The sequence below is a fragment of the Carassius auratus genome, chromosome 19 (genome assembly GCF_003368295.1).
Source record: "Carassius auratus strain Wakin chromosome 19, ASM336829v1, whole genome shotgun sequence".
NCBI lineage: Eukaryota > Metazoa > Chordata > Actinopteri > Cypriniformes > Cyprinidae > Carassius > Carassius auratus.
This window is the reverse complement of record NC_039261.1, coordinates 9,686,125-10,262,840: the sequence shown is the minus strand read 5'-3', so window position 1 is coordinate 10,262,840 and position 576,716 is coordinate 9,686,125. Positions and strand designations below refer to the sequence as shown.

Below are 576,716 nucleotides of genomic sequence, written 5' to 3'. Positions count from 1 at the left end.
CTATAGTTGTCTTAGGTAAGGTTATCCCAGTATTATCACTGAAACAGATATGATTCAGTCTGAATCTTATAAATCTTTGAATTGAACAATGTGGTAAAATCATTGCCTTTGAGGAATAATGGGCATATACATATTTATAACCAAACATAAATACAAATACAAAGACACATACATCAAAACAAACAAACAAAGAGGACTAATCTGAATTTCAACATTTGTGCTATGGCTGTTCATGGCTCATTTTAGTGCATTTTGCACTATGCATAATGTAGAGCATTGAAATCGTAAATAAAATAACTATGGTAATTTCATGCAATTTCACGATATATCACTGAATAGTGGTTCCAGCTCTACTTGGCTCTGGTAGCACATATAGCGTTTGAACCTGAAAATAAAAAATGAAATTTCTTGACACAATCTCACCATGCAAGAGATGGATTTCCCTCTCCAGGAAACGAATGAACAAAAAGAGCATTCAATATGTAATTACCTGTCATAGACACAGTCACACCGGTGAAGGGAATTCAATATGCACCCGTGACACTTCCGGCGTAATGTGATGGAAATAAGTGTTTGTTTTGGTGGGTGGAAGGGGAGCTAGGCTAGTGTATGTGTATGTGTAGTTTGGTGGTGCCAGAGAAACTGCATATAGTTGTTCATTATGGCCAACCATAGAAGAAAATGAAGGCATGGGGAGATGTTTCGTTTCATGGACCAAAACATTGTTTGTGACACTTAAGTTTATCTCAGACATTTCAAAACATCTCTCTCTCTCTCTTTCTCTCTCTCTCTCTCTCTCTCTCTCTCTCCCTCTCTCACTCTTTGTAATGGTCGTGTGAGTCTCACTCAATATTTCTCATTCTTATTAACTGCATGGGTGCAATTTATTTTCCTCTCAGGCAACAGAGGTGGCTGGAAAGCTAGAGACTCTGGTAGACGCTGATAAGGCCACACTCACATACAGGCCTGCAGGAGGGACCAGATTTATCATGAAGACAATGTCCACTAGGTCACATACGTGCGCTTACACATGGACACGAGTGGAGTAATTTACTGCGACAACATAGATAAACTAAAACAGATAAACATACTAATACATGCTTATAGGAGCCAAACATGCATAATATCATAAAAAAAAAAAAAACGTAGACATGTGTATAACGTCATATAACACATTCATTCAGATTATTCAGACCTTTTTTATGAACTCAATCAATTGAAAAGTTCTGATTCTAACGAATAAATAGTTCACAAAGCAGAAATACTTGAATTGCTATATGAGTTCTCAGGAAAAATATTTTGGGCATCAGCATTTTTAGTGAATGATTAAATTCAACATTGTTTATCACATAAAGCAAATAAAACGAGTCATTTGGGCCACTTTTAGGGGCTTTTCACACAAACACGTTTTTACATTTGAAAACAGGAGATGTAGAGCATAACAAAAATGGATTAGAAAAAATAAAACCGCATTCAACTTACTTTAACTTGAGTTCTAAACAATGTTCAAAGTCATACGTCTAGCATAGAAATATAAAAATAATGGAAAAAGCAGTGCAGTGGAATGCAAGCATTCTGTGTAATTCGTAAAGAATTAAAAGAATTTGAGTAAATATTATCATAATTTTCATACATGAACAACGTATTCTGTCTGTCAGCAGCCCTGTACGCAGATATGCTGTTTACACTTTGATCTGAACATAAACAACATATTTGTGTACATACGTTGTTGATGTATGTGATACCCTCCAACATAGCGCTATAGGGTGAAGCGGCAGAGCCAATTTGTTGATTAAAGTCATTATTTTTGTTTTCTTTGTGCACAAAAAAGTATTCTTGTAGCTTCGTAAAATTACGACTGAACCACTGATGTCACATGGATTTTTTAACTATCTCCTTGCTACGTTTCTGAGCCTTGATTGTGTAAGGACCCTTGCTGTCTATGGGAGGGTCAGAGAGCTCTCGGGATGCATCACAAATATCTTAATTTGGGTTCCTAAGGTGAACGAAGGTCTTATTGGTTTGGAACGACATGTGGGAGAGCAATTAATGAAATAATTTTCATTTTTGGGTGAACTGTCCCTTTAAGTTTCTTCCCAACTCTCTAAAGGTGAATTAAACGAGATATAATCACTGAATAGCAATTCCTTTTGTGCTGCTTAGTTAGTAACTAGCATGAAAGAGAAAGTTTCAGAGCTGTAAAAATATGTAATGATATTCCTCCCTAGTTGCTTGTTTGTGTTTATGTCTAGGAACCGAGCAGAGCAGCAGGACGATAAGGGAGAAAAACGACAGCGCGCACTGTGGCGTCAGGAGCACAGAGACGTCTATAAACTGAAAGAAGCACTGCACTGTCGGAATATGACAGCCAATCCATCAGGGGAATGGAAGCTCTGTCTACTGCACCAAGGAGAGAGTGGCCAGAACTTTTATAAATAGTCACGCATTTTTAAGGGAAATTGAAAGTTGTCAGACATACGCTTTTCAGTCTTTCTGTTGATCATCCAAGTGGGAGCACTGGCTGAATATGATTGAACCATCAAAGCATACAAAGTAGGAAGGGTGAAGGCTAAGGGCATGATGGGTTGATTTCATTTGTGGCCTTGTGTCTAAGCAGATCTCAGCTTCGGTCTTCTGCAGGATTTTTAATTTTTGATTTTAAGCTAATAATTAAAATCAAATGTAACATTAAAACAAACAAATTGTACTGAACAATTATTAGATTAATTTTGAGCATCATTACTCCACTCAAATGATCCTTCAGAAAACATTCTAATATTCTGATTTGCTGCTTCAAAAAACAACAACAACAACTAATAAAAACCTGATAATAATAATAATAAAAATGTTTCTTGAACATCAAATCAGCATATCAGAATGATTTCTGAAGAATCATGTGACACTGAAGACTTTAGTAATGATGCTGAAAATGTACATTTGATCACAGGAATAAATTATAATAAACATTTTAAAATATATTCAAATAGAAAGCAGTTATTTTAAATAGTAAAAATATTTTACAGTATCAAATAAATGCAGACTTGGTGAGCATAAGATAATTCTTTAAAACACATTAAAAATCTTACTGTTCAAAAACTTTTGACTGGTAGGGTATATATAAATCTGTTTACTTGCATGCCATGTGACCATTAATTGACACAATCTGCATTGTAAAAAGTGCTATATAAATAATGGTGACTTGACTTGACATCAGAGAACCATTAAAATGCAAATGTTCAAGTTATTTATTGAAATATTAACATTAAAATATCACAGTACTTCAAGTGAATGTTTTAGCTAAAATTGGTTATAATGAAGAGATAATGAAGGGATGATACTAATAGAATATAATGGAATAATGTAGAAAGTGAAGCCTTTTTGGTTAATAACACTGGATTTGTTCCTTTGATCCAGCCAGGGCAGAGTGAGGTCAACCAGGGACAATGTGATTCCAGGATACATCTGTTAAAGATAAAATGGGAACGGGTTGATTATGGTCTTTATATAGTCAATAAGAAGTAAGAATGTCAGGATGTTTTCTTTATTTTGTCAAGAGACACCCAAAATGGTTGCTACCTCAGATATGAATCGTCATATACAACCGAAACTTCCATACGAAACTGGAAGGGTTTCGACTTTTTACATTTGGGAAGAAAAAATGGAAATAATCATTGAGGATACAAAAATGAAATACAAATTTAACTTCAAAGAGGAAACACAGTGTATCTAATTCAAAGAATAGCAGAGTGAAATAGGCAGGAGAGGCAGCTGATTAAAGCTGAATATCTCCTCATGTGGAAATGTTAGGCAGACTTTTGAGAATGCCACACTGAAGAGACATCCCCCGAGGCTCGGGATAAAATACGTTACACGGACGTGTGGTCATCCTTTCATCTGTGCATGGCCTACGCTATTAACCTCATCTAAACTAGCATGGCCTGCAAGTCAAATATATGCCATGTCCTGAGGAATGTTTGCCACTGTTGTTCTTGGACAATAACTGAACCCACATGAAAAAGGAGTTTAACTTTGAAGTAACTGCTAGCGGTTGCAAAAGCAGTTGGAAAGAAGAGTCACATTAAGCTGACTGCCAATTAGCAGAAGGTGTAAGATAAAAGGAGGCCTGAAAATTAGCACCATCGCATGGAAGTCATTAGGTCCAGTGACTGAAGGAATATGCAATACAGTTTTGCTCATTTAGGTACAGACAAATAAGTACAAAAACAAGTTTTTGCTTTCAATGTCAAATTCAAATAGCTTCCTCAATCACCAGACCTACACATCATTAGGGCTACAAGCAGGAAACTGTTATTGTTCAGAAAGTATTTAATTCTTAATTTCTTAATTCATAACCAATTCGATTTTTTTCTTTTAAAAACTGAAATTCATGACTTTCGGTTCCTTTGGTTATAGCATGAAAAGCATTCTCAGACTGTTCCCTGCAATGTTCAGCGCTAAGCACCCAGCATGACTAGTGAATGATTCCTATGAGCCCATTTTTATTGAATCAAAAGTGCGACATACAGTGTGTCCAGTGAAGTCCAATTTCCAAATGGATAACTCCTCTAAGGTGGTTCTTTGTAGTGAATCAAAAATAAACAGTCCAAACCAGGACAGTTTCTAACCTTTCATAAGTACTTGGGCACAGGCCCCCCATCAAAAGTGCACAGATATTTCTGATACTCTTTCATGATATTGTTTTAGATATATGGATATAAATGGTGTATAACTGGAGAACTGAGTGTGTTGCTTATAGACAAACCGAATGGTGCAATAAAGAGCAGTTTTGTCACTAATACATATTAGACATCTGTGTATTGTTTCATACTGTAGGCAAAAACTACTACTTCCAGGGATTTTTTTTTTCCGTCTCACAAAGTAGCTCTTTAAGGTGTGAGAAACCATTGCAACTGAGTTAGTGTGTGTGTCAAATGATTCAGTGTTCTGTCCACATTAATCAAACTTAATTGCAAAGCAGACCTTTTTGTAAACACTTTCCCAATCACTAGTTCTGATTATAAACAGCTAATAGAAAACAGGCATGACATGACTGCTGCAATATGGAAAATTATCAGTTTGGTATACAGTAATCTCCATCATCAGACAATAATTTATTAGGAATATTTCACTATTTCAGTAAAGGGTGGTGAAGCCCCGGACGCATATTTTATATGTATTTTATTTTTTGTCATTGGTATATATATATATATATATATATATATATATATATATATATATATATATATATATATATATATATATATATATATATATATAAAATACATTATGCTAACACATTTTGTTCTTAATGTCACTTTATGTGTCTTATTTTGGAACGATCCCAGAATTTGGAAACACTGTACTTTTGTTATCCAATTATTCATTCCTCACATTTCCACCCCCTTGATTCAACAGTTATTTTTCTTAAATGAAGAACAGAAGCTTTTCTGAACTCCTTGCATACTTGTACTCCTTAATAAGCTCTTTATATATTGCCAGGCATATCAATTATTATGTCTACCTTTTGTAGTTATGTGCAGGTGATTTTAAAACATTATGAATGTAATCATGATTCTGCAACATAAAGATATCCTGCAATTCTTCTGTCAAATGCCAGATCAGATGTTTACCAGAATGTATGAGCTGCTCTCATCCATACAATTCAATTCAATGAGAACCAGAGGCTTTCAAGCTCCAAAAAGCACCATGAAAGCATGATAAAAGTACCTTATGACTCACACACCATTTTCTACTTCTTCTGAAGCCACATGGTAGCTCAGTGTGAGGAACAAAGGTTGAGTAAATGATGACAGAATTTTCATTTTCGGGTGATCTATTCCTTATAATGGCTTTGTTTTGCTCGGATGAGCTCCACGCTAATCATTTCAACAGCTTTCATAAGAATATTTCTTAACTTCTCTTTGCCAATTAATTTCAAGCATTTCAGTTTCCAATTGAATAAAGGATTGTGCATTGGTAAAGACTGTCTCTTTCCTAAGGAGTAAATAATCATATCTAAAATGACGATTAAATTAGAGCAGCCCTGCACACTGAGGGTGACATTAAGATAACACAGAGATAACATCTCCACACAGGAGCGATGTGTTTGTAATCAAATTCACTCAATTTCAGCCACACGCTCCAGTGAAAGAGCTCACGAGGAAAAGCAATGGGCACCTCAGCAAAGATAAACGGCGGCCAACGTAGTATGATTTACAACATATGAATGGATAAATATTTCAATTTAAATGCAAAACATTAAACTGGCACAGGCAGTCGATCAATGCAAGCATTCCGTAACATACTTCTTTAGGGTTCATAAATAATAGCCCATGCAATTACTCCTCTTCAAATGAAGTTTTAAAGCTGCAATTGCACGGCTTATGTCTTTATAGTAATGTTTGGATTTCCTAAACCTTGTTTTATTCTTGTTCTTAATGTAATTGCTTCTGTCTTTTGCATCATCAAGCTGACAGATATCTGCAGCACGATAGTTTCTCAAGATCTTCATTCCGACTCCTCTGTGGGTTTCTCCATTTACAACCTCTTGGTCCATCACAGATATCGTCACTAGATACTGAATAATGCTGTATGCAAACATAGCCGTGAAGGTGTATTTTCAATGTAAGATTATAAGCACAAAGGTTACATGACTAGAACATACATTCAAGTTATCTAGTGTAACATTATCAAAACTATAAATTGTTTATGGAACATTTTTCTGAAACATTTTATTTTTAAATGTACACACTTACTAGAGAACACACAGTAGTAACATTTCAGTAATCTTTGCAAATTAATAAAATGGAATGTTTCCTTTAATATTGTCTTTAACATTGACAGTGTTTTTTTTAAACATTTAGAGAACATATTGAAATACTCATTACTTAATAGGAATATATAATTGGGAATAATACGTTCTTAGAAAATTATTTTGTTAATTGGGCAAGTCTGGGATTTATTATGTTGAGTAAAATATACTGTAAATTATTTTTATAATTACACATTTTTGTTTTCTGTTTTAAGATATTTAAAAATGTTATTTAAAAATGTCTTCAGTGTCATATTATCCTTTAAAAATAATTTTTAGTATGCCGAGTTTGTGCTTGAGAAACATTTCTGATTATAATCAATGTTGGAAATAATGCTTAAAATTTTTGTGGAAACCATTTTCAGAATGTTTTTTTTTTTTTTTTTTTAATGAATAGAAAGTTCAAAAGAACAGTATTTATTTATGTTTGTGACAATGCACATGTCTTATGGTCAGTTTTGATTAATACTGTATATTATAATATATTAAGCATTAATAATGCAGTACACAGCAATTCATAAACTGCACCATAGATGCAGAATAATGCATTATTAATAAAAAATACAAATAAATAAATAGCACTTACTGACAGATATGTGCTCCTGCACAATCATATTCTCCTTGTATGAAACATTAATTTAATTCTTTGGCAATATCACACATGTTGTCAACAACGGAAAATGCTGGCAATAGAATGGTGACAGTGATGATGACGATGATGCTTATGATGATATCCGAAAAGTGTTTTGATGCAAATGGATAAAAAACTGTGGCTTTCCAGCACAATACAGTGCCATTTGTCATCGGGCAAGGACAGTCGTAATCATCCCTTGCGCGTGCCTTTCCCCATCAGTCTTCCCCTCGTCGTGTATCAGGATCAATCTAGGCTCATTTATTTTAATCGTCTCCTGTTTGCTAAACTGGCAAAGTCAACAGAGGACGACAGAAATGAGCCTCGCTCTCAAAACAAGCCAAAAACAACATTTCCAGTCTTATAATATGGTTCTTGTTATTTAACGTACAATATGATAGATTCAAGACTTGTTTCAACCTTAAATGTGTCTTTAAATGTAAATTAAATTTTGGTCATTTTCTTTTCTAACAACGTTTAGAAAAAAAGGTAATGAAATGAATTATTAAACATCGTGTTTGAACTACAAGACAGGCCCAACCATAGTTATAAAAGTAAAGACTCATTATATTGAGAACTAGAGTGACCCTATTAAATATAGCCTAACAGTGTAACATTTATCAAACAAAACAGAGTCAAGTAAGTTAAATTAAATTTAAATTAATTTTCTAATTTCAAGTAAGTTAAATTCACAGCAAGCCCATGACAGTCTAACAGAGAGAGATGAGAATCTATTTACATCATTTTAACAGTGTGTAAAAAAAAAAACGGTTAATATTCAGTGTAGCATCAAGATTTAGGGAGAAATATAAGTGATAACCCTTACTGCCTCTTGATGCATTTTTCAATCTATAACTCTACTGTATATCAATCAACAACACAGTGATTAAAATGATAGTTCAACCCAAAATTAAAATTTGATGAAAATTCACTCACCCATCTAAGATTCTCATTTGTAAGTCGCTTTGGATAAATGTAGAGGAGCTTGGTTCTCAAATAGAACAGAATACATCACTTGTTCACCAATGGATCCTCTGCAGTGAATGGGTGCCGTCAGAATGAAAGTCCAAACAGCTGATAAAACATCACAATAATATATAAGCGAGCACCATTTACAAGCAAAAACAGTTCTAAACAACATATCAGTGGATTTTGGTGTGAGAGGGCAGCAAGTGATGGACTTCCGAAGGCCTCGTTAGCTATTATGGACTATTATTTTTTTTCGATTTTTTTAATAACAAATAATGAAATGAATGAGTGAGTGAAATAGCCTATAGTTTTAAAACCACGACGCAAAACGTAAACAACACGATAACGTCGCTGATCCAACTGAAGCGGCGGTTGCTATGGTTTCCAACTCCCACTTTGTGAGTTGAACGTCAGCAAAATGTGTACACGTGATACACAATATCGTAAACGTAACACGCAGAACATGAGCTGAAGAGGCGTTCGTTGTACCTTTGTGCAAACTATCCGAACGCGAAAATCCCATAAAGTGAGTAATCGTCGCTATTATGTTATACATTTTGAAAGAGAAGAAATAGCGTCACTGAATCACCATTAGAATTTACAACATTTGATGTGAAATGAGAGAAATAAGCGTTAATAGATAGCATGAGGCTACTGGGGCTTTAGCTAGTTGGCTAACAGATGTGAAGTTCCTTTCTCCATCTTTCTACAAAACCTACAAAACACATAATATCACATATTTCAAAGAAATACGAGCAGTTTTCCACCTCATGTTTATATGGTTATAACACAGTGCATTCTCGTATCTCCAGAAATCTTCTGTTGACAGCTTAATAAAACAAACAGACTTCTCTGTGAGCTGACAGCATCTCGGGGCATCACAGACCTGTGTGTGCTGATTTTTTTAGCCAACATAATGTGTGTGTGTGTTTGTGTGTGTGAGTGAGGGATTTGAAGCACAACTACAGTCTGTCGTTATTTATTATTCGTTTCAAATAACGCATTTACACACTGAATACATTTACAGTCAGAGAACATAAGTGTGAAGATAATGTTTACATGGTGGTATGAAGGTATCACACTCATAAATTGTGTTACCTATGTCAGTTACTGTATTTATATTTTTATGTATGCAGTGCAGCTTTATGACAGTTAAATAGAGTTGGTGCAAAAAGACTAATTTCCAACTAATTCCAAGTATTTGCAATCATTTAGTTAATTTTTAATTGTTTTACATCATTGTATTGTGCTTTCATATATGATATTTTAGTATTGTATTTCTTTCTAAAAAGTCTGAAAGTCTCATTGGGAATTGTTATTTCTTTATCTAGTGGATCGGGGGTCGAAGCGGCGGCAGGTGAAGCCTTTGGCTGACTCTTTGCTGGATGCTCTGGATTATGACAGCTCAGATGACAGTGATTTTGAAGTTGGAGATGCATCAGGTAAAAAAAAAAAAAAATCTCAAAACTTATTGTCAAATTGTGTTTTGTACACTGGGAATGTCAAAAAATGGTATTGTTGATCCGTTAAATAATGACAAGTCGTGATGACAAGTCTCATACAGTTGAGATATTCAAAACATAACATGGTTACATTTATATTTATACTGCAGCTGGCCATTTTAGACTTGGCCCCTGCATGGGTTTTCTCACCTGTCATGAAAACAGCTGCTGAGGTGGAGATGAGACCTTCATCATTACGTGCGTGCTGTTTTCCCCTGCCTGTAGATTAGACCTCCTGCAATGCTTTGCTAACACTGGAGTCACACAGGCGATGGCTTCATATCACCATGACAGACTGGAGGTTAACGCAAAGCCATCCCATCAAGCTGCTGTCAACAAAAGTGCTGAAATATCTGCAACCTGATAATGAAATTCTAACACTTTGACCCCTTTGAGTATTGAAGTTTTGCTGCATGAAGAAATTTCTGGTCAGAAATAAAATGCAGTGTCAAATTATTCTGATCTGGCAATATATCATTGTCATAGGCTGTATGAAATTATATAAATGTATCAATTACCAGCCACACTTTCAAAGTTCATGGTGGTGTTAAATGCATGGTGTGTCACATTTCATGAAGCCTTCTGTTGATGTTACATGGAAGGATGAGTTTTCATGTTTATACACTTTTTACACTAGGTTTAATTAGATTAATCACTCTTAATTAGATATTTACTCAGATTTAATCAATGTTTTCAAGATTTATTTGCAATTCAACATGTAGCATCTATGTTTACTAGGGGTGTAACGATACGCGTATTCGTATTGAACCGTTCGGTACGAGGCTTTCGGTTCGGTACGCGGTACGCATTATGTATACCGAGCGGTTCGTTGGACTAATTAATTATATTTGAAAAAAAAAGAGAAATATAATGATATGCGTTCAACAAGGTTACGTGTTACGTCGTTTGGGTTATTGGGCTACCTTGTTGAACGCATATCATTATATTTCTCTTTTTTTTTTTTCAAATATAATTAATTAGTCCAACGAACCGTTCGGTATACATAATGCGTACCGCGTACCGAACCGAAAGCCTCGTACCGAACGGTTCGTTGGACTAATTAATTATATATATTAGGGATGTCAAATTTCGATTATTTCCATGATCGATCGTCGTTTAAATTAACGATCAATTAATCGATTAATCGTTAACCATAATACTGCAAAATGCGTCTATTGCAGGCACGCAGTCAGCGGTATGACAGGATGTGCAAAAGCCACACACACACACAAAACGCTTTCTCACTTGAATTAAAGAGGTTTTAGTCTGAATAAAATGCTAGTAGCAGGATTATAAAATGAATAGATGCGATTATGATCATTTGATAAAATCAAGAGATTGCGCCATACTTTTGAGGTCATTTTACTTTGTTGACAGTTTCCAATCCCGCACGGAGAATGCTGAACGCGCATCTTTAAATGGTTTTGTGTTGCTCGTTGTTGTATTTTAAAGCACAATTGCAATGTTTTCAACTGACATTATTGTATAAAATTATCCGAAATGTGGAGCGCGTGTGACTGCGCTGCACATTAAGTGAACTACATCGGCGCTGCTGCACCAAAACACAGTTGCTCACATTAATTTGATCCTGCTGGATTCTGTCCTAGAAAATGTCAGATTTTTAAAAATCCGGCATACAGCGCATTAGATCGTGACAGTGCATGCGTGCAGACGAGGATGAGCGAGCGCGGCTTTGGCTAGATTTATTTGGAGGTTATTGCTCATGTCTCATTCGGCACAAATCGAAATGTTTCCATATTCGCAATGTATTTGAATGTTAAACTATTATTTATAATGTAAACTAGGCTTGTACTTAACACGCATTCGCATATAGACGGAAAAGATGATCCTCTTCATATGAGCAAAAACGTCCTTGGAACAGCAGAGAGGACCGGTATACTACGGTCTATTTAAACTGACCAGTGTAACCTTTTAATGTTTAGTTGACATTTTATTTTGATAATGAACAGACTGCGATGTAACTTTGAATCGCTAGAATATACGTGTGCAGCAGGCTCCGGGGCGATCGAAACAGCTGAGACATAAAAAAATATATATATTTTCCGCAAAAGTGTTTACTTTCATTTGTGCACACTCACAATAAAAACAGAAGATTTGTGCTCTTGTAAAATAAAGCAAACAAACAGAATGCGTTGTCATCCTTTTTTTTTTTTTTTTTTTTTTTTGTGAACTTATGGAGCGCCCACACTTCTGTTTTAAATCCGTTAATCTTAATTAGCCTATTTAAGTCGGATATATTTCGCATAGCCTATTTAAAAAAAAACAAAAAAAACATGAAAACAAATTGTTATTTTTATGTTGGGCCTATTACTTAGTAGGCTATAAATTTTCCTTAAAGCATCCCATTTTGTCCCAGGGCTTAGAACCTGTGCCCTAGTCAGGTCCATGCAGAAACTTGTGAACGATGCTCGGCGTCACCGTTTAGTGACAGCAGTGAATGCTCCAGGAATGTGTCGGTCACAGCGCCTATTAATCGCTGTTTTGAATCCAGCAATTATTTATTTAGAAATGATAAGATCTGATTATGACAAGTGTGGTATAAAAGGTTTGTTTATTAGAGGAATAATAGGTTAACTGGAAAATGTTAGATCGCGACCATGCTTTTGGACCCCATAGTCTTCATTTACGCGGCTTTGTTCTGGTTTGCCGGTTGGTCACGAATTTCCTCAAATTCAGTATATTTAGGCATTGTTTCTTTTCCTAAATCTTCATAGTCTAACCCTCTAATTTCCCAGGTTTATTTTATTATCTTTCGCTTTTAATAACTGTTTTCGCATCTCTTACTGTGGTAAACATGGGAAGGGAAATTAAAGATTTCATGAATTAAGAATTCGTTCGATTTATTAATTTGTTCCCTTATTTCACTTAAATCATGGGTTATTTAGGGAACAAAATTAATGAAACATGGACAATTGCCACATTAATAATTCGTAGGAATGAATTAACAAGTTGTAGGAATGAATAGACTACCTGTCCTGTCACTGTGTCCCGCAGCCCTGCAAAGCGCACGATATAAAACAGTTATCTGATGAAATGATTAGTAACTACATTTCTATTGCATTTAATGTTGAAGAACTTTTATGTTGTTTCTATTTTAATGTACTTTAAAGTTTAAATCACATTAAAAGCTTAATTTGTACATTGTGAATGAATGATGATGCTTTTATATATCGTCACCGTCACTCACAGCCGCTCGCACGTGTTGAGTGCGCATGAGCCGCACGCAGCCCAACATTGAATCGGTTAACCGACCATCGATAGCCTTAATCGATTGCATCTCTTATCGACAATTAATCGATCATCGATTAATCGTTGACATCCCTAATATATATATATATATAAAAAAAAAGAGAAATATAATGATATGCGTTCAACAAGGTAGCCCAATAACCCAAACGACGTAACAGGCAACGCCACTGACACCCCCGAAGAAGAAAAAAACAACAACTTATATGTTTATGTTAGGCTAATCAGTCAGGCGCTCACTCACTCAGTACACGCTGAAGGCTCGTTGCAAAATGGCCAATGCGTTTAACAGACCAGAAATAGAAGATCCTCCAATAACCAACAGGTCTGGTGTTTGGGTGCACTTTGGATTCCCTTTAAGCTATAATGGTGATGGCAAGAGAGTGGTGGATAAAAAAACAACGGTATGTCGCATCTGCTACATGACAGGGTAGGCTACACCAGAAAAAAAAAAAAAAAAAAAAAACACCAGCGGGAATACTTGAAACATGTCAACTAATTTATGCCGACATCACCTTATTGTGTCAGTATCTGGGAAAAGACGAAAAAAAGGAGAAACATACAGGCAACAAACTATCCCCGCAGCATTTAGACACCGGTACACCATTATAGCTTACAGGGAATCCAAAGTGCTCCCAAACACCAGACCTGTTGGTTATTGGAGGATCTTCTATTTCTGGTCTGTTAAATGCATTAGACATTTTGCAACGAGCCTTCAGCGCATGCTGAGTGAGCGAGCACCTTAGGGGCCATTCACATATCGTGCTTAAAAACGCGTGGAAAACGCTAGTCGCGCCGCTTTCTCCTCCTTTCCAAAGCGCTTGGGCAGAAGCGCTCATGAGGCGTCTGTCTTTGCTAAGCAACAATGACGTGCTCTCTCCATGAGACGCGGAAATTTCAGCAAAGGATAAATGGATTTGCAGCTCTAAAAATCGCTTGCAGTAGCTCTGCTACTAAATTTATTTCAAAATTGTAATCCATATACAACTATGATCAGCTGTTCCTTCATCTTGGCTGAGCTTTCAACGTTGTTACGGGAAAGGATGAAGCTGATTGGTTAGTTCTTGTCACATGACCCGCGCTGCGCTTGCGGCATTCTGAAAAGTTGAGATGTTTTTAAATTTTGCTGTATCTAAAACGTACCGAACCGAACTGAACCGTGATATCAGTGTATCGTATCGAACCGAACCGTGAATTTTGTGAACCGTTACACCCCTAATGTTTACATAACCAAATATAGGATGTGTTGGACAATATTTTTTATGCTGAAACAGTCACCCCAGAAGTACAAATATTTACTATAAATATTGCACATATTTAAAAAAAATAATCATATTTTTACACATGCATTTATATAATAAATTCAAATGGTTATATATATGGTGAAAGTATCAGCATCTCCATAAAGGCCCCGATATACTTTAAACAAAATCGAAGAACGAACTGATATGACGTCATTTTGAACAAACTCAGGCCAAAACAGCTGACCAAAGAAGCAAACTCTCTGGGGGAGTTCGTTTGGCACCTAAACACCTTTGAGCTTCTATTGGTTTGCGGAGGTTATGCAGTTGTTGGGAGTGTTTTGAAACTCCACCTTATTTATATATATGACCTATATATATATATATATACATATATATATATATATATATATATATATATATATATATATATATATATATACATATATAAACATATATATAGGTATTTTCGTTTTTGTATTTGGATAAAAAAAAAAAAAATCATCTATTTAATATCCATTTATTTCAGTTACCGCCCAATGTTGTCCAACACAACAATACATATTAAAGGCTATGAAAACAAATAAAGTTAATTTAACCATGTAAGCCTATATATTATGTGCAAAAAGGGTTCAAATTAGGGGTGTAACGATTCACCTATTTTCACGATGCGTCGATTACAAAACCTGACGATTCATATGTATCGATCTTGAAACATGATTTTTGCATCGTGAATTACGGATCTTGGACAGTAACTGATTTAAATCGCTAAAAATCGAATGAATCGCAATTTCTATAATAAATAGATTTCTATAATAAATAAAATTTCTGAATGATGCAGTGCTAATTGACATATCATTTATTACAGTACAGAAACTATAAAGTATATTTTCTACCTTATTCTGTGCAGAACATTTTTATAATTGCTAAATAAATGTAGCCTAGACAACTAAAACAATCATAAAATTGCCATTAGGAAAATATAGATTTCAAATGATTATTGTCCAGCAGTGTGTTTGATTTCTTACAGGTAATTAAAAAGTAATAAAACAAAGATAATTAAAGGGGTTAACCTATGGTTCTCTAACCATAAAGGCTGCTGTTATTTGACCCTGACTAAGCATCTAAAGAATTTAGGGAAACATTTAAATAATCCTGTGAATGCACTTAAAGAATGTGGAATCGAATCGTTATAATCAAATCAAATCGAATTGAATTGTGAATCTAATTGAATTGAATTGTTCTAAATTTGCAAAAATCGTTCTTGAATTGAATCGAAAACCTATGAATTGTGAATCTAATCAAAACGCTGCCTTCCTTAAAGGGGGGGTGAAATGCTCGTTTTCACTCAATATCATGTTAATCTTGAGTACCTATAGAGTAGTACTGCATCCTTCATAACTCCAAAAAGTATTTAGTTTTATTATATTCATAAGAGAAAGATAGTCTGTACCGATTTTTCCCGGAAAAACACGAGCGCCTGGAGGCGTGACGTGTGGGCGGAGCTAAAGAATCACGAGCGCCAGTTGCATTGAGAGCGTTTGGAAGCTGTGACAGCTATGAAGGCTGAAACTGAACGAGATCAGCAGCAGCAAGGACTCGCTCCGAGCGGGGCTCGAACCCGGGTCTCCGATGGGAGGCGGACGCACTAACAAGGAGGCAGAGATATTTTAAGCAGTTTTACTCACCGCCTGTGGTTCCAACACACAATCGTGACCCTTTTTCGTTGGGATTGCATCATCCTTAAGAAATAAACGATATGCAAATCCGTCGTCAAACTGGGCTTTGTTTGTAAAACAAGCATTTTAGAAATGCAGGGAACAAACACAAACACTTGCACAACTCCGTTGATGCTCTGTAAAAATAAACTCCATCCACTGGTCCCTTAATGCTGTTTTTTCTTTGGTAATCTGTGCAGGGTTGTCTTGCCCTGGCTACCAAAACACACTCCTTTTCTGACATTTCGCGACGCTCTCGCTCTGATCAGTGATTGTCTGTGCACAGCCTCTCTCTGCTCTGCTATACGGGAGCGCGCGCTCTTCTGGCAAAAGTGCCCTCAGGACCCATATAAGGAAATTCCGCTCCATCTAACGTCACACAGAGCCATACTGGAAAAAAAAACTTTCGGAAACTTGTGACAAACCGGAAGTAGTATTTTTGGCACAGAAATACTCCTTCAAACGTACAACTTAATTTTTGAAACTTTGTCCATGTTTAGCATGGGAATCCAACTCTTTAACAGTGTAAAAAACTCAGTATGCATGAAATAGCATTTCACCCCCCCTTTAAAGATTCACAGCCCTAGTTAAAATCATTGTATTTTTTATTTAATTGATTTAAACGGGATTTAGTCATATCAAATTTCTTGTAAAGAAAATATCAATATATCATACAAACTCGATATACCACCCAGCCCTACTACTGCTGCTCCTGTTTTTTCTTTCACTAAACTAATTTAATATTAAATGAAATGCCAAATGAACATACAATGATAAAACACCACGTGAAATTTAAAAAGGTATAACAATTTATCCAGTTTAATAAAATAAATCAACGGTAATAAAATAAAGTAACAAACTAGCCCCAATATTTATTTCCACTTCATGCTAAAGTTTTTAGACTTTGAGACATTCACACTTCCCATAAAGGGCTGATTATGGTTCTTTTGTATTGCAAACATGATTCTTTTCTCTGAACTGCTTCTTATCATTATTCTTTTGTCTTTAATATTCTGATCATTGGGGCCCGTCTCTCACCTAGATTGCCTACACTTCATCATTTCATAGTTGTTTAGGGGATAGGCATGTGTGTTGCAATGCATATTTGCAATAATCTACACCCTGCCTCCAGCAGCGCAGGGATGTTGGAATGTTCAAAAACAGTAAATCGTCGCCTTTTCAAACTTTTTTTTGCCCCCAAACAAAGAATGAAATCTATTAAGGTAATTTAATGCCTATTTGCATACACAGGTAACTGTACATAAAACTGTAAGCGTAATTTAAGTTTGCATGCACGAGAAGCTTTGTAAATGTGTAAATCTCGTTTCAAGCGTAATTAAAAATTATTTATAGCATTTTCCTGTTACTTGTGAGTGTAATTAATGTATTGTGAAACTGCATTTTCATGCTAATGCAAAATAAACATGATATGCATTCTTTTGACTTCCATTTTTACACCTTTACAAAGCTTCCCTTGCGCATACAAACTTAATTTACGCTTACTGTCTTATGTACATTTCCACACCCCCTACCCTGCATATGCAAATCTTTTAGACATTCAATTACCTCCATAGAAAACGAACTTCGTTTGAAGCCTTAAAGCTTATCAGCAGATGGAAGCATAAAGTGCTCCAAAATCTCCTGGTAGACGGCTGCATTGACTCTGGACTTGGTAAAACACAATGGACCAACACCAGTAGACTCATTTGGCAGCTAGAAAAATAAACTGTAGTGAGGAGCATTTTGCTAAATATATGCACCATATAATATATTTATTATAACTTTTACTGTTCTTCAGTGCTTAATTCTTTCTTATTTTAGTTTTCTGACAGCCATTATTTAAAATAATAATAATAATAATAAAAATCTGTATCAAGTTGTGAAGGGGTAAATGAACTAGTTATAGCTATAACCTGTGTGAGAGAGAGAGAGAGCGAACAAAAGAAGGGTTATGTTGGAGCCCCATAACTCAAATTTGCTAAGTCTGACCCTGATCTGAAGTATGTTGTATTCCGCTCAAAAAAACACACTGCTAATGTAATCTCACGTACTTGTGTGTCAGGTTCAGAAGGCACTGGCAACGGGAGTGACGAGGAGGGTGCAAAGGACAGCGCTGCGGGCTCTGAGAGCGACTCTGACGCTGTTGGCTCAGCCGATGAAGAGGGCATAGATGACGAAGAGGCCAAAGAACTGAATGAAGACACCGAAGAAGAGGAGAAAGCCAAGGAGGAGTCTTTTTCCGAGGAGACCAACAGCAAAGAAGCAGGAGGGACCTCCAAGAATCGCAAAAAAGGAGAAAAATCCTCAGATACAGAACCAAATGGTACTGGCACGGCGGAGGAAAGCTCGGCAGAGCCGAAAAAATGGAACCTGCGGCGGAACCGGCCCATGCTGGACTTCACTACAATGGAAGAGCTAAACGAAATGGATGATTATGACAGTGAGGATGACAATGACTGGAGGCCCACACAAGGAAAAAAGAAAGGAAAGGCATCATCTGGAAAGGAGAAAGAAGGGAGTGAGGAAGAGGAGGATGGGGGTAGTGATGAAGAGGACAATGAGGATGATGAGAACGAGACCTCTAGTAGTGACAGTGAGGAAGAAGAGAAGAAATCGAAGAGTAAAGGAGGCAAGAGCACAGGGGCGTTTGATGAGGAGGAGACCAATGACAGCCACAGCACATCACATGGGAAGGGCAATGAGGTAAAATCTCCTGATATTGCACCACCGTTGAAATGTTTAGCATCAATAAGAAATGTTTTTGAAAGGAGTTAATTCAGCAAAGATGCCTTAAATTGGTTAAAGGTGACTGTAAAGACTTTATAATGTTCCAAAGGATTTCTTTCGAACAAAGAATCCAGAAAAAAATCCATCACTGTTCTCACAAAATATTAATCAGCACAACTGTTTTTAACATTGATGATAATAAGAAATGTTTCTTGAGCAGTAAATCTAAATTTCTGAAGGATCGCGTGACACTGAAGACTGGAGTAATGGCTTTTATATTCCAGGAAGACATTACATTTTAAAATAAATAAAAAACAGAAATCAGTTTTATTATAAATTGCAACAATTTTCCAAAGTATTATTGCAGTTTTTAATGTAGTTTTGATCAAATAAATGTCTGTGAACATAAGAATCTTACAACCCTAAACTTCAATTATTCAAGTTGAATTTCAATTCAACTTTTCAATAGTAGTGTATGTAAAGATCAACAACTTATTACTTAACTAATTCGTACTCGAAACTAAAATTCTGTATTCTTCAAAATGCTCAATTTAATTTCTGCACACTTTATGGGCTTTATATTATCTAGTTATCAAAGATATATTGTGGCAGTCTTCCAAAGGTTTTCTCATTCTTGTTTGTTCAAATAATCTTACTCTAACTGTCATAACTCATACATCATGTTTATTGTTAAGATTTGAATACAATTCCACCTACAATTAATGCAAACAACTTCACAAAGTGCAATTCAGATTTGATTTATTAATAAACTAGGCGTCTGTCTCCCATAATTTACTGAAAACTGCTTTGCGTGTGCCCTATTTTTCACATTGAATGCAGATCAAATCAAATAGCTGATCTGTCCACATGTTTCAATTTGTCCAAAAGTTCAGTTGTTTGGAATCGACTTGAATTCTCCAGTGCAAATGTATCATTGTGCGTTTAGGAATGCACAAGCAATCAGATGATCCAGTAACTGGCTCACATGCCATCAGATTGTTGATACAAAAGAGCAATCCTTGTGAATGGGCTTATCGGAGAACTTCAGTTTATAGGATTGGCTAATCTTCCAAATCTCAGAGGTGGAATTAGAGCAGAAGTTTTGGAGTGGCTTTAATTTTTTGTTCACACTGGTCCTTTGCAGAGGAAGATATTTGGATGGTGTTGTAACATCACTTACGAGAGCTGGATTGCTAAATTATCCATTGCTTCCTCAGGACTCTCTGTTGGAACGGCCCCAGACCTGGAGCTCCCAGCGGATGGAGCATATCCTTATCTGCTGCGTGTGTCTGGGAGACAACAGCGAAGATTCGGATGAGATCATCCAGTGTGACAACTGTGGTGTGACCGTGCATGAAGGTAAAATCCCAAACTCTGCAGTCTCACACCGAAAACCCAGCTCAAATATTGATCTCAAATGTTTGCACAAAGTTTTGAAAAATGAGTTTTAGAATAGATTTAAATGTTCAGTTCCTCCTTTCCCATCGCAAATCTCGGTGAACTCATATTTTACTGATGTGTAAGTGTCTAGCAGTTTTCAGACTTCATACACACATCAGTCTTCTAGACAAAGCTCACATTTATTTCAAATAATTAGCATTGTTATGCAATTCATGCACTTCATGTAAACGAGTTACTACTAATAATAAGGATGCACCTTATTTACATAGGAATTGGTACTCTTAAGATTAATAAGTAACCCTACATTTCAGGTAATTATTTGTCACTTAAATCTCAAGTAATAAATCTGTTTCTTGTTTGATGTGAAAATCGTCTCATGGTATGCCATACAGTCGCTGTGCGCCTGTACACTAGATTGCCTTGTGTGAGGAGAATAAACACAGAACGGAGAGTGATCTTCATCATCCCACATTATTAGCTCATTGTGACTCTGACTGGTTGGTAACAAAAATCAATTACGCTTTAAACCGTCTTTTAGCGGCGGCCGTCTCATTCAGACAGGCCCGCTTAACACCAGCCAGGCTGGCTGGATCAATGTGTCACCACTAATTTTCAATTACTCACTGATTTATTTCTTTAATTATTTATTTACTGCTTGTTTTTGTGCTGATGTTCTGTTGATTTGCAGAAGCCACACAGGTAGTACTACACGGGGGGAAAAAAAGAGTCGTAGAAGCCTGTTCTGCTTGAATTTTTTTGAGATTCAGTTTTGTGCACATGTTTTAGGTATGAATGGAAATAACATTCAAAATAAATTAGCTAATTACAAATATTTTACTGGTTATGTGATCTCAAGATATGCAAAAAAAAAAAAAGCTTTAAATAATCTTATGAATATCCGTAGATAAATAGTTCACATTAAATCAATAATACACATTTGAAATTGATGTGATTTAGTTTCATGTGGTGTGGCATAGTGCCAAAGGATGAGGATTGTTCAGAGTAAATCAAAAGGTTGCTTGTTCAAACCCCCCGAGGAACCACAGTCACTGTTGTGCCCTTGGGCAACAAGCTTAATCTCCAGAGGGATTGTCTTTGTAACAAGTAAGTCACTTTGGATTAAAGCATCTGTTAAATGACTGCTTATTTACCTGCTCGCTTATCAGATTTCATCTGGTGAGGACGCTGCGCATTAGTTAATTACTGTACATCTACAGAACACAGGCCTGTTTGTCCTTTCAGCTCAGCACATAGTAATGATGAGTGGTTTAAGAAGTGGAAAACAAAGAATATATGCACTCAGTTTACTAAACCATGCATTGAGTTCCCCTGTACGTATTGTAATAATACTGTACTTTAAGCTACAGCATATGTTCCACCCCCAGTTGATTTTTTAATGCATGTCTCATGTGGATACTGGAAGGTTGAATCTAATGCAGAAGATATTCCTGGGAAAAATGTCACCTCAAATTCAGAGGGAAATTTAAGAGTTTGTTTTGTACAAAGAGAATTGCTATTGTGGAAAAAAAGAATCTATCAATGTCTCGTTTTATTCAATCAATGCTTTTTATGCTAAATATAAAGTAGAATTTAAAACTTTGGGGTTGGTAATTTATTTTTTTTTGGACCAAAATACAGTAAATTATTAATATTGTGGGACATTATTGACATGTGTAATATATTTGTTTTAATTTTATATTAAAATAGTATATATACTTTAGTCTTCAGTGTCACATCCTTCAGAAATCAGTCTAATAACAATAAACATTTATTATCTTTGTAAATGTTGAAAACAGCTGCTAAAGATTTTTTTTTTTTTTTAAGAATGGAAAGTTAAAACTAATAGCATTTATTTGAAAAAGAAGGGGTGGGGGTCATATACATTTAATCCACAAATGTTAGGGAGCATGAGCAATGGCATTTGCAAACTGATAGCAAGTTTGAGTTAAAAATGGTTAAGTCTGTCACTGACTCTGCCATCCTGGTTAGATAACCCATATACAACAGTAGTGAGTGATCCATTCCAAGCACACATTCTTTCTCACGCCACACACACACACACACTCCTCCACCTTTAGTGTCAGCTCACTGAAACAAGCTACTTCATAACCTAGCACCACTGAATCAGAGGGCAACCTTGAAGCATCCAGGAGTCCTTTACCGTGCCAAGAGCAGTGTTGCAGTGTCAACTTTCAGAGTCGCACACTTCTCAGATTCATAGACATGCAGAGACTCTCACTCTCCTCTTCAGGAGTGAAAAGTATAAAATGCAGTGATGCTAGAGGAGTGCAGAATCTCTTCTGCAGTTCTGTTGCTTCATAAGCTGTTTGAGTCCTCCTCCTCTCACTCTCTTCTTCTCGCTTCATCAGTCCTGCTGTGGGAAAATATGAGGACTTTTAAAAGTGGCATTATTAATACTTCACTTCATGGTACCAGTGATTTAATAGTACCAACATATATCACGGTGTAGCTGCTTTGAGTAATATTGTAGTAAAAATAATAATTTAAATAATGTTCTAATAGTATTTTATAAGAAAAATATTAATTTGGATTCAGAATAATTTGATATCATGTTACAAAACTTGTATTTTCTATTATTATTATTATGCAAATTAATAAAAGTACAAAAACAACTGCTTCAAATTGTATAACAGTGATCCACATTCAAAGTTGACAAATTCTTGCACAGAATTGTGAGAAGAAAAAAAATAACAATAATACAATTGCACTTAGTTAACAAAGCTGACTATGTTGGAAACGAAAGTTTAAAAAACGCAGTTTTGCTCTTAAAATGGGTAAAGCAAAATCTCTACCAATTTATTAAATTATTATTATTACTTCTTTAAACCACTGTTTACATTACCATACTGCTCAGCCTTTGACAAGTCATTCTTTTAGCTCAAATATTGTCAAAGATTGTGAATGTAAATTGATTGTAATACTTTGAAGATGTCAAACCAAGTTAAATAATAAAATGATAAAGTGCCTTGCCATTTTCTAGTTGTAATCTATCTTCCTGCGTTTGGTAATTTGTTGAGTATTTGATTCAGTATCATTAAAATGTTCTATATATAGGTTAGGTTATAAAGACAGGTCAGCCAAAAAAAAAAAAAATAAATAATATATATATATATATATATATATATTTTTTTTTTTTTTTTATATATATATATAATTCACTCACCCTCATGTCGTTCCAAACTTGTATGGCTTTTTTTTTTTTTTTTTTTTGGGACACAAAATAATATATTTTTGCACAATGATGGTTAAAAAATTAATGTTTTGTTACCCACAATCTCAATTATAAGTAATGTTTTTCTCAAAATACCATCCCTTGTGTTCTACAGAAGAAAGAAAGGCAGATCCCTAGTCACAAGTCAAGTCTAACTCTTTACCAAGAGTTTTATTTGTTTGAACTGATCCAGTATTCACTTGAATGATATTTTCCTATAGATTACATCAGGACAGAGAATGGCAGCTGCTCCAAGTGGTTGGACAGCTGTTTCAGAGCAAAATTCTTGACCTGGGCCAGTCGCTTGCCACCTGCTAATACCAGCTGCTCCATGGTACCACTATTCCCAGTGGAAGAAGGCATGATTGGTCCAGGAGGTGGGGTGGCCCTCATGGCTAACTGTTTCACAAATGCTCGCTTTATGTTTGTGCACTAGTTTGAAAAGGTGACCTTTAGACAAGTGCCACTGAAAAAGGTGCAAATTCTGTAGTGCTCTTCGCACACAGACAAAAGTAAGGCATGCAGGTAGTTTGCTGTCCCAGCCTAGGAAACGGCTGCTGTTTCTTCACGTCAGCTATTTTGGGTCAGGCTGCTTCCACGAAAGCTGTAGAAAAAAGTCTGTTTTCGGCAGGGTGTCGCAGTAAAAAATGGGTTGTCACGTCTCAAGCTGCGGGGTGCATGGGTGGCTGTTGAAACAAAGGATTTAGATTCTAATCTGTCTATTTACCGAGAGAAAGTTCAAGTGGCAGTTTTGCTTAACATTGCACTATTTGGATAACTCCACTAGGCATCAAGATTTGGAAATGTTACTGGGAAGAAGCCAAGAAAAGTGGAATGAAAAAGTAATGGAGCAAAGGGGCCACAAGAGCAGCACCAAAGATAAGAGACAAGCTGTCATCCTTAGATGCGTGCAAGTGTCTCGCAGCTTGACTCTGAAACTCGGCAGTCTGTGGAGGCTGTGACCTCACATATGGCCCCACTCAAACTCTAAAGGGAAAGACTCTATCAGAGAAAAGCGCTGGAGACTTATCTTCAGTCAGAACAGAGGGGAAGACTGGAGCCTTTTGGTTCCAGTAGTTGACACGCATTTCCCTTCTGAGCTCAAACTAGTGCTCGCACAATGCTTTTGATTAGCATCTAACTCTAACGCGACCAATTTGCACGCTCGTCATTACCAGAGAAGTGTTAAAAGAGGATCTCGCCACCATACTTGATCTGGTCTGCAATGGCTATTCAGGCTAATTATGAATCCTTGTTTTCTGCCACCGACTTGTTTGTTGTTTTTATGTCCTTTAGTAGTTCATTAAAACAAAAAGTGGAATTTTACTGGCTGTGTTGTAATGGTCGCCACTGTCATTCAGTGGAATGAGTTTATTAAAACCGTTCCCCAGTAAAAAGCATCACATCGTTCAGTAATGGCTTTGCACTCATTGAAACACCAATTACCATGCTGCTGGTATTGATTTCAGTAAGACCCTAATGAGTTCTGGACCGTAAAGTTAATTATTTCCCCAAACATGTGCAATTCATTTAAGTTGGTTACTTGCTTAAATGTTTTTTTTTTTTTTGGTCAAATGAAGTCCTCAGAGAATATTGTTTTGTTTTTATTTTTTTCATGTTGTCTTCTGCTTTGTCTCACTTTGTTATCTTGAAAGTTAGTCCAACTTGCATATCCAAATTTATGCTTGTTTAATATTCATTAAAATAAGCATGAACAATTCATTTTTCAAAAACAGATAACTGTTTTTAAAAATTAAAAAATAAAATCATGTTTTTTTTTTCTTTGTTTTTTTTTTGCATTCCAAATAAAGGGGCCAATATGATGCGATTTACATTTTTCCTTTCTCTTTGGAGTGTTACAAGCTCTTGGTACATAAAGAAGATCTGTAAAGTTCCAAAGTCTCAAATCCAAAGAGGTATTCTTTATAAAATTTTAGAGTCAACCACACCTACCTAAAAAGGCTCATTCTGACATGCCCCCACATGTCTACGTCAGAATGTGGGAAGATTTGCATAACACCGCCCAAATGTTCACACAAAGAAAGAAGTTGTAAATTAGATTTTTGCTGATGTATTGTTGTTGCCGCTGCCGCCGTTGTGGAGATGTTGTGTTTTCATTGTGAAAGCGAAACTACTTTGTTTGGCCTTCCAATAGAGGACGATATCCGCTTAGTCATGCCTAGAGCTGATCCATGCTGGTCACTGAGGAAATGCATCAGCTTCTAGCTGTGAATCGTCGGATTGGCTTTCACCGTGGATGAAGCAGATTTCAGCCTGGGGTGATGACATCCGCCGGCCCCGCTGTTCTCAAGCCCACTGGCCGCTGCTCACTCAGCCTGCCGTGTGTGAACCTGTGTTTCATTGTGAAAGTGAAACTACTTTGTTTGGCATTCCAGTAGAGGACACAGCTAGAAATCAGTGGTAAAGTTGTATTTACAACACTGTTCCAGAACAGTGCAACCCAAATATTCATATGTGTGCAGCACATTTTTACGAGAGGTCTCAGTTCAAACTTTGCAAAGACAGTCTGGCGCTTCTGACTCTCAGCCTGTAAGTATGTTTTTTTTTTATATTTAAAGAATTTTCTATTGAGCATAACCGTATGTTAAGGGGTGTAACATTTCCATTACATGCTTGAGGTATTTTAGCCAATCACAATGCATTGGATAGCTGGCCAATCGGTTTTCAGAACGATGAGCTTTGTAAAAATCAACGCGTTTCAGAAAGGCGGGCTATAGAGGAGGGACAATAATGTACATTATGTGGAAAATAATGTGTTTTTTCAACCTTAAACCAAATACCGTATTTTCCGGACTATAAGTCACACTCTTTTTCATAGTTTGGCTGGTCCTGTGACTTATAGTCAGGTGCGACTTATTTATCAAAATTAAATTTACATGAACCAAGAGAAATTAACTAAGACCATGTCAACCAATATACAGACAACTACATCAGTATATCATCATAAACAGATGAGAAAGAAACACATATACAGTATTTTTGCTTAAAGATACGACAGCCTAATAACCGCGCTGCCTGTCATTAATGTTAATCAAAGAATTAACAAAAGAAAATCATTCACTGATCTCGACTGAATATTTTTAATAACTTTGATTAATCTATTTTATTTATAAAAAGAAAACTATGCAGTGTTTTAAAACTTTTAATTACAGTTTCTGTACCTGAAATTTTATTTATTAGTATTTATGATATTTACTTATCTTTAACATTTTAATATTTGAAATTTATATTATCTAGTTGTTTTTGAAATGGTATTTTTTTAAAGCACAGGCAAAAATTCCTCTTGCAGTGTTTTGTAGGCTGCTGATTTTTGCTCGTTATTGAGCTACAACAGAATGCTTTGTAAAAAGACAATACATGTTTGACATCTATATGTTCAACAATTTTTTTAAAGAAATTTATATTGGATTTTTTATCTTATTGGAATCGCAACTAGGAATCGATAAGAATCGGAATCGATAATATTCAAACGATACCCAACCCTAGTAAGAAATGTTACGAACATAGATAAAATAACTGCTGATAGTGAGCTATGATGTCAGATCACTGATATCTCACCTTTAATAGTCAAACATATTTACAGTACAAACCTTTTCAGTGAACTATGAGGGCAAAAAAAATAAATAAACAGAAACAAAATAATCGTTCATTAATCGTAATCGATGTAAAATGTTCAGTTAATCAAGGTTTTTGATTTTAGGGCATAATCGTCCAACCCTAGTTATACTTCTAATTCTTTTCATGCTGTCATATAAACGACCAGTCTCACAAAGCCTCACAAGTCTCAAATACAACAAAACACAGTTATTCTCTCTAAAAATAAAAAATAAAAAAATAAAAATTACTGATTCATTCATTAACGGAATAGAATGTCATATATATATATATATATATATATATATATATATATATATATATATATATATATATATATATATATATATATATATATATATATATATATATATATATATATATATATATATATAGAATTGGAATGGCTCCTAGTATAATATAATGTAATTTGTAACTTTGTACAGTAGATCTAGTGTATTTTGGAAAACATTGTTTACTTCTTTACTCTTAAAACTTGGTCTAGTCCAAACCAGTCTAAAACAAATGATTGGAGACTAGTCTGTTTTGCTTTTAGCTGTGTATTTGGTTACAGGAAAAAAGGCCTTGATTTAATTTTGTGTTATGACAGTTTTTGTGATAGGTCTATGTTTTGGGAGCACAGTGAGAGGCTTTGTGTGCTGAACTGCCTTAGTTTTATGAATATGTTTCTCATCAGAATTTAAAAAAAAGTTTTGCTTCCAGGTATTTGCTATGTGGAGTGTAGCAGGATGTATTGAAACCACTTTGCACATGTATTTTCACATTGGTACACCTGGTAGAAGAACTCACATTAATTGCTAAATTCAGGTTAAGTATTTTGCTCAAGGTTAAAAAAAACATCTGATCTTTCAGTCCTTAGACCATAAGCACTGTTCCCTTGCTCCTGTTAAAGTTTCAGCTTGCCTTCAAGGTGGATTGTATTATCACAATGAATGAACAATGGCTGCTGGGTTGCGGCTCTCTGCCTCAGACGGTGTGTCTGTGGGTTTACAAGGTACCAAACTGCCAAAAAGACACTTTAGGCCTAGTGCTTATTGGCTAGAATAAGTTACAGTGTGGTGAAAAAAAGTATTTGAGTTTCTTCTGTTGTCTGTTCTTGTTTCTAAATAGTTTCCATTGTTCATGGAATGAGTCTCATTGTCGCATAATATAATCCAAACTGAGAATATTTAGCCATCTATGCGTCACCTCAAGTTAAAGTATAATTGGGTGATGCAGGAGATCAATCATCCCAAATACAGAATCAAGTTCATATCTGAATGTCTAAAATAATCAGATTTAAAGTCTGAGTTGCCAAAGGACTTTGGAAAGGATGTGAAAGGACCCAAAAACATTTTACCGTTGTGCTTTTAGAAATGCTCTTAATCCCGGGGTGCTTCAGAAGTTTATTGAACTATATAGTTTGAGTTGGTTTAAATAAAAAGCCTCTGATTGTTTAATGTTGTAAAGGAATGAAAGCCTGAAAAATTTTGTTTTTAAGTATGTAATGTGTTAGCTACAATAGCTACATGCCAGAATAGTGAAATACTTTTGACTTTCATTGACTATTGAAACAAAGCATTTCAAACACTGCTGAATAAACCCGCAAATGCAAGCCTTTGTTCTTAAAAAGATGCCTTGCTGAAGAACAGCTGAATCACATTGGTTTCGTCCCAATACAAAACCAGCTTCACAATTAAACAAGTATTAAATTAAAATGTTATCTGGTTTGATAGAACCTTGAATTTTTTTCATTTAATTTCTTTTCACTCACCTCTTAATGAGGAAATGATTTATTCCACGCATTGCTGGTTATGAAAATGATTGTATTGTTTTGTTAAAGAGAGAGTGCTGGTTTTCAAAAGGCATTTTTTTTTTTTTAGTAACTGTGAATCAGTTTTGCTGATTTACATCAAAGCAGCTGCCATTCATAGCTTTTACCTCCTTTCTCTCTTTCTCATCTTCCAGGTCTTTGAGCTTTAATTGGCCCTATTCATTCATTCATTCATGTGCCATCCCCCCAACTCGATTCTGTTGTTCCTCTCTGTGATCCTGCTTTGCATGCTGACTTGGCTAATATTTGAACTATTGAATAAATCGACTTCATCCTGGATGAAAAATATAGCATTTAGGGAAGAAACGGAGTGAATATAACTGAAATGCATCACTGCGCTAAACGTTTACTCATTAATCATTTGACAAAGACAGAAAGAGTCAAAGAACTTCATATTAAGTCAATGTTCTGGCTTCAATATGAAGTAAAAGTTGCAGTTGTTGATTACTATAATTTTGCCTTTTTTTTTTTTTTTTTTTTTTTTAAGAAGTGGTCAGAGTCTTACATTAAACTTTAAAATATACTAGTTATAGCCACAAGTATAGCATAGCCAAATCATTATTTACTTAACATTTTTGACAACTTATTTTTAATTAAATAATTGAATTTTTTTCATGAAAAGAAATGCTACCATTTAAAAGTTTGGGGTCAGTAAGATTTACTTATTTTAAAAAAAAAAAATATTTATTGAGCAATGATGAAGAGTGACAGTAAGGAGTTTAATATTGTTACAATTACTTTTGCATTGTTATGTTTTAAAGATTAAAATAATTGCTATTATTTAGAGCAACAATCATATGGACAAGACTGCACACAATCAGCAAATTAGAATGATTTCTGAAGGATCATGTGACAATGAAGACTGAAAGCTGAAAATTTAGTTTGCCATAACAGGAATAAATTACATTTTAAAATATATTCAAATGCAAAAAATTAATAAATAATAATAGTAATATAATATTTTACAGTATTACTGCTTTTATTTGTATTATTGATCAATGCAGCGTAATGGCACTTTTCCATTACCAGTACCAGCTCAACTCGACATGACTCGCCTCGGCTCGGCTCGCTTTTCACTTGTGTTTTGCATTGTAGATAGTACCTAAACAATAGTACTTGGTCATCATAGTTATGCCGCAGGAAACTGCAGTGAGTAAACTTCTACGCGACAAACACCCACTACCCACACAGGATACTCCGTCTGGCACGTGCACTGATGACAAAGTGAATAGTGACGATTCTCTCTGACCAATCAGCAATCTACCGTGTTTTCACGTCACATTTTAGTATTGCCTCAGCTCGCTCGGATCCGTCAAGCCGAGTCGAGGCGAACTGGTACTTTGTTGTGGAAAAGCGCCATAAGTGAACATATATGTGACTCTGGACCACAAAACCAGTCTTAAGTCACTGGGGTATATGAAGTAAAGAAAGATCATGTTCCATAAAGATATTTAGTACATTTCCTATTTTAAATATATTAAAGCAGATTTTTTTTTTCATTTGGACAACTTTAAAAGCAATTTTCTCATTATTTCGATTTTTTTTGCACCCCTCAGATTCCAGATTTTCAAATAGTTGTATCTCAACCAAATATTGTATACATATCCTAACAAACCATACATCAATGGACATCTTATGTATTCACCTTGCAGATGATGAGAAAATTGACCCTTATGACTGGTTTTGGGGTCCAGGTTCACACTTGCTTATATTAGATTATTTCAAAAACATAAAATCGTACCTCAAAAATATGTGATAACCACTGCAGCCTTTAAACGCTTTGGATACTGGTTCCATTCAATTCTGTTGTAGGTCCCTGTAGATGACCTTTGTGCAAGTATATCACAATCTCTTCAAGGATTAATTTGCTTGAAGTCAGAACTGTATTAAGTTATTTTGTTCCCTTTGGCTATTAGAGATGCAAATAAACCAACTCGCTGTCATTTTTATAGTATGCTGATAAATGATTGCATACCGTCATTGTTTGCACATCATAAGAGTGAAGTTGAACACCTAATGAATAGATTGATGAAGAACACACACACACACACACGTGTACACAATACCAGCAGTCTTTGCCTCTTTGTCTGATTTCAGTTATACTCTGACACATACACACACCAGCCTAGCCTGTTAACTCATTCTGAAGCCAATCTCGAACCTTCCTCCATTAAATCTTAAAAGCGTTCCTCTTGATTTTGTCACCACCCTTCCCCAGGTCGCTCTTTAACTGCCAAGCTCGTCATTTCTGACAAGGATAATCTTCTCCTCAGGGATTATGAAGCTCTCCTATAGTCATCACTTTTTTTCCAGCTTAGCTCATATTAGCCAGCACCCTGTGGCTTAGCAGGTCCAGCTTTGTATCTGAGTTCAAAAGGAACATCAGAGATTTGTTTGACGGTTCAGCAGTAAGTCCGTTAAACCAGCAAACTGATCATTGCGAGCTCCAGCCCCATGGTTCAAAGCCCAGTCAGTAATACGCACCCAACTGTTGCCAGCAGTGTTCCCATAATACCTTTCTTTAAGAAAATAAACGTCAGGCTGGGCATCGTAATGGCACCCATTACGACTTGGTTCAAAATGACTGCAAGATGAGGATACGAAAGCCTCTTATTTGCTCCCACTGGTGGTGTGCTCTTCACATGCTCTAGGGTTACCTGTGTTTCCTCTTGGAAAAAGTGACCTGGATGATTCTAGCAACCATAAGCATATTTCACTTCACGAAATTGCACACCCTAATTTCCCACCTCAGCTTTAATATCTACCACTCCCAAGTTCTGCTGTGTTTATCACCACAAACCTAGAAGTTTTAGCCTGCCGTTTGGGACTCAAGAGAAAAGCCATGTTTAAGCATTCTCTGCACATTTTGCTGTTTGGGTCTTTTGTGGCGAGTATGCAAAGTACCTGAACTTTTATTTGCTTGTCTCTCTCTCCATTTCTCCAATGCCCGGGGGCTGGTTTGCTGTATTAGGAAGAGGAACGTTATCTCTGCAGTGTTGAGAAGCAGCTGATTGCGGCACTTATTGGTGGCATGGAGCACGTTTGCTGAGTGTAATAGGCGTCATGGTACTGTAACCTGATCAGCACAGTAATTGTCTTGGCAACCTCAGGAAATTAAGGGGACAGCATTAAAATGCTTTCGTTGGCCCAATGCTTCCATCTTTGACTTGTGATGCTACAATTTGATCAAATGGCCTTCTTATTAGCTTTGTCTGGGAAAAAGTTTTAGCAACAAAAACATTCTGTGCTTTAGACTTAGTTTTTTTGACATTCTGTTATGCACGCTTGCTACATCAGGCAGCTTAGCACTAAGGTTATTTTCTGCTGTAGTTTAGATTTTAAATTGTCCCTTGCAACATTTTCATATTTCTACCAAAAAAAAAATCTGCCAGATATACACAAAACAATACTTGAAAAAAATTATTATTATCATGAAGTATTGATGCTTCTTTCTTTGCCAAAGTTGGCAAGACCATTCTTTGCGTTCTTGGAATTGTGAAACAACCTTTCTTTCTTTTCTTTTTTTTCTCAGGTTGTTATGGTGTCGATGGTGAAAGTGACTCTATCATGAGCTCAGCCTCAGAGAACTCGACAGAACCGTGGTTCTGTGACGCGTGCAAGAATGGCGTCAAACCCAGCTGTGAGCTCTGTCCCAGTCAGGACGGCATCTTCAAAGAAACTGATGCGGGGAGGTGAGTTTTAACCGATGCTTGGTCTGATATTATCCTTTATCATCATTAGCACACTCATTAAAGGCACAGCCATCCCTGTCACACCTTTCATGCTTCAGTTACTCCTTTAATTATTCTATATTTGTTAAAAAGTTTTTATTCCACCCTCTGTGATAAGATGCTGGAAAAATGCTCAAAAAAAAGAGTAATACTTGAAGAGGCACAGGTATGACTGCAGGAAGAGCGAAGGAGAGAAAAAGTGGTAGATTTGGTTAGGAGGGAGAGGAAGAGAGAGGCGTCTGAAGCGTGAAGACTCAAGCCACGTTATCACTGATAGTGCTCCTCAGCCCGCCTGCACCCAAATTTGCTACTTCACTAGAGCATGAAAAACACAGCAAATTAAAGTGTGGAGCGTGCGCTCACCAAAGATGGATATCTTTATATTGGACTTCGGATTCTCCTTCCTAAAGTCTGCATTTGAAATGTTGTCACACAGACTGGTCAAGTTAGAGTACATTTGAACCTGTAACTGAATGGCTTAAGGGTCATAGCATTTCTTCAGGGAATAGTTAATAGTCTTCCATTAACTAGATGCTGCTTTGTTCTGCCAATGGTGGACCTCTGAATTAATGTCATTACAATCATACGATTTGTTATTCAGCACATGAAGTGAATAAAGAACTGTCCTTATACTATGATGAGTGTAAAAATAGATATAATGGCTGAATGCTCAACTTTGTTTTGTTCTGCTGAAGGTGGGTGCACGTGGTGTGTGCCCTTTACGTTCCAGGGGTTGCATTTGGAGACATCGACAAGCTGCGACCTGTAACTCTCACAGAGATGAACTACTCAAAGTATGGAGCAAAGGCAAGTACCAAAAGTTACTTATGACATACAGCTAAAAAAATAAACTAATATTACCTCAAGAACATGTTATTATAAGAAGCAAGGCAATATGCTAATCAGTTTTTGATCACGATCATCAACCACTACTGATCAACTTGCTCAACTGCAAAATCGCACCAGACTGTTAAATTCTAAAATGTTATGAAACACAATATGACTAAAGTGTTTGGGGTTGGTATCATTTTTCTTTAACCACAGGTCTCTTATACTTACCAAGACTGCATTTATTTGATCAGAAATACTGTAAAAAATAAATAAATAATAATTTAAGTTGAAAATGTAATCAGTGGTTATTTGATATGAAGGTAAGCTGACTTCAGTGTCACATGATCTTTTAGAAATCGTTCTAATATGCTGATTTGGTGCTCAAGAAACATTCTGAAAACCATTGAACACACTTGTGCTGCTTAATATATTTGTGGAAAATAAATAGTAATAATTGTTTTTTTTTCCCTTAAATTTTAAAAATGAATGTTTTTTTGAACAGCATTTATTTGAAATGGAAATGTTTTTTAACATTATAAATTGGTTTTGATAAATGTAATCCAAAGTATTAATTTCTTAAAAATAAAAAAAATCCTACTCCAGACTTTTTACCGGTAGTGTATATGAATATATGGATACCTTTATTTCATATTATAGCTGTTAGATTATCGGTTTTCTTTCTTTCTGTTTTTGTCTTGACACTTTATTTAAAAAATATAAAATAAAAGATGTGAAATGCTGACTTCCTTTTCTGAGCAAAGGGCGTCTTTCACTTCCCTCCCAAGAATTTCTGTCGACTGTAGACATTTTGACATTTACTCTATCTGACATTATTTTATGTGTCAGTAAGTCAGAAGAGGTTCCTTTTACTGGGAAGCAAATTACTTTAGAAGCACTTGAAAGGCTTTCTTTAATGGTTTGTGCTGTACATGTGAAAAGAAATTACTCCTAGAGAAAGGCTATTATTATTTTAATTTTGAACTCCAGTAATTGGAGAAAGTCAAATGGGCTTTTAGAGACTCGTTGTCCACTTTATCTTACATATAGAACTATACAGTAAATTAATGTGGGATTGTTATAATGGTGTTTTTTTTCATATTAAAGCTGTTACACATTCAGCTTTCGGTTTACCTTTCTTGACTTTGCAAAAATAGAAATAATCCCAAGACTTTAGATGGGAATTAACCAGATGTAAAGTTAGCAAATGTTCTAAAGTTTTCCGTCATGTTTTTCTGTCATTTGCTGTTGTCACAATGTCCTGATTGGGTTAATGGTTTACAGGAGTGCAGTTTGTGCGAAGACGCACGCTTTGCTCGAACAGGTGTTTGCATCAGCTGTGATGCCGGAATGTGCCGCTCGTTCTTCCATGTTACGTGTGCTCAACGAGAAGGACTGCTGTCTGAAGCTGCTGCAGAAGAGGTTAGTGTATGGTCATCCTCTTGGAACGACATTATTTAATGTTTTTCTCCAACTTGATGCCAGCTTGGTAATGTTTAGAGTCCAGCTCTTATCTAACTCTTTCAAGGATTCCTCTATAAAACAAAAAACCTCATATCCATGTTGTTCACTTGTTCCAAAATCTGTTGGACTGACTTCTTTCTGTAGAACACTAAAGGTGCATTTTTAAAGAATATTCTGGCCAGTCTTCTTACTGTAATGAAAATGGATGAGGACTGGGGTAACCGAGCTATAAAATGACAAAATCATCATGGAAAATATCATAATAATGGTCCCTTTGACTTATATATGGTATAAAAGTTAGCTTTTAGCTTTTAGAAGAAACTAACTGATCTCCATCTTGGATGGCCTGAGGGTGAATGGACCATCATTTTTGCGTGAACTGTTCCTTTAAGAAGATTCTGATTCTCTGTCAACACGTGTTTTTCAAATGCACGTTTGAAGTGCATGTGCGAGAGTTCATCAAACAGATATCTTTAAGCGTAAAGAGAGGGCTCAGAGCACGAGGTCATCAAGTTGAACAAATTCCTAGCCCAGGCCTTGGTCACAGACCATCAGCCTCATGGCTCAAATATGCAGTCCATGTTGGAGAATCATATGATGGTGGCGTTCAGTGCAGATAAACCCTGGCGAAAGTGCCTGCTCACTGCAATCCACTTAATCCAGTCAGCTGTGCAAGGGGCCTCATATCAACAGGTGAGTGGGCTGATAGCATCCAGCGAGACACCTTAAGCCTAAATGATTCTGTGGATGACGGAAAATGGCTGTGCTTCCATCTGCCCTCGAGGGAGGGGGCGAAATGCTATGCTTGTGACGAAGAGATGTGAGCTCAGCGCGAGAAACTTGCTGCGAACGTCTCACCTGCAGAAATTTAAAACTGCTGAAATGGGCTGACATTGTTCTAAGAATCTCTCCCGTTCCATAGAAAGCTGTTTCTGAGAAAGGCAGGTCTGCAGTCCCCTTCCATTCCTGGAAACATCCCGCCAGCCTTACATCAGTCATTGTCTTGCCCCCCCAGCTTCAGCTCCCATATTCTCTGCTAAATGTATTTGTCCTTTAAAAAGGGAGGGGAATTTTTACAGGCCTTTTGTGACTGGCTATTTATCATGGCTATCAGAGAATGCAGACACCGATGGTCTATAAAAATCTGGAGTACTGGGCATCAACAGCCAGAAAGCGTGAGCCTGTATTTCAGAAGATACTCCCGTTTCCCCCGCAATCACATTGTAGATTAGAAAGATCTAGAGCCCACAAGCACTTAAAATGAAACCTGCGGCAACTGTGCCATGTTAACAATAGTGAGGTATTGGAGATGATGGGAAATATCTTGAAATAACCCTAATCAAATCACTTAGAGATGTTGTTCTTAAGGACTTCAGCCTTTCCCTCACATTTGTCCAAGTTGTGCACATTTTAAGAAGTAGGTTTTACAACACAGCTTTTTTTTTTTTCATGCTTTTAGACAAATAGACATCACTCTGGTTTTGCAAGACGTTGAACAGTTTTATTGTGTTCTTTGTTGTTGTTTTTGTTTCTTCCAATTTATTGGTTGCCTGAGGAATTGCCAAAATAAGAATCTATCTAGAACACCCAGGTTGACCAGTATTTGTTTCAAGCAGGTTTTTCAGCAGAAGGGAGTTGGTCCATGGCCAAACATAAGAGGATCTGTTAATCATGTTGCATTTCATAATAATAATAAAAAAAAATACTATACTAATAATGCCATATTATTAAATAAAAAAACAAGTTCAATTAACTTCAACCAAGCTAAAGAAGCCGTAGTTTAGTCACTTGTTCCATTGTTCTGATGTCCCTCCCAGAATAAATTATATTAAGTACTGTAAGTAGCAAAAAAAAAAAAAAAAAAGTGATGTAAATGTATGAATGAGTACATTAGCTATTATTGTAATGGCTTTGGAGAATACACAACATTCTAAATTTTGGTTATTTATTCCGCCCCCCTCCCCTCTTCGCCCTACACTTATGCTTCTCAAGGCTGTATTCGTTTGATCAAAAATAAAGTAAAAATTAAAAACCGTAATTAGGTGAAATATTACAATTTAAAATAACTGATTTCTAATTTAAAATGTAATTTATTTCTGTGATGTCAAAGCTGAATTTTTGGCTGCCATTACCTTCATTAGTCTTCAGTGTCACATGATCGTTTGGAAATCATTATAGTATGCTGCTTTGCTGGTCAAGAAAACACTTCTTATCAACGTTTAAAATGGTAGAGCTGCTAAATTAAAAAAAAAATTAAAAAAAAATTCTGGATTCTTTGATTAATATTAAGTAAAAAAAAAACAAAAAAAAAAAAAAAAACATTTATTTGAAATATAAATATTTTGTTATAATTTTACTGCATTTGCTATCACTTTTGATTAATTTTTAAAATTTATGTAGGGTATCATAAATTATGAAAATGCATTAAGTGGATGCTATACACATTATGTTATAGCCAAGGCTAATCATCAGTTTTGCACAATAAACAGCTCTAACAGCTCTTTGTTTACCAAAAGGGTACCTGGTAAGAAAAAGTTGGAAGACCCCTATTTTAGAGAATAAAAAATAAAGTAATTAGTTTTGAGAGGCTGTGTTACACTGTATACTGTGTACAGTTGCCAAGCAATCTAGTTGCTTGCTGCATTAATACATAAATACAGATTTGTGTTTATCGCCATTTCACAGTGGCTGTGTATGCATTTCATCCAGCCTGAATTTTAATTGGACCCTTATTATAACCATAATATAAAACAGATTATTAACAACGTCATTCATTACTGATTTTTCTTTTTCTCTGTTTTACCAAGCTATATTTCAAGATTTAAGGTCACGTGGGAGTCTGTCTCTAAAGTCTTGATCCATTTTTACCCACAGGACATTGCGGATCCATTCTTTGCCTACTGCAAGCAGCACGCAGACCGCTTTGACAGGAAATGGAAAAGGAAGAACTATCTGGCCCTGCAGTCTTACTGCAAAGTATCTTTGCAGGAAAGGGAGAAACAGCTCACACCTGAAGCTCAGGTCCGCTTTACTCTGAGGCAGACATTGAATCCATACATCAGACAGGCTGTTGAATGATCAGTCGTTATTTATTTTTGGTTGCTTGTGATTTCCCGACCTCTAGGCTCGAATAACCACGCGGCTCCAGCAGTACAGAGCGAAAGCAGAGCTGTCTCGAAACACTCGGCAGCAGGCGTGGGTGCCCCGAGAGAAGCTTCCCCGGCCCCTCACCTCTAGTGCTTCAGCCATCCGTAAGCTGATGCGTAAAGCAGAGCTTATGGGTATCAGCACAGACATCTTCCCCGTGGACACATCCGATACCAGCGCAAGCGTGGACGGACGGCGTAAACATAAGCAGCCTGCCCTCACGGCAGACTTTGTTAACTACTACCTAGGTAGGTGGTTTGAAACCATTTTCAATACCGCAGCTAAATCTAGTTGAACTTTGAGACATAATAGGTGACCAAAATAATAATAATCTACAAATTATCCACAGGACTCCAGTCCATCAATGAATGTCTTGTCAAGTGAAAAGCTGGATGTATATAATAAAGAAATCCATCAAGACGTTTTTAACTTGACATTTTAGATGTCCTGGGGTTTTGTAAATTTTTCATTTTTCATTTCACAAGTAAATAATCAAATATAAAAAAAGAACAAGTAGTGGCACGAATAAATATGATAGAACAAAGATACAGATGAAATAATGAGTATGTAAACAGTCAAATGTGAAACAACACTGCAGTCTTAACTATATAGATTAATGCTCATTAGAGTTACATGCATTATTCAGTCAAAAGCACCGAGCGATTTCCTCTTTTTGTCTTTTGTTGTTTGATTAGCATTTATGATACAGACAGCAGCAGGTACATATCCAGTATTCTGATGCAGTTTTTTTCTCAACTGTTTATTTTCACTTCAAAAAACAACTGTGTTTGAGGATACCCGCCAAGACTTTTGGACTTTTTAGATGTGTTTGGTTCAAGCACATGGTGATGTGAAAGAGAACTTGAGTATTCTCTTATGCGTGGTCTTGCGCTTGAATTGTTTGAAATTGCTTGAATATTTAAATTGGCAAGACTTAAAAACATGTCACAATTCTGTCAGATGTCCCAAGTGTCAACTGTTTATGTTAATATGTTCCACTTTTTCTTTTTAATGGCCAAAACTAGCAATGATGCATTTGCAGCATGTGAATTGCTGTCCTTAACATACTTGAATGTGTCTGCGGAACAGCAGGCGGTATCAGACAGTGAGCGTGAGACATGCATCCCGCTCTGAAGCCTTGCAGCTAGGCACTTGCCCTTCAAATGAGTGATGTTAAGAGCAGATGTGTAGAGTAACCTTGGGCACACACTCCATTAGGTTCTAGCAGGAGGCCTATCCTCTATCAGCGCACTTTGTCTCCCTCTTTTTCCTCTTAGCATTCTTTTTTTTTTTTGTACACTTTCTCCCTCAGTCTTCCTTTGATATACTTTTTGCTGTACTCTGATAGCAATCTCAGTATCGATTTGTTCGTGTCTGTTGGTATTCAGAGCGGAACATGAGGATGATTCAGATCCAGGACAATATTGTGGAGCAGAAGAACCTTAAAGACAAGCTAGAGACTGAGCAGGAGAAGCTGCACATGGAGTACAACAAGGTTTGTCTAATATTGACACTCAAGGCTATAGCTAGCATCTGTTTTTTATGTTTTTTTCATTAGCGCTTGTCCATAGCACATTTGTTTTGGCCATTGGTGCTTAAACAGAGGCACGCACACCAGGAAATAACGATGCGCTGTTGGAAAATGATCACAGGAGCAGGCGGAAAAGCTCCTAAAGAGCTACTATATAATGCCAATTATGCTTCAGTCTTTCCATTTACTATACAACTGTGAAGTCTCCTTTTAAGCTACTTTATGCCGGACCAACTGCAGAGAGGAATAAAAAAGCAAGGATCTTGTATAACACAAGGTTATTTTTGTCAGTGTAAATTCAATAGACGAAAACTGTTAGTGAATACTATTTCTATTAAGGGGGGGGGGGGGTGAAATGCTCGTTTTCACTCAATATCCTGTTAATCTTGAGTACCTATAGAGTAGTACTGCATCCTTCATAACTCCAAAAAGTCTTTAGTTTTATTATATTCATAAGAGAAAGATAGTCTGTACCGATTTTTCCCGGAAAAACACGACCGGCTGGAGGCGTGACATGTGGGCGGAGCTAAATAATCACGAGCGCCAGTAGGCTTTTGCGTTGAGAGGGTTTGGAAGCTTAAGGACAAAACCAACCAAAACAAACCATTGCTAAAAGGCTGTACATGTGGAAAGTGCAGTTTGATGACAACATCGCATGTTGTTTACTTGATGTGCTTACGCGCCGATAGCTAAGTTAATAACACAGAGATATTTGAAGCAGTTTTACTCACTGCATGCGGTTCCAACACACGATCGTGACCCTTTTTCGTTGGGACTGCATTATCCTTAAGAAATAAACGATGTGCAAATCCAGCGTCACACTGGACCCTGGAAATTCCACTCCACGTCACACAGAGCCATACTCGAAAAAAAACTTTCCGAAACTTGTGACAAACCGGAAGGAGTATTTTTGGAACAGAAATACTCCTTCAAACGTACAACTTAATTTTTGAAACTTTGTCCATGTTTAGCATGGGAATCCAACTCTTTAACAGTGTAAAAAACTCAGTATGCATGAAATAGCATTTCACCCCCCCTTTAACGAAAATGGAAAAAGACGGAAAAATTTAACTTTTGCTACTATTTATGTATTTATAAATAATTTTTATTAATAATTTTAGTAAAATTAAACATTTGTATTTTGTTTTAACTTTTAGTTTACGTTTTTGTAATTGTATTTCTTTTATTTTTATTACTTGTTTTTTAAATATATTTCTGTCTATTTTTTATTTCATGTTTTAGTGATTGTATTACTTCAACTTAAACTTCAGTTAGTTGGCAAGTTTGTTTTTCAACAAATATTTATATTTTATTTATGCTTTGTTTCAAGTAACAAAAGCAAAGAAAAATTAACAATACAAACGGATCAAAAAAATTGGAGGAAACCAACCAACTAAAGTTCAGAAATACAAACAAAATACAATTATATTTATAAACAATTAAATTAAAATTAAGCAAAAAATTATATGCTGAATCCAAAAAAAAAAAAAAAAACGAAATAAATTTTCAAAACCCCGTATATAACGGCAACTAATGTTCTGTACTGCCTTATTTATTTGCCTCCTACCCTCAGTCTTCCTAAACATGATCTCTTGAAGCAGATTTGGGTAGATGGTGTTTTCTCATATGGCCCAATGAGAAATAGAAAGCGAGGAGTTAATGTGGCATCCAATCTTTCTGCACCACATGTATTAAGCGGTATTAATGGAGTGTGTGTTGTTAATTACGGCACTCAACATGCATTAGCACGACGCCGACCTTAGAGAGCGATCCCGATGGAAATCAACATCTGTGGAAAGCGGACTGCTTATTCACAAAAGTTGTGTCTAAGGCAGGGACTGAGTCATCTGGAAATTATGTCTAATAATCCTGAATTATATAGTATGTTACATGGTTAATTGGATTGTTTGGTTCAATGTTTTTAACATTGTATAATTGGAAACTTCAGTGCATTTGCGTCACCAATGAGAACATTCAAATTTCTTTGATGACTTCATGTATGAGTAATTTTATAAAACAGTAAGTGTATCTCAATAGATATTGTTTGTGCTTCTATGGAACACAACAGAAGATATTTTGATAAAAAATGTATGTGTATACAATTAAAGTAAATATTGTTTGAAACCCAATGTTCTTTAAAATATTTTCTTTTGTGTACAGCAGAAAAAAGAAACAAGGACAAAAATTTGTGGTATTTATTCAACTGTCCCTTTAAATGCCCGAATACTTGTAGGGGCCACTGTATAAATAGGATTTAAATGTATTAATAAAATTTTAGTAGAAACAATTAAAATTAATGATATGTAACTATATGAGTAATTGCATTAATATGTGTTAGCCACCGCTTTATCCATCAATATTAATCTGTAGTGAGTGGTGGAGAGAAGCTGGTTTTAAATGTTAGCTCAAGCTCCCCTCGAAGAGCCTCATCTTCACAGACAGCGGAGATAAGGAACGGCTCTCTGTAGTTTCGTTTCACATACCCATAATAACTTCACCTCTCCAATGTTTCCTCTCATCATCGTCTTTATCAAACGCCTGCCTGATGCTTATCTACTGTCTGGAGCTGAGAGTGGCCCCTACATGCTGAAATGCCACCACAGTGCGTGTGTGTGTGTGTGAAAGAGACAGATGTTAACGCAGGAAGTGTAATGCCTTATTTCATGGTGTCCTGGGCTCTGAATCTGTTAATGGTTAGAAATGTTATTTTTTGCGCAGTAGTGTTTTGATTTGTAACATTTGCTGTTTGCCTAAAGTCAACCTGGATTTTGTAGTGTGTATGTATGCATGTATTGGGCATTCAGATGTTCACAGATTTGTGTACACCTTTGCATTTGTACACACGGTAGTAAATCCATCCGTGTGTGTGTAACAGACTAAGCTGGCCAACTTGTCCTTGTCTTATCTTATCTCCCGCCTTGCTGCGGTTTTATCTGCCACAGCTGTGCGAGTCTCTGGAGGACCTGCAGAATGTCAATGGCCAGCTGAGGACCGAGGGCCAAGCCATATGGAGCATGATGGGGGGGGTCCTTGGACAGGTATGGCTTACCTTCAACCACCTCATCCTTTCTCTCCCCTGTCCATCTTCATTCTGTCTCTCTCCGCCCCATCCCATCCTTGATCCGACTGTACGCCTCATCTATCACAGCTCCAGTGAGCTTACAGCCAACCCTGATACAAACCGCTTGCTTCAAGCACTCTGATCAGGTTGGAATGAGCTCATATTTTATACTATCATAGCATATTTCTGAATTCCACTTCAATCCTATGTAACTCAAGGCTTCTTAAAAAACTAAGTTTTTAACCTTGAGTTTTTTTTAATTTTATTGTATTTTTTATTTTTCTGCAACTATTTTCCAGCCTCTCAAAGACCCTAAGATTAAAGAGGCTGTTTTTGTTACTGTACCTTTAAGACTTATGTATGTAAATGCACTGTGTGTCTTTTTAAAATTGAAAAAAAAAAAAAATATATAATAAAATAAATGAAGCCATCAGTTTTAATAAGATTATTCTGTGCGCTGGCGTCCTCCCACAAGTTAAGAGATTTTAAACAAACACTGTTAATACACATGCAGTTAACCAAATGAAACAATACACATTTTAATGCTATAAAAGTGTGCACATCGAGAGAAATAAACAGCAGATGTTCATGTTAACAAGTTCTTTGACTTGAGCAAACACTGCTAATACACATATAGATTTGTTAATAAAGCAAATAGAACTGAAACATGCATGTTTTAATGCTATTGAATAAAAAGAAAGGATCCACTCGCAACCCTTTGCTCCTGACAGTACCTGGATCAGTGAGCTATGTCTCGGCCCGATGAAGTCAGTTCCAGGGAGGCATCTTGTACACGCCTCCGTCTCTTGACTCCACCCCCACGTCAAAACAGAAAGCGAGACGCACAGAAAAATGAAGCGCAAGGGGAGAACGGCATCGCAAGCTCAAACTAGACTGACACGCAAAATAAAAACAGCGTTGCAAATAAATCCATAGAAAATATGTATTGCAAAATCCTTGCTTTCATTTGTTTCGCAATTCTTTATTTTTGTTTGCAAAACTTCATTTATTTTTCTCCCAATACTTTATTTTATTTTGCAATTATTTATTTTTGTTTGCAAAAAGCTAGATTATTTTGGTCAATACTTTACATTTTTGCGTATATATGCGCCATTATATTGACTACAATATTTAAAGGGATCCCTGGGTATTAAGACATGTATAGCTTAATATAACATAAATTATGTCTCATATTGAAATATGTAATAGAAGACCCATGAAAGATGGAAGTAATAATAAAATAAAAAAAATCAACATTGTTTTTACACTATGGGGGGCGCCATTATTTTATGTGCACAGTACATTCTGGGTTGATGACGTCAAAGGTTACACTGTGAGCTTCTTGCGCTTTTTACTGCGACACAACTCAGTACCTGATACCACATTGAACCACTGATCTAATAGACTATTTTAATAATGTCCTTACTACCTTTCTTGGTCTTTAACTGGTAGTTTCATTGCTGTTTATGCAGGGTTAAAAAGTTCTTGTATTTCATAAAAAATGTCTTAATTTGTGTTCCGAAGATAAATGAAGGTCTTAATGGGTTTGGAATGAATAATTTACATAATGTTCATTTTTGGGTGAACTTATTTCATACTCTATATTTGAATCTGTCAGTTTAAACCAATGGTACATTTATGTGTTTTAGTTATGCTTTTTAAACATTACTTTGTTCCGTGCATATTGTAACCATTCAGAAATTTGAGGTCAGTTATTTATTTTTATTTATTTATTTTTTTAAGAAACGTTTATTTCAGCAAGGATGTATTAAATTGATCAAAAGTGACAGTAAGCGGTTACATTTTTTTTTTTTATGCTGTTGTTTGTTATAATGCCATGTTATATATTTAAAATCAGACAATCTTACAGTTTTCAGCATTTATAATAATAAGAAATGCTTCTTTAGCAGCAAATCAGCATGATTTATGAAGAATCGTGTGATTGACTGTTAAATGCAGTTCAGAAAATTAATTTCCTGAACATTACTGCAGCTACTCTGAAACATCCTTTGTAATAATTAGCTAATGTTTTTTTTTTATTGAACTATTAGCATAGTACATACTATTATGTTTGGTTATGACAAAAATTTATATATTTATAACTATAGCTATCCATATTTTTTGCAGCTTAGCTTCTATTAATTGGCATTAATGACTGAATTTGAACATTTATTACTACATGGTACATCAGACTCTTATTTTGAAAGCTATATTGAACATTATAGCCTATTAACCTTTAGTCAATAAAGTGTGAAGTAATTTGAGTCAACATCTCTTCGTCTAATAGACACTTTTCACAGTTATGGGTACTGAGACATGTCATGTCGATCTGGCGACGGGAGCATATTGTTCGCAGGATTCGTTTTGACTTCATAGTGAAAAGAGTATAAAGAGAGCAGAAGTCTTCTCCCTGGATTTTTCGCACCTGGGTAATGAGCTGTGATTGAAAGAAATCTAGATTGTAGGCAGCACCCCACAGGGTAGACAGCGTTGAGGTAATTCTCTTCGCTGTAATGGGCCTCCTGTTTGCGAAATTCTTTCATTTGCGCTAACTGATTGACCTGTCATTGGCCATGCACTCAGCCCCGACTCTGTAGCTAAAAGCCACCAACCTCTCCCCTGCTCACTATGGCAACCACTTCACCAAGGTGCGTCGCCATGGGTGACGGTCACTTAATGAGTGCGAAAATGTGAAAGTCTGAAATGTTCTGTAGATCTCTCTTTTTGTCTAAATAACAGTCTGTGCTTAGAATGCCATTAAGCAGGATATGCCCCGAAACAAAAGTGTCATTGGCAACAGCAACCGTGAAAGGAATTGTTAGGATTCAAGGTTTTAAAATATTCCAGAAGTTTGTCAAAAAAGTTTATCCTCTTTGTTGGAGCTAAACGTTGCTCAATTTCATGCAGATTATGCATGTGTATGTGGAGAGTTAGTGAAGTGGTAAAAAGCCCAGGTCTTACAGTGTGGCTTCAGAGTGAGAGGTTTTGTCAACTTTTTAATCACTATTATACACACGGGAAGAGTGAATTTGATGAGATGCCTGTCTGGAATGAAGATGAGAGTCCAAACTTCCTTGTGATAACCTAAAACTGCAACAGTCTGGACTGCCGCTCGCATCGTTATCTCATTTTTGATGCAGTGACAAAACATTTAAAAGGCACCCATTTGTATGCACCCATGCACACTTGTTTAAAACTTAATTTGCGTTGAATAACCAGTTGCCCGGCTTAGAGAGTGTGTAAGATGGTTAATTAAAAGGATCTCTTAAAATGTCCTCTCGGCAGATAAATGCCGCAATAATGAAGCGAGGAGGTAGAAGGAGGCGAGGAGAGCCGAGTGGTCTGGAAAAGAGCGAGCCAGTGAATCTGCAATGATGGTCATAAATCACATAATTAGAAAACGTGCAGCGCTTAAATAGCAACATCAGTCATGGCCCCCTCTCCTTTGTGTCATCTATCTACTACATTTTCGTTCCCTATCAGTCATTGGCGTCTGCACATAACCCTCAAATTATTGATGATCTCAGGAGAGGGTCTCGTCTCTCGTGCAACCCTGGGTGAGGGAGAACTCTCACCGGTGCACTTTGAAAGGGATACGAAAAGATCTTTGGTAGCGAAATGATCTTTTGACCTTGTATGCAGCATATAATTTGTTGTCAATATGATCTTCTAAATTTTAATTACAATGTACAGTACTTTTTTATTGTTAACTATAATGTTAGCATTAAATTACAGTGCGTTTCTAACGCAGTGGCTGGAGCGTGATGGCAAATTTGACATTTTCCTCTTGACACTTTTCTTACTGTTGGAGCAAATGGCAATGCAAAAAATTATATTTGTTGTAGTGTCTGTTTCCACTTTGACCTCTACTTCTGAGAACCTTGGAAATTTGAAAAAAGTCCATTGGTGTGCAAAATATTTCCAAAGATTTTATACTTCGTGTCCCTCACTTACATTTTAACTCGTGTTTCAACAATGATGTCAAATTGCACAGTGATCTGATTCACAAATTGTACTGATCTGGTTCCTGACGATGTGAACAAGCTATTATTTGTGAAAAAATAATCCACAGTTTTGGATGTTCTTATTAAAAGACAATTCAACTTTCATCTTGGAGTTTAAGTTTATTGGTAAAAAAAAAGTAATTTAAACGTATTCAAATTTATTCAAAAGTTGTTAGTTTAAAAAAATCGAATCAAACTGCGAATGGCAAATCAAACTGATCTGGTTCAAATCAAACTGATCTGGACACATTTTGCAGTTCTCTCACAATTCTGAAGAAAACATTAGACAACTAAAAATGAATGGAATGTTTCAGTGACTCACTCAAGATTTGTTTGTTTCATTACTGGATTTATTAGTGTTTTTTTGAATGAATTGAATGAATGAATGAATGATTCAAAGACATACATTTTTAACAGCCCCTTTATCCCCACTTAATAATAGTGTATATATATATATATATATATATATATATATATATATATATATATAATAAATGCACACAGGCATTGATAGGTGTAATTGAAATTTTCATTTTACAGCAAGTATCCAATTCCTGATCTTAACTATCCGATTCTGGAAGTGGAATTGATTTACGATTCCGATCCCTAGTCCTAAGTTGGCACAAGAACAATCACAACAACAAAGTACTGATTTACGTACAGTACACAAACTCACAAACAATTTTTTTTTTGTTAGTCTAATAATTCTATTTATTTTCAATCAAGTTCTTTTAGAGAATGTTAGAAAAATGCTGTGGACTTAAATTTGCTGACAATTTATCGGTCATTTTATTATTTCCCTACATTAGATATTGTTTCTTTTATTCCTGTTTATCTTTAGTCATGTTAGGAATTGTATGTTTTTGTGAATGTAAAAAAAAAAAAAAGTCTTGTTGTATTAAATGAAATATTTTATGTGGACACCAATGTGGGTTCCCCATACAAGTCCAGCCCATTTGGAAATTTCGTGAGTTATATGACCCCTCTCAGTGTACCAATGGGATTCTCCACAATCTCAGCAAGACAGCAAAGTCTGTCTGGCTCCCTCAGCAGATGGCCAACCGCCTGTTCAGCTGTTTTGTGAAGCTTTTTTTGTTGATGTTGTTGTTTTTGTTTTGTTCTTCGGCAAACACCTTTCTTCAAATAATATTCCCCCTGAAATAGTGTGGATAGGAGGGACAGTCCACAGTAACCCAGAGCTTGCAGGATGTGAAAGCTGGCATCTCCTCCTCACTTATAATCCCTGTGGTGCGGTGGAGAGGGACCGTCACCATGGGCACACTCAGATTAGAAAGCCTCTAGAGAGAAGCCGCTCTGTGTTGCTGCGCGACCGGTTCCTACTAGATAATTTTTCTAATTAACCCAGACAGAAAAGATGCAGCACAGATGTATAGACAGAAAATAGAGAGAAAAAATTTCCTGGCCTCTACCCTCTCCAAACTCATCCAAACATCTCTAGAAGAAACTTTCTTAGTAAAAACTTATTTACTTTATATTATTGCAGTAGTTGTACTGATTGTCTATACGTAAAATGTCTAATGTTGCCTATTTGCCACTGTAGAAAGAAAGTCACATAGTCACCACCTCAAGGTGTCTAAGATCTAGCTCACCCTTTCTTTAATTTCCCTTTAAATATAAATACAAAGTGTATGTCAATGTCAAGTGACCTTTCAAGTTCTTTGTGTGATGCATCATAACCATGATGAAAGATATTAGGAAAGTTACATGAAGAGGAAACCAGATAAAAACATAAATATATAAATTGAGTTATTTCTGTGCAGAAAACCGCAGTGAACTGAAAAGCATTAAAAAGGGGCGGTTTACTGTTTTTTTTTTTCTAGGCTTGATTTTGTTCATGGGGTGCAGTCTAACATTTGTTCATGCTTCGTAGGGCTGCCCGATCAATTGCACGCAATATTTAATGCGTATCTTGTCAGTAAAGCTGGTTCTGTAATCAGCGGTAATTCTCTGTCACCTGTGCGCGTTCACATGGAGCAGCATTTACCACAGAGAGCCGTTGTTCATTGACAAGCTGCACAAAATATGATTGTGGTTTTGCGCAGCTTATCAGTGAACAGCGGCTCTTAGTAGTAGACCTGTAATCGGACCTTAAAGTTAGGCCCGACAGGACCCGAGCCCGACAGGTTTCAGCTCGAGCCTGACAAGTACATTTTGATTGACAGCTTTTTTAAAGCCCGAACCCATTTACAGCCCGAGACTATTCAAATGAGCACACGCACACAGCTCTTTTGCCTTTGTCAAAAATGAGTAATTTATTCATGTTTTAACATAATTTATTAATAACTAACGTAGACTACACCACTTGGAAGTTGGAATAAAGAAATAAAATAAGTCCTCTGTGACATCTTAACATCTCAGCACTCTAAATAGACATAGGCTCATTTAGCCTATAAATAGACCAACGCACCAATAAAAACAAGACTTTTTTAACAAATTAAATTAAGATTAATTTTAAATTAAGATGGGTATGTGGCAATAACGAAATTAAGATAAAGGCTCCGGATTTGCTTCGCCACGAGCATCTGACATTTAATAAAAGAATAATGACAACATTAGCGTATTTATACTCTGTTCACATTATGCATTTAAGATTTAATGAATATTTAGTTTTCATAAAAAAAAACTTTATTACTCACAGCGATTAGGCTAAGCCTACATGTTTTTGGAAAATGATTGAATCCACTGTAGATGTCTTCAGCGCGTTCCTGCGCTCACTGATGGTGCGTCATTATTCACTCATTATTCTCATTATAAACACGGTCAAAACTTTTCCTCACCTCAGACTTTGCTTTAGTTGCTGGTGCAACCAAAACGTAATCGCCAGAGGCAAGCCTCCGTTATACCTACTCAGCATCCATTTTCCCATGTTTCTCGCGCTAATCGAAACACATCACATCACCGCTCGTTTACCTCGCAAACCGGAGCGCAAGCCCGAGCCCGACCCTGACCCGAACCTGCGTAAGATGATAATAGACCGAACAAATGTCTGGGCAAAGATCTTAAGCTCTACTGAGTAGTCCCAAAAACCAGCTGCTTTTGAAGCCATTAAACTGTAAGAATTTTTAAAGATCATATCTCCATTTGCATTGAACTTTAAGCACTGCAACTTTGCAGATATTGTTTATGCTCAAACAGCAACATAACACACTAACTAATGTTAAAAAAGTGAAATCGCAATCAACCACCCCTTTTAATTAAAACAACATTCCCAAATGCTCCGGCCAGCTTCCATTGTCTCAAACCCACCATTTATTTGTTAAGGCAGTGTTTCAAAGTCAGGCCGCTCAAGCAGACATATTAAAAGCTCCGTAGAACCACAGTGTTTGTGCTTGTTGTGGTCTCTTCACCTAAGGATCGGATAAAAGTATTTTAACATTGAAGAGAAACATAAATAGTGGGGAAGACAACGAAAATCCTGCACACAATATTGAAAGAAGAAATCTCTGAGAATATTAATAAACAAGGGGAACAAAATGCCCAAGTGCTCAGGGACAAAACATTCTCGACTGAACACTGAAGATTAATTAAATATAAAGGATTTTGTTCTTGCTTTGAGCTCTTTTTTTCTCTCAGTAAATTTACTTTATTTTTTAAAGGAGTATCATTTCTGTTTGCATTCCTATTCATTTTTTTAAGCCTATGTATGTGTCACCTATGTCATCTGTTGATCTATCTATCCATCCATTCATCTTTCTGTCAAAAAAATCATCAAAAACAGTTGTGTGAAAATTTAAATTTACTCTAAAATGTTTAGTTGCATTTCACCAAATAGTGCTTGATAAGGACATGAGCCTCAAATTGTGCAGTTATTTGAGGAGAGAGATGTGCTGATGTTTTTCTAAAGTGACTGACTGACAGTTTTTGCCTGGCAGACAGTAAAACAGGCTGAAATGTCCAATAGAGATGCATTGAAGGACTCAAGCCATGTCTAGTTACCCGGATGTCATACTGGAGATGCTTCACTCAGATCACCTTTTCATCCGCACAGCACTGCCCTGGCAATCACTCAATGTTTTCTTTAGAATATGACCTTAAAAGTAACATTCTCTAGTTATGAAGGTGTGGTTTAATATAATGCTGTTTATGTCTTTCAAATGTATCTAAGTTTCAGTGCTATGCTTTGTTTGCAGAAATTGAACCCTCCTGCAGTTCTGAAAGCTCCCAAAGAGAGAAAGCCAAGCAAGAAGGAGGGAGGGTCACCAGGGAAGTCGTCGAACCTCCCAGCTATGCTCTACAGGTTAGCTAGCTGCTCCTAATACAGGGCTCCACATCTGGCCACTGTTATTCTAATATCTTTTTTTGACCTAGAGTTCATGAATTATTAAGTGCTAAAAGAGAGAAAAATGTGTGAAAAAAATGTGTGCTGTAAATAAGAAACAGTTTCATGCTCTGTGCAGCTGTGGGATCTGTAAGAAAAACCAAGACCAGCATCTTTTACTGCTGTGTGACACGTGTAAGCTGCATTACCACCTGGGCTGCTTGGACCCGCCTCTCACACGCATGCCGAAGAAGACCAAAAACAGCTACTGGTGAGAACAGGAGTGGGAGATGGAATTCAAATGTGATAGAAGTAACTTCTAGAAGTGCTGACATCTCTGGAGCAGGGCTTCTGATAATCAATACTGGCTAGTGATTATAAAAATCATTATATACTCACTAAAAAAGATGTTCAGAAAATATTGAATTACAGTATGTACTTGCATGATATGTGTACACAGTATCAGAAATCTAATTATTTAAAAATAAATTATTGAAATCCCCAATTTTGTGAATCCCGGCTCTTGAGGAAACAAATAAAAGTTTTATAAACAATTCCCTTTTTTGGCCATGTAACAAAAAGCTGTCAAAGTAGCAAAAATGTTAATCATATTGTATTCATATTACATTACAATCTTAATGTAATATATTACAATCAGAGGGCATGATTAATTGCAGGATCCCTCCATGTTTACTTTCATAAGGTTATACTAACTGTCACTTGGAAAATTTATGTGGTGCTCCACAGTAGCGTGCGTGAGCGTTTTTGTGTTTTGTTTATTTGTCAAGCTGAGCCCAATGCTTTCGCTGCTGATTCGAGTAATTCATTTAATCCATGAATAAGAAAGTGTGATGTTGTTCCGCACTGCTGGATGGAAATTAGAAAGCATTTGAAAGAGAAAATTGTGTGGGGGGCCAAGTCGTACCTAATTACTGGCAACTGCCTGCCCCTGAGACAGTAATACTGTATAATCAAAAAGCTTTTGCTCGCACTGAAGAACTCAGCTATTCCTTCAATTTCATTTATTGTTTGTGCGGGATATTTTAACAACCCTTTTGTTGGAGTGAATATGACACGTCTGCTTCTGATGGAAAAACATTGACATGGACCTTGAAAGCCACTCTCTCTCATCTCAAAGAGTTCTCCATATTGGGGAATCAATAAGGTCAACTGAAAGCAAAAGAAAACCTGACTCCTTTGTCTTTCTCACTCTTTTTCTCTCTGTCGCTCGTCCTTTTCCAGGCAGTGCTCTGAGTGCGACCAGGCCAGCAGTGATGAGGCTGACATTGCCATGGAGACGCTACCTGATGGAACCAAAAGGTCCAGGAGGCAGATCAAGGGACCAATCAAATTCATCCCTCAAGAAATGAGCCCAGAACCCAAGAAGCCTCAAGTGAGAGGGACTGTGAGTATGAGCATATCATGAGCTCACTGATGACGAACGTGTGTTAAAAAGCCAATACTTGAAATTGGGCTTCTAAAACCCACCAGTTGCGTTTCACAGATTTCCACTAAAGATAAAGATGGATTTCTTGAGAGAGACCCACACATCTCTTGAAAAATGGGAATTACTTGTCCACTAGTCTGTTTTAAGCTTCGTCTAGCTCGCTCTGATTGGTGCTTTAACTCTAGCTGTTGTCTTAGGTCAAGCATTCATTCGCTGACTTGAAATTGATTCTTTGCTCCTCACGTAAAATAGATAATTGACCTGTTCTTTAGTCTCTTGAGCTTCCACAGAGGTTATCGGTGAAGGTCACAACAACTAGCTTTGTTGATTACTTTGAAATCGACAACCTAAACAGTATATCATCTTTAATTGTTTTATAAAACCACCTTGAAACTGATGCAGCCATAATTAAGCCATCAGTAAAAACCCCACTGGATTTCAGTTTTATTAGAACATTAGCATTTAGAATTGTTTCCGAAACTTAATGAGCTGCCTTTCTGCCTACTCCGTACAAAAGCAGCTGCTATAGAAGATAGCTCAACCTCCCAAATAACTGATTTGGAACGCTCTATGACACAAATAGCGCTACATCTTGCTTTTGACATTAGCATGTTGCAAAACTTAACAGCATAATATTCAAGACTATGTATGAGTACCAAGATGGTTCACTCATTGGGAGAAAGCATAACTCACATTTTGGCAGAATTATTCCTTCATAAATAAAAGAGCCAGCTTCCAATAGACCTTTTTCACGTTTCTGGATTTTTAGCAGTGGAAGTCGTCATAGTTCATAATTCGAGAGCAGTGAATGGGGGAGTACCACACATATAGTTTTTTGCATTCCCAATTGCTCAAATAGCAAAAGTAAAAACTCCATTATAGTGTTTTCACGACTTTCAATCAGAATAACAAATTGAAAGAGACTGATATTGTCTGATATAAATGTAAAAAAGAGGATTTAAGATGCTGATGACCATTGAAAAGCATCATCACAATCCTGTGAAAAGGGTCCATTGGTAAAATCATTGCAGATGCTATTGGAAGTTCCTGGTTTCCATAGAAATGTTGTGTTTTTTAGATGCACTCTGGGCTGCCCATGTGCTTTGGCTATACCAACGTGAAATATACACCTTTTAAATGATATTTGAGGTTAAAAATAACAACATTTATTGGACAGTTTGTAATATTTGTAAAAATGTAAGTTTGGCAAGCAGTGTTTTCAGTATTTCTCCATTCATTTTAGAGAGAAGTTGGTCTTGCATGCCTTGCATCACATTAGTAAGCATAAAAAACGTTATATTAATATTGGACAAAATCCATTTTTATTTGCAGCTAGTGGTTTTATTGATACTTTTCATTATTTAATATAATTTGTAATATTTAGGAACACTTCATAGTGTCACTGATTTAAGGCAGTGAAGTTTTGTACAGCCTTAAAGTCTGTGTGAACTGGAAGACGCTTCCGACTTTATTTCAGTATGGTGACGCGTTTCGAACTGAAATTGAGTAGAGGGTGGGGTTTTATTTTTGCACTCCTTTCATCTTTCACTTGCAGCAAAATAACGGCTGGAGGGGCCCAAGCCATCAAACTGACATCATCAAAGGAGGAATGCCATTCCAGAGAGGAAGCAAATGATCAGATTATGATTAAAGATTACCAACACAAATTTTTTTTTTCAGAGGATTAATTTGCATGATTAATTGCTCACTTTAAGACTAACAATGTGCACCAACAAAATACATTTTTGATTTCATGCTAACTTTAAGATGTGGTTACATTTACTTTTGTTTGGCAAATGTTCTCAGGCAAATCCAGTCATTTTGATAGGAAATCATTTATACAGGAATTCTGCAAGATGTAAAAAGATTTACCCACATTGCCCCATTTCGCAACAGGTTCAAGTTGGTTTCACATATTCATAGCATTGTCCAAAAGAAAACTGCTGTTGAGCTGTGCTTCATACCACGCTACACAATAATAGACAATTGACTTTTTTGCCAAGTGTGTGTGTACTATTGTTCACTTACCTTAAAATGCTGCCTTAATAGGCAGTTTACTGTAACAGAGTGTATATTCAGTCGTCTGTTGAATGATCAAATGTGTGCACCAATACCTCTAGCTGTAGAGGCAAAGCGCCACATTGAAGTGTGAGGGTAGGTGTGTGTGTGCGTGCGTGTGTTTTTTCAGACTTGAGATATGGCTTGTCTTTCAGGCTCTCCATGGCTTTCACTTATCACTGTCCAGCATTCTCTGATCCTGCGATAGCGCTCCTGCAGCCTGGCTCCCTTAAGAAAGACTAGAGATATCCATCGGAGAAACGACATGCTCTCCAGCCCTTCTTCATTTTGTCTTTTTCAACCTTTTGTTTTAAAGCTTAGTCAATAAACCTTTCCTGCCAGTTTTTTTAATCGAATTCGAAAGTAAAGCACAATTCCAGATGGCTCCTGCTGCACTGCAGCCACTTGGCTTGGCTGACGGCTGTCAAAATAGCTCACACACAGGTTAAAGGAATGACTTCTGGACGATATTTTTTGTTTGCTGTATTTATGTGTGAGTGTGGGCTTGCATATGCCAGGCAGAGTTAATGTGTTTTCCCTTTAGTCTCTGAGATGCGTGCGCAGAAGTGAGGCGAAAGCTTCAGTGGAGAGCAGCTGGATTAAAAGACTTTTATTTTTCCAAACTCCACCAGAGAAAGATGCTTTATTGCAGAATTTATCTTAACTTCCATTCCAGAGTGTGGCAGCAGCTGAAGGAACCCTGCTTTGCATTTTTAATGCCCTTAACCAGCCGGTGTGGCAGTGGCAAGCCCTTGTAAAGCTGTGTTCTGATTTATCACGGCCAGCTAATCGACCCCCCGCCATCCCTCCATTCAGGAGTCAGTGGTTTTGGCTTCACTAATGTGCCGCGCTGAATACCGGCTCTTCTGCACACCTGAAATGGCTCTCATGACTGGCACACACTGAGATTTTGTCCGGACTCTGGTGGACTTTATGCATAATTTTCGCGAATAAAGGCATTGGAAGTCTTGCTATAATTAGTGGAGTTTGCAAAAGCAAGGGTCATTTTGGTCATACTTTGATTTTTCAATTATAAAACTTTGGCTCCTATTGGCAATACATACATGAATGATACATCAAGTTTTGCAGTCTGTAGAAGAGATTACTGGTGTAAATTTTTTGTTTGTGGCCTTGGTAGACAATAAAATATTGTAGGTGGTAAAATCCCATATACTTACTGTAATGGAGAGCTATTAGGGATCTTCAGATAAGGCCCATTATGTAGCCACCTAGCAACCATCCATAACACCCTAACAACCACAAAGCAATACCCTGACACACACCAGCAAAACAAAGTATTTTATTTTTAATGGGCCGGGCACATCTGAAATAATTCAATAGTTTTGCAAACTTTCTCACAAACAGTTTTTCTGATAAAACACCTTTTAATAATAAATAACATATTAAAAAATATTTAATACAAAAATTTTGAATCTTTATTCATACATTTTGTAATTTATATATTTTTTTCTTTCTCCTCTGTGCCCTTTAGACCAAATATTCCTATAGTTGTTCTATAGTTGTTATTGATTTAGTTTTTTACTTTTTAGCATACTTTTTTCTGATTGAACACCTTTTTGATTATTTTACATATTTGTTCTGGATTTTAAGCCATTAGTCTTCTTTGAATTACCACAGTAGGCTACTCTTTGTTACGGTCCGTTCGTATGCACCAATAGTTTTTCCAATCTTGTGGAAATTGATTCAGTGTTTTTAAAGATGCAGCATTGCAAGGTCTTTAATTAAAAAGTAGAGTTTTTTCGCAGAGTCGTCTTGTCTGTCCTCCAAGTGTAGAGTGTTGTTTACGTCAGCCCTTCACCACATTTACAGTACTTTACAATTACATAGAGGATCTCGGCACAGAGGACCACTGATCTAAGCCTTTAATAGATTACCTTAATCGAGTCTGCCGTAATGAAGGAATAATGAAATAAATGTGTGCCTTTGTTTGGTGCCACCATCGAGGGAGAAGTGGCAGAGGCATTTAAGTGCCAATTGGCATTGTGGAAGCAGTTAGCATTTATAATGATAAGTGTTCCATCTGCTGTGTGGTGGCAAGCCAAAGGCGACAGATGGAATTGTTTTCACAATCTGTTTAAATATGTTGTCGTTTTTTCTTCCCTTTTTAAAAAGCCCCAGCTTGGCACACTCATGCGCCTGTTCTCATTAAGGTGGAGACGTTTGATTTGACTCGTGCGATGCTGCTGTTGTTTTTCTTGTGTTTATCAGCTACTGATGGAGATGAAGCGTTGATCCGCCGATGGTAGACAAGAAAAACAGCACAAAAAGTGTCTCTAAGTGAACAGGAGAATGCTCTGTGGAAGACGTTTGGATACTCAATCTTGGTTCATGGCACACACAAAAATCAAATTTAACAGCCAGAGTTGACCCAATTGCGAAATGGCCTTATATCTGGATAGAGAGGGGCAGCGATTGAGGCTGTGGTCTGGGCTCTAAACAAAGGGATTGAATCCCTATATGGCACACAAGGGGGAGCAGGACTGAATGAGAGATTTGGATTAGAGAAGAGCACCACTGTTTGACATCTGTAGCAGCTACTTTGAGCCACAAGTCAACAGCTGCTCTGCGTGAGCTGTTTACTCGTGGAGAGTGTTAAACTTTGTTCTGTTCAGCTTACTGCCACATTGCTTGAACAGTATCACATTACACTCTTAACTGAGCAGCTTTTCAAATCTCATTTTATATATATATATATATATATATATATATATATATATATATATATATATATATATATATATATATATATATATATATATATAGGGTTTCCCCTACCATTATATAAAGGGGGGCGCCCTTGACAAGTTTTTTTTTTTTTTTTTTTTTTTTTGTGTGTGTGTGTGTTCAGCATGGTAGGCTGCATTAGTATTTGTGACGGACTGTGGGTTGAGAACCACTGGTCTAGGGCATAAGCTGCTGGCTTGCTTCTGGCAAAGCTTAATTTTCTCATCTAAAATAGATATGATGCCGACTTTAAAGGGTTAATTCACCCGAAAATGAAAGTTATGTCGTTTGAAACGTTTTGCGTCTCCAGTATGCATTAATCCACAAATGATTTCAGCTGTTAACTTTTTTTTAACGTGGCTGACGCTCCCTCCGAGTTAAAACAAACCAATAATGTTCAACCTTGTTACTTAAAATGCTTTTTCAACATTGTAATTCTTTTTTTACAGAGTACAGTAATACAATCTTTCATCAATTATTCAGTGCTTTTTACTTTTGCATTTAATTTTAGATTTATATATTAAGTTGCTTAAGCAAAACATTTCATCTACTTTTCTTACGTTATCCCAAACATTCTAAATTAAAACTTACCATTGACAGAAACAGTCAGCTCTACTGCCTTTTCTTTTGCATTTACATCTTTATTACAAGCTATCTTGCGGTTCATAAAGACCTTTAATTAAGAACTTATTTAATTAAGAAATTATTGCCTTGTTTATCTAAAAGTGCTCTTTAACAGTGTGAACACTTTAATCCGTAAACATGAGTGCGGAAAAAAACACACACCACATAAGCACTGCAAACGGAGTAACATGAACCTGGCATTATTATGTGTGTGCGCCTCGAGTGTGCATGAGCGCACAGTCTTCAGGAAAGCGTTGAAAGGTTTAAATACTGGCAAGAATTAAAACGAAAAAATGCAATTTATAAACTTTAGTTGACGATGCGACACTGCCTCGATAGTGCAAGTGACAATTCCTTTGTCGACTGTGCAGCGTGCAGCTTGCTTATAGTGCAGACGCAATGGGATTTGAAGCCATTTGCATTTTGAGAGAGAAACAGAACGCATGGTAATACATTCATGCTGTTTACGAAATTATGTCTCACAGAAACAAATAACTTTATCAATTACTTTATTTAATTATTTATTGAGGAAATATGAATTGCACCTCACCTAAAGCATTCTAATTATTTCATCCGCGCCGGACAGAGAATGAGATGGTGCCACTGCATGTCATGCCAAACCTCTCACGGCAGGCGTGTCATCAGCTTGAGATAGGTTTTATGAGATCTGCCTTTTTAGAAACCACCGATCAATTATCCCAAAGGGATTATCAGCCGATTGTGATCGGTAGCAGATCAATCGGAGCACCCCCACATATAAGGCTACCTTTTTTTTCACATCACAAAAGATGCATTCACTTGTCCATTTAATAAATTGTGTAAACTTTTTCACTCTTTTTACAAACATGACATTATTCCATGCAACTTGTTCCATATCCGAGGTTTCCTAAGGCATACAGTAGGGTTTGCAGAGAAACAAATTGATTTATTATTAAGCGAAAATCTCCAGTCACTGCATTCGTGATTTTTACACTAGCGGTTCGCATCGGCGCGCCTAGGAAGAGCACACGAGAATCATTTTGAAACAAAGATTAGGTAAAATTATGACTTGAATCACAATACTTTATTTACTGAGGTGAATATCTCTGTTCTGAGACAGTCAGCCAGTATTATACAGCCTAGAATGCATATATATATATATATATATATATATATACACTCATTTCAACTTCAACACAAAATACTTCAGAGAGAACTTAATATTTGCACGTGTTCTGCGCGCAGAACTGTTCCACCCCTGCCTGAGACCAGTGTTACATATTGTAAAAATGGGCGTAATAAGCATCGTTTAAGGTCAGTTAATCCATTCTGAACATGAACATTCTGAGGTGATGTTACGTTAACAATGACTAGGTATTTTTTTCTTCACCTTTTGCACTTCAGGACTTATTACAGGAAGTAATTTTTCATTAGTTCTCCTTTTTTGTGGATTGTTTCTAAATGGGATTTTAGGTGAGAATCCATTTAAAATTAAAATGTAAATACTGGATTCAACAAGAATTATTGACGTCGCTATAATTTAATTCCCATGTCGGTTTTAATAATCTTAAATACAGTAATTTGACATTAGAACACTTGCATTGGTCTTTTGAAGTCCGGCGTTCTGTATTATGACCAAATCTCATTTTCCCTTTAACCAGAGAACCAGAGGCCAGAAGAGGAAAAGAACGTCCATCTGCGAGGAGGAGAAGATCGAGGTGAGCGTTCCCTTCCTCACCCCGCACTCCTTTAAGACTCTTTCTCCCTCATCTACCTCTAATATTTAGAGAGTGTGATGAAGGAAGACAGCTTGTGTATGTTTACACAGCAATCTCAGCCCTCTCCACTCACTAGCTTCATTCAAACACACACGGCGGTCGCCTTTAATAGCTTGCGTTTCCATAGGAACCTTCACCGCGGGAGCGCAGACAGAGGCAGTCGACTCTACAGAAAAAGCCCAAAGCCGATGACACGCGGACCGAGTGCACCACCTGCAAGGGCCCCGGCGACAATGAAAACCTAGTGAGGTGGGTAAAGCCTGTGCGACGCACGTCTCTGAAGCATCTGTGCATGTGAGAGTGTGTTTAATCTGGGTGGGGTGGGGGGAGGGGTGTTATATTCGCCTCATGATTAAAGTTCAGGCTTCGTTATAAGGACTGCCATGCATGTGTGAGTGGGAGGCAGCGCTGGCTCCACAGGGCCTTCTCTATTTGGCTGCCACATGTATTTGCTCACTTGGTTTGGCAGTAATGAGCTGTCTGATTTACTGTCGCCATTTGGCCTCCGGTAAGAGGTTGCAGTTCCTTCGAACAGGATGATTTTAATGTAAGCGTCAGATCCAGATCTATTATCCTGTCTTTTTCCTTCCTTTAACACCTCCCCGTCATGCTTTTAACCGTGTTATGTTTCTGCTAAAATAAAAAAAGCATGACTTTTAATTGAGACTGACATAAAAGAAGTGCCAAACAGTCACCACTCCCGCCGCATCACGATCTGACATAAAGCTGTTTTTGGGTAATCGGAAAATGGCTTGTCAGGTTACAAGTACTTCGAATGCTTTTAGGAGATATGCAGTGTTTTGCGGCTAGTTCGGGGTTTGCCGCCGTTCGGCCTCGGCTGTGGTGTGAGGTGTGTTGCCCTGACTCTTTCTGTCTTTGCATTGAACAGGTTGTGAGAGCCGGGCACCACCTCCTCCCCTAGAAAAGGACAGATGAGAGAGAGACAGGGAGAGAGAGAGAGAGGGAAATTAACTCGTTTGAAGAGCGGCGTTGGGGTCGGGGAGGAGCCACCTTCGACCGTCCCTTCTGCCCAAATCCATGGACCTAATCATGGTTAAACGACGGTCCTGCAAAATATTCTGAAAGACTATCGTATATGGACTAAAGTAAAATTGGTTCAGTTTGCACTGGGAGGGGGCGATCGACCCTCATTGGACATTTTAAATGGACTTTATATGGACAGAATACTCAGTTAGCCAGTTTGGAGGCACATAGCGTCGTTCTTTTTGGAATACATGAACAGTAACGCTGTTTCTGGGCCTTTTGCTCTATGGATTAAGCCAGATTCTGGGCCGCTTCACCATCTTTGCAAGCGATTTGCTGTCATCTGGCCTTCTTTGGGCCTCCTGGACTTTCCTTTTCTCTCTCACTTTTACATTGGCTTTAAAACAGCGCACACTTCACTCGATCAGCTGTGTTAATTGAGTCCAAGGTGCTTCTGAAAGCTAATTGTGTCCTCTGTCTTGCTTTTATTATGAATGCTTTTAATGCTTTTGTTTCGTGACTCTGCTCTTTTTTTGCCTGTGATGTTTGGATTGTATGGTTAAAAGTGGTTAGACGATAGAATCAGTCGAATCTGTGTTTGAATCTTTTTACTAGTTGTGGTAGCATAATATAGCTCAAAATGATAATATTCATACTTAAACTTATAGTTCTTTCCTTAGTATCATATCAGTGATAGCCTGAATCTCACAAGAACATATCTAGGTATATTTCACCATTGAAATTCACCACATGATACTCATACATTTCCTATCCCGAAGTAAAGCCGGTTCTATAATTAGAAGTAAATCTCTATCACCTGCTTTCAAATGGAGTGGCATTTACTACACAGAGCCATAGTTCACTGACAAAGCTACGCAATATCGCATTCATTATTGCCGATTATCGCCTGCCTGTAGCTTGTAAGTGACAAGATTCACAGGATAATCAAATTTGACTGACAGGTGACACGGGGGTCTAACTTCCCACTTTGACAGTATCCTGTGACTTCTGCCTTTATGCCACTGGGGACAGCTACATGCTTTCTCAAACTGCTTACTCGCAACAATTCCCTTCCCTGGGATTTACACAGCTTTCCCTCTCTGGATGACTTTAGCTGCCCTTTAACCTCTCACCCCACTGTATCTCCAGCCACAGCTTTATCTCTCTCTTCTACAGCTGTCTTGCCTAGCTCACAGCATACTGTGTGTGTAAGTGTTTGTTGGGGCACATACTGCATCTGCTTTGTCGAGATAATGCTGCAAGATGGAGCCTTTTAGATTACAGGTCGCCTGTTAAGTCATGTGATGTCAGTTTAGCGAAGTATTGAGTTCTTTCTGGCATGAGCTGTGCTGGGTTTATTTTTTTTTTGTACCTCAAATGTTTTGGATTTGAAAAGTTTATTTGTACTTGAATTTTTTTTCTTCATATATTTATTTCATGTAAATATCTGACATGGTAATGGATTTCTTAGATATTCCCCATAATTAATGTGTTAATGTGACTTAAACTGAGATTATGGCATTGCATCCGTGAGTATTTGTGTCCTGTGTATATGCAGTGATTTTGTTACCGTGCGTCATTTCGCGCAAGTGTGGTCTTGGGACAGAGGCATTGCGTCATGCAAGCCTTAATAAACTTTTGACTTTTTCGCCTCATTGCCATCATGATGAATGAGTCTCAGCCGGTCCGGCTAATAGATTGTGCAGGTTGGCTTTTGTTTATCACTAGAGATGTGTCTGGTTTTGCTGGTCCACTCTGCAGCTTATTCTGACCAGAACTGCCTAGACAGAAAACTAATGTTTAAAGTCAGCATTAAAAATAAAAAAAATAGATTTTTTGGCTTCATGTAGCCTTGTAATTTTAATCAAAAATATTAATTTCCCCTTCCCTTTGCATTAATATCTCTTCTCTGATGACATATGAGGGCTGGGCAATAATCCTTCCCATCCAGCAGTGATCCATGTATTCCCCGTTGAACAAAATCAACCGTACATTTTTTTTTTTTCTCATTTCACTTGGATATCATCATAATAGTAATAGGAGAAAAAAATGACCTCGATTTCCATTTTTCATTGCATGCCAGCTTTGACAATGACAAGTAAACTGATCAGTCAGAACTTGTTTTATTTTCTTTGTCATTTAGGGATGGGTTTAAGCTGGTAAATGTGACTTTTTTTTTATTTAATTTAATTTAATTTTTTCCATTCAGTAAATTTTCCTGTTTGGCTAATTAGTATTGGAAGCACAGATTTCACAGTTCACTGTTATAATTTGTGTTTTCAGCTACTTCAGTTCCTTGATTACATTGAATTATTATTATTATTTGGTTTACTATTTACTAGTGGTCATATTTGGCATTTTTCCAATATTAAGTTTTTCTGTTTGGCCGATGTCCTCGAGGCGGGATTTTTATTTTGACGTTCTCCCTCTTGTTTACTATCGTTGTTAACAGTTCTGTCTAATACAGACAGAAGTCTGTCTAATAATCCGATAGAACGCTTAAACAAAGGAATTCATGTATATAAAAAATATTATAACGATTGATTTTATATTATTAGTAATATAAAGACAAACATTATAATACTTTCTTGTTTGCCGTCAGCATTAAACAAATACACATTTATATAATTTAAACAAATTGTTGAATGACTAATGAACATTCATTTTCACAAACCTTGCAAACTTAGTTGAATCCAGCTGTTTCAAATTATGCTGCGCTTTATGCATTTACCCACTGTTTCTCTGTGTGCTTTATGTAAAATGAGTGTTACCCTGGTTTTATTTGAAAAATATGATTCCCAGTGCACACAAACTTCCCATAATACTGAGTCCCCTGTTGGTTACAAGTGTTTACTTCATTTTTTAATTCTATTTGTATTAAATATATATCTATGTGTGAAAAATAATTTCTCATCTAAAGTTTAAGTATTTTTATTTGACACCTTCATTTTTTAATCCATTGTCAAATTCTTACAAATTTCTTAAATATTAATTACAATCAGTAAAAAATGATATCGGCTTTATATCGGCCCCCTGCTTTCCAAGATATCGGCATCGGCTGTCAAAACAACAATATCAGTCGATCACTTCTTTTTACACATTTATGTATTTAGCAGACGGTTTTGTCCGACTCGAATTACAATTTTGATACACTTTTTTTACATTAGAAAAGCTAAATTAGGAAAAAAAAATGAGCAGAAAAGAAATGCAGAGAAGCACATCTTAAAATGTTCTGTTTACTTTAAATTGTGATGCACCAGCTTTATATTGGCCATTCTGCCCTTTAAGATATTGTATCAGCCTTCAAAAACCCTTTTTGGTCAGCCACCAATTAAAACTGTCAATTTCAGTCAGCTTCTGCCATTTTTGTGTGCAATACGCATACAAGGACAGTCAGTGAACAGACTTTGAGTGGTCCATAGCCTTGATCGTAAATGAAAAAGAGCCCCGGCAGACATAAGGTGGCTGTAACACATCTCAGTTAGTGTAATACTCTCTCTCTTGCGGTTTTCTCCTGATGTTTTTCCTTCTCTGTATTGCCGTTTTCCCATTTAGCACATCTCATCTGCTCACACTTGCGCACTCTTCCTGTCTCTCTCCCTCTATTCCACCCGCCATCTCTCTCTTCCCCGTGCCAAGCCAGCTCTACAAAGAGTGAGAGGAAGGGAGAGAGTGGAGAGGCTTTCATGGGGAAATCTAGTTAGCGGCATAACAAAAAGCTTAGTGTGTCTGCTAGTAAGCGAATAGCATTTGTGCTTATACAACAGTGGCGGCGGTGGCGGGAACAAGCTGCTTCTCTGTGGCCCCGGCCCACCTAAGCTCTGAGCCTCTTTTTGTGGACCGGAAAGATAGAATCAGTTTGGCATGACCAAAACCTGAGCACCCCAATTTCTCATACTCAGTCCAGTGGTCTGGTACGACGGGTCCAGCGGGATGAACGGTTCTGGTCTGAACCCGGGAAGCAGAAAAACAGGGGAGGAAGATGTTCTGGAAGAGCAGTAACCTTTCCGATGATGAGCGCCTTTCCTATTACAGACCTGACACGGGATTCAGGGAGATGATTTAATGGCGGCATTTTGTTTTTGCTGACTTCACCTCTTTTTTTTTTTTTTTTGCACTCCCAACCACTATTAAAACAGAAAACCCATGCGGCAGGGCTGCAGAGTGTGGGAAGAGTGGCCAAGCAGCTAAAATCTATTACGCTACAGCTTCTACAGTATCTTTTATCCTAGCCAGTTCACTGCAGCGTATATGTGCACCGTTGGTCTTCAGGATCGCGTGCCTCCTCCCTTTGTGCATTTGCTAGATGACTTGCGCTGCCCAGAGGTGCCTAACTAATTAGCAAAAGCATGGTAGAAGCCGGTGAACTGCTTGCTGCCAAAGCAGACTGCCTGGAATTGATCCAGAGTTGAGCTGCCTTAGGACGCTGGGGTAAAAACAGCCAAACTTCCCTTCCAAATCCACAATCAATGCCATTTAAATGCTTTATAGGAATATTGTGAGTTTAATATACTGCCAAATACTATAATATAGAACAGACTCTGCTATTATTCAGATTTATTTGTTTATTCATTATTTTCATTGAAATTCTGACTATTTTTTCCAAATCTATTAATTTTCTAAATCAATAGTTTCATACAAAATACTATAATGTAGAACAGAATCTGCTATTATTCTAATCAATTCATTAATGTATTTGTTTTCAGTTTTGTTCATGAAATTAATAGTTTTTTTTTACATTAATATGTCTACATATTTTAGTAAAATGTGTCGTTTTATTCGTATGTATATATTTATTTTAAATGGTTTAAATTAATATTCTGTATTTATTACAAGTTAAGGTTAATCAAGATTTGTTACCAAAAGAAAAAAGAAAGTTGATTTGACCCCTTAGCCCTTAAAAAGGTTAAAGGTAAGGCCTATTTGAAGTACTTAAAATGGATGTAAATAGGGCCAATCTTTTTTTTTTTTTTTTTGGATGATTTAAAATCAGAAAAGTGAATATCGCAATTCCATAAAAGCACTTACATGAATTCTTGTGTTAAAATGTTTATATTTTTTAAGCTATAAAACAGTTTTGTCTTTTTTGCACTCTAAAATCATGTGTATTGTTTACATCTTTATGAATATACTCATGAAACTGGACGTATTTTAATGTTTACAAGTTGTCTCTTTACACATCCATTGCAAGTGCCTCACTGTATCCTGGATTTTGAAGAAGAAGAGACAAATGGAAATTATTTTTTATGGTAATCAACATCATACCACATATCCTGTTGAGCTTAACTTGCATCGAACCTGTAATGTTTCTTTTAACCTTAACCAACATTATTCAAACAACCAAACTGACCCTTTATCATCTGTTAGAGGCAATATGTGCAAAAGTTGACACATCATGGCCCCCTGCTGTCTACTCAGAGAAACACACTGCGTCCCTCAGGTGGCTGGTGCTGCTTGGAGTTAGCATCCTCGATGGCCATCCTGTCTTTGAGTACCAGACTAAATGAATGAGTGAGCCGTGTGGTAATGAGATAATAAAGAGGAGTTACTTTGTCAGTGCATCGGCCGGCCACTGCGGCTTCAGGCATAAGCCCATTCATTGCCTCTCTTCCTTGTAAAACAAAGGCCTCTTAATACTACCATTCCCACCTCAACAGTAAATCAAAAAGGAGGAGGCTCACAAAGGCTGATAATCTGCTCCCTCAATAGAAGGGATTCACAAAAAGCCACGGGGGCACTTTGTCACGGCCGGCAGTCAATGGCCGGGCGTCTTGTGCCATATTGATCCCTGTCACGTGGTGGCTCCCCAAGTAATTGTGCTGGACCCAAGTGATAAATTTGCTGCGAGTGTACCATCCATATGGGTGAGAGCAGCGGGCCCAAGAACTAAAGAGTTGCAGTGCAAGTCTTGTGTATAACACTTTGGATCCGAGTAAATCCAAGAAATAGCCAATTTATCGCTCTATCAAAATTATAATACGCAATCTTCTGGTCCGTACACAGACAAGACAAAGTAACCGTTCAGACATCGCTATTGTTCAAGAGATTTGCGTTTCTGCCACCCAAGCGTTTTTGCGGGGTCACTGTGGAAATTGCTCTCGCTCGCAGGAAGATAATCCACAAAAGGGCCAGTCAAAATTACCATGCAGATTAATCCCTTAACATAAAACCTTTAATTACAATGTTCAAACATTTAGGAAGTAATCCTGTCTTTATTTTGGTATTAAAGGGGTGTTTTAGCTGTAGCTTATCAGGAGTAGTGCAACGATTCTTGTTTGTTGCCTTTTGTTGTTGTTTTTTTCTTTCAACTAGTTGTAGATGTCCTCAAATGACATTCAGTGTCCCATACATTGAGTTATTTGTGGCGGCCCGAACTGACCGCCACAAATAGATTTTCCAAAAGGCTTTGACTTCATTGAATACACACAAGCACTGCACATTTCAAAATCAAAACCGGATGCAGTTGTTTTTATATCACTGTATTTCGGAAGGAAACCCACTGTCTTCAGAAATTTTGGGATGTCATTTTCATTTTATCTTGCATGTAAGGTCTGATAAAGTGTTTGCAAGCTGACTCAGCTGAGCGAAGCTTTGTGTACAGTGTTACCAGGGTAACATCTGTTTCCCGCATCTTAGCACCTCCTGCTGGCAGAGAATGAACCTGCATATATATATAAGGTCTGATAAAGCATATATATATATATATATATATATATATATATATATATATATATATATATATATACACGCCGCCACAAATACAGGTCTTATTTATATCAAGAATTCTTTTTTTTATTATTGTTATTTTTTTTTTATTCTGATGGTTACGACATACAACTTAGGAAAATTAAAAATTCTGTATCTCAAAAAAAAATTTATATTCTATTTTAAGCTTGATTAGTGTTTGCCTCCTGGGCTAGTTTAGAACATCCAACCACAATTATGGGAAAGACTACTGACTTGGCAATGGTCTAGAAGACAATCATCCACACCCTCCACAAGGAGTTTAAGCCACAGAAGGTCACTGCTGAAAGGGCTGGCTGTTCACAGAGTGCTGTATCAAAATATATTCATAGAAAGTTGACTGAAGGAAAAATTGTGGTAGTAAAAGGTGCACAAGCAATAGGGATGACCACAGCCTTGGAAAGATTGTCAGGAAAGCTGATTGAAGAACTTGGGAGAGCTTCACAAGGAGTCGACTGAAGTTGAGTCAGCGCATCAAGAGTCACCATGGACAGACGTCTTCAGGAAAAGTACTACAGCTGTCACATTCCTAGAACTAAGCCACTCCTGGACCAGAGAAAAAAAAAACACATGAAGCATTTCACCTGGGGTAAAGAGAAAAAGAACTGGACTGTTGCTCAGTGGTCCAAAGTCCTCTTTTCAGATGAAAGTAAATTTAGCACTTCATTTGGGAATCAAAGTAAATAAGGATAATTTGGGGTGCCGTGACAGCTGGTGTTGCTCCATTGTGTTTTATCAAGTCCAAAGTCAGTGCAGCCATTTTTGATTTTCCTAAACTGTAAGTCATAACCATCAGAATAAAAAAAATAAAAAATAAAACTCTTGAAATGTTTCAGTTTGTTTGCAATGAATCTAGAATATAACAAAGTTTGCTTTTTTGAATTAAATTACAACAAATAAAGACCTTTTCCCTGATATTCTAGTTTTTTGAGATGCACCTGTACGCTTCATACTTGTGAACAAACCCCTAAGATGTGCATCCAGCATCATCTGGACATGATATCTGAAATCATGCCGCTTGTTACAGAGGCTGTGCTATTACTTTTTCTATGCAATCAGACTTCAAACTTTTCCCTAGAGAATGTTGAAATTAGCAAAAAAAAAAAAAAAAGAAGCCCCGATGGAATGACCTGAGCAATATCTAGGGACCAGAAAATCAGACTCAAGGGGTGGGCTCTTTTAGGTTGTTGCTTTGTTGTTTTTAATTCTAATAAAAAAAAAAAAATACAATATACACTTCAGTTCAATTATTTAAAAAATGTTTTAAACATATCTTATGCTCGCGTAAGAGCTGCATTTATTTGATAATAAAAACAGTAAAACTAATATTGTGAAATATTGCTAAAATAACACTTTAGTTTGATTACATTTATATATACCGTATATAATTTAATCCTGATCCCTCACATGAGGGATCTCTCAGAAATCATACTTTACAATCACTTTTGATCAGTTTAATGCATTCTTGCTAGGGCTGAATGATTTAATTGCATTTGTGAAATGATAAAAACATGATTGTTCAACCGCAGAGGCTGCAATTACACTTGGTCACGTGAGAATAAAGAGGTGTGTTCGACTTGAAGAGTACGGCGAGAGAAAGCACAAGACGATGTCTGCTCTCATAACTCTCGCGATACTTTGATGACATGCACCGATCATTCTAAGCAGCACTGCTTCAAGTCAAAAACATCGAAACAGTCTTCAGAGGAATATATAAGAATAAATAATAAATAAGAATATATATATATATATATATATATATATAAACTAATTTCATCGTAACATATAGGCCTGGCCTACAGAAAAGAACATTTGTTTATTTTGTGTTGTGTTGGTCATGCTAAACAATGATTTATAGCTTGTCTTTGTTGAATAATACATATTAATAACATAAAGAGCTTTAAAAATAATTGTATATTAAATTGCAATCTCGATATTGGTAAAAAAAAAGTAAATAAAAAAAATTGCAATAGCTTATTTTCCAAAATCATTCAGCCCTTATTCTTGCTGAATGAATGTGTTAATTTACTTAAATGAATACATAACAATGTAGTTTAGGCACTATTTCTTGCTATTTACTAGATGCTTATTATTAGCATGTGTATTATTATTATATTGGCTGTTTATTAGTACTCATAAAGCACATATTCTGCATTACCATATTCAACATTCCTTATTCCCACCCAATACTTGCATTTAACAACTAACTATTAATAAGCAGCAAATTAGGAGTTCAGTGAGGCAAAAGTTCTAGTTAATGCTTATTGCCAGAATTGGACATTAAAAAAAAGACCAATAAAGAAATTAAAAATATTCTTACTGACGCCAATTTTTTTAATGGTTATATATTTTATATATTGCCTAATATATATATATATATATATATATATATATATATATATATATATATATATATATATATATATATATATATATATATATATATATATATATTGTTTTTAAAAAGCCACAATGGCTTCCAGTGAAACCTGTTTCATTTACTTAAGTCCCTTTAACTTCTACACATTTGTGTCAGTTTGTTAGTTTATTTTCTCAAATAATAAATAGCAACAGCTTTTCTGTTTTAGACTTGGTATATGTTTAACAATGTCTATTTTATCCTGCTTTTATTCCATCTTTTGCTGAATGTCTGTAGTCCAGGACTGACCGATTTATTCTGATCCTCTCAAACAAGGCCACATTATCATTTAATGAAAACTGATATAAATCTCCAGAGTGATTTTTCTGTTGTGCCCCTTTGCAGCCTCTTCTCGAAATTTCCAATCTGGCCTAAATGTTCCAAGAATTTTTCTAATGTTGGCGATTGCCCGTGTCTCTTCTAAATGCAAGATGATTGCAGTAATAACGATCCGTAAAAGTGCAGCCAGGAGCCAATTTAACTTAAATACATCCTCTTTGCTTTATCCAGGGAGATTTAGGATCGTACATTACGCTATTAAAACATGCTTTGATTAAACGGAGTTGTCATGCGTTATCTCTCCAATCAGCGGCCTGTTCAGATGAAGGCCCCTGCCCTGAACCCAGCTGACCGGATCAGCCTTTAAAAGGAGCGTCGGGCCGAAATAGAGTTGTAAGTGGTTGGATGAGAAGAGATCAAGCAACAGAGCCATCGGGCTTTCACCCTGCACCCAGAAACCAGTGAGACGACGGGGGGAGGAAGGGATTCTGAGCGTGCCAGGGGGTCTCTAAGAACTCCTTTTAGAGATTAAACAGTAGATGAAAGAGGATAGGCATCGCTAGCCGAGAGCAACATGTGTCACAGACAAAAGCAATCAATCGTGTTTTCCCCTCACCTCACATCCCAATAAGATTACATCAATCAATAGACTCTCTTATGAGTGATTGGATTCTGTCCCAGATCGGGGGAGAGAGTTGGAAGGGTGGAGAGATACAAGCAGCTCAATTTTACCAATGATTAAAGCGGACCCAAATTGCTTTGATAACATCAAGGACTTTGTGACGGGGTCCAGAAGGGCAGTTGTGGGAACGAGGATGATGCGTCACCTCACAGCACAGAAACTTCTCACATAGCTAATGGAGTGGTGCTTTGTTATTAGTAGAGAACAAGTCGTCTTTTTTTCTTTTTCTCAGAAGTACAATGTAGAGTTTGATCACTTCCCTACTGGAGAAGAATGATGCTGGATTTCTATTATGAGAGAATGTCAACTCAGTTCTTAGAAATCAGTGATTCTCAACGGGCTTTGCTGCAGGTTTTGTATATTGGACATCAAGTGGTAAACCAACACAGTACTGCTTTTGTTTGTTATATAAAGTAAGCAATAGCTTCTTTATAATCAGAAATTGAAATGTATTAATGTTACTATGTACTGCATAGACCCGACAAATTGATTTACTGTCAAACAATCTTCAGAAATCATACTAATATGCCGATTTCCTGCCTTAAGAACAATTTATTTATTTATTTATTTATTTTGGTTGTGCTGCTTAATATTTTGTGGAAATCAGGATACCTTTTTAAAGGATTCTTTGATGTATAGGAAGTTCAAAAGAGCAGTATTTATTTGAAATATGTTTTTTGAATGTAAAAGTCTTTACATTCTGTCTTTATTATGTAAGTTTAATCAGTTTAATAAAACCTTTCAGAATATAAGTATTAATAGTAGTGTGCATGTAATTGCACACTATTTTATAATAATATCTTTATTTTAAAACATTTTTTATGGGAATTAATTTCCCTCTCTTTAAGCCTATAAACTTTGCTATCTTAACTGTAAATGATTATATAATTAGTTGCATTTGATTATTTTCATATTTGTATTGTTTTGAGTGTTCTTGATACACCAGAAGAAAACTACAATTGAATTTCAGGTTACAAGCCTCCAGTTGAGACCCACTATCACACAGTTTCCCACTGGAACAAGACGTCATCACAAAATGTAGCAATTCAGCATGCACTGAAACCAAAACACATAGTGATATATAGTATTGTAATAAAGTAGATTTGTTCTCAGTAGTCAGTAAAAATACTAACTATTTTATGTATTCTGCTGCACTGAAAGAGAAATTAAAAGTATATGTATTAATTTTGAAAGGTTACTTCCTGTTGAACCACCTATGATGATTGGCCGTCGTCAATTTGAATTCCAATTAAGAATAATCATCGGCCCGTCTGTCTGCTTGGGTCTGCATCACTGAGTAGTGTTTTAATTCAAAGATGTTAAACCGTGATACACAACAAATGCTACAAAAGGTTCATTAAGGCAAAGTAATTAAAGAAGTAAATGGCGAATCGGGGTGCGCTCCTCTAATAAAACGCAAGCCTCCCGTGGCTCCCGTAGGTCCTAAACTTTCCCCCCGCAGAAAGCCAGAGGAGTCTCTCACTCTTTCTTTATTTGCCTGAGCGAGGGATTCATATGAAATCAATCGGCAACTGTGTGCAACAATAGCCGCGTGCTCATTAGCGCAGTACACACGCACTCCTGGTCATTTGTCTTCTTTTTACAAGGAAGCATGGAGGTGATTTAAATTCCCCTTCCCTGTGCAGATATGCCTGCTCAGCCCCTTTATGTGTGTGTGTGTGTGTGTGTGTTTGAACATGCCGCTGTATGTGTTTGTACTCGTAACCTGTCCTCACATCTGCTCAGACAAAAGAATGTGCACTTGTGGTTACGTTTGTAGTTGTAATTGTCATCTTGCTTTGTGATTTCATTGTCTCACATTTGTTTTTGTTTTTTTTTTACCTTGATAAAATTGCAGTAAATTCAACTTTCGGCATAATTGTTACTTGTGTTGCTTTATTCGCTTTTTAATGAAAAATGAAAAAGATTCTGGGGTTCAATACAAGTTAAGCATAGTGGGCAGCATTTGTGGCATAGAGTTTATTAGCGCCAAAATTAATATCCACTTGACCCTCCTTTGCTTTAAAAAATTCTGGGTTACAAGACACTTAAAATGGAAGTGAATGGGACCAATCCAAAAGAAATACTCAATAGTGCAGCAACAATATGAAAACTGTACACTTATTACCTGTTCTGTATTATATAAAAATACTATTCTTAAAACCCAAATGCTTCATATAGTTTCATGCGAGACCAGTTCATGTTAGCTGTCTGGCTCATTTAACAGCTCTTTTATGGACAAAATAATAAAACAGAAGGGCATTTGTTCTCGTTAACTATTCCACTAACGAGTGAAAGGCAACCGTTATTGCAAGGTATAATGGGATATGAGCAAAATTCTGGGAATCTTTCCGTGGAAGGATGATTTTTTCTTCTACCTTTACCCGCTCTCTCTCTTCAGAGGAGGATCATGTAACGGAGGCAGCTTAGAGTTGACAGTTTGTCGCCGAGGGCAAGCCATTTTCTCGTTGCTCTGTCACAATAAATATATGGATTAGAAACAGGGAGAAACGGTGCGTGCTGAGGCACAAGCAGTATGCACCGTTTAAATGAGCTTGTGAATCGACTGCTGCTACAGTCTCGTGTGTTTGTTGAGGGAAATTAACACTTTTTATATTTGTGTCATGTAACAGAATAAGATGTTTATTGTATTGTATGGTTTGCTTTAATCATACACGACCATACATGCAATTGGCATTTAAAAGAGCAGTATTTTGTGTTTTTAGCATTATATTTTTGGTAACACTTTAGTATAGGGGCTAATACTCGCTATTAACTAGCTGCTTATTCGCATGCGTATTATTAATACATTGGCTGTTTATTAGCACATTTTCTGCATGACCATATTCTACGCCCCTAAACCTACCCAATACACGAATTTAACAACTACCTTACTAACTATTAATAAGCAGCCAATAAGGAGTTTATTGAGGAAAATGTGGGAGTTAATGTTTTTTTTAATAGCGAGAATTGGACCTTAAAATAAAGTGTGCCAACACTTTTTTTCCCCACAGTGTCCACTAATGATGTTAGTCATGTAATGTAAAGTAGCTGAATAACGATTAGGTATTGATATGTAAATCTGGTCAGCTATATATTCATTTTGCTAATGGTTGTCAGGAAAAACCTGGATTAAACCCTATAAATTAGGTAAAACTGGAAATGGGCTGTATTTATTTGAACATAAACCTAGTGAAAACAGTAATATTGTGAAATAATATTGCAATTAAAAACAACTGTTTTCTTTTTTATAATATTTTAAAATGTTGTTTATTCCTGTTATGGAATTAATGGTATTAACGTGCTCATAAAAAAAAGAAAAAAAAAAAAAAAGTAATAAAAATAAAATACAGACCCCAAATTTTGAACAGTGGTTATATAAATGTCCAAAAATCATGGCTATAGTAACAGATTTTTTCTGCTGAACCTATAAAAATACTTTTTGCACTTCTAAGTAGTTAGACTTCTCTGTATCCCTCATTGTGACACAATAAAACAGCTTGAATTGTAGTAAGTGAGTCAAACCAATAGGTTACGCTTGCGTCTTAGGAGGTTCCAGGCTACAGTAGTTTTGATCCAGTGGGAATTTGGGAATGCATTTGTCTTTGGCTGCCCTAAAGCAGCTCTGTCTGGGTTGGCATGGCAACCACAGGTGAGAATCGGCTCGTTCCCTTTTGCAAAGGCACCTTGAAGTGCTCCCTCGGGACTTGAGAAGTTTATTTGGTTGCTTGATCAGAAACGGTGTGAAATGTGCTGTGTGGATAAGAGCAGCAGGAGTCATTGTTGGCTTTTTGATCTTCAATCAGACTCTTAATGGCAAGTAAACCTGTTGAACGTCAATATGCACAAATTTTTGGTGTTTCTTCCATCGTATTTCCTTAATAAATGAAGCTAATAAAGCAGAAATCAAGACCTTTTTGCACTCTCTCGATGATATGCGGGACTAATGACCAGAAAACTATATAAATGTGTTCGGCTTAGCCATTATATGCTGTATTCTAGCCATTCGGTGTTGACAGAAGGTGTACGTGTGTCTTCGGCATGAGACCCTCTGCTCATTAGCACTGAGCCACATCCCCTTCCAGTCCTTTAATTAGCATTTGAAGTCTGTGATGGGCCTGAGTTTGAAAAGGGCTTCCGCGTCACCCAGCGTGGGGTTCGGTGACACCCAGAACAACCCTGCCTCCGCAAAGTCTCATCCTGGCAGCAAAAAATACGGCATCTGTTCCTGTCTTTTTCTATCGCCTCATCCTGTGGGCTCGCTGATAAGACCGCTGCGCCCCCGTCCCGCAATGGAGACGAGGACGGGGAATGGGCCTATTGACCTCTCCAGCGCTTATCTGCTTTATCTGATTTACATTGGCAAATCAGAATCTACTATATTGATTACAACATAATTAGTTAATTATGGACAGGAAGGAGAGGAGAGCATGGACTGCAGGGTGAAGGGCATGTGGGTCTTCAGGAGATACACCTCATGAATGTGAAATGAGAGCGGAACAACAGTCTTATGAATGAACATATAGTTCATGCGTTTTGACAGCTGTCATTTTATCTTGTTAATTTATTTCAGTTAATTATTCAGAAAGTAATAAAGATGTGTTTATTTGTGCCCACGGACCTTTAATATAAATTTTGTTGGGAAAGTAAAACAATTATAGTTATATAGTTTATATATTGTTAACGTTATATACATACTGATATGTATATTTAACATTAAGTTGCATTAATTTACATTGTGAATAATGTATTTGTATTATGAACAGAATTTAATTAGTAATGAAAATAATTTATTTCGAACTTATAATTTGATCAAAAGTAATATTGTGGGGAAAAAAACAGTAATATTGTGAAATATTATTACTATTTAATATAACTATTTGGAATTTCAAATGACCTAATCTAATCTTTCAGAAATTATTTTAATACGCTGAACTGCTGCTCAAGAGTCAGTTGTGCTGTTTAATTTTTTTTTTTTTTTCTGAATTATTTGATGCATATAAAGTTCAAAAATCTGTATTTATTTGAAATAGAAATCTTTTATTACATTATAAAAGTTATTTATATATTTACGGACATGTTGTTGCAGACTAAATGTCGTATATAAAAAAAAAATTGATGTTAATTTTAAAATGTTATGTATATATATAATGTGTATATATATATATATATATATATATATATATATATATATATTATTTATTTTTTTACACTTTGTTAACAAATGTCTCTAACACTGGAGCAATTCAAACCTCTTAAGACACTGATCCTCATGTGTATGTATACGTGATTATTTGTCAATAATTTGATTATCCACTGTATCATGTAATGAAATGTTTTCTGAAACCTGGTCCTGTATTCTTCTGAGGATGTTGCGTTTTGTTTTGACTGACAATATTTAGTACAGCACTTTGAACGGCTGCAGAATATGCAAGATAGAGGTCTTTTACAGTTTATGTAAAATTGGAAAGCAGGAGATGGTGGTTGAGCAGACATATAACTAAGGACAGGATCTCAAGTGTCTTTCTTGACACCTTGACTCCGGAATAAAAATCCTATAGAGATTTATCGACAAGATGAGCTGAAACTCATTTCAGCAGGACCAATCGAGCAGTGTGTTTTATGACGGCTGTACAAGGCCGTGTGAGAGGTTGTGTGCCAATGTGTTTTGAATCTATTAAGCATCTGTTACCTGACAGCAAATGGCTCTGTCACCATCTATCATACCTGCCTGGTTAGGGCCATACTGGCCTCTTGGCAGGGTACAAGCAGATTGCACGCGTTTGTGTGTGTGCGACGGCACCGCAGCTGCATTTTAATGTATTCTCGCTGCTAATATGCTTCCTGTTTTCCTCATAGGTGTGATGAGTGTCAGCTCTGTTACCACTTCGGCTGTCTGGACCCTCCCCTGAAGAAGTCGCCCAAACAAACGGGCTACGGATGGATCTGTCAGGAGTGTGACACCTCTTCATCAAAGGTAAGAGTCAACAAGAATCCCTCTCTACCCGCTTCAGTCGTATCCTTACATTCTCCAGGGATTCCAGCTGCATTATGGCACATGGATGGTGCTAAAAATGTTTGAGTTTCACATCAATCGGTATCTAAAATCTAGCCAGTCGACTACCTAGACATCGTTTTGAGGAAATTCATTACATGGGCACTTCCAATGAGTTCCAAAACGTAGACTGCAAAATTATGGTCCTTTCTATACTCGATTTTCACCTGTTTTAGGGAGCATCGCAAATCTTTTTGTAATAAAATCCCAAAATGACCAGCTGCAAGAAAGAAAATCTATCCATTATTACACTCAAATTGAAGAGAAATAATAACTATATTAAACACTGGACAATATTGACGCATTTGTATTCTAATTGACATGGACACTTTCTTTGCTGGAAAGAACATCTTAAATCAGCCCATGGTTTGCTAATTAAATAATAATTAGTGCTGTCAAACGATTATTTGTGATTACATACAAAATAAAAGTTTTTTTTCCGCATAATAAATGTAAGTGTTGTGTGTATATTTATTATGTATATATAAATACATACACACACATACAGTATTTATTTAGATTTTTTCCCCATGAATTTACATCTCTTTATTTGTATTCACATAATTTATATTATAATTAAATATGCTTATTATGTAAACATAACATATTTACCTGAAATATATACATGCATGTGTGTGAATTTATATATATTAATAAATATACAGCACACCTGCATATGTTATGCAAACAAAACTTTTATTTCGGATGCACTTAGTCATTTGACAGCCCTAACACACACACACACACACACATATATATATTATAAAATATTTATAATTTGTAAAAGTTTTTTTGATTGCACTTAATTTCAAGATGTCCTTGTTACACTGTAGTTATAAAAATAAATACTGATTAAATAATTGACTGAATAAATATTAATTAACAATGTTTTCATATTTTAGGGCTACTTTATTGTAATTATGCATAATTCACTGTTTAGAAAGAAAAAAAAGAAACAAAAGAAACCAAGCAAGAAAGAAAGAAAGAAACATATTTCCTGCATATCCTAAAAGTACTCTAACCAGGCTTATCTGTTCCCTGCTTGGTTAATTACAGATAAAAGCTAAGCGGATGTTGTTTGAAGATGCAAAAAAAGGGTGATAGCAGCAGTGGTGAAAGTCAGCTACTGGTATAAATCCTTAAAACCTTCCTCCTCAAGCCCTAAAAACCGTGCACACACATCAGCGACTCCTCCCGGTCCTTTCCTAAAAGCCACGTTTAGCTGCACTGTTGAGTTAGACCTTACCCAGCATTCATTTGTTAATATTATTTTGGGAAATTGGCGAGTGCATTCATGTTTCCCCAAACATTTAATTTCTATTTCTCGTTGAATTACGGTGCAATCAAAGGCAGTGTGTGTCTTCTGGGAAACCTAATTAAGTTAATAAATGTATCTGCTTTTCAATTCATCTTTAAATGGACAGTCCTGCAAGCCTGACTCTAGCGGCATGGAAAATGAGGGTTAATTGATGTTTGCAGAAGAGAAAGTACAAGATGAAAAATGATGGTGGTCGGACTGCATGGCGGAATGAGTAACATGAAATTATTGCTCAGGATTAAAATTAAAAGGTTAAAGCAAAGAGCATGATGATAGAATGAGAAATGTAGACACTGCCAAATACTCTAGTCTATACTGTATATGCACATGAATCTTAGCCTGGAGATGCTAAGATGAATGGTAGGACTAGTTATATTTTCTAACCATCTTAGCTGTGATTTAATGACTGAACCCCTCAGAGATATTAATATATACTCAAATTCTTCCAACACTATCAGTTATAAAGTTCAATTGAATACTATATGAAAACAATTGTCATATTTGTTTCTCTATTTTTACTTATTGAATGTTTTTTTCCCTCTACATTTTTGTTATTTTTAAAATATGATCTAAAATATTTATAAAGATTATTGTTCACTATATTATAGCTGTCACTGCGCATGGTATTATCATAACTGTGAAATCATGGCAAAAACATGGTATTGCCATAAATGTACAAAAAACATTACTATAATACCATATCAGTTAGCATTACAACTGCAGTTATCATACAGCATTACAATTATAAATGTTCACAATGCATAGTATTACTATAGTGAATATGCCAAAAATGTAATGTTACTATTATACCATGTAGAAAAAAAGAAAGAAAACGTATTACCATGATAAATGTACAAACATGTTATTACTCTGATAATATAAAAAACGTATCTTAGTAAATGTACCAAGAATATGGTATTATGATATCATAGCCAAGGACATGGTGTTAAAATTATTATATTATATGATACCATGTGCAAAAATACTGTATTGCCAATATAGTAAATGTTCAAAAGGATGGTGGTACTGCGATAACATGCACAAACATGGTGTTACCATAGTAAATAATACTTGACAATTTCAGTATGTGTTTTTTAAAACTTTGTTAAAATTTGTTCACATGTATTTCTTTCATCTGTTCAAAATTTGAGGATAAAATGAGATAAAAGAGCTCCCAGTCTGCTCACAGGAGCCCTTTGTTTCAAATACATGTAAAAATGCCTAATGTCTCTCATAAAATCGACTGATAAAGAATTATGTTCTGGCAGCAGACCCCCTTTGTGTGTGCTGTGTATCTGTTGTAAATAGGCCTATTATAAGTCTAAGGCGTTGAAGAAAAGCTGCAGATCGGTAACCTGCTGCTACAGAATGAGAGCTGTGCAGTTCAGAACAAAAGCGATGGAAGGAAGGCGAGTGGCGACGGAGAAAAGAGCTTTAGACAGTGGGAGGTGCAGCAGGGCCACGGGGATTAAACAAGTCTTTGCCTTTAGAATGTGTTCAGTGACAGCCTGCCATGAGACCAGCCGCTCCCCGGGGACTCGAAGAGACCAGACACAATCCTGTTTAATCACACACACTCAGGAACACCAGGCCACACACCTCTCTCTCTCTCTCTCTCTCTCTCTCTCTCTCTCTCTGACACACACATATACTGTATGTGGTATTAGTACGACCTGCTGTCTTATCTCACCCTCACTACCTGGTTTCTGCTGTCCTCTTTGGATTTTTCTTGCTCCTTCTAATGCAATCGTTTTATATCCTTTCTTCAACTAATTTCTAAAAGAACGATGACAGAACAAGAAACAGGAAAAACTGTCCATCCTTTTTTCTTAGCTCTAGCAGCAGTTCGCTGCAAAGCTATGTTTACACTGAGAATGCCTAATTCAGATCTTTTAAATGTGATCAGGCACACTTTTCATATATTATATTGTTATATAATTATAATAGGATATATAAGTATATTTTATATATTGTGATATGATTTAGAATGCAGTGCTATTTTATTGTCAATGTTACTGATACATACATATACATACATTAGTGCTGTCAAACAATTAATTGTGATTAATCACATACAAAGTAAAAGTTTGTCTGTATAATACAGTATATGTGTGTGTACAGTGCTTATTTATTATGTATATATAAATGTACTCACGTACATGTATATATTTCAGAATTTTTTTTTGTTAAATATATTAATATATAATATAAATTATAAGGATATAAATATAAAATATTGTCAAAATATATACTATGTGTGTGTGTGTTTATATATACATAATAAATATATTATGCAAACAAAAACGTGTATTTTGTATGCGATTAATTGCGATTAATCGTTTGCTACACTAGTACATATATATTGTAAATCAATGTTATTTGTCACTTTATTTTAAGGGTCAATTCTTGCTATTAACAAACCATCAACTACGAATTTTGCCTCAATACACTCCTAATATGCTGCTCATTAAGTCAGTAAGGTAAATGTTAAGTTTAGGTATTGGGTAGGATTAAGGATGTAGAATATGGTCATGCAGAATATGTGCTTTATAAGAACTAATAAACAGTCAATATGTTAATAATAGGCAGGCTAATAGGCAACCAGTTAATAGTGAGAACTGGTTCCTATACTAAAGTGTTAGTGTTAATTTGATACTATTTGAGTTTTTATTAATATTTAGATTTTCATTTTAATTTGATGCATTTTTTATCAATGGAGTGTTTTTAATTAGTTTCAGTTTTGCATTATATCTATATTTTATTTACTTTAAGTTAATTAACTTATTTCTTATGCTTTATTAATATTTAGCAGACACTTTTATCCACAGCGACTTACATTGCATTCAGGTTATACAATTGATTATATATTTTTTTTTTTACCAGTATGTGTACTTAATTACAGTTTGAGATATCGTAGTACTTAAACTTTAACCAAAATGATTTTAAGTGAAAATATATTTCAGTAAATTAACGCACATTTTATTAATTTTATTGGTTTATTTACAGTTTTATTTAAATTTATTTATGACTTGGATAATTTGCCCAATGTTAACACAAATTCTGATTTGAATAAAAGCTTTTGCTTTAAGATTTTTGTTTTAGCATCTGGTGCTTTTATTCACATTTTTATCTTTAATATTTCAGTATGCATGTTCCCAAGTATAACTCATGACCTTGGTGTTGTTTGTGCAATACTCTTCCTGACAGAGCTAAAGTGAAAACAACTGATTTGTATTAGATTCGTGCCATATTTAGCTGTTGTGTGGAAAGTACAGTTTTTTGTTTTTGTTTGTTTTTTTGTGAATTTATCAATTTATTGTGAATAGTTTTAGAGTTGAAGTAGACATTCAAATAAAGATCTGCAGGGTTTCCAGCTCTAGACATGAAAAAATCATTAACGTATTTGGTAGAACAATCATCGTCCTGTAAATGTAGACACATCTGACCCTTGCAACAGAAAGTCAGGGTAAAGGGTAGAAGTCTTTTGGCTGTGGCTGCCATTTGAAACATAATTGATTCCATTATGAGAATCAAAGAGCACTCCAGAGATGAGCACTGCATTCAAGTACTTTAAGTTCAGTAATCTGCCACGCTGTGAACCTCTTTACCTGCGGTTGGTCCGAATGTTTTTTAAAATGCCATCTTAAAATGCAGCCAGCTTCATCTGTAATTCTCCTCCTCGGCAAGATTGTGGGGGTCGACATTAAAGGGGGAACGGTGCTTTGGTTTTGCCGCAGCGAAATGAAGAAGTAGCAGTTCAGGAGTGTGGAACTGAGTAGGCGATTTGTTATCCCTTCCAGCCTTGACTTCTAGATTTGAGCGGGGAGCATTAGCAAGAGAGAGAGAGAGAGAGACAGAGTCGAGAGGTTCATGGAGCCGCCATCTTTTTCAGCCTCTCGATCAAAACACAGGACAGGCCCACTCCCACTGTGGACCCTAAACCCTTATGCATAGGGCCCAATCCATGGGTGTCGAGACTGTGTGGTTATCTGTCTCTCAGTGCGTTTCTCTCACTCACTGCCTTTTTAAAGGTCACCATAAATGGGTTTTTGCCTCTAAGGTCTTGATTAATAAAAAATGTTGTTTAAGTTGTTTCTCGGCGGATGATTTGTCGCATCGAGACGTTTGTGTTATTAAATCACTTAATTGCGTTTGCCTTTTCCTCCCTCGCACAAACCGATTGTGTGAAAAAGCTCTTTTTCATTAGTTTACGAGCACGCAGATGAACGGGGCCGACGCTGGTATCAGTTCATACGTGGCCCGGCAATAAAGACTTTATTAGTAAGAGTTGAGTTCATTACGAAGGCTGTGTATTTCCCCGCCTGCGCACGTCAGATAACCCCCCGGCCAACGAAGGCCACATCCCTCTGCTGTCACTTCGGAGCCCTGCCGAATTGATTCGGGTAATAAAATGACAGTCCTGCCACAATATACGGATGGCCTTTAGTTGGAGAGCCCGTTAGGTGGTGGAGAGGGGCTTGTTTGAGCTTTATTTACACCCGCGTGTCACCGCGGCTCACCCTTGTGATAAAACGTTTCAACAGATCTGTTGTGTGTTTGAAATTCCACGAGGCGCACCCGACTCAGGCGGGAAATGGAAATGCCTAAAGGACAGCTTTTGTGGATTGTTAATTTAGTTGCTATCTAGACTCGGGGTCAAAAGCCTTGTTACTGCAGCAATTACAACACTTATGGAAATGCATTTGTCGTCTAGCAGGCTGATATGACAACAAGTAGAGTTTGTTTTTGAAGTACGCTATTCTTGACCCTGAGGTTTAAACGGAACTATTTTAATATACTAAGACTTTTCTCTTGTTTATCTATGAGACATTTTAAGCAAATATATGCAGTAATTTTTGCGTCTTTCATTTATTTTTGCTTTTTTATTGGAAATCTTTTCACAGCTTTATATTTTGCCATCCCACTTATTATAAGTTCATCCATTTTGGTTTGGACTTTGTGAAGAAACTTGAGGAAAGTAAATGTTGGAATTAAGTGTATTTTATGTGGAAGATGAGAACGGGGAGACCTGATGGCTCGGATTTCCAGGTTTCTAAGATTTAGGACAATTTCCATATCATTGGGTTACCTTTGTTGTAAAAAATTAAGTATTTGCTTATGAGGATGGGTACATATATAGAGTGTCAAATTTTACTTAGTGAGCACAAAAAAATATTTAAGAAACAAATGTTTTCATATGTAAATCATGGCTGTTTAATTGAGCCACTTTAAATGGTTTTATTTCATCAAATTTACACAAATAAATGATGTTTTCTCACAAAGAATGATTGAATTTAACGCAAATAAAAAGCTTGCTCGAGAATTTAAAGCGGTGGAGAAGCTTGTGCTTAAAACAGACTGGTGTGGACGCTAATATGGTTGTCTTTGTAGTTATCGTTCTTAGTGTACAGGCCTTTCATACATATAACATTTCAAATTAACCCTTTTTAGAAACAAAAAAATGGAAAATAATTATTCCAGATCATATCAGCTTGTACCTTATTTTACCACTGAAATATTAATTGTAGTTACTTGTACGTATTTACTACTCTGAGGTGTTAATATGCACATACAATTTTTGCAAGTTTATACAGTGTATAGGTTGAGTCCTTTTGAGAAAAACTGTCATTAGTTTTGAGCATTTTGACCAGCCTGATGCTACACCACTGACTCTAACTGAGTGTAGGTTAGGAAGCGGGAGTATCTGTTTACTAGGCTGTGGATGACAAGCGAAGTATTTGAGAAAACCGTTTGAAAACAGTCTTTATTTATAGTCTTTAATGCCATTTAGTAACACTAGAAGTGCAAAAATGACGAGCTTTAATATTCAAGATTATGGGAAAGATATGTCTCATCCAAAGCCTCCAAATAATGGAATGCACTTCCTTTTAATACCAGAAATGTACCAACTATGGATCACTTAAAAAAGTTGATTAAGACGTATTTATTTAATTCGTGTTTTTAATTAATTCTTGTATCTTTATATTACTCTTTTTGTGTTGTAGATTTATTTTAGCGCTTTGTGTTTAAGAAAAATGCATTACAAATAAAATGCATTTTTATTATTATTTGATGTGATGTCATGTTCATGTTGTTGGGTGATTATCTTCCAAGAAATCTGTAAGGGAAATTAAAAACCATTACTTATCAAACTTTTGATTGCCACCTGAAAACATCAAGGGCAAAATCACTAGCTTAATAAAAGTTGATTCCATTTATACTGGTTGAAAAGTTTGTAGCCTTCAGTCCTTCAGTTTACCTTTTTACACTGTTCTTAAGGCCAGTTGAAGAAGTGTTCAGTGGGGCTCTGAGAGGTCAGACATAAATAGGGTGAGTTATTGTAGCTGTGCATTCATAGATGCAGTCTGGACCAAAGGTTAGCATTTCAAGAAAAGGTAGCATGATTTTTGAGAGAGGTTACCTTGCGCCCCTGCTTGCCAGTGAGTTGGATGGAGAGTGTTAAGACATAGGGAAAATCAATGCATTGGAGTCACGTCCATCACCTTAACAAGGCAAGCTGGATGCTTCATGTCCTCTCAGGGGCCAATTTAAAGAGTAAACAGGACCCTGGAGGTGGCATGGCAAATTTCAGCTGTCCTGTTGGTCACTTTCTTAGTACTTAGAGGGTTTTATTAACCCACTTACAATGTCTTTACAACACAACCTGGGTGGACCTGTAAAACCCTTCAGTGATGTAGAGGCTTTATGATTTGGTAAAATGGCCCAATTTACCACCGAAACCATGAACCTTTAAAATCCATCCCAGTGCTCATTTTTTGAAGTGATTGCAGCCTGGTTCATTGGTCATTTCTGCTGAACTTTAGACAGCTTGCATTTATGCTCTGATATCTTAGTGACTTACTGATTATTTTGAAAGGGTGTCACAACGTAACTAAATATATATTGGGTTTAAAGGTATAGTTTAGTAAAAAATATATATATATTCTGTTATCATTTACTCACCCTAAAGTTCCAAAAGTGTAAAAAAAAAAAAAAAAAAAAAAAAAAAACCTTGTTCCAAACCTTTTCTTCTGTTAAACACAAAAGAAGATATTTTGAAGCATGTTGGTAAGCAAACAGTTTTGTTCTAAAACAGATCCATTAATTATTTAAGGGAAGTCAATAAATAAATTAGTTTGAAAACACTACTACTTTCCATTTTGACTGGTTTGTTCAAACATTGCAAGGTGGTGAGCATCAGAGGTGGGTAGAGTATCCAAAAACTTTACTCAAGTAAAAGTAAAAGTAATTCTAGAAATATTTACTCAAGTAAAAGTACTTGTCTTGAATAGTTACTTGAGTAAGAGTAAAAGAGTATCGGATAAAAAATCTACTCAAGTAGTTAGTTACTAGTTACTTTGGGTCATATATACGGAGCCTATTTTTATTTAGATATATAGATAAAATGTATGTAATGTATGTGTGCGTGTATAAATGTATATATTTCATCAGCATTTACTCCAATTTATTATAAAACCCTGTCTGTTTACTTAAGTAACAGATATAGGTTTCATGCCATAACATGTTTTTAATACGACTTACTTTATATTAAATGTGAATTTAACATCGAAAGTTAATGTGATATAAATATTGCTGCTAATCTTTCATTGTTCAGAAAGAGAGCAAATAAAATTTACATTATTAAAGATCATTTTCACTGACAGTCTAGATTTCAATCACTCTCAGAAACTCCCATTAAAATCACTGAAACTGTTAACACTGTGAAATCAATATCTTAATTATAGATTCGTACACACATCTGCACTTTGTTGTTTCTGATGAGAGAATTCGCCAGAAAGAGGTATTTAGTTAGTGAGCGAGTGAAGGAAGCACCGGCATTTTAGCGATGACTCATCTGAGCGCCTCTGATTGGCCATTGCATTCAAAAGAATCATGTGTGATTGGTTATAATGGGCAGCGCTGTAAAAACGCGTCTGTCTCTGGCTCAGCGCTAGCAAGCGATCACAGATCTGAATTTAACAGCTGATGATATGACTTTCTGAACGTACTCGCAACGGTGTGATTGTATTAAAATTAATAAAATCTTATTCGGCTATTTTTTTGTCTTTTGGAAGCTGCATTCAACTCGACTCCCCTCTGTTATAAGCCACACACGTACAACAAACTACTGTCACAGTGGTATCGTGTACTGTAATCGAATGTAGCCAGAGTTATTACCTGTTAAACAGTATACAGCACACACGGTGTTCATCTAATAAGGATCTCCATCGCAAGCAAATAATGGCCTTTGCAGATTTGCTTTAAATTCAGTGCAGTTTCATATCCACGTTTTCAACGCTGCTGATGATCTTAAACGTTACAACACTGAGTGAACCGCTTCAGACGCTCAGCGCGTGCGGCAGGGAACTGAACGACTCCTTCAAACTGATTCATGAACCAATTCACTCGTTTGCCAATTGGTTTGATCAAGCCTTTGAACAGAATTGACTCAAAAGAATGAATCATTAGCGAATGGGCATCGCTCATTGCCCAGAGAAAAGTAGACGGCGCGTTTGGAATAAACTGAAGCATTTATAACATTTATTGCATTAAGATAAAGTAACGAGCGGAGCGTCGCCAACAGTAACGAAGTAAAAGTACAATTTTTTCCCAACAAAAATAAGTAAGAGTAAAGTACCCATCTTTAAATATACTCCGAAAAGTATTAGTTACCCCGAAAAATTACTCAAGTAAATGTAACGAAGTAAATGTAACTCGTTACTACCCACCTCTGGTGAGCATTTGGCAGACCTGTTTGGTAGCAGTCATTATTTTTGCTATTCAGTTTCGTGCCACTAATTAGCTCAGAGTGAGAGACCAGGTTTAATATCCAAAACTCCCAGTTTATCATTTATCGTAGGTGGACCCTTTCCTGTCTTTATTTCAGTTAATCATAATTAGCTACAAGACATAAAATAACCCCAGAAGGTGTGACTGCTTTCTTGGTTCATTGAAATAAGTAGTTGATACGTGAAGTAGCACTTCTCAACCCACCAAACAACAACATGAGGGTAGCAGAGGAGGCGGCTTTCCCCTTCAAATGCATTATTAATAAAGGACCAGGAATTGCCTTATCACACGCCTTAAAGGTGACATTGAACATGACAAGACCATACAACCCTCGAAGCTTCTCAGAGTTGTGACGCATGCATGGAGTCCGGGACCATGAGTGCTTATGCACTGCCTTATTTAATTTGGCTGTATTTGATGGGACATCCCACCAGTATCTGCTGACACAGGAAGACTCGTAACAACTGTAGGGATGTCTCCACACCTGCACACACACTAACAGATCTGTTCAAAAATTGATTCTCTCACACTCCCATATGCACACGTACCGACCGGCACACTGTTTAACAAATGCAGCCTTAGAGGAGTGTTACTGTGTGATGCAATAAATCACATTAATGGGGATCAGCAGACTGCATACTGTTCAAAACAGAAAGGCCACACACACATAGTCAGTCCTGAGGTCTCCATTCTTTTCTTAAAGGGATAGATCCTAAAAAATCAAATTATCTTATCATTTACTACTGCGTTTCATGTTATTTCAAACCTTTGTAATCACTGCAAAATAAATTGATAAGTTTTTAAGATTTATTATACAAATCTATGCATATTTTTTTTTGTTTTGTTTGGTTTTATAAACGCTGTAAGTAAATGATTGCATTTCTGAAGGGCTTTATTTTACCAGCAGTCGTTTGGCACAAGTTGGTGTAGGTGTCCGCTACTCTGCAGATGCAGCTCATCTGTTTTCACCTGTGAGCGCTTGTTTTAGTTGCTACTTTATTAGCGTGCTCTTTATTGCTTCTGCTTTTATGGTTGCTGTTGTTTAGCTTTTAGTTCGCTATCCGTTCATTTGCTGAGAGCCTCCATCCATGCATGTAGCCATGTAACCAATTTTCTCAGCAAGTTTGAGCACTTACATTTATTTGTGATTTAATATTTCACCTGAAATTGGAAATGGAGTGAAAGTAGCTCCTCTTTTCTGTATACCACACCTCCTCCCCACAGCATTGGCTCTTATCAGATGCAAGTAAAAAAAAAAAAAAAAAATCTTCTGGCTTGTGCATTTTACTGCTGATTTAATTAGCCATCTCTTGGTAAGTTCACCTCAGTATCTGTCACACCTCACTAAAATGAAAATCCATTCTCTAGGAAAAAAGGTAGATTAATGAATGCCCTTTGTAATAAATGAAAATGGGAAGCGCAAATATGCATAGTCATGAAATTTAATTGTGCTTTCTGGTGATTGGGTTTTGCTGGGACTGGGAGTGTAGAGAAAACTGCGATAGGGCCAGAGGTGGCTCAATGTAGCGCATAACGCACAGCTTCAGCTGCCTAATGAAGCGAGTGTTTATGACCGAATGCAATTGTGTCATATCCACTACGCTGAAACACACACGTCCTTGAGTATGTGCTTACAGACCACCATCACTCTGAATTTGTTTGCTCATGTAGATTGCGTTTAGCTTGTTGTACAAATCCAGACATTTAAGTTTGAGTTTTATGAAAACAGACACAGAAACTGAAACTTACAAAACTCTTGTTAAAACTCTTGGCTTGGTAAGATTATTTATGTTTTTGAAAGAAAAAACATTTATTTGATCCAAACTAGAAGTAAAACCGTAAACCTGTAAAATAATGATATGCATAAAGTAATACGCTGATTTGGTGCTTTCTTATTATTATCAATGTTCAAAAAAGTTGAACTGCTCTTGAATCTTTGTGGAAGCAGTGATTTTTTTTTTTTTTTTCAGGATACATTAATAATTTGGGTTCATTTTAACCCAAGGGCTGGGTAAATATAGGACATAACACGTTTTATAGATATGTTTTATAAATTGTATAGATAAAATGGTGTGCACAAACTTATCTTTTACCGAAGAAATGCATCGATTTGAAGTTGCTTATAACAGTTCTGTGAAATAGCCTAGTTATGTCTGAAAAAATGATTAAAAAAATGACCCAAAATGTTCAACCCAGGATTTTTTTATCGTATGAAAAACGTAAGTTCAAAAGAAATATAAATTTCATCAATTACATTCACTTTTTCAATATAATGTGTCCTTGGTGATTAAAAATTAATTTATTTAAAAAATAAATAAATCTTACCGGTTTCTCCATATTGGATATAAACCTGAAAAGCTGTAATCTGATTTGGCTGATTTAGGGATTTTTTTGTTCAGTTTTCCTAGAAACAAACTCATGTTTATATGGTACCTGGTGAATACAGCCGCTTTTGAGAATTAAATAATGATTACATTAATTATTTTTTGGGATTTTGCCATGTCAGTGCCATTAAACCTTTAAAAATATTCTGTTGTTTTATTTGATTCACTTAACTTGATTTCACTTAACGGTTTAATAAGATAATAATTAGCTAATCTGTATAAACCACTGACGTATTGACACAAATTTACAATATTTTTAACGGTTGCTTTGTCGCGGCTCAACAACAGTCGCGTCTGGTGTAGACACAGTGCCTGTCTTTATTATTCCTGGACAGTCTTTACACTTTTTCTTCATTTTGTATTTGTAATGTCAGACTATTGTTGTGGTTTAATATAATCCAGATAAACATGCCAATAAATAGCTCCGAAACCAAAATAATGCAGTTGGTCACTTGAAGTGCCAGTCAGTCAAGGTGGTGAGCATTTGGCAAACCTGTTTGGTAGCAGTCATTATTTTTGCTATTCAATTTCGTGCCACTAATTTGCTCAGAGTGAGAGACCAGGTTTATTATCTGTTCCCCTTGTTTAAGAAGGCGGTTCTTGGTTTGAAGCGGCTGCGGTGTGAATCAAAACTTCTGCTGTTCGGTTAAAGTTCTGGTTACGCAAGACTAGCCTTCTCTGGGTGAGTATAGCTTTATCAAATTACACTGACTGGTAAATATTTTTGCACCATCTCTATGAAGAGAGATGGTTAGGAGGGGTCATGAATAATCCCGGGGCCTGATAGTGCTCTCGCTCTCTCTCTCTCACATCTGCCTGGAGACACCCATTGGTTTGAGCCACTGCGTTTCATTTTCTCTGGATGTCTCTCCTGCTTCCTTACATGCTGCGTGTTTTCATCATCGTTGTGGGACATCAATCTGTCTTCCGCGGAGCGTGCGGGATTGCAGATGCACGCCGACACCTATCAAACGGGAGGGAGGCCGGAAAGCCGCTTCTTTCCTTTACACCACATAAAAGCCGTATATAACACACATGCACAAATAAATACAAAGAAAGCAGAAAACGCGATAAAGAAATAAGTCATACTAATTAGCCCGCTAATTCTTTGAGGACTGTGCCAGCTTGATAAAGGATGCTAAAGCTTATTAAAGCAAAAGCAGCGTTGTAAATTTATAATTCTTTATGTAATTTTTTTTTCAGCACAGCTTTATTTTAATCCCACTTTATGAAGTTTGCTGCATGTAGTGTGGGTGGGTGGGAAGAAAAAAAGGAAGGGGGTTTGATTGTGTCGCTGTAAGGCAGCAGGGGTCTCTGACTCAAATGCATTAACACGCCACAGGCCTTGGTTGCCACCTAGGGTCCAGACCAAGCTCTCGATTTTCTTCTATCTTTCCTCGCTTAAACTCTCCCGCACATTTCTCTTGCTCTTTTACTTGAGCTAAGGGTTTTTTTTTGCCCTTTTAAAATCTAAAATGCAATTAGAATGAAGAATGTGGCATTTCATTATCATACATGTATAAGCAGTAACCAGAGGGCTGGCTGCTGCATGGAGAGTGAATGGCAGAATGAAGGATCCAGCTTTCCCTGGAGGAGAGTGATGGAGATATCCCACAAAGCCGCTGCCTGTCAGCGTGATCAGGCCCGCAGTGGGCCAGCGTCTCCAACATGTCTCTGTCTCACAAAGCAAATGTCACACTGTCAGCAAAATGAGCACCCTGTTCAAAAAAAAAAAAAGAAGAAAAAAAGAGGATTTGAAATTGAAGCTTTATAGAGCGTAGAAGAACTTCACATTTTGGAATTATTTTGATTTTGACATATATATCTAAAGCATTTCATCTGGTTGGGGATGGACGATGGGTGTTAGTCCTGTTCTTTTATACCCTATAGCTGTTCTTCTCAAACTTTTCATATACTTTGATTAAAGCTGGACAGGAAGTACCACCTAGTACTGACAATGTTCCCTCCTTTTTTCAGTATTAAGCATACTTTCTCTGTTTCAGCCGATGGAGCTAGTTCACCCAAACATGGAAACTCATCATTTACTCAACCTCGTGTTGTTCCAAACCTTTATGACTGACTGACTTCTGTGGAGCAGAAAAGTAGATATTATTGATTTCCTTTGTATGGACAAAAATGGGAATAAAACTGTTGTCTACATTCTTCAAAACATCTTCCACAGAAGTCAGTCAGTCGTAGAGTAAATTGTAATTGTAGAGTACAATTGAAAGTAAATTTTCCCTGTAAATTGTGAACATATATATAAGTTCACAATTTACATCAGTTGTGCAAAACCATGGTGTTTTAAGACCCCTCATCAGCCCATTTTGCATACCTGTAGGTTTCAGATAAGAATCCAAAACTACAAGAAAATGTAATTTTCATTATGCAAATTTTGCTGTTATGTTCAAACGTATTAATACTAAATACATTTTTGCATTTGATCTTAAAATTTGGTTACACTTTATTTCAAGGTGTCCTTCTTACAGTGTAATTATACATTTAAATGCTGAATAATATGAATCAGCTATGTACTTACTATATGATTAGGATTAGGGTTTGGTTTAGGGTTACTTGCATGTAATTATGCATGATTTATTGTTATTATAATAGTAAGTATACGTAACAAGGACGTTGTTAATAAAGTGTTACCTACAATTCTTACAGACCTGGCTACATTATGACATGAATACAGTGTAAATGTTCTCAAGTTAAATGTGCTGTATGGTCACAATAACCTTGAAATCAATAAATGCAACTGGAAAACATTGCTCAAGGTCTCAACTCTTGCCCTACTGTCATTGCAGTAGTAAAATTTTATATTATATACACTAATGTGAGATAGACTTTAGTATTTCAAAGTTTAGGGTAAAGTAAGATGTTATTTTTAAAAGAAATTAACACATTCATTGAGCAAGGATGCAAATCAACATATTAGAATGATTTCTGAAGGATCGAGTGACACTGAAGACTGGAGAGTAATGATGCTGAAAATTCAGCTTTGCCATCATAGGAATAAATTGCATTTTAAAACGTATTCAAAACAGTTTTTGTTTTTCTTTACTGGTGAGCTCCCTGTGTAGCTGGTGTCCCATGTCTAGTCAACCAAGAAGTATACAAGAGCCCTGATTTCACCCCGGCCCAGGATAAACACTAAATCACAAACGGGCCATGAAATGTGGGTCAACGAGTAAGCGTTTGTGTCCATGTGTGTCCACGGGAGTGTGAAAAAGCTCAATCGAGGCACTCCATGAGGCTTTAAGCATGCACCAGACCACCCACCACTCTTGTATCCCTTTTAAGTGCTGACTTGCCTGATGATAATGTATGGCGCCAGAAGTAATTGGAAAATTGGCAGGCTTGTCAGAGAGATTTGGTGTCGGTGTCGTCCCACCATCAGATTTATATCGCCACACGGGGCCGGCAATGGCAAAGTACCTAGAGTTCAGGAAAAAGTAACTCATTTTTCATAAAGGCCTGGCTGCATATCAAAAGTCATCCACAGACAGAGACAAGACCCATATGGGAGCGACATTGCTGAATAAAGCAAAGCTGTCTGCCCAGATTAACTGCTGAGGTAGCTCTTGAAGCCGTATAATGGATGTGTATCACAATTCTGATGATTGTATGTCTGGAAAATAAGCTGGCCTAAAGTTTTTCCTTATATTTTGAACATAGTTCATTACAAAGCTACTACTATGTAATGATTTGGTTATAACTGTGTAATTACTATGTTGTTACTATGTCTTGAATGCAAACAAATTGGGAGCTTTAGGGGATAATGGATACTTTTAAAGTTGTCTGAAAAATAAAACTAATTTTAGTAACACTTTATTTTGAGGTTTACTTGTTACGCATGTAACATGTACTGACTATTTGAATAATCCCAAGCCAAAAGCTAACCATATAGTAAGTAAATGTAGTTATTTAAAGAGCCACACAGATGGGAAATCAAAAATTACCTGTATTACAGTGTATGATGTAGCTGTCCATCAGTGTAAACAATGTGCAAAGTAATTAAACCAAAAAGTACACGATTTATAAAGTAAGGAGTCGACTCTGAATCGCTGAAACAAGTCGTTATAGATTTCAAATCTTTTGCCCATCTCTATGTACGTCACTAGGAACACTTTGCATAATAATCTCCGCCTACCGTCTTGGGAGAAACGGAACTCTGACCTGCCCCACCCCCCACACACACAGGCGATCTGGTTGGTGTGATAGCATCATGTCGAGGAGACAGTGTGTTTTTAATTGTAAAGGCAAGTTTGTTTTATTTTCACTGCCAAAGAATGAAGATCAGAAGAACCACTGGCCAAAATTCATTTTTAACACAATAACAGCATAGTACAACAAATCCCTTTTGTTGTGTTCACAACGTTTCACTGATGACTGCTTTTCTAATCTCGGTGAGTACAAGGCGGGATTTTCAAAGCGTTTGGCCATAAAAGAGGGTTCATTACCAACTTTATTTAGACCAACAAGCATCTCCGAATCACAACGCGAAGTATGATTATGAAGTTATGTGTCTGTTTTCTCCCGAGCGTCTTATCAGTATGTGTGCTGTCTGCAGCCTCTCTGCGCTGATCTTCATTTACAAACGCGTCATTAAAATGAAGTGTAACAAGTTCTGCTAACAGATATTCTGTGATAAAGTAATCCATATGAAAACAATGCGATGTCCGTTTTTCACGTCTCCCTTCATTATATCTAATGTGACCACACCCCCGCGCTGAACGCGGTATTCAGATTCAAACTGAAGCGCGCGGCTTGAATAAACACACACAGAAGAAAAAGCAGCGAGACTGTTCAAGTTTTTTATTTTACTGTTTGCTTCGCGATGAGAGGAATAAGACATAATTCACCCCAAAAAGATGCTAACGCATTGTTTACCATGAAGTTTTGTGCGGAACAACCAATCAAAACTGACTATGTTAGTTGACCAATCAGAACACAGTATGTTACCGAAAGGTGGGGTTTAAGGAAACTGAATCTTTTGAACAGCTTCGCGCAAACCGTTTGGGGATCTCTGAGAATTGAGGTAATTTTAAAATGATATTTTGACAAAATGACAATGTTTTTTAACCTTGGATGGATTTAAACCTATTGTACAGGACTTATAAACAGTGATAGGTAGCTTAGAATTTTCATCTTACTGGCTCTTTAATACTACTCAGTACTTAAATGTATAATAACACTGTATTAAGGACACTGTAAAAAAGTAGAACCACAGTTTTCTAGAGAGAGAGAGAGAACACTTTCATTACAAAGTTATTACTATGTAATTACAATATCATTATTATGTAATTACTGTTATAATCAGATTTGTTTCTATAAATGTATTAAGAGCTTTAAGCAACATAAGGTATTTTAATGAGATGTTGTTGATGTTTTGTACTCTTGATTCTTTCTGTAAGTAAAGCCATGAATCATCATGCACTTCTCAGCTGCTTTGAGTGTAGCGTGTGGTCAGGGCTCTGCCATCACACATGGTTGTGCGTAGATGTGTTTATTAACCTTTGGAGGAGGGGATAATTGCATCTGTCAGACTCACTTAAAAGCTGAGATGGCCGTCATTTCCTGTTTGTCATCTCCTCTAAATTTGCAGGTTGTGTAAGTGACTCTGGCATGACGTTTGCTCTTTGTTCTTTTCCGTAGAAGCACTAAAATTACCATTATTCAGACTTAAGCGTGGCATGTCAAAATGCAGTTTAAATTTTATAGTGATTTTTAACAACTTGCATCTAAATTAGATAATGTATGCAGTTAAAATAATATAATTACAGCCTACATTTTTTTGAGCATAAAATCAACTAAGATGTATTTTCAGGTGTCAAGCCATTTTGGCATTTAGTTGTTTGAGCAGTTCGAACTAAAAGAACATTATTATTAGAGATATTATTTAATACCAATAAGATGTTTGATGCCAGTAATATTGTGCCAAATAAATTTTTTCTAGATTTTATCTTGATTTTCTATCTGATATTCTATCAGTTTAGAATATCTACCTCATTAACTTCGGATTTGGATATCACATCGGATCCCACAAAAATGTGCATATCAGTCATATACCAATATTAGGGCCTTTCACACCGCAGGAACCTTTTCATGGTACCAGAACTAATTGTGGAACTACCCAATTTTGGCCGTTTTCGCACCACTGGAACTAGGTGTGATTGTAGTAGCGGACTGCCTTTTTCGAGAACAAAATTAGCTCTTACCAGGGTCTAAACAACACAACTGGTACTAACTCTGATGTAAGTAGACATTGATTGGCCAGACGCATTTGAAAACTTAAATTTAAATTTACATTTATGCATTTAGCAGATGCTTTTATCCAAACGCGACTTACAATGCATTTAGGCTGTCCTTTTTTTTTTTTATCAGAGTAAAAAAAACATACAGTGTAAACATTGTGTCAACTTATTTTGCAAGTATGATGAAAAGCATATTTAAATATACGGAAGCTGAAGTGCAGGCACTTGTATCACTGCCAGTTGTCGTTATAGAGATTCTTAGTCCTCCTTTCTGTTCTTCCAGTCACTTTACGTATACATCGCCATTCTATGTCCATTATTGTGAAACCCGCGAGACACAACAAAAACACAGCTCCGATCACAGCATCCTCGTGTTGTGAACGTTATTCTTCTTTGTTAACATTGTTGAACGCCGCGCACAAATGACATCGCTGGCGACCGGCTTATGTCACATCTTAGTACCCATGGTCAGTGCGAATGCAACCCTTTAAATGGTATTGGGAAATAGTTTGCGCAAAATCGTACCAGTTTTTTTTTTTTGTTCTGGAACTAAAGCTGTGTGAAACGCCCTATTGATCAGTACATCCCTGATTATTGTGTGTTATGATGTTAAATGTCTGGTAATGACCCTAAACTGAACTGATTATTCAAGCTGAACCATTTATGAAGCTATTTTTAAAATAAAATGTTTTTGTAGTTGTTTTTTTTTTTCAATGAAAAGGCTATTTTATTTTTATTTTTTCAGGAGGAAGAACCACAAGAGGCCGAGGATGAGTCTGTGAAAGAGGAAAGGACTGAGCAGGAGATCCCAGACTGAAAATCTCTCAACATTACCTCACATGAAGTAATCGTCTTGTCCACACAGTCAGCGTCATCACCTCATTTCCTGCTGAATAGTGGGATGCGAAATAACTCACAAATTAAATCAACAGACGTGAACTGCCACTGCTTCAACAGACTGAAATGTTCCTTCTTTGTTAACCAGAAAAATGATTAAATGACCACAATTGTTAGCTTAAAAAAAAAGTCAATGCTGTGATCTCTCTATATTTTTTCAAAGACTCGATGTATGTTCAAGTCCACCGTCAAGAATGCTGCAGCTTATCATGATCTGCATATGAGCTTGTTTCTACGAGTTATTTTTCATACACTAACTGACGTTTCCCATGACTCATGGATGAGAACATGGTATCCAGAGATTACTCAAGCAGTGTTTCTAATCATATTTTTTTATATACAGAGACTGCACACAATTCCTTCCTGTTCCGCCAGCACCCTCTCTGATTATCAGCTTTATAATATTTGCTTTTGTTTCTATCTCATATTTCTAAACACCGATGCATTATACGCATATGAACTTGCAAACTGACAGTGGCTTGTGTTATATAAATAATGCATTACTTCCTGATGTAAGAGCAAAGTCTATTTTATTATTTTTTAAAAATCATTTTTATAACTACAGTATATTCCAGAACATCCTTTATCATCGACAGTGTTGTTGTCTGCGCACAAGTTTGGGGCTATTCTCAGTTTGAAACATTATTTCAGTGTAAAAATAGTGGGACAATTCATCTGCCTCAACGCTCGAGTTCAAGGCGAGTCTGTATTTAGGTACGTCAAAAAAATGTGACCTTGGTAATAAACAATACTTGTGAATTTATTATTTCTGTTATTGATGCTAAACAACAGTACTGCAACTTTCAGATGTCAATCAAGATAAAGTGCACTTAAGAGCTCAAGAAAGAGCCATTATGGGGGACTAAAGTGCACTTTCCACAAATAGGGTAGAAAATAGCACTTGCTTCTCTGTTTTTTTATTTTATTTATTTTTTATTTTTTTATAAATGGTCAGTGAAAGGTGGCAATTAAATGTTGGTCATCAACCCTAGGATATCAAACTGATTTGATTTGTTGTGACATTTCTACTCTTTTCCTGTTTTATCAATAATTTGGAATTTTAATAGCGATTATCAGTAAACAAGCGTTTTTTCTTGTAGAATTATTATTTTATTTACATTTTTTAAAGAGATTATTATTTAGTGAGATTATATGTCTATTTGCCATAAAATTATAATGGACATCATTGTTGAGGACAAGTTGTGGGACATAGCTAAATATTACTTAGCAATGAACTGAATTATCAATATAACATCTTACGTCAGAATTATGTCCTTTGGACAGGCCAATTTTTTTTTATTTTAAGGGACATACAAATGTTAAATATGGATGCTTTAAATGCTAAATTAACTTTGTTACATATTATCTTCATCTGTTGGTTTGTGCACACACACACACACACACACACACACACACACAAATGGAATTGGTGCCTAAAAAGCTTTAAATAGGCAATAAGACATCAAAGTGCACCACATTCTTAGAAAGTGCTGCTCAGATCTTCTAAAATATCACTGAGCGTAATGATTTGATAATGAAAGCATTACTTTCATCAGACCTATGATAGATGAGTTCAAAGCTGTTTCTCAAGGGTTCGGTGATGCTTGCCAGTGGGCAAACCAACAGTAAAATTGTCTTTATCCAGCTCTGTTGTGTCTGTTACTCACAGTGCACAAGTCATTTAACTGTTCCCTCACACCACAGGAGCGAGAGAAGTTTTCTCTTAGTATCTCATTGCCTGGCAAAGCTTCTCCTCCCCTCACCCTGTCAGGGAATCTGGCTTGCATTCTGACATTAATGCATCGAGGGGTGTAATTCCAATTTGTTCCAAAGCAACTATTAATTTGCCCATTTCAGGGCCGTGCAGGAGGAACCCCTGTAAGGCCACTGAACCATGAAAGACATTATCTGAAGGGCTCTGTTTCTTTCGTTCTGTTTTTTTGAAGGCAAAGGATTTCTATTGATGCGCATTGATGACACGTCGCCGGTTTCTGCAGCGGTTCGCCCCGGACCCCCTGAAGCTGAGCGCTCAGCATGCAGCGTGCTGAGTGTGTCATTAGGGTTGTAATAATTGCAGCGGGTGTGCTTATGTCAGAGTGGCCTTCTCGTTCAAGACCCCCATGCCCCCTTCTACAATCTGATTACAGCCTCTGCATAATAAAGAGGCCCCTGATGTTGAAGCCATGTTTGCTCTGCATGCATATGTTTAAGCCATGAGAACAAAAAAACTACCATGTGTAAAAGTATTCGATTACTTTGCTAGATTATGCAATAGTAATATAAATACCAGCTGAAGAAACTTCTCAAAATGACAGTCTGAAGCAAGACATTTTCAATCATTTCTATGGCAGTTCCTTGGTGAGTGCAAGACAACTGTGATATCACAGGTTTAAAAAAAAAAAGAAAAAGAAAATAATAATAAATAAATTAAATAGTGAAGTACTGCTTGCTAATTAATAGAGGGGCTAATTTATAAAGGCTAACCTGCCAAACATATCTAAATATATGCAGATATAGACACATTTCTATTGTTATTATTATATGAACATTAAAGCTGCAGTAGGTAACTTTTGTAAAAATATATTTTTTACAGATTTGTTAAACCTGTCATTATGTCCTGACAGTAGAATATGAGACAGATAATCTGTGAAAAAAAATCAAGCTCCTCTGGCTCCTCCCAGTGGTCCTATTGCCATTTGCAGAAAGTCATCCGCTCCCGGTAAAAAACAACCAATCAGAGCCGCGGTCCGTAACTTTGTGTTCAAAATGTAGAAAAATGTATATAATAAGCGAGTACACCATGAATCCATTTTCCAAACCGTGTTTTTGGCTTGTCCTGAATCACTAGGGTGCACCTATAATAAGTGTTTATATTCGGACTATTTTAGATTGCTTCGGGGATACCGCGGCGGAGTAACCAAGTACCAGTACCTACAGTCAAGCACGGAGGTGGAAACATTATGCTTTGGGGCTGTTGTTCTGCTAAGGGTACAGGAAGACTTCACCGCATTGAGGGGCAAATGAACGGGGCCATGTACTGTAAAATCTCGGAGGAGCACCTCCTTCCCTCAGCCAGCCACACTAAAGATGGGTCTGGATGGGTCTCCAAGGTTTACAGTGACCTAAAACATACCGCCAAGGCAACAAAGGAGTGGTACATTCTCAAGAAGAAGCAGATTAGGGTCATGCAGTGTTCTATTCAATCTCCAGACCTCAATCCTGAAGAAAATCTGTGGAGGGAGCTGAAACTTCAAGTTGCCAAATGACAACCAAGAACTCTTAAGGATTTAGAGAGGATCTGTAAAGAGGATTGGATCAAAATCCCTCCTGAGATGTGTGCAAACCTGGTGACCTAGTACAAAAACTTACCTCTTACACCTGTGAATGCCAACAAGGGTTTCTGCACCAAGTACTATGTCATGTGTTGCTCGGGGATCAAATACTTATTTCATTCACTGAAATGCAAATCAATTTCTAACCTTTATAGGATGTTTTTTTTTTTTTTTTTTTTTTTGATGTATGGTTGGTATTCTGTCTCTGTCTGTTTAAATAAACCTACCTGAAATAAAAAAAAAATAAAAAAAAATTACAGACATTACATTGGGCAAACTTAAAAAAATCAGCAGGGGATCAAATTATTATTTTCCCCACTATATATATAAAGTATATTCATAAAATGTATTAAAGTATTAATATTATACTATTTATTTAAATGATAGTTTTTTTTATAGGCCTTAACACTTATTTTTGTACATAAGTTTTAATTAAAAACTACACAGTCTATCTCTGTTTGTTTTTTTGTTTGTTCTCTTCCTTTCAGTGTGTATCATAAGGAAAAGTGCTTAAAAAGATTTCTAAAAATCACCCCACACACAAACACAAAGTTTTCCCATTAAAATGAGCCGCCATCTGCTAATAACACTGATCTTTGCTCTGAAAGCCTCCACATCATTCTCGGTCTATCAGTCTGCTTCGAATATTTCTGCTGTTTGCTGAGGGAATTAGGACAGTAAAGATTCACTTATGAGGCAGCACGACATTTCGATTGGAGCTCTGGATATCCACAGTTGCTCTCTCTCCTTGTCCCTGGGTTTTAATTGCTCCGGATAACGCTTAAAATAACATCACCTTGGTATCCAAGCACCATGTGGATGACCTTTTCCAGACGATGTAGTGCTGTGACATAGTCATTTTCCAGCCCTTAATGTACTCAGAGAGTACTCTATTTGGAGGGAACGTTCACAGGGTGCTAATCTCTACCTCTCAACACCTCGTTCCACACGCAGTCATTAGGAGAGGGGGGGTCTTAAAAGGGTTCCTGACACACTGGAGTTAGACATGTTAATAACTCTCATTTCAAACTGACTGTGGGAAACACTGTATTGAAGATGACAGTGTAAAATGTAATGTGATTTTCTGTTCTTTAAGGTTTGTAGAGGTTCGGCCTTACATTAAGAAGGTTCTCTCTGTTAAAGCAGACATGACAGCAATAGGAGTGTTTTTAAGCTATTATGTAATTGTGGCTTTGTAAGATGCAAGAAATATAGATTACATCAGTGTTGAATTATTCTGCCACAAGTGAAGTGTACCTCCAAGTCAGACATTCGTTATTAGGACATGGTGCGCATTCACAGATGTCTATGTGTAGATTGAAAAATACATACCATTTCAAGACTATACATTAGAGATCAGTAGTGCTGTCAAACGATTAAATGCATCCAGAATAAAAGTTTTTGTTTACATATGCATTTACTGTATATTTATTAAGCATATACAAAGACACACACATTCAGTATATATTTTGAAGATATTTACATGTATATATTTATGTCATTTGTATTATTTGATTTTATTTATGTTTACAATTATTAATTAAAAATAATTAAAATAAATAATTAATATTTTTGTAAATATATTTTATATATAAACATTACACATCCATATATTATGCAAACAAAAACTTTGATTTTGGATGTGATTAATCGCGATAAAACAGCATTATATATCAGAGTTTTCTTAGCGTTTCCATAATGTTTATGTGTATAATAGTCACACAACAGTAAACGTGTCCTTCTTTCATCTTTGGGGATGATCCTGTTTGCAGTGTAAATGAGTTTGCTTGCGGGTGTTGAATGCTGACCTGAAGGGAAGAACATCCTGTGGAAATCTGAGTGAATGAAAATGTTTGAAAACTCTATGACACTTTATGCACCATCCATTGGCAATTATACTTCATTATAATGACGTACTGTATCCTTAAATAACCTAAGAAATCTAGATATCATTCAAAAGCAGTGACTAAATATTTTTCATGGCTGCGTTTATTTGGTCAAGATTGCATTTATTAGTGAAATGATTCTTCATAAATCATTCTGATCATTCAATATGCTGATTATCAATATTTGATATTTGTTGTACTTGAAATCTTTTTTTTTTTTTTCAGAATTCTTTGACGAAAGGTTTAAAAGAACAGATTTATTTGATACTGAAATCTTTTATAACATTGTCTTTAGTAGTGTATATAAAATGTGGAACATTATTTCTACGTCTCTATACAAGTACATGATAAATCTATGTTTGCATGTTTACTTTTTCTTGATGTTGCTTGTTTGGGTTACAGCTCGGTTGCATTCTAAACACTTCAAATGTACATGTGCACATTTGCCAAATGAATGGATGTAAAATATACCGATGCTTTTAAAGGGTCATAAATGAATTCAAAGTGAATTACTGAGGTCACTTACAAATCCCTTTCTGAGGTCACACACTGAGATGGCAATAATTGTGGTCATTAATAATGTAACCGATGATGTCGTCTCTGACACAAATCTTTCATTATTGATAATGCAAACGTGATTTTTAATGCCTTGACTTAACCACTATTCTCTGTAAAATATTGCTAACACAAGGAAAGTAAGTGTAAGTAAGAAGACTAGCAATGGCATTGCTCTCACAGGTCATCATAAAGACGCAGGTAAGGTCATCCATGAGGTTCTCATATACGACGGATTCTGATTAATCAACAATGACATTTAGTATTGAAATATTCTGCATAATTATGATGGATTGTGTATTTGACCATTATCCGTGGCAACAAGTGCTCTAAACTGTAAGTTTAGTTTCTGTCTTGTATCACCAGTGTCTCTTATAATGAAATATGGGATTACATACAGTGATTTCAACATATATGCACAAAGGACATCTGAGGTGGACATCAGTCAGACAGGGTTATTAAATACTAACACTGTAGCAGTAAAGCATCTCCTCAAATCCCCTCATTGTTGTTCTATCTCATGACCCTGGCTTGTAGTCAAGACGGCAAGGTTTCTGCTGTCCTTGGTCCCTGTAAAATTTACGCCCATATAAAAAGGTAAATACCCTGCGAAGTCTTACTGATATAAGCTACTGATCGTCTCCCTATTACAGTTTTATGGACTGTGTAATTTAGATGGACCCAGCATGGCTTCCTAGAACTCCTTTTGCTCCTCCCAGTCCTCTGCGGAGTCTTTACAGATTGCTGATCTCAAATGCATTATCTCTTACAACACTACACACAGTTTATAGGAGGACATGCATGAAGTCTATTACTGTTTAATCTTAAATGAATGAATAACATTTCCTAGAATTTCCAACTGGGGTACAGATAGGGACTTTTAACTGTAGTGGATATATATTTATTAATCATGAGGTGTCTATTCCCTACAGGTGCATCTGAATTGTGATAAGAGGTCTTTATACAGCGGCATCCCGTGACTGTTTCAAAGCAATAGAGGGAAATGTTATGATTGCTGTTGTGAGAGCTATTAGATATGCAAGATACACCATTATCTAAAATAAAATTATAACTAGCATGAAAAGTTGATTGTTTAAAAGACCCACAGGTCACAGGTTTTGATATCCTTGACCTTAAGTTGGAAAAATAGCCAACTGAGTGTTCCTTTAACACATGACTTTTCCATAAATAATAATAATAATTATTATTATTAATTTATAAATTATATATATATATATATATATATATATATATATATATATATATATATATATATATATATATATATATAGATAGAATCCTTTTTGTTGCTAACTTTTGTTAACAATGCAAGAAAAAAATTGTGACTCAAATGAAATGAATAGAAGATAATATATTTAGTTTCATCTCTTCAGATCAACATTTCTTTAAAATCCTCTTGTCTCTGAACATTTTAGAAATGCAAGAAAATTTGTGGAAAGCACTATGCCGATGTTACACGTCCTGTAGAGGACAGATTGAAAAATGAGTTTTTAACTGAGTGATTAGTCAATAATGGTGGTCAGTCATTGACTGTTAGGCTGTCCATAATTGTCTCAAGCAGGAAACATTGTCTTCATTGTGTCTCATAAGACAACCGTCTCTCAAGACTCTCATGAGTAAAGGAGTCGATTTTCTCCCAAAAGCAAGGACAGAGTTTTCTCACATTTGAGACAGCACTACATAAAACTACACCTTAGCCTCCTTCAGGCCACAGCTGACCGTGCAGCAGTGACACTAGTGAACAGCTCAAGGAGACAACTTCCTTCATGGAAACAAGTTTTTTTACAAAAGGCACACACAATTCATAAATACACTGGATATTCTTTGAGGTTCAAACTACCAAAAACAATCTTAAGCAAAAGTAGTTTATTGTTTTACAATGATTGATCTGATTTGTATTGTACTGTAAATAAAAAAAAGTGTCAACGGTGAAAATAAATTATGTTTTAAGGACAGATATTCTTATGCAAGTAGTTGCAGATTTAGTTGAAGTCGGATTGTTTTTTAATTTTTCTGTTGTTGTTGTCTTTTTTTTTCAGTTGGGTTTTAAAACCTTATTTGAATTGCTAATATAGTTTTTGGCAAAAATACAATCTTAGTCAGACGAAACAAGCAAATCATTGAGTAACAAACTGAGGCTGTACGCTGCTGCTTATCTTTAAGCTGAGAGGCACTCACTTTATGCAGAGATGGTATCCTGCTGAGCTCACAATGTGCTGCAAATGCCAGATCTAATGCATTCTGCATCTGTGCCGCATACGACGTAACATTATGCTACTTGCCTCTCATGCTCTCCCTCCTTGTCATCCATTAAAGCTGTGAGGGGAACATCACTACTCGGGGAAGCATGTAGTGAAGATACCATATGTCAATAATAGAGCCTTTTTTTTTTTTTTTTTTTTGCATGTGACATGGCTATTTAAATATAAATATATAAACCCTGTACTTTTTAAACTCAATTTTAACTCAGTAACTCTGGGGTCCAGGTATACAGCACGATGGTTCTAGAGTGTTTATGGAAAATTCAAAAGAAAATGTTAATAGTACAAATGCTTAAAAAAAAAAAAAAAGTCTGAAAAGTGCTCCACATTATAATTTAATTGAAAGTGTTTATTTTCAGGTTTATATATAGGGCTGGGATAAATGATTATTTTTTAAACGATTAATCTAGTGATTCTTTTTTTGATGCATCGTTTAATCTAACGATTAATTTTTTCAGACCGATTCGATTTCGATTATCTACCCATCAATTGACTACTAACAATTTATACATGTTGATTTACATATTTGAATGAAAAAAAAAAAAAACATGAATTCCTTAACATTGCAATATATGTTTATTGCTCTTAAAATTAAAAAAATAAAAGACTGACTAAGAATGCATTACTTCGCACTTGTATAGAGATAGCATTCAATAAAACCTTGAAGCCTTGAAAACACATAGCTTACTGAAACAAGCTTACTGAACACAGGGCCTAGCTTACATTTAAAAAAGTTCTTCTTTCAGATGAAAATAACAACAACTTGATGTCTAGCATTCAATAAAAAAGGTCACCCAAAATACTTGTTTAGAGCAATTGAAAGAATACAGTAACCAATGTAAACTTGAGGGCTTAAAGCTAATACAGAGTGCTTTTCCACAAAAAAAAAACACTAACTAAAAAACAGTGGGAGCCAGCAGCCTATCATGGAGAAAAAAAAAAACCAGAATGCTCCACGTGAAACTTTGGTGTTTCGCCCTTTTTCTATCATGTTTAATGATTTTGATTAATACGCACAAGGGAGAGAGAGAGCAAGAAGCGCTCGTGTTGTTGGAAGACTGTGAGTGCGCACTCAGCCGGGGCTCTCTTGTACGCGCCCTGTCAGGCACAGCAGTCATTCTATTCTACATCACTCACCAATCAAATAAGGCTTTGACAGCCGCCAAAAAAAAAGATCAATGCAGAAATCCCCTGGATTGGTTATATAACGTTGGACAGAATGTTGATCCGGCCATCGCGTATATTCAGCGCACATAAGGTAAACGTTTTGCAAACGTTTTTTAGAGAAATAAAAACAGGTCGACGAATCGATGTGCATATTTTGCGTCTACGTATTTTTTGCGTCGACGTCATCGATGACCTCAACGCATTGTCCCAGCCCTACTCTAAATGTTATATAAACATAGGTAGAAAAAAAATACATTTACAGATATTTTAACAATCTGCTTTGGCTTCAGTATAATAACAAAACATTTCATTTAGCATTATTTAATCTTAAACAATTAGATAAAAATATTTATTTAAATAAATACTTTTATAACTTTGGCAACAAAAAGTTGAAAACCTGAATCAGTAGTTCTATTTTTTTCATTTTTTGTTTTCAGTTCAAACATTTGTTTGTTGTAAATATTCAACACAAACAAATAATAAATATTTATTGAACACCAAATCAGCATTTTCTAAGACTGGAGTAGCAGCTAAAATAAATTAAATTACATTACAAAACATTTGTAATAATATTTTGCAATATTACTGCTTTTATTGTATATTTGATCAAATAAATGCAGCCTTGAGCAAAGGACACTTACAAAAACATTTTAAGAATCTTATCGACCCCAAACATTTTAATTTTTAGTTTAATAGTGTGGTACAGTATAAGTCTTTAACTTATGCACTTACAAGTAACTCTGCTTTAAAGTTGCTTTCAAAATCCACCTTCAAAATGTCTCAGAATTTAAGGGGGAACGACTGTCTGGCAGTGTACATGGTTCATACAGTATGTGTACATGTTCCACCGAGAGAAAACGCATTATGCTTTCAATTGCGGATAGTATGAGCATTGAGATGTTGAAATGTTTCCCAAGACTCCTCAGGCCTATATTTGCAGGAATGCTCCATTATAAATGGCCGTGGTGTTCTAACGCTCCCCATGACCTGCCAAGGATAAAGAATCTGTTTACTGTAAATTGCACCCAACTCCCCCCCAAATACCATCTGCCACTTAGAAGGCCGCTGTGTTAGCGCTGGCTAAAAATAGACCTTCTGATTGGCTCCTAAAGGCAAAGAGGCCCACATCACCCAAAACGCTTCTGGATTTGATGGATAACCCGAAAGAACATTGGCATGGGGTCGCCCTCACTGAAGCCGCCTCCATCCAAATCACTTAGCTAATTTTGTTATCCGGGATGAACGGGAAAACAGAAGATAAGCGAATGACAGAAAGATAACTTTTTTTAATCTCTACAGCGCTCTCTAGGGTGGGTTTGCCGGTCCAGCCACCTGTAATTGGCTTATCCTGCCTTCTCTCCAACTCTTGTCACTGTGATTTGCCAGTTTGGTGATATGAGGAGACAGAAGTGCTGCTTCTGTGTCTCTTTGTGTTTGACTTTATGGGCTCTGGTAAAGTGTAACAGAGAGCAGAAATGCAGAGGGTGATTCAAACACCATGGCTCCCTGCAGTAATGGCACAAAACACACTGGCGTTTATGGGCGAAGTGAGAGCGCTGCAGTCTTCTTCTTATTTCCTACGAGACTCACTCCCCTACAACATCCATTTACACTCGTCATAATGACTATTTCAATAAATACCCAGATAAAGTCTGTAGGTGTAGCCGTGCTAGCAACTGAGTACTAAAGAAACTCATTATTTGCCAATCCATGCCATCTATGCTGCTACACCTCATCAAATTCCCTAGACATTATGGATAAAACCAAATGCACCATTCACGATGTCCAGAACAACGTATTTTCCCTTAATCGTGAAATAAAGCACATTAACCTCTGTCCAAAACAACACAACTTTAAACTAAGACGAACAAAATACTTTCAAGATAAATCAGACTCCTGCCGCATCTGTAATGGACTGCAGATGGCGGCCGTATCTTCGGCATGGAGATGTGTTTAAAGGTCACCAGTGGTTTTACAAGAGCCGTTAATGTTGCCGCTGCGTTTTAGTGAATTGGCCGATCTGTCAGAGAAGGGCTTGTTTATGAGTGCTTGGTTGCCCCCTCCTGTCCTGCAAGTGCACAGAGCTCATTCCAGCGGCCGTAAAAGTCCACAATTGCTCCGATTCATCAAAGAATTAGCAGGAATGTGACGGCTCTGCCGAGGTGCTCTTAACTGATCCAGGTGCAGATAGCAAGAGGGGGCACGTAAGGTGTTCAAATTAGCAGGAATCTTGACATGACAATAGCAGAAAATAGTACAGCAACACTGGATGATGAAACTAAGCACACTGGAAGATATACTGTAGCATAGATACTGTTCGGAAAAGTTTGGGATCAGTAATACTTGTTTTCCATTTGATGAATAAATACAGTAAACCTAACATTATGAAATATTATTGGAATTTTGTGTTCTGCTTGAATACATTTTAAAATGCAATTTCTGCGATGGAAAAGCTGAATTTTTAGCATTATTACTCCAGTCTTCAGTCACATGATCATTCAGAAATCATTATAATATGCTGCTTTGGCACTCAAGAAAAAAAAAACTGAGCAAACATTGAATTTTTTTGTGGAAAGTTTGCTAAATTGTTGCATGATTAAAAAAAAAAAAAAAACATCAAAAGAACTGAGGCGATTTGAAAAACAATCATTTTGTACTGTCACTTTAGATCAATTCAATGCATCCTTGATGAGTAAATGTATGACTGATATTATAATCAAACATATTACTGGCCTAGACACAAATTGAAAAGCTTGAGATAGAGAGAAATGTTTTTGGAGTACAGGAACACTCTGGCACTCTTCTAAAGTCAGTTTAACATCATTACTTTAAATAAAATCACAGCACGTAGTTCTTGTTCTAGTTACCTCCTTAGAAAGTCATGGTAAGCATTTTACTAAAAAGTACATTCACTTGTACCTTAAATAGGTTATTAATGTTTCCTAAATGTGTATTCTCAAAGGATTTGCATTAATGCACTAGCACAGTTCACTTCATTTAACAAAGTTATCCATAACCTGCAAACCAATTAAAGTTTGTTGTGTTTTTTTTTTTTTTAAATCTTAATCAACCTGTTGCACTGATATTTATCCATGGAAACAGCATTGGGCTTTCTGGTTGAAAATACTTTATTTGGAACAATAGCGCCCTCTCTTACAATCAGCTTGTTCACTAAAGGGCTCATTCACCTGAAAATGAAAATTCTGCCGTAATTTACTCTAAGTTGGTAGCCAAACAGTTTTGGTGACTGTATAACATATAATATTCTCAGATTTCTAAAAAAATATCTTGTGTTCGGCAGAAGAAAGTAAGTCATACTGTTTTGGAGCAGTGAGTAAATGATAAAAGAATTGTAATTGTTTTTTTTTTTTTCCGGATGAACTATCACTTAAATAATTTCACACAAGCAAATGTGCTGTTCCTACAGATTAACAGAAAATGTGTTAAACTGTGGGATACTGCATTGATAAAACTGTTCGATCTAAGCAACTGAGTACTCACATTTTAAATGAAAGTTACCAGATACAGTATTTTGTTTATTTTTCTAACAAAACCACAGCAGTACCAATGCGTTTCTCTCTAGTGGTGTTTGGTTCTTAAAGGAATCAGGGTTTTTGAATGAATCGTTTAAGTGAATGATTCAATGACTCACTCATAAAGATAGGGCATGTCCAAATACCCACAATTTGCAGTCTTGTCAACTTGAAAGCACATGCATGCAACAGAAAGTGTGTGCACAAAACACAATGCCAAACCACAGCAGTTAACCCCTTAACACACGCGAGACCTTTAGCTGAGATCTTGCCAGATGTCACAGAAACCTTTGCAACGTGAGTTACGAATAATATTTAGATATTGCATATGCTCCTATTGTTCTCTTAATTTGTAATTCGCTTTTATCCAAAGCGTCTGCTAAATGATTAATGTAAATATAATATATAATTTGGTAGTAAAACATAAAAGTGTGAATATGTGTATTTTGTACAGTGTTTGCAACTGCCTTTTATTGCTTAATTCAAAGCACCACAATCACAAAAGTGTGTAATCTGACTACTGAATAGACATTTCGAAGTTCATTTTAAAACTCAAATGTATTAAAATCGAATTTCTTTGCAAGACTATAAGTGTGTCTTACGCCCACCTGAACACTTGGGCCAAATGCGGGAAATATATCATGCAAGTAGACATAGTGTGGGTATTGGTTAAATAAATGAATCAACAACTCACTCATTAAGACCGTCCCTTGTCAACCTTACCAGCGTACCGATGTAACCTGCAGAAAGAATAACTAAAAAAATGTCTCCACTAATGAACAGACTGGCAGCCTGTCTAAAACAAACCCAGGAAAGCGAACTGTTTTATGGAGACGCGTTGAACTGAGTTAACATTACATGATGTATTATATTGCTAATAATAAGCTGGAGGTCATATGAGTGAGCAATATTTTTTAAATGAAAGCGGTGCTGTTCAGAGAAAGGGAGGCATATTTTGGCGGACTTGAAGCATTAGGATCCTCTGGAGCTCAGACGACTGTCTATCAGCATCTCATTGCAGTGGTGGGGCTTGTGTTGGATGATTCTGCTTGACTGGCACGCAAAGCCCATCAGTCTCACATCTGAATTGCCCACGATAAGGCTTCATTACCATAAGTTTATTTTCTCCTATTGAGGTGGGCTGTCTGAAACAAAGGCCAGTTGATTATTTCGCTTGATCATTGTACCATTCAAGGCGACCGATTGCAAACGGAAGGGAAACAATGGGTCTTTCCCAGAGGATCCCGGAGGCTGACATGCATACAGTAACAGGACTGGTGACACTGACGCGAGATCAGTACGGCCAGGCCTGACAGTACACCCATGGGACGCACAAGAGCTCAGAGACACTGGATCTGAGCCTGTCAAGGCTGTCTATGTGTTTGAATGGCTGCAGTCCACCGAGGGTTTTGCATTTCAGCAGTCCATCACTGTCAGACAATAGCAACGTATTTGGCTGCTGGACAACAATATGATTTGTATTATTTGTAATATTATTTGTTACTAATACACTTATGTGTATTGACAAGAAATGGGCGTTTTATGATCATTATACATCACATTAAATTGCCTCAAATTGTTATAAATGCTTTCCGAACTTGTCTTGAATGATGGTGCTTCCAATAGGTGTCTTAACCCTTAACTTAACTTACTGTAAGTGGTTAATACATGCATTTCTAAGACATCTAAATTATCAATGTGATCAAAACTTTGCCGAAAAACCTATTGCATACAATCTACTACATGCCTTCTGCCCCCTGACTGACAGTTTATACTTCATTAGCGAGTAAAAGACCTATTAGCATTATTCTAAATCTGTCCCACTTCAACTTTTGGTACATGTGACTTTTTGCTGAGTTATTTCTTTTTTATTAACTTTTACTTGTATATTGTTAGTAATATTCCAAGATACATTGGACTGCATATACTGTAAATAACCTTCCTTGATTATCTGCTTTTACAAAAAAAAAATAAAAAAAAATAATAATAATTATTATTATTATTATTATTATTATTATTATTATTATTATTATTATATTAATTATATATATATATATATATATATATATATATATATATATATATATATATATTATGCAAGTACTCTGCTATGCTGTTCAGAGTTTAAACTTATTTTTTATTTTATCTTTTTTTTTTTTTTTGCTTCATATTCTCACTGTATCATATAGGTCACAAAAGCACGATCAATCAAATATGATACAAAGTTTAATACAAATGCAAACTTTTTTTTTTTTGAGGTTCGAATGGTTTCAAACCGTTTAATTCACAAGGCTAACTATCTTAAACAGCAATATTTGCTTGGTAAAGCAGCTTTAACCTAGTGTTGCTAGTCAAGAGAACACTCGCTAGTCTAGCAGCTTGGTCTAAACTGGCCTTTTTAAAGGTCTGCTTGAAAAGGGTTCAGTCCAAATGATTAATATAACCAATTCTAAGCAATGCTTTCATGGTAGAATGTTGGACCAGAGCTGTATATGCATAGAGGATTATGGTACATGAAAATGGGCTTTGAATGGTACAATAGCAACACAACTAAGAAGGAGAGAAAACGTGGGATTACATGTTGTTTTCTGCCCCTTAATGTGATTTTCTTAATGACAGTTTTACCTTTTTATGCACTTCAGTGAGGACAGTGGCGAGGTTGAGATTAGAGAGAATGCATTTTGCCCCAAAAGCCGATTAGCCTGATTTGAAACAGAGCCAAATTGAGTCTATTCTATTCTCATTCACAAAGACTGGGCAACAAAACGTTAAATATTCAGAGCAAGGCTTTGTGTTACCTAACGTTCTGTGTCTGTTTCCATATTACAGTTGAGCAGATTGTCATAAACCCTCAATACATTCAATGCCTTTAAAGGGAAATCATTAAAAGATGTAGGCTACACTATGGATGGTGGAATTCCATTTGCATTTACAAAACTTAAATTATAAAAGGGAATTTGGTGCCAATTAAACATTTAGCCTCAGTTAGGTGCTTAGAGGTTACCCTTTTTTTAATTCTCTCAAACAATGTAGAATTTGAATTCTGTTGATCTTGACTGCCATCTGGTGGTTTTGCAGGAACACTTTACTCAAATTCTAGGCACTGTTAAACTTCCAGGTAGTTCTACACAGTAAGGTCTGACATCTCTGCGTACTTTGAAATGAAAATATAGTTCTAGGTAGGTCGGAAATAGCCTGGAGATATATTTTGGGTCAAAATGCCGTAGTAGTCTTGTCTTATTTGGTTCAGAGTGTCACCAAATGAGCCTCAGACCCTCACATTTCCTTCTTGTTTCACAACTGATGCCACATTCTGTGTGCAACACCACTATTATTGTTTGGATATAGCCCTGACCACTGACCACCAAACGTAAATACAGTGCATAGGTAGTTAGGCTACCTAAATTTGCCTGGAAATGATAGAGGAACACCCTCTTTCTCCATTTTTCCAGAAGAATGGCAACACTTGAAAAGCTAATGTTTTGATTTCACAGTAGCCTAGGCCCACAGCTAAATGAGTAGTTCATTGTGTTGTGAAGCACAAGACGTCGTTATAGCAAAGAGGAGAAATGGAGAAGAGATGGACAGAGATAACCGACAGCTGAAGCTAAATGGCAGTATTTTAAAAGACTTCTACTCCAAAGTACTCCATGATTCTTATCAGGAAAAAGTGATTAAAAAGCCTACATTTGAAAGCCAAATGGACGACAAACTCTTACCTTCTTCTACTAATTTCCAACCGACAGAATGTGTCCTGCCCCCTGGTGGTTCTTCTTGCAATAGCAACTATTGAATTTAACTCTGCAGAGCAAAAGTGGGTGTCTATGACATTGTGGGTGTTTTAAAACTGCTGGGTGTTTCTAAATCATGCAATCAAAATGATCCCCTTTACTCAACCCAACCCCTAAACCTACCGTCACAATGACGTCAATAATCAGGTATCATGGTTTTATGAAACCCTGATCATGTAACTCCCATTACTTTCCGGCAGAGACCTATCCTTGAATTTTCAATTCTAAAGCTAAAACTAAAGCTACCTACACTATGTGGACAAAAGTATTGGGACACTCCCTTCTTTAGAACTGAAAAGGGCTCTTCCAAAACAGTGGCAACAAAGATGGAAAGATAATTTATGTATTTAAAAAATTGCATTTCCATCTCTGTTGCATGTTTTGAAAATGTCTAAAATGACTGTTACCCATAAATACAAGTCACTGTTGTTGTTTTTTTCTTTAGTTTTTGGCTCAAGGTCTGCATTTAAAGTCACAACAGAGGCATTAGGACTCTGCTTTCTGCAGACCAGTCAAATTCTTCCTCAGTCATTTCTTTTTTAACCTTATCTTATAGTTACTGTCATGTTAGAATTAAAAAAATAAAAATAAATGTCCTGTCTAAACTGTTGCCATAAAATTAGAAACAGTTCACTAGAATGTCATTATATGCTTTAATATTAGATTTTTTAATCTTGGAACTTCCTAAAGTAGTCAACCCTGTTCATTAGAAGGGGGTGCCCTAGTACTTTTGTCCATAAACAAATGATGGACAAATTCTCCACACAGGCAATCACTGCTCTTACTAAAACACTTCATTCACTAATTAACATTCTAACATAAAAAGTTGAATGAGTATATTCCACACCTCCCAAAGAGTTTTTTTTTTTTTTTTAGTGTGTGGATGATGATTGTTATTTTATTAATTAATTGCATTTGTGCCACTAAAGAAAATGCACCATATAAAATCACATTGCAATGCTTAATTGCTGTCGAGATGTTTATTTATCATCTTATTTCACATTCAAGCCTTTGTAATATATTTCTAAAAAGGAACTTCGCAAGTAACCGACATACTGTATCTACACATCCACCGTGAGCCACAATGATGGGATCACTTCAGCATAACAGAAACTTACATGAAGTTACATCTTCTCATGTGAGAGTTCATAGAGGAAGAATCTTCAAGACCTCCACAACGTAATGTGGCCAAGATGATGTTTTAGCACCGTTTCACCTAAATTATTGATGAAAACCATTACACAGCTGTTGGAGTCTCTTCCTTGAGTCTGCAAGCGTGTGTGAAAACAAGCCCTCCATATTCCAAAAAGGAAACATTTGATGCATATTAAGAAAACAGCGGTTTTAACATTTATCTCTAGCTTAAAACAAAAGCATTTATTTTATGTATTGAATGAAATGAAATGTATACGTAGCAGTTGCATTTTATAGAAGACCTCTAGAATGATTGCTTCTCTACAGATTACCGGTGTGCCAAAATTGTAAATCTAATTTTAAACAGGACCCCAGATTGCTTTACAAAGAGCACTACATCATTCTTTAAATGACCCGATACTAATCACTCAAACCGGACAGATACATTCAAGTGGAAGGTTGAAAACTGAAAGCAGATGCACTGACGAGATGAATTTAATCAACAGCAATACTTTTCAGCCCATACAGTCTGACTTCAGTGTGAACGTCTAATGATTGCGGTTTTGGAATGTCTAGCATGCACACAGAGTGATTGTTGTCTAATAATCAAACTTTCTCCATGAACGATTCATGCATACAAGCTGCTATGGCAAAGTGCCATTATCGCAATAGTTTTAAATTAAAGATAAAACCTTAAGACCATATACAGAGGGTAATGTCTCGTTATATCACAAACATGGTTCACATGTGCCTAATTATGAAATAGGAATGGTACCATTTAATCAGTTAATAAACAAACCAAACATTCAAAACCTAAAAAATGCAGTGCAGTTTAAAATTTAACAAACAAGCAACAAATGTTGTGATACAAACAACCACTGTACATAACTGATGATCACTTATTGGCCAGTAGAGGACAGTGATGTGCAAGACCACAATGACTGAGTGGTTTCAACCCACATATTCACCAAGGTATAAAAAGCATCAGTAATAATAATAGCAAACACATTTTTTTTCACATTCAGGTCTACAGTAAAACCAGCAACCAAATATTGTAGAATGTTGAGAAGCCTGGAGCAGTGAACTTCTTTACAAATCACTGTCATTAAGAAAAAAGAACGCTTCCTGGGTAGAACATTTCGAGTCTCTGTGGCTATGACCTGAAAATAAACACAAAAGCCCAGACATGTTTAATGCATGTACATACAACTGTTTAACCCTGAACAAATACACAAACCAGTCTAAGATTGATTTCTGGTCTTGTTGGTATCCAAGCCAGGCTAGCTGCTGTAAGTGCCCTTAAATAGACTAAACCTGTCTGAAACCAGTAAAACAGACCAGCAAACCATCCAAGGCTGTTTATCAGCCGTTTCAAAGGGATCCTAGCTTCTTCTTTTCACATGCTCTAGTTTAAAATAAGATGGTTGCATTTGGTTACTTCAGAAGCAGGTGTTAGGTTCAAACACATGGACTTTGAATGAACTTCACACAGTGGCCATGGTAAACTGCTCTCCGGGCAGCAGTCAGAATGAAACATTCATTTGGTCTCGGTCCAAACTGCAGCCTCAGTGTCCCAAAATGTTGTTCTCTCCGCCAGAGGCGACCCTGCACTCAGTAACGAGGAGAAAAGCAGTGCACAATACAATCAATGGTGCCATTATACTCTTGAGGTCAAACCGCAATGCTGTGAAACGACAAACAGCAGCACGGATCCATCTAGAACGGACTGTTCTAAAGATCTGTGCCGACTGCTGAGCGTTAATAAATCTTTGGCTGAATGTGAATGTCCTGCTATGAGATGGATGCGGAACCCTCATCCCCCAAGTCTTTATTTCTCCTGAGTTGAGAGCGAATGTGACAGAAAGCAAATTCAAAGTGGCTTAGTTGTACCCTGTGCGTTAGAAAGTCGACCATACAAGAGTATCATTGCCGAACCTGATAGCACAGACACAAAATGGACATTTTCCTCAGCAGTATCAAAGTTTAAGATACTTACGGTCTTAAATGGCTTCTAGCTGTACATTTATGACTGCAAACATGCTTATGATGAGACATAGACTGTTATACACACACACACATATATAGATATATATATGATAAAAGTGTTGAAGACATGAAACAAGCTTTGTTAACTGAAACTAAAGATGCTGCCGCATTAGCGTGATTTTGGCGAAAAGCTGTGGGCAAAAAGAGCAATTGTATATCATCAACAGTGAAGTGTGAAGCACAGCTCACACAGAAGTCACACCAAGCAGGTTCCTGTTGGTCAGCGTGGCAAATTCACAAGCAAAATCTGCAAAGGGAACTCAATCGCCCACAAACTCCAGATTCCTAACCAGATTTTGCATGTGAAAATTTGCCTAGAAACGCTAAATGTGCTCGCATCTTAAAGCGGATCAGAGAGAGAACAGAAAACCAAATCTTCAAGCGGATGCAGCAAAAACACATCAATCTAAAACCTCAAAGCTGACATTCGGCTGAGAGGCGAATACACAGTCTACATGGCGAATGACACTTCTGTTCTCTCTCTGAGTATGGGACTGTTTGAAGGAAAGCATGAGAATCTGGCTCTGAGAATGAGGGAGGTAGAGACTTCATCTAATCGACTCCCCAAAGTGTTAGCTCCTACAATCTGTTCCCCTTCTGCTGTCAGTCAGTCGTGGTGCCAACCGAGCCCAACCAATACAGACACGCTGTCCCACTCTCTTTCTCTCTATGACATCACTTCCACACGTGCGACCCGAGCATTGGATTTGAACCGGGAGCAGCCGCCCCTCCCATGGGCTGCCCGTATCCCATCATGTTACTGGCACCGTAGAAATTGATTCCCGCCATGTGTTGAGTCATCTGTGAGAGAGACAACAGAAACGGTTATTACAGGCAATTAACAGAAAACAACAATAACACTGCCATTTGGTAGATTTCATTTCGTTCTCCTTCATGTTGTTCCAGTGGAACACCAAAAGAGAAACCCTATACCAGTTGTTTTTGTCAATACAGAACAATTAACGGGGACTGAAGCTTTCAAGGAAGCCCTCATGTTCCACAGGGAACTAGGAGACATAAAGAAAAGAGTGAAAAAAAGTCTCAGAAATGCATTGTAAAAGAGCATCTGCATCTCCATGAGCCACACAACAGCTTCATTTGAGGAACAGATGACATTTAAATGACTATTAACTCAAAAAGTATGTTAACATTTATATGAGTAAGAACAATAATGCTCAAAAATTGGGTGTTTGACTTTTTTTCTTCATATTTGACAGAAGTCTCATGCTCACTAAGGCTGCAATTATCATCATTTATAAATACAGTAAAACTAAGTATTATTTTGTGGAATATTATTACAATTGCTGTGTATTTTAACCTTTTAAATCATTCCTGTGATGGGAAAGCTGTGCTCAAAAAACATTTCATATTATTCTCAATTGAAAACTACGGTCTACATTCATGATAAATACATGGGAAAAAACTAAATCAAACAAAAAAATAAACAGCACATTCAGTACAGTCCACAGAAGAAAGTAAGTCATACATGACTGGAACAACATGAGGGTGAGTAAATGATGATTGAAACCTAATTAGAAATTTGAAAACGGGTGTTCGTGCAGTAACCAACCCAAAAATGGATTTGAGTTAAACATACATAAAAATGTGTTGGGCTACCACTGTGAACAAAGCGTAGAATATTTGCTGTTTCAAGTCAGCGTGGTAATTGTGATTTCAGAGCTTGTCACCTGGCTGATGTTCCACTGCAGCTGTTGGGCCTGCTGTGCTCCATATGCCTGCGGAGGAACTGCTGCCACGCTTCCCATCATCCCGTTCTGCATTCCCATTACGCCCCCCTGCACCCCTGCCATGTACGGAGGTGCAGCTGCCACTCCGGTGTGCGGCATGACACCTGCCTGTCCCAGTATGTTCATCTGTGGAGCCATCATAGGCCCCATCACGCCCTGCTGGGCACCCAGGGCCTGGTATTGGCCGTATCCTGCAGCAGGGACATAGCCCATCTGGGGTGCTCCCATGTACATGCCAGCTAAAACAGAAACAGATAAACATGCATAAACAGCACAAAGGGACAGAAACCATTTCAAATATGCCTTCAGCCTGAATCTAATCTCACCATGAGCAGCCATGTTTGTTTGTGGTGCTGTACTGCTATACAGGGACAAGATTGAGTCCTTAGACATCTTTTTTCCGCTGTCCTCACTTTTGGAGGGAGGATCCAGAAACAGGCTGAGGTTTTCGGGCGCTGATGCTGCTACACGTCCGGTAGGCATGGATCCTGAGCTAGGCTACAGTGGAGAACAAAAAAAAAAAAAAAAACTTAAACTACTTGGTTGCATTATATGCATGAAACACTCAAATGATAGTTAAAGGACAGTGAGAATGACATGAAAACTCTGGGCTGTTTGAGAACCTTTACCGTGCTCCTGGAGGAGTTTGAGGTGCTGACGGCAGCAGGCAGAGAGCTGAAGAGGTCGAGGGCGGGACTGAGTTCAGTACTCGGTTTGCCATTGGACACGGTAGCTTGAGGAGCAGGGGCATCTGAGAAAGAATGTTTTTTAACACCAGGCATCTAGATTGTGATTGTACTGATGTGTATGGTGTGTTTGTTAGCTTCTTACCTAGTCCTAGTAAGTCATTAACGGACTGTGACTGCTTTGGACTGTTTTTGAATGGTTGTGACTCGTCTTTTTTCTAAAAGACAAACAAACATCATCATGTGTTAACGATGGAAACACCATTTTGTTATTTAAATGAGAGTCGTTCAGTCAAGATGTCAATTTGAAAGTCAATTTGGAAGGCTCCTTTAGAAATTTCTACTGGGATTTTAAAATGAACATGTTTTGTGGTTGTGTTCAGTTTATGTATATGGGTATGCAGTGTATGGTTAGAACAAAGCATGAACGTCTCTTCCAATATTATTAACCACAATTGTACTCGGAAATCAAATACTGCTATTCTAAAAACCCAAATAGGAATTCCTAAAGGAATGCATTTTCAATTATTATTTGTATAGTTTATTATAATAAAAATAATACAATTAAAATAAGTTCACAAATGCAGAAACCCACCAGCTTCATCTTTTCAAAAACAACAGGAGCCTCTTTCGTCACTGTCTCACTCTTTTCTTTCTGACAATGTAAAGAAAACTAATTTGATTATTTTACAAAATCAATTTCTAATTACAATTTTTAATTACAACATTTCAGGACTTACCCTGAAGGACTGGATGTCAATGCATTTATCCATATATTTCTTCTTATCATATTTGTCACGGATAAAAATCTCAGCCGCTCTGTAAGGTGTAGCTTAAGGAAACCTTTAACAGGAGGGGAGAAGAAGCTTTAACGTTGCACACACACACACACACACACACACACACACACACACACACACACACTGTATATACAGTCAGTGTTAAAGGATACTGGTCTGTCTCAGGGCGCTGGAAGCACTTTGGTAAAAAGGCCTCGTATAGTCGCCGAGCTTTGGCATTCCCCATCTCCTGAACAGACTGAGCACAACAGAAACTCATCCATATCAATCAGCCATACACACAGATCACACATAAAAGCAGAAACCTTGATCCACAAAGCTTACCTGTATCTGCTCATGAGTCCACTGGTCCAGGTTTACAGATTTAACTCGTGATATGTGAACGCCAAGATTCCGATGGATTCCCGCACAGCGGATACAAATGAAGATTCCAAGATTCCAGGAAGCCCATCTGGGACCTGATGGGCAAAGAAAACTACAGTTTAATCTATTTTTAATGATAAAAATAGTCTAATTAATACTGAAATTCAGGAATTTAATTCAAAAGATCATTACATCTTAAAGAACTTAAACTTTTATCAGTCATTGTAGAAGAGCGATTAATTTCCCGGAATGCTCTAATTTATTCAAAAAGTTCTTTGTCACAAAAATTTGACACCAACATTAATTTTTGCAGATGGTGTCACATATCCTTTAAAATTCAACAGGTTCCCCTTCCGGTCATTCCAATACAACTTCCTATGGGGTGTGGCCAATTCAATTGAAATGCCATTCTGTCGATTGAAAGTGAGCCAGTTCTCAAAATCTGAATTCAGCCCAACCCTGACTGAAGCCATTTAATGAGTCAGTGAAGGAGAGAATGGACAGAAAAACACAGACAGAAGGGAGCGGGAGATAGAGGGAGCCTGCTGAGGAGTGATATTTACATTCTCCTGCTTGGCATTAGAAGAGAAAATAAGCAGCTTCACACACAGCAATGACTAATCCAGTTTGGGCAGTCATGTGGACACACTGGCACAACGCTGATAACACACACCCACCAGCCCCTGCAGCATCTGTAGTCCTTCCCGCTGCTCTTAAATCACAGGTGTATGAAGACACACAGTCATGATAAAGCCCACACTACCTTCAACAAACTCATCTGAATCAGAACCATGCCTCAAGGTGCATATATACGTGCTGTTATCACCATTTTTTTCTACTTCAAACACGTTATGTAACTGTACTCTCTCGAGACATGAGCAAGCTTCAAAGACGATGGCTAAGACAAACATTGAGCTTTTCTTCTGACGCGATATCAGTTTTGGCCAGTAGGTGGCAGGACTACATTAAGTTACAGTTCTGGCTGGTCTCCTGATGTGATGTCACAGAGGATTGTTGTGGCAACAGTTCTGCTTAATTGCTTAGAGTTCTCTGGAACAAGCCCACAGCCTTCTGGGACGGTCATACCTGCTGTTCACACAGCGCACCTGCTGTGCTTATATTCATCTGAGTGGATCTAATCTGACGCATAATAGACAGTTTGCCTCTAACCTTGAGTAAGCATCAATACGACACGCCCATGGGCCGTCCGCTGACAGTCTCGTGCGTACTGCATACAGAACTCAAAAGCACTTTTAAAAATAACAAACTCCTATCAGATTCTGAGGGTTGTGTGGAAGTAACTGGATTTGACAAAGTTTGCTTTGCATTAAATCTTTGGGAAAAAATAATAATATTTTGAGTAGGAAAAGAAACAGAATCATTTTAACGATTCTGTTTGTTCAGCAATTCTATGGAATGATTCTTTTAGTAGTTTTATTAGAAAAAATAAACAACATAGTTTTATTTAGTAAGAATGAATTAAATTCATCGAAAGAAAGAGTAAAAACTTTCATATTTCTAAAAATTTTATATTTTAGTAATTAGCATTATAATATTTATTTTTTTAAATTCTGTTCTTTTGAACTTCCTATTCATCAAAAATAATGTTTTAAAAATGTACAATAGTTTCCACCCAAAATGTTAACCAGCACAACTGTTTCCAATAATAATAATAATAATAATAATAATAATAATAATAATAATAATAATAATAATGTGTCTTTGCACCAAATCAGCATATTAATGTTTTCTGAAAGATTGTGTTATACTGAAGATGTAGTAGCTTCTGAAAATTACATTTTGCCATCACAGGAATATATTAAATATATTAAAGTAGAAAACTGTTATTATTAATTATATATATATAATGTTATAATATTAACAATAATGTGTTACACTATTTTCAGGTGTCCTTGTTACAGTGTAATTATATATTTAAGTACTGGGCAATATTATTTAACTACTTGCATTTAGTATATGGTTAGGGTTATGCTTGCATGTATATGCATAATTAAGTGTTTTTTAAATAGTAAGTACATGTAAAGTGTAACAAGGACACCTTAAATTAAGTGGTATTTAAATATTTTTGAACAGCAAACAATATGATAGCATATTTTATTCATGAATATCTGTAAAATATTACTGAAAAAAACAGTGTATATTTTTGTCTACATATTATGAATATAGTAAGTGATTCAATGAAAAAGATTCAACTCATGAGAGTCATTTGTTTAGGAAATTGACTATATTGGTTGAATCAATTGAAAAGAACCTTAAAAATAAAAAATAAATTAAATATTCACAAACAGGACTGCAAGATGAATTTTCTAAGTTATATATGTGAAATAAGTTCTTCAAATAAATGAACTAACAAAAGCACCACTGGACTTCTGATTGGGCCATATAACTAACAAACATACATCCATTTATTTATTGCACTATTCTATTATTGTGCTGTTATCTGATGCTATTTCAGATGCACTCACTCCTAAACAGCACATAAAACAAATAAACTGTGGATGGGAGCTTTAAATGTCATTCAGATGGTCTCTTCCTGTTTAAGTGGGCGGAAGTGGACCAGTCTGTATTCTGGAAATCAATGGAGAGGCTAAAAGCGAGACCATCTAACCTTGTTTGTTTTCAGTTTCTTTGTACCAGAAAAAGCTGGGAAAGCCAAAATCCAATCATGAAATCGGAGCTCTGATATTTATTCCGCTATAAATGTGTTGATTTGGCCCTTAGAGGAGCACCAGGGCTTGGGTTTACGTCTGCAGTATGCTCACGGTCATCTGAGATTTGGCACAGGCTCTAATGTGAGATGGCCCTGTGCCAGAGGAAAGGGATATTCCCAACGGGACGCATGCTGGTTCACTGCAGCTGTATAAAACACAATTTTGATGAGCTCTTGTGTGCTGTGGGCCTCTTTAGATTACCTATTCATCCTCCACCTACAAATATTCCTCCTCTCTCTCTGTCTCCCGCTGAACCCTGCATGGCTAAGGGGTAATCAGCTTGAGCGGTATTACTGGAGGACGTCAGCTCAAGCACAGAGAGAGAGAGAGAGAGTGTTTTCATGTGCGTTTCATGACTGAAGAACATGTGCGGCTGTGATAAACAGACATGTGGAGTCAGGCAGGTTTCAGGGTGAAGCACAAAAGAGATGCAGAACTGAACAGATAGATTCGCACAAGCAGATCACACTTATTAGTGTGTTAGAGCGAGAGTCTGAGAAAGGACACACGCCAAGCCACCTGTTTACTAGTGGTACTTGCTAAGCCAAACTTCACCATGCTTGTACTCACAGTTTGGGATTTGAACCCAGTGGGAAAATAGACAAGATTCCTTGAATAGGCAGCTTATAGATGAGATGTGTGTTGTTTTCTTTATAATTATTTATTTTTTTTATTTTTTTTTGGTAGGCACAATAGTACAGAGGCAATGCAAGGCAAGTTTATTTGTATAGCACATTTCATACACAATGGTAATTCAAGTGCTTTACATAAAAGCAAGTAAAATAATCATTAAAAATAAGTGAATTTAAAACAGTTAAGAATAGAAAATGATTATATATAAAATCGAGTGCAAGGTAGCACAGTGCTTATTCAATAAATGCACAGCTAAACAGATGAGTTTTAAGTCTGGAATTAAACGTGACTAATGTTTTAACACATCTGATATCTTCTGGAAGCTGGTTCTAACTGTGAAGGGCATAATAGCTAAAAGCGGACTCCCCTTGTTTTGTGTATTTCTAACTGACTCGATCCTAATGATCTGAGTGGATCCTGTGTGGAATGAGCATCACAGCTCAATATTCCCTAAATTACCACAACAAGAATCTTCTGTTTTATTAAACAGTGTCCAGTAGCTGGCTAACACAGACAAGATTTTATCCCCATATATTTGTTGATAAATACAGGACAAGTATATAAATAAATATATATACATGAAATAGAAAACATTATGTACTTTAAATAAATTTTTAACCGGCAGCCATATCACCCTGGAGCGCAAACCGGTTGGCCACTGAAGTTAAGCAGAGCTGAGCCTGGTCAGTACTTGGATGGGAGACCTCCTGGGAAAACTAGGTTGCTGCTGGAAGAGGTGCTAGTGAGGCCAGCAGGGGGTGTGTGGGTCCTAGCATCCCAGTGTAGTGATGGGGACACTATACTGTCAACAAGCACCATCCTTCGGATGAGACGTTAAACCGAGGTCCTGACTCTCTGTGGTCAGTAAAAATACCAGGATGTCTTTCGAAAACAGTAGAGGTGTGACCTCGGCATCCTGGCTAAATTCGCCCATTGGCCTCTGACCATCATGTCCTCCCAACAATTCCCACATCCACTCTGTCTCCTCTCCACCAGTAAGCTGGAGTGTGGTGGGCGTTCTGGCGCACTATGGCTGCCGTCACATCATCCAGGTGGATGCTGCACACTGGTGGTGGATGAGGAGATACCCCGACAATGTAAAGTGCTTTGAGTGCCTAGAAAAGCGCTATATAAATGTAAGGAATTATTAATTATTATTATTATTATTATTTTTATTATTATTATTATTATTATATTTAACATATGAATATTATGGGACCAAATTAAATTATATATTCTGCATTCTTACTAATTTTATACATTTATTACAAATAATCATATTTACACACTACTTTTTTATTTTTAATGTAACAAAAAAGTATCTTATGCTAACCGAGCCTGTGTTTATTTATTTAAAATAACAGCAATCGCGTAAAATATTATCATAAAATTACAAATAATCGTTTTTGGTTTTATTATATTTACATTTATATGTAATTTATTCCTGTGATGAATTTTCACCAGCCTTTACTCCAGTCTTCTATTATTGTCACACGATCCTTCAGAAATTATTCTAATAGGCTGATTTGCTGCTCAAGAAATTTTATTATTGTTATTTTCATCAATGGAGATTTTTTAAATGTATTAGAAAATTACATGAAGTATTCTTTGACAAATAAAAAGTTCAAAAGAAAAACTTTTTTTTATATTTCTTTTTGTCCCTAAACCTTTGAACGGTACTGTATAGTGTAAAATGTTGCTAAAATGGTATGTACTGTAGGCAGATCAAATCAGAGCTACTGACAGACACCGTTTTTAATATGGAGCCCTGCATTTCCTTGACACAGACAACTGTTGATCTACAAGAAAGAGTGAACATCTTCCCTCCAGCTCGACAGGAGTCTTTTGTACAGTGTCTGTGTGGAAATGTACAGGGCCGCAAAGCTGTCGTAATGTTGCTGTTAAAGTTACATTAAGATGCTGTGATCTACAATGTGTTCTTCTGACAGACAGCACTCTAGTCTGCCAAAAGAGGGATGCAACAACACACACACGCGGGAGCGCTCCTGAACCAAACAACAAGAAAGAAGAAACAGAAAACATGGACTTTGGTTGGCCCTGCTGTCAGAGGATGTGTACCAAACAAACATGGGGCCTAACACACAGATAGTGGACATTCTCTTGAATACATAGAAACTAGACAGACCTGTTCAGGATGCATTAGATGCATTAGTCTCACATCTCAAAACAAGAATCTGAGAAGCTCTAAATGGATCGGCACTAAGAAAAGCATTATGGGGGAATCACAGACCGGGCTGTGAACTAAAGACCCAGTTTCTCCAAATGGCTTGAGGGATTGCTGGTCTGTAACGCTGCCAGTTTTTCTGGGAACCTCAGGGCTTCTCCTATCGCAAAATAACCAGAGGACATGAACTGACTCTGGCACTCTCAGAGCAGATGGGCTTCTTGTTTTATTCAGGATAAAAATTCATTGAAGACAGGCCTTGTTCTTAATTATGTAGACATGAAGTCTGCAGTCTGACTCTCATGCTAATCTCCAAAACCGACGGGACACTTGGAGAACGGGGCCGGTTGTAGCCCTGTTATGATGTCTCTCATTAATTGTAGGACGTCTGCAACACCTAAATATACAACATTACTAACACCAGTCTTTGAACCAAGTGTTAACTCCATATACCAAATACCATTTTATAAGTGTGCCAAAGCAGTGACCACACAGGTCAGACCCTGGGAATGTGCAGACTACAGGAACTAAAGTTCACATTTCCAGACGCTCTATTTAAATGAGGGCTGCCAAAGGCAATGTGTTATCTTGTCAAAATCATGAATGTGACTGCAAACATTATTGTGGTCCGAAATAACTGATGCAGATTCTAAAGAAGCCTGCATATACTTCTCCTATAATTTATATATTCATCCTAATTTTCTGAAGATAGATCATATTAAAGGAATAGTTTAATAATTTTTTAGTGCCAAAGGGAAAACCAAAAAAGAAAATCACCCTCATAATTTAACATGTTGTTCCAAACCTGTATGAGTTTCTGTCTTCTGTTGAACACACGCAAAAAAAAAAAAAAGACATTTCGAAGAACCAAAATGATGACAGCATCTTCTTTGGATATTCTTTTAACATTAAAAGTTCGTTGCGTATTTACTTTAATTTCTTGATTGTTTATTTAGCCTCTTAACCAATGTTCCTGGGGTTGCACTTTATTTTACAGCACGTGTACTAACATGTAATTATAGTGTACTTACAGTGTATTTATCTAAGAAAGTTCTGGTAACACAAGGTAACTACAATGGGGTAGGGTTAGATTTAGGGGTAGGTTCAGGGTTAGTACCTAGTTATTACATAGTTATTGTAATTACTATAATAAGTACATAGTATGTACATGAGGAACAGGACTGTAAAATAAAGTGCTACCGTTCCTGGACTGTAGAGAGTACTAAATACTTACAGTGAAGTGAAGAGCATCATGTGGCAACCATGTGAATAAAAGCCTTTCATTCATTCCTGAGTTGTGCATCAGCTTCTAGAAATAACAACTGTATAACTCAAAACTAAATGTTACAAAGAGATAGTGATGCTTCTAGCACATGATGCACGGAATCAACATCTGATATAGCCTATTAAAAATGATCAGAAACATCAAAGAAATGTCTTTGCAAATACATTCAAATGGTATCCTTGTATGTTCTTGTTTATTAGATGCCATTACAACCATTTTCTCACTGGTCTCATTTTCTCACAACAACTAGTTTGTTTAGTTCATGAATTTAGAGCTAAGAGTTGCTGAATGCATCACAGTAGAGAATATACATTTTTACAGAACTCAGAAAACGTACCAATTAATTCAATTCACTGCAGTTTCCAGCTAAAATGGCCACTAGTGACAGTAAAACACTTAACATTTTTTACTATTACAACAATTTGTAATTATAGTTCTGATTATTTTGTGTGGTTTCTTTCCCAATAAAACACATAACCAACTCCATTTGATTGGCTTTTCTGAAGTAAAATTGCTCGGGAGCTCACCTAGTACAGCACAAGCCACGATAAAAGAGGTCAAACACTTATGAAAGCAAGCTGAAACAACATGGCGAATATGTTTTTATCTCAAGTTTGCTTTTGTTAACACTTGGTTATGTTGGGTTTGAGGTGCTATGCATTTTGTGTTATTTTCAAATGCGAAATATCATTCTAGTGACAATTTACATCTAGTGAGGTTGAACATTTTATTTTGAAAGCGTAGCAAAATGCAAAAGCAAAAAAATTTGAAGACAAAGACACATTTTTCCAATGAGCCCGTGTTGGAACAGAAGTACACTGGCTCCTCGGTGAGAGACTGAAAGGGTCTATAAGGGACAGCCATCGTGTCCTCCAGCATCACATCCTCATTCCACTCCAGCCTCCACAGCGATATCTCCATGACAACGGCAGAACAAGAGAATGCAAATGAGCCTCATACCAAGGTGTTCTGGGAGAAAAAGTCACATGTGAAACCACTTCCGCTCTTTGATTTCCGTTTCATTCAGCTGTTTAAACAAAGACTGTCTCCCACATACAAGCAAACTGCCACTAAACAACGAAATAAAGGAACTGAAAGGACCACACACACCATGAGAAAGGATGTAAGTGTAAACGATGACAGACATGAAGATAAGAAACAGTCCTTTAATGAGAGATGCACACAGTTCCAGCTGTTCCAGCAGCTCAACGAATCCATCGTTAAATGCCGGCATCAGTTGAACTCTAGAGATTATTATATCCAGGGGTGCACATAATCTCATAAGAGAACCTGGAGATTTGGTTTGGTCCTCACACTGCATATAGAGACCCATTAAATGCTACAATAAAAAATGAATTAATAATAGTTATAATATTATTACACTTTATTTAGTTTTTTAAAAATTAAATAATAGTAAATAAACTAAATAATAGTGTGATAATATCATTAAAAATAAAAAAGGAGTCCTAGTATTAAATATAAATGCATTTATTTTATTGTAAATAAACTTAAAAATAAAATGTTTACTACTTTGTTTTGTATCTTTAAGAAGAATCGCTTTATGTATTCCCCAATTTTAAGTCGCTTTGGAAAAAAGCGTCTAAAAATAAATAAACAAAAGCGTTTCCATCATATTCAAACTTAAAATCAGCAGGCTTTTATTTTGGCGGGTTGCCGGCAAGTAAGTATACGCGCTTCTGGATTTAGCGCTACTGCTGATTAAAGCGCGTCAGTGGATGAATGTCACAGTTTTGTATTGTGCTTTGAAACGGTAGGCCTAGATTTATGCTTTCAGGTTGAGAATAAAACTTATATAGTACAGTTTGTGATCCAAAATGGTAATTGTGCATTAACAGCTGTCAACCATGTCTGTACGCAAATGCGCTGTCAGAACATGTTTATATTACGAATTTTTTATTTTGATCATGCATAAGGACCTGCGGACCACTTATGTGCACCCCTGATTATAGCTACTTGTATAACCTCCATGATTGCAGCTCAACTTTAAATTACACACTGCTGAAAGTGAGCTTCAGCCATAACAGGAAAAAACAAGTACCTAGTTACCACCACACAATGTTGCTAACATAACACGCTTAAAGGAGGCCATCAAAGGAAATCTATACTGTACTTAAACTCCGTTTCTGCAGCTTCCTACAACAACAACAACACAATAGCTGCGTCTATTTCTGAATGTGCTTACAATCATTTACCATGGACAAAAATGTGAATTTTGTGCCCTGCAGACAAAACACATGGCAGGGCGGTACCAACACAATACTCTGTCTATCACATGCCACTCTTCAACAATAACAACGATCTTCCCTATGATGCACAACTCTTGTGTGCTGTGGAAACTGTGTAGCCTGTAAAAAGAAACAGGATGATTTCCACACCTAAAACTCTTCAGCACAAGTTGCTCATTAGATCTTTGAACCACCTGCCCTATTCAGAAGTGTGAAGGCATAGTATCACTACGGCAAATTGCTATACAGAGAAGCAGTAATGAGTTCAAAAAGCACAAAATGTCAGTTAACCATTAAACACAACTTCCGCCACAGTTGAAACACAAAATACAGCTTGTTTGTTTCTGTGTGATTACATGTGAAAATGACTCTTGCATTGATAATCTAACCTGTTAGCCTTGCTTGACCTCTGCAAGCTGCTGTTTACAAGAATGGATTTTACTGCTTGTAGGATCATTTCCTTTTTTTCAAAGCGAGGAAATGGTGTGGCTGTACTTCCCATGCTTCTCCACCTACCCCAGGGTAACAATGTTTAGACATATTTGTGTTTCGGAGTATGAAAAAGGGAACAGACATGTTAACCAACCAAGTGGCACTTTCAAAGCAAGAAGTGGAGCATTCAAACAAGCTCAGTACAAGGCAGTACAAGACAGGGAGGGCTGGGAACACAGATTACATCTGACCAATAGCAGCCGGCCACTCAGAACAAGAAGAAGGGCAGAACTGTGTCCCATTAGGGCTGGAGGTCAAACAGGGAAGTCTGCCAACATAAAGTGTTTGAAAGCAGAATCACAGAAGCAGCATAGTGTGGCTAGAACAACTGTTTATGTGTGTACTGTGATTTGTGCAATGTTGTGCAACACAAGATAATGTGAAATTTAACCACAACAGCAATATCCTCTTAGTGCAATCTCAAGCTGAAAACAAAATGTTATTTCAACTCTTTATCCCATGGTCCAATCAATACAGTGGTTATTTAGAAAAAATAAACAAGCAAATAAATAAATAAATCCTGTATCCATTAAGAAAAAGAAAAAAAAAAAGGTTGTGCTGATGCACGAATTAGTTGCAAAAACAGCTGTATTGCACAAGGCCTATTACTTTGACTAGTGTTTTCTTTTGCTTAAAATTGTACCTTGTAGCTGACAAAGTGAGAAGATAAATGCAGAAATCTGCTTTGTTGATTTGTATGCATGCGCAAAACAACAGGATTTTTTCTGTTGTCTCTTAGTAGACACAAGACAAAAAAAATGTCGAGTAACATTTGTTTATGCACCACACCTGAACAGATATTATGTGCATGCGGAAAAATCACACCAGAAAAATGGCGATTCATTAACTTGAATCGGTTATTTCAAACAGTTCTTTTCAAACAATTAGTATGAAAACAGGAATTTTCATATTTGGACTTTGTCATCACATGGTACTTTTTTATGCTATAAAACATTTTAATAAGGCCATAGAGGCATATTCCTGGTTATAATTTTTTTTTTTAATTATGTTTTGTTAAATAAATGTGTATATAATTTCATGTGTCCCAATTCAGTCCAGCCAACCAGCTCATTAAAAAAATATTTTATAGAACGTAAATAATTGCCATTTACTAATGAAGAAATATAAGAAAAGTTTTATAAAATACTATTTTTTTAAAAACAACTTGTTTCATATCCTTGTAGATCTACAAGGATATGAAACAAGTTGTTTTAAAAAATAACATTTTACAAAACAGTTCAGCTCTCGTTTAACTTAATGTCAATTTAGTAGCATATCTCTCTCATTACCCTACTGTTGGATATGTCAAGAGACAGTTATTAAAGTGAGCGAGCTGTTTCTGGCTTAAAACTGTACAAGCCTTTCAGGAAACATGCAAACCCAGACCGGTTCAACCGATTCATCAAAAAGATCCGATTCATCATCATCACACCCAACCAAACTGATGTAAAACACACAAGGCCTAACCCAAACCTCTCTCACACACACAAACACTGACCATAAACTCAGTTTCTAACTATTTATTTTGTATTTGTTTAATGCAAAGATTAAGTGAAATATGAATCTTACCTTTGGCGTTACAATCAGCGCAAAACTTGTTTTCCTCCAGCGCGAGAAGAGATGTGAGAACAGTCTGATAGCGGTCAATGTCTTTGACTGATTTACCCGTCATCTTCAGAAATCAGTCTCTCACTGATATACCTACTCCGTATTCAATAGTCCAACGCCGCTGAGAAGATGTTCAGATGTCTGTCCGTTAATGAAACACACCGGGAAGTGGATCGCTGTCTGTCACAACCGGCTGCTGCTGCTGCAGATGAAGAGACAAACACACACTAACGTTACTGTACTGCTGGCTTCCGCTAATCATACCAGGAAGAGGAAAAGGCATTGAACCACTGCTCATATAAAAAACAACACCATATTCCTCGTTGTACATTCGCTGGTCCTTAACAGCCAACTTTCCACCCGCAGTATCAGAGACACATATCGAGTAACCTAACGTTATTACTCTCGCTTAGTCACAGCACTGCATCTGTTGTGCCTACTTCCGGTCGCCAGACATGTGCTGTTTAAAAACATTCAGAGTGTAAAAGACGGCACAACTAAATCCGGCTTTTCATAGACAACTGTGCGGTCGTGATGTTCGCTGCTCAATGACGTGAATTACAACCTCTTTGTGTAATTTCAAGAATATGGGAAATTGCGCCACCCTGCGGGGAAAAACGACACTGCGAACACAGTTTAACATTCATTCATGGTCGTGTTGTCACGCAGGCATGATGTATTAAGGATAATTAGTAGCTTACTAACAAGTCAAAAGTTAAATTAATCGAATAGCCCCCCCCCCCCCCCTCAATGGTTTTGTATTACTTTCAGTAGGGCAGGCTATACAGATTTTAGCAAAAAGGTTGAAAATGTGTTCCCAGTGTATTATTATTATTATTATTATGATCACTGTTTTTTTTATTGATTCATGTGTTAAAATTTATGAATTAAAAAGATTGTGACAATGATTGTGTTCAGTGATATTTAGTGTTTACATTTAGTTTAACAGCCCATTATAGATTATTAAAGGATAGATCCCACTGTTAAAGTTCATTCTATATCAGTGTTGTTATCGCTAACAAAAACTGCAGCTAAACACTAGTACAAACATTTTTTTTTTGTTAATTGAAATAAAATACAGTACACTTATAAAATTAGATAAGATTTTAAATGCTGCTTAATGAAATAAGAAATCTAATGTCAAGTTACTAAAAAAACAAAAACAAAAAACAAAAAACAAAAACTGAAAAGAAAAATTCACAAATAGTAGCATACATAGAAATGTTTAAAACAAATTTAAAAAAAGATTCAATGACAAAAACATGCAACAAAAATACTAATATTTAAACTAACAACAAAATAGTTGTAATTAGACTTTGTGGACCACTGCTAGTATGCCAGTTGGGTACTGACTTTATTTAGTTTTGTGATTTTTAATGAATGCGTAAAGTATAAAAACACACACGCACACACGCACACCCACCCACGCACACCCACCCCCACACACACACACACACACACACACACCCTGAGTTCAGCTGGTTAACTGTCATATGCAAAAAAAAAAAAAAAAAAAAAGCTGAATGTGTTGTACATTTTATGGCTGCATGTCTAAACTTCCTAATGCAGAACTTAGTATCTGTTTATATAGCCTCAAAAAAAAAAAAAAAAAAAAAAAAAAAAACTGACTGTACACAAACTCAATGACTGGATGTCCAACGTACATATTTAACAATCAACTGAGGTTTTCAGTAATGGGAGGGTGAGAAACATGCAAATGCTGTGTCCAGTTAGCTTTCTAGATCTCTGCTGGATGCATGGACAATCATCAGAAGTCTCCGCCTCCTGCGCTTGTGATGGCTACTCAGGTCTGTCCGGTCCTCAGTGTGCTGGGTTCCCTGAGCTCCCTGAGTTCTCAGGGGCTGGCTGTAGGGCTGGGTTACACCTCTTTCATTCCTCCCCTCAGGACCCTGCCACTGTGTTTTTCTTCCCTGTCCTGGGCAGCGCGCACACTTACATACACACACCTTTCTTTTGCCTGGATCCACCATCCTGGGCTGAGAAGCCAGGAGAGAGGGTGGCAAGGTTCGGAGGAAGCGCTGGGACGATTGGTTTTTGAATAGCGATTCTTCACCATGGATAGATTCTTCATCATCTTCAGGAGCCTGGTCCTGTTGCAGGTGCTCTGCCTGGCCTTTTCACAAGTGGTGAGTTTGGCTGCGGTTATCTACTTTTTCTTGCTGCTGGATGATCTTGAGAATGGGATCATGCATCTTGGAGAACATCCGATGGAATGAAATGGGATTCACTGTGAATTGGACTGGATTGCCATTCAAAAGTCAAAATGCCAACAGATAAAGTTCATTTTGATGTAATTTTGGTGCAATTGGTTCATTAGTTTGCTAGATTACCTGCATATTAGAGACTTTTGATCCTCAAAGTTGCAAGACTTTTTTGATCTTCTGAAAGTTTACCCAAGTGGATAATATTGAATTTTATAACATGCAGAAACATGAGGCCTGGTATTTATCAATAGACTATCTTCAGTCAGCATTATCATTTGATTCTGAAAGCTTAAACAATTCAGTTCAGTAAATGAAATGAATAAATGGAAAGCTGCTGAATAAAATATGAAGCTGAAAGTGAACATGAGACAGATAAACAGAGAGAGGAGAAGGCAGAAAAGGAGAGACTACAAAGAGGCCATTGAAAATACCAGAAGCTGCTATTCAAACAGACAGGACCTGAAACTGTTCTCAGCAGAATAACACATACTTGTCAGATTTAGAAGGACCACCTCAGCCCAAAGCTTGCATGCAGCTCATATGAATAAAATCCAATAGATGAAAAGAATGTGCATTGGAAAAACAAATGTATCTTTGATGCTGAATGGGGGAGAGAGGAGGGGGGTTTCTGTGTAAACATTCCCAGCCTCTCTTTTCCCAGCCCAAATACCCGATTGCACAGCCTCTACTTTTAATTTATTTTTCATCATAAGCCTTGTTCTATCTATCAAATTTGAGCATGTAAACATGTCTGAGGCAGTGTTGTTATCGATAACTAATACCAACAAAAGACTTTTTGAGTAACTTATATAAAGTACTGTATTCAAAAATACAGAAATGTGGCCCAAGCATCTAAGACTAACGAAAAATGAAAAACTGAGATTAACAACAACAACAACAACAACAAAAATCACATTAACAAAAGCATGTAGAAATGACTAAAATTTAAATTAAAAAGCTAATATATCAAAATATGAATAAATACTATTAAAGTATATTAAATAATAGTAAAATAATACTAGTCTGAGGTCACAAGAAGCATTCTCAAACAATATAGGCTGTATTTGTTTGTTTATTATCCACACTTAGACTTGCATGCTAGAGGAATTCACCTAATTTTGTAAATTGCCAGAAATGCAGCTAATTACCTTATGAATATTAATAAATAATATGACAACATGAATTAATTCTTAACATAACGTATTAGAATAAATTGCATACATTTGGCTAGTTATGAGAAAGTTATATACAGAATTCTGTTTGGAAGCATCTGTCTGTGCGTTTCAGTAAACAGTCTTTAGTGAGGATTGAACTGAAACTGTATTAATGTGTTTTATTTTAGACCGGTCCACCCGGACCGCAGGGCCCCCCTGGTCCCCCTGGCCCCGCTGGAACTCCTGGTGCCGACGGCATTGATGTGAGTATTGGAGCCGCCAGGCTGCAGCACAGGTCGAGCTGGTACAAAGACAGGCATTGTGCACCTTGTCATGAGCCCTATATTCATCTGCACTACCAAAATCTTGCCAACAGAGGGCGCAAGAAATAAAAACAATCACACAAGAAGGTTCTGTTAGAGGCTGCCTCTGTCCCATACTGAGAGATTGCTATTAGATGTTGGTTATTTGATACAGTTGTGGCCGAGGCTGGATTCAGTATAAAGAAACTCAGGATAAAAAGGTCTGACTGATCCATTGCATGTCAAAAACAGAAACAGGATCCCCATGTTTCTCCATAAGCTCGATTATTTCAGGATATTTAGATTTTGTAGTTATAAATAGTGATAAATGCATAAATACAATTAATCAACACATTATTATAGTGGTTAATGTGTATATATATATATATATATATATATATATATATATATATATATATATATATATATATATATATATATATATATATATATATATTATACACACACACACACAATATATATACTCAGTATATATAAATACACATATGGATGTAATGATTAACCCTGAGCTGGTAGAAAAATGATTAAAATATGTGATGATTATATATATATATATATATATATATATATATATATATATATATATATATATATATATATATATATATACAGTACACGTACATATATTACGTAAAACAAATGTTTTTTACTTTGGATGCGATTAATTGCAATAAATCGTTTGACAGCACTACTGAAAATACTTTAAATCTAACCATATAAAGAGTTTAGGATGGAGAAGAAGCTTGTTTGTTGGTGGAGTTATATGTGTCCTTTTTTACATTTTATTTTTACATATTTCTTTGACATATTAATAGCATATACTATAGACCAATAGATATTTTATTTTATTTTATTTTATTTTATTTTATTTTCTCCCAGTTCTCATTGCTCATGTTTTTCCCCTTGATTTACAGGGTGAAAAGGGTCCTCCTGGACCTCCTGGACCAGTGGTAACCACAGATGATATTTATATATTTACACAACCATTCAAAAGTCACACTCAAAAAACTGAGGTGTTTGTCATGTGTGAACCACTTTACAGGGTCAAAAGGGAGAGCCAGGCGAGCCTGGTCCTGATGGATCTCCAGGGGAGGATGGCATTGATGTAAGTGACACTCGTAATGAATGAATTACAGTTATGGACTTTCATGAGGTTATAGATCAGTCATAATTTAGTTGGGGGTGAAAAAAAAAAAGATTGTCATTTGGAGGTGAATAATTATGTACATTTCAGCAACCTCTCATTTAGTTCTCATTTAATAAAAAAACAAAGCAACAGTGGAGCTAAATCTCATTTTGAATAATTACATTTGTTTTATAATGAACAATGGCATTTGAAATCATGTTCTGGTGAAGGTTATTCACACCTTCTCTCTGCAGTGCTGGCATGAGACTGAGAAAGGAGATGTTAGTCCTAGACTTTCTCAGTCACATGCTAGGAAGCAAACATTCCTAATTGGATTTTCTGGTTAATCCGCTCTGGAATGCCAATCCCTGTTTTTGTCTCCCACTAGATTGTGAATCTGAGGAACTATGTATTTTGAAAATGTTTTGGTACTGAATGAGAATATGCACATGGATCTTCACATATTACTGCAAATGTTCTGCTTATAAATGACCTGCTTAACTCTTCGCATCACCTTAGAGATGACCCAGTCAATGATTCCATATAAATAATTACTGCCTGAGTATTATTCAGAAGGCTTGTTTTTCTCTTTCTCTTTCTCCAGGGTTTGATTGGGGCTAAGGGTGAGAGGGGCCCTCGTGGTAATCCTGGACCAAAGGTCAGGAAATAATATTTTCTTTTCTTTAAGGATGCAGAGTGCACACACATTCACGCGGATCATCATTTGGCCAACAAACATACATAACATATCAGTTAATGTTTAACCAATGATGATAGAGGGCAAAGACTCAAAACAATTTTATGAATAACATGAATATCATGTCTGCATATTGAGAATATTCTGAATAACATAAAGGGCCCTACGCAAGGCACAGCGTGTTTGCTATTTCCAGTCTGGTGCCGCTCGCATTTTCCCGGCCAGTGTCACATCGTTTAATTAGCAAATGCATTTGCGCCCATTTGTGCGTCCATGGTCCAAAAAAGAGGTGTGTTCAGGCACATTGCTGGCGCATTGCTATAAGGAGCTGAAAATAGACTGCGCCATAGACCAACTCAAACCTGGTCTAAAGTCTGAAGTCAATGGCGCAATATTTTTTGTTATTTAAAGAGCGTGTTGGTAGAAAATGCGCCTCTGAGCGGGTCCACAGTGCGCACTGACTTTGCTTTTTACACAAAGGTATGCGCATCACACAAACATGCCAAATATTAAAAACAAAAAAATTACAGTGTAAAAGAATATTATTGTGTAGGCTAAATAAATATAATGGATAGTCATTGCATGTGTTAGAATTAGGCTACTTATTTGCACCTGCGCAGTGCGCTTTTCACTTTGCGTTTTGATTGTTAAAATAGGGCCCATAATCTTTTCAGACACTGTTATTCTAAAAGTGTATGAAGAATGGAATGCATCTAATTTCACATTATGTTTTATTGATGTTCACAGGGTCGGCCAGGGCCAGGTGGACCACCAGGGCGACCTGTAAGTGTAAAAAATATGTTATGAATTTGTTGAACAAAAAAATAATGGTGTAAGACCTCCACTTGCCGTTACTCCTGCTATTCAACAGGTGATGTTGTAGTACAAAAATAAATTTGAGTATTTCTATAGATGCTGTATACTATATTCTAGTATTAATGCACTACATTCAAGATCTGTTGCTAATAATTTCCTTCTTTTTACGTCTAGGGACCTGGACTGCCTGGACTTCCTGTAAGTAACCCAGTTCATAATCTAGCTTACTTCCTTAATTTGCTTCCTTTGCCTTTCCTATTTTACTTATTTTATTTAGGGCCCAAGCACTCAAGGTTGGCTATATAAGGCCAAATTAATTTGTTTTTCTCCCATGCCGTTTCAGTGAGAATGATTGGTGTACTTTATTTGTTTGCTTAAAAAACATTTTGCATGTACTAAAGGCTTTTGAAGAGCAAGTCTTACGAAATCTTTTGAATCCTTATGGGATCTTAGCCCACTGAGGTTTTGTCTGTTCTTAGATACAACAGCATGCACTTATTAGTGCATTAGAGTAATAAACAAGTATCTAATTTCTAATTTCACTGTTCATTATCTCATTACAGGGAGCAGCTGGCCCCATTGGGCTTCCTGGACAAATTGGGCCTACTGGGCAAAAGGTGGGTCTCACTCCAATATATTTGTTCATAATAACATGACATTATATAAATCTTTCATGGTTAAGAATGCTGCTCATACTTACTAACTAAGACTGTAGTTTTGAATATTTTAATTGTAAAAAATTGGCAAAATGCCAATGTAATTAAAAGGATCACTGAACTGCTGCCTCCTTGCACTCAAATCTCTCATCCCATAGGGTGACATGGGAAGTCCTGGAGCTCCAGGATTACCCGGACCTTCAGGAAAGCCAGTAAGTCACAGAATGTTTCATTTACTTCACTTTAAAATGTAGTCTTCTCAAGTCATACCACAGAATCCAATTCTCTGTATAAAACTGTAGGGCTGATAATAAATCAGCGTCAGGACAGTGTAAAATGACATCTCATCTCATAACTACTGCAATTCTGGCTGTACGTTTTATTTCATTTTCTGCTTTATTTCATTTCATTTGAAGGCATCCATTTGGGATCTGCTTCAGAACTGTATTACTTCATAATAAACTCTCCAAAACATAGCCTTTTCTTCCCAGGCACCTGTATTTATATAATCTTTTTCAGTTTTCCTTATCTCATTTGGTGTCATTTTCAGGGTCCACCAGGAAAGTTTTTGGGTTTAGAGGAAGGCAGTGCTGACTTCCAGGTGAGGTGATAGTTTCTCTCCAAAACCATGATGTGCCGCAGCTAAATTCCAAAGTATATCTCTGGAAATAAAATAAAACAAAACCATTAGTCAGCTTGAAAAAGAACGATAACATTGATTGCATGCAATAAATAAATAAATTGTATTTTGAGGTACAGTTTTATAAGGGAATAAATCATCTGCATGTGATCAAACAGCAGCATTGTACAAATTTGCAAACTGTAGGACTGCCAAATAAAACTACTGAAAACAACTTCTTAATGCATTTAATTGGTCTTTTTTCAATTGTTATTTTTTTTTTCCACAGTAAAATATATATTTAAAAAATCCTTGAAATCCCTCAAATCTTTTTACTTTTTCCCAGTAAAACCATATAAACATCCTTAAAATAAGAAACATTTTCTTATGAACGTGTTAGGATGATAATAACAATCCTTAAAATAATACGATACATTTACTTCTTTCTTTTTATATTTGTCCACTATATTTTTAAACAGCCCTTCTCTGTATTTGGTTTCTCTCAGAGTTTGCCCCGTTAGACCTTACACACCCCTTATTGATCTCAGTGTTCATAGATTTTCCTAATGAGCTTCATTAAATGGATGCCATCAAAGGCTTCTGCCCATTAGCACCTCTCTGGATCAAGAAGCAGAGCGGGTCCCATGGCTGTGATCTGCAGCCAGCCTGCCAGGAGTCTGCTCTGCACTGGGGGATCACGTGGCAGACTGGCTGACTGCTTCTCCTCCGGCCTGTGGTGCCCAGCTGGAGCCCTGTTCTGTCTGGATCAATCCTTATCATCCATTTACTGTAATTAGAGGGCTGGTGGTCTGAGATTTTGTAAAAAAATAAAATAAAAATAATAATAAAAAAAAAAATTTCAGGGGCTTTTTCGCTTAGCTGAACAGATATGACAGCACTTTTTTTTTTACCTGTGTGATGTGGAATGTTGCACATTTTTTAATCTGATGTTACTGATGTGTGTTGTAGTGTCCAACCAACTGTCCACCTGGGCCGAAAGGTCCTCAGGGCCTACAGGGAGTGAAGGTCAGTAATTTAACATTTTGTATTTTTCTCAGATTTCTTTGTTGTGAATTAATGTGACTCAAGCCTTTGGTTAAAAGGCATTTCAAAGGCCTGCAACCACTTTCCGCATGACTGCATTCGCAAAACAAGATTAAAGTGTTACTTAAGCAAATCCTTCCATTATGACTGCACAAGTGTTTTGCATCATAGTTGTGTACATGAAATGATGGATTGACCAATCAACATTTCCAAAACATTTTACAAAATGTAATGATTCATCATGACATTATTTTTCTCACAGGGACATAAAGGTCGCGCTGGGGTATTAGGAGATCCAGGAAGCATCGGAAAAGTGGTATGTTTTTCTTTATGATGATGTTTGTAATAATAATAATAATAATAATAATAATAATAATAATAATAATAATAACAAAAACAATAAAAATGACACTTTACAATAATTTCACAATATTGCTTAACTACACTAGCTAACATGAACTAACAATTTGCCTCTGATGCATTAATCCTAATGTAATTTTAATGTAATTTTAACATTAACTAATACATTATTAAAAAACAAAAGTTGTATTGGTTTTTGCGCAATGAATCTAAGCTAGGATAAACAAACAATTAAAATGTATAGTTTTATTAAAAAAACATGAACAAAGATTAAGAAATGTAACAAATGAAATGCTCATTGTTGGTTATTATTAGTCACTACATTACACTACACTACATATTTCACTAATCAACAAATGGAACCTTGTTGTAAATTGTTACAACAACATTATTATTATTGTTATTATTACTACTGCTACTACTAATGATAATAATGATAATGATTATATGTAAATTAAAAATGTTGATTGGAACATTCTGTTGTTATTTTGTTGCCTGACTTAATACTAAACCTTGTCAATGCTCTATTCATGTAAAAGTCATGTACTGAGAATGTCTCGGTTACATGTGTAACTCTCACTCCCTGAAAGAGGGAATGGAGTTGTCACGTTGGGACCGCTGAAAGGGAATCTCGCCTGAGAGACCAATCCACTTTGAGTGTAACTAAACGAGCCAATTGATATGCGGAATTAGCATCTTTCTGCCACACAGCACGGGTATAAGAGGCAGCAGGTGCACTGCATTCATTCATGTTTTTGCTGAGGAGCCGAGCCGAGTTGAGTCTGCGACCCTGCCGCTCAGCAGTGTTACATGACATGACAAAAATAGGAATCCCTACCAAGGTGCCACTGGTGCTGCCCTCCCAGTGCCCTTTGTAGTCCTCCTAAACCTTTTTATAAGGCAGATGATAGGATCAGGCTCTACACTGAAAAGGTCGACTACTGCTGTTCCTTGAACAACCCAAATGACTTGGATAACACTGGAAAGTGCGCCCTTCCTAGAGAGGGTTGAGTGACATTTACTCATGTGGAGTAACCCAGAAGGGTTCTATTGCATATGGAAGTCTCTAAGATGACACTCTGCTGCATCATCAAGAGACAGCAGAGCGTCTCATAGGCCAAGGTGATGGCATCCACTATCCAGTGGGCCATCCTCTGCTTGGAGACAGCTTTCCCCTTCTGCTGTCCTCCATAACAGACAAAGAGCTTCTCTGAAGTCCTAAAGCTCTGAATTCTATCCACGTACTGTCACAGTGCATGTACAGGGCAGAGCAAAGCCAGGGCTGGGTCTGGCTCCTCCAAGGGGCAGCACTTGCAGGTTAACCACCTGGGCCCTGAATAGAGTGGTAGGAACCTTGAGCACATAGCACATAACAACGTCTCAGCGTTGCACTGGAGTCAGCTGGCCCAAACTCAAGGCACGATTCGTTGAATGAAAATGCCTACAGGTGCTCCACCCTCTTGAAATGGAGCCACTAACAGGACCTGCTCCTCGTCCACCCTGATCTTGCGTCTGTGCAAGTAGGCTCACTGTGTGCCAGTGCATCCGTGCTGAGCATTGCCCTCGGTTAGTGAGTAGAACCACTGGCAGTGGGTGGTTTCTGGAGATACAAACAGGTCTACCTGAGTAACTCCAATCTGTCTCCAGATCAGCTGAACAGCCTGGAGGTGGAGTCTCCAGCTCGCTAGAAGTGTAACTCAAGACTGCCTGATTGAACACTCCTGGGATTTGGATGGCATGAAGGGAGAGGAGGAGGAGGCAGGCAAGTTACAACATGCAATGTGAGCAAAAACCACCATGCCAGTTGATATACACAACAGTCGCAGTATTGTCTGTGTGGATCAGTACATCCCTGCCCCGAAAGGCACCCTCTGAGGTGGTTCATGGCAAGTTGAACTGCCAGTATCTTGAGGCAATTGATATCCCAATGCAGTTGGGGACCCCTCGACACACCTGACATTGTATGTGGCTCCTCAGCCAGTGGCAGAGGCATCTGCTAAAACCACTGCATGCCTAGATACCTGTTCCAGTGGCACTACTGCGGGAAGGAATGAAGGATCAGCCCACGGGCTGAAGGTTCTGTGACAGGCCGGTGTATTCTGAACCCGGTGAGTGCTGCGTAGCCATGCCCACCTCAGCACTTGGCCATGGAGCCAGTGCTGAAGCAGTCTCATATGGAGCAGACCGGGTGTAACAACTGCAGCGGTTGCAGCCAAATGCCCCAGGAGCATCTGAAACAATTCCAGTGAGACTGCCGTCCTGCCTGATAAAGTCTTGAGGCAGTTCAGCACGACAGCACGTTTCAGGGTAAAGCGTGATGTCTGGTTGACCGAATCCAGCTCCATTCCAAGAAAAGAGAACATCTGCATTGGCAAGAGTTTGCTCTTTTCCCAGGTGTCTAAGCACCACGTCCCTGTGTGTGCACAACTGATCTCAAGATTGTGCGAGTATGAGCCAGTATTCAAGAGAGTTGAGGATGCAAAAACCATGTTCTCTCAAGGGATCAAGGGCCAACTCTGTGACTTTGGTGAAGACACGGTGTGACAGAGACAGATCTTGTACTGATATCCCTGACCCTCGAAGGTCAAACGCAGATGGATGCACTCAAAAATGCATTTCTGTGTCAGCATTTTGAACCCACCACTCTTCTTGGGCACAATGAAGTAAAGACTGTAAAACCCAGTCCTCATATCAGCTGGAGGGACTGGCTTTATTGCATCTTTCGCCAGCAGGACTGCAATTTCCGCATGCAAGACAGATTTTGCTGATGTAAACCAGATGCCCCTGAACTCGGGGGCATGCCGGGTGAATTGAATCACATATCCGAGTCTGATGGTCTGGCATTTGACGGCTTGATGCAGGGTCTTGAGGTTCACAGCACCTACCTGATTCCACGAATGGGCAGAGGGAGTGCTCTTGGGCAACCCACTGCTGCCGGCTGGCAAAAAGGGAGGAGGGAAGTGATCTTGTGATGCACAGTCAACCACTCTCCTCCTCTTGGGACCCAGAAACTGAGGAAACTCTCTCTTTCTGAAGTTCTGGGTACCACTGGCTGCTGGGCCAGCGGCGTAACAAAAACGAAAAGAAACATTCCAAAAGATGCAGTCACCCGTGTTGCTCTTGTAGGGATTGCTCTTTTAGTGCTGAAGCACACATGAGAGCTGATCACTGCATACTCCTGGTGTGGCTGTCTGAACACCGGATGATTCCCACAAGACTGTGACCACTGGTACTGTCTGCTGTAATGCCAGCACTCTTTTTCTGCAATCACTCGAAGAGAAGAGCAGTAATGCACCACCACTCAGCTCTGAAGCAGAAAGATGAATGAATGCAGTGCAACTGCTGCCTCTTATACCCGCGCTGTGGTGTGTGGCAGCCAGATGCGAATTCCGCATGCCAGTGTCCAATGGCTTGTTTAGTTACACTCAAAGTGGATTGGTCTCTCTGACAATATTCCCATTTGTTGGTACTGATGTGACGTCGAAAGTGACTGACTGAAAGAGAACTAAATGGTGTGTACACTGTGTAACCACAGAGGGACGCTTGTGAGCACCTTTCTGAATGATAAAATGACATGAAATGCGTCCCCTTACAGCTTTACACTTCATTAATCGCATATCATAGTTTGTGACACGCAGAGAACAACAAACATAGTGATTGATTGGTAAGGATTAATAAACAATGCTTATTATTAAGCATCCAGATCATGCTTTGAGTTGCCCCAGCATCTCTCCCCTAACACTGCGTCCATCAGCAGAGCAGGATTATGTGTTAATGATGCCCCTCAAGGCATATAACTGCCTCTAATCTGAGGGTGAGTCACAGACAGAACACATTGACCCAGATGAAAGGAAAAAGTGTGCCGGCAGGTACTGAGAAGCTACTGCGCTGTGAATTAATCACATTTAATGAGCCCCACAAGGACATTAGAATGGACTACAGGGTCAGAGTGGATTTACCCATAATGCACAGCACGACTGTCCAAGCTCAAGTCTTTGGGAAGTGTTGACTTTAATATTGATTATCAAATTCATAACTTGCATATCTGAAGTGCATAACCAAAATTGCTGTATATATTAAAAATAATATTAGCAAAAACAACAACAACAACAACAACAACAGACTTCAGAATGACAAACCACATAACATCCCAAAATAAAAGTACACACATTTTTCTTTAGAATGAAAGTATCTGTTTCATCCTTGTATTCTTGTCCTTAGGGTGGAAAGGGTGAAGTGGGCATCTCCGGTGAACAAGGAATACCAGGCCCTCCAGTAATGTATTTATTTCTGTTTTGGTTTGACTTTATATATATTTTAGAATTTAAGCCTCTGTTGCTGTTACATCATGGCAAGTAATTGTACCAGTACCTTTTTTGAAGGTCCTTTAGGAAATCACCTGTGGAATAAAACATCTGCTTCTCTCTACCACAATAACTTTAGGGTCCACAGGGTCTGAGAGGGTATCCAGGAATGGTGGGGCCCAAAGGCGAGACGGTGAGTCATAGTTCTCAAAATATTACTCTTTATCTTTTTATGGATACCCTAAATATGATCTTGACTAGTCTGAGGAGATATATAAAGGGATAAAGAGCGAATGACAGCATCCGTTTTGCTACTGTTAATTGAAACTGAAAAAATATATATTTTTAAATAAGCTGTAATAAAGTAAACTATAAATGATCAATGAAAAACTTACTGAAAAATAAACTAATTAGAAATGAAACTGAAATCATTAGAAATGTAACTGAAATAAATAAGCTGAACAGATATATTAAAAATCACAAAATTATTAAAATGTAAAAATTAAATAAAGGCTGAAATTATATTTGCATAATATCATAATATATAAATAATAATAATAAAATAACTCAGGGAAACAGTCGATCTGTCGCAGAGTGGAAGACATGACTATAAATAATACACATTTCACATACCTGTAACTGAGAATGGGCATTTTTGGTCCATTAAATATGTGGCTAATTTTATTACTCAGTCTCTGTGTGTGAGATGAGATAATAATTTTGCCAGCCATTTTTAAATATATGTGCATATAGCTTATTTTGTTTCTCCACAGAATTGTGCATACGGGTTGATTTGCATGTGGTTTATTATATTATGTAAAACACCCAGTGGAACATAAACAAATAATGCACAACTTTAATTGCATTTGTAGGACAACAAATCTCCACTTACATGAATTTTTGTTATTTTGTTTTACAATCTGTAAAAGCCTAAAAGTGATTCACAACCTCTTTGACAGGGACCACGTGGTTATAAAGGAATTTTAGGACCAATCGGAATCCCTGGACGCCCTGTAAGTCTGCAAGTCATGTTTGAATACATTTCATATTCATAACAGAAAAAAAAAGAAACAAAAAAAGAAATGATAATCTCATTGTGCATTGCAGGGTGAAGAGGGACCCCAAGGACCACCTGGAGAGCCTGGTGACAAAGGCGACATGGTAAGTATTAGTAATATGATTCACATCTATTCAACCCATCATTAAATTGTCCTTCTACATGTTAATTTATCAAACTTTTGCTGTTATTCTTGTAGGGAGAGCGTGGAGTACGAGGGCCTCAGGGAGTGGTCGGAAAGAAGGGAGAGAATGTAAGTTAAAAGCTAGCTAATTTAAATGCAATTTAACATACGTCTCCTAAATTTATGCTCTTAATCTTGTGATTAATGTTCATTGTCAGGGTCTTCCAGGAATTGATGGAAAAGATGGTAATCCTGGCATCCCAGGAATAAAGGTATGGATGGCTCTTTTTCAGCGCTTAAATCAATTCCCACAGCAGCCATCATTTTTCAGGAAGACACATGACATGTGTAAAGTATAATGCACATTTAGACAGAGTGAGCAAGTCTTCTTTCATCCTTAACTGGCTTATTTTATCAATGTCAGTGACTGGTTAACTTTTCATGATCCTGCTAATTATACACCCAATTACTTGTCAATAAAAAAAAAAAGATATATATATATATATATATATATATATATATATATATATATATATAAATTATATATATATAATTCTGTACTGTCCTGTAATATTTTTAGGGAGCCACAGGACAAAATGGAAGACCTGGAGCCCCTGGTCTTCAGGGAGACGCTGTAAGTAGAATTAAATTTTTTCATTATCCTTTCCATATCATATACACAGTAACTGTCAGAATTAGATGTGCTAGGAACCCTTTGCCATCTTCTTCACATCTGTCCATTGTGCCCCCCTTGTTAAATGAGGATAATTAAAGATAAAAAGTAAAAGTTTAGTGTATTTTCTGCCTACAGTCTGAGTGTGACATTCTTGCCCTGACTATTTTGGAGCCTAAACCACCTTGAAATTGCTTCTACTATTAACTATTCATCATCATCAAACATGACTCTCCTGGTGACTTGGGGTAATGGAGCATGCTGGTTATGATACAAAACATCACATCGTACCTGCGCAAGCCATAATACAGGCACCCTCACTAACAGGATGAGTTATTGCAGCCTTGTTCTGATATCAGCACAGAGGACGGACATGAAGGTGGTCTGCAGGGGTCACTATATACATTCTTCATGCAATTCTTCATATTTTTTAGGGTTTGCCTGGTATGCCTGGAGCCAAGGGTGAAATTGGAGTTAAGGTGAGATCATGTAGTTATTTTCTGAATGCCTACATGGTTTTTCTGGAACCATAGTTTTTGGATGTCTGTTGATATTATACTATCCATAAGTGATTAATTCTGCTCTTTCATAAATGTATTTTTTTTTTTTTTTTTGAGTTTAGGGTGAGACAGGACCCAGAGGCTTGACGGGAATGCAAGGTCTTCCAGGACCTCAAGTATGTCATATCATTCAAGGTCAGTTTTACGCATAATCCAAAAACTTTTCTGGCTTCTCATCATGTTTCCTGTTCTTTCAGGGAGAGCCCGGTCCTCCAGGTGAAGCTGGCATGGAGGGAGTCCCAGGACCAAAGGTCATTGGCCATCCTCATTGACAATCCTTTCATTAACACTGAAGGAAATTCTCTTTTCTTAAATTTTCACTTCATGTCCAATAGGGGGATAGGGGCGAAAGAGGACCAGTTGGGCCTCCTGGTATTGTTGGCTCGCCTGTAAGTTTCTTTATGATTCTTTATTTCAGACTTTTATTTACAGATATTTATTTTTCTGCTATAATCAGGTCAAAGAAACCCTTTTTCTTAGGAAAATATGGGATCCAAACACATACAGTATGAAATCTGTCCATTTCAATCCTTCACTTCACTCTTCTTTGTTGTACCTGCAGGGCAGTAAGGGGGAGAGGGGTCCCATGGGTGTCCCAGGTGCTCAGGGTCTAACTGGAACTAAGGGTGACAAGGTTTGTGACCATATAAACACAGTGACTAATGGTAACTATATTCTTGTTTAAACTGATAGAATGTTGAGGTTTGACCACATGGGGGCAGTCTTCACTCGTGATTGGACTCTTTTCACTAGAGGACATCTATGCACTTAGATAATCCATGTCCATGTTTCCAAATAATACCCCTCAATTCAGTATGACATATCCTCTTTAATGTTTGTTGTCCTTTAATCTACACTATCCTTGCCATTTAAAACATTGAATATTGGTGTTAAAAGCCAGTTGATTTAATGTGCTCGGAGAGTTTACAGTAAAATAAGATATTACCAGCAATAAATTCCCGGTGTCTCACCCATTAGGGCTGAAACTGAGAGATATCTGATGTACAATTGCGTCTCTTCACAGGGATTCCAGGGCAAAGTGGGATCAAAGGGAGACGTTGTGAGTACACCCTCAGAAAGATACGTACACATATTTATGGAGTGAAATAGAAAAGATAAAAGCTAACGACTGAAGGTGACATTGATGGATCTCACCTGCTTCTTTCACAGGGTGATCCTGGTGTAGAGGGATTGGCTGGGGAGAAAGGAGAGAAGGTAAATAAGGCTGTAGTCGGATACATTTATTTAATAGAGTGGTTCCAGAGGACTTCTGTTCATCTTTAAATTACATCTCTCCATCTGACAGGGACAATCTGGGGAGCCCGGCCCTAAGGGACAGGTAAGGACAGCTTGAAGAACATAGATAATGTTAGGTGAAATTTAGTTAGATCCAACTTTTGTAGTTTGGTTTACAATGGTGAAGGACAAGACACAAGTTAACTATGTCAGCTTTAAAAAAAAAAATAATACTTTATGCCATCCCAGTTTTATGAGCACATTTAAAAATGCCCTCAACTTTTGCCCAAACCTATGGTGTGAGACAGAGACTACTTTTTCGTCCTACAAATGGAAGACGATGAACAGGGCATGTTTACAGCATTGCTATTGTTAATTAAAATTAATTATTTAAAAAAATATATATTTTTTTTTGTAAACTGAAATAAAGCTGAGATAAATGAAATATAATTAGTATGTAAAAAAGAAAATATGAAACTGAAATAAAATTGAAATAAAAAAGTCAGAATACTACAAGACTAAAATGTAAATAAATGAAATCTAAAAAGAAATATGAAACTGATAAAAATGCCAAAGCACATACAAATAACTAATATGTACTGTAACTCATGTTAAGGAAACCTGTTTGGAAACAATAAACTCATCAATATGCGGTTGCTCAGACTTATTATTCCTCTGCCCAAAATTCTGGCATGCAACAAGGTTTGTGCTACGAGACTCTTGGCTGACTATAAAATGTGCAAAAGCAATTTTTTTAATCATTAATAATTATTATTGGTAACACCTTAGTATAGGGTCCAATTCGCACTATTAAATAGCATTATTAGCATGTCTATTATTAACATATTGGCTGTTTGATAGTACTTATAAAGCACATATTCTGCATGAAAATATTCTACATCCTTAATCCTATCCAATACCTAAACTTAAAAACTACCTTACGAACTATTAATTAGCAGCTAATTAAGAATTTATTGAGGCTAAAGTCTTAGTTAATGGTTTGTTAATATTGAGAATCTGACCTTAAAATAAAGTGTTTCTTTGCTTATTTAATAACTGCCTCCTCTATCAACAGCAAGGTGTGACCGGTGATCAAGGGCACAACGGCCCGACCGGAGATCCCGGTAAACCAGGAGACCAGGGTCCTGCAGGCTTACCTGGTCCACGTGGCCTGCACGGAGAAAGAGGAGTTCCAGGGATGCCAGGAATACAAGGACGACCTGTGAGTGTTGAACAGCACCAACAATCCCCAATAATCATTTCCTTCACAGAATTCCCGACCTACATTCCCCCAACAAACAATTCAGTTTGCCGGAGAGCAACATTTTTGCCTCCGATACAACAAAGCCAAAGTTGCACCAGCCAGACAGGTTGCAGTAGCATGCAGCGTTAGAAAAACCCTTGCAGAAAATAATAAGAACTCTTACTGGTTAGGAACATTGACTTTCTCTTTCACACTATTGAAGGCATAGTTCACCTGAAAATGAAATAATTTAGTCATTAATTATACATGTATAAATCTCAATTTCATAAACCCTTATGACTGGTTTTGTGATCCAGGGTCACATATGGAAACGAGGAGCTTGGGCATTTTTCTAAATAACTTATTTTGTGTCCTACACATGAAAGAAATTCAGACAGGTTTGGAATGAGAATAGATGATGAAAATGTTTTATTTATTGGGTGTGAATAGGCGGAGAGTGTTTTCCTCATTTTTATGATTTTGTTTTAAGGGTCGTGATGCTACAGATCAGCACATCGTTGACGTGGTCCTGAAGATGCTTCAAGGTGAGTAACAATCATTGTTCTTTCAGTAAACGGTTGCGATCCAGATTGGCTGCAATCAGTGTGTCAGGAAGAGGGCAGCTGTAATCTAGCTAAATCCACACAGTACTTTTCATCCGCTGAAATGTATTAACGTGCATCATCATTCCTCAGGGACAGCTCTCCTGCCAAACACTGCGGACTGAGTCTGCAGCTATTTATCTGCTGTTCAGAATTGACTTGCACAGAGTTCTGTTTTCTCTGGGATTGTCGTTCTCTGCTCTCTGGCCTTCTATTTTGCAAGAGAAAGATGGCCTGAACCGGCCAATGATAACCTCTGTTGGCTCCCACCATTTCACAATGTAATCTCTCAGCCTTTCAGCCTGAGATTGCAAACATACCTTCACTTATACATACCCCCACACTCACCTGAACCGAGGGGAAGCATTCCTCTCTCGTTCCCCATCGGAAAATAGATTAAATGTGGGGATTTGGTCACTGTGACAACTGGTCAACCGATGAATGTCCACCTCTGGATTGTTATCTTAATGATATTTACCCAATGCTGCAGGACACCCGGTGAGAAGTGACTGTGTGCTAGGCTAAGCTTCAACACTATTTGCTGGCATTCTTTTCGGGGCCGGCCACTTCCGTCCCACATTTTTGTATTCCGCTGTGCTGCTCTTTCACTGCTGTTCTATGTAAACATGAGCTAGATGGATGTGCTTGACTTCTGCGATCACGTTTAACTTCTTTTGCAGTTTTGTGCATGAGGGGCTGTTCACATAGAATAAGTTTTTCCATTTCACTCCCAGTGTGATTCATAGAATGAATGTATGCACAGAAAACGCACGTACACCTCTCTTTCAGATGTGAAATCTATGAATAGCAAATGATCTTGAACTTGCGCGCAACTGAATGGTTTCAGCTTTCTGCCTCGACTCCCAATGAATGTCATTAATATGTAAAAGATCGCCAGTCATCATCCAAATCCTTTAATTTAGAACGGCGATCTGCAAGAACAGCTTACATTTCCAAAAATCTGCAGTACTCTCACAAGAAAAAGTGTGTAAGTATGCTCAGACACTGACATGATGCTATTAGTACGTTTCCACGTCAAAGGGAGGTTTTACAAATGTGACCTGGACCACAAAACCATTCATGAGGGGCAATTTTTAAAATAAATTTATAAATAATCTGAAAGCTGAATAAATAGGCTTTCCGTTGATGTGTGGTTTGTTAGGATTAGACAATATTTTGCGATATACAACTATATGAAAATCTTGAATCTGATGGTGCAAAAAATTAAAATATTGAGAAAATCACCTTTAAAGTTGTCCAAATTAAGTTCTTACCAATGCATATTACTAATCAAAAATTAATCTTTGATATATTTACAGTAGGAAATAATAATAAAAAAAATCTTCATGGAACATGATCTTTACTTAATATCCAATGATTTTTGGCATAGAAGAAAAATCAATCATTTTGACCTAAACAATGTATTTTTGGCTATTGCTACCCCAGCGACTAAAGATCGGTTATGTGGTCCAGGATCACAAATATGAGTGTTGGCGTGGATCTAAGCATGCACACTCTAAGATCAAATCTGTGCGTATGCACTCTTTATGAATGAGGCCCCATGTCTTTTGCAACATCTTCAACTTTTAGATCAACTTTAAAAAAGGACCAGCATTTTCCCCACATTTCACTGCCCATGTCTTACAGTTTTTTTCTTTTTTTTTTTTAAACAAATGCACGTCATGTGTGAATGGCCCTCAACGCAGCAATCTAAGCTCAATTTAAAAGAACCCATTTTTACATTTCATTGTTTTTCTATTTAAACATGCAGTAGATGGATGTGTTTGACTGCTGTGCTTGAGCCTCGCTCTTATGCAGCTTCTCACGCATGACGAGCTTCAGACCGAATGCGTTTTTCCATTTCAGTGTACTACTTTTCTGTTGTTTTTCAATGTAAAAACGTGCCAGATGAATGTTTGATCACTGCTCCCATCTTGAGCATGACATCACATTATAAAAACATGCCACTCAAGTAAAAAAAAATGTACATTGAAAAGCATATCAAGTCCTTGCGTTTTTCCCCATTTTTAGATTCTAGACCTTGATTTGTTTTCTAATGCCACTGCTCTGCATCTCAAGTTTTTACATTTCACTGAGCTTATTTTCCATAGTTTTTCTATTTAAGTTTGCGATCAATGGACATTTTTGACTTCATTGCTCATGTCTTTCTCAGTATTGCACAAAACATGGCATTCTAAAAATGCAATGTGCAAGTTAAAAGAGTGTGCATTAAAAAAAAAAGAAGGAAAACGTGTCCATGGCTTTGCAGCATCTTGTGGACATGATGTTCTAAAAACACAGCATTTATTTTAAAAGAAGTTCATCTGTAAAAGTTTTTTTTCTTTTTCTTCCAGACACAAAACATATTCTGGGTGAATGACCAACTTATCTAAACCGAATCATTTATTCTTCTGACAGAGAAGTTAGCTGCGGTAGCGGTGAGCTCTAAGAGAGCTGTGCTGGGTGGAGCAGGTGTGATGGGCCCTCCAGGTCCTCCAGGACCACCTGGACCTCCAGGACCTCAGGGTCCTCATGGACTGCCAGGCGGCCGTGGCATTCCTGGCATGATCGGGGGCCCAGGCCAGATAGGAAACACTGGTCTTAAAGGTTGAACAAACCTTCTAAATATAGATGCTGCTCTTGAGAAAATATTGTCAGTCAGCCTCATTACTTTAAACATCATCCTCATGCTTCTATTTTGCAGGGAAGAGGGGTGCAAAGGGAGAGAGAGGAGATCCTGGACGACCACATCCTGGCCAACCGGGACCACCTGGACTGCCAGGTAAGCTCAAAGTCCACCTGTATAGTCCAAGTTGTCCAAAGGCGAACTGGTTTCCTCAGCAGACAATCCTGTTTTCTCACAGGTCCTCCAGGTCTTGACGGTGTGGCTCGTGACGGTAGGCCAGGCGAGCGAGGACCCCAGGGTGCAGCGGGTGAGCCAGGCCGTCCTGGAAAAGTTGGTCTTCCCGGTCTTCCTGGATATTGTGAAGCAGCTGCATGTTTGGCAGCATCTGCCTACACTTCTCCCAGATTACAAGAGGCGGGAACAGTAAAGGGCCCATCCACTTAAAGCAAGCCCTCTACTGTGGCATAAGAACATCTGGGAGAGAAAGAAAGTGTCAGAAAGAAAGAAAGAAAGGGGGAGAAGCATGGAAAGAGGAGCACACAGGCCTTCTCTTCAATGGGCACACTATGAGGAGGGAGGGAGCAGCTGCTGCTTGATATTGTGAACTTTTAGTATGTATTAGGATTGTTTATATATGATTTAACATCTACAGGAAGGAAGTGTTAAGTTGGCAATGTCAGCTGCTGCTGCTCTCTCCAACCTCACAGTACAAAGAGATGTGAGAACATTGCCAGTGACATCATTGAGGACATTATCACCATGCACCCTGGACTAGAAGAACTGTAAGAATGACATTTGAAACAAAGGTGCCGTTTTTGTTTTTAAAATATTATTTGTTTCATGCATCTGATCCAAACACCTTAAAGATAAAGGATGATGGTGAGAATTTTACATGCCAGGAAATTCCCCTATAATTGAACCAATAAAAAGTATTCAAAGCTACTTTATTAATAGATTCATTTACCTCGTTCTTCAGTGAACATCTTCCCCGGCTTGAGCTGATACTTCATGTGTACATTATGTCCCCGTTTGTATTGTGCCTGTCTCCGCCGTGAAGCAATGCCTTTGATCTGCTCTTGTGAGATGGTGACGTGCTCCCATTAACTTTATCCTCGGTTCCATGCTGTAAATCTTTGTAAATGTGTATTAATTTTGTATGGACAGGGTAGGTTTAGAATATAAAACAGATCCAGAGTTAATGAATTTAATCAGCATTCAGGATCAAACTCCAAACAATGCTCAGACTTTCTGGTCAATTAAAAACCTGTATGCCACTTTGAACATTCTGTGTGTTATGTGCTTAGAGAAGAACTGATTATCTTCATTAACAGACTATTTATTGTTCTCTTTTGGTTCGTCTGTAAACACTCAAGTTTTATTACCTGGTTGTTCAGATTTACCCCAATCAATAAAGAGGAACGTTTTGTAAAACTCAATGTTCTTCTGCATCGTGAACATCTGAGAGGAACAACGATTTTAACTTTTGAAGAGGCACTCCAAAATGTCTGAATCGACTTTGCTTGACTATTCTCAAGTTGCGATCATCCCTGTTTCTTGTTCACCTTTTCGTTCCCATTTTCTTACTTCCAGTCAATTTTGCTTTTAATATGCTTTGATACAGGACTCTGTGAACAGCCACTCTTTTCAGTAATGAGCTTCTGTGACTTACTCTCTTTGTGGAGTGTCAATGATTGTCTTCTGGACCATTGCTAAGTCAGCATTCTTCTTCATTATTGTCGTTTTTAAAAAACAAGAAATACCCAGAATTTATATTGTAGGGATGGTAATTTATTGAAACTAAAATGTAAATATTCTAATATTTTTAGATACTAGATTTTTGACTTTTATTATCTGTAAGCTCTAATCATCATCATCAAAAAAAAAAAAAAAAATTAAAATGTATTACTTTATATATATTGATTCTAGGATATATAAATATATATTTCACTTTTTGAAATAAGTTACAAAAAAGTTCAGATACTTGAATAATTTAGTTATTATTTAACTGATGAACTGAGATTTGGAATGGGAAGGTCTATCGGACTGCAATGCTGGATGAAAAAAATACCTTAAGTTGAGTATAAAATCAACACACTAGACCAGGGGTTTTTCAAATTTAGGATTATAAATTAGGATCATCCTCATGTGAGGGACCCCATCAAAAGAAATGTAAAAGCTAAGTAAGTATAAAATATTATTTGGTTGCCTAGACCCAAGTTTGAAAACTGCACCAGATGGTAGAAAACCATAAGTACACCATTTGGGACACAGCTCATGTTTCTCACATTATACTGCTGATTCATATTCTGATCACTATAGGTTACAACATTTTCGCCCCTTTGCAGTATAAGCAATCTTATTTATATTTCCAAACCACCATCCCCACCATCATATATGCTGTTATTCACAAAGTGCTGAAAATTTACTGGAAACTCTGTACCCCTGGGCTCAATACTAAGTATTTCAAGACATTTCAGTCATCCTTTGTGAATACAAAACTGTTGCTATTATTACAAACTGAAGATAGATACATAGATATGTTGTTTAGGGACTGACAAATGAACATGTCCATGGAGAACTCTGCTTTCAAAACTTTTATTGCTTCTCTTAAGTTTCTTCAAAGAAAAATTTGCACACAAATGACTTTACTTACAAATAGCGCTATGATGAGATGCATGATGATGGGGGAGATTTTTTTTTTTTAAAGCTTGGATAAAAAGAGGTTGAAAGGCCGATCTGTAATTGACATGCTCGTAACGTTCACTTCATGAAAGCTGCATAATTTGAGAAATGTGAATGGCTCTGCTAAGAAACTTTTCAGCTATCCTCCCAATGTAGATATAGAGTCTTTCTCACTGTCTTCACTCTCACTCACAAACACACACACAGACCAAGGGAGCAACAACGAGAGGATAAAGTGCAGAGTGAAAAAGCATCAGACTGGCTGATGCAGCAGAGAATCAGTGAGATGCTGTTTCTGTTATAGATGACTGAGCGATGTTTAGGACAACTAGCAAAGCCTATTTGAGATTAGAGTGTTCTAGAAGCACATGATGGTTCAGCTGCAAGTGGTACAGTATATCAATGGAAATTCAAGTTTAAGAGTCCAGAGTGGTGGAGGAGGAGATGTCATCACAGAACTCATTGAGAGATAGGTGTCACTGAAATGTTCCTATAAAAATAAAATCTCTTTCCGTTCCATGATACATCACAAAATTGCTTTCTAACCCAAAATTGCATATAAAACCTACCTTTACAAAACATCAATTTGTTTAGAGCTTATACAATTATTCCAAAATATCTGAGACGACCATAAAAAGGGCTGCCATGCTGATATCTATTGTTTTTTTTTTAAGTACAAAAAGTCATTACATAAATATGAATATGTACAACACAAGCCCTTGGGGATGTTCATTTCGAATAATTAAAATAGTTAATTAGGTAACTGTGTCTATGCCTAATGATAACCTAAACTATTTAATATTAAACGGCTCACACTGTGGAAGGAATTATTCACTGGAAACAGATGGATATTTATGCCACATTGTCTTTGCTAAAGCAGTTAAATAGCAAAATTAGCAGCTGCCAAAACAACCCCCTCACAAAGATATTATTAAAGAAACATTCCAGATTCAACACAAGCCCTAGTAACAGAATCTGTGGCATTTTCTGTAGGAAATCTTTTTGGTTCATACCTTATTTAAAAAAAAAAAAATATATATATATATATATATATATATTTTTTTTTTCAGAAACTGAGGTATGAGTCAAAATAATTCCTGCATGAATCAACAGCATGCCATGGATAATTTTAACTTGTATTTAATTCAGAATATTGCTTTAATATTTAATAAAGAACCTTGAAGACTGGTGTGAAGTATCGGATGGAAACCAAAATATTTTATAGGGGCTGCAGCAGAAATCAAAAATGTTGATTGCTGAATAAATCTGGGCAACAATAATGACCATCAACAACTTGAATGTCCAGGGATCTGGATGTAAAACAAAAACTCAAAAATGATGCAAGTGGAATTATGGGCATGGGTTAAGGCATTCAAGTTCGGGATGTTGCACCAAGTTTTAGTGGTGTAAGTTAATGCTTAGCCATTCTTTACTGGTTCATCAGCAGATGATAACTTATAAATGTCCCCATTGATGGTGAACCAGTGTTTCGGCATTGCATCAAGCGGAAAGGAAATGACATTAATCCTTTGGTTCTCCATTGATCTTCTCAGAAGCCTTAGCAGGTACAGGTAGGTAACTGTGAGAATGTCAATCAATGGGTACCTTCCTCCATCTTTAATTTCTCTTAAACCACTTTCTAGTACATGGGACCTTTGGGAGCTGGGCCCTTGGGATTGTACTCCACAGGCATACTCATACAGTCAGATGGGTGACAACGGCCATCCTTGCCCTTCACTCCAGATGGGCCTGGAGGTCCAGGAACACCGGGGATGCCCTGCTGACCAGAAGGACCTGGTGGTCCCATCTTACCGTAACCAGGAGGACCAGGAACACCTGAGAGAAACAGAAGGAAATGATAATAGAATAAATACCACAAAGTTGACAAAATGACTTCCACTTTAAAATTGGAGTCAGACCTGGAGCACCCGGAGGGCCACTGTCTCCCATCTCTCCTACACCCTTATCTCCTTTCTCTCCCTTTACACCAGGGGCACCTGGGGACACATATGAAAGCATCCATGTGGAAGACTGGGCAAATGGAACATCAGACTGCTGTAGGAAACATTATGACATTAGTTCCTCTTACCGGGTGGACCCATGGGTCCTTGTCTTCCTTCGCGGCCAATCTGCCCGGGCCGGCCCGGTATACCTGCGGGACCTGGCATACCTGGATTACCATCTTTCCCTGGGGGTCCTGGTCGACCAGGGGATGCAACCATCTCCACAGGCATCTGCATTCGGGACATGTAGTAGCCCATACGCTCTGCAGGAAAATCTTTTTCTTTTACAAACTGATTTTAACGTGTATTTTAACTTGTATTTAACTCTGATTATTGCTTTAAAAGATAATAAATGGCCTTAAAGACTGATGTGAAGTTTTGTGGTGGGCTGAAGAAGAAATTAAAGGGGTAGTTCTCCCAAAACTGAAAATTTGATGTTTATCTGCTTACCCCATTGCATCCAAGATGTAAGTGACTTTGTTTCTTCAGTAGAACACAAACCAAGATTTTTAACCATTGCAGCCTATCACTCTTATAATGTATACAGATTATGGCTAAAACATACAATAAAAAAAAAAAATAAATAAATAAAATCCATTCACAAACAAAACCAAATTAAACCCTGTGGCTTGTGACAATACATTGATGTGTAAAGTCACAAAATAATCGGTCTGTGCAAGAGGCGTCTTCTTCTTCTTCTTGCTTTATGGCAGATCGCAGACTTATAAGGCTCTCAACTGAACCATTAGATGCGTTTACATGGACAAGTATTGCTTCCATCAGATTTAATTCATTCTGATTGATGAATCCGAAACATAATGTTTACATGAACGCTGAATAAAGTGATCGGGTTGACATATGCGTTTACATGTCAATAGCTTTTAATAGCTAATAATAGGACATCTTGGATGCCCTGGGGGTAAGCATGTAAACATAAAATTTTCATTTTTGGGTGAACTATCCCTTTAAATCATCTTAAAACACTTTTTCTGTGGAATAAACCATTTAGAAATTAAGTTTTAGTGCTTCCAGATAGGTCTGGTTAAAAAAGTTCTCTCACCGTCAAAGATCTTTATGACCTGCTGCCTGATGAAGGATTTTAAGTCATCATAGTTTACAACAGCCTGGAAAAAATACATACAATGTGAAGTTTAAATAATCATATATATATATATATATATATATATATATATATATATATATATATATATATATATATATATATATATATATATATATATATATATATATATATATATATACTGTTCTACAAAACAAGATATATTTTCCATCATCCTAATTTATTTATTAAAGGCTCATGTTAAAGATATGGTGGATAAGGAACATAAAAAAACAAACAAACATTGATTCTTAAAGTAGATACAGTTCTACATGATGCTATAGTTGCCATTAACTGTTTCTGTCAGTTAATAAACTCTCTTAACCAGGCTGTGTAGTGTGTATCATCAGTGAAATAGCCTCACATCATTCCCTGGGATTCCTGGTGGTCCGCTGGCACCAGCTGGTCCAGGTGAACCAGGGCTTCCCCTCTCGCCACGAGGTCCGACTGGTCCTATGATCCCTTCTGGTCCTTTGGAGCCAAAACCAAAGCCTCCTCCTGGTGGGCCCGGACGTCCGCGCTCTCCCGGGGGTCCCCTTTGCCCTGCAACTCCTGCTTCGCCCTGGATAGGATCAAAAGAACAGCTGTGATTTACTACACAGGTGATTCTAGGACAATGACCACGGGCTACTCAATGATCCCTGTAATAGCACCGCATAATAGGCTTTATATAGAAATGCATGCTCAGCACTACAGTATACAGTACACAAAATAAAATCTTCACGGTCCATGCCATCTACTTCTTTAATGCTATGGGTGACATGTATGAATACAGTGAATGCTAATGTTTTGGCTTATAGTTTCATTCTTGTTTGCATTCAGATGTGATTTTCTACTTCCTGAAAAGTCCTCTGCTGATTACGTGCAGTATGTTTTTATAACTATTCTTGTAAATTATCTATTGATTAATCAATGCTGTCCAGTCAGGGTAGACTGCAGACGGCTGAGGGGTAGCTTTAATGGCTTGTATTGTAGCTTGTCTTTGCTTTGAAAACTCTGGGGGGGGGGGGGGGGGGGGGTCGATGTGACAATACATTGTATTGTATATGCATGGTTCTTTATGTACAACGTATCTTACAATGCATTTTAAGGTTCTGTTCCAATGCACCTTCACTTTTATTCAGATTTAATGAAAAAATTCCATTGTTTCCTTAAATAGGTCCATATTAACCATGTAAACTAACTTCAGCTTACAGTATGCATACAATCGTACAGATATAATAGTAATAATACAATAGTAAACTTATTTTACTGTTGTTAGCCCCAGTTTAATGGGGTTTTTTTTCTTCTGAATTTATGATATGGCCTGAAAAGAAAAATGCATAAATAAATCTTCAGAAGCACTTCTGGATATTAAATATATATATTTTTTTTCATTTACCAAATCGCACTATTGAATTCAACATAGCTGAGCAGTGATATTTTAGAATTATTACTATGCTATTATTATATTTTATAGTTTTATTTAAGTTTTAGTAGTTTTGTTTTTTATTACTTAATTGTATCTTTTTTATACAATGAAATGAAATATATATATATATATATATATATATATATATATATATATATATATATATATATATATATTTATTTATTTCAGTTTTCGCAACTTTAGTACGTACAGCTATAAAGATATTTTATTTACTTGCAAAGTTAGCATTTCTAACATTCATTTGTTCCATCTAATATCAAATTATTATTATATTTAATTCAAGAAATAATAATAATAGATTTTTTTTAACTAAAATTCATTCCTTATTTAGAAAATGGCCTTAAAAAAAAAAAAGAAAAAAAAAAGGCTTCTTTCTCTTTGCACTTCATATCTACTTTTTTTGTGGATATATATTTAGTCATTGCAGTGTATTGTTATGCTTTTAGTTTACTTATATAAATTACAGTGTTGCCTAATTTTATTGGTTAGAATGCTAATTAATGCTAAAAGTTACATAAAAAAAAAACTGCCCCCAAATATCTTCAATGTAGCTAGCAACTTTTTGCTCTCGGATTGTAAAGTAGGATATTTTTAATACTTAACAGTTTCAAGTAGCATACCCAACACTAATGTTGCACTTGTAGCAGTCTATATAGAGCAAGTCATCTGTTTACACATTAAAGGGCTTCTGCTAATGGGTCGGGGGAAAAGCACAGCTCTTATCTCATTCACTCCTAAACTTCAGTGTCTGACAATGCTGCCCTGTCTATGACAGATAGAGGCTCTTCTATGGCTTTATTATGGAGCATAATGGTGTCACTATGTAAGCTGAGAGTGGTGTTCAAACAGGCTACTGTGGCAGATGAGGGAAGAAAAAATAAAAGAGTGAAGGCAAAGTGAGGTTAGATAACAATCTCTTGTGATTGCAGATGGACCCACCTGACAACTTCATTGAACAAATGTAAGCAAAAACTAACAGGATGTGTTGAGCACACTTCGATGGGAGGGGAAAACTCACTCTTATGCCTGAATAAGATGTATCCAAATGCATGTGAAAAGATGTCAGCGTTCAATGATGCAAAGACATTATAACAGAGATGTGAGAACAATGCATCTCACCTTCTGTCCCGATGGACCAGATTCTCCTGGCAGGCCTGGGGCTCCCTGCAGTTACAAATAATTACAGGAGTGAAAACTGGGACAAATAGTAGAAGTTTTGCAGTAATAATCAACGGGTCTATATGAAAACACATTGCTATATCAACCAAAATTAGGTCTTATTTTGATTATCAATGTTTCAATATAATTGGTTTAACTGGATTTTAATAATCCAATTAAGACAAAATTCCCGTTTCAAGAATTCCAAATATGACAGCTGGGAGTTATCTTTGTTATTCAGAAGTCTGTGTTGTGTGAACACCTAATTGAACATAAATAAATAAAGAAAATAAAGAAAATGATGTGAGCCAAATTATACATTTTTTATCTGTGCATGTAAAAGTAATATGAATAATAATAATAATAATAAAGTGCATATAAAATTAATTTATTTGAATTTAATCTTTTTTGAGACTCTTTGGAATTAAGGTTTAATCCGACAGATTTTGAAGTTGCATATTGTGCATAAACATTGTATACAGGAGCAAATCAAAGGAGATACTTACATCTTTACCTGCTGCTCCGTCACTTCCTGGTTCACCCTACAGAAAATAAGACAAGGACAGAAAAAGGTTTAAAAGAATAATTTAATTAGACACTATAAATATTTACTTATAAAAATAAACCAACTTTAGGTACTAACCATCAGCCCTGGATGTCCTGGGAGCCCTGGTGGGCCAGGTAACCCAGACTGTCCTCTCTCTCCTGCCTCACCTTTTTCTCCCTTAATGCCCTGGTTAAGAACAAGAAGATACAGTAAAGAATCCAACAGTTAAAAACATCACTGAGAAATTATTTGTTTTAGAAGACTTTTGCTCACCACTCCAGGTGGCCCAATTGGTCCTGGTGGTCCTGAAGATCCAGCAGCACCCTAGAAATTTCCAGTTTAGTTAAGTGTGTTAATAAGTGTTCATTTATCATATTCTCAAGTGGTTTATTTGTACACTATCATTTAAAAATTTGAGGTCAGTAAAATTTATTGTTGTCAAAAAATTTATACTTTTATTGAGCAAGGATGCATTAAACAGATTAAAAGACAAAGGCATTTAAAATGTTACAAAATATTTATATCTCAAATAAATTATTTTAGAAATTTTTGCTTTTTCTACTCATCAAAGAGTCCTAAAATAACAACTGTTTAGTAATTTTTTTTTTTCAACACACCAAATAAGCATAATTGAATGATTTCTGAAGGATCATGTGACACTCAATACTGGAATAATGACCGCTGGAAATTCTAAATACAAAGACAAATTCAATTAGAATATGGATATTTTAAATTGTTAAACTGTTTCACAATATTGCTGTTCTCTTTGTCAAATTCTTTGAACTTCTGTCAAATATATAAATAAAAAAATCCTACCAACCCCAAACTGTTGAGTGGTAATGTAAAAAAAAAAAAAAAAAGAGTAGATTACAATATATTTTAAATACTCACCATATGTCCTGGAGCTCCAGGTGGTCCTTGTGGTCCAGAAGGACCAGGATCTCCCTTAGATGCGAGTAAAAAAGTTTTTACTTATCAAGACGTTTCAGATTGCAATTTAAAGCACAATGTGAATACTGTAAGTTCTCAACATTGCCGTAAAGGAAACCATGTTATATTATATTATAGACATAAGTGTTAACTGTCTTCTAACTAATGGAGCAACCGTTTAAAGAGAATATTCCTGAATGCATTAGATATTATAAGTATGTCTCTTCATCTCAACTCTGTGGATGGTAGATTGCATTGGCTTGGCACCCAAAAGAGCCAACTCTATCTCACTTATGAGTACTGAGGTTTGTTACTGCCACAGTAACATGACAACACATATTAGGTTTGTACAATGGGATCAATCTTTAGTGATATATTGGCCAAGCATTTTCATCCTTCTTGCTTACGAAGTATGGTAATGGTCTAAGGGTGCAGAAAGCTATTTTCAAAGCACTCTTTCATTATCTGAAATCTATAGGGCCTTTGTAAGGAAATCTATAGCACATTTAAAGGTTCAGTGGAAACATATCTAACAGAAGACAGCTTACCTCTAGACCAGGCCTTCCTGCTGCTCCAGCAGGTCCCTGAGGTCCTCTATCTCCCTACAGATAACAATGAAGAGTGGGTGATGTAGATTAAAAGATAAAGAGATATGTAAAAATACAGACTGTTGTGTGCAATTTCTACTTTGCTGGTAGTGCCAAATGGATTTGGAAAAATAATGATTGTTTCCAAAAAGTTTTCCCATTGTTTGGGATAGCAATGGTCTTGTTCCAAACTTACACCACAGACTGAGCTCAGAGTTTGCATGTAGAGTAATTCAAACACATGCACAGAACAATGTGCAAATGCAGTTACTTTTGTAGTTGTCTTTGCTCATTAAGAGAAAGCATTTGAACATCAAAAACATCACAGGCATCAGCTTTAAAGACAGGATCAATGGACATAGTCATTTTTTATTCATTTATGCACTACACATTTCAAATAGAAATAATGACAAGGCTATGAAACCCAAAGAAAAGCCTCGTACTTTCATTCCTGGGAGACCCGTGTGTCCTTTGATGCCCTTGAAACCCTGGAATGAGAAACAGTTATTCAAAAAAGCCTTTTCCAATCAGAGAAAAGTCAAGTCAAGCTCCTCCTTGGAGATGCCTAATTAAAGTAGACTTTGTTCTTTGTAACAGTCTTTGTTCCAACTGTTGATTTTGGTATTCATGTGTCACTGATAAAATCTACAAAGAACTTGGAAAGTGAAAACGAAGAAATAAAATATGGCTCGGTTAATACCGGCATTCCCCTGGATCCAGCAGGGCCAGGCACTCCTGGTTCACCCTGTTTAATTGCAAGAATAAAACACAGTTAGAAAAAGTAAAAACGGAAAATTAGATAGAAACATAAGAATGATATATTATAAGTATATATTATACACATTATACATTATATACTGTGTGTGTGTGTGTGTGTGTGTGTATAAAGTATTTTTTATCTTCTCTGACCCTTAAACCTGGTTTTCCATCTTTGCCATCAAGTCCTTCCATCCCAGGAGGCCCCTTTAAACAGACAAAATACAAAACAATATGATTACTTTGTGAAAGTTTTAATTGTGTACGGACACTAGAGGCTGAATGTCTGCTATAAAAGGTGTCTATCCAGAGGATTCTGAGACTCACAGGCATGCCTGGGGACCCGGGAGATCCTGGGGGACCTGTAGGTCCCTGTGGGCCCTGAACTCCAGCACCACCCTAAGGGAGTAGATAAAGTAAGGGTGAGTGCATGATAGAGAAGAATCTAAAATCCACAAGTCAAGCCATTTAATGACTACAGCATGGTATGTCAGAGCGCTTGTTTGTGAAAGTGACCATAAGTGATAAAGCATATGAATGCAAATGATGAGTCATTTATCAAATGTCATTGCTCATGTAAGGATGTATTTCCAGCATAAGCGAGGAATGTCACTATGTTGTATAATTTCATTTATCAATGCATGCTCAGGCATTATTATTGCCTTCTCAGCTTGTGGCCCTGGAGGGCCCGGAGAACCCGCTTTTCCTGGGAATCCTGGAGGACCCTGGAGACATGAAGGCAACAGTAAGACATCAGGCTTGTTCCATTAGCGTATTCAGAGAAATGAGGCTTATTTCAGAATTAAAGTCATAATTAATTGCATTTTGGAATCCATTTCACTTCTATAATGTGATGTTTTATTGCTGGAAACAGTAGGGGAAGTTATGACAGAAAGATGACTGATAATGACTGAAGACCCACCGGTTGTCCTGGGAATCCTTGAGATCCTTGGAAGCCCTGTAAACAAAAGATGCAAGAACTGTTGTTATGCGCACTGCATATTGCAATCACAAGAACAAAATGAAGATGTTCCACCTGGGAATTTACTGAGTAAATACACAATTTTATAAATATTTATTTTCCAGAAAAAAAAAAAAAACGGGTATATTTTTAGCACACTTCTAAGACACAAACAGAACATCTTGTTTAAACTAGTGTGATATCAACGAATAAGGTATCACAAGAATGTGATATCAAGAGATATGACATATATAGAAACATTAGAGAACAATAATTGTCAATTTATCAGTAACATGCTTTCATACCTGATCTCCCTTTGGTCCCACGGGTCCCGCTGTTCCAGCTTCCCCTTTAGGACCCTGCCAGTCAAGCAAACATACACCAAAAACAGTTTTGAGAATACTGGGGAATCTTCGTAAGAAATACAATCAAAGAAAAGAACAAAAAAAAAGTTTTTTCACAATGAATCTATAAACCGTTTGAAGCTTGTTTGTTTGATCTGAGAGCTATTACTCACAAAAAGAATACAAAAGGGAATCTGGCTTATAACATATATACCGTGCATGATTATCAGCCAGCCATCCAAGATAAACATAAGGGTTTGTTTTGAAAAACCCAGTGATAAAAGACAAAATAGTGAAGTGCAGTCAAGGGTCATGACTTCAGGTAATATATAGAGTCTATATACGTGAAGCAGAAAAAAAAATAAAGGCATTAAGACTGGATGTTTACTCACTGCAGGGCCCACTGGTCCTTGATAACCTGGAGATCCCGGTGGACCCTATAAATAAAAAATTGCAAAGTTTCAAAAAACTGTTTACCAGGTCATTACAAGATTTCCTGTGTGAATGCTGCTGTGTGGCTTGAACCCCTAAAGGAGAGTCAAAATAAAAGGTTGAGGTGGTTTGGAAAGTGTGTATTTTTGTGCAAAAAGTATATCTTTCGATAGTTTGGGGTCAGTACGTTTATTATTATTATTTTTTTAAGAATACTTGCCTTCAGCAAAGACACTTTAAATTGATCAAAATTACACTTTTATTTTGTTACAAAATCTTATATTCTAAATAAATGCAGCTCTTTGTTTTCTGTTTTAAAATATTTTCCGTTGTATTCTTTCATAAAATCACGGTTTTTACTGTATTTTGATCAAGTACAATTATTAAAGACAAGTGTCGACAAAGTGTTGACATAAAATAGCCAGATCCCATTAATATTGGACGATCTGGATACTAGAAGTTTAAGACTGTTTAAAGAGGACATTCTTACCGAATCTCCTTTCTGCCCTGAGGTTCCCGGACTACCACGCTCTCCTTTAAGGCCCTGGAAAAACAGCATAATGATTTTAACCCAACAATCAAACATTTATAAGTTATACTACATGTCAGAAAACGTAAATATATGCTTTTGCAGCATCTGGTCAGTTGGACAAGGTGTTTAACACCACTTACAGGAAGTCCAGGTGGTCCATTGGTCCCAGGATAGCCAGGATTTCCTGGTGGACCCTTTGTGAAAATAATAAACGTACCTCAATAATTTAGCAAACTGTCATGGACTCCTTTTTAGTATATATTCTTGAATTACTCACCTGTTCACCTTTCTGTCCTGGAAGTCCATCTGTCCCTCTTTGACCTTGTTGACCCTATGTTTAAAAAAGACATAAGCGACACAGCCAGCAAAAATGCTAATTTTATTAAAAAAGCATTTTATATCTATTTTATAGCTATATCTGTTCTGGAGAAAACTTGTTTTTACAGCCCTCCATTTCACATCATTGTGATATTAACAGCAAAAAAATAGTTAATACACCTGCCAAAGCCTGGCATTTATTTTCTAAGCGAGGGCTGAAAGTAAGGGAATGAATTAATGAATCTTTCTTTCCTGCCATCTGTATTCCAGGAACAGAGAGATGATGCAGAATTATTGTTTCTATTGTTTTTACGTTTATAGTCATGGAACAAAACATGCCTATTAGCTACTGCATGCATAATGAAAAAGAGAATGGACCTGAGCTGAATCTCATATCGGATAATCCCTCAGTAAATGCATCCTGAGTAGATACAACATTTAACGGTTTACAGATTTTACTTAATCGATTCGATACATTTCCCTAAATGAAGGACATTGCTCTTTAAGCAGTTAACATAGAGATCGCAACAGTTACAAAATAATATTCCCAGACACTGTTCTCATACTAATAATATTTGACTTTTTCTAAATGCATTGACATTCGTTAAAATCGACAGAAAGAAAAAAAATAAGTACATTTTAAAACATTCTTTATTTATTTTATTTTACTTTTTGAGGATTTTTCAGCATGGTCAAGGACAAATGGATTTCAACATCATAAAGTCTTTCCCTTAAGAAAAATACAACTGCACAAAAAAATACAAATTAATTTAAGAGTTGCCGGCAGCAGTTTTGAAGTCTCAGATCTGCTTCATGGGTGTTAAAGCATCAAGTGCATTGCTATGTCTAGCAGGGGGATTTGATCTCACTGGTTTAACTTTAATTTAATTTAAGTATCATTAATGAACACAGTCTGTTCTAAACTTGCAGCACAGGTTTAGCCAGACCACTCCAACAAACAAAGTTGTGTAATTGTCACAGAGTCAGTGTTTAGACTCTTCAGGAACTTAATAATAGCTCACTTACAGTTGCCTCTGCACATTAAATGGAAATAGAAGAGGGAGTATTTGGCTTCATCTTTAAATAAAAAGGAAAAAAGAAAAAAAGTATCCCTCCACTGGCTGTCTCTTTTGCAAATGTCCTTCTGTTGGTTTCCTGAATCTTGCTGACTGCACAGTCTCCACAGCGGTTCGGTTATATATCATTCTATTAGTGGATCAATTCCACAGAAAATTTCAGCTTGGAAAACACTGGCTTACTGTAAATCTTTATTTTCAGTTTTTCCGTGCTAATAGGAAAATAAAAAAAACTGCACAAAATCTATGCCGCTGAGTTTGTTGTTTCAAACAGATTCGATTGAAGCAAATTAAAGAAAGTCAGATAGAGCTCACAAAGCATAAAGCTGGACAACAATAAAATAGAAATCAATTCTTGCTCAGACTCAATTCATCAGTAAGCCCAAACCTCTGCTAAAACATGCCGTTCAAGGCGTTGCAAAAGAACCTGTCAGCAGCACAGACACAATGGCTATGGAGAGATAATTGAACAAGCACCACAGCTTTATTTCTCTGTTATGACATTCATCGGGCGCACGTGAGAAGATGGGCTGGTTTTCTGAGGTAATTAAACATCTACATTGTTTGTCTGAGCTGATCGTGAGTTGGCATGCTTTGACTTACAGATAGTCCAGGAGGCCCTTGAGGACCAGGGAAACCAATATTGCCCTGTAAAAGAATGATAATAAGAGAGCAACAGTTAGAAATCTATTCATCTATAATGGACAAAAACAAGAACCATACAAACAAAAGCAATCTTGTCACACATGCATCTCAAACATCCTCTTTATTTTGTTTAAGTCATGCAACATGTTTTACTTGGTTTTGAATACTTGGTACTAGTAAAGTGTGACAAAACAAAAAGGTTTAATTTCTTTCAAAAAAATGTAGATAAAAATCTTCCCCTGCCAGGCAAAAAGTGTTAACTCTCATTTCCTTGTTGAAATTAGGTTAGGCGCTTGTTGGAAAGCATTATGCAATTCTGAGCCAAAACAGTAGGGGCCTCTCTAACCTCACAGCAAAGAGTGAGAAATACCACTGTTCTCCCTTATTGGTCCATTTTTACTGAAAACACTGAACCTAAAAGAAAATGGTTCGTGCAAACTAACACTGCATTGTGGGGTTAAATGTTAGTGACTAGATGAAGGCATGCAGAACAGTTCACTGCTTGCTGTACTTCTGAAACAAGTGCTCAGCATCGGTTTGTCTCTATATGATACAGACTGTACTCTGAAAGCCATCTGGGGTTACTTTCACCCAGTCTCAGTTTATAAGAAAAGAGGGCTAAAAAGGCAATCCTGCCAGAAATGACCTTTTAGAAGACAATCTGAGGCATAACAGGCAAAGTAGAAACTTACCGGGGTTCCAGGAAGACCAGGAGGTCCTCGTTCACCTCTAGGACCCTACAATGAACAGAGACAAGGATAATGTTATATAGCATACAGCATTATAACTATATACTGTGTATATATATATATATATATACACACACACACACACACACACACGTATATCATGGTTTTCTGCAGTTAATCATGATTGATCACATTATGCACAAAATTCAAAAAAGCATTCAAAAGTAGTGTATTGTGCATGTTTTTTTCATTTAAAAGTACTGCTATATGAACAACAGTGCAATAACATTTGGTTTGCTAACACTTTAAACAAATAAGGTGCTTTTTTTTACAGAACTATTTATTTTACATAGTAGCAGTTAAAATATTTCTTGTAAACCTCTTCTTGTAAAACTTAAAACATTAATGCAATCACATTAAATATAAAACAAGTAATTTGCCACTGCAAGGGCATTAACCTTTTTATAGAAAATATTTGTATAGTTTGTTATAGAAAAACAAGTTATGCTCAGAGTCCAGAGCCTCGATCATAACATTATAACAGGCACCGTCCTGTTAGAGAACTGCACGATCACGGGACCCATCGCAGCAGAGTACACCGTGGGACAACACATGATGGGTGAGTGCAGGTGGGTAGAGACTCGTGGATAAGTGGGATGCAGGAGAATAAGGGTGTGCTTACACTAGACAATCTTAACTGTTCCCGAGTGCGTTTGACCCCCAAAGCCCGGTTCGTTTGACTAGTGTGATTGCTCCGTGTTGCACTCGGGCATGGTTCATTTAGCCGTGCCTGGCTTGCCTGGAAGAGGTGGGCCAGAGCACGGTTCAGTTATATAGTAAATAGATCACCCCTCCTGTGACCCATGGGTTGTCTGTTTATTCAGAGCCAGTAAGCAACGGACTTTCATTTAAAAAAATAAAATAAAATAAATTGACGGCCTTAATCAATTAAGAATGTTAATTTGTTAATTTAATGTTGTTAATATAATGCGATTAACTATGAAGAAATGTGTTACAATTTACTTATAGCAGTACAATGAACAGATGACATAGTTTGTTTTTGATAAATTTTGCCAACCTAAACAGATTTAAAGCCACAAAAGAACAGCTGTGATTACTGAGTGAAAAACCCAGTTGTTTCATTACTGAATAAATCCATGGTATTGAAGGAGTCGGGTGAACAAATCAATCAGTGACCCATTCATGAACAAATCAGTTACTTCAATATTCATTTCTATGCCCATGTAAAACCCATTCATCTCATAGCGTTATTTATGCTATTCTAAGTACAGTGTAAATGCATTCACACCACCTTGTGTAAATATACCTACATGCCACTTCAGATGGCCACACTGTAGCTGTATGTGGTGCAGGTTCTATGTTGAATAAAAATGTTTGTTTTGATTCTGTTCTGAAATAAATAGTGGCTGACGACGATGACGAAGACCAGGCTGAAGTCTCTGCCAACTGGTTGCATCAGCAGTGGACTGAATGAACATGAAGTAATCCTACTATGCCTAGCGCCCACCTACTTGTCTTCCAGCAAATCAGTTAGGAAAACTGGACAAACATTACATCACCTAATTAATATTCATGAGCCGAGAAGATAAGGTTTTATAAATGTGTCCACCACCTTTTCAGATTATTCCTAAGCCTCCGATAACATAAATCTGGGATAGAACTGGGGGCAGAATAATAGAATTTGAGTGTGCTATATATATATTGGCTTATAATATCATTATAGTATTGTGTTGTTAGCTTTGCAACAGTTAGGATGCAGCAGAGCTCTTGTATCCTCTCGAACAGGCACTGGTAATAATGAAACTCAGCAAGGTCTCTCACCGGCTCTCCTTTGACCCCTGGGTTCCCTGGGAATCCAGGAATCCCTTGTGCACCAACGCACTGCCCACCGTTACCCGTCTAAAAGAATTGAGAAGACATGAAGGGTGGCAATCAGGAAATGCTTAGACAATTCGAAGAGAAACACAAATAATAGCATTTTCAATACCATGACAGTAGCTCCCCTAATGTAAAATATATACAAAAATGTATTTGAAATGCATTTATTTAGTGGTAAGCGTAATATGAATATATTTACATATTTATGTGCTAAAATACTCTGCAATTGCACTTTTAGTATACTAAACTGGCATACATAAAGGCAGCTGAATTGAAACAACTTATTTTGTTCTTGATGCACTTAAATTGTGCAGAAGTAGTGCTGAAGTCTAGTATATTTGATTTTACTAAACTGGAAATATTGCAAGCATACTTCAGGTACACTTGCATATAATCTTGCATATACAGACTGAAGACCGATATTATACAGAGCTTGTACAATGCTTATTGATAGTAAGATTAAGCATGCTATTAAGAAATGTGCATTGTGCAATAAAGAAATACTCCAAATAAAGTTTAATTGTAATTGTATATTAGTATGTTTAAGTGATTTGTAAATAAATGTTAATGAATTTGAAGTATACTTAGTATTATTATTTTTTTTAGTTAAATACATATAAATCAAAAATAAATATTAAAAACCTTTGTATAATGGCCTGAATAATTTTTTTTTTTTTTAAGTAAAATATTTAGTTAAATGATGTTGTTCATTGTTTTGGACTCATTTATACAGGGTTTTAATCGTTTAATTCAAGCTGCAACATATAACCAAATGTTATCTTTACAGTATTAGTATTAATTTAAAATTATTTTTAATTCATCAAACTGACATGTATTGGTATTTTGAACCTGGTCATCATAATTAAGATCATTCAAAGATTATTTTTGTGCCAGATAGATACAGCTGAATGCAGAATAAAAATAAATAAATAAATAAATGTGATGTGATATATATTTATTAACTAAAATAGCTTGAATGTAAATAGCTATGACTGTAGTTTAACTGTTTAACATTATGAGTTAGCGTGTAGCTTGGGATGCTTTCCTATCACAGTTTTATGCAAGTGTAAAAGGAGCGTTAACCAATCGGCCCACAAACTTACAGGCACACTTGGTGTTTCCTCTCTCTGTGGTCTCTGTGTCTCTAGACACTGTAAAGTTGATCATAGAAATTCAGTAGGTTTAGTACTATATGTTCTAGCATGTTCAGAACTACTGTAGAAATCAAACAGCATGCCAAACAGAAAGCATAAAACAAGTGAACACATCAATGTTATCAACACAAACCCACACCCTGTCTAATACCAATCACATCATCCATCATTCATCCCTCTCACCCCTTCGCATCCTTCTGAGGGTACAACCCCAGGCTTGCCCTGATCTCCCTTCTCGCCCTTAGCACCAACCACGCCAGGCACACCTGGTAGACCTGTGGAGCAATCGCCACAGCCCTCCTACAGTGAAGCATACACATGACACAAACACATGTGTACTCACTGCAAGAAGCAAATGAACAATAAAACACAGCATCTGCATGCAATTGTACAGTAAGTGAATAGTGTTACTGCATTAAAGAGTAAGGAAGTACAGACAGACTGAGGAAGGTGTGTGAAATTTAAACGGGGTATTTTGCTAACAGTAAAAACTGTGCTCTCACATTCCAGCTTGAGAGTAGGAATGCAAGAATCCAAATAACCTCAGCTTAAAGAATGTCTCAGACTTTAAAGAAGGTTTCAAAGCCAAAACATTAGGGTTTGCAAAATAAATGATTTTCCAACTCTGAACCAACTCTGACTCAAACAGCAAACATTTATAATTAAGACAAGGGTAAAAAAAAAGACTTAAAAAAGATTTAAAATTATGTTTTATGTGTCTTATTATATATATATATATATATATATATATATATATATATATATATATATATATATATATATATACATCTGACAAAACATCTAAATAAAGTTTTAAACATCTTTAATGCATCTGCCATTTTTTTTTTTCAACATCAAACATGAGAAAATGTTCTAAAACTTTTAATGCTCTAAAATAATTGGTTAGCTCAAACTAATTTATGGCACAAATTAATGTAATTATGCTGCAAAAAAATTATATATTAAAAAAAGCATCTAGATATAACTGGATAAGAAATGTAATTTTGTTCAAACATTTGAATTTATTTATTTGTAAATATTTTTTTTTTATTCAGCATAAATTTAGCAAAATATTTTTATTTAGCATGAATGCATTATTGTTTCCTCAAAAATATCAAGCAGTACAATTATTATCGCTGACAATAATAAGAAATGCTTCTTGTGCACCAAATTAATATATTAGAATGATTTCTGAAGCATCATGTGACAATGAAGACTGGAGTAATGGCTGCTGAAAATTCAGCTTTGGAATTAATTATGTTTTCAAATTTTATTTCAATAAAAAATATATATTTTTTTTATGTAATATTTTTAAACATGTCATTTTACTGCATTTTTGATCAAATAAAATGCAACACTGTTTAGCATTAGAGACTACAAATTCTTATCAATCCCAAACTTTTGAACAATAGTTTGAATAAATAAATATATTTTTAATAGATTTGCCATGTAAGAATCATAAACTATTTATATACATTAATATGGTTGTATACTGTATGTATATGAAATATGTCAGGTACTCGATTTTATGCAATATGCAACAGTGGGTTTCCTGCTCTATCTCTCTATCCACCACAGGTATCTTGGCCTCAAAAAGACCCGGCACTAAAAATTCCATCTTCCAAATGAAAATGCATGCATTGCATAGATGACTTGCTGTCGTACGTGTACAATATTGGCGGCAGAATAGAAAAATTAACATTTATTCACATCAATGCTAATGTGTATGTTTCTGTATGCATTGTGTTACCAGATAATACCAGTGTTCCCTGGCACATGCATACTAATAATGTCATAGAGAGAGAGATAATCTGAACACATGCAGTTAATACAGACACGTTGCTTACCTTGTCTGTGGAAGCTGAATCCTGAGGCAGAAAAACTGGAGGCTGAAGATGGAGGAGACAGTCAGACATATTGACTGCATCAAAAACTCTTTTTCTCTTCACAACAACTTAATGATTACCATCAGAAGTTCAGAAGAAAGTGACAATGGTGACACAAAGCAATGCAGTACACTAAAAGTTATTTTAAAAAGCACTGCTTTGAAAGTAAAGTTATGATCTCATTATGTCATGAATAACAAAAATCTCATTTAAATAATGGAACTATTTTGCATGAAATTATTCAGAAAAAAACTCCTGAATTTAACATGATAAATGATTTCACGTTATGCTACAATTAGTTATTGTGCTGTCATTTCAAAACAGTGTACTGACTAATCGCATCCATAAACATGTAAATGAAAATATAATAAATTACGGTTAAAAATATTGTGCTGGCTGGCCATTTACAACATGGAGAAGAAGTAACTTTCAAACCCTACTTTAAAAAGCATTCGTTTCAGAGCACAAAAGACTTTCAGAAGGATAAAAAATGTAAAACATAAATAAATACTTAATCATTCACCACCCACAATGTGATATGAAACCCTAACGAGTAATGTAACGAGTGCCCAGAGTATTTTAAAGCATTTAAAAAAATTCAACTCAAATTCCATTTAAACTCAAACCAAAATATTTTTATATGCACTTGGCCCTTTTTGTATAGAGGCCTGAAATATTACTCTAACTACGGTTAAAGCAGAGAACTTGACCGAATATGAAAGCGGCTCTCAGATGATCTTAAATGGAAGATACTGATGTGATTCCTCTCACTACTGGCTGGTTTGGGCTCTTCACATCTCAGTAAAGTGGGATCATTCCACCTTACGCCATCTAATTAATCTACTGTTATTATGGTTTTAATATGGAAATTGGTCACCATTTGCACTTTTAGTTTTTTAAAAGAACCCTTTTAATTTCCTAATGTTATTCGTAACTTATTTAATTGAACTATTTAGTGTTTTTGGCGCTTTAGAACATATTTTGTGTATTAATAAACTAGCTTTGGGATTAAGAAGTTCACGGGATCGGTTTATTCGAAAGTCGGTGAACGAGAGTTAAAAGAATAACATGGTTTAGATCTGATTGTGCTCTGGAAGAACTCGGTGGTCGGAGTCTGCTGATAGAAGTGGAGCAAAGCGGCCCGGGACTGAAGTCCAGCCAAATTTCCGCTGCAGGCTGGAAGCCCGGAGCTCTGATTTCAGGATGGGCCTTTAGCCAGCTGAGAAAATATGCGTGCGGAGAGACGGGGCCATTAATGCCAAAATCCTACTTTCAACCAACGATCTAATGGCTCTTTCTGTACGGAACATCACTCACAGTAATGGCCGCCCTAACCGTAACTCAACACAATGGCAGTGTTTACCATCACACAAAGCCTCGGAGACTGTGAGTTAACTCTGAAAGGGTAATAGGACCTTGGCGGCCATAAAGGACAACAGAGATGCCTCACGGAACGCTGAGACAAGATCCTTGCGTGCTTACTGGTTCCTTTTAGTGTTATAAAAAAGTTGCTGTTGTCTTCGTGAATCACCTCCGTCTCCCCGCACCGCGTTAAAGGAGGCCCGACCCGCTCCCCTTCTAACACAGAAGTCGGCCAACTGGGCTCCTTGCTCTGAGTTTATATACTGTAATAAAGCTCCTCCCCCTGTCTGGTTACTCACTGCTTGGCCGGGTGGACCCGGTTTCCCTGGTATGCCATCGTTGCCAGGGATACCCTGTAAGAAGGAACTGAGGTTGAATCGGTTCAGGCTCTGGCCACAATCTGGACACCTCCTTCTCCAGCGGGGCAGAGGGAAAGTAGCCAAAGCCCTGGACCCTCTCCTGGTTTGTGTTCCAGCTCGGAGTAGACATTTAAATCTTTTCCTTGCCTTTCTCTGTCTATTTTAATTATTATTATTTTTTTTATCTCAGCTCTTCTGAGGCTTGGGAAATCAACACAACACCAGGTTAAAGACCACTCAGTGCTCACGGTGAGATCATACAGAAGGAAATCTGCCAGTTTATCAGGGTGATTTAAATGATGATGGGCTTAAATACCATCATAGTTCCCATTGTGTATTTAAAACATAACTTATAAAGATATCAAATGGACTTGAATGAAATACAGCGACCTCACAGTGAGCTTCTGGATGGTTTTTAAAAAGAAAAAAGCAGCATGATCCCCAACTACTTATTCAATTAATATATTAAGATTACATTTAATTCATATTTTTGCGCAGTATTAATGCTTTAGATTTACAATCTACATTAAAATGTACATTTACTTTACATTAACTTTTAAAAGCGCAGGCATTAACAAAGCACATCCCACGGCACTATCCAAAAATCCCAGAAGCCCCTTTAAAGCGTGCACATTTAACAGCAATCTTTTTAATATAGCGCTCTTTTACAAACTAATTTACAATTGCATGACATTACATTTACATTACATTACATTTAATTGATGGCAGCTTTATGTATTAAATATTATTTGACATATGTTTTAAATGTAAACATTATTGGTGCATTATTATTAAATATGCTTTAGTTCAAGCCCAGAGTTACCCATGCAGGCCTTCCCGATTCAGAAGAACCACAAAGAGAGCAGGATGGAGGAACAGAGAGAAAAAGCAGAGGTACAACCTGATGCCATCTGTTTCATACTCACCTGTGGGCCGGGGATTCCTGTAAAGCCTTGGGGCCCTGGGGGACCTGGAGGGCCTGGTGGTCCAGGAGGCCCCTAATGCATATTAAGGACATTGGTAAAGTCAGAAGATGGTCATTCATTACTCAAAAAAAAAATCTGAGAGTGATTGTGACTCTTTTAATATGTCTCTATAAGTACAGTGTGGCACCGAAACCCTATTGCAATTGCTATGTTATTAGTTTTTTATTTTATTTTTAATTTAAGCAGCGGAAGAGAGATAAAGAGTGAAAAGGGATGTGAGACCTGAGGACCAGGCTGCCACCTGCTCTCACCACCTGGGACCCCCTGCAAGAAAAGAGTAATCAAATGCAGCACTGTGAATCACATCACATTTAAAAGGTTATGTTTAATATCCCAAATTCTTTGAGTGTTTATGTGTCAGAGTGTGCTAATGTTCTCCTGATTATCAACAATGAAATAAAGCATTAGCTCACAGGTCCGCCAGCTCCAGAGAACATGTTATTCAAACAGTTGCACTCTCCTGGTTCACCCTATGATGCAAAAAAAAAAAAAAAATATGTTTTTTATGTTGCAAGGAGTTTCCTTATTGGAACAAATTATTTGTTTAAATTAAATATATTAAATTTACACAAAAGAGAGCATAACAACTCAGCAAAACTAAGATATAGAACATTTCTGAATATGATACAGAATATATTTGTTTCTAATAACCATTTTTTCGTTTTTGACAATAACTAAATAACCTTTTAGACTACAAAATAAGCATTATATTATTATTATTAATAAATGAATGCATAGTAATGTATTAAAATAAAATAGTTATAATATAACGCTCTAATGTAATGACATTTGACAATGGAGAAGTATAAATAGCTAAAAAAAATCAATCGTTTTTTTAGTATTATTATGCTGTTAAACTAAATTGAAATAATATATATATAAAAAATAATATATATATATATATTTTTTTTTTTAGTTTCATTTTTGGTTAACTACAATACCCATGGTCCACACACACACACACACACACACACAAGCATGTTACATTGTGTCCGATGTAGAATTCTATCCTGGCACTCAACAGGAATGACAGAGCACTTCATCACACTTAGGAAGAATATGCATCATTTGATATCAGCTGCCGCTTTCCTCTGTGTTTAGACAAATTAGTCAGGGAGACAACAGAGGACATTAAAGAATGAAGCATTTCCAGGGCTTTTCTATCGAGGTCTCTCTTTCTCATCTCCCTCACACACACTTCCTTTCTCTTTGATACTCTGTGATGTTGTCACATTACAGATGACAGCTGTTTTATTCACCAATTAATAGCCCTGTTTTAGCTCGAGGGCATTTTTTGACTTTTTCAGCACTGTTGAACTCTTCTGTCAGACTTATGCGTCTGTTTGTGTCTCCAGGGTGGACACATCACAGTACGTACAGACGGTCGCTCTAAACATTACTCCTCCTATTCATCGTTCCCTCCACACACGCATTCTCACAGCTTCGGGGAACTAAGAAATCGCCTCCCCAGCTCACTCATCCAGACACTTACCTTGTCACCCTTAGGCCCAGTGGAACCCTGGAAGACAAGGAGAAACACACACACACAAAGGCTCAGTTAGACAGTGTTATTGTGTGTAACTCTCCAGGGCCAGCAATAAGAGTGTGGATCAGGGAGGAGCAGCGCCAGGTGACGTGATGCAAGCAGACAATGTGTTGCTGTTAGGGATCCAGGCTCTGTCTGTGGCATTGCTCCTCAAGCTCTCTGCGACAAAGCCTCAAGTAAATAACATCCGATGCGAGAACAGACAATGGTAACTTTGTTTTTTTAATGAGATGAGCTCTGGCAAGACAACACACTCTCACTGCTTTTGTCTCTGCAGTTTAGGAAAGTTCATTTGATGCCATCTCTAGACGGCAGAGCAATGAACAACGGACAATATGCTTGGGTGAATTTGTTAATGACAGATCGCATGTCTTAATATGGGAATAAGCTAAAGAGTTGAGAAAAGCATGACTTACAGGACTCCCATCCTGACCCGGTATCCCAGGCAATCCTTGTGTACCATCTCTACCCTGTGACGCAGAATATATAAATCATTTAGTGCAAGTGCAAGACAAAAAATAAATAAATAAAAATATGTGTTCACTCATTACACTCCCTATTTTCGATGAATTGAAATAATAAACATGACTATGGATAACAGTATACTTAATATGAAATATGCACTGCATCATTTATTATGCAAAAGACATAATCTACATCCATTATGGCATTCAGATATAAAATGTAATGAATAGAGCAAGAATATAAAAACGGCTGCCCCTATGACTGGGAACAAGATTTTTGTCCATGTTTTATCTCAAGTTCTTACCTGGGGTCCAACTTGTCCCATTCCCATTGGCCCCTGTGGCCCTGGTGGTCCCATTTCTCCCTTTGGACCCTATTGATATCATGAAATACATTGGAACAGCAGTGAGGTTTGATCCATTGTGTCTTTTGGACTGAGGAGTACTGTGTTATTGCATTGGTGATCTACCCTTTGTCCCTCTGGTCCAATTGGCCCTGCGGGTCCTTGACGTCCTTCTGGACCCTGCAAGATACACATGACGGTTTTCATACTTGGTTTCTATATCGAGGGGGTTGTTTTATTTATTATTTAGATTTGTTATTGTGTATCATATACTACTGTTCAAAAGGGTTAGTAAGATCATTTTTTACTTCTTTTTTTTTTTAACCTTTTTATTCAGCAAGAATGCTGTAAATTGATCAAAAGACACAGTAAAGACATTTATAATGTCTTAAGATTAACATAACAAATAAATGCTGTTCTTTTGAACTTTCTATATACCAATAAGTTCTGAAAAAAAAAAAAAAAAATCCAGCACTGTTTCAACAGCGATAATAACAAGAAATGCTTCTTAAGCAGCAAATCAGCATATTATAATGATTTCTGAATGATCACGTGACAATGAAAACTGGAGTAATGATGCTAAAAATTCAGCTTTGCCTTCATAGGGATTAAGTACAATATATTCAAATAGAAAACAGATATTTTAAATTCTAATGGTATTATACAACATGACTGTTTTACTGTATTTTTAACCAAATACATGCATATTGGGCTTCAATTTCAAACTTCAAAAACATTTTAAACTCTATACCGACATGAACTTGTGAACAGTGGTGTATGTACCAGATAAAAGTGGACAAGTAAAAATACGGACAATTCAAAGCGAACAACATCTGCAAATTTGCACACTCAGAGGGCCAAATCCATGTGTGAACACAATACTTCTGTGCACTTACAGCAACTCCGGGAAAACCTCTAGGTCCCTGCTCACCCTGAGTGAGAATATAAAAACATTACAAAGAGCTGTTGCATTTAAATAAATATTTAAATGAACATTTCTCTAAAAAATAGTATTAAATGAAAACTGATTTTCTGAGGGATTACAATAGCTGTTCATTCACCTGCAGTCCTGGAAGGCCAATACCTGAAGGCCCAGCATCGCCCTAATAATAAATAAACATAAGCATCACTCCACAGTCAATCTTATCACTCTCGCACACATGCATGCACATTAGTCAGGTGTGTAACTTTACCTGACTGCCTTTGAGCCCTGGAGGTCCCTGAATACCAGGTGGGCCTGGCCGTCCCTATAGAATAAAGATAATATTGTATGATGTGCCCATTTTACACAAGCAGTTCCATTTTTTTAACTCACATAAGCAACCAAAATATAATGTGAATATTTAATTGATATTTCATATTGCTGATCAATGAATTGATCTGTATTGATATCAATTTATCTTTATAACTCTAGCAATCAGTATTAACCATAGAAGTTAACAGCCCTATTTTATTTTCATTTAGCATCTGCTAAGCCAAAATCACAAGTTCAGTTGCTTAGAAAAGTGAACTTCTCCTCGACAAATTGGGAGTTAGGATTTGGTTTGTTTTTACAGAAAAACTCGTACCTGTTTGCCTTCTCGCCCCTCGCCTGGCAAACCTGGCTCTCCTCTCTCTCCCTTGGGTCCTGGTAACCCAATAACATTGCCATTTCCTTCAGGGAGTGATTGGCAGCTGACACACGCATCTCCCTGGCGATGTAGACACAGATGCAATGAGAAAAGACAGAAAGCTTTCAAATTGCAAGTGAGCAGGAATCTAGATGGTCAACCATGCTTATATCTGGTAGTTTTTTGCCTGCAATTTAAACACAGTCATATGTAGATGTAATTTATATATAATAAAAGATGTAATTTATTATATCAACATTATGAATGATTGTTAAACCATCCCATGATGGTGCATAATTTACTGCAATGTAATTAATATATGCCCGCATGATTAATTTTTAATTGCAGTGACCTTTTCTCCTTTTAGTCCATTATGGCCATTCCTGCCTGGTTCTCCTTGAGGTCCTTGGGGTCCAGGAGTCCCATTCACACCTGGGTCTCCTTGTAAACCCTGATCACCCTACAAACATAAAAATCATATTTAATGGCTAGAAAAAACCCTATTGCAGAGTAAAAAAAAAAAAAAAACACCTTACCTTTTCTCCTTTGAAACCTTGAAGACCTGGTGGCCCCTGTTGAGACATCCATTTTGAAAACAAGGTCAGTGTGTTTTGGGCTCCTCAGATGAAACATTTATACACTGATACACTAGAAGCAACACACCACTCTTGGCTTCTCTTATATAAAGTGATCAGAAAATAGTCAGGCTTACCTGTTTGCCCTCTACTCCTTCTCCTGGTGGGCCTGGAGGTCCTGGAAGGCCACGTTCCCCTGTGATCTTTATCGTAGATGGGCCACTTCCAAACTCAGAGCTTGTGCCTTGGCACACGCCACATGATTCTCCCTAAATAAAAGGCACATTAAAGACATCCACAGTTTCAATGAATTAGAGAAAAGTGCGGAGTGAAAACATTCACTTACCTTTTCACCTTTTGGACCAGTTGCCCCTATACCAGGAACACCCTGTTAAAAAATGACACCACTGGTGAAAATGCACTCTCTCTGTCTGTCTGTCTGTCTGTCTAGATAGATAGATAGATAGATAGATAGATTTTTTGCCACACTTGTGCTTTAATGAAATCACGATTCAAGCTGCATGAATTCATAAAAATTCATAAAAAAAAAAAAGATTCTGTAAGATTTTGTAATGTTTTTGAAGTCTCTTACATATATATATATATATATATATATATATATATATATATATATATATATATATATATATATATATATATTATTATTTTTTTTTTTAAACCTGACAGTTTCCTGGCAGTTCACACTAAATTCAGTTAGACATTCGGTCCCACTTTATATTAGGTGGCCTTAACTACTATGTACTTACATAAAAAAAATAAGTACAATGTACTTATTGTGTTCATATTGTATTGTAAAACACTTTTGCTGCTATTGAGGTGGGATGGGGTAAGGTTAGGGAGAGGGTTGGAGGTATGGGTAAGTTTAAGGGTGGGTTAAGGTGTAAAGTATGGGTCAACAGTGTAATTATAAATGTAATTACAGAAATTAAATACATATGTAATTACATGTAGTTTATATATATATATATATATATATATATATATATATATATATATATATATATATATATATATATATATATATATATATATATATATATATATATATATAAATTATTAATTAAAATGTAAGTACATAGTAGTTAAGGCCACTTAATATAAAGTGGGTCCAGACATTCTTATTATTATCATTATATTTGCCTCTCAACTGTGGTATTTGTGTGTCTCCTGGTGCTGTGAGTTTGCAATCAGAATAACAAGAGTTGAGCTTAATCACCTTCTCTCCTTTATTTCCGCTTGATCCTTTTGGACCAGGTTTGCCCTAAAAAACATCAGCATTTGCATATTAATCTAATGCTGAGGTCAGTCATGAATCACAGATGCAAGTTAAAAACTCAAATAATATACAAGAATAATGATAATAAAAAAATGATTGCTTACAGTTTTCCCATCGTTTCCTTTGCTGCCTGCATTACCCTATAACCAGATATGTTTTACACATGAATGTACAATGTATATATTGCATATACAATGTGATAAAGATTGTTTCAATTTGATAATTACCACACACACACACACACACACGCACACACACACACACACACACACACACACACACACACACACACACACACACACTAGAGACATCCACAGTGGCAACAAAAAGTATTGGACACATAAAACACACTTAAAATGGCATTGAAAAAATGCACTCTAACTTTTCTCAGAGATAACTTTTAGCAATTACTTTTAACCATCTAGTCCCAAGGTCATTTTTAATGGATGTATGAAGTCAGTTTCTATCCACAGAGCTGCCCTAGAGAGCAACTACAGGTGTAGTTCATCACATTAAGTACAGAGGTGTTCCACTAAATTTGACAACCGACTTATTTTTGTGAAATTCTTTGTTTCAATTACCTAAAATAATGACATCCATGAATTTAAGTGTCCAAATACTTTCCAGGGTCACTGAACATGCATATATATATACCTTTTTATAACAGTGTGTGACCTTAAAACCATTTGAAAATGTAGAAATTCATCATCCTATCGAATACATTTCCATTAGGTTTACCTTTTCCCCTTTTAGTCCAGCAAAGCCACTTGGACCTGGTTCTCCCTGTGCATGCAAATCAAGTAAAAAGAAAGAAAAGAAAAAGAAAAGCAGAGCATATCAGTGAATATTCTCTTGTTTAACAGACATGAAATGAAAGCCTTGGCTGCTTAATTCCCCAATCTGTCATTAGAATCATTTTTTAAAAGCATTTGTGCCCGAGGCTTATTTCTGAGCCGAATGTGTATACAGATCAGGGATGTCTGCGGTTATGCATGAGCCAATATATGCATCCCTGCACACTCATACACAACCACTGAAGTGGATATCACAAACTGTTTGCATTGTAATTTACTACACTTCAGGACTTGTGGGAGAAAGCGATGCAGAAGTTTTTAAATGCTGTGTGCTGGATATCAATGTGCATCTCTCCATCACGTTCACCTGCTCTCCTTTCTGCCCAACACCTGGAGCTCCCTTCTCTCCCTTTTGAGCCCGACTCAAAATGCCCGCTGGAATCTCTCCAATGGTAGGGCAACCAGAACACGGTTCACCCTAAGAGAACAAAGTTAATTTTGCTTCAGAACTTCTCCCAGTGTCAAGCAATGCACAAACAGTGTACAGAACTTTCTTGCCAACACTTGGCCAACTCACCTTTTCGCCTCTGGCCCCATCTACTCCTGGCTCTCCCTGTTAATGAATCACAATGCGAAAGACAGTTTATAAAAATGGCTCAAACCCTGGATGACATTTTCAGTGACTCAGCACTCTTGAATTAAAAAAAAAAAAAGCTGGCGGTAGTTTAGTCTGGAATACACCGCAATGTGCTGTAGCTGTCACAACACAGCTGCTGACTTTTAAGAAAAAGCTCTGCAAGAGGAAGCAGCTATTAACATAAAATTGGAATCATATTTTATTGTCTCTGTGTGTATCAGTGGTCATATTGTGTATTTTGCATTGGTTAATTGTTTTCCAGATACAGATTAAAAAATAGAGCCAAAAAAAAAAAAAAAAAAAACCTTCATAGTTAATTTCCAGTGCCTTGTCCAAAATAAGTTTAAAATGGTCCATTATTATTATTATTTTTATCATATTAAGTATTTCTTGATTCAAAAATAAAATGTAAACATTGTTGCATCATATTGTAAACTCAAAACTCTCTTCTTTTTCCAGAAACAAAACAAACTGAAAACTAAGTAGCAACAACGGGTCATTACAGTAGTTCGCCCACATGTACATATCAGTGACAGATATTCAGTGTCCTGGCCTGGCCAGTAATAAAATAATGAAGAGGAAGTTGGATACATACTAGCAGTCTGTAGGTTTTTTTTTTATTTTTTTATTTCTCATGTAAAGAGGGTATTTACACTTAAGACTGAAATGTACAGTAGCAAAAACAACCCAATTAATTCTAAGGGTCAGAGAAAGGGTGGAAAATGGTAATGTAAGCTAAATTATGACTACTTTTAGTGAAATAACATCATCATAACATCATAAGTGGACCTCAGGGGAACAAAATAAGATCATAAAAAGAACTACACACACACACATTTTAAAATCTGAGAAAAAAGAAAAAGAAAAAAAAAAGTGAAATGTGAAGCTGGCTTCGTGATGTTAAAGTAGCTTTTTTTTTTTTCACCAGATAGAGTGACTAGTAAATGCCTGGTTTATTAGCCATTTAATTTGTATTTTTATAACAGCCCACTTTGTGCTACTATATGTATGGTAGATAATTAATAATTTTACATATGTGTGTGTGTGTTCGCACTTCAATGCAGTAAGAAACAGTAAGTAAACACTAAAAACGTACCTTCTGTCCTGCTTTGCCATCCAGTCCAGCAAGGCCCTATGTAAATAGAGGCATGCAAGTATCAGAATCAGTCTCTCTAATCATGACACTAACATCATCCTAGCGGACCGCAGCTTCACTGTAAATGTCCCACATTTGCACACTGTCACTTTCTGCATCCCACGCTCTCGCTCTCTGTCCTATAACTACTGTAGGTATGAGGAATAGATTGTGACGGTATTGGAAATCATTACAGAGAAGCGCATTATGGTATGCTGCATAGAATCAGTTTTGTCTGAATTTTTCCCTATTGCTCTGAAGAAGAGAGAGGAGAAATTTGACTAGGATAAAACCGTAGTCATTGAGTCGAATGAAACCTGACACAGAAAGTGGTCTAAACTTTAGTGGGGGGTTGCTGGTGGATTTTATGGATGATAGGAGAGACCTGAATGTTCCTGAAGCTATAATGAAGCACGATAGAAGATCTGTTCCAACTGTGAGAGGGTAGTGGTATGGCAACAGCATTTTTCATTCAACACAACAACAGCAGGCGAAAAAAGTTCTCGCTGATTGTTGGCATATTTCATTGAGCTTGGCAAACACAAATATGGCGGGCCAACTGAGGTGAACAGCATTGTCAGCTGGATATTTTGCAATGATAAAGTGTCTACCAGGCACAGATTTGAGTATTGGAAGATAAAAGTAGTTTCAGGATACTACACAGATACATTTAATCAAACATGCTAAACTGTTTTTAGCTTTTTTTTGTGATAAACAAGCAGTTTGTGGAGTTGGTTTGGAGAATGAACTCACAGGTGGTCCCTGTTCTCCTTTGCCTGGGGGTCCTGGTTCTCCTTTAGGCCCCTGCTTGCTCTGAACAGCCACAGTATTGCCAGTGGGGTCAAGAGACACCACTGGACATGGTTCACACGAATCTCCCTGAACACGCACACACACACACACACAAAAAACATACAATAAATTGTTCCTCTAAAATTGAAAACTGGTTAAAAACTAGCACTCGACTCGGACCCAACCCTATAGTATATAAATAATGCTTAAATAACTTTCGTATTATTAGTGAAAGTCATTTGGGTTTGGAACAACATGAGATTAAGTAAATATGTCCCTTTAAAAATAAAATATTTAAAGCAATAAAAGTCAAGAATATGCATTGTGACTTCCTTTGAATTCTGAGGAGACTCATAACAAGCAACAGTTATGTTCATGCAGAATCTGAAATTCAGACTGCTCAGACTTACCTTCTCGCCTTTAGGACCCCAAGGACCTCTCGGACCCTGTCAGTAAAACAAGCCATGTCATTGGGTATGCATGAAGATTAGAAGCGCAGGAGAAACTCATTGAGTTGCAAATGCAAATGATGTGCTGAAAGCTCCAGTTTTAATAAAACTGATTATAGTGCTGATGATAGTAAACACATTTTGTCCCTCACAAGTGATCAGGAGAGTGATAGAAAATCAGGATAATTGGCATCTTCTGTCTTAGAAATACAGCACGTCATCGTTTCACTCTGACATCCCTTTATAGGTCACTTACAGGTTCTCCAGGCTTTCCATCTTCACCATGTGTCCCAGAATCCCCCTAGAAATGGAGAGAATGTTATTAGATGTAACACTACACAGCACACACACAAAAGCTAATGGTACATTTTCATTACAGATGAAACACATTTAATACTTCTCTTCACTTTGTGGGTTATAGCAGGAAAACATAACATACTTTCTCTCCTTTAGATCCTGGAGTTCCACCAGGGGGCCCCTGTGAGATAAAAACAACTCTTTAGGAAGTACAAAAAGAGACAAAATAGAACACTAGCACACTCTATAATGCCCAGTATACAGTACACTGTGTATGTTGAACACTCCACAATATGCAACAATAGATGCTTTAACACCATTAGAATACAAAATGTACAGTATGTCACATGACATCCAATTGTATGTTAATTATTAATTTATATTATATACATGCCATTGTTCAAAAGGTTGGGGTCGGTGAGATTTTTTATGTGTCTTATGCTCACCAAAGCTGCAATTATTTAATCAAAAACAGTAAAAACTGTAATATTGTGAAACACATTTAGAATTTAAAATAACTGTTTTTTTTTTGTTTTTTTATTTCAGTATTATGTAAAATGTAAATGTATGTAAATCATAACTTATTCCAGTGTGGCAAAGTCGTCAGTCTCAAATGATCCTTCACAAATTATTCTAATATGCTGATTTATTATTACATTTCTTGGTATTACTTTTATTGAAAGTAGCTCTTTAATATTCTTGTGGACGCTGTGATACATTTTTTTCATGATTTTTTTTTTGTTGGATTAATGGAAAGTAATATATATATATATATATATATATATATATATATATATATATATATATATATATATATATATATATATATATATATATATATATATATATATATATATTTTTTTTTTTTTTTTATAAATATTTTGTAACATTATTTGTAACATAAATTTTACACTGTCAATTTATGCTGAATAAACATTAATTAAAACTTTTGAACACTAGTGTACACCTCAAAGTATCTCAAAATCATTTTTATTAGGCTTTTATTAATTTTATTAGACATTTTTATTAAGCATTCATTCATTCATTCATTTTATTAACTATTATTTAATTTTGGTGTACAATATTTTAAGTCAGTCTGATCAAATAATAAGTGACAAAATATAATTTTCAATGAATTGTGATCACTGAAAAAAACAAAAACAAAACAGCAACAGTTTTCCTCTGATAAATTTGCAGTTGCAGCTTCAATTTTTTCAGCACTGTTTTTGGACGTTGGCTCTATATTCTAGCCAATAAACTCAAAGACAATACATTAGAGAATGCATCTAAAACCTAACAACTTTAAAATGTATTAAAACCTCAATTTGGAATCTTAAAAAATGGTCTAGAAAGAATGCATTTTAAGGAGGAATCTTCCTACTGGTGGTCCTGGCTTTCCAACTCCAGGTGGTCCAGGAGGTCCTGGGCGGCCTGGTTCTCCTGCAAGCCCCTCTGGACCAACTATACCAGGAACTCCCTGTGAATTAATCAACACTGAGAAACACTTGCGATGCATAACACGCACTAAAGATAATGACACCACCAAAACTAGTTCATTTATAGTATCCCAGAAAAACATGAAATAATCCCAAGAGGATCGGTCCGTTTTACCTTTTGTCCTTTAGGGCCCACCACACAAATAGGATTAGCTCGACCCTGTGACAGCCAAGACCGATAAAAGATCATTAGCTTGAGTTCATCTCAAACGCCGGCATTAGCACTATCACACTGCTTATATAGCAACCCTCCAACAGGAATCAAACAAGTCAGTTCACCGATGACTGAAGGCTTAGATAGATAAACAGTTTAAAAGCAAATTCCAAATATCCATTAGTCGGCTCGGCCATATTCACCATCCCCTTAGCATCCTTTGTATACGGAATAGAAAAGATTAAGCATAATGCGACCCGACTATCCATTTAAAAGAATCAATGAGGCTGCATTGATTTGTGGCTCTTTGTTGGCTTATGTAATCTATGCAGCATTAAGAAGATTTAACACCCAAACAGATATCTAATGAGAAGAAAAGGCAGCACTGAGTATATGGGTAAGAGTCTAATGCATAATGCTTTGAGTGCTGTGAATATATGGAGCCACTTTAAACAACATAAAAGGAAAGAGACTCCTGCATCCTTTTAAATTTAAAATGTGTGCACAGAGACATATTATGCATGCTATTCAATTGCTTTTTGAATACACTCCTGCAGCGAGACGATTAAATATATCAACACGTCTGAAGGAGACTCAAGAGGGCACTGGAATATATATATATATATATAAAGTACATAAAGTATGATCATCTTTGACTTGCACATCAAATGCTAGCCACTTACATTTGTGCCTGGATTTCCGGGCAAACCTGTGGCTCCGACTTCTCCTTTCTGTCCTTTGTCGCCCTGAGAATGCGTATGAGAGTGACAGACAGAAATGGAGATAAGCAAGCGGCAAGCTCTAATGCACTTATTAACAGTCATACCGTCTTCCTTTACCTTCACTCCTATAGCTTCTCCCCAGTTGGCAGCCAGACCCTGAAACGTACGAGAATGAGAAATGGGTGAATCAATAGCCCGGAATAGTATCAAGATATCCCCTCTGCTTCAGTGAAGCCTGTTGAACACAAATTCGATCGCAAACCTCTCTCTAAGACAAGGGTGGCGCACACACTTACCGACTCTCCCCTCTCTCCTTTTTCCCCTTTAGCACCTTCTAAGCACTAAAACACAGATACAGCATGTCACCAAAGGTTCTAATTCACATTAAAGCTGCAGTAGGTAAGTTTTGTAAAAATATAGTTTTTTACATATTTGTTAAACCTGTCATTATGTCCTGACAGTAGAATGTGAGACAGATAATCTGTGAAAAAATCAAGCTCCTCTGGCTCCTCTCAGTGGTTCTATTGCCATTTGCAGAAAGTCATCCGCTCCCGGTAAGAAACAACCAATCAGAGCTGCGGTCCGTAACTTTGTTTGTGTTCAAAATTGTATATAATAAGCGAGTACACCATGAATCCATTTTCCAAACCGTGTTTTTAGCTTGTCCTGAATCACTAGGGTACACCTATAATAAGTGTTTATATTCGGACTATTTTAGATGCTTCGGGGGTACTGCGGCGTAGTATCCCAGCACCTTTGTGATTCTTCACAGACATAAACAGAGAGAAGTAGTTCCGGCTACGATGTTCTTCCGCAAGGCGCAAGCAGTTCTGTTTATTAACTGCTAGAGCGTCAAAAGTCACCTACCGCAGCTTTAAGTGGAGGCCAAAATATGAGATGAAAGAGGAAACCTGGAAATGTTTTTTTAAGTATTTATTTTAAAGAGGACGGTTAGTTCAGAACTTCAGATGACCAGTTTAAGGTCATTTTCCAGGCAAAAACCACATTGACTCACTCGTCCAGGAACTCCAGCACCAGTACAGTCCAAACCCTGAGAGGTAAAACAAAATATATTTTTTAACAATTTAAGGAATAATACCACATATAAACATGTGTATTAACATCCCTGACAAACTGTATACAAGCAACAGTCTTGCTTTTTAAATGTTCTGTATCAGCCTCCCTCCCCGCCATCCTGAAGAATCTTAATATCATCTTGAGGCTGGGCTTTTCATTTAAGTTATTAATGTATTAAGAGATTACGCCAATAAAAATGAAACTTTTGAGTAGTCGGCCAAGCTGGATCACTGGCACAGAAGCTAGCTCCTAATGAGGCATTTGTATAAGATGCCAAAATAAACAGCGCTGCAGTCATTTATTCCCAGCAAGCCTGGACTGAGAGTTGGATTTAGCGCACAAACATACTTATTTGGTGTGATTCAGTGTTTGACATTTCTTACCCGTTCTCCCTTCTCTCCTTTGAGGCCTGACTGACCCGCATAGCCCTCCTGAATAACCTGCAATAAAATGAAGAATTCAATGTACTCCATGTATATAGCACAGTGTCATATGAACCCTATGTTGAAAAGACCAGCTTGGATTGAGCCGGTAAGCAAAAAACATGTTTACTGTGCCAAGATTTCAATCTTGTACATGCAAATATGAAACAGAGCATGTGATGTGATAAAAGCACTCATCAACTGTCTGAAAATATCTAGCACTGGACGAAAAAAACAAACAAACAAACTAATATTTCTGAATGCATTTTGTGCATTAACACTAGTGCATTGATAGCTGCTTCTCATAATGCATCCTCTGACTTCTGGCCAACCTTTAAACATTCATACCCAACATGTATCATGGATCCTTGCCAGATTTTTCAAAGACATAAATGCATCTCTTTCCAAGGGCGTGATAACGCAGCACTCATGCACACTCATGCATGCAAATCCTGCTGCCTTCCTACACGGACATTAAATGCTGCACACACGAAAAGCTGACCGGGAATACCCACACTTGATTCCTCACTGAGCAGTACACAACCTGCGCACTGGAAAACAGAGAAAACCAGGTTGTTCCTATCCATGACATGTCTGCACAATGATTTTTGAAACAGTACTTCGCTCCACTCTTTTTTAAACCAGCTTTTCTTTTGATGTTGTTACATGTGTTGGCCTCCTGGTGGCAGTGCAACATAACATTAATTGGCATGGGAGTGCAGAATCGGGGGCGCGCGCACGAGGACCACGACTGCGTGTCATTTCAGCTTGCCGCAGCCCTCTCACGGGAGACAAAGATCAATAGGAACAGAACACTCCTTACGGCAGTGTTCATCAACGCCTGCTGCAAAGCTATAAGCAAGGGGACACGCAAAGTCAAATACTTATAAATAGCTGTTAGTTTTTAGCGGAAGAGCACAATTAAAACAAAATCCACCACCCGTCGAGTCCTGCTCAGCCAACAGGCGGTTAACGTGCATTGATGTGGTGAGGTAAGAGAGAAGGAGAGGAAGGGGCCCGGCTCTGAGAACGGTTGGCTGACGCGCTGGGCTGATTCATTCTTTCCAGAGGTGCACACAGAAGAAAGCTACATGATGAAAATCAACTCTTTGAGATTTTCACGCACTCGCTCTGTTCGCATGAATGAATGGATTTATGTGCGATCCTATATTCTATTGTTAGAGACCACATCATTTCAACAGAGTCTTTGTCTATGACCAATTGTGCGCTCAGTGCTGTGGTGGAATATACTGGGTTTAATACAATTTAAGCTCAAACAGCAGCATTAGAGGCATTATATGGCCACATATAATATCAGACATTTTCATTACAAAGCAAACAATCTAGGTTACAGTGAGACACTTACTATATAGTGAATAGGGCTGATCCATAAACATTAAAATAGTCACTGTTCTTTACATATGTGTTTAAAACCTTCAAAATTGTCCCTGTTTACTTCCACAGTTAGTTCCTCATTGCAGTCTTGATTTGTGCTTTTATGTCGTTTCTAGAAAATGGAGGAAGATCAGCTTTTTAATGATTTACAAAATGTGAAATTGATCCCATGACAAAACTGGACACCTGGGGTTGTGTGGTCTTCACAGATGCACAAGGCCCTAAATCCAAATCAGCTTTATGTCTATGTCTAAAATCTATGTGTGCGTGTTCAGCTAATGATTAGATTTTATTTCAGCTTTAGTGGCTAAAAACGTTTCCATCCAACATTGCAATTTTTAATAGTTACGTTTTATTTTAGTTTAATAGTTATAGTTTAACACTGGTTCGCAACAATTTGAGACACGGCCGTTGACCCATTGTTAACTCTGTGAATTAAATGAACACCAAAAAAACAAAAAGAGTCCCACTCACATCCCACTCAAATACTGACATTTTCAGGCTTTGCATTTCATAAAAAAAAAGGTAATAACCTTTTTTTTTCTATGAGTCAAAATATAAGTTGAGTGTTGAGTGGGTGCAGAGAGTGGAAAGGGTGACAAACAGACAAGAGTTTTATGTGGGAAACATGGGTGTTATTCACATATTGTGCTAGAGAATCACATATGCCCACCAAATACAAGTCCCTCTAAATCCAGGTGGTGTAATTTTGCACAATATGCTCTGTTATCAGAAGTAAATGATCTCATGGGTTTGTCAGGGTTAGTGTCAATGTTCTTCCCATTGCAACTCAGCACACAGCAATATACTTACCAATTACACAGTGAATTTCTACAGATATTGGGTGAAATCTGCTGGGACCACAATTCTTTTTTGTCATTTTTGAAGCCTTATAATCTGGATTACCTGTTGCTGTTCATGGCAAATAGAAATATTTGATTTTATGTTTACTTAATTCAAATAACTTACTTTTTCTGCCAATTCTTTGGATCCAAGAATGTCCTGTAGAACATAAAAAAACTAATAAATGGACAATGTAAGAAATGTTAATGTTATAAACTTAAAAAAGACACAATGAATCCAAAGTAGATACAGATCTAATGCCCATGTTTTCAGCAAACATGAAGATAAATCACATGAGGTATCCTCCTAAATAGGGTCTAGAAATGCCTCTTTACATATTATGCCATCTCTAACTTTGCATGCTTACCTAACAATGTTCTGCTGACTTGATGTTGGCATATTCAAGTATGATCAACAGTGACTTTTAAACTCTTGAAAGAGAGAAAATGGGGAGGAGAACTGGCAGGAACGAAAAGGGGGAAGTGCAGTGAGGAGGGACATGATTTGAAAGGGAACATCGGGGAAAGGCAGAAAAACAAAAGATGTGTAGAGCAGATATGCAAGTAAATCCTCGAGTCATGTCCAAGCAAAGAGAGCAAACACAGAATCGGTAAGGCTAATCAGACTGGATAGGCAATGAAAAGGAAGGAAAATCATAAAAGCAAGAGTATGACAGAAAAGTGCTCAATACCAAATCTCCGGTCATACCCGGAGATCCAGGTTAGAAATTGCTGAAAGCACATGCACGCATGCATGCACACAAAATTCTAAAAACAGGGTTCCACAGAGAACACGAAATGGACATGTTGTCCATATAGCTACAGGCTTTCACAGGATGGAAGAGAATTGTGATGACCTGTTCCAAAAACCCTGGTGGAATGAGCACATGAATAATGCAGGAAACTTTGTTTAGCTGCAACCAATTTCTCCCTCCCGGTGAGCTCGACAGAAAAACGGATGTGATGACAGAAGAATGCTGTGCTTTTAAGGGATTTTAATGCGGGGTGGATTAAGGATCTGTGATGGAGGAAGGGGTTAATCCAGAAGTAGACTAATGTTGGCAGCGTCCAACACAGCCTGGAACTCATTACAGTCTGTCGTAAAACACAGACTGCTGTACAAGACAGTAACCTGGGTCAGGGGAAAACATGCAAGCCCTTGTGAATTTTTTTATTTTTTTACATTTTTTTGGCCTGTCTGCGCATATGTATCTTCAACAGATAAATAAAGAAAAGCGACGGAAGTATGACTGTGTCGAGCTCACAGCTGTGGAGCCGTCTGATAAAGACTGTATAAGGAAGAATTCCACAAATTTACAAACACATTAACAAAATTACCATAATTTGTGCATGATCTCATGTACACGACACGTCGGCAAAACATGGCAGTTTCTTTAAAAGTAATGCAACTGAAAGTAGGGGTGGGCGATATCTCGATATTTAAAAAATATCGAGATATTTTTTAAACATGATATGGATTTTGACATATCGTATATATCGATATGTTGTTTATATTTAATTCTGATTCCGCCACTTTGCTTCTTTGCCTTCTCTGTGCTGTGCTCGCCCCCGCCTCCTTGCTTTTGTCCCCACTCCCTTCGCGTGTATATAACTAGTCTAAAAAACAAAGTCTAAAAACAAAAGGACAACTGGCTCCACTATATGGAGATACTTCGGTTTTAAGGCGTAGGACAAACAGAAGGCAGATGTCTAACGTAGGGCCCAATGATTTCCGCGATGCAGAAAACGCGGACGGAATCCAGTCATAAAAACGGTATTTACAGTTTAACGTGGAATGTCACGGATTTGTTTAAATTTTGAATGAATTATCAAAAGTAGGTCATGCACTTAAATCAAATCGCGATATAGACTAATATCTGCAAATATTAACCCGGAAAAGTCTATTTAAATATGAATCCTGCATGTTCTGCGTGTCTGTGTTAACGAATGGCGCAGAAGCGCGTCTTCATTCATTAAACACACGGAAGCGCGTGATGCTCGCGCTGATTTCAGCGTCTTTCCTATCAATGATAAAGATGTGAACACATGAGGAAGATCTCCAGAACTGAACGAGAGTCACTTCATGAGCATCTGACCATTTGATTTGAGTAAAACTAGCTCATATCACATCATAGACTGTAGTATCACATACACAGAACTGTAAAGGTAAACCCGTCAAAATAAAAGTATTTGGCAGAAATATTTTACTATTGTTCAGCAGAATGTACATAGCCCACTACTACTATTATTAAAATGAAATGAACATATATTTTTAAGGTATAATCACACAACATTTCTTCCATGTTTTATTTTTAATAGTAAATCCCCTTTGTTTACCAAAAAATAAAGTTTGCTTAATTTTAAATAATTAAAAGATAAATTAAATAAATGTTTTATGCCTTCATTTGACAACCAGAAAAATGTAAATACACAGAATTTCTGAAGGGAAAAAATTTCACATAAGGCTATTTTAAGATTTTTTTAAACTAATTAAGTTGTTTTTATGCATTTAAATAATTACACATGCTAAAACACAGAATTAGGTAACAATAAAGCATATGGTGAAGAAAAAAATAAGATGTTTCATAGGGCCCTAAACATGTAATATTTGGCATATTTGTTTTTGCAGTAGTTTTAGGGGGGTTATTTTTCCTGTAAAGATATCGAGATATATATCGCATATCGAGATATAGCAAAATATATTGAGATATATTTTTTTCTCCATATCGCCCAGCCCTAACTGAAAGTATACTGAAGACATATGCTACATAAAAAAAGAAAAGAAAAAAAGATTTATCTTAAAAAAAGTTAATATATTTTTTTAAATAATCAAAAATATATTTTAATTTTGCATACACTGGAAAATTTAAGTCAGAAGATTTTTTATGAATATAATAAATTAAATAAATTAAATTAAATACATTTAATTTAGACCAAAATAATCATTTATTTGAGAAGAAAAATAACAATTAGACAGTAAGACATTATAAAGATACCTTTCATATAATATATAAATAATTTTTACATTTCAATTTTAATTATAAATCAGGGTTTGAATAAATAAATCAGTGTTATTGGGGTAAGAAAAACAAACTTATTTCATTACATATATTTAATGTAAGTTTATTTCTCAAACAAATTCATCTCATTGTAAAGATGTTTGCCTGAAAGTAAAATAACAATAATTTTAAATAATTCATGCAGTGCATAAATTGTGCATTGCTGTCTAAATTCAGGCAATTGCTCAATTTGTCTGGCAAGGTCAAACATTCATTTGTTAGTTCTGCAAACATTTTATCAGAGGGATTAAATGAGCAAATACTGAGACAGGAAGTGGCATTAAGCACAAAAAGTGATACATCTAATGTGTACCAATGGAGCTAATTCCTCTGTCACTATGACAGCTAAGATAAAGAGAGCATTTACACAACGAAACCATTTTAAATCATTTCCACCTCAAATCGCCCACTGTTCTCGTGAGAGAATTTATCCACACAAAGCTGGAGTTGAATGTTGGGGTACGTGTGACTGTGTGTTGATGTAACAAACTGCTTTGAGTGCGTTTGGCTCCAATACAGAGCCCTCTGGATGTAATTATGTCGCATGTGTGAGTGTATATGAAACAATACACGTGGCAAGCGGAGAAGATATGTGACCAGTTGGAGACCAGCTGAAGTACCTTCACCAACCAGCTTTTTATTAGCCTCGCTAATGATCATGACTCACTGCTGCCAGGAGAAACAACAAGAGCAGCCCACACTAACATCACAAATCCTCTTTTCCACAGAGGACAAGTTACTCCCCCCATATACACAGCTAGCATTAGCAGTGAAAATAGCATCCAAATATCTGGTTTAAGTAGAAGTCATTGTTATCTGGAAAAGACTTAGGGTTATTCTTGGGGAAGGCTAAGACACAGAAATGCAAAAAGATGTGATTTTTCAGCAGTCAAATTGTGTTGCTCTACTCCATGCAACATTGATGGATTTTTGTTTATAGTGTTTGGTTGGCTCACAGTGGGATTGTTTTAAAGGGATTGCTCACCCAAAAATTAAAACTCTATAATTTACTTGCCCCATTTTCCTCGATGATTGTTCTTTTTCCATGAAACACGCAGGAGGTATTTAGCCAAATGCTATGATTTTCTCTTTTCCCATAAAATGAAGGTTGATAATAGCAGGCTGCTGTCAAGTAATAAATAAAAAAAGTTTTTATATATATATATATTCGAAACGTTGAACATAATATAGTATAATTTAATATAATTTAAATATTTTAAAATATTAAGACATTATATAATGTATTCAATAATTTAATTCATTTTTTTGTGATTTTAATATAGGTCACACTTTATTTTAATGTATAATTAGTATATTCACCTAAGGAGACTGGCAAAGCTATTTTAGGAAGATTATTTCTTTGGGCTTTTGGAGGCTTGCACACAGGAATGTGTTCGGTTCGCACCATCTTTTAATTGCTGGTTAATGTGCACAAATGCGTTTGATGGATGTCTTTGGTTATCGCATATTTATGTTGCGTTTTAAAATAGAGTGTTGAATAAAAAAATATGGCTTGTTAAAAAACGCATCTTGAGGCTTCTTCAATACGTTCCATTCCATTGCATTCTTTCTGCTTTTGAACGCAAGGATGCATGCTCTGTCTACGCCCCCTTAATAGCTCCCACTGAGAGCAAGTACGTGTGTGTCATCAAACACTTCAAACCATCTCAAGATCAGGATCCCACATTGGATAACTAACAACCCCTCTCTCAATTTCTGTGAGATCTTTTAATTAGAGGCCCTTTCAGAGACACTTTCAGTGGCTCATTTTCAAGTGCAGTATCAAGGGCTTTTTTTGCAAATGAATGAGTCAATGGACTGTATTTCAACATTTCTTCAAATGATTTGCAATAGATTAGACATTTTTACAGTCAAATGAATGTACCTGAGTGAAGGGATTAGGCGCAAACTCCACCTGGTTCTCTGCGGCTCGTCGACTCTTGGGAGCATCCGGTGGGCACTACAGAAGCACAAAGAGCACATGTCAAACTGAATCAGGTATAATATAAACGTTAGATTATTATTATTATTTTTACTTTGCAAATAAAATAAAAAGTAATAATAAAAAAAAATAAAAAACACTAACACGAAAACAGCACTGGATTTGATTTAATTTATGTTTTATAAAATCCTTCTCATGCACATGTCCTGGTATTAATATAAATGTGTTCTTTCCAGACATCTACAACATAAGACATCTTTTCTTCTGCATCTCAAGATGCAATCGCTGACTCCTCTGCTTTTAAAAAGCCACGTTAGAGCAAATCCATTCAAGGGGGAAATAGTTGCCCTTGTTTCCATTTTAAACACTGCTTGCAGGGAGCTTTGAGCATTCGCCCCAAAACAACAGAACACAAAGAACTTTGCTGGCTTACATTCAGACACACACACACACACACACACACACTATGGTAATCATGTTGATGTTTTAGTCAGATGGTTTTAATATCATTCATACCTTACCTCACAAATACGTAACTAATATGTAAAGGGAATAATATATTTTTTTTTTTCAGATAAAAAAAAACGGTACTTGTTGCAAGTCACTAATCTGATCCAAAATTGCATCAAATCTCAAAATGCCAGCTCAGAGTTGGCAAGTTTCGCAGGTGACATTTCCTGATCTCTACCTTCTTTACTATTCCAGGCTGTGGGTGGCTGTATGCTTTTCATACAGGCTGAAGTTATCTGCAAGGGACGCATTCCTGCGAGTCTTTTCGATTCAGCAAGCCTTGCCAAAGCTCTGATCAATTCAGAGAGGAGAGACGCACCAAATTCCAAATCCTCAAATAAAGCAGCACTCCCACATTGATGACTCAAGCGCTGTTCCTCCACCACAGCCGTCCCGATGGAGCTTGATCCATCAAGTACAACTACAACAATGATTTTTTTTGACAGAAAGAAGGCATCCATTTCCTCAGCAAAACATGAGCTTTGCCTCCACTGTGATCACTGAAAACATGTGCGAATGTTTCATCAGCTAGGGTGAAATATTACTTGACAATACTGGGAAAAACACTCACCCTCTCAAAAATTCTTCTACCTAAGCTTGAACTGTGGTAGGTTCAAACCTCCAAGCTAAAATTATATAGTTATTCGTGTAATATACATGCATGGGACCATAACATTGTTAACATACTCACTGTTAACTAATTTCACAGCTATTTCGATGCGAAGTGCTTCGCTTTTAAATAAATCGTTAGCCTCAAAATGTGAATTGTATTTTCTCTCCCTGTCTCACTTTCTATTCGTCCAGATTTAAACATGTTTTCATTTTCATTTACATCAAATTATTTCATGTTTTTTTATTTTATTTCAAATACCGAAAATTATTTAAAATAGTTTGTGAGTAAATTTTTTTAAGGTGAACTATTCCTTTGTTTGAACAAACAACTTAATGTAGTTCAATCGTTTATTTTTATTTTTTTATGTTGATAATGTTAGACTAGCTAATTACTGGACATCGAATAACAGAAGTGAATTGATTCCTTTTTCTTTTTTCTTTTTTTTAAAATACAACATTTTCTACTTTTTCTTAAAATATCTGTTCATTTCCAGCAAACACTATCCAAATAAGTGTCTTTTTTGTTATGTAGATCTTAAACCCTGCTCTCTACAGTATGTACAGCAATGCCATAAAAAACCATTTGACAGCCCGTAGTGGATGAATACTCATAAATGAATTCACTAGACGAAACGTGTTTGAAACTTCGCATAATGCCATGTATAAAAGCATTTTACAGTGTTTTTACCAGTTCAGACTTTATTACCCGAGCTCCAGGTATCTCACAGCAGGCCTCCTGCATAGCCAGAGAGGGGTCACAATACACCATCACTTGCTGGATGTCAATCTGAAGAAAGATGAAGAGAGAAAGCATATTAAAAGCAGAGCAAGAACAAAGAAAATCTGCTTTTTAAGTGCTGGACCCCCCACTGCTTTACATATGACCACTTACATGATCATTTTGCTAAGTGGTTGGATAACTAACTAAATAATTAGTAATGGATGAAGCTCTATTAGGCAAGCATGGGCTGTTCTTTTCATCTTTTTTTTTTTTTTTCGAGCTGAGAGCTCAGTAGCATTAGCCCTGAAGAGAAGTGCCTGTAGTCTTCCTGTCTCTCATACATCCACAGACACACCCCTGCCACAATTCCCAGGCAGACTGGATGCCAGGGGCAAAACCTGCGGGAAGCCTGCTTATAGGAAACATCTACTTCCGACTTCTCTATTAGCAGTGTAGTGCTCAATTATGAGAGGAGACGGAAGCTTCTGCAGTCTTCATCTAATTGACATCCTTATACGACAAGTCTCTTCCTCTGTAAAAGGTTCACAATACGGCCTCAATATTTGTAGGATCAGCAGAGGTCCTCACCTCCACAGGGCCAGCATCAGTTGCCCTCATACCCAGCAGTGTGTGTCCATTAATGGGTAACTGGCCACGGAGCTCCAGGGGCTTGTTCTCAATGGAGCTGCAGTCCACGTGCAGGGAGGCAGCACCTCTCTGTAGACTCAGAGCCACTTTATGCCAGCGCATGTCCTTCAGGGATTCCACACCGTCTCCTTCGAACACACACCCCACCATGGACCCTTCAGGGTCAGCTCCTCTCGCCCGCAGGGCCAGGTTACCATCTGGACCATTCCAGTCCAGTGACAACTAAAGGAGTGTGATGAACATGGAAAAAGAGAGTTTTATTTAGAAAATGTGATTATGTTGAGGCTGCAGTACAGGGTCCAAAATTAACATTTTGTCATTAGTATATATATATATATATATATATATATATATATATATATATATATATATATATATATATGTTGTTATTATTTCATGTTTCAAATATTTTTATTAGAGCACATATTCACATCGTTATATTATCTACATCATACACAAGAGTATAATGTATATCCACATAAAAATATGTGCAGTTAGGACCTACTGTCCTCTTTTTGTTTTTAGAACATACAACAATGATAAAAGAAGAACAGAATCAACAGATAGACATACAGAGTACTGGAAAAAAAAACACACCTAAATAATCCCTCTCCCCCACCCTACCCAGCCATATCCTTCCATTTAAATACTACTATATTATAGTTAGAGGGAAACATTAATTTCCACTGCCTGATGTGAGATCAGAGGTGACCACAATTTTTCAAAGTGTGGGAGTTTATCCATAAGAATATATTTTATTCTCTCTAAGTGGAGAGTGTTAGTAAGATCACTAAGCCATATCTTTATTTTTCCAATGCAAGAGAAGTAGCTTCTTTGAGGTGATGAGACTATAGGACAGGAAGCATTGTTGGTAGTTGTTTAACCTTTTATATCGTCTGAAATTCCTAAAATAATAATGAGTGGATTAGGCTCCAATTGTATTCTGAGTATCCTAGAAATTAAACTGAAGATATTAAGCCAAAAGATCTTAACCTTGGGACACAGGACAGCTGTTAAGCAACGTGTCTTCTGCAATAAGGCATCTGTCACATAGAGGGGATATCTCAGGGTATATTTTGTGTAATCTTTCCTTAGAATAGTGAAGACGATGTAGAATCTTAAAGTGAATTAGGCAGTGCCTAGCATTATTAGAACATCGATGAGTATGTGTATGTAACATCGACCATTTTGTTTTTATGGAAGTGGAGATCACTGGACTTATATACTGCAAAGTGTCATGTTGTTATTATTTCATAACAATAAATTTTTTAGCTGTATATCATGGCAAAAGTACATATAATCTTTTAAGATTAAGATGCTTGTCATAAGGCAAATCTTTTGAAATCTCTCTCTCTCTCTCTCTCTCTCTCTCTCTATATATATATATATATATACAGTATATACATATATGTACATATATATACATATATATATATATATATATATTTTTTTACTATTTCTTTGACTAGTTTTATTTGCCAAAGTCACATTTCTCACATAATTCTCGCAAAGTGTTAGTATTGGTGTAGCATAATCAAAAACTTGCTTTAAAATTAAATATTATATAAATAAGTATTCAAGAGCTCTTTCGCATAAACCTATAGTATATTTAAGTCAGAAATGAAAAAAACTCATATATAAAACATATAAAGCAGCATGGCTAGATAACATGAACTATGAAAAAAATGTTCAAAAACGTTGTTAATGATAAAGTTCAACATTTGCTAATACATTATTAAGTTCTAAAGTTGTATCTATTAGCATTATTTAATATATCCGAGGCGACATGAACTAACAATGAACAAATGTTTGTGAACCAACATAAAAAAAGATGAATAAATGCAGTAACAAATGAATTGCTCATTAGTTCATTTTAGTGAATACAGTAAAAAATTGGCCTTACTGTTTAGTGTTACCATTGAATTTAAAGGAATCAATATAAATGTGATTCAATGACCCACTCACATGTTTTGATACCTGAATGAATCAGTGTTTTGAACAAATTGATTGAGTTAATGATTCAATGACTCATTCACACTTGTTCAGTCCTGAATTAATCATGCTTTATTGCATTGATTAAATGAATGAATTCAATGACTCACTTACTGCATAAACAGTAACTTGTCTGCACCAACTGGTGTAAAACTGTAATTTCCTTAAAGAGTAACTAAAAATCTTCACCGTTTTTTCAAGAATTTCAGTAATTATTGCAATTTTATCAGCTTATATTCATGTCATGGGTAAGTGTGCTGCTATAAGCACTACTCAGTCTGTCAATTTTTTTTCCAATATTTTAAAAATAATCAGCAGTTAGGATTTTATGATTTATAATGCAGCTCTTTAATTAGTAGTTCCCAAAGATACAGATCTATGGACTTGAGCGGAAAGTGGACACACACCTGAGGATAGCCGTGTTCATCTGATATCTGGAACAGGTAGATGTTATCATTCAAAGATTTCTTCTTCAGAAGCAGGGTGAAGACCAGGGTGAACTCCTCTGGAAGTCCATGAGGAAACACTTGACTGAGAAGACAAGTGTGCGGTTAGACTGCAGTACACGTACAAACAGATGAATGTGGAGCAGCTGGTTGTAAGAGTAAAGCAACAGTCTGAATGCTATCAGAAGAGGGAGTATCTATGTATTAATGGTGCTGTGGATACAGATATATGGATAACCCCTGACACTAATTTTGAAAAGAAATGCAGCTCAGCAAACCTCATCTTCATTCTCAACTTCTATCTCTCGGTAGATAAACAGTTTGCCTGCCTCTTGGTGGGTCAAGGGCAGGCAAACTCCAGGAATGTGTTTACCATCCCAGATCTACACACACAGACTCTGTACTGGAGTTTATTCACACACAAGTCATGGAGCAACGAGAAGCTGGTCATAAACACATAAACATGCATACATAACACACACAACAATGATCGGGTAAAGTGTTTGTATCTAAAATGAGATGACAATGATTTATAAAAGAGACCGTGAATCCAAAGTAATAGAAAAAATGAAATAGAAAATGAAATCAGGACTAAACACTAGCACGAGAGAGTGTGAGAGAGAGAGAGAGAGAGAGAGAGAGAGAGAGAGAGAGAGAGAGAGAGAGAGGGAGGGAGATTGTACAGGATGAAACTGAGGTATATATTCGTTTCCAAGATTTCTTGTTGATATTGATAATCAAAACTACTTCACTGAAAGGGCCATCATAAATCAAAGATTATTCTTATTTTTTTTAATTATTATTAATAAATTGAATTATTATTCAATATTAGAGTCCCGTATAGCAGATTATTGAGAAAAGAGTACATTATTTATTGTTGGAAAGTAACTAGGAAAGTTCAGTCATTATTATCAATGCCATTTATGGAATTATAGAATTTTGATTGCAGAAATGTATTTATTTTGTTTCATACTATGTGCAACCTAAACAGCCTCATCTGTATAGTGTGTACTATAAAACTGTAGTATTTTTAGCCAAGTTTAGCATGTCATGTTGCTCTGTGATGATTATCTCAAGAATAAACTTTGTTTTTAAGTGTTTGGGCATGTTTTAATTGGATTCATCTGCTGAAAGTAAACTATTTTTATATTCTGTTCATATTTCAGTACTGTTACGAATAGCTTTCACACCTTTGAAATGTAGTGTGTTTAAAACAATGTCACTTTGAAATCAACGGACCAATCAGAATCTAATAAGCAATATTTTTATACAGACATCTTTGTGTATATATTAGCAACATTGTATAAGAGCTAATACTGCACCACTCTCCATCAAGCAGTTTTTAATGGACAAATAGCCAACTTGTGTATTTTTGAGTGAAATACACAACCATTCACATATTTTCTTAACATTATGCATCATGAATTCCATGATTTCCCTTGTTTTCCCTTACCAAAAAGACATTTATTCACACCTCATAAATATACTTAAAATTACATTTATGAATACTTGAGTATATTCTAAATTCTAAGTATATTTGAGCTATACTCCTAGAATCCTGTTTTCATTGTTATACGTTAGAGGGCGCTAGTACACATCTTCTGTACAGAAAAAAAAATAAACACCAGATACTAACACATGTACTGTAACACGATCATCTGACATGAAACAGCATCAAAGCTGTAATGTTATGGAATAAAATGACAGATGAAGAGGTAATAATTACAGTCAAGCTTTGGGGTGTTGATTGACTCCATTTTGATTATCACTCTGAATCCAATTCATAGTCTTTTTTTCAGCTTTTTGTTCATTTCTTTATTCTTGTTATTTCTTTATTTTTATGTGTAAAGTGTTTAAAAAATAATGCATGAAGCTAGAATAAAATGTTTTTTTTTTGTTTTGTTTTTTTTGTTTACAAGCAGATACCCTGTTCTTTCTTTGGATGTTTTTTATGTTCAGATATTCATACAACAAAATATTTACACATTAAAACATAAATAGGGACATTGTAGTATACTTCAAGTATGATGTAAAGTTCACTTAAAGAAAATGTATGAGTATACTTGCAGTATAAAACTACTAGACTACTGACTACTAGTTTACTGAGACTTTAAAGTGTCCAAAGTATTTAATTATTAAACTATCAGCATACTTATAATACTTACAGTATATATAAGTGGGCCAATTTAGTCCCAAGGAGTACTGAAACAGTACATTTACAAGTATACTACTAGAACACTGATATTTGTTTGCTTGCTATATAAAGTATACTTAGAAATATACTTGACCTTTACTTAAGTATACTTAATGAAATAAACTTGAAGTATACTACTTTTCATAAGGGTTCACAAATGACAAAACGTTTATTTGAACATATAATTATTTCTGAATGATAATGTGACACACTGATGATTAATGTAAGAGCTACTGAAAATTCAATGCAGAAATTCAGCCTTGGTGAGCATAAAAGACTACTTACCAACCCCAAACTTATTTGAGTGGTATTGTATTTAAATAAAACTAAGGGCCATTATATAGTCAACGTGAGCAACGCAAGCAAGCAACGCGAGTGACGCGCTACCTTTCATAGTCTAAACAGTGGACGCAAGCGTCATGGGCAATGCTTGTATGCAACACACCACTCATGCAACAGGGGGTAGTAGAGTTGGGTCACGTGATATTCAGATCAAAATGGCAACTGAAAAGGAGTGCATTCTATTGCTGATTTTACATCGGCGCCAACAAAGGCAGAGCAGAGATAGGTGGTGGTGTGTTTTCCCTTTAAATCGAAGAAGAGATCAGGATGGGGAGTTTGTATCTCTGGGGCTTCCCACGTGAAGCCTGGACGAGGAGAGACATGCCCAGTACTTCAGGATGTTGAAACTTAGCTGCCCCGCACCACTTCTGCACGACACCTTCCACTTTTTTGTGGGCCTTAGTGAATTTGTCATGGGCACTTTTCCAGTCCGTTTTCAACTTATCTAAGGGTTTTCCCATCACGGTTGGAACCTCTCGCCAGGCATTTTCCAATGCTATTTTATTGGAGTGTAATTGCGATGAATGTATACAGAGTCAATCTTTCGTTCGTTATCTCTCTCGGCTCGGTGTTCATCTTCAGTTCTCTCTTCACAGCAGTTCAGTCAGTGTACTGTTTGAGTACATGAATTATGCCGGGATATTGGTTTGTTTGAACTCAGAGGCAGTGTCAGCCAGGTTAATAAAGTTCACAGCTTAAGTCACTTGTGGATTAACGCTTATTGGAGATGTGAATCATTTAAAATGATTCAGTTCGATTTGGTGAACTGGTTCAAGAAGATCCGGTTACATCGAATGATTCGTTCGTGAACCGGATATCACTAAACTGCAGTGCTTTGAACTCGCTCACAACAGAAATGCAAGAGAAGACAATGCTGAATAAAGTCGTAGTTTTTGCTGTTTTTGGACCAAAATGTATTTTCGATGCTTCAAAAAATTCTAACTGACCCTCTGATGTCACATGGACTACTTTGATGATGTTTTTCTTACTTTTCTGGACATGGACAGTATACCGTACACACACTTTCAATCGAGGGACAGAAAGCTCTCGGACTAAATCTAAAATATCTTAAACTGTGTTCCGAAGATGAACGGAGGTCTTACGGGTTTGGAACGACATGAGGGTGAGTCATTAATGACATAATTTTCATTTTTGTGTGAACTATCCATTTAAAGTACACCCTGTAATTCGAAGTATGCATAATATCCCTTACGAAAAAATAACAATGGTTTTATTATAGTAAAACTGTAGTAATCCATGTTTTTTTGGCATGTTGACTACCATTTGTAGAACCACAGATTTACAACAAATACCATAGTTAAACAATGATTAATATAACAAAACCATGGTTAATTCATGGTTACCATGGTTTAACTATAGTAACCATGGTTTTTTTGGTTTTATTTGTAGTAAAACTATGGTTAATTTCCGTAAGGGATACTAGAATTAATGTACAATATTGCAATGTCGCCCCCACTGACAATGCATAGTACTGCGTGCATCGACGTGTCGTGTATCAAAAACTAGGATGATACATTTGGCTATGCACCGACGCATAATGGTGGCCGAAGCTATATATATAAATATATATATATATATATATATATATATATATATATATATATATATACACTAGAGGTGTAATGGTACACAGAAGTCACGGGTAGGTACATCGTTTTTTTTGGGTCATGGTTCGAAAATGCCCTCACCTATGTTAATTGTAAAGTTCAAAGCTTTTAAATAGCATTTATTTGGTGTCAAGTGAGCAGTTTTAATTAATTAGCTAATTACTTAGAAAAATCACAAAGCATCATTATCAGTATCAGCCACAGCAAACTGCTGATTATCAGTTATTCTTATCAGCCACCAAATTTTTTTTCACTTCTTTTTGGACACAAATACAATAACCTGAGTAAACACACTCAAACCTCCACCCTCCGTCTCGCTCCAAGGTAAGGTGAAATTCAAGATAAAGGAAAGCAAGAGTTAGACAGTTCTATTACAAGCCAAGTCTAAACTAAGAGAATGACTAACACAGAGGTGGCCTAATAATTTAAACCCCATCTGCTGCTATCAAGTATCAGAGACCAGCTGACAAGACTTTACATTAAACTTTATCTCATAGAAAGAGAATGTCGGAGACCATTTATGGAGGAAGAATCCTGTTTTTTCTCCCTTTCAGCAGTAAGCCGGCCATATCGAGTGAGTTTGTAGCACAGGCTATCGCTCTCTGGCTGAGATGAGATTTAGAGCAGGAGAAAAAAGAGCTCAGGTTTCAAATGGGGAAAGCACCTGGGGCTCTGGAAAACCCATTCTTAGAGAGGAACTCCCTGATGATGGGGGGATTTGAGTATGTCTGGGTGTATGTGTATCTTTGCCTTTCATTGAAAAGTTTCAGAAGGTCAAACTGTACAACTTCCAAGTAAAACACAACTATTATTGCAGCTAAATGAGGTAAATGATAGAATAAGAAAGCATTTTAATAAATTTTTTTTTTTAAATCTGACATTTGTGTATTAACAAGTAAGACCACATTTTGTACCATTGTTCTGATCCTGATCCCTGAAAATAAGTGTTCTCAAGAGACCTCCAACCTAACATCTGGATCCAGATCCCTAACCTTTAAGTAACATTACTTGCAATGCACCATTAGCACCAAGATAAGCTGTGTCAGATCCTCGTGTTTATTTACAACTGCCAAGCAGCTCTCTCTAAAGGGAATGTCAGCCAGAGAACAGCCATCATTTCAAGACGGGGAGATAAACAGCTGCTCAAGCACTATTAGTGACAATAGATCACATGTCCAAACATCTGAAAACAAATGGGTAACTATCCAGGAGGGAGGGAGATAAAGACAACACATTATCTCGTCCATTATGTCCATTATAGCATAATAACGGAGTTTATGCCACTCATAAGTTCTACAGGTTTCAAACTCTCAGTCTTTAGCCCTTTTGGAATTAATTTGTTTTCTAGGTGATGTCTGAATTGCAATTGAAGAGTTGAATTGCAATTGAACAGATAATTCAGTTTTTAACAATTTTCAAAAATCATGTTTTTCATTGTGCATTCCAATTAATCTCAATAAAATGGCAGTTGGGTTATTTTAGAGTTTATTTTTAAGTAAAAATAAAATAAAAATAAATACAGCTAACTAACCGCGGGGGCATTCCCTGTTTTCTTCAATTACCTTTGCTTTTGAATAGTTGTAAAAGTGGTGTACGCATTTTATTTTCACTTTCAAATAGCGGCAATTCTGAGTAAAGCAATTGTTCATTTTTAGTTAATTTTCATTCTCCCTATTTTCGAATTAGCGGCAGTTATGCACATATTTCAGATCTGAAAAGCTATTATGAGATCCACAAGTTAGCCTGTACAATAAGAAATCCAGTAACCTTCTCAGAAAAAAAGTAGTCCTGTGCGAATAGGGCTTTTGAAGGCTTCCATCTGTGTGTGTGAATTCATGACATAGAGTATACGCTGCAGATCGAGGACAGAGCAGGTAAAAAAAAAAAAACAACAAAAAACAAAAGAGTATAAAATGGTTATACAGTCCAGAGAGCTTCAATATTACTGCTCTGACCTATTTGACTCAAATGCCATAATTTCTGTTAAGTCTACATGAAAAAAGCATAACAGGAAATTCTAATAAGGAACCTGATGAGTAGTCTAAAGCAATGCAAAATGACTTTCATCCCAACATACAGTAACAGATGAAATAGAACCGTTAGCTTATTTCATTGTCATGTTTCGTCTATGCACGGCTCAGTAAAAGCATTGTCATAAAATGGATTGTTACTCTGGCTTGAGCTCTCACCAAAAGCACTTAAAGTTATTGTTAATAAAACATTTAACAGCGTTTCTGTGTAAAAGCACAAAGCAGAGTGTAATCCGCTGAAATGTTTATTTGCAGCGAGACAGACGTGACTTAAGGAGGAAGTCAAAATATCTCTAGTGACATTATTGCAATTCCTTCATGATGCTAGCATTCTTTAAATGTAAGCCCAAAAAACAGTCAACGGACAGGAATTTGAGACTTGTAGTGACCTGCCAGAATACTTCTAGAAGTTCTGCAATTCTGTCTTATTGTACTGTATGTTTTATTGCTTTTAGATACAGGATGAACAGGCTCCATCATCTGAGAGAAAGCTAAAATGTAGTTTTTTTTCTATAATTGACCATGAAGGGTCACAGAGAATTATGGAAAATAATCCCTCTCTAATAGATACCAAGACAAACAAAAGGGGAAAGGTTAAAAAAAATAAAAAAAATTACTCTGTAGGTTGGATGAGTTGTACTTTTCCAAGGCGAAGGATGACAGGCCCTCTCGGGTTTCGGATCTTCTTGACCTCGCTGTTCTTCAACAGGGAGAAACTGCGTGCCAGATTGAAACCTGCAGATCATGCAATCAATCCATTTAACCACCCCTCAGGCTAATATATCAGTGAGCTGCTTGTTGACATGTCCTATGCTGTGTATCAACTCTGCTGTGGCAATTTTCAATTCATGTAAAGCCAAAGGAGGGACCTTAACACTGGGAACATTTATATCTTTCAGCTCATGTACAGAGGCTGTTCCTTAAACTGCCTTAATGGGCAGTTGAGCTTTAATTAAGTGTATTAAAAGGCTTGAATGATTTCAAATGGCAGTACATTCACATAATTATGTAGAGTGAACTTTTTCCCATTTCTTTTGGCTATACTATGCAAAATAATAGGCCAATATGAAGTGCTTTGCATACAAAGCTCAAGAAAATAGAAGCCAGCTTTGATTATGATGAGAAATGTTTCTTTGGCACCGAATTAGAATATTAGAATGATTTCTTAAGGACTGTGTGACACTAAAGACTGGAGTAAATGGCGGCTCAAAATTCAGCTTTGACATCACACATTTTGGAGCCCCTAAGGGGACATGATGATGCAAATTAAAAAAAGTAAAAAAATGTGTGCTTCCTCCAGAAACTTTGCGTATGCTCGTAAAACCTTTGTGATGGAAGTAATATGAGGTGGAGAGAAAAAAACCTCAGAGAATGAAAAAGCATTTTCCTACCATCTCATATTTTTTGCCACCTTAGAATAATAATAATAAAAAAACTTCATTTTAGAAGTTGTAATATTACTTTACAGTTTTTGTCTACTCATTTACAGTAGCTCAAACCAGTGAACAATAACTTAAATGTTGGTCTGTTGCTCACACAAAGCTATCATATTAAAACACTTGGCATGTAGCGTACATGTAATATGGACTAGTTTTATTGTCTTTTTTAGAACTTGAAAACCTTCCATCACTATTCATTTCAGTTTATGGAAAAGAGCAGGTTGGACATTCGACTAAATATCTTATTTTTTTTTTTTTTTTGGTGTTCCTCAGAAGATCAAGAACATCATGTGGTATTGAATAACCTGAGATGAGTAAATGATGACAGATGATGATCGTTTTCATGTTTTTAAGGGAGGTCTTTTAGCAGCAGTATTTACCTGTAAGGTTGTTTCTGACCGTTTGAGGAAACTTCCATTCTTCTACCTGTATGGACGGACAGCTGACACCTGTAGAAACAGAGAAGCAGTCAAGTTGCAGCAGATTTTGTCCTGCCACCAGTGAAAGGTTTTGCATAAAACAACTTGTACACCCGATCATGAGGAGTCCTGTCAAAACTTGGTCCTGAACATGAGGTGAGCAAGTTGAGGTGATCAAAGATGGTCTGAAGGGAGACAGACACCATCTAAGATATAAATGGGGCTAAAAATAACATGCTCTTGTCTGGAAGAATCACTCTCCCAATCTCACTGCCTGCTGGCAAAGACAGGTGGTCTGACACACTTTCGACTGATGGACAACATTTGAAAAACACCTAACTTTAAAAAGGTTCAGCCAAAGTACAGTACATATGGTATGGTACATCCTGTGGAATTCCAACTGTTTGAACTTTTGGCAAGGATGTCACATATTTTCTTTGGCTCACTTGGTGATCGGTGTGCATGCATAAACAAATATACTCAAACTGAATAACAAAGGAAATCTTATCTTGACAACAAATGATCACCATCCATTTTTACTGACAACTGTCATAACTTTTTGCCAATAACTATTGTACAACTTGACGTAAACAACTTTTTGAAGAACACGTTGCATTTAAAATCCACTCAAAATATCATTTTGATTCTGTCTATATCTTTCCATGTCTTTTATTTATGATCCACAAACCCTGAAAAGTTCAGTGTAGGACAACGCATTTGAAAAAGAAGACTTTGTCTTTGTGAAGAAGCATGTCAAAGGCGCCTGAGAGAAGAAAAGTTTTTAATCAGCATGGTTTGATTGGCTCAAAGACACGTACATCAGTCAACATGCATTAGCAAGTTACTGCTCTGTATCGAAACTGTCACGTCGCTGTTTCAGAGATCAGATGAGTAGGAGAAACTCAAGAAATAACAGAGAGAAGCAGCTCAGAGCTGTCTTGTTGAGCTTCTACTGGCGGAGGGGAGCTGGTGATGGGGTTTCTAACTCGTATTCTTCCCCTGTCAAGTTACAAAGAGTCTTTTTAAATCTACAACACCTGGATCTCTCCTCAGCTAACTCAGCAGATACAGATAGGGAGGAAATGTCTCCAACAAAAACTTCTCTGACAGATAAAGAATTCATTTTGAATTGTTCTCGCATTTTCACTTTTTTGAAATCAGAGAGACTCGGCTAAATCCCTTTTCTTCTCGGTTCTACAAAGCCCCTCTGCTTTCACACGGCAAAAAGGCGGGATTAAGATGCGGAGATGTCAGGGAGGAGATGGGAAAGCTGGAGGCGGCTCTCGCTCCCGAGGCAATGATGGAAAGTTGAATGCAAGGGGAGGAGAGGTGCATTTCAAACGCATGGAGAACAGACACGTCATCATGCAACGCAGACAGGGCTACAGTTTGAAGTGGAGAGAAGATTTCTGAGGTTTTCGGCTAATTCTTTTAATTTAGGGATACGTACCTGTACGGGTTGCTTCACCAGAGGTTCTTAGAAATAAAAAGTCCTTTACTTGCCAGAAGAACGAAACCTTCATTTTAAAAATGGCAGAAGAAAAAAGTTCTTCACCTTGCCTGGATTCAGTCAAAACGTCTCCTCATTAACATTCACATTATCCTGAAAGCTCATAAAAAATGATATACTGCATCCTACTCTTGTTCAGAATCACTACCGCATCCTCTGCTCTATATGTCCCTGATTGAATATTATTTATTGCATGTTTTTAGGTGTCAGAGTTGGCCTGGAGAAACTCATTAAGGAGAAAGTCAATTGGGTAAAGTCATCCTAGAGACCTACCATCCACCCTGTGAAACAAACCCAGGATAATTGGAGCTGGTGGAACGTGTGGAAAGGTTTTTTGGTGGGTTTGTTTGTCAGCTTGTTCAATCATGCATCACTTCTGAGCACAACATGGTGATGAAATGTCAAATGATGCAATCAGACCAGAAATGCACAAGAGAGAAGTCATATGAAAGTCACATAAAAATGTCTGAATATGATATTTACGAATATAGTATTTCCAAACATGCACAAATTAAGTAAAGTGCATTAATTTTGATCTAATGTTGACTTTAAAAATTTACCATGTGTCATCAATTAAATATCATTCTTAACTAACTGTGGAATATCTGAAAAATAGGTTTAGGCATAAACATACTGTAGGATAGCAGTATAATCATACTCTTAAACTATGCAATGTTTTTGTCATGAGAAGCCCTAATGGGAACAAGGCTCATATTTACACATATCAGTAGAAGAGTGGCTACATTCAGTCAGACTTGCATTATTATTATAATAATAAGATAAAACAGGATTTTTTTGGACGCCCAGCTTGAAAAGAGTCTAACAAGCAAAGGCGCAAAAACAACATGTTCTAAGAGTTTAAAGTGATGAATGATAGAGGACAAGCCCTTACAAAGTTTCAACTGGAGATTCTGCCTCTAAACAAGCAGAACTTCACGTTTCCCAAAATAATTAGAGAACGAGTCAGTCTTGTATGAAGCCAATAGCCAGTAGTTACAGTACGATGGTCTTCAAAACTCCTGAAACTTTTTTTAAAATGAGCCTAATTACAATGAGAAAACTAAATGTCATTCAAAAAAAGAAAGAAAGAAAAAAGTCTAGTCTCACTGCAATACTGTGGGACCCCCACTTTACTCAGTTCTGCTGTATGAGAACGTAAGGTGGAAAGATGGAAAGGTCCCAAATTTCCATAAGCATATTGTTGGGACACAGCCCTGGCAGTCTAGAGAAAAAGGCATGGCATCACTCTTTAAACACTGAGCCATTTTCCACTGTTCCATGTTCTTTTAGGATATTCTATCCCTTCTTTTTATTTTACGTATATACAGACCTTTTAAAAGTACAACATGCACTTTGTGAGAAAATGTAATGTGAGAAAAGAAGCAACAATTACTTTGGGTTAACTTAAATTTGGTTCGTCTCCTCTGATCTGTGCTATAAGCACAGACATTCAGCACACAATATATATGTATTCATGTTGTTCAAAACACATGACTTCATTTCTTTCACGAACCATAAAAAGACATTTTAAAGAATCGTGCTAGTTGCAATTATGATGATGACATTCAATCTTCAATATGTAGAAAAACAACAAAGTATCATAAAAGTGGCCCTACAACTTAAATTCCAAATCTTATAGAGCCAACAAAAAATTATTAATACCTGCTTGTTATGGGTAAGTTCTTTAAGAGAAGCAGTAACACGATTTCTGATCTTTGGCTGAAAAACCTGAAAATCTGAATGATTTATCCATACATCAAACCGGTTCTCAAGTTCAACAGATTTATTCATTCATTCGCAGTGGTTCTCAAGTTCAGTGGATAACCACTTTGATCCCTGTATAACAAAACTATGGTTTGATTGGTAAGGACTTGAGATATAGTTCACAAGTTGTATTAAACACTTTTATAGTGCTTTTGAAGCATTATGCTTTCTGAAGTTTGAAATTGTCTTCATGGGGACTAAGAATAAGGCCCAGAACATTTCTTCAAAATGTCTCCTTTTACATTCTATGGAATGACATGAGGATGAGTAAATGATGACAGGATTTTCATTTTTTGGCTGAACTTCCCCTTCAGTGATTATTTAAATATTCATAATGTTATGTTGGCAGTAGTATGAATTAAACATACAGATTCTTAGCTGTTTGAACTAGCCTTTGACTAAGTCATCCTTTGATTTGGAGAACAGGCCCTTACCTTCAGCTAATGCCAGATGACCCCCGTGAACCAAGCAGATGGTGAGAAGCACCAGAGAGGAGCAGACGACCCTCATGACTCCCTCCTTCAGCTCCTAACCATGATAAAAAAGAATAAGTGAACAGGTGAGAAGGAAACAGCAGACAGAGACGAGTGTAAATAATCAGGAAACAGGTGTGTTATGAAATATTGTTATACGCTTTTTTTCTTCTTTTTTTAAAATAATTTAATACTATACATCTGCTATAAAAAGAGTTTCTAAATGAATGCTGGAAAGTGTAAAGAGAGCATGAGGGAGCAGTCACAATCAATACAGTGGTTAAAGGAAAGATTAATAATGGTGCCTATTAGGTTGGATGGGTGATTTTTTTAGAGTATAAATTGTGCTAATGATCCAAAGAATTTCCAATAAAGCTTTGTAACCCATGACGTTTGATGATCATCATTACTGTGTCCATCTGTCCCTCTCAGTAACAGTTCCATCTCTCACATACACAGCAACACAATGGTTCGCCACATTGAATGCTAAATATACGCTGTAAACTACCTGACACTTATATATATCTAGCTAGTTGTTTTTTTGTTTTTTTTTTTGGTAAAAATATAAATGGTGTAATAATTAAATCAAGGGAGACTTGTTAAAACATACAGCTGATATTAAAAGTAAATATTCTTGTTTGCTGTAAACCGACCGACCCTGTCAATTTAGGACGACTCAACCTTTTTTTTTTTTTTTTTTGCTTTTAGTCCAACCGACTTGCCGGTTGTACATTTGCATTAAGACCAACCAATTTTTTTTTTTTTTTTGTACTCTTCAAACAACTAATACAAAAGCAATAAAATAATAAGTATTGTAAATATATAAATTGCCTAGGCCTACATACAAACGAAGGCTACGTTCTTTCTTAAAAAAAAACAAAAAACACGTGACGTCATCTGTGTTTACACGGATGTCGCACTATGGCCTGTGCGTTCACTTCGTCTCATTAACTGTCAGAGTCAACGGTTCGCACTTGGTAATGATGGCTGCAGCTGCAGTAAACAAAATGTTCGCAGTCACTGTTCAAAGTCATATGGGTTCGGTCACCATAATACATCTAAAAATTTCATTAAAACATCTTGACACTGCTTTAACTTGGCTCGAAGTTCTGGAAAAACTGTGGCCAGATCTTTTCCCATCCCTTCTCTCGTCTAGTCTAAAACTTCGCAAATCTATTGCATGAATCGATTGGACCAACCAACACAAGTTTCGAAAACGAAAATAGGAAATTGATTTTAACTGACTTCTATCGGAGCATGTCCATCAACTGCAGCTTCGGACAAACACGCATAACAGCAAATAATACTTCTGCACAGTGTTTCTCTTTTTACCACAGAAATGTGAATTCTGCCGCTATTCAGATTCAGGCTAGAATTGCCTACATATGCGATTTTTTGTTGTTGTTGACATTTCTAATCGTAAACACAGCCATGTTGAAGCCAGCAGTAAATGTTTTGCATTATGGCAGTCCACTCTGCTTATTGTTTTTCGAGAATGTTGCACTCCTGTTTGCCATTGTGCACGTAACTTCACGCCAATAAATCATCAGAAATATTGGTCTTTACCAATATATTGCATCTTTACATTCGTCCTGCCTGTTGTCCGTGGACTTACCTATATTTGGTGTTATCTGCTGTATAAAATGCATCTAGACATGCAAAATAAATTTTACAGTCGATTTAATGAACACTTGTTACTCAAATCAAACAGGATTTTTTTCAAAGTGACGACCCAAGAAAGCAAAGTAAACGGTCTCTCATTTGTAGGTTGCATTGACACCTAGCGGTGGATGCAAGTAAAACAGTATAACAGTACCTAATTTTTTTCTTCTCACCTGAAATTCATGCAATAAACATGTTTTTGACAAAGATTTCAATTTGTTTGTGGTCTATATAGCCTGCATCACAATGAGGTTTGCAATGATGCGCCCAAAGGCACCAAGTCAGTGACATCACGATATGCTAATTTGTTTAAATTCATACCTATGTAATCACCATCACAAAAATGTTTCTTTTTTATTTTACATTGAACCTTGAAGAAAAAAAAAAATAGACCTACCTACCGACCCTTTAAAAAAAAAAATTACTGTACAGCAAACCAAAATATTTTTAAGGATGGAGTTAAAGTAAAAGCTTGGAGGTTGGAGTTTAGATTTTTTTTTTATGTTTTTGAAATTAGTTTTGTATAATCACCAAGGATGCATTTATTTGATTGGAAATACAGTAAAACAGTAATATTATGTAACATTATTACAATTTAAAACAACTAATTTATTCCTGTGATGCAAAGCTTAATTTTCAGCATCATTAATTCAGTCTACAGTGTCACACGATCCTTCAGAAATCATTCTAATATGCTCATCTGAAGCTCAAGAAACATGTATTTTATTATCAGTGTTGAAAACAGTTGTGTTCCTTAACGTTTAAGTGTATTTTTCAGGATTCTTTGATGAATAAAAAATTCTAAATAACTTTATCATATATCTTTACATGTCACTTTTTGATCAAATAACTGCATCCTTGCAGAAAAAAAAAAAAAAAAAAAAAAACTGTTTCTTATGTGTACTGATGTGTTATGTGTATCATGTCAGTGCATATGAAGGGATTCAGCACCTTTAATTGCTTGTGACAGAAATTATTCTAAAGGTCTATCAAGCATGCCTCAGATATATTTACATGTGTTCACAGAACCAACACCACCTTGCTCCCCTGTTTACAGTCATGCTGCTCACTCAAAATGACCCTCACTGGCATGTCTGGACATGAACCTGTCAGAGTGATGCATTAGTCAGAAGCCTGAGGGGGGCAGGTCTACTCCTCATCCTTTTATGGCTTTATTGTAAATTTCAGCCCATTGGTGATGTGTGTGCAGGCAACACCTAATCTGCATCCTCCAACTGAGGTCATGGAACCTGTAGGCTCTGTACCAGTTGAGACCAAAAGTGAAGTGAAGGTTTCATGTGCAATAATCCCACCCCAGAATATACACTACAACCCGAAGATGAGAAACGCTCTAACTTCTCTCACCGTCCTTCCACATGTCTGTTTGTATCATTCCGATTCAGTTATTTACAAAGCTCCAGCTCGCTTCTCACTGCAAAATCAACAGTGTTCTTGTAAACAAGACAACATCCATTCCAGGTGAGCGAGGCGGAGATACTCCATTACCTGTATTCAATGCCTCTGGGCAATTTCTCATTACCATTCGCTTCCACGCACAGGAAAAGGAATGAAAATTAAAGCTTGTGCTTGTTTTGTTCCCTTTTCACTTTGTTTGCCGTGCAGCGAGAACAGCTGGACCACGCAGATAAAGGAAAGAGTCTCCCTTGCGTTCTGCCTTGGCTCAGTGCCCAGCAATCTGAAGTGAATGTCTATAGTCGAAATGACAAAAGCACTAGTTAGTGAATCAAGTATGTGGGCTACAAACGCACAGGGCTGACAATTCACAGTGTTTCAATGAAAGATTGATAGTTACAATCAATCTACGCATGCAAAAACAATAATTCGGGCCCATCTAAGAGAATGGCTAATAAACAAGCGCTTTAATTAGCTATTGTTCAAATGTCTACAGTCATTTTGTTTTGCAGACCGCTGACAGGAAGGAGGCTGTGAAGAGGGAACGTAGTGTGTTGTTTTCATGTCAGAGTCTGAGAGTTCAGGGAAAGAGGGAGCGCTAAACTTCCTCTCTGTCTTCAGAGCGGTGCAAACAAGAAACAAGCCGCATTTTTATGCCTATTTCACATATTTAGTGCTGTCAGTTAATCGCTGGGTTATAAAGATCTCTTAAAATCACTATTTTGGGAAGGCAGGGTGCTAGTAATGTCACTGGTGTGAAGGCCTAATCATATGACGTCATAAACAATCTAAAAGTTCAACAGTAAGTTAGACTGAACCTGGTGCATATACCCAATTTTCGACAGGACACAGCATTTGGTTACAAGAACCTGAGAGCTAGAGAGACACATCAAACACAGGCAGAGAGCAATCCAGAGGGATTTATAATGGGGTCTGTGGCATTTGTAATCATGTCTGTGGCACTGTTTAGCCTTCAATTACAGCTGTTTTGCAATCATTCTCCTCCAAAGGATTTTTTTTTTCTTTGCTACAGCATCTTTCTTTTCACTCAAGGCAGAGACTGTTTGCTTGAAGCTTGGTTTATCAAAGTAGACCTAATTATTTATGGGAAATGTGGCAAATCCAGCAACGGGAATAGTCTGTGTGTGAAAGTTATGCAGCAAACGTCTCTTCATCTCGTCTTCCCCTGCATTAGCAGCAGATGGTTTTATCATCAGATAGAGCATGCATTTTTTTTTCACTCCCACGAGCTGTTTTTTTTTTTTTTTTTTAATCCCAGTGTATACCCTTGGCAGACAGTATGCTGAAAAGGTTTGGAAAGAGATTATCAATGAACGGTCTGTGTTTAAAAGCATTTCCAGGGGGCTGCATTAAAGAAGTGTCCTGATTATACTTTGAAAGTTGCATCATTGCTGACAAGCATAATATGAAATGTGTAAATAATATTAATAACAATAAAACAGAAATATCTGAGAGAAGTTTAAGATTGCACAGCTGCAGGGTGCAGATGCATCCCCTCCTCTTCATGCTGACAGCATAACAGGGATGTGATCATATTCCAAACGACGTCACTGTGACACGCAGCTGTCCAGATGCGCGCGTGGAAAGAGCAGCGCGTATTCTGTCCTATTAGCCTACTATAAAATATACTGCAGTGATTTGCATAAAGGTAGAGGCAAATTAAATTTACGTAATATTGTTATTAAATATAATATAACTAAGAGAAACATTAACCCCCCCCCCCATTTATGCTGTTTTAATGGTCCCCTTTTTGTCCCTTTTTTACATTTAACCAGTTCCTCTTTGTTTAAATAGCAAAATACAATTGTTACAATAAATGAACATTTCTCTTTTTATCGTTTGTTTTTGTTAATACAAACACAATACAGATAGCCTATGCAGTAAATTCTAAAACGCAGTGATCTGAATACACGGAGCGCGCGAGTTATAACGCTCTACCGCTGGGGGGCCAAGATCAGGGCAACAAGTCAAAAAGTTTTAACCACAAACCAAAGTGGTAAAAAGTGATAAAAGAAAAAAACATTTGCACTAATTGCATGGGCAATCCGACAGCACGTTACACATTAAAACTGTAATGAAATATGCACCGAAAAACTATTTGAAGAGCACATTTGAATGAAGGAAATAAATTAAATCGGCTATAATATAGGAAAAAACATTCCTGTATTCCCAATAGCATTAACTGATGCTTATATGCATATGCTACAGTATATTGACTAATAAATTATTTCTAAACTATAGCCTAAAATAGGCAAAATATGTCCAGTTTCAGTTGCCTAAATAATAATTCATGGAAACTTAATCTATATAGGCTATCTCCGAGGAGTTTGCAAGGATCCTCGCCGCCGCAAAGACTCCCGATATGTCAGAACCAAACACACATAATTTTACCTTCTGTGATCGTTAATCCAATGAATTATGGCCACATTAATCCAATGAAAACTCTTTTCAGTGTAATCCAGTTTGCTGAAAGAGCTTCCAAGAGTCCTCTCTTGCGTGGACAAAGTTTTTGCTTGGGAGTTCTCCTTCTCCGACTCCTTTCTCCCCTCCCCTCAGAGCTGTTTTAATAAACTTTCCCCTCACTGTCGTTCATCAATGGGAGAATCTCCAAGATTCGCTTGATGACATCATCAGCTGCTCCGGCGGAGTGTGGAAACGCGCCGCGGGCTTTTCTTTCCGTTGCTGCCTCCCACAAGTCCTGCTTTGTTTGATTCCTCCTTTTCAACTATGATTCCACGAGTGAAGAACTTGTCTGAGGTCATGCTAATGCAGACAACGCCGTGGGTAAGACGGGTCATACAGTATGTGACTGAATACCAAAGGCAAAATATGACAAACTACTGTAGCAGTTTTGATGGTAACCATATGGTTAAACGGCAATGGGTCGTCTGGTCCTTGTTCTGTTGTTTCAACTTTGGCGGTAAACCATGTGGATTGAATTATCCGCGTTTCCTGTAACTGTACGTTTTTAATAATTGAATCTAGATTACTCTTTTAAATATTCACTATCCATTACTTCCTCCAAGAACAATGCAGTGTACACATATCCACACAACATTGGTGAAGCAGTAGGTTAATAATACTCAGAAGACATGCTGCATCCAACCACTGGACAGTTTGAATTCTCATTCCATGGGAACTGTGGAGTCATCAAATTCAAAAAGTTTAATAATTTAAACAATCTTTTTCCATTATAAAGAACATTCTGGGGTTCAGAAAGGATATTGCAGTTTGATTGTGGAACTGTCAATGCCAGAGCTTTATCTAAGGGTGACATTTATTAGGCATAAATCAATTAGATAAACAATTCATAAATTAACAAACTAAAGCAAGCCACAGTATGAAATTATTTATTTATTTATTTATTTATTTGAAATATGATTATATTACAGACCTAAATAATAATCCTATTATTGCCAGTTATTAAGTTATTCTATTGGTACAGTTCTGGTAAAGGTTAATCAGCACATATAAAATGTGTCCTGATCACTAACGTTTTGCCCATTAGATTAGCTGTATTCTTCTCATAAATGTACATACTCCTTGCATAATCTGTAAGATGTTTAGCATTTTTCTATTTATTATATTTTTAGTATAGCCTTGAAGAAGTTGCACATACTATTACCCAAGACTTAATAAATGTATTTTCGTAAATATATTATTTTTCTTCTTCCTTAATAAATTGAATATTTGCAGCCTTTTGTGACGTTTCCCTCAACTGTAGTGGAGAAGAACTTGAAAATGCAAAGCATGCTGGGAAAGAAATTCTTTATTAGTAATGGCTTGATAATGTCAGCTTTAACAACCCAATAGATTTCATTGAAAAAGTTCAATATTGAAGGCTTCTAAACTACTTTCTCATGAGGCTTTTGTCATCTTCTCCAGCTATTTGCATGGAGGGCATAACCTTTGACTTAACCCACTGCATGCCTGCAGCAGTGACAGGAACATCTGGAAAAAATGTGCTTGGCTATCCTCATGTGCCTCAAGTCTTCCGGACCATAGCAAACATAAGGTATGCAGTCCAAAATCTAGAAATCAGGATGTAACAGAGCATTGGACTGGAGATATCCATAATGTATTGTACTGTAGTTCAGCCCAGTGAGTGATAAGTGCCAGATATTAAATACGAATGCTGCAGCATTGAGTTTTTTAGTTATCCTCACTATATGAAGTCAAACATTCCCCTCTGTGATTTTGCTGTGCTGTTTGGAACGATGATGGACAATCTTGATGTCATCTTGTAAAATATGGATGAGATGATATAAACAATGTTGTAAAAAACACACCCAGGGGGATGCAAACAAGCAGCAGTGGTGCTGGCGCACAGCCAATACATGTTTCATCTGCAGTTAGACCATTAAATAATATGACAGAGAGGAATAGCATTCATATTCAGTCAGGGTTCTACATATCAAAGTTTTTATGATTCCCTGTCTGGCTTTGGCATCAGTTTCCAGCCATGTTCTGTAAAGCAGTAGAGAAAGATATGGGAATAGCTTCCCTCACAGAGGACTCTATGCACGCGAAAGCTTCAAAAATATCCAGAGTTGTCTTCAAATATTTGTAGAACATATCTGTATAGAATGGTGTAAATATAACTAAACTAATATCTGATAACTGTCTTAAAACACTGCTTGCATTGTTTTTAATGCTTTTGAATGGTAGTGTATTATTTTTAATATTTTATTTATTCAGTTGAGATTTGTTGAACATTCAAATTGATCCATGACATTTTATTGGAATGAGAAATGTAATTGGATAAAGAGATAAAAAAGGTCAGGCACAAATTATTCTATGAGGGGTTTGACGGGTTCCAGCTTGATATTCATGATGCTATTTCTAACATTTCTGAAAACTTTTGTGACAGAAAAGTCATTTAGTCTAAGTGTGGCTAATCAACCTTCAGTGAAGAGAAAAGGCTGTGAGGAATGTCCTTTTTCCACTTTTTCCACAAGCCTAGGGCACACTGTCAGACTGAATATAGTCTGCATTCATAGTGGGTTGTGTATTCCTGAATTTTAATTGAGGTAGAAAACTTAAAGAAGCAGAATTACAATGAACTAAAGTCATAAAAATATTTACCTGGAAAAGGAAGGTTCTTTAAGTCAAAGGTCTTATCTAAATCAAATCTTGAAGTTGGAAAGTTTTATAGACGTTAAAGCCAGTCAGGCAAACAGAAAGAACAGTTTGAAATTTAATTTTTAGAAAGCTGCATTGAATCTACAGTACATTAATTTACATTTCACAATTTTTGAGATCAGTGCAGCATATGGGCAATTTAGTAAACTGCTAACAAAAAAAAATTCAAATGCACACTCTAGCCAGAGACCATCTCACACACACACCCACACACACACACGCACACACACACACACACACACACACACATGGATTTGGATTCTTGGATTCTCAGATAGTATCACACAGAGAAGACAGTGCTCAAGGACTGGGCACACCTACCCAACCACACAATTGGATTTGATTTCAAGGTTCAGCAGAGAGTGACAGATATGAATCATCTAATCTATGAGCTTGAACACCGGCCCTTAGACACATATGAGAGCCTTGTGGAGAGACGCTACATTTGTTTACTTCTGCAACCTCCCTTGATATTTAAAAATTAAAGTACATACTGAATTTCCAGATACATAAAAAAAAAAAAAAAAAAAAAAAAAAAAAAAACCTTTCTGGTGACTTCAACATACATTTATTAAAGTCTTCTATATGAGTGTCAGGTAATTTTGTGTGTCATTACTGTGAAAGCAAATGAGTAAAAGCATTCATTAGTGGAATCTCGTTTATAAGGACAGAGTGTCAATAAGTCGTTTTTCACAGCCCTATAAAAAAGCCAAAAACTGTTTTTCATAATGAAGGCAGTGTAGTTTCTACTGTTACACACATTTCCAGCACCAAAAGGAAGTTCTGGCAAAGAAAAAATGGGCTCTGCACCAGCCCCTAAAATCTGCTGAACCAGGAACCACTAACGCCACAGGCCAAGGGGCGGATAATCAAGTTTGCTTTAAAAACAGCAACCTAATTTGACAAAGACTGACACAAAACAAGGCTCCTTTCTTTTTTCTATATCCTTATTAATAGGTGTGGTGTTCAAAAGAAAGAAATCTGCTAGATATGTGGATGCATGTTAAAGTGTTTCTTCTCAGTGTTTGACAATATGGCCGACACTTCTGCCACGTCCAATGCCAAAAAAATTGTAAAAACATGGCCAACTGACACATATTCAGAGACTTCCCATTTAGGCAGTGAGCAATGGAAAAAAAAGGGGGAGATGATTATGGAACTTGCTGAGACAGGAGAATATAGTGATGAGTCATGAACACAACAGCCAATGGAGTTTGGAGCACTTACAAATGTTTTTTTAATATATTACATATGGCTGGAAACTCAAACAGTGTCCACAACTGAACCATTGATATATGACATTTTAAAGTTTTATGCTATGGATCAAATTTGAACTAAATTATTTAAATATGAATGTATTGGATAATCTGATTGGAGTTCAAACTGGGTCAGTTATTATAGCAATATAGATTCTGTTCTAATATGTTCTATTTTATTAGTTGTAGATCAAACAGCAGACCTTGCAGAAACCTGGAGTAGATAGATGGTATAGACAGCCTTTTTGGGAATTCCTTGCACACTCACAATTCCAAGTTTTTCCAGACATCCTTCCAAACATACACCGCAAAGCTGATCCTAACACGAATCCTGACTCTTTATGCCAAATGCATTTTCCAGTCAAGATGTAAAACAGTCTTCATTCTTCACAGTCTGTTTTCACTTTTCTTCCAACTTTCATTTTGACATCAACCCCGCAACCATTTTACTAACATAATTTAGCTCCACAAACAACTTCATGCAAACTTTCAAGGACTTTTAAAAGGGCTGTTGTTCTACGTATGACGATCTTTCAAACTTTTGGAATGCTTTTATTGTGGGATCTCTCTTCCTGAGCACAAAGACGATAATGACCGAATTTAGAGAGAATATAACCACTCTGAATGCCAAAAGTACAGAGATAAACAAATAGTTAGAAACTAGAATTGAAAACAGCATAGAGGAATTGAGTCCCAAATGTGCCACTTTTTCAGCAATATCCTAAATTCGTATAGCTTAAAGTGGGGGTGGAATGCTATTTCATGCATACTGAGTTTTTTACACTGTTAAAGAGTTGGATTCCCATGCTAAACATGGACAAAGTTTCAAAAATTAAGTTGTACGTTTGAAGGAGTATTTCTGTTACAAAAATACTCCTCCCTGTTTGTCACAAGTTTCGGAACGTTTTTTTCGAGTATGGCTCTGTGTGATGTTAGATGGAGCGGAATTTCCTTATATGGGTCTTAAGGGCACTTCTCCCTGAAGAGCGCGCGCTCCCGTATAGCAGAGCACTTAGAGCACAACAGACTTCACTGATCAGAGCGAGAGCGTCGCGAAATGTCACAAAAGGAGTGTGTTTTTGGTTGCCAGGGCAAGACAACCCTGCACAGATTACCAAAGAAAAAACAGCATTAAGGAACCAGTGGATGGAGTTTATTTTTACAGAGCATCAACGGAGTTGCGAAATTGTTTGTTCCCTGCATTTCGAAAATGCTTGTTTTACAAACAAGGCCCAATTTGACGACGGATTTGCATATCGTTTATTTCTTAAGGATGATGCAATCCCAACGAAAAAGGGTCAGGATCGTGTGTTGGAACCGCAGGCGGTGAGTAAAATATCTCTGCCTCCTTGTTAGTGCGTCCGCCTCCCATCGGAGACCTGGGTTCGAGCCCCGCTCGGAGCGAGTCGTTGCTGCTGCTGCTCTCGTTCAGTTTCAGCCTCGGGATCTGATTCTGGATCATAAATATATGCTGAATCTGACTGTAAGCCATGGTTTGTTTTGGATGATGGTTTTTTCCTCACGGTAATGTCACAGCTTCCAAACGCTCTCTATGCAAAAGCTCGTGATTCTTTAGCTCCGCCCACACGTCACGCCTCTAGGCGCTCGTGTTTTTCAGGGAAAAATCGGTACAGACTATTTTTCTCTTATGAATATAATAAAACTAAAGACTTTCTGGAGTTATGAAGGATGCAGTACTACTCTATAGGTACTCAAGATTAACAGGATATTGAGTGAAAACGAGCATTTCATCCCCCCCCTTTAAGTAGAAACTGTTGCCATGTTCTGAATAATGTGGCTGTTTTTGGCTCAAGTAATCACAGCCTTTCTGATTCAGAGTGCATAAAGTGTCCAACATTACACAAGTTTCTTCAGTTAATTAAGAGCCATGTCATTCCAAATAGTAAGACCATCGTTCATCTTCAGAACACAAATTAAGAAATTTTTTATGAAATCCGAGAGCTTTCTGATCCTGCATAGACAGCAACAGAACTATACCACGTTCAAGGTCCAAAAAGTTAGTAAGGACGTCAATAAAATAGTCAATTTGACATCAGTGGTTCAACCTTGATTTTATGAAGCTACTGTAAGAGAAAACTTTTTGTGTGCAAAGAAAACAAAAATAATGACTTTATTCAGTGTTTTTTTTTTTCTTCCATCTCAGTCTTTAGTCTTTTCCTTGTGCACAAAAAAAGTATTCTTGTAGCTTAATATAATTACGGTCACATCATGGACTATTTTAACAATTTCCTTACTACTTTTCTGAGCCTTGAAAATGGCAGTTCTGTTGCTGTCTATGCAGGGGCAGAAAGTTCTTGTAGTCCCCTTTAAGGAATCAGACTCTGCATCCAAAACCATGCTACCTAAGATGTTTAAGCTAAATGGATTCTTGAATGAATGAATAAACAAACAAAAACATACATTTGATAATTAGGTTACATAATAATTGTGGCTACAAAATGAATAGTGCCCAAAATATATCACTCTGATGAAGATTAGTGCACAGGTTGAATCAGTTAAAAAATGTAACGTAATTTATTTATTTATTTTTTTTAGCATTTTGTAAAAATGACTTTTGCAGATCGAACCAAAATCAGTGCATGCAATGTCAGGTGCAGTAGATTTCTTTAAAGGACTACAAAGAATGACATGCATGACTAACTGCACTTTTGACTCAGTGACATTGGATTTTCAGAAACCATTTATTATTTAAATTAAACCTTTATAGAAAGTAAACAAATAATACAAAACAATTCTCTGCTTCCAGCACTAGTAGCCTGGACTGGGAATTAATCAATTTTATTTGATGTAAAATGAGAAGAGATCTGGCACTAAAATATTAAGTCTCAAAAAAGAAAATGTACCTGCCTTCCATGCTTCTAAAATGTTTGGCCACGTTTTCTTGATTAGATGATACAATTGCTTTGGTTCACTCTGAGTAAAAAAATAAAAAAATAAATAAAAAACTCTGTGGTGGACAGTACTATATACATTATCTTCCATCTGAGCTGCATTTGAGGTGTCTCTTACCACACACCAACTACGCTTTCCAGCAAAACACTAAAACTTGGCTGAAGTGGACTTCTGATGTGGCTCTTTAATTAGCTTGAAGCAGCATAAGCACTAAATCATCTTAAAAAGCAAACCTGCACTTGAAAGAGTTGCTTTGATGCGCCTGAAATATATACCGATGCTTTTGGCTGCCCATGTAATTGAGTTTTAGGGCTGAAGTCATTTGAATGCAATATACAGTACAAACACGCCAAGGGCTATGCGGTATGTAGGTAGCTCATAATCAAATACCTGCATACACACAAAGACATGCTGACAACACAAATTTGATCAAAAGAAAAACAATACAACTGAAAAATGCAAAACATACATAGATATGAAATCAAAAAGACAGTATTTTCTTCTCACTAGAGTCATCCATCCCTGTCCACTGGTCTATAAAACATGCAGTTAGTGTCAAACCAAATCAATAAGAGCATGCCTCAGTGAGTCCAGCATAAATATCCCTCCCCTATGTCCTCTGCCCTGTTCGTTCTGCTCTTATTCCATTACAGTGGCCTAGGTCTGGCGGTGGTGAGCCTTGTGAGAGGATGGTTTTGATAAACACTCAGAATGGAAGACCTGATGAAAGGTGACTTTTCCCAGACCAATGAGCCTTGGGCCCTAAAGGAATGTAATTTTTGATAAATATTTAAATGCAAATGGACGGCAGAAATGTACTCTTTGCTTTTATCATTTTGTCAGGCAGAGCTTCTTGTGTTCTGCTTTTGCTCGGGGTTCGGGGTCTCTCTGGAATAACAGTGGTTGACCTGAAGTGCTTTAGCTCAGTTCACCAATAAATCAAGTAAAGTGAAAGCACTGAAGCGCTCAAGGCTCCTTGTTTTTATGGCACTTGTGCCAAAGAATGGACTCAGGCAAGCTCATGCTTGACAAAGGAATACTTCATCCTTAAATTAAAATTATGTCATTAACTGTCCTTATGTAGTTTCAGAAACTTAAGAATGAGATGAGAGGTCATTTTTTCCAAGCAATTACAATGAATGGGAAAGGGAAATAACTGAGGCTTTTATTAAGCTTCAGAAAGCACTCAAACGTACTACCAATGTAAAAAAGTGGCCCATATGACTCATCTGTTTTTTGAAGAATCACAAGCTTTGTATGAAAACAGGCAGAAATTCAAATGGTTATTCAAAGAAAATGTAGCTGTTTAGTGAATCATTGATCCAGTTCACAAAAATTAATGATTCGCTCACAATTCAGACTTATCTGGCTGTCAAGTTCAACTCAATAATCCATAGCAGTAAATGACTCCCCCCACCCACATGCAGCTATTCTATGGAAGAAAAATTATGACATATGTCTTTGAAACACACACACACACACGCACACACACACACACACACACACACACACACACTGATTAGCACTAACTGAAACAATAACGCATTGCATTAACAGTGCTTGCATTTTAATGCCTTGTATTTCCAGGGCTTGCCTTTTTAGGTCCTGAAATTTAAAAAAAGTTGTTTATTCAAGCTGTGGATATTTAAATCCAAAATATTTCACATACATTTTTATAATTAAAAATTCAATAATTCATATTCACCCTCCAAAATTCACTTCCAAAATATTCAGTCTGTTTAAAAATACGATGTATAATAATCGACATCATTGTATTTGATCATACATCATTTTATTTCACTTTTCAAATTCACTTCCACAAATTCAGTGGTTAAAGGGGTCATATGATGCTGCTAAAAAGAACATTATTTGGTGTAATGACGTGTTTATGCGGTTTAATTTTCAAAAAACACATTATTGTCCACATACTGTACATTATTGTTTCTCCTCTCCCCCCCTCCTTTTGAAACGAATTCACTTTTACAAAGCTCATCATTCTGAAAAGTGAGGTGTGCTCTGATTGGCCAGCTATCCAGTGCATTGTGATTGGCCGAACACCTCAAGCATGTGATGGTAATGATGGTAACATACTGTCATGCCCTGTCAGACCGGAGTGACATAAACATAAAACCCAATATAAACGTGATATAAACATGATTTCTGCTGGCGGATTCTACGAAGGAGAGTCCGTTGGGCTTGCAGCAACCACATGAGATGACCCCGGGCTGGACTCGTCCACAGTCAAAGCCGATCCGGAGATCTACAGTGCAGTTTTAGGAGGGTGTGGACGAGTCTTTTATAAAGAATATCTCTTTGGATTTGAGACTTTAGTCTTTTTCAACTTGCACAGATCTTCTTTATACACCAAGAGTTTGTAACATTCCAAAGATAAAGGAAAAATCGCACCATATGACCCCTTTAAAATTCAATAAAGAATTCACCATTGCACATCCGGGATCTGCAGGAATAGCAGTAGAGCACTAATGCATGATCTCAAACTGCTGTCAGGCACTAACCAGCAGGTGGCGCAAGCGGCTGTTGATGAAGACCAAACAACAGGTGGATTAAGACATTCATTCACAAAAACTGATTTGCAGAAATGGAGCAAGCACTAAGTAGAAGATTTGATTATCAGGCCAATATCAGCATGTGGAAAAGCTGATTGTTTATGTCAACATCTTCGCTGTTTCCTATAAACTACATAAGCAGATTTTTCTACCACAAAAGAGATCACAATGCTATTTTACCCAACACCAATGTTCAGGTCTAACATTACATCTGAGAAAGACATATATTGCTTTTTTATTTTTAAACAGAGTGAATAATTTGTAAGTGAATTCTGGAAGGTGAATAAGAATTATTACAGTTTTAATTATGAAAATGTGTGTGAAATATTTAGAATTGAAATATTTACAGTTTAAATAAAGAACTTTGTTAAATTACAGGAGCTAAAAATGCAAGCCCCAGAAATACAAGGCATTATAATGAAAGCACTGTTAATGCAATGTATTATTATTATTATTTTTTTTCAGTTATTGCTATTCAATGTGCTTTTTAGTTTCAAAGACATATTACTTTTCTTCCTTACTATTGGCACCAAAAGACTTTAAATACAGTACATGGGTCATATTGGCCATTTTTATGACACTTTTATAGTGCCTTTGTGTCTTTTTTGAAGCTTGAAAGCTCCATTCACCATTCATTGTATGAAACTGCTACCTCACTAGCAATTGTTTTCAGTGCTTTCACTATTTCTTCCTTCCCATGTTTTTCTTGCATCCTACTATTGTGGGAAATGTTTGAAACTTTGTATTGCCAGCCCAGCACTTCTCGTGTTATAGCTGCCAAGATGAATCACTGGCTGTATTTGGATAAAAGTGTCTGCTTAATGAACAAATGTAAATAATCAAAACCAGACTTTTCTCTTTCGAATTCCACAAAAGAAAAGAAGAACTTTTGAATGACACGAGGATGAAAACAATAACAGAATTTCCTTTTTGGGTGAATGATTAGATTAAAAGTTATAGACTAAACAATGATTTTATTTGTCTCGTATAGGGACGGTTTGACAAAAAAATAAAAAGCATTAGAGCCTAGACATCATACTTGTGTATAAAGGAAGAAAAACTTTGCAGCTGGCAGGAAAGTGAAAGAGAGACAGCGAGAGCAGGAGACAGGCAACGAGAGAAACAAAGAGGAGCCTTGGGTGATGAGGGCTGATGGGGCAACATGAACGCTCACATCCTCTCTGCATTAGTGTCTGCAGTGGGACTGCGCCAAATGGCAGATGTGGAAAGATCAGTGTGCTGGGAAATTATGCAAATGAAAAGGTGAAGGCTATAACTCACGGATTGATTTAATGCTAAATTATGTGCGGGAATACATGAATGGACTTTGATAAAGCAAGATGCATTCAAAGGTTTTAGCTGAGAGTGTCTTTCTCTGAATTCTTAAAGATCCATTGCACTTGCATCACCCCTAACGTCACGGACACCCACTCTCTTTCTTTTGTTTTACTGTGTGCATTAGTCGACTCCTAAATGATTGCTGCAGTGTTAGGGACAATGTAACACTTAACATTAAATGAGATGTTGCAGACTAGATTAATGCTAGTCATTTTCTTTTATTGCATAAACAGTAGTAGATCTGAAGGAAGTCTGATTGCAGGTGGATCTGGGACACGGGGACCTATATAAGATGCAATGATGCCCTAGTTCCAAAGCAGACACAACAGACACACCTGTCAGCTACTGATCAAAGCTCATTGTAATCACTCTGACATAAGCATACGCTATTGTTGCATTTCCAAAGAATTAGCTGTTGAGTCCCATCTTGAAGAAAAAAAAAAAAAAGCTAGCCCCCTGCTGGTAAATATACATAACCACACTATTCTGATTTCTAACAGTTTGCAAGCTGCAATTATGATACATGAATTTGCAACTGTGATATACAGTAGTCAGAATTATTAGATATTAAGTCACATCATGAGACAGTCAGCTGTGAGATATAGTCGCGATTATGAGATAAAAAGTTCCTATTGAAGATCAATAGAAAGTCATACTTAGGATACAGTATAAATTCATTTTGTGACAAAGTTGCAATTGTGAGATATGAAGTCATAATTATGAGATATTGTTACATTGAGACATAACTGAAATTTGTTTTTATTTAATATATTATGACATGACATGAGCAATTGTGAGATACAGTCATAATTATTAAGTCAAAACTGCAATTATAATAAATAAAGATGCATTTGTGAGATAAATAATAACAAAGTATAGTTACAACTGTGATATAAATTTGCAACAGTGAGATATAGAAATGATTATGAGATAAGTCACAATGTGATATAAAGTCACAGTTATGACAAAGTTGCTATTATGAGATATGAAGTTGCAACTTTGATATATACTGTAGTCATAATTATGAGATATTAGGTCACATTGTGAGATATAAAGCTGTAGTTAAGAGATATACATCTTAATTGTGAACAGATTTAGTGAAAAAAAAAATAGGAACAGGAACAGGAACATACTTCCATATTAATATTATAGTAGTTTTGAGACATGAATGCTAATGCTATTGGTAATATATTTTACAGGCCATCTTGGAGCAGCACATAATAAGGGAAGGAAGCAAGAACAGGAAGAGAGAGCACATGTGTTCCAGATGTTGTTAGCTTGACTCATTCTTATCACAAGAAGAATTTAAACACAAGACACTGTCTGTCACCAAGCTGCTTCACACCACGCTGTCTACCCCAGACCCTCATGAAAATACGCTCCGTCTGTCTGTGGAACCCAACCCCTGATTTATGAGGCTGTTGTTCTGTTCATTTTCCCGGTGCACCACCAGTTCCAGCGCGAGCGGATTTATGCACTTTATATCTAGATAGAATCCGGGATGCGCACAGGATCAAGGTATTATTGATCATCTCCCAGCCATTGATCCTATTGAGTGGATAGTTAAGCAGTCGTCCCCTGTGTGGCTCTCGAGATGAACTCGAGTACAAGCTTTATTGAGGAGAGTGGGTGGTCCGCTGTCAAGGGCACCGGCTGAGACTTGAACATTGTAGGAGGTTTAAAAACAACTGTCTTCTCTGAATAAGAAGGAGTTTCTTTAGCTTTGCAACATCCACTCACCAAAAAATACAAGGGAATGTTATAAATGGCAACTTCCAATGTATTTTCATACACACACATGCATGCATCCGATCCTTGACCGGACACATGTAATCATTGGTGTTTCTGCAGCTACTCTCATTTGTAGCCCACTGCTCTGTGGAGGCTTGATCACATTTGACTTTATGATGTTGTATGTGCTCAGCAGGGGGACCTTATTATCTCTGTAACACATTGCTCTATTTTTGTGATCGTGCCTTAACATCCTCTCTCGTTCTTTATCCCTCTCTCGCTCTCCCTCCCTCTCTTGTATCGGAGGGGGTGTGGGTACACGAATAGGATTGCAAGCGCTCAGAAGGGCCTCTGAAGACTTTATGTCCTATGATCTCAGCGTGTATTCCAAACAAGCTAAAGAAGCATAGAGAAAGCAAGTGTGTGGGTTTAGACGAGGGGAGGGAGGACGTGGCAAGCATGAGTGTGTAAACAAACATACGCTTTAACCCTCAGCCAAATGCGCAGGGAGACTCAGCTGAAATGAGAGATCCACAGGGTGACAAGATGATTCTCGAGAGGTTGTGTGCAGATGTTGTTGTCCACGGACACTGGAGAATTTCTGAGTGGTGTGGATTTCAGAGTTCGAAGTGAAAGTGTTTCTCTGCCAGCTGTGACACTTTTGACAAAAGAAAATAATGATTGTTTAAACAAAAAAAAAAAAAAAAAAAAAAAAAGTTTGTAACAGTAACTGTCTGATATCACACAACAAACGTCTAGTCGCGTCTCAAACTCGCATACCATTAAGACGGCCAAATAGATTTCAGAATTTTGACTTTTCTTTAATGGGCTAACTATCAAAAAGACATTTAATGCAAATTATGTATTTCCATGGTTTAAAATACAGAAATAAATACACGGATTGGAAGAGATTATATGACAGATTGATTTGTCTCACCTCATTTAAGAGCTCCAAAATCACATTTACTGTTTGATTTTATATATATATAAGAGATTTTGTTTTATATAAAATCTAACATAAGCATAAACATTTTGTGTCATATTTATGAATTATTCCAGTTCTTGGATTACAGAGTTCAATGTTTAAACCAAGAACCTTACCAATCCAAAGCTTTAATCACAAAGCTACAAAATAAATGTATAAAGAGTATTTATCATTAGGTACTATACTCAATATGGAAACCCCTTTTTTAGAATTGTGCTCGGTCTTAATGAGCCCTCAAGAGAAGTGAGAAAGATAAAAAAAAACCTTCTACTTACAATTTAGACAACAGCCATTCTAGTATAAAACTTTGTAATCGATGAACCATGTTAACCCTCATAAATAAGTAATGTGACCACAATATTTTTATTCATAGAGAGCAAAGGCTTTTTTTGTTACTCTATGTCAGCAGGGGATTTTTAAATTATATATTCTTTAGTCCTAGTCAATTTTCCTGTGTTCCTACGACTGCTTAATGCATCCAGTGACCAAGTGGCCAATTAATAACGATCATTTTAACAGCTTTTTAGCTTTATAATAGGTTTGAAATGTGTTGTTTATTAAACTGTCACATAAAGACCAAATTTGGCTAATCCTAACTCCTCTCTCACTGTTCATTCTCAAGGAGCCATTGGGGAGGTAGACATTTTGTGCTGTGTGCGCTAGGCAATTAATTTTGGATTCTAGCTTTACCTACAGTATGTAGCTGACACTGCTTTTAAAATGAGTTTCATGAAGACTCAAATCAGGTTAAAGTATCTTGGCTACTGTAGCACTGTAACACGTAGCAAGCACAGTGAAGGATCAGAGGTATGGGGACTTCTGAAACTGCAGCCTTGAATCTCTGTGCAGCTGTCTGTAGCCTAGATCCGCCTCTCTAGATTAGTGAGGCAACTGAGATGCCTCTTTTCAATTTTTCATGATGTTTACACAGTTTAGTGTTCTTCAGGGAAAGATCAAGGCGATGCTTCCTGTCGTAAGATAGAAATATTTATCACCTAATTTTTGTCTTCCTCTTATGGGTGAGGAAGGATCGAAAAAGAGACCAACTCAAAGAAATACAGAACATCATTTGTAAAAGCTCTACTTAGATCTAGCTGATTCAGCTGTTAAGTTAACCTTAGTCAGTTACCTACTGTAACTTACCATCTGCCTTATTAGTGCACTTCTATAAAGTGTGTACCACTTTATTCATTGCTCTGCATAATTTAGAGAGAATATGCATAGCTTTAAAGCTGAAGTGTGATTTTTTTTTTTCATGCTAAAATGCTTTCATATTATCCCAGCTGGATATCCATGTGTAGGGAGAGACAGGAGCTGGGTGTAACATATCTGTTTAACCATTTAGAAACTAGCTACTGTACAAGAATGAAATCACATCATACGGTACTTTGGCACCAATTTAAAGGGTAGTTCACCCAAAAATGAAAATCCTGTCATTAATTACTCACCCCCAGGTCGTTCCAAACATGTTAGACTTTCATTTATCTTTAGAACATCTTCAAAAATTAAGATTTTTTTTTGCTGAAATCCAAGAGCTTTCTAAACCCTGCATTGACAGCAATGTAAATGACACATTCAAGGCCCAGAAAGGTAGTAACAACATTATTAAAATAGTTTGGAATGACATGAGGGTGAGGAAGTAATGACAGAATTTGGCTGAGCTACCCTTTTAAAGGATTTACAAGTAAAAAACAATTTTGATGTAAAATCAACTTTTCACTTCCAAGATTAAATTTGATTTGTGAATATTTAAGTGAATGTTATATACAGATCTGATGTCAGAAAATAAGCAGATACATTTGTTTAACTCAAAACTTTAACTAAAATTTAAAAAAAAAGACACGTGACACAATTCACGAGTTCACCCTTACATATAATCTGAAGGCGAATAGTAGGCATATTTTGGCATGCTGTCCTGGGGGAGGGGTCCGGGCCCGGAGCACAGCCCGAACCCAAATAACTCCCCCTATCCCCAATTTGGGATAAATAGATTAGAAGTGAGGAGTTGGGGTGGAGGAGGGATGCCGAAAAAACTGTCGTGGGACAGGAGGTAGGAAGACTGGATATATCTAAGCTTGTGTGCTATTTAAGATGATTATCTAAACGAGATGCACCTGTGCCAAATTGGATGATTATCTGATTGTGCTCCTCCCGAACCTTGTTAATAAAACCACATTTGTCAGAGCAATTAACATGCACACACTTTTAATTCATTGCCAATGTTTTTAATATTTTTTTCAGCCATTTTTAATTGTTTTTTTCTTGCTTGTTCAAAACTAAATACAATAAATAAAAAATGCATGCACAAAAATGCCATCCACTCGGCACACTAACAACAGCTCTTTGTGCTTGATATTAAGTTAGACTTAAAATTTAAAATTAAATTCAAGTTTGAGTTAAATAGTGTAAAATGCACCTTACTGCCCTTTAATTCAGCAAAAAGTTTTCCCTGAAAAGTCATGACCAATCACAATCAACAGCACTATCTCAACAAAATGTGCGTTTAGGGCGGGGCTAACTGTTTGGCTGAGCAATGACCAATAGGGGGAGACATTATATTCTGTTTGGCTCTTCCACTGTAATAAGGATTAAACACTTCACCTTTAACTTTTTAACCAAAGTTAAAAACAGTCCAGTCCTCTATGGTCTCTTTAAGTTTCATTACATATTCTGATACAATACCAGAACTCTGCTTAGCTTCTGGTTCATGTCTCCCTATGAAGGATGTGAGGTATGTCTGGACTTTGGATGACCTCTCTTCTCAGTTCTGTTTTGAATAATGATTTATTTATTGAAAATGGTGTTAAAATGCCCCACCATTAGCAGACTTGGCTTTCATAGAATAATGCTAAACTGCGGGAGGTGATTAGCATTCACCCGACTGACAACTTTCCCCTATAGCATATGCTTTCTGACTGTCTCTTTCTTTCTGTTGCCATTTTTTCCCTTCCTCTGCAGTCCTTCCTTATCAGCCAATGTTTAAAATGATAATTGACATTCTCCGACAAGATCAGCAGCGGAAGAAGGAAATAAGGCCATTTAGACCGCAGTCTATTCAAAAAAACACCTGTTGTTCCTCCAGTAATTACACTGCGGTTGAAAAGATCACCATTGCTCATTGAATTCATATCAGATTAAATTGAAGTGGCAGCTGAACTGTCCTTGCTGTTCATCTTCAGTGAAACTCTTCTAATTTAGTTAGCTATTCTTTCGGTCAAGCTTGCTTTCGTTCTCTGTATCCTTATATATTTGACCTTTTATGCATTCTCTCATCTTTTATCATTTACCCCTTTCTATACCCCATTCTCTGTCTCTCTGTTTTCAGATGGTCCACTTTGGTGCATCATTTTCATCATCTGATTGTTTTTCTGTCTTCCCTTCCACTCATCTTTTTAGTGGTGCACGTAGTGTTTTATGTGCTCAGACTGCATGATTGTGATGTTCCATAGCAAACCATCAAACAAAGAGAGATCTGTAATGTGTTTTCCCATGTTGCAGTTCTCCCATACACCACTTGGAGGCAACGTTTACATGGTGGAGCACGTGCGTTCGCCCATCCAACGACTGGATCAGTTCTCTTTGGTCAGCCACACTACGCAGCCAGAAACCCCTAAATCAGGCCAGATGAAAACAGATGCTGGATGGAAATGTCACAAGTGTATCTCGAAACTGCCAGCGCATTAACCTTCTTACCCAGAGTGCCCTGCTCCCCTGAGGCCTTTTCTGAACTCCATTGATTAAAACACTAGCAGGGTATGAGACAAAAGTGCGAGTGAGAGAGAGCGAAAAAAAAAGAGTCAAAGTAAGCAAACAAGATCTCACCTTGCTGTCAGAGGAATGAGACAGAAAGGAGGAGGAGGACCTATTTCTGGAAAAAAATTAAATAAAATAATAAGATACTTACTTTATTTAGTCTGTTACCAGCCCTGGTGCTAAAACATGAGCAAAAAAAAAAACAAAACAAAAAAAACAACAAGTGTGGTTTACATACAGGTTGTTGCATAGGGAAAGAAACAGGAAAAAAGAGGACTGAAATAACCTGATTTTCATTATCATACGCTGAGATTTGTGATGAAATATCTGACAACGCACGTGATTTAACAGGAAGCCTGGTGTCTGAAACCATCATAAATCTTGATGTGTTTTCCTCTGCCGTCAAATTCTTCCTCCCTCCCACATGCACCAAGCAGCGGCTCTGATCTTCAGACCTCTGGCTCCTCTTAGTAATTGAAGCTTCTCCTAAGCAAAACGCATAGAAAGATGTTTTGATATGCACTCCTTTATAATAACTCTCTTGAAACTGTAATTCAGCGTAAATGCTTCTGCAAGGCAGTGGCGGAGGTTTCATTTGAACATCAAACATCCTAAAGAGCTTATATAGATCTTAGTCAAGGCAGACATACTGAATTTTATACTAATGAAATCGAGGCTGTGAGGGATTGGCTACAGCTTTTAAAATGGTATGTACAGTATGAGAGTAATATATCACATATTTTTCAATCCCTTTTTAATATAATAACATTTGCGTAACACTTTAGAAAAATGGTCCATTAGTTAATGTTAGTCAATTTATAAATTAACATGAACAAACAATGAACAATACATGTATTACTGTATTTATTAATCTCCTTTAATGTTAGTTAATGAAAATACAGTTATTCATTTAGTTCATGCTAATTCACAGTGTATTAACTAATGTTAACAAGCACAACTTTTGACTTGAATAATGCATTAGTAAATGTAGAAATTAACATTAACTAAGATTAATAAATGCTGTAGAAGTATTGTATTTGCTTAGATCATGTTAACTAAAGTAGTTAACTAACATTAACTAATAGACCATTATTCTAAAGTGTTACCAACATTTGTTTAAGCCAACTTTAAACACCTATATACACCCATATTAGTTAGCATTTTAGAATATTTAATCACGACAATAAAATATTTAAGAAAATATCACTCATCACACATCACACGCCCCCACGTGTCTACATCATGATGTGGGAAGATTAGCATAACAATGCCCAAATGTTCACACAAAGAAAGAATTCTCACTGTAGTATTGTTGTGGCCACTTCTGTTGTTGAGATGATGTGTGTTTCATTACGAAAATGAAACTACTTTGTTTGGCCTTCCAAAAGAGGACAATATCTGCTTCGTCATACCTAGAGCTGATCCGTGTTGGTCACTGAGGAAATACATCAACTTCGTGCTGTGGATCATCGGATTTGGTTTTGAGTTTTGAGCAGTGTAGAGTCCAGACATGGTTTTATGTTTATCTAGCACAATACGCAATGCAACGTGTAAATAGACAGTATAAGTCATTATAATCAGTAATTAAGTCCCCACTGGATGCAACAAAAATGCCTCGTTTATAATGGTTTTTATTGTTTTTGTCTTGTCGCGCCAGGCATCACACAGTAGGTAAGGACACAGGGCATGACAGTATGTTAAGGGGCGTAACATTTCCATCACACACTTGAGGTATTCAGCCAATCACAACTCACTGGATAGCTGGCCAATCAACGTACACCTCACTTTTCATAATGATGAGCTTTGTAAAAACGACACATTTCAGAAAGGCGGGACATAGAGGAGAAACAATAATGTACATTATGTGGAAAATAATGTGTTTTTTTTTACCTTTAAACTAGGGGTGCTCCTATCACGATCGGCCGATCGTTATGCGCATCTCGTCAGTAAAGCCGGTTCTCTAATCAGCGGTTAATTCCATCAGGTGCGTGATTTCACATAGAGCAGCTGTTACTACACAGAGTCGTTGTTAATAGAGAAGATGCGCAAATCCAGTTCATTTTCAGCGTTTATTGGCGCATCTTCTCTATTAACAACGGCTCTGTGTAGTAACAGCTGCTCTATGTAAAATAACGCACCTGATGGACGATCACATTAACGATCGGCCGATCGTGATCGGAGCACCCCTACTTTAAACGCATAAGCACTTTGTACCAAATACACAACATAATGTACTTTTTAGCAACGTCATATGACCCCTTTAAAAGTGTAAAGACTGAGTAAAATTAGATTGAAATAATTTAGACATTGCCAATTACATTATGTAAGTCAATAAAATGGTAAGGAAAAAATGCCCCAGAGAAAAAAGTCTCAGAGCAACATGCAGTATTAGGTTTGTGAATAAATGAGCATTTTTGAACAAATCAGTTGAAAGAACGATTCAATAATTCAATTAGGGTGTTTTGTGGGCACCTATAGGCTACTGGTATTAAATTGTTGCTAAATTTACAGTTGCAAAATTTCAGTCATTTCTATAGGAATCTGAAAGTTCTGCACATAGATTTTTCTTTGTGTTCAAGTTAGTCATACACGCATACAGAAATTGTCTGTTTATACTTGTAGTTCGGTTTTCTTGGTTCTTTTAAACCAGATTAGAAATTAAATGTAAAAAAGAAGTACTCTTAGTTTTTACACTCATTTTAAACACAGAACTTAAGGATGCAAAACAAAGGGCATAAGGATGGTCACAACCTGATTGTATTCAAATTGGGTTGCATAAAATCTACTAAGTGTAAACACATCTTAAAAGTGAGTTCTGCGTGAGTGGTGCAACATGCTTCGCTATACTATTGATAATGGACAACAGGCCTTTTCGGCCTGCCAATTTCAGTGAATTTTTGTTATTGTGATCAACCCTTATTAATGAGAAAAATGAGACTGAAATTTATCATGGTACATTTGTATAGGTTAATAATTAGGTATCATAAAAGCTGTATTATTGGTTTTCAGTGAGCTTCATGTTATAAAAGTGCACTGATAAACATTTAACCCTGTTTTGTAGGTAAATTGATGACCAGAGCTGTCAGCGTTCTGTCTTGTCATTCTGTGGCTCTGTGACAGTGTGTCATGCAGAGCAGATGTGCGTGAGCTGCTGCAGGTTGAGCTGACTTTAGCACAAGCACAGCAGGGCCCCGCGGGCATTGCTAGCGGTGAATGGACAGGAAAGAATACAGCCCCAGGGAGGGTGTCTGCTGATGGGCATTCTTCATTGTCTGAGTATGGCTCTGTCACCGGGCTATGGTCAGAGAGTTCGGCATTACAGAGTTACATGAATGCTAGTACTGCAGTGCAGCAATAGTGCCTGTTTACCTGAACTGTTTCTTTACTTAGTTTTTTAACCACTGTAAAAAAAAAAGAAAAAAAAAAAGAAAAGAAAAAAAAAACGGTTTATTTGATAACTCCTTTAAGGGAATACTGACAAATAATAGTAGACAGATAGAATATAAAGAGCATTAAAGTACTGTACCATGGCACAATAATGGTATTGTAGTATACTTTAATAAATGGGTAGTTTATATTTAATACTTCAAGATGTGTTATATGTGGGCTATACTCAATCTAAAACTACTTGAATTAATATACATGACAATTTTATTAAATTCCTATTAATTTGGAGTCTACTACATATGTACTTGTACTGTATGTGTATACTGTACTTGTTTATGAAACAAAAATATAAAAATACAGACACAGATATGACAGAGAGGGTTTATTATTGTTATTATTATTGAAAGATGTCTCTTATGCTTACCAAGCCTGCATTTGATTTTAGCATCCGTTATGTTGAAAACCATGCTATTATAAAAAAAGTTTTTTTTTTTAAACCTAAAAATTCTGGAGAGCAGCTTTTATTTTAAGTTGAAATATTTTGTAACATTATATCTTGTAAATGAAATAGTTTTTTTCTTTGAACAGTATACTGTATATAGGGTATATGGTGGTATATGGTAAGACTGTATTAACAATTAAATACCCATGTTATTGTCGGATTACCATGAAACAAAACAAAATCAGGACACTGAATTCTTGAAACTCACAAAAACAATTGTGAAATAATTCACAATTGGGCACATATAATCTTAGATGACAGCACTTGACACTGCTTTGTTTTTTTCTTGGTCCTTTTCTTTATTTTCTCCCGTTTTCTCCTTTCTCATAACTAATGTCTCATATTCATCAGCTGTCATGCATTGTCATACTCAAATTTCTCTCTTTTCAGGTCTCTCTCTCTTTTTCCCATCAACATTATTGGATCGCTGGCTCTCAGCCACAGTATTAAGCCATAGAGTCCCCCCGGCACTGGAATACAAGGTTTGTCTGCTTGACACTCTATGCCAGGCTTTTGCAGATGTTGAAGCGCTCCAGGTCTTATGCTGGATGTACATTACCCATGCAGACTGTTAAAAGTTTACAGCTCGATCTACACAATGAACAAATAATAACCCGTTGAACAAATACGAAGCGTAAATTCCCTATAAAGATAAGACCTAAAATCCAGGTTACCAACTAATCCCCTCTCACCTCCATGACCGGTGAGCTTAAAGCAATGACATACTAATAAATCCCCCGACAGCAAGCGTTGTTTATGTTGGGGGCAATTATGTCAGGCATATATGTAAACCACCAGCACCGTGATAAATTAGATGCTGTGAATAGGTGTCCAAGAATGACACTTTCACCGCCCTTCAGCGCACAACAGCAGCGCTGATGCAGAGCACAACAAGCTTCTGTCACTCGCCGTCAACTGGCTACTTATGGGTGAGGAGGGAGTGGGGTAATTGGGTAAGAGAAAGGGAGAAAGGGACTGGTGGTATAACGAGCACAGGGTGTGGGATATAAATAAGCCTCATTTTGTTTCAGTTTATTTTTGTGCGATTTAATTCCTGGCTCTGCCGAGATGTCTGCAGAGTGACTTATATCCCATCTGGAGGAGGAAAACAGAGTGGGATCCAGGCTTCTGGAGAAATAGAAGAATGACAGATAGAGAAAGAGTTGGCAGTCGGGACACGACGCCATCCACCACAGCTATCAAGGTTAATTCTCTGGCCATTCCAAATCGGACGGATTGTTCCCAATGTGGATTAAGCCATGGACACAATGTGCCCGCTGTATCTCGCTCAGAAGAAAGTAGATGGTAATAAAAGTTTGTTTTAAGGTAGCAGCCCATCTCACACCACGAGTACAGCTTGTGAAGGACTCGCTCTAGTGCTCCTTAATGTTGTACGGCGGCCGTGGCTGCAAGTATAGCTGTGGCACATCGATGCAGGAGAGCATCACTTACTCTGATGGGAAAATCCAGCCAGTGTCACTTGAGGTAAAGAATGCAATAGATCTCAGCAAAACAAATCTAGAAAATTTATCAAAGGGATGAGAGTGAGCTACTTGTGATTCTGTTGTTGCACTAGCAGAGTAATATTAATAGTCAGCCATGTAGAAAACAAATAAAGTAGGAAGAGAAGTTAAAACTATGACTATCTTAGAAATTGTCCATCACCACCCATTATCTCCAGGAGATAGATGTCACGCAGATATGACAGAGAGGCTGATTTAATTTGGTCAACTGCTAACCATGAGTGATGACAACTGCAAGCACATTGGCATTCCTGGTGAAGAGGACTGACTGATGACCCACACAAACTGATGACTGATGGGACACAGAGAGATTTGTTAACACCGAACAGTATTTTACTGAAGGTAATTATAAAACCCAGTGATCCTAGAGAGCATTATTGCTTTCAAAATGCTGTAACATGTCACTTAAAGATGCACAATAAGTCAGAGTGCCACATGTTATTCAACCATTTAAGTCTGGTTGAAGAAAGATGTGGTTTATAGCAGTGATTGCCAACATGCATATTTCAGAGGATTTAATTAATCAATCTGTAATTCCTTGTAACATTAATTTTATATTTTATAAATATTGATTTTATTTATTTATTAATAATAAAGGTCCTGTAACAGCCCTCTGAATGTGTCTTTGCTCTGGCCACCTTATAATTTTGCCCTTGGCCTTAAGAATTCAAGCCAAAATATTAAATTTTTTTCTGATGAGAAATAGTGTGCCTCTTAAATAGGGTCTAGCAATTCCAGTGGAAATTATAAAAGAATTTCGAATACCAAAACTTAAAGAATGTCTCGATTGTAGTTTTATGATTGATGCCAAGTGATTAAAACATAAGATACAGCCCAGTACCTGCTTAACATCTTCTGAGCTTTAATCAGTTTTTAATCAGGCACTTGTTTTAGAGAGAAGCAAAAAGTTATTCACACAGTGGGATTAAAGACAGCAATTCATTTTCCATAATTGTGATAATAACTCTCTTTCACAGCAGCTTACACACCGGTATCACTGAAGTAGATGATTCAACCCTCGAAATAGACCAAGTACTTTTCACTTAAAGCTGAAAAGGATCAGAAATGGACCACCCGAATGACATGATACCCTTGTCTGTTTGTGTATGGAGTGTGTGTATGTGTGCTGTATCCATGTGACTGCTGAAGTGGAACGGTAGTGAATAAGAAAAGAGAAAGGTCACTCCCAGCCTCTCTGTAGAAAGCATCTAACTCTCACTCTCTGAAAGACTGTGAGTGATGTCTTCGCCCCGGCCCAGTGACCATGCTCAAAAGAATGAACATACTCACACATTCAAAGACACACTCACATATGAAATTTATATCCTTGAGTCTCTTAGTCCGTGGTGATTACAGACTAGATATAAAAGTTGCTCTATGTCAATGTTTATATTAGGGATTGGCATGAGTATTTAAGTATGCAAATGTGAAAGCAACAATCGAACATGAAAACGATGATTGTGTGATCTGACTGTACAGATAAAAATAATAATTTTGCCATCACGATCATAGCCCAATCCCATCACTTATTCAATTAATAATTTTACTGGGTATTCTAAAGGAAACCAAAATCCTTAGTTTATATGATTGACAGAAGACACCAGCCATTATCCCATACTGTCCCTCACACACAAAACAGCAGCATACATCAGCAGACAATAGAGGAAATACAGAATATGAAACATTCAGACATAAATTATATTATTTTGCCCTGGCTGTAATTATGTTATGTTGGTCATAACCGTAGGAAAGCAAGATAAATAATTTAAGTGTGTTTGTTGTGTGTGTGTGTGTGTGTGTGTGTGTGTGTGTGTTTTGGTGTATTGAACTCAAATCATTCATATTATTCTGAAGTGCAGTTAATTGATTTTAGTTAAACAATTCAGTTATGCAGATTCATTATTATAAATATTTCAGTATCAGAATTTCCTCATCTCATTCAGTGATATCAGTATTTCCTCATCTATCCATCTGTGTGAGACAACATAAGGCATTTTATTCATTCATATATACGGTATATATGGATGAGTAAAATGCCTTATGTTGTATTGCAATTCTTGTGAAGATCCATGGAGAGATATGATGATAGATAAATGATAGATGATGATAGAGCACAATTTTCCAGTTTTCGGTTTCTCTTTCCGCGCTGACAACATTCTGTCAGTTTCTGTGTGAGAATTCTCTTGACATTGTGCTGATGCTGAAAACATACACTGACTGAATACTCACTACACTGTCAACACAAACTGATTCAGCTTCACTTGTTAAATGACATCATGGACAATCAGTCCTAAAAATCGAAAAGATTGAAAGATTTATATATATGTATATATATATATATATATATATATATATATATATATATATATATATATATATATATATATATATAGCACAAGGTGATCTTAGTGGAAGCCCTTGATGGCAGGGTAATTCTGCAATTTAATGCAAAATAGTTTTTTTGTTTTATAATTTAAAACACATTTCTCCATATTGTTATGAATATTACATAAGATTAAATATGAATTTGAACTGATGGAAATATTTTGATTATGGTGACATGTCTCGTCACAATATGTGGAGGTGTTATGGAATAAAAAAACTAAACAAAATAAAATAAATCATCATTTAAACAGAATGCGAGCTATTTATGCACCAGTACAATTCTGGTCTGATAAACAAATGGTGCAGATTAGGTGCATTTGTAACTTCCCATTGGTTCAGTGCAACCAAGAAATGAGCATCCCAATAAAATGTAGCACAATGTGATCATCTGCTTGAAGATCCTTATATCCACAAAGTGCAGATCTCATCAAGCATGTCCGGACAATCATATATGATAAAGCATAACGACATCTCATTTCGTAATTAAAAGGCCATTTTCTTTATCTCCATGACTTCTAGGATGAAATGTAGCACTCTAGTCTCAATCAGGGGAATGGCACTTGATGAGCAGAGATACTTGGTCTACGGATGAATCCGTGAAGCCGCATTAGAGAGGCCATGTTCATTATCATTAGAGTCTCGCACCGCTGTGGTCTGCTTTGCTCCAGTTCCTCCTTTTCGCGAAAGCAATTCGCTCCCCATATCTGAGCCATATTAGAACAAAAGAGGCAATCAGGATAGAGGAGAAGAAAAGCCCAATTTTCTCCTGGCTAATTAAAGTAAAGGAAGACAAGATGAAGGGCAGTGCCCCCGGCATCCCTGTGCAAACTGAAGGACCCTTAAAGGCTGCTCTTTTATGTGTCTGGAAATTGGGCGCCACTTTTTTTTCAAAGACAAATCTCCAGAGAAAAAGAAAGAAAGGGGATTAGAGAGACAGAGGAGGTGTTCACGTCTTTTGATAGCAAGACAGGAGACCTTCTACATCTATACATTATAGAAGCATGAAAACAATTACAAGAGTGATATATTACATTCTGAAAGAAACCTGACTTCAAATCAACTGACTGTGTAAATGTTTTGAATGGAAATTATATGCAGTACAATTATAAGGGGGCTTTAACGGCAGAGCTTTTGCCACAAAACCAAGTCTGTTCTGAACAATTGGAATGAACGCAATCTGCGTTTCTCAGAAATTCACAGTGTGACCCATGTTGATGAGAATATACTGCAAAAAAGTCATATGCTTAAAATAAAAATATTTAAATAACCCTTTTTTTTTTTTTTTTTTTTTCTTTTGTCCCAGAGTAATATATGAATAAACTTCTCTAAAATTCAGTAATTGCTTTGTGTTTATGACAAGCAAATTTGACTGGTATTAAGTCTTCTAATTTTATATTATACTAAACAAAAATCAACCAAATTTATTGAGGTTTGTTCTAAAAAAAAAATAAATAAATAAAAATAAAGATCCCTATGGATAATGTCAGGTCCAAACATTTCATATTATTAATATATGTTACATATATTTGATATCTTAATTTAAATTAAGATTGAAAATGCACTTGCTATGTACTGAAAAATATAATAAGATCTACAAATATAATGTAGAAATTATGAACAAGTGTCTATGGTTTCGTCTACATGTTTGCATAACAATGCACCTTCATGTTCAACCCTGCAACTGTAAGCATGCATGCAGATGTTTCTGAAGATGTTCTGACATTTAAATGTATTCAGTTGTTTATTTGTGGAAATGCTGAATTACTACATTTTATGCTACTGTAGGGAGCCACTTCTGTTTTCCATGGCAACTGGCAGAGCCCACACTATCACTGACATTATCTGCTCTCACACAGTCACAGAGCTGCAGCTAAAGAGATTTAGATGTGTCGCCTTGTTCCCTTGGTAAAGGAGCCTATAATGCTAGACTGCAGAAATGTACTCGGCAAACTACTCTCAAAAGAATCACCACATTTCATCAGATTTTAATTATTTATTCAATACAGGAGGCACATTTTCATAGAGAAGCATGCTGGAAATACTGTAATTGATGCTTATAGGATTACAAAAAAGTGAAGAGAGAAGAATAAAGTGAGGTAATTATATAGGCATTAAATGTAAACAGAACCATGATGGTTCAGCGACTGCCATTACGGTGCCTTCAAAATTTTACCATCATTGGCTCACCCTCTTGTCATTTCAAACATGTAAGGTTTTCATCCTTCTTTTTATACTTTAACAGTATGTCTGACGGACTGACAATTCAAAAGACAAGATGGTGAGTATATGAGATCTATTTTTCATGTAAACTATCCCTTTAAGAAGATTCTTGGTTTGATTTTTGATGCTCAGGATTGGGTTGACTTTTTGTCATTCCTTAGATACAGTATGAAAGGCTATCATCTTTAAAAGTGGAATAATTCATAAGCATTAATGCTGGAGTGTGTGTGGGGAGAAGTCTGACCCTACGGAATAAGTGGTGGCAGATGATAAATGATGGAGTAAAAGTGCAGCAGTATAATGAAGACACAACAAACAGAAAGAAAAATGAACTGAATGAATAGAATGAGCAGAGTTCAAATGATAGTGTAAAAATATATGAGGCAAGGGAAAAGTTTACAAAGCAAAAGGTCAAGTTTTTGTTTTCCAGTAAACATATCAAAACATCTAAAATTACCTCAGGCAAAATAAAACCTTTTTCCAAGGAAAAAGTATGAATATGAAAAGGTAAAAATATGAATATGAAAAAAATGACTTCGTGATATCTTCTCTCACAACATATTATTAGTTCTTCTTGTTTTAAAGGTTCACTCACATTACGACATTTTAGAGCAACTGAAAAAAAAAAACACATTAAAAAATTCAGACATAATTAATCTTTTTTACAAACCAAAGCATTCAAAAACAGGGAGGTTACTGAGATAAAGTGAGCTGTGTTCAGAGGGTCTTGTAATCACAACATTGCAGCCCCCATGAGTCAAGTTCAAGTTTAAGTTCAAGTTGAGCTTTATTTGTCATTGTTTCATGTGTGGAAATACAGTGGAACGAAATATTGTGCCTCGCAGGACCACGGTGCTACATAAATACAGACATAAAACAATGAATTAAAACAGTATAAACCTATACACACCTAACCTACTGACAGATTTTGACTATACATATACTATATATAAATGTTTACCTATACATAAGCTAAAAAAATACAGACTTTACAAATGCTTCACATAATTACTGTACCTATACACAACTAACCTGCTGACAGATTTTGACTTTAAAAATATCATATATAAATGTTGACCTATACATAAACAAAAAAATACAAACTATACATATGCTACACATAAACACTACCTACCGTCCTGTTTCAGAGGAGGACGGGGTAATTTGAGTTTAGGACTCTTACAGTCTGGGGGAAAAAGCTGTTGAGCAGTCTAGTGAAGCGGGCTCTGTTGCTCTGGTACTGTCTTCCCGAAGGTGGGAGCTGGAAGAGACTGTGGGAGGGATGGGTGGGGTCCTTCACGATACTGTTGGATTCGCTGGAGCATCTTGTGAGGAAAATTTCCAGGATGGAGGGGAGAGGGGCAACGATGATCTTTGCAGCTGTGTTCACTTTCCGCTGGAGGGTCTTGCGGTCTGCTGCACTACAGTTCCCGTACCAAACAGTGATGCAGCTGGTCAGCATATTGCCCCTGTAGAATGTGGTTAGGATCGGTGGAGAGAGACTTACCCTTTTAAGCCGGCGGACAACCTGTAGGTGTTTGAGTGATATAGTGTTGGTGGTCCAGGTGAGGTCCTCTGTGATGAGCACTCCCAGGAATTTAGGGCTGCTGACTCTCTCCACAGTCGAGCAGTCGAGTCAGAGTTTCTTCTGAAGTCCATCACAACCTCCTTTGTCTTCTCCACATTGAGAGACAGGTTGTTAGTGCCACACCATTAAGCCGGCTTTGGCACTTCCTCTCTGTAGTGCGATTCATCACTGTTGCTGATGAGACCTTCCACAGATGTGTCATCCGCGAACTTGATGATGTGGTTGGAGCAGGGCCGTAGCTTGGGTTTGTGGGGCCCCGGTGCAGGATATACTGGTGGGCCCTGTTTGAAATTGTGTTCCTACAGCTCAATTGGTAGAGCATTGTGCTATCAAGCGTAAGGTTGGGGGTTCGATTCCCCCTGGAACACATGATAGGTAAACATTTATAGCCTGAATGCACTGTAAGTCGCTTTGGATAAAAGCGTCTGCTAAATGCATACATTTAATTTATTTTAATTTAAATTGTTTAATTTGTATGTTTGTTCTATGTATTTATTTGTGCTATTTACACAATATTTAAGTTTTTTCAAGTTTGTAGGTGTCCAGGTAAAGAAACCAAATAATCAAATGTAAAATAGCACTGCATAGTCTTCAATGTAAAATAAAATATGAAGTCAAACCAAAAATTATTAAGACACCTTCAACATTTTTTGCATTATCACAGTTTATTTGCTATAGTTTAGAAATTGGTAATATAAAATAACAAAGTTAAACGGTGCCCTAACAAATTCATCTTGATAACTTTGATAGAAAGGTATGTAATGGATTACAATCAACCAAAACTTCAGACACCTGTTAGTTTGACAATATTTACACAACTATCGAAACTTTGTTGAACATTTACTAAGCATTGCTTAATTTGGTTCAGTTTGTGTTGTCAAAAGATTGCATTAGCAGTTAAAAAAATAAATAAAAATAAAATAAATGGTCCCACCTAGTGATCAACTGTAAAAAAATAAAAGAAATGCCTCTTCCCAACAGGGAAAACCTCCAGCAATCAAGAATTTCTCACACACACAAACACTATAATTTGCTGTTATACTCCATATAACTCCATATACAAGCCAGAAACTAAGCCTTTTTTTTTTTTGCAGAGGCCTATCTAAAGGGTTAATGGACCACTTAGTGATCAACTGTAAATATAACAAATTTGACCTCTCCCCAAAAGGGTAACCCACAAACAATCAAGAATGCATGATTAAATGGTGTCATGGCTTTGCAGTGAAAAACTGTCATTATAATGAAAATCAAGGGGGCAAAAACAGCCACCAACAATAAATGGGTGAGACAAAATTAAAACCTAATGCTGCTGCTGCTGCTGCAAAAAAAAAAAAAAAAAAAAAAAAAATCTGGCATAAAAGCCAATATTATGAATAATCTTTGACATGCCCAAGAATGTGATAAAAGGTAAAAAAAAAATGTCCAGTCCACAATCACTTTTTATATTGAAAATATGTCTTTTTTTGTGGTTAACCAGCATATGATGTTTTTTTTAACAGGGTGGACAAAAACACAAGACAAAATAACACATTTTTATGGAAAAAGAAGAGTAAGGGCAGTAAGGACAACAGTGCAACCTGTACCAGTCGGAGAAATGAACAGTATGGAGAGGGATGTGGTGACAAAGAAAGATGGAGGGAAGAGCGAAGAGGAAAGCAGAGGGCAGAACCAGCAGGAGAGAGCAGGAGAAAAGGGAAAAAGCAATGGATAGATGGGGTGGATTGTGTGCAAAAGTGTGATGCTGAGTTTGGCTGGCTTACAGACCCTCTCCATAATTCATCTGAGTTCTCTTCCTGGCTGAGCCTACAGGCTGTCTGCCACTCAACCCAAGAGCATCTTTTAATTAATGTGAGGTGGGGACTCAGAAATCCCCAAAACCCTCAGTTTCTCCTGGATAAGCCTGTAAGGGCTCTCTCTTTTGTCAGCTATTTTCCTAAGACACCCTGTTTTAATGTTTGTATGAGTAATGATGATGATCTGTGTGTGGCACATGCAGTTTCCCAAGTGTGTGTTCCATGTTCATACAAGCCTCATTTATAAATGACCATTCTATTCTTATGAACAATTAAGTACAATTAAAAGTCCATTTAAAGGCCCTATTAAAATCAAATTGGAGTTTTGTGGCTTTTAGTTCATGTCTATTAACTTTTGAGGTCATCTATAGTACCATTCAAAAGTTCAGTTTTAGTAAGATTTTAAGCAAGGATGCATTAAACTTATGGACAGTGGCAGTAAAGACATTTCGGTCACACTTTATTTTAGGGTCCAATTCTCACTATTAACTAACCATTAACTATGACTTTTGCCTCAATTAACCCCTTATTTGCAGCTTATTAATAGTTTATAAAGTAGTTGTTAAGTTTAAGGTATTGGGTAGGATTATGGATGTCATGCATTATATGTACTTTATAAGCACTAATTAACAGCCAATATGTTAATAATAGACATGCTAATAAGCAACTAGTTATTAGTGTGAATTGGACCCTATACTAAAAATAAGAAAGTATCACGGTTACCACAGAAACGTTACTGTTTTCATCAAGGATAATCATAAGAAATGTTTCTTGAGCACCAAATCAACATATTAGAAAGTTTTCTAAAGGATCATGTGATAATGAAGACTGCAGTAATAATGAGTGCTGAAAATTCAGCTTTGCCATCACATAAATAAATTATATTTCAAAATGTATTCATATGGAAAACAGTTATGTTATAAAATATATTACTGATTTTACTGAAATGTTGTTCATATAAATGCATTTAAAATGCATTGCTCTTCCAGGAAAATCGATTGAAAATCTTGATGACTCATTCTGCAATACAAAGATATTTCTCCAATGGAATTCTCTCCAGAATAAGAATGCCCTACCCCCAGATACCATGGTATCTCCATCAGGGTCAACTCAAAATTGAATCACGCTGAATCAAGAATCACTTTAAAATCAAATCATGCACGCAAGAATCGAAATTGATTCATGAGATCGGTTGAGCCTCCTGCTTCTAATAGGTGGGTGGTTATTCTCCTAGGTAGCTTGCTGAAATATAATGATGGATTCAGAGCTCTGGTCCATTTGACTTGATTGTGTCCAATCAAATAATCTGGCTCCGGGGCCGTGTGATTGGAGCAAATCAGTCAGTCATTAGCCAGGCAATCAGCTCAAATGCCTCCTTTCCCATGGGATCCCCACATCGGCCATTCTGAGAGGGAGTAAGGATGGGAAAGAAGGGGAGCAGAAAACAACAGCCCTGTTCAATCACAGCGCTAATCAGATTTCTATTTACCTTCTATGTCTCTTCTTTTTTACTCGTTCACACTGAAATGTCTCCACATCTGGGTGCTCTTCTCTTCTCTTCTCTTCTCTTCTCTTCTCTTCTCTTCTCTTCTCTTCTCTTCTCTTCTCTTCTCTTCTCTTATCTTCTCTTCTCTTCTCTTCTCTTCTCTTCTCTTCTCTTCTCTTCTCTTCTCTTCTCTTGTGATGTATGGCCCCTGTCAGAGATGGAATCAATGGGATGGTGGTTGTTTTAATTTAGCAGAGCGCTGAGAGGATACTGATTCTGGCAGTCAGAGAAGAGGAATGGCAGTGGCCTTTCACCATCTGTTTTTACTTTCCCTCCCTGTTTCACACATTGATCAACATCCAGCACTCACAGCGCCTGCTTAATCTGCTTGGTGTAGGTGGCAACGCACAAACTACTGCCATCTTTGGCACTGGTGCTCATTAACACCGTTAATCTGTGTGTTTATGTAGAAGACTTCAAGGTAAGGCTTGATACGGATCCACTTTTAGCTCGACACCGTCTCACAGCGAACCTATCCTCGTCATTTTCATCATCTTGATTAATGTTATTCATTCCTCTCTATACTGTGTGACTGCAGGGCGCCTGTCTGGAAATTCATCCACTGGTAATAGCAATGAGAGATAACAGCAGGAATAAAGAGGGACGGAGTCTATATGCTCATAAACTGCAAAAGATTGTACAGCTATGAATTAAGACTGCAGTCATAAATTATCATTCTGACCATCAAAGCTAGTGAGCTCCCTCAACAGGCAGCATTTTAATGCATCATAACAGTGCTCCTGAATGTAATTATGCTGCCTACTTTTAGCCTAATTTTAAATCAGCACTGCATTCTTCATGAAGAAGGCTATTCCAGAATGAAATATGACAAATGCAGTGAAAAAATAAATCAATGATGGCAAACAGCGCAAGAGGAATGTTGACCATAATGCAATTATTATTATTCTAACAATACAGTATGTATATATATATATATATATATATATATATATATATATATATATATATATATATATATATATATATATATATATAATTATTATTATTGATAATTATTATTTACAAATTGTCATTAAATAACTAAGAAATTTACCAAAAACATTACCATAATACATGTAAATATATCATACTGACCAAGATTTACAAATAAGTAGTAATTGGATTTTTTTTCCCCAAAATCCCCCAAAGTGTATATGCATGTTTATGAGAGTATTATATTTATTTCCTGTGGCCTGTATTAAAATTAACAGATGAGGAAATTGTCTAGATTTGTCTGCATGGATTTGCTGCCTCTGTAGAGTGTTTCAAATCAATCACTTAGGCAGCATCCTAGATGACATGGATCTTCATATGTAGGCACCAGGAAGAGAAGCAGCTCACTAGCTCTTGAAAGAGTGTTTAATTGCTGTTTAAATAGTTGACTGGGGCCTTATGATGTAAATTTGATATCGGCACACCGTGTGAGGAAGAGAGCAATGAGGAAACAGGAATGGCGAAGGGTTAATGGAAGCATGCATGGAGACTCCCTGTGGTCCTGGAGAGCTCTTCCTGTGTAGCCCACGGGCAAGAGATGAAGAAAAAGCATTAACCGTTCTCTCAGTCTTTCACATGGGATCTGCCTCATTTACAGCCACGTACATCGTTCCTAAAAATGACACGAACCAAAGAGCAGAAATGAGGAACAAAGAACCTGAGATGGAGGGTGATAAAAGGAAAGGTGAGGCACATATGGGGATTTTCAAGCATGTTTTATATAGTGCGCAACTGCCGAGAGTGTGGGAAACGGATCTCTCCTGGGCTCTTTAAGGATAATAGGACCATCTTCAACCTGCCACGTTTCCTCTTCACACATACTTTTTCATCGACTCATACATTCTCTCTCACTCTATTCTCTTTCGCTCTAATAGGCCAATCTGTCCTTCTCTTGCTCAGCCGCCTGGACTGCTCTTTGAGTCGCGAGTAGTTTTGATGAGAGAGGCCACTGACCCTGAACTGATCTGAGACACACTCTAGTTGACTGGTCATTTCCCGGCCTGTACTGGGAAAAGGTGACGGGGGTCGATCTGACTGCTTCATGACCAGTGCGGGACAATACACAGCCCTCACCTTATAACCATGGACTTTAATCTGTAGCTTACGGTGAGGCAAAGGTTAATTGATCCAGAGCTGGGATTGCAGCTCCGTCAGCAGAGGAGAACTGTGCCAATAAATAATCCTAAGCAAGCCATTTGTCATCATTTCTAAAAGGTCAAAATGTCCCTCCTTCCTCTCAGGGTGGATAACTAAATAAAATAGAATTTTTTATTATTTTAAATAAGTTATGTGTTTTAAGTTAAAATCCCTTCAGCAGACCTTGACCTCTTGGCTCATTGTTCAGTATGCATGTGTGATTGTGCCGCATTCAACAGTTTTTGAGAAATGCGTTGAAGGTAATGGCCCAATGGGAGAGATGTTTGATATGCTACTGACCGTATGGTGATTTATTCTCTCATAGACAAAGTATTGAAGATGGACAGGGAGGGGAGCGGAGGGGTATAGTCTGACATTTCAAGCTCAATGGCCGCTACAGGCGAAAAAATTTCATAATCCTCAGCCTACGGAATCTGTCAAAGTCAATAAGAGTTTTCCGAAAGGTGGAGAAAGTTACGCAATAATCTGTTCATTAGCTAAACACCATCTCTCCATATTGTTCCTAACTCTATTTTGTGACCACGCACATACCCACATATGGTTTCAGTTGGCCATCTTACATAAATATACACACACATATTTCAATACAATATCAAAAACTTTGCTGCCAGTTGTGAAACTTGATTCATCATTAAATTCTGTGATCTCTCTATAGGCTACAGAAAGTAAAGCCCAAGACACACTGCAGATGATGATAGCTATTGACTTGCATGCTATGACTCACATTACTATAGAAGAATAGAATATCATCAGCATGTTAGAGTGGTAGTAGAGACAAAAAATAAATAAATAATAATAATTAATCACACTTTTGCAGTTGTAGTTTTTATGTTATAGCATTTTTATGTTTTAGCGCCATGTCGCATTGATTTCATACCTCATTTTTATTGGCTGGTCAGTGGTTCGTAGCACTGTGCGATGATATAAAAACACAGTTTGTTATGTCTGTGAAGGTAAACAGCTGGAAAATAATTTGCATGGTTATATTAGATCTGTGTATTCAGAGTCGCTCATGTTAAAGGTGTTCCCCATAGTGTTCGACGCAGCTCGAGTTCCTGAAGAGGAAAAAAGAAAATATCAGTCAAAAGAGAAGTGTATGTCAGCAGTTGTAGGCGGGGCCTGCAAAGTGTAATGTCACATTCTATGGATTGTTCTGAGACACTGCTTATGACTTATGGATATTTAAAAACACATTTATGTTCAAACAACATGTAAAAGTGAATTTTGCATAACTGGCACCCTTTACACAATATTTACAATATAAAAAAAATAGGAGAATGAATGACTAAATGAATAAACAAACTAATAAATGAATAAGATCTATAACGTACATATGCTGTTATTCCTCAATGCAGTATTTACAATATTTAAAAATGCAGGAGAGGACTTAGTAAAAAAAAAAAAGACTAGTGTAAATTTCAGAGTGTTGTTATAGCAGACGATAGTGTTCCAGAGAGAAAGAGAGAGAGAGAGAGAGAGAGAGAGAGAGAGAGAGAGAGAGAGAGGAGACAGGGTTTTAAAGATGGAAACTAAAATCCATCTTTATATGAAAAGAGAAATAAGGCATATGAAAAGAGAAATAAAGACTAAAAAGAAAGATAGACAAAAGCTAAAGGGAAGGTTAAGACAGCATGATTCAAACAACTGTCACCTTCTATCCTTAGATGATAGTTTCACATTAATATTGAATTTAATTTAATGCAAAACACTTAATATATCCAAAAGGAGATGTGCAGGTTGCAGCTAAATTTCTCCTAACCTGCACTCGCCTTTCTGGTATCTTCAGCTGTTATATATTGCAGTGGTTACTTTGAGTAATTTTAATATCACAGTCTTCTGAAGAATGAAAAAATTTGAAGCTGCACTCAAAGGGCCCTTTGAAATGGCATCATTAAATGGTTATAGCCCGAGGCACTCACTTTACAAGAGTATTCATTGTTAGCCTCCTGTGAATGGGAATCTACTACGGATTTACAGTGCACTTGATCACTACATTGCTGACTTCTAAGATAGTTCTTACGAAAGCACACATACAAAAAAACCTGGTGATCATCACAAGTGCCAATAACCGTAATCCTGCCATTTTCAAGAGCGACTTACAGTGGGGAATTATGCGCAAGCAGAGAATCACTAATGGATTTCTTGAAGGAACATACATAGCTTAAACCAGCACTTTTCCAGGTAAGGAGGGAAGTAAACAGGTTTAACTGGTGTTCACCTATTACCTATGACTTGTTCTCGAATCCTGACCTGACACTGCATGCATGGAAATAACTCCTGCAAACCAAATACTATTTTCTAAATCTAGCAGATTCATTGGTGACCATTAGTTTACTGTTCTGATTCAAATTTAATATAAAAATAATCACCCCCCCCATCAAAAACAAAAAAACAAAAACAAAGAGTACTTGTATGTTGTTGCTTCACACAGTCTTGACATAGATTTACAGCAGGCTATATGCTTCACACAAGGGCAAAAAGTACAGTATATAGCATATATGTCTTTAATCAGATGCACATTTATTTTGTAAAAATCTGATTTATAGGATAACCTGTGATGCTTATGTCTAAGCTGAAGCTTTTTGTTAACCATAGATCTTGTTAGCCTCTGTTCTCATTATCATGTTCAAACAGTGCCAGGCAGAGAGGTTCCTAAAGTTCTGACTTAAATTACACCATCCACATGGAATTTACATGGAATCCATTGAACTGAACATTGAAAACACACTGCTTAAGAACCCCACTCAAATCTTACTTTAAATATTTGTCTTTGGCTTCTTTTTAAAAAGGTGAATAATTGGAGCTTTTCCAATCTCAACTAATACAAGTTTTGAGATTTGTAGTACTGAAGGCTGAAAACTGTTCCATCTCTCAGGTTTGCAGTACAAACAAACAAACAGACAAACAAAAAAGAAAAATACTTTCATCATTTACTTACCCTCGTACGTCCCATATATATATGACTTTCTTTCTTCCGTGGAACACAGAAACTATTAGCAAAGCAATCCATCTCAGTGAGTCCATATACAAAGCAGGTGAATGGGTCCCTCAAAGTTGACACTTCAAAAACCCTGGTAATCCGTATGACTCCAGTTGATGAATCAGTGTCTTCTGAAGTGGAACAATTTTGAACTTCCAGAAAACTGTCAGCACATTGTGAACCTTGTGAAAAATGATGACAATTATGACAAGTCCGTGGCTCTTCCCGCAGAATTGAGCTACTTTTATAATGTTGTTTTCTGAGTCAAGCGAAACCTGATTTTGATAACCATTTTCCCTCGGAATTCGAATGGGTTCATTTTGAGTATCAATTATGTTGTCTTTTGCAGACCTGGCAACCCTATTGATTGGAAGAACAGATGACCATCACTTCGCACAAGGGTTTCAAAACTTGATCACGCTTCACACTTTGGAATTCTATTATATGGTTTTGGAAACCATATCTTGGTGTCAGGACTCGTTTCATTTTCAGCATGGGTAAAGAGGGGTAAAGTGTCATCACAGCAACACCTGCTGCCGTGAGACCACACAAATGAGGAAAAGCTGTGGAGGTTTTCTTAGGATCTCACACTCCCCAGCTTAACCTTGACTTTCAGCAGGAAGCAAACCAGCCGCCCTGTTTCAATATATCAAAACCACAGGGCCTGAATTTATGCTTATAAATTAGGCTTAATAAAGCAAAGTGTCACTGCTCTGTTTTTTTTTTTTTGTTCAGCTGATGAGAGAATCAACTGTGCCATCAACCATGGCTGGCCTTCTGAATAACATTAATGTTCCACAGGAATGATTTTGTGAGGACCACCGATGTGACACTGTGATAAAATGGCAGAGAGAACAGATGCCATTACGTTATGAGTCTGAAATACCGAGACATTCAGTGGGATAACTGAAGAAGCCGCAAGAGAGTAATTGATACAATTACTGAGGTACTCTTGGGTTTATATCTGCACACTGTAGGAGATACAGAAGATTACAACAGTGGAAATGATAGCGTGACTATGACAAAGATGCACATCATGTGTCTCTCAGCCAAGTCTGAAAACTGTTCTTTGCGTTCAACCATAAGCTGATGCTTGTGCGTTGTCTGTGTGCTCAGGTTCCATTGCTAGACATCTGTGGATGCACTGTTGTTTCTTCTGCCACCACTAGCTCCAGTCAGGGGAGCGGCTTGCTTGGCATCCAAAGATAGCTCTGAATGGGCCAAGCCCTCAGGCTCCCAGTCCCTGCCTGACTGCCTGAAAGTCACTGTGAATTATGCATCAAATTTCTGAGATTTGCCCTTCTCCTCTATGCAAAAATAACAGTGGAGAGTGCTCAGAGGCAGACCTACACAATGTTCAGTGAAAATTAGAGACACAAAGAAAAAGGTTTTGAAGACAAGAAGAAAAAAATGATGAGCAGAAGCAAAGTAACCAAAGTGTGTGCATGTGCATATACAGTATATGGTCACAAGGACACAAGATTATGTTTTACAAAGATAATATGGTGGACTTTTTAAAATGAGGATGCTTAGTGAGCATTATATAGCAGTATAATAATAATAATTATATATATATATATATATGTAGGGAAAATGTTATTGTAATTTTAAATAACTTTAATTTGTTTTAAAATACAATCTGTTCCTGTGATGGCAAAACAGAATTTTCAGCAGTCATTTCTCCAGTCTTCAGTGTCACAATATCTTTCAGAGATTTTTTTAATGTGCTGCACTGGTGCACAAATATTTCTTGATATCTTGCTGCCTAATATTTTGTGGAAACGCAATACATATTTTTCAGTGTTCTGATGAATAGAAAGTTCAAAAGAACAGCATTTATTTTAAATATATATATATTTTTTGTAACATTGTTTAGGTCTTAACTATTATTTATGATCAATGTAATCCATCATCGCAGAATAAAGGTATTCATTTCTTTAAATAAATACAGATCTCAATGCATCTTCCACCTTTGTGACCACTAAATAACAAATGCTCAGAAAACATCACAGAGGACATAAAAGTAACGGACACTGTGGTGCTGTTTAATGTAAGATATCTGAGTTGTTGTTTGTTCCAGATTTGTTCGCTGAGGCACTTACTTCCTTTTTTAGAAAAAGCAGAATGCATTTATTTTGTCTCTTGTATGAAAGCTGAGCTGTAAAAATAAAATAAAAATAAAACACGCAAAACAATTCCTGTTAGAGGAGCACAAGAAAAAACCCTGGCCTTATTTAAGAAGACAGCTAATTTGTTTTGGCCTCTTAAAGTCATGGTTGGGTCACTTAGACAAGCATGGAATCCAGACAGCATCATTAAAAAATCATGGTTTTTGTTGCAGAAAAGAAATGCACATTCATTGTCTTCCTCAAAAAAACATTCCACTAAAACGTGGACTACTAGAACAATGAGTACCACGGGCTTAGAACATCTCATGATTATGCTTCGAAAACATTTGTGATTTTTATTGCAAAGCAGTGTGTGAAGGGATTCAATGAGAGTTCCCTTGAATACTTAAATCTATTCAAATTCTTGCTCAAAGGGAAATGTATGGATCCAGCAGAGCGTACATACCATTACTATCCTCTGATGAGTACATATACACACATCGTGCCTGCATAACACAAAGCTTTTTTCCTGTTGACAGCATGTGAGCATACTAGTATGGATGTGTTTTTGTCTTGCCATCGGGATGGAACTGGTGCTGCTCTTGCTGGGTGAAGTATGTGCCGTTCCCTGAGGCAGAGTGGTCCTGAAAGCATATTCTTTCATCCAGGGCCACCCTTCAGGCATCCAGAAGAGGAAAATCATCTAGTTAATGCCAGGATGAAATCCTTCCACACATGAAACATGCATTTTCTGCATGTTTGGGGGGATGCCTTGCATCCCAGCTGCTTCAAAAGACAGAGGAGAAATGCTGCTTCTGAGGGCTGAGAGGACATTTTGCATGCCTGTAGGGATCACATTACATTATTCATATACAGTACATAGAAGACCGGGGCTAGTTGTCACATTTTTACTCCAGTGAGTTCTTCCAGATTATTTATGTTTTCATTTATTTTAAACCAATATGCCTTCCCTGCAAAGCACATCAAATCACAAATTGTGGCTACAAACAAGAAAAAAAGAAAAATATAAAAACAACAACAACAACAACAACAAAAACAGTCCCAATGGTGGGACCTTAGTTGTCACAATGGAACCTGCCATTAGTAAGGTTCATTATCACATATATTTGCACATACAGAGAAAAAGAGAAAAGAAAAGTCAGACCAGCCAGTATCAAGTATAGGCTATTGCATAGATTTAATAAAATATAACAAAACGTAATAAAGCAGCTAGACTATTAAACAAATATAATTTTGAACAATTAATAAAACAGTAAAAACTTGTGCCAACTTATCCATATCTTGACATTTAAAATAAATATCTTTGTCCTCAGAACATAATTCAAACTTTAATTTTTATTCTACTTTCATTATAAAATATCTGACTGAAAACCTTATATGAGGGCCAGAAATTCCCTTCGTTGTTTTCTTCAGTTATACGTTGCTTTGTATAATAGCGTCTGCTAAATAAATAAATGTATGTAAATGTAAAATTCATTTTGTTGAAAAAGCTGTAGCTGGATACAGCTAAATGAAAAAAAAGAAAGAAAAAATAAATCAATGCAGTCTGCGAAGGTACTCCCAAATAAATGGTGACCATGGGCTTTAAAAATATGACTCAGAAACCTTATTGAAGACATAACATGATCTTTCCAATGTCATGGTATCTAAAGAAAACAGTGCCAGGTGAGTTAATGCCTCAATTTGCCTCATTTGATAGAGGTCAAAACCCTAAATAAAAAAAAAAATAGCAAAATGGCTCTCAAGGCCCGATTTCGGTTAAATTAGATGTGAAAAACTGACACTGAGCGAAAAGCTACACCTTAAGGAATAACAAGCTAACAGGACATTCCTCTTGAAGCTTCGTTTGGAGAGGCCATGGCTGCTATTAGCAGACAACTGTGCAGGAGGCAGAGTAGAACATCTCATTACATGAACACAAACCTTCCACTGCTGAAGAGAGCAACCTTTCCACTCGTCCCACTCCCACATAGTCATGGAGAGCCCCAAAGACCACGTTCAAAGCCAACGCATTAGATCACTCGCAGGTATTGCACATCGAATTGATAGCACAGAGGCTTGATGTGCTTCAAGTGGCTGCCCATTGGACAGTAAGCCAATTGCATTTACGGTGAAGCAATCGACCAAAGCGGCCCTCAGCGGAGAAGCGATGCACAAGCTCTTGCAGTTCAACTGTAGAGACGAGGGGATAAAGCCGGCAATCTTTGTGCTTTCCAAGGGGCCTCTGAATATTTGCATTTGTGCACAACAGAGAATTCACAGTGATTATCTTCTTCCAGAAAACAATCGGGGACAAATATGGTCTGATGACAAGCATTGGAATAATCTGACGAGCTCTTATCAGGAGACAGACCGTTTGAAATGGACCGCTGGCTAATTGCCATTGTTCTGGAACAGAGCTCTGATCACTGGGCTAAATTGTGGCGACCTCAAGGAAGATTTATTCCGTCAGTATCGCCAAGGCCTTGATTGTTTCTTTTCTCCCAAGTTATTTTCTTTACAATAAATTGATTGCGAAACCACAGCATCAAGCATCATGATTACAGCCTCCTTTCACAATAACTGATGATTAAAACCAGTATGAATTTTAATAATGAGACAAGTCAGTTGGGTTTCGTACCTGTGGGCATACAGAGCACACAGTAGACACCTGCATATTTACTACCAAAAAGACAAGAAGCTTCAAAGTATACAGACCTTCATTAACACAGAAATCTTGGTACAACCAATCATACCTGAACAATATCCTTCTGAGCTGACAGCAGAAGTTTCAAGACTCTGTAAATATAATAAAAGGATTTAGAGAACAACAACAACAAAACACCTGTTTTTGAAGTTTTGTACCCTAGTTAAAAAAGTCATATTTAAAAAAAAATATATTTCACATTAAGTATAGTTTTAAAATTTATTTTTAAAACTTATTTCGCATTATGTATAGTTCAAATCTATTAACATGTTTACTGACATATAGCTCATTGAAAAAAATCAATAATTAATATCAAGCCTAATGTAACTATTGTTTTAATTTTACTATTGATGAGGAGTGTATGACCTTTGAATAATATCGGTCTTTAAATGCAAGATATTTAAAGTGATACGGAGGTATACTTGAGATATATTTCCACATTAGCACAATCAGATATACTTCAGTATATATTTATTTGGAATTCAACTCTACTTTTGCAAAATTAGAGTGCGTTTAGTACAAAATTAGTTGTTCCAATTTATCAGACTTTTAAATATTATACTTAGCATGCAACAAATGTGTTTCAAATACTTTTTAGTATGTTCCCCAAATAATATTTCAGTAAACAGTTCCTAAAAGAACCATTATTTTCTTACTGAGGAGAATATTTAATTAATTTAAGGAAGCTTTGTCCACTTGTGCAGGAGAAAAGTTCTAAGAATGTTAATGGTTCTTCATGGAACCACAGATAGCAATGAAGAAAGAATCTTTATATATATATATATATATATATATATATATATATATAAATATATATGTGTGTGTGTGTGTGTGTGTGTGTGTGTGTGTGTGTGTGTGTGTGTGTGTGGATAAATCAACATTTATACAGCATAATATGAATTTTGGAGGGAGAAAAAAAAAGTGTTACAACCCACCCCATGTACTTTGACAGCAGCATTGAGGGATAAGCTTTCAAAACAACTTTAATTTGCAGCAGATAAAAGTGGAAAATGTATATCAAAGTTAAAGATTAATAGTGCAAACAACAGTGGATTACAAAGTAAAATATGTAACAGCCATTCTCTCCTAATTGGGTTTTACCAATGGGATTATGACACACGAGGAGGAAAAAACCCTTCGAGGGCATTCATCAGTTTGAAAATTTATTTTCATATAAAAAGACACTCTATGAAAACAGTAGAGGACTACTTTGTACAATCTTATGTATAAAAAAACTTAAACGGTGCAAGGACGATTCTCTGTGATAGCCATCTTCTTGAGCCAATGGGATTGTGTGTGCTGGCAGGGGGAGGATCCAAAAGTTTCAAACATGTCAAGCCATGAAGATAACATCCTGCAGATCAGGAAAATCCAAGCAAACATCTTCAATCTTCAATACATCCACACTCAGCTGTTCATTTTTTTTTCTACGTGAAGATCATCCTCCTCACAATGCACATATTCAAAATACATATCTCATAAATTGTATGTGACTGTAAGGCCATTCTCAATACCCCGCCCCCCACCTCCTTTTTTTAAAGAGCAATACATAAATCTGTTCAAAACATAGTTAGTTTAGTGGGATTCTGGAGCGTAATTCTCCAGCTTCAGTAAGAAGGACTCTGTAAACATCTATGAAAAACCCAACACTCATATACAGAGAAGGAAATAGAGTGGAATGACAAAAGGTTGAAACAGTCGATGTCTGCATCAGACAAAAGAGCAACAAAAACAAAACAGGCACTGTAAACGAAGCAGGGTTTGCGTACAGCTGCGTGGTTGCGAACTTTATAACAAAACAGTCGAATCATTTATGTGGTTTATCATACTGATCTTTTCAGTCAAGGTTACAGTTCCCTCACTTCCTTTCACCAAATCCTTTATCTACAGTCCAAACATTCCAAATTTTAAAATTCATATTATAAATATTTAGTTCCGGTTCTCAAACTTGATTAGCTTGTGTTCCAAGAGTGCTGTACAGTCCAGCTGGCTTTGTACATTTCCAGTTTTTGTATCTTAGCTTTCTTTAGGAATTTAATTAATTAGTGGGTAAAAAAAAAAAAAGGGGTAACATTTTTCGGAAAGAAAACTTCTTGTTTACTGAACTGTTAAAAGTAATATCACAAACACACTACAGTATTGAATATCCATTGAATATTCAGTCTTTCTTGACTGCGGGTGAGAAGGGAGAGGAAAAACTAGTTTGAATTGCTGCGTTTGGACATATATTTCATGGGGACCAAGGCAGCCCATGTTCCCCATTAGAGCAGATTACTTGCAAAGGTTGAAATGGCATGCTCTAGTCTTGCCATCTGTGCCTATATGATATGCTGACTTCAGGGATCTTTGAGCAGATGAAATTTGTGCCAAGTAAGAAAATGTCAGAACAAATCATTATTCCCCCAAGATAATTACCACAACTCTCTCTTCCTCCTTCGCCATCTCGTTTTCGCTTTCCGAGTCTCCATGTGGAGTTACATCAGCCAACACAACTAATGAACGGGTCATAAAGAGAAGCGGGTTAGCAAAGATGACCTCTGCAGTCTGCTTAGCATTAAACCAACTGTCAAACTCTACAGTCGAAGTGCAGAACTAATTCCGAATCATTTCAGAATAACTGGCGGAGTCACTGGTCTTCAAACGTAAACATCACAAAGAAGTACTTTTTGCAAGAGCAGACATGTAGCGCAATATTAAGATGGAGACGAAATGTGGAAACTTAGCACCACCTTTGTGTTGGTTCAAAATGGAAACGTTCTCAGCTGGAAGTGTGTCTCTCACTGGATAAGCCCATTCTGGAACACCAAAGCTTCTTATGACTGGAATGTGGATTCTTTTGGTTGTTTTGTGTAAGATGGAGCAAAGATGCTTCCCTGGTGTGAGAACGAATGCAAATTTGACAATGAATCGCACATACAGCACACTTTTTTTTTTCTGTTAAGCATTTTGCAAAACTTAAAACACAATCACACAGCGGTATGACCTACTTTCGCCCATAAAATGATACCTGAAGTTTCGGTTTATATATATATATATATATATATATATATATATATATATATATATATATATAATAAAAAGATGGACAAGCAATCTAACAGAAAAAAAGTACAGTTCATCTGATGCAGAGGGGAAAAAAAGCAGAGGATGGCACATATTAATGAATACTTGCAAAACTTCCCCTCCCTCTTCCCCGAAAAACAAAGCAAGAAAAAGGGAAACTGAACTTGAATCATCCAAGGAATGAGAAGACAGAAAGGAGGAAAAAAAACCCTAAGGGGTCATTAAACTGTGTGCGAATCATCAGTACTGATTTTCTTTTCTCTATAAAAAGAAGGGTGCATTTAAATTCCCATATCATCAAACGGGAGAAAGAGGATCCTTTCTGGATTAAAATCAAGACATTTCAGAAACAGTGTTTTTTTTTTTTTTTTTTTTTTTGTAACCATACTCTCCTGGCCCCACGCTTTCATTTAATGTCTCTGTGTGAAAATATAGAATAGAGCACTCTTCATCTCTGGTCTGTCCTCACACCTGTAAACAAGTACAGAATCCTTTAGAACACGTCTTGCTGAAGATCACTGACAGCGCGAGCACGTAAGAGGGTTTAGTTGTCTCTCAGTTTGCTGTAGGTGTGTGTTCTCTTCACACTTCAGTCTGGAAGTCTCCTTCGGATGTGTCAGGTGTGTTGGCAGAGGATGTGTCCCAGGGTTTACCGCGTAACTCCAGTCTGTCCTTATGTTCGCTGGAGCCACACGTCTGCTCAGGGATCATGGTCTTAAAGCTGTCCCAGGATCGCTGGTCATCTGTGGTGGACTTGTCCTGAATAAGCACATACACAGAAGAAAATTCTAATTAAATCCAGAGCATAAACACTGCTTACCTCCTTTAACCTAAACCATTCTCTGACAAAAAGTGTCCCTGCTGAAAAACCAGGTAAGGCTGGTTTTAGCTGGTCATCCAGACTGGTCGTATCAGGCTGGTTTTAGAGGAGGTTTGACCACTTTTTTAGCTGGTCAGGCTGGCCTTGGCTAAAACCAGCTTGGTCGGGCTGGAAGACAGCTAAAATCAGCTACTTCCAGCTTAAACCTGGTTTTATGCTGTTTTTTTTTTTTCAGCAGAGATATTAAGTCTAATTTCTACTTTTTTTTTCTATTTCAAATAAATGCTGATCAAAGTTTCTATTCATCAAAAAAATCCCTAAATAACTAAATCAATAAATTAAGCAGCTCAACTGTTTTCAACATTGGTAATAGATATTTTTTGGTATTACAAATATAAAACATGAACATTAATATACATTTATACATTTTAACAATACGTTTAATTTTACAATGCTAGTATAACAATAGTACTCTTATCTACAGTATTCTGGTAGAAACCATCACAACCATGGTCATTTTTAGACATGCAAAGAGCATCAGACTGAAAAACAAAATTGTATTTAATCTGGAATGTTACTAATGGAAATGTGCTCTGGCATGTGTAATTCACATTTAATGTGTCTGAATGCATATTTCAACAGCAGCATAAAGACTAAATGGCTTTATCGTCTTGCTACATTATTACTTGTCTATACAACATATGGAGCGACCCACTCATCAGCATTAGTGGTGGTCTGTGCTGCGTTTTATGCCCGGCTATTCCAGGTGTTCATTACTTCAGATGGCCAGAAAACATACACTCTCCATCCCATTGAGGCTAATGGTGTATCCAACAGCTATAAGGCCTTTTAATGGAAGGTAAATTGCATTATACAGTAGGGATTAATCTAATCACACAGGGACTGATAAAAATTGAGAGCCTAGCCACTCGAAGGAGCTCTATTGAGACCTAACAAATTTTTCTTGCAGTTCCCCTCCTCTCAAATCTATTCCCGGCTTCCCCAAAAACGAGATGTATGAACCTGCATATTTTGAAACATTTGAGGCGATCAATTCAAGGGTTGCCGTCAGCTCATCACCCGCTGATTGCATGCGTGACGGATCGGGAAGATTGGAAAACCCCATGTAAATGACTCGTCTGAGGTATGACTGAGCATAAGTTTCTCTGCCTTCCTCTTGTCTGTGTTTGTAAAGGAGGAGGCTTAAACTAAAGCTGTGTGGGTGGGTTTACCATGGAAATGGAAATATGAACACAAACACACATATGTGCAAACTCACAGGTGCACATTACGACAATATTTAGAGTAGAGAGCAAACTGGACATCTTTTCTTTTGGCTCTCATTCACAACCTAAAAAATAAATACATCTTGAGTTTTTAGGCTCATGTAAGCAAGTTTCCATCCACAAGGGGGCGATAGCAGCCTGATTATAATTCATCCAATTTAACTGTCTGACAGTTGGTAAAATGGATACAAAAAGCATAATCTGGCAGCCAATTTGCATGCTAAACGCTGAAGAAGGAACATTTTGTCGAGCAGAAGTGTTGTTAATGCTGAAGAGGAGAGCGACTTTATTCCTAAGAGAATGCTAACGCGATTGTGCTGCTTTTGAGTATTTCTTTCCCCCTCCATCTCTCTTCCTCCCGATTGCTTCGCTCCCAACAACCCTCCTTCACTTCCTTTAGCTTTCTCCATCTTTCCTTGTCAGGCCTTTTCTACTTACACTCGAAGAATTCTTTTCACCTCCGGCAGACGAAATGCTCCATCGCTTTTCCCTCTGTTGCAATAAAAAATGAGGATGGGAGGAAAGAAAAATAAAGGAAGAGTGACACAGAGAGAGAGAGAGAGAGAGAGAGAGAGACAGACAGAGCGAGAGAGTGAAAGAGAGAAAAGGAGGGGGATCACAGTCACTGAACATGTCTGGGGGGAAGCGATGTTTGTTTGAATTTTTGTTACCTTGATGGAAGAATCTATGGATTCAATTTGGGAGGCAAGTGCACTCCTCTCCTATATATTTCTTTTGCACAAAGACAGACAGAGACAACTTAAATGGCTAAAGCACTATGCTCATGAGAGGCGACTGCTGACTTCAGCAGATATGAACCACGTCGAGCATGTCTGTACTGAAACACTGCGGTAGAGGAAGAGGAAACTTAGCACTGCATGCTAAAGAGAAGGCAGTTCTGTGATGATTTGCAGGAAGAAAAATGGACATGCAGACATAAACACTTTATTAAACCTGCTGCCTACCATCTAAGGCAGTATGCTAACTGAAACAGAACCTTATTAGTGATCTTTGAACCGCTGTATACAGTATAACTCTACATGTGGTGACTTAGCATGTCGTTAAGAATAAGCATGTTGCTAAAATAGCTAATCTGAAAAAGATTGCCGTGCCAAATTAAGTACATACATTTTCTTATTCTTTTTGACTCCACGTTTATCATTTTAACATGCTGCTAAGCTAACACCACAGTAAAATAGCTCATTTAAACTCATTTAATTTAATTGAATTTTCATTATTCTGGATAGATTTTGGTATTTTAACATGTTGCTATGCTAACAGTTGACTATAATAACTATTTTTGGTCAACTAATTTCAGTAAAATATTTATAAACTAAACTAATTAAACTAATTAATTATTTTGGGTACAATTTAGCATTTTAACATGTTGCTTTGCTAACAACACAATAATATATAAACTATTATGAGATTTGATTTATTGCTTCGCAAGGGATATGTATCATGCTGCCTCAGAAATGATCCAAAATGATAAATATAAGGAGGACCTTACCATTCGATTTGATTTCACATAGGGAGTGCCCCCAAAATCCCCTTAAAATGCTGTCTTGGTAGGCAGCTCGCTACATTTTTGAGCTTTTCTGTCATTACTCATTTTGTTGCTAGTCCCTATGGAGGAGTCTCATAGATGTTAACAATGGATGTCACTCCCTCACCCTCCCTTCTCTTCCTCTCTTTTCTGAAAGTAGTGATGGGCAGGAATTACATCAGCAAGAATACATACAGTCTGCATGACCCTAGACCACTGATGAGATAACAGGAAAATGATAGTAGGCCTACTGTATTATTCAAATCACTCCCTTTTTTACCCAAGAAAAAAATCACCAATGAATGTTTTTACAAAGTTAAACAACTGTATAACCTCTTCTACACATAGACACTCTTTGGATTTGACGAGAACTATTAATATGGGTGCGGAGACAGCAAGGAAGGTACAGCAGCACAGCAGTGACCACAACCTACAGTCTGTGTCCACTACACAAATGAGAACGCACAGGTCAGCGAAGAAGTCAGCTGTTGCACAATGAAGCAAAGGAAAGATGTGAAAGGAGCAGTGTCTACAGCAGCAGGGCAGCGGGAGGGAGCAAGTTTAGTCGCTGTGGGAGTTCTGCACTGGTCTAGAAGTTTCTATGGAGACTATAGGGTGGAAAGGACAAAAAGAAACACTCTCTGTGACTCTATGGCTCAAACACGGATGAGATTTTTTTTTCTTTCTGTTACCTTTTCTCTGTTTGTCGCCCCTTGGGTCTGCTGACTGCCTGGCTACAGTCAAACTATGACAGAAAACATGTAGGTTCAAACCAAGGAAGACAAAGACAGGCAGCAGTGCATTATGAAAAAAAAAAAGCAACAATACACAAAATAAGCAATAACGAAAAGATAAAAATGTATAGTGGATCGAGTAAAACAGTGTGGGTATGCAACACAGAACAAGAAGCAGGATAAAACAAAAAGGCCTTTGTCAGAGATGAGTGTCTGGGGCGAATTCACTAAACAATTTTAATTTTGCCATTTTGGGAGCGGTTATTCATCAAAAGATAATCAAATGATAGAGAAGAGCATTTTAACTGGCTATATATCTAATTTTAGCATTTTAAAGCCAGTTCAGGCGTCTGGATCGGAGCAATGTACTAAAGTACGCCAGATAGCAGTAGTCCACCACACTGTCCACAATTTGACAATGAAAACCTTTTCAAAAGATACAATAATGTCATGCAAATTACACTGACCGCATTTTTTAGCTGTTTGCATTACATTTTAATTAGCATAATTGTATACCTGATTTGCATAATTGCTTTAATGAATGTGCTGAAACAACACAGGCAGAATTGTGCAATTTTAGTCAGTTCTCCCCTCTACATTTATGCACAAAATATATATTCAGTGAGCTTTGGGGTCTCCCACCCAGAATAAAAGGCCAGAATTATGAGATCATGTCCAGATTAGGCTGTTTGTTTCTTAACTCCTGGAGCATTAAATATAATCGGATAACCACAATAAATGTTGATATATACGGTCACCTTCAGTGCATACATGATCTCTGAGTTCCCTCCATTATAAAGTCATACATTATGTATAAAGGATAATGCGCTAAAAGCCTTATCTGGTCTCTCTGCTATGACAGCCATTGCTGAGTTATACTGCATTATGTCAGCTCTGCTAATAGTCTGTAATCTATTCTACTCAGTTCAATGTTAGAAAAAAACACAAAAGGGCAAAATAGACACAAAACTGTCAAAAGAATGAATATTATCCCTTCTATGCAATGATTCATATATAAGCTGAACTACAATACAGCAAGAAGAGAGTCCTACATGGTGAAATCTGCAGACATGTCTCACTAATTATGTCTTAATTGGCACAGACTGCAAATTAGCATTTTTTGCTGTGTGTGTATGAGTGTGTAAGAGTCCCAACCCTAGCTTTAAGCCTCTTCATTAAGCTGTTTGATGGTGCATCTGTGTCAAGTTCGGTCAACACCATACTCCGTAAAGAAAATATCATTTTGGGCCTAATTTTGTGTGGACAAAAGGCAAATACAAGATGGCAAAAAATTGGTTATTCAATAAATACCCGAGAGGAATTAAGCTCTAGTAAATGAGGAAACCATTATGGGAAAAAAATCGACAAGGGTGAAAACATACTTCGTCTTCACTGTAGCAAACCATCTCAAAAACCTGAACTTCACAGTTGGGCTAACAATAATTCAACTCAACTGCAGGGAAACAGTTTCAACGAGGCATAACCAAACACGCTAAGAATAGGTAAACACTCACAGATGCACACTAATGCATACTTATAATCACACACACTGTGTGAGTACTGATAGCTGTTCAGAGCTTAACCTTTAAAGCATGACAATTACAATTTTAGATTCATGAGACCACTCTACGACTGATACTATATATTATCAGTGCTATAGAGTTCTGAAAGTTTTAATGAGCCATTTATACTAGAAAGCAGTTTGAATAGTGCTTGTTGATAGGGGTCACAGAATGTAATCATGCTTTGGATTAAACTTTCTAATTGCAGATAAAGGCCTTTAACACCTAGCTGTAATTTAAGTAGGTGACTTGACACATATTTTAGCTGCAATTATATATATATATATATATATATATATATATATATATATATATATATATATATATATATATATATATATTTTTTTTTTTTTTTTTTTTTTTTTTTTTTTTTTAATAGCAATTTTTCCAGAGTTAGCCATAACGTATTTTACTTGAAGACTTTAGTATATTCTTGTCTCTGCACTTAAATATTTCCTTTTAAAAAGCTGCAGTTGTAATTCTTCCCAGGGTTGTGACAAAAAAAAAAAAAAAAAAAAAAGACAATAAAAAAAACATATATATATATATATATATATATATATATATATATATATATATATATATATATATATATATATATATATATATATATATATATATATATATATATATATATGATTTTGTATGTAAAAACATTTCATAGTTTATTGTGAAATTGAATGCATTTACTATTACACTGTGATATATATATGGCAATAATAACAATAATAATAATAATAATAATAATAATAATAATAATAATAATCTTCCCTTAATCCTCCTCCTTCCAAAGTTCAGTGTTTTTGCCCCCAAACTGTATCACCATTTAAAAGAAGAAAAATTCATAGACGTTTAGTAAATTATTTAAAGCATCAGTCATGTCCATTGCATGCATTATGTGGGTTATGTGCCTTAGTTTAATACTTTAGGTTGAGGGATTGTTCAAGTATTACATTATTGCTTACTTGGTGCATATATTCATGATGTTTACGCTTTCGTAAAAAAGTCAGTGGGTGTAAGAGCAGAAGTTTTCAACTTATACATATTTCAAGAGCCAGACTGTTGCCTTCCTCTGCTCTCAAGTTTCCCGCTGTGTTCATTTGTAGGATCCCCATTAGCATGAATAGATTGAACACAGGCTAGCAGTCCTTCATCCATTTGGGACCATATGGGGTGCCTCCGCTACAGCTATCAGCCCAGCCAGCATCTTCACTTAGAGGTTAACTTCCTTTCAAACTGCATCAAGCTCCATTCGCACTAACACAAGCAATTTAACGGACTGCAAGTGACTAAGGCGCCACCACTGTCCCTATAGAAAAAGAAGATGAAGAGAACCCGTGGTACAAACGAGAGATTGAAGTCAGCGTATGTAGGAGGGAAATAGAGAGAGAAAGACGATTAGAAGAAATGGACAGTGTCTGGAAGGGGCCATTTGGATGTGTTAGAGACCCCACTAAGCTCACTTTCCTCACAAGCTGTTAGAATGATCCAATGGGATAAAAGAAAATTCTAGAATAAGACAGTAGAGAAAAATGGCTTAGATTTTTCCCGAATGTGCACTCATCTCTTTAACGGCCCCCACACACACACACCAGACGCACTTCTAATATCATCAGCATCACATTGCCGCTGGAGAAGTATGTGTTTACTTACCGTGTACAATAGGGTTATTTGCACTTTAATGCAGATTTGTGGCCAAATTAAGTTTTATGCGTTTATGATCTTTTAAAACACATTTTGATAAATTTAACTGAAAGTTTTTGTGGTTTATAAGGGTTTATATGTATGGGTTGGTTTAAAATAAAAGTTTAAAGGGTTTAAAACAGCACTGGTACTATTACAAGCACGATGTCAACGCAAAGCTGTTTGATTTACAACAGTACACCACAACATTGCAGGGAATATTCCACGCTGAGTTAACACAATCTAATGTGAAAAAAACAAAAAAACAAACACCTAACATTTAGTCCTCTACACCTCCTAGACTCCACAAAGTGAGGGTTTACACTGCACCAATGAGCGCCTTCATAAATCAGGGGCTGGGAATACTGGGTCTGGCTGACATGCTTACGTTGGCTCTCTTTGTAAACGAAGCTCATTCTCCGTGTTAAAGGCTCAGATTGTCGTGGTGGAGGTGGAGGAGGAACCTGTGAAGTCGGCCGGATTGTTAGAGGGGTTTAGAGACCACTGGCATGGCAGTTTTTTTTATATTGTTTTAGCACAGATTTGTTGTTATGGTGTTATAGTTTTTGAGGTAGATGTGGTTTCATGAGGTAGAGTGGTTTTAGGGAAAGCTGTGTAATGTTGAATGGTTATGAATCCAGCAGGATCCTGTAAAGTGCACTTATGTTTTTTTTTTTTAGATTACATTTATCACCATGCATTGAAAACCACTTCTTTATGAAGGAATTATGAATAATACGTGGAAAACCACTCTCTCGTTGGTCTTGACCTAAAGAAGAAATCCAAATAATTGATTGTCTTAGGCACTGAGTTATTATAATAATTCCAAATGTGCAATTTCATTTTTTCAAACTCTCGGGCACACCATTATCGCTGTAATTACAGCATTGTCAACATAATCAAACCTGTGGAATGAAATCAACAGAATTTTATGCTGTAAGCTGGAAACTTTTCCATTGGGCATCGAAAGGCGAATGCTAAAAGCATCACGACTCATCATCAGTACTGTCAGAAGAACTCTGTAGTGTCATTTGACACGCATTTAGAAAGCCTTCGATCCTCTGTAATGTGAGAAAATGAACCTCTAATCTAATGCTTGTCTGAAGTAATCCAGAAGTGTTGTGTCAAGACTTTTTTGACTGGGGTGGCTCATGTAGGTTAGAGACTCATTGTCCAGAAAAATACTACATATATCTTCACTGATAACTTAAGAAATAGCTTGAATTTTGGAGTAACCAATCAAATCACTCCAGTGACCAGGACCACCCCAGGACATGCCTCTAGTTAAAAGTAATGCAGTACAAGGATCTAATGGGCTGGAATAGTAGGCTGCAGACAGTATGATCCAAATGAAAAGTGAGTGAGCATGTGGCAAATGCCACCAAAGTATACACTTGTCGCAAATTGCAGGCAGGTAATTTTCCACAGGGCATTTGTTTTGAAATCTTAATGACAAAAGCCTCTGGACACTGGCGCGTGGATGTTTGCAATGCTTCTTCCGCTAATAGAACATTAAATATTCAGCAGTATAGCTAATGCAAGGATGAACAGTCAGCTCTTTCCAGGGGAAGCAGATAGGAGACAGCGCTGCAGTGGGCAGGTGTACTTTGAGAAGCTTAATGGGAAGAGACTAAATATGATCCAACTATTAATATTGTATTAATTAGCTTACAAAACACAAGGCTTGGAGAAATGGAAAGTAGTGCATGTGCTGATAAAGATTAGTTTTTCAAACACCAGGTGCATTTCAAACGACCTTTTTTTTTCTAACTTAAATTCAAGTATCACAATACAAACTCTTCATTCCCCATTCTTTCTTTTTTTTTTTTTTTAAAGGGATAGTTCACCCAAAAATGAAAATTTTGTCATCATTTATCACCCTCGTGTCGTTCCAAACATGTACATGTATGCTTTTCTTTCTTCTGTGAAACATAAGATATTTATATAAAAAAATAAAAATAAAAAAAAAAACAACAACAAAAAGTTATTGCCCATACATTTAAGTCCTACAGATTTAAAACAACATGAGAGTGAATAAATGATGATAGAATTTCATTTTTCATTTATCATATCCATTTTAACCATTTCATATCAAAACATTACTGGATTTTAATCCCTGTCATTTTAAAGCTGGTTAAAAGGAATTAACAACATTAATACACCATTAAAACAGGAATTTCCTCCAGTAACAAATTATTTACAGAATTATTATCAGTAATTAATGTGTAAGATAACTATTTAGAGTTCCAGTTACAATTGCAGCATTGCATGTGTGAGCATAGTATTACTTTAGCGAGTTTATGACGCAATTACGCAGGAATTTTAGAAAACACATGGTGGGTTTATTTCACTTGAAGTGAAGGAATTGACTGTGTCAGGGATGGGTATTAGTGTGGGCTCACAGGTTAGAGGGGTCTTACCTTAAAGGAGGACATGGCAGGGTCCCTGTTATACCTGTCTATGGTGTGGAACTTGGTGGAGTGGTTGAGTTCATGGTAGAGCTCTGAGTGTCTTTTACGAGTGTGCATCACTTTCTGTAAGGAAGGGGAAAACAACAAAAACAAACAAAAAGAAACAAAAGCAAAAATAAGAAAGGGCAGGCCAGGGAAGAGCTGGGTCAGTGGCTACTGGTGTTAAACTGCAAAACTAGGGTCACTTTGAACACGCATCCTCTCGGAGGGTGGTGTTCTGGTTGTGTAGTAAAACGGATTGGTTTTGATGACTATTAAACAATGGTAAAGCTCTCTGGTCAGTATCATTTCATACTGACAGATACTTCCACCAATTGGAGGTGGTTGGAAGCTGGCTGGGCTGTTTTGTAGTCACAGCTGGTGTTCACGCAGAGCTGACATGGAGCTCCAACCTGCGAATGTGAGCGTCCATGTACTTGGGTTGATTTCTGAGAAATAATGGAATTTGGAGTATTTTGCCTTTTTTTATAAATGGTTACTGCATATAACCAAGACTCGTTTATTATAGGGCTGCCAAAGTTAAGTATATGAATTTATAAAATGTTTACATTTTATGGCATTTAATGTAGCACATACACCTGTTTAACTTCATTATGCTCAGTGTGATTTTTTCTTGTCAAAATATGATTACTTGGACACAAAGACAACAATCCAGCCTGACCACAAAAATAGTGCTACAAATGCCAAACCAGCAAACATATCATGGTTGTAAGACTGACTGCTTTTTTTCTCACCAGAGCAATACCTATTTTAGTTAAATCTTATTTAATTTTTGTTTTCGAGAGGAATTTAATGAATTAAAACTACACGGACTAAAATATTATGCATTTACAATGATATTTCAGCTAATTAACTTTTTGAAATGAATCCTTGTGACAAAAACAAATGATTATCTAAATCATTTAAACTTATTTTAATCTACAGTCAACCTCAAATGTTTATCAGGACAGGAGGGAGATCTCATGCAGCACTGACTAGGATGGGAAAGGTTATGGAGCTCTAAAAGCATCTGAATGCGTTAGTAACAAGACATACCTCTGTTTGAGAAGAAGCCTCCATAGTGGAGAGCAAATATCCAGTCATAACTTATGCTTTCAAATATAATTGAAGAGACGCTTGTTTAAAAGCACACTAGTGGGTTCTGGAGAAAATGGATTGGGATGTTTTAGACTGGAGATTTGCTGGATCCTGCCAGTTGATCATTCCATGGAGGTGCCCCCCAGGCTGCCTCAGTCATACACGTGCAGTCTCCGCTCGTCTCATTATGCCGTCTATCTCTTTCACACACAATAATGCCATTCACTCAACACTTACAGAGCTCTACACTGGTTCAGTGTTTCTGCAGCCTTGATCCTTCTGTACTCAGAAACATATTCTACTTGTGTCATTAGACACCACATTTTGTGAAGACATGTCAAATATGTCATATGGTAAACAGGGTGACCAGATTTCTAAAATGCTAAATTGATTTCTGAATTTACTGAACATTGCTACGTAGTACTTAACCTATGTTTGAACTGCAGCAATGCTGTAAATAACAACTATTCATCAACTTTACATCTATTTGTACTTTACGCCAATACTGTTTACATTAACTTTAAATCTAATGTCAAACTCATGACATTGGCCCACCTTAACCAAGTTTGGACACCCATGGTTTAGGCCAAACATTGACTCAACTGATCTTCTACAGCTCAGTCAGGACAGTACTAAATAAATAACATACCATTGTTATAATCCCTTCTGTGTTGTTATATTCATTAACATCTTTCATATTCCACCAGGGGGATGTAAACTTTTGAGCAGAACCACACAAAGGCATATACACACTCAATTAAGTTAATGCATGTATCTCAAATGGCAATATTTGGTCACCCTATTTTTAAGCAATGCAGAAAAGCCTAAAAAAAACAAGGCATGTGAAACACTAAGCAGTTTTGCCATGGATAGGTCTGTTGCTAATACTAAATGCATGATGGGGGAAACAAGCACCAGAGCAGCAACTATCACTTGCTCCTGTATGAGTCCAGTGAAAAATCTCTAGATAATGTTGGACAGAAGCACAAACAATAGCCTGAGGATAGATGGGGATGGGGTCTTACCTCAAAGTCCAGCTCAGAGTACCGTACTCTTTTCCTCTGGGGGAAGGGGGAGGGGGAGAGAAGACACCATCAATCACAACTGCACATCTTTCAGCCCCAAGTAAACTGGCACCCATGACACAACTGCCTCATGCAGGTGCAGTGAGCATATAATACCCCTCAGCGGACTGAAGTGCTTTTCCAGTGTCTGTTTTATGTTTGGATTGAAACCGAACTTCACCGTAAACACAGGAAAGGTGTATTTGCCTTCAACAACAAATGGGTGCATGGTGGGCATCTTACAGCATAAGAAAAGTGCAAAAACAATGTCTATGTAAAAAAATAAATAAATACATTAATGTGTACTTTTCAAATCATACCTGAAACTGGTTTCATCTACTACAGTATATTAAATGACATAATTTTTAGGATATTTAACTAGCATCTTTATGTAGGTCAAAGAAAAAATCAAACAGGCCAGATTGGGCCACTGGTTGGATAGGCCTTGGATAGGATTTTCCTGCATAAAACAGCATAAGTGATGATGATATGAGCCTTTGATGTATTAAATAAATAAATAAAGACTCTGTCTGCATATAATGTAAACAGCAGAAGCGGTGGTATGTTTAGAAAATGGCATAATATTTTATAAATGTCTCGAGTCTGTAAACATCTCTAATCCTCTGTAAACACCAAAACCACTTGCTCGGTAGGAACTTGCTTAGTTTTGACAAAATTTGTTTGTACTTCTGCAGTTTGCACAGTAGTATGCAGGGTCTCAAATTAACTTAATGCTCCTCTTGGTCCAACAGGCAGTAAATGTTTGTTATAGGCCCATGAATCTGTATTTTCATTACTTTTTTATTAAAGAACAACTTAACAGATTGTCAACCGGCTTTGTGTTGTTGCAGTGTTGGTAGAATAAATGAACAATGGGTAGGCTACTCTTTCTGCATATGTTACCTGCACATAGTTTCTTTTCCCTATTCCAAAGGTAAAAACCTGTTTGAAAATCCTTTATGAACATATATTTGTCCATGGGATTCCTTAGCTACCTCTACCTCTGAGCACATTAATGACCTAATATTGCATTGCCATTTTCACTGTAGCAAAATCAGCCTGTATCTCAATGACATGACAACTGTCACAAAAATGTGAAGACCTATTGCGGTAAGGACTTTTTTCCTCACATTTCCATTTTTTTGGCAACACACACAATGTTGCCACATGGACTTCTGTAGAAAATAATTTCTGATCTAATATATTAATTCTATAATATATAAACATATAATATGTTACTTTCCTGTTGTTTTTGAAGCTTAAAATTTCATATAAGAGACAGTCTATAATAAATATAGTTTAAATTCTTCGGAACACTCTAACAAATACAGTAAACCAATAGTGTCAGTACACATTGTGGTGATTTGTCACAAGCTCAGACACACAGAACACAAATCAGTTAAGACCCGGGCCTATGTTACTATGCCACTCACCAAGGGAGGATGATCTCAATGTTTACTTTGTTTAAAGTGTGAGAAGTTAGTTGTTGGCAAAGGTACTTCAGGTGTCACTGGGTGAGAGAGGTGAGAGTAAACCAAAGCACTGCAGACCCCTCCAGGGTTCAAGCCCTATAAAATATCAATACTTCGGTACCTTTCCCTGAGTGGTCCAACTTTATGACTCCAAACCTGAGTCAGTGAGTTCTTTAGAAGAAAAGTGAAGTTAAAAAACTGGTAAAATGCAGCCTTTCCAACATGATGACTGATATGAAAGTAATATACATAATGGTGTATACTCTAATAACCTGTGGATGCATTTACAGGCACTTATGAGTAAGTGTGTGAGGCACAGAGAGATGGAGAATGAATGAGAAAACAGAAACAGTGTATTTTATAGGTGGTCATCTTAAAGCATTAATTTGATTTTTAAAGTCAACATGAAATTAATATTTTGCTTCCATAATATGATTAATTTCAGAGTGAATATGATATTGAAGGATGAACAAAAATAAATAATAGTTCTCTTCAATAAAGGGAAATACAAGATGATCAATTAGCATGTAAAGAACTTTGGATGTACGATACACAGTAAAGCACTATATAAAATGCATTGTTCATTCATTCATTTGGTCCCAAACTAACTAGGCTTTATAAAAAAAGATGAATGTATGGAATATTTTAATCTGCCTTACTTATATCCCTTTTGTTGTATTATTATTAGTAGTATATTTTATACTTGTGTGTGTGTGTGTGTGTGTGTGTGTGTGATTTATTTGATAAAAAGGATAGAAAACATTAAATCACAAATCACTGTTTAAAATGAAAGAAAAAAAAGTTTTCAATTAGTTTGACTTCCTGAGACCATGCTTAAGCACCTCTGCTTGTTGATCATTTGCAGTTTCAAACCCCATTTGGTTGGTAAGAAGAGCTGAAAAAATAAAAACTACACATTTTATGTTGACTTTTAAGTTTGACAACTGACTTTAGTTAGAAATTCATGCCCCAGCCCCAAGAACTATGTGTAGGAGACAGAGGGAAGGATTTGTGTCCGTTAATGAAGGAGTGCAGGCTCTCTCAGGCACTTCCTCTGGCTGTTTCTCTCTCACCATCTGCTGTTTCTCCTTGTGGGGCTGTAGTGTAATTATAGAGAGAAGAGCAACTGCACACACACACACACACACATATACACACACTGATGCAGTCACTAAGTTGTGTAACATCATGTTGACAGGGGACTCTGGGTATAGAAGGCACACCTGAATGGATTCTTGTGACAGACTGATGTGAGAGTTGCTAGATGATCAGTATGTATGGTGTCTCAGGGACTACAGATGATGCAGTGTCATCCGGCCCCCGAAATGAAAGGAGACATTAGTAATAAGATAATTCAGCCTCTGTATTTCTCACTTGTAACACCTTTAAAGGGGTCATATGATGTTGCTCAAAATAACATATTTATAACATGTTTATGCGGTTTAGGGTAAATATATATATATATATATATATATATATTTCACATACTGTACATTACTGTTGCACTTATATGCCCTGCCTTACTGAAACGCAGTTTGATTTTCACAAAGCTCATCGCTTTGAAAAGCGAGTTGTATGCTGATTGGTCAACTATCCAGTGTGTTGTGATTGACCGAATGCCTCAAGCGGAAATGTTACGCCCCTTACTATACTGTGATGCCTGGTGTGAAGAGATAAAAACGATAAAACCCATTACGAACGAGGTATTTGTTGCATTCAGTGGGGACATAATTATGGATCATAATGACTTATACTGTCTTTTTACAAGTTGCGTTGCATTCTGTGCTGCGTAAACATAAAACCATGTCTGCATTTGTGATCGGAGAAATGACAAACAACAAGTGATATTCTACACTACACAAAACGCATGATTGAATCATCAGTGGCGAATTATTTCAATATGAAAAAAATACTTATAGACTGTGAGTCAGAAGTGACTTCACTTATATAATGAACATCTCTTTGAGTTCAAGACTTTGGTCTTTGCAACTTTAGGGATCTCATCTATGCATGAACAGCTTGTAACACTCCAAAGAGGAAGGAAAACTTGCAATTGCATCATATGACCCCTTTAAAGTATTCACCTCCATGTTATTCCAAACCTGACTTACAGTATGTTCTTCAGCTGAAAACAAAATATGTTATTTTGGAAAGCAAATGGGGTCTAGTGTTGTTTTGGACCCCAGTGACTTCAAAAGATCCTCTTTTGTGTTTCACAGAGGAAAGTCAAACATTTTGGGAATGATGTGAACAATGACAATTTTCATTTTGAGAGATCTAGTAAGAAACTCTATGTTGCTAGGTTAGGAATGTACACTTTGTGTGTTTGGGTTGGTGTGTTTCTCAATCACTACATTCATCCTAGTTTTTTCGAACTGACATTTACCTGTGTAAGGTCCAGGCACTCAGCCCAAGGAAGGTATCCGGTGCTGGGTGAAGGTTTCCTGCGTGTTCGGTGAAATGATCAAAGACGCTCAAAAATGATGAAAGACCGAACACGCAGGAAACCTTCATCCAGCACCAGATACCTTCCTTGGGCTGAGTGCCTGGACCTTACACCTGCCATAATGATACTTTGTGCTATGCGGTCCCCAGTTCCCTTTTCCTGGCAAGAATGCTAAGAGAGTACAACACTATTGTGCTCCTAGGTTGTACACCAAAACTGCAAACTGCAGGTGGTGTCCATGATGCTTCTGGATTTAAAAAGAATGAACCCCTTTTTTAACCCTTACTTACTTCCAAAGATCCAGCCGAGAGGCTGGTGTTGGTGCTGCCCAGGTTGCGGGGAAGGGTTCTGGTGCGCTCCACTGTCCCCGAGGTGAGGATCTGCCGGACAGAGGGACGATTCTGCTTGACCTGCATGGTGTGGGTGTTGGTGTGGGAATGCGTGTGCCCGGTGTGGGCTGGCAACTGTTTGAGTGTGCCATAGGAGCGGTTTAGGTTCATGCTGATGTGGTCCACAGCTGCAAAGTCTGCAGGGTATGCTTCACTCTCTGCTGGATGCAGAGTCAGGGGTGAAGGGGGTGGAGGAAAGGGAGGGTCATCTACTGTAATGTTCAGGGGCTTCCCCTCATCCTGGGTTGGAGGAGGGGGCTTGAGACTGACTGTCCGACGTGGCAACACCATGTAGTCCCCTTCCCCACCAACACCACCAGCTGAATCCTGGGTGGAAGAAGGGTTTGGTCGGGGCCAACCCAGCCCGCTCTCTGTGCACAAGTAGATGGGTCCAGATCGTTGATGCTGACCTTGCTGCTCCACATTAACCTCCTTCTTTAGTGGCTGCTCGCTTAGCTCATTCAACGGACCCAAAGGAGGTACCTGCACCAGGAGATTAGGAGGTGGGATGTTCCCAGGCAGGCTGCTGAAATTAACGCCTTCCTGGTGAGCTGACAACTTTGGGTCATCCTCATCGTCCAGGGAGATGCGGGATAGAGTGCCAGTTATGGTAGCAGGGTTACAGGTGTTTACCTCCTTAAAAATGACTGAGGTAGAAAGGAGAAAGTAAGAGAGAAAGAGAACAGATAGACAGAAGTGGGGAGGAGGAAAAGAGACAGAAACAGAGGTCGAGTGCACATGATCACACAGATGGACAGTGAGGCAAAGAACCAAGAGAGAAATAGATCATAACAAATGTGGATGCCAAAACAGTACATGACAGAAAAGGAAAGGGGTGGGATGGAAGATGGTTACGAAGCAGTTCCCAAAGGTACAGAGCCCAGATGTTTTGGAGAGAGGTTGAAGCAGTGACAATAAGCAAGGTTGATTTGAGTGGGTGCAGAGAGAATGTGATCGGTGGAGGGAATGATGGGGAAAGAGACAAAAGAAAATGAGCTCAGTTACAGTGCGTGGAAATGGAGTGTGTCAGTGCACAGGTCAAAAGAGAAGCTAAAGGTAAGGCAATGAGGGCAGGAAAGGACAAACATTTTCAGGCAGGTGAATTATTATCCAGGAATCTTGGCATGCAGAAGTTGGATGGTTGCAAATGTTGGTGCCCCAGAGGTGTTACAGTAGCAGTTCACTTGAATTAGGTAGGGTTAGGAAGGAAAGCCATGCACAAATCAGCTCCTCTAAGAGAAAAACCATGAGCCGTAATGGCCTACCGGTTTTATACATCATTAATAAGGTCACATTTAACAGCCAACACAACTCAGTACAAAATTTGAAAGAAAATAAATTAATACTAAACAAGTGCATATATTTAAAATAACATACAAAATTTGATAAAAAGGAACCTTCCTTTGATTTTGTCTTAATTTGAATGGTATAAGGTTGATATTACAGTAACGGTAGTTTATAATCCACAAAACCTTTATTTTTCTCCCCTAAAACCTATACATTTCAGGTTACAGACAAAGATAAGTTTGGATGTTAATAAACCTACCATGTCAACACTGCAGCACAGCCTTTTTCATTATAAAGTGAAACTAGTAGCATGATCAAGTTGGTTGAGTGTTAAAACTAAACCTGCCAATTACAGTTCTTGGAACTTGACATTCCAAGCTGAAATTAAAAGGATTGTTCACCCAGAAATTAAAATTCTCTCATTATAACTCACTTTCATGTCATTCCAAACCCTTAAGACCATTCAACGTTCATCGAAAAACACACATTAAGATATTTTTGACAGAAATCCAAGAGCTTTCTGACCCTGCATAGACAGCAACGCAACTACCAAGTTAAAGGCACAGAAAGGTAGTAAGAACATCGTTAAAATAATCTATGTGACATAATCGATTAAACTGTAATTTTACAAAGCTACGAAAAAACTTTTTGTGCGCAAAGAAATCAAAAATAACAAATTTATTAAATTCTTCTGTCACATGGACTACTTTAATGATGTCCTTAACTATGTTTCTGGGCCTGGAAACATTTCTGTAATATTGCTGTCTATTCAGGGTCAGAAAGCTCTTGGCTTTCATCAAAAGAGTCTTTATTTGTGAACAAAGATCTTACGGGTTTGGAACGACATGAGGGTGAGTAATTAATGACAGAATTTTCATTTTTGGGTGAACAATCCAATTAAGGCTCTAGCATCCCAAACGTATATAAGGATATGGCAATCAATTTGTTTATGCAAAACAATAAAATGCTGTAGTCTAACTAACAAAAATGACACACAAACAGAAATGTTCTAACTTAAGATTGAGACTTACATGGATGTCCTCTTTCTGCAAGTTAGGGGGAGACAATGATGTGCAGGGTTAAGTGCAAGAATTAGAGAGCAAAGAGGTAGGACAGCGGTAATGAAAGAAAAAACGGAGGTCCCAGAAGTACTTACCTGTTTGACACGCTAAGTCCACATCTTTTTCAAAGTCCGTCTGCGTAAGTGAATATAGGACAGAGAAGAGATAACTTCAGCTTGTTACAAACAGAATGCTGCCCACAAGTGAACAAAACTTACTGAGACCCATTCTTAATCAATTACTTTTGGGTCATACAATTTATGTATGATGAAGGGTGGAGCTAATCTGTTGCAACCAGTATGTGGTGTTTAAAGAGTCCATCAAAAATAAACACATTGTTAATTTTAGCAATCATCCCGCTGTGTTTCGACAAAGTACTGGTTTAATGCAACACATCTGCAACACCTCTACAGTAAATAGCAGATCCCTTGGCACCAGCACTAATTACAATGAACCAAAGTGAACAAAAATTATCATACCACAGTCTGACACAGCTGGGCTTGACTTTCCAAAAAAAAAAAAAAAAACTGATATTATTTTCATGAAAAAAGGGGAGGACTCTTAAAAAAAGTACAATACAATGGACACAAACTGAGTCCCTCAGGGTAAACCAAAAATGTCCATCCCAGAGCAGCTCAACTCCAGGCCCTCATTGAAATGCAGCGTTGGCTATTGCTGCCAAAAAAATTTACTCTCAAAGGAGTTCAAAACAAAGCTTTAGTCAGGGCATTACACAATGGTACAATTTTAGAACGTCCTAGTGAGGGCAACCTGTTTGTATACCTATGCGTGTTGAAGTAAAAAAAAAAAAAAAAAAAAAGAACAAGACATGAGACAAGAAAAGAGACCTGTGACTATGCAAAAATTTTACTGCACAGCCATGGAATCTAAGCAGTTACTTTGCATTAAATAACTTGTTCACAGCCAACCACTTCTCTAAATAGCTGGCTAAAATGCTCATGCTATGCTGTCAGCTACACTCTAAAATGGACAGCACTAACTCTAAAGCAAACACGTGCAATAAAGCACATTTCAGAGACGTACGGTCATGTGATTGTGCTCCAAGACAACGCTCTGGCTCTGGTGGAGAACGTGGGCATGGTTGTGGTTAAGCGTATGCATGTGGTTGTGGCTCAAGGTGTGGGTGTGGTTCTTGTCGAGGGTGTGGTTAAGAGTATGGACATGGTTGTGGTCGAGATTGTGAGCATGGTTGTGATTGAGAAGGTGGCTATGGTTTAAAGTCTGAGTGTGGTTCTGGTGGAGAATGTGGGTGTGGTTATAGTTATGTCCATGATTGTGATTGGCCAAGGCTAGAGGGTGGGCAGGGCAGGTTTGGTGGCAGCCTTTGCAGCACCCAGGTGAATATCGGAGCGAGCCACACTGCTCCTGACTGTAGAGGCTCGGACGGTGTGGGCCCCTCTGCCGGCAAAGAGGCAGAATGGAGAAAAAGGTAGGGAGAGAGAAAAAGTGAGGGGTGAGTTGAAGTAAGGAAGGCGATAGGTGCAGCAGACCTTCAGGGGCGGTGATCCCTCTAAGCCAAACTGATCCACACACACACTTGGAGAATTTCTGCTGTAGTTACCATGGTTACATGCAAGTCTAGTCTTTGAAATTACTGCAAGGCACAGGGCAAAGGGCTTAAAAACTATATGAAAATACCCAATAAAGTTATAAGTGCCAAGTATTTTACTAACATTCTTTACTACTTTTTATTATTTAATATAATTACTGTTAATTTTATTCAAAACTAACTGACCTTTCAAAAAAAAAAAAAATCTCAGGTGTCCCCAGATTGTGTTTGTGAAGTTGTAGCTCAAAATACCCCACAGAACATTTATTGTATCATTTTGCAAATTGAGTGGAAACAGAAACTCACTGTTTTCATGCATGTGTCTAAAAGCATATGAGCTGCTGCTCATAATAGGGCTGTGCCTTTACAGCTCGTTCCTCAGATGTTCTGCTAAAAAAATCTTTCTGGTTTTGATTTATCAGGTCTATTGCACAGAAATCATGTGTTTTAAAGCCATATCAGTTTAAACATCTGATAAAATTTTTTTTTATTTATTTTTTATTTTTTGAGGGCACATGTACAGAAAGCGGCTGTCACATGGCATGTGAGTACTAAACTAAGTTCTCTTTCATGTCTTATTGCACGTGAACCGTCAAATACATATAAATTGCAAAAAAACAGTCGGTTATGCCTATGAAGATAAACAGCGGGGAAAGGAATAACATTTTTATTTGATCTGCATTTTAAGTGTAAGCAACATAATATACAGTATCTATCCTGCTGTCTACGCTGTTAATATGACCCAAAAAATAAAAAGAAACAAAAAAAAACTGACCTGAAAACTTCTGTATAACTTCTATATTCTATATAACTTTGACATAAAGTACTTTTTATACTATCTTTTTATACGTGAAGATAAACATGGCAGATTGTGTGCTGCTCACACATCGTAGGTGTGGCTTGTAAAATGTGACGTCACATTTTACAGATTCTGCGAACAGCTTGTTTTGAGACACTGCTTATGATTTATGGGGATTAAAAAAAGGAGTGGGTGGATTTTTATGATTATAGGGTGGTTGTGTACACACACTGCCAACACACATTATGTACCAACAACACGTAAAAGTTAATTTTGCATAATCGGTCCCCTTTAAGTCTCTAACTGAATACAGGTCGCATACCTGTAACTTTCACCTAATACTAGAAATTACACAAAATGGCTTTCCCAAATGAAACGAGCTTTATCTAGCAACCTTCTCTAGAATAGTCACCTGCTCCGATTTACAAAACAAATCCGATTTGAAATACAGTCACCCAGTACCCCGTGATGTTTAAAAGTGGAGAAGCAGACCGTCTGAGAGTCCCATGTGAGATGAGATGGAATGGAATGCTATTCACCATGATCTGCACCTGGCCGTTCTTGCAGGAGTCTGGAGAGTTTTCACTGTCGTCTTTGCACCCACCCATCCTGCAGCGCACTGCATCCTGTACCTGAGGTGGGAAGACATGGGATACAACCAGAGTGACTCGCAGAGATCGTTTAAATCTAAAAACTAGGGAATAATAATATAAAGCAAACAAACAAATATGACATCATCATTATTTCAAGCCTTTCTAGGGCTGTTCATAACAGCAAAATATGGTTGCCAGTCCTGTTTCTGTTCATACACAGCTCAGGTATGAAAGAGAGCTGGACCATATTATATAACAAAAGTTACCCAATAAAATTTAAGGAGGCATTTTTAAACATTTTTAAAGCGAGTACAGTTAGTATGCGCATGAATGAAACCACAGTTGACAGCTGTCCATCAAGCGTGTTCTTTGCTGGTGTCAATCACTAATGTTAGAGTTGTCAGCCTCTCCCGGTTTCTGAAAAATGGCAGAAAATGAGGTATTGTGTGGTCGAAGAGCGAAAACAAAAGAAGGTTCCGGCAGAGGGAATACTAAGAAAAGAAAACAGGAACGTTGTCAACACAGATCCGAGAAGATAAAGAAACAGTGCGAGTGTCCTAAAATGCAGACTAAAACATTTTAAAATGAGTATTAAATATTATAATAGATATTTTTCTATCTTTCATTTTGGTTCTAGATTTTTTTTTATTATTATACTCAATCACCGTATAACATGTAGACTGTTAGTGATTCTGAAGACGGTGACATCATTATTAGAAAAAAAGAATAGGAGGGGTGAATATCCATCCTGTGTGAATGCTAACATGAAACTAATAATGATAGCAAATATCCTAAAGACACTAGCAGCTTCTTTATCTCTTCTTTATCTATCAGTTTAATCTAGTTATTGTAGTAATCTACAGAGGGTGTCTGTATGTGAGTTCTCATAAAACTTTGATGTTATTTTATATTCCTGAGTGAAAAACATTGCAGTGAGCCTGTTTGCATTTCCACAGGAGTTTACATAACTGCAGACGCACCGGCTCTACAACAATAGAGAGGAAGACACTCCCTTTAATCAAAAAAAAAAAAGAAAAGAAAAGAAAAAAAGACAATGTGATAGGCTGTTTCCCCTGACGACAGTGTAGCCGTAGCAACGGGATGCCACTTATTTGCATACAGATTTATGGCCAAAACGCCTACGGAATGACCAAGTGAAATCACAGTGTTTCCTAACTGGGAAGATCAGAGCTTTTTTTTTTTTTTTGCCAACAAAAGACATAACAGATATAACCGAGATTTTCTTAGACTGTCTGGAGGCCCCTCTCAGCTGAATCAATCACACTAGGACAGAGCTAAATACAGATATAAACTGAGAATGATTGCTCGAAAAGAGTGTACAAATATTTCTTTATTGCACTAAATTAGCATATAAAAATGATTTCTATGAAAGATCATGCTGCTGGAAATTCATCTTAAATTTTAAAATACATTCAAATAGAAAACTATAGTGATTTAAAATATTAATCATATTTCACAATATTCCTGTTTTTAATGTATTTTGCTTGAACTCAGACATGATCTAGACAAAATCCCATCTAAAGTGTTCACTGGAGACATATTTGAGACGTTCATTCTACAACATGTTGTACATGTCCCAAGAGGTTGATCTGCCACAACCTTTACGGTTTGCAAAGGTTACGCGCTGAACAAATGACACTTTAATCTACTTGCGTCCTCCGAATAGCATCAAGCATATTCTGTTGAAACACTTTATTTATTGACTGCACATTCTCTGCACTGTTTAGTAAATCCCTTCTCTTTCTATTCAACTGAGCATGAGTTATCATGCTGCAACACTATTCAGCCGCCTAGACCAGAATCTGTAATCAGTCTGCTCCCCTCCCCGCAACTAAAATTACGATGTGCAGAAACGCTAGGCTGTTTCGCAAGACAGAGCGGGAGACGGTCTCATTCTCAGAGCTTGTTTATGGATGACTGTCTGCCGAGACAAAGCTGCAGACGTATCAGAATGACACCCGATGGCATGGCTTCTAGACTCTCTCTATCTTCATAAACGCATGAGAACAAACTATTCCCACAAACATCCTCCTCTCATTAGCCTGTGCTAATCATCAATGCGGCCTTTCCATTGTTGACTCTTCCATTTCAAAGTGTACTTCGCACATCAAACTGCATCTAGCGCAAGGATCCGGTGCACAAACTACATTCCACTCTCTTGTTTTGCTGAAGCTATTAGGGATTACATCAAAGCTTGCCAGGGATTTTCATATATTTACAAAAATAATACCAGGATTTATTTTACTCTAATCCTTCAGTTTTGCGATATTGATTTAACATATACGGCTTAGCGATTTAGAACTGATTTTTTCTCTCCCTCCTTAAACTCCAGCAGCATATTTTGATTTACCCGGTGTGTGAAAGTCAGCCAAGATTCAGTACATGCTGGAGAGTTGAAACTGTCACATCTTGGCTACAGACCCACAACAATGTGACTATAGTTTGATCCATCAGTTGATTTATTTATGGCCGGTCAGAGTAAACCATTATTACGTGAAAGCAGGCCATGCTATTTCAAAAAACTGATTGCATCAATGGTCCAAGCCAAGATTTATTCCTAAGTGGGCATTAAAATAATGGACTGAAATAAAAGTACTATTTAAATACACCTCTGACTGTCCTCTAAGACTGGCAGTATAAAAGTGAAACTTTTATTTCTAATTGTTATAAGATATATATATATATTGTTATGGCCAATCATATGCACATAATATTGTTATCTAAAATAGTGTTTCTCAAACTCTTTGATGCCAGAGGCTCAGAATCTCTAAATATGCAATAATGAGCTCAGTCTGCAGGTAGAGATGGAGCCGGCAAGAGAAAAGGTGAAGACTGGGGAGCAACGGCGCTGTTTGGACAACATGATTTTGATGACTTCATTAAGTTTTGTTTTATAGAAAACTATTTTTAAAAGATTTTCGTTTTGTATAAATTGTATCTTAATTTTGATCAATGTTTTATCAATCAATTGCCCATATTTAATAAATAATAAGCAAATATATATAGCAGACAATGTAATAAGGCGATCTTGCATTGCATGTGAACTGGAGTGTGCCGAAACTCAGTTTGACCCTCACAGATTTGAGAAATATAGGCTATTTATTACAGCAAGCTTGAAATGTCCACTTTTAACCGAAAATATTAAAACCAAAATAAATAGGCTACTCTCTGATTATGCAATCAATATAAAATATGCATTTTTCTCTGGTGTTCATGGCGAGTCCGCATCGTCAACTTCATCTTTGCATTGACACAGAAAACACTAGTTTATTACTAACCATCTTATCAAAGTGTTTTCAAGTGTCAAGAACAGTAGTGAAAAGTATTATCAAGAAATTTCTAAGAGACCCACATAGTGGAGAACAGAGGCAGGAAGTGCAAGATTTCAAAAACTTGAAAAGGGCATCTTTTTCGCTGTGGGTGATGACCCTGTATAGAAGTTACCCACCCAAGACAATTCTGACCCAGTAAAAACACTTGGACTTATTAAGAACTTTATCTTTTATAATTGTGACTCTTCTTAGAATTTCTACACAGATAACTGGATCATTGCCGGTTGCATCACTGATGTTGCCCACTGACCTCTCGGCGCATGGCACAGTGCACTGTGATGATGACGAATCCCTGGACTGAGTCAAAGACGGCAAAGAGCACCTGGAAGAGGGTTGATCGGCGGTCTGTGATGGCCAGCACAGCTGACATCCATGTGAGTGCCAACAGAGGGAGAACCACACAAGAGCTCCATAACGACGCCCTGTGCAGAAAGAACACAGAGCAACATGCAGTTCATCCTCCATGCAGCGAGGTGGCGACATCACTGCACCTGGAATCATTAGCAATCAGATATTATCATGATTTGAGTTGAGTTATGGGGGTGTTGATGAGGTTTAGAAACCAGCTCTGCACCACAGGCATTTAACTGAGTGTCAATACAGCGCAAATGTACTGTACAGTAATAAATGTTTATAATAAATAAATGTACAGTAATTAGAAACCTGATATCACAGACCTAGTGACTGCTACATTTTATTTATGCAACATGGTATTGAAAGAGTATTTCAAAAAAGAAAAGAAAAACTGTAGCAGATTTCCAATTTACAGATAATTTTTTTTAAAGAAAATTGTATATAATTATTTTAGATTGTAAGTATCCCATAAATCAATAAAATCATAATAATATTATGATTATGATATCAAAATAAAACTCAGTAATGTATGTATTTTGTAATTTATTGCTGTTTTATATTTTATTCATAGTATATTGAATTAATATACCAAGTTAAAATATCAACACTTAAAACAAATAAATAAATAAATAAATAAATATATATATATATATATATATATATATATATATATATATATATATATATATATATATATATATATATATATATTACATAAAATTTAAAATTTAAAATTTTTATTTAATGTATTTTCACAAAATTAATGACATTTCACAAATATTTTTGATTAATTAAATGCATCTTATAAATGAATAAAATCAATAATATCAAATTCTGTAGTTTATTTATTTTTTCAATTTACTGTTGTTTGAAATTCAGTCCATTGTGTATTACATTACTAAGTTAACAGTAACACTTTTTTAAAAAACACTTTTTAAAACATTTTGCATTTACATTTCCTCCATATGTAGCAGATTTACAAGTTTTTTTTTTGTATTTATTTATTTATTTTTTATAATTTGATGATTTTATCTTGCAGGAAACTAATTTTAAAATGGACCATTTTCATAAGGGAATGACAACGTGATCATGCAGAAGACATAATAATACTAATACTAATACTAATAATCATTTTCTTTTTTCCTTCAATGAACAGATACATAGTCAATCCAGTTAGGACACACACTCACTTTATTTGCAAAACAGTCAAAATATTGCTGTTCATAATGCTGAGCGCACATACTAACATGCCCTGATGAATTTCCAACATGTTGCTAATCCTACCGGAGTGTTTTGGTTCTGCATCACGCAGAGCCTATTTAGATAAATATCAGGTGTCAGTAAGGACTGTCCGCCTGAGCTCAGCCAAGCAAGGGCTCACCGCAGCTGGGCATCAATTTAACATCTTCACGCTGCACTGACTCAGTCTCCTGCATATGACTGCGATGGGATGGACATTAGCAATGAGACAGAGGAAGAGATTTGCTTCTATGCAAATCTTCAGTGTGATTTCTAATGCTCATGTAAGAACAATGCAGACAAGATTGGGCTGGTAAACGTGAAACAGTGTGCCCTCCCCTAACTAACTGTGGAGAAAGAGCGTGGGGTTGGGATGGAGCAGGAACACCGACATCAAAGAAAATGAGGCAATTGGTGGGATTATGTGAACATAGTCCTCCAAACTTCCTTTTGGAAGTCCTCTTTATTAAATTCTATGAATGGAAGTTGTTTTATGGCACCACATACACATGCCCCATATTTATACTCAGATAGCGGAGACAGAAAAGCAGACAACAAGGACAAGATGAGGAAAAACAAAATGACAAAGAGAAAAAGGAACAGAGAAGCGATATCATTCATTTCATTATCATTTCAATGACATGACTCCCTCCAGCAAATAGCAGAGAAGAGTCCAATTTATCCAAAGCCAAAAGAGTCAGAGGTGGCCCTTGATCCACGCTCTGGTTCTTTACCTCTTCAAAGAGCACTACCCTCCATGTTTGTGTGTATGTGCATGTATTTGTGTTTTCGAAATGGCTGTCAATTTAACACATTCCTTTTACTTAACAATAATAATAATAATAATAATAATAATAATAATAATAATAATAATAATAATAATAATAATAATAATAATAATACATTTTAATTAATTTATTAATGATATATACAAATATAATTAATATTTAATAAAATGACAGGTTTTTTATTTATTTTTGTATTTTTATTTTTTGCATGGATTTTCCTATCATTAGAGCAATTTGGTACAGTAAGTACCACTTCCATGCTTTTGCAAAATAAATAAATAAATCATTTTACGTTTTTGTCTAATTTTAGAGTTTAAGTATTTTTAAATCCTTGAAATAAGATACAAAGCAATATAAATACTTTTAGTAAGTGTAGTTCATCTTACAAATATTTTCTTTAAAAAAAAATTCTATTCCACTGGTAAACTTCCTCTTTTTTATGTAAACACGTGCTAGACAGACATCTTTGATCACTGCGTTTGTGTCTTGCATATGACACGGTGTCCTAAAAATGCTCAAAATTAAAAAAAGATACACTTAAAAAAAAAAAAAAAAAAAACGCATCTCGAGAACTTGTGTTTTTCCCCTTCCACCGCCAACACCTTGCATTTTTTTTAAACGAAACCGTTTTCTGTGTTAAAGGGCCCTAAGTCTGTCTTGGACACTTTTATAATTCAAAATACATTGCACTGAACAGTGGTTTATGTACACTTATATTTGACAGATAAACAATATATTGATTTCCAAAGCCATCTTTGCTATATCTTTTTAATGATTTGCAAAAGAAAATTATGTAGTCTGCAGACAGGAGGGTGGCTCTTTGAAGAGTTTCTGTTTCTTACTGTCAGTGTTGGGCTCTACAGATAGAAAAAGAGAGAAAAGAAAGCCACAGAGAAAGAAAGAAAGAGATAAAGAGAGAATATGGAATGAGACTAACATGGCACTGCTGGCGGTAGAGCTGGACAGGGCGGTACTGGAGATCACGCCGCACTTGGAGCATTTCAGGAGCAGCCTGTTACGCGCTTCCAACGGCGGACTTCAGGACCCAATACAGACACACACACACACACACGCACGCACACACACACACACACATTTATATATATATATATATATATATATATATATATATATATATATATATATATATATATATATATATATATATATATATATATATATTCATACGGGAATATATAGAAGTAGGGAGGTAAAGAGGAATATATATAAAAAAAAAAAAAAAAAAAAAAAAAAACTCATAAATATCCATCCACACACACACACAAACGCCACAAAGGTAAAAGGTTTGAATGTAGGATGTAGGGGAATTGATAATGGAGTGATAATGACAAAACACACACATAAGGAAAGGGAACACAAAATACAAAATAGAGAGGAAAAAAGAAAGAGAAAGAGAAAATTAAAGTAATGCCAAGAAAACAGCATCAAGCAATGATCAACAGCAATGACAGTGAGATCTGTAATGAATGTCACAGCGTGAAAGTAGCTCGCGTGTGTGTGAACGAGAGAGAGAGACGATGATGGCAGGAAAATGAGAAAATGGAGAGAAACACAGTAGAATGCGACCACAGATCATTAACAATCAGCAGATGAGGCAGATGGGAGCTGCAAAGACTAACCTACTTCAGCTGCTCGCTGAAGTGTGTGAGTGTATTAGAGGAGTATTTGTGTGTGAAAACAGGAGAACGGCTGCTGTGGAGAGAAGAATAGTCTCTCGCTGTCGACACACACACACACACACACCTGATACCACCCATGACCCCCTGATTTATGTAAACATTGTTAGAAAGCAGATCAGCATGTCCAGGTTGGTCTCCCTCAGGTCATTAACCAGGAAGTTCAGTTTTTAATGAACCCTGTTACAATCCCCTTCAGCTTTACGAGTAAGAGTCTGAGATGCAAAAGTGGCACAAAAAATGTAAAGGACATTTAATATATTTTTTTTTAAATCAGGAAAAATGGATTATGTATGTGTGAATGTGAATACAAATGTATTTTGTCTTGTGCCACTGGGATATTTTCCCACTTTGTTTTAAGTGAAGAAATGTTTAAATTAAGTGAGATTTATGCTAAAACCAACTGAATTGGAAAAATACAAGTTACACCTATATTCGTGATATATTCTTAGAAATTACTGACGTCTTGGAAAATTGCATTTTTTTGGTAAATTATTCTTGTTTTAAGGACCAGGCTGGGACTTTACATTGACTACATTGTTACAAAAATAATAATACAAATAAATAAATAAAACTATTTCACATGAATTCTGTTCTTTTGAACTTTCAATACATCATAGAATCCAATTGTATACATTGCTGTCTTGGTGCCAGCCAATCACTGCATTGCTGATCATGGTTTCAAGTATGGCTATATCTACCCTTTTTAATGAACATGACAACAGAAAGTCATTTTAGACAACATAATCTAGACATTTTCTTATAATCTGCTAACTTGTTTGAAGAGCCAAATTATCTAGAGATCAGTTATCAGGATTAAAACATCTGTCAAATCATCTCAGATGTATTAAGCAAGGTGTGAAGAACAGACCCCAGCACTTCAGCATTGATAATAACAATAAATTTGAAATTAAGACAAACATTTTGTTTTGGCTAAATGGAATTCATTTGTCCAGTGCTTTATGGCTTTAGTGAACAGACATCCTACACATGACCCAAACTCGACAGTTAATTAAACTCGCTTAACTGTATGGAGAGTAAATAAAATACGCAAAATCAGTACATGCATATACTTTATCTCATTTGGTTTTAATTTAGTGTGGGTTCTGATATGCTGATTTAAAGTGTAAAGTCATGTCACATACTTGGAGAAGGTGCTCTGAATATCAGAAATATGGAAATGAAGGGCACTCGGGATCAGCCATTAAGAGAAGAAGCAGCTTATTACAACTGTGGACTTGTGTTTCATTTACACACACAGCCTTAAAACACAGAAAGCATGATGCTAAATTTAGTTTAGTATTTAATTTACTAAAAAAGACTGTTCAGGAAATATGTCCACCACCTCAATAATAATAATGATAATAATAATAAAGGATTGTGAATAAAATATGATTAAGGTTTCTTGCTAAGGGGGTTTTGCACTTATTGCACTTATTGCTTATTGGCCCACTTCCAATGATCTGATACTGTGGTCTCTAGATATGGCCTGGGTCCCTCCTTGAGGTCTATTTTATCGCCCACCAGGTGTAGTCAGATTGCTTTAAAAATTAGTTGGACATGAGGTAACATTCATGCACAAAGTCCTAAAACCTACTGTAAATATGAGCAATGAACAATGATGTTTGCTGAACTAAAAAATCATTGCAGAAGCATATGCACTGTATGTGAAAGACAGCATGAGACAGTGTGTGAATATGAAAATGAATGAATTTAAACTCTAGGGCATTTTTATATCAAAGCCACTATCTTAAAAATCCCATAGTTAGCCATTGCAACTCCCAATATGCATAAATCTCCGTTCTACATAAACATTACAGAAGAAAAAGGTGGAAAAAAGACAAATCAATTAGGGCAAAATTGCAGAATGTACTCTTGCCTGGAGGGATTACAAATAGCCAGTCATTGGATTAGCTCAGATCTCTGATTAGCCTCTCATTCAATTAGTAAGACCCACAGTTTCCTGCCAAGACGTCGGTATGGTGGTCCACCAAAGCAATGCCACATATCTAAATGACAGTTTTACAGCGTACACTCAATGCGGAGAGGCTATTGGTAGCTATTAGATGCACTAATTCAGTTGCACTGTGAGCATTAAGGCTGCCTCATGCCTTCAGTATAGAACTAGTGAAAACATGTTCATGCATGACAATGAGCTTGACAGGAGTTGAACCGTGAGCTCATTTTAAACAATGTAGAGCACTTATCTTTGCTTAAAAATGGGGGTTTCTGATGTAGCGTTAGTTTAATTAAAGACGAAGGGCTGGGGGAATGCTCTTGAAGTTCCCAGGTAGGGGATTCATGGAGCGCAATGGGAATATTCAATCTCTCAGTGCGATTTAGCCTCTCGTTTGAGGTGAGGGATGTGGCGGTCCACTCATTAACACAAGTGTTTAATGGATCGCTCTGCTTTGTGTCCAATCAAACAAAGGCAAAACAGAACAAACGTTTTAAAAGCACAAGGGCTCTTTGATCCTGTCAGTATATGCAGTTACATGAACAATGAATATACACTTAGCTAATGACAGAGCTATCAGAGGACTAGACTGAGGTTAGCGGGCCAGCAAATCAATACAAGTCCATTAATGAAGCTGTCATATCTTGGCTTTCAGTCTGATGTTTTTCAACTTTTAGTGGGTGTGTGTGTGTGTGTGTTTGTTTGTGTGAGAGCGAGAGATAGAAAATGAGTGACAGAATGAGAAAGAGAGAGAGAGTGCATGGGTAATTTATTTCACCCATACAAATACTTGACAAGATATTTTCAAACCTCCGGCTAGTGGTAAATGAGTGACTTGGTACAAATCCAGAAATAGATGAGTATCACATAGTCATCATTTTGCCCTTCACTTACCCTGCTCTCTGCTTCTTGGATTTGTCTGAGATACCATCTCTAGACATGAGCTTGTTGAAGACCACTATCCCAATCAGCATGTTCACCTGCAGGAAAGAGATAGAAGGTGTGTTATTTGTTTTGTTAGAACCATCATGATTCATGTGGTGAGAGCAGTGTTGTTTGTTAGCAAAAGGGTACTGCTCCATTCAGAACTGAAACAAGGATGCCTTTTAAACTCAAACAGACAGACAGACAGACAGACAGACAGGCAGACAGACAGACAGACAGGCAGACAGACAGACAGACAGACAGACAGGCAGGCAGGCAGACAGACAGACAGACAGACAGGCAGACAGACAGACAGGCAGACAGACAGACAGACAGACAGGCAGACAGACAGGCAGGCAGGCAGACAGACAGGCAGGCAGACAGACAGGCAGGCAGGCAGGCAGGCAGACAGGCAGGCAGGCAGACAGGCAGGCAGGCAGGCAGGCAGACAGACAGACAGGCAGGCAGACAGGCAGGCAGACAGACAGACAGACAGACAGACAGACAGACAGACAGACAGGCAGGCAGACAGGCAGGCAGGCAGGCAGACAGACAGGCAGACAGGCAGACAGACAGACAGACAGACAGACAGGCAGACAGACAGACAGACAGGCAGACAGGCAGGCAGACAGACAGACAGACAGACAGACAGACAGACAGACAGACAGACAGACAGACAGACAGACAGACAGATAGATAGATAGATAGATAGATAGATAGATAGATAGATAGATAGATAGATAGATAGATAGATAGATAGATAGATATAATGAAAGACAGACAGACAGACATAAATCTAAGTGGAATAAAATTATTTAGTACTTTTGGCCAGAATTTGATATAGATAAACTCAGGGTAGTGTGAAAATAAAGCATTGTTGCATGGTGACATTTAGCCCTGGAGCATTTATAGCAGTGGCTCTCTAACAGCGTGTGACAGGTGTTGTAGATTTAAGTCTGGAAGCAAATGAGCAGGTGGGATAATGAAGGAACAGTAATGCCCCCATGTCTCTCACCCACTCTCTCTCTCTCAGCAGATTGTTGTCCAGTCCGCTTCAGCCAGCTGCCCACTGGACAGCACTGAAGAGGAGCTTAGACAAAGGCCATGGAAAGACCACACACACACACACACACACACACACACACACACGCACACACACACACACACACACGTGCTACTGACACAGGATTTGAGCCAAGCCTATACTCTTTATCTTGTATTACAACAGGAGGGCATATGGTTGTAGGTCACAAGACTGACAATCTCTTCCTGTTAACTGACACCTGACTGCTTTGCACCAGCACATGAACAGTGACTACAGCAGCTGCATTCAACTTTGTTAAAGCAGCAGTTTATTGCACAAAAAAACAACAACAACAACAACAACAAAAAAAAAAAACAGCTGTACTGGATTTGATTTGAAACCCATAATAACATGCATTTAGTACAATGTTGTTATGATGCTTACACTGCTAAGCTTAAGTGGAACACATACTGTACAGTCCCTCCAGAAAAACGCAGATTTTTTGGTGATTGTTGCGGGAAAAAAATCCTTGATTTTGCGGTACGTTTTCTAAAAAAATGCGATGGAATATGCGGGATATTTTTGCAATTTTATGCAATGAAATTGTGTGAACTTGCAAAAACTGCAGTTTGATGAAAAAGAGAAAAAAAGGTGATTCCTCCAACACCTTTTTCTCATTAGGCTACTACCTTAATTAATTATTACCTCCTATGATAAGCAAGCATACTAAATCACAGAATATTTAAGTTGCAATCTCTTACTGCAACGTAAATTATTTTACATACTACTAATATAATTACAACTGTAAGTTTTTGGTACTGTTCTGTAACAAAAAAAGTGCAATCTTACAACTGTAAAGTTGCATCAACTTCTGAATGAAACTACAACAGTGTTAGTAGCCTAGTGAGAAGGGTGTGGGGGGAATCACCTTTTTTTCTCTATTTCATCAGTTTTCGCAAGTTCTTGCAATATAATTTGGCTCCACTGTCATGTAACAAATCGGGAAACTGCTTCGCGCTTTCTTTTGAGCTTATTTTTGTTGGCAAATAAGAATGATTTGCACGCTTCAAGTTTCACCCTGGTTTCACCACGGGGTTTGCAGATGATGTTCACATCACGTAATTACGTCACTTCATAAGATTCCCATGGCAATCGGAGGAAAATGGCGCTTAACGCGTGTGAAGTAAACATTTTTCAACTTTCTGCTAATATATATGTGAGTTTTTTTGCAACGAAAATACAGGGATTATGAAATCATGCCAGCCCCGCATATTTTGCTTTCGGAAATCTGCAATTTATGTGGCAAAAGAGCGGTGTATTTGAAAAAAATAAATATGCGGCCTTTGGCTGATTATGCATTAAATCAGGCGATCGCATAATCGCGTTTTTCTGGAGGGACTGACTGTAGGTAATATTAAGTTAATACTGTAGGTTAACATTTAGATTTGTAAGAAAAAAAATGGTAACACTATAATACATTTAATTATGGACAAGTTAATTTACAGCTATCATTTAAATGTTTGGGGTTAGTAAGATTTCTGTTTAAAAAAGCCTCTTATGCTCACCTAAGCTGCATTTATTTGATAAAAAATATAGTAAAAAGACTAATATTAAATAGTATTTCAGTTTAAAATAACTGTTTTCTATTTTAATATTTTAAGATGTATTTTTTATATAAATTTAGCACTTTACTTAATTCTTCAGTGTCATATTATCAAGATATTATTGTGATCCACAGCTGTGTTTTTGTTTAGTGATAGTTGCTCATGAGTCCCTTGTTGGTCCTGAACAGTTGAACAGTTGAATAGCTGTCTGCTATTCTTCAAAAACATCCCTCATGTCCCACACATTTTTTGTTTTCCAGCATTTTTGTGTATTTGAACCCTTTCCAACAATGACTGTAGGATTCTGAGATCGATCTGAGGACAACTGAGGGACTCATGTGCAGCTATTACAAAAGGTTCAGACACTTACTGATGCTCCAGAAGGAAAAACAATGCATTAAGAGCCAGGGGTTTAAACTTTTAATGAGAATTGAGATGTGTAAATATTTCTTATTTTGCCTAAACATCATATTTTTTTTTTTCATTTAGTCCTGCCCTTCAGAGACTAGATAATTATATAGTTACATGTTTTCCAGAAGTCAAAATAATTTAAATTAACCCTGATCTTCAAATTCAAAATGTTTTCACCTACCAGCTCTTAATGCATTGTTTCTCCTTACTGACCCCAGAGTTTTGAATGGTACTGCATTTTGTTCATAATACATTTACCGCAATTTGTATTCATTTATCAACATTTTATAAATTAGATGTTGAGATAAATAAATAAATAAATAAATACTCTAAAAGTATTATTCATTGTTAATTCATGTTAGCTTTTCTGTTAAGTAATGTTTTACCCAAGTGTTATTGAAAAATATATTTTGAGATGAAACAATAATCATCTGGACCCAAAAAAGACCCCTGTTGAAAAACCCTGCACTGAATGAACACTCAGCCTGTTCATTCTGCTTTGGAGAGCATACCAAGTCCACCATCCAACCTACCAAGTCTAACATGTTTACGAGTGCTGTTGGTATTCCCATCATGCGAGGCGCTAGCTTAGACAATAGGTCTTCCGTTTTACTATTTGCTAGAGGCAAGATTAATTATTTTTCCATTAATTAGATTTGCCTCTCCAAGGAGGGAGCCAGCATCTCCAGATGCCCAAATCTCATTTGCAGTTGTTTGTTTGAGTGGGCCGCTTCACGACACCACCAAGAAACAAACAACGCAAATCACATCTGACCATGAAAAACAATGCAAACATCTCACAGAAAACACACAGCACCTGAAACTGGGGCTTGTGGATGATACACACACACACACACACACACACACACACACACACACACACTTTGGTTGCTTTGGGCTAAGCTCATCAAGTTCACTCGTGAATTTTAACCTGACACACACTGATGAAAAATACACACATTTGAAATGAGGCAGGCCTCAACTCTAATCTCATTCGTGATTTTTCTCTTCGACTGCCGGCCTGATATATTTAAAATGCATATTAAAGTGGGTGGAGCTCATGTTGGTTAAATCTAGCCAATGAAAATGCAGAAAGTCTGAAACCTACCAGTACAATGACAGCAGCGGGGCCGACAAATGCATACAGCAGCCCTCCTTCCAGAGACAACCAACAACTGAAGATGAGAGAAAGAAAGAGATACAGTGAAATATAAACACTGCAAACCACACGCCAGAGTTGAGAAAATCTTCATCTTACTACTTGATTACTGGAAATGTCATATTGTTAAAGTGCTTTCATTGCAGAGACCAAATAAAAGACAGATACAGATATTGCCTGTTAAAATTCTTCACAAACATGCAGCTTAACAAAAGCTGGAAGGTCATACTTTATAGATGAGCATTTTTAATCATGATTTTAATAGAGCTATTTCAATATTTGCAAATGTTCTGGTCAAGTGCAATCAAACAGATTTCAATTTATTTTGTATTCTGGAGTCCTTGTGAAATGTCCTCTGCGAAAAGATCATAGACGTATGCTCTCAATCATGCATACGTCTGTAGAGAAGAGAGCCTGTGAAGTAAGCAGGCTGTTACTGAGCCCGGCGGTGAGGTTATCTGAGGCTGCTGACTTCTTGGCAGTGTTTCCAAAATGTGTCCTTTGGTTTGAGGGGAATCCATGTGTCAGACGTATCCAGTTAATGCGCTCAAAGGCCACCATTGTTTTCAGCTTTTAGTCAGGGAGCCCCCTGGTTGAAATCAATTGCTTAGCAGTGCAGTAAAGACAGAAACCATTATATACAGAGCAGCAGAAAATGGCCACCACTTTGTGGGAATCCATATGAACAGAGGAAGTAAAAGACTTTCTGAGGACTCTCTGACCCTAGATTATTGTTAAAAATAATTCCAAAGTAGAAGGCCAACATTAGGCAGCATACACTCACAAAAACACCACATTTCTTGTGTTTGTCTGTGCATCAAAGATGAAATCATATCCGTTGGTAAAACCTTGGCTATTTTGGATTTCAAATATATATATTTTGGTCACACTTCGACACATTACACTTTGGTCCAATTCAGTTTTTACCTAAAATAAAACTAAAATAAAAATAAAAAAATAAATCCTGATTTGCTCCTTTGTTAAGTTTAGATACTGTGTAAGATTAGGGATGTAGAATATGGTCATGCAGAATATCTCTATACTTAACTATAACCTATTATTTGTTCATTATTCTCTTGAAATGAAAATTATGATATTTTGATAAAAAAAAAAAAAAAAAAAAATTATATATATATATATATATATATATATATATATATATATATATATATATATATATATATATATATATATATATATATATATATATCAAATTCATCTTTCTTAGAATTGTGAAATTCTATATAATGGAATAAAATGTGTCGTATATATTGCAATAAATGTAAAACGCGATTTTCTTCAGTTTCACTTACAATATTTTTTTAGGCTTGTCATTTATGCTAAATGTTTATTTTATTATTCTTGTTCTGCTCTGAATACTAGTAAATTTTAAAGGGTCTATGTCACGATGTGGGAAGATTTGCATAACACCGCCCAAATGTTCATGCAAAGAAAGAAGCCATAACTTTGATTCTAGCTGTTGCCTCTGGTGCCATGTTATGAAGATGCTGTTTCGTTTGTTAAAGAGAAAACACTTTGTTTGGCCTTCCAAAAGAGAACCCAACTAGAATGGAGGACATTTTCCTGATCCTGGTAGAGTAGAATACAATTCTGTTGTAGAATACAACGCGAGTTTTGAGCAGTGTAGAGTAGAGCTTGTTGTTTGTCGTTTCTCAGAGCACAAATGCAGACATGGGTTTATGTCTAAGCGGTGCGATGCAACACAACGTGTAAAAATACAGTATAAGTCATTATAATCAGTAATTATGTCCCCACTGGATGAAAAACAGCTTGTTTGTTATGGGTTTTATTGTTTTTGGTCTTGTTGCGTTACATCACGCGAGCACACCTCACTTCTCAGACCGATGAGCCTTGTAAAAAACAGTGTGTTTCAGAAAGCCGAGTCATATGAGAATAATTTACAGTATGTGGAAAATTATGTTTTTTTTTTTTAACCTTAATCTGCTTAAACACATTTCATTACACCAAATACACAAAATAATGTTCTTTTTAGCAACATATGACCCCTTTAAATTATTCATTTTGTAGTGAGGGGAATTCAATGCATTTTTATAGTGGTTGTTTTGTTTTATTTACCAGTATTTTACATTATGCTGAATGTAACTTACAGAAAATCCAAAATTACCCACTACCCATTTTACCAAATACTCTGTGATCATACAAAATTACTATACTATATAAATATATTGATGTATTTTAGATGTACTGTAGGTACTTCTGTATTTATTTTAACATCCAGAGACTTGACTTAATCTTGACATACTGTAACCCTCAAAACAGAACCAGAACAATGTTTTAATGTTACATATATGCGTTCTTTGAGAAACTGTGCTGCATCAGTGATACTTACTAACTTGGCGTGCCGTAACCTCTGGCCCGGGTAAAACCCACAGATACAGCGACCACAAGGGCTGGAAGACCTGAAAGATAAAGCTTATGATAAGAAAAGAGGGAAAATACAACCCACTGAAATTGAAAAGTTTTTTAAATTAGTATTTTAATGCAAAATGTAGTGGCAAAGTTGATTGAATTTATTCACTAATAAAGAATATTGAGTTGAAATTCTGAAAAAAATAAAAATAAAATTGGCAATTTGAATATTGACATGCAGTGAAAGTTAAGAGATTTTATACATTTAGCCTGCAAGATAAAATTGCACACCACGTATAATAACAGAGGACAAGCACTGCTAAAAGGAAAGTTATGAACAGAAAATGCGACCTAGAATTTTTTATTTTTTCAGAACCATTAATGGCAAATGGCCAGAGGCTGGAGGGGAAGTTAGCTGAAGTAATCTCCTCTCACACTGGTGACTTTCTGTAGCTTGTGCCCTTTTCATGGACAAATGCACATGGCATACAGGTACACCATTCCCCCTGTGCGCAGTGCCCTCCCAGACCCCAGACAAGCTACTTTAGCAGAGAGCAATTCCCATGGGTCTCAGTGTATGTATCTTTTTTCAGGAGGCCGAAGAGTAGCAGTGTAAACGTTCCTGTCTGTGTTCTCTAAAAGCGCTCCACAGGGCAAGTACACAGAGCAAGCACTGTGACCCTCTTATAGAAAAACTGAGAATGCTAGCTGAAACCAAAAAGCTTTAATGACGTATAGTATAATGACATTAAATGCACATTACTGTGTTTTGCTTCAGGAGTTAGTTTTCAAATGCATATGTTTCAAATGTTTCAGTTCAGAATTCCAAGGGCACAAAGTGTAAAATAACATGGTCAGTACAGCCAATTTGTTTTAATTAAAGAGCAGGTCATATGGGCTTTTGAAAAATATATCTTTGGCAATTTATAACATAGCAATTAAAATTGAAACAATCTGCAAAGGTGTTAATCAAAAAAATGCATGATAAATAAAGATGTTTTCTCTCAAAAGAGAAAGAAGGTTCGGAATCGCCTAAACAAGTCATCATATTTTCAAATCTTTTGCCTGTAACCAGTATATGTCACTTGGTAACACATTTGCATAATCCCCGCCTGCCCACAAAATACAAACAGAGTCTGACCTGCCCATAAACACTTCTGTTATTAGTGTGTTTACATCAAGATGAGATAACTCTGTGTTCAAGGATACCACAGAAATACAATTCAAACTTTTTGTTGTGTGCTGTCATTTAACTGAGGACTGCTTCTCTATTCTTGGCTTTTCATCTTTGTTGGCTTCTAATCTTCTTTTTTTTTTTGACTAACAAGCATCTCCAAACCACAACCTGTAAGTACGATTGATAGGTTGTGTGTACAATATCAACTGAGCGCTCAAAATGTCAAATTTTTGTGCCAATGTGTGATGTATACCTAGTGCAGCTTTAGGTTTCCATGTAAAGCACGGTATTACTATTATTCTTACTGAAGTAGTTCTGATAATTCGCTGTGAACCTAAGAATGTGTCGATTTATGTAGACTGACATTGCTCTAATTACTTTATGTAAAAATAAAGAATGTAGTGAAGCACACATTTTATAATCATATTGAAATTTCCTGTTTATTTTGCTGCACTGGCAGTTATAGGGTTAATGCGGGAGATACGAACGGATGTTAGGCTGGTCCACCTGTGATACAGCTGTCCTGGATTATAAATTAAGACAGCGTCTTTTGTCTGTTGTTCTTAGAATATTAAAGTAGACATATTTTGGTATACAATCTGTATTGTTTCATCAGTTACTCACCTTAGCACTTTGCTAACGTACCCCTCATTATCATTTTAAGTGTTCACAGTTTAGCAGATAAACTTTAGCTGTGGGCATGATTCGCTTGAATAATTGTTTTTGTATTTTAAGTCATTATTGTAAGAATGGATTGGCGCACTATATTATTGTTTTTTTTTTAAGTAAATTGTCAATAGCAGTGCTTGTAGAGAAGGCTTTTAGAAGGGAGGGGTTTGCTCCGAACTTGCTTGGAACGAATATTTTCGAAATCACTGGCAAATGCCTCTAATATTAAATGTATTCTGACTTTAATTACAATGTTTTCTGACTTAAACTTTATATATACATGTTTATATAGAGAGTGATAAAAGAAAAAAAATGAAAGAATGAATGTGACATGCAGTAAGATTATGTAAGATTATATAATTATATATAATATTATACAATTGTTTATATATATATATATTTGTATTTTCTTTGCAAGATTCTATATAATATAAAATGCATTTTACTGTTTAGTATACAGCAGTAAACACTATCATAGCTAAAGACCTTTTCAGAATGATGTTTCCCATCTTAAGACTGAGGAAGGTGTACTTATTGGTCCTTGATTACACTTACATGTACATGGACCTTTACTTTGTAAAATCCCATCCTCCCTCTCCTCCCGGTGTGTGTGAGGGCTTCCTGGCCTCTCCTGCTGGTGTCATCCCTATTGTGTTTGCCATCACAGTCAGGGAGGCCAGCTTTAACTCATGTGCTAATTAGACCTATCCATTCTTCTCGCTCTATGTCTGTGTGCCACGTCCACACATAATGAGCTGTCCTCTGAAATATTCATGTAATTAACAATGCTCTGATTAACTCTGGAAATTAAAGGCAATTAGAAAAACTCCGGTTTAGAGAACAGGATTGAAAGACGTAGGAAGGGAGGGGATGAACGGGATCCAAATGTGGCTCTGGAGGAAGGAGCGCACAATGAAGGAACATGAGTTTGCTCTGGATTCAAGCTGTGATCATTTCATACTGTAACCTGCGGGGGGAGGGGGGTCAAAGTTTGGATAGCTAGAATAGTCAGTTGGCTCCTTCTGGTCAATTCTGTAAACATACTACACTATGTGGGCAAAATAATGTTTCTTTGTGGATGGCCGTTCAAAAGGAGCTGTATGTTGTAATAATTTACTTTTCCAGCAGCATAAAAATATATATATATATATATATATATATATATATATATATATATATATATATATATATAAAACTGAGACACAAACAGAAATCTTAAAAATATCAAATCTTTATATAAATGTAATATAATATAATTAGGGCTGGTAAATTATTATTTTTTTAATCTAATTAATTACAGGATGTGGTGATTAATTAATCAAATTAATTGCACATAAAATTTGTTGAATTTACTCTGAAAAGATAATTTAACATTTGCACTCGTGTGATATTGCACTTAGCCTACTTCTTGTGTAATATTTCTTAACTTTGTGAAGTAAATATGAGACAAAATTTCAAACAGGGGCATTTTGCCCCATATCTTGAATTTAGGGATATTCTCTAGGCTCCATCACACAGTAAGTTGTTGCCCTGCCTCATATTAGTTATCGATCGACTTTATGAAATGGCAGATGATCCACATAGGTCTGGGGCAGGGCAAGTGCGTTAAATGCGTTAATAATTTTAACGCATAATTTTTCTCCATAATTAATTAATCTAATTAACATGTTAAATTACCAGCCCTAAATATAATATATCTTACAACAGACAGGGTATAATGCAGGCAAAAATAAATAAATAAATGTCTCACTGGTGAAACACACACACAAACGTTCCACTGTTATTTATTTAACCAGTAAGTTCTGACAAAGAGCCCAGTCACATTAGATAGATAGATAGATAGACAGATAGACAGATAGATTGATTTTGAGTAACATGAGTGATACTTTTTGGACATCCAAGTTAGAAATCTACCACTTCCCTGAGGGCGACAATGATATTCCACAATATCTGTAAAGGGCATCTATGAATTAATGGAACTGATAGTGGATCAATAAGTTACAAAAGAAGTATGCGTTTTCTACTGCAAGTGCTTGAATGTCCTTTCAGATCCCACCAGTGTTAAGATGGCTGCACACAATGCATTTCTAATCAACCATCAGGCATCTATGTTTTGTAATACAGAAGTAACATTGAGCTTCTGTGGCATGCTTATGGTGTGTCATTGGGCTCCACTAAAGCACATAGACATTGCAGATAATCTGATGTGACTGAATTGATAAGAGCTGGCATGTTATACTCCTATGGATTAAAAAAAAAAAACTGAAGCTGAAGCATTACAATAACATCACTTTTGACCTTCAATGTTAGTTTTTGGTATGTGTGCGGGTGTCCTACCCCAGCCCAGGCACAGGAAACGCTTGCGAATGAGGCGGGACCTCATCTTGCCAATCACAGCCAGGTAGGACTGCCATGCCTCTGTCAGCACCCAGCAGAAAGAGGCCAGAAAGAAGAAGTGCAAAAAGGCAGCAGTAACAGTGCACAGTCCCTAGAGACAAAAGAGAGAAGAAGAAAGTAAATGGGAGTAAGAAATGATGAAAAAGATGTGAGAGAAAGCAGAGGAAGCAAACAGAGGTGCAAATGGCTCCCAGCTGTACGTTATTGAAGCTGAGAGAGAGAGAGAGAGAGAGAGAGAGAGAGAGAGAGAGAGAGAGAGAGAGAGAGAGATGAAGTGATTGAGAAGGAGAAGTGGGAACGAGCAGTGGACATTAACGAAAGTCCATTTGGAGAGAAAGTGACTTGGTTCAACTTTGGTTTGAAAATGAGCTCTAACTACGAATCCTGTCTAGGCTTTTTTTCCTCGAGACACTACTTAAAAAGTGAAAATGGGTTAGTTACAAGTTGAATAGTATCTCAGGAAAAATGGCAGGCTGAAATTAAAGAAAAGTGTGATTTAAGTAAGCGGCGAAAGCAAATGAGTAGCGGTAAGCAGAGTATCTCGCTGACGTTTTATACAATAATGAGGTGCATATTCTAATGCTAAACACCGGCCTGCTCAGCAAATGACCCAGGAAATGAGAAGGATTTCACACCATTTATGGTTTCCGAAATTAGCCTTATCTGTACTTTCTTAAATGCCGAATATGAGAATTTAGTGAAGTATTAAGTCTGGATCGAGGGGGAAGGGGTCCTCCGTGCGGTTTTCTTTGCAGCTAAGAGTGACAGGTTGGATTTGAATGGCAGCACTTATTTCTCAGGTACCTCTGTAGGGTTCCTCATTGAGACTGTCACAGCTGACATAAAGCTGAGCCTCTTGCGCCTTCCATGTGTCTGTCTGCAGCACGTGCCTGCCTGACTTTCTCAAATTATATTGTGGCCATTTACATGTCATGACAGGCTGGAAAGAGAACAAACAGCAGTTACCTGTACCACAGACAGACGAGTATCTCTATGGAGTCTGGGATCCAAGGTTAAGTGACATTCAGAACTCAATAATTATTCTTTTTTTATGGTACCCTCATTACATGTTACATGCACTTACTACATGCATAATTACATGCAAGTAACCCTAAACCAAACTCGAATCCTAACTCTAAGCATATAGTGCAGTAGGTGGCCAACTAGAATGTGCTTTCTACCACCGTGAATGCTGCTGCCACCGCAACTTTTGACCGCTGAGTGGCACTTTAACCAGAAGTTATCAAACAAACGAATCAAAGCACATTTAAGAAGCCGTCAGCTTTGCCTTCCTGTTGTGTTACATTTGACTGCTGCAGTCGTCAGAAAATTAAAGAAAAACACTGTAGTTAAAATATTTAAATTGCAAAATGTGAAACTGCAATCTTATTCGCAGCATTTTATAATTATTTTTACAATAATATCTAACCTAACCTGTTTTGTATCTGTATTATTTAATGTAAAAGAGATTTATTAAAACAATCAAAATCAACGAATTGGAGCGGCATCAGCTGTTAGATCATTTTAAAATGTCAAATAGCCTTTAATTTACAGGTTATAACTGTACCTGCCTCAGTTGTAGGCTTGTGAAGATTTTTATTTTTAATGTGGATCCCATACTGTAACTTAAAATAAAAGTGCTCTATTACTATTTATATTCAAGTGTTTGTACTGAAAATTATTAATGTGCATGCATGACAAGGAGGCGCCCTCGCGATCATTTGTTTATTAATAAATAATTCAAATGTCTCCTTTTTCACAATTATTAGGCCACATCTGCATCTTAATGCATGTGCTTGAGCGCGGAATATATTAAGGTTCATTATGGATTAGACTGTGTTAATTTAATATAAACGTGCGATTCGTTGAATAATGACAAATGAATGACTAGTAACAAAAAAAATCTTACGACGGGGCAGACCTATCAAATAGCTTCAAGACATCTCTGTTAAAGTTTTTAAAGCATTTTACACGTGTTTGCATAAACTCTGCTTTCAGAACGGTCCGTAATGGAAAGATGCCTTTGTATTGATTTTTACTCTGAAATACAAAAACGAAAATTTAAATAAAATTTATATTTTATGTTTTAAGAATGGTCAACCCTTCTACATTCTGCAGATATTGTTTGGGATTTAGAAAAAAAACAAAAACAAAGATATGGTTCAGTGTATTGGTAATGATTGCATTCTGTGAGAAATTATATTTCAGGTTTTGACTAAATGAAATCATGAAATCGCCCAATAGTGAAACTAAAAATAATTATGATGTCTTGGGACAGTTTCTTATTACTACAATATATTTTTACATTTGTATTGCCAAAACAACTGCAGCGTTGCAATTAAACTGAAGAACTGAAAATAGTACAAAGCAGCATAGGCTTTAAGGTTAGAACAAAAGTTTTAGTCTTTATGTCAGATGCGCGTCTCTTTCGCCAGATTCTTTGTCTCTCTTTCAGAAACGCCTTATCTCTGCTGAGATAAAACAAACCATATTATATTGTATGTAATACTCTGTAGGCCTATGCAGTTGCAAAACTTGCAAAAGCTAAACCAAACGAGGCATTTGTCTTAAAACCAGTCTGATCTCACTGCAATTCATACATATTTTACGAGGTGGATAATTCATATGAATTTGTATGACCTCTTTCATATAAATTCCTACGATTTGTGCTAAATCGTACAGACACTCGGACTAAACCTGTTCTGCAAGTTTGAAACCCTTATCAGGCACTGTCCATATGAAAGAGCAAGAGATTCACACCTTTATTTTTCAACCCCCACAAGCTATACAAGAACTACCCCCAAACCCCAACCCCCTCCAGCTCTCTCTTTATATATATCAGGCCCGGATTGGCTAATTGGGAGCACCGGAAGGATTCCTGGTGGGCAAGTCTGTTTTTTTTTTTGGCTGCGAGGGTCATATGTTGTCATGCTGCTGGGTTGAAATATGCTACCTGCACTCACAGCAGCCCTATATTATTTTTTGAGATAGTTGAGATAGTGAATTGGTGGGGTTTTCTTAATTGTGATCCAAAATCATCACAATTTAAAGAGCCAGACTACTTCAGTCTGTGTGCATTGAATTTATTTAATACACAAGTTTTGCAATTTAAGTTGAATTACTGAAATGAACTTTTCCACAGCATTGTAATTTATTGAGATGTACCTATATATATATATATATATATATATACAAAAAAAAAAAAAAACTACATAGGGGCTACTTCCATAAACACAAAAGTAATATTTATTTAGTTTAATGAGTTAATTTAATAAATTCATGATGGAAGGAAATATAATTCCCCAGAATACTCTAATATCTTCAAAATGGAGCAAAACATAAAAGAAACAAGATGTGAACCTAAAAAGTTGTTCTTTCTCAGCTCTTTCTCTCATACACATGAGAGAAACACACACACATACTCACCTTACTGAGAGTTTGGGACTGTCCCACCAGTATCAGCACATTGGAGGCCAGTATGGACAGACAAAAGTTCACCAAGATGATGGACCTCTCTGAACGTATGTACCTAAGAACCAAAGAAAGACAAGAAAATCACTTGCTGACAACTTTAACAGCAACATTGTGCGGGTATTATGCCATTATTATCTTAACAAAAACTTGATATACAGGTTTATGACATAAAATGTGTGGGACCCGTTTATCAAAATCATTTATTATTTCTTCACTTCATTGAACACTGACAACTAGAGCAGCATCCAAGATAACCTACAGATGAACTCCAAAGCAGCTTTCTTGCACACAAGCATCATCCACTATTTGAGTTCTGGCCAGATCTGCTCAAGAGGACAATGACAGCGTCCCCTGGATCAGTGGTCTGAGTGATAGGGGAGGCCTGTGATAAGCTCTCTGATGTGGCAGGCGCACTAATCTTGGACAGAGGAAATACTTTCTCACCTGCTACTCAGGAATTATGGTATAAGGGCCAAAAACGGGCAATTCTAGAATTTTCATTTTAGGGGGGTTCAGCCCCCAGTGAGGGTATATAAATAATAATAGCCTAATAGTAAAAAAACATATATACAAATAAGATAAGTTTAGTAAACAACCCCTATTGATCAAATATATATATATATATATATATATATGTACATACAGCTTATATATATATATATATATATATATATATATATATATATATATATATATATATATATATATATATATATATATATATATATATATATATATATTCTTGTATGTATGTATATATATATATATATATATATATATATATATATATATATATATATATATATATATATATATATATATATATATATATATATATATATATATATTCAAGTATATACATACAAGAAATAAATTCATGAAATATATTTGATTTAGTTTACAGACAACAAGGGGAAAAACAGTTTGACACTTAATATAGCCTATGTATGCCGAGTTTCAGTTAATTTTTGTGACAGTAGCTTAATTTGTACACAGAAAGGAAACTCAAATAGCAGAAAGTGATATCTTATGTGTTTTCTTTATTTTACAAAAGCACAATATTTTGTTTTTATTGTAAGTGTACACAAATAAAAGCAGATCATTATACAGTGATGCATTATTAATAAGATATTAAGTGTTTAAAGTTGATTCTGCTGTTATAAGGAAACAGTTGAAGTGACCAATCTGGCGTGCATGCGCGCACACACCCACACACACACACACACACACACACACACACACACAAAACACATCAGTTCCAGCATTGCTAAATTGACAGCACAGTTGGTCCTTTATCAAAGTAAAATACAGTGAGCCAAACAACAGCGCACCTGCCTCTGTGTCACCGCAACTGAACGCAACTGAAGTACAAAGCCTATTATTTACATAATAAATAATAGTTTAGCATTCGGATAAGTTACATGGCAAATATGAAAATATTATGGAATATTTGGATTTGTGCCAAATGAGAGAGGTATGTTATATGAGCACAAAGATCCATTTCGCAAACAGTTGAGTGCACAATCCTTTAAAGTAAACTTCTTTGTCAGTCTGTGAGAGACGCATTCAGAGTTAGCACATGGTCACAGTCTAGTGGGCTTTGTTTTCTAGTTTGCAACTCACGGCATTCACTGTTTTTCTGCTGGCACTTCTGGATTGGGGGTGAATTGCCTGTTATCATTGTAAGGCCAACCGATGTCCGTACCTTGACGGTTCGGTATGAATACATCATTCCACCCCTAATATATATATATATAAATATATATATATATATATATATACTTTTGTTTAAAAAAATCTGATATATAATAAAAATAATTCAAGGAAATATTTGAGTCATTCTTAGGGGATAAATACTTGACTAAGGACTTGACAATGTGTTGGCTCTTTTCTGGACAGGGTGTTAGCTGATCATGTGACTGTCCTGGGCCATCTGCCACACTGAGCTGTCAGCAACCATGCTAGCCTTCACTAGCACTCTCCACATAATCCTGTCCTTCCACAGACAGCTCCCACCATCCCTTATTTGTTCCCAATTATTGCTAATTGCAGTTTTGGCCCACTGTAGATCTACCCCATGCCAGCTGCTCTAACCCAGCTGGGGCAACCCCATGTGGGAATCTACAGTCTGAAAAATGCATCTTTTAGAGTGTAAGTGTACCTGTGAGAGCACTGGGAACTAATCAAGTAATAGTGCAAAAATAGCACATAATATCCTATTATCAGCAGAGGACTGGAAGCTATGTTCAAAAAGGGTCTTCTGAAGGTCTGTGTTGTGTTGCTTGCTGTGGGTTAATGAAGGGTTTTTGCTGAACTCACCTCCAAAAGGCAGCGTAGATGAGCAGCAGAATGAGTAGAGCCGTACAGGATATGCCACATCCCACCATGAGGGGCACAGACGGCATACTGGAGGGCCCCATACCCTGGAAAGATTCAATGGAGAGAAAGAAGATTATTGTGAGATGTTTAAGGATGTTTTTATTTTAAAATAAAATTATCGCTTATATTTTACAAGGATCCCTTTAATTGTTCAAAAGTGTCAGTTGATAAAAAATATTTAGATGCTGATATTAGAGTTCAGATATTAGATGCTGAGCATTATTCGTCAAAGAATCTTGATAAAAAAAATAAAAAAAAGGTTTCCATAAAAACATTAGCCAGCACAATAATTTTCAACATTGATAATAATAAGAAATATAGCCCAAATAAGCATATTACAAATATTTCTAAAGGACCATATGACACTGAAGACTGAAAATTCAACTTTGTCATAATAAAATAAAACAAAACTTTATTTTAAACAGTAATATGTAACATTATTGCTGTTTTTACCCTGAATTAATCTGTAACCAGAAGACTTGAAATAAAAATACAGGGAAAGGCTACTGTCCCTAAACTATTAAACGCTAGTGTGTGTGTGTGTGTGTGTGTGTGTGTGTAAATGCAGGAATGTATGTCAAAACTGCAGAGAGAGAAATAAGACACTGTAAACACTTGACATTCAGCTGCATGTTGGGTGAAGGATAAAAAGAAGAGGGAAAAAAAACCTGAGGGGCAGTAGAGAGAGGATTACATTCTGTTCAGGTTAAAGCTAAAGGCCAAGGGTCTTCTTTCTGAACAGCCTCATGCTTTCCTATCTTCTTTTATGCTCCTGGGTTCATTTTCTCTGTTTCACATCAGGTCAAAGCTGGATTCTCTTCTTAAAGTGGGCATTCTAACTCCATCAGCCCATTAACACTTGCGACCCCTTTGCCCCAGCTTATTAGGCATCTCTGCCGAGAGAAGGGTTACTATGGGTGAACACATGCCTCATGTTTCTGGATTAACCCTCTTACTCAGCCCTACCACCAAGTATTATGGGTAGATCTGTGCAACCTCATATTACCACTGAGATGAATGTCCAGGGTTCAATTTAATGTCATATGCACAAGTGCAACATGCAAATGCAAAGAAGTCTTAAATACACAAAATAAAATAAAATAGCAATGCCATTCAGCTTTCTCTCCAGTCTGGAAGGAATAATAGTGTTAAATGTGATGCTGTAATAAATAAAGAACAAAGAAAAATTTGACATTAGTGCCTTCCTGTTGAGTCAGTGCAGCATGAAGATCCCAAGAAATTGCCTTTTCACTGGACGTGTTACATTGTGAACTACAGGGGGTCTAATCACTCAGACTGCATCGTGTTAATGCGCCCCATCACCAGCTTTTCACAGCACATCAATATGGTGGATCAGTCTGTAATCATTTTACAGGTCACAGTATTTTTCTTTGCAACTAGAAAAATATCATAATCATAGAGTAGTGAGAAATCCCTACTGCCTTCATTTGTCCGTTTCTGTGACAATGCCGCATAAGACTGTGGTACACAAAGATTAGGACAATTGTGTTTATTTTTTATGTTACTACTCCTGATAGACTACTCATGAAGGTCATGCCTAGACCAAAGCATAAAACCACACTTCTTTTTTGAATATTATGTGCTGCTTTTGGGAGATGCTAATAATTCTGTGGAAATCTGTAGAGCTTTCTACCATCTGCTGGTTGGCATGATTAAAGTCTTCCGCATTCAGGGGCACAACATCAGGGTATACTTTCATACCCCTTAATGTTAGATCACAAAATGTATTTTCTTGATCTGAATAGGCACAACATTTATTTAAAAGTAAGATGTTCAAAGTTAGGGCAACTAATTTGCTTTAGAATATGCTTTAATCAGGACACATGGAATTTACAATTAAACAAAGGTTATCTTTTTTTTCATTTTCTGTTCTGTGAAAATTTGCAAAGCTTATTAAGCAGGCACATATTCTGCGTCGGCCTACCTTTTAAAATCAGTCAATTTTAAAAGTCTATTGGTGATAAATGTTAATCTCTGTGGTGAAAGTTTATTGGTGTGATTCACAATGCACTGTCAATTCAACTCGGTTGCTATCATCGTAAACAAATTATTTAATTTATTACACAGAACTATGGAAGCAAATTTTTTACTGCATAGTAAAAATATAAAAATTACAGTTGTGATTTTTACTGTGGCAGAAAAAAAAAAGAATTCTGAGAAAATAGAATCTCAGTGAGAAAAAAAAAAAAAACCGTATTGGTGATGTCAACTCAAAATACACTGAAAAGAAGTCTGAATTGTGAGACGATAACTAAGAATTCTGAGGGGGGAAATTGTCAAAATTGCGAGATGTAAGTTTGCAATTTTGAGAAGGAAATAAGCTTCCATACTAAATAGTGATTCAATAAAGAGGCTTTTAAAATACATTCTTCTAGATTATTAAGATAAAACAAATAGAAAAAAAAAGTATCTTAATTGAATCCCTAACAAGTGTAGCTCACTGACTCGGAGCAGTCTCACACCACTTCATCTGCTCCTGCATCTAGTGTCCCTGTGGATACATTCTTCCTCTTCAGGTTCTTGGAATAGGAAGCACAGGCAGATGATCTGTCTGGCAGTCAGTTGTGATAGTGGTGTGGCAGTAATCAAGAGTGTTCTTACAGGGCGGGAGGCATGCTGGTAATATTTCTGAAGAACTGTCTGCAAGGCTGGCATGATTAAAGTCTCCTGCAACCAGGGACACAGCATCAGGGTGGGTGCTGTCATAGCTGTTAAAGGCACAGTTCACTCAAAAATGAACATGCTGTCATCATTTGCTCATGTCGTTTGACTATCTTTCTCTGAAACGTAAAAGAAGATATTTTGAGAAATGCCTCAGTGTGTTTTTCCAATATAGTAACCAAAACTTAATGGTTAGCAACATTTTGTACATTGCGAGTCAATGATGACAACATTTTCATTTTAAACTGAACTTACTGATCTGATTGGAGTAGAATATAGATTGCATACATGATGTTTGCAATCTTCCTGTTCCTGCGGCTCAGTGGTAGAGCATTGCATTAGCAGTGCAAAAGGTTGTAGGTTTAATTCCCAGGGAACCCACGCACTGATAAAAAAATAAATAAATGTGTAGCCTGAATAAACTGTAAGTCGCTTTGGATTAAAGCGTCTGCTTAAATGCATACATGTAAATATAATGATGTCAAATGAAAACCCTTTAGAAATGCTGTTATTTAACTGCTAGATTCCATGTTGGAATGACAACAAAGTGAGAACATGAAAAGAGACGTGCCACCTTTCAATCCATGTGATCCATCAAACTGCACAGCTTCAGTTCTATTAGAGGTCAGCTAGGGCTTGTTGAGACAGAATGTAGCAATATGTGATGTCCAGCTAAAGGCTTAACCTCTCTGCACGTTTGTTCATCTCATTCTTCACAGACTTCATGCTGAACAGAAGGACTCTCACTTATGTGACCCTGGACCACAAAAACAGTCTTAAGTGTCAATTTTTTCGAAATTGAGACTTCTACATTATATGAAAGCTGAATAAATAACCTTTTCATTGATGTATGGTTTGTTAGGATAATATAATATTTGGTCGAGATACAACTATCTGAAAATCTGGAATCTGAGGGTGCAAAAAAATTTAAATATTGAGAAAATCACCTTTAAATTTGTCCACATGAATTCTTAGCAATGCACATTACTATTTAAAAATGAAGTTTTTATATTTTTTACGGAAATTTGCTAAATATTTTCATGGAACATGATCTTTACTTAATGTCGTAATGAATTTTTGCATTAAAAGAAAAATCTATCATTTTGACCCATAAAATGTATACCTCAGTGACTTGAGGGTTTTGTGGTCCAGGGTCAAATATGGAGTCAAGAATAGTCCACCACGATAATTCTTTCAAACTAGACCGTATAAATCATATAGTGTTGTTCAAAAGTCTGAGATAATTAGTTAAAATGCTTCCCAGTTTACTAAAAAAAAAAAAAACAAACAAAATATATAAGTAAATAAATTAATTAAAAATAAATAAATACAAATTAAGGGATAGTTCACCCAAAAATAAAGCTTCCAAGAGCCTGAATTTTTCATTTTATTTTATTTTTTATATTAAAACTCTGATTGTATTCATCTGTAAAAAGAAAGTTTCATACACATATAGAATGGCTTGAGGGTGAGTAAATTATGGGGTTATTTTCATTTTTGAGTAAACTATCCCTTTAACCGGATACATATACTATAGTACACCAACAGAAAACCGTTTTTCATTCAAAATGTTATTTGTGTCTGAAGAGCATCTTGTGTTCTAAGCATATGAAAATTCACCTCAAATCACGTTCAGTGTTGTAAATTAGCTTTTTAGGTTAACGACCAAAAATGTACCACCATAGATATTCAGACCCCAATGTATATGATTCAATAGCCACTATGAGGTCAAAGGCAGTCATAAATATTGGTGAAATGGCCGGCGTGGGTCGACATGCAACAAACTATCAGTTGTTAACTCTCCAGTGTTTCTCCACAGGTCTGTTTCCATATTCAAAAGCCTCTCTTTATGTCGCCTTTTAAAAAACACAAATCTTTAGATTTCCAATCAGGCCTTCACTGTGACTTAAACACTTGACATGATGGATTTAAAACGGCATGGTGGAGACTCAAATAAATAACATCAACTGTTCTTTAGACAGAGAGCTTGTGAAATGGCCACAGGTTTGCGTTTATAAAGCTTGCAGCTGTTTAGAACAAGCTGTGAATTGGCTTGAATATGAAGTCCTCATTCATGCACTTACAGCTCAATTGGCCTCCTGGTGTGGACCGGTCAGGCTTCCACACAAAGCGTTTATGACTAAACAGCCTTTGTGAACAAAGATCCCTAGAGCTTGTGTGGGTTGTGACGTTGGCCTTCCAACAGTGCATACTGTGCATATCTATGTGTGCACATCTGTTCTCTGTAAACCTGTGTGAGTGTCTGTGGGCAAAGGAAAGGTAGGCAAGGGAAAAAGAGGCGATAAAACAGCTTAGAGAGTGGGAGAGAGCTCAGAGCGGGTGGAGGTATAGCAGCAGTGTTTTACTGAAACTGGCAGGTGCAGGTGGAACAGGTGGCATTGGAAGAGGTGTTGCCAACCTTCACTCTCCTCTTTTGCTTAGCCTATTGTCCCTGGCATATTAATTGCCAACATTATGCCTCTGCCGGCTTCGGTTTGGCAATTTTAAACATTTTAGTAAGCCAGCAGCCTGAAAAATAACTAGAGATGTTGTCCTTCTCAGAGAAATGCCATTGGCAGTGTAGATGGGAGGATTGCTCCTGATGTGAAATTGAAAACACTGAAGTGCTAGGGTTGTATGTACAGAATATTAGCCTCTGTGAGAATAGAGCACAACAGCTGGGTGTTGAAACAAAAATCACTTTCATTTTCTCCAAATTAAAAAAAAATAAATTTGGGTTGGTGAGATAAAAATAAATAAAAAAATAAAATAATAATCAATATCAAAATATAGAATAAGCAATAGTGTGAAAAATTATTATAATTTAGAATAACTCTTTTGTGTGTGTGTGTGTGTGTGTGTGTGTGTTAATCTCTTTTAAAATGTAATTTATCCTTCGATGGCGAAGCTGAATTTTCAGCAGTTATTTCCAGTCTTCAATATGCTTGCTAAAACTGTGGTAATCTATTATAATTATTTGATGAATAGAAAGCTCAAAAGAAAATAATTTATTTGAAACAGAACAGAAATCTTTTTAATTTAAAAATAAAATCTTACCAACCCCAATAATTGCTAGTGTGAAAAAAGAAAATATGTTCAATAGCAAAATTCCCAGTAAAAATTAACTCCCTAAACTCTCAAACTGTTTAAACATTCATAAATATTCATATATTTTGCAATCAAGTTCGAATATAAATATATATTTTTTATACTAAATCAATATTCAATATATATATATATATATATATGAAAAAAAAAATCTATATTTTCACATTGTACAATTGGTTTTCATGAGATTATGTCATTCCCAAGGATTCATGGAATGCACAGTTCATTGTCTCCAGAGTAAATTTCCACATTTTTATTTGTATGCGTCAAATCAAAATCTCAGCTGGCTGGTTTTGTTCATGGCTCTGAACTCTTTATTGAAGAAAAATGATTTAGAAAAATACTTTGGTAACCTAGGTTGCTGAAATTACATGAGGTCTCTGTAACGCTCCATCAAAATGAGTGAAACAGAAAGAGAGTATCCTTTCTTTGGCAACTTTAGCAGAGGCCTGATTTCCAATTCACCACCGCATCTCCAACAGATGTGTGAACGCTACACAGCATGAGGTGACTACAGCATAAAAACAACCAAAACTAATGAATGGAAAGGCAGAGTCTCACAAACAAAAGAGAGATGTAAATCAAGTAACTTTTATTTTATTTTAAACACACTGAGGAAGAAGAAGAAGAAGAAGAAGAAGTAGAAAGAAAAGAAAGAAAACATTTGTAATTATTATTGCTCTATAGTAGATCACTAGGGACAGCTTCTCATCCTTCAGCTGATGCAACAGTGCAACAACATGAATCAGTCTACACTGAACTGTAGATGCCGCGTGTCATGCATGACCCTACAATTATAATGTTACAAAATAATTTTATTTTAAACAAATACTTTTCTTTTGAACTTTCTGTTCATCAAAGAATCCTGAAAAAGATGCCACACAAATATTAAGCAGCACATATGTTTGCATCATTGAAAATAAGACATGTTTCTTCAGCACCCAATCAGAATATTAGAATGATTTCTGTAGGATCATGTGACACTGAAAACTGGAGATACTAGTGATGAAAATTCATCTTTGCAGTCACAGGAATAACATGTATATATTTAAAAAAAACAAAAGTTATACATACATACATACATACATACATACATACATACACATGCACACACACACACACACACACACACACACACACACACACATTTATATATACACACACACACACACAGTGACATTAATCTAGATTAAAAAATAATAATCTATGCCCACCAATAATATATATATATTATATATATATATATATATATATATATATATATATATATATATATATATATATATATATATATATATATATATATATATATATATTTTTTTTTTTTTTTTTTTTACTGTATATTTGATTAAATAATGCAGCTTTTGTGAGCATAAGAGACATCTTTCAAAGACAATAACAACAAAAGCAAATCTCATTTATCCCAAAGTATACATTAGGTTAGAAACAAAATATAATTTATATTAGCAGGTTAGAGAGCAGACATTACGAGCTGAAATTATTTACCTATATCAAACAAAACTAAAAATTAAAGTTAACACATTATTTTTATGGTCCTCCAATACACATTCTACTGACTATAAGAAAGTATAATGTCAACTGATTCTACTAACCCTAATATAACAGTCTACTAATGCGCTACTAATTATCGAATTAGAGTTAGTCAACATGTAGTTGTAAATACAACAGAATGCCTAGAGGAGACAATCACGATAAAATGTACCCTTTCATTTCATTTCAGACAAACAGAGAAAATAAAGTGGCTGGACTATAAACTGCAAGCATACAAGACGCTAGGCTGCTTTGTTCATTTGTTTTGAGCAAAATAGATCATCAATAGTTCAATCAGATCATTTACTAAAAGCACTAAACTACAAACGAATGCTTCTCCATGATACTCACACACAAGAAATCAGCCTCCTTCTCCCATCTGAGCCACACACACATCTTTTTAACTCGAAAGTGGTCCTACTTGTCTCTCAAATGCTCACTTTCAATCCGACTCCATCGTTCCGGTGATATGGGGTGAGATTTAATCACAAATATCACCCACTGAGGGGTTATATGATCATTTGCCATGTCCACAGAGGACCTGCTGAGGTGAAACCTGTTCCCATTCATGGGCCTGCAGCCCTAAGCGGCTGTACCATAAGACTTGTCCTAAAAAACATATGCCACAGCTCCCATTGGCTCTGAAAGCCATAGAAGGCATGCAAATTACATAGGGAATTACAGGCCGTCTATCCCAGCACACCCTAGGGCAGAGTGACGCTCCTCAGCAAATAGGAGTCATGTCTATTTTCAGCCCAGGCACTTTAACCTACTTCTCCAGCCTCACGGGCTGCAGAGCCACCATTTATCCCTGATCTCTCCTCGTCCCGTTCCTTCTCGCGCCGCAATAACTCATTATGACAATAAGAAATGCACTTAGCAGAACCAGGGAGTCAGGACATGGGAAAACAAGAAAAACCTTACACAAACTTAGACTGCATTAATCAAACAGTTGAAAGTCTCCGAGGCGTATTGTTCCCGTGTCTAAGACCTTTGAGACAAAACCTCGATCCACTGTTTGGATGCGTGTCGCAACACTCCAGCTGATTTGCCCAGTACATACCCACATCAGTAGAGACCGAGTGCCATTTTAGTACATGCTAACGCTGTCCTTCAAGTTCCCTGGACATTTGTTATCTTTATAGTTGGGAGTGAATTGCAGAGTAGCGGGACTGTTTGTTAGGGAGTCTAAAGCCCAAAACAGGGCGCTGATCAATCATCAGCCTTCAAACTTTCCAGGAGCTTCCCAAACCAGGACGACCCAAGAGCTTGCTTGGGTGTCGCTAAGTGGTTAGCAGTGCATTATACGAAGATTTGCTGTAGACTAAAGCAGTTTACATCCTGTAATTGGGAATTAAATGAACAAGCAAGAAGGGACAGTTCTCCTAACGAAAATGAACTGGGATGTGTATCGCCCAGGAGAGCAGATATACTTATTACTGTGTGAGGAATCGTATCACCTCAGCGGGGACTTCCACTAGGCTGTGTGCTAATGAGAAACATGGCTAGCGTCTTAGCAATTGTGCCGTGTTACAGTGGAGAATGAGCATTTCACTGCGAGAGACTGTGCATTTATTAGCATTTGCCTCTTTGGTAGTGTTGGCAAAACTCCTCAGGTTTTATTTCACTCATCTCTTTGGAGTGTAATGGTTAAAAATCTGGGCTGGTAATCAAAAGGTTGAGGGTTCAGATGTTGTAGTAATTAATTAGTGGTCATATTCATTAATATCTTTTCTTTTACAAGATGAACCAGCATTATACTAATGTAACACACAGAACTAGATTTGAAATTCCTAAAGGAACTACTGTACCAATTCTGGCATCAGAAAACAGTGAAAGTGTTTAAGTTCTTCATAAAAAGAAATAAACATATAAAAAAATTTTGTCAATTGAAATATAGATGAAATAACAAAAAATATAATACTAGATGGACATTTTTAAATAATTGAAAATTTGAAATATTGCATTGGCATCTACCTCGGCATCGACCAATTAAAATTCAAAATGCAAATACAATGACGATTCAAATTTGAATGGTGAACATTCTTTTAATGTACATCAAAGGGAACTTTTTACATTTTCATTTTAGATTTCTCAAAAATAACTACATCACACCTAAGACTGAAGTTGCCTGATGTTTAACTAATTGCAGGGAATAAATTATATATATATATATAATATATTTGGCAATACGTGCAAAAGACAAAAACATAGGGTGAGATATACTAGACCCTATGAAAACCATGCATCTGCCATCCCGTACGGGACGGTTAAAGTTGAACCATGTGGAATGGATAACCTGTAGACATAATATTTATCTCAACAATACATGTATTTGTTTGTGCTTCTGTTTATCTGTATACAGGGCTAAGAATATTGGTCAGCAAGCCTGAGGCAGATCGCGTTGCTCTAGAGATTCCCTGATACTGAGAGAAAGACCTCCGTCATTCATTCAACCAGACAGCGAGAAGCTTAGCATGCAGGGCAGGTAGGCCTACTTGTTCAAAATGGATGCATGCGTGTCTGTGTTAAAGTGGGCAATAACACCAAACCTTAGTGTGCTCCGTCATGTGTGTCTTTGTCTGCGCTTGAGTGCCTCTAGTTTAATCCTGTGTGACGATGAATCAGTTGCATGGGAAAACCGATAGGCGACAAATTGTTATGGCCTAAAGAAGCCCCTATCTTCTCTGTCCCAACAACTCCCATCATCCATCACTGAGTAACTGATCAGCACTGAGTTATTATGTATACTATGAGGCTAGGATGATAACCAATGGAAGCCTTTGAGCTTGTAGTCACTACATAAATAAATGCTCTGTTTTAAATAAAACAGACCTCTAACCTTGGTAAATAGCAGTGTTTTCACTCTTTGGGATAGACAGCAGGGGATAAACAGGATCAGTGGGTGATAGCAGCTATACTAAAGAAGGCCTGTAATGACAGCCACTTTCCACCCTCCCTCTCCTCTCGATTAAATATGAAGGCTAATCCATCCATGTATCTATGTCTTATTTGCTATTAAACATTTGAGCTTTCCCACTTCCTCCATATAGTCTTGAGGACAGGGGCTAGAGCTGTCACGGTATCTTAATTGTGCCTCACGATATGATATCCACTAAACTATTTTGAAACCATTAACAATGATTTTGCCTTAATAAACTCCTAATTTGCTGATTATCAATAGTTAGTAGGGTCGTTTTTTTCAGTTTAGGTATAGAGTAGGATTAACCCTCTGGAGTCTAAGGGTATTTTTGGGGCCTTGAGAAGTTTTGTCATGCCCTGATATTTGTGCTTTTTTCAGTTTCTTATAAATATCTAAATGGGTTAAGTCTAATATCACTGTAATCAGCACAAACTGGGCTATAATAATATGTGAAATGCATGCATGTACATGATTGTATTTTTGAGAGAAAAAATGTTATGCATGGTTAGTGAAAAACTAAAAATGTTAAATCACTTGAATAAGGCAATAAAACACATACATAAAATTGGTTGCCGGAAAAGTTGAGAACTGGAGCTTGTAGCCTAGAATTTTTCTTTCTGAATGATGTGAAAATCATCTTGTTTACTCACTCACAGAAAACAATATATTGATTTAAATTTTCTAAAACACTTTTTGTTGGTAAAAGTCATATGCGAGTAGGCGTCAACTACCATGAATATCATTGTGATTTACACCTGAGAAGACAAAGGCCTGCATAATGAGCTGCATAATGAGCCTCTCATTCAACTGTGCCACTCTGAGGGCAAATTTTTTGGCATCCTTTCTCTAGTCACACAATCCTTCAGAAATCCTTTTAACAATCTTATTTTCTACCAAATAAACCCCATATAAACCCCATTTATTATCATTATTATTATTATTATTAATGTTGAAAAGAGCTGATAATATTTTTCAGGTTTTTTTTAGGGGGAATAAATCGAAAGAACTGCATTGTTTTTACAGTTGTTAGAGTTATCTCTATTTGTTACATTTATATTATTTACATCAAGCTTTTGAATGGTATAGTATTGTATATTGTTATTGAAACTTCATAATGTTTCACTTGATTATACATTTAGTCAGGAAGTTTGGAAAAAGTATTTGGAAAAAGTCTAACTAGTAAAATGTTTACACGTTATGTGAACACTAGTACAAATACATAAAAAGAGACTTACTCATGTTTATGATCTCTGCTGAATAAAGCGCTTCATTCTTTTTTCTGAGGAAATCCATTTCTCAAATCCTCAACCACATCACATCTTTTTGGGGTGAATTATGTCTTATTCCTCTCATCGCGAAGCAAACAGTAAAATAAAATAAAAACTTGAAGAATAGTCTCGCTGCTTTTTCTTCTGTGTGGGCGTATTCAAGCCGCGCGCTTGAATCTGAATAGCGCGTTCAGCGCGGGGGCGTGGTCACATTAGATATAATGAGCTTAGATATGAAAAATAGACATCGCGTTGTTTTCATATGGATTACTTTATCTCAGAATATCTGTTTTCGGCAGCACCTGTTTAGTTTAAAAGTAGACATTCCAGGCTTTCTATAGATATCTCTCTCATGTCTCTTCGTTGAGTATTCACGGAGTTACAGTTCATTTTAATGAAATGTTTGTACATGACGATCAGCGGAGATAAAGACTGTAGACAGCGCACCTTGTTTGTTATCTTTATTTTATAAGTGCACAAAGGTTTTTTGTTATTATGTCTGTATCCAAAAAAAACTAGACCCTTTACAGATTCGATAGATGTATTGCTCTTATCTGTACGATTAAAACTGAGAGTGTAATTTAAGTTCTTTTCAGGGTTATCAGGTGAAAATGACTCAAAACGCATATATGCGTTAATCGACTCGAAAGGGTTAAGGAAGTAGAATATGGTCATACACGATATGTACTTTATTATTACTAATAAACAGCCAATATGTTACGCCAAAACATCCCTTTAAAAAGTTCCTAAGACAGTATAATTGAAATGCAGTTTCCATCACGTCTGACTCTCGTCTAGTGCTCAACTACAAAGCCCAAGAGCAGACTTGATCTGTAATACTGAGAAGATACCAGAGCCTTGGGAGGGCAGAGAGCTCACAGCAAAACAAAATGAATGTGTTCAGACCCCTGGATATCTGTCAGAGCAGCTGTTGTACTTCACAGGGCCCTATTCCGAACTTTTCCATCGGAGGTTTACAGATTCAAAAAAGGAAGAAAACAAATTAGCTCTGTTCTGAAGTGAGCCGTTTTGACATCAGAACTCTGCCTTTTAACCAAAAGTTGAGAAACATTTTCCATCAGTATGATCACTCATACTGCACACAAGTAGCTCTCAAGTAGCTGCAAAAGAAACTTCATTAACAGTAGAATTTGTGGTTAGCGTGTTGCTATAACGACAATGCACTAAAGCAAAACAAGCACATACCCAATCTATATATTCTATTAACATCTTTAAGAACTGAATAAAACACATTCCACTCAAAGTTTCTGAAGTGCATTCTGGCATTGTGGGAGGATATGTGTGAAAAATTGAGGTGTCTTAGAAGCAATCGCAGTTTTGAAAGCTTTACTTTGAAAACATCTTTTGCATTTAAAGTGCATTTACAAGGCTTAGAAATGCTGGCTAGATAGACAACACACTAGATTTTGGAACACAGCAACAGTGTCTGGTTTAAGGATTTTTTTTAGAGCGTTAAGCTGCTTGAGAACATTAAAATCTCTGATGGAGATGTGATGACCCATGCAGAGTCAGGCTAATGGGTGGAGACTGTTTGCTAATAGTGTCGATTACTCTGCTCTTCCAAATGTCACCAGGCACTCCTGCAAAAGCCAATAGCCAGGCGCTGACGTCATAATGAGGGACAAAAATTGATAAATGTCGATTAGGAAGCATTGACCTACAGCTTTAGGTCTGGGTGACAGATATGAGCCGAGCATTATAATTGCATTTCTGCTTGTCACTCTTCTATTCTCTGAGGACGCAACGTATTCAGAAATGGCACAGCATATTTTAAGAACAGTGACATTTTAGAAAACTTTACTACAGAAAACCATTATAAAATGTATAATTGGTCGAAAGTGACAGTAAAGTGTATAGTTTTACAAGATTTTTATACTTAGAATGTTCCTGTCTGTGTGCATCAATGAATTCTGGAAAAAAAAAAAATATATACATTTGTTTCACTGCATACCCAAAGCACTAGACACACTTTAGTGTCCCATTATTATACTCTATTAGTAAACATGACTTCTGACTTTAAAATGTTTTGTCCTCCACTTTTCCCTCTTTTTATTTTAGTATTCCTTTAACTGTGCAGTTTTTAGGACTGACATTGCATCCACCTTGCCTCCCTGTACCCAAAGCACAATGCCCCTGCCTGTGCAGTATTGTGCCTAATGGGCAGTCCTGCTCTCTCTCTCTCTCTCTCTCGATCTCTGCATGTGTGTGTCTGCTTGGCACGCTGTCTTTAGCCAGTGTCAGTGGTGCTGGCAGCCAGCAGTGTGTGGTCCAGCTCCTGTGTGACTCTGACTCGCCTCTGGCGCTACTCTCTTCGCCCCACATGGCTCATTCCTCAGGGCTATTCTCCATCTCCCAGCATCCCCTTCGCCTGCCATGCATATCAATCACTTTAATGGGGGTGCTTTCAGTCGAAAAAACACTCGGCTAAACTAAACTGGGTCAGTATACTTTCATTGGTGACGCAGTTGAGGGGAGGGGAGGAAGGAAACGGGAAAACAAACAAGAGGGACAGAAAGATAAATATGTAGATAGAGACATGGACAGATATATCTATAGAGAGAGAGGGAAAGAGAGAGATATACAGGACACACAGTCCTAGAACATCGAGGTCTGAGCAGCTGCTGGGCCTCTCACTTCCATTAAGTGAAAAGAGGGCAGGGGGTCAATATAACAAGCGGCAGCACGAGTCATTAACCTGGATAGCTAAAAGCCACATCACCGATACAACGCTTAGTGTCTAGTCCACTCAGAGGTGACACATATCTAGCATGGACTCCAAATATTAGTTTGTCCTGTAAAATAAATACGATTTCAATTTCATATTTCATATTTCAATTTCAGGTGTGTAATCTAAGGAGTTTTCTACATTTGGCATCAATGCTGCATTTATTTGATGAAAAATAAAATGAAAGCAGCAACAATGAAGTAAGAAATTGTAATACATTAATACATTAATTAATACACTAGTAATTTTTTTAAATAAAATAAAATAATATTAATAATAATAATTTCTAGCATCATTGCTTCAGTCTTCAGGGTCAAATAATCCTTCAGAAATCATTATAATAAGTTTATTTGGAGCTCAAGTAACATTTCTTATTCTTATTATCAGCGTTTAAATCTGTTGTATAGCCTTATATTTTTGTGCAAACTGTGATAACCCCCCACCCCCCGCCCCTCAGGATTATTTAGGATGAATAGAAAGTCCAAAAGACCAGAGTTTCTTTCAAACAGAAATTTTTGCAACATTATAAACTTGTTATTGCCAATTTTGATTAGTTTAACTGATCCTAGATGAATAAAAATATTAATATTTTAAATTAAATAATTTTTATTATTTTTATTTTTATTTAATTTTAATTTAATATTTTAAAGTATATATGTAATTGTCTGAAGTTTTTAAACGGCACCATATTTCTTTTTCATTTTTACTTGGTAAATTATTATCACTTCCCATTCCTCCCCTGATGGCTCACACTTTGATAAACACTGCTTTATTGAGATTAATATTCATAATCACAGAAAAATAACAGCATTGCTGTGCATCAGTGCCTTTAAACTATACCTGGGAGAAATCCCAAGCTAGACAAACCCTGACGCATAATGCATACCATGATATATTAAACACCTGGTCCACCATCTGCTTCTGTACGATACCCTCACATTATGGAGGTAAGTTCACATCGAATGTCACAGCAACAGTGCAGACGGTCACAATGTTACGCCCCTACCTTTAAACAAAATAATTACCCAAGAACACGGTTTCTGATCTTTCTTTAGCTACAGCATCTAGCATATGTGGAACAGACAGGATAATGACCTTCTAGAAAGCAACCGAACACTCCAAACAATGTTAGACAACAATATTCTCGATGTATGGCAGCATATGTTATGCATACGACAAATTTCACAGAGGTCTCGGTCAGCTAGGCCCTGTCCCAAGTAGATGCTGTGGGGTGAAGTGAGGTGTGGAGAAGTAAAGATAGCACTCACCGGTTCTTTAGCTTTCTGCGCTAACACTGCAAAGGTGGACAGCTTGCTGCACAGACATTTGGTGTGGGAGACTGCCGGCGATGGGAGCGTTTGGCAGCTCTCTGCGTCCCAGTTTTCTTCGCCAGCCTCTCTGTTGATAGGGTATAGCGACAACACACACACAAACACACACACACAGAAAAAAAAGGATGAATTAATTGGGTCATTCCATGAGAGAGAACAGGAGAGACCGTAGTGAGTTGTATGGTGCCATGAGGACTAGTCGATGACAACCCCACTCCAAACGCTCTCATCCACAACGGCCCTCAAGTTCACTGGCTTTGCTATTATAATGGACCATCTAGACTTTCTGCAAATATCTGCTTGTCATAAACACTTTCAGGGTCTCATGGCTGTCATACGTACCTTCCATTATCCTCTTACTCAAAGTGTTCTCAATATGTTCTCAAAATGTCTAGCAGAAGCACTCCAATTCTCATTGCTTATCTTTTACACATTATTACTATAATTATAATCGTGTGATTGTTAAATCCTTCTTTCATTTATCCATTAACAAGTCATCTTTATTTTATAGTATGCCTATATTTACGCTACCATCCAAAGGTTTAGGGTCAATGAGCTTTTACTTTTATTAAGGAAGGACACATAAAATTGGACAAGAGTGACGGTAAAGACATTTATAATGTTACAAAAGTTTTCCAACACTAAAACAAACTACATTTGAAAATATACTACAATCGAAAACAGTTATTTAAAATGGCAATAATATTTGACAGTGTTTTTACTGTATTACTAATCAAATAAATGCATACTTCTTTCAAAAACATGTTCACATTTTACCCAGCCCAAACATTTTAATGGTAGTGTATATATGTGCATATATACACTACATGGTGTATATATATATATATATATATATATATATATATATATATATATATATATATATATATATATATATACACCATCTGTTTCAAATGGTTTATTCATTTATTTATTTTATTATTATTATTTTTATTTTATTTTTTACATACAAGCTTCCAAATGGGACACTGTGAACTTAATACTCCCACATATGCGCATTTTATAAGTTTAGGGAAGAAATAATGGGAATGGAGGAGGGGGAGTTTTAAAACCTTTGTTAAATGTAAACTGTAAAGCTTCATGTTGATCCTCAGATTAAACTCAATGCTGAGGCCAGATGGTCGGACTAAGAAGAGCTTCTAATTATGGATTTAGTGAATAGTGTACAACAAAAAGCACAACTGATCAAATGTGTGTAACATTCGGTTTCCCCAACTAACAATTCAAGTTCAAAGCATAGTCAAGTTAGATACATAAGTGGTGGGTCATTTTCCAGCAGTAAGAGTAATGCTGTGCTCTTTGCTAGTAACCAAAAATGGTCCATGAATCATCACCATTGTGCCCTTGAGCAAGACACCTACTTAAGTCAACATGAAATCAAAATTCAGAAATTTCTTGTGAGCAATTCATCACTTCATGTTATTCCACAGGAGAAAACACTTAAGCAAATGGCAATCTGTCATGCTGACTTTACAAAGTTACAATGAATGAATCTTTCAAGTGTACAATGAATAAGTGAATTTCATCTACTTCCAAGCAATGATTTGTACTGTAAGGAATAATAGCCTTTTCAGTTCTCTGAGGTCCCTCTTTTGTATTTGACCCCTTTAGAGATTTTCAAATTCTCAAATAGCCTTGGTTGGGACAATACCATTTATATATCAATACACGCTGATGTCGCAAATACATCTGAAAGATACCCGAGGACACAGTGAGCTGCTGAAGGAAAGGTACACAATCCAAATTGTCTTAAATGTGAGATGTGATGTATATTAAGTGTGCGGTTTAAAGAAGCCTGCCAGATGTGTATACTGTATAATTTGAGACCAGAGTTTTACGGTTGTATCCTTTTTTGTAAATTCACATGAGTATTTATATTTTTCAGAAATGGTATCTGTTAAACTTCACAGACTTTAATGAATGAGCACAGATGTGCATTTGCACATTAAACAGACAGAGCACAGAATAGAATGGATAGCGCAATAATTCCGACTGAAATATATATCTTACTAAAAATATTTTACCTTCAAAAGTGGAAGCTCTTAAAATCTCTATAAACTACAGTACAAATATTGCCTTTCTGAAGTTAAAGACAAAGTCATAGTTTCTTCAATAACTAAGATGAATAATGAAAAAAGAAGCTATTTGTTTTTCTCCCTGCTTTACTGAAAACATACCAATCCAAGGGTATGTACCGAAACAGTAATTTTTGTGTGCCATTATATCCCTAGGTGGTATCCCGAGGTGGTACTGTATATTATTACAATTTATTTATTTTTATCCTAGTACTTTTATTTTATGGAGTAAGAGAAGCAGGTATATTATTATGAATATCTTGAGTTTATGAGACTGTAAAGTCTACACAAGCAGCAAAAATAGAGATAAATCCCAACTTCAACTTATAATTACAAGAATAGGAAAGGAATTAACGAGATTCTTAATTACTAACAAGCCAGATTTCAGTTTAAGTCAATGTCTTTTTTTTCAGTGCAAACTTTCTATGCAAATTAGGCCTGATATAGATTGTGAGCTATATTCACTTTTAATTTGCCTGGCACAATTTACACTAAGCTATTACCACCTGTGGTATTTTGTTTAAAATACGTGTTTGTGTAGATTTTCAAGCCGTCAAGTCAGCAGTGATTCATCAAATGATGAACAATGACGGAGAAACGCATTATAATTAGGCATTTATCCAGGCTTGTGATTTAGATTGCATTTTTAAACATTTTAAAGTGTCAATTCAGGCTTCTGGATCACAGTGCAGTGATGCTGGACAGATCTAGTAAAGAATGGCAAATTGCAGTAGTCTGCTGCATGCTTCACAACCTAGTCCCACAACTGCATGATAGGAACATGCAAATTTCATTGGGCTTCAGCTAATCAATTAGAAAACAATACTATAAGTGTGAGTAATTAATTCCTTGTGCAAGAGTTTTGTGAAATATCAGTCAAACCTATGCAGAAGCAATGCAAGAGCACATCTGCATTCTCTACATTTTCATCTCTTTCTCTCCCCCCCCCCCCCCCCTCTCTCTCATAAACATGCATCATTCTTTTCTCCAACACATATGCTCCCACAGCTAGAGCTCAATAAATAAAAACCTACCTAATGCAATCTAAGTGCAATCTTTCTCTTGCCTTGATCTGCAGATTGACACTTCAGAGGATCTGAGGCAACTCCCATTCAAAGTCTCTCTGACGCCAGCAGAAACAAAGATGAGCCGACCGACACGTGAATGGAATTCTGGGTATTTCTAGTGGGGCTAGGATCAAGCACAGAGCATCAGGTGCAAACCTCCCGGGGATATTAATCAACAGCAGGTGAACAGGAGCAGGTGTGATAAGAGATACAGGGCTTTGTGAAATATCATCTAAAACATTGTTTGGCAGGCGAGACGGATACTTTGCTTAGATCAGAAAACATCCAATTACTGAGCTCTCAGAATGAGACAGCTATGCTGTCCGGACAACATCATTTACCACCCTTAAGGATATTATCTCTTTATGCAAGATTATACCTGCTGGAAAGATATTGTTTTGAATGATGGTTTCCAGTATGTGATGGCTTTTTAAATTTAATTTAAAGTACTATGTAAATCCCATACTATATAAATATATGTTAACCATTCAGTGGCATGGGGAAACTGTGATCTATGTGTAAATTGCTAAAAATTGTTGTTTTAAAAATCCACTCAAATGGTATATGACATATGAGATGAAAATAAAGGCATGTGCATACAAAAGGTCAATCACTCTACCTTTCCTTGAAAGTAATGTTTAAAGTTTTAGAGACTTCAATGATATAATCACATTAGAAAATGAATGTTATTGTATGAAGCACAGCTCACAGAAGCAATTTTCAAACCAAACAGATTTTGCACAACCAACTTGAACCTGATTGCAAAACCTGTTTGGGTAAATCTTTCGTCCTCGCATTAAATAACAGATCACATGGAATCCTATTGAGATGACTGGGTTTCACCTATGAACATTAACCAAACAACAGTGAATCTGACAATACCTTAAGGTTTTTTTCTGCATATACTGATTATTTAAAAAAATAAACCAGCATTGATAAATATACTGTAAAAGGTGGGACTTGCCCCAGTCACCCTTATATCAACATACCACATGGCTTTAGACTGTGAGATCATCAATGAACCAAAAAGTGGATGCAGGTACCATGAACCAAATTCCAGCAGGACTAATCCCCCCCCCACCCAAAAAAAACAACCAAACAAAAAACCTTTGCATATTTCCAACACAATTTTATCCACAATTAAACTCCCACCCAAGCGTAACCTCCATAGCCATTCCTATGCTTCAAAAATCATCAGAAAAAGCACATGGGCGCACTTGTGTACCTACCCTCCCTCTTTACACTATTAGCCAGCATGGTAAACAAACTCTGTTTACCTTTTCATTTCTCCCTATGAGGTTTTTCTCTCAATAGCTCAGTAGGCATTTTCACTATTACGCTGCCACTCTGTCATACGCACAAAAGCAAATATACATGCTAAAAGCAAGGTCAAACATGGTAACATTTGGAGAATGAAATGCCACAGCAGTCATTTTTCACCCTTTGGTATGTGAGTACGGCTCCATTATTTAATTAGCACATGCTGTGATAGGTTTAATAAACCAGCAGCATGCCCTCTTCCCCATCAATGGCCCGGCCAGTGTTTGTGTTTAGGTCTCTGATTAAATGACCAGATCGGCCGTGACAGTAGTCTGGGGGGATCAGATTACAGAACAGACCAAATTGACTTTGTCCCCTTTTGTTTTTAATATCCACTACAAGATGAGCTGCCTCAAACCACAGGATGAAAACATGAGATAAACGCTGGTAAAAGATATCCAGCTGTGGTGTATTATAGCAGCCATCATCTTGACGAAGGGAGGCGGTTAAGTTGGACTCGCGTCTACAGTGAAGGTTGAAAATACACCTTAAACAAACAAATTAAACATGGATTCTGACAGTTAATCCATGTGAGGAACAGTTTTATTTCGGGAAGGCAATTAATTCTAATCTGGTTATAGGCACCTGCATTATGAGCTAAATATGCCCTATATGATTACAGTGAAAGGGTGTTCAGAGAAGAATTATGGGAGTGTTAAAAATAATTTATAGAGTTTAAAATGCTGAAAACAGGGGGAAAACACTGTGAGAAAGAAAAATGAGAAAGTGATCTGAAAGGGAGGAAGCAAGAGAGGAGAAAGACTGATAATTAGCTCTGGAAGTATAAAGGAAAGGAAATATTACATGACAAGCGGAATCCACTCAATCTGGCATATCAATTTTACTACAAAACAGAAGAATTTTCTGGAACTTAGTACATGTAAGACCATTCATAACCAATATATCAGTTTAATGATATATTTAGGGAAGTTCTGATAAATTGAGAAAAGAAACTGAGCTAGTTGTGGGAGCAAGTGTAGATCTCTAGCCACAAGTCTCAGCCTGATATTCTGGAAAAACAACTGCATGATTTTGAGTATTATATGGCTTTTATCTGACAGTTCAATAAACAAGAATGTATTGCTGGGAAACATTTAGACACAATATTGCCAAGTCATGTTTTTGCACTGCAAATGAAAATAGTTAAAAAGCTACAACAGCACCAAGCAACACACAGTTTCAAAAATGTCAAAACTGTCAAAACCTCAAACAGTTTCAAAAACTAAAAAAACTAAAAAAAAAAAAAAAAAAAATGCTTATACAATTAGAAATTTCATGAATTAGTGTTCAAAAGAAATGTCTGAACAGACAAATCTATGTCTCACTAAATCTCAATTTATGAATGAATCCGCGTTTTTTAACGAATCGGTTAAATTAATCAATCTTGTATGTCACTGGTCACCATGAGGATGTATTGTGGTTTAACACCCTGATTTCTCATTAAGTTCTTTCAAGATCAAAGTATCTGGACTAAGTTGTTTACAATTTAATAGCTCTATACTTGTACTGCATGTCAAACAAATTATTATTTTAGTAGAAACATCTGAGACAACATTGAAACTTACTCATATCTGCAAAACTAAAACTATCTCTGAGCAATCCTTCTTTTTTTCCATCTAGGCATGTTGCCTCAAATCTATACAACAGATACTGAAGCATTGAGAGTAAAATGTTTTCACCCAAGTATGAAAGACCATGTCCTTGTCCCCAGAACTAGAAACACATATAATGCTTTTGATTCAGTGTTGCAATCATATCGGAATGCATGGAAAGGGCTTGTCATTGGCTTTTCATCTTTACTTTCCTGACCATAATTGTTAAGCTTCTTTAAAGAGATCAGCCTTCCTCCCGATGCTCTGATGGGAATGATTCCAGGCAGGTTAGCAATGCTTGTGACTAGCGGCCCTGCACAACAGCTTCGTCATACAACATCCAAGATGAAATTCTCTGAGGTAATGACCACAGTAAAGCATTAAGAACATTGCTCCTTCATGACTTTACCAAATAATGGATAGAGAACTAAAAATAGCCCACAATATCAAAAGAATGACGATGTAGCCAGCTAATCCAGAGAAAGAACTTCACAGCCAACTCAAGCAAGCCACAGGCACCTCAGCAGATCTTGCTTCCCTTTTACATGCCACAGTTACCAAGAGTTTGATATCCTGACAATCTGACAAAGAGGTTCTTAATATTTCATATAATAATGCATTCATTAATATAGCACTCGATTTAAATGGTTTAAAACATCAATGATGTCCAACATTCAATCCAGCAAAAGATTTGATTTACAAACTATCCAGTCTACTCATCATAATTATTTCGTTTCATTGGTTAAAAAGACATTAAATATGTATGTACTCACCACAGTGGTGTAGTCTAACTCCACACAGATGCTATATGTAAGCAGACAGACGCTTGCTGAGATTCAATCTGCTGGTGTTTCGATTGACACACTAACACTGTCCCCTGGCCTGGAAGCCACTCCCACAACACACACACACACACACACACTTGACTTCCGCCACACACACTCTAAACCACCAGATGAGGTATGGGGTTATTTCCGCATCAGGTGTTTTGAATCTAAATATAGAACGCTGAATCTTTATTGACTCACAGGCAAACTCAAATATACTTACTCATTGAAGAATAGCCCTGAAAGCTCACCTAACTTGTGTGTAATGATATGAGCAGGAAGCAAAGAGAAGATTACGTCGGGAGGAACAAATAAAAAGAGGGAGAGTGGCCCGGTGTAGAGATGTAGGTCTAGCCATGGTAAGACAGATAATGGCGCATGAAGCTGCTCTCACGGCGAGATGGATTCCACATTATCCCAGTTCAGCTCATTTTAACCATAAGATGCTTATGTCTCACTTTATTACGGGGGGAAGGGGGGTAACCAGGGGTCGCGCAGGTTGCGATATCACAGTGAGGAGGGGACAGATCCATCCGCCCAGATATTTTGCTAAGATAAAAATCCCTTTAAGCCAAATGGCTCCAGGAATCACTATTAAGTTGCTGTGATTATTTTCTTGTGGTGTCATAAAAGCAGAAGCTGTTCTAGCAGCTGATCTACAGTCCATTGAGTGGGAGAAAGTCTGAGTCACGGCATCGTTAGAGAGAGAGCTCCATGCTTTTTTTCAGATAATGAGCGGGTGCACAGAGAGTTCAGGAGTCTGCAAAGCAGACATGCCGAAAACATCCCACAATGACTTTATCCTGCCGTATACAAATATACATATATAGCAGCTTTACAGTGACCTGAAAGATATCTGTGACACAGTTGTAATGGGTTCTCTGCCATCTGAACAGATATTATCTGAATTCTGTGCATGATACACATTATTAGTATATCTTTATGCATGGTAGGCTAGTAAATATATATACACATATATTAAAATACATATTGTTCAGGAACTATTTAATACTACATACCTATGTATTATATTATTATTTATATTTCTATCAGATCAACTCTAGGAGGATTTGGCATGGTTATGTACTGTACATGACAATGAAAATGAAAATTCTGTCATTACTCACCCTCATGTTGTTCCAAACCCGTAAGACTATTGTTGAGTATTGTGTATCTTCGAAACACAAATTAAGATATTTTTTTGATGAAATCTTAGGGCTCCCTGACCCTCGCATAGACAGCAAGGGAACTATCACATTCAAGGTCCCTCAGATTTCATAAAAAATAAATTTTGTTCATTGCATATTCCTTTTTATTTATTTCCATTATGGTGCCACTTATTTATAGTGTTCACAGTCTTTGCTGCTATACATTTATTCATATGAATGTCTATTAACTAGATGTCAATGGCTTTAGTTATTAGTAAAATAAGTGAGTAAATCACTTATTTTACTGACAAATTTTGCATCAGAGGGGATAATATATTACCTAAAAAAATGCTTTTAGATTGAAAAAAAAAAAAAATCATGTTTTGTTGAAATGACAAATTTAGTTGAACTAAACACAAGAGTCGCTAAATTCTGTCAGACTGAAGTAGAGAAGAGCCCTGTGTATGTGTGGCTAGTAGCTGCATGCTTTCACATGGCAGTGGAGTGTGGTGGCCTAAGGGTGATGGATGGCAGTGGTGTGGATTAGAAGCTGGATTAAAGCATCCATCCCATACCTACTCAAAAAAAGGTTGTTGGGATCAGCATCCTGTTATTTACCCGGTCACTCCACTCCCTCTGGCATGAGCCCTGCCCCAATAAGCAGCATGGGATTCTAGGTCAAAGAAAGAGAGCTGCTAGTGGCAAGGTTGAATTCCCAGGCTCAGCCTCCACAATCTGGAAAAATGGAATGCTTACTGTGTAATGAATGTGCATGTTACCATACAGGGTTACTGAAACCTTTAGTAAACTGTGAGTTCCAGTAGCTGTGACTATGTCAATACTCTGTCACTCCAACAAGGAAAAATTTGCATTTGAAAATTAAATTGACTGCAAAGGTAATGTTAGGAAACACCAAATATGCCAACTGAAGTCTAATGATCTGGACTGCACTGGCCAAATAAATTAAAGCAGTATGTTAAATTATAAGTCACAAGTATAAATTTGGAAGTTATGTTTCTCATGATTGCACCAGCAATCCAGCATCCCATAATGGGCACTGGTATCCAAAACATAACATGATGGTACTTCACTTTATGTTGTTTCATAGTTTGGTGTACTACAATTGCAAAATGTGTATGATAGAGTTGATATGTCCAAGTGTTGACCATAAGTAAATAATCTAACAAGTTCACAAGTATCTCATGACCCACATTGTTCTCAGCACACTTGCTTAGTAAACATCGCATGTACTAACAGATGATACGATGGTGTTTTTGAAGCAAGACTGAATGCAAATCTCTGTGTATGTGGGGCATTATGATGGACTCAACTTATTTCTGTTCATTTGCTAACTCTAGACTTCATTGCAGAACATTTCTCATTTAAACAGAGGTAGGGCTTTAGAAGACAGATGACATGGACATATGGACGTTTAAAACATTGAACTGTAAACACGATGGCATGGCCAGCATAATGTCCTGCAGTTGCCTGAGCAGAGAGAAACATTTTAAAATAAACACGTGTAGTGGGCCATTGGGTAGGTGTGTGAGGTTTTCATGCCAACTTCCAGTGTAATCTTTTAAATTGAATACTCACAGATTCAGAAAGACACAATGAGTTGATGTGGGGCATGTGCTCACACACAGTGAGAAGTGAAGCGGATGTTTGTGGAGATGAACCCTGCAAAAATAATGATTTCTCAACTCAAGCTGTGCTAATGTCTCACAAAGAACCCTAGATGAACAAATAATTACTTTCCTGTCTTATCATCTGTGGGCTGTGACTTCTTTATTATTATTTTTTATTTTTTTTATTTTGTACATTTGAAAGCCATCCAAATACAGCATATGCTCACATCTAATGTTGAATGCATGTAAATTATACTGCAAAATAATCTAATTGGATAAGAGAATGATCTTGCAATTCAATCACTAGTCTATTAGACTATTAGCATCAAGTCTAGTCTGCTTTGCAGGTCATTGTAGCCAATTAAGATTTCATGTCACCAGGGTTTGATGTATGGTGAGTTTATCAAAGCTATGTGGGAAACAACATTGCATTTGATTATTTTATGTTTAATGTTAATGTTTATTTAAATTCTGATTCAATTCTAATGCTAATTAGTGCTTAAAGACCCTAAATATCTCTGTGTGAAACCATCCTATTGACTTGACCTGATTCAGCACCACGGACAGCAACATGCAGTGCTGCAGGGAAATGTGTCTGTGACTATGTCTGAATGTACTGAATCAAGGCTTAGAATGATGACTGTGGAAATGTGCTTTAGTTTAATGCAACTCCTACACAGCAAATTAACTGAAATAACCCTGAACGATGGTGACATGTCTTGCCTCTTCTTCTTGCAAATGAGGAAACAGAAGGGAAAAGGGGAAGTTCTATATGAGTAATCTATAATCAGCCTCATTTGGATTGAAACTGTGAGGTGGAAAATAAATAAATATGCATATCACACTATAAAATACAAGCATATACAGTACTGTGAAGAAAAAATATAGACTTTTTTTAAATGTATTTTTGAACATAGTAGTCTCTTACAAATCTCTCTCGTCATGACCAAGGATGCATTTATTTGATAAAAAAGACTTTATAGTTAAATATTACAGAATTATAGTGAAATATTACTACAGTTTAAAATAACTAATTCAATTTTATGTATTTTGTTCCTTTTAATGGCAAAGGTGAATTTCCAGCAGCTATAACTATAATCGCCAGTGTCACAAAATAATTCAAAAATCATTCTAATATGCTGATTTGGTGGAAAGTATTAATCTCTCGCTCTCTTTCTCTCTCAAAAATAAAATAAAATAAATACTGACCCTTAACTTATGAATGATAGTTTTGTCACTGGTTCAACCAATGGTGTCACTTTGGGGGTAAGGCTATCTGTTAATCTAAAATTAAAGGAAACTGGTTTAAAAACAATCAATATTTTAGCAATTTTGCATAACTGCACACATAAGCTTTAAGCTAAAACATACTGTCCTTGGAATACAAACATAATGAATAAATTATGATTTTTGCAAAGCTTCTAATTTTTTCTGGTCTCTTTCCACATCAGCCTCAGGGATTCAGAGTTCTGCACTTTACAAAATGACAGAAGAAAGCCAAGGGATGTGAATAACTGGAGTAAACAAAAGCGCCTTTGTAGGACATATTCTCCTTGTTGCTCTCTTGAGCTGTTTCCAGTTTACCAGGGTAAAAACAGATTAAAGAAGCAGACCCTGGTCCCTCAGGAGCCCCTTTAAGCCTCACAGACCCTATACCTCTGCTGCTGCCCACATCCTACAGCCAAAGAGGAGGAAAGAGGCAGAAAAGAGTGGCAAAGGAGGAGGAATACTGAGAGAAAACAGAACGGGTCACACACAAACATGTACAGAACTGGTGCCCTTTCTCTCATTACCCTGGCACTAAATAGGTGATAAGAAACCACGTGAGTGCACTGTTGTAGCTTTTTTCTTCATGGAAGCAACAACACAATTCAAGTCTCTAAGAAGTCTGTCTAGAATCTGCAGTTTTCTTCTGCTTATGCTTGTTTAGCCCTAGCAGCCTCAGCAGCAAGACCAATTCAAACACACACACACACAAAAAAAAAAAACAATTCCAAAGAGAGAGAGAGAGAGAGAGAGAGAGAGAGAGAGAGAATATTATTACTCTATCTTTCAAGTTTTTCACAACCAAAAAGACAGAAACTTAGTAATTCCGTAAACTATAAGAAACTGAGAGGAAGATGTTAAAGGTGCCATAGAATGCCAAAATAACTTTTATAAGGTGTTTGAACACAGTTGTGTGGCTGCAGGAGGAGACTGGAAGGATACAAAAGAGGAGCGACGACAGTGAAGGACGAGAAAGGACCAGGCTTTTATTTTGTGTTTTGTCTTTGTTTGTGCACGACAGTCATCCGCGAGGGGCTGTTGCGCTGTTTTCATGTTTATTTTATTATTAAAGAGTTGTTTGATTGTCCCCCGAATCCCGCCTCCTCCTTTCCGATGATTATGAAGTTTTATATTATTACAGACTGTATAACAGGTCCTACAGAGATAGACAGAGGTCGACCGATTGATCGGCCAATTTTTGGCATTTTAAATTAATGGGCATGAGACTGGAAAGTCATTTGTATGTGAAAGTAGAAACACGTTCAATTCAGACATAACTTCTGAGCTGATTATAACGTGCACATTAACTTATCGTGCAATATCCAATATCGAGTATAACAATATCTTAATGTCATCGCTCGTGGCCAGCACACTATTTTAAGCAGTTAGGAGCAGCAGGCTGTGTAATATGTCCTCCTTTTTTATCGTTATGTCTATTTGACTTTGACTGTGTTTCCTATACATTGAGTTATTTGTGACGGCTTGACATTATTTCAAAACTGACCACCACAAATACATTTCCCAAAAGGCGTATATTTCATTGAATAAAATGCATGCTTCACAATTCAAAATTAAAATGCAGCTCTGGTGTTTTTATTTGAATGAATCTTTGAAATTAACTGAATGTTTTCAAGCTTCAATGTCATTTTAATTTTGTCTCTCCTGTAATGCCTGATAAAGTAACGTTCGTGAACAGCACTTATTTGATTACAGCCGTTACTGGGGAAACCGCTATTTCTCCGCTCCAACTCGCCTCCTGCTGGCAGATAATTAATTTGCAGCCAGTGGGAAACACTGGTGTCGGTCAGTAAATATAAACAAAAAGCATGCTTCAGAATTGTTTTGAGAAGTTTACGTTTTGAGCCATGTATGATTACTCTAAATTGGACTAATACTACTATTACTATCTTGTACCCTGCAATATTTTGCTCAAACTCACTTTTATGAGATGAAAAAAAGAAAAGAAAGAAAATCAGTATCATATATCGGCCATCGGCTGGCTTGATTTCTAAATATCGGTATCGGCAAGTGAAAAATCCATATCGGTCGACCTTTCTCTCTCTCTCCTTCTCCCTCTCCCACTCTTAAAACACAAACACTCTGTTTTGTACTCTATTTGTGAAAAGCTGAACATGCCCCCCCCCCCAAAAAAAAAAAAAAAATATGTATATAACTTCTATCACCAACATCTAAAACTCTATCTATAGCTCTATTTATTTTTATTTTTTTATCATTATTATTAAGAAAAAAAAAACTTCCTATGTGTATTGCGATAGACAAACCGGGACTTGTCACATCACTTATGTATTGTTGCTCTTATTTTGGGTTGATTGCTTTTATAGTCCTAATTTGTAATTTGATTTGGATAAAAGCACCTGCCAAATGATTACATGTAAATGCAACGTAAACTGCTCCAATATTAGACATTTAGGTCAGAAATGTATGTGTGTGTGTGTGTATGTGTGTGTGTTTGGGGACACATGCTCCTCATCTCATGTGAAGTGCTAAAAGCTCTGTCCTTTTCATGGGGAGCGACCAAAGGCTTCCTACAGGACTGAAAAGGGCACAATAACCTGCTGGCAATTAGCAATTAGCTTTAGCTGATAAAGAGAGAGACAGAGAGAAAAAGAGGGACTGGAAGAAACACACAGAGAGACAGAACAACAAAGAGGAACAGTGACAGAAAAGGAGAGAGGACCAGGCTGATTCAACAGATGAAACAAGACAGGAAAAAGGACGAATAAAGGCAAAATCACCATAGAGTGAAGAAGAGAACTTCAAGGCCACAGGGAAGAGAAATGGAGGAAAGGAGAGCCGAGGGAGGGAGATCGGAGGGAGGTAAGGCAGCTGGAAGGAAAGGTGGCATTAAGATGAAAGAAAGCATGCAGAGACCAGTTGCACTTCAAACGAAGGTCAGGAAGCAAAACACAGCAATGTACGGAGAGGAGAGAAAGAGTAAGAAGGGTAATTAAGAGTGAGCGAGAGAGAGAGAGAGACAGATACAGAACGTGGACAGTTAAAGGCAACCGAGACAAGAAGAACCTGTGTGAATATGTGTTTGAGTTTGTTAACGTTATATTACATTATCTCTCTGGAATCTGTGGATTCTTATTGGTCAATAGTAAGATTCTGTCATCAAATATCTTGTGCAGTGACCTGTAAACTGTACATTTGTCCATGGCAGCTAAATTCCTATACTGTGTTAGTTTGATGTCTCACATGGCTTTCCACGGTGTCTTCTCAAACAATACAGTCATTTTAGCTTTGGTATTTTAGTTACATTTATTAACATGTTTGGATTAGAGCATGTTAAGTACAAAGTTGGATAAAGTACATCCAAGTTGCTCGTTATCACAAACTAAACCCCTTCAGGAAGACACAAGAGCTGATTAGCCTGCCTTTGATGATGTACAATATTCACTTTTATGTGCACTAAAAAAAAATACTATATTAGAAAATATAAATTTCGTCAATTTAGGAAACGAAAATAAAAATTGGTCCCACTTTATATTAGGTGGCCTTAACAACTATGTACTTACATAAAAAAAAAAAAAATAAGTAAAATGTACTTATTGTGTTCATATTGTTCATATACACTTTTGCTGCTATTGAGGTGGGATAGGGCTAAGGTTAGGGAGAGGGTTGGAGGTATGGGTAAGTTTAAGGGTGGGTTAAGGTGTAAAGTATGGGTCAACAGTGTAATTATAAATGTAATTACAGAAATTAAATACATATGTAATTACATGTCGTTTTTTTTTTTTTTTTTTTTAATATAAGTACAATGTAAAAACATGTCTGTACACAATAAGTACATTGTACTAAATTATTAATTAAAATGTAAGTACATAGTAGTTAAGGCCATTTAATATAAAGTGGGTCCGAAAAATTCCCTTCCAGTATTCTTTCCTTTTATGCCATGTAAGTACCAATTATATAAGAAAATTAAAATTTAGTAATTTTAGGAAAAATAAATCAAAATCAGAGATTTTAGATTTTTTTTTTTTTAAATCAATTGTGCCATCTAATGCACAACTTACTTTATTTTATTTTAGATAGAAATTACATTATAAAAATATTTTATTTATATACTATTGAAACACAATTTTTTTTTTTAAGGATTTTAAGAAATTAACATTTTTATTTAGCAGGGACATATTCAATGGATTAAAACGGAGTAAAAACTTTTACATCAGTTACAAAATAAACTAATTCAGATATATTATTTCATTTAGAATTTTCTATTATCAAAGAATCCTGGAAAAAAAATATATATATATATTTTCCACAAAAATATTAAGCAGCACATCTGTTGTCAACATTCATGTCCAAGAGGAAATGTTTCCTCAACACCAAATGAATATAAAGTATTAATAATGATTATGAAGGATCATGTGACAGATCATGTGACACTGAAGACTGGCGCAATGGCTGCTGAAAATTCAGCTTGGTCTCAAAGAATTAAATTACTTTTTAAAATATATTCAAATATAAAACAGCTATTATAAATTGTAATAGCATTTCACAATAATACTGTTTGCACTGTATTTTAATCAAATGTGAAGCCTCAATGAGCATAGGTCTTGACATCTTTCCAACCTTAAATATATCTATACTCAGGAAAATACCATATAATAAGTTTCAGCTTTCTTATAACTGCTTAGATGTGTCAGTCAACCAGGCTGAGCTAATAAATATGCCAAAACCATGTTGGCCCCTCTAGGCAAATGAGCAAAGACCAATTCTGAACAACATCAATACCCATTAGCCCATGTACTGTAACATCAACTTGCTCTGTTCACAAACATCAGCAGCACATGTCCTAACTGCATGCAATTTGATCCTCCACATGCAAACTAATTCCACACAGCTTCACTCAAAACAAATTAACTGATAACAAATAAAGCGCGGACTGATTTTGATAGCCCCCTGTATCCATTCACACACGCCACAGCTGCACGACCGCACTTCCGTGAAAACATCACTCAGCCTCTGTGCACACATTTATATAGTACATCCATTACGTTATCATAATCAAAAGCAATTTGTTGCTTAGTGCTATGCTTTTTTTGCCAGCAGTGATTAAAATGGCCCCATGGAGGTTTAGATTTGGGTTGGAGGGATTAAATGTGATTTAATGTGATTGTACTAGAGTAAAGCCCAGGCAGTTGTGAGCTATGGAAGAAAGAAAATAAAACATTAAAAGGGAAACTCTGGTAAGGTCATTCTGTACATAAAAGAGAATTTATGATTATAAGCCACGCACAGTGCAAAGTTCATGCAGACTTAGGCTTTTTTTTTTTTTTTTTTACACTCTATTCGCCAAGCTCTCAGAGATGTTTTTGAAGACTTTGGCCACAAAAAAACTTTTGTGAATGAATAAATGTAATAATAAAAACTGGATTAAGAGTCACCGGGAAATGTCAGATCTAAGATTTTACTGTGAATGCTTTTTTAAGTTTTGCAAATATCTGGAATCACTCACTGGGAATTTCCTTTTTCAAACATTTAGGGTTAGGGTTATCAAATATTGTCCCTTTCTTTCAGGATGATACTTTTTGACTTTTCATGATCATACCAAACTGATTATAGTTTTTTTTAAACATTAAGATCTAAAACACACACACACACACACACATGCACGCACGCACATGTACACACATACATGTACATGACAGATAAACGGGTTTTTAATGCATGTCTACTTAGGGTAAAACAGATGCTAATTCTATTACATAGTCTAATTTGATTTCATTACGCCAAATAAACATGAAGTAAAAAAATATTAAATAAGGTAAAACAATTTTGAAATTCACATTACCATTTTTGCACATATCTCTGTTCTCTGCATCCTCGAACATAGAAGCCATAGAGTCAATCTCAACAGAGCACGAGGGGTAAAGTACATGTAAAAACTTGCAAATATTAAGAACAATTCTCTCCCGACACACTTCAGCTAATCGTGGAAATTGAACCTGCGTCAGACAGTGATGGTTGCTTTAAATGGATTCACTGAAAAAAAAAGCAGACTGCACAGTTTTCACTTGATTATGCACAGGCAAAGTGCAATAACTACAGCGAGCTGGAAGCAATTAGAAATCATTCTATTGTGGTACAAGAGACAACAATAAAAGAGGAGGCGAGAGAAAAAAAAGATCGTAATCTTGAAAAGTCTGATGCTGGGAATTGTTTAAATGAACAGATAATTGCATGAGAAAAAAAAAAAAAAAAGCAGCGCCAACACAAACAGATCTATATTGAAAGACAAAAAAACATACCTATGAAGTCTAAAGGCCTGTAATTTTCTCTTCTATACGGTACAGTATCAATCTCCCGCCTTAAGCGTCTGATAATGAATAAAGGGCAATGAATCCACCGGATGGGCTTTAGGATTGATTTTGCCATGTTTGGGTTTATAATATAACGATAAAAATCTCTATATCTCACCACTTTTTAATCACAGTAGCGCATTCATCTCGGAATGATTTGGAATGTAATTTGGTGGGAGAGGTAATCAGGTTTTGCGTTAATTGACTTTGCGGCCTGCAGATAGAAGGGTTTTTCTGCTTCAGTAATTACCATCCGCCACTCTCTTGTCTAGGCTGCCTGTTGCTGTGCCGACCACCTCCCGGTGCGTATTAATGATGCGTGAGGTGTTGCTGTGCCAGTGGGGAGCTACACAAAAGGAAATACTAGCGCAGCTGAGCGCGCAGGACACACCAGATTTTAGCGTTTCCACAGGTGCTTCATGCACAGCTGCCATCAAAATCAACAAAGTCTGTAGCACAGACAGCTTCGTTTATTAAAAACCGTGACCCTTTGACTTCGTTGTGCTGTGTCGCTCACTTTAATGGCGTCTAGTTATGGTGACCAAAGTTCCCGGAGGTCAAACTTCGCCAGCAGTCTCTTTCACTCATTGTCAGTGAATGACTGTATCTCATTGTCAGCGTGAATTCATCTTCAGTGTAGACGCGTGTCTTTGTGCCTTGCGTCTCTTTTTGTCCTTTTCTCTCTCACCTTATTTGTGATGCTTCAAAACCTCTTTGTATCGCTCCTCCCTGATATAAACAGACTCAGAGCGCAGATGTTTTCCGACGCAAATACAAACAGAGCGTGAACTAGAATACATGCGGCACTCTCAAAGCTCCTAAATAAACAGGCACAAAGACGCAACCAAAGCATATCAACAGACATGATTACGTCATGAAGATGCAGTCGAAATAATAATAATTAAAAAAAAACATTTTTTTTTTTTTTTTACATCTAGGCTGAGAGATGCTTGTTACGAGCTCTGCAAGTAGGGGGAGTAGTTTTGAAAACATGAAAGCACAATTTACTGTAGACTGTGTTCACTTTATAGGGAACTACTACAGAGTGAAACAGGATAAAGCATGTTATTTCATAACCAGAGATCCCCCAGGAAAAGCAACATTGTTTAGATTTTTGAAGACAATGCGGTAATAAAGCTCCTGCCGTGACGGCTGACAGGTTTTTGGATGGGATCGATTCACTAGACAATCAGATCATGAGATTGAATGCATTGTGTTTTGAAAACTGGGAATTGGGTGTCAAATACTCACTTTAACGCATGAGGTGAGAAGAATGATGCAAATTTCAGCTCACTAATTCAATTAATGTACTGTCAAAGGCTTCTGATTATTAATGAGTCTGCAAATGCAAACACTGATGTCAAAATGCTCTCAACTGGGTTGAATAAATATAAAATGAGATCTGAAATATGGCATGTGCATGTGTATGTGTGTGTGTGTGTGCGTGTGTGTGTGTGTGTGTGTGTGTCGGATGTAGATTTGTGACTTACGGGTTTCCGTAGTCCCAGACAACACACTGAGGATCCGTTGTGCCCTGAAAGAAAAACAGAAAAAGTTAGGAATGACTCCAAAACAAATAGTGTCGCATTGCAGAACAGCAGAAAGGAATAATATACTGCATTTGTGGGATGTGTGGGAGAACATATGTGACTTTTACTGATTTATTTAACAACATATTCAAACCAGGTGGCATCTGCAAACACACAACACTGGGAATTTATTATAAACATATGTTTCATATGTTTCAATCGATTTATTTATCTATCTATTTATTATTACTTTTTGTGAGCAATGTTTAACTTAAAAAAAAATGTGTACCATATTCCTGACACTTGGTTAAATAATGTATATAATATTTATTATAATATTATAAAATAAATATTATAATATAAATCTAATATAAATATATTCATTTGACCAGGGCCCCTGGGAGAAGACATACTGTATCTCAGTTAGACCTTCCTGGTTAAATAAATAGATAATATAATATATTTTAAGTGTGACTAAATTTTCCAGTATTGGGGGTAGCCAATTTATGTATTTGCTAAATTGTATATTTTTTCTTGCAATTATTAAGGGAAAAAAAAAAACTGAAAAAAAAAAATAAACAAGTATTTTTAAGCCCAGAGTGTGGATTTGTGAATCATAAAAACAAAGCAAAAAAATAAAATAAATAATAATATAAAAAAAAAAAACAAAGGTTAATTCTAGCTTCATTGATTTTGTGAGAGTCTGCAATGATGCCCTATTTTTATGCCCAGTGTGAGGCTCTAATCAGGGTTCAGTGGTGCATGGCTGAATGAACAGCTCATTATTGATTCATCAACAAATCAGCTGCTATAATTGACTAATCTGTTTCAGCTAAAGTTATGCCTGTTATGTCTTTTCAGGAAGAAGAGTCCCACACGGGATCTCATGACCTGAACAACGATCACCTCTGACCTTCAGGGGTACAACAGACTCCCACTAGGCCTTCCAGATTCAGAGGGCAATTGTATCTTGTTATAAGGTCTCAGTGAGGTTGTATACTTCCAATGAAGATGGATTCAGCGCAATACAGATGCTATACAGGATTTTTAAACATTTCATTGCCCCCAAGTGGTTAAACAATGCTACATACTGGATTGGATCAAATGATTGAAACACATTTTGATAGCTGACACCAAGTAATAAGTGTCTGAATGACAGATGGTTGACACATTCCTCTCCGGTGGGTTTCAGGACAGAATAGCAGGCTGATGAGTCCAGAAACACTCACACAGGTGTTCGATAATTGTGATATGTCTGCTAAGACCAGTTTTAAGTGTCCAGTATGGACTTGTGCCATTAGATTGGCTCGAATGTACTTATCAGCAGCACATACAGATGGCATTGGTACTCTCAGTTATAATGAGAACAAATGACCGGAGCCGTTTTGTCATCGCAGGTGGTAAACAAAACCAACAAAACATGCAATTGAATACATCATTTCAATTTGAAACTGACAGCCGGACGCGTTTGGACATCGGTGATCAATAACCGGTGTAGACGCCAGAAAGCCCATGTTAAGACTGATGAATTGGGAGGATTGCCGGCCAATGACACAGCTGGAGTGCACTGCCTCCATTTCCCAGAAGCCTCTGGGGGTCAGGATGGCTCAGAGCAGCTGTCCACAAAGAGAGGACAAGTCCCAACACACAGCCTTAGATTCCCCTCACGCTGTGTCCCAAACATCTGCGGCCGGGGCTCTGCTGGACAATCTGGACACTGACCCCTGCCAAGGTCTTTCATACGCAGATGGGACTCACCCAGGACCATGGCTGAGCGGGGCACGACCTCGGTACGAGGGGAACGCCGAACGCGCGCATAGAAAACATTCACGAATCACATCCACTCCAGCATTCCCAAAACTCACGCCTCTATGGAGGAGACAGCAGGTAAAGGTTGCCATGACGACTAGGGGAATATCACAATGGCAGTTTTCCTTGTGCAGCTGATGTCTGCAGTGATGCACAATCCAATCTGCAGGTTTCGCATTTTGCATAAATCCTTGCGGCTGCATTTTTATTACATTTTTTTTTTCCCCACATAAAATATTGAGGGGCTTTATGTGCCGTACTTTATGTCCTGTGTATTTATGGATTGTTAAAGATGTTCTATTCATAACAGGGTAATATTAATAGAGGGTCATTTTAACAGAAATGTATTTCGTGCCTGATTATGGTGTTCAAACAGGCTTACTGTACTAGAAGTCTGTGCTCACTGCATCCGAGGCAGTTTGTCAGTATATAAGGAGGCAGAAACTATGTGAAATGAAAGTTCGTTAACACTTTTTAGTACAGGGATCAGTTCTCACTAGTTGCTTATCAGCATGTCTATTATTAACACATTGGCTGTTTATTAGCACATATTGTGCATGACCCTATTCTACATCCCTAATCCTATCCAAACCCTTAACAACTACCTTAATAACTTTTAATAAGCATCAAATTAGGAGTTTATTGAGGCAAATGTTGTAGTTAATGATTTATAAAATAAAGTGTGACGAAAATGCTGAACACATGTGAAAATATTCCTCTATTCTGAATACACTACCATTCATAATGTAAGTTCATTGGGTCTGTAAGAATTTTTAAAACAGATAAACACCCATATTCTGCAAGGATGCATTAAATTGATCAAAAGTTACAGTAAAGACTGCTGTAACTTTAAACTTACAGCAGCACACTGTTATCAATGTTAAGTATTTATTTATGAGAAGTTTTGATATTTAAGTTTTGTTTTATGTTTTTTTTGTTTTTTGTAAATGATTTCTGAAGGATCACTTGACACTGAAGACTGGAGGAATGACTGCTTAAAATTCAGCTTTGTCATCACAGGAATAAATTATATTTAAAAACATTAAAATTGGAAACCAATATGTATTAATATTGTTAACATTCCACAATATTACTCTTTTTACTGCATTTTAATCAAATAAATGCAGTCTTGCTGAGCTAAATATGCATATTTTGTTGAGGCATTTGAAATTAAAGCCTGTTAAAACATAAATAAAAGTATAAAGTACTTACATTGAGCAAAGGGGCGAGTTCCACTGATACCAAGGGCTCGGTGGGCTTGGGTAAGGGACGCACCGTCACAGTCAGAATCTTCGAGCTGATCACGAATGGATCTCTGTCAGGAAGGAACATAGAGAGAGTTAGATCCAAGACTGACTACATTTCACATCCAATAGTATCAAGGCTGGGCAACATTCAGAATTTAAGAATTCTCAATTGGAAATGGAATTGAAATGACAAAATTATGAAATTCAAAATGTCAATTCAAAGAAATTCAACACAGTCATACAACAGAGAATGTTGATTAGTTGACACATTTTCATGAAACAATTAGTTATTTGAAAATATTGCTAATTCTACATATTAATTTCCAGAATTTTTTTTTTTTTTTTTTTTTTTTTAATGATTACACATGTGACCCTATACCACAAAATCAGCCATAAGGGTACATTATGTTTTTTAAATTGCAATTTATAAATCACCTGAATGTTGAATAAATAAGATTTTCATTGATTTATGGTTTGTTAGGATAGGACAATATTTGTCTGAGATTTTTATTTATTTATTTTTTTGTACAAAAATGTACAAAATATCTTCATAGAAAATCATCCTCACTTAATATCCTAATGATGCTTGGCATAAAAGAAAAATCTATAATTTTACACATGCAGGTTTTTTTTTTTGGCTATTGCTACAATATGCCCCAGAGATTTGAGACTCTAAACTAGGTTCAATATTACCAAATAATTTTCATAAAAACAGATTGATTTATTATTATTATTTATATATAGAAAAATTTGTAGATTTGTTTTTTAATAATAATAAAAAAAAAGTAAAAAAAAAAAATTGTCTATCTATGGGTGGCATTTCAAATACTGGTTAGAATTGTAATGTACACTTACTGCAGTGAATATATTTCAACAGAAATCTGAATGGCTCACAACCCTGGCAGGTATTCCATGACAGAGCATGATACAATGGCTGAGTGCCACCGTGTGTGTGTGTGTGTGTGTGTGTGTGTGTGTGTTAAATCCATTGGCAGAGCTATTTTAGACCATACTGTGCTAAGCAAATCCATCTATTTTTGGTGTGTGTGTTTGTGTGTGTTACGGAGAGAGATAAAACTTATCGAGTTGGGTCACAGGGAGTTACATTCTGTCACAAACAAATCGTGCAGGTTAGCTCCCCATGGGGCAGCGAGATCAAGGATGTGTGCTCTGGGCAGAAAATTAATGAGAAACAACAGCAAAAGCAGACCAAAAACAAACAAATAGCCTTGATCCCATACATATTCATACCCGTGCCTCTAACACGGCTCACAATAGAAAGAGACAGAAGCAAACACAAGCAGCGATTGTCGGCACACTCGAGTGTCTCTCGTCAGGGTTGAGGACTCTGACATGCTCAGTGAGTTTGGACAGTGAACTACAGACCCCAGCAGGGCTTGAGCAGAAGAAGAGACGTCTCTACATACCCCCCAGTGTCAGCTGCACGAATCAGCTTAATTACATTTATCTCCTTTCTCTCAATACAGACAGGCTTTCAGTAGTGGATACTCTGAGGGCAATTGCAACCCAGTTACATGGAATATCTAAAAATGTAGTCTCACGCTATCCCCAACTGTGCACGGCATGATTATTTTTTGTAAGTGTTCTTTATGTCCACACTCAGAGTACAAATTATGTGTGACGTTATGAATATGAACAAAGTGCATGTATGTAAAAAAATGTGCTTGTAAAACCTGAGCTACTATATGAGATTTCTCAGTGATATACATTTTTTTAATAAAATTTTGTTTTTATTTTGAGAAATAGTAGTAATAGTAATAGTAATTTTGTTAACTAAAAAATTGCACATGTACAGGGAATAAATGCATTACATTATAAATAGATGACTGAATTCATATATATATACACATATATATATATATACATATATATATATATATATATATATATATATATATATATATATATATATATATATATATATATATACATATATATATACATATATATATATACATATATATACATATATATATATATATATATATATATATATATATATATATATATATATATATATATATATATATATATAAACATGTATTAAAATAAATATGATTACTAGACCACATACTCAAATTTAATATGAAGAGAAATCTAAATCACATAATAAAAAAATAAATAAATAAAAAAACGTTATTTTTTTTCCTGTGTAAATCTCTGTGAGAACAGCTGAGTTTGTTTGATAAGGTTTAGGCACAACATCAGAACATCATGTGATCAGCTGGAGCAGGACGAGGAGGTATTCTAGGAATAGACAGCACTGTATGTCCATTTTAGGCTGCTGTTTAAAACTAAAGGTGTGAAGACAGTGTGGCAGCACAATAAGCCTACAAAAGGGTGGCAAACTTTACCGGATTAACCACGGTTAATCCTGTACGAAGCACTATGAACTCTTGACCTCACATCAGAATATAAAGGGTACGGTCAAGACCTCCAAATAAGCATCTTAGTCATATAAGCTCATTTCTACACAGGCTTAAGTTCCACTTTCATTCTTTGGAGCAGTTTCAATTTTGATAATTGTCCATTGTCTCTGCCAGCTGGTGTCGATCATATGCAGAGAAACAGAAACGTGTTGTCCTTGAAAGTGCTATCAAAAATGTATTAAAACACACAAACAAATGCATTCACACATACTCAAACACTGGACTTACTTTGGTGGGGGCATTATGAGGCCGAGGGTGCGGTACAGGATCGCTCCGATGACAAAATACGGTGTGTCGTCTGATTCTACGGGACAGAAAGGGTTAAAGTGTCAAAATCTAAATTTCCCAGATCAAATCTCCAAAGGAATCGAACCATAAAAAGAAGGGAAAATCTATGGGCAAACTGCATTTTCATATAAGTTTAAGTATTTAATATAATATTCATGTTATTTTATTTTAGCTTTTGTATTTTTAAATACATTAATACATACGAAAATCATTGAACCTTGATCTATATGCTTAAAATCAAATATGAAGGGAAAAAAATCACATCACACCACAAGATGATATGGCGCTCCGAAAACATAAAGCAGAATATGAAATGTGACATTTCAAATATAACTTTCTCATTTAAGTGTTTAATCTATTTCTTTTTACATTAATACATAGAAGGAAAAAAAAAACTGAGCATCATGTCACTGATCCACATCCTCATATTCATATTTGAAGGAAAAACACACATCTCAATTTTATGATCATGATATGCAGCTCCAGCTGAAGGAACCTAAAACACAAAGCACACTATAAAGGAAGAGTATTTAAGGAAACTCTAAGAGAGAGTCAGTACAAAGCCTGACATTTAAAAGACACAGAAAGGAGGGGATTCATAGAGATATGACACCGATTGTGTTCCCAGGCCATCTGTCCACTCCTCCCCACTGGCTCCATAGATCAGATTCAGCAGCACACTTCTCTGTGCTTTTCATAGCATTTGTTTTGTTCTCTCCTCTGCACGAGTGCCTTGCCTCCACATGAACCTCATCATCTGTTCTTTTCTGAAACGCTATTTATCAAATACCTCTTTTTTCTCCATCCCTCCTCAGTCTCATCCAATTCTTCTTCTCCTCGAAACGCTGTGAGCCTCCAGAGAGACTCGTCCCTGAATAAATGCCATCATATTTCACATATGGAGGACATGCTTCGGACACAAAATGAAAGTGATACAGTAATTGGTGTTGTAACGGGCCCTAAAGTCCACATTTCATTGCTCTGTTGTTCTCATGCGGCCCTGAAAGTCCTCACAGTTATTCAAAGTTCATCGAGAGATGGAAAATGAACATTTAGCCCTGTTCTGAGGCACTTCAGAGGCTCTGATTTTACTGCAAATTTCATGAACAGAAACTCGGCCAAGCATGGCTGAATCACTGTTGCAATTTCCACTGACATTATGAAATTTTAGGTTTAATAATTTAGCTTGAATAGAGCTTGTTGAAATCACTGAACACAATATGCATACTCTCTGATGCAAAAGAATAGGCATGTCACAAAGTACGAGTGAATAACGTAATCTCATTAGCATATATTTGTTCAGTACCTCTGCAAAGTTGTTTATGGTTTAGAGTCTTAGAACATCTATTAAATGTTTAACAGTTTTTTTGAATACTGTATTTAACATGATAATGCATATTTATTGTGAAAATAAATTTTCATATCTATCTATCTATCTATCTATCTATCTATCTATCTATCTATCTATCTATCTATCTATCTATCTATCTTTTTAACGATTTGTTCTATGATTTATGATCTATATTTTGTATATAATTAAGATTTTTTTAATTTTCTGTTTCATTTGAGGTTTTAGTTATTGTTATGTGTTGTCATATTTTATTCAGATTTCATATTTCGTATCTATTTTATTAGTTTTAATGATTTTAATACTTAAGCATTAAAGTTCATATATATATATATATATATATATATATATATATATATATGTATATATATATATATATATATATATATATATATATATATATATATATATATATATATATATATATATATAATTACATGATAATATCTTAAGTTGTTTTGTCTTTAGTACAATAATAAAAAAAAAAAAAACTTTTTTATGGTAGTTCTATTTTTGTACCATTATGTGCTAAAAATAACTAATTTCATGTCTAATTTAATGCCCCAAATCTCAAAAGACTAACAAAACAGACTCTTTTAGCTCTGTTTTCTGTCAAAGGAGGAATAAATAGAGTCGTGCCTCGACCCTTCACTGAGAACATGGATGTCACAGGACAAACGCGGTGACTCATCCAGCAATACTGCAGTTCTCATCAGACTCAGCAAATCAAATCCCAGTCAGCTCCAGAGCGCTTCTGACTGCATGTTAAACTATGAGTTAATAGATAACAATCACACAGCAAGCCCTGTTGCTCTGCTCTGAATGGAGCCTGACTTCTATCTTCCCTCTATTCTCTGAGCTATCACTTCAACAATGCTATTTTAAGAAAGGGCCCTGATGAACCTTTCCTTTTTCAATAGAAAACCATTCTGGACAAAGCTCTGCCCAGGGAGCCATCTTATCTCTGATGGCAGGGGGCAGAATGGGGAGTGTGTCGAGACAGGCAGTGTTTGTCATTTCCTGCTGGGCGGTCCTGCACGGGCAGGCAGGTCTGTAATGGTTTAGCCTGGAGTTGTTGAGACCCTCAACGAGACACTAGCAATAATGGTCATTTCTTGTTTGATGTCCGTTTGTTTCGTTCTCATTTCATTCAGCATTCTCCTCAGCCTTCAAACCAGCTCTTCCCTGCCCACATCCTGTGTTTCCATTCTCTCAGGCAGAATATCTCTCGTTTTCCCCCTGTCTTTAGAAGTCTTAGGACTGAGTGCCTGTCATGCTGGCAGATCACTATGATTTCATTGGCCCATTTATTCTTCCTATTCTCTCAAGCGTGTTCTCTGTCTCTTCCCAAACCACTGACTGATTGAATTCAGTTCTTCTCTGCAGTCAGCTAAACATGACTGTATGTGCCACAGCTTAATGCTGCTAAGAATTGTAAACACAGAGTTTGATTATTTATCTGAGAATGGGAGTTCGTCTGACCATGTACATACAGAAAACCACAAATGACGGCCATCTTGGTAGCTAATTTCATTGCAGGAAATGGGTATATAATTACAGCTCCTATATCTACTTGAATGAGGAAAGATGTTTGAATAGCATGCGGCAAATTAGCAATAAAATCTAAAGCCAAAGGAGCAATAGAATTTGCTCAAATCGTGCTAACACAATATTTCACAGTATGGTCTTATTATTACAGAAGCTGACATGGATGCAGAGAAAATATGAAATAGGAGAAGAAATTTGTTTGATTTCAATGTTAGATTTGTGTTTGCTTGTATATATAATAATATATAATATAATATAATATATAGTCTCACATAAATAAAACAAATAGTTCACCTCACCCAAAAAAGTTTGTATAAGCTTCTTTCTTATGCTAAACACAAAATAAGATATTTTGAATAATTTTTAAGAACCAAACAGTTGTTGGTCCCCACTGACTTCCATAGTAGGGAAATAAATGCTATGGAAGTCACTGGTGACCATTAGCTTCTTTGATTACCAGCATTCTCCAAAATATCTTCTTTTATGTTCAACATAAGAAAGAAACATATACAGGTTTGAAACAACATGAGGGTGAATAAATAATGACAACAGTTCTATCCCTTTAAGCTCCTCAGCTTTTAAAATAAAGGCTCCCATTTCCCATATCTTCTGTTGTTGACATTTACATTTCTCAAATTAAATCTCCTGGCACAAGCTCTGTCTGTCATACTGTAGAAGACTTGCATAGATGGACAGACCGTCTGACTGTGAAATGCTTTTATCCTCCAAACTCACTAACAAAACTACACAAGGTAAAATACTATATAATCCAGACTACATAAATATGGGTGCAATCAATAAGAGAATAGTCTGTGCTAACCACAATGCATTCTGTGCAGTGAATAGATGGCTGCCAAGAGCATGAAATCATCAAAACTCAATTTAACAATTCAAACGATTTTGAAACTGTATTTGGTTGCTGCTAGACATCCAATGTAAAGTCTGTTGAGCATCACTGATTTTGGTGACTCATTCCCGCATTTTAATGCGGATTCAATGCTCAGACCCTGGCAGTGCATACGCGTTCTGGGAGGGATGGCAAAAGTACAGGAGAAAGATGTTTAAAAACCTTAAATGTGAAAGAGAAGAGAGTCACATAACATGCTAGGATACTAGAGCAGTACACATAAGTAGCAGAACCCTGACGGGACACTCAGAACCACTGCTGATACCAAAGGATCTCATTAATAACAATGATGAAGCTGCACGCAGAGATTCAGTGCAACTCACATACTGTTACCACAAAAACAACATGGTAATTGAAAACACAACCCACACAATAGTGTACATTTACACGTTGTATATATCACATTTAGGAACAACTAAAACTCTTTGCCTCTGTCTTGGATAACAGTAAAAAAAAGTGGCAAGATTATACAAATATTTCAAGCTGGAATCAAACCTGCCAGATCACTATCACTCAACATGCACTAACCCGACACATTTTATATCACTTACCATCAGAAGACAGGGTGAAGACTTCTTTGGGGATGAAGAGTTTGTCATCTGCAGAACGTGCCCAGTCTTTCATCCCTCTCCTCCCCTTCATGGGGAAATTGATGTCACTGGAAACAGCCGAAACTGGTTCTCGCTGGATGGTGATTACTGACAGAACCAGAGAAAGACAGAATAACAGTATTGAAGGTTCAAATATTAAACTCCTTATGGATGTTCCTTTAAGTTATGTGCATTGCAGACCAACATGAGCTTTTTTTAGTGGATGCCATGGGAACTTACTGAGGTTGTTGGTGACAACCAGAAAGCTCTGGAACGGCTTTTGAGCCTCTCCAATTAGATGAATGAAATCTTCCACAACTCGCATCAGTAACATAGAACCCGGAGAGACCTAAAAGGAAGTTACACGATCACAAAAATACACATATAAAAAAAAGAAATTAGATTTGGTTCAATTTTGGGTATGATTTCTAAAACAAACTACATTTAAAAGTTTTGGGACAATAATACGTTTATTCATCAAGGATGCATTCAATTGATCAAACGTGGAAGTGAACATGTTTAATAATAATAATAATAATAATAATAATATTATATATATATATATATATATATATATATATATATATATATATATATATATATATATATATATATATATATATATATATATATATATATATATATATATATATATATAATTATTAGTCTTAGTCTATCGACCACTGAAACCAAACAGACTGTTTGTCCAGGAATTCTCTGAAAGGTGTTTTTTTTTTTTTTTTTTTTGAGTAAAATGGCCATGAAGTATGATTACTTTTTGCTCTTGGGTGATTTTAATGTGCATATTTGCTGTGGTAAGGACATACTTGCAAGTGATTTTGTAAATCTGATTGAATCTTTCAACCTGGTGCAATGGGTAAATAGCCATACTCACAATCAAGGCCATACATTAGACCTGGTTCTAACCCATAATCTGCAAATTGAAGATGTAAAGGTTTTTGGGTATTTTTTTTTTTTCTGATCATATGCTTATCACATTTAATACTTCTACTACCATCCAACCTGTATTTATAAAAGACTCCTTGGGTTGGTCAGGGCGATTACATGCTATTTTACTGTGCTATTCAAAACCAAGTGCAATCTCTTAAGGCTGGAATCTTCTCTGCCGCTTTTAGGTGTTAATGAGCACTGGTCTCTGCTAAAATCAACATGTGTCAGTATTATGGACTGTATTGCTCCGCTAAGATCTAGAAAACATAAATCCAAAATGAATCCCTGGTAAAATAAATTGACTCGCTCCCTCAGAAGACAATGTAAGCAGACAGAGATAAGATGGAAAAAGAGCAAGCTCAAATCCTCTATGAGTCCTTCAGAGATTCGTTATCTGAGTTTCAGAAAGCTGCAAGTGATGCAAAAAATACTTATTTCTCTAACATCATTAGGGCTAATGCTAATAAACTGAAATTCTGGTTTTCCATCATAAACTCTGTTGTTTATCCATTGAATAGTTTATACCAACAGTCCCCACTGGTTCCCTGTGAGGAGTTTTTATATTTCTTCAGTCAAAAGATCATTGATCAATGTTCCCGATTCCATCAGGGGCTACAGGGAGTTTCAGCCTGTTACCTGGAACCCATCTTTTGTGTGAACGATATGATGCTTAGTCATTTGTTAAAGCGGGTGTAGACTGTACATCTTTGAGTACATTTGATTAACAAAAGCTTGCTTGGGGGCTCTTGCCCAAAAGAGTTTAAACATGCTGTGGTGACTCCCAGATTGAAACGGCCAAATCTGGCCCCCGATGATATGAAGAATTATAGACCTATTTTACAACTGCCTTTTGTCTCGATAATTTTAGAAAAGTAGTTTTACTACAATTACTGCCATTCATAAATGTACACTCTGTAGTAAAAATGTTTCAGTCTGGGTTTAAAGTAGCCCATAGCACAGAATCGGCTTTTGAAAGTGATAAATTATATTTTTCTAGCTCAAGTTTTTTAGTGCTGCTGGATCTCAGTGCAGCATTTGACATGATTGACCATAATATCCTTATCTCTTGTCTGGAACACAGAGTAGGTTTAAAATACATGGTCTTGAAATGGTTTAAATCCTTTGTCAGTGATAGATATTTTTCAGGCAATAATTTGACTTAAAAAAAAAAAAAAACTTTTAGTGGGGTGTGCCACAAGGGTCTATTTTATCTCCCACACTTTTTTCTTTGTATTTGTTCCCACTCTGTAGCATTTTTGGAAAGCATGGAGTATCATTCCATTGTTTCGCCGATGATACTCAACAGTATTTGCCACTAAGCCGCCCAACAAAATCTTTCGATTCTTTCAATGTCCTTTTTTAGATTCAAGCAGGTTGGCACTGTACTGTAAAACGTTGGTAGGAAATTTGGGTTTCATAATTGAGCATGAATGAAAAATTGAAAAGCAAATCAATTTGGTGGTGCGGGCCTACTTTTATCATCTGCATCTTTTAGCAGAAACTAAACCTTTCTTATCAGATGCAGACCTTGACAGAATCTTTCATACTTTTGTTTTATCTTGTCTTGATTTTTTTAATTCTCTGTATGGTTGTATCTCGGCTGCATCTCTGACACACCTGAAATCTGTGCAAAAGGTGGCGAGGCTTTTAAGGAGGGTCAATAAATCTTCCATTACACCAGTTTTAGCAAATTTACAGTGGCTTCCCATTAATTTTAGATTCAATATAAGATTTTAATGTTTGTGTATAAATCTTTAAATAATAAGGCCCCTATGTACGTTATAGTCTGCTGATTCCTTATAATCCCCTTAGAGCAGTACAGTCCGAAAACCAAAAAACTACTTATAGTTCCAAGGACAAACCGCCTTTTGCAGTTATGGGACCAAGATTATGGAATGAGTTACCTTTATCTATTAGATCTGCTACATCCTTATCAGTATTCAGGAACCTGCTGAAAGCTAACTTAGTTCTGGCAGCCTACAATAGCCAAACTTGTATGGGGCAAATGTGGTGCTTTTGATGTTTGATTGGTTAATATGTGTATCTTTTATTACAGCTTAAAAAAAAAATCATACACACACATATGTGTGTGTGTACTGTATGTGTACACAGACAGACAGACAGACAGACAGATAGATAGATGGATAGATGGATAGAACGCTCATAATTATCAGACAAACACCCACTAAATGCCCCACTTATTGCAAAGAACTAAACTTTGGCTAATAACTGTCAACAGTAAAACACCGTTTGTTGCTGAAAGAAAGAAACAAAATACTAAATAAATAAATAAATAAATGCTGTCTTCAAATATTTTTTTATTTTTATTTTCAGTGCAATTTTTACAGTCAAATTGTAATAGTTTATGTTGCAGCCGTGAGACGATGATGGAAAATAAGCATCCACGTGTGAGATGAGGCACAGCATGCTGTCATCCCTTTGCTCTCCACTCTGTCATGTTTATAAATTGGCATCAGGTTTTAATTCACTAGCCCTTTGTTGCAGAAAACAGCGTGTCACTTGCACATTTCACTGTCTAGTTCATCTTTACATGGGGCCCATTTATCAATGGAATTGGAATTTTACTCTCCCTTCCCCATGCATGAAAAAAAAGAAAAAGAAGAAAAAAAAAAGCCATTTGTGATTGTCTAAGGAATTTGGTGTTGCTCCATGCCATAGAGGACTCCATTTATAGTATTTATTCACTTCTGGTTTGCATTAGCTTTGAATTAATCCCAAATTAAACGTATTGTAATATGTGGCAGATGGTGATTTTATATGCATCCAGACAAAGACAAAGCAGATTGCTGCTTGTTGTTTGTTTCAAAATAAATTGGAGAGGAACTGACATAATTCTTCCCAAACAGACTTCTGGTATCTTTCACAAAACGACCTGATTTCCTTAGTCTGAGGAAAATATGCTAGTTGACTGAAAACCTTCATGTTGGAGGTTCTGATTGGTAAATTGTGACTTCTGTGAAATATATGTATGCATATTTTTCAGTAGTATGAAAGTTTAAGTATAATGATTGTTGTCCCTGACAGCCAATCCTCAATCCAATCCGCACAGTGTTAGGGACAACAGTTTCTACGGTACTACCATGGTACCATATGCAAAAAACATAGTATTAATGTGGTATTGTGTAAAAAAGCATGTTAATAACACAATATTCTTAAGTATTAGCTACCATAGTTTGTTTTCATATTATATTTATATTCATAGAATCCCTATTATTAAAGCTTTTGCATAAATACATGCCCAAACGACATGGTATCTCATTGAAATGCACCGATAAATGTACCATGATCCTCTTGAATGATTACCATATTAATTTAACATTATTTAGCAAAGATACAATGGTTGTATAATCATATGTACTTTGAGACTCATATTGTATTAATATTTATTCAGTATGCAAACTCCAGACGGTGTGGCATAGCTCTGTTACTGAAGGGCAGCAAGACTAAGACAATCGCAAACACATGAACAACGATATACTGTACATTCACTAACAGACATACAGTATTAACAGTGAGAGGCTATGATGTGTGAACCTGAACAAGGGTCATGTTTATGTAAAATTATGCTACTGTTTTCAGAAACTCACTGTGACTGAAAATTAAAATTGGCACAAAAAAAAAATATATATAGGCTCAGATAAAACAGAAATTTAGACATTTTCTCTTTAACTAGGCAAATTATCCCCTTTTAGAGTCAAAATTAAATCAGCATCATCCCTGTTTACTTCCGTGAATGTTCCTGCTCTTACTGTGATTGATTAATCGTTGTAAGTTATTCGAAAAAGACTGAATTTGTGTAAACTGAAAAAAAAATAATAATAATTATATATATATATATATATATATATATATATATATATATATATATATATATATATATATATATATATATATACTAATTCAGAAAGGACACAATAAACAATATACATTTATAATGCCACAAAATATTTCTATTCTATATAAAAATAAAAAGCATTACGGTTTCCACAAAAAAAATATTAAGTAGCACAACTGCTTCAACACTAATAATAATAATTAATATTTATTGAGCAGTAAATCAGCTTGTAAATTTAGCTTTGCCATTTTACAAAAGGAAACAATCATTTTATTTATTTATTTATTTGTTTGTTTGTTTTTAATTACATGTATCTTTGGGGAGCACAATAATAATAATAATAATAATAATAATAATAATAATAATAATAATAATAATAATAATAACAAATGCTACTTACTACTACTGCTACATTACTATTAATAGTAATAATAAAAATGAATAAATACATTTTCACATAATTTCCAAACTTTCACCACTTTTATTCTCACTGTCCCTATCTGTCATTGTTGTATAAATGGCTTCCTTGTAGTTTTACGCTGGGAAAAGTATTTTAAGAAACACTTCCCCTTTAATATTCAGCCAGACAGAACGAGCATTGAGGGCACGTGGTGAACACTCCAGCAGGCTCACAGGAGATGATGATTATTTACAGAGCAGGGAGAGCAGGAGGTGTGTCAAAGATTTGCCTGCTCAACTGTGCTTTTACACAAAAATCTGGCTCAGTCACGCTGAGTAAAGCACCTGGCGCCCAAAAACTTACACAAACATAAACGCTCACTGGAGTCACGAACATGTGCCGCACAGACCTTGCACTGTATGTGACCATTAGTCACCATTACCTCCACATATCCCATGTCTATCATTTAAAAAGAACTTCACTTGCACATGTACAGTATGAATGAACCTTAATGCATTTGGACAGGAAGCGACATCAGGGACTACAGTGCACTATAATGGCTGCATAGTGCATTATGGGAGCAGAAAGCATTAGGCACTCATTTTGGCATATAAATGGCACATCTGTATTGCGCAATAATGTATTTTTAATATGAATACAAGCATATTTTGGATGTTTGACAGGTGGCATATATTTAGCATAAAATAAAATAAAAACTGTAATATTGAAAAAAAAAAAAAAAAATTAAATAATATTTTTCTATTTAAATTTATTTAAAAATGTTATTTATTCCAGTGATGCAATGTCGAATTTTCAGCAGCCATTATTCTGGCTTTCATCAGAACATCATCAAATCATCCATCAGAAATCATCAAATATGCTATTTTAATTCTGAAAACAATTGTCCTTAACTTTAACACCAAATTCCTTAACTTAAGCAAATGTTTTGTGTTTTAAACGAAACACACCAGTGTAAAATATGCCTAAGATTCTGTGATGAATAGAAAGTTCATTAAGTCTTTTTCACCTTATAATAGCAAAATAGCATAAAAATATCTCAGGACCACATTAGTACAGGGACCAATTCTCACTATTAACTAGTTGCTTATTAGCATGCCTATTGTTAACATATTGGCTGATTATTAGTAATTATAAAGCACATATTCTGACCATATTCTAGACCCACAATCTTGCATAATACCTACATTTAACAACTACCTACTTACTATTAATAAGCAGCAAATTAGGAATTTACTGAGGCAAAAGTCATAGTTAATGGTCTGTCAATAGCAAGATCCTTAAAATAAAGTGTGACCGATATCTCCTCAAGAACTCAAACATATTCATAGCACAAATAGTTAGATGTCAAATCCATGCCTCTAAATATGAGCAATAATAGCACGCTTTCCTTAGCAAGCGCAACTACAAATTGGTAATAAAGTAAGACTTATTTAAACATCTTCTGCTATTTCACCCATAAAGATTGAAACAAGAACGAATGTATTTGGCAACCCTGACATGATGCGAACTAGAACTCTGGACTGTAAGGCGTAACCATGGCATAATGTGTCAGTAATCCGACATTACCAGAAAACGTGTATGCTCTTGAGTGAGTCAGAATATGATCTCAGGCCTCAGGGCATGAGTGGTTCTTCACCAGAAAAAAAAATAAAAAATAAGGCTTCATGGATGGTTGAGTTGAGGAAAGTTTATTACCATGCAGAAGTGTCCTGGCTTGACATCTAAGTCACCATGGACCTCACTGCAGAGCATCTACAGTCAAATAGTGTCTAATGGAGCGGTGTAATGCAAAGAGGCAGCTCTAACAGCACATCCCTTTCCCAACACACTTCACAGTCGGCTTCTATTACATCCAAAGCCAGTCTGACTACAGCTGTTGTTAATCTGCCAGATCAGACCTGGCTTTGATGACACAGCTCTGTCTGAAGGGAAATTAAAATGGAACAGATATGTATAGCTGTGCTCTTTGGACGGTCTTGCGAGAGGCGAGGAAGGATATTTTACCTGATGAGCGTCTTCCCACTTCTCAAGGTTTTCAATGTCCAACATTAAGCTGACAATCTGGAAGAATTTCTGGAAAACAAAAAAAAACAAAAACAGTAAAAGACAAAAAGATGGATGTGTATCTGCTACTCTGCACTGCAAACACACACACACACACAAACCTATATTATATATATATATATATATATACCTTAACATTATTTACAGAAAATATGTTAAAATCTGTACAAACAGTGGAAAACACTGAAAGAAATAAAGCCTGGTCACAATTTTTGTCATCTACCCATTTATTACTTGTACCTCTATACACACACGCACACAGGCAAACACACACCTGCACGTCGTCAGGAGCTGGGATGTAGGTTGCTCGCTTGAAGGTGTCCGTCACATTTCGGAGAATCTCCACGGAGAATAAGAGGTCGCCGCTATAATAATTCTTACGGGACATTAACTCCAGGAGACTCCTCACGATCTGAGACATGCCCTCCCCTGCCAGGGTCCTCTGACCCTTCGCAAGATGTTCTCGCAACTACAGGAGAAGAGAAAAAAAAAACCAAAAAAAAAAAAAAAACCTTATTTTAAGCACAGACACTGATAAATAAATCTCAGTAATAACCACAGAAGCATGAAGTTGCAGCCAGGGTTTATAAATAAAACCAGAGAGATACCACATTAAATCCGCAGACCTGGAATTTGTATGCATTTCATCCACCGATTTTAAAGGGAAAATCTGTGGAATCTTGTTCATTTTAAAATGGGATTATATGCTAAACTATTTTTAGCTGAAATAATAATTAATAAGAGAAAATATATGAACAAGCATGTGAAAAATAACACCCATACAGGCCTAACCACCAACGCACCAATATACTTGTGTTGTATTCGTTTAAAACAGCTCATAAAGAGAATAAATAAGCACCTTGAAATGTAGATGCAGATTTAAAGGTAAGCAAGAGTGCAGAAGAACACGCTGGCTTTGAAGCTGAAAAAACATTGATTCGGGTCTGAAGCAAAGCGAAAGCAGTTTGAAAGTATCGACAGCCGCCTTAATCTACTTCCCATCTATAGTCGACCAAGCTGTGAGCATAACAAAGTGAAAACAACTTCTCTCTTAGTAAATCAACTAGCAGAGTTCATGTTTGCGGTCAAACGCCAGCAGACGAAGTGTTGACTGTCTAATGACAGTACTGTGAGTGCAGGAGGTGGCAGACAAAGGCAATCAAAGCTAATTAAGCATTGTCTGATTATAATGAAGGGTTTGCGGTTAACAGCACAATCAACCCCGGCACATCACGCCTCGGTCGAGACCGAATTTAAACCCACTCGACATTATGAACTCAAAGTCAAAGGTTGTGGCTAAAGAATTAGAGCGCATGAAGGCAGGCCGTTGAATCTGTTAGGAAGTAATCAATCACTATCGAAACACAACAAGCGATAGAAAGTACATAATCAGGATGAAAGCTTTGAGATTTGTGTTGTTGCTTTTCAAGCTTTGAAGCATTTATGGTAGAGATTATTATAAAGAAAGCTTTCCCAGGTAGTGGTTTTCATTTTCTTTGTGTGTGTAATAATGAGTAGGGATCCGAAAGTGGAATTGACTCTTTTTAGTGTTTTGCTGAGTGGTCATTGCCTTTATTATCATTTGTGGAAAGTGACAACAGCAATGTTCTCTCCAGCACACGCGGTCCTTTAAATACACTCCAATCTATCACTTTTCCATGGCTTGTATCCGCTCTAGTGACACCACCAAACAAAATGCAAACAAATGCATCCTTGCATCTGATATGCATTCACTGATGTACAACTACAAATCTGGTGTATTAAACTTGTATTATTTAATATTCAGCTGCTCATCCATGCTATCAACTGAGCTAATAAATTCAGGGTCGGACAGTAGCAGATGGAAGTTTTTAAATAAAATGTCACAAATTGAGTTGAGCAACAGAATTTGCCCCATGTATGATTACTCCTTTAAATCACTGTGTAAACCGCATTCATCCGTCCTTTTGTCTTGTTTTCCAGTAAAAATTTCCAAGCATCGTTGAAATAATAAATAAATAAATAAAACAGAAACTACAATAAATAAAACTTTAAACTAAACTAAGCTAAGCTAAGATAAACTAGACTAAACTAAACCAAATGTACTGTTAAGTAAATCTGCATGAAATATTATGACCTGTTTTCAAGGTGATACATCTTACATTTTATATACACATTAGTTTAATTTATTTAGCATTTTATTAATAGTAATACAAAAATAATAATAATTACAGCACTGTTAGTACTATTAATACAAATATGTATGTAATTAAATGTAAATTAAAAATGTATTTAATAATAATAACAACTAATGTATATTCTTATTTGCATTATATTAAAATGTATCATTCTTATTATTAGTAGTAGTAGTAGTGGTAGCATTACAGCAAAGTTATATTATTATTACAACTAGTAAAAACATTATTAATATTATTAATACAAAATTGTTGATTATGTGTATCATTAAATCAAGAATAATACATGCATTATTATTATTATTATTATTATTATTATTATTATTAGCAGTAGTGTAGTTAATAACAACAGTAATAAACAGTGTATTTTAGTTAATTTAACAATTATTAATGTAAATATTATTATTATTACATAATGTTTTATCTATCTATCTATCTATCTATCTATCTATTATATAATTCAAAATTAGCTCTGAAAACAAGTATTATCTTATGTATGAAAATATGGAATACTCTAATACAGAGCCAATTTCTAAATAAGTCACACAAACTATTTATCAAAATGGTGAAAGATTTCTAAATAATGTGCATAAACAAATTATTATTCATAATCTAACTTTTTTTGTGACCTCACAGCACGTCATCCACTTCCATGTACTTACAGATAAATGTAAATATCTATATTCAAGTGAGACACATCGGGCGAAGCTCGGAGGACCCCAGTAAGCAACTCCATTAGCGTCCAGCAAACAACGACGACTAGCAGATCCTACAGGGACAGGGAGGAAAAAACAGATCATTATCACCATTGGGCACAAGTAATAACAACATGTCAAGGTTTGACAGACACGTGCAGTGATGTTCACACGCTTCATTTAAAAGACTTCACTGGGAAACGGCATACGATAATGTCAGGGATAATGTCTGTTCTGAGTATTGTGTTGAGTCATTTTACACTGCTGTAATCTCAGTTTTGCTTAAAGATTTCTGCCACTTGCATCATTCAGATCAAGGCCAATAAGACTCGACCGTGGCCTCACCCCCGGTACCCTTGCTGTGATAAAAATGGGCCTGAAAATCACACAGGGAATGCAGGCAGACGTGGAAACATAGCCCGGAAAAGTCAAGCGAATCGTTCTCTGCAGGAATTGGTTTTTCTTTTGGGGGTTAGTGTGCATGAAAGTCCGTGCTGGCCGGGATGTGGAGTTATGGAGGATATAGATTACAGCTCGCTGTTGACCTCATTCAACACTCTGCTCTGCGCTCCCACTTCAAAGACATCATTTATTAGGTCTTTCTGTTTTTATTAGGTAAAAATCACTGAGCGCCTTGGGTGTCTTTCTTCACTACTATCTGAGAATTATTGCACGCTGTACTCAAAGGGCATAAATAACCCCCAAAAACTCTGCCACTGCGCTGGGAAGGGTTAGAAACTCATGAGCCAATTGGAAGAGTGCAGAACACTCAATATATAACATTCACAAAACATGAATGTCATCATGTACAAAACAACAACATGTTAGTGAGTGACATTAAATCTACAGCCTCGCAAAGAAAGAAATGTGCTTTTTGTTGGATCCAATGTAAGCTCTGCGGCAGCATCTGACATTTCAACCAGTCAAAATCTCGAAAAAGACTTGATATCAGTTATATTAACTTTCTGTGGCGGCACATATTGGGCTGTAAACATCCTCATTAAGTTTTCTCTCATACACCACTAATTCATCTCAGTGGGCTTAAGAACTGAATGCTGATTAACTGTGTGGAAACCAACTTATTTTGAGTCCGTTGTGCAATGTTGGTTTTGGAAGCTGAGTGACTGCATCGTTGATGGAGTTTTATAATGTGGTTTAACCGATCATAAAATCTTTTAATAAAGCTGCGTCACAGTGTGAGAAGAAACAAATGTATCAGAGATTACATTAGATATGGCGTCTTTGGCTGTGGCCAAAACAACATTAGATTGTAGTTTCAGAGTTTTATGTGATGTAGGCGGTGGCGTACACTCTGAAGCTAATGAAGCTCGGATCATTAACTTTTCTTGATCGGTTGTAATTTACTAGTAATTTGTCACTTAGCTGACATTTTTATTCAGGCCAATGTACAATAAAGCTTTTTAGAGGAACGGTCGTCCTTAAGCAAGCTGGGGTTCAGCTAAAGTGTACAATGGTCATGAAGTAGTCCTTATACAGAAACTGCAAACTTTTGATTACTGGCCTAGATAGAGACTGAACCAGCAATTACTAAATCAAGATGACGGTTATTAGTGAATAATGATTAAAAGGCAAAGTTCAATCAAAAATTAAAAGTACACCATGATTTACTCACCCTCGAGCACCCTAGATTTATGACATTCTTCTTTTAGATGAATACAATCAGAGTTATATTTAAAAAATGTCCTGGCCCTTCCAAGATTTCAAAGCCCAAAAAAGTACATCCATCCACTATAAAACGTGTTCCACACTGTTCTGGGAGGTTAACAAACACCTTTAGAAGCAAATCGATGCATTTGTGTTAGAAAAAATATGCATGTTTAAAACTTCATAAACCGTAATTTCTACAAAACAAGGATTTGTAAAAAAAAAAAAAAAATGTCTGAGGATTTCGATATAAACCAAGAAGAGACTGGTTTTCCTTTGCTGTAAACAAAACTTGGTTTTGAGACTAGCTTATTCTCACCAGAGCTTACGCTATGGCTACTTCCTATGCCATCTGCTTGAAAGTCACCCTCTCATGAATGCAAGTACAAAATGATAGATATTACAGCTTATATGTGGATATTACATATGAATATTTGTCTCTTCACTTCAGAGGGCCTTTATTAACCCCTGGGGTCATGTGGAGTACTTTTATGATGGATGGATGCACCATTTACTGCTATTTTAAGGAGACATTTTTTAATATAACTCCAATTGCATTCGTCTGAAAGAAGAAAGTCTACAATGTCTTGAGGGTGAGTAAATCATGGGGTATTTTTAATTTTTGGGTGAACTATCCCTTTAAATTAATGATATCAATTGGCAATACATTGGCATTAACAGTGAATGACGTACCAGTGGCATTAGATGGACACTTGTTGTATACCGTCTCTCCGGCTGAGGCTCTCTTCCACGCCATGGCTAATTGGTACTCATCTTTACATATTTCATGTGGTGCTGCACACAGGATGAACCAAAATTAAGAGATTAACCAGTGAAAAAAAAGACTAGGATACATGTACAATCTACATTAAATATAAAGCCTATTGATGATTGACTGATTGCTCTCTCACACACACACACACACACACACAGAGACAGACAGACAGAAATAATTTAGTTAAGTTTGTGTCTCTAGATATTGCACTGAAACAAGGACAAAAAAAAAAAAATGATTAAGAAAATGCAAACTCTGTGAAGATCAGCGACAGATACAGCGAGATCTACAACAACAAACATCCCTCTCCAGCTTCCATTCAAAAGATTCTTCAGAACAGAGAACAACCCAGGGGTGAGATACAGAAGGGGACTGGTTTGAAAGCTGAGAGAGATGGAGAACGCAACCCTACCCTTTTCATCTAAACATAATACACCCCGACAAAGCTATTGGACAGATTTTTGTCTTTAAGTTTCTGGTGCCATCAAAGCCTTGTGCCCGATATAAGCTCTGCGGCAATGTCTGACATTTATTTAATCTATAGCCTCCCAAAGCTGAAGTCAACGGCATGCTTATTAAAATCTGCTGTTTGCTGTGCTGCCTGACATGCTGACAAATCACACATAGCAGCACTTTGAAAAATTCCCTTCTGTCAAGAATGACCCCTCTCGATAGAAAGAGAGAAGAAATGGAAACAAAGGAGAAGAGAGAGTGTTAAATATGGAAAAAGAAAGGGAATGAATGAGAGAGGCCTAAAGGAAAACAGACTGATTAAAGGGAAAGGGAGAAAAAAGAAGAGAGACTGAAGTAAAGGGCCTTTTTACAAATAGGGTACAAATTAGGGTCTGAAAGTCTTATTTTTTTAAAACATCAGTGAAAGCTTCATAGTATATTGACCTTCAACCTCAGAAGAGAATAGGCCAGGGATCCTCAAATCTGGACCTCGAGATCCACTTTCTTGCAGAGTTTCGCTCTAACCCTAATCAAACACACCTGAGCATGCTAATCAATGCCAATTAATGTCTTTGGGATCATTAGAGAATCCCGGACAGGTGAGGTTGATCAGGGTTGGAGCTAAACACTGCAGTGAATTGGACCTCCAGGGCAAGATTTGAGGAAGGGGGGAATAGGCCATGGACCTTTACACCTCTTTGAGGCATAATGATAATAGCTTTGTATAAGAAATCAGAGTTAAACAAATCAGAAGGGAAGAAAAATAGAAGGACCAAAAGGATTTTTTTTGTTTTGTTTTTTCGATCATGAACACATACCTGGGCACTTCTTGTCATTGCATGAGCGCACTTCCTCTCCAGAGCCATCGCAAGGGTAACCCTGGATTCCTGTGCCTTCACACATACGGAACCGCCGCTGCCAACCTGAGTCACAGGTCTTGGAGCACAAGCTCCAGTGATTCCAAGCACCCCAGTTGCCTCCACCTGCACAGGAACAAGAAAACAAGGAACAGGAGATATAATTACAATCATTGACCATCTACACAATTCAGTTTTAATACTCTTGACTGGAATTGACACAGTAAAAACAAAAAACAAATGTTAAATGACTGTATATCTGTATATATATTCTAAAAGTTTAGCAAAAATTAAATGGATGAAATGAAATGTAAACAGAAAATATAAGAAGAAATGACATCAGTAACACTGTTCAGCCAATCAGATTTGAGGACCGGAACTAACTGTTGCATAAAACATGAAAAAGCACTTAAAAACGAAGTGACAACAATATTTAGCTGCAGTGTGAATGTGGTCATAAAGCACCTGCATGAAGCTAATTTGCGCTTGTTAATTATTATCAGGGGTGCTAACTAGCATATGCTGACACAGCAGCATATCTGTGGAACAAGTTGAGCGGTGCGGACCGGTAAATCTCTGTGGTTTGGTACCACAGACAATTTAGAATGTTCGCTGCAATTAATTAGACCATGACAGCAAACAAATTGCAGCTGTGCACATAAACTACCTGTCGATTTAAGACTGTAAGCCCACCAGAGAGAAACTTACCCCCACAGGACGGATTGGTGCACTCACGAGTTTCTGCATGTGGCCCCTTGCACTCCGCCCAGCCATGAACTGAAACGCTGCAACGCCGCTGCCTCTGCTGAGTTCCAGAGCCACAGGAAACAGAGCACTGAGACCAGGCCGCCCAGTCCAACCACTGGCCCTCCACTGCAAACACCACCACAGGGAGAAGTAGAGAGAGAGAGAGATGCAGAGGTAAGAACAGAATAAGGCAGTAAGGAAGTGGAGGAAGGACAGGAAAGAAAAGGACAAAAAGTGAGGGACAGAAACAAACAGAGAACAGGCGGTCGAAGGTACGGACAGGAAGACGGGGTACAGCAAGGGTCTGTGTTTGTCTATAGCATGTGAGTTTGTAAGTTCTTACTTACCCTGATACAAACCTGTGAGATGATTATGATACCGATTAGTGATTAAATGATTAAATGATTTTTCCAATTCAGTGCATTTTTCTTTCCGGTTTCTTCTCATTTAAATGCACTAAAACGAAACACTAAAACTTAATACAATTAGGGTTAAAATGTACCCTAATTTTTTAATTAAACTAAATTTTTAACCCTAAAATGTATACAAAGAGATAAAAAAAATAAATAAATAAAAAACATACAAAATGGCAAAACACAACAGAATTACTAAAGCTTTAAATAAAACTAATACATAGATACACAGATACACAGATACAGATAGACAGATAGATACAGATAGATAGATAGATAGATAGATAGATAGATAGATAGATAGATAGATAGATAGATAGATAGATAGATAGATAGATAGATAGATAGATAGATAGATAGATAGATAGATAGATAGATAGATAGAATTTTAGTTATTTTTTAAGGATAACTTCTTCATCACTGGACATTAAATTAGAATTCATTCTATTAGAATAAACGAATAAAAATGCATATTAAAGGTGTTCCATGTAACACATTCATTTCATGAAAATTGTATTCTAATGGGTTTCAGAGAACACTAGAGAAAAGAAAAGACTAATTTTGTTTAATTAATTAAAGAGAGATGGACTACTGATACAAACCTAAAAGCACAGGAAGTTAAATAGAGGCTTGATAACATTAGCGCTAAAATGTCACTTTGATGATAATAATTTTAGTTAAGACTGCTGCATATTACAAATGTTTCAGCCTTTAATTTCTGAAAAAAAAGTAAGAATTAATAATAAAAAAAAGATCTACTGATTACTATTCATTGTTTTTCTATGTATAAAAGACAGCAAGGACATTATGTATCTTACATTAATTTTATAAAGTAGATTAACTGTGGATATCAATAGAGCATATGCAAACACAAGAGTACAGGTTCTGCCTGTGGTCATCTCAACTACAACAACAACAAAACAAAACAAAAAAACAATCTGAGATCTTTTGCATAATGAATGAAAACGAGATCAATGTGCAGTGACTATTTCTTGCTTGATTAATGAGATTCATGCTTTCTGGTGAAGTTCAAAGTGAATAAATAGTACGCAGGGGGCATGGCGCTTAGGAAGCCCATGCCACTAATCCACTCTTTTTGTTGAAGCATTTATGAATTTCTGCAGTGTTTATGGAGAAAGAAAAAAGAAAGGTTTGTAAATGTTTCACATCTCATATCCCCAGAGACTTTGAAAACATTAGAAGGACTACATGCCTCGATGGACACATATTCAGCATGTAATTCTTATGCTTAAACTTCATCCATCAAATGATGCCATTAATCTTATGGCGTTATGTTTATATAATGAATGCTTTCTAGTATGCACTATCTATTTCACAGTAGGGGTGATGTTACGTCTTTTGACTTTCTGCAGCAATTTCAGGATCTATGCATATTAACCTCTAATATCGCTTTTATCTTATTTAAATGTGGGGGTTGGGGGTAGATATTCATATTTCATCCAAGTGTCTCTCGATATGATTGATGGTATGAACTGAAATCAAATTATCTCTCAATCTAATGGATTCTAAGGAAGACAGAGCACATGATGAACAAAAATGCTGTCACCTTTGCTCTGTCAAAGCCGATGTTCGTCAAACTGAGAAAAAATGTACCGTGTAACATTACTTCAAGGTAGCCACAAGAGCAAACTAAAATTGTACTTAAGGGAGTGATGTACTGTAGTACACACAGACAGATGAGTAGCATATATATATATATATACAGACACATAAATACACAACTGCGTAAATGCATGCTATCATAAAATATGATGCAGTATGTATATAATGGTAATATAATGGTTTAATGGTATAAAATGAAAATAAAAAACTCTTTAAATGTTGACAGAACGACCTATCGCAAAATCAGATGCAGCTGCATTCTCAGTTTGAGATCATGGAGGATTTATGTCTCAAAGCAAGAACATGATAAATAATAACCATATTCTAAAGCCTCACAAACTCAATAACCATGGATAAATGTGGCCTGTCTGTCTGTGCCTCCATGAGAGTATTGGACTCATCATCGCTCATAAAATCAGCAGCCAATGAGGAGAGAGATCCCGCATTTTGTGGTTGCCAGGAGAGACATCAGCTGCAGCTGAAACCCAACAAACACAGCTGAGCATTTATAGCATCTCGCTTTTCTTCACAACAACACAAAGGGAAAGGCAGAGAGAAATCAACTGTATAATTAAAGTAATAACACCGACTTCAGCACATCAAATGGATACTTTGAGTATCCCTCACTTGTAATTCATACACACAAACAAACAGATGCATCTGAGAGTTCAGAGTTGTTGCTAGGAGTTCTGGGCCTTGTTCCTTTACTTTATTTGATTTGATTTCTTATGGCTTGTGGTTTCTCTAAAATCTGTTTTAGCTGAATTACATAAACTGATGAGCTCATATGGCTGCAGTAAATCAAACGGGAGGTTCGGTGATGGTTTATTAGCTTGCTCTGACATGTTCAGCAAGTTGCATTTTAACCTGAGTTTGATGAATATATAGACACGCTGCTGATGCAGTGGACTGTAATAAACTGCTAGTGCATTTGTCCATTAAAGCAAAAAATATATATTTTTTTCACGGAACAGCAAATATTTTAATAAACATTTTTCGAGGCGACGACATGACAAATGAACTGTATTTGAAAGAATTTGCTTATCTGTAACTGAGAACATGACTTTTGTTTTCATATTGTGCCTCACATTTTACCCAATTTATTTATTTATTTAAATAAACACATAAAAAAGCACATCTTTTATACAGGTATATAACACTGTCAGGAAACATTGCTCGAGACACTTTTTAAATTATTATCACTACTGAAAATAGTTTTTGTTGCTTAATATTTTTATGGAAATCTTGATGACTATGATTCAAAACTCTAGGTAAGAAAAAAAAAATTATTCAGCAAGGACACATTAACATGTAAAGATATGTATAACACCTATATTACCAAATATTTGTAATAAATATAATAATAAAAGCTGTTTATTTGAAACCGTGTCTCTTACCCATCTCTAATCAAACAAGAACAAAATTAATTAATAGGAGTAACTTACAATAATGATCCGATGACTAGGTCGGAACTGAAATTACTCACATTTACAGATTGCAGAGATGCAAACCATCACTGTAATCATATTCCCAAATACAGCTGAAGTAATGTGGGAGTGAACACGCCAATGTTTACACCGTCTCCGTTTAGATTCACACTAACCGTCCTTTACTGTGAACGGGAGAAGGTATATTAAGTTGAGTGTAGTGTTAAATTATATCAGCAGATTACACGTCAGTAGCCATTCGTGAATGCAATTTGAATATGAGGCGGATGAGATGTTTTTACACATGGGCGCCTCTCAGTAGGTGAGGACAGGTGGAAGATTTGCTCTCTGACAGGTTGTAATCACTGTCAGTCAAAAAGCGCTTGGCCGGACTGGCCCAGCTGTTCATTTGTGCCTCCTCAAATAAAAGACAATCACAGTGATTGGCTGTGACCCTTAACCCTTCAACTGTCAGCCTAATGGAGGTCTTCAACTCCAGGCAGGAGCGACTGTTCAAACTGAAAATGAATTGAAATGTAACAGACAAATGATTTATTGCTCATCTCAGTGGGGTAATAACTCATTTTGGATCCCGCTGGTTGAGACCGGAGCGCATGGTGGAGAAGAAACAACAAACCCCAGCATGCACGGACACGTGTGATTGGTTCATCTGCGATTCCGATTAGCTTAACTCGAGCCGAGCCCCCATTTGAGTAAGACTTCAGCTCAAAAAATGTTTTATAATTGAGACTGGCATAATGAATGAATGAATGAAATCCAGGAGAAACTACGAGGCACGGCTGCAGAAAGAGAACGCAGACGACACAGAACTCAGGCGCCGCCTTCAGACTGAGACGGGACAGGAGGAGTGAGAGAGAGACCGACGAGAAACAAGCAGACTGGGGTTAACCTAGAGGCAGTGAGGATGGCACACAGGAAGGAAAGGGAAAGGTCAGTTAGAAGAAAACGTGAAAAGACAGACAAGGCATGAGACGACATACAACATGGAAAAAGGGCAAAGAATAAGGAAGTTGGAAGAGTCCAGAGCATAGAGCACACCGGGTCTCATTCACCAACTGCAGATGCATATAAATACATGCACAAAATAAATCAAGTTTACTCAAACCACATAGACTCTATTTTTATCATTGATGTGTTATAAAATTACAAAATTGTTATAACTATTCCTATATTATATTATATTATACACTGAATATTTTATACAATAATAACCACACAAAAAAACTATGTGCATTTTAATTTGATTTATGATTTTTCAAGCAAGTCTTTTCTACACACCTTTGCAATTATTAGTGCATGAGACTCATTGTGATAAAAGTGTAAAGGCAGAGCATACTGTGAGATTGAGTGAGAGAAGAGAAGAGAGAGCATACTGGCAGATGAGGGAATGGAGATTAGTACTAACCGGGGCACACAGCTATATTGCAGAGTTTGGTTTGCACCTCGGGCCCTCCACAGCCCTTGCTTCCATGCTGGGGGAGCACACAGATCCTGCTCCGGGTCCGAGTGCCACGGCCACACGTGACTGAGCACAGGCTCCACGAAGACCACTCCTCCCACAGCCCATGCACTGCAAACACCAACAAAACCAGCAATGGGGATGAGGGAAGATGAAGGCGGGCCGGAGGGTCCTTTAGTAGCCAGAATCAGCACACGGGGACACAGAGAGGTGAAACCCTGCCCAGCTGAAGGATAAAACCAGGAATGCCACCAACAGACTGGGCCTCAATCGTGAAACGCCAGAGTGGATGAAGCCTTCAGATCAAGGGTTGAGGGCAGAGAAGGAAATGAAAATGAAACAGCATGTATAACATGAATGAGACCTCACTTATTCGTAAGAAGGCGCACCAAAGTGCAAAAGATCAAGGCATGGGTAGAGCAAAACTAGATGAAATGCACCGTTTGATCGTGAAACGTGTCCGATTGATTATGTTCCTGCTGAGAGGATTTCAATGAGATTGTGTCCCTGAAGGATTCTTTGACTATCAATAAAAGCGATATGTGTTCCATTTCGTTTTATGTTGAGTGACTTCCGAAATAAGTATTCCCTAGATGTATTCTTCAACTCTTTTAATAGAAGTCATATGGAGATCTTGAACTTTCAGGTATGACTCCGATTCCAGCTCTGTTCCAAAACCGAATGAGCTGCTTACACAGGGAACTGCCTTCAGAGACCTCATAAATAATTATTTTGGAACATACAAAATTTGGGCCATGCAAAAAGAGGAATCAGCACACAATTGTTTTTAACTCAGGCAATAATTTAAAGCATTTTTTTACTGATACATTTTCATATTTAATTGACAATCAAATTCAAATAACATAGTTATATGAAATAACCCCCATATAGAATACATATGAATCACCCCATAGCAGATCTATATAGCTATATATAGATACAGCTGGAGCTGGGGAAGCTGGAGGGTTTCTGATACACGCTGCAACTGCTACAGGAAGCACTAGCCAAGTATTTGAATGTTGAGCAGCAAACTCACTGGCTGCTGATACAAAAAGAACCAATCATTTGTGCCATGTGATGATGATGTAATGACATCAGATTGAAAATGCATCCGAAAACTCTAAAATGATGCAATCGGAGACAGCATTCCAGGAAGGCATCAAGGCACGTCCGAATCCAAAATCTGCTTTACTCCCTGTCTACGGAGGTACCTTCTTCTGATGGAATTTTGAAGGCAGCAAAGATGTATCCTTCACTGCCTTTGATATCCCACAATCCTGTGCATTCCATTCTGTGAGTGTTGAGCTAAAAAATAAAGATGGCATCTGAACGTTGTGTTTGGTGGTCAGTTTGTGTGTAAAAAAAAATCATTTTAGTAGTATACATGTATTTCTACACACTTAATTTAAGTAATGTGAGAGAAATTCTATAAATATACAGTACACACAATTTGGTTTGAAACGGTTAGTTTAATTTTATTTAAATGTTGAAAATGGACTAGTCCCAATGCATTCTGGGTTTACCACTGCAAAGAAAGGTAATGCTGTCTGTAAAATTCATACCTATAAAAATGTAACATATCAAACATTTTTTTGCATTGGAAGCAAGCACTTATGATTTCTTAAATTCATTGCTATGAAGGCAGCTTACTGGGTTATAAAGTAACTAACTTTTGGAACAAACATATGACTGTGGGCTTGATGAGATGTTATGGCTGAGGGTGTGAGTGACCTTTGACTGACCACTGCAGTGTGACAACCACAAAACCACCCAAAGTGAGCCTTAACTCTCTTCCCCTTTTGTTTCCTCTACAGTGACCAACTGTAGGGATCTTTGGAAACTGAAGAGCAGACATCCTTACAAAACCAACAAGGTAGTCAGCATTTCATTATCTGAGTTGCCAAAGAAAGAGTGAGGATTTTTTTTGCTGTGTGGAGTGACAGTAAAAACAGACGACAAACTTTATAATATAAGGCAAGATACACATGAAAAACTGAAAATGGTGAGAAAGACTGAAAAGAGTGATTCAGGTGAGGACGGAAAGAAAAATGGATCCTGACAGGGGATGGAAGGAAAGAGCATTGCCCAGAATTTGGAGTAAGGGGCAAAAGAAAGAGTAAGTAAAAGAGACAGGGAAGGAGATTTTGGAGAGGGCTTTTGGAAAGAGCGAGGGAGAGATTGTAAGGCCTCCTCAGTGTAGAGCAGGGATGTACTGTGAATTATGCATGCTGATAAATAATTGATAGCGCTCTGTAGTGCAAAGCTCAAAGGAGCCATGGCTCAGCTGCACATACCTCACGAAGATTAAAAAAGAGCTTCCATGAAGTGAATGAGAGAGTGGCTGGACAAGTAGAGAAATAGAGGTACTCGTTGCTCAAACAACTTGGACAAAAAAAAAAAAAAAAGCTGACTTTCAGTCACCTTCTGCCCTCTTCAGCAGAAAAAAAATTAGACAACTTGTAACAAAAATCACATTTATAGATTTAAACCTCTAATTATCTTCTGCAATTAAGCCAAAACTCATGATCTGCTGACCAAAAAATAGGTTACAGGTGTAGGATCGAATGGGGTTGTTGACGATAATACTGTAAAAGCAAATCTAATTATGCATAGTAGTTTAGGATTCATTTAAATAAATAAATAAATTAAATTAAATTAATAAACAGGCTAAGCATTTACCCAAACTTTTAATAAAATTTGGCAACAGCAACAAAAAAAAAAGTTTATTTAAACGTTATTTTTTTATTTTTTTATATTTCCATATTGAATGCAATTTAAGTATATACTTAGTAGTAGTCAAACGGTCTCACTTCACAACTACTTTTAAGACTTGTGACCAATTACATGCTTATTTAATAAGCACAACCATACAGCACACAAATTTATGGTCAGTAATCAGTTTACAAGCATTTATAACTACAGTATTTAACCTAGAAATGTCCATATAAAATTACAAAAAACAATGTTTTTTTTTTTAATCACATATGCCAAGCATGTATCTGAATGCAGTGTAAAATAAAATACAATCAAATTAAATTAAATGTAATTAAATATAAAGAATAATATGTAATAAAATATATAAAGATACATTCATAAATATAAAAACAAAATGTAACATTTATATCTAATTCCAGAAGGAAAACCAGTTGAAAACCACTGATTTATAATAATTCACGTTTGAAGGATCTTATACTGTTTAGTTTTAGGAGGCTTTGAAAAGAAGACGTAATTAAATTAACTTTGAACTCCTCCATGGCTAGCAAGTCACTGGCAGTCTATTCTTGCCTGGACTTCCAAGTGCTCTTTCATTGGTAGTTTTAGGCTGATGACGCTGTTGATTGCGAGCTGTAAAGGGTGAAACGTGAGGCTAGGATAACTGCACTGATTTTGTGTGGCATGGGGAGAGGTTGAATACTGGGCTGATGTGCCTGCAGTGCTCATTGCTTCTCTGTAGACCACATTACATACTGCCGTATCCATCAAATCACTGTCTGTGCTGTCTCATGCAGAGACCCAGAGCCTGTCTATCCATTCCCCGCAAAGGGTGGTGATTCTTTCCATGGTGGAGGAAGCGAGAGAGAAATGTAAAAACAGGTACACACTGACCACCAGACCACAGTCAGGAAAAAAAAAAAAAAGCAGCAAAAAAAGCAGAGGGCTTTGATGATGAAAGGCAGAGAAGCATACTAGACAGAGAGAAATAAATAAACAGGCACAGAAAGAGATGTGGCTGTGAACCGGGCATGCGGGGCAGACAACAATCCTCAAACCAATAGATCAATGTCCCCTCAGAGCATTTCTAGAACAGCAGCAAACTCTGTTCTGTGGCTCCACAGGCTGCAGGCATTGTTTAGTGTTGTTTACATGTCATAAATATTATTTATATCATTTAAGACCAACAGCGATTGCAGTTATAACTGATGCAGTTACCCTTTAAAAAGCTGCTATGAATAAGCAATCCTTAAATAGACGTAGTCTGATGCATCACTAGATTTAAAGGGCAAAAACAAATGCATAACACCACCTGTTGGCTAATAGATGCAATTGCCCCTTTTGCCCTGAGATTCATTGAATGCAGTGGTTTGCACAGAGACACTTCATTAAAATCATATATTATAATATTGTATGTTCCCAAAACAATATGCAAAATCAAAATCTATTTCTTTAAATAAAAATATACACAGTAGACACAAAGACATAATTTTTATTATCACTATTATTATTATTATTTAATTTTCACCCATGTCATTCAACCTGTCCATGTTGGCTTCTGCCTAATTTGGCTGCTTCTACTAAGTGACAGATGATTTTATGGCAAAACGCTGTAGAGTTGATTGGATGCCCAGGCTTTGACGTCAACAACAAAATCATTGTCTCCCCCTTCTTAGAAGTTGATAAACCTGTTTATTTTACTACACTAAATATACTCTATTATAATATACAGGTGGATCTCGATAAATTAGAACGTCGTGGAAAAGATAATTTCATTAATTCAACTCAAATTGTGAAACTCATGTATTAAATTAATTCAGTGCACACAGACTGTCTTTGGTTATGGCTCACATTTAACAAAAAGCCACCAATTCACTATCTCAACAAATTCGAATACTTCATGAGACCAATATAAAAATTATAATAATATAATTATAATATATTATAATAATTATAATAATTTAATAATAACAATAATAATTGTGAATTGTTGGCCTTCTGGAAAGAATGTTCATTTACTGTACATGTACTCGATATTTGGTAGGGGCTTCTTTTATTTTAATTTCTGCCTCAAAGCGGCGTGGCATGAAGGTGATCAGTTTGTGGCACTGCTGAGGTGGTCTGGAAGCCCAGGTTTTTTTTCCTCATCTGCATTTGTTGGTCTCTTGTTTCTCATTTTCCTCTTGACAATAGCCCATAGATTATCTGGGGTTCAGATCTGGTGAGTTTGCTGGCCAGTCAAGCACATCAACACCATGGTCATTTAACCAACTTTTGGTGCTTTTGGCAGTGTGGACATGTGCCAAATCCTGCTGTAAAATGAAATCAGCATCTTTAGAAAGCTGGTCAGCAGAAGGAAGCATGAAGTGGTCCAAGATTTCTTTGCAAATGCATGCAGTGACTTTGGTTTTCAAAAAACACAATGGACCAACACCAGCAGATGAAATTGCATCCCCAAATCATCACAGACTGTGGAAACTTAACACTGGACTTCAAGCAACTTGGGCTATGAGCCTCTCCACCCTTCCTCCAGACTTTAGGACCTTGGTTTCCAAATGAAATACAAAACTTGCTCTCATCTTAAAAGTGAACTTTAGACCACTGGACAACAGTCCGGTTCTTCTTCTCCTTAGCCCAGGTAAGATGCCTCTGACATTGTATGTGGTTCAGGAGTGGCTTAACAAGAGGAATACGACAACTGTATAACTGATTGACATGTCACCATATTCTAATTTGTTGTGATACTGAATTAGTGAGTTTTTGTTAAATGTGAGCCAAAATCATCACAATTAAAAAAACCAAAGACTTAAACTACTTCAGTCTGTGTGCATTACATTTATTTAATACACAAGTTTCACAATTTGAGTTGAATTACTGAAATAAATTAACTTTTCCACGACATTCTAATTTATTGAGAAGCACCTGTATCATATTGTTAGTTGCATTTTGCCCTATTATAAGAGAAAAGCCAGTTGTAAACTGGAAATGTAACATCTACAGAATGGCAATCAGTTATTACAGATGAATAAATGTATGCAAAAAATAAATAAAATAAAAATAAATAAATAATAATAATAATAATAATAATAATAATAATAATAATAATAATAATTATTATTATTATTATTATTATTATTATTATTATTATTACATTTTGTGAGGTCATTAAATTACCAATAGAAAAAGATGACTACTGGGTATATTGTCAAGCACCAAAGCCCCATTAGAATGAACAATAAGATAACTGTTGCATTTAAACTAGAGCTGTGTTCCCAAGTAAGCAACCACATCGCCTACAATCCTGCATGAACAGCATTAATATGCTGCTTTATTTATTTGAGTATTCTATTCAATTTCACAAAGGGCTCACAACTTTAAAAATATAACCAGGCTCTGAAGACACAAAAAAAAAAATAAAAAAAAATAACAGCCGAAATAACAATCAAAAGTAGCAGTAAAAAATAAAATGCAATACTAATTAAATAAATACATCCACCAGAAATTTACTTAAACATAGCTTCCCCATTTGACTCTAGGTCTCATGAGTCATTTTACCTGTCTGAGATAATTGCATCAGATTTCATTTATCAGTAGAGCTGCAAGCTTTGAATAGTTCCTTCATTAAAGTTGAGCAGATTGAGTTTGGCCTAGCATTGCTCTGCTCCGCTGCCCAGACACAATGACATGCTGCAGCGCTAGACACATCCTCAAACACACTGAGGGGAATTTCTTAAGGCTATCATGAAAAGATTAATTTAGATTTTGTGTTTCATTGGGACCAAGGTTTAGCATTGCAGATGACTTGTGATCTTGCCATGGAAACCTTTTGACTGATATCTTTGCCTTTGTTTGGAGAAGAAAACCACATTCTTTCATGTCCGTTACAGAAGAGATCAGGGCTAGTTGCCATGACTGCTATTTATAGTAGTTTTGGGGGAAAGGTCCAGGCTTTTCTGAAGCAGTGGTTTTGTATGTGTTAAAAATGTATTAATTTGACCTACTTTTTGTGATTTCAGTCCTCTGAACAAAAAATGTAATACCATTTATTTTTATTAGTTGTTGGGTAACAAATAGTCAAACTAACACCATTCAAACAAGGATCAGCCAGGTTCTGAAGGTAGATTTTTAAGATGATTTTTAAGATTTTTAAATTTAAATTTGCTTACGAAATTAGTTTTTTAAATGTATTTTATTGCCTTTATCACTAATTGCTTTTGTTTCCTAATTGTTTTATTTTTTAAACTTTTACTGAAAAGCCTAAATATACTGCTTAATGGCAGCTTCCATTCCACATTTTGCACTATACTTTTTTTTCTTCAAAAGTATGACAGCTGACAGCTCTTTTTGAGATGTGTCGATACATGAAACAATGTATTACCTAGAAATGCAGTCAAACAATCCAATCAAAGCTTACATTGTAAAACATACCATACCATTACCGAGAAAGCAAAAGAGAACACAATTCAAGAATTCACAGTGTTAATTCTGATGGAAACAGCTATCGATGGCTTGTGTCCACAAATTAGACTGAGCTCTAGATTGGGATTAGCTAATGAGCAAACAGAGGGCAATTTAAGACTGCAGCCAGAATGGCTGTTATTTTAAAAGTACCTATTTTATTTGAAGGCTGTGCTTGATCAATTTTGAATAATAGCTCTCCTCCAAACTAAATAAACCTGGCCTGCATAATTGCTTCCGCAAATCAATTAACTTCTGTTTGAACAAAAGCCAAAAGAAGGACCAAGGGACTTCCATTGAGCGTTAAACTCTGCTGAAGCTATGCTAGCTCAGGCTAATCTCAAAGACACTCGGTCCCTTTTCGTCAGTGTGCATCCCTGTTAAACACTTACTGTGGATTGAAAGTAATCTATGAACACATGCACGCACACACATGAGGCTCTGCTCTGGTTCACATTGTCTTTCTCTGCCAAATTTTGTGTCCCTTTAGTAAACATTGCCTGCCTGCTTATGTTGTCAGCAAAAATAGTATAAAATTCTCAAAAAAGTTAACAGCAAGCATCTCGCATTCTAATTTCTGGCAATTTTTTACCTTTTTATTGCCACATAGATCTCTATAATCAGCTTTGCTGTCCTATAGCATAAAAAAAAAATATGCATTCCAAAGGTTTGTATGTCTAAACATAATGTCGCTCATATCTGAGCTTCATCGATCACTGTTTAGAATCAATAATCGACAGGCAGATATTTCCAGGAGAAACCCTTCACTAGGAGTCTTCTTCGCTTGGCTGAGATCATCTGCCGCTGTCCTTAAATCATGTCCTAAAGCACTGATCCGCACTCTTGAAGTGACTGAAAAATGCCCAATTCTGAACATGGCCACCATCTCATCAAAGCCCAGATGCTGAATATCAGAACTCAGGCTGAATGCACAAGTGGGAGGTAAATTGAGTTATGTTATGTTATGTTATGTTATGTTATGTATAACTGTTTTACATAAATATAGTATTAACACACAGAAGGACTTAAACAGCTGATGATATGCTACAATGGTCAATCTATATATGCCTTGTAAGCATAAAGATTTGCATCTTCTACTCAGAGTTTAAAGACAAAGCAGGAAAAAATGGTGAAATCATTTGAGGTTTTAACTGTAGACATTCATTAAATCTCCTTCAATCTCCAAAACAATACAAATGAGGGGGAGAAAAGAAAAGAAGAGGGAATGATCATATTCAAACAGGTTTGTAGATTGGGAAATGTTTCAAGCCATAAGATATGACCTGTAGTGCTATGTGTTTAATATAGTTTAGTCTATTAAATGAACACCACTGTTCAAAAGTTTGAGGTCAGTAAGATTTTTATGTATATAGGCTACACAAATATAAAAAAGTAATGATGGATAGTCATTGCATGTATTAGAATTAGGCTACCTATTTGCAATTCAGCCTATTACTAATAATGATCAATGAAAGTGGCTAATCAATTGAACAATCATACTATATATATATATATATATATATATATATATATATATATATATATATATATATATATATATATATATATATATATATATATATATATATATATATATATATATATATATATATATTTGCTCATCGCGCTGAGCTTTGGTGGATTCCTGCATGTCCTGCAGAAATGCGCCCTGGCACACCGTTTTTTCCGTTGTTAAAGCAAAAGTGGATTTGGACACACTCTGAGTGCATCTGAGCCTTACACTTGTGTTTAGATCATTAAAATAGGGCACACAGTCTGTCTGGAACGAACACATACAAGCTGAGTTATACAAACAGTGAAAAGTCCCTGTTGTATAATGTGCATTGAAGCACCTCTTGAATGCTGAACTAACCAATCAGCATCCAGGACTGCAAATGTCCATTCAACAGTGTTTTTAACATGCCGATACTCATTTTATCAAAAACCAATGTGCAGACGTGCAAAAAATAAAATAAATACGAGTGAGACTTATCTCACCTGAATCACACAACCTTGATGCACATCAATCTCAAGTGTGCATACTCAAGTACATGGACAAAAAAGACTGAACAGCTTGATTTATATCAATGCAGTACAGAGTGTCAATTGTACGCAGTTCCACAATAGATACTCAACAAAAAATGCAGTGTGTGTGATGCACATGTACTTCAAGCATGCAGTGGAGGGAGGAAATGTGTGTGCCATGCAAAATAAATAATACTAACCAATTCATCTGTAGCTGTAGATTCTTCTCATGCACTGGCCAATAATACTTACAAAGCAAAAGTGAACATTCAGCTAATGTTTAATTATATTTGACCTGCTCATGCAGAGTGTGAGAAAGTGTGAATGTGTAGATGGGCATCCAAAAGCATGGAGGTACTCTACCTGCTTGATGCTGCGGCTCACCTGGGCAGGTGGCAGTGTTGTTGCAGAGTCGGGTTTCCCTCAGCGGGCCGCTGCAGAGGGTCCCGTACGGAGAGGACACACATGAGCGAGAACGAACCTGCCAACCCTGCCCACACGTCAGTGAACACACACTCCACTGAGACCACTCCTCCGCTGCTGGGTCACCTACAAAACACAAGATGGAGAGAAAATAAAATCTTTAAATTCTTGACCCAGACTCAAACCACAGACTTTAACGTTAGTTCTGAAGAGTTATGTGACCCTACTATGTCAATACATTCCTGTAAATAAATTAGAACAGCTCTTCCAGGAATGTTTATTTATTTCTTAAGCATTCAGGAAAACCTCCAACAATCCATAACTTGTCTTCAGCAATTTAAAAGGTGTTGCAAGGTCAGCGGCAGCTGGAGCCGACCCATCAGCTTAGGCTGAACGTGATGGGTGGGAATACGGCACGTAAAGTTCCCTAGTCATTTTTTTGTCATTTTTGAAAGCCGTGTCCTTAGATAGAGGGGACATCATGAAGTGAATGGGCAAATCGAATTAATTGCATGTCTTGTAATCGTATTACATCTTCATTTGCATGTGGTGAGTCAGAGCTTAGCCTTATTTGTGGAGCAGATGGGTGGAGAAGAGCGTTTAGGGGGCTGATGGGGACAGGGGTGCCAACGGGAGTTTATGCACATACGTTTTCTATCACAGACATTGAGGCTGAAGAGTAGAAAAAAAGATGCCAATTACTTCAACAGATTTATTAGTAATTTTTAATAGTAAATACCATTTCAGGTAACACCAGTTATGAGGGTCTTTTTTTTTTTTTACTGAGATTTATAAATCATAATATTAAGTATAAATAAGCTTTCCACTGATGTATGGTTTGTTAGGATAATGATCTTTATTTAATATCCTAATGATTTTAATGATGAAAAATCAATCATTTTGACCCCATACAAAGTATTGTTGGCTATTGTCTACAAATATTCCTGTGCAACTTTTGACTGCTTTTGTGGTCCATGGTCACATATGTATATTTATATGAATTATTTCAATGTTAAAATGTGTGCATGTAAGTGTAATTTATTCCTTCAATGTCACATGGTCCTTCAGGAATTTGGTGCACAAACCACTTTTGATGATTAATATTTTTGAAAGTAGTACTTTTATTCAGCATGGACATCATGACTTCATTAAGTGACACTAAACACATTTATAATATTACAAAAGGTTTGTAAATTGTTTTCATCACTGATGATAATAAAAAAAACATTATTATGCACTGAGCACCAATAATGTTTAATAATAACTTAGCAGCAAATGAAACACTGAAGACTGGACTATTTTCCTTTTTAATTAAAACATGCATGCTTACATAACCTATAGGAGTTGCTATTTTCAGACACTTTTTTTTCTCTTGAAAACATCAAAAGCACTGTCCATGGTTCTGAAATGCAATTCAACTTAATAATGAAAGGAGATGGGACTCACCTGTCTGGGCCTGAAACACACCCGGCTGGTCAGCTGATCGTGGCCTTTGTGTCTTCACCTTCTGCTCATCATCATCAGGTTCTAGACAGACACATGACAAAGAAAAAAATATATATATTATAAAGAAATAGGATAAGACAGGACATGTATGAGCTATAGAGGATTTATTATTTATATAATAATTTATTATTATAAGTGGTGTCAACAGGAATATGATACATGAATATATCTTATGTATTCATATATTTAATAACAATAACAATATAACAAAAATACAATATAAGGCATGTAGGGTCACAATTTTTTTTGTTTTTATATGCTTCAAATGTGACTCATAAATCTCACTACATTCTAGTCAGAATATGCTGCTACACATGTGTCTTTATTAGTATGGAACTGACACATACGTTTATACAATCACAAATTCTAAAGCCCACACATACTATTAGCACTGTTTTACATTTACACAATAATGTAATACATCTCTCCACCGAGCTTCGCCTTGCCCTTGAATGAAATGTAAATCTCACCATTGTGTGAGGAACATTTTAAGTGTGCTGCTACAAACCTCATCTTGTAGCAGCTCCTGAGTAAACCTACGTAAGCCAACAGAGACCTTTCACCAAAGTGTTTGCTATATCTGGCCTAGTCCTCGGGCACATGAAATCCCTCATAATGTGAATACACACTCATGAGAGCATATATTTCAACTCCTCCTCGCTCTGATGAGGCTACCTGTCCCCAAAAAAGTGAAGTTTTGTGGAAACTGGCTAATTCCTTGTCTACTTTGCTGAATGTAAGTATTTACGTTCAGTGTATAGTGTCATGAGTGCCTGAACAAACCAAATTAATCCGAGGGATTAACTCTTTTTGACACCTCATCCTAAAACTGTAGTGTTTCTAATTCAAGTTGCACCGACAATTTATTTCTTCTTATTCTTCTTCTTAAAAAAAAAAAAAAAAAAAAAAAAAAACATGAAAAAAGAGAAGTATGGAAGCTTGTTTCTGCCAAATTATATTTATATATAATTTGTAATTTGTAACATGTAACTGTATGATTTTTCTTTTTTTTGCAAGATGTAAACTCAGAATTCAAAGAAAGAAAAGTCAGAATTGCAAGATAAATATATATATATATATATATATATATATATATATATATATATATATATATATATGTGTGTGTGTGTGTGTGTGTGTGTGTGTGTGTGTGTGTGTGTAAATTAGGAATTGTGAGATGTACGCTCAGAATTGCAAAAAAAGTCAGATTTTGGTCTTGCAATTATTTTTTGTCAGAAATGCAAGTATACATCTCACAATTGTACATGTTAATTAAATCTAAAGTTGCCTTTTTATTAATACTTTTTAAAATCTAGTTGTGGGAACAGGCTTCCATGTGCACAGGAAAAAACTAAAAACAAAAAAGAATGTAAAAATGCTGGTGAGTACACATACATTTGTTCAAACTAATGTTAATGAACCAGCGTTAAATATATATGAGGGTGGGAGTGTCCAAAGTAATTATCATACAACATATCCAAACCATCTCCTTATAAGGGCCTCTACACAACCTCTCCTGTGCTGCAATTATATAAAAATATGTCTACAATTAAACATGGAGACCAGTTTGTGTGTGTGCGTGTGTGTGTGTGTGTGTGTGTGTGTGTGTGTTTTACTCTCTCTCTCTCTCTCTCTCTCTCTCTTAAATGTTTGCACTCTTTAACATTGACTTTGTTTGTCTCTAATGTATAGAGTGCCCAGTACACTCATTCAGCGTGCAGCACTCTCTTCTCTGGAACTGATTGGTCGACTTGACCTTTTGCTCCGAATATGTGAAAAGATGAGTTGCGTGGGTTGCTAATACATTCCACCAGCATATGCAGGAAAAGAGGATTTCCATAAGATGTAGCAGGAAGAACCATAGGAAGAAAACACTAGAAAACAAGTGGATTCTCTTAGGGCTCTTTCTAAATTACCATGAGCATTTATGGGTGCTTAGAATAATTCAAAATCATAAACCAGATCCTCAGCATGAACTGAGAGAAAGAAAAAAAGGGATCATGATTTATACTTCACTGATTCCCAATGCTAAATTCATCGTTATCAAGATGCGAAGAATGAAGCACCCCACAGACTGTGTTTACGTTTCCATTATTTTGATGCGAAAATTAGTTTACATGTCAGTGCAGACAGGATTTTAATGCAGATACTACTGTAAAGATTCCAATGAATTTGAATAATGTAGGGCAAAGAAACATTTGACCTGCATTTAAATCTGAATGCTTCAAAAATAGATTATAAACAAGGAAAAGTTTAAGCTATATACTGCTATTAATATACAGATTTGTAATACATATTTTCAAAAGACAGAATGGAAGAGTGTGACTCTCGAAACTAGCTTTACCTTGACACTGTGTTATAAAAATGCAAAGCTTAAGATGAGACACTCCTAAAACATTGTGATAGACAACACAGACATCAATTTGAATGTGTATGGATGTAGCAATGGTGTTTAAAGGACAACTTCTCCCTGAATGAAAATTTGTCCAGCTTCTACTCAACCTCGAAGTATCCTAGGTCTATTCAACTTTCCTTTTTTCAGAATATTCCAATCGGAGTTATATAAAAAATTGTCCTTGCGCTTCCAAGCCTTTCAATGGGGGAAAAGCGGGTGTTTGTTGTCAACCGTTCAGAAGACGTGAAATAAATTGAGACCATCATTATTAAAACGTCCCTCACACAGTTCCATGGGCTGAATAAAGGCCCCCTGTAGCGAATCCATGCATTTTTGTAAGATATATTTCCAGATTTCAAATGTACTAAACACTTTTTTCTCACTTCTGCTGACTGTGGGGTACCAAAAGACGAGAAGAGTTTTTTTAGCGCATGTCCATATCGCACAGCCCTAATGTAAACACAAACTTTTATTTGGATGCGATTTATCACAATTAATCTTTTGACAGCACTAATTCAAATGTTTATGTGTATACATCTAAATATATTTCATTTTATACATTACCTTTATATACATAAATATAATAAATTATATATATATATATATATATATATATATATATATATATATATATATATATATATATATATATATATATATATATATATATATATATATATACATATATATATACAGCCAATCTGTACTACAGTATAACCTTTACATTTTTGTGGTAGAAGCTGTACACTAGAACCTAAAGATTGAACTAGAACCTAAGTTGGTTAGAAAACAAGAAAACAAAGAGACAAAAGAAACTGTGAGAGGAAAATCATATAGTACTGCATAAGAAAGGGAGACAGGCATTTATTAGTAAAGGGAAATGCATCATATACATTGGAGCACATGGGATGGATGGATACTCTAGAGACTTCTCCCTGTTGGCTCAGTCAAACAGACCTGATTACCAACGCTCCCTGCAGGGCCTGTGTTAATATGCTTATGATAGCTCAGACGCGCACGCAGACGATCACACTAATTTACTCTGTCACGGAAAAGACAATAGTGGTGTCAGGAAAGGCGGGGGTTTGTTCTGCTTGCTTTTTTGTATCTCACTCCTACGCTCTGCCTCTCCTCTGCGTCTGTTGTTCTACGTCGGGTCTACGACACTGTCTCCATTCGGCGGTGAGGGTGAAGAGAGCGGTTTGGTAAGATAGAGATGGAATAAATGCGTCTTTTATCTTCAAATCAGACACAGATTCTGGGTTGAAGTATAGCCTATGACCTTTTTTTATGTCTTTGATTTCTCAATTTCCTCACAATAACATCTCTATTAGCCACCACCCGTCTCCTTCCTGCCGCATTTCACAGAGTGTCCAGCCTGCATCCAATAACATCCACATGTTGAGAAGGAAACAGCCCACGCTTCATTAGTCTTCATCTTGACCGTGCTTCAGAGTAAACTGAGTCATCATACAGTGCCTTTCACAATTTAAAGCAATAGTAGTGTTTTCTTTTTTTGATTTACTCAGTCATATGGTATGTTGTTCCGAACCTACATGACTTTCTTTCTTATGTGTAACATTACAGAGAATGGTGTTTTAAGCTGTAAACACTACAGTTCAAAATCATCTTATGGTCACCAAGGCTGCATTTATTTAATCAAAATACAGTTAAAAGAATTTTAGAAATGACACTGCAATTTAAAACCAATTTCTCCAGAGCTTTTACATGATCCTTCAGGAATCATTCTCATATGCTAACATTTCTTTCATTAATGCATCCTTGAATAAAATTAATAATAATAATAAAACATTTGAAATCATTATGCACTTCAAATGCCTTTTCTTTTACAGTAGAAGAGATGCTCAATCTATATATGTAACTGTACAAACCTCAGTTTCTTCTCTGAGTCGATATTTTATTCTCAAGCTGAAACTCAGTCATGTGGTAAAGCAGGATTCTCTAGAGAAGACTGCAGCAGTGGGGTGTGTAACCTGCCTAAGAGTCCAGTATGCTAAACAGATGTTCGTCATCCTGGGACGTCTTCTGTACATTTCCCCTTGAGAGCCAACTGTACTTAATTCCACCTTCCGGTGTGTGTGTGTGTGTGCACATGTATCTGACGCTAAAACTTTAAGCACTAAATGAGAGGTTGAATTATGTTTCCGCCACTCTCACAGCTTGTTCTTGGAAGCCGGAAATGAATTTAAGCGGTTAGCTCAAATTTAAGCCATTTAATTAAACAGCCTGGCGGTGTGTCTATATTACTCACTTGGGTTCAAGAAAAGCACAGTGTGCTGAACAGCCGCACGCATCCATCCTAAACAATCAATACTGAGCTTGGATATTTAAAGATGCTACACAACACTCATCAGTTAAGGCAACATTAGACATGGGACACAATGAAAACTCGGTTAGCAATATCGACCAGTTTTTCATATTAGGTTAAAATAATGTTCTACACCAATAAGTCAATAATTATTTTTACAAATGTAGCTGATACATTTTAAATGTCTGATAATATTAAGATATACTACTTTGACCAAATACAGTAAAAATAATTAATCACACCCTGAAAACCATTAAATGGAGTAAATTTAGGCAGCAGAAAATTATCATGTACAAAATGTACTGTAAAAATAGATATTAATTTTAAGATTTGCGAAATTTTACATTATCTGTGTTTTTAAGGATTAAGTTTGTGTTATGTGCACATGTGCAAAAAAAAAAAAAAAAACACTCCAAAGACGTGTGTGTGTGTGTGTGTGTGTGTGCGTGCGTGTGCATCTATGTCACATATAAATATTTTTTTTTATTATTTATTGTATTTAGAAGTGGTGGGTTAATTACAATACTAATTCAATTAACAATTCCATAAAAAAAATTATAGATAGATAGATAGATAGATAGATAGATAGATAGATAGATAGATAGATAGATAGATAGATAGATAGATAGATAGATAGATAGATAGATAGATAGATAGATGTTCTATCCAGCTGTTTTTCAACACACAAAAATGTGTCCTATTCATAAAACATCCAAAGAAACATCCTTTCTGGCAGGTGAGCCTGATTTTGAAAGCACATACTTCTGCACATCCCTATTTTAGTGCACAAAAGAGTTTGTTTGTGTATCTTGGTAATGCTTTGTGAAAAGTACATCTCAAAGTAAACTAAAACACTTAGCTTTGAAACAAACCGCAGCGAGGCACCATACCAGCCAGCCAGACATAAAACAGATGTAGCAGAAGAAAAATCGGCAGCAGCATCAGCAAGAGAATCTATCAGCACGGCAGCGATGCATCTCCAGCAGACGCATGACACCCCTCAGCCTGCCTCTCCACAGCAACATCAACAACTTTAAAACCCCAACAATTCACTCCACATCCTTCCTCTCCAGCTCTCCCATGCTCTGCAGAGTTCTGTGAGAGGCGAATACGACCTGTCCATCAGCCTCCAGTAGGGGTGGACAGTTATTATAACAAGCATCTGTCCATTCTCAACTGTCATGAAGGTACAAACAGAAAGTAAAAAAATACAAAAGCCTTCATACAGGACACTGTGCTGGGCCTCCCCCATAAAACAATTATGACCGGAACTCAGAGTGATGCAATGGGATTTAGAGTTAGACAGGCGGTAGAAACAAGCATAAAGAATCAATAGGGATATATATATATATATATATATATATATATATATATATATATATATATATATATATATATATATATATATATATATATATATATATATATATATAAGTAAACTTTTAGATAACTGCCCTTTTTTGTGTTCCTTTGAGCTTTCAATAGCATATACTGTAAAATGAATAATTCACTCAGAAATGCTTTTCACTGGGATTCTTGATATTCGCATTTCCTCACCTCATGCATCAGAGTTCTTGATAGAGGAAGCACAAACTGTTCTTTTGACTGTTCAATGAATCAGTTAGTGCACTTCACAAAACAGGTCTATATGGTACATTCAAAAATCTGAATGATTTGGTTCTTGGTTAATCAGCTGAATCACTAAATGATTGAGTTAAAGGAGTTAATAACTTGTTGGAAAGAAAGGTAATTGAGAATAACAATGTACATTCAGGACTGTTTCTCTCACGAAGCTATTAAGAGGACTCTAAGCAGAGGGTATGATTCATATGAACCACTTCTGTGATACGTTTATGGTGTTTCTGTGTCCTTTTTGAAGCTAGATAGTTTCAATGCTCCTTCAATGCAAATGCATGAAAATGCTACCAGGACATTCTTCAAAACAGCTTGAATCTTAAACATACAGGTCATAAAGTCATACAGGTGTGGAATGAGATACATTCTATTATTATTTGGTATAGGTCAGTGAGTTTTGACTGTCAACATGATAAAACCTAAATGTTTCTATGTGCTTTTGTGTATGCATTATCGTTTTTTCATTTTAATGTGGGTGATTTATTTATTTTTTTTACTCCACTTACTATGATTACTATGTAGTGCCTAAGTGTGTGTGTTCATATATCCTTGATGTGGTGATTCTATCTGACTCAGTGAGCCACACAAAGGAAGTGATTTATGCGTCTTCATGCCCACATCTCTCTCCTCTGTCTGGCCATGTTTTATGCACACGTCCCCAAACCCTGATTGTGTACACAAGTGCGTGTGTGCACAGGGCTATTTATGACTATACACTGCAACATTTGTGACCTACTCGGCACAATTATAGGTGTGTGTTTATTTATGTATGTATCTCCTTGTCAAATTGATGTGGTCAGGGCCAAGTCTCCAATGTGACTTCTGGATTTGCTATTGTAAAAAAAAAAAAAAAAATCTGTGTGTGCTGTACAGTATATGCATTAAGGAGGTCTATGATAGGCAGCTGACAGGGGAAAATAATAACAATGATCTGATATTAAATTCCCGGCATATGTCGATGATGTCAGTGCTGATATAACTGACTATTGTCCAGTATTAAAACCCACAATGCAATTTTCTTAAAAAATAAAATAAAATCATTTTGAGATTACATTTACATAATCACATTTAACTAAGTGCTATTAAATTGTTAGATGACAGTGGAGGTAATCTAAATCTAAATACACATTTTGGGGAAATGAGCATGCAATTAAAAATGCATTTTGTAAAATATCCATATTGGAGAATAAAAAAAAATAAAAAAAAATAAATATATATATATATATATATATATATATATATATATATATATATATATATATATATATATATATATACTATGAAAATGACTAACAGAAACATTTTTATTAAACTCAAAATATTGCTTGCAAAACTGCTATTTAAATCAGATCAAACAGATATTCTGAACAGCATTTAATAGACAAAACGCTGTTTGGATTCAGTTACAAAACGCAGGTATTGAGCTAGCTATGCTAACCTGTGATAATCTATACACTTCCACTACAGTTACATATGAATGAGACACTTGGGGTTAGTGACTCAAGTAAAACTCTCTCTTTCTATTCTCCCAGTAGGTGTTCTTCTTATTAACATCACTTCCTTCCTTATCTGAGACTGCAGTAACATACTGGGACTCTACCTTCCAGGCTGCTGCAGGGTGAAGTCAGGTATGAATGTAAGAAATATCTGTAGGGCCTTTAAGTAAACATGCCTTAATAAGAGCCCAAAAAGTTGGATGGCAATTTACAGTACATATAGATACAGAGATAAGAGAGAGTGAGAGGATGGAGAGAAACAAGAGTAGAGTAAAACTTTTCATTCCGACAAAGGCTGAAGCTAAGAAAGATGATTTGGTGGATTGCCAGTTTGAGCCTAAGTCATTCTTTGTTGTTTGCAAGGCCAGGATTTAGACACAAAGATGAGCCAGGAAGTGCAGAAGAAAAAGAAACGAGCCGCAAAACATGCAAGGAGAAAAACAAAGAAGTAAAAAAAAAAGATGCATAAGGCATGATGACAGCTGTGTTGGGGAAGACGGATTTCATCCACACCGAGAGCCAGGCATTGCGGGAGACCCACAGAGACACAAATCCAAATGTGTCAGAGCGTGTAGGTGTGCATGTGTGTGTGAGAGATGGATTACGTGGTTGTGATGTGATGTTAACGGTGGGAAACCATGTGGAGGTTTGTGTGTTCTCATCCCAGTCGATTCCTTCAATGCGAGTGTTTGGATGCAAGATAAGAACTCACATGAATATGCAGATTCACTGCGGTGTGTGTGGTGTGAGTGTGCATATTGTTTTTCATGTTTTTATTCAGGCATTTCATTCTGAAACCAGCAAATGCAATAATCATATTCTCACTATTTATTTCTACTCAAATCTTCTCGCCTCCCCTGAAATATAAAATAGCTCAAGGTGTTGAAGATTGAAGGACGAAAAGTAGACAAGATACATGATGGAACTTTCTTACAGACAAAGATACAGACAAAGCATACATTTTCATATTGTTCATTATAACGTTGTGATGCCTAAATTTACTAGTAGCATGAACGATTAAATCAATCATGCTAGTAGTAAATTTAGGCATCACAACATTATAATGAACAATTTGAAAATGTATGGAAAATGGATCTCCATTTTGAGATTTGCTATTTCACTCTTAAATATATAGGTTAGAAACAGGTGGGTCTCACTATTTTGGTGAATGAATTCATGAAATGTGGATACATTAAATTTCTATTTTAGAAACAGTTTTTATTTCCACGATGTTGCATTTCGAACTAAAGTAACTATATGACAGTAGAAAATCTTGGGTAATTATGTGCTTTGTTCAAAGTTAAACGTGTCTAATGTGATTTTGAATATCATTTTGTGACCTTTATAGCCATACTTAAAGCAACAACAGATAGTTTACCTCAGTTCTTGAAAATAAATGTAAGCAAAAAAAAAAAATTTAGCTGGAAACAGGTTGGTAGAAACATGTTTCAACAATCCTGCCAATCACAATGAGTTCACTCTTTCAACAACTCCTCCAACATCTCCACTCCATAGTTAGGTCCAGAGAGAACATGTTCAAGCCCTTCTATATGGACAGCATGTCAACCCTGTCAACCCTCACCACATGCCCTCATATAGATTACATGAACCCCATTCCATTAATAAATAATTTCCACCAGGGGGACCTGTCCAAGAGCCTTTGAACTGAACACATACAGGGTTGCATGGCTACCCTATTGTATTAGTCATCCAGGTAGTTGTTCTAGTTGAAAGGTCAACATTTATCTATTCAAAGAAACAAAAGTACCAATATCTACACAGTCAAATTAAAAAAAAAATAAAATAAAAAAAAACTGTCAACCAATGATGTCTTACATCTATATCATCAACAGGTTAAATCATTGCGTTCAACCACAAATCAGAGTCTTTTAGACACAAGCTGAAGCAATAGTTAAAGAGGGTCACATTCAGACAAATGAGGGTCCTTCAAAAACTGGCAAGTAATCTTTATCCTCTAATTGAGGGGATTTACAGGTAGCAGACATTTGCGTAGAGTGCACTGTGAGGCATGTGGAAAGATTTGAAGTTCACTAGAAAAAGATGATCATATGAATGACTTCCTCATTCAACAGCACTTCAAAATAGTAAACAGAAATATATAAATCTCTCAGAGAATGCAGAAGATTTGAACAAAACCAAGTCTGGCGACTATATGAAAGAAATGAGAAATAATATTTGATGTTTGAATGAACAGTATGTATCATGCTATAGGTTACGATAATGTAGGTTTTCTGTTTACTCATTTCAGTCAAACGAAGCACGACAATCCCTTCAATGCGGTTATACTGTTTTCTTTCTCAAGTAAAGCAGTGTGTGTGCATGGTTGTAAACACGTAAGATCAATATTAACTGCTCCCGTTGGACTTGACAGTGCATCAGAAATAATACACTACATCACAAAAGGCCCGGACTGTTGAACTGTTTGACGACTTAGTCTTTGATAGGCTTTCCACACACACACCACTGAGCTCTCCAGTGAAGTAAATGGCCTTTTAGTTTGCAGATCTGCCTCTTTCCACATTACTCTACCTCCATCCTCCCTTTAGTATTCTTCATTTCTTTTCTTTTTTGACTTCCAGTTTTCACTTCCAAACCCTGCATGCACTGCCAGTTTAAAGACCATTCTGGCAGTACTTCTATTAACACGAGGGAGTAATGTATTTAAATGTGCCCTAAATAGTTTCCAGCATGTAATTACATTAATAAAAGATTTAATTACTGTATTAGCTGAAGTTAAAGAGTGTACTTTGTTTCTGAAAATGAAGGGATGTGAAAAAGGTAATATTACTCAAATTAATGATAAAGAATTGCTAATAACAATAAATAGATAAATAAATAAATGATGCAACTGCATATGCATATGCACAAGGTCAAATGAACCTCTTGATCAAAATTGCCATTTAAGTGAGTTATGTAAACAATCTATTTGCCTAAACACATTAGACCAATCACCATCTATTAAAATTGAATGTTAAAATGAATCAAACAATAGTACTGTCATAAAGAGAACACTTGCTTTTCTTAATTTATTTGCAATTATTTATTACTGTATTGTACACTGACAATTACTTAAAAAAATGTTTCATTCATTGACTGCTACTTAAAGTCTACACCTTTGGTTTAATTACTTAATATTTATATTCGTATTTAACTTTGTTGTTAGTTAGAGTTTGCTATGGTATCTAAACTAGTATTGAACTGTTAGATTTCACTGGATTGGTATAGACTGAAATTCTGGTATCATGGCAATACTATTTTGCACAAAAGCTTTTCAAACTTTCTCTCAGACCTGTTTGTGTAGCTCCACATTTAAAAGCTTTCAGTCAGAGCTCCCTTTACCGTGCAGATCACTTTCCTTTTCTGAGAGAAACAGCGCAACAAAAGCGAGCACACTTGCTGTGATTTTACAAACTATCTCAGGTCACTCTTTGTCTTCCAGACAGGCTGCAGTAAAGCTGTTTGGATCCTCTCAGCCAAGGTTTGATTAGTGTGTGCAGGTCTGAATACATCTAAGGAAATCTGAATACGGCCAAGGAAATGATCTGTCCTTCCTTAAGATTTAATAATGCCTACAACACAATACAGCTTCTGCATTTCAACAAATTTTGAGTAAATGCAATAAATATGGCAAGATGCAGATGCAACTAGTCCATTTTTTTTTTTTTTTGTGGTTATGGTATTGATTCTTTCTCTTTTTCTTTCTGCTTTCTCTTTGAACACTATGGCCTGAACTCAGTTTTTGGAGGGGAAAAAAAACTGATATGACCCAGCAAATCTAGGCATTATTGAAGCGATGACTATTTGATGGCTATCCTGTACATAAAAGCAGTTTCTGGAAAATACGTACTGGCTTTTTCTAAAACATGCTGCTTACAGCTTCAACAAAAAAATCCTAGAATTCAAAAGTGGTTTTGTGTCTGAATGACAGAAAGTGCTTTGAAACCTGGAAAAGTGGCTGCTGACAACAGATACAAAAAGAAGCATCAACCACAAACAAAATAAATACTTTTAACCTGAAAAAAAAATAAAAAATAGAAAAAAAAAATATTTTTCCTGTTTCTTGTTTAGTATATACAGAGAACTATAAATCAGCCAATATAACAAGGTATGTTTGAGTAAAATGAACTTTTTTGTTTTATTTTATTAGCTACTGATAGCATTTCTTCAGAATTTCATATAAAAATATTGTCATTTATAGAAATTTTACAGAAAATGACAACTAGTCAGAACAACAAAAATGGCATTAACTAATAAATAATAATAATTAAAAAAACTCAGCGTTATTTAAACCTTACTGATCAAATTTCAATAATTCAGCAGGTCAGCTCAAGGTCTGGATTTCCATCTCTACTAACAGGGCATGTGGCATAACCAGAGGAGGTCACATGATACACTGTCATGGAAACCATGGAATGCCACCACCTGGATAAGAACTTCATACATGCCAGGTTTGGAAATTCACAGCGTTTGTTAACATAAGCTAGAAGAAGTCAAACAGGCTGCATTCACATAGTCAGAGTAACAACTGTATTTACTAACAGGTGACTTCTAGTTGTGTTAATACAACAGCCTACAGGAACAACTAAAATGTACTCTATATACAGTCAAAACCAAAAATTATTCAGACACCAGATATAATTTGTATTTATTTTACTATTATTATTTATATATTTTACTAGAGTGCAGGACACTATAGTTAATTTATGTGAGTGAGGATAGCAAAATAAAGTGAACTGTGACACAGTACACCCAGACAGTGGAATACCAGTAAAATGTGGGATCATGTTTTGCTCAAGTGTTTTGGTTTGTCTGTATAGAAATAAACAATATCCGGGCCTTTTTATATTTGCGTGATGGCTGTAAATAACACCAATAACTATAGGAACAGTGATTTAAATAAATATTATTTTATTTTACTTGAGTGTAAAGTACAACATTTGGTATATGCATAGTGACTGGACTTTGTGATAGGTTTAGTTTGGGTATGAACAAAAATATAATTTCACCATCCAGGCTAGAGTTCAAAAGTCAGTATGTTTTTGAAAGAAGCACTTTATGACCAAGTCTGCTTTTATTTTAATCAAAATACAGTAAAAACTGCAATATTGTGAAATATTATTACAATTTTAAATGGTTTTCTATTTTAATATCTCTTAAAATGTAATAGATTCATTTGATTAAATTATCAATGTTAAACTGATAAAGCAATGCTGCTTAGCATTTATTGCAAAAAATAGTGATACTTATTTTTAGGATTCTTAAGTTGCAGAATTTGTTTGCGACATAAATCTTTTAAATATCTTTATAAGATTTATAAATATCTTATATGTTATAAATAATATAAACATTAACCAAATTGGATCAAGTTAATGCATTCTGGATACATAAAAGTAAGTTAATGCATTCTGGATACATAAAAAAGTAATTTACACACACAAAAACATACTTTAACCGGGATGAATGTGAACAGAACTGTATTTAGCAGTCTAACAGAATTATCCGCTGTTTTTATGTGAACAAAGAGAAATGTGTTAAAGATAAATGTGTAGGCAAAGTCATCTAGTTAATGTTTACTTACTAAATCAAATGTGCAAAAAAAAAAAAAAAAAAAGGAATGCCAAGTCTGTGACTCCAAAAATGCGTGACTGAAAATAACGGTGGAGGCTATGTGTTTGTGATTATTTACATTCTAGGTACATTCTACATCATACTCATGCACATCCAAACATCAGAGCATATGTACAGTCACTGATGAAAGAATCAGTCAAGTGCACAGATGTGCATCTGTTTTAAAGGGATGTCATTTAGAGGTCACAGTAAAATTGAAAGTACTCATTCAGACCTTTTATTACCCTTCATAGTTTCAACAGTTTAAATGTCACAGCATACAGTATACTGTATATCCACAACATTCAAGTGTGCAATCTTCCCTTCTCTTTGGAGTACTCTACCGAGAAAAGCAGCAATAAACAGCACATTTGAAACCTGCGTTTAGGTGCAGGACTGGAAAGAAGTGAAATAAAACACTGACCATAAAAGCGGACAGTCTCCTCGGAAATGTTGCTTCTGCAAATGTCTTATTTTCTGCTGCCTAAACGCTGTGTTTATCAACCTTTCATCGGTAGCAATCATAACCCTTTCTCTCTCTTACTAGCCCTTGTCTCTTTCTCTCTTACTGTTTCTAGAATTCAGCCATCAATTCCCATCAACCTGACAGGAACAGTTTGCACATCACTGAGGAATATGTATTCAAGGCAGTGGTGAGTCACTGAGAAGGATTGTGAAAGTCTGGTCTGGTCACACAAGATTTCAGAAATGTATTTGTTTACAGGGAAACCAACATCAACATGGGCAACAGGATATTATGCCATTATGTCATTATATATATATATATATATATATATATATAGACACACACACACACACACACACACACACACACTCACACACAGATATATAAAACAGTGAAGTGAACACCATTCTGAAGTAAGATTTTTTAAAATGTTTTTGAAAAAAGTCTCTAATGCTCATCAAGGCTCAATTTATTTAATAAAATTACAGTAAAATTTCTCCAGCATCACATGATCCCTCAGAAATCATTGTAAGATACTGAGTTGGTGCTATTTTTTTTTTTTTTTTTTTTTTTTTTCAATTTTGAAAACAGCTGCGTTTCTGTGGAAACCGTGATACCTTTTTCAGGATTCTTTGATGATTATAGAGTTCAGAATTCAGAGAAGAACTGAAATATTTTAAAATAGACACTTTACTGTGCATTGTAATCAATTCATTGCATCGTTGCTGAATAACTAATATTATTATTATTATTTAGTTTTTTTTTTTTTTAAACTGACCCTAGTCTTTTAAACAAGATAACTGAGCTCATAATATAAAACATTTCTTATGATGGTACAAACCAAACTCTGTTTTGTATGAATGACAGTTTACTACATTTAGTCATCATATATAAAACGTTCATATTATTCCATAACTGTAAGACTCTTTTTTTTCTTTTGTGGAATGTACATGATATTTGGAGAATGAAAATCAAATTTTATCCTTATAATGGAAGTAATTGGGGTCTAAAATAACACAAACGTGAGAGTGAGAGAGTAATTTAGTGTGCCATAAATGCCACTTTCACCCACCCTAGCTTGACTTACCAGTGATAAAACCCCTCACCTCACATACTGAACATTTGGAACAGCCAACAAATAGAGATTTGGTTATCTACTGATTCACAGCAACTAACAAGACATCCCAGTCGATGTCTGTGCTTCTCTCAATCTAATCTGTTCATATGCGTGGTAGGAGTCTTCAATGCCAGTATCAAAACAAACGATACGATCAATACAATTTCATATCAAGCGGCATATTTCCAATATCTGCAATACGTGGTTCTCAGAGCTGTGCAATGAGAACATGCTCAAAACTCAGTGGAGTCAAATTGGCAGGATGTAACGATATGAAATATGGCCTGACAAGCATTCTGGGAAATAGAGGGTGCCCGGTCTGGTTAGGAGTGTGGGGATGACTCTGAGACAGCTGAAGTCAGAAGATGTCACAGAGTGGCAGACATGTCCAGTCTGCTGCTGGCTAAGGCCGTCCATTCCCTCCTCTGCCAGGAAACATGATTGTCATATTGGACCAATCATTCTGGCTCTGATGTTCCATCAGCTCTGGTTGGCTGAAGACAAATCATCAAGGCAGTCGGTGAAGCCCTGGCCTGCCATAAAACATCCATTTCGTTCAATAAAAGCAGACAGCAAGATGCTATCTTGGAGTGTACTCAAGGACTGACATTGGATCCTTGGAAAAAAGTTGCAAATAAAACAAGCATGTAAGTTAGACGAACTGGGCAGAAGAGAGGAGAATGATGAAAAGAAAAGTGGAAAGCATTATGAAACCAAAATTACATGTTGCGTCACTTTATGAAAGCAAAAAATCGTTTGGCATTCACAAAAATGTCTTTTTCGAAAAAAATAAATATTCTTATTTATGAAAGGATGCATTAAATTGATCAAAAAAGTGACAGTAAAGACTTTCAGATTGTTATAAATAAATAAATATATATATATATATATATATATATATATATATATATATATATATATATATATATATATATATAAATAATGTTTTCCCCCCTTTTCTATTCAAAGAACAGCAGACAAAATACAGGCAAATATTAACAAACAAAACCGTTTTCGATATCGATAATTGAGTTTCAACAGTTTCAAAGCAGCTTCCCTAACACTGGTGGAGATAACATTTTTTACACTTAAATATCGAGTATAAATATTCAGTATTATGCTGAAAACAAGACTGAAGACAGAGTGGTGAGGAAGAAAGGCAAATGCGATGGATGGGATGGCAATGCTACAGATTGAGTTTCTGCATATGCTAAAGCACTCTAAATCTTTCAGGTTAGAGTTATATGGATGAGGTGTGTATTTTCCATGATGCAGTGTTGTTTACGGGCCGGATGATTTGTAGCTTATTGCTTAGACTGTTTTTTTCCAGCGAGTGCAAGAATGATAGCATGGCCGCTTCACAAGATCACACACATTCAAAACCGTGCCCTAGATTCAGTGACAGTCTCCATGGCCACCGGTACTTCCTACTTGGCCCGAACTGTACCTGGGCATTGTACCTGACAGGTGTAAAAATAACATGCGGTCTGACGCACACTGTGAGGGATCGATCCTCTTAGCTCAATCGCTCCCTGTCCCCTTTTCCCAATCCTCTCCTACGCCAATGTCCACTGAGATCCACGCAGGAGACATACAAAGGAACAATCTCCCCACGTCTCTGCAAACATGCCAGCACCTGGCGGCTTTATAGCGACATGATAGCAACAGGGAACATTTCAAACTCCACACACAATAAATCTTTAAACACAAATGCCCATATGGCTTCTGAATCCTTGAGCTCCTGCAGAGAAATGACAAAAACAAACAATAACTATTTCCGTTCCAACAAAACTCCTGAAAACAGCAACTTTAATGAAAACATTTATTTTCCCGAACAATCAGCCTCTCCTTTCCTACATAATTATATTTCAAAGGAAATAAGATACGGATTAAGGGATAATTTTACTCGCTGATATTTTATTGTAATTAAAAAATAAAAAAAATAAAAAAATCACAATTAAATGCTGAGCATGGATAAGTCTTCAGGGCATAATGGTTTATTCCAATTAATATATATATATATATATATATATATATATATATATATATATATATATATATATATATATATTCATTGGTGTCTCTTTATTTTTATCTTGATTAAAGTAATGCTTGCATATGTCTTAGCATTAAAGTGCACAAGGAGTTTTATTTATTTAAATTCACTTATGCTCACCAAAGCTGCATTTATCTGATTTAAATTACAGTAAAAATTTAAATATGATAAAATATTAATACCATTTAAAATAAATGTTTTCCACTACTCCAATCCTTCAGATCCTTCAGAGATCATTTAATATGCCAATTTCTTGCTTATCAATTTTGAAAAGCAGCTTAATGTTTCTAATATTTCTGAAACAATATATTTTTTTTTATATATTTTTCATGATGAATAGAATGTCCTTAATCTTACTGATCCCAAATTTCTGAACAGTAGTGCAACTACATTACTATAAATTAACATTTTTAACTTTCTAGAAAATGTGTTACAGCATGAGTGTAAGGTACATGGACTAGTTAGTCTTGTTGATGGATAATTTTTATATCAAATTTTATGAGTCGGATTAAGAAAGTACAGGGATTGTTCAAACAAGAATACGAATTAATAGCCTGACAAATGAATGAGCACCTTTCAAGAGAAAAGGCAATTGTAAAGGCAGCTGCAAGTACGTTGCCTAGACACACAACCGTACGAGTAGCTCACTCATCTCCTTCATCTTCTGCCTCTTTAATCTGTTTAAAAGAAGCCAGCCACATTGAGCCTCTGTCTCCATAAAACTTGCATCATCATTTGATATTCATCCCAGCAATCTTCAAAAACACATTAGCCTCGGCTGAAGGCAGGGCCCGCTTGTTTCACCCTTCTCTCAAGACGTTTCTCTAAGAAACAGAATCCTTTCTATCGTTCCGCTTTTTATCTCTCGCTCTCTTCTTTTCTTTTAGCGGTTTTCTATGTTTTACCATTATTAGTGTTAGACTTTGACCCTGAGAATATTTCTCATGTTGGAGCAGAGAGGATATCTATTAATAAAATAATGCCACTGAGTTGGTCTTGACCGCACCAGTCGTGTTATGCATTATAGACGACAACCCTGCTTTATTTGCCTCCTAACGTCAGAGATGCACTAAGCTATAACCAAGCACAAACACATCAATCTTTACAATTTCAATGGGCTACCTAGTGCAGGTTACATCAAACCAAGGTCAAATGGATTCCAAGATGATGAGCTTGTTTCCAGGGCTCTCTGGGAAATAGGCTCCCTTTAACTTGTCCTTGCTCGCTTTCCCACATATCGGACGCTATAAATTTATGGCAGTTTATGGTGGCTCTGAATAGCTGTTGAAGTGCAGTTTGCCTTCTTCAGGTGTCTAGACAGTGGAAGTAAAAAAAAAAACTTAAATGGCAGGAAGGGAAAGAGCAGTTTGAGAAAACCGCAGTGTAGCTTGTCACTCAAAAAGTAAAAAAAAAAAAATCATATCTTATCAGAAAGAAAATGTCAATCCTTTCCATTTAAATAAAATCTGTAAGTTATGTAATTTAACGGCATTTTCTCTTGTTATGTTCAGGTGAATATGTAAGGTACTGCAAGAGCTTCATTGTGAGCCTCAATTTTCTGTGCAAGCGAAGCTGATAATGCAGAAAAACTGAGAACTGCGTTTTTGAATACCTCAAAGAGCAAATATATTGATACGTACTGTAGTCCGTCTGATCACCCTACAGCTGACTTGTAGGAAACACAGCTAAGTTTCACCCCTCAACACTTTCATTCTTGCATTCAAAAGTTCACCACCACACATCAACAATGTTCGCATAGCACATACAAAGCTGATTCGCCCTTCAAAAAGCGGCAACGAATTCTAACAGTGAATTCGTCATGTTAAAGGTGAGAAACAATTCGTCAAGACAAGACATTTTTGATCTATATTTTAAAGAGCTTTTTCAGCATGGGGCGCTAGCGTTCCTGCATGTATGATTTGTTTCAGAGGCAATCGATGAGCTTTGCAATTCTCTCTGTTGTACTCCACCGGCACACAGGATTGATTTGGCTTGCTGTGATCCAATGACATGGGATCTAATCTACTCATCTGCGCTCTCCACCTGAGCTAAGGACATCCTGCAGTGCAGGAGAGCGAAAAGAACAGTGGAGACAAAGAGAATCAAAGAGCGGTGCCTTGACCATGCTGACATTACAATATGTAAAGCAGAGGAAGCCACAGAAACCCTGGACACGGATAGGCACATGTACTCAAATGCTTGGAATAAGATATGAAATTAAATGCGCTAAACAATCAAAAACCACATGGTGAAAACTACATGCAAGCTACTATCAGAAAGTAAAGTTCATACATTTTGAGGCTTTTAACTTATTTATCTGGCTGCTAGATAAAAAATTGAAATGCTGTGGGGTAACAGGCCCTTGAAAGATCTATTAATTATGCAAATGTCTGTAATTGTGTGGGAAAATGTGAGCGGTCAGAGTATCTGTCCAGATGAGGAGTGTAAATGTTTTTTTCTCCACTTTTTCTTTCTCTACCTCTCATCTTTTTAGTCACTCACTTGTTTGTACTGGAGCAACACTAATGTCTTTACCTCGTTTCATCACTCTTTCTACTCTCATACTTCTACCTATCCACAGCAAACCATTACCATTTGTTCAGGTTTCCACAAGGTAGTAGAAAGCAACTTAATAGTTTTAATGAAAAGCTGGGTGAATTTAGTCAGGCAGCCTGTGGGGTCTTGACCTAGGAGGTTCTAAATCAGTCAGCGAGGCCTCACGGGTTGGCAACGTCCAAACTACTCCTGACACCGCTGCCAGTGTGTCTATAATACAGTTAAATGGCCTACTTATCGCTGGTGAGAAATACACAAGGAGTGTGTGTTCTGGCTCCATTTGTCAGGTGAATTCCACTTCATCTGTGGACAACAGGCTCTAAAGGCATTCAACACTGCAATGTCCACACAGCTTTACTGCTGAGGAATGGTAACCACTCAAATATTCATTCCTGTTGTGATAGATTAAAAACTGCCTCTTCAACTTCTCTCCCAGTGTAATACTGCTTCATTAGGCCTTAATGTGATAGTTCACCTAAAAAATACACACCCCCAAATCATTCCAAACCTTCTGTGGAAGGATTTGTGAAGAATAAGTCTATATAAGTCTCCAGTCTTCATTTATTGTAACTGCAAGTCAAGTAAGAATGAAACATGTACATTCATTAAAATATCTACTTTCAGGTTCAGGTTTGGGACAAAAATGTAAGTGCATGTGAAAGAGCAACAAGAACATTTCTCAAAATATCTACTTTTTGTTTCACAAATGAATGTAAGTACTAGGTTTGAAACTATGTACAGTACTCACAAGTCAGTCAGTCAAACAGGTTTGGAACAACATGAGTAAATAATTGAATTTCCACACTAAAATCAAAGCAATATATAACAGTATGTACTTCCAAGAAAATAACATTCTCCTGTCAACGTTCTGTTGTAACAATTGATTGATCGTTTTTGACAGTTGTTTGATGGAACATCAAAAAGAGATGTGACAGCTGGAAAGAGATGCTCCCTGTATTTGCACATCTTGCTCAGGAAGGCCGTACATCAAGTGGACCTGATGACAAATGTGGTGTGATGGGGCTTGTTTCCAATGCTCTAGAATGCAGAAGTACAGTTGTGGGTTGTTGGTAAGCCAGATCATACAATCTCTAGTAAGTGCTTCTTTTTTTATACATTAAATTATTTCTCTGCTGGTAATCATTTGTGTACGGTTAAACTGATTTTAACTGATGTGTGGCGGGAGTGTGTTCTCGCTGAAGTTGTCATACAGTCACTTTGATGAATCATCTGAATCAAATGAGGAACTAAAACAATCACCAGCCTCTACAGACCAAGAGCCTGTTGTTTGTACAGGAATTACAGAGTTATTTGAATTTAATTGTTAACGATTTGACAATACTGGAGCGTTACGATATTCAAACCTCATCTTGGAGTTGATCACATAGCATGACTATATTGCACCAGAGGTGATACTGAATGTCTGTCTCATTCTATTCTTTTAAGAACTCACTTTTTTTTTGTTTAAATGCTAAACTCTATATAGATAATGTAATCAAATCAGAAGCAAGGCTCAGCTCTTCCTAGATTCCATATTGTGCTGAAAACAGACAAACATGCTCATCACCTGCATGAAAAAAAGGAAAGAAACCCAATCTGTTACTCCTTCATTACTTTGCGGTTGGGGTAGCTTCATGTATTGTGGCCATGCAGGTTGCAGTAGAACAAATGTCTAAATAGACCGAATTTATAGGAATGTGAAGACACAAAAGCTTCCTTCGAACAGTTGTTTAGTTGGTGATTATTATGTATTCTTATATGAATACCATTTACTTTAGACCACCGAAGTAAAGGCTGCTAAAAATTCAGGAATAAATTACATTTGAAAATATATTAAAACACAAAAATGCTATATTATTCCACAATATTTATTTTATTTAAAATATTTTATAGATATATTACAGCATTGGTAAATAATCTAATTGGAAATCATCATCAAGAAAGAGGTAAATGCCAAGACAGATCATGAAAAAGTTATACTAAGTTATACTAAAAGTTATACTTTGTCATTGACCCCATAAAAAAAAAAAAAAAAAAAAAAAAAATGAATAAAGTCTGCAGATGTCTTAAAAATATTCTTTATTGACATCAGTGGATCCACAAATAATATTTACCATCCATGGAACCTTTTAATTCCACAAAATGTTGTTTCCAATGAGAAAAAAAAGTTTCTTTAGATTATTCAAATGCTATTCACACTAAGAAAAAAAAAGTTATTTTAAGAACTGTTAATTGAAAAGTTCTTTAGGGAAACCTTTAGGAAAAAGAACTGGGTTCTTCTATGGCATCGCTGTGAAAACCCCCTTTTGGAACCTTGAGTGTACATCAATGCATTATACACTAGAATTTATTACAATGTCAAAACAAAATGTTGCCAGACTACTGCATATCCACATTTGACTCTGGTCTTTTCCAGAAGCACACTTGCACTGCTGCTGATCTTTTGCAAAGCTTGCTATTTCAGCAAGGGGACTCATAGATTGCGGTGCTCAGACGTCAAGCACTCTGATGCAGTGTGTCTAGCTGTTAAGCTCAGGGCTCTGCTGAGATGCTGCTGATGCCCTGCTCAATATTCTGGATGTTGCCAGTAGGTTGGAGCCGGCTGGGTCCTAGAGACCTGGCTGAGAGCTGCAGGCTCTGGCTCTGGGCCTTTGGCGTGGGCCTCTATGGGTGCTAGCGTAGCCTGGCTAAACGAGGCCCAGTGCTCCTCATTACCACCCTAGTTCACCCACACAGCATGTACAAGACGGACCGAGCCTCATCCACACAAGCCTGCCGTGTCTGGCTGGACATAGGGTTCCCTTGACAGTTACGAGATCCAGTTGTCGTTATTGGAGATGTCGTGGACTAATGAGCCATGCAAAGAGAGGGATTGGGGTCTAGATGTGGGGTTGAGTGTTTTGGTGAGTCAGTGAGATGAGTAAGGGTTAGTGGGAAGAACAGAGGAGGGCATGCTGGGTTAAAACTCCTCCTCACAGTTGGAAAAAGAAGATAAGAGCAAAGCTTGACTCAGTCCCTTGTTGCAGCTACTGACTATCAGCGTACACAGAAAAAAGAGCCAACTGAAATGTTCATTAACATATTCTTTTTTTCTCATAGAAATAGTTGAGCCAAAATCATTTACTCACCCATTTTCTCATCTTACTGGAATAAAAAAAGGCAGAATATTAATGCTGCTATTAGCAATACGATGGAAATGAATAGAAATCTATTTAAGACATTGATCATTTCTGTTATTTGCATATGGGTATATTAAAATTTAGCATGTTGCAACAGGTTACAGAACACTCTAACCATTTATCATCAATCATTTTTGGGGCTTCAAACTTACAGTACAAAACTTGAATACAGAACACAATGGTATTTTGATTTACCTATATTGTAAAAGCTTTAGAGCTCTAAGCCACCATTTAGGCTCATTGTGTGGAAAACAGCAAAATCAACTTCATTTGTGTTTCAAGACAATACAAGTTCAAAATAATACAATTTTGGAGAAGCATGAATGTGAATGAAGACAGATGAATCTCCTTTAACCGAGGACAATAGCAGGTTGTGTTGTGAGGCACATTTCATGAGCACCAAATCAGCATAGTTGAATGATTTCTGAAGGACACCAAAGACTGAAGTAATGGCTACTGGGTGGGGATTACATTTTAAAATACTGCATATTAAAATTGATCAAATAAATAATAAAATATGTCCTTCAAAAATATGAGTAAAAAAATCTGATCCCATTGCACTGTGGCAAGAAACATATCTACTGAACAATATAGAACATTTCCTGTTAGCTTATCTTTGTATAATAAAAACTGCTCATCCTAAAGCCTTTCAATATTTTACAATCATTTAATGACTTTGACAATCTTTATACATTATGTTGTTGAAAAATACTCCAGGTTAATGAACTATTCATATGTGTTGAAAGACTAATCTTATAGCTCCTAAATGAGCAGGTGATTCATTTGACGTGTTTTAATACAGTTGCTATCAGTAATATTACAAGTTACGCCGGAGCCTCTGGGCCAAACAAATCCATCTCACTCTGTCCCTGTGTATCTGTGCATGTGCATTTACTTATAAGGTACCATTATGACACTTAATTTGTGCCTCCCACTGGTGTCTAGGGTCTTGAATCCAGACAGTCTCTCACGTCCCTGCAGCAGTGCAGCCTGTTCTGCGCAGGGTTATTCACTGAGCTCATCACAGGGGACATGCTGACGAGGCGGACCTGTCCAATCAATGAGGCCTTTAGGCAGTTCACCCCTATCTCACTTTCTGCTGTCTTCACTAAACACACGGTAATGTGCACTGACCCATCAAGCTTTTTACTAAGGATGAACAAAACAAATTTTTCAAACTAACACTTTTCAATGTAATATTTGCCCGGCCTCAAAATTAATACATTTTCTTAAAGTGCATTACAACGATATGGTGCCAAAATTTACTTTAAATTTACTTTAGCATTTAAACCAATACTTTTTAGTTTGTTATTATTTATTCAAAATAAATATCATCGTTATTAACATATCATTATTGTAATATATGTGCATGCCTATTGGGAACTGTCTAACAGCTCAAGCACAGTACAATGTCAGAAAGAAAGAAAGAAAGAAAGAAAGAAAGAAAGAAAGAAAGAAAGAAATAAACTGTGGCGAATGGGGCGGGGCCGAGAGCCGTGGGAACGGAGCGAGGCCAGTGGAGTGTTTGGAAAAGAGCGACACCTGCTCGACCCACCAGCCTCGAGTCCCACGGAGGAGATGGAAGGATATAAAACAGGAGCGACGACAGTGAAGGACGAGATAGAGCCAGTCCTGGATTTTATTTTATGTTTTGATTTTGTTTGTGCACGGCAGTTGTCCGTGAGGGGCTGCCGCGCTGTGTTGTGTTTATTTTGATTATTAAAGTCATTTTGATTGTCTGCCGGTTTCCGCCTCCTTCTTCCCGTAATTAAGAAGTTGTTATGCGTTACAGAAAGATCACGACAGAACGCTAGATAGAAAGATATACATAATTATAGAAAGATCGACAGATCAATGATATTACGATATTACGATAGATAGATAGATAGATAGATAGATAGATAGATAGATAGATAGATAGATCTCATTTAAAAAAAAAAAAAACAGTATATTGTCAGAATGATGACCTTTCAAATCAACTAGTCATTTATCAACTGGCTAGCCTATCATCGGGACCCATCCCTACTCACTATCTGGCTGTTATTTTCTGATGATGTTCTGGACTGACAGATGCTTCTGCAGCTCTCGTCTAGTAATGATGTTTGCTGTGGGAGCTTCCAGGGTGCTTTAGGGGTAATTGGAAGGGATGAGGTGGGCCGTTAATGGCTGTTTGTCAGAACTACACACCAATTACAAGATGAATGGGTGACACATGAGACACAAGCCCTTCTCACAGGGTCTGCATGTGGAAGGCCAAGTACAGGTCTCTTTCGTGAGGATAGCTGGCAATCAGTTAGAGACTCATCCATCAGTAGCAAAGGGGTTAATTGAATTCACAGCCCACAGAACAAGGACAACCAATGAATCATTTAAGGCGTATCAAACGACCATTCCATGAATGTTATATGCAAAGGGTGTCGAAAACGAATGCATATACCGGTGCATGACAGAACCTTTGTTTTCAATGAGACTATGCCTTCATTTGAGATAAAGAGGACTCCGATATTCCACATTTACAAGCCCAGTACGTCGACACCTTCCTCGGCCAACATCATCCATGAATTCTTTACTACCACATAAAATGTTCAAATTGAAAAGCTATACAGGAGGTCTTTGATCCCTGAGGCAGGTTTCAGGAAAACAAAGAAAAACAGCTTCTCTTCTGTGCCAAGCCCACAAATCCCTGTCTGAGTAACCGGTGGAGTGTGACAGCGCTCTTATAATTGCTGAAATGCCAATAAATCCTTACATTGCTTTATTTCCAGAGGGAATTAAATGGGATACCGTCCTGTCTGTCCGACGGAAAAAGTGCAACGCTTTCTTATTTCAGCGCACCTCACAAACTTTTACGGCTCTCTCTCTCTCACACAATAGCCCTCAGGTGGAGGAATAACATGCGCTGTTAGATATTGTCTTCAACATCCTCTCAGCATCTCTTTATGCATTCTCTCCAGAGGAGATAAAAAGATTTCATTTCCGAGTGTTCTGTTCTTCAGCTCACTAAATTAACCCTTGCTCCGCTCATCCATGTGGCTTCTCTATGAGTTCTTCTGCCTCCCGCAGTGTCTTTCCTTCCTTTTGTTACTCATCTTCTGGAGCATTTGTGGTGTCATGATTTGCTTTTGTCTTGCGGTCTTGTTTTCGTCAAGGTCTCCAGAGCCTGCATCATAATTGTATCTTTCAAACATCCACATTCTCTCAAACTGAAGAGCATTAAAGGGTTAGTTCACCCAATAATCAAAATTGTGTCATTATTAACTCACCCTCATGTCGTTCCAAACCCGTGAGACCTCCGTTCATCTTCGGAACACAGTTTAAGATGTTTTAGATTTAGTCCAAGAAGTCTCTGTCCTTCCATTGAAACTGTGTGTACGGTATACTGTCTGTTGTGAGATTTCACAACACTGCAGTTTAGATATATACGGTTTGCTTGAAGAAGAAGGCTTGAATCAAGGGCAATCATCGCCAATTACGTCATTACGTCGAGCGCAAAAGAACCGGTGAATTGTTTTCTTCAACCGGTTTATTGAATTGAACGGTCCAAAATAAGTACTGGGCCAGCACCACATCACTCTCCTTCTTGGTCAAATAGCCCTTGATGCCTTCAGTGTGACTTCATAGTCATGAAAATAAAGAAAACTCTTTGAATGTGAAGGTGTGTCCAAACTTTTGGTCTGTACTGTATATATAAATACAATATATAACAGTACAGTAAAAATAAATTGTGAAGACTTGCCCTTTTTTTTATGTATTCACTATTAATGAGCATTGATGCTTCATGAAATCACCATAGAGTGAGCCATATGTTTTCATAAACTAAATTCAAAGTCTTCTAAAGTACAAGCATTGTGCATTGTGCAAGAAAAAAAAAAAAACAACAACAACTTTTCATTCAGCATTCGTATTTACTTTAAAATTAGCATTTCTTTCTGGCTACTATACATAGGTTTCTGTGTTAGTTATTAGTACTTCTGATTGGGTTGAGGCTAGGATTTTGCACATTTGAAGTGAAAGTGCTTGATGAATATATATATATATATATATATATATATATATATATATATATATATATATATATATATATATATATATATATATATATATATATATATATACATACTATGAGCAGTGTTTGGAATAACGCCGTTTAAAAGAGTAACAACGTTATTTTTTCAGTAACGGGGTAATCTAACTAATTACTTTTCCCGTCGTTACAATGCCGTTAACATTACTGGACGTAAAATGCGGTGTGTTACTATGCAATGCATTGACTTATCCGAACGCACCCCTGGCACACTGCGAGTAAGGAGGTGGGTTAATAACGAGATAAGCAATTATGATTGGTTAAGGCAGAGTCATGTGTTTCATGATAGCCAATCAGAGCCAGTGTTTTTATGCCAGCAGCGCCAAACACACACACGCGTTTAATGCACAAAAAAAGAAGATAAAGTCACACTGCTGAACAACGTTAGGATGAGTAAATGATGACAGACTTTTCTTTTTTTGGGTTTCCACTACTCTTTTAATGAGAAACTGTTTTAGTTTTCTATAAGAACTGTTCATTTTTCACAGATAGTGAGGCTTGTGAACACACACACATTCTCTCTTCCTCTCTCTGACTATCATGCTTTCTGACCCTCGTCAGCAGGAGGGCCGTCACTGTGGCAGAGCACCCAGTGCACTAATCTTTCCTGGAAATGCAGAGGAGCGATTGGCCTCCCAACTCAGCCAATCTATCCTTGGATCTGGGCCAGTACCCCACTCTCTTTTAAAGCCATCCCCCCTCATGAGCAGGTGGCACATGGTACCTTCAGAATATTCCGGTCACGTTCCTTCTTCCTGCCTGAGGACTGCTATATACTTTCAGTCTCTCCCTGTCTCATTCCCTCTGTGCATTGTTCTCCTGACATGTGAGAAATACAAATATAAGAATGCATTTAAAAATAAATTTTGCATGCATACATATATATATATATATATGTCCAAATAATGAAAACCAACGTGGTCCAAAACAGCCTCAAACTCATTGTTCCACAAAACAAAGTCATGCAGGTTTGGAACGACATGAAAAAGGGTAAACGATGACAGCATTTTCAATTTGGGTGAATTATCCCTTTAAGAAAACCACTTTGGATTCTCAGTCACTGGCTTATTCCACAATACTGTTTTAAAAAGCGCTAGAGGGAATCTTCTCTGCCTGTTACCATCAAACATTACAATGCCGCCTCCTCCTCCTCCTCCTCCTCCTCCTCCTGCCAGGCCCACCCTCAGTTAGTAGAAACATTATCCATTTTTACTCACTCTTGGATTTAGTAAGGTTACCGCCTAAAGCACTCATCTATCTAGGTTATATGTTTTGATGCATTCTGTGCTTTGTTTTGCACTGTTTATTGTAACTGCTCTGTATCGGAGTTTTTACGTAGTTGAGGTTCATGCATTCTATATTTGATGTCACTGCTGTTTCGCACCTGCATTTTCCCCTGAGGGTTCAGCAAACAGTTCTCTAGCAATCTATCTATTTATTTAAAAATGCACCGAGCCAGTAAGAGATGGAAAACTACATGGAGATGCACATACTGTACACACTAAATGACCCCCTCTCTCCCTCTCTTGCTTTTGCACACATAAAACTTATCAAATCCATGCCAAAATAATTACCTCATGTTCACCCACACAACATATCCCTACTTGCTTCTGTTCCAAGAGAGATGTGAACCCCGGGGAGATAAAGTACACACATCAAAAAGTGAGCACTTGAAAAAAAAAAGTCTGTTTTTTTGCAGTGCCTTCAGACACAAAACATGCTCATCTCTTAAATCCACGGCCTCAATTACTTGACCTGCAAAACAAACCCAGAACAAAGTGAAAAACAATCATTTATTTGTCTAAGGGTTCACACAATTAAAAGAGTCATTTCTCAAGACTTCAAAGGAAACAGATACTCTCATAACAGACATAACGTCTGAAGCAAATTTAAAACAAACATGCAGAATAAAGCTGTCGATGCCAACTAATTAAAAAATGCTCTGATTATTTTTCAAAAGCTCTCAGATTTCATCAAAAATGTTTTAATTTGTGCTCCAAAGATGAACAAAGGTCTTATGGATTTGGAATGACATGAGGGTGAGTATTAAATGACACGATTTTCATTTTTGGGTGAACTAGCCTATGCCTTTAATTAAAGAGACACGATAACAGACAAAAGGCAAAGTGAGTAAATGTGTGCAATGTTTGAGGCTGAGTTTTAGACTTTGTTCTGAATAACAACGGCATTAAATTGCCTCTAAATGCCAACATGAGCCCAGCTACCACAATCTGTTCACACATACAGATTCACTTGTCACATTCATCTGTACCATTAGCACTGAACAGGCACAGATGAATGACGGCTGTGGCATGTGTCGTCTGCCCATGTACAGTGTTGTGGTGTAATCCTTCGGTCCTGCCCACTGTGGTGCCAGAACTGACACATACCCTCTGTGTTTAGGATATACACCCTGCCACTAGCAATATCCACAGGCTCTGCATGCACACAAACAAACACGGATGTCCTTCACCCATCTCTGCTCTAGTTTACAGTTTGCAATCACTTGCATAGGACTGTGCAATTCTGACACAATTAAATTACATCCCCACTATAAAGAAATAAACCATCCTGTTTCGATATAGGATAACACACTGAAATAGCTGCATATTTGCAATGCCAAAGTGTTGGAAACTACAATGTAAGTAGTATATAAGTATTTATTATACTGCCTAATTGAAAAAGCAAAATAAAAGAGTTGAGTAGGGCTGTCCGTTAATAAAGAAATAGTCTAATGCAAGAACAATTCATTTGTGCACTGCTTGCCATTGGTGAATTTTGGCAGGGCAGGCTGCCTGTAGTAGCTTAAGGGTAACATGATTACAAGTTTTTGTATGTTTGTTTTTTTATTAAATTAATTATTTGTAATTAATCTGTGTGCAAATGCAAATAAGTGCAAGCCCAATTTAAAATACTTGTAAAAAAATACATGAAAATAATTGCGCTAAGAAAATCAGCATAAAAAAGAAAAAAGAAAAACCTTATTAATAACTATACTATTTTACTATCTGCAGGTATGCATGTATTTATATATTTTGAAGAACATGTTGACCACTATAATTAGATTGTAAAAATGGTCAAACGAATCATATTTCTCTACAAATCCACTAAAGAAACAAGTTTATTCTATAAAGTCACTTAGCTTAAAAGCATTTGCTAAATGAATGTAAATGTAAATGAATAATCACACAGCCACACAAACACATGCCAGTGATGGAAATGTTTCATAAAATGAGCACAACAGTGAAACAGACCTCAAAACAAGCACCAAAAACAGTTGTGAGCTCAGCGTTTGAAGATATTTCTGCCTCTGTCATTACTTCACAGTAAATTAGCCAAACCCTGGGAACAGAGGCCAAATCCACCTCCATCTTTCTTTTTTTTTTATTCTGTAGTCGTGATATGGTATATATATTTTTTTTTAATTTTTTATAGCAAGCCCGTGCTGCTCTGTGTGCTGTCTCCGAAGATGCTGTCTTTTTCTTTCCCTTCACCCTGCGGGGGCGGAAATGCTCAGGGAGCCTATTTTCTTTTTCTTTTCTTTTTTTTTTTTTCCCTGGCTATGCTGTCGCCTCACCCTGCTTTCACATTAGAAATCACTCTATTAAAGTGGACTTTTACAGGACATTAGAAGACAAGGATTTCAGGTATACTTCTCTAGTGATACTGACCCCAGCTCCAATTTACATTACTAAATTCAATTAAGAGCTGATGCCTGGTGAGCAAGCACTGGAGGCACTGGAGATGGTAAGGCCACCTGCGGTCTCACAGACAGGATTATTATCCTTGAAGTTTTATAAAAGGGGTAAATGAACAAATCATGTTGAGCGAATTATCATAATTTCTCCTGTAGATCATATCCTGATTCTGTGGGTTGTAAAGCTGACAGTGGTCTTAAAAACGTCTCTCTATACTCGATTTGTGTTTCAACCTCAAAAGTCTTCAAGTTCAGTCATATTAAAGGAAGAGTTCAGGCAAAAATCTACATTTCTGTCATATTTCAGTCATCTCTCTCTCTCTCTCTCTCTCTCTCTCTCTGTGTGTGTGAAACACAAAAAGAGTTTTCAATGCTATCTAAATGATTAGTGACCGCTGCAAACAACCAATATTTATTTCATGTTTCACATGTTCTCAGCAGACTTGCAATATAGTGATATGGAGCACTTACTGCATATATAAGTCATATGGAACACTTTGTTTTTTCATTTTTCCGAGTTTAATATCCTCAGGTTCACCTCCACTTTTATTTAATAGAAAGGTGCAGCCCAAACTGTTTCTAAACTTTTCCTTTTTTATTTTGCTGAAGAACTAAAGTCAAACAGGTTGAGTAAGGGGGAGTAAATGATGCTCCAAGGTAATTATAGTTAACTGAAACTAAAATCGAAAAAGAGAACTAATGACTAAAACAACATAATAAAAAAATGCTACTTGAAATAAAACATAAATAAATAAATATCTCAATGACGCTAAAATAACATTGGCTGATTATGACTATACAATCTAAGCGCATAACTCTGACAAACAATGTAAAAGAAAACAGCCCTCCTTTTTCTTGTTTTCTCTCTCTATTTTTTTCCACAGAGGAAGAACAAACAGCACCTGTTCATTATATTAAAAGCTTCTGCTATGTAGCTCTTGTTCTGTACTGAGGATATAAAGGAGTCTTTCAGAGAGGGAGAAATTATTTTTTCTCTGATATCTCTAAGAACCATAATGTACCTCAGCTCAAGCACTACCATTAAATAAAATAAGAGCTAAAAAAAAACCTGTCCTACTTTCATAGAGCCTCCACATTTATGAACATTTGAATGGCTATTAAAACATTTCAATGCCTATTAATTACTCTATTTATATGCGTGGGCTGAATATGATGTGGTCATTACTAGTAGCTTTATTTTTAATAGAAAACAATATATATATGCGCATGCGCTGCTAATAGCGCCGAGCTCGGGCGCTACTGTGGAGGGAGGAGCTTCAGTGAACGAGAAATATAAGCTTAGTAGCAACGTACCTTCTGTGATGTCCCTGATGCGCGGGTCGGGGTGGGTAAAGAAATGTAACTTTATTTGCGGGCTGGGGCGGGCCAAATTATTTCATAAACGCAGGACCCGCGGGTTGAAAAAAAAAAAAACCCGACTATAGGCTGCACGTGTGAGCACAAGTGATACTGTGGCCGCCAGTCCATGGCTGGTAGAAAAATATGACGCTCAATAAAGATGACGCTCATTTTTTTCTCCTCTGAAAGAAAAGGTTGCACAACTGACAAAAATTCTGAATAAGTTAAAATATCTGAGATATTGCTGCTAAATTTTATTTGCTTTTTTTTACTTGAATGCCATTGCTGAAATTGATATTATTTATCTTTTGACATTTAATCTTCTGAGTTCAGAAACATTGTTTAATATAATCGCTGTTCATATTTTTTATTCAAAGTTCAGAATCAAGATAAATGTATTATTTTTATGTTTCTTATGATAACTGAGATAATGCTGCTAAATGTATTTTTTCTTTACCTTGAATGTCATTGCTCTATTTTATTTTTTATATTTCATATTTTGTTCAAATGTTTAATATATCTGCTGTTCATATGTTCATTTATTAGTGTGTTATATGATTAGAATGTTGTCCCGGTTTTAAAATAAAAATAATATATATAACGTGATGCTTTTCCATGGTGGCAGTGAAAATAGTTTGTGCAATGAATTTACTTAATAAAATTACTTTTATTTAAAAGATAAAGAAAATACATGGTCAGATTTTTAAATAAGCATATAACCTTCCATTGATAATAATCTATAACAGACTCAAGAAACATACTGAATTTTAAATTGAAAGTGTTTATGTGACATACTGTACAGTATCTGCAAAGCTACAGTGTGCACAAGCAAATATTAGCACAGTGTTGAGAGGAAGGGAGTTGTGCATTTGATATTATGATAAATAGCCCTGTCTGTCAAGAGTAGCAGTGGCTAGCAAACAAATTGGAGGGAAAATTTCACTTAACGTCAGTGCAGATGAACATAAATGAGGCCCATGGACATGGCCCCCTGGACCCTCGCCTCTGAAGGACATGGGCCGCTCCGGCCCTGCCAGGGTGTTCCTGTGACAGACAGTCCAGATATAGGAGGTTCTGGAGTCTGGCAGCTTAGAGAATGCTGGCACAATTCAGCCAAAGATGGACAAAAAAAAATGAGTTTGTGTGGGCTGAGGGTTGAGGCGGGGTGTTGACAGGACATGGATATGTGTGTGGGAGTGTATGTCAGAGAGGCAGTTGAACAGAAAATGAAACGACCGGCTATCACATCAATCGTAACCTGTTTGCATGCTAACCTGACCCTAGAATGAGTTCTGCAGTCTGTCAATCCATTTGTCATTTTGTTGCTAAATCACTCAAGATTGATGTTACCTTCCCTCTCCGTCTCTCTCTCTCTTTCCCTTTCGATGTCTTTGTCTTGCTACCTCACTGGCTCTAACTCTGTTCCAAAACCTCCATCGGCAGCATTTAAGGCACTCCTGACGTGAAATCTAATCCAAAAGGTAGGCAACTTAATTATGTTTAATTATGCAAGATATCTTGTTTTAGCCCAGCTCTAGGCAGCATTAAATGTACCTTTCGAGAAGGCAATTTCAGAATGAAGTAGGAGTGGAAAAATATACATGATGCCAAACGAGGAGAGAACAGTCTTGGTTATGAAGCTACTTCATTAAAACACCTAATTAAAACTCAATTATATTTCATTTAATTCAAACATTCAAATCATCCAGTAGTGAATACTAACAATATTGTTACGTTTTAACCCAATATTTTGATGTTCTGTGGATCATGCTTTTAGTCTAACAACATATTAATGCCAACTCAATGAAAATCAATATTGTGTTTGACCTTCCAGGGCTAAACCCATTTCAAGGAAAGTCAGTTTACTTAGCGGCCATATTTGCAACTTCGGGCAGTGCATTTTCATTACCCTTCAAACTGCGCAAATTGAAAATATGCCCAATAGAAACACGCTAATTCTGCAAAAACTATGCTATATTGAAAAAAAAAAAAAAAAAGGTTGAATAAGTTGGTTCTTCCGGCAATTTGAAAAAGAAATATTTAGCAAAACTGCAATTGAAACATTTTTATTTTATTTTTTGCATTTGCAGGTCACCTGGCATATGTGAAAATCATGTGATCATTCTTTAATGTAATATAACCTCCAAAAAACACCTCATACGTCGCTGCACTCAAGTATAAGAGGCTTTTATCTGCCATTAATGCTTGGATAACCCCACATTTACACTGCACATGCCTGCGGCTCATTATGGCTTTGATGTGGCCAATCTACTAACATGTGATATGCATAAATCTACTAACATCCGTCACCATGACTTATCGCAAGAAGAAAAAATTATGTTTTAGTCATATAGCATGGGTTAATGGAAACACATTTCTAAAATATTGCAAATCTGTAACAAAAATACAGCTACTGACTGTTTCAGTGAGAACTAAGTGGCAGTTGGGTATTTGATTAGATGGAGAACAATTCAAACCAAGGACTATAATGATAGCATTCTAATGCAGTTATTAATGGAGTTATTAGAAAGAGAGCGAGAGCGACAGAGACACACAAAGAGAGAAAGGGCTTGTGTGAATTAGGCTAACTTACCTCTTTGCGTCTCTAAACAGCACAGTTTCCTCGCTAGTGAGAAATGTCACGTGTAGCCTTTAAGTTGCTACACTATATATGCTAACTGTAACTGATAAAATCTTCAGGGCAGCACTAACAACACCTTTTGTGCAAACTGCGTGACCGTTATTACAGCTTTACTATGCGAAGTTATATGGAACTGTAATGCGGTCAGGACATCTGCCTGGAACTACGTTCGCCGTGCGTTTCCCAGAAAACAATTGCACACCTCAGAACGTTCGTCGACCAATCAGATTCAAGCATTCAACGCGACTGCATACAATTTATTAAAATAGATGTTTAATTACATAAAGTACAAGCTGATCTCAAAATGCACCCATAATTTTTTTGGGATTTAGTGTTTTTCAGTTGAATAAAATACTACTCTCCCTATATATTTTATTCTCAAGGATTTCTTAAAAAAAAAAAAAAAGGTCTATAAATCTCGTCTCGTTCTCGTGAACTCACTCGCATGTCCCGTCTCATGGGATAAGTGTCTCGTCACACCTCTACCGTTAACATATTCTCACTGAAAAACAAAAGCTATTTGAATAAGAATAATAATAACAGAAAAGGAAAAAGGTAATGATAAACCACCCACCTTTTCTCTAAATCAATCTCCTAGCATTGTTTCTCTGTGTCTATGACAGTCAGCGTGACTTCATGCATCTGAAACCTATTTAAAGTGCTGTAATGGTGAAAAACAGACTGCAATGTGTTAGCAACATGTCTCCAGGTGTAATGAGGGTGTTGAGGATCTCGCTGTGAGCATCAGAATAACATCAGATAAACAGCTCCTGTCACTCTGGCACCTGACAAATGACTCCACGCTCTGCTGGAACACTGATGGCTTTTACACAGACTCAGTAAATCGGCACTGGTGTCAGACATCAAGATGGAAGAACGTCATTGGCTGAAGGATCCGGGGGATTTTGCAAATCAAAATTAGGAAGCTATATAGAAATAATGATCGTGTCGAAGCTGTGGCCCAGTGATTAGCATACATTGAGCGGTGATGCACGCATGAGCGATAGTTTTGAAAATAAAAAGTGATAAATATCTAATAAATAAATAAAAATAATAAAGAGCATAACTGTGTAGATAGCATAACATAACATAATAAAATTGGATGTGTGTCTTATCCGCTTCGTGCATCAGGTTTTAGAGTTGTAAATCAAAGAAATAAAAAGGGAAATCACTCACTACTCTGCTTGCTGATTAACTTTTATAGCTTGAAATAAAGATTAATCAATATTCAATATAGTTCATGCACATAGAGTTTATAGTTTATAAGACTGTTTTAATTTCACTTAAAGGAAAGCTGTTATATTTTTCAAATGTATATGTTCTTCATTGTTAAATATTCAATTATATTTTTAGTTATTGCATAGCTTTTAATTATACTGTTATGTTGAATAGCTATAAAGGACAGTTATTTTAGGTTTGAAAAAATAAAGAAAATTAAATAAAGTACATAATTGTGTAGTTCTGTGAGGTATACACAAATATACAATGTAACGTAATATAATAATATTATATAAAATATACAAATCAAAAATATAAATATAATTCAGTATAATTGTAGAATAGATTTCTAAACAAAAATACATAGATCAATTATAGATTTCTTTTTATTATTATTATTTTTCTTCCCTGGACATGAATGTCAAAATATTTTAGGAAAAGGCCCATAAGAGTCATTAAAACTGTGCCCCATTTTGGGGTAGAGAAGAGTATGAAATGTTTTATTTGTCTCTTTCATCACACACACATGAAATACTGTAACTATTCTTAAAAAAGTAAAGTAATAAAAAAATGTGTCTACCCACCAGTTCAGCAACTAAACTGTCATACAGTATCACACAGAGATAAAACTGTGATTCCTTTCAAAACATGACAACAGAAAACACACAAACAGAGAACGGTCGGTCTAACTGTAAAAACAAACAAACAAAAAAAAAAAAAAAAAACTAGGACTACCATTGTGTAAGACAAAACCATGCCCATGCTCTGTTTTTCTGCTTCAGTCTCCCTTTCCTCTTCTACCTCTCACATCTGTCTCCCATGGCTCTCATAGACATATTCCTGCTCATGGACACTGTCTAAAGGTCCCAGCGGACTACAGTACCCTCTGAGAGTTGTCCCTGTCCCCCTTGTCACCAATTTATGTCTGCGGGCTGACACTGGCGTGCATTGGGAGCAGGCCTATATCCCCCCAAGCACCATGCCTCAGTCTCATTTAGGATTTCACATTTCTCTGTGCTTACAGCATTGAGGGAAGAACATGACCTAGACAAAGACACACCAACAAAGGGAAAAAAGGGATAGAGGGAAAATGAACACTGCTATATTGTCTAAATATCAAACAAAAAGAAAACAGACCACCACTTCAATTAATCTGAAATGTTTGGGTTCAGATGGGGTTGATCAGTATTCCAATTTTCTTGCCATAAGAGTACCAGAAAAAGTGGCTTGCCAATATATTTCAAGTTTTACAATAGCTTTCAGTAAAGCAAAGATTTACTTCTAGAATAGCTCTCCTTGTTCATGACAGAAAAGCCAAGATTTAAAATTTGACAACTTCTCATTCTTTAGATCCAATAAATTGGCCGATCTTGTATGAATGATTCAATCAAATGGGAATGGTTCGTTCAAATCACAGTGTTTCATTCTGAAGGCTGTGCCCTCTGAAGGTTGCATATGTCATTGAAGTTATCTCATTTTAGAAAAGTAACCACTATAAAACTGATTGTTATTCCTTGTCAGGTGCAAATTACTGTATGTTTTTTCTTTCTTTCTTTCTTTCTTTCTCTTCTGATATGTATGCAGCTGACAAGAAATCAGACAAAGAGACTGATTCAATCCGGATGCAGTGGTTAACAGCTCACTTGAAGATTTTCCATTTTTAGTAATTTGCATCTATTTCTTGTACAGTTAGTTAGTGTTGTCATATGACAACAGAAATTCTAGAATATAACACATGGGCTGTATGGACCAAATTTACATCTCATTTGAAGCTTGAAAGCTTTCACTTTTCTATGTAACACAAAAAGAAAATCAAGTAAAAGAAGCTAATATAGATCCATTAAAATGCAAATAAGATGTCTAGGTGGAGGAGACTGAATGGCACATAACTGTGACTCTATGAATTCACCGGAGAGCATGACTGACGCTATGGAATCATGCAAACCCCCAGTCAACATGCCTTCTCTATTCATCTGTCACCCTCTCTACCATTAACACCAATTTCAAGTATGATGCATTATATCCTACGCATCACATCCTACACCACATGCTCCAGGCAGTTACCTGAACTTACTCAATTGTCCACTTTCCCAGATGCATTGTAGGAAGCTACGGTGTAACACGAAGAGTTGGCAAGCATTGACAATGGATGTCTTACGGCGACGGGAGAGGTTTGGGGAAATTGAGATCTCTGGGGCGTTTGGTAGCATGATGTCCTCGTACATCTTCTTGCTTATAATTTTCCACACCTGCATCATTACAACCCAAATGGCAGTGGAGTAATGGAGAGAAGCAAGATGAGATGTTCAAGGGGACACAAGGGCTTTGTGTGTGTGTGTGTGTGTGTGTGTGTGTGTGCGTGTGTGTGCGTGTGTTACCTGAACCCAAAATACCTTGCTCTCCTCTTTCTTCTCAACTTTTCTGAAAGTCAAAAATCTGCTCACCCTCATTCAGAGAGTAAAGAGAATGATCTCTAGGGCTTTGGTGCACCATTGCTTCTCTTTCTAGAATGTTGTACCATCCCTACCCTGTTTTTCAACTCCTATGGGCAGGGACTCTGGGGAGGGATGTGGTTTCGGGTTTTCCGAAGTTAACAGAAACACACGGGACAGGCCTAGCCATTCTAATGAAGCCATCTCCCAATTGTCTTTCCAGACATGTAGTGCAGCTGCCATGTGGGATGTGATCAATTCTTTTATCATTCCCCCAAGAAGGCCTTAAGATAGACAGCATGAGGCTATAAGTATTGATTAAGCCACAGGGTAGACACTCAGACACATAGTAACAAGCTGAAGGTTGCTGAATACCGAACTCTCAACCGTAACGAGACATTGTTAAGGGACAACCCATTATATATCAGTAACTGTGCTGGTACCAACCTACCCACTATAATCCAGAGGGATCCAATTTGTATCACGCCGAGAGTTTCAACATGCCAATTTCACCTGGTTTAGTATGATTTTTATAGATTGACAATATCAATTTGGCTATCTCACAGAAGATTTAATTCTTATATAACTCTAACCAGAGAGAAAAGCACAAGAGGGTTCGTTGTAAAGTAGAAGATGACTATGCCACTCAATATAGTCTCAGAACATTGCTTTTCTAAAACACTCTTCTAGCAGATGTAATGCAATCTGAACTGTAAATAGCCAGACTATATATAAAATGCATATACACAAACAACTTGTATACCTGTATGTGGGTGTTTCTTTAACTTCAGGCAATTTTAAACACCATTAACTTTTTTTTTTTTTTACTCAAAACATTTTACTAATTGTATTTTAATAGTTTAAAGGGTGAAATATAGTAAATCATAAATAAGTATTTGTTAATTGATTTGATCAAATAATCAACAGTGCCAATTACAATAATGCTTGAGATCATAAACATAAAATAATCACTAGAAAAAGTTTTTAGTATGTCCATCATGATGTACCTTTCAATTCACAGGTTTTTTTATTTTTTTTTTCTAAAACACATTAAAGTAATTTCCATTAGTGCAATTTCTTTCACATATTTGAGATGTTGTGCATGTTCATGACTTTCAAAAAAATAAATAATAATAATAATAATAATAATAATAATTACATTAATCTGATGTATGTGTACCTTTTGTGTACAATTTTGGGTAGCAGACAAATTAAATAAATTAGTGACATTTTGAAAGGCATGTTTTTAGATACAGGATCACAAATGTCTATAGCCTAAGAAACACCTATATACACAAATAGGCATTTTTTTACTGAAGTCAACACGAGTATATACTCCGACACTGAAGGTCCCTGCTATTGTACCAAATAACAAAACCACATTAAAGTCAAGACAAGTAATCCCACCCCCTGGCTACTACTCCATCAGTATAGCGAACACTATTAAATAATGTCTTAAGAAGTCCTACTGAGCACACACCTCACTGCCTGAATGAATAAGTTACTTAGCAAACTCCCAACTTTATCACCTATTTCAAGGGCAGACCCTCTGGAGCAACCTGAGATTAAGAGTAAATGACAATGGTGATGGTTTATTACCTTTTTTTTTTTTTTTACAGTGATAAAATCCAAATCCTGGTGATAACGTAGTCACAACTTCTCCAAACAACATAGATTATGTACCTATGCGCAGCATAAAGTGGCCATTTTTGCCATGAGTGATTGAAAACACTTCACCCTGAAGTCCTTCACCACAGTCTATGTGTAGTGATGGCCGGTTGCCAGAGGTGGCCTCCAACCCTGAGCTCTCTAATCATGTATGCATCAGAATTTAGAGGAGAGTGGACTGTAGCTAGAAAGCAAGTCGCTAAGAATGAAGGCAGCACATAAAAGACCTCAGTGCTTTGCCACCAGCCAAAGAGACGGTGAGATGGAACTGATGGACCCGGAATACTAATCCCGTTACCAAAGCAATCAAAAGGGACCTGTCTCTCTCCATTTCGCTCTCTTCGCCTCACTCCATATCTTTCTCTCGGTCTCTCCTCCTTGCCCTCCCCCATTCATCTGCTCCATTTAAAACAGTCTCTTGACACTGACCCATGGAATAACAATCACCCAAGGCTGATCTGGCGGACACGGCAATCAAGAAACAGACGAACACATGCCACACTACTATCATTAGCTAAAGTGATTGCTAGCATGAATGAAAGACATGTTTCTGATGGAACAAACAGTACTCTTGAGGGCTAACTGTCTAAACGGTACTTTACCTGGTGGCCAGATTACTTGTATGTCTCAATTAAAGGAGAAAAAGTTCTGACAATGTCAATTTAGTAGACCAAATCATTAAAAAACATTAAAAAATTATTATTCTTTTATTTTTTTTTATAGGTAACTAATATGTCTGTAATGCCTCACTACCTGTCTAGAGTCTCCTCACCTGCGAGAAGATAAAACAAGTTTTATATATTATATTATATTATATTATATTATATTATATTATATTATATTATATTATATTATATTATATTATATTATATTATATTATATTATATTATATTATAGTGGGAAGTTGTGGCCTAATGATTAGAGAGTCGGACTCCCAATCAAAAGGTTGTGAGTTCGAGTCCCGGGCTGGCAGGAATTGTGGGTGGGGGGAGTGCATGTACAGTTCTCTCTCCACCTTCAATACCACGACTTAGGTGCCCTTGAGCAAGGCATCGAACCCCAAACTGCTCCCCTTGGCTGAATGTCACGTCACTTTCGTCACTTAATAACACCATATTAATAATACAGTACAAGTAGGGGTGGGCTATGGGACCAAAACTGTATATCATGACATGAGTCATTTTATTTCACGGTAACGATATACACTCACTGGCTTTATCAGGTACACTTTGCTACTAGCGGGTTGGTCCCCCTTTAGCCTTCAGAACTGCCTTAATTCATAATGGCATAGATACAACAAGGTGTTGGATACATTCCTCAGAGATTTTGGTCCATATTGACATGATAGCATCACAAAGTTGCTGCAGATTTGTTGGCTGCACACCCATGATGTGAATCATCCATTCTATCACATCCCAAAGCTGCTCTATTGAATTGAGATCTGGTGACTGTGGAGGCCATTTGAGTAAAGTGAACTCATTGTCATGTTCAAGAAACCAGTCTGAGATGATTTGTGACATGGTGCATTATTCTGCTGGAAATAGCCATCAGAAGATGGGTACAATGTAGTCATAAAGGGATGGACATGGTCAGCAACAATGCTCAGGTAGGCCATGGCATTTAAACAATGCTCAATTTGTACTAAGAGGCCCAAAGTGAGCCAAGAAAATATTCCCCACACCATTACACCACCAGCCTGAACCGTTGGATGGATCCATGCTTTCATATTCTTTACGTCAAATTCTGACCCCACCATCTGAATGTTGCAGCAGAAATTGAGACCCATCAGACCAGGCAAAGTTTTTCCAATCGTATTTTGTTCAATTTTGGTGAGCCTGTGCGAATTATAGCCTCTGTTCTCTGTTCTTAGCTGAAAGGAGTGGCACCTGGTGTGGTCTCCTGCTGCTGTAGCCCATCTGCCTCAAGATTCGACATGTTGTGCGTTCAGTGATGGTATTCCGTACACCTTGGTTGTAACGAGTGGTTATTTGAGGTACTGTTGCCTCAGGACAAAAAAAAAAAAAAATACAAAAAAATAAATAAAAAACACATGTAAACTAAACCAAGTAAATAAGAAATGCTACATAAATTATTCAATGTGTAAATAAAATACTGTATATATTTCTTCTTATTTAAGTTACAATAGTGATTTAGTCAAGAGTAGTGAGAGACTTTCTCTCTTTTGTTGTTTGATTTACATGAATGACAGACAGCGGGAATATTAGACTGCTGTCACTTTAAGAGCTGCCTGGATCCAACTACACGTGTTGTCTTATTCTTGTGTTTGCTTTTTTTTGACTTTCAAAGAGAGGCATTTTGACACATAGGCATCCACGTGTGTGTTCATTTAACCATTCAAGATCTATAAAGCAGCAAAACAAACTATAAAATAGATTAAAAAAAAAAAAAAAAAAAAAAAAAAATAACTATTCAATACCCCTGTGCTCTATTAGCACCATCTTTACATGCATGTGCCTCTCTAACAGCTCTTAGAAACGGTCTCTTAGACAGCACGAGTGTATCTCTAGTGGTTGACATAATTCTACTGATTAATCGTGTCTTGCAATACATCACCCTCCCTTAAGTACAAGTCAAAAATAAATTAAATACATGTAGTTGGGGGGAAATAAGACATTTGTGAACATGGTGCAAAACCGTTTTGATGACCCGAGACCAAACTTAATGTATATAAAAAACAAACCAAAACATCAAGTGAAAAAAAGACAAAAAAAGCAAAACATTGCAAAGTAAATAAATACATGAATAAACGAACAACATAAAAACATGGCAGCTTTGACATTTTTCAAATAAATGTATTTTTATGAACTTGCAGATAAAGAGCGTGAATTGGCTACTTAGCATCACCATACAGAATTACAAAAATAATAGCTGTTTTCAAATGCCACAGTTATATAATTATTGGAGGTCCCATTTGAGCTCTAACACATTAGAGATACAAAATCTGTTCTGCCTGTGTTGTGTCTACCCCCCACCCCCATTTTCTTCTCCCCCCAATAATTCCTTGTCCCCTCTCAACCATTGATAGATTAATTTATATGTATTGCATATAGTGCCTTAACAACTGTCCACATGGAATAAACCTTAGAACTTCTGGCGCTTCCTGCAGTGGTCAATAAAGTAGTTCGGCCACTTCCCCTCATCCTTACCAGATCTCATTACTATCCTCTTCCTTCTCTGTTCCCATTAATCCACACACACACAGCCTCATGGGTGTATTTGAATCATGAGCTCCGGGACTGGTGTCCCCTGACGGATTACAGCTCCATACTGTGGATGAGATAAATGATAACTTCCCTATCTCAGAGAAAAGTAAATTAAAGTCAGCCGCAGCACTCGCCCTCCCCATACACACTCAGGGCAAACTTCTTCATTCACCAACTCCTGACGAAGGACACCCAGACAAAACACCCACAACAGAGAAAAAAAAAGGAAAAATATAGTTAATATAAATATATAAAACCATAGTTCTATGCACCTGGTTAAGCTCTCTATACACATGCACACAACAAGGATTTAAACACACCTGGATGTTATCTAAATCAGCCATTCGGTACAGAGGATTAGCTAGGGAATATTGTTGCTATCTCATTTCCAGGTGCAATGACCACAGGAGTCAAACAGTATTTTAATACAAGAAAGAAGGGTAGGCAATGAGACAAGGGGTGATAATAATGTTAACACAAAGCATAATGAACACAAAGCCATCAGTGTCCATTTACAAAAGCAGAAAATGCTTTAGACACAGCAGTTGAGCTTTTTTAAATAAACCACTCTATAAACAAGCAAAGATGCTTTATGCTTCGACTTTGTTTGCACTACTATATTGAAGTAATAAATTATGTAAAAATAAATATAATTATTTGATTAATACTAAAAATATATAAATGTTTGTCTGAAATTATAGATGGAGAAGAAGCTTTAATTAAAATAGGACTTAGCTGGGTTCAGTACTTAATGTTTAAACGTGGATTTCAATCTCCACAGTTTCACACAGTCAGACACTGGAGAAGCTGTCAAACTAGTCATGCAAACAGTTGTTTCTGTGTCTTTGTGTTGTGACTGGCAGATCTTGACTTGACATTCTAAAGCCAAACATTCATTTAAATCACTATGAACCACATGAAAATACTCGTCCTCCCTGTATATGGAAAACAATTGTTTTCTACAGAAAAAAAGGGGTAATTTTAAGTGTTGATTAGAGTTGCTCTAAGGGTGGCCCTCCATCTGTTGTGTGCTCTGGCACACCTCGCCCCAGGTGGAGAGTGACATCTCTTTGTGACCCATATAATTGGCTCTTTACCACCTTGATCATATCTCTTGAGGAAAAGAGAGAGAGGTGGGTCTCGGGGAGAGCAAGACAAGAAACATCTGTTGTGCTCCTCTGCTTCTGATGCAAAATCAAATGTAACTAAAGGAGCAAGCTAACAAGGAGAGGCTATCAGACACAACACTGAATTCACTGTGGCATGGCGGATAGGGGAAATTTATTGTGGAATATGCAGATTTAAATTGGTGTAAAGTCAAGAAATATATAAATTACTGTAAGTTTTTACCAGTAGGTGGCAGTGTGTATGTCAAACCAATGATTCCCGAATGGGATCCTCAAATTTTTAAATGCCTTACAGTATCAAAAACCCTTGAAAAACTTTTGACACACATGGTTTCAATACGATCTCCGCCAAATTTGGGGATTAGACCAATGAAAGCTGTTTTGTGCAAAATTCAAAATAGCGAGTAATGTAGCCAGGAAGAATTTGAACCCCCAGGTTGACGACATTTCATAGGCAATGCAGTTCAAACTGTGAAACTGTAGATGCTGCTAGAGGGCACAAGACACTGACACCGACACTGCACTAGGGATATTGAGAGTAATCCTAATCACGTTGCCAAATATCACACCTTTTTTGCATACGGTTCTAGGGGTTGCTAGAGACTCCCGGCCAGAAGAATAATAACCTTCTCTGCTTAGGCTTAGCCCCCTAAAAAAATGACAAACTTGGAAAAACAGGAAATATCTACACTTGGAAGAACAGGGACAGACCAAGTGGACAGACATTGTATCTAAAAACAGTCCGGCTAGATTATCAATACTACAGACCCCATGGCTGAATTCTGTCAGGTTTTAAGAGCAGAGAGATCCACTCTCAGCTCCCACAGGGCTCGGCTCAGGACAGGGCTCTAATTAACAGTGGTGCTGTTTCGCACAGGAAAAAGTGGGGGCGCACGAGAGACCCTTTACAGTCCCTTGAGTTGAACCCGATTTCACACATTAATGAGGATTGTGACTGATTCAGGCTGCAGCAGTAATTGGTGCCCAATGGGAAGTTGTGCATCTAGGTGCATCTCGTGTGCTGCACAGTCAGCATGCATGCAAGCAATAAAGCCACAATACAATAACATGCCTGTTTCATGGGTTGACCTTAGCTACCAATGCCATTGATTCAATCACAGGGATGTGCTAAACAACACTTATTCAGAGCGTTAGTAGCAACATATATTTTATTATGTATTGTGAAGAACATCTGAGTGAAATGGATTACTGAACCAAAAAAAAGAAAAAAGCATTGGTTGTTGACTGGATAGAGAGAGATTTGAATTAGGGCTGGGCGATATATCTAACGATATGATCATGCGCATCTAATCAGTAAAGATGCTTTCATGATCACCGCTAAATACGCCATCACCTGCTTGTAATTGGAGCATTTAATAGACAGAGCCGTAGATCGCTGACAAGCTACGCCATATCGCGTTCATTATCGCAGATGAATCGCCTTCGATAATGAACGCGATATGGCGTAGCTTGTCAGCGATCTACTGCTCTGTCTATTAAATGCCACTCCAATTATAAGCAGGTGATGGCGATTTTAGCGGTGATCACGGAAGGAGCTTTACTGATTAGATGCGCATGATCATATCGTTAGATATATCGCACAGCCCTAATTTGAATTGGAGTTCCTGTGTTTGTAGGAAAAGGGGTGAGGTTAAGCGGGATACATGAGTTTAGAATAAGGTCTTTAAGATTTGTTTGGAAAAAACGGATCCTTTTAAGATTCCAAGACACCCACTTTGAAAAGCATTTTTTGCATTTCTTAGGGAGTTTGGGGCATTCACAAGGAATGTCATTTACACTTTGGCTAATAGCTAACCACAGCATGAATTAGCATACATCACTATCCTATAAATAAGCTAGTCATTGTAAGTCGTTGAGATACATTGATAGGACATCAATAGTATTTTGAAGATTATTTTTTCATAGTACATTTTGTAATAGTATTTTGCAGTATAGTAATGGTATTTCTCTTTCACAAAAAATTGTCTTTTACAACTAGCCAGACTGGTTCTTGCTGATCAGAGAAGAAGGCATATGTCCGTATGTTCTGAATCTGAGAGCGTTTGCAACTGCAGTCTGGTCTAAAAAGCTCAGTGTGAAACCCAAACAAATCCTGGTCCAAACAAGACCTGCTGCCAAAGACGGTGGGTATGGTTTTCTGATTCAGAGTATGGAGTGTTGTACAGCGACAGCTTGAGGTGTGTGGGTCTTCTGCTCCTCAAACCCAAGCTTGTTGAACAAGCATGACCGGGAATAAGAGCCTCATACATAAAGCAGATTGCTCGGTGTACCACAAGAGCCAAAGACGAAGTGTAATTTCCTTTTCAGAGGTACAAAAACATCTTAATTTTAGAAAATGTTGCAAACATTGTAATTTTTTTTTTTTAACCGCTGATTTCTGAAGGCATTGGTTTGTATGATTTAATGTTATGATTAAATTAATAGTAGTAATACACCAGCTGAAGTGTGACTTCTACCTCAGAGGCAGGGAACATTTACAGCTAGGCATATTACATTAGTACTATTTTACACTGCTGATTGTTACTCTAATTTTAAAGACACTGGAAGTATTGAGAATACTCTTGGTTTAGCAAAACATCCATGTATTGAGGAGCGTAGAAGAAAAAGACCACAAAGAAAGCTAGATAACACCCCATGTGAGTCAGACCTCTGATAGTACACCAAAGGCTCTCTGAAAATAATCATACAATAAGACCAGGACCCTACAGGGCTTCATCAACCTCTCTCTCTCTCTATCTCTCTCTCTCCTTTTATCTGTTTTTCTTCCTCTGTGACTCTGCCCAAAATCTTCAAAGTGAATAGGAGAGAACAACCACATTGCCTCTGAATTTCAGAGAGACTGCTTTCACACACCTGGCCGTGTGTTCAAAATATGTGCATGCATGTGGGTACAGCGTATGCATACTGCATTGGTTATTGTTCTGTGTGAGCTGCAGCAGAGCGCGGTGACTTTAATGATTAACGACGTTTCTCCGTTGGGCCCCTGCACACCGCCCAAACCTCTTTTATGCTACCAAAAATAGACAAAGTGCAGCGCCACTTTTAATGACAACCTCTTCTGATCGATGCTCCTCTCATGCATGGAAGCAACACAAAGACAAGTCTTTCAACCAGACAGCCTCGCCGCATGGGGAGGAGGTTTTCGGAGGGCCCGCTTTTGAAGATTTGGACAGGCCTTTTTCCTCCCACTGTGCATGGAAACAGTGATGGGCAGGCACTCGGTTGCAGGAGTGAGCACAGCCTATAGCGGACCTAGAGCTGGATGGAGAGAACGTGAAGGAACAGGAGTTTCATGTTTCTTTTATAGTGCAGCGCTTGTGTTTTACTCTGAAATATTTCTGAGGAGGCATTGGAAGCTTGAAAGTCCTCTTGTAGTGAGAAATGGTTTGAAGTGAACAACTCGCAATGAGATATTCTGGGTTTGAGAAAGTCTAGTACAAAAGCGGCATAGAACAATGGATTTCTCAACAAATCAACTCAAGAAGATCCAGTAGCATATACCTTGCTTTCTCAGGCCATGCACGGTAAGTCAAAAATTGATCGGCAAGTTCCATTTGAGCTGGAACTGATGAGCCAATCATCAGTTGCTAATTGACAACAAATTGACCAAAATACATCACAAGTGCACCTTGTACCTTAAATTGACAAAGGCCTGTTGGGAGTTTGAAGTGGTCTCAATAGTGTCTTCATTTTCTTTTACCTGATGGTGGTAGGATAACCATTATCCTCCTCATCATGTGACGTCCAAGCCAATTGGATAATTCATGGGCGGAGATTATAAATGTTTGGCTGAACTGCCCCACCGTACTTCCCCTGTCAGAACCTAGTTCTTCAGAGGAGTTATTTGCTCCAACCTGTTTTCCTTTTGATTTATTATTTATCAATGTTCCTTAACCATTGGATTGTTATTTTCTTTTGTTTATTTAATCCCTAGACATTACATTTTTGTAACAGGTTATGTTATATTGAATAAATAATCCTGCTAATCAAACAAGTATGTTTGAACCTCTTTATGTGACGGTCGGGAACGAGCTGGCCGTGACATTAGAGAAATAGAGAGATTTAGACTTTGAAGGAATGTTCTGGTTTCAGTACTTAGCAAAACTAAATTGGCACAATATTGATAAGCAGAAATGTTAATTTTAGATTGTCCTGAAAAAAAAAAAAAAAAAAAAAAAACTGGGTTACCGGGAGGCAGGGATGTCAAAATACTCACTGTTTCCAAATATAGCCAAGATGCAAACAATATGAGTGTTACTGTGATTTAAATCACTGCAAAATCACTTGCTGACCTTTTCAGTTAATGGTATCTTTGTTCAAATAACAATGAAATGCCTCAAATCCTAAAATTAAGTTTCAACAGAACAAATGAAGTGCTTTCATAAAATGTATTTCTACTTTCATATGCTCAAAACTGTTGCCTGTTTACTTTCTTTGTAAGTCTGTCACCATAACATTCAAAAAAATAGAAAGAAAAACAAAGTAAGCTGTACTGAACTTGGAATATTTCTTTAGACGCATTTGTAAGAGGAAAATAGTACAAGGTGCATGGGGAGGCAAAAACCTAATATTCAAAGAAGTACAATATGATAATACTTCAACTGACCACCTGTCCTTTCTGGACACAGAGTCCTGACTGCTCTAGGGGACTGTCAACTGGCTAGCTTTCCTCACACTTGTCACACCAGACAGACGGGTCAGTCTTACCTCATAGATCAGATTAACCAAGCAATTGAAGCTTCTTTAAACAGCTCTGAATGTGTGGGAAACAAATTCAAAGAAGAGAACAAGAACAAGTCAGTGTTCCCTTGGGATTTTCCATTTTCCAAGACTACCTGCAGTTCTTTTTGCTTGGAAGAGCTTATTTTCCTGGATGAAGGGGCTGTTGCTTTCGATGCTTTCGTTTGCTATTTTGTATGGATGTAGGGTATTTAACTATGATATATTATGTCTGCACAATGAAGTGAAATTACACTCCTGTCTATCAGCACACCATCAATGAGGCCTAGAAATGAAGACGGATAAAAGGAGCATGATCCTAGCCTATTAACGGTGAAGATCTACCATCTCTGAACAAACTTCGACTGTTTGATGTAAGAATTAGCACAATAAGCTGAAAGATGAAGATATTAGGATATAGGTCACGTAACCAGGGAAAGTGTCTTACAGGTGTCTAACCAGGGAGTACTGTTTTACACACACGTGACATGTTTTCACATTTAGAATTGATTAGACTCTTATAGAAATAAGAGTGGTAAATATGCAAGTTTTAATAATAAAAATGTAGAAAAATAGACAATATAGCATGATACAAAACCCTTGAAGCATTTGTTGCATGTTACTGAAAAAAAAAAAAAAAAAAATGTTGGCCAATGAATTTCCATGAGTTTTCCACAACCATTCCAGGTATGTTCAATTCTAGATAAGAAATAAATGAATAAATAAATAAAATAAAAAAAAGGCTAACAAATAAAAGAAAAGTATGACTTGCACGCTATTTATTACACACAACTTCATAAAGAAATTATGAAATATTTTAGAAAATGACCTGGACATGGAAATAGTTTTTTTTTTAATTGAATGTTTACAGAGGATTCTTATATTTAAAACAAGAATGTCTGTCTAATGAAACCATTATTTATTCTGATAAGGTGGCAAAAAATACCAAATATGTCTAAAATATCTGCATTTACATTCAGCGAAACGCTACTTCTTCCAAATGAAGGCATTTTGAAAATCTCCTGACAACACTAGCCAATTGATGCAGGTTTATCCTGAATCCAATTAAGTAAAATAAAACGTCTGTGCAAGACGATTAAAGTATTGTATCAATTCTAAAATAAAAAACCATGGGTTATGAAAAAAGAGACTTTTATGTTTGGAGCTTTTCCATGACCGTGGGACGACTTTTTAAAAAACTTTTTAAAAAGTGGAAGGGAAAAAGCAAGCCAAACTAAGGATTAGAACACCTGGCTAAAAGGTGTAAGAGACAGCAGCAACGACCCTGATCTTAACCTACTGGCTCTCTTGGTCAAGGGGAACCATGTTTGGACAGAAGGCCGGTCTCGGATCACGGAGCGGCCCTCTTCCTCCACCCCTGCAGTTCAGATCAGCAGCGAATCCAGAAGTGAGAGGACTCTTCCATCCATCATAATCACACTGCCGCTGCTCACAAACGTCTAACAACAACACTGCAGCCTCAGCTCCAGATAATATACTGTTCACACATCTACACAAATACTACTGTACCTGCAGACAGACTTTCAATAAGCAAGCAAATACTCTAAATAAACGCTAATACTGTATCTATATATGGCAACCACACCTGATAAACTGATAAGAAATGTTGCAGATTTCTACAGACTTTAAATGGTCGATCATGTTAGGTTTAGTACATTTAAAGATTTCTATTTAGATAATTTAATTATTAAATCTATAATTTAAAAATGCATTAAATACTTATTATATATCATTAAATGTAGATTATTTCAAAACGACTACAGTTACAAAAACATTCATTCTCTCTTGGCACAAGCATACACAGAAGCACACTTATTATTCAGAATAGACCGAGTTATATTGATTCAAGGTCTCGAGTCCAAATAGAGAGTCAGAAAGTGTGCAGCTATGAGCGTGTGTGGGCACTGAAGTTAATAAAACTAGTCAGACTAGCATTCAGTCCATCTTCTTTCTTTTAATAGCAGCTGTATAAAGTTGCTAGCTACCCGTATTTCTAGCAGACAGAGTACCAATCTCTACGAAGCTATACCAGTGCTTTGGGAAAATGAATTGTTACACAAGTGGTGAAAGAGTAGCTATTTGAATTATTTCAGATATGTTTTTCCTAAATCATTTACATTTAACTATATTGAGGCTGAGAACTGAGAACAGGCCCACTTGCAGCTCTAAGCAGTATGGTAGTCCTTCAAACTCAATAGTCACATCAATTTTTTCCATGAATTTCTCAGACAAAAAGGTCTATTGTCAATTGTTTAGTAATGTATAAAGCACAGCTTACCTAAACATACATACCAAGCACCTTCTGCTGGTCAGTGACACATGTATATGACCAGCTTGATCCTTTTGCGAAATCCTTTTGCCCTCACATAGAATTCAAAATTGTGTGGATACTACTTACATTACTGGAACTCACCCATAAAAATTTGCCAAACCGTGGTAAATTTAAAGAGTGGGCCAAACTCACGATTAGGTGCGCCATGCCCTCACTACTCAGATTTAAATAGTGCCACAGTTAAACTAAATGTACCTAATGCTTGAAAAGAATACGTAGCTAATTACACAACAATGAAGCTACAAAACAATGACTCATTGGAAATGAATCATCTAGATAAAACGATTCACTAAAATGACTCAGATAAGACTAGATAAGGGGGACACTATAGGAAGTCAATTTTATTCACACATGCACATTGTTTCAAAGCAGCTTGACAGAAAATCATTATGTCAGTGTTTATAATACATTAATATATTCATGCCTTATGTTTCCATTTAGCAGATTACAACTTACATTTGTAATAATATAATAAAATCAAATTTAGGATTTGTTATATAGTACATATTGGTTTATGTAAGTGTATACGGATTTGTCCACATCCAACTTTATATACAATATAAAGCTGTGAAATAGTTTACATTTTTGCGAAGATGTAAACTATTTTGCTACATTGTTAATAGTGTATTACTTGTCAAATCTATACTATATGAGGGAATACATACTATTGTACTAGTAAACATGTAGCCCTAGGAATGCTAACAGCTACCATAGTTAGGTATGACACAATGAATGAAAAATCAACTATTCGACAAATAATTGTGAGTTCCAGAACCAATGCTTACATTTTACTCCTGTCTGAATCCTACACTGACATCACAATTGCCAAAGAAGTATTTTAAGAATTCAGAGAAACACACCCAGATGAATTCATAATAATAGAGTCTAATGATGTCTTTCATGCTTCATATAACCTCTGTTATATTTCACCTTGTATTCATTACCCTTTCCGTATGTCAATGATGTAACAGACTATGCTCGAATGCCAGCTGGGAAGAAAAAAAAAATGCAGCATAATCAAAACTCAAAAGAAAGACTCAATATTCCCCTCAGACCAACAAGAGATGTAGAGTTTAAACACTTCTGAGAAAATCAGGAAATCAACACAAAAATCTGCAGCTCAAACATTGACCAATAGTGGCTTCTCTACATGTACAGTGACATTCAAATAATTATTTGTTTTTAAGTTTTTGCATTATTATCACACAAATGATTCAGATCATCAAACTAATTTTAATTTTACACAAAGATAGCCTGAGTAAATACAGAATGCAGTTTTGAAATGATGATTTCATTTATTAAGGAAAAAACACTGTGCAACCCTACCTGGCACTACGTGAAAAAGTGATTGCCCCCTAAATCGAATAACTGGTTTTGCCACCCTTTGCAGCAACAACTGCAATCAAGCATTTATGATAACTGGTCTTTCACATCGCTGTGGAGGAATTTCATCCCATTCTTCTTTGCAGATTTGTTTTAATTCAGCCACATTGGAGGGTTTTCAAGCATGAACATTAAGGTCATGGCACAGCATCTCAATCAGATTTAAGTCTGGACTCTGACTTGGCCACTCCAAAACCTTAATTGTGTTTTCTTAAGCCTTTCAGAGGTGCACTTGCTGGTGTATTTGGGATCATTGGTGTGCCTGACAGTAAACAGGCCTTGGTGTGGCTAGTGATTAAAGGGGGGGGGGTGAAATGCTCGTTTTCACTCAATATCCTGTTAATCTTGAGTACCTATAGAGTAGTACTGCATCCTTCATAACTCCAAAAAGTCTTTATTTTTATTATATTTATAAGAGAAAGATAGTCTGTACTGATTTTTCCCGGAAAAACACGAGCGCCTAGAGGCGTGACGTGTGGGAGGAGCTAAAGAATCACGAGCGTGAGTAAGCTTTTGCGTTGAGAGCATGTGGAAGCTGTGAAACAGATCCAGAGGCTGAAATTTAACAAGAGCAGCATCAGCAAAGGCGGAATGCTATGTGGTATGTACTGAAACTGTATATATTTGCTTAGCGGTTTTGGAAAATGACTAAGTTCCACTTTATGTCGTCTTTTTTTTTTTTTAAGCTGTAACGTTACATGTGGAAAGTGCAGTTTGATGCACCGAAACTTGTGACAAACCGGAAGAGGTTTTTTTGGAACAAAAATACTCCTTCAAACGTACAACTTAATTTTTGAAACTTTGTCCATGTTTAGCACGTTATTTAGCATTAAATAACGTGGTTAATCACAGTTCTTTAATGATTTAACAGGAGGGGTGATTGTGAGAATGATTATTATGTTTTATTTTTTTTATCACAAAAATAAATCCCACTGTGAACTAAATTTGCTATTTATTATTGGTATTAGAAAACAGTTAAATTGACAATTGTAAAATATAAATATAAGTTACAATGTGTGAAATAAAGTCACATAGTAGTAAATCAAGTTACAATTCTCAAAAAGTTCAAAAAGGCAAGCAACTTCATATATCTTCTCCACGGGGTCCCTAAAGTACCTTGGTGAAAACTCCAGACAAATAGAAAGGCTATAAACTAAAACTAAAAGACATTACTAACAACTTCAGCCTACAAATGCCTCTGTATATGCCAGTGTGTTTCTAATAATTCCTGTAATTTAGTCAAATTAAATTGGACATTCACTAAATATATCTGTGCAGTACATACACATACACTAGAGATCGGAAAATATTAAACATTTGCTGTTTATGTGGAACAGACAGGGACCTCCAGTAAAGCACAACACAATGCCAAAAATAATGGATATAATCATGTGTTTTGATCAACATTAACTCAAGCACAATAGATAATGCAGCATGGCGACCTGGATTCTTCTGCCTGCAAGCTGATGTTTAAGCTACAACACTAGCATAACAGCGTTTGGATTATTTTTTGCCTTCGCCAACCTAATCTCAATGCTGTGGCACATGGAGGAGCAAGAAGTTCCATGTTCACATGGGCTTTGAGCGTAGGGATTGTCTCTGATCCAGAGATGAGCAAGAAATACTCAGGCCTGAAGACAATTAAATAATTAGTCCAATTAAGCCTTTAGATAACACGCCTGTAATTAAATCATTTGCACACCAAGGGATGGTGACAGTTCACAGAAACAAATTTAGTCTGTGGTTGGTTCATCTGCCATCCAAACAACAAGATTTAATTACAGTTCAATATACACAGATTATGGTAGAAAATGTACCACCCGCAGATCTCTGATGAAGGCCCAGCAGAATGTGAAGAAGATTGTCTTTTACAAAACTGTACTAAAACAAGGGGATTTTAAACAGGTTAAATAAGAGGCAAAATGTGCATTCCTTTGGCTGAAATTTTCAGTTGCTAACAAAAAAACTGGTACATTTGTGTATCAGGTGCACTTAGTAATTTTCATTTGTGTTGTGACAACAATAAATGAGTACTAAGGTAAAATAAAATGAGTATTCGTTTGGTCATGAAAAGACCAACTTCATGTAAAAATAAAAAGCGTTTATTGTGTGACAGCTCTGAAGATATGATGGAAATACATGTGAAAATACATGATTGTTTGAATAATATTTCCAATGGTTTAGTCAATACTATTTCCAGCATTTTTTTTTTCTTTCAGTGTGTTAATCATATTTTTACAGAAATCAACTCATTACTATAATACATTAATAAGGTAAAACTTAAAGTGCACTTTTTTTATTTTTAAACCTATTCCACAGATTTCAATAGATTTGCTCTTACTATATATATATATATATATATATATATATATATATATATATATATATATATATATATATATATATATATATATATATATATATATATATATATATATATGTGTGTGCAGAATCCTTGTGAGTGTAATTATCACAGCCACCTTATTTTTAACACAAGAACTGGTTCAGGCATTTGTAACTTGAACATGCAAGGCTTCAGGTGTCCTTTGTTTCCAGTTATTTTTAGCTGTAAAAAAGAGCTTGTTGTGCTGTTTGATACTGTGAACTTGATATCATTTTAAATTACTGTCATAATTATAAACACACTGACTTATATCACAAATGGTTTTATATTCGTTTGTTATTTCATAGTTATTTACCCATAGTAGCTAATGAAGTCTCACACATTCACAGAAAATAACTAGCTTACTTCTGCATTGCAAAATTAGGTGGATTATTACACTGCATAGTAGTTAAGAGACCTATATTCCTGAGTGCTCTCATTTCCTGCAACTTGTTATGATTTTGAATCATTTGCAATGACTGTGCAGGATGCGATATATATTCTCTATTCCAGAGTGGCCTAATTATGGAAAAAAAATCTCCCACTATACACCTAAAAATACTGTCAACATCTTTCCAGAGAAGAACTCTCCATGCTTGAAATTGGCTGGTGTCAGTGATATCAGCCTTGAGGAGAAGGCCGTTTAATGTGCAGTCTTTGTGGACACAGGAGAAGGCTGCATCTCTGTAACAGGCATATTGGCAGTGTCCTCCTGTCTGGCACAGCCAATCAGCATGCTGACTCAAGGGAGGATAAAACTCAGTGTGGCTTTAGCTGAGAGGCACTAGAGCGAGCCAGGAAAAGCCCGGCTAAAGCATGTGCGCACATACATGTCCTCTCATTCTCACTTTCCCCTTCTAGTCACTTCTTTTTCGGCATCGATAACACACTTTCTGACTCTCTGTGTCTCTCAATCAGAAATGTTTCTATATGCGACATGACGTCTATCAATGGCATTAATTGCCTATGATCTGGTAACCTATAGCTTATATCAGGGCAGGTGTAAAAAAAAAAAGTGACAAGTGACGGACCTGAGACGTATACCATTTCAAATCTGGTCAAACGGTGTAATACATCGACAAGCAATACATCCCTACAAGGCATGTCTGAGGTTGCATTGTTTGATAGGTGAGTACCATTGATTTTGCATTGTTTTACACAACTTATCTGTGTCGGCTTTTGTTTGAATATTCTTGCGTGTGATCTTCGCTTGCTTCCGTGGTTGTCATTATGCCAGGTTTGTGTATGTACGTGTGGGGCGGAGATAACAAAATGGGGCGAGGTCCTGTTGGGCTATGGGTGTGTTTGTTTTGGTGCGTTCAAATATTTTCAAATATGATCATGCTTGCTGTGATTATGAGCTTATAATCGCATTATTTAGATCAAAGTATTGCATTGGCAGGAGGTAAAGTTTAATCCCAATATTGCCAAAATATCATTAAAATCGCATAATGAGGGTGCATGTAAACACGCTGAATGCATTGCCTTTTTTCAGTGGTTCAATGACTTGCTCATTTCTGAAAGAATTGGTGTCTTTGAATAAATCAGATGAACAAATGATTCAGGCAATTTCATAACACGTGCAGAATTCAGAACTACATACTAGCATGCTACTCCTACTATTTTTATTTTTGTGAAAAGGAAAGAGATGTTCAGAATGTTCAGAAACAGACAACTTGTTTTATTTCTGAATGAAGCAGTGGTTCAGTGAATTAATGACTTGTTTTCTCCTGAGTGAATCAATGTATTGAATCAATCGGTTTAGTGATTATTAGAGTGATTATTGGTTTAATGAGTCATTATAATACAGTCATTTGCTACTACTGGCTTAACAATATATCTTGCAGAAAGAGTCCCTGAAATCAGACTTTACAGACAAGGAGAACTGATTCAGTTCCAAGGGCTGCACTAAATATCAGAGCTCTTGAATCGCTGCTCAGCCAATCAGATTTGAGGACCAGACCTAATCTTGCATAATAAAACACAACATTTTCAGATTCTACTGATAGATCACTTGTCACGAGAAGCTTTTCGAGTCACACCCAGTTGGAACACAGTGTAGAAGATTAAGTAGCACACATTTGGAGGTGACGCCTCCCCACCCAGTAACAGCAGGACCAAACAGTGTAGCCAAGGGGAGTCAGTGATTACTATTTTATCACAAACACTTATCCTGATTGGAGACACTTCCAAGCACTTTAAAGTTACTTTCCCTTTTGTAATTAGAGGCTAATAATTGAAATATAAGATGAGCCCTCAAATCAAATCAAATCAAGCTGAAAGTGAAACACTTTGCTTGTGATCCAAAACGAGCCCATGGTTACCCAATCAAAGTAGCTTGTAAAACAGCGTAATTGATTTTAATGGAGCAGGCTGTAAATGAAACCGCTAACAGCTGGTCAGAAGGAAGCTTGGCTTACCTTGCCGGACATCTCTGGGTGCTATAGCGATGCCATTCTTTGAATGCAGCTGTGTCACACAACAGTCGTCGGGTGGGGACTGCAACACACTCACGCTGGGGTCTAAAGAGTGGTTATGGGGCGCAGTGGGCAGCAAGGAGACCGGAGGGGCCGTGTTGGGACAAACACATCCTGTCTGGGTGATACTGCAGCTCTCGGTTTCCCAGCCTGAGCCGACATGCAAGCACTCCTCAAACCATCGGCACAGGACTCCACACGTAAACTGACTCGAATTCTCATTATTAATGAGCAGAACCTCTACGAGCCGGAAGTCCAGAGTTTCCGCCGACAAGGGGGCTTGGCCCTCGGACGTCCCATCTCTGTTGTCGCCGTCTTTGTTGGGATGAGTGGTCAGGCACAACTGCACAAAGTTCTTATCGAACTGCAGGAAGGTGTGGGGTCCTGGGACCATGCAAAGCTCGACAGCTTCAGGGTCCGAGGGGAAGGTGGGCTGGTCTGGGGGGCCACAGGTCTGGTTTGAGAGGTAGTGGTCCAGAGGCAGCACCAGCGGGGAAAAAGCTAAACACACGCCGGCATGGCGATTGAAGCGGAAATAGAGCGAGTACTTGGTGGGGTCAGGGTTCTCCACAGTCCAGGAGCATCCAGATGTCAGAGCTGACGGCCTGGGAAAGAGGTCCCTGAGCGAGAAGGAGCCGTATAAGACCCCAGTCACCAGAGAGGAGCAGGGGGCGGCCTGACCCAGCGGCTCCACGGCCCAGGACAGTGCAAAAAGGGATGACAGCACAGACAGACAGAGATGACCAGCAGTGTTCATCCTATGTCATTTGTCCTGCGGGGAGGAGAAAGAAATATAGATGAGCGATCCAAACACCATTTCAGTGAGGTCAAACAACTAATTATTTTCTTCTGTCAAACGCGTCTTTGATTGGTCAGATCATATCTTGCTCATTTTCCTTCAAACAATATTTTAATATATTGCTATGCATTGCATACAGCTTGAAAGCAGCTGAACAGTTTAAACAAAACCAAGATAGTTAAGACATAGATAAACAACACACACACAGACATGTTGAAAATTCACACATTTTACTGTCATGAAAAAATGACTAGTATTATTTACTTTTTGAGTAATTGTACATATAACTATATCGTCCCATGTTGCTTACAATGTAGGATTTTGTTTCAATTTGGGTTCTTCTGAAAACTATATTTAACAAAGGACAGCAGCTATTTACTCAAGGGCCTGCTATGATGAGAGCACATAGTAGTGGATACTGTTTGCACCAAATAAAAATAGTGATTATTGCATCTTGTTGACACCAAGTGCAAATATAATTAAATGTTATTTGCACAAAGTATGAAGAAGCTGAATGTGCTATTTGCGCTAAAATTTTAATATTTGAGCAAAGCTAGGTGGTTTTAACAGAAATAGCCTCTGACAACAGAATATGTATTTGACTTAACATTTGTTTTTATTAAAAAATGTAATCAAAATACAGTGTCTGCTGGATTCTGTTTAATTGATGGCCATGCAAGTTTAAAACTGCAGCCATTGAGACTTTCACACACATGCATGGAAACACAGGACCCAGAAAGTTCTGTGCTGGATCATGTTTCAACTTTTCAAATCTATGAATTTGCATAAATAACAACTGGGGATCAAAGTGTCACAAATTGACCCTCTTGTCAAAGAACACAAAGCAAAAATATGTACTATGTATAAAAATCTCATGCATTTAGCATAACCAGCAAAGACATGACACCTCCATAAACAATCATACAAAACATATAAGAAATCATTCATTTTCTACTTGGATGATTGTCCAAGCACAGCATAAACACATGCCATATCCATAATAAAACCCATTGCTGATCATTTAATTATTAATGATCAGTCATCACAGCCTGCAAATAACAGGTTTATTACAGTTAACTAAAACAGAAACAATAATAAAAGCTATTATTAATTAATTCATTTTTATTTATTTGTTACTAAAAACTGAAATTAATATAATGAAAATAATAATAATAATAATAATAATAATAATAATAATAATAATAATAACAACTATTATAAATTACAAAAACAAAATAACAAAAATCTTACAATGAAAACAGAAAAAAAAAACTATCGTACCTCGGTCATGCTAAAATAACACTGCTAAATTTTATAATCTGATTTGTGTAAAACTGTTGGTAAAACAAAAGAGAAGGGGAGCTCTGTAGGGGGGATTGCAAGAAGGGCAACACAATGTTATTTGAATATTAGATTCATTAACAGATTTACATCACTAATCCTGTTTTATCTGTCTGCAGAGACACTGCAGAGTGTCAAAAACAAACAGCAAGAGAGAATTGGAATGACAACAGAAAACCCGAGACAGGAGAAAACAGAGCTCGATGGGGAGGAGCGGTCGTGTCACATATCGGGCCATTTAAGCTCTCTGACAGCATTAATGAAGCGGAAAGTTTTCCTGTAAATCAGCCCCTTCGGTCTTGATTCCCCGCCTGCCAGAGCTCCTCACGCCAGCCTTTTTCCACAGCTGTGTTTGCGAGCACCAATTCAGCCTCTCCTGAGCCGGCGCTCACTTTTCATGCAGTCCGACCGCCCCTCTGGCACGGTCCCTTTGTCTTAATTACATGTGGTTAGTGGGTCACATTAATGGCATGCAGTCAGCTGCGGTGGGATGTCCTTCATTTGGAGGGCCTTCAGGTTTCAGTACACTCCCACCTGGATCAATGGGTGGAAATCTCTGACTTTCCTCCTCCTTTTCGCCTCTTTGTAATTCTGTCTCACCCTTCCTCTCCTCCTTCCCACTCTCACTCACAGCAGACTTGTAAATCATTTCAGGGCTGTGTGTTCTCTCTGTGAAGGTCGCAATCCTATTCACAAAGACACAAAATGGACACGCATACTTTTCTCCGACGTCTGAAAATCCCTGACGGATGTGCTGAGAAGACTGATGACTCTTCTATGGAGGGTTTAGCCCTTCAACTAATCTGCCACACTCTCATGCACACATGCATCCTTTAGTTACCCACTGTGACACATTTATAGGTCTTTGAGTTTTAGGATGTGTCACATGATATGACAAATCTTTTTTTGTTGTTGTTGATTTTTTTATCCTATTATATATATATATATATATATATATATATATATATATATATATATATATATATATATATATATATATATATATATAAATAAATTCAATTCAGAGATACAATGACTTAACACACAACTTATGTGATAAGCACGTCTTTAATTTCTGAATTATAATTAATTTACTTTTTTGGAGGATAAATTCCAGCATGAGGAAGGTGAACTGTGCTAATAAAAATATTTCAATGATTTAAGTTAATGTGGTGTGTGACATTATATTTTCTGTTTGGCCGTGATGTCAAAAATATCAAGGTGATACATGGTAATAGTCTTGACATTGCAATGGGGGGGTGCAAACTCATAAAGAAAAAAAAAAAAACACTTAATTCATGTTTAAATGTTCCCACCTTTACTAGAATTGTCATCTTGAAGAAAAGAAAAGAAATGTAAAATAATGTCTATTTATTTAATAATAAATGTCTTAATAATTTTTTTGATATTCCAGTTATCACATACGCTTGATTGCAGTTGTTGCTGCAGAGGGTGGCACAACCAGTTATTAGATTTAGGGAGCAATTACTTTTTCACATAGTGCCAGGCAGGTTTAGACAAGTTCTTTTCCCTTAATAAATTAAATCATTATTTTAAATCTACATTTTGTATCTATTTGGGTTATTTCTGTGTAATTCAAAAATTTGTTTGATGATCAGAATCATTCAAATGTGACAAATATGCAAAAAAAAAAAAAAAAAAAAAACTTTTCACACCCGTGTGTGTGTGTGTGTGTGTGTGTGTGTGTGTGTGTGCTGGAATCAGTCTCTGGCAGTGAAGCGAGTTAAATGGACCTAAGAATTGGCTCTGGAGAGGGGCTTTTAGACAAGGCAGATGAAAACACGAGAGTTTAAAGTGGATACATCTTTCATTCAATGAGAGGTTCCTGACTCAAGCTTATTATGAGATGGCTGGAATAAAGGGTTTACATGAACAAAATGGCACAAACAAATTATTCTACCAAGAAATGAATACATACTGCAGATGAATTGGCACAGAGAAGCGAGTTGCACTCCATTTCACAGAAGCTTATAGCTTCTACTGAAAAATGCTTATCTGATCATGCGTTTGCTTATTTACTTATTGATTTATTTCGTGGGATTACTGTTATGAAGAACAGATTGTATTTACTTATTTATTTATTTTTGTCACTGGCTATTTTAAACTGCAGGGTGCAGACAGGCCATATCTGAATGTTTGTATACATATGACACTAATCTGAGTCGTGTGAACAAATCCTTTCAAATCCGGTTTGCTCTACTTTCATATGTGGTCCTGGATTGGATACATTTCTGATTTGAGTCTAAATCGTCACACCAGAATTCATGTGTTTGTTGTACAACAAAACTACCCTGTGGATTTCATTCAATGCCAGCAGCGCCTGTCTTAAAAAAGAAATTGTAGAAATCATGGGAAAGCAGAGATGGCAAGATAACAATTTTAATTGATATTGGAGGAGACGCTTGAGTTAGGCAAAACCTAAGGGAATATATCACAATCGAGCTGTGTTAGCACATTAGTGTTGCAACTTCCAGGGCTGGCGTTGATGCTGTAAAATGTGAGAGCAATTTTAGGGGCCCAAATGCCCAGTGCCCAAAATACTTAAACGAAGTACAGGTGCATCTCAATAAATTAGAATGTCTTGGAAAAAAGTTCATTTATTTCAGTAATTCAACTCAAATTGTGAAACTTGTGTATTAAATACAAAGTAATTAAGTAATTAACATTCTTTCCAGAAGGCCAACAATTCACTACAAATGTTCATTATTTTTTTTTTCTTAATTAGTCTTATGGAGTATTCTAATTGGTGGGTTTTTGTTAAATGTGAGCCAAAATCATCACAATTAAAAGAGCCAAAGACTTAAACCACTTCAATCTGTGTGTACGAAATTTATTTAATACACGAGTTTCACAATTTGAGTTGAATTACTGAAATGAATGAACTTTTCCACGACATTCTAATTTATTGATATGCACCTGCATGTGTGTGTGTGCATGTATATATATATATATATATATATATATATATATATATATATATATATATATATATATAGGCCTATATATTGGGATAATCTGGTCACCGTTTTTTTAAGGTCCTTAACTTTGACTTTTGCCTCAATAAAAAATAATAAATTTAAAGTAAATTATCAGGATTTATTTTTTATTCTGAAAGTCAAAATGTCCTTTAACAGATGGCTACATCCAAAAAAAAAAAAAAAAAAACTAAAAACTCTCCAAAGTATTATATGTAGACATTTGATAATAAAAGCTTTTTAAATAAGTGCCATGGTCATCCTAGGAGGGTTTTTTTTTTTTTTTTTTTTTTTTTTTTTTGTGGACTGTTATAAACCCTAGACTGTAAGAGAACCTTGACCTTACAGCACCTAGACTCAGAGACACAATCTGTATTATTGGACTTTGCTTGAAATTGTCAAAAAACTTCAAAACTTACGCTATAATACCATTCGTTTAACTAATTGTAAGCCAGCTGTCTGTTCACATTAATAATAGATGCAGGTCACCGAATGTGAGCCGTCGAAGCAAAAAGAACATTAAGGCCTTTAATATCAACACAGCCACCATTTATCATACAGTAATGTTTACTTTATTCTTGTGATGTCTATGTTCATGCATTTCTGTGTACATGGTTATTTTATTTTTTTACAAATGAAGACTTGTTTGAATGATTTCTTGCAAATATCCCTGTTCATTCAGTACACCAGTAAGCAGCTGTCAGTAACATCAGCAGAGCAGCACAAAGAAATCAAACACTAAAACACCTCAAAGAAAAAAAAGAGATCTTAACCTCTTTTAAAGAAGATCTTTAGAGATGCAGGGATGGCTTAGATTTTTATGAAGTATGTATTTTTATTTTTATTTATTTTTTATGTTATGATACTATCTCAATTTAAAGAATGCAAGATTTGGCTAGAACATATTTAAAGGCACGTTTCTCTTTTGGGTTAATTTCTTCCCATACTGGCCTTCATTTGTTTGATCTACTCATCCAGCCTGACATATCAACAACCAATAGCATTACTTTGGGGTGGGGCTATATGTTTATCCAGCCAATCACATATCATTTTAAGAAACCGGTTTGAAAAAGTTTTTAAAATGCTTTGATTTGATGATGCTTTGATACAGAAATAACACACCTTTAAAGAACAGCATCTAATCTTGATTTTACTCTTTGCTTATTCGCGTTTAAAAAAAATAATAATAAACTAATGAAAGGAGAAGATAAAAAAGAACATAACTCCAGAATGGCTTCCTGAAATATTTTTTTGTCAGCTACTCATCCTGTCATATTACCAGTATTTATGGTTGGCTCCAACACTGTCAAATGACTTCAAAGCTGCTCTTTACACAATAGCAAAGCTTTTGCAACTCAGTGTACTTTTATGTTCAGGTCAGGTAAGCCAGCTCATTAAGTCCAGATCCCCAGGGTAGAAAATCATACACCGACACACAAAAACACACACCCTCACAAACAATTACATAACTGTTAGGCTGAACCAGCCATGTGTCATTACAGATGAGAGCAGCATCTTGACATTTGTAAATCCATCTTCAGTGTACATGTACAAGATCCATCTGAGCATTTGATTGATGGATACAAGGATTCCCAGCTAACCTTGGGGTCGTGTAGGACCGGAGGAGGAGAGCCAGTCCGTTCAGGGAGTATTAAAGGCCCAGTAGTGGGTCCTAAAGCAAGCTAATGTAATGCTATAATGACCTTTCAGATCCAGGAGAGCATGGTGGATATGCAGTAAAAGCAAGGTTAGATTGAGGGCAGTGGGCACATATGTTGCCTTAGGGTGTGACGTCCAAAGGTCTAGGCAAGACTCCATTTGAGGTTTGAAGGACAAAATATGTACTTGGGTATAGTAGACTTAGCAGAAGTGAAGAGAAAATACCAGATGTTCTGGTGATTTTTTAAATTTGTTTAATTCCCATCAGGAAAAGGATGATACTGTATCTTTTGGAGAGTGTAGATCATTTTTCTTCAACACCTTTACTTGTTTGGCCATGTCATGTACCAAATGGTTAAAATGGTTCAGATTCCTCTTTAAATAGCTAACTGCATCGATTGGTTATTCTAGATACCTGCTATTGGACTCAAAAGTCCTAAATGTGAAAAATGTCACATTTTACATACTAAGTAGGGGTGTAACGATTCACTCGTTTTCTCGATGCATCGATTACAAATCTTGAAACATGATTTTTGAATCGTGAATCGCCGATCTTGGACAGTAATTGATTCAAAATGCTAAGAATCGAATGAATCGCGATTTCTATAGCGATTCAATGCTTTCAAAATGTATACACATTAAATTACTACACGCACGAATTAATGGAGACCTTGAAGAGTGTTCGTGAATCGTGCCTCTTATCTGTCCTTCATGCGCTCCACTGTTTACCGCCTGATGAGACTGTCACAGGATTGCGCTAGCGCTCAGTTCGTCTCTGACGCAGCTGACGTGTGATCTATAGGACTCGTGGCCAGTAATGATAACGTGAAATAGTTTTACTTTTCTGTAGTTTGTCAATGGCTCTCTGCATTTTACCGACGGAGTTACCGGAGCCGTCGACAGCTGTATTTATTGCATGGACGGAGCAGAAATGTAAGTGTCTAAATCATACGCACAGTTCCATTGAATGATAAATGTTTTTAAAAAAATGCGGATGAACCAAATATACGAAGGAAACTGTTAAAATTAACCACAGCATTAACAACGACCTTGAAATAAGAGCGCGAGATTTATCTGATAATCAGATGCATGAAAGTAGCGTTTGTTTCATTAGCAAACAGACATCTGGCACGTTTTCTCTCAGAATCATTCGCTGATGGAGAGGAAAAGTTAAATAGAGATGAAGACGTTTTCACACTGAAAGAGAAGCGATCTCGCTCTTATAGACGTGCCAGGCTATATCTGCAGCTAAAATGAATAAAAGCAGAATGAACTGATGAAACTTACTCTGTGCAGAAAATTTTAATAATTGCTAATTAAATGTAGCCTAGTATATAAAACAATCATAAAATTGCCATTAGGAAAAAAAAAAAAATATTGATTACAAATGATTGATTATTGTCCAGCAGTGTATTTGATTTATTACAGATAATTAAAAGTAATTAAAAAAGAAGATAATACCTTGTAAAAAAATAAAAAAAATAAAACAAAATTAATACAAAATAATAATAATAATAATAATAATAATAATAATAATAATAATAATAATAATAATAATTATTATTATTATTATTATTATTATTATTATTATATAGGCTACATACATAAAATGATTGTATTTGACATTTCTGTCACTTCTGAAATTATGGCTACACCCCTGGCGTGACAAAATGTTAGCTTATACATAATACTCTTTAAGCTCTTTTTTAAAAACTTGGCTTACATACATTTTTGCGTATGCCATGTTGCATCATTAAACTAGCATTTAACAATGGACAAAAGTTTTTTTTTTTTTTTTTTTTTTTTTCTAACCTATGGTTCTCTAACCATAAATGCTACTGTAATTTGCCCCCTGACTGAGCATTTAAACAATTTAGTAGAAGCATTTAAATAATCCCGTGGATGCATTTAAAGAATGCAGAATCGAATAGTTATAATCAAATCGAATTTAATTGTGAATCGAATCAAATTGAATCGTTCTAAATTTGCAAAAATCGTTCTTGAATCGAATCGAAAACCTATTAATCGTAATCGAATCGAAACCTTGCCAAAGATTCACAGCCCTAATACTAAGCTATCGCTTCATGATTAGACTGCAATCAAAAACACAATTGACAGCCAACTATTCAGCATTCCCTCTACAGTAAATCAATGGAAAGTACACTGTAAAACAGTATTATCACTTCTATTGTCAATGGCAGGCTTATTTTATAATACACAATCATGTGTATTTGTTAGATGTTTTCTTCAAGTTACCTTATTGAAGGTATTGGCGTATTTGTATTTATTTATTTACTTTAATTTTTCATTTTCTTTCAGTTCATGCATTCTCAGGGAACCAAACCCATGACCTTTGTTTGACCTACAAGAAAGTCTGAATATGTTTTAACTATTATCTTTAGAGTCTGCTATACAAATGTTAACACTTTCATGTATGTCTCTCATTTGAGCTACCATGTTTTGCATACTGGTCTAATGAGGTAATGTCAGTTTCAGATTTACCCACCAATGTAAACAATAATGTTAATAAATAAATAAATAAATAAATAAATAAAATCAGTAAAACAGCGTCTTTGGGCAGAATGAAGTACAGTGCAAACCAGAGTTCATGACAATTATCATAAGAATGGCTCTGTGAGACTTAATGCCTTGCAAATTAGTAAGTTTTCTCAAATCAATTTCAAGTTCACGGTATGTTATACCACAGACTGGCCCGAACATTATTAGACAAAAGTATAAGGCTATATGCCACCACAACCCACAGAGTCAAGTTTTCCCAGAACTTTTTCCCTCGGTCAGAGTAATCATAACTAATGCACTTTAAATGGGTCAAGGAGTTATAGTCAGAGGTTAAAGTTCAAAAACATAATCTAGAGGTTCTGTCTTCACAGTTTTGGGTCAGTGTTGACCTGATGGCCTAGTAAAACCCTGACCTATTTCTATAGCCCTAAGCGTAAAAGCCCTCGGCTTTGAGACACCGTGCAGAAAAACTGAATGTTCTGCTTCACTAACCAGGACACCTAGTGAGAGACCTGACCCTCGTTTCTGTTTCTGATTCATCAGGTTCTATCTACACACCTCGGGGATGGGATTACGAATGAAAGATACCAACTTTCTCTCAGGCCACGATGCTCCAAAACTCCAAAGTAGTAGATAGCTCTGGGTTTTCAGGGGTACAGCACTGAATAGGTTTTTCTTCCATCTCCCATTTCATGGCTAAAGTCAGCATCATTACCTTGTTGATGCAGTGACATAATAAAAGAAAAAAAAAGAACTCTAACAATAATACAGTAATACAGATATTCATCAATCTATTTTATTTTTATGATTTACTGATTGTCCAAGCAACCCAAAGTCTGTCTGCCTGTCTATCTATTTACAAACACCTTAAAATTTGAGATCAATCTGTCTGTTTGTTTGTCTATCATATTTCATATTGAATATCAATTGATATTCATGAAAATAATTAATGTTTATATATATCTTAAATACTTCATATCTATCTATCTATCTATCTATATATATATATATATATATATATATATATATATATATATATATATATATATATATATATATACATACATTTGATATAATTTTATTTTCACTGTAATACTTATTAATCATAGCAACAGAGATTTCCAGCATTTTCAAGAATATCAGTCATATTATATAGAAAATATGATTATGCCTCTCACAGAGTGTCACTGTGGTCGGGGGCTGGCCAACATCAGAGCTCTCTTTCATTGGCATGCTTACACTCCCCATTAGACCTGCCCTGCTTTAGCCATTGATTTATTCATCCACACTGCAGGGGGCTAATAAGCAGCAAAAGCAGAAAGAACAGGGTTTCATTTTCCAGGGACAGAGGAGATATTGAGGCAATTACAACAGTGTACCATTAACCATTGAAGGTCACCAACTGCTGCCTAAATGACATTAGATAAAAAGATGACACTTCAGTGGAAATATTATGTAAATGTTACATCATACAAAAAAATGGCAGAAAATGGCATGTGGGTGATGCATTATCTTGCTGCATTGTGTGACATCTTCCAATATGAATATCCACGTTGAGCTGAATTGATTGAGACTGGCTGATAACCGATCGATGGCCTGCAAGCCGACAGGAAGTGTGATAAATGTGAGGAGGTCAGCAATCGGCACGATAAGCTTCCTGCGATCTCTCGTATGGATGCCAGTAGATAAACCTTAACAGGGACACCAACTGAGTCATAAGTCATAAGAAATCTAAATTCTCAAAACTTTTTAATATATGTTTGATCTTATTGTGAAAGATCTCTCTTTTTTTCTTTCTTTTTTTTTTTTTTTTTTTTTTTTTTGTGGCACACAGAGAACATTTAGGACGAATGTTTGGCTTGTTGTTTGGTCTCCCTGTATAAAAAAGATAGATGGCAGGTTTTAGAAGGTTTAAAGTAGTCTCCCAACTTATCAAAGCTGGATTTCAGCTGTTCTCCCAGTCTGACTAGGACCAAATCTTACTGTGTATAATGCACACTTTCCACAAACTATCAATTCTCGATGGATAAAATCAAATCACGTCCTACTTTTTCTCTTCGAATATCCTTTTCACTTGAAAATTTTATGTTACAGAAAATAAAACACTCATACTGACACTGTTTTTCCACTCTTTGCAATATACTTGAGAAAAATAAGACATATCAAGCAAAGGTATTTAAACAAAACGAAAACAAACTTTCCAGGCAACATTTACAGTAACACGAGAGCAAAAGGTTAAATTAAATAAAATAAATTAAAAAGGGATCAAGAAGGGAAAATATATAAAATTGACATGCGAGAAGTAGTAACCATGGCAACATCACAGAGATTTTATTTTAGTTGAGTTTGAGGGCTGAGGGCTTTTGAGGGCTTTCTGCAGTTGTTTTCGTCTAACCAGCTTCTCGGGAGACCCTTAAAGAGCATTCCTTAACACAGAACAAATGTGCTACACCCAGCCACAGTTACCAGCTTCAATGAGAAACTACTCACACATCACTTTATAAATGATTCATGTGACCGATAAAAATAAGTTGCAAAGTAACATGACAATGCTCTGAGTAGTGCTGGGTTGTGGCAACTATAATCGATACAAGGATGTATATTACGATGACAAAAACTGAGATACATATCTTTGTATGATTATATCACCTCTGCCGTAAGATAAAATATCAAGCTAGGCCTTTTCTCCCTAGTATGAACTTGGCTCTAGGTGTATGTGTTTCTATAGCCATTGTGAGTTATGTGATAAAAGGAACACTTCCATGCCTATGGGGCATCGTGACAAATTCATAAGCTTTGAGAGGGACGTTTATTTAAGGTAAGGGAGAACAAGCCAGTGACATGTTGTGTGTGATTTCTCTGCAAGACAGCGGGAGTTCAAACAGCAGTCACAGCAAGCTGACAGCCGCCCCCCTCGCCAACCCTCAACCCTTCTATAATTTATTGATGTGTGGTGCCCTGTTTGTGCAGCAGGACATTAGAAAGACTTTTCTTTTTCCAGAATGCCGTGAAACAACTCATGGACAAGCATTAGAATGAGATTAGGGCCAGGTTCTCATGGCAGCAACATACGGTTGTCAGTCCTGCATTTGAGTTCTTAATACGGTTATGTTCACACACAGTACAGTTACTTTTAGGACTCACAGCCGCATTATTTCTACGTCAATTCTACGTGGAGCACAAGCACTATGATTGTTCTGCTAGAACCCCTCCCTCCGTATGTACTTGAGTTTTGAGTGTGTTTAATAGCACTTTAAGATATTTTAAAGCTTCTCTGATGAGCCGCTTCTTCTTCAGCTTTTGCCGTGGTACTGCGGGTCATTGCAGCAACATGCCCGTGATACTGCATACTAGAGGTTTGCATGTGTACTGCACGTCGACGCAGATAACGATGCAGAAGTGTAAATGAAAACTGACGCATAGCCTATGGCATAGGTATGACGCAGAAGTATAAATTAGCCTTAACGGTACACGTATTTACACGTAAAATGTTCGGTATGGGTCTTTTGGTTTGGTACGCATGCATACCTGACAAATCATAATTTTTTCAGTACAATTCAGACAATACATGCCGTTTTAACGCTCTTTGATGTGGTGAGAAAGATTGCTGTAAATACCTCAGAAATGGCTCAGCACGGAGTGCAAGTGAGCGTGATTATACCTTAACGGATATAAACCAAAACATAAAATAATTCATAAATTAATCATGTATAAATGCAAAACAGCTTCAAATTATGTAACACTTTATAAAGTAAAAAAACAATATTATAAAATTGACAGTTCTGACTTATGAGTACATTCTGAAAGGATGATCCACATTAGAAGCTTCATAAAATAGAAGATCTTTACAAAATATGAATGCATTCAATTGTTGCTTGGCAACCATAAACATCTAAATTGCACTTTGCATTTCAAGCCTTAATAAACAGCTCTTCCTCATCTCTCTCGACATGTCCCACTCTGTATTTTTGCATTACTTCTTTTCTTTCTTCAGCACTCTCACATGTGAATAATGTAAAGCAGTCCTGCCTAGTGATAGCTTCACAAAAACATCTACCACAGCATAAGCACTTTATATATTTTTAATCTCACATGGTATACACCATCACTCCACCCAGCCTTAATGCATACACTACAACAGACCGTAATCTGGGTAGGAACATGCGCTGGCAAACACAAAAGACTACATTTGAAGTTACACACTCAGACACATGCAGAAAGGATTTGGCACATCAATAATTCAAATGGATCCTGAAACAGGCCGTTTGAGCTCCTCTAATCTGCCGACTGTGAGGCTGTTCGCTCTTGTCGTCTCCTCTTTCATCACCCAGACTCTGCCATAATGCTGCCATTAACCAAGTGGCACCTGCAAAGTCTGAGACTTATATCAAAAGCACTATTCAGAAAGGATTACTTTTCCAAATCGCGACAGAGTTCAAATGAACACAGGGCATTTCCTGTGCACATTTGAAACAGAATTGAGATCTCTGTAGTTATTAATGAAATCGGAGCGTCTGTTGACACTCTGATGTACATGATAAAACACACTGAAAGAGTTAAGGTGAGGATTATATTTGACCCTCCCAGTACACCCTTCATAAAATAAAATTAAATCACAAATTTCTGTGAAATATCAATGTATCTAACTGTTTCAAGTAAACCCTGAAAGATACACATTTAGAAAAAAATATATATTTATCCGCCAGTCTTGTCCAAATAAATATCTAAGAACAGCTGAATAAATAAATAAATGAAAATACAATTAACAAAGCATGTCTGTGAGACACAAATTTATCTGACCTTCTCATGTGAAATTAGTTATGTTTAAATAAATAGATAAAAATAGCTGAATAAAAAATATTAATAAATAAATAAACGCTTAAAAGCATGTCTTTGAAAATTCAAATTTATCTGACCCCCTCAAGGTACACTTACTCTATCCAGACAAGAGCTCACCAGCGATTGGGCGTCGGTAGGTTTGGTATATCATTTAAATTTTGTGAATAATTTCAAAAATATTTCAACAAATGTGCTGGAAATGCTTCATGAGACTCTTTATCCACCTCTCTCCATCTGCGGTAGGTCATACCTGTGCGTCTGACCCTACATGAACCTTGTGTCAGTGTCCGTGTGCCAACCCTATGCCCCCGAACCTTTTTTCACACTGGCGAGGGCTGAAATGTCACCATCTGTTAGCTCCAAACATGCACTGAGACAAAGTTCCCTCTTAGCAGAGGCCTAATGGAGCAGCTGGACAGAAAAGAAAAAAAAGAGGTCTCCATCTCCCCTCAGCAAAGTGTGAATATTTATTAGTATGAGTCTCTTTTCCGCACCCATGTTCATTCGCAGCCCTGTTATACATCCCCTCTGCTGGTCTCTGCAGTGATGGGCTTCTCTTTAAATGTTAGGAGGTGGCCCTAACTTCAGCTCCAACACATGATCTCCAATGACCCAATTAATCTCAGCTACACACCAGAACTCATCAGATGCATTTTCCATGGCAAGCAACACATTCCTTATACATTTATGGCAGACATACTACATCAAACGAACGTTCCCTACATGATTGAAATCTAATTTTATGATACACAGCTTGCATACTTCAAAGAGTTAATATTTAGTATATAATTACATTTTAGCAGGGACATGCAGTCAATGTAAGCTGTGAATACCCAAGCCATTTAATTTAAAATTTAATATAACTATAAATTAATATCTGTGATTTGAGGTGTAACATTAGTGTCAAATAATGAAATCTCAATATATGCATGCAGCTTTTTGTAAACTATTTATTTGACAAACTAAGGCAATTTTCTGCACTTGCAAGAATTGTAATTGTTGTTTGGTTTGTTGGCATTATGGTGATTTCATATGAGGGAACAAAATTTGTTTACAATTGATTGTCCAAGCAGAAAAATGTGCTAGATTTCGATTACCAAATATCACATTGTAACTGATGCAAAACTAAAGGGGTGATCAAACTACACTTCCCGTTCATGACATCTATGCATAGCATGTAAAACAAAAGGTTGTTGCATTCCAAGGTTCAAATTTGCTGAACATTGGCCTGTGAATTTGTATCAAATGAAACCATGCGACCAATTGTAGAATGATCTGTCATGGCTTTTCGCCAGGAGATTGACTGACAAGCAATCTGGCCAATCATAATGCTGAATCTGCCAATTTGTTTGTCAAAGCCAAACAGAAGAATATAGTTACATCGATGGATGAAAAATGGTATGTATTCATGTCTTTTCACATTTGAAACAAGATACCTTCTGATGTTTATTCATGTATATTTCATGCTATAACTAGTAAAAAGAAAGATCGGTTAACGAGCCGCTTGAACTGAGGCACTACAGCAATTTGTCACGGCACATTAAAGAGCCACATACTGATGGTTATTGTTCAAATTTCTTAAAAATGGCAAAATTTGAAAGCTGAGACTTTGTTGTAAAATAACCTGCTCTGTCTTGTCTGTCGGCACATTGTCTGTGTTCTCTTTGCTCCTCTTTTTTTAGGATTTTTTTTATTTTTTATTACGTTTTATGCCTTTATTTTGATAGGACAGTAAGTGACAGGAAATTATGCGGGAGAGAGAGTGGGGGCGGGATCGGGAAAGGTCCATGAGCCGGGACTCGAACTCGGGACACCCGAGTCACAAGGCTATCAGTGCCAACCTCAATGTATATTTCAAAGCAAGTGAACATGGTGCATGGTGGGAGAGCGTCATGATTTGTTGGACACTGCGACAGTAACTAAGAGGGACAGGACTTTGTGAATGGTCAACTGAAAAGACACTGTATTTGGCAACATGCTTCAGAAAACTAATCAAAGTGAGAATTTCTGAGGATTTTTTATTGTTCCATCTTTTTTTTTTTTTTTTTTTGCCTCTAATAAATCAATATATTAGATAGCATAAGAAGTCACAGCTTACCAATGCATTTTAGTGCACTAAATGAATTGTATCCTGCAAAACAATCTAGCAGACATTTTCCCTTGATATACATTCCAAAAAGATTCTTTAGCATCAAATTATGTCGAGTCCGTGCAAGGTCTCAGAGAGACACTATTAGGATAGTCAAACACCATAAAAGATAAAGCACCCTTACAGTACAGCGCTGACAATTTTGTATGCATCTGCAACTCATTTTGACAGGCCAGGTGAAAACATCTTCATTTGAGACTCAGTGTCTTCACCAGCTCCATCTCAGGCCATTGAGAAAAACAAAAAGAGGCTTGGCAATCACATGGAGCAGTGTGCAGTGTGTTGACAGCTTTAGATTAAAGCAAAATCTATTTGGACGAGGGAGTGCCATGAACATATCCCCACCGTGTGGACGGGCCATGCGGCCTGCCTGAGACTTTAGGCTCTCTAAATGCTGCAATCTCATTTGCAAGCCAGAACGGAGACTGCGTCAATCCTTTCATGGGCAAAAGCTTCTAACAGGACACTGATCAAATGAGTGTGCATGAAGAGGATGTCACAAGGGATGTAATCTTTAAGAACAGGGTCGAAAAAACACTCAATTAGAAAAAGGGCAGGCCAGGTTAAGTCTTCCAAGTAGTTTTCCAAGTCCAACTTTTGAACCAGGATAAAACATAAAAATGTCTTCAATGCAGAACATTCGTGAGAAAGAACAAGAACAAAATGAGAAATAATGGTGGCCCATGAGGTATTTTTTCTGTTGAGGATATTAATGTTTTATTCAGCAAGAGCACAATAAATTGATCAAAAATATATTTTAAATAAATGCTTTTCTTCTGAACATTCAATTCATCAAAGAACCTTGAAAAAAGTGTCAATGTTCCCTCAAAAATATTAAGCAGCACAGCTGTTTTCAACACTATAAATGTTTCTTGAATACCAAATCAGCATATTAGATTTCTGAAACATCATGTGACACTGAAGACTGGAGTAATGATCCTGACAATTCAGCTTTTCAATCACAGGAACGAATTCCATTTTAAAACATTCAAATAGAAACTGTTCTTTTTTTTTTTTATTGTAACTATTTCACATTATTATTATTATTCTTTATATTATAGAGATCAAACATTTAAATGACATGTTTTACATGTGTATTTATTCATTTATTAAGTGAACTGATTTTTTTTTTTTTTTTTCATGCTAAACACATTTTAGAGGAGGTTCTGATGAACCACTGGCATAAATGTAGTCAGTAAAGTGAATTAGCTGTATACTCCATTTGGACTATGACTACGCACAGATTTTAAATTACAAGTACTGGTGCATTGATGGTCTGTCAGATGTGCAAAACCTTCCAGATGGAGATGAGATGCACCGATTCTACACGTCTATCGAGGGATGCTGTGTGCTGCCCCGCAAGTGTCATTACATTGTGATTGGCATGACCGCGCAAATGGAAGCATTCCAGTCAGAGTCCAGGGGGAGAGAAGGAGAGTGAGAGCTTCTTTCCACAGCACTCAATCACCAAACTCATCCTCCAACTAGCAATCTCAGTCAATGAGAGAGAAACAAAACAACAAAAAAGTCCAAGCCACAACACACCGAGAAAGAGAGAGGCTGCTTGCATTAGGACTAAATTAAAACTCCAAATTAGAGTAGCAAGTGGAGAAAGTGCTTCATTTAGCAAGATGGAATAAAGTGTATGCAAGAGAGAGAGCGAGGAGAAATAAAGATTAAAGGGGTCGAGGAGGAGTAGAAGAAATTAAATAAAACCCCTTAGAGGGGACTTCACTGTGATGTTATTGGTTTTTCCTCAGCTTTTTCTATTGTAACTGGACAAAAGAAAAAAGCTAATGACACAGACTGTTACCCTTAGTCCATTCAGCCCATCTCAAATGCAATTAAATGAGAGAAAAATTGCAATAGAAACCTTCAAACTTTACATGCAGATATTGTATGCTCTATGTGACCCTTAAATGAAATAAAATCGAACAAAATTTTAAAGCACACACATACATACATTTGACTTGAGGTTTTAAGCTAAACTGTGCATATTTAATTAATCTGTTGACAAAGGTTAAACAACATTCATTAACTGTGTTGAATTCCAAAGCAACTTTCTTTTGTTCCTGCTGAATTCGAAATGGCTAAGATCATTTTCTGACCCTCCATACACAGCAAATAAACTACCACATTCAAGGCGCAAAAAGTTAGTAAAGACATCGATAAAATAGTCCATGTGACATCATTAGTACAAACTTAAAATTTATGAAGCTACAAGAATACTTTTTGCATGTACAGAGAAAACAAAACATTTATTTTATCAAACAATTTCTTCTCTTCCATATCAGTCTTTGACGCATATTCACGAGAGCACCGTTACGGTTTGGAATGATAGGACGGTAAGTAATTAATTACAGTTTTTGGGTGAACTAACGATTTAATTTTTTTTAAAGTTGACTACTAAAAATGTCTTTGTATGGTTTAATCTAAAGTTGCTACTATCTCATAACCTTCTCTCCGCTATTTTGATGCTGTTCTTTTTCAATCTCTTTAGTTTTTTTCTGCTACTGTGAAACAACAGCCTGTGCATTCAAAGTACAAGGTTACGAAAATTGAGTGGTGCATAATACACACGTACTATTCTGAAATTTGTACAACAAATGTTCTGTTGTGGCATGATTTAATCTGTCAAATCTTAATTATTCGATGGTAGGATTTATACCTCAAAGAAGAGTGAAGCATATGTCACACGCAGTCCACAAAACCGTTTGGAGCAGCTTCGGTGGAGGACAATGACTGGATCAAAACCAACAGATGACACAGCTCATATCTGCATCTTTGCAGGTTACCAAATCCACACATGATGACCTGCCAACATGCTGTATATGTCCAGTGCAGAAAGAAAAAAAAAAAAAGCACACAGTGGCACTCATTAAATATTTGCTTGCTTTTTCTCTCTTGAAATTGGTTATAAATCATTAGATGGTGACATTATGGTGAATTGAAAGCCTGTTTGAAACCTTAGGAGGTGCCTTCATACACAAATGCCTATTTAGTTATTAACTGACTGGGCAGTGAGGCCTTGGGTTTCGTACACAGTGACAGTCATGGGCATCGCTAGACCATTTTTAGGGGGGCTATAGCCCTAAATAGATTGATTTTTCAATCTGCAATAACATTTTGTATTTGTGCAGTAAACAGGTGGTGTGTCTGAGATCATGAAGATCTGAATTTGGCTTATTCAGTACTCAAATGTTATGCCTATACATGCAATACAGTTGAATGATGCAATAAGTTTAGTATGCAAACCCCTATTAATCAAACTTTTTTTTATATCTTATCATATATAATGCCTCCCTAAAATGAAAATCCCAGAATCACCCCTGGTAACAGTATGAGTCAGAATGAAATTTCCCAGAATGCACTATGTGCAGTGGCTGCCCGCCTCACTGCCACGTGTCTTTGATCTGCTGTAGGAGTAATTATTTATATTGCTTTGTTGGTTCATTCATTTCTTCCCTAAACAGCCAGCCCCGTCCCCTCTCTCTGTGTGCTGTGGTTCTGGGTGCTGCTGACGCTGCAGGTATGTGTTGTATATTTGATCTGCTGTAGGAAGCGAGGAGATCAGATCAATGGCTGCTGCATCATCCAGACAACAGCTCAGCGGCATTCAAATGAGAAGACCCACAGAGATAGTGAGGGGAGGGAAAGAAATGGAGGTAGACACATGAAACAAGTAGGAGAATGTGTACAGGTTCTCCTATAAGTTTGCAAACTTTATGTACCTGTTCCTAAAACTAGCAAGATATGCTGTCTACCTTATACTGAATCTTGCTGTAATTGAACCGCACAGCTGACCGATCTATCTGTGAATCCGAAATCGCCAACTATAAGTAGGGTCTAAATTTGAATTTTAACTAACAATGCAACTGTTAAAAATTGGTGTTTTATGAATATTGGCAGTATGAATGAAATTCAGAAGTACTATATTCACCATGTTGTTACTGTCATGTGACCTACCAGCGTCAGTTGTGCCATATATACAGCGGGTAAAATAAGTATTGAACATGCCACCATTTTTCTAAGTAAATGTTCCCAAAGCCCCTTGACATTAAATTTTCACCAGATGTCCATACATACATAGAAATAAAAACAACAAATAAATTCGGAAATGATGTTATGTGTAATTAAATGGAATGACATAGGGAACATATATTGAACAGGCTTACTGAAATTTATTTTATATTTTGTACAAAAGCCTTTGTTGGTAAAGACATGCTTCGTGCATTGCTCGGGTGTGATTTTGGCCCATTCTTCCAAAGAAACACAAACAATTCTTCAAATATTGAAGATTCCGTGGGCTTCTTCTAGGAACTCTAATCTTAGTTCTTTCCATAGATTTTCTATTGGATTCAAGTCAGGTGATTGGCTGGGCCATTCTAGCGGATTCATTTTCTTTCTCTGAAACCAACTGTGTTTGGGATTATTGTCTTTCTGAAATGTCAATCCTCGTTTCATTGTCATCATCCTGGTTGGTGTTGGGGCTGAACCAGCTAATATTAATTTCCACTGACAAGGGGCAGGATTACTTTCTAATTACGGATTGGCTTTACGTACCTTTTTTTCTTTTTTCATGTGTTCAATACTTTTCCCAGTGTATTTCCATTTTATTACACATCATTTATTTTGTCTTGTTTGCATGTTACTGACATCTGTTAAAAATTTCAGGTCAACAGCACCTTTATAAATATATTTACTAAGAAAAAAGGTGACGTGTTCAATACTTATTTTTCCCGCTGTATATATATATATATATATATATATATATATATGTGTGTGTGTGGTATGTATATATACACACACACACACATACACACAATCTCATTAAAAAAGATACAAAAACCTTTGCTATTATATAACATAATATTCTATTTATTCAATTAACCTCAAATTAACCTTGATACAATGTATTGTGGGATTGTCTAGTCTGTGAAGGATACTGTACATGCGTGCTTTAAAATTGGTCAAACTAAAGTATTGTACAACACAGCACACTGCTGTATACCTGTCTGGTGAAGCTGGTTGTCCAAGGCAGTCTTTGTTTACACTAGTGTCTGGTGGAGACAGCAGCATCCCAGTGTATGGTGAAATACTGTGAATTGTTTGAAGGCAAAAATGTGTAAACACCCCGTGTATGTATGGGTAAAACACAAATTTCTTACTGCTCTCAATGGCTTGTGCATCTCTGGCCTCCTTGTTGGACCTACATGAATGTAGAGAGAGCAGATGCGGTGCCCTTTGCCCTTTCTATCTCTACTTCACTGACATCCTGCAGTGATTATCAAGAACAAAGAGATGTTTCACTTCCCAGGTCACCTCACCAGGGCTGCAGGTCATCAAAGATGTCACAGTCAAGGAGGATATGCAAAACTTGTCAGAGTTCAAGCTTGATATCAAAAACATGCACGGTGCTTGAGAGGCTGACCTGAGAGCAGAATAACTGATGTCAGATCACTCAAGACATCCTTTCCAAAAGTAACCACTGAAAAAGCATCATGAAATGCTCACCCATAAATCATGACAAGAGATATCAAGTGAGTGCTCAAAAACTTCACCCACCGCGAGGCAGCTGCCATAAACAAAGATGATGCATAGAGCCTCAGGACAGTCTGGAGTTTTGAACAATATCAGAGTAAATATAACATTAAACACACTAGAAAAGACTGCGCGTTATTTTGCATCATTCACCATGCTATATTGATGGCCTAGCAGTTACATTGTGTGCTAAAATCTGGAGAAAGCCTTTTGTTGTCTTTCCAATTCCTGACAGCAGTTGATCACATAGTGCAAGACAAAAGTGTATACCAGTATGATATACCAAAGTTTATAAATCCACCATCTTTGCTCACTTTTAATGCCAAAGACCTTAGAAGTAAATGTCATATTACCAATCACACTGAAACTAAATTAATACCCCCCCCCCATTTATTACAAAGAAAGAAAGAAAGAAAGTCTAATACATCTTCATATATAAAAAATGTATATTTTATATGCACAACATTAGCAAATAATTTTATATATATATATATATATATATATATATATATATATATATATATATATATATATATATATCTTTATATATTTTTTTCATGATTCAACAATAAGTGAGTTAGTGAAAAGTGACATACAGCCAAGTACGGTGACCCATACTTGAATTTCAGAATTTGCGCTCTGCATTTAACCCATCAAAAGTGAACACACACACACACACACACACACCATGAACACACACACAGAGCAGTGGGCAGCCATTTATGTTGTGGCGCCCAGGGAGCAGTTGGGGGTTTGGTGCCTTGCTCAAGGGCACCTCAGTTGTGGTATTGCCAGCCCGAGACTCGAACCCACAACGTTAAGGTCAGAAGTCAAACTCTCTAACCATTATGCCACGACTTCCCCAACTTTCTTATTTTATAATAAAAAAGAGACTGCAAAAATGGCATCCACAGGCGACGCAAAATCCATTGCTGACTGAAAAGAACACAAAGACTTGTCTCACATTTGCCCAAAAAATATCTCGATTATCCTCCAGTCTTTTGGACAAATATTCTGTGGACTGATGAGACAAATGTTTCACTTTTATTACCTTTTTTTGTGTGTCCCGTTAGATCTGTCATAAAACCAACACAGCATTTTATAAAAAGAACATCATACCAACAGTCAAATGTGGTGGTGTTAGTGTGATTTGGGCTATGCAGCAGGACAATGATCCCAAACACACCCGCAAGTCCATCTCTGAATGGCTTAAGAAAAACTAAATTAAGGTTTTGGAGTGTCCAAGTCGAAGTCCGGACTTAAATCTGCTGTAGAATGATCTTAAACAGTCTATGCATGCTTAAAAAACCTCCAATGTGGCTGAATTAAAACAATTCTGCAAAGATAGAGTGGGCCAAAATTGCTTCACAGCGAAAGGAGTGAAAGACTGTTGCCAGTTATCGCAAATGCTTGATTGCAGTTGTTGCTGCAAAGGGTGGTTACACGGTAAAACCAGTTATTATATTTAGGGGCAATTACTTTTTTATGCAGGGCCAGGCATGTTTGGAAATATTTTTCCCTTAATAAATTAAATCACTCTTTTAAAACTGCATTTTGTATTTACTCAGGCTTTCTTTGTGTAACATAAACTTTTGTTTGATGATCTGAATCTTTAAAAATAAATAAATAAATAAAAAACAGGAAAGAGGCAAAATAAAGAAAAAAAAAAGAAAAAAAAAAACTTTTCACGGCACTTTATACCATACTGATACTCAGCATTAACACTAATAAATTAATTCCAATTTTATAATGACAATTTTGATTTGAGTCAACACTTATTAGATACTGAACTTACTTAAATTTAACAATAAAAGCTAATATTTTGTATCCATTTCCAATAATTTCCTGTCCTCTTTCAAATATTAACAGAAAGCCGCTGTGCAAAATGTCATTCAATCACACTGCAATCTTTTCTTCTCTCCAATGTCTCTCCTCAGTCTCCTAAAGGCAACGAAATGTCTGTCAAGACTCTTCTATATTGATCTCACAGCCTTACACTCCTTCTGCTGTAGCTCGTAGGTCTGGACACCATGGGCTTTTGATGCTAATATTTTCTTTCTTTCTTAAATCTTTGGATGCTATTGTTGACTGACAGATGTTTGCTTACTGAGACTGGCAGAAAAAAAAAAAAAAAAAAAAAAAAGGTGGTCCCAATGTATTTTTGAGAACTTGCATAAATATGTGTGTGCAAAAAAGTAAAACAGATTCCCTTGTTAATTAATAAATAGTATAAGTAATAATAGTAAGGGTATAAAACATAACCCAATCTTATATATGCTATGCAATCTGGTATAGCTCAGCCATAACAAATCAGCTTGAGCCCTTCTAAACCACAATTCCTCCTCTGGCCTGACAACTGTAGAGAGAATCACAATCCAGACTGATGGATGTTGAAGCAGAAAAACTAATTGTTAAGTCTTGATTCATTCTTGACCCTTTGTCTAATTTTAGGACAGTAAAGAGTGGAAGACGTAACTAGGCAGGGAACTGCAGAGTTGTGCATAAAACAACTGACTCAGCTCGGACCCATACTGAAACATCTCTATGAACTCTATTATTAAAAAGCTTTGTTTGACATTCACACCAGTTCATCACACCTGACTGGCTGACTTCCAGATCAGGAGGTTACTGCAGCTCTGACTGCTCACAGTAAGATGAAAAACAGCAGGGTTTGACTGGAGAACATGCTCATCTTTCACAGTCTTCCTCTCCATGTGACATCCATACCTCTTCTCAATGTGTCGCCACGAGGTTGAATAACCTAAACGGCACCTCCACCAAGGCTGGTACTCCAGGCTTAATTAGATCTCTTTGACAGGGTTACACCACTTGCTGAGTTGAGACATAAAAAAAATAAAAATAATAATTGTATTGCAAGTTAAGCTAATTTAGATTTGCTTTATCAAATTAGACGCCGGAAAAATACTGAATAAAAGTCCCTGAACCTCAACAGGCAATGAAGATTTGGATGAAGGTTGACGCAGATTTAGTACACTTGAACACGTACAGTAACACATTCTTGATTGCCCCATTTTCAGTTCCCAAAGGTGAGTGCTCAAAAACGTTGCAGACCACAAGTGCCTCACTACAATTTGGTGATATTAACAGTAAAAGAGTAAGCAAAATTATTCCCACCAGAAAAGCCAGTGCCATTCAGTAGTTGCCACATGTATATGCTAATATCTGAAGCTATCTGTTAGCATTCCCTCACCTACCACATCTCTTACCAAAGTTTTGTGATTTGAAATGTGCCATTTTTGCTCTTAAGTGAAAGGAATATTCCTGGTTTGGTAAATTATAAACTCAGTCAACAGCTTTTGTGGAATGATGATTTTTCTTTTAAAAAATCGGTGTTGAAATGCTGTCGAAATGTTGAATCGGTGTGTCGGTTTTCAGCACGAGTGAGAGCTCTGATTGGATGCTCAGTTTAGCCAGTTGATTCATTGACTAAGAATTAAATTGAAAGTGATGAAAACAAGCACGTAAATGAAGGAGGTGAAGATAGAAGGCTGCTTAAATGTTATGTGATCTTTCCCAATCATTATAAAACACTAATGTTTTCACAACATGAGTCAACGTTATCAACATTACTGATATTCAAAATTGTAAGAAAGCTCTGCTCGGTTTGAGTTTTATATATTTATGTTTCATATATTACCTTGTATATCTTAGTCTCGGTTTCTCTTTTTCAATGACGAACATATGCTATTGATAGCTGCTGATATAGACAGTTAATTCCTCTCACGCATCCAGAACGCACATGTTAGTTTGCTGTCGGCTGTAGTGTGTTCGAGTGCAGCTTTTTGGTACCTCCTGTAGCTAGTAATTCCTTTGCTTCTTCTTGTTGCCCCGCTGTGTTTTATCGGTTCAAACTTCTTTAACTTTCTACCTAAATATAGTTGGTATATTTATAAAAATAGCTGATCAATTGAAGCCATCGGATTCTCCTCTTGATGTTTTTCCATCAAGACTGATCAAACAAACTTTTGATGTAGTAAGGGCTAGCATTTTATCAATAATAAATAGCTGCCTTGTATCAGGGACTGTTCCTGCATCTTTCAAGCATGCTGTGGTACAACCTTTAAAGGGACATTATGTAAGTTTTTGCCGCTAGAGGGCAGGTATTCAAAACAAACAAAGAAACAAAGTTATAGTTAGGCTGTGACTGATTGTGGAATCATGGAAGTCATTGTCTTCATCCCCACAGCCGATGCAATCCGATGGGACTTGGTTAGAAATCATGGTAATGGATGAGCTAATAATTTATTAATGTAGTAGATTGAAGCAGGGTTACGCCGAAAGCTGTCGAAGTGAAATGAGGCCGCTGAACGAGTGTGACACATGGTTCGAAAGCAGCAGAGCTTTTATTATGCAACAGTCAACCACTTCCTCTCCTTCAGGTCATGAGTGTAAAGCATGTGTAAATCAGCACTGTTTTAAAATCACACTAAATTCATTTTAAAGTTATGTTATAATGCTACTCTGTGTGGTCGTCACCTGTCTAATAAAACGCATAACATAATAAAGCATCTTTGGTGTTTCCATTTCCGTAATTTGAGGATGTATGACGTCATTGGCAGGCGACACAATGACATTATGGACACGGTCTGTGTCACTAGTTAAAATGGCTTATTTCTCTGGATTTAAACATTCTTCGAAACATTTGGGATAATGTAATAACAAACGTCAGCTAAATATATAACTCTGTTCTAGTTGTTTTTGCATGGTTTAATAAAAAAAATCTTACATATTGTGATTAATTGAAAATACTAAAGGGCTATTTCAAACTGCCTTTTTTAATCAAAGGTGCTGGAGAAAGATGTTCTTATTCAACTTCAGTCTTTTTTGAATAAGAATTTGTTATGTGAAGTTTTCCAGGTAGGTTTTAGGGAACATCACAGTATAGAGTCTGCACTTTTGAAGGTTCTCAATGTTTTGCTAGCAGTAGACTCTGGTGATACAGCAATTTTGGTGCTAATTTACATTAGTGCAGTTTTTGACACCATATACCATGAAATATTGCTTGCTTGACTTAAGGATTTCTGTTACTGTATTAAACTGGTTTAAGTCCTATCTAACTAATAGAAGCTTTTGAGTTACCCTGGGGAAATTTTCATCATCTGCCTCTCTTACACGTGGGATCCCGCATGGTTCCAGATGAACCCCTTTGCGTTCAACCATCGCGGACGGCCCAAGTTATTGTTTCAGTTTCACAGCACATTAAATATCACTCCCTTACTCGATCTGGACAAAATGTGCATCAATGGAAAGTTTAAAGATTCTAGCTTCAATATTTGACCAATGTTTTCATAAAACATTGTTGCAGTGACAGTTATTTAGTAATTTATATCAGGAGTGCAAAATAATAAATCCGTATTATGCCACATTTTGAATAGAAATTCTCACTGAACAGCGTCAATAAGGATTTATAGACCAAATATGCATATATATGGATATATATTTACTGATGTTTACTTCATATTTCTTCAGAAAGAATCATAATTTCTATTCATTTTCCACTGATTCAAGCAATCTGATGATAAATATCAGTTTTTATCCTTTTGTGATTTTGAAAGAGTGATGCATGCTTTTGTGTCTTCTCGTCTGGACTACTGTAATTCCCTGTATGTAGGGATTAGTCAGTCTACCCTGTCATGACTACAATTTGTCCAGAATGCCACTGCAAGGTTGTTAACAGTTTCTCAGAAATTGGAGAAATTTCTCAGAAAATATCACTCCCTTTTTGTCATCTTTACATTGGTTGGTTCGTTATGGAATTGATTTTTTCAAATCATTAAATGGCCTTGCACAATCTTATATTTCTGATGTGTTGCAACTGTACTGTCCATCAAGATCTCTTAGGTCCTCTGACCGAAAACTCTTGTTTGTTCTTAGGTCGGGACGCAAACTGTTTTGGGGGACCGTGCTTTTGCAGTATTTGCCCGAGGCTTTGGAACAGTTTGCCTTTACACATAAGAACTCCCTCCACTTTAGTGCCATTTAAGTCCCTTTTAAAGACTCATTTATTCTCCTAGGTTTATTCACCCCCCCCCCCACCCCTCTCCTCTTTTATGCATACTGAGTTTTTTACACTTTTAAAGAGTTTGATTCCCATGCTAAACATGGACAAAGTTTCAAAATTTAAGTTGTATGTTTGAAGGAGTATTTTTGTTCCAAAAATACCTCTTCCGGTTTGTCACAAGTTTCGGAAAGTTTTTTTCGAGTATGGGTCTGTGTGACGTTAGATGGAGCGGAATTTCCTTATATGGGTCCTAAGGGCACTTCTGCCGGAAGAGCGCGCGCTCCCGTAGAGCAGAGCACAGCAGAGACATTCACTGAGCAGAGCGAAAGCGAATTGTCACAAAAGAAGTGTGTTTTTGGTTGCCAGGGCAAGACAACCCTGCACAGATTACCAAAAAAAAAAAAAAAAAAACAGCATTAAGGGACCAGTGGATGGAGTTTATTTTTACAGAGCATCAACGGAGTTGTGCAAGTGTTTGTGTTTGTTCCCTGAATTTCGAAGATGCCTGTTTTACAAACATGGCCCAGTTTGACGCCAGATTTGCATATTGTTTATTTCTTAAGGATAATGCAGTCCCAACGAAAAAGGGTCACGATCGTGTGTTGGAACCGCAGGCGGTGAGTAAAACTGCTTCAAATATCTCTGTGTTGTTAACTTAGCTATAGGCGCGTAAGCACATCAAGTACATGCGATGTTGGCATCAAATTGCACTTTCCACATGTACACCTTAAAAAAAAAAAGACAACGACACAAAGTGGAACTTAGTCATTTTCCAAAACCGCTAAGCAAATATATACAGTTTTAATACATACCACATAGAGACGTCGTTGCTGATGCTGCTCTTGTTAAATTTCAGCCTCTGGATCTGTTTCTGGACCATAAATATACGCAGACAGCTTCCAAACCCTCTCAACGCAAAAGCCTACTGGCGCTCGTGTTTTTTCCGGGAAAAATCGGTGCAGACTATCTTTCTCTTATAAATATAATAAAACTAAAGACTTTTTGGAGTTATGAAGGATGCAGTACTACTCTATAGGTACTCAAGATTAATAGGATATTGAGTGAAAACGAGCATTTCACCCCACCCTTTTACAAAATGCTGCTCAGTGACATGTTGTTGGAATGCTGAATGTTGTTTTATGTTGAATGTATTCTCTGTGCAGTGTAAGTGATGTGTATATATTGTTTATCTATGTTTTTTTTTAGAATCTGTAAATCAAATTGGTCAGCTTACTGTTGCTTTTAATAATGCTTTAGAGATAAATTGCCTTGACTTGCCTAATTTTAAATAAAGGAGGGGAAAGTCAAAATTATTTAAGTGGAAATCATCATTGTGCCACAAATGCTGTCAGTTAAGCTTAACTTGTATTGAACCCAGAATATTCATTTAGGAGTGACAGCCAAAATATGAATGAACATTTAAATTTAAATTAAATTAAATTAAATTTAAGCATTTTATCCAAAGCGACTTACAGTGCATTCAGGCTATCAATTATTACCAACCATGTGTTCCCAGGGAATCTAACCCCTGACCTTGCGCTTCATAATGCAGTGCTCTACCAATTGAGCTACAGGAACACTATATTAACTATATTAACACATAAATTCAATTATGAAATATAAGGTCCCTGAACAACAAAAAGAGAACAGCAGCACTTTATGTAAAAGTTGATGCAGAGGTAGTCCATGTAAACATACACGTTATTCCTTCATTTCTGATTCCAAAGGTGAAGCAAAGTCATCCCCAGTCAGAAATTATACTGAAACAGAACAGCTTAAATTGTCAAGGTTGCCTGGGAGCCAATAGCTATGGTGATCCATCAACTCGGAGACACATGGAGAGACAGACAGAAAGAAAAAGAATGGTGAAAGATAGATGCAAAAAAAAAAATAGGAGGAGAGCAGCTGGGCTGTGACAGGCATGCTGGTGACCTCTGGTTGAATTTACAGCAGCACTTCAATCCATAAGCACACAACGATGTAGACAAAAGATAAAGCAAGAGAAGCCTTTGAGGGGTGGTGTCGCACCATGTTGCAAGGATCGCATCGATATGGCCCTGTCCCAGGCTTATTCAACATGTAAAAATAGCTCTTCAGACACAATGCTCACCATTGATGATCAAACCCCTTCACAGGTGGCCGGTAAATCCTGCAAGTGCTGATAATTACATCTGTCCCGCATTTCATAACTCTGTCATGTCAAAAGAGCGATTGGAGAACCAGACTCTCAATATCACTCCTTCCCACAGAACATGTTCGGGCAATGAAAACAGTGTCCTCTGTGGGCAACAAATAAGTGAAAGGAAATGGGCGCCCATTTGCCGTGCCACCTGCAAGCATTTAAATTGGATATTACTGGAGGCGAGTGTATCATGTCGTCTTGTACTGACAATGACAGGGACAGCCTGGATTTTAATACGCCGGGCCCGGCTTACTTTCCAATAATGGAGCCTTTGCCTGGGGCCCATCTGTAAAACGCGTGATCCTGAGATCTGGAGAGAGGAGAGTCTCACCTGAGAAGAGACAAAACAATGGGGAAGGAGTTGTGTAGAATCTGTGGCAGTTTTTCTCTTCCAGAAGCCCCTGGGCATATAAACAGTGTTATAATTAGCAATGACATTAAGAACTTAATGCGCATTTGTGGAGATTAAATCAATTAATTTAAATACGATAGTAGTAGGTTCATTTCTTCCTGTGTGTGTGCATTTTATGTCTTTGTAACTCCCCTTACACACTCTGGTGATGTTAGATGAAGCAAGTGTGTGTAGTTAGCTAAACATAAGGGCTCAGTTTAGCTAAATTTGACAAAAACTACTTTGGAGGGAGTCATTTTTAAGCTTTAAGTTTAAAAACAAAGCTCTCATTTATGGCTATTTTTAAAGAAATAGTTCACCCAAATATGAATATTCTGTCATTTGTCATGTCATATGAGGGTGAGTAAATGATGACAGAATGAGCATAATTTGTATACTGTACATTATATATATATATATATATATATATATATATATATATATAGAGAGAGAGAGAGAGAGAGAGAGAGAGAGAGAGAATTTAGATGATACATTTAAATAAATAAAACTACAATAACGTTGTTTAACAGTCAAGTGCACATACATGTGCTGGACAAAAGCTTGCACAAGATACATGAAGACAGCATGAAATTGCCTTTAAAATGTCAATCAACCAAGATAGGAACATAAGGAGGCTCATGCTTGGGTCAAACCTCCAATTGGGTAGCAAGCACACAAGTACACACTGAGAGCACAGTCACTGATTAGGAGCTGAAGAGAGAAAGTACAAACGCAGGCTGAGAAAACTGGACACAGAGAAAATGCTTTTAATTCAAAGCCAAACAGCTGAAAACAGCTCAGCTTCCACCCTCTCTGTTTAGCTATTGACCCTCACACTTAGGTGTTTACACTAGCAACAGCCTGAGAAAACCAATAAATACAACCTCATACTAAAATAAGGATAATAACAATATTGTTTTAATGCTTGCAAGAATGATGGATACATGCACAAAAAAGAAGAGACCAAAGGATACACACATTGTTCCAGTTATAATGGATTATATGCCCATTCCTTTTGTCTCTATTATCAGTTTTACTGACTAAATGCTGCAGCCCTAAAAGAGTTTGTATTGTAATTAGATTTTGCCTTAAAGTTTAGTACAGATGAAATGGTTTTAGTTTAAATGGTGCTTATAATGTTATAATTGTAGTTCACATTAAGATGTTTCTTACATTCTTTTTTTTTTTTTTTGACTGCTAATGTAAATAAAAAAAAGATCCTAACAAGAAACCCAATTTCATCAGTAACTGTTATACAAAATATGATTTAGACTTCATTTGTTAAAGTCTTCCAGCCACATGCCTGTCTCTCCTGTGATCAGCATTTATACATCATTTACATATTTTTGCATACAGTCCTAAAAATAAATCTCACACAATTGCCACATTCCAACTGCATTCATTTAAAATTAGTTTAATAATTCTACATATAAAAAATAGTTTATTATTTGCTTATTATGGTTAACTACTAAAATAACACTGTCTCCCTGCATGTTAGGCATTGACACTGAGAGACACAAGCCTAATTTAAAATTTGCTAAATACCTGGTAATATTCTCTATCATGACCTATTATTTTGTTCTCAACACTCAACCTCGGGGACATAACTTTCCTCTCAGTAACCTTTAAACAAACCACTTCTAAAATTATAATGATTATGCAAAAAACATAGATTGTGCTTTCAAGAAACATGTCATTAGGGGTTTTGGTGACATTTATTTTCTAAAAGCATAAGTCACCAAGCGCACTAGACACTGCAGTGTTTTTTTTTTTTTTTTTTTTGCCAACAGCAGACTGAAACAGGGTCAAGGCTACATTTGTGAGCTCAATAGATCTCAAAGTGGCACACACTGAAAATGCAATTAAACTCTTATGTGTCATGACAACTATATCCCTTCAATGAGCTGAAAGGGCATGTTTCTTTAAAGACATATCCACCTTCATCTTGACCTGGGCTTTGACCTGGAATGTATAGAGCGCACTCTCTCGCTGACTCTGACCGTCAGTGGCCCACTGCTGGGCATGTGGGAGGTCAAGAGATCAGAGCGAGGTGGACATTCCCTCGCTACCTCACAGATCTGTTCTAGCATCTGCCTGGACTCTCTGAGCAGGCGAACACTCACTGTAATTGACTTCCCTGCAGTCTTCTCCTGTCAAACAAATAGCCTGACCATTGCTACCCCAGAGAGCTCTTCCGTGTCATAATCGATGGTGCTAGCGTTGCATTAGTCCATCTCCTCTCCACTCTGCCTCTGCAGCAGGGTGTTTAACTGCAGAGTTCACTGACTGTCTCATGACACATGTGCGCACACACACACACACACACACACAGACGGATGCTACAAAACAACTATAAGCTCTGATAGGCAAGAAGTATAAAATAAATTGACTAAAATCAATTAGGTTGCAGCCACGATTAAATGATTATCAAAAATGTATAAAATCCTAGACCAGCAATAACCAAGACACAAAGTGAAATCAAAATGTTGACTAAATAAACAACTGGTCTTATTGTACAGAATTTATCTGTGTACCTGTGGCTCAAGTGGTAGAGCATTGAGTTAGCAGCGCAAGTTTGTGGGTTCGATTCCCAGTGAACAAATGTTAGGTAAAAACTGTTAGCTTGCATGCACTGTAAGTCGCTTTGGATAAATGTGTCTGCTAAAGGCATAAATTTATACATGATCGAATTTCAATGTGCTTTTGATGCTGACATTCCATATGATATTATATAATATCATGACATATCAAACATGTATATAGACTTTACATACCATTAAGACAACAAACAAAAAAGTGTTTGAGTGAAATTAAATAGTTTCAAATTATTTATTATATTATGTGTTTATTATATTATTTACATATATACACAAATATACATACAGTGCCTTCAACTATTATTGGCACCCTTGGAAAACATGAGCAAAGGAGGCTTTAAAAATAAATGTGCATTGATCTTTCATTCAAAACATTCTCAAAAGTTTAACCTATCATTGAAGTAAAACAATTGAAAGTGGGAGGGGGTTCTTTTTGTAAAATAAATGTCTTCTCTAGTTCATGCTGGCCACATTTATTGGCACCCAATTATTGCAAAATAATTTTCCAAAGAAAACAGCTCTGAGTTTTCTCCTATACACCTGATAAAAGATCAGAAACCATTCCTTCATACAGAATCTCATCAGATCTTTCAGATTTACAGCTCCATGTTGGTGCTTCTTCTCTTCAGTTCACTCATTTTCTATAGGGTTCATGTCAGCTGACTTGGACAGCCAAGCTTTAATTTGTGCTCAGTGACTGATTTTTTGTGTTGATTTTAAATATGTATTTTGTATTATTGTCCTGATGGAACATCCAACCACAGCCCATCATACAATTTCTAACAGAGGCAGTCAGGTTTAGATTATTATTATTTTTTTATTTTTTTTGGTATTTGATTGAATACATTATGCCATGTATCTGAACATGACGTCCAGAACCTCCGGCAGTAAAACAGGCCCAAAACATTAAAGATCCAGCAGTATATTTAACCCTGGACATGGGGTGCTATTTATCCCTGTTTGTACTAACCCCATCTGGTGGGTTTGCTGCTCAAAAGCTTTTTTTTTTTTTTTTTTTTTTTTTCATCTGACCATAGAAGCAAGTGCCATTTGTAGTTCCAGTCATGTCTGACAACTGAATATCCTGGAGTTTTATTTTTGGAAAAGCAAGGAGTATTTATCTTGAAACCCTCCTGAACAACATGTGGTGATGCAGGGCTGTTTGCTACATATATATTTTAGGCTTTCTGACTCAACTAATCTCTGCAATTCTCCAGCTGTGAGCCTTGAAGAGTTTTTGGCCACTCAAACTCTCCTCCTTAGTGTGCATTAAGACGATATAGACACATGTCCTCTTCCTGACAGATTTGTAACATCTTTAGTTGATTGGAACTTCTTAATTATTGCCCTGATAGTGGAAATGGGGATTTTCAATTCTTCAGGTATTTTTTTTTTTTTTTTTACTGCCACTTTCTATTTTGTAAAGCTCAACAATCTTTTCTGTTCTGCACATCAGAACTACATTCTTTGGTTTTGCTCCTTGTAATGGATGATTAAGGGAATTTGGCCTTGTGTTCCTCATATTTCTAATCCTGTGGAACAGAAAGTCATGGCTGGATAATTTCATTGTGCTAATATATATATATATATATATATATATATATATATATATATATATATATATATATATATATATATATATAAATTTTGGTGTGCTAAAAAAAAAAATACATCAACGGTAATATACGTCAGAGTGCCAATAATTGTTGCCAACATTAATTGGAGAAAAACATCCCCCCCCCCCTTTCAATTGGTTTACTTTAATAATAAATTCAAATTTTGTGCACTGTATTTGAACGAAAGATCAGTGCAGATTTATTTTCACAGCCGCCTTTGCTCATATTTACCAAGGGTGCTGACGGATGGATGGATGGATGGAGTTTATAAATATTTATTATAACAATTTTATTTAAAAAATATTTCATTCAAAACAAATCACTCTTAAAATTATTATTATAATTGCTAAATATTAAAAAATATATATATTATTATTATATTTATACATTTTAATGAGGCAGACAACCCCAAACAATCCTATAAAAGGCCCCCGTGATAGTCTGTGAAGCATTCAGCCATTGAAGCCTACTTCATATTCATATTCATATCATATCCAATCCGACACATCTTGGACGAGCCCTCATGAATATGCACACTCATTCTCTAATCCCCACCTTTCTCTCCGCTTTTATGAAAAAGGCCTGGAGAGAGCTGCGTGAATTAATTGCAGGGAAACTGGTGAAGACAAAATAAGATCCAATTAGAAGTGTGATGAAACACATGTGGCAAACGGACAGATATGTCCCGTCTGCCAAACAAAAACAACAACAGGCCCGTTAATTGAAATGGTAGAGATTCAAACGTGAAGGCCCTCCTGATAGATGAGTGTGAACGTTCGTTCTAATTGAAGAGTTGCATGTCTCACCCCTCGGGTTAAGAACAACAGGAAGACTTGTACTTGCTACATATGGCTGGTTTAGATCAGAGCAGATGAGATTATATATATTATCTAATTATATAAGTTATATCATTAAGCATTATTATCTCAATTAATATAAATTGATAACACACACACACAACATGTTATGAGGTGATTTGAACTGCTATGTACTTACATCAACAAAACTATAAACAATTTTATAAGTGCCTATATTGTGTTCAAGGTTAATCACAAAACACTTTTGCTCACATTGATGAGGGATATGAAGGTTAGGACAGGTTTGGAGGTATCATTAGGTTAATGTTAAGTTTTAAGGTTAAGGTATAGAGATAGGGTCAACGTTGTAATTATAGATGTAACTACAGGAATTAATTTCAAATGTAACTACATGAAGTTTAAATGTAGAAGTGTCACTACAAGTGACACTACAAGACAAATCCAGTAACCAAAATGGGATGTGTTATTTGGTGTTTGCCAAGCTGGGAAATAAAATGAGAAAATGTCACATTGAGAAGAGGGAAAACAGACCATTTGGCTCCCCTCAGATAAACATGCCTGTAAAGTGGCATGTATTCAGATTCTAGATGATGATGCCACCTCAAGCCCTTGAGTGTGTTTGTGTTGGTGCTGTTAACTCTACTGCAGTGGTTCTCAATTCTAGTTCTCACACCCCCTCTGCTCTGCATATTTTGTATGTTTCTCTTATGGCTTCAGACGTTCGTTCTATATGAACATAAGTGCCCTGCGAAATGCACATCACAGGATATTCCGCCATGATCTCAGTTCGAAGTGAACTGAGTGTACTTTATATGTTCCGTTCAAAGTGCATTGAAATATTAGAGCAGTGAATTAAAATGGATTATTTACAGAGGTATGTGATGTCACAAATCCGTGAATGAATGCTACGAAGTGAGGTAAACTTCAACAGATTTCCCCTGCTCAGGGAGTAGGGAGCAATGAACACTGCGTAGAGACCATGTCAATGGGAACACAGTTCATGCATGCAGCTTCTTACGAGCTGATTTTCTGAATCAGGTGTGTTAACAAAAAGAGACGTACAAAATGTGCAGAGCATGCGGTCGCGAGGACTGGGATTGAGAACCGTTGCTCTGCTGCATCCATTCACACCTGCTTCCTGTCATCTACTGTGTTCTCTTGGAGTTTCGACACCATGTGGCAGAAATGGAGCACAACGATGCTTTCAATCTTCTATAAAAAAATGATAATTCAAGATGTATTTTTGTTTTCTGAAATGCAGCTAGCTGGAGAAATCCAAAACAACAATTAAAATAATGTTGCTTTATAGACCATTTAATTTTTCCTCAAAAGTACTAAAAGACTCATTAATGAAATCATTAAGAAGCAGGAAGGATCGTTCAGGGAATTGGACTCAGAATAATTCCCCCTCCATACAATTCCCATCCCTAGTCATTTCATCCACATGTTGAAATGCCATTCAGCCTTTTCATTGTACCTCCTCTTCTTCTCTCTCTGTGATGAACTTCATAAAAACAAGGAGCACATTCATCTTCATCTCCATTATATTTGGAATATGATTACTTCAGCCATTGAACCTAATCATGGTCTCGGTGCACTCCATTTCTGAAGGTGCAAATAAGACCCAGCTATGATCAGCAATGTCTGACACGTAGTCTATGAAAGGTCTTTTAGTCTATTAAAAAATTCTATGGTACCCAGGTTTTTAACAGTTTTTCCTGGGTATTGTTAAATCCTCTGGAGCTTAACTAGAATATCTGAGGTATGGAGATGATTAATGCTTTATTGTCATGTATCTATATATTTGTTTTTAAGTTGCTTAATGGCCTACAGGGCTCCACAATAAGGTTTTTTTTTTTTCAATAATAAAAATAATCAATTTAAAATACACTTATAATAATTGACCTATCGCTAAGCCCCACCCCTCTTAGTTACTGTAGCAAACCTGGATTATCAAACTGAGTTCCTAACAGTCTTAACATTTTGATACAGATTTTGAACATTTTGGACACTGAAGGACCACCATTCAAGTGGGACTTAAATATGCCATGGAGGGATATAGAAAAGATTTTAAAATAAATATTGTGGTTATTAATTTGGAAGCAAGGGGAAAAGTTTCACGTTACGGTCGTCACGATCACAGATTATTATTATTTTTTGGATCAACACTGTTCATGTACTGCAGAGTAAGATTATATAAACGTATATTTAACTAGTTTAATATGAAGACACTGTGAAATGTAGACCTTTGTTTGTGTGTTTTTGCCCTGCATTGTTCAAGAAGCTAGAACGGTTTGCTATTAAGGTTTGTACATTAGCATGGACTCACAAACTTTAACAATAGCTAGTTTTAACCATAGATACCTTGCAATATGCCATTCATGTTCTGCTTGAGGAGATGAAACCCTAACTTAATGTATGACAACCAGAAAATCAACATTTTTGTCTTCAGGGATTGAGAGTAAATGCTTAGGGACATTTTGCTCCATTTTGTTTGGGTTTAGGAAACAGAATAAAATAAATTCTGTTGCCTATCCTCTCAGGATAGCTGGAATCAGTGTTACAAGTTTTTTTTCTTCTGAAGCATAAACCCCATGAAAACTATGCAAGCTTCAGATATTCCAATGTTTCTCTGTTTCTCAATGAAACCTAAAGATGTCTGAGTTCCACTCCCCGTGCAACAGATACTCAGCTGCAATTGGCTCATCTGCAAGGGCTTACCGATACGTCAACTGCATTAAAATGTTCTAGTATTTTTTGTTTTGTTTTGCTATAATATCTGGAAATGAGAATGCAGCTTTGCATTATCTCCAATGGTAAAATGATGGCATATTATGAAATTATTTACTGATAAGTTTACAATCAGCCCATTTTAATTGATACTTCCATGACATTATTTCAAGAAGTCATTCTCAGAATTTCAGTGTTTCATTTACAATGTAACCCTTCTAAAAAATAAATAAAATACATAAGCAGATAGTACGTTATAAAAATGCTCAGTACACTCACTGAAAATAAATAAATAATAATAAAAATAAAAATTAAAAACAGAACTAAAGTTGTCCAGCAACTGGCCTGAGACCAACAAAACTTGGACTATAATCATAAGCATCAATTTAACATAAACATTGAATGTTTTTATGAAGAAACTTCAAAAGAAAAAGTTCTGTGCCCAAACTTTTCACTTCACTTGCAGAGTGGAGCACATAAAAAAAAAATTCCAAATACATCGTGGATCAAGCTTTGCAATGTACAGTATGAATAACTCAAAGGAAAAGCCAGTCTGAAACCCAAGATCTGCTGGAGTCAGAGGCCACAAGAAAGGCAGAGGATGACAAAGAAGCATTCCCTTGAGCAGGCAAGCATGTGCGAAATGCAGCATTTATTATTCATGTGGAGATTTCAGAAGTTAAGGACAGAGGAGAGACAGGTGTGCTCAAGCCTTCTCCCACAGGACTTCAAAGGGTCCAGAAGATGAGAGGACGAAGAGGAGAAGAAATAAGTCCTACTTTAAAAACACAGTATAACTAGATTAAAAAAAAAAAAAAACCTTCAAGGTCAAAGAAACAAAGTACAAAAAAAAGTTTAAAGGAATGTTGTTTAATCTGAATTTGTAACTCCCTCAACCCTGTGCCACCTCGATCCTTCCTCGCTTTCAAATAGCAGTCAGGCAGCTTATCAGATGAGAAGAAATGACCTCTGCTCATTTCTCCCCCTGTGGTGCCACTGACAGAAGATTGCACAGAGCCAAATCAGTACTTTATTCACATTTTTCCTTCTTCTTTTTTTTTTTTTTTCTAAATAGCTCATCAAGCAAAAACACTTATCCTGGCAACTGCCCGCAGAGAGATGAGCAAGAGAAGGTTGTGCCCACTTCTGCTCAGCATGCTTTTAAGAAGAACTAAAGCTCTACTAAGACATGTTCAAATTCAGTCCCTATGCAATGCTCACAAAATTCAGCAGACACTAAAACAAAACCAGGATTGCCGCTAATGAGGTCTAAAGTAATTTGTTATTCACTTTTATTTCACGAAGTCAAGCCAAAACATTCTGATAAATATATTTGTATCCCGAAGAAGAATTAATCAACAATGATCACATTTTAGTTAATAAAAATCATTTGTTGATATTTTTTTTTTTTTTTTTTTAACAAGCAAGCAAGCAATATATATATATATATATATATATATATATATATATATATATATATATATATATATATATATATATATATATTATGTTCTTTATACATGTCCATTTTAAATGCAGATGGCTTGAAGACTTTACGACAATTCCTGCAGCATTTCAATACCGTAGGTATATTCTGCATGGCAATGTTTCTCGTAAACTGATTACAGAAGACAATTTTATAGTTTTAAAAGACTTTAATAACCAAAAATGATATGCTACCTGTAGTTTATTTACAACTGATGCATCTTTAGCAGTGTTTGTCATTGACTGATTTTAAGTAATGATTTGTGAGCTGTAAATGCCGCACTAAATCACAAACAAGTTCAGCTTATACGTTATAAGTTACAACTGCATAAAATTGAAGGGAAAAATGTCACCCAGTGAAACACACATGCACACGGTGTCATTTCCGGTGCCTGCTTCTGTGTGTGTGTGATATATGGCAGTTGCCAGCCCAATGTCGCAGTATACCTGTGGCTATGGCTATTCAGGTTTCAATCCACAGCCCAATTATTCATTCGCTCTTTGATTTATGAGGACTCAGCGCCAACCACGAGCTCATTTCCTTAAACACCATCGGCCCATCGCACCATGCTTCACACTGCAAAGTCACATCCTCCAGAGCCACAGGAGTCTCAGCCACCCAAAGACCAGCAGATTTATGTTCACTAAACATGCAGCTCTCAACAGAAAGAAGTCACGTGTCCTAGCTGCTAGGCAAAAAATAAAACACAGAGCATTTCACTCAATTCCTCATCAGCCATACTCTTCTTTGGACATGAACAGGATATAATTAGTAGAGATGTAAAAAGACACCTTTAAGGTTACTGGCAATTATGGGGGACAGATTGTTATTAAAAAGACATGGAAATTCATAGATCTCACAGAAATTATGTATAGCCTTTCTATATGAAATGGATGAGCTCCAGCATACTGATGTGAGTGTGACGAGGGAAACCTATCAAGGTCCTGCTCTTTTGAAGATTAAGACATTCCGTGCTCTGTTGTCTTGGTGACATTAATGCGATCTTCATCCTTGCTGTCGTGATTGAGGTTTAACACTGTGGTATTCATGAACTGTGGCACATTCATTGAAAGTGTGAAAGATGAAAAAACAAGATGGAGGCATGAGGCGGCTCTATCAGAATTCAGATTCTGGAGGAAAAATATTTCTGATATGAATTGAAAAAAAAGAAAAGAAAAAGGAATATGATGATCTCCTTTTCCAGGGACCCTAAAATCTATATGAAGGAAATATAGTATGGCTGCCAGTTCAATAAAATAACTCATTGATCCAGTTTCCAGTCTTTATAAAGCACACATTTTAATACATTGAAATAATGATATAATATAAATGTATTAATTTACTGTATTATTTATTAGCATTCATTTATATTTGTATTCATTTAAACAATATCTTTCTCTACAGAATCCTACAAGTAGTACCAAACCAAACCAAACTTACCAAAACTAAACATATTAGAATGGTACAACAAAACAGTCTCTGACATCTAAACAAAAGGATAAAATTTGGTGTTGCACAACACAACATTCAGAAACTAGGTGAACAGTGTTTCACATGGCAATTAGCCTAAAACATTGCACATTTTAGCAAGACTGGATTGATGTACTGACCAAACACAATCCAGGCCTTGAGCCATCCATTTTATTCCTCTAAATAACCATGTAACGTGTTGAGAGTGGATTCATACAAATTAAGTTGCTTCACCTGCAGTGCTAAAGTACACTGCGAGCTCATCATAAATGAATTATCCAATCATGAAGGTCTATGAGTGCAGGGTTTGGCTTCATCCTGTCAACGTCTACATCCCAAGGTCTCACAGATGCTACTGTGCATACTGAAATCATCTGCTTTGACCTCAACACATACAAAAAAAAAATGTCTCTCTGAAGAGTGCCATGAGCATCAGCTGTCAAACTCACTCTCGTACCTTTGTTGTCCTCTGAACAACTGCAGAAGGTTCTTTTCACCTTCAAAATTCCTCTCTTTTAATTAGACGCTCTTTATGCCAAACAACACATTGTTATTGTATTCCATTGTATCACTTAACGTTTCACTGCTAATTCATTGCTGTGAAACTGCCATGAAGCCAAAAAGAAAGAACCAACTAGCACATGTACGTGTGTGTACAGTGTGCAGATGGAAAACAGCTTGGTGAAACATTAAACAGAACTGCGACTGTCCCTGCAAAAGAAAGCACTACTGCTTTGCCTCCCTGTCGTACAAGCGCACACTGGGAGGCCGAATTAATGCAGGGCTGCAGCTCCACTACAAAGGGAAGAGATTTGTCAATGTTGTATAATTTGCCTAATCTTGATATAAGAATGTGTTCTTCAATGCAAAGCATGGGCTTTAACTTTATTAAAAGCATTCAGCGGAAAGCTGAGGTTAATAGTAATGTTTCTAACTTGAGTCTCACTTGGACTGCGTGCAGCTGTTTTTATGAATATTAATAAGACTGCTTTGATTGACATGCACCATCTGTCCTGACAGCTGACTTTTAATGATATTGTAGCACACTGAATCAATTTGAGCATGTGAATCAACCAGCCCATGAGTTAGCAATTATCAGCAAATTATCACAGGTGAACACCTAATGCAAATAAAAATAATTACTCCGCTAATACAAAGTTCTCTATTAGTTTAGTAGCCATCTTGAAAACAGCTAGACTGTCTTTGTCTTTGTATATGTGTATTAACCCTTGTGGATTGTTCAAATTCACTTCCCTTTCGAGTTGTTCAGGATGAAAACATCCACTCATTTAAACTGCTGTAAAACTGTATCAGATTCATATTTTTTCTCAAATTTTTTTTGCATAAATCTGTTGATCAACCTCAGTCCTTTTCAAAACTACCAAATGTTTTTAAAAAATCCAAGATTTTAACTCTTTAATTGCCAAGTTCATAAATTATGTCACTGATTTGGGGGGAAAAAAAACACAAAAAAATGACATATTTTCAATATAAAAGTAATTGTGGCTGGATTTTTTTTTTACTTTTAATTTGCTGTTATACTCCATATATAAGCCAGAAACCAAGCCTTTTTTTGCACAGGCCTATTTAAAGGGTTAATGGTACCACCAAGTGATCAACTGTAAAAATATATTTTTTTTACCTCTTCCCAAAAGGGAAAACCACAAACAATCAAGAATGCATGATAATATGGTGTCATTGCTTTGCAATCAAAAAATGTCATTATAATGGAAGTCAATGGGGCAAAAACAGCCACCAACAACAAATTAGGGAGAAAAACTTTAAATCTAATGCTTCACAAAAACTAACAATGCATCAAAGCCAATCTTGTTACTAATCTTTGACATGCCCAAGACTGTGATAAAAGGTAAAAGGATATCCAGTCACAATCACTTTTTATATTGAAAATATGTAATTGTGTGTGTGTGTTTTTTTTTTTTCCCAAATCGGTGACATAATTTATGAACTTGGTAATTAAAAAGTTAAAATCTTGGAATTTTTTTACAAATTTGGTAGTTTTGATCAGGACTGAGGTTGATTAATAGATTTCTGCAAAAAAAAAAAAGAAAATTGAAAAAAATATTTATCTGATACATTTTTACAGCAGTTTAATTGAGTGGATGTTTTCATCCACAACATCCCGAAAGGGTAGTGAATTTGCCCAGAGTGTACCGTTGAGTTTTTGAAAAATTTAAATTTCCCAAAATATGGGTCAAAATAAGATTTGTCATCAAAAATCATTCCATTAGCTCAAACACAGAGAAAGTTGTGGTAAAAATAAAACTCAACTTTACCCCCTAGTGGACGAAAACGTCCCCAACAACCCACAAGGGTTAAGTATACAGCACTATTAACTAAGTGCAACTGCAGACTTAAATGAGCACTATGGGCTGATTAAATATTCTCTGTTTTTTATAGGCAATAATTGTATGTGCACTGATCTCTTCCAGTTTACCAAACAGGTTGACGGTGTTGTCTTGAAATTACAGTGATACATCAGTTCAGGTTTTATGTTGTCTTTGCATTTTAAAAGTTTTCTGTAAAAACACTGCAGAAAGCATGATAAATATGCAGGTAATCATTAGATCTGATACAGCTACTTCTTAGCTGTCTGTGCTCCTAGACCACAGCTTAATTTGTGCTATTCTTCTTAGCTAATGTTCATTCTGTCCTTGCTCAAACAGGTGATAAATCTTTTATCGCCCACCAAAGAATGGTAAATATTACATTTAAAATTACTACAATTCACGACTTTAATTAGCACCAGATATGAATTAATTACTCTAGGTTAGTCGCAAGCTGAAATAATTCCTCCCTTGAGAGTCCCTGGAAGCAGAGCGGAGATGAGGTGGCATGGATCTCCACAGCAGCCTTCACCCAATATTGTAGTAAATCCAATACAAACAGTTTCTTGAAACTCGCCATTGTGAATATCACTTCAAAGAGATTGTGATTCATAGTGGGTAAACAGGTGTGCAAGGGGCTACAATGGTTGTATAGATGCACTCTGTAGGCCCGGTCCCCAAGGGAACCCACTGGCAGAGGCTCACAGCTGGCAAGCTAACATTTCCAAACAGCAGCTGGGAGTGGCTCAAGAGGCCAGGCGCATTAAACAGGAAGCTACTTTTTAATTATGAGTGGCTGTTCTGGCTGCCTGTCCAAGTGTAAAAAGCAAATACTCCTGTGAAAAGCTGTGTTGTTTTAGTTTCCTTATTCTTCTTCCAAATGGAATAAGTAGTGCAACAACCAGTACAATTTACATTGAGCCATCTTATCAGATTCAGCCTTTGCGGTGACATGTCGCCACTCTTCACCTTGTAGGGTGAGTTTCTCCTAACACACATCACTCTGCGTTTCTCCCTTGGGCTGTTTGACCTCCTTTAAAAACAAAGTGGCTGGAACACATTGGGAACAGAGCGGGACAGTCTCCTTCCCTGACAGTGTGCAGGGACTGCCAGTATGCCTCTACAAAATAGCCCTCCGCTGCAGTTGGCATGTGTACTGGTGCTGTCTCTGCTACACCCATCACTATGCTGTGCTAGTAATGTGCTTGAAAGCAATGGCTTTGGGCAAAGCGGTCTCACTGGATCCCATCTGGGTCATGGCAGCTATCTTAAAAGCCACCATCCTGGACATAAAGCAGACCTTCAAAGCCTTGACCTATGTGGACAGTTGGACACATGGCCTCTGGTTCTCTGGGACTCAATTACACCAGCTATCCCAAAAGGGATTTGGGCTCAATGTCAAAGCCCCACCAGATCTATGATCTGTCAGTCTCCTGGCAGGATGAAACTTTGATGAAGAGCTGACATGGCAGCACTTAAATGGCACTTCCACAAATTTAGACATGCCAGATTTGCATGAGTTTATGCCCTTGATTGGGTGTTTTGGACCCTAGACCCCATAAGTGAGATGAGGTGTCCTTTACTTGTGCGAGCCTTAACCGAGGGGCACACTTTTTTGCCTGACGATTAAGCCTAGAACTTTCTTAGATAGTGAACTCTGAGAGAGAGAGAGAGGGGGGGGGGGGGGGTAGGGGGAGTTAGAGATTTCTCAGTAAAGATGTATGCAACTCAATATACTAAAAGAAAAAAATTTGCAAAAATCCCCTTTAGGGGAAGAATAGCTTGTCACTGGTGTAGTATCCTATGGGATTTCTCTTATTTACCCCTAAAAGGTTCATAGTTGTACTGTACCTTAAGGGTACATATAATTACCCTAAGGTACATGCATCTTTTAGTGGCATATAAGGTGTAAAGTTGATCCTTTAAAGCAACTGTACCAGTGACCGTCTGTTGTACCCCTAAATGTACTATTTTTGCACACCTTTCGAAAATTTATTTGGCTCCCCATTCTACACTCTATAAAACAAATTGTTCTAAATAGCACTAAAGGGTTCAATGGATTTTGACCATAGGGGGACAACTTCAAGAGCCATAGAGAACCTACCTTTAAAGATCCTATATAGCACCTTTGTCAATGGGTGCTGTGTAGAACCATAAAAGGAACCTCATTCTTCTCAGATTTTAGATATGTTACTCCACTCTTATATGTACAGGGGTTAAAGCAAAAAAGGGGGCAGGGTGGGGCAGGGCAGCACATGCAAAGCATGCAATGACTGTGGCAACTTTAACATTTGAAAGGATACTATGGCAAACGGCACAGTACGTAGCCTACATTCAATACAAACATAGATGGTACAGACATCAGCATTTAGCTTTTGTTTTTGAAATGGGTTGAAACTACATAGAACTGGCCTTAAATGAAAACATTGTGTAACCATGTGAAATTAATGGCAACAACTGCATAGTTCTACAATCCAAACAACACAATAAACACACATGCAATAAGATCTTTCTTAATCAGCATTCAGTATTTTTTTTTAGTTTTTAAATTTGGTTTAGAAAGAATGTCTTTACCAGTGAGACTAAATAAAGTTTTACGATATATAAATTATTCCAAAAAAATGTTAAAATCAAATAATGTTGGTGCGAATAAAACAAAGATGCAAAGTGTTTCATTCGTCCAATAAAAAAAAGAAAAGAAAAATAGGGTAATGATTCACATCTATATTTTTTTTTTACTTGAGCCAATGACAAATAAATAACTATTGTCTCAAGTTTAATATATATATATATATATATATATATATATATATATATATATATATACATATATATATATATATATATATATATATATATATATAGATGTGAATCATAACCCCATTTTTTTTAATTGCATTGAATTTTTTAATTGGATGAATGAAACACTTTCTTTCAGTGTGCTACACCAGGTGATTTTTAAATCAAATTAAGTCAATGTTATTGTAAGGTAAAATAAAACAATCAACCTATACAGAACTGACGTTCTTCTGGCTTTTCTGGCTTTTCTGGCTTTTCAAACGTGTATGCAAGTTCTACTTTAGAAAAAAAAAAAAAAAAAAAAAAAAAAAGGTTTTGTCACAGTTTAGTCTGTTTCGTTTCTCATCCAACACTCGAGAAATTGAGCTGAACATCCCTTCACTGTCTCCGCTTGTGCAGGGCGCGGACAGGTACAGTACGCTCGCGCAACTTCAGTGAGCGCAGGAAAGGCTATTTGCGCACCAGTTCATTAACGGCTGTTAGCTTCCTGTTATCTGTGCCTCAGACATGTAGGTCTGCACTTACAGTGCTGAATGGCTGCCCTTGTCCTGCGCTCAGATTTCAAAATACTTCCAGACAGATGTTATGATAGCAAATTATTACAATGTTTTCTGTGCACATGGGCGCACTTCCAGAAAAATCGTCCGAAAAAAGACCAAAAATCGGCCAATAGCCAATTGCATATTTTAAGCAAAAACTGTCTAGTTCCGATTTATGGCCAGTCAACCGGTGCATCCCTACTTTGTATGGCAGTGAACCAAAGAACCACAGAAGAACCGCTTCTTTTTTCTTTTCTTTTTTTTTTTTGTATGTGTGTGTGTGTGTGTGTATTTAGACAGACCACTTTCCATCCATTCTCCAAACTGCTTGTTCTATGTAAAGTTGTATAGCTAGACACAACTGTAGATCAGTTATTGATTATCTAGACATTTAAGGGTAAAAGGGTAAAAAAGGGCAACTAATGATGGTGTCCAGCCAGCCATTTTTAAAGAAAAATTCACAAACACAGATGAAGAAAAATCAGAGGGAGTCGGTGTGCATGACCGTGTCTCTCAGTGGGAGAGCAGTAACAGTCCCACTAGCTTCCTGCTGGGTTAATGGTTCTACTGATTCTCAGACAAATTCTGACATGTTTGAATTAATTGTTTGCAGTCTCTAGGCTGTGCTCCCATGGGCTTGGTGGTGACCAAAAAGCTTATTCTTCCCTTGAAGAACAAGTCATTGCACCACTCAGAACTAATCCAAACTTTGTTCTCAGTAAAACCAAAGCTACATACCAAACTGCCCATTTGTATCTATGAAAAAAACTCAGCAACCAAGAGTTCCATGAACTTATACTTTCTAAACTACATCCATCAAAGCCAATCACAAACATTTACAAGGTGAAGTTACAGCAAAACTTCTTATTTCAACAAACCTTGAAAGAGAATCAAAAATACACACAAATGACTATTTAAGTGCAAACAGATGGAAGTTGTGAAATCTGTACCATAAAATTCAGTTGTTTTGAGTTGGGTCATTGGGTGACGCCTTTAGAATGAACAAGTTACATCAGAGTGAAGCTAATGCTGGACCATATCCAGAGCAATTACCGATGGTCATCACCTGTTCAGCATCTTTCTCATCTGTCCTCTCCTCTTTAAACAAAACAAAGCCCCCCAACATTTGAATGGCAGCTTTAAAAAAACAGACCCTTTATAGATGAATGGAGCAGTGAGGGAATTGGCCTGCCAACCAAACTCCCGCATTCATCAGTCTTATCCACACAGGAATCAAACAGATGATGCACAATATTAGGCTTCAGAAACCCCAGCTCTCAAACCAACACATTTCAGAAACAAAAAACGGCCCATGGTAAATGGATTCATTAACTGCACATAACAACACCTGACACAATGCTACAACTATTATAAATGACAGTGATATACAGCAAGAAGTCTGCCTAAATGTTTTGCAGACTCCAGATGTGGCATATGTGGATGGAATATGTATGGGCAGGAAAAGCAAACATGAAATTAAGAGGCAAGCATGTTGCCATTTTTCACTACTTGATTTAAAATGCATGTAAGGATCGCAACACTAGATCTTCTGGTTTGGGTGGGGGGGGGGGGGGGGGGGGCGTATCCACTGCACTAACCTCAGCTTAAGCATTAGTTTGCACGTTCTGTGACTTCGTAATGAGGATATCTATAGGACGAAAGAGTCTGCTTCAAACATGAAGAGGATTCCAGTGATGGTGTTAAACAAACTGTCTGAGCTTGACACTACGGCGGCATGCTAAGAAGGTTGTCAAAGCAATTCACAGCTGCTAAATAGAGTATTAGCTTTTCAATTCAGACTAATCAGCTTTACAGAGGTGATATCTGAGGTGTCAGTCCAATATTCCTATAGCATCCACTCTGTAGATGTGTTTGCAAACAAATTCAAGAGCTCTCCCAATGATGCATATGCCAAATTGCATACATCGAGAATTGTATGCAGTTGAGAGAATTAATTCAAATATGGTTGGCATGGTGGTCTTGTGTCGCAATGTCTTTTGGAAAGACTGCCATCAAATGAACGCAGATCAGAGTTATTGGTCATGTTTAACACTGCCATGGATCCTTCTCCTGAGAGCACAGGGATAAATCTGATATGCCTCACAAACCTCTGTCTAATGGCTGTTTCTGGTCTTTTTCTCATACTCGAAGTCTTTTATTCCTGTCGTGGTATTAAGCTACTCCCAGATAAAAGTCTGCCGAAGAGTGGATCAATACCTATATTCTCCATGTTTGCTTTGAAATTCTGACACTATTCGATAGTTTTAATCTGCCCTCGGGGTGTTAGCCATGCAAATTTGCTGTGAAAAAAAATCACCTTAAATCAATAAGAGCCAGACTTCTACTATTCATAAGCAGGCACTCATGAATATCAAGTGAAACGAAGGGCTGAAATAGCAAAGAGAGTCAAAAGCAATCTAATATCTAATGTTTTGTTAACAGTTGAATCAATATGTCATATTCCATTCTATAAATCTCACAAAAGTTTGTTAAATAAGAGTAATAAAGTTAGGGTCAGTATAAATTGTTATAGCTTCAGAATGAATGACTTTAATCAACAAGTCTAAATAATGCAGTTGCTCCATCACTGGTGTCAGTTCGATGCACTCCGTGAGGAAATACGGTCTACATAACCTGCAGCTCTGAACTCAAACCATGGACTAATTATAATGAAGTAAATAACTGAATGACCTGTTTATTATGACCTTTTTTAAAATCATGAAAATAAAGTGGAATTGCTAATTTATGCTAATCATATATTCTTGATAAAGTACTAACTGTGTGACAAGTGCGGTATGTGCTATAGAGTTTAGCCTCCAGTGGCTAACACAACATTAACAAAGTTTTGCACTGCATTTCAATTCAAAAGAGCACACATTCATAACCCCAGCAGGGGTTTGCATAAAAAATTTAAAAGATCAGTTCACCCAAATATAAAAATGTATTCACGTCATTAAAAAAAAAAAAAAAAAAAAAAACATAAGTCTTTCTTCTATGAAAAATAAACTTAAAAAAAATTAGCAGTTTGTATTGTACAGTACAAGTATGTGTTACCTTATCAGAGTGGGAATCAAGGCTTCATTGGGACAGCATTCTTGCAATGCACTTGTTTCGGAGAAGTGAAATTCTACAACATTTTGAGATGCTCTTTGGTTTCCAGCTGCGATAACTAATGTGTTCACCCACAGAATCAGACACTGCAGCATTTATGTAATGCATTCCCCTTTATGAATTATGATACAGCTTGGTTTGTTGGTTCATTGGGTCAGATTGCTTTCAAACCACAAGTGAACCACTCCAGAGTTTGTTTTTAACTGCACCTCGTTCAGTCCCGAATGAGTCAGGTGTGAAAATGCCCTAAAATTACAGACGTAATGGATATAATAACAAAGGTAAATATATATATATATATATATATATATATATATATATATATATATATATATATATATATATTTATAATAACAATAATCATTTTCATAATTAAGGTTAATTGTAAACATGATTAAACTGTCTGTTGTAATTTTTAAATGTTTTTTTTTTTTTTTTTTTTTTCAGAAATCCAGTCAGATCACAGATGAATTTAGGCCTATGTTTTTTTTTTGTTTTTTCTCCTAGTGCAATTTCTCTGCTTCAAGCACTATGATGCATAGTTTGCAGATGCTGGGCTCATTCAAACAGGGGAAAGAGTCAGTAAAAGCAGAGCCACTGTAGACAGAGGTCTGGAACCTATGAATAAGGTATGCGATGTCAATCCTAAAAATCACAAATCATGTCATCTCACTCTCCCTCCTGTGGTTTTAGCCCTACTTTCCAGTTTTGCGTTATTTCAATTCCTGGCTTAAAATATTTTTTTTCTGCATGGCTGAGCGAGACCGATATCCTTCTTGACATATGACCAGAACTAATTTCCACAGCAGTATGTATAACGTTTTAATGAGATTTTGTTGGATATTGATCGAAAATTGATGTTTTGGATGGAGGTGTCATATGAATAACACACACAGCACTTGACACAGTTTTTCTCTTGTGCAAAGGGGGGCTAATCCTGTCTCTTAGACTGACATTCATAGTTAAATCGGTGCATAGGGCAGAAAGTTTGTTGAAATGTGAGCACAATAACTGCAAGTGATTGGCATTCAAACACTAAGTGAGAGCCATTAGATTGATTCAGTCTTGCGTGATATGGTATGGTAAGTACATCTGACTCTTCACATTATGGTCCATAAAATAAAAGTCATTTAATGACTATCATATTGAATGTCATTTAGTGTGCTAAATCTTGCACTTAGAAATTCTGATCCTCTAACAGACACTGAAAATGAATTGAGAGATTTTTATTTTGCAGTTTGACTGAATCATTTCACAGGGTCAATTGTCAACTCCTGGTGCAATACGTTTCATCAAGCCATCAGAAACTGAAACGGATGTCAATTATGTTCCTCACTGGAATTGCCAGTATTTAAAGGGATAGCACTCCCAGAAATGATAATTCTGTATAGTTCCAAACCTGTATGACTTTTTTTTCCTACTGTGGAACACAGAATATATTCTGAAAAATTAAAAGGTATTTTTCTAAATACCTTCTTTTGTGTTTCACAGAAGAAATAAAGTCATACAGATGTTGTAACAACATACAGATGAATAAATGATGACAGAACTTCAATATTGGGTAACCTATTCTTTCAAAGCCAGACTATTCTCCCTGTTTACTATTCATAAATGTTTTCAGAGTATTCCTTAAGGAGATCATACTGTATATATACTGTAAATGTCTATTTTCGCGGAACAAAAAGGCCCCTAGGGATGCACCAATATTAAAAATTCCTACAGATAATTATTTTCATGGTGTTGCTGATAACCAATAATAGGCAGATATTTAACATTTTATACTACTGTTTAATTATCAAAATCAAATGAATTCAACTGAATAAAAACAACTACACTTCAATTATTTAATGAAATGCTTCAAGTAAATGTAATTATTATAATATAATACAATATACTTATTTTGAGATTTGCTAATGGTTAGCCTACATTTAGCAGTATTAATGCATTTGCCATTTTAAACATCAACTTTCAGTGATCATCAACAACAGCAAAGTAATCCAAATGTTAATATTGACACAATTTAATCTCTAAATCTCTAATACCAATACAGAGGATAGTGTATCTCCAGAGTTCATGTCATTCATGTTGCGTTAAAGAACTTCTAAACCAACTCTCGCTTTATCCACAAAAGCTCACAACCAACAGTGCAGAAATCATAATGGACAAGATAACACACTTTACCTGAAGGGTTGAGACCAAATATGCCCCTGGCTGTTCTTGTAATGGGCTCCAAAGTGGTTAACATCCTCTTTGTGCACTTCTTGTGCCATTAAAAGGTAATCTAGGTCACAGCCCTAAAGCCTGAGCCAAAACTCTAAAGTAAAAGACAACATATGGTTTACTGTGCATCAACCGAGGCTGTGCAACATTAAAAACTCCTTCAGATTCGGAGGTAGCTACTGCACAAAGACTTTCTTTAATGGTATGTTATTTTACGATCGTTGCATGTCAGATTGTGCAGCATGACCCCAGAGAGATCTTGTGTAACGGCTGAGGGACTGCACAATATCAACTGTCTTTCATGTCACGCTGTACGGTACAAATCTTAGCAAACTGTGGACACAACCGACAGCATTGACTGGGCAGTCTAAGGTTGTTCTGACATCCTCATTGACACGTGAAATTAAAATGGGACTGCAAATGGAAACCCCTGCAAGCACTTGCGGTAATGTCTGCAAAGTTTTGCCTGGAAAATAAGAGAAAATCTAAGTCTCTACAGACAGTGACAATGAAAGAGGGAAACTGTGAACTGCTTGTTCTTGAGGGTGATGTTGATTATTTCTTTTTTAACATATATCATGGATGGATGGTCAAATGGATGGATAGAAAGACACACAGATAGTTGAGCAGTCATAGTTAAGCATGTAACACCAAACGATCTAAGACTGCCAATTTTGCTCTAAAAACAAACTAATTTTAATTGCCCAATGCAGTCTCAGACAGTGAAATCACTAGAAAAATCTAAGTGTGCAGCCGACTGAGGACAAAAAAGTAGCAGCATTTAAATGACTCTTTTCTAAATTTGAGCAAAACATTCAGAAGTCTAAAAGCTCAGAGCACTGCAAGGCTGATGTTTCCTCTGCTCATAATAGCATTATAAATGCAATGACTGGAGGTGGGAAGGTGTACTCTTTAATTTGCTCTCAAGTCTAGACATAAATCCATACACAAAATAAGTCGTCTGAAAATCCTGTTAAACCGCATGCAATAAAAGTGGACAGCCAGACCGGCCTGACAGGTGTGAGTGCAGTTGTATAAACTCAAACTGACTCAAACTCAACTCTGAGAGCTTTTTTGGTACCAAAGAGCTAATCATTTAGAGGACTGCCACAGGCGAGCACTTCCAGCAAAGTGGATTTCTCACAGCATCATCAAAAACAGCATTAAAGTCGAGTTACGAATAAAATGCACAACCCCCAATTAAGAGCCGATTTAATTCTCCTCAGGTCCAGAAGCTATTCTGCTCATGAATGTGGCTCATCCAACATCTGCCTTTCTGCCGCCCAAGGGTGGATACCGAACTGCAGGTTAGACAACAAAACACATCCTCTCTTTGTAAGTACATGTGGTTGAGAGTTTAGGAATATAAAGAATGACATCTATTCAGAAACAGCAGCGGCAATTCAAAGTGATGTGAATCTAATAATGCAGAGATTTACAGCGCACTTGAGCCAATCCTGAGATGAATCACTACTACTATGTACAAAATGTTCTTGATAAACTACATTTCTGTTTAATTTCACTTCTGTACACCAAGTAATTTATTTTTCGACAATGGATAGTTCACCAAAAAAAAAAAAAAAAAAACTAATAATAATAATTTAAATAGAATTATTTTTCACAAATGACTAAAATCAAGCAAGTGATTAGCAAACTAGATTAGTTCAACATTGATCAGTTAGGTTAAACTCTGGTATTGTTTAGCTGGATGGATGTAATGCAGTTGGCGATATGCCATAAGATGCATATAAATGTAATGAGTGTAATGAGCAAAGTTGGCTGCCTATTTTTTTTTTTTTTTTTATCGTACAACTATTACAGTTAATAGATCAGAGCTGTAGAATATGTTCAGCAACATCAGAGTTAATGAGGGGTGAGTCCGAAATGAGGTATCTAACAGATTGGCTATTCTGTGCAGCTTCATTCATTCGGTTAAATCTCTGGATATGGTTTATATCATAAATGTAAAAAAAAAAAAAAACATGGGAGGAATTTGGCCTGGGCCCCCTTTCTGTTCAGGGCCATTAAAACCTTACATTGGCTCCCCTGTTGCCTTTGCGACATGATAAGTGATATAACACAAAATTTCTCCAAATCAGCTCTGATTAAGAAATATATTTTCAGCAATTTTTTGATTGAGCTACTCCTTTAACAGTGTTGAGACAGAGATTTTATCAGCATGACCACTTACTTAGTCGCATCAGCAGGGCAAACAATTGCATTTTATGACCATATAGTTCTCTTATCTTCATTTGATTTCATAAAGTGACTTAAACAGTACATTTACCTAAAATAGATGTAAATGCAATGATGCACATATTTAATGATGCTCTAACACAACTTTGTCACACAACCCGTACAGTTGGGTACAATATATGACCATTTAGTCACATCCTGTCTTATCTAAATCTAATCACATCAAGTTGTTTCAGTTTCTTATGCTCTCTAAAAAATCCCTGGTATCACATATTTCACCCTTGTGCATCACACCCATTTCATATTTTATTTGATCGGCTAGGCATGACAGAATGCACAGTTCTTCTTTACAAAAGATCAAACTGTCAAGTTTTGACATTAGTATACTTTTCTACAATTCCGTTATAAAAGTCCCTTCCTTACAGCATTTCTACTTACAGTAATGCTTTGAGAAACTTTTGCTAGCCTAAGGGAGAGAAAGAGAGATACGTCTAATCATGCTCTCTGATATTACCTGGGCTACAGCAAGTCAATGATTACATCCAGTAGCACATGCCTGTCCTTATTTTAAAAAGGAGTGACCAGTCCCAGCCACCAGATATTATTAAACCAATTTATCTTGTACCAATCCTGGCTAAAACCGTATTCTTATTGCCAGAAATCTATTGCATTACATAAACTGTTGCTTGATCACAGGGGAGCCAGTCTGGGAAGAGAAATATGCATTAGAGCAACTCTGGCAAAATGTCTGTCTTTCACAAAGGACTATTCCCTGGAAGCAGGAGCTGTGCTCTTTATTTACACATTTTTTAAACTCTACCCATGCGAATTTGCCAAGAAATCTATCGATCAGCGACAGATGATGGGGTGGGACAATGCTTGTCTGTGAGATGCCTTGCTTAGCAGCTCTGAGAAAATTCTTTGTTCTCTGGCCTAATGCTGAAAGGCCATAATTAGTCAAGCTGCAGATGAGCCGAAGAACAGTCATTGGGGCTAGAGAGATGGTCCTCGCCGTCTGTATTGAGTAGTTTCACTCTTTCAAGGGAAGTATGCCACACAGGCACAAATGGGAAAATGAAAGTCAGCACCTCATAATACAACCGAAGCTGATGCCTTTATATTTCACAGCATAAGCTGCTTCTCAATTCAGAGACTTTTCCTTTATGCTTGCATCTTAGAATATCAATATATATTCAAATGTTTCCAAAAATCCTGTAGAAAGTCAGTGGATGTTAAAGGTCAGACATCCAAATACCTTTAACGTTCAGACTTGTAGATCTACAAAACAAAGCTGACTTTCCATACATCTCATCCATTAATCTGGCAAAAAAAAGATGATGGCAGAAGGACGAAGGGACAGTAAAAGACGGAGTATTGAAAGAAACAAAACCTAAGGAAGCTTATAAGACAAATGTTTCTTTTGGGATCACAGCACTTGGATGGCCACCGCATGGATGCGTGGTGATTTAATCCAGAGACATAGCACTTGCACTTTGGAATGGAATAGAAAGTAAAACACATATCCTTATCTGACTCGTCATTCATTGAACATCCACCTCCCCTGAGAAGCCTTTGAGTCAGGAGCAACCAAAAGCCATTACGCAGTCACACTATATAGCTAGATGAAAACAACGCTTACAGCGCCAGGCTTTTGACAAAAGCACAAAGCCTGAAAATGTTTATATTCTCGTTTTTAGAAGACCTGTGTAGGAAGGAGCGGTGTTTGACATGTGAAAGTTGAAAGGGTCGACAATTCCCACGCAAATTGATATCTGGATTTATTTTTCTCTTCCCTTACATATAGAAGTACACATGCTTTCGTTTATCAGACTATGTTCAGAATGAAATACTAGCTTAATTTGTGGTGAATACTACATAGTATGTACTGGCTGCAACAAGATTTATTGAGTATGGGGGCAGTCATGGGCTAATGGTTAGAGAGTCTGACTTGTAACCCAAATGTTGTGGGTTCAAGTCTCAGGCCCGGCAGGAATTGTCAATGCCATGACTGAGGTTAGACCCTTGAGCAAGGCATCAATCCCCCAACTGCTCCCTGGGGTTTAGAAAGAAACAAAAAGTAACAGTAAAGGCATTTTGAATTTTACAAAAGATTCTATTAAATATTCTATTAGAATATTAGAATATCTATTCTATTAAATATGCGACAAGATTCAATATTTGTATTTGTCACATACACAATTATATAGAGCAAATATAACCAGCAGTGAAATGCGAGTAGAAATGATTAAAATAAATGATTTTCTTTTGTATTTTCTATTGAGAAAATTCTGAGAAAACTCATGGGTTCAACACAAATAAGTGCCAAATAATCATTAGAATGATTTCTGAAGGATCATGTGACAGAAGACTGAAGTAATGGTTGCTGTTTAGTTTTCAAATTTCAGTTTTCCCATCAAAGCAATAAAGAACATTTTAAAATATAGTTTTTATTATTAAAAATATACATATTTTTTGACATTTTTAATCTATTTTTGATCAAATAAATGCAGCCTTGGTGAGCATAAGGAACTTCTTTCAAAAACATATTTACCAACCCCAAACTTGTTAATTTCTCCTCTTCTCTAGCTTGCTTCCTAATCTAATTGCCTAAGAAAACTGGCATTCTATATTATAAACAGTGTGGGCTCTTTAGCAAATTGCTTTTGTTTCTCTTTTGTAAGTTGTTTTGGATAACTGCGTCTGCTAATGCATGTATTTGTGAATTAATTGTTTAAATGACCAGACATGACACTATATTAATACTAAAATCGCAAATAAAATAACAATACCAATCTTTCTACAGTATTAGAGTTACCTTGGTAGATGGACACTGTCTGTGGTAAAGAGAGGCAGCTAAAATGCGTGTGAGCACATGCTCTCTACTACGCCTCGAAGTAACACAGCTGTGCATATAAACTGCCAAATGCACATCTTGGTCAAAATTGACGAACTAAAAAGAAAAAAAACTTTCTAAAAATCTACAAATTGCCACGAGAGTGTGTTGGAGCTTTCCGTTAGGTCTTGCAGTGTCAAAACAGCACAGTAGACTTGCTTGCATTCACCATGTGACCCTGTTTCATTCTGCACAATTCCCACTTTGACATTTTTCTCCCTTTCACCTTCCTACACATTCTGGTTATTTATTTTCCATAAAAGCCTTACCAAAGCAATGCCAAGCCCAGTGTTTTATCACCATAATATTTAGAGCAACTCACTCACCAACTTGGTGTCATAATAGCATCACTGTTTAACTGGTTTGCAGCAGGCTGTAACAGGATATCATGGCTACCCTTGGGTGTCAAGTTACAGAAATTAATTGCATATGGATAAAAGTGAAAGTTAAATCCTTTATCAGCTAGGCATAATAACAGCAAAAGGAGAGGTCTGACAGATGTCATCTCCACTGAGCTTCGAGCATTGCTTTACATGCAAGCATGTGCTGGTAGATTATTAGGAAACATTTTCAAATCCTAATTAGGAAGCAAATGTGTCACAATATGGCAACTGAGAAAACCCCTTGGGGAAACCACAGCCAGGGCAGAGGTCAAAACTGATTTAATGAAACGATCTTAAATTAAATTCATGATTTGAATACAACTGTGTATTTACATTTTTTTTTCATAAACAATTCACTAAACGCAATACGATTTTTTTTTTATTATTAACTCATAAGTGTCAGCACAAGATATACTGCTCTGAGACTGCATAAAAACACTATATTAATTAATTATGCACATCTTGTCATTTTCTGAACCCATGGGAGGGGGGGGGGTGCACACATACCATAAAATGGTATTGGTCAGGATTTAGACCATATCATAGTACTGAGACTGCTCTCCTTAGAGTTACATATTACCAGCTCTTATCATCTGATCGTGGTTGTATTTCTCTATTAGTGCTGTTGGATCTTAGTGCTGCATTTGACACTATTGACCACAACATTATTTTGCATAGACTAGAACACTTTGTTGGCATTAATGAAAGTGCATTAGCATGGTTTAAATCATACTTATATGACCACCATCATTTCGTAGTAGTGAATGAAGAGGTATTATATCAATCACAAGTACAGTATGGAGTACCTCAAGGCTCAGTACTAGGGCCATTACTCTTCATGTAATAACCTAGAATTCTGTCTAAGACTTGATGGCTGCTCTGTCAATTCTACATCATCAGTTAGGAACCTAGGTGTGCTATTTGATAGCAATCTTTCCTTAGAAAGCCATGTTTCTAGCATTTGTAAAACTGCATTTTTTCCATCTCAAAAAATATATCTAAATTACGGCCTATGATCTCAATGTCAAATGCAGAAATGTTAATCCATGCATTTATTAACTCAAGGTTAGATTATTTTAATGCTTTATTGGGTGGTGTTTTGCACTGTTGGTAAACAAACTCCAGGTAGTCCAAAATGCAGCTGCTAGAGTACTTACTAGAACCAGGAAGTATGACCATATTAGCCCTGTTTTGTCCACACTGCACTGGCTTCCTATTAAACATCGTATAGATTTAAAAATCCTGCTTATTACTTATAAAGCCCTGAATGGTTTAGCACCTCAGTACTTGAATGAGCTCTTGGTACATTATAAACCCACACGTCTGCAGTGCTCTCAAAACACAGACAATTTGATAATACCTAGAATATCAAAATCAACGGCGGGCAGCAGATCCTTTTCTTATTTGGCGCCTAAACTCTGGACTAAACTACCTAACATTGTTCGGGAGGCAGACACACTCTTTAACCTTATACATAACACACTCTTTAACCTTACACATAACACACTAATATGCTTTTAATATCCAAATCTTTTAAAGGATTTTTAGGCTGCATTAAATAAGTAAATCGGAACCGGGAACACTTCCCATAACACCCGATGTACTTGCTACATCATTAGAAGAATGACATCTACGCTAATATTAGTCTGTTTCTCTCTTATTCCGAGGTCACCGTAGCCACCAGGTCCAGTCTGTATCCAAGTTAGAGGGTCACTGCAGCCACCCGGATCCAACACTTATCCAGACCACATGGTGGAATCAGCACCTAGAAAGGACCTCTACAGCCCTGAAAGACAGCGGAGACCAGGACAACAAGAGCCCCAGATACAGATCCCCTGTAAAGACCTAGGGTCTCATTTATAAAACTCTCCGTAGATTTCATCCTAAAACTTGACGTAGGCACAAAAGCTAGATTTTGCGTATGCCCAAAAGTTTTCAGATTTATAAAACGCAATTTCTATGCCCATTTTGTGCATACGCAACGTTTATAAATGAGACCCCTGGTCTTAGAAGACCACCGGGACAAGACCACAGGAAACAGATGATTCTTCTGCCAATCTGAAATGGCTGCAACCTGGAATTGAACTGCTGGTTTCGTCTGGTCAGAGGAGAACTGGCCCCCCAACTGAGCCTGGTTTCTCCCAAGGTTTTTATCTCCATCCAGAGTTTTGGTTCCTTGCCACTGTCGCCTCTGGCTTGCTTAGTTGGGGTCACCTCATTTACAGCAATATCATTGACTTGATTGCAAATGATTGCACAGATACTATTTAAACTGAACTGAGATGATGACATCACTGAATTCAATGATGAACTGCCTTTAACTGTCATTTTGCACCATTGACGCACTGTTTTCCTAATTAATGTTGTCTTTCCAGATGTGTAAGCTGCCCATGGCACACGCACTCATGCAACCCCATACCATCAGAGATGCAGGCTTCTGAACTGAGCGCTGATAACACCTTGGGTTGTCCTTGTCCTCTTTAGTCCGGATGACATGGCGTCCCAGTTTAACAAAAAGAACATCAAATTTTGATTTGTCTGACCACAGTCCATTTTAAATGAGCCTAGGCCTAGAGAAAACGCCTGCATTTCTGGATCATGTTTAGATATGGCTTCTTTTTTGACCTATAGAGTTTTAGCTGGCAACGGCGAATGGCATGGTGGATTGTGTTCACTGACAATGTTTTTTGCAAGTATTCCTAACCCCATGTTTTCCATTACAGTAGCATTCCTGTATGTGACGCAGTTCCGTCTAAGGGCCCAAAGATCATGGACATCCAGTATGGTTTTCCGAACTTGACCCTTACGCACAGACATAGCTCCAGATTCTCTGAATCATGGATGATATTATGCACTGTAGATGATGATAACTTCAAACTCTTTACAATTTTTCATATGAAACTCCTTTCTGATATTGCTCCACTATTTTCCGCCGCAGCATTGGGGGAATTGGTGATCCTCTGCCCATCTTGACTTCTGAGAGTCATTGCCATTCAGAGAGGCTCTTTTTATACCCAATCATGTTGCCAATTGACCTAACAAGTTGCAAATTGGTCCTCCAGCTGTTCCTTATATTTACATTTAACTTTTCCAGCCTCTTATTGCTACCTGTCCCAACTTTTTTTAGAATGAGTAGCTCTCATGAAATCCAAAATGAGCCAATATTTGGCATGACATTTCAAAATGTATCACTTTCAACATTTGATATGTTATCTATATTCTATTGTGAATAAAATAAAAGTTTATGAGATTTTACAATTATTCCATTCCTTTTTTACTCACAATTGAGGATGGACATCAAAACTTAAAGACTAAATATACTGCATGTTGTTTGACTATTTAAATGCAAGTATTGTCTTTTTGGTAACTACATTAGTACATGCCAGTGTGCTGTTGCTAACTAGCACTTATCTATAAAAAATTGAATGAATGTGCTAATAATGGAAGCAAGTTATATATAATTGTCATTGTGATGAGTGGGGTGGGATCACGAAAGCGAGGCATGGCTCTAAGCACCATCCCACTTGTCATAAAAATGTTTTAAGTATTCTTAACTTATCGGGTTTTACAGTGTATATTTGCATTCCCAGGGCCTCAATATGACATGCTGAATTGGTCTCCAAGGCATTTTTTTCTGAAATAACAGAACTGCAAAGTTTCTGTGGCACAGACTCATTAATAAACCGACAGATTAATAAACTATTTCGGACATGAAATTAATATGTATGCTACAGTGGAGGAAGATGAGATAGTTTGTTCATTACATCATATATTAACATAAAGCATCCTGGGAACCTGCCATCTAATCATAGCACAGTACTCTCCAGTGAGCTGTTACCAGTGATGTTGCAACATGAAATCTGTCGCTACACTACCTCTGTGCACAACTTTTGCTGAATTGGTATTTCATAATCTTCAAGTATGTTGATATGCACAGTAGACACTTAAAATGTCATTTTCAGTAGTGCCAAGTGCACACTACAAGACTTACCAGTTATACATTATACTGACACTACAAGTTTAGTGATGTTTTGGTCACATATTGTAGTTCTGATCCTGAAAATAAATCTTCTCAATCAAGTTCATGTGCATAGCAATGTGATAATTTATTCTGCAATTCAAACAAACACTAAGGGTGATTTTTGTCATTGACTGGAAACAAATATGAAAAAAAAAGACATAAAACAATGGGTGAGTAATGATTTGCATGTTGAAATTTATAAATAGATTTAAACATTTAAAAAAAAAAAAAATGTTCAGTTTGTAAAAACTGCTCTTAATGCAGTTTCTGGAATATGGTTTTAATGCAGTTTAAAGTCGGATTTAATGTGATTTATTTATTTATGTATTTATTATGTTGAATGCAATTTTAATTTGTTGAATGCAATTAAAAACTACTGAGTGCATTATGGAATCTGGTTGAAACTACAACATTTCAAATCCAGTTTCTGATCAATACTGACTAGTTTCTGAAAAAAAATCATAAAAGTGTCAGTGACTGGTGCATGCTGGGAGCTGACTACAATTTGGGCATTTTGGTTGCAACCTAGTTTGAGATAAAATTAAATTGGCAAGACATTCAAATAAAAAAAGAACAGTAGAACAGGTTAGATTTAAGACTCCACGCTCTGGATCTACTCCATCTAATTCCTTTAGACTGCATGTGATTCATATCGATGTAGTCAAACTAATGTCTGGTCACAGTTGCCGGTGAGCATTAAGAGACAGATCTGCTGATTGCACCTCTTCGATGCTAAAGCACTTCTTCTCACTCTGACGTATCAGCCTCATATTCCTAGCTTGATGATCTGATAATCATTATAGCCACACTGGAGGAAATCAAGAGAGGCAGGAACAAAAAAAAGACTGAGAATGAAGCAGAGAATGACTGACTAACAGCGACATCACACTGAGATTGGTGATATGAAGCTTTGAGCAGAAGCCAGAAATGTGGGAGATGATAACACTATGCCTGCTGAGAAATACATGATTGAGTTCACTTGTTGGCAGTGTTTATACAATAGAACCATATAAACAAACAACAAATATGAAATTCATAACCAAGATAATAAACAACTTTAGAATGTCATAAAGAAAAATTAAAGATTAACCATTCAAAGACCCTTTAAGGAAAGTCCAGTGTTAGTGAAACAAGACGGTGACTGTGTTCACCTTGAGTGACTCATATCGGATTCAGATTATTGACATCAGCAATTTCCACTTAGCACATCCTTTTTTTTTTACCATGGTTTCCATCTGAAATTACCAATTAGTTTTTAGATCTATGAGTAAAACAAGACATTTTAATTTACAACATAACCAAGAGTTTGTTTAGACCTCAAACCTTGACGATGCTGTGTTTTTTTCTGAAATGTTTCTACATGACTACAGTTACCAGAAAAGTGTGAATTTACATGCTTGATGTACTGGATAAAGTATTATAGCCCTTATACATCAATCTGTAAGCAAACTTAAAGTACAGCTTGATGTAATTTATGTTGTAGACTCAATGTACAACAGTCCTTTCTAGTAATTTTGACCATACAATGTTGATAAGTCAATGACCTTAGAAACTGCTTAAAAATCTAAATTATTTTTTTAGGGAATCCATTGTGTACTAGCCTTCCAGTCGGCCAAGAAACTGATGTCAAGACTGAACTGCTGTACAGCAGAAGACTTAATAATAATGTAATAATAAACTTTTATGCAGCACTCTTGCTAATTAATTCTTTCCTAATCCTGTTCATATGAGTCCAATACTTTATACATCGCTACAAAATCGCTAACTAGCCATGTAAAAGCAGTTGAGATCATTAGCATTGTGGTCTTCCCACGCACAATAAATGATCTCTGTGACAGAGGTTTCACAGAAGGCTACTGCGAATATGCATAAAAGACTCTTGGTTACAGTAGGAAGGAAGATAAAACCTGTGCAGTGTAGTTGAAGCTCAGCCCATGCTGCTAGTCTGCAAACACATTAGCGTAATTGTCACAGGGCCTTCCAAGATCCAATCAGATTATTGCAAGCCAAATGCTTATTACTTAGTACAAGACCTCTGAAATTTAACAACATGATGATGATGATATTGCTTCGACAGTGCATATGAACTTTTTACACAGGCCACATCAGAGTTCTACTGAAAACTCTTTGTACAAACACACAGTCTGTGTCGACTGCCAGTATCTTGCACTACACAGCATTCTGTGTACATTTAATTACTGAGAGTGGCTGCTGTGAAAATGCTTTACAGGACAAACAGTTTATCAAAGCATCATTTACTTTGGCTCCAGGGACATGTTCATGCATGTACACGGGATTCACTTCTGCTTGATCTTAACAAACTGCCATTCATATGTACATGCCATTGCTTAGGCTAAATAAGCATTTAGGGAACTGCTGACACTAACCAAAATATTAAAGCAGAAAGAAGCAAGAGTCCAAGCCACTCGGAGAAGGTGAAGTGGCCAGACATGCACTTTAGATTTAGGAGAACCATTCATTAAATTAATAAATAATTTAAAAAATGCAAACAATCTTAAAAATAAAGGTTCTTTATTGGCATCCATTCCATTAAAAACATTTAATATCCTTGGAACGGTTTCTAAATCTAAAAGGTTCTTTAGAATATCTTTAAAATATTCTTTTCACTAAGAAAAATGGCTCTTTTAAGAACTGTTCTCTGGGGAACCCAAATGTTTTTTTTTCTATGGAATCACTGCAAAAGCCTTCTTTTGCATCCTATATTTTTAGCAAAAGGGATATTTGTGAACCCCTGGAGATGGCACGTAATAAGCAAACTGTAAAGAGAACCGGTAAGATTCAAGAGTGTTTTGTCCCTCACTAAATGGGAACTATAAAGCTAAATAAACAGCTCAACACAAACAGTGGATAAGTCCTAAGCAATGCAGAGTCAACAAGTGGGAACAAATCAGATAAATCCAAATATAACATCCTGACACTCGAGGAATAGAAGACTTTAGTTTGTTTCCACCTAAAAATAAAATTTAATTAAAAAAATATATATATTTGTTTTAATTTGGGCAACTTTATATCTCCTATTTTTGACTTTATATTTTATAACGTAACAATGTACATACTATATGGACAACAATTAATACATTATACTGACATCAGAGTTTTAAATGTGGTTGGTTACAACTCGACACACACTTTATCTTGCTAATGAGATAATAGTGCTTTTGTGGCTCTAAACTAGTACAATATGTTACCCATGTCATAGTTAGAGCATGGTGACAGGAATTGCCTGAAGAATTACTGTCATTTATGACATAATAGCACTTCAGGCAAACCTTCTTCTGTCTTTATGAGATAAATGCCTTTAGCTCATATTACAAATCAAAATGTTTGTTTTCTACTGTATATCCTCCAGCCATTAATTTCCTGCATCAGCTATAATAAGTGAAACAAATGTGACTTCAGTTATAAATCTATAACAAATTACAATGTGATATATAAAAAACCCTATTAATTTCAGTTTGTCAAATCATCCAGTGATCCGAAAAGAAAACAGTTAAAAAAGTTGCTATTTAAACAGCTTGTTTTTTAATGGTAAGTGATTTTCTGTTCGCTTTAATTGGAGATTTGTTCATTCTTAAATCTGATTACCGTTGATTCTTTTTGAACAGCAGCTGTCTTGCTTGAAAATATCAATCTACAACTGAACCTTTTTTGTTATTTTTTTGCCTGTTCATACTTCTCTTTAATGCACTTTCAGATCGCATCAGCTGCTCAACTGCTTGTTCTCTTTGCTCTGCACTCATTGCCAGTCAAGTGTTCAAACTGTTTGAGTAATACAGACAAAATCTAATAAGTAAAAAAAAAGATTAAAAAAAAAAAAAATACAGTAATGAATCAGAGCGTGTCGACTGACAAATACCAATGACAAAGCTGCCTTTTATGACAACCGGCTATAGAGCTGTCAGGAAGTGAAATTCAGAGCTTGGCGTCAAACACAAAATGAGAGATTGAGTTTGAATGTAAAAATACAGTGAGGGGAAAAAAGCCATCAAGACCTTATGTCGCTTCAAAGTCTCAGGGGTTCTCCCTTACAACGGCACAGTGGCTTAGAGACAAAGAATCAATACAATTTCTCTCTTTTTTCTCTCTTAGATGAACATAATGGAGAAAAGAAAAACAAAAAAAACCTTACATAAAAGCAAATATTGCTGCCGGGCAGCATGCTGCAACTGCAGAGTGCACCGCTACATGTCCCAGAGTCACTGGAGGACTGAGAAAGTTGATGATCGCTCCAAATGGTTGACCAGAGGACAACAAGGATAGATACTTGAATCAAAAACCCGTCACATCAGCGTTTATATCATAACGGAATAAGTTTATATCATAAAGGAATAAGTTCACCCAAAAATTACAATTCTGTCATCCTGTTTTGTTCTTTGCAACTCAAGTTATTTTCGAAAAATGTGTCTTGGTTCATGCTGTAAGTGCTGTTTTTCCTCAAAGTTGTTTTAGCCATTATTGATGTTTAATGTATGCACAAAACAGTTACAAAAATATACAAAATTGCAGATGACATTAGGGTACAAGTAAATTATGACAGATGTTTCATCTCTGTGTGAACTATCCCTTTAAATAGTTACTTTGGCTACCATATACTTTTTTTAAAACAGCAATTAATTTGGTAATACAAGAGCATTCGAGTCATTTTCAACAAATCGACTCAGCTTTAAGGGCCCTGCACACAAAATGGCCCTCTACAAATATTGACACATGAAGATGGGCAGAAGCCAGAGGCTCCCTGTTGATCGCAGCATCTGTGCCTCAAAATGCAGACTTCCAGCATTACAGCACAACATGAACAAAGGAAACCAAACTAGATTTGGCTTTCCTGAATGATCACATTTCTGGGGCCGAGAGCTGATAACAGATAAAGGCAGCTGTGCTGGAGGACGACAGACAGGATAGCCTGCCGAAACACAGACAAGAGGCTAAAGCGCATTTGTCAGGTGGTATTGCTCACCACGGCTTTCCCAGCCGGTGAATGTGAGGTGACAGTGTTTGCAAGAATTAAAACATCATGCCTTATCTCACTGCCTAAACCTGATACATCATATTTTCAGTGAGGCAGCGCATATACACATACAAGAGGGGTTGGGCTAAAGCGGAAATGGGAGGGGTATTTTCTTAAACAATGTGATGGCCAGGGACCACTCAACCAGGCAAGACCAAGCTGTTGCCTGGCTCACGGTCCATATGCAGATCTCTACACCCCTTCACATGCAAGAGACGATGAGGCGCATCAGTCTCTCTTACATGATCACGCAGATCCGGCACAGCCAGTGATTTTGGATCTTGCATAGGGATGCACCAGTGTTCAATCATTTTTTAATGGATGATAGCCAATAAACGTCTGATTTCAAAATGTGATACAACGTTATTTGAACTTAATACAAAAAAAAAAAATAATAATAATAATAATAATAATAATAATAATAATAATAATAGGATAGGATACTAAATTAAAATATCCAAAATGAAAAACATTAATTTTAAAAGTTGCAAGTTAATTTATGCATCACAACAATATGATTTACAGTTAGATGATGGCAAAGGTAATCCAAATGCAAAAAAAAAAGGTTAAATAGGCCTGCATAATTAAATATCTATTTAATGCTAATATTTTTATAACCAAAAAAACAAAAAAAAAAACATTTTAGTTTATATATTAGCCGATTACTCTCCAAAGGGGTAAAAATAGGCTAAAACAAATAATATATGGGTAACACTTTAGGTTTAATTTGTTAACATGAATGAGCAATGAACAGTTCTCCACGGCATTTATTAATCTTAATGTTAATTTACTAACATGTTTAAAATCAAAAGTTTTGTTTGTAAACATTAATTTGTTTATGCACTGTGAACTAACATGAACAACCTTGTTTTTATTAACTAACATTAACTAAGGTTAATTAGTGCTATAAAAATATATTGCTCAGGTCATATTAACAAATATAAGTTTTACCAATATGCAATGATTTTTTTTATTAAATGTGCTGAAAAGAATGAAGAACTTTATGTACACTTGACAAATTAATTTGATTACACTAAGTGCAAATACAATAAATAAAAATATGCCAGTAATGGAACTTTAAGCAAGCAGGAAGAAATTAATTGTACGGGACAGTGTGTACAGGAGTGGGCAGCTGTGGAATTAAAACTCCATGTTTTCATAATTGATTAGTCATTCGGTTGTCTAAACAAGAACAGTGTCTGAGTTCAGGAAACTCTATATAATATTCCTGCATCATGCCTACCAGACCCTAATCAGACATGTTTCAGACACTATTGTACAGTAAGTGCAGCTCTTCAATAAAGCCATTCAACAAATAACTATAACCTTGTACTGAACAAAGCTACCAAAGTCCTCATGAGAAAGGTTCAATACACAGAGGCAAAAAAACACTTATGCGCATCCCGGATGCAGAATGATATGCTTCAATGTAATCTCAGCGCTTGGGCTCATGGGATTTCCCTTGCTCAGCATTCTAAAGTTCATAACTGATAGATCAGAAATACTGTCTGTGCCCAACACCTAGTTTACTGCACCCAGCAGTCTTTTGAGTTTTTATTGTGCTAAAATAATTTATAAAAGCATTCATCTGCAGTATTCTGACAGACACCCGGGAGTTAATTCCACACCATAAAGAATCAGACAGACTACGCTGAATATAATATACTTCAATCATTCCATAAAACCTCAGATGCAAACAAATGAGTTCTGCATAAAAAAATATATATATATATATATATATATATATATATATATATATATATATATATATATATATATATATATATAAAAATAAAAATAAAAATTCAGAGAGGGTTTTACCATGTTAAAATGCTAGCATACTAAAGTATAATTGCTAAAATGATTGCGGATATCTACGTAATGAGAGAGAGAGAGAGAGAGAGAGAGAGAGAGAGAGACCTCTGCTGTGCATTTTCAGCAAAGTTAAAATATGATTTTAATTTATTTTACACATCTTTTTTTTTTTTTTTTTTTTTTTTGCCAAGTTGGATCATTTCTATACAACTCATTTTAAATATTTTAAATAAAACTCATCTTGCAGCTTGGAAGCGTGCAGAGTCTCCTAGGTTTGGAATCATCGTATTAAAGGAAACATTACCGTACATGTTCACGCTGTTCATTTTCATCTAGCAGTACATGAGAGACCTAATTCAATCCTTGTTATCACACAGCTACAGGTTCAGTACAGTACAGTGAATCCAACTGCATTGCATGCCAGGCATAAATAGACATAAACTGATCAACTTAGCATAAATGCCTCTCTTGCACATCACACTAAAGGTATTATCCCCAGCAGCCTGTAGACCGGTTTTATTTCTCATTAATTAGCCAAGCTTAACCCTTAAAGGGTGTCTGTATACTGGGAGACTTTTGAAAGACTGAAAGGGGGAACAGTGAGTGAGGGAGCAGGCCTAGTTTCAGAGTAAAATTATTTAAAAAGAAAAAGTTCCTGCAAGTATTCAGGACAAACAAACTATGGTGTCAACTTGCCATCTTTATCTAATAGCGCTTTTCCACTGCGTGGTACGACTCACCTCGGAACAGCATGGTTTGTGTTTCAACTGCGGTTTAGTATCGTTTTATAGTGGGCGGGATTATTCACAAGTCATTATAGTTGCACCGCCTCTACTGCCACAACTCCTAAAAAAAACTCTGGATCGGCTCCTCTGCTTTCAATGAGAGGAACGTTAAATCTAGTGGTTCTTTTGTGTTTGTGTCACAAGTTCACTGATGCAGGTAAGTGTCGAATCTCTCTGGCCAATCTGTGATCAACAGAGTTTACAAGTCACGTTTTGGTAACGGAACGGTTCACTTGGAATCTCACTAAAGAAATTATCAGGTACTGTACTCAGTGGAAAACCGTGAGCCATACCAAACCAAACCATGCAGTTGAAAACCGCCATAAAAGTAACATGGCAACATGCTGTGAGAAGGCCAATGACCTTGAGGTAAATGTTCCCATCCTTTACCACAGGTGTACAAGACACCCCCACAGCATAGAGGGGCCCCTCATGGTGTTATGAGCCAATTATAGTTAAACTTGTCTATCTACAACATTTTTCTCTGGATAGGAGCCAAATCAAGCTGTGTGAATTCACTTATTTTTAATGTGGCATAGAGTCAGCATTGAGGCATTCACAGTAGGGCTGCACGATGTGTTGTTTAAGCATCGATATCGCGATGTACAAATCCACGATAGTCACATCGCAGGATGTGCGATGTAGGCTGTCGTAGTTGACCCGTTATTGATTAACTGTATGGGCCAAAGAGCGCCCATTCTAGTCAATGCTAGTGTTTACACCGGCCGCGACGCGGCGCGTTTCAGAAGCTTCCCAGAAGCGGCTTTCCGCGCCGCTTCGCTTAATATAGGCGCCTAGTCTATTTTTGACGGACGCGCGTCCAAATCGCACCGGAAATACAAAATAAAAGTCAAAAATCCCTGTCAATTTCAAAATAAACACCGTGCAGACTCCCAAACCTATTGCATGTATATTGGCAATATATCCTTGGTAGGAGACAAGAAATGGACGACGAGAGATTCATTCTGGAATCAGAAAAACACGTCGGACAGGCAAATCACGTGGTCTCACGCATCCAGTCGCTCCGCTTCTGATATGCTCCCGGTGTGAGTTGGCACCGCGAGGAGGACGGAATAAAACCTTGTCGCAGCCGTAATGCGCCGCACACGTGTTCAGTGTAAATGAGGGGTCAGAGAGAGAGCAGAGTGTGCGCGCAAAGCGAGCCCCGGCCGCACGCTCATGTGTTCAAACAACAGGAGCGCTGTCTTGCTCTCTCTCCCTCGCACATATTAATCAATTGTAACGTTGGTGTCGATGTTTAAATCATTTAAAATGAGAATGTAAGTTTGCTCACCCCATTTTTGTTTGTAAGAAAAAGATTTGATTTCATATCGCAATATATATCGCAGAAAAATAAAATATTGCAATGTAAATTTTTCCCAATATTGTGCAGCCCTAATTCACACACAATCACAATTGGTGCAAACAAAGTATCACACACTCCAATGTTGATTTCTAAGAATGTTACTTTGAATTTGGACATGCTTCAGCGCAGCAAATTTACAAGTTCATGACAAATAATAATAATAATAATAATAATAATAATAATAATAATAATAATAAACATAATGGGATTGTTCTAAGTATCATGTTTGAAATACTATCTCACGTTGACCTAATTTTTAAAGTAAGAGCGGGTGCATTTTTGTAACATTTCTTACACAAATATAGCTGTTTACTACACTTTTTTTTACATTTTATTATTCTTATAATTTACACATATCTGCTGATTTAACAGATGTATGGCACATTTACAGATAATAGCTTCATGTCTTAAAAAAAGGTGGATAAAAAAAAAAAAAAAGCTCGTAATCGACGTCACAGCTTGTGGGTGGGGCCTCGTGACCAGTGGGGCCATGTTCGTGCCTTAAAGGGTTAATGCACATGCCGTGTGGTCTTCATTCCATAACAGACTCTTACATCAAAGGACGTCTACTCTTTTAAAATCTACTTAAAGTGGTGGTATCTGAAGAGAAATGTTAATTCAGATCAGGGTATTAGCGCGTAATATATTATCGTTTGTTGCTCCAGAACAAACGGCGCTGAAAGAGCTGCTGTGAAGACGCGTTCAACAGATGGGCGACTGCTCTTCCTCACGGCCGCAGACCTGTACGGAAACAAATCTTGCTTTGATTAATTAGCATAAAGCCTGGTCGGGAATGCTAATTGAAAGACAGCTGCATTGGCTTATTGACTAAACGATTATCAGTGTGTCGGTTATTGATAGAAACCGAATTCTATTTTAAGTTGCGGCGTTAAAGGCAACTACAGCGGGCGCCAAATCACAGTTGTATCACCTTCAAATAACATTACAGTCGCGCGATGACAGTAGAGACGGTGTTTAAACGTCGATATGAACATACAGCTGTAGGAGAAAACGAGACGCAACCTTCAACAATGTTTCTACTCATAGTTTTCCAGTGAGACTTACACTGATTGATAATGTCACTCAAGGCAAGCTCCCCATGAACGTGATCTGGTTGGTATAAAAATACATTTTCTCTGCAAGTTTATGGTCGCGGCATGAATAGGATAGGAAACGGAGACCTTGATCCTGAATGTTTTTTTTTTTTTTTTTTCTTAATGCTGCTTATAAGGATAAACTTGATTATGAGGAGAGAGGTAAAAATGAGACCTGGTCCAAATTCACAGACAATACTTTTACATACGGCCATTCCAACTTAAAAGCATCAAGTAAATGTATTCCGAGTGGTCGGTCTATCATAATACGCTAGTCTTTTTAGACCATTCAAATGCACAGATTGCGAAGCAACGCAGTAACAGTTATAACATGAATATATCAAAAAAGAAGAAATGACATACCTTGTCTCTGTCAGCAGTAGTTATTCTATATTCCCCGATTTGTTCCGTAGATGCAAATACAATTTGCCATCCATGACACGACTCAGTTTGAGATTGAGTATCTTTTTACCACAATCTACCCTCCCAAAAACGAATCCGAGTATCTTCGGAGGATGAGGAAATAAAATAACTGAAAAGGGCTGATAGGCTACTAAATGACATTAGAACAGAATGGGAGAAAGGACGAACCGAATCAAAGAAAAAAGTAGCGAAAATAAAGAAGGGAAACAAGAAAAATACGATAAAAAAATAAAATGCGGTAGAAAACGAATGGACTTTAGTTCACAAACTGAGGGCTCCAGTAATTCCACGCTGCGTCTCTGTATTCCAAACGCACTGAGTGCGCTCTGCAACGGGGAACGCCGATCTATCCGTTTATTCCCAATCTGCTGCGGTTTTACTTCCAGGACTTCAACTTGCAGTAGCATCACTTACACTGAACGTTCGTGTGAAGATATATTTGCCTTCTCTACCTTTCGGCTTCGACAGAACCCTTTCCATGCATTGGCATCCGAGCTCTCGGTAAAGAACAGCCGCACTCAGTCAGGCGTCTGGATGCCCGCATTCACTGTAGCAGCGAGGAGGATAGAGGCGCGTTCACGCTCTTTTTTTCCTCAAGGGAGCGGGACGCGCGCGCTGCTCACCTACGTCAGCCGGCGCGTGCTCCAAATAGAACGTTGGGGAAGTTCGTTCCGAATTCTCATTTGGCGATTCGATGTCGCAGCTCCGGATATGATATCATGTCATCATGAATTGGGTTTTTGCTTTCTTTCTGCCTGCAGGTTGGAAGTGTCGTCAAAAGAATAAGAGAGTGACTAGACCGCTTGACACCAAATGAACCAAACACAAGTAGCCTATATGACTTGTGGTACATTTCACATCCCCCGTTTTTTTTTTTTTTTCTAGGTCTAAATGTTTCATGGGTACAATAGTTTCTGAAACTATGCATGGGCTTTTTGACAAACTGCGGTAGGCTATCGAAGAGACACCAACAATATTATTAAATGTTGAAGCATTAAAAAATATTGAAACGGCACTTCACAAGTTACAAAACGCAGCACTCTGGCATGGAATGATACAGCCTTTTAAGTCCGTGTAGTAAGCTCACTTGGTGCATCAGTCAGCATAAATTGGTCTGTAATAACCAGTATTTCTTAAGCAAAACCAGACTCTTTCATTTTGTACTGAATGAATCATGATCGTATTTGAATCCACAGTTACTGTTTATTTTATTAAATGAACTGATTACAAAAGCAAGTATGAGTAAGATAAACTACAAAAAGAGACCGGAGAGACTACAATGGAATCAACATGGCTGCTGCAAAACAAGAAGTCCTGGCCTAAAAGAGCCATTTAGGAATTGTCTTTATTTATTTATTTATTTATTTATTTTATTTATTTATTTATTTATTTATTTGTGTGTGTGTGTGTGTGTGTGTGTGTAACTTTAGGGCTATTTCCAAGTTACCTGCTGATTTACCTGGGTTAGAACTTTGGTCTCCTTCATATGTTTCTTGTTGCCAGATAAGAGTCTCTTTTGGTAATAATAATAATAAAGATCTGACTTCTACATTACTAGAAATCATAAGTTGTCTTGGATGTACTGCCTGTATAAATTCTTCCTAGAGAGATCAATAATATTGAAGTCCACTCAAAATCCTTAATATTTATTTCTTGAAGTAGCATACTGTATAATAGTAGTATAGCTGATTTTGGTTGTGGATTGCAGTCTGTATAATTTTTTATTATTTCCCCTCACGAGACATTACTTTTGGGGAGTTGATTATACTTTGTGGAATACTTCTTCTGCTGGCATAAAAACATGCATATCGTTATTGAAGCCAAATGTTACATTTTCATTTTATCTGATCTGACAATGCTAATTCGCATGTATTTTTCGAGGTGGCTAATTTGTACGAATTTATATGACCTCACTTGTACGATTTTGTATTATTTTTATAGAGCTCAGTGACGGGTAGGTTTTGTCATTCAAACAAATTCATACGAATTGTGCAGCTCATAAAATTTGTACAAACGTTAAATTATCATTGTAACTGATCCAACCAGAACACTTGGTTTAACAAGTAAATATTTTAAATATTCAAAATTCAAGAGCAATAAACATTTGTTTATTTAGAATTTAATTTCCATCTCCACTTTAATTTTGTGAGCAGGCTTGAGTGCACCACTTTAATAAGTGCTTGTGAGGATCACTTTGAACTTGAAAAGGACAAAAAAAGCAAAAAGTATTCATGTATATTTTTCTTATTGTAATTTTTCTTATTGTTGTTTTTAAATTACTTATCTGTGCACTATTATTATTTTAATTAATGTGCTCTTTAATCAAAATAATTCCCCTCCCTCTTGCAACGAAATGTAAAATCTTTCCAGTTTTTTTTTTTTTTTTTTTTTTTTTTTTTTTGAGAAACCACTTTACTCGTATAGGGAAGAAAAGACGACCATAGCTTAAACAATCGTTTAATGCCAGCCTTAACTGTAACTTTTTACTGTAACTTTATAGTATTTTTACTGTGCACCTGTGGAAGCACCACTGTCACCAACATGGGGTCCATACCCTGAAGTTTATCTATTAACTGCTTCAATCATCTGGATTCTGTCAGACTAGGTGAATAGAGGTTGTTTTTTTGTGCTTACCCATTGCTTGACGTGATACACGTTACATAGGCAGTGGCAGAGTTATTGGCACTATTATATACTGATGCTTCATAAAAGCCTATTCCAAAAGTTTGTCTTGATGAATTGTGTTAATGTCAGTAGATTTCACCATATTTACAGCTGAGCTTTTGACTGTATATGTATTGTATTTTGTACATTATATGTTTAGTAAAGAGATTGCAGGTTCCATGTATATAATGTTTGTGCCAATAACACAGCACAGTGGACTGATTCACCACTACAACGCTACTCTCTGCTAAATCATCCTGCAAGTCTTTTTCAGCCATATGGGGGTTTTAGTTTGAGTCCCAGACCCAGATAATTGAAGTTATTTTTTTTTTCTTGGTGTTTCGATTTTGCCCTGAATTTACCCCTAACTTGTACAGTACTTCTCACACTGACATCTTAGATATTGAACATTGCAAATATCAAGCATCTCCATATATTTTCATAACCTTCGCCTTGCTTTACATGACTCAATTATCTTTTCTCCTTTTATTTTTATTTTTTTTCCTCTTCTGATTCTCAGTCAGCTGAATCCTGTGGCTGTTAAGTGTAAACACCTTGAGGGGGTTGAAGAGTGAGATCATTATTATATAAGCTTTGGAACTATCATCACCTCACTTACACCTAGACCTTAGATTTTCAGAGAATTAACCTAGCCCTAAGAGGTTAACCCTAACCCTAAGGGTGCCAAAACCGTTGCATATTAAAGGGGTGATTTATTGTTATTTCACTTTTTTCATGTTAGTTAACGTGTAATCTTGCTGTTTGAGCATAAACAATATCTGCAAAGTTATTGAGCTGAAATTTCAATACAAACTAAGATATTGTCTTTTAAAATCCTGGCAGTTTAATGCCTACAAAAACACCTGGTAGGGACTACAACAGGTTTCTGGGTTTGTGATGTAACAAACCCAGATAAACCCTGCCTTCAGGAAAAGGCAGCAAAGAGGCGAGGCCATGCTGCGCTGCTTAAGAGAAGAGGAAGAGAAAACTAGAGGTGCCTGTAAAAATCGTGATTCATATATGAATCACAATTATGTATTCTAATGATTCTAATGGATTCACAAGTTTCGAAATCAATGTTCTTGAAATGCTTCTTAATACTGTTCCTCACATCCCCCTGCTCTGCACACACTCTGCATCTCTCTCTCTTTCTCTCTCTCTCTCTCTCTCTCTCTCTCTCTCTCTCTCTCTCTCTCTCTCTCTCTCTCTCTCTAATAAGCAAATAATAAGTGTTTTTTTTTTTTTTTACACAGCATACTCAAAAGCTGTATAATAGTATTAGAATTGGAGTGGATGTTGGAGCTGAAGTACATCTTTTAAGTTGAGCTAACATTCATTGCACAGACATATTTTCGGTTGTTGTGTGTGTGTGTGTGTGTGTGTGTGTTTTTTTAAAGAACTATACAGTCTATGCCAGCATGAATGGTCATTAGGGGTTTATAAATCAGAAATGAAGAAAATAAAATCTGTGTGACATTTTATTTGTATTTTTCTTGTCACAGCACAATATTTGAGATCCATAGCATCTGACAATTTGATGTTAGTAGGTAAATCACTTCTTGTTTGGAGTTCACAATAAGCACAGTTGATGTGAGAAGCCGAACCTTGTGGTGCATGAAAAGAGAGATTTCTCCCTGGCCTTGACTATTCTATTTGCTTCTGTTATATGCCATGGAGAAGAACAGAGGCTGAGAAAACAAAGCACTGATTAATGGACTGATGGAACAGAACATGAATACAGTTGTTTCTTAATTGACACGGTGGTAATTCTCCTTTGGTCTGTATAATTTGAAATGCCTGCCATGTGAATTTTATAAACCGCTGTGCTGATTTTCCTTTTCTAAATGATCTGCTAAACAGTGGTTTGCATGGTTAAATATAGGAATGCACAATATTGGGTTCATATTAGTGGAGCTGATGTGTGTTGTTCTAACCAAGTTCAAGTTCAATATTTATTTATTTATTTATATATTCAGTATCAGTTGATATATGTTGTCTTAACCCCCACCCCCCCACCCCTTTAATATCCTTCATCATATAAATCTTTAAAAACACTAATAATTTACCATTGTTAAGTGTAATGTTTAGCAAATCTTAAGACGATTATGAATTTTTCACACTTTTATTTAATGTGATTTCTAAATTCACTTGTGAAAACGTTTTTTTTTTTTTTTTTCTGGGTGGGGGGAAATATATATATATATATATATATATATATATATATATATATATATATATATATATATATATATAATGTTGTATGCTGTAATATTTTCGATTGTGTATGTTGTAATTGTTGGTTGATACTAGAGAATTTAAAATTAATAATTTTAAATAAATGTTAAGAGTTCAATCTGTGAGCAAACACTTAAAATGTATTTCAGTTTTAAATTCTGCTCCCCACATTTCCCCTTGCATTTTCAAGGACACACACACATCTGCGACAAAATGTATTAATAAGTGCTGACGTGATAAACCGAGCTTTTAAAACAGCATATCAAATTGACTGCATGTTAGCAGATAAGTTAAATCGCATGCTTTTCATCTTACATCTCTTGCCATTTTTACTTACTATTTTATCTGTGCTTTTCTTCTCATCTCACACATCTCCCCCAGCATTCATTCCTGAACTATAATTTGGTGCTCTTTATTTTTTAATTTAGAAATGTCAGAATTTAGGGCAGGTGGTGGGTTGTGACTAAATGTGAAAATGAAAAATGGCCTCCTAGTGGAAAATCATGAGGCATTACAAAAATGCCACATATTCATCTCACATCCTCACCTTCCTGTGATGCAGAGCTCTCTCTTTTCTCGGTCTCTGTGTGTCTCCATCTCTCTTTTCGCACGCCCCCAAACACAATCCATTGGAATGCTTTGTTGGAGTCGGGAGCCCAGCAGCCCGTGGTTTATCTCGAGTGGAATGCTGATAAAATATGACAATTATGATGATTTTCCTTTGCAGCATGATTTCATTCATTGAAGGGAGGTGAAGTCATCTTTAATGGCTACCTGAGTAAATTAAGTCAGACTCAACATTCTCACCTGCTCCACAAGGGCTGTAAATCACAGCTTCAATGCACTTGTGAGCAAACAGAGAAAGGGTGAAAAAAGAGAGCATTTTTAAATGTATGCATATTTACGTTTGTGCAAACCATTACTATGTTTTGTCATGCTAGGCAGCATGCACAGTAAATCTGCAAGGCCTTTTCCTACATAGAAGGGATGGTTAGCCCAGTGTCAAGCTGTTTGTTATTACCAGCTTCATTTGAGAACATGGGGAGGAATGATTTCCCAAATTCTGGTTTAAAAGTATCTAAAAAAATATGGCAACAACTCTAAACATTTCCCCTGGGCGCTGAATTACGCACCTGACTTGCAACAAATATATATATTCACTTGTTACATGAAATGCCCAGATACAGTCAAGTTTTAAATACCCTAGCAGTGGTACACTTAGTAAACATCTGGCGATGCCACCCACACTTCAGAGTGCAGCATTTACATGGTTATGTAAATACGTGCTACATGCTTTTTTCTTAATAACACAACAAAATCGACCGTGGTGAAAAATAAACAGCTGTTAAAAAAGCATCGGATAATAGCAAGTTGTGCATATGTTTGCATGAGCTCTACAATTCATGTTTTTATATATAGCAAGCAGCTTAACAGTATTAAACATAAACAATGTATCAGATGTTGACTTCAATTAGACGTATGACTTCATTCTGTTTTCTGTTAAGCAGCTTTCCAGTGTGTTGAAGTTTTTGTTTGCCTCGATCAGACCTTGACATGGGGCAATTAGACCATTAGAATTAGGCAATTAGAATTTTTTAAAGCATAACTTAAAGAAAGCGTACGAGAAAATAATGCAATTTTAGCAAGAATAAGACAAAAAGAGGTGTCAGTAAAAGAGAAAGGGGGCAGGTCCCATCAGCATAGGAGGCTTTTTTGTCCAGAAAATCTTGAAACTGTACAGTAGATAAAAAAATCGCATAAACACATCTTTGCACAGGTGTTGCCCGGCCTTATTTTTCTTCCCCCAGACCAGCAATACAAACTTCAGACTATGCAGACCTTTTAGCAAACACTGTCTATCTCTGGACTCACCTGCTCCAGATCCGAGAAGATTGAGATAGTGAAGTGAGAAAACCTGTACAAACCGTCAAACATAGCTGTCACATTGAATAAAAGCACCAGATTCCTTGCCTAGCTACTCTACTGAGAAAAAAAAAGTGTACTTCAGCGTCTTTCACCCACCTCCATCGGTATTCCGCCTCACATCATATCCCCTGTTACATGTCAGATTAGAGTGGAACAGCACAGTCTGAGACCAGCCTTCTGCCCTTAGACCCTTTTTTGCTGCTAACAAAATGGCTTTTGACTTAAGCTATTTGTGAATATTGAGACACAGCATAGACATCATGCTAAATATAAAAATTTCCAAAAGTGGTACCCACTTTTTCTTTTTTTTTTATCATCTCAGAAGTAAGCTATTTTCTTTGAATGTGTGATATTTCACATTTATTAGCCACTCCAGGTAAATCATTAAGAATCACAAACTGCAGTAAATTGTAAAACTAATGGCCATACCCGGTGTTAAAAAATAAGTTGGATTCTCCAAAGACTCACAAAAAGATCTCTAAAAAAATGTCTTAGTGCTGTGTGTGATCAAAACCAGCCTTGAAGCAATAATAATAAAAAAAAAAAAAATGGACCCACTTTATATTAAGTGGCCTTAACTACTATGTACTTACATTTTAATTAATAATTTATTACAATGTACGTAATGTGTACATACATGATTTTACATTGTACTTATCGTTAAAAAACAACAACATGTATTTACATCTGTATTTAATTTCTGTAATTACATTTATAATTACACTGTTGACCCATACTTTACACCTTAACCCACCCTTAAACTTACCCATACCTCCAACCCTCTCCCTAACCTTACCCCATCCCACCTCAATAGCAGCAAAAGTGTTTTACAATACAATATGAACACAATAAGTACATTGTACTTATTTTTTTATGTAAGTACATAGTAGTTAAGGCCACCTAATATAAAGTGGGACCAAAAAAAACTATTCAATGTGAATCAGTTTTTTTTTTTTTTTGTCCTGAGAGGTTTCATTCCTGTCAGTCGGTCCATAATCTTATTTCACGTGACTTAAACACCAAATGGTTTCTTATATTTGTGATTTTTGTCATATCTCAAACCGCCTGCAATCATTCAGTGGTTTTCAAACTGTGAACTGAGACTTAAACACATTATCATAAAATAATTGTTGCCACAATAAGTTAGTTTGTGTTGATTAATTAGTCTATTAATTCAAACATTTTTTGTCAATTATAATTATTTTATTTATTTTATTTACTTTTTTAGATGTTTTTTTTTTTCTCTAAATTTTAATACATTAAAATGATTTAAATATGACAAAATCTTCAGAGAGCAACAGTGCAGGGCCAAGTTTGAATGACTAATTAATCAGCACACACATTTATGTATATTATTGTGGTGTATTCATTTTATGAACATTTTATTTTATTCTTATTTATTTTTTTGTCTCAGAGACTTTTATTATTAATATTATTATTTATAATTGTGCATCAGTGTATATAAATATTCTTTCCAGTTTCTAATCGTATGGCTGGTTTATTAGCTAGAAGCAGTCTGAAGTCTGAAGCTTAATCTCTGTGAACTAGTCTAGACAAAGTTAAATGGACAGTTCACCCAGAAATGAAGATTCTGTCATTTAATGACTCACCCACATATCATTCCAAACTCATAAGACCTTCGTTCCTCATCTGTACACAAATTAAGGTATTTTTCATGAAATCCAAGAGATTTCTGACCCTGCATATAGACAGCAAAGGAACTGACATGTTCAAGGCCCAGAAAGGCAGTAAGGACAACATTAAAATAGTCCATGTGACATCAGTTGTTCAACCATAATGATATGGAGCTAAAATAATATACACAAAGAAAATAATTTTTGTTTATTCAACAATTCTTATCTTCTGTGTCAGTCTCCGCTGCGCATTCACAAGAGTACCATGAGTTTTAATTTACTTAGTGAACTATCAGTTTAAAAATTGATGCATCATGTAATTCCAAACCTGTATGGTTTGGTTTCTTCTGTGTAACACAAACAAAGATATTTTAAGAGTCAATGGTGTCCAAATGTGGGTGAGTAACAATGTCAGTAACTGCCAAAACAGAATGCCTCGAGTTGCAAATCAACAGAACCCAGGAAAAAAAAAAATAACAATACCCAAAAAGTCTCCTACTGCTAAAGCTATTTTATGACACAAAATGAATTGCTTGTTTTGTTTGATATTCTCATCACTGCACTTTTCCATGTCTACTCAGGTAGACAGGTAATGGCACTGGCATCAAATGGAGCAGAATAAAACACGTGTTTGACTTGGAACGGAATCAAATCAGCCAGGCCACTTATCACATTACCGGCCTCTCTCTTGTCCTTGGAGCCATGAATTTGCACTCCATCAAAGAGCTCATACAGAATGAGTTTGCCTTTGTAAATAGTGAAACACACCCACACCTCCTCCCCTTCCATGGCAACATCCTCCCCAGTCTTCCCCCTAAACTCCCTCCTCCTATCTGCACTTCTTTCCCTTCTTTTAGCTCTCTGGCAGGTCATTTGCAATGCTAAGCATCAGTTGGCAGTCGTGTTTGAGAGGGTAAGAGGAAATGGGCAGAGCCTTCCCCAACATCAGGCTAATCATTTTATCTCTGCTTTTCATTGCTGCATAATAAGTGTTTTACTGGGGATTAGTGAAATAATGTATACATGAGCTGTTGTTTTTGTATCTTTGGACCCCTGTGCTTCATTCCGCCACTGTTCCACCAGCTTATGTAATTTAGCTAACAAAAGGGGTCAGGCAGAGAGAAGGATGAGGAGGAGAATATCAAATAGGCCACCAACCGCACAGTCATGGTAACCCTCTCCCTCGTTCTCACTTTGGATCGAGCGAGATATGCTGTTGGAAAAGAAAAAAACGGAGGAAAAATCATGCTAAGCGCAAACTGTTCTTTTTTAACTTGTGCATTTAATGTGTAATATTTGTTTATAATAACTTTTCTATTGGTGTGGATGAACAAAATTCAAAGAGATCTTTTCGCTGTTTCAAACATGTGGCACTTTACACATAAAGGGACAGTTTACACAAATAATAATAATTCATCGTATTTTAAGAGCAAATAAGGACAGAAGTTCAGTGTGCTCAATAGATCTGTACTTTATTTAAAGAACATGCCAAATTTTCAATTAACAAAGCATCTTTCTATAGCAATTTTTGAATCCGATTTAAAAGTTAAAGGGTTAGTTCACCCAAATATTAAAATTAAGTCATTAATGAATCACCCTCATGTCGTTACAAACCCAACAAGACCTCAGTTCATCTTCGGAACACAGTGTAAGGTATTTAAGATTTAGTCCGAGAGCTTTCTGTCCCTCCATTGAAAATGTATGTACGGTATACTGTCCATGTCCAGAAAGGTAATAAAAACATCATCAAAGTAGCCCATGTGACATTCAGAGGGTCAGTTAGAATTTGTCGAAGCATCGAAAATACATTTCGGTCCAAAAATGACAAAAATTGCCACTTTATTTAGCATTGTCTTCTCTTCCGGGTCTGTTTTGAGCACATTCACAACACTGCAGTGATGCTGCTGACATACGACGCTGCTGACGTGTTATCTTTGTTATTGGGCGCACCAGAAAATACGTCAGCAGTGTCGTACGTCAACAGCGTCATGAACGCACTCACAACAGACCCCGAAGAGTAATTATTAGTAGATGTGCTATACTTTTATTATTTGGAAACCAATATCTTATGTCCTGTAGATTGATTTTTTCCTCTCTGAACTGTTTCTCAAGCACATTCTCTCATCAAGCGTGTTCTCTCATCACTGCTGCTATGTAAAAAAGACACGTCGCAACACTAAGGAAATCAAGGCATGTCCTGATTTTCACATAGAATATTAGATTAGCATGGCTTTCTGTCTGAACCAGAGAAATGAAAGTGATCTATCGGTACAATACTGAATTAAGCCATTGCATTGTTTTGCATTCTAATAGGGATGAATTGTATTGCATAGCTATGGCATATGTATCTTTAATGTATCGTATCATTGGTTTTGCAATGAGGTGTGTATCGTATCGCCATCAGAAATGCACATCCCTAAAAGGCACTATAAGCATGTTAACTGTTCAGAACTTCCACAAGAAACAACCTCTATTTCTATAGCAATATATTTACCTGTCAGTCAGAAGCACAGCAAGATTGGAATCTGTTTTCAAGTTGTTTTGAAGCTCTCTGCTCCCTCCAGCGATGAAAATCTTGCTCTCTCGTTTTTTTTTTTGGTCACATAGGTTTTTGGTCTCTTTATTTTCCTGTCACTCTATTTCCCTCAGGATGTTATGACGCATTTCACATCCTCCAAACACACACACACACACACACACACACACACAAACACACACACATATGAAGAGTGCCTGTTGTGAATGTGTAAAATGAATGACAGACAGAAAGTGCTGCAAAAGTCTGATTGACTGAAAAAATAATCTGACAGCAGTGCTTTATTTTACAGAGGTGTGGCTTTATTTGTCAAACTGGACCTAGCTTTTCTCCATCCTTAGCAAATGGAGTGTTAACACCATTTTGCTACCAATGTGTTAACATTATCAATATGGACAAAGACGGGAAGCTGCTGCATGTGTGAATAACTGAAACAGAAAGGCAGTTTCAGCAATTTTACTGCAATTTAACAGGTTTCATCTGTGAAGATGTCTCACGATTACTACTTAACAGTTTAACAGCCTCATCTGGTGCAATGACACGTATCAATCAATTATTGAAAAATGCATAAGTGAGAAGAAAGGGCTGTATTGATCTAGTCCATGTCTGATCAAAAACAACATGCTCTTTTACCCTAGGTGTTACAGATGGCAGTATGCGAGGTTACTGTGTCAATCTTGTATAGTGTGTGCACCCAGAATGTGAAAGAGGAAAGCTTTGGTTCAAAGCAAAGAGAATTAATTTATGAGCTACGATTATCCCTTTATTATAAAGTAAGTTAACAGTGAATAATTGTTTGTTATCAGCATTGGGTTCATGCAAACAGAATCAGGTTCTGCTCATACATCACCAGCCATGTGTTCTAGAGCAGAGCATAAATTCAGGCAAAATAGCTATTCTTTACTTTTATTCGTGAGACAAATTTATTTAAATAGATTTATTACAAAAGTGCAATTAATCACACTGTGATAATGCTGACCAAAGCAAGTGATTAATAGCATCACTTAAAAATAGCAAATCATTGGAGTCAATATCTCCCATGTGGCAGGACTATGACCTGCTATCAGCTGAGTTGTTTGTTAAAAGAAGGTTTCATAATGCTAATTTACTGTGTAAACTTGTAATGCTTTTATTTATACACAATACTGTGGGTACAGATGCTTTTTGAAGTTACCTCATCATATTTATTTTCGCTTGGTTGCAATGCAGCCTGAAATCATTTCCCCTTGGCTGGGCAAGATGTTCTGCTTTGGTGAACGGGTCAGAATGGTGTATACCTATTGGAATACTATCATCACAATTACAAAAGTTGTCAGGGGAAAATTTTTACTATTGGCGAAAATAAAGACAGGGTAAGATGTCCTGCATGTCTCCCGCCCAATATAACTTGGCTCTCATGAGGCCAGGACTCATTACCACTTTTCACCTGAGGCTTATAAGGTTCCATTGATTCTGTGACATCACTGATTAAAATCAATGCAGCGTTCCCTGTGTCCCTGACTGGCTTCTGTGCCCTGAGGTGGACCTACAGTCGGAATTCTGTTATGATGTACCTTTTTCCCCACAGGATTTAGGGGAGGTTGTTGTACTCTTTTTACATGCTCTCTCAAAAACCTGTGACATGCTCAAAAGCACACAAGCTATTACTTTTGAGGTAGCAACCAATGATTACATGAACAGTTCTGCAGTTGTTTTTTTTATTTTTTTTTATTCAAATTGTGATAGGAATCTTATTATTATTTTTTTTTTAGCTGGTTTGAATCACCAGTTTGGTTACATATTCACACAATGATGTCACATATATGCAAAGCTACTATAAAAGCACCCAAAATAATGTGAAAAATGGATGTTTTACATGTCTAAGGAATATAAAGTGATATAAAGTCTTAATCAACTCACCTTTTACTAGAACCATGAGGAACCATAAAGAAGCTTACATTTCAACCTTTATTCAAGTATCCTTTCAACATCATTATAAATTGCCTTGAAACTACTGCCATTGGATCACTTTTATAATCTCCATTAAGCTTTATTTATTATTTTTCAAAACTGTTCAGCAAAACATTTTGCTGGGTGATTGTCATGTGCTGGCCCCTTTACAAAGGAGTGTACCAGCAGTAACCTTTGGCGCTCCTCCCACTGACCAGATGTCGATCCCTGCATCGGAGGGTGAGCCGGAGTTGTCTAGTGGGGAAGATCTCGGTGTGCTGCTGTCCTGGGGGACTGTAGCAGTGCCTGAATTGGATCCATAAATAACAGCTATGCTTTCCTGGGTGGCTGTAGGGGTAGTGCTCAAGTGGAGACTTCCACCTTGTCCCATGCACTCTAGGTTAGATGATTGATTCTTCAGGGGATTTTCTGTGCTGGTTCTTAGTGCCCCACCTTGGTGCCTTTCTTCCCAGAGGTGTATGAGGAGTTCACCAGGTCATGGACAGTCCTTTTTACTGCCAGAAAACTTTACTGCTGTTTCCTCCTCCCTCATCACCCTCGACGTTGGTGCACCTAGGGGATATATAAGGGTCCCCCTCGTGCAGCGGTCATTTATGATGCAGTTGTGTCCTAATATTGCCTCCTACCGGCATGGTAAACCGTGCCTCCCCTCCCGGGGCTGTAGGTACCTGTCTGGCCAGCGATGCTTATACAGTATGGCCTGTTGAGAAGCTTCCTCAGCCTGACATGCTACGGCATTACTGCAGGTTCTTCAGGCTAAATCACTGAGGGACCTGCACAAGGGTGGTCAAGATCCAGAAGTTCTAAAAGTGCTCTGAACCAAAGCTGATCTCGCACTCCGAGCTACGAAGGTCACTGCAAGTTCTCCAGGAGTGTCACCTCTGGTTGTGTCTGGTCTTATGCACTTATGCACAGCAGCCTCAAGCAAGTGGCACCATGGAGTTGGGCGTAGGCAGGGTTCAAGGGCATCATCAAAGGCCCTACTCGTGCACTCTCTGCCAAACCCTGGAACCAGGTATGTGTTGCACTGCACACTCAGAACACCCTTTTCAGGTCACTGCGTTCCACCTCACTGCTCCACCGTGAGTATGTTGGTGGTCCTGCTGGTCTAGCTTGTGTGGTGTCTAGGTACCAGGCTAGCCATACCTCCCACACAACAGACCCTAGCTGTGGTTTGCGACTGAAGGACAAACATATAAGTACCAGGCTGCCCCTGTTGCCTCGTGTGCTCAGAAAAGTTGCAGAGAGAGAGAACAGGGCATTCCCATTCTCAATTAGCTCGTCGACTGGCTCCTATTAGGTAACTCTCAGGATCAGTTGTGCAAACAAAGGGACTTGGTGATCTCGCACCTCAGCCAGTTGGGCCTTCAGGTCAACTGGGAAAGGAGCAAAATCTCCTTGGAGAGGATCTATTTTCTTGGTATGTTGTTGGATTCAGTTGAGCACGCCTCATGCAAGGATGTGCTCACTCAGCGTTGAACAACATTGAATGGTGTTGGACAGCGGTCCTACTAAAACCTTTTCAGATGTATGTGTTTCCTCCAATGAGCCTTCAAAATGGGATGTGGAGGTTCTAGGTCACCTAACCCAAGAAGTAGCTGACACCATCACTTCGGCGAGAGCACCGTCTACAAGAACACCATCTTTACACTTTAAAGTGGAACCTGTTAGTCAAGTGGTGTTCTTCTCACCGAGAAGACATCCTGTAATGTCTGATCAGAGTCGTGCTGTCCTTTCTGCAGCAGATGTTGGGGCAAAGGCTGTCTTAAAGTCTACGTGGCTGAGATTGGTGCCAATCATGAGCCCGTGGAAGGGAAGTAAGTGGGCAAGCATGACCTAATCTTCAGTCTCCTTAGGCAGGCCAGTAGGCTAAGTCCTCCACGGCCCCACTCTATATCTTCTTGGGACCTGTCTCTAGTGCTCAGAGCACTACAGCAGGGCCCATCTAAGCCTTTGCAGACGGTCGAGCTGTCAATGCTATCAAAGTCTGCTCTTGCTCCATCAAGAAGTTAGGGGACTTGCACACATTTTGAAAGTGAAAGTGACATGACATACAGCCAAGTATGGTGACCCATCCAAAGTGCACACACACAACGTGAACACACACCCAGAGCAGTGGCCATTTATGCTGCGGCACCCGGGGAGTAGTTGGGGGTTTGGTTCCTTGTTCAAGGACAGTCGTGGTAATCCTGAGGCCCCAGCCTGTCTATGTGCCCAAGGTTCCCACTACTCCCTTCAGGGATCAGGTGGTGAGCCTGCAAGTGGTGCCCCCGGAGGAGGCAGACCCAGCCTTAGCTTTGCACTGTACCACCTTAGCATTAAGATTCTATGTAGACCAGACACAAAGCTTCAGGACCTCAGACCAGCTCTTTGTCTGTCATCGAGGCCGACAGAAGGTCCATGTTTCCCCAGCAGACTCCTACCATTTTGCAAGAAGGTTATCACCTTTAATGGATATTTATATGTGTAAGTGCTTCCAAAACCTCCTTCAGGAAGAATAAAGCTTCCACAACATTCCTGTTCCAAATGGTAAGGGTATGTTTTACCAGTGCTATCCAGTCTTACTGAGTGGGTAGTGCCATAGCAGCAATAGCTGGTCTTCTTGTGGTAAACCCTGGTCTACAAAGTAAGGGCACGGGAGGCTTCCACAGGTCACTGGAAGGGGCAGTGGCTACGGCCCTTTGGTAGAGATTCATCCAACGTGACATTGAGAGTGACTGACTGAAAGGGAACTTCTCAGTTACATATCGTCCCCTTGGAATTATAAGGTTCTATCTGCGTTCTGAGTAGTTTTGAGATATTGAGCTTTAAAGTTTTTGTGTTCCATACACTTCTGTAGATAGAACCTTTTTGTTTTTTCAATAAAAAATCCCAAAATGTACACAATTTAAATAAAACACATAATGTAAATAAATTGTCACAGAATAAGAATATGTGAATAACTCAATTTTGACAAAAATGTCAGATAGAACCTTATAATTCCAAGGGGACGATATGGTAATCCTTGTTCCCTGAAGCATGTCATGTCCCGTCGCCATAGAATCTGTACCACCGCTGAGTGGCCTTGTTACAGGCTCGGCTCCTCACTGAAAATCTAAATATGCACTGCACCTGCTGCCTACTTCATACGCAATATTGCCGGAACATTGCCGGGTCGCCTTCTGTGTAAAATTAAATACGTCCCGGGATTGATTCCGGCATTGAACCCGGGTCAACTCTTTTAACTCACCACTGAAAAGGTTAAATAAATACACTGTTCTGTGAGAATATTTTGTCAATTTCCTACCTTAAGTATATTCAATTGTTTGATTAGTAATATGCAATGCTAAGGATTTAGTTTGGACAGCTTAAATGCAATTTTCTCAATATTTAGATTTGTTTTGCACACTGAGATTTCAGATGTTCAAATACAAACCCCATTCCAAAAATTTGGACATTTTATTTCAGCTACTTTCCAAAGCAACATTTCTTATTTCAATTTTATTTAACATGATGTAATAAAATAACTAAAACTAAATCTGAAATAAAATGAAAAACTATCTTAACATATTAAAAATAACAAACTCAACAAAATTACAAAAAAAAATAAAATAATAGTATCTCAATGATGCTAAAATTATTTGGAACTTCAATCTTAGAATTGACGATCATCATTTTGGGTCGTCAGTGGAAAGACGCTTCATGAATGCTGCTGTGTAAATCTCTGTAAAAGCAAGTTTCAATCTGAATTAAAAGATTGATTGACAGCCTGTGCCTATCCAGGTGGAACAAATTTGATGTGCTTTAAAATGTCCCTGTTGTCCATGGAATGGTGTGTGTGTGCCCTTTATCAGAGCTCATTCATAGCAAGAGTATTATCAGGTGATGTATGATGGAGATAAGATTGCATGTGTGTAAAGCCTTGCAAAGATAAAAGGAACCTCTTCTGTGCAACCTCTGCAGTGACAGGTTCACTATCATTGAATCTGAATGTAAAAAAAAAAAAAAAAAAAAAAAAAAAATACACCTATCGTATTTGAAACATGTGCATTTTATGGCTTTGAAACTGATGCAGGTCATAATGCGTAAGCAAATGGCATGCTAATCAAGTAAGCAGAGGAAAAGAGGTTTTATCTGTGGCTCATACACTGCTGGATGGATGTAGCTTTATCTGGGTCACCTAAAGCCAATGTTAAATCCACTTGGGCTTACCCTCAGCCTGAGAAAGAGTTTGAATAAGTGAAGAAAGCAGTGTGCTCACAGATGTTAAAAACTCAAAAATGGTAGTCTGCACTGTACTTTAGAATGTATCTGTCATATATATGCTTGAAAAAGAATCTAAATATGTGTAACTTTACAAGCTATTTTTATTTTGTGTTGTTAAGAATCCTTCATATACAGCACCAACAGCTTATGCATTAGCAGTCAGTTTATTAATACATGCAGCTGAAGTTTCTTTCATGCTTTCTGTGTATCGTTTTGTTGTTGTTCCATAACAGCTCAACACCTCAATCTCCTTCCTTCCATCTGTCCATCCATCCTACTCTTTTTTTCCTCATTTATCAGTAAATTTTTGTTCGTCAATTCAGACAGATAAAAGATAAAAATACAACAAACTTATTTAATACATTGACAATTTACAATATTACATTTTTGCATTTAAATAATCAGAAATACTACTAGTGAATATGAGGATATATTTAGTTCCAAATCATAAAAAATGGCTTTCTTAAAAATAATCCCATCTTTGATTCTATGAAGAAGGTTTAACATCATTGGAACCTTTCCAGTTCCAAGTTTCTTCAGGTTATTACAGTTGGTATTTACATTAGGAAAGAAGTGTCCATTTGAGAACTGTTCACTGAAAGGTTCTTTGGGGAACCCAAATGTTTCTTCTATTTCATCACTGTGAAAAACTATTTTCGGAACCTTTATTTTTAAAGCAGAACTATGTAACTTTTTCATATTCAAAATTTGCTAAATGTATATAATGAGCAAGTACATCATGAATTTTATCTTCAAAACCATGTTTTTTTTTCTTTTTTCTTTTTTTTTTCTTATTCCGAAATACTATGGTAACTTCTAATAAGTGCTTATGTTGGACTTTATGGCCCTGTTTGGGTCGTCTCCACTGTGGAATATGGTTAGAATGTTCTTCCAAAGGATGCATGCAGTTCTGTTTATTAACTGCTAGACCGCAAAAGTTGCATAGTGCAGCTTTAAGACTATAAATTAGTACTTAGTAACTATTAAAATGCATGTTACTTATTTTCTTGTGCTCAACATTTTTACTGTCATAACAGCCAGCCATATTTTGGAGTGTGATATTTGTCTCTTTGTGATTAACTGCAGCTGAAGTGTTCCCTGAAGTCTCTTATCACCTCTTGATCATACACAGAATGACCTTTAGCATGCAGGGGGTTGAATGTCAAGTGTGAGAATGATTTGAACAAACAGTGTCAAAACAGCAAGTCTTTACCCTAGAGGACTCTTTCAGTCACACAGAGAACATCTCCGTTTCTTTGACGGTCAGACATCAGTAGGTCACGCAGAGGAGTCCGTATGGATGCTGTGTATGTGTGTGTGTGTGTGTGTGTGTGTGTTAGATGTCAGAAGGCAGAACCAGTAGTCGCACAAGGCCTATTGCTGTTATAATAGAGGATGTTCACATGGTGACCTCTAATGATGTGTTAACAGATGTCTGCAAGAATCTGCCATCAACAACCTGTGTTTCAGATGTGTTAGCACACATGTTCTAGACAGAATCTTGCCTTTGTGTAAGAGACAGTGTTATTTTTAAAGTAATCTGCTTATATTTTTACATTTTATCTACCAGGTTTAATTTTGATGTATTTATTTATTTATTTATTTATATTCAGTAATTTTGTTCATTTGTAATTATTTATTTTTTTGCAATTATAAATGTTACGTTTATTTATATTTAGTTAACTTTCGTTTATTTTCTGTTTTAGTAAATTTACTTCAACTTTATTTATGTATCTTATTTTATGCATATTCCTAATGCTGAACATAAGCCATGTTGTGGCATCTTTTCCTGAAGACGAATGCATAACTGAAATGACAAATTTGGTTTTAAGTCTTTTCAGTGTGACGAAGGCTAAAGTTTTTGGGGTCTTAGCTTTCATTAAATCAATGAGTCATCCTTTTACCGCAGCAACCTTTTTCATTAAAACAATTAACCTTTGATATTAAAGTGTAAGTGAGCATTTGAGGGGGGACAAAACATTAAAACTTACTCAAACCCTTCAGCACTCTTGTCTTCATTGTTTTTTTTTTTGATTGAGTATTAGCTCTCACAGAGCTCTTGTGACTTGACTGTCCTGGTTTGGCCTAATCTTAGTATCAGCTCCATGCTAAAGTCAAGAAGTGATCAGAGCACACAGCACATGATTCCCAGATCTTTAGCCAGATTTTTACCAGATGCATTTGAATGCTTCTCACAAGTTTTCACAGAGATGTTGATTCTGTGTCAAAGATGAACGCAAACGAGCTGAACCATGGCCGTAACCCCGGAAATGCTTTGAAGTACTTCTTTGACAAACCGGATGCTTATAAACAAGCGCTCACTGATTCTGAAGACGATCTGAGTGACGATGAAAGCGGCATAATAAGACTGTATAATAGTCCTAATCTACAACTGTGCGAAGATGACGACGAGGAAGAATATATTGGACTGGCGTCAGACGAGTAAGATATCAGAGGCTATACCGATAGTAACATTTGATGGGGAAGAGACAGAGAAATGGGGAAAATCCGTAACATTTAGAGGCAAACAGACGCACAGTGCAAACTTCGGATCTGAAAGAATTCTTTTCTGTTTCTTATGGGGTGAGTTTCATAAACATCAAAGTTTGTCGTTTTGTGTTCATTCTAAGAACACGTACATGTTATCTGATGTTTAGTCCACGTTTAGACCTTCCCATATCTACCTATTGTTATTAGCTAGCTCATCGGTTATCACAAAATCCTGTTAAAAAAGTCCTAATGCTACACAATGAAATCAATTCACCAAGTTGTATGTAGAAAACCAGCAAATAACAAATAAAATTAGCAACAATATGTACTTTTTGTTTACATAAACATTAAAATAATAACATAAAAAATGATGGTCACATTTTAAAGATTAAAGATTTTTTATAAAAAGATAAAACTCACATATTTCAGCCTCTAAATCATTTTTATAAAAATAAAAAAAGATAAATTAATGACATTTACAATGCACATTCTCCTTTATTATTAATAGTATGCGGTCCAATTTTTCCCGTTGTGTCTGTCGTTGCTATGCAGGGGGTATGGCTTATCTAAATGAGATGTAAATGAGCCCCACTATCACTCGCAGCAGTGAGAACTGCACAATCTTTAAAGGCTATTTTCTGGTTTTTGAGGTTTTTTGAGTGCCTCAAAATGCCCCAGAATCGACTTGTGTCCCTACTTTACGTGATTGGTCACATATATATATAGTCTTTGTTTCTGTTCCTTTACTCATGCTGTGGTAAGTACAAATGAAACAAGAACTTGTGTTTTTACATTCGACCAGCTTTCATTTTTCACAGCCTTCAACTCATCTTCATTCTTGCTTTATTAAAATAAATGCATTTGATGATGTTGTTTTAATTAAGTAAAGTGCAGTCTTGGGACTCAAGTAAGATGGTGTCATTTAACTGCATATTAATGAATTGCATTGCATTGTTTTAGCACTCAAATCAAATAACAAAGCAGACATGACTAGCAAATCTGTGTTGTACAAAATTTTCATGTAGCTATTTGGTTACACCAGTCTTCTTTATTATTGTATGACCATTCAATTCATAATTGCTGCTATGACTGCTAGAAAATATTTCAAAAAAGCATTTAATTTAATGTTTTATTTTTAAACGTGGCAGTAAAGCAAGTGTGCTAGCAATATGCTAGTTTTGTAAATAAAGAACAAATATGCCTAATTTATAGAATAGGCTTTCATTGTGCTTTTTCCGCACTTACTGTATTACCATCCTAAATGTAGCAAAAAGAGCCACATAAAATAACAGACTTATATATATATATATATATATATATATATATATATATATATATATATATATATATATATATATATATATATATATATATATATATATATATGTATATATTATTTTTTTTTGCTACTGGAACAATTGGAATCATAAAAAAATATATAACTATGACGACTTCCACTTCTAAGAACCATGGAAACGTGAAAAGGGTCCATCCAACCCCTGTTTTGCACTGAAATACTCCATGCTTTTGCACAACTGAATTTGTTAAATTTGTTAAAGTACCAAAAACGTTAACAACCATATAGAGGGCAAAAGGTCAAACGATACCTCTGACTGGCTGTGGGAGGAGCAGTCCATCCACAACACTCTCATTTTGCATTGCATAGTGGTTTCCATGATTAGCCATCAGGTTAGGTTTTATAGGGACCCATACAAAAAAAAAAAAAGGTGCTTCATTATCGGTCCATTAGGGAAGGAGAAACAGATGGAGAAGAGACATCAGCGAGCTTGAGGGAATCAGGAACAGGAGTGAACTGGAGCATGGTGAGAGGAGAAGAGCTTGAAACCAAATCCCATAACACGACTGGAACAATGCAATGTGAAGAAAGCCAGGGGGAATTCTGCATGATGTCAATTTCCACAGAGCATGTGCACTTTCCCTGATTGCAAGGCTATAAGAACAGAATTTAGATGGAAGTCCCCCTCTTTCCAAATCACTTCTGAATGCTTTTCTCCAGTTCAATGAAAACCCATGCTTTTATCGATCTGAAACACCTGGAAATGGAAGCGAGTAGTTCCCCGTCAGGCCTGCTTCATGTGTCTTGAGTCACATCTATGAAACATGGTGTAGCACCTCCACTCAACAATTCTGGAAGGAGTTCCTTTCTTGTAGAGCTTGGGGTGAGCTGGATGTTCAGAGGGTTACACAACACTGAAGAAATTGAAAAGCTATTTTTTGCTGGCCTCATAGCTTAGTGGAGCTCAGTGAAAACATTCAGTGATAAGCAAAAATACTGATAAGGATGACTCAGCATGTTATTGAAATTCACTGTTCTTGACCTTTGAGCACACAACATAACGAAATATTTCAGTGCATTAGCTACAAATGTGCTTTTCAGAATAATGGAATGACAAGAAAAATAAATAAAAATAAAGCAATATTCAGGGTTCAGTACAAATTAAGATGAATCCATTTTGTAGCATAACCACAAATATATGTTAATAATAATAATAATAATAATAATAATAATAATAATAATAATAATAATAATAATAATAATTACATTTCCAAGGTTACAGTAAAGCATTCACATTGACAATGAATGGTAATTTTCTGAGAAATTAATTTTACAAAAGCACTAACATTAATTTTTTATTTTAACACTGGAGTATTATTTGAGATATGAAGCTTATTCTGCCATTTTTTATTCAGTTGTTTTGTGGTTATATATATATATATGTGTGTGTGTGTGTGTGTGTGTGTGTGTGTGTGTGTGTGTGTGTGTGTGTGTGTGTGTGTGTGTGTGGGGCTTAATGTTGATATATATTAGGAGAGCAGGGGCGATCAAGTTTACGCCACAGATGCAGTGAAGTAAGATTAAATTGGACTAATCAACCTTGAATATTCCTTAAAAGGTCACAAAAATTTGCTTTCCGCCACATAGAAAAGCATTTATAGTATCCATACAGCGAAACTAAACAAGCTGAATTTATTTAGGTGCATGTCGACACAAGAGTGTCACTGGATGTGACAAACTCCAACCCTTTTGGATTGAATCCTAATGAACCTTGCCAATACATACAAAGAAACAGACTCAGAAACACTTCTTATCTCTGTAATGTTCACCACAGGTGGCACTTTAATACCTAGTGTCAATCAAAGAGCCCTTATCTGCAGGCATAATGGAGACCAGACATCAGCACCTTCATCAAGCCAGACATAGTGGAGCTTGTAAAAGCTGGAGCAGAATGGAGGCGTGGATAGCACTCATGCCCCAAATGCTCACAAAAAGACCATTACAACAAAGTCCCTGTTTGCTTTCAGAGATGGCTTGATTCTTTTATATCAGCTGAGAGTAAATGTCTAAGTTTGTGTGATTGTGGAACTATGTTACTACTGGGTCAGTACTCGTATTCAAGATATTTTGAGAGCTGTAGCTTTTTTAAAAATTAAGATGCCTGTCTTGTAGGGGTGGGCAATATGGAAAAAATATAACTTTTTTTTATTTTTTTAAATATCCCGATTCACAATTTTATCACTATTCTTTGTTTTTGTTTTTATCAAGAGCAGTGAGTGATTTTTCTCTTTGTGTTTTGTTGTTTTATTAATGTCAAAGGAATAGTTGACCAAAAAATAACAATTCTGTCCGCTGTCTGTGAATTTTGTCATAATGTTTTATTTTTATACCACAATTTACTCACTGAAAATTTATTTTAAAACTGAATGAGTTTCTTTCTTCTTCTGAAAAATAAATGCTATTTTGAGGAACGTCGAAAGCCAAACAGTTGCTGGTCCACAGTGACTTCTGCGGGATATTTTTGCTACTGTCAAATTCAATGTGGACCAGCAACTGTTTGGTTACCCACATTCTTCAAAATACATTCTTTTGTGTTCAGCACAAAAAAAAAAAAAAGGAAAAAGGAAAGAAATGAATACAGGTTTGGCATAACGTTACAGTGAGAAAATGACAAATGAAATTTTAGGGTGATCAATCACTTTAATGACAGTAGGCTACATGTTTAATAGGCCTACTGCCCCTTTAAGACTTGCATGTATCTAATATACAGACACTTATGAGTTTTTCTCTAAACTGTTTTCTTTTAGTTTTAGTCATAACCAAATGAATCTACATGTAAACCTTGTGTGTTTTGTTAGCATTAGCACAAAAATCAGGCACTTTTTGACAGGCTATAGTGCACGGGGTTGGGGTGTATGCAGCGCTCAGAAAAAGCATAAGTCAGACCAGCGCACAAATGAAATATTTAAAAGCACATGCAAAAATGAGAGAGTAATTCTACTGCTGAGTTAATACTGTGAATACATGTGGTGTTGTACAGTATATGACTGTGGAGCCAGAACTGCAGCTGATAGAATGTGTTGTAGCACAATACTACGATATTTCTTCAAAAGCAGATCATGGAGACATTTTTATCATCCATGACCAAAAATTAATCATATCGCACACCCCTACTGTCTTGTATTTTAAAGAATACAAACAAGACTTTGGGAAATATGTTTTGCTCAAGTTATATCTATATCAAACAAATAATAATTTATTATTATTATTATTATTATTATTATTATTATTATTATTATTATTATTATTATTATTACACCTATATTAATGCTTAGTGGGGGATTCAGAGTAAACTTACATGACAATGTCAAGTATAAACTTTTGTAATTTGATCAAACATTATGGAAATGTTTTAGACCAAAACATCCAGCTAATACCACAAAACAATAAAATGCATTGATAATACTTACTGATCCTTGTGTTTTGGCTTTCACTTCAGATTTATGTCAATATCTGGATGACAATGTCATTAAAAGAACCACCCCAATAATAAAAATTGATTGACAATTTACTCAGCTTCAGGCCACCCAATATGCAAATAAAGTAAATTTGTTTCTTCATTGAAACAGATTTAAAGAAATATAACAATACACCACATACTAACCAACGGATCATCTGCAGTGAATGGGTGCTGTCAGAATGAGTCCAAATAATGCATATGACTCCAGTTTATCGATGAATGTTTGGTGAGGAGAAAAGATAATGAGAAAATTAAATTACTAAAAATTACTAAATAACTAAAAATCTCATTCTGATGGCACCCATTCACTACAGCATATAGTGGGAAACTGATGTGATGCTAAATTTCTCAAAATCCATTACAAATAAAGGAACACATACATATCTGATGGCTTAATGAGTATATTTTCAGCAAATGTACATTTTGGATGAACCCTCCGTTAAGGACCTGCTTAATGTATCACAATAATCCGTCATGTCATCGCGTTCATGATCATTCACGGTGCTGGTTCATGTTCAGAGCACGAGAGAATATGAAATATGTTTACATAAATTTGAAACACTCGTGCTCCGGATATGAACTATGATCTGCACAGCGAGTGTTGTTAAACACTTTGCAGAGTTCAGCACAGAAACCGCTCTCTGCATTCTCCACATGTTGTTACATATTAAATATTGTTATGGTCATGCTTACAGAAATGAACTGACAGTGCAGAAGCTCTTTCATGAGATTTGAATTCTCCACTGTAATACAACCTCATGCATAATTCAGTGCAGTGATTGAATCATAAGAGTTAATCCTAAGGAATAATACCGAGAAAAGCCCGGAAAACTGATGCCGCAGACATGTGCTCCTTAACCACAGCAGCCAATCACCACTCCGAATTATAGCATACAGTATACCTCACTTTTCGTGATCTTGGTTCTTTGCTTTTTGAACCGGAAAAATGAAATTGCTTCAAAAAATTACAAAATAACCACTTTTACCTCAATAACAGACTGATAAAACTGTTTTCACTGATGTGTAATCTGTTCATATATGTTAACACACACACACACACACAAATGTTTAGGGTTTCATGACACTTGAATCTACTTCCTCTCTGCACTTTCCCTCTACTCTGCTTATTTCCTTAATCTAGCTTTCTAGCTTTCACTGTATTAATATTGTTGGCTCTGTGGCAAATTCCTTACATCCTTTATGTTCCTCTATTGTCTCTTTGGATAAAAGCATCAGCTAAAGGCAAATGTAAAAATTGTGTTTAATTTTTCATGTGTGCAAAATAAGATTATGATGGGGGTTTGAAAATGCACCACACAACAGGAATGACCCTATTAATGTTTCATGTACATAACCAGTACATGTGGTATTAGCATGTTGGCTTTCCTCCATCTGTTTTGTCTGGTTGCCTTTGAGAAAACATCATTGTTTCCTCAGCCAGAGGCCTTTGTTTTGAGCATGGAGAGAGGCCACTAATTGAGTGAGAAGTGCTGCGTGTGTGTTTGTTTCTGCTAAGATCGTGAGAGCTGGGTAATTTACATCTGTCAAAAGCTTGCCTATGAACACAGACCTGACGTAACCCCTTCATCTCTCCCTGTCATCAGCACTAGTCTAATTAGATCAACAACATTAAGAGTCTGCTAATATGAATCAAGATGATTCCTTTCGTTTTGATGTATGCTGATTCACTCGGCTGCCCCTGTGTTCTCTTTTAATGAAACCCGCTATTTATTCTCCCTAAACACGCCAAACACAATATTCATTAGCAGCACAATGTACCTGCAGGCTTCTTCAGTTTACAAGTGCTGTCTTTTATTAATGAAATAAATGTCTATTTTTTTATGTGTATATACATATAAATAATGATCTATGTGCACTCAGTATTGGCTTAATAGGAGTGGATGCATAATAGATTTGCTTACATGGCAGAACAAGGAAAGAGGCACCACACTTACAGACATGTCATGCCTCTTTAATGCAGCTACCTTCTCATTTCCATGACAGCTTCTTGCTTTGAAACTTCTGGAGGGTGCAATTCATGCCCTCATTAGCACAGCCGAGTAAATATTCCTTGTTTAAACACATTATGTTGCTTGTATCTCTTTCAAAACATTTATTTCAGTGGAAAAATAATACGCCTTTGAGCTATGGTTCATCTAATGTTTTAACGTCCCTCTCTTTTGTTTGCCTGATGACATTGAAGTCACATGTATTTTTTTTACTCTTTTAGTGGCTCATTACTAAAGCAGATCATAACCACAGATGGAAGATGGATTAACACACCGCTTGTTAGTTATTGTCTCCATACCAGCAGGGGGCCCTGATTAACTGCAGAAATTCATATTTTTCATATTTGTTATATATTTACATAGAAAAAGGGGAATTTATTCATTTATTTATTTTATCAAATTGCTATTTATGATTGGAATGCACCAATATTAAAACGATGAAGGGTTTGATAAGCTGATATTTTCACGTTATCGACAATAAATAAGTGGTTTATATTATTATTGTGTTATTAATCTTTTTTTTTATAACTATAAACAATTTTTAATGCGATAAGAATTTAGGCATCTAAATAGTATAATGTACATTATGAACAACGGATATTCATTTGAGATTCATATTGTATATTAATTTAAATATATACAATTATATATATATATATATATATATATATATATATATATATATATATATATATATATATATATATATATATATATATATATATATATATAATACAAATATACAATTAATTTATATAAACCAATGGACGCGATGTGCATATCAAAGTGTATTATGTTTATTACAGTATATCAATAGCCTATTGGAGTCACACAAATGTAAACACCTTCTGTTCTGTTCTTGCTATTTTTATTGCCATAATGTGTCCTGTGTTAAGAGCCGACGAGACATCTGTGCCAAGGGCATGTCAGCGGCATAATCTGTCTCTGGCTTTAGCAGGAAAGCAGAAAAAACCAGTCACAAGAGCACATGTCTGCGTTCCTGTGAAGAAATATTCAGATGGGATTAGTTTTATACGGGTAGGTGGGGTCATGTAATAATTACCAACACTTGTGTGTGATTGTAATACCATCCAAGTGAGCCCTGTCAGTAATTTTCTGCGGTTTTACAGACTGTGCACCCCACTGCCTGTAATGGTTACAGCGTCTTTTACCTTCTATAAATGTCATGAAGAAATGAGCACAGGTAAAAGCAATTTCATACGAATTGACATGCTGGTAAAAGCCTGGGAGTCTCCATGGCCAGTGTCTAGCCTCTAGGCCATGTAGCTATAATTGTCTATCAGGCACTCCAAGTCTCTCAAGTGGACACTGACCAATGAGAAGATGCTAGAAAATGAAAAGATGCACTTCGCAGCTTCTCACAGAGACAACACTCGCCGCTGAGTATTGATTTATGGGGGTTTTCTAAGGTTTACCATATTTTTACTTTACCAACCAACAATATATTTTTTTCTTAGGTAAAAGGCTCACATATACACAATAAACACACACACACACACACACACACACAATGACCAAACCACAATTAATTCACAAAAACACCTCTAAAATAAATAAACCCAGAATACAAGATCCTGACAAAACTACAAAACTGCCTGGCCTTAGAATAGAAATTGCAGTAGGAATGAAAGTATTACTATGAGCCTTCCTTCTGGCCAATGAAGTTCTTAACTGACAACCTGATAGGAGAAGTTTAAAGAAACAATGTTATTGTTTCTTTAAACTCTATAAATCTCTAAATAAATCTTTTAAATCTCTATAAAGCACCGTTACAGAGATTTAAAAATTTAGTCTGTGAGTACCCATTCATTTAAGATGATTTAGATTCATTTTAGTCTGATTACTCTTGATATTAGTTTTTTTTCTTGGTTTCAGCTGAAAGCAATTTAAACCAAGAAACAATATTAACAGCATTTATATGATCTTTTCTAAATGCCTTCACTGTCACATTTAACCAATTTTAATGCATCCTATACTATATAAAAGTAAAACCATTTTTCTTTTTTTTTAAGTTCTGACCCCAAACTACTCTATATTCATTTATAATGTCTATATTATATTATTATTGTTTGAAACTTAATCTCAGTGACTCCAAATATTAAAAGAGAAACAACATTTAACATATATAATATAAAAGCAACATTAGAACAAGACTAAAAACACATTTATCTGTCTTAAACAACATTACATATGCACATAATTTGGTAATCTGTACAAAATTATTAGTTAATAAGGACCATTTTCTCTTTACATTTTAAACACTCTCTTTTCATATTAACAAAAGACTTAATTCTTTACACAGCTGGGTAGAATTAATTCACTTTGCTTCCCCACAGTTTACGCCAGTTTTAGTCAAATTCATTAGTGAACACTTGTGAATCTCTGTTGGGGATTGGCCTTTCTGTGCCTTTGAGTAAACCACTTAACCTCCCTTCAATAATTATCCACTCACTTAAGACAAGTCATTATTTAAATGCTGCTCACAGCAAAAAGGCCCTGAAAAGACTACAGGGGGCTAATTTGAGAATAGGGGACATGTAAGTGGCGGATGAAAACTTCCCCGCGATTAAGGATGATTTTGCCACAAATGAAGCGAGCCCGGCTGATGTACCAACTCCCCAGTAAGGCTCCGAAAGCCTTTTTTCCTCAAAAGGCCCTTGAAAGGTTTGATGTGTAATGAATTGAGTTTGGTGGATTAATTTAATTGAGTTTTAGGCCTCTTAATTTGGTTCAAAATTAAGGCAACACAAAATAACGATGAGTTCAAAAAGGGAGAATTCCTTTAGATTGGGCCTCCGGGTTCCGGTTCCATTGAAAAATTAACGGCTCAATGTGACTGAATGAAAAGCAGTTCCCGGGCCTCCTCTCTTGCCAACGTTAAGGAAAATGGATTAAAGAGGTCTATACGTGTGTCTTTCCGCCTTAATATCATTCCCCTCAAACTTCTTTCCTCCATTCCTCTTCTAATTTAATTCCGCTAAAATCCAATCAGAATCATTTGACATTAAAATGAAGTCTCAGAGGAAAAAGGAGCGAAAGAACTGCGGAGAAGCCAGCAAAAGGAGGATAACGCTCATTCCGTTTCATCCACCCCAGACTCTTTTCATTAGGACTCTACAGTTAGGAGCAAAACGGTCGGGGCGGCAGTGTGACGTGCCTGAGGCCTGGAGTGTATGACAAGCCAGCCTAATGAAAAGTCTCAGTCACAGCAGCAGGCTGACACAGCGACCCTGCATATAATTATGTCTTGCATAATAAATATCCACGCATACACTTTCATACTCTGAGTCTCGATTACAATGGTTGGCCTGAATATTCTTGGTTCAGAGAGAGAGAGAGGTCTGTGGTTTATTTTGATTGTCCCGGTTTGGTTAGTTATAGCTCCACTGGCTCGTTTTTGCTTGGATTGTGGTGAATAAGTTAAGCGCGGTGACAGTGCCTGAACGGTGTGAGAACATAATCAGGTAGGCAGACGTATCGTATTACTCACACTTTCACAGGAAAATAATTTACACGTCTAACATTTCATGCTAATGCGTGTGATTTACATCCCTACTCCTGCTGAGCGCGGAGTTCGTGACTCAGTAACACACGGTTGTTCATCTCTTATGAATTATAGAGGATTCCACGGTAAAAGTGTTGTAACCCACTTTTCAATGATCTGTTTCTTTTTCTCTGTTTTGGGGGAATTTTCTGTGCAGTTGTGGATTAGGAGGGACAGTTGTTTGTCTGCGAGAGGGTGTGAATGATGGGAAGTGTGAGTGCGTGTGAGTGAGGTTTATCCTTGCCATCTGGGCTAAAATAATCTGATCAGTTCAAGGCTCTGTGAAGAGCAAATCATGGTGTGTGTGTGTGTGTGTATACTGTCAATATGCATTTATTGCAAATTATGTGTGTTGGAAAAAAAAGTAAATGCATAACTGTACAGTAAGATTGTTTATGGTAACATTAGTTAATGCATGAACAAACCATGAATAATAGTTTTTAGAGCTTTTAATATTAGAGCTTTATCTCAGTTTTTCTACTTAAAAATAATGATAATCTTTTTTTTTTTATTATTCAGTGGGTTGCTTTTTCTTCCCCCCCCCCCTTCCCAATGTATTTCAAGCTATATAATGTATAATGCAAAAACAAATGTATATGTATATAAAATCCACAATGCATTAACTAATGTAATATTTATACAATGTTTAAAGTTGAATTATTCAATTGCATTATGCCAATTCATTCATTCATTCAAGATTAATAAATACTGTTAAAAGTATTGTTTTTATATATATATATATATATATTTACATTTACATTTCTTTATTTTATTTTATTTTATTTTTAGCTTAAATATTATGTACCTTATGGTAAAGTGTCTTACTAAAAAGAAAAAAAAGAATAATAGAATAATATCTCACAAATATACATTCCACATTTTGCAATAATAACTGACAAAATATTACACCTCCGATGCGATCAATAGGTCATTTGACACAGAAGTTAATCATCAGGCAACAGTTTCTATGACTAATTGCTTTTCCTCTGTTTCTGAGGGCCAAAGGTGGAGATGAAGTCTCTTCAACAGTGAGTAAAAGGCATCTAGCATCATACGCCCACACATGTTTTCATTTACCATGCAAAATAAAAGCATGAGGTGAGGCATTTGCATACTATTTTTTTAAATGATCCTCAATAATAATAATAATAATAATAATAATAATAATAATAACTTGTGACTTTTAATCTGCTAAAGTTGTGGTGATTTGCAGCACAACACTTGCTGCCACCTGTGTGGGATGAACGACTGCCAGTCAACAATTATTGGCACCTGTCATAAGTGATTTAATACTATGTAATGCCAGTTGTGGGAGTGAAATGTCATCAATTTGCAATTGTGAATCCCTTAATATACAATTTAAATATATGTACATGAATAATATGTTATTCTATATCATACGTACTGTACATATCTCATGAAGGTGTACATGATTCTGAAGTTGTTGTTTTTTTTTTTGAACATCTATATTTTTGAAATACTTTTAAATGAGAAATGACTTTTGCACTTTTAAGTCTCTGTGTCATTTTTCTAATTAAGTCACCTCTCTTAATGATTAGTTGCTCACTTCAGTATTACGCACGTTAGATTTAATAAAATCCCTAAAAAAAAATGTGGTTGTCAGTCTCCTTTATACCCGGATTTTATAACTCAGAATAGGAGCGACAACTGCATTTAGCTGCAGGCCGTCTGTGGTCACTCATTACATACTCAGACTGCGTGCAGATCATAAAAGGATCTGTTTAATGAACTGAACTGGGATGAAGAATGTTCCGAAATTCAAGCAGAAACTTCCTCTGTCTCTGTGCTCATGTAATATTCAGGTCTTTTCTGGGCTGCTATTAAAATGCGTCCAGTGTGAAGCCAACAGTTTAGACCGGGGGAGAGCTGCCCGTTCAGTTCCCCACCCCTGTCTCTTTTCCTCAACCTGCCTGGCTTCATTCACGCTCTGCAACCCCACTCGGTCAGCCATTCATTCTCCTAGAGTACACAAGCCCGCTCTAACACACTCCGATACACTACCCCTTTCCCTTGTCAAAGCCTGCTGTTGTCTTATACACTCTATCTGTCTCTCTCTCTCACACATCCTTCATTTGGCCTCTTCCTGGGTCATCAACCTCAAAGCCAGCAGTCTGTTAATGTTATTAAAAATATATCACCAGATGCTAAGGCCCATCTTTCAGCCCACTTGGTCTGTAGTTTTCATCATATTTCTAGCCTCCCACATGAGCAGGGCTTCTCTACCAAAGCCTCTGTCACCTGTGAGCTGAAAGAGTTTCAAGAAGAACAGTATCTGCACACTTCCAGCAATATATTTCCCCCCATGAGATCTTTACTAATGTTTGTGACAGGCTAAAGTATTAAAAGTGAAGTGCTGCATGGATTGCAGGATCTACCGTGGCAGACAGACCATTTGAGAGGTGGTTCTATATCTATAAGTCCCCATGTATTCATGAAAAAAAAATAATAATAATAAATAAAAAAAAAAAAAAAAAAAAAAAAAATATATATATATATATATATATATATATATATATATATATATATATATATATATATATATATATATATATATATATATTTTTTTTTTTTTTTTTTTTTTTTTTTTGTGAAAATAATTTTCTCATGCCTTAAAATAGCCTTGAATGTAACTCTACACCCTTAACTCATTTACTATTTGTGGATCTATGAATATGCAAATTAACACTTAGTAACACCAGATCCTGATCCACTGAGCTGTGGGCTACTTTTATACTGTTGTCGTCGTGGACTATAATGCAAGTCAGTGGTTCTAAATTCACATTAAACCACGGCTTCATGTTTTTTTTTTTTTTTTTTTGCTCTAATTTATTTATGGTTTTGTGCTATTATTGGTAGATTTAGCATGATAGTTATAGGAATCTATCCCCTGAAGTGATTGATTATTGAACTGTGATGTACCTGTAGCAAACCAAGGGCTGTTTCAAACCACGTTCCTGGGACAGACTTTGGGAAACTACAGCTTTAAGGAGAAAATACTCAGCTATGGTGTTGATTAATGAGTTGGCACATGGTTTGTCTAAAAGCATATGAAAGCATATGAAAAACACCTCATAGACAGTTAAACAACATAAAACATAAAAAATAAATGATGTTAACTACAGGGGGACTTTAAAGATTTTATCAAGGGACCAAACATTTATATATATATATATATACAGTACAGACCAAAAGTTTGAACAGACCTTCTCATTCAAAGAGTTTTCTTTATTTTCTTGACTATGAAAATTGTAGAGTCACACTGAAGGCATCAAAACTATGAATTAACACATGTGGAATCATATATGGAATTATATACATAACAAAAAAGTGTGAAACAACTGAAAAATATGTCATATTCTAGGTTCTTCAAAGTAGCCGCCTTTTGCTTTGATTACTGCTTTGTACACTCTTGGCATTCTCTTGATGAGCTTCAAGAGCTAGTCACCTGAAATGGTCTTCAACAGTCTTGAAGGAGTTCCCCGAGAGATGCTTAGCACTTGTTGGCTCTTTTGCCTTCTGTCTGCGGTCCAGCTCACCCCTAAACCATCTCGATTGGGTTCAGGTCTCGTGACTGTGGAGGCCAGGTCATCTGGCGCAGCACCCCATCACTCTCCTTCTTGGTCAAATAGCCCTTGATGCCTTCAGTGTGACTCTACAATTTTCATAGTCATGAAAATAAAGAAAACTCTTTGAATGATAAGGTGTGTCCAAACTTTTGGTCTGTACTGTATATATAATTGAAAATAACAGAGTATTGGAGTACATTTCACAAGAAAATACTATTTTAGTCTTTCTACTTTTAATGTTTTCCCTTAATTCCATATGTTATCTGCTGTGTCATAATTATTTGATCAGCTATTTTCGAGTATTTTGTAAATCCTACACCAGTTATAGTGTACTTAATATATTTTTGGGCCTCGTCTAAAGAAAAATGGAAATTTCAACAAACCAGACACTCACGAGGTGTTCTGCATTATTAAACATGTCTTATTTGGTTTTGCCGTCTCTGCGAAAAACTGTCACTTTCAATGTAAATGTCATTGCAGAGAAATGAGAGTTCCAGACTTGTGATAAGCACACCTTTGCTGATTTACTAATCATTTATTTCACGGGAGTATCCTGCTGCTTCTTAGCAATCCTACATAAAATAAGTCTTTATTAAGCTGCAAATTCAGTTGTGCTGCTGTGCAACCGGCTAAACCAGCCGAGAGCCAACTAATCTCTTTTTAGTATAAAACTATTAACCTTAGCAGCCTTCAGCACGGGACATGCAGACTCTGCGAAAGACGTACAGTATGATTGCAATCTAACTCCCTACATAACTGACATGAATTCAGTGTGAGGCTAAAAGAGGGTCTGTATTTCTGAAAAAAAAAAAATGTTATTGGAGGAGTTTTGATGCCTTCAGTGTGACTCTACAATTTTCATAGTCATGAAAATAAAGAAAACTCTTTGAATGAGAAGGTGTGTCCAAACTTTTGGTCTGTACTGTGTATACGTACACTAATGTTCAAAAGGTCAAGTGAGTCCTTATAAGAGTATCACAGTTTACACAAACATATTAGGCATCAAAACGGTTTACAACATTGATATCAGAAAAACATTTAAGAATCAGCATATTAGATTTGCTGCTCAAGAGACATTTCTTCTTTTTCTATTTCTATGAACAATTCTCTATTATAATTCTATAATTTCTGAAATATCATGTAATACTACAAACTGGAGCAATAACCGCTCATATAGTGTTGAAAATTTACTGCTGTAAATTTTTATATTTGCTGAAAACAGATATTTTAAATTGTAATATTTCACAGTATTTCTCTTCTTATTGTATTTCTTTTCAAATAAATACAGCCTTGGAGAGCATATGAGACTCATCCCAAATACATTCTTTGCATCCAATTACCTACAAATCCCCAGACCGACAATAACTGGCAGATAGTCAGAAATTAATGAAAGTGGATGAGAGCAGGGTTGTCATGAGAGGAACGCTGACAGTGATTGGTAGACAGGAAAATCAGCAAACACACACTGTTCAATATGGACGTGTCTAACACGTTACATCTGAGCTGGTGTATTTGTGTAATGTTACAATACAATTTGTTCACTTGAATCGTTATTAGGATTCATTGTTCATTGTCTAAAGGATTTTGTGAGTTGTAATTTGATGGTAGACAGTTGACATGCCTGTTTTGACTTTGGATAAGATCTGATCCCCACAAATACATCTTGGGGATGTATTTTAGGATGTATGCCAACAAATATTTATTTCCAAATTGTAAAAGATGATCAAAAAACATTTATAAAGCTGTTATATTTGCACAGGACTGAAATTGTATTTATTGTTTTGTTTTGTATTCATTTATTGTTTCTTTTTTTCCCACACTAGAACTATTCTTCACAATATATTCAGAGAACGATATGAAACAGATTTAGGGACAATAAGCAGGGATCTGTGGAAAGTTAAATGTGATCTGATTTCGTTCTTTTCAGTTTGACATATACTGTAAGTAGTGTGCTACTATTTCTTTAGGCTGAACTTGTCAAATGTAATTTGCATTGTCTGTTCTCTCTGTTATTTTGTCCTTGCTGTGTGCTTTTGTGTGGAACTGGAGAGTTATTTTCCTTCTGTTGTGATTGGTGTAGCAGGCCTCTCCTAATTGGCAATTAACAGTGCTCACAAAGCAATCAAGCACCAGTAAACCAGATGCAAAGGAGGAAAATCAGTTTTTTTTTTTTTTTTTTTTATAATTTATCTAGTTTAACTTTAGATCTATTTTGGATTATAATGAGGCAAATTGTAGAAAATATTCCTCATTCTTGTATGTGACTATGCAGGGCTATATTCCTGGATGCAATCTGCATATTTTGGGATTAATTTTATGCAATTTTTTCTTAAATCCCCAATTAAAAAAAAAAAAAAAAAAAAAAAAGGCACTTTGAAGTTATTTTTAATTGCTTCTTGAACAGATAATGAAGCAACAGTCATTAAATGTGGTCATATTAGTCATATTAGCGGTCATAGAGTTCACCCTCTCTTGCAAATCTTTTAACATTTGGAGCAACTCCATTAAATTGAGACATTTAATTTGAACCGTCCCCTCAAAATTATAATTAGCCAAACACATTTTCTAAATACATTCCAGGATATTCCTACACTGATGATTTTTTCCCATGTTGCCAAAAAACAAATAAATCAATAAATAAATGCACGGCATGTAAACACTTTATTGCATACAAGTAATAAGCACAAGGTCTTTTTTCAAGGTCTTTTTTCATTCTTAAAAAAACACTATTATTTTATTTTAAAAAAAAAAAAAAAAAAAAAAAAATATATATATATATATATATATATATATATATAAAATATATATACAGTCTTGTTCAAAATAATAGCAGTACAATGTGACTAACCAGAATAATCAAGGTTTTTCGTATATTTTTTTATTGCTACGTGGCAAACAAGTTACCAGTAGGTTCAGTAGATTCTCAGAAAACAAATGAGACCCAGCATTCATGATATGCACGCTCTTAAGGCTGTGCAATTGGGCAATTAGTTGAATTAGTTGAAAGGGGTGTGTTCAAAAAAATAGCAGTGTGGCATTCAATCACTGAGGTCATCAATTTTGTGAAGAAACAGGTGTGAATCAGGTGGCCCCTATTTAAGGATGAAGCCAACACTTGTTGAACATGCATTTGAAAGCTGAGGAAAATGGGTCGTTCAAGACATTGTTCAGAAGAACAGCGTACTTTGATTAAAAAGTTGATTAGAGAGGGGAAAACCTATAAAGAGGTGCAAAAAATGATAGGCTGTTCAGCTAAAATGATCTCCAATGCCTTAAAATGGAGAGCAAAACCAGAGAGACGTGGAAGAAAGCGGAAGACAACCATCAAAATGGATAGAAGAATAACCAGAATGGCAAAGGCTCAGCCAATGATCACCTCCAGGATGATCAAAGACAGTCTGGAGTTACCTGTAAGTACTGTGACAGTTAGAAGACGTCTGTGTGAAGCTAATCTATTTTCAAGAATCCCCCGCAAAGTCCCTCTGTTAAAAAAAAGGCATGTGCAGAAGAGGTTACAATTTGCCAAAGAACACATCAACTGGCCTAAAGAGAAATGGGGGAACATTTTGTGGACTGATGAGAGTAAAATTGTTCTTTTTGGGTCCAAGGGCCACAGGCAGTTTGTGAGACGACCCCCAAACTCTGAATTCAAGCCACAGTACACAGTGAAGACAGTGAAGCATGGAGGTGCAAGCATCATGATATGGGCATGTTTCTCCTACTATGGTGTTGGGCCTATTTATCGCATACCAGGGATCATGGATCAGTTTGCATATGTTAAAATACTTGAAGAGGTCATGTTGCCCTATGCTGAAGAGGACATGCCCTTGAAATGGTTGTTTCAACAAGACAATGACCCAAAAACACACTAGTAAACGGGCAAAGTCTTGGTTCCAAACCAACAAAATTAATGTTATGGAGTGGCCAGCCCAATCTCCAGACCTTAATCCAATTGAGAACTTGTGGGGTGATATCAAAAATGCTGTTTCTGAAGCAAAACCAAGAAATGTGAATGAATTGTGGAATGTTGTTAAAGAATCATGGAGTGGAATAACAGCTGAGAGGTGCCACAAGTTGGTTGACTCCATGCCACACAGATGTCAAGCAGTTTTAAAAAACTGTGGTCATACAACTAAATATTAGTTTAGTGATTCACAGGATTGCTAAATCCCAGAAAAAAAAATGTTTGTACAAAATAGTTTTGAGTTTGTACAGTCAAAGGTAGACACTGCTATTTTTTTGAACACATCCCTTTCAACTAATTGCCCAATTGCACAGCCTTAAGAGCGTGGATATCATGAATGCTGGGTCTCATTTGTTTTCTGACAATCTACTGAACCTACTGGTAACTTGTTTGCCACGTAGCAATAAAAAATATACTAAAAACCTTGATTATTCTGGTTAGTCACATTGTACTGCTATTATTTTGAACAAGACTGTATATATATATATATATATATATATATATATATATATATATATATATATATATATATTAGGGATGTCAAATTTCGATTATTTCCATGATCGATCGTCGTTTAAATTAACGATCAATTAATCGATTAATCGTTAACCATAATACTGCAAAATGCGTCTATTGCAGGCACGCAGTCAGCGGTATGACAGGATGTGCAAAAGCCACACACACACACAAAACGCTTTCTCACTTGAATTAAAGAGGTTTTAATCTGAATAAAATGCTAGTAGCAGGATTATAAAATGAATAGATGCGATTATGATCATTTGATAAAATGAAGAGAGCGCGCCATACTTTTGAGGTCATTTTACTTTGTTGACAGTTTCCAATCCCGCACGGAGAACGCTGAACGCGCATCTTTAAATGGTTTTGTGGTGCTCGTTGTTGTATTTTAAAGCACAATTGCAATGTTTTCAACTGACATTATTGTATAAAATTATCCGAAATGTGGAGCGCGTGTGACTGCGCTGCACATTAAGTGAACTACATCGGCACTGCTGCACCAAAACACAGTTGCTCACATTAATTTGATCCTGCTGGATTCTGTCCTAGAAAATGTCAAATTTTTAAAAATCCGGCATACAGCGCATTAGATCATGACAGTGCATGCGTGCAGACGAGGATGAGCGAGCGCGGCTTTGGCTAGATTTATTTGGAGGTTATTGCTCATGTCTCATTCGGCACAAATCGAAATGTTTCCATATTCGCAATGTATTTGAATGTTAAACTATTATTTATAATGTAAACTAGGCTTGTACTTAACACGCATTCGCATATAGACGGAAAAGATGATCCTCTTCATATGAGCAAAAACGTCCTTGGCATAACAGCAGAGTGGACCGGTATACTACGGTCTATTTAAACTGAATGCTCCAGGAATGTGTCGGTCACAGCGCCTATTAATCGCTGTTTTGAATCCAGCAATTATTTATTTAGAAATGATAAGATCTGATTATGACAAGTGTGGTATAAAAGCTTTGTTTATTAGAGGAATAATAGGTTAACTGGAAAATGTTACATCGCGACCATGCTTTTGGACCCCATAGTCTTCATTTACGCGGCTTTGTTCTGGTTTGCCGGTTGGTCACGAATTTCCACAAATTCAGTATATTTAGGCATTGTTTCTTTTCCTAAATCTTCATAGTCTAACCCTCTAATTTCTCAGGTTTATTTTATTATCTTTCGCTTTTAATAACTGTTTTCGCATCTCTTACTGTGGTAAACATGAGAAGGGAAATTAAAGATTTCATGAATTAAGAATTCGTTCGATTTATTAATTTGTTCCCTTATTTCACTTAAATCATGGGTTATTTAGGGAACAAAATTAATGAAACATGGACAATTGCCACATTAATAATTCGTAGGAATGAATTAACAAGTTGTAGGAATGAATAGACTACCTGTCCTGTCACTGTGTCCCGCAGCCCTGCAAAGCGCACGATATAAAACAGTTATCTGATGAAATGATTAGTAACTACATTTCTATTGCATTTAATGTTGAAGAACTTTTGTGTTGTTTCTATTTTAATGTACTTTAAAGTTTAAATCACATTAAAAGCTTAATTTGTACATTGTGAATGAATGATGATGCTTTTATATATCGTCACCGTCACTCACAGCCGCTCGCACGTGTTGAGTGCGCATGAGCCGCACGCAGCCCAACATTGAATCGGTTAACCGACCATCGATAGCCTTAATCGATTGCATCTCTTATCGACAATTAATCGATCATCGATTAATCGTTGACATCCCTAATATATATATATATATATATATATATATATATATATATATATATATATATATATATATATATATATATATATATATATATATTCTATTTTATTAACAGCATATTTAAGTTTGTCTTGTATATTTTTTACATTTGATCGGATAACATTTTAAGCTGTCATATGGTCATGTTTTAACGTGCCCCTCAGCTGTTACACTGTACCCCACCTACAGGGCATGTTGTCACATTTCACTTCCATTTTTTTGAGGGTAAATAAAGAAAATAAAAATATACACTGTAATTATGAAACAAAGTGACATATTTGTACTAGACAAGTGTAAAATTACTGTGGATAAATAAATGATATTCTGAACCCCATGTGGATGTACACAAACTGAGGAAGTCAAAAAGTGTTACTTTATGCCCCGCTTGCCCCTACATCAGGTTGTCACTGTCTACTGTAGTGAATCAGTTTAATTGTGTATATTACATACTGTTTTGTAGTAGCTTAAACTTAAGTTAGTGTAAAAGAACGTTGATATACAGTGTCGCTCAAAAAATTGCAATCATTAAGATTTTTTTTTTTTTTTTATGTTTTTGAAAGAAGTCTCATATGCTCACCAAGGCTGCATTTATTTAATCAAAACTACATCAAAGACAGCTAATAATATCATTATTATAAAATAATTGATTTGCTACATAATTTTTTTTTTTTTTTTTTTTTTGATTCACTACCATGCAAAATATTGGGTAAAAACAAAAAGTAAGGAGATGGAATACAAAAAGGAAAACATTTGGGATAAACATAAAATATGGATAGCAGCACTCATCATTAGTGTCAACTTTTAAATAATGTGATGAGCATTTTGTGTCCCCACCAATTCTTTGCCTGCTGTACAGAGAGAGAGAGAAACGATCAAAAACACTTGACAAACTCACACGAATAACTTGCTAACTTGTTGGAACTATCAGTCACTTCAGTGTTTGTGGATGTTTGAGTGGCCACAAATCTCATTTCCCATTTCCTCTCTTCAAACGGTCGCATCAAAATACCAATTCTAACTTCAAATGGCTTCTCTTGAACACAGGGACAAAGGTGGAATTCAATTAGTGAAGAGAGGTTCGCCTGTCCTCAAACTAGGGAGAAATGTCCACTTTGCACCATTTCACAACCCCCCCCCCCCCCCCCCACACCTGCTCAAGTGATTTCTAAAATCATGTCTGATTAATGCAGAGAACCATACAGACTCTTATATGATCGTAGAAACTGTTCACTAAAAGCCCGGTTTCCTCCACAGGTGCAAATTGGCAGTAGAATTTTCGGAAGACTCAAAAAGCGGGGTGACATTAACTCAGAGCCTTCAAACAGAACATAAATCACTGGGACAGAACAGCAGATGAGAGTATAGCGGCATGTGTAGGGTGCTGACAGCTTGAAGAGGAGAGGAAAAGGAAATGGAAAAGGAAAAGCTATAGATCAAGGAATAATTAGCATGAGGAATGGTGGGATGGAAGCAATGCATATGGAGCAACACACAGCCCTTATTTCACACTGGCAAATTATATATTCACTTGCTATCTTATGAGCCCATAATGGAAATATATTATGTCAACATCATCATACACAGATGGAATTTTCAGACCCCCCCCCCCATGCTTTCTACATTGTTTTGAATTTGAGGAATTCAGTGGATTCAGAGCAACATTATTAGTTGCAACTATATTATCTGGTGAATGAATTATGTATTCAAGTACTACTACTAACTTAATAATAATAATAATAATAATAATAATAATAATAATAATAATATTGGAGGACTTTTATATATACAATTATAAAATATAAATATAAATATATAAAATTAAATACAATAATTTGTCTTCATTCTTAAGTTTGAACTGCTATAGAGCAGTTATTAGGTGATATAATTATGCAGGACTTTTGCAACCTGATGTATATCTATTTTTTTCCCTGTTTTTAACCCTTTGCACTTATGATTTATATTATTATTAATATTATTAGAATCATTGTCACTATTATTATTATTATTATTATTATTATTGGAAGCTTTTCCTTTTTAATCTATGTATAATCTACTGTATGTCAAATATATTTGCATAATTTATTTTTAAAGGTGTAGATTCCATGGTTGCCTGCTTCTAAATCACAGAACCAACAGGTTTTTCTGTGTGAAATATTACTGTTTTCTGTTTTTACTGGATAAATATAATTCTCTAGCCACTGCTTAACACTCTAGATGCACTCAGTAAATATGTAGTTACCTTTGTGTTAATAAATTCACCCAGTGTGTGCCAATAACCAAACATTAACAGAGAGTTCAAATGAAATGTCAAGGGAAAAAGAAAATGATTGCACCCATTAACAGACTCTTCAGATTCTGAATTAAATTAATAAAACCATCTTTAGTCGAGAGATAATTCATGTTACCATAAAAACTAGCCTATGCAATGTCTCTGGAGTCTATAGTGTCTTTCTGATTCTTTCAGTAACCTTCATTTTTTGCCTTTGCTCTCATTGACTTGTCTCCTGTTTATAAACCCAATGCAAAAGTTCCCCAGTCACCAGTGTGCCCTCGAGCAAAGCACTTAACCCCAGGATGCTCCAGGGGCCCTGTGACTGCAGTGAGTGCACTTCAGACACAGAGAACAGAAAGAGTCTGCTAAATGACATATAAACAATTAAAGAGTGGAACATCTTATGCATTTAGCTCTTGTTTAGCTGTGTATTACACAAACACATGCCTTTTGTAGTTGAACGATATGAATTTTCCAATGCCAAATGCCTACCAATAAAGAGAGATGGAAGAGACCACGGCTGCATTTACTTGTCCAAAAACTATTTGTATTTAAATATATGTTAAAATGTAATTTATTCCTGTGATGAATTTTCAGCTGCCATTACTCTAGTCTTCGGTGTCACATGATCTTCCAGAAATCATTGTAATATGCTGGCTTTGTGCTTATTATTATTAATTATTACTGACGTTCCAATGTCTGTGATTATTCATATGTCATTTTATAATTATTATTATTAAATATTAATTGTTTAAAAAATAGCTGCTTTGATCTCTGGGGAATCATTTTAATATGCTGATTTTGTGCTTATTATTATCAATCATTAATGATGTTCAAGGCAGTAAATCTATTAAAAGATGGTAAATCTCTTATATACAAAAATACTCAATTCACACCTTATTATTCAAAACCTTCTAAGTTCAGAATGCCTCTCAGGTGAAGGCCATGAGGTCATGTGACTCTCTTGTCTGTCACTCAGTACTGATACATGCCAACCTTATTAAAACCCCCATGAAGACTGCAACAAGACATGCCAATCACATGGCAGTCACACTCTTATAATCTCTTATACTTTTTTTTTGAGAATACAACACATACATTACAGTCAATGTCAATATAACACATTTATTATTTTAACTTAGTAAGTTTTTATATTGTTCTTTTTTTATTGTGGCTATACTTTAAGGACTGGGCTACTATTTCTTTAGGCTGTCAGATTGTCTTTGGACCTTCACTCTACTGTAATTAGATTGACTGTAATTAAACCACCCAATTTTCACAGAGAGGTCCATTTTCCTTGATGGATTACCAAAAGTAAGAAAACACATGTATTAATGTCCAAACAAAGGATAACAAAACTGTTATCACCTGCGCCCCTTTGCTGTATTGATCGCTTAATTGCAATGTCTTGGTTAAAACATGGATCAATGTTGAAGAGAGCAACAAGCACTGAATTAATTATTAAAAATAATGGGCAAGCACTTTAAGACCTGTCCACAGGCATCAACCTTCTCTCAATGCAAGTGAGATAGAGAGCAGGAGCAGAGATGAGATTTTCACAAAGGGACAAAGAGAGACCTTCTGGTTAAGAAACATGACCTGTCACTGACCGTTCAGACTACATTTCCAAACTCCTTGCTAAATGCCAACAAGAGCAACAAATTCGTTATGTTTGATAACACATGGCATTTTAATGTGTCAAATGTCAAAATATTATCCTATTGATTTGTTTATTGAAAATTAGAATTGTATTAAAACTTTGATTTATTATAGATATTGGCCACATATTCTGAAAAAGGGGATTTTTTTTATTTTATTTTACTCTTTGTTCATAGGTTAATATAATAATAATAATAATAATAATAATAATAATAATAATAATAATAAATAAATAAATAAATAAATAAATAAATAAATAAATAAATAAATAAATAAATAAATAAATAAATTAAGATAACATTTCCTTTGTGGTCTCAGACATTTGTATCCACTCATACATTCATATAATAAATATTCTGGCAAAATAAAATGTCATTTCTATTTTTCGTAAGGTTGTATAAGACCAACTTTAGGTGACCTACAATAATCCATTATGACATAAAAGCCCTAATACATCTATGCTACAGCACAGGCTTCTGTGAAAGCTGTTTTTGAGCATTAACCCACTCCACGTGATCAATCAAGAATGTTTTGTTTGTTTATTAAGTGGAACATGTTCTTCTTGGACATGTACCATAAATCAGGGACCACTTGTTTTGTAGCATATTGAAGCATATTGAAAGAAAAAAGGAGGTAGGCCTAGATATTTTGTAGCACATGTTATGATAATCACTTGGAGAGTTCAATACCAAATGTGTGGACTCACACTGGACTCACACGTGTGGACTCGCATCACTTTCCTCCTCGCAGCTGCAGCAACTTGCGCTCTCTATATAAAGGCTGAAGACGGTAATGTTTTCTCTTGGTGCTTGGTTCTAAATAAATGTGACTTATAGTCCAGTGCGACTTATATATGTTTTTTTCCTCATCATGACATATTTTTGGACTGATGCGACTTATACTCAGGTGCGACTTATAGTCCGAAAAATATGGTAATACATTTTTGCAGGAGATTGTATGAATCATGTAAGCAGGCAAAAGTGAAGTTAGGGCATTCACAAGATAGAATGAAGTAGTTATTTGACGATAGAGGTTCGAGTTTTTCAGCCTTGTGATCAGGTACTTGCTTTAGTACTGGTCATGGGTTCTCCGTTTCAGACAAAAAAAATTTAGGACCTTACACAGGTTTCAGATTTGAATTATTTGATTGAAACCGATACTGATAGGAGGAAGAAGACATGTGTTTGCCATGTGAATCTTTTAAAACCCTATTTCGGATATAATATTGTTGAAAACACAAATTCTGCTTGAGAATCTAGAAGGAGTCCGAGTTAACCTGTGTTTTTGGCTAGCCTGACTACGTCAGACTTCATACTTACGCTCAATTTCATTTCGCTTCTGTACTCAGTCTGATACAGCGTCAGAGCTTTCTGTTTGCCACCGGTCTGGAAACAGCCGGGCCAATCAACGAACAGAGGGTGGGCTGCGAGCCGTGACGTAGATGCTAAGCGCCGAGTTTTACATTGTAGGTTAGAGAAATCGAAAACCGAAACGACCGTGGAAATAGGAAACGAGACACGCGATGCAATTCACTCTGTTATGGAGAACATTCAACTCTTTTTCAAACTGCAAAAGTCGCTTACAGCCATGTTCACTCCGGTATTTCGCTCGCATCATCATGTGTTTACAACAGGTTTACAGTGGAAGTTCAATCATAGATTCGAGTTCGATGCATGATGTCTGTGCTTCGATGCGGCTGTACAGGCGCATAACATACGTCATAACTAAACGTATCTGATTGGCTTACAGGTAACCAATGATTTAAAACTTCAGACAAGCGCCCCCTAGCGAGAGAGAAAACACTTCTCTATTATTCCATTCCAGACTCTGTCTACGAAGCAAAGTGAAGTATTACCAGGCTAGTTTTTGGCTAGCTCAGTAGGAGAAACATCTTTAGAAGGTGCCTGTTTCTGATGATGAGGGGCTGGATCCTGGTGAACCAGTTACACAAGGCTGTTTAAAAAAAACACTGAATGCCTTGGAAATTTGGGGGTAATGTTGAATCACCTCCCTGATGTTCAACATTCAGATATGTCTGCTCTAATAAATGATTGTGTGTATCTCTTTTCAGATACTCCCACACAAATGACTCTAATTGAACATGATATTGATGTGGGGGATGCTAAACCTGTTTGTCAGCATTCATTTTGGATTCATTTTGAGAAAAATTGACAGTTGGAAACTGAGATTGAGTATTCGTTGGAAAATGGTTTGGCTGAAAAAAAAAAAAAAAACATTCTTAAAAAAACATGGTTATAAAAGTTGATGGCTCTCATCGATTTTGCACAGATTATATGATGGTAAACGCATTAACTAAACCTGACTCTTATCCCTTTCCACAAATTAAGGATTGCATTGATCAAGCTGGGTCTGCTACCTATGTTAGCATATTTGATTTACTAAAGGGTTATTGGCAGGTGCCATTAACATTAGGGAAGCCGTGGCCTAATGGTTAGAGAGTCGGACTCCCAATCGAAAGGTTGTGGGTTTGAGTCCCGGGCTGGCAGGAATTGTGGGTGGGGGGAGTGCATGTACAGTGCTCTCTCCACCTTCAATACCATGACTTAGGTGCCCTTGAGCAAGGCATCGAACCCCGAACTGCTCCCCGGGTGCCGCAGCATAAATGGCTGCCCACTGCTCCGGGTGTGTGTTCACAGTGTGTGTGTGTTCACTGCTCTGTGTGTGTGCACTTTGGATGGGTTAAATGCAGAGCACAAATTCTGAGTATGGGTCACCATACTTGGCTGAATGTCATGTCACTTTCATCTTGAGCTCATGAGATCTCTGCATTTGTCACTTCGTCAGGCCTATTTTCCTAAAAGGTTATGAGTTTTGTCCTGAGAAATGCCCAGGCTATGTTCCAGTGGTTAATGAACAGTTATTGCAGGTCTGGAAGGTTGTGAAGTTTACTTAGAGGATGTAGTCGTCTATAGTGACACTTGGTCAGAACATTTATGCTGGATTAGAGTTTTGTCTGAGTTAAAGCTAAGGCTACTTTCACTAACCTTGGGAAAGTAGTAGGTCAGGGTCATGTATATCCTGTTCGAGCTAAAGTGACCGCAATTGATCAATTTCCTATTCATAAAAAATAAAAAAATAAATGAAAAAAAAAGGGGGAACTGATGAGGTGTGTCAGAGAGCATTTGAGGATGTTAAATCTCTCTGTACTGTGTCTCCAGTTTTAGTTGCACCAAGAACGGATAAACCTTTTAAAATAAATGTTGATGCCAGTAATGGGGAGCAGGAGCTGTTTTACTGCAGTCTATTATGTTAGTTAGGAGGTTGGGATGTACATTGTTTAGAATTACTTTTGTTTTGATGATTGTATGGGGGTTTGTTTAAGGAGGTGTGTTACGTGCCTCTGGGCCCATTCTGCTTAAGCCAGCTGTGGGGCGGGACTTAGGGGGTAATCATCATGTGAAAAACCTGCAGAGAATGTTTAAAAGGTTTTTGGCTCTCTGACTTCATCCTTTGTTCCCCTCTTCAGTCTTCCGTTATTTTGGGTTGCTTAGTTGTGATTATTTGTTTGCGTTATGCATAGTTTTTGTGGTTTTATGTTCTTTGGGCCTGTTTGTTATGTTGGAATGTCTTCGATTGTTTTGTGTTAACCTACAATATTGTTGCTTTTTACATGTAATTACTATTAGTTGTTAAGGTGTTTTTTTTTTTTTTAGTAATAAATACTAGTCAATTAATTTGTGTTCTTGTTGCCTCTCTCAAATGTTGCGGTTCTGAGCCGGCTGTGCCATAATGTAAATGTACAGTATATGATATATTTTTTATGTGACAATTTTTTTTTATAGTATTACATATTTTTTTTTATTTTACCTATACAAAGGGTGCTACTTTGAAAAAAAAAATAATAATAATAATACAAATAAATAATACTTCATTTAAAACAGCATTGTTATATAGTTTGGATGACTTAACTGTTATTCTCAAATGTGGAAAGCAGTAATAATAAAGAATGTGTATGTTTGACCACACTTCTGACTGGTGACATGACAGGTGTCTGTACCTTAAAGGCAGTTTTATGGAGCAATTTATATTCCTCCACTGAGACAAGCAACAAACAGAGCATCTCTAACTCATGTAAATGGAGCAGTAATAATGACAGGTGCAGTTGTCTCTCTTATAAAAGCATAACAAGTCACACTAGTGTATTTCTTAATTGCGACTCGCTAATGATGATATGGCAAATTCCCCAGAGCATAGGTATGTACTAAAGTCATTGTAAGAGTTAACGATCTGCTTTACATTCAGATGCGGTGGAAATCAGATGTTGGCAGTGCCTGGGGAGGTGTTTGTGATGCCCAGACTGGTTGAGGGGTTCTCTGGCTTGGCAGTGGCAAGATGCAAGTGGACTGATTGGGGACAGAGCAGGGAGGCGGAGGGCAAGGTCCTCTTTAGTGAAGAGAATTGTTTTGACCAACCGAGCTTAGCAGAGGATCACCTCTCTCACCCCAGTCAAGAGGAACTTTAAATGAAGAAGACTTGATGGGGAGTGGTGAGTGAAACTAAACAAGGCCTTAAAACTGAGGGCGGAATTTACTAAACTTTTGCAAAAGTGTATGCAATTCACTAACCACTAATAATCCATCTGAACCAGGAATTAAATGCACCCAAAATTTATAAATGAAACCAGTGTAATCCATTTTAGCAAAACACACTTCCTTTTTATGTAAATTAGGCCATTATAGATTGTGCTTATTCCCAAAACTTATTCCCATGTGCATGCTGCTGTTTGACAAAAGAAAAAGCTTTTGTTAACATATTGATCAAATGTAGCAGATGAGCAAACAACAAAAAAAATTCTGCTAACATGTTGCTGGAATACCATACTAAAATAGTCATAATAACAGATTTTGCTGCACTACTGATTCAGCACCACCACAACGCCGCTACTAAATCTACAGCACAACCAGAGTAGTCTAATTACAGAACAAACAAGGCATTAACCAATTAAATGACTTCTATGAGCTGCTTATTTTTAGTCACTCGAAAAATGTACAGTGCAACCAGTGTAGTCTGAATCCTGAAAAACAACAACATGAGCTGACCAAAAACAAAGCACAGTCCGTGTATTTTGATTCCTGAAATAATGGCAGAAAATTGTTCTGTTTAATAAATCAGAAACACACAGCACATAAGGTCTATTACGAATCCTAAATGATTGATTCTTATGAGCCGGATCTTTTTAGTGAATCCAAAACATTCAGTGCAAACAGTCTAGCGTGATGCTCAAATTAATGACTTTTATGAGGCAATTATACAGTGGATAAAAAAAATAAAAAATCCTTCAGTGCAAACAGTTTATTCGGATTCCTAAAATAATGAATGCAATCAGTGCCTTTTAATGAACCAAAAACACACTAGTCCAATTCCCAAATGACTCTCATGTGCTGGTTATTTTTAGTGAATCACAAACTAACAGCACAAGAAGTCTAGTCTAATTCCCCAGAATTAATGAGTCTTATAGGCTGCTTCTGTTTAGCACAAAAATTAAAAAAAAATAATAATTAAACAATTAATTAAAAAAAAATAAAAAATAAATAATTTTCCAGAGTGTAGTCCAACTCTGAAAAAATGACACTTATGACCTGGAACATATAGTTATCAGTCATGTGACTAGCTTGAGACCTGGAGGTCAAATCATCCATAGAACTGCAGCAAAAGCCTGTTTCCAATCCACAAATATTTAGATCACCTCTCAAAAGCATAAAACAAAGATATGTGACAAAATGCAAGTTTTGGCGATTTGCAATTTATATAAAGCACCTGCTACAATATTTCAAACCTTAAAAACAGAAGGACTTTCTAAAACATTTAACGTGAAAAACACTTCAAGTCACCTTTAAACTGATATAAAAATATCAAATTCAGTACATATCTCATTGATGATGCATACTTTATATATGCAAGCTTAATATAATGAACGCAATTTGCACATTTCTTTTATATTCTTGGCTTATCTGCTTGCCTGTAAAAGGTATGCATCTTGAATAGTGAACACATCATGTATTCACATACATTTCTACTTCAGTCAGTGGAGGAAAGCCTTGTTTTGGTTGACGTTCCTGATGTCACGTGGAAACTATTAATAGTGAATTGAGCACACACAGTATACAGCTTATATAAGTTTACTTATTGACAGTTTGTTCATATGACAGCAGGAAAAAAAAATGCTTTATGTGTTAAGATGGACATTTGTGCAAGCACATAACTGTTTTACATTATTATTTATTATACATTATTGCTTTTGTTATTTTGCAAGTATTTATTGCATAACAGTACTAGACAAATTATTAACGGAGCTGTTCATTTATAAAGAATGCCCCCTGAAGATGTTCAAGTAAGGAAATTATAAACCCCTTGTCAGTATTGATGTCATCCACCTCTTTTCGGTTTCTTATAACTCAGCACTCCCAGCTTTGTCATGTCCGCCGTCAGCAGATGCTGAAAGGGGGGCATCTGCATGTGTTCCCAACATATGGGGCAATATGACTGGCACAGAGAGATCCTGCTCTGGCACTGCTGTCCCGTGTAAAAACTCTGCCAGACATACTGGATGTCCCCTCAGACTAGATGCCAAGGTACATTTGTAATAGGATGGATCATCTAGACGTAACCCAATCCTGTCTTGGAAGTGATGTGCTGTAAGTGACTTTGGCACTAAATGACAAGAAACCAGGTCACCAGATAAACTGGCAGTATGCAATGACTTTGCATAATCATAAATTGTCAAAATGATTCTCAAATTATGTAAATTGCTGTTGATTAATTAAAACATGTTGTTTTCTGACTTTCTGTGGAACATAATAGAAGATATTCAGAATTCAGTCACTTAGTCATTCATTAACTTTCAGAAACACAAGTACAACAAGAAAAATGTTGAACTGCAAGCATGGCAGGTGAGCTGGATTCATTTTTATGTATTTTTTAGTCCCATTCGCTCTCTTCCCAGCATGTACTAGGGTAATAATAATTAATATGATTTCTGCTTGCCAGTTTTATTCACATTGTTGTTGAATTTGTTGTCATGTTTAAAAACATATTGTCTTGTCTGGTCTGCGTGTAAGGTTTTTCAAGGGTATTTTTGTCTCATGAGCATTCATAGTTTTATCATGATATAAGAAGTACATTTCTCATAGAAACATGAGATGAAGCGCATAACATTAATAGATAATATAACAAATACAACCACTTTAAAATATTTAACAACTAGCATTAAGCTCTACTTTAAGTTGGAATAACTTTAGAATTCTTATTAATAAATGACTTGCATAGGAACCGGTGGCAGCATGTTTTTCCTCCAATAATGAAAAGAGAAAGTTGTGGGAAAAAGATGTTCTTGTCACTATCTTTTGTATGTTGCATGAAGTTCATAATTGATTCATCACACATTTAAATAATTACACTAAATAAATATTCTCTTATTCCACATTGCTAGCACTTCACACAAACTATTATTAATGAATAGGACTATACCACGGAATGGTCCATGAAAAATACATCTACACTCAATGTTGATTTTTATTTATTTTTTATAAACTGTAGGGTGAAGGCAAATTCTACGTCACCTTATTCTACACACACATGCATAATTCTACATTCAATTTGAGGCCATCTGACAAAACATGGCATAAATCAATGTTAATAAGTGCATGGGGAAAGAGCAAAATAACAGTAAGTGAGACAGGGCCTGTTTATATGCAATAAATACCGTTCCATCATCTCCAGTCTCTCTAGAGACAAACGCAAACAGAAGGAGTCACAAATGACCCTCAGGAATATATCTCTCTCTCTTCTCCAGACAGATCTGCTGTAGTGGAAGTGCAGTAGTAAACATATAGGACCATCTGCAAAGGGAGAGGAGCACACAAGTGGACACATACAGACACAAACACACACACACACACACACACACAATGCGCTGAGGGAGCAGAGGGTCTACATTCTGCTGAGAGAAGCTGGAAACTTTGCCAAAAATATGACATATTTTAAACTGTAATTATATTAAAATGTGGTGTGTGTATTGGAAAAGTTGAAGTTGAGGAGCTGGGAAGGTCCCGAACCTAAAATCTAAAATAAAAATAATAATAAATAAGGTGGTACCCTAAAGTACTAAAGTGAAAAGGTACTAATACTGTATGTGACCCCTGCTGAAAAAAAGAAGAAGAAGAAGAAGAAGAAGAAGAAGAAGAAGAAGAAGAAGAAGAAGAAGAAGAAGAAGAAGAAGAAGAAGAAGAAGAAGAAAAAGGATTGTTAAGCCCTCATCTAGCAATCCCAATGCTCCACATAATAATTAAATATCTATTTGTGCATTTTGTGAAAGATCTACTTTCTTTGTTTTAAAAAGTATTAGGCTTTAAAATGAACATGCAGGAATGAGAATATAAAGTGTGGGACTTAATTGATATTAAAAGAGTTATTAAGAGCAACAGAAAGGATCTCACTCTACACTGTAAAAAAAGTCCTGTAAAAATGATAAATGACTGGCAGAACAAAAAAAAAAAAAAAAAAAAATACAGTAAATTATCTTAAGGAAAAATCTGTGAAATATATATTTAAAAGATATGTTACTTTAATAATAATAATAATAATATATATATATATATATATATATATATATATATATATATATATATATATATATATATATATATATATATATATATATATATATATATATATATATATAATTTTTTTTTTTTTTTTTTTTTTTACAGTGGCGCTAACTGACACATCTCAGAAAAATTGATCCTGATATTCACACACACACACACACACACACACACACACACGCAGAATTACAGTATTTCAAAATATCAGTCTTGCCAAGTATCCATGCAAACATAACCTGTTATGTCTTAAATGAAAGTTTGGTTAACTGTTGGGGAAGAACATTTGATGGTGTAACATTACATTAGATCTGTGCATTACAGTAGGTCTTGATAGGCCGTCTGTCTCATTAATGTTAAACAATAAAAAGCGTAAAAGAAATGAGAGAATCAGTCAGTGCACTTGATTGAACTACTTTATATGTAATTCATACATTTGAGACTATGCAGTGACTTTTACATTTGATTATTTGTTTTTCTTACTTGAATGACTCTGTTTAGATGTAAAATAAAGAAAGTAAAGCACTGTTAATCTAAGTTGTTTCTTTATTTTATTCGTTCTACTGTTTACTTCCATCTTCATTGTGATTTTTAATATCAAAGACAAAATAACAAAACTATGATATGATGAATATAAAAAAGAACTGGACAAAAAAAAAGTATATTCTGATGCATTGAAAATCTTTTTTAGAGTAGAAAATTAGATTTTTCTCAAAATCGACTTTCCTGATTCTATCAACTTCAAAATATGTTGCTCAGGTTTTTTTTTTGTCTGATTCCAACAAACCATACATAATTGTAAATGTTTTTTTTTTGTTTTTTGTTTTTTTTTTATATAAGATTAATTCATTTTGCCCGCGTGGATGACATTTGTACACCTAAGGTACTAATATGTACTTTTAAGGTACTATATAAGTAAGGTACAAAGATGAAGTTTTTAGCTTTTATACCTGTGACAGCGTTGCACCCTTTTTTGCTGAGTGTGTATTATGGTTTCTGAATATAAGAATGAACCAGGTAACTTAAATGTGACCAGGTGACTTAAATGTACACATTTGCAAACATTTTTGTAATCTGTGATTTTATTACTTGTGATTGACAAGATTGTTTACATTCTTACACATTCTCAAAATTATGAACTTATATTTTACATTGTAATTTTTATTTTAATTTATTTTATCTTCAAGTCATTTTATCTTTTCATGTCATCACATTGTTTTATCACTGAAGCCCTCAATGTGCTATGTACATGGCATCCAGATTAAAACTGTGGCATGTATAGTTTCAGAGAATTTTACAAAAATATAATGTCCTCAAATGAAGGATGCAGGGTCTGAGGAGGTTAAATCACCTGTTGTCTTTTTCTCTGTATGCATTTACATAGTAAAAACAAAAGACAGTTTACATTAATTATTCAATTACAGAGTATTACTTTAAGGTCCAATTTGTAAACACCTTAATTTGGTAAAAAAAAAAAAAAAATATATATATATATATATATATATATATATATATATATATTTTACATCTAAGAAAATAATAATAATAATTTCAGAATATGTCTGAGCACGTCTCATTTGTTGCTTGATTGCATTCAGAACTGCAGCAGTCACTCTGCTGCCTCCAGAGGTCTTGCCTCTCAGTAAGTGGCAATGAAAAAAGAGTGAAGGAAAGAAAGAGATGTTGCTAGGTACGTGGACAGTGTATGGGCTGACTGAATATCATTTGTCTTTTATGTGTTTCCTCTAGTGAAAAGAGCTCATAGGTGAGGGGTCAACTGTCCTGAAAACACCGTAGGCTAATGGCAGTCTAAGGTGAGGCACAAAATGGTGTTAATACCAGTTATTCATCTCCCTGCTATTGTGAGAGCACTTAAGCTACAAGATCATCAAATGAGTTGAGCTGGAAAATTACACTTCAGATAAAGATAAACCTGTCACACAATACAGCAGCCTCTAAACATCTCACTGCAGGGGCATCAGCTGCCCAGCTGGAGACACAACAACCACTGGCTTTGTATTGTTAAATCTACACTGTAAAAGATGAAATGTTCATATAACTTTAACATGGGAATTCAACAGTAAGGATTTTTTATTTTCAACTACCTAATTCATTTTACAAATCTTGGCTAAACTTAAAGTGTGTGAAAAGTATAGCATATGCACTGAAAAAATTATGAACGCAACACTTTTGTTTTCGCCCCATTTTTCATAAGCTGAACCTGTGAACACAAAGAGCCTATTTCTCTCAAATATTGTTCACAAATCTGACTAAATCTGTGTTAGTGAGCACTTCTCCTTTAATGAGATAATCCATCCACCTCACAGGTGTGGCATTTCAAGATGCTGATTAGACAGCATGATTATTGCACAGGTCTGCCTTAAGCTGGCCACAATAAAAGGCCACTCTAAAAGGTGCATTTTACTGTATTGGGGGTCTGGGGTGTTTGAAAACCAGTAAGCATCTGGTGTTACCACCATTTGCCTCACACAGTGCAACAGCATTGACATCCGCAAACCGCTCACCCAAACGATTCCATACATGCTGTCTGCTATCTGCCCTGTACTGTGAAAACCGGGATTCATCCGTGAAGAGAACACCTCTCCAAAGTGTCAGACGCCATCGAATGTGAGCATTTGCCCACTCATGTCGGTTATGATGACGAACTGCAGTCAGGTCAAGACCCCGAAGAGGATTACGAGCATTCAGATGAGCTTCCCTAAGGCGGTTTCTGGCAGTTTTTTCAGAAATTTTTTGGTTATGTAAACCGATTGTGGCAGCAGCTGTCCAGGTGGCTGGTCTCAGACGATCTTGGAGGTGAAGATGCTGGATGTGGAGGTCCTGGGCTGGTGTGGTTACACGTGGTCTGCGGTTGTGAGGCAAGTTGGATATACTGCCAGATTCTCCAAAACACATCTGGAAACTTTTGGTAGAGAAATGAACATTCAATTCACAGGCAACAGCTCTGGTGGACATTCCTGCAGTCAGCATGCCAATTGCACGCTCCCTCATAACTTGGCATTGTGCTGTGTGATAAAACTGCACAGTTTAGAATGGCCTTTTATTTTGGCCAGCCTAAGGCACACCTGAGCAATAATCATGCTGTCTAATCAATATCTTGATGTGCCTCACCTGTGAGGTGGGTGGATTATCTCACAAAGGAGAAGTGCTCACTAACACAGATTTAGACAGATTTGTGGACAATATTTGAGAGAATAGGCCCTCGCCTAGCTATCCCAATGCTCAATAAGATATTTATTTATTAATATATTTCACTTTAAATTTAAGTGTTTTTTTTTTTTTTTTTGCTTGTTTGTTTGTTTGGTTTTTTGGCAGCCATAGCCATAGTCACTGCCAGTCATTTAACTCTTTTATTTATTTATTTATTTATTTTTTACAGTGTAGCTAACATCTCAGAAAATGTGATCCTGATATTCTGATAAAAAGTTATTGTGAGGTGATTTTATTTTATTTTGAAACATCTTGGCTTAACTTAAAATTTGTGCAAAGTTATTTGTATGGTTTTAATTTTCAACTTTTTTTTTTTTTTTTTTTTTATAAAATAGCTAATGCTAGTTTAATGTTTTAAACTAATGCCTTCATAAGACTCTTCAAGATTCAGAAAACCACAATTTATTTAAAAAAAAGAAAGAAAAAAGCAGACAATGCCAGCATTACTTATTTATGCCCCACACAGCATGCTGTGAAGAGGATGAATGGGACTAAAACATTTTTTAGGTCTATTTGTTCATTAAAAAAAATAATAATTTACTTCAGCTGCTGTGCTTCTTGCTCTGAGAAATATGACTATACCACAAGAGAAATGGACATCTTTCTTTTGTTAGCTTTCAATAATCAAATACATATTTCCTTTTTTTCTTTTTTGCCATTATTTACATAAAATTAAATAATGCAGTGTAGCAAAACAAGTTACCAAAGCATCAGTTCTTTTGTTTATAGAGCATGCTTTTAACATAATGGGAATTACCACTGAAAACCATGCTGAGAGCTGAGTGCAAGAAAAAAAAGTTGCCACAGTGGTATCCATTTTGTAAATGGTGCTTTACCAGGCACTTCTGTCCTCTCAGATAAGGGCACCATCTTTCCGCCGCAGACTGGACTCTGGGTGCCACACGTTGAAAGGAAACAGACAGACATGCAGTGGCCTGCTCTCGCACCCGCTACCCTGAGGGGAGAATGGGCTTAATTGTAACATGAAAGGGGGCCGCTCTGGTCTAGTATGACAGTGCAACTATAAATAACCACATGAGTGTAATAACTGGGATGGTGGTGCTGGCGGCTTTATGGAATAAAAAGCCCACAATCCCAAAATGCTCCAGAACTCTGTGTGACCCCAGCTAGCTTTATTTTAGCTTTTGGTAGAGATGTGTTCCTCAGCATTCATTGGTTAGATGCTGATACACATTAAAGGGATCAATCAGGCTATGTGATGGTGCACAGCCAGCCAAAACTACTTTTCATGCACCAATTCATTTTCAACAAAGATTTCTGTTATACAACAGCCTGCTGTTTCAATGTGGAACAAACAGCAAGTGGAATGTTTTTTTTTTTTTTTATTTTTTTTTTTATTATTATTATTTTTTTTTATATTGTCAGCTGGAGTTGTGCCTCATTCAAGCTCCATTTGGATTATTATTATTATTATTTTAAGATTCAAAAGTGTTTAAATTGTGTTCTCTTTTCAGTTGGTTATCAAATAAATAGGGTTTTCTTCACTGTATCAAATAAAATCACATTCAAAACATTAACACAGAGCCCTGCTCAACCAATAATGCATACTAAAACTTAAAAGCTAAATAAATTCTGTTTCTGTATATGTTCTTGTATGAATGGTTGCAAAACGTTGTTCCAATCTTAATTTTTTTTTTTTTTACTATTTACCTGAAACTTTTATATAATTGCTACACATTTATCTGCGACAAAAATGTTGTAAATTAATGCCAATATTTAATTTATAAAACAATTTATTATTTTTAATGAACTTTCTATTTTAATTAATTTTAAAAGGTTTGTAACTGACAAAGTGGATATTTTTTTTTACCTATACTGTCACGGTAGGGTTTAGATGAAACACAAAGAGAGGGTGGATCCAAGTGCAGGTAAGGGATTTATTTAAACGGAAGGGTAAATACAAAATAAACAGTCATGAGAGACAAACAAAAACCAAAAGAGGGAACCGGATGAAACGGGGAACTCAGAAGAACAAGAAGGTAGAGGAAGTCTCGGGGAACGAGAGCATGAGACACAAAGGGTAAGGACTCCATGATGACAACAGAGAAAGACAGCTCTATATAGGGAAACTAATGACAGAGTATTGTCAACACCTGTGCGATTCTAATTGGAGTGCAATTACTGTGAAGACACAACCAGACTAGCGGAATTAAAGTGCCTATGGTGAAGTGCCTAAGGGGAAGTGAGCTAACTAGGGAACACCCAGGAAAACAAAGACTGGCAGCGTGACATTACCCCCTCCCCTACGGAGCAGC

At 36.5% G+C, this 576,716-nt stretch overlaps 5 protein-coding genes and 1 long non-coding RNA gene across 23 annotated transcripts; 3 read left to right on the top strand and 3 right to left on the bottom strand.

The window, feature by feature from the left end:
* The first annotated feature begins 8,834 nt into the window (after positions 1 to 8,834).
* On the top strand, positions 8,835 to 97,196 carry LOC113119394 (PHD finger protein 14-like). Of its 2 annotated transcripts, XM_026288847.1 has the most exons (18): positions 8,835 to 8,937; positions 9,743 to 9,853; positions 18,202 to 18,842; positions 20,084 to 20,225; positions 32,481 to 32,640; positions 33,375 to 33,486; positions 34,792 to 34,929; positions 37,846 to 37,992; positions 38,096 to 38,366; positions 39,507 to 39,613; positions 42,592 to 42,687; positions 50,866 to 50,972; positions 51,133 to 51,264; positions 52,236 to 52,398; positions 59,508 to 59,564; positions 59,752 to 59,873; positions 76,592 to 76,709; positions 96,282 to 97,196. In XM_026288847.1, coding segments are annotated over exons 1-18 (2,697 nt in total). In that variant the 5' UTR covers positions 8,835 to 8,936; the 3' UTR covers positions 96,354 to 97,196. The 2 variants fall into 2 exon arrangements, with proteins under 2 accessions (XP_026144632.1, XP_026144633.1); XM_026288848.1 differs by lacking the exons at positions 76,592 to 76,709; positions 96,282 to 97,196 and adding an exon at positions 60,514 to 62,263.
* A 16,748-nt stretch (positions 97,197 to 113,944) lies between these two features.
* LOC113119393 (stromal membrane-associated protein 2-like) lies at positions 113,945 to 131,496 on the bottom strand. Of its 3 annotated transcripts, XM_026288844.1 has the most exons (11): positions 131,250 to 131,496; positions 130,899 to 131,139; positions 119,718 to 119,851; positions 119,546 to 119,631; positions 119,334 to 119,412; positions 119,189 to 119,266; positions 118,739 to 118,811; positions 118,537 to 118,658; positions 118,234 to 118,405; positions 117,848 to 118,146; positions 116,757 to 116,960 (listed from the first exon to the last, which is right to left on the bottom strand). In XM_026288844.1, exons 2-11 carry the CDS (start codon positions 130,999 to 131,001, stop codon positions 116,835 to 116,837), a joined length of 1,272 nt encoding a protein of 423 aa, XP_026144629.1. In that variant the 5' UTR covers positions 131,002 to 131,139; positions 131,250 to 131,496; the 3' UTR covers positions 116,757 to 116,834. The 3 variants fall into 3 exon arrangements, with proteins under 3 accessions (XP_026144630.1, XP_026144629.1, XP_026144631.1); XM_026288845.1 differs by having other exon boundaries at positions 113,945 to 116,960; positions 130,899 to 131,496; XM_026288846.1 differs by having other exon boundaries at positions 119,189 to 119,248; positions 130,899 to 131,496.
* Positions 131,497 to 132,675: 1,179 nt separating this feature from the next.
* col9a2 (procollagen, type IX, alpha 2) lies at positions 132,676 to 153,818 on the top strand. The gene is made up of 32 exons (XM_026288842.1): positions 132,676 to 133,084; positions 134,505 to 134,579; positions 135,554 to 135,589; positions 135,682 to 135,744; positions 136,370 to 136,423; positions 137,210 to 137,245; positions 137,453 to 137,476; positions 137,842 to 137,895; positions 138,093 to 138,146; positions 138,485 to 138,535; positions 139,523 to 139,579; positions 139,860 to 139,913; positions 144,179 to 144,232; positions 144,401 to 144,454; positions 145,221 to 145,274; positions 145,369 to 145,422; positions 145,518 to 145,571; positions 145,661 to 145,714; positions 146,023 to 146,076; positions 146,550 to 146,594; positions 146,738 to 146,791; positions 146,873 to 146,926; positions 147,011 to 147,064; positions 147,238 to 147,309; positions 147,700 to 147,735; positions 147,846 to 147,890; positions 147,982 to 148,014; positions 148,987 to 149,133; positions 149,645 to 149,699; positions 152,175 to 152,363; positions 152,461 to 152,538; positions 152,621 to 153,818. Exons 1-32 carry the CDS (start codon positions 133,013 to 133,015, stop codon positions 152,824 to 152,826), a joined length of 2,076 nt encoding a protein of 691 aa, XP_026144627.1. The 5' UTR covers positions 132,676 to 133,012; the 3' UTR covers positions 152,827 to 153,818.
* A 2,444-nt stretch (positions 153,819 to 156,262) lies between these two features.
* col16a1 (collagen, type XVI, alpha 1) lies at positions 156,263 to 219,673 on the bottom strand. 5 transcript variants are annotated; one of them, XM_026288837.1, is made up of 71 exons: positions 219,505 to 219,673; positions 213,979 to 214,072; positions 210,232 to 210,300; positions 209,030 to 209,147; positions 202,180 to 202,303; positions 199,721 to 200,002; positions 199,100 to 199,198; positions 197,233 to 197,307; positions 192,416 to 192,448; positions 190,567 to 190,602; positions 190,013 to 190,069; positions 189,568 to 189,603; positions 188,849 to 188,893; positions 188,670 to 188,708; positions 188,514 to 188,576; positions 187,792 to 187,836; positions 187,562 to 187,657; positions 186,323 to 186,361; positions 186,140 to 186,184; positions 185,845 to 185,880; positions 185,396 to 185,521; positions 184,604 to 184,639; positions 183,448 to 183,483; positions 183,238 to 183,348; positions 182,815 to 182,859; positions 182,181 to 182,216; positions 182,017 to 182,061; positions 181,126 to 181,167; positions 180,917 to 181,048; positions 180,741 to 180,776; positions 180,557 to 180,664; positions 180,163 to 180,285; positions 179,788 to 179,841; positions 179,656 to 179,697; positions 179,491 to 179,526; positions 178,721 to 178,774; positions 178,556 to 178,624; positions 178,203 to 178,256; positions 177,733 to 177,759; positions 176,654 to 176,710; positions 176,463 to 176,504; positions 176,181 to 176,252; positions 175,195 to 175,248; positions 173,495 to 173,536; positions 171,831 to 171,947; positions 171,597 to 171,644; positions 170,437 to 170,514; positions 168,598 to 168,642; positions 167,864 to 167,908; positions 166,144 to 166,197; positions 166,007 to 166,060; positions 165,825 to 165,878; positions 165,295 to 165,339; positions 164,864 to 164,917; positions 164,520 to 164,555; positions 164,260 to 164,322; positions 163,925 to 163,996; positions 163,751 to 163,804; positions 163,542 to 163,586; positions 163,285 to 163,329; positions 162,803 to 162,856; positions 162,216 to 162,269; positions 161,598 to 161,648; positions 161,421 to 161,510; positions 161,284 to 161,319; positions 160,739 to 160,783; positions 158,552 to 158,749; positions 158,128 to 158,191; positions 157,154 to 157,330; positions 156,984 to 157,061; positions 156,263 to 156,900 (listed from the first exon to the last, which is right to left on the bottom strand). In XM_026288837.1, the coding sequence occupies exons 2-71, from the start codon at positions 214,052 to 214,054 to the stop codon at positions 156,704 to 156,706; spliced, it is 4,845 nt and encodes a 1,614-aa protein (XP_026144622.1). In that variant the 5' UTR covers positions 214,055 to 214,072; positions 219,505 to 219,673; the 3' UTR covers positions 156,263 to 156,703. The 5 variants fall into 5 exon arrangements, with proteins under 5 accessions (XP_026144622.1, XP_026144623.1, XP_026144626.1 ...); XM_026288838.1 differs by having other exon boundaries at positions 199,118 to 199,198; positions 219,505 to 219,672; XM_026288841.1 differs by lacking the exon at positions 175,195 to 175,248 and having other exon boundaries at positions 219,505 to 219,672.
* An 89-nt stretch (positions 219,674 to 219,762) lies between these two features.
* On the top strand, positions 219,763 to 250,617 carry LOC113119391 (uncharacterized). Of its 2 annotated transcripts, XR_003294452.1 has the most exons (5): positions 219,763 to 219,897; positions 220,999 to 221,128; positions 241,078 to 241,169; positions 246,838 to 246,873; positions 249,903 to 250,617. It is a non-coding gene; the product is annotated as an uncharacterized LOC113119391 (long non-coding RNA). The 2 variants fall into 2 exon arrangements; XR_003294453.1 differs by lacking the exon at positions 246,838 to 246,873.
* A 14,159-nt stretch (positions 250,618 to 264,776) lies between these two features.
* On the bottom strand, positions 264,777 to 519,704 carry adgrb2 (adhesion G protein-coupled receptor B2). Of its 10 annotated transcripts, XM_026288834.1 has the most exons (33): positions 518,687 to 519,702; positions 446,515 to 447,343; positions 388,869 to 388,949; positions 387,363 to 387,548; positions 372,823 to 372,987; positions 372,076 to 372,240; positions 370,723 to 370,824; positions 368,332 to 368,438; positions 365,770 to 365,964; positions 365,436 to 365,504; positions 358,444 to 358,552; positions 358,165 to 358,311; positions 353,751 to 353,826; positions 351,038 to 351,140; positions 347,978 to 348,021; positions 329,155 to 329,284; positions 313,549 to 313,652; positions 311,182 to 311,284; positions 307,696 to 307,846; positions 303,493 to 303,562; positions 301,071 to 301,137; positions 296,894 to 296,979; positions 293,283 to 293,381; positions 290,215 to 290,386; positions 286,558 to 286,650; positions 283,745 to 283,784; positions 283,620 to 283,634; positions 281,203 to 281,948; positions 276,956 to 276,991; positions 274,803 to 274,916; positions 269,096 to 269,148; positions 267,296 to 267,349; positions 264,777 to 265,510 (listed from the first exon to the last, which is right to left on the bottom strand). In XM_026288834.1, exons 2-33 carry the CDS (start codon positions 447,326 to 447,328, stop codon positions 265,459 to 265,461), a joined length of 4,548 nt encoding a protein of 1,515 aa, XP_026144619.1. In that variant the 5' UTR covers positions 447,329 to 447,343; positions 518,687 to 519,702; the 3' UTR covers positions 264,777 to 265,458. The 10 variants fall into 10 exon arrangements, with proteins under 10 accessions (XP_026144619.1, XP_026144613.1, XP_026144618.1 ...); XM_026288828.1 differs by lacking the exon at positions 269,096 to 269,148 and having other exon boundaries at positions 518,687 to 519,701; XM_026288833.1 differs by lacking the exons at positions 267,296 to 267,349; positions 269,096 to 269,148 and having other exon boundaries at positions 518,687 to 519,701.
* Between the last annotated feature and the right edge of the window lie 57,012 nt (positions 519,705 to 576,716).

Excerpts from the sequence above, each read along its gene's own strand:
- LOC113119393 (XM_026288845.1), bottom strand. The coding sequence starts at position 131,001 with ATGACGGGTAAATCAGTCAAAGACATTGACCGCTATCAGACTGTTCTC. Across the intron at positions 119,632-119,717 it reads GGACTCATGAGCAGATACAG|TCTGTTCAGGAGATGGGGAA; the intron begins GTAAGCTTTGTG and ends TGTTGTGCTCAG. Across the intron at positions 116,961-117,847 it reads TGCAGTGGAACATCAGCCAG|ATGACTCAACACATGGCGGG; the intron begins GTGACAAGCTCT and ends TCTCTCTCACAG.
- col9a2 (XM_026288842.1), top strand. The coding sequence starts at position 133,013 with ATGGATAGATTCTTCATCATCTTCAGGAGCCTGGTCCTGTTGCAGGTG. Across the intron at positions 137,246-137,452 it reads GTGGACCACCAGGGCGACCT|GGACCTGGACTGCCTGGACT; the intron begins GTAAGTGTAAAA and ends TTTTACGTCTAG. Across the intron at positions 145,572-145,660 it reads TCGGAAAGAAGGGAGAGAAT|GGTCTTCCAGGAATTGATGG; the intron begins GTAAGTTAAAAG and ends GTTCATTGTCAG.
- adgrb2 (XM_026288827.1), bottom strand. The coding sequence starts at position 447,328 with ATGAACACTGCTGGTCATCTCTGTCTGTCTGTGCTGTCATCCCTTTTT. Across the intron at positions 372,241-372,822 it reads CACCAATCCGTCCTGTGGGG|GTGGAGGCAACTGGGGTGCT; the intron begins GTAAGTTTCTCT and ends GTTCCTGTGCAG. Across the intron at positions 274,917-276,955 it reads ACTCTGAGCTGGACTTTGAG|AAAGTGATGCACACTCGTAA; the intron begins GTAAGACCCCAT and ends CCTTCCTTACAG.
- LOC113119394 (XM_026288847.1), top strand. Across the intron at positions 37,993-38,095 it reads AGCTCACACCTGAAGCTCAG|GCTCGAATAACCACGCGGCT; the intron begins GTCCGCTTTACT and ends CCCGACCTCTAG. Across the intron at positions 59,565-59,751 it reads GCGAGGAGGAGAAGATCGAG|GAACCTTCACCGCGGGAGCG; the intron begins GTGAGCGTTCCC and ends GCGTTTCCATAG.
- col16a1 (XM_026288837.1), bottom strand. The coding sequence starts at position 214,054 with ATGAGGGTCGTCTGCTCCTCTCTGGTGCTTCTCACCATCTGCTTGGTT. Across the intron at positions 189,604-190,012 it reads AAGGAGAGAAGGGAGAACGG|GGTTTGGACTGTACTGGTGC; the intron begins GTAAGAAATGTC and ends TTTACCTCTCAG. Across the intron at positions 188,709-188,848 it reads AAGGAGAGAGGGGAGAGTCG|GGTCTGGCTGCCAACTGGGG; the intron begins GTAAGTGTGTGC and ends CGTACGTTTCAG.